The 576,716-nt window shown below is 41.3% G+C and overlaps 1 protein-coding gene across 3 annotated transcripts; it reads right to left on the bottom strand.

Moving 5' to 3' along the window:
* Positions 1-110,359: 110,359 nt before the first annotated feature.
* Positions 110,360-442,152, bottom strand: CPLX1 (complexin 1). 3 transcript variants are annotated; one of them, XM_073591884.1, is made up of 4 exons: positions 441,736-442,152; positions 440,143-440,252; positions 209,486-209,661; positions 110,360-114,074 (listed from the first exon to the last, which is right to left on the bottom strand). In XM_073591884.1, the coding sequence occupies exons 2-4, from the start codon at positions 440,171-440,173 to the stop codon at positions 113,877-113,879; spliced, it is 405 nt and encodes a 134-aa protein (XP_073447985.1). In that variant the 5' UTR covers positions 440,174-440,252; positions 441,736-442,152; the 3' UTR covers positions 110,360-113,876. The 3 variants fall into 3 exon arrangements, with proteins under 3 accessions (XP_073447985.1, XP_073447979.1, XP_073447993.1); XM_073591878.1 differs by having other exon boundaries at positions 441,790-442,150; XM_073591892.1 differs by lacking the exons at positions 440,143-440,252; positions 441,736-442,152 and adding an exon at positions 439,937-440,061.
* Between the last annotated feature and the right edge of the window lie 134,564 nt (positions 442,153-576,716).

The raw sequence follows: 576,716 nt of genomic DNA, 5'->3' as shown, positions 1-576,716 counted from the left end.
GGGACGATATATTTCGTTCACAGCACACTGGGTAACGCTGTTTGCAACTCGAAAGGATGCAGGACAGGGCTCAGTGCTGCAGCTTGTTGTGCCCCCATGTCTCCATACAGCTAGTGGTGATGATGCCAGACCTGTGAGCTCTACCCCCTCCTCCTCCTCCTCCCCTTCCTCCGCCACCTCCATGCCCTCCTCTGCAGAATTGTCCTATGAACATCAGGTACCCCCTAAGTGTTCAAAGGGCTTTTCTCAGAGTCAGGCTAAAAGGTGCCATGCAGTGCTTCAGCTGGTGTGTTTAGGGGACAGGAACCACACCGGAGCAGAGATTATTTCAGCTCTGCAAGGACAGGCCCAGAGGTGGTTCAAACCACTCCAGCTGGAACCAGGAATGGTGGTGTCCGATAATGGCTCAAATCTCCTTTCCGCCCTTAGACAGGGAAAGTTGACACATGTGCCATGCCTGACACATGTCCTCAATTTGGTGGTGCAGCATTTCCTAAGTACGTACCCAGGATTGCAAGATGTACTAAATCAGGCCAGAAGCATCTGTAGCCATTTCAGGTGGTCATACGCAGCCAGTGCTCGGTTGGCTGAAATTCAGCGGGAATTCCACCTGCCCGTAAATCGCCTGATTTGTGACATGCCCACCAGGTGGAACTCAACTTTGGGAATGCTGCAGCGGCTATACATGCAGCAGTGGGCCGTCAATGAGTACTTGTGTCAGTACGGCACAACGACAGGCTCAGGCCGCCTCTGCTTTTTTTCCCCACGCCAATGGCTGATCATTAAGGATACATTCACTGCATTGCCACCATTTGAGGAGGCCACAAGGATGGTGAGCAGTGACAGTGCATGCATCAGTGACACAATCCCTGTTGTGTTCCTGCTAGAGCAGACTCTGCGTGGCATGATGGACAGGGCACCGGAGGCAGATCAGCAGGAGGAAGAGGAGGACTTCCTTTCCTCTCAAGGCCCACTTTATGCAGACACCATCATTCCTATGTCACAGAACACACAGTAGGAGAGAGGGGAGGAGGATGAGGAGGAGGATTCTGGCACTTTCATAGGCTTTAAAGAAGAGGAAGACATGCTTCAATCTGTAAGCGATGGCTTTCCAACCCCAGGACCCTTGGGAGTAGTACGTGGCTGGGAGGAGAAAGTTATGCTGTCATTCTGAGTGACCCCGAGGAGTCTGCTTCTCAAGCCTCTGCAAATTTGAGGCGCAAGGGCAACCTCATGCTTCAAAGCCTGCAAAAGGACCCAAGAATACGTGGCATAAAGGAGAAGGATGATTACTGGTTGGGAACCCTCCTTAAACACCGTTATAAGGGGAAGGTCTCTGAACTCATCCCGTCCCCACAGAGAGTGCAGAGGATAAAATCTCTTGAGGAAACATTACAGAGGGTTTTATTGAACATTTTTCCTGACTCTAGTAGGTTACAGTGTGGTGGAAAACGTTGTTTTGAGTCTTCCATTGGTCATGAAAGGAGCGTTGGAGAAGGCATCTGCCTAAGTGAGGAATTTCAGAATTTTTTTAGTCCTCGCCGCCCAGGGCTGTCAGCTTCCACATCCCATTGGCAGCGTCTGCATCACATGGTGGACCATTACCTTGGGGCCAAAACAGAGATGGAGAGCTTTCCAGCTGACGATCCACTGGCTTACTGGGTCATGAGAATAGACCGCTGGCCAGAACTTGCCCAGTATGCTATTGAGTTGTTGGGCTGCCCTGCATCCAGTGTGCTTTTAGAACGGGCATTCGGTGCTGCAGGAGGTTTCGTTACTGATCATAGAATACATCTGTCCACAGACTCTGTGGACCGTTTGACTTTATAAAAAAATGAATCAGTCCTGGATTACCAGCTGTGAAGCCACTGATGCCGATGTCACTGATTAAGTCTTTTTGGGATGTGGAATCTCTGCAGGACTTCAAGGCTGCCTAGCTTTGAGGGTGTTCAATCATTTCATCTGGAAGAATGTTTTTGGTATAGGTTTCATGGGCGCAATTAACACCCAAATACCAAATTTTCTGCACCTGTCTGACAGGTGCATATCATTGCAATTTTTTACAGCAAGGCAAATTCTTGCTTTCATCAAGAGTACCTCTATAGGTTTACGGTGGGAAGGCACCACCGACACCCAAAGACCAATTTTTCTGCACCTGTTTGACAGGTGCATATCATTGCAGTTTTTTACAGCAAGGCAAATTCTTGCTTTCATCAAGAGTACTTCTATTGGGTTACGGTGGGAAGACACTACCGACACCCAAAAACCAATTTTTCTGCACCTGTTTGACAGGTGCATATCATTGCAATTTTTTACAGCAAGGCAAATTCTTGCTTACATCAAGAGTACCTCTATAGGGTTACAGTGGGAAGGCACCACCGACACTCAAAGACCAATTTTTCTGCACCTGTTTGACAGGTGCATATCATTGCAATTTTTTACAGCAAGGCAAATTCTTGCTTTCATCAAGAGTACCTCTATAGGGTTATGGTTGGAAGGCGGCACCGACACCCAAAGACCAATTTTTCTGCACCTGTTTGACAGGTGCATATCATTGCAATTTTTTACAGCAAGGCAAAGAGTACCTCTATAGGGTTACAGTGGGAAGGCACCACCGACACCCAAAGACCAATTTTTCTGCACCTGTTTGACAGGTGCATATCATTGCAATTTTTTACAGCAAGGCAAATTCTTGCTTTCATCAAGATTATCTCTATAGGGTTACGGTGGGAAAGCGCCACCGACACCCAAAGACCGATTTTAATGCACCCGTTTCTTCTATCCAAAGTCAAAGTGACACCAGAATGTATCCAAAAAATCTCTAATCTTGTTACCAGTGCACTACATTGTGGCCTCATCATACACACTCTCTCCCCAGCTGTTGCGGAGCAAAATAAAGGCAGCTTGCAGGAAAAATGTCATTTTTTTGGCTTTATAAATTCAATTATTGCTGCAGCAGATTCTAGACATGGTACAGATCTGCCACTTTACAGTTAGACTAAGGGGACCACCCTGGCACTATATAGGAAGACATTTTTCATTTTTAGGCTTTCACTTTAAAAATTAAAAAATCACTGCTCATTTAAAAATGACGTTTTTCACAAACTTTTTTTTTTTTTATTGATCCATGTCCCCCAGGGCAGGACCCAGACCCTTATAACCATTGTATGCCTAATTACTTGCATTTAAACCTTCAAAATGGGCACTTTTGATATTTGACGTTCGGGTCCCATTGACTTTAATGGGGTTCATTGTTCATGTCCAAACTTTCGCTGTGTTCAGAAGTTCTAGTTTGAACCAAACAGGGGTCCATTCGGCCCATCCCTAGTCAGGATGTCCTCCAGAGACAGCCATCATGGAAGAGCAGAGAGCAGCCACCCTATTCCATCAGATCAGCTGTTATCTCCCAACCACTTCCCACAGCTCAGCTGCATGGGCCTTTTTTAGCACATGTGAAGCCGATCACACTGTTGCAACTTGCAATCTCTGTCACAAGCAGATCAAGCGTTGCAAAAATACCAGCCATTTGGGTACCACATGCTTGACAAGGCTTTTAACCTCCCGCCCCTCAGCCCATTGGCAAGAGCACCTGAAAGCCGCACACAAGGGACACAATTCTTCTCCTCCTCGCTTCCCACCTTTCATGTCTACCCCCACTATATCTGATTACCTCTCAGCAGCCTCCACTGACAGGGATGATGGTATAGCAAAGGGTGTCACAGGTCCTTGTAACATATCTGCCAGAAGCACACCACCAGCTGTAGAGTATAGCAGGCAAATTTCTCTGCCCCAGCTGCTGTATCAAAAAGAAAATAATACAATCCCTGCCACCCACATGCTTAGCGTCTAAATTCCATCTTGTTCAAATACCTGGCTTTATAACTCCTACCTTTCTGTCTGGTGGATTCTGCCTCTTTCCGTGAATTTGCAGAATGTGCTGTCCCACAATGATAGGTTCCCAGTTGCTATTTCTTTGCACATAAGGCCATTCCAGCTCTGTACAATGACGTGGAAGGCAACATTACTGCTGACACGTGGTCCAGAAAGCATGGTCAGGGACAATATATATTGTTTATAGCACACTGGGTACATCTGCTTGCAACTAGGAATGATGCAGGACAGGGCTCAGTGCTGAGCTTGTTTTGCTGTCATGTCACCATACAGCTGATGGTGATGATGTGAGATCTGTCAGCTCCACCCCCTCCTACTCCATGCCCTACTCTGCTGAATTGTCCTATGAACCACCAGTACTCTCTAAGCAATCAAGGGGACTTTCAACAAGTCAGGATGAAAGATGCCATACAGTGCTTCTGCTGCGTTGTCTAGGGGACAGGAGCCACACCAGAGCAGAGATTCTTTCAACTCTGCAGGGGCAGGCCCAGAGGTGGTTAACACCATGGAAGCTTGAGCCAGAAATGGTGGTATGCGATAATGGCACTAACCTTCTGGCTGTCCTTCGTCAGGGGAGGTTGACACATGTACCATGCCTGGCACATGTCCTCAATTTTGTGTTGCAGTGTTTCTTAAACAGGTACCCAGGTTTACAAGATCTTCTAAGGCAGGCCAGAAGAGTCTGTAGCCATTTCAGGCGGTCATACACTGCCAGTGTTTGGTTGGCTGAAATTCAGTGGGAATTCCACCTGCCCGTAAACCGTCTGATTTGGGACATGCCCAACAGGTGGAACTCAACTTTGGCAATACTGCAGCAGCTCCACATGCAGCAGAGAGCTGTCAATGAGTATCTGTATGAGTATGGCACAAGGATAGACTCAGGGCAGCTCAGCTTTTTTTTTTCCCCACGCCAATGGCTGCTGATAAAGGATGCATGCACTCTACTGTCACCATTTGAGGAGGCAACAAAGATGGTGAGCCTTTGACAATTCATGCATCAGTGACACAATCCCTCTTGTGTTCCTGCTTGAGCATACTCTGTGTGCCATTATGGACTGGGCACTCGAAGCAGAACAGCGGGAGGAAGAGGACTTTCTTTCCTCTCAAGGCCTACTTTATGCAGACACCATTCTTACAACCCCACAGAACACACGAGGAGAGAAAGAAGGAGGATTCTGGCAGTTTTGGAGGCATAGAAGCAGAGGAAGACACACGCCAAACCTTAAGGGATGGTTTTCAGTCCCCAGAAACCTTTGGAGTAGTACATGGCTGGGAGGAGGTAGTTCCAGATACTCTAATCCTCAGTGACCCTGAGGACTCTGCTTCTCATGCCTCCGCAAACTTGTGGTGTATGGGCTCCCTTTTTCTTCAAAGCCTGCAAAAGGACCCAAGAATTTGTGGCATCAAGGAGAAAGATCATTATTGGTTGGCAACCCTTCTTGACCACTGTTACAATGGGAAAGTCTGGGAACTCATCCTGCCCTCACAGAGGGAGCACAGGATGAAATATCTTAGGAGATAAAGAGGAGTTCATGAACCACCTTTTCAGACTCTGGTAGGATACAGTCTCGTGGAAAAGCTAATTTTGAGGCTTCTGTTGGTCAAAGGAGGAGCAGTGGGAAGGGGGCTGCCTCAGTGATGCATTTCAACTTTTTTTAGTCCTTGATGTCCAGGGCTGTCGGCTTCAAGATCCCATCGACAGCGTCTGTATCATATGATGGAAGATTATCTAGGGGCGAAAACAGACATGGAGAGCTTTCCAGTAGGCGATCCACTGGGTTTCTGGGTCATTAGAATAGACCACTGGCCAGAACTTACCCAGTATACAATTAAGCTGCTGGGCTGCCTGCATTCAGTGGTCTTTCCGAATGGACATTCAGTGCTGCCGGAGGTTTTGTGACAGATAAAAGAGTGTGTCTGTCCACAGATTCTGTAGACCGACTGACATTTGTCAAAATAGTTAGTCCTGGATTAGCAGCAGCTATCAAGCCCCTGATGCTGATGTCGCTAATTAAGTGTTATTGGGATCTCAAATCTCTGCAAGACTGTCTATGCTGCCTAGCTTTGTGGGTGTTGATTTTATCTTGAAGTTAACTTTTGGTATATGTTTTATGGGCACATTTAACACCCAAGTACTAATTTTTGACAGGTGCATCAAACTTTTTACTTATTTTTTACAGCAAGGACAATTCTTGCTTTTATCAAGAGTTCCTCTAGAAGGTTATGAGGTGAAGGCACCACCAACACCCAAAGACCAATTTTTCCACAACTGTGTGACAGGGGCATCAAATTTAAATTTTTTACAGCAAGGTTAATTCTTGCTTTCATCAGTTGTACCTCTAGAAGTTTACGTGGTGAAGGCACCACCAACACCCAAAGACTAATTTTTCCACAACTGTGTGACAGGGGCATCAAATTTAATTTTTTTACAGCAAGGTCAATTCTTGCTTTAATCAAGAGTACCTCTATAGGGTTACAATGTGAAGGCACCACCAACACCCAAAGCCTAATTTTTTCACTTACCTGTTACTGTTATTTCCATCCAAAGTCTGCCAAAGAGATACCAGAATTTATCCAAGTGAATCTCTAATCTTGTTCTGAGTGCACTAAATTGTGGCCTCATCATACAGACTGGCCCCCCCAAGTCGTTGTTTACAAAATAAAGAAAGCTTGCAGGAAAATCAATTTAAATGTCATTTTTTCTTCTTTATAAGTGTCAGTTTTGCTGCAGCATGTTCTATACATGGTACAGATGCGCCACTTTAGCAGACTAAGGGCACCCCCCCAGGCACTATATTTAAAGGAATTTTTCATTTTTATTGTTTCACTTTAAGCTTTTTTCTTCCTCCAAACACAGTGAGTAGAGTTAATGGCAAAGAGCTAAATTTTGGTCTCATCTGACCTTAGCACTTTCTCCCAATCTTTCTCTGAATAATTTAGATGTTCATTGGCATGACTGTACATGTGCCTTCTTGAGGAGGGGGACTTGCCATGTTTGGAGGAAGAAAAATGCCAATTATGACCCTAAGAATACCATCCCTACAGTCAAGCACAGAGGTGGAAATATTATGCTTTGGGGCTGTTTTACTGCTAAAGGTACAGGCTGACTTTGCCTCATTGAGGGGCCAATGGATGAAGCCATGTATTGTAAAATCTTGGATGAGAACCTTCCTCCCTCAGCCAGAACACTGAATATGGGTCATGGATGGGTATTTCAGCATGACAATGACTCAAAACATACCAACATGGCAAGAAAGGAGTGGCTCAAGAAGAAGCACATGAAGGTCATGGAGTGGCCTAGCCAGTCTCCAGACCTTAATCCTATTGAAAATTTATGGAGTGAGCTGAAACTTTGAGTTGCCAAGCGACAGCCAAGAAACCTAAAGGATTTAGAGAAGATCTGAGAAAAAGAGTGGACCAAAATCCCTCCTGAGATGTGTGCAAACCTGGTCACTGTCGACAAGAAACATCTTACCTCAGTACTTGGTGGTTAAACCATTGTTGGCCAGCACAAAGTCATGTTTTGCTTGTCGATCAAATACTTATTTTACTCACTGAACTGCAACTCAATTTATAACATTTGCATCATGTGTTTTTTCTGTATTTTTGGTTGATATTCTGTCTCTATCATTTAAAATACACCTATGATTAACCACTTCAGCCCCGGAAGGATTTACCCCCTTCCTGACCAGAGCACTTTTTACAATTCGGCACTGCGTCGCTTTAACTGCTAATTGCGCGGTCATGCAATGCTGTACCCAAACGAAATTTGCGTCCTTTTCTTCCCACAAATAGAGCTTTCTTTTGATAGTATTTGATCACCTCTGCCGTTTTTATTTTTTGCGCTATACACGGAAAAAGACCGAAAATTTTGAAAAAAAATGATATTTTCTACTTTTTGTTCTAAAAAAAATCCAATAAACTCAATTTTAGTCATACATTTAGGCCAAAATGTATTCGGCCACATGTCTTTGGTAAAAAAAATGTCAATAAGTGTATATTTATTGGTTTGCGCAAAAGTTATAGCGTCTACAAACTAGGGTACATTTTCTGGAATTTACACAGCCTTTAATTTATGACTGCCTATGTCGTTTCTTGAGGTGCTAAAATGGCAGGGCAGTACAAAACCCCCACAAATGACCCCATTTTGGAAAGTAGACACCCCAAGGAATTTGCTGAGAGGCATGTTGAGCCCATTGAATATTCATTTTTTTTGTCCCAAGTGATTGAACAATGACAAAAAAAAAAAAAAAAAAAAAAAATTACAAAAAGTTGTCACTAAATGATATATTGCTCACACAGGCCATGGGCATATGTGGAATTGCACCCCAAAATACATTTAGCTGCTTCTCCTGAGTATGGGGATACCACATGTGTGGGACTTTTTGGGAGCCTAGCCGCGTACGGGGCCCCGAAAACCAATCACTGCCTTCAGGATTTCTAAGGGCGTACATTTTTGATTTTACTCCTCACTACCTATCACAGTTTTGAAGGCCATAAAATGCCCAGATGACATAAAACCCCCCCAAATGACCCCATTTTGGAAAGTAGACACCCCAAGCTATTTGCTTTGAGGCATGTTGAGTCCATGGAATATTTTATATTTTGACACAAGTTGCGGGAAAGTGACAAATTTTTTTTTTTTTTTTTGCACAAAGTTGTCACTAAATGATATATTGCTCACACAGGCCATGGGCATATGTGGAATTGCACCCCAAAATACATTTAGCTGCTTCTCCTGAGTACGGGGATACCACATGTGTGGGACTTTTTGGGAGCCTAGCCGCGTACGGGGCCCCGAAAACCAATCACTGCCTTCAGGATTTCTAAGGGCGTACATTTTTAATTTTACTCCTCACTGCCTATCACAGTTTCGGAGGCCATGGAATGCCCAGGTGGCACAAACCCCCCCCAAATGACCCCATTTTGGAAAGTAGACACCCCAAGCTATTTGCTGAGAGGCATGGTGAGTATTTTGCAGCTCTCATTTGTTTTTGAAAATAAAGAAAGACGAGAAAAAACATTTTTTTTTTTTCTTTTTTCAATTTTCAAAACTTTGTGACAAAAAGTGAGGTCTGCAAAATACTCACTATACCTCTCATCAAATAGCTTGGGGTGTCTACTTTCCAAAATGGGGTCATTTGGGGTTTTTTTTTGCCACCTGGGCATTCCATGGCCTCCGAAACTGTGATAGGCAGTGAAGAGTGAAATCAAAAATTTACGGCCTTAGAAAGCCTGAAGGCAGTGATTGGTTTTCGGGGTCCCGTACGCGGCTAGGCTCCCAAAAAGTCTCACACATGTGGTATCCCCGTACTCAGGAGAAGCAGCAGAATGTATTTTGGGGTGTAATTTCACATATTCCCATGGCATGTTTGAGCAATATATCATTTAGTGACAACTTTGCGCAAAAAAAAATTAAAAAAATAAAAAATTGTCTCTTTCCCGCAACTTGTGTCACAATATAAATTATTCCATGGACTCAACATGACTCTCAGCAAATAGCTTGGGGTGTCTACTTTCCAAAATGGGGTCATTTGGGGGGGTTTTGAACTGTCCTGGCATTTTATGCACAACATCTAGAAGCTTATGTCACACATCACCCACACTTCTAACCACTTGAAGACAAAGCCCTTTCTGACACTTATTGTTTACATAAAAAAATAATTTTTTTTTGCAAGAAAATTACTTTGAACCCCCAAACATTATATATTTTTTTTAAAGCAAATGCCCTACAGATTAAAATGGTGGGTGTTTCATTTTTTTTTTTCACACAGTATTTGCGCAGCGATTTTTCAAACGCATTTTTTGGGGAAAAAACACACTTTTTTACATTTTAATGCACTAAAACACACTATATTGCCCAAATGTTTGATGGAATAAAAAAGATGATCTTAGGCCGAGTACATGGATACCAAACATGACATGCTTTAAAATTGCGCACAAACGTGCAGTGGCGACAAACTAAATACATTTTTAAAAGCCTTTAAAAGCCTTTACAGGTTACCACTTTAGATTTACAGAGGAGGTCTACTGCTAAAAATACTGCCCTCGATCTGACCTTCGCGGCGATACCTCACATGCATGGTGCAATTGCTGTTTACATTTGACGCCAGACCGACGCTTGCGTTCGCCTTAGCGCGAGAGCAGGGGGGACAGGGGTGCTTTTTTTTTTTTTTTCCTTTATTATTATTATTTTTTTATCTTATTTTTAAACTGTTCCTTTCATTTTTTTTTTTTTAATCATTTTTATTGTTATCTCAGGGAATGTAAATATCCCCTATCATAGCAATAGGTAGTGACAGGTACTCTTTTTTGCAAAAATTGGGGTCTATTAGACCCTAGATTTCTCCTCTGCCCTCAAAGCATCTGACCACACCAAGATCGGTGTGATAAAATGCTTTCCCAATTTCCCAATGGCGCTGTTTACATCCGGCGAAATCTAAGTCATAAAATGCTCGTAGCTTCCGGTTTCTTAGGCCATAGAGATGTTTGGAGCCACTCTGGTCTCTGATCAGCTCTATGGTCAGCTGGCTGAATCACCGGCTGCATTTTCAGGTTCCCTGTTGAGACAGGAGAGCCAGAGAAAAACACGGAAGACGTTGGGGGGGGAGGGGCATTCCCTCCCACTGCTTGTAAAAGCAGTCTAGAGGCTAATTAGCCGCTAGGATTGCTTTTACATGAAAGCCGACCGCTGGCTGAAAAGAATGATACCAAGATGATACCTAAACCTGCAGGCATCATTCTGGTATAACCACTCAAAGTCGTGAATGGCGTACCTGAAGACAAAAAAATGGTTAACAATAAAGCACAGTAAACGGTAAGGTATAAAAAATTGCATACCTGAAAAGCAAACATGATAAAACATAACAACAATAAAACATTGCAGAATAGAATACAGTAAAAAAGAACAGAACAATAGAGAGAGAGAAAGAACAATAAAACGACAACTATTTTTTTTTTTATTTTATATTTTTGTATGTGTTTTTTTTTTTTTTTTTTTTTTACACTTTTTTTTGTAACTAACTTTTATAACTGTAACCGGTTCCAGGTTCGGGTCTCTCAAAATGCGATGGCATCTTGGGAGACCCTGTGAAAGTGTGCCTAGTCTGTGCAATGCTGTACCCTACGCTAATACTCAACTAGTGAATGGTAGTGTTCAAAACATTCACCAATGCAAAGACCAGGATTGTCAGGACAGGAGGGACAATAATAGCGGGTGTCACGCCTATATCTGCGCTTGCTGCAGACACGACATCTTTTTTGGGGGGGTTCGTTGGGTAGGGGTACTCGGGAGGACATAAAGAAAATGCCTCTCATGCAGCCGACTGCATTTGGTTGGGGATGTGAATGGGGGAAGTACGGGCGCTGCAGAAGTGGTGGGTTCCCAATTAGGATTGGCGAATGCAGCAGGAAGGGCACTATGGACACGACGGGCCTGTGTTTGTCTTCTTGGTGGCAGCGGGACACTACTTGTGCTTGTCACCTCACCAGCTTGAACTGCACTTATGGGACTCGCCACGTCACCAAGTGTTACTGCAGTGCTGGTTTGACTACAACCGGGGTGTACTAGGCCGCTGGGGCTTGCCAGTTCACCAAAACGCTACCAAAAAAACTGTTAGCGATCGCAAGGATCAGGCCTGACTCTGCGAACGCTGCAGTTATGCGTTTAGTGTTTTGTAAGTGTCAGTGATCGATCGATACTGCACTTGGGTGGGCTGGGCTGGGCCGGGCGGAGGGGCAAAACGCAGGTGCTAGCAGGTATCTGGGCTGATCCCGCTAACACTGCGTTTGTGGGAACCCTAAACTGCTGGGGACGCTAGTATAGATCTGATCAGATCAGATATTGATCCGATCAGATACTATACCACTAAGGGAGGCGTATGCTGCGTGCGTGGGTGTTAGCGGTACTGGCGCTAATCTGACGCTGCCTGGGGCTGGTGCTTGCCAGTTCACCAAAACGCTACCAAAAAAACTGTTAGCGATCGCAGGGATCAGGCCTGACTATGCGAACGCTGCAGTTATGCGTTTAGTGTTTTGTAAGTGACAGTGATCGATCGATACTGCACTTGGGTGGGCCGGGCAGAGGGGCAAAACGCAGGTGCTAGCGGGTATCTGGGCTGATCCCGCTAACACTGCGTTTTCGGGAACCCTAAACTGCTGGGGACGCTAGTATAGATCTGATTGGATCAGATATTGATCCGTACAGATACTATACCACTAAGGGAGGCGTATGCTGCGTGCGTGGGTGTTAGCGGTACTGGCGCTAATCTGACGCTGCCTGGGGCGACGCATATCACCGCCGGGCGACCGGGGGGCTAAACCTTTATTCGGTAATAAACGGCGGGTGCCCTGACACTATAAAAAATAAACAAACTAACCAGCGTCACCGTAACAGTTATACGGTGATCAGTGGTGAAAGGGTTAACTAGGGGGCAATCAAGGGGTTAAAACATTTATTAGGTAGTATATGGGGGTCCCTGTCGCTATAAAACGCTGACGGCGAACCTAAATATTTACGTTCCTAACTAGCGTCACCAGCGACACTAATACAGCGATCAGAAAAATGATCGCTTAGTGACACTGGTGACAGGGGGTGATCAAGGGGTTAAAACTTTATTAGGGGGGGTTAGGGGGGTATCCTAGACCTAAAGGGGGGTAATACTACCTGCCCTAACACTGTAACTGTCACAAACTGACACTATGCAGTAATCAGAAAAAAAAAAAAAAAAAAAAAAAAAAAATACTGCTAATGTCAGTTTGTGACGGGGGGGGGGGTGATTGGGGGGGGATCGGGGGGCGATCGGGGGGGGATCGGGGGTGTAAGGTATGCCTGGCATGTTCTACTGTGTGTGTGTGTGTGTTGTGTGCACTTACATGTCTTCTCTCCTCGGCGCTGGACGGAAACTGCCGAGCCGAGGAGAGATGACATCACATCCTCTGCCTGTGTGAAACTACACACAGGCAGGGGAGGATTCCTATTGGCTGGGAGCGATCGCGAGGGGGGGGCCACGATCGGATGGTCTCCCCCTCGCCTCCCGACGCTCCCAGTCAGATGCCGACCGCCGATGGCACCGGGGGGGGGTCCGATCGGACCCCCCGCCCGCGGGAGGCAGATCACGTATATATACGTGATTCTGCCTGCCCGTGCCATTCTGCCGACGTATATCTACGTTAGGCGGTCGGCAAGTGGTTAAAATGATAGACCATTCATTTCTTTGTAAGTGGGCAAACTTACAAAATCTGCAGGGGATCATATAATTATTTTCTCCACCGTAGTAGAAATAACCCCTCTTGATGTAGCGTATGTGTTTGAATGTTATCAGTGTATGGAGGAATGGTTAATTGTTTAATAGATACAGTTAATCAGCAGGAGGTACCTAACATTTTCCTGTGCTGGGGCTTTTTGTAAGTTTTGTATGGAGGGGAAATTGAGGACTACCATAAGGAAAGCTAGATTATAGATTCTATATATTGTTTTTAGAGACCCACTGTAGTGGGTTCGAAATCCCTTGTTTAAAAATAGGATTATGAATTAGGGCTGTGGGGAGGCACAGAAAAATATTTGTTTACCAGAATATTTCACATTGTCCCATGCCTGCAAATAGTAGTGGGTGATATGGTTAAGGATCCATCTTAGTTTTTCATGTGGAATTCTATATCCGGGAGTAGAAATGGTCGTGAGGGATGGACAGACCTCTATAACTTTTAGGTTATCTTACAATTTACACAGGGTCTATGTTTGTCCCAGATAAAGGAAAGTACATGATTTTGGACCACTTCCTGAGATGGTAGTTTAACTGGGAGAACTTGAAATGGGTAGTGCAGTTCAGGTACAAACAACATTTTGACCTCCACTATGCACCCCAACAAAGAAATCTGATATTTCCTCCATGATTCAAGAATAATGTGAAGTTATCACAGAGTAGGTTTGGGTAGTTAGCTGAGAATAATGTTTCATAGAAGGAGATAACATGAATCCCCAAGTATGATAACTGAGAGGGTCTTGGAGTTAAGAGAGGACCTTTTGGAGAATGCTATTATTGAAGTCTTTGCAGTTACTGTTACTGAAGTCGGGGTACATGAAATGTATACATTTACAAGGGGTAAAGTATAGTAACTAAGAATGGAGGAGAATAGAAAACATGTTAATAAATTTGTTTGGGCACCTAGTGTTTCGAGAGAGAGCTACTGGAGTGACAGTGGTTAGTATGATTGTAAATAATGAAAAACACAGGCACTTAATCCTACACTACATTGAAAACATTAAATTGAATAGTATAATAAGGTTGCTAGCTAGCAAAAAAAGTGATCTTACTGCACCCACAATAGAAACTAAATAACTTAGGCCAGTGAAGAGCAAACAAAAATCACTTATGGCAAAAACTTAATGATACAAATATAACAACTATTTATAGAATAGTTGTTCTTATTAGGACTTTTTACACATAAAGTGTAATGCCGCGTACACACGGTCGGAATTTCCGTCGGGAAATGTTCGATGTGAGCTTGTTGTTGGAAAGTCCGACCGTGTGTATTCTCCATCGGACATTTGCTGTCAGAATTTCCAACAACAAATGTTTGAGAGCAGGTTCTCAAATTTTCCAACAAAAAACTTTGTTGTCGGAAATTCCAAGCGTGTGTACACAAGTCCGAGGCACAAAATTCCACTCATGCTCAGAATCTAGTACGAGATGGAAGCGCTCGGTCTTGTAAAACTAGCGTTCGTAATGAAGATAGCACATTCGTCACGCTGCAAATTTTGAAATCTTCATTGCAGCGCATTCTCTTCTTTATAATGCTAGAATAATGAAGTTGCTTTGCTGCTGATATACACACACAGTTCTGACAAACTGATTTCTTATTATTTCTCGTGATCTCATGAATAATCTTATTTTTTGTAGTTTTTTTTTCTCAAGATCTCCAGAATAATCTTTATTTTTTTTATAGTGATCTCCATAATAATTTTTGTTATTTTGTGTGTCAAGTTACCACAACACCATTATTATCTTGTATTTTTTTACCTCAAATAGGTTGGTTGGTGTTGGTGTCCCTTGGTAATTTGACATTGTATTTTTGAAATGTACCTGCCTACTCACAAACAAACTGTCTTTTTTGAAGTAAAACACATAGCCAAGTATTTGTCAAAAACAAAATTATTAATTTAAAAGGGGTCATAACAAAATAAAGAGGACGGCAACTCTGGAGAAACAGTTGGAATTGTTGAAGCCTTTGTACCCCAGGGCAGACATCAATTATTTGACAAGCAAAATTGGTAGCCCGAGGAGTCCATTTATTAGGGAGCACAATACAGTCCAGGACTCCGAGAGATCAGGAGCAGCAGAAGATGACATATATGTCCCCAGGCTCTGGTCTTACCACAGCCTGCGTCTTTTGCCAGACCACACCAAACCCAGGCCATCACTCTCAAGACTTCCTTCCATGTGACTCGGTTGAATTGATGATAGGCAACTCCTATCCTCATATTGATTAGTGGTTCCAAATTAATAATAACTACTGCAGTAGGGAACAGACACAAAAGATACGCTCAGCATCTTTCCAAATTACTGTTCTGCTTTATTATGACGCAATTGAAGGTTTTTATGCACATGATTACGTAGGTATCACATTAATATTACAATTGTACATTTATGGTAACAAGGGGCGTTACATAGGCAGGCTTATTCTAATCAGAACTCGAAAGAATGTAAACATTTACTGAAAACATTATTAGAGCTGTTGCACAGTGAAGGCAATGTGCAATACATACAAAATACAATACAATTATATACAGAACTTACAAATTTCCATTACAGTCTCCCCTCTTTTGATCAATATTTTGATCACTAACCATACCTGCTATCACCTTTAACCTGGAATCTCCACATGCTTAGGTGGAGGTAGTCCTGGCCAAAGAGGCAAAAAAAAAAACTCCATTGTGGAGAAAATAATAGCTGAGCAACTTTTTCATTACCAAATGACTTTTCATTGTGAAAAACAAATGATTGATAAGACATATTTACAGAGTACTGGCTGTACACTCCTGTGGCCAGAATGGCCTTCTAGCTGAATTGTGGACATGCTGACTTATCAGCATATGTAAACACAGACAATTCTACATAAAATGGAAGACGTACAAAAGACAAATATGACTTCAACATGGCTGAATTACATTTCAAATATATATATATCCCTTACAATTAAAGTAATTTAATCAAAAAGTACCCTAGACTGTGATCACAAGAGGGAAACAAATCAAACACAGAGATTTCTTTAATTTAGTCATTTTTGCAGTGTCTGGTGTGGATCCAGGTGACTTTTCCTTCAAGTTTTGCAAAAACTGTACATGAAATAGATGCTGTATTGAGTCTCCAAACATTTCCTTATATATAAATGTCTCTTAACAATCCAAAAGTCACCTGGCTTTAGTTTTAGATTCTTCCAAACTTTTAGGATCTGGAATTAGGGAGAAAACACATAAATGAGTTTGTAAAAAACCTTAAAAGATCATCAGCATTCTCCGTGAGATCCGAATGGAGGACTTCAGCTGCTGAGACAAAATATAAGCAAGTGAGTAACACACTCCCAAACAAAATCCCATAGGGAGAGAGTCCAACATCCCCCTTAGGGGCTTCATAAAATATAAGAAAACATTCAGGCAAAAGTTTTCTAGTTTCTTACTCTACTTTGTCCACTACATTGTAGACAGTGGGGGGTGTAAAAATAAAACCTCAAAACTTCTAGTAAGGACTCTCCTATAAAAAAAATGATTTCCTCTGTTACTCTCTGTACTTTCTGGCACTCTGTACTTACAAACTACTTCTGATAACACTTTTTACTGTGGCCTTTGTAGTAGCATTTGCCACTGGACATCCAAAAAACATGTCCATACAGACAAAATGCATACTCGTAAGATCCTGACTTGGGCATCTGGATATATCTTTTTGTAATCTCTGGGAGGGATGTTCAGCTTTTGGTAACACCTTTGGTAACAGGTAAAACAAGAAGTGGTGTGTTATAAAAACAACTGTGGTGAACCCTGGCTCTATCCCATGCTCATTTACTAAGGCAGCCATAACTGCTTGTGACTGATGACACGGTCCATGTGTCAAGCTGAAGGGAAAAGAGTGGCTGGCAGACATAAATGATCACCTTTTCCAAAGTCCTGTTTCATAAGAAGTTGCCCCCTGTGCACCACTTGTTCTTCTCGTTCTGGGGTCCTTAAAGTTGAATTATTAATCCCAGCTATACTGGGCCAGAACTAGGGTGGAATCTGTGAGTTGCACAGACCCATCAAGTGTCCGGGGCTGTAAATGCAGCATCCTTAGTCACCTGGTCTGCTTCCATGTGTGAAAGTTAATATGGCTACCTCAGCAAGAACCTGGAAGGCTGAAAACAGCCGATCAAATTAACTTGGCATGCTTGGTTGGTTCACCTGCCGAAGTAAAAACAAACTTCTGGCCCTTTAAATGGAACCAAAAGCTCTCTATATCTCGACTATCTATATAAATATACACTCTTTTTATAGCTCACAGGCTTTACTAAAACATGGAGCTCTGCTTCTTGAGCTGGGGAAAAAGGATCCAATGACTTTGAATACAGAGTATCCTTCTGGGTGATAAACTGCATCCTCAAATCTACAAAAAATGTAATATCTGGGTCTTCAGGGAGTGTGTCCTGCACTGGGCTCACAGCAGCTGATTCCTATGTCATCAATTTAACACATGCGTCTTTTCCTTTCTTTTGAATAAATGTACGCATTTTTCATTGTTAGATTTGTACATAAACAAACTCATATTTTAAACCTTTCATTAGACAAACATTTAGTTAGCTGTAAATTTGCTGCACAGAATGTCGGACCATTGACCAAAACAATATCTAACTTTGTCTAATAGCACCTTTGCATAAAAGCTACAGCTCTGATATATCGGAGTGAACCCTTCATTACTGGGTCCAGCTTGCATAAATATATTACAATGGCTTGTTTTCTATCACACTATTTGTGTAAGAACTCCAGTTTCATGTTTCAAAAGACAACTTTTTCCTGGCAATATTATAATAAATGATAACAATACCCTGCGGTCATGCAGAGATGTCCATAAATCCAAAACTATTCTTCTGCTTATACCACTGTACTTACAAGAAAAAGGGGCACATCATTTCACAATCCACACATTCTGCTTTGGATTTCAAAAATAAAAATAAATAAAAACAAAAGGACCAATCTGTATGATGGACCAGAAAGCATCAAAAACTATAAAACAACTGGCTGCAGGTGGCATCTATCCTAACAGGGTATGTGGACTTGATGTGATGGGTCTGTTATATTTAAATTATATTTAATATTACTCTTACATCATGGACCGCACATCAAGTTTTCATCAAAAACCTTACAATATCATTTTTGTAGAAAAACTTCTTATGTATCCCATCCATCTTGGCTTTGTTAAATATTATGGCAGCTTTATTCAAAATAACAACCTCATCTTAATCTTTTTTTTCTCTCAATAAGGGCTTATTGTATAAATGTAAAATTACAAAATTGTTATCTTAATCTAAACTAATCCCATTTTTACAAATTTCCCCAATAACCTGGATTTCATTTCCAACCAAAGGTTGTCTAAACCAGTTTCAATATATCTATATAATTAATAAAATTGTTAAACTCATATTAGAAATGAATACTCATTATTACTTAATTTTACTTAATTTCCCTTTTTTAAATGCACTGTTTCCACTATCAAAGGATATTCAATTTGTGTAACACACGGTTAAATGTAACCTTCATTTTACCATGTTTGGAAAACAGATTCAAAATAATTGTGATCACATTGTTTACCATTAGATTCGTTAACCTGGCACATTTTGTTATAAATGTTTTGTCTAAAAAACTGGAATTGGCATTAAATCCTTCCAGCTTATCACTAACCTCTCATCCCAGCCACATTTCTTTCAGGAGAGCACAAAGGAGGGGGTCACATCTGCGTACATGACACACACAAGCAATAGAACTAAAGGTCCCAGCATTCGCACACACACCAATATCTCTCTAAAATCGCTTACATTTTTCCCATTTGTACACAACACATGCATATCATTCTCTCACTTTCTTTTAACTCTTTAATATTTCCCTGCCTAAATTCTGCTTTCCTTATTTTGTTTAAATAACTTTTATATCTAGCTTCTATGATTCTATGATCAGATGGGGAGCCACAGTGCTCATCCCATCTTCCCTCTCTGACAACATATAAAGTATTCTGTTTTACCTCTCATTTCTCTGTTTCTGACTTTTACTAGTTGTAGTGCCTGATCCCAAATTCATCCCACAACTTAACATGAAAATGTCCCTTTCTGTCTAGTTCTAATGTCACCCTTGATCCATCCTGCTCACATAGATAACTGTTTCTTTAGCTATTTACTCTGCACGATTCTTAGTCCCTGTGGACTTTGGTAACCCAGTTACCCATTGTGGATCCCTGTCCACTCTAACCATTAATCTAGGGGCTCAGTATAGGCGGAACCGCACCTTTGGTTCATATGTAGCGCTCCTCTTGCGCTGGGCATTTTTGAGGGTCTCTTACCCTTCATTCCCTTACTTAAATCAATGCCCATAATGACTGGCCAGTCTTCTCTCTTCTCTACTTGTGCCTATACCCTCTTGCCTCTAAACTACTTTATCTAGCAGATGTACTACATATACCTGTGAACAGTACTATTCTTCCCTTTCTTATTTATAACACTCCGATGGACAATAGACAGGGACAACATAACATATAACCATCAATCAATACAGTTCAATTAAGGGGAGTAAAATAGGTACCCTTTGTCCCGAAAATGCCTTACCGATCAAGGAAGTCTGATAACTCAAATGTAAGCAAAAGGCTTACCTCAGCCGGCTGATTATCAGAAATTCCCGGATCGTCTCAAGCTCCTCGTTTCGGATACTCAGGGTCACCTGGAATCCCCTCCTGAGGCAAAGCTCGCCATGCTGACTCGGTTGAATTGATGATAGGCAACTCCTATCCTCATATTGATTAGTGGTTCCAAATTAATAATAACTACTGCAGTAGGGAACAGACACAAAAGATACGCTCAGCATCTTTCCAAATTACTGTTCTGCTTTATTATGACGCAATTGAAGGTTTTTATGCACATGATTACGTAGGTATCACATTAATATTACAATTGTACATTTATGGTAACAAGGGGCGTTACATAGGCAGGCTTATTCTAATCAGAACTCGAAAGAATGTAAACATTTACTGAAAACATTATTAGAGCTGTTGCACAGTGAAGGCAATGTGCAATACATACAAAATACAATACAATTATATACAGAACTTACAAATTTCCATTACACATGCTTCCTTCCAGGCTGTGCAGGCTTGAATGGAGGAGAAGATTCGGATGCCGCACACCGGATGTAGTCAAAAAATTTTCACTTTATTGAAAAAATGGGATCATCAAAATAACAAGACTGTCATGCAGAAAGTACAGATAAGCTGACGCGTTTCGCACTCAGGACTGAGTGCTTACTCATAGCTATGAGTAAGCACTCAGTCCTGAGTGCGAAACGCATCAGCTTATCTGTACTTTCTGCATGACAGTCTTGTTATTTTGATGATCCCATTTTTTCAATAAAGTGAAAATTTTTTGACTACATCCGGTGTGCGGCATCCGAATCTTCTCCTCCATTCAAGCCTGCTTTGCCTAGCATTCAGCCAGCACCTGGAGCTCTTCTGCTCTGAAACTTCTACTTACACCTGGGTCAGTGTCAGCCTGAGCGGTGGAAATATTTTCCTTCCAGGCTGTGGCTGTGGTGTTGGAGGTGTTGCAAGAGGTGGAGGAGGAGTATGGTCCAACTCACATATATGACTTTTATTGGTGAGTTGGCCCCTCACTCCCTTATTTAGGGCCTGAAATATTGCCTCCTCACAGATGAGGTGCTAGTCTTCCTCCATTTCTTGCATTTTGCTGGCCGTCATACATCCAAAGGCCTCTTGGACACTAGGGGTATTTGCGAGGACCGCAGTAGCCTGCCAAATCAAATTAGTCACTGACTCCTCCAGGTTCTTCGCCTTCCTGGTCCTTTTTGTCTGAAGGCAGAGGGGAGGAACCTGGGATTCGGTCATGCTACTGGGCACGGCCACCTCCTGGCTGCCACTTTCCATGGCCACCTCCTGGCTGCCACTTTCCACATGGGACATAGTTTTATTTTTTTGGTCATCAATCACACACAATTTTTAGCTCATGACTGTTGCAAATTGAATTTTAACAAATAGAAAAGACTATCATTCTGACCCCAGCATTTTTCATTCTTGTCCCAATCATTTTTGGCTAATACTGTCTATTGATATGTAAACCACTTTGTTAAATCAGAAATTAGAGATCAATTCTAACATCTAGTTAACATCATTCAATTTTTGACAAGAAATATGTTGAACAATGCTGTACCTGGCTCAAGCTGGGCTCCTCCACATCTTCTTCCTGGGTGGAAGGCCCAGGTTGTAGGTCGGAAGCCTCATCTGAGGTGGAAGGAAGAGTGCAAGGAAGGGTTGAGAGTGATGGCCTGGGTTCACTCTGGTCTGACAAAAACTGCTGTCTGTCATAGTACCACAGCCTGGGTACATATACATCATCTGCTGCTACTCCTGATTTCATGGAATCCTGGATCTTTTTTGCGCTCCCTATTATATGTACTCCTCAGGCCACCAATTTTGGCCTTCAAATAGGTGATGTCTGCCGTGGGAATGACCAGCTTCACTAATTCCAGCAGTTGATCCAGCGCTGCCTTCCTCTTTAGTTTTTTGGTATAAAATTGGTGTTTCACTTGCCACAGACAGGGCAGCTCCCTGTACTTATCAATGAATCTCTTATCAATGAAGTTGGGGAGGAAGTCATGGTCATTAAATGTATCCATTTTCTCTGCAAGACACAACACAAGACAAACTCTAATGTCTGGCTAAACTCTACTAATCTTGTCCCAATATAGACCTCAATCTTTAAGCGGTATAGGCCACTAACCACTGATTCCCCAAGTTAAAATTGTACCTTAGTTTGAACGATCGGCGCTTACGCTACTCTGTCCTCTGCTCACAGATTGTACGTACAACGCACTCTTGTTATGCTTTATATACACTGCGCATGTGTGAAACTCCGCCCCTGACCTTCTTTCTAGTATATTCCCCGCCCCTTCTCTTTTGGGAGAGCACATGGCGGAGAGACAACAGGTGCATGCATGCAGTCAGACGAGCTGCTTGCCTCTTAAGGCCCGTAAACACGATCAGACTTTTTGACAACAAACATGCAAATTAGCTGTTTTGGAGCAACATCCGATGGTGTGTACGCTCCATCAGACAAACTTTTTCTGTTTCCATCGGACTTTTGTTGGCTGTGCGAACGCACAAACTTTCCGGCAACAAAAGTCCAATGGAGCAAAGTCCGATCGTGTGTACACAAGGGCATCAAACTTTTGTACAGACTACAGAGAATGTTTCCAGCGCAAACCCATCGCGCTGGTTCTCGGCGACAGGGTACTGTACATCTCGTGCTGGCTGCAATAGGAAAAACCCATTTTCCTATTGCGGCGAGCGCGAGAGGGAATTCCCCTCTGGGGGCATACCAGGCCCTTAGGTCTGGTATGGATTTTAAGGGGAACCCCCTACGCTGAAAAAACGGCATGGGGGTCCCCCCCAAATCCATACCAGACCCTTATTCGAGCACGGAGCACGGCCGGTCAGGAAAGGGGGTGAGGACGAGTGAGCGCCCCCCTCCTGAGCCGTACCAGGCCACATGCCCTCAACATTGGGGGTGGGTGCTTTGGGGGAGGGGGGCGCCCTGCGGGCCCCCCACCCCAAAGCACCTTGTCCCCACGTTGGTTTCGGGGTCTACAGGCGGGGGGCTTATCGGAATCCGGGAGCCCCCTTTAATAAGGGGGCCCCCAGATCCCGGCCCCCCACCGTATGTGGATGAGTATGGGGTACATCATACCCCTACCCATTCACCTAGGGAAAAAAGTGTCAATAAAAAAAAACACACTACACAGGCTTCAAAAGTAATTTATTAGGCAGCTCCGGGGGTCTTCTTCTGACTTCGGGGGTCTTCTTCTGACTTCGGGGGTCTTCTGCCAACTTTGGGGGTCTCTCAGGCCTCTTCTCCATCTCTCCGGTGTCGTCTCCGCGCTCTCTGGTTCTTCTCCGGTGCCTTCTTCCTTCTGCCGGGCTCCTCCACTATCTTCTGCTCTTTTGCCGCTCTTTTGCTAGCGGAGGAGCCCGGTCTTCAGAGATGTCTTCTCCCCTCTTCTCTTCCAGAGATGTTGACACGACGCTCTCTCCACCTGGAATGCTCTCTGAGCACTCCGCAATGGACTTATATAGGTGGTGACCCCGCCCCCTATGAGGTCATAGTCCCTGGGCATGCTGGGATTGTGCTTTCATAAGGGGGCGTGGTCATGTCACCAGATGACCATGCCCAGATTCCAATAAGCCCTCCACCCGCAGACCCCGACAACCAATGGCCAGGGTTGTCGGGAAGAGGCCCTTGTCCTGATCAACATGGGGACAAGGTGCTTTGGGGTGGGGGGGCTCTCGCTCATCCACACCCCCTTTCCTGACCGGCCGGGCTGCATGCTCGGATTAGGGTCTGGTATGGATTTGGGGGGCCCCACTCTGTTTTTTTGGCCTAGGATGTTCCCCTTACAATCCATACCAGATCTAAGGGCCTGGTATGCCCCTGGAGGGGAACCCATGCCAGTTTTTTATTTAAAATTTGGCGTGGAGTTCCCCCTCAAGATTCATACCAAACATGGTGCCTGGCATTGGCGGGGATCCAAGTTGGATCCCCGCGCCAGTGTGAACCAGGCTCGCAAGGTGTCAATCTCAGAGATAAAAGTGGCGAGATTGCCACAATATCAGACAACAATACAGAAGTTGACCAAAGGGTGGTGGTAAAGAGCTGAAAAACCACGTGATTTGGTGAAAGTTGGCTGGAAAAGTCCTGCCGTCTGTATGCAATACAAACTTTTGGCCAATGCCCTTTGTACAAAAATCCAAGGGAAAGTTTGTACAAAGTCCTATCGTGTGTATGGGGCTTTAATTAGACCTCCTATGAAAAGAGAAGTCGGTTGAGCTCAAATCCCTTTAAGGGAGAGATTAAAGTGATGCAGTCTTCTCCACTGCTCCACACAATCCTCCAACTCTCAGTAGTAAATATACTTTATGTGTAGTACATGCAAAATATAAAAAGCTGCCATGTTGTTTTTTTATTCAGGCTTAAAAGGGCTAAAAACACTTATGCCACGTACACACGATCGGACTTTCTGACAACAAAACCGTGGATTTTTGTTCAAAGGTTGTTGGCTCAAACTTGTCTTGAATACACACGGTCATACAAATGTTGGTCAATAATTCAGAACGTGAGAACGCGGTGACGTACAACACGTACGACGAGCATATAAAAAGGAAGTTCAATAGCCAGTGCGCCACCCTTTGAGCTCCTTCTGCTAATCTCATGTTTATCTCATGTTAGTAGAAGTTTGGGGAGAGACGATTCCTGCTTTTCAGCCTTGTGCTTTTCAGTTCGTTTCTGCTTTTCAGTTTGTGTTTGTGGGTTTGTATCTGTACTTCAGTGTGTGTTGTCAGTTCGTTCCTGTCTTTCAATGCATTCTATTTATAGTTCGCTTCTGTTTTTCAGTTCATTCTTGTCCGCTCGTTTATGATTTTCAGCTCGTTCTTCTCAGGTCCTTTCTGATTTTCAGTGCGTTGTATCAGTTCGTTCTGAGCAGCCGACCGTTTTCTAGCCATGTTGCGGTTACATTCTTGGCGGAGAGCTCGAGTTCCTGCTTTGACCCAAGTCCAGTCCATGAACAGGGTGAGGAGGAGTTCATGGACCAAGAATTGGTTACTTATTCATGACCAATTCTCTCATACGCCGTTGTTGCGGGAAATCCAGGATCTGGATCCTCAGGTTGTGTGCTGAGTTCCCCCTCTTTAGGAAGTGTGGGGTTCCTGGTGTCCTCAGATGTCCCGATTCTTTTCTCCCCTATGTGAATACAAAAAAGGTATACTTAGCAGACAGATATTTTAGGCTAGAAATAGTAATATGAAACATTGCTTGGAAGTGTCGTCAAATTGTCTGTTTTGGCAGAGTTCCAAGCTGAAGACATGCTTTTTTTCAATTTCAAAAGCTGGAATACTTACCTGTTTTGTGTAAGTTTCGCACACGGAGAGACCCCTAGTATCTACTGGAGCAGCTGCGTGGGAAACCATAAAAAGGTTGTTATAGTGTCCCACACTAGTGCTCCTGCCTCTAAATGTGTAAACAGATGCTGAGTGTCCTCTTCTTACACTGAATCAAGTTTGCATTTCATTATTGTTACAAACACATCTAGACAACAATGTAATAAACTTCTTTTAATACAAATAGGCATGAACAAATGTAATTAACCTGCATCTGCCAAAAATGTCGTATTAATGGTCGAACGAACGATGTTTACTACGAACGATTACTATGCCCACGAACCTCAAACTTGGCATTTTAAACTGTACAACAGTAAAGAAAAGCACATGGACCAGCACTAAAGTAATAATAATAATAGGAACACACGACAAATACTTACCTTTTAAAAGCACTTTCCTGATCCTTCTATACTGATCGTGCTCCCTCAATTTCAGGTCTGACCAGCATTTCCTCAATTGCTCCTTGGATTCCCGTACCCCAAAATTCCTGTGCAGACATCACACAACTTTAGTCATGATCTTGGCCTTTCTTACATTTGGGTTTGTGTCCGGTCCATACTTCCCATCATAGTCCGCCCTCTTCAAGGTGTCCACCATCTCCACCATCTCTACAAAGGACATATTTGAGCCTTATAGCTCATCCTGGATCTGGAACTGCCTTGCTCCGGGCTTTCCTCATCATTGCTGCTCTCTGAATGCACCTGCTGTATCTCCACCATGTGCTCTCCCACTGCCCCGAAAGAGAAGAGGTTGGGAATACACTAGAAAGAAGGACAGGGGCGGAGTTTCCAGCATGCGCAGTGTATATAAAGCATGACACGTGGGCGTCGTGTGTACGATCTGTGAGTGGAGGACGGAGGATCGTAAGCGCCGATCGTGCAAACAAAGGTACAATTTTAACTTGGGGGATCAGTGGTTAGTGGCCTATACTGCTTATAGATTGAGGCCTATATTGGGACAAGATTAGTAGAGTTTAGCCTGACATTAGGGTTTGTCTTGTGTTGTGTCTTGCAGATAAAATGGTGGATAAATTTACTGACCCAGACATCCTGTCAAAATTCCTGGACATACATACATACATACAGGGAGCTGCCATGTCTCTGGCAAGTGACATGCAGAGAATACTCCAACAAGCTAAAGAGGCAGCGCTGGAGAAACTGTTGGAATTGGTGAAACCAGTGACTCCCACGGCAGACATCAACTATTTGAAGGCCAAAATTGGTAGCCTGAGGAGCACATATTATAGGGAGCGCAAAAAGGTCCAGGATTCCATGAGATCAGGAGCAGCAGCAGATGTCATATAATCTCCCCAGGCTGTGGTACTATGACAGACTGCATTTTTTGTCAGACCAGAGTGAACCCAGGCCATCGCTATCAACACTTTCTTCCACACTTCCTCCAACATTAGATGAGGCTCCTGAAATCCAACCTGGGCCTTCCACCCAGGAAGATGTGGAGGAGCCCAGCTTGAGCAGGTATAGCATTGTTCAACATATTTCTTGTCAAAAATTGAATGATGTTAACTAGATGTTATTGATCACTAATTTCTGATTTAACAAGGTGGTTTACATATCAATAGACAATAGTAGCCAAAAATGTTTAGGACAAGAATGAAAAATGCTGGGGTCAGAATGATAGTCTTTTCTATTTGTTCACATTCAATTTGCAACAGTCATGAGCTCAAAATTGTGTGTGATTGATGACCAAAAAACTAAAACTATTTACCATTTTCATACACAGGAAAGTCTCAGCCAGGAGGAGGTTGTGGCAAGCAGCCTGGAGGAATCCCAGGTTCCTCCCCTCCGCCCTCCAACCCAAAGGACCAGGAAGGCGAGGAACTTGGAGGAGTCAGTTACTGCTTTAATTCGCCAGGCTACTGCGGTACTTACAACAACCCCTGGTGACCCCGAGTCGTTTGGCTGTGTGACAGCAAGTAAACTGGAATGCATGGAGGAGGGCCAACGCCTCATCTGTGAGGAAATCATTCTTCAGGCCCTAAACAAGGGGATGAGGGGGCAACTCACAAATAAAAGCCACCTGTGTGAGTTGGACCATACAACGCCTCCACCACCTTCAGCAACACCACCAACACCACAGCCACCCAACCCACCAGAGCATCATGGAAGGAAGTGTGGAAGGAAGTGTTGAGAGTGATAGCCTGGGTTTGGTGTGGTCTGGCAAAAGACGCAGGCTGTGGTAAGACCACAGCCTCGGGACATATATGTTATCTGCTGCTGCTCCCGACCTCTTGGAGTCCTGGGCCATATTGTGCTCCCTATTAAATGGACTCCTATTAAATAATTGATGTCTGCCCTGGGGTACAAAGGCTTCACCAATTCCAACTGTTTCTCCATCGTTGCCTTCCTCTTTATTTTGTTAGGACCTTGTGTACCCTATTAAATTATAAATTTTGGTTTTGACAAATACTTGGCTATGTCTTTTACTTCAAAAAGGGCAGTTTGTTTGTGAGTAGGCAGGCACATTTCAAAAATACAATGTCAAATTAACAAGGGACATCAACATAGCATCTATTTGAGGTTAAAAAATACAAGATAATAATGGTGTTGTGGTAACTTGACACACAAAACAACAAAAAATATTATAGAGATCACTAGAAAAAAAAAATATTCTGCAGATCACGAGAAAAAAACCCAACAAAAACAAAGATTATTCAGGAGATCACAAGAAATTATTAAAAATCAGTTTGTCAGAACTCTGTGTGAATATCAGCAGCAAAGCAACTTCATTATTTTAGCATTATAAAGAAGAAGAGAATGCGCTGCATTGAGAGATTTCAAAATTTGTTGTGTGATGAATGTGCTATCTCGATTACGAATGCTAGTTTTACAAGACTGAGCGCTTTAGTCTCGTACTTGATTCTGAGCATGAGTGAACTTTTGTGTGCAGAATTGTGTATACACGATAAGACTTTCCGACAACAAAGTTTTGTTGGTGGAAAATTTGAGAACCTGCTAGCAAACATTTGTTGGCGGAAAGTCCGAAAGCAAATGTTCAATGGAGCATACACGGTCGGACTTTCCGACAACAAGCTCACATCCAACATTTCCCTCGGAAAGTCCAACCGTGTGTATGCAGCATTACAGTTATAAGCTGAATACACCACAAAATAGAAGAAGCATAAACCGATCCTATTGACACTCAGGAATACAGTGCTGCTCACCACTGCTTTTTTGGATGTGATTAACCTGGTGAAGTAATCAGTAGGCTTTTCTCTTTTAATGCATATTATCCAATCCCAGCCTTTTTCATGGCACATATTCTATGAATAGTTGTTATATGTGTATCATTACATTTTTGTCATATATGATTTTTGGTGGAACTGCACTGCTCTGAGTTATAATAGTACAGCAATTTCATATAATCAGTAACAAGTTTAAGGATTCAGTGGTTGACTGTCTGAGAAAAAGGCCCTGTATCCAGTTTTTTGGTTAATGGCCAAGCTGAGTTTTCAGTTAAGGTAATATCATCAAGTCTTTGACAAATATCCAATATAAAACTAGAGGTGTAGGTCTTGATGGCAGGGTGCATTGTGAGCAATCTATAACGTTAATAAAATTTAACCTGGGGTAAACACATTCAATGTAATGTGGCTTGAAGCTAGGGGATCCATTTAATATTGAATGATATTATATAGTAAGAGAAAGAATGGGAAGCCCAATATGTCTTCTATGATCTTGGAAGGTCTGTCTCATTACTGCCAGGTTTGGGCAAACTGTAATGCACCACACTCCAGCAGTCACGGATCCCTGTCATGTCACTAGGCAGAACAGGGAAATGCCTTGCTTACATAGGCATTTCCCCGCTCTGCCTTTCCTAATCGCGATCGCGGGCCACTGGCGGACATCAGTTCACAGGACCCACGGACACACTCCCACTAGCCCGCAATTATGAAGGAACGTACGGGTACGCTCTTTTAGGCACCTGTGCCATTCTGCCAACGTACATTGATGTGCGGCGGTCAGGAAGCGGTTCACTTCTTTTTTCTACCTAACACTGGTCAAATCAGAAAAAAATAAATTTTTAAGTTTTTGACTTATTTTGTCTAAAGATTTCATTAAAAGTAAATTTCAAAAATATTGCCAAACGGGAGCCTAGTCCCCCTCCCCACAAGAAATGCATGTATTACTTTGATATTTTAAGTCATGACAAAATTATCATTAAATAAACAGGCCCATAGAAGACATGTAAAAACTGCCATGGTATGTAAGAAGTATGAAGGTAGAACAGCTGAAGTGGTTAAACTGCTGTTTTTGGATAAGTGGGAAGTGTTAGAACTTCTGTCAGGTTATTGTTTTCTGTGAAGGAAGGAAAGGAGGCGCCTACCCCTATTAACTTTAGCAAAATAAAAATAAAAAGTGAAAGTGTAACATGGTGTGGCTGCCTTTTATGTGTACAATCAATACTTATAAACTGTGAAAAAACGTGAAAGTAAGGCACTACACTCCACAATGTATAAAAAAGTAGCACAAATCCAAATGCATAAGAAACGTATCAATGTAGGTGTCTTAAGAAAATAAAAGACCATACAGTAGACTACAATATCCCAACGCCGTGTAAGAATAACGTGCTTGTGACTTTTCTTTATTATTCCTTTTCTGGTGCATACACCACCACATATGGTAAGAGTACAAACTCACAGCAAATAGATGACATTATCACAAGAGGTTACTTTTGTCTCATTCTGTTCATTCATCTGCAGATAAAAGGAATGAACTTCGATCTGCAGATGATGTCATTTAAAATGACTTGACAATTGAAAAAAGTTTTTTTTTTTTTTCAATAAAATCATCATCTTTTTTAACCCCTCATTAACTCTTAGTTTACTCTTACCTGCCCTAAATAACTCCTTAACTCCTTATTCTCCTTCTCTGTTGAACTATTATTTTCCTGATGATTTATTTTTGTTTGTTTCTATTTTATTAACCAGTGGTTGATGGCTGTCTGTAGTACAAAGTTTTTGAGTTCTGGTTCCAGGGCCCTCAACATGTCCCGTGTAAAGAGGCATTCCCAAAACATCATGGATGATATAAAAGGAACTGTAGCTGTATCTGAACAGGTTTCTATAGTGGCAGGTATGGGGAGTCTGACAAATTGATTGTTGAACTATTTTCATTATTTCTTTCAGCCTTTGGTAACTTGTTTACCAGCCTATGTTAAAAGTTCACTTCATATTATGAAAATTCTTGCAAGTTATACCTGGAACACTAATTATGTGTGATTGTTACTTACTGTAACTTCATTGCATACATCAATATCACATGAAATATTTTGTCAAGCAATACAATTTTTCTTCAAACTCCTAACTTAATGACAAACAAGCACAGTTTATTTAGGTAAAGTGTTAAATTTATCCTGGAACATAATTATGTATCATTTAAATATGTTTTATTTACAATCCAATGACACAGCCATTAGTGTGAATTTTGCACCAACTAAGGCCTATCTGGTGATGGGTTACTGAGAATCTTTTAAGACCTGGAGAAATAACCCACATGGAAAGTATGATACACTGTATTATGGAAGATATATTCATGGCAAAAGATTTTGTCTTAAACCCATTTTAAAGAAACTCTGGGCAATTCCTATTAATATACCGCTAGTTGCCATCTTCCTGGATAGAAAAGGAATATACCTTGAAGTCAGATTATCCAGAAACGATACAAAGGAAGATGAATACTTATTTTAGAAAGAAGTATTAAAGAAATGGTTTGTTAAAGAGGAATATGAATCTGCATACATCAAGCAATTATTACATTCCACATTTTTTCATGTTACAACCAAAAAACTTGTATGTGTTTTATTGAGATTTTATGTGATAGACCAACACAAAGCGGAACAAAATTGTGAAGTGGAAGGAAAATGATAAATGGTTTTCAATTTTTTTTACAAATAAATATGTGAAAAGTGTGGCGTGCATTTGTATTTAGCCCCCTTTGCTTTGATACCCCTAACTAAGATCTAGTGGAACCAATTGCCTTCAGAATCACCCAATTAGTAAATAGAGTCCACCTGTGTGTAATTTAATCTCAGTATAAATACAGCTGTTCTGTGAAGCCCTTAGAGGTTTGTTAGAGAACCTTAGTGAACAAACAGCATCATGAAGGCCAAGGAACACACCAGACAGGTCAGGGATAAACAGAGTATTGGTAACTGTAAGCGCAAACACACAAGTCCATATATAACAGGAGGTATAAAGGGCTGAGCAACTTAGTCCATAGGGGACAGGCTGGAAGGGTTAAGTGGTAACCGGTAATGTAGTGGTTAAAGTAGGCTGGTAGGCTAGGCGGCTGCTGTCCTCAGAGAGCTGGCTCTGTGATAGATGATAGAGGGGTAGAGAAGGAAGCGCCACCTGAGTGTAGTATTAACAAATGATGTTTAATGACACCAGGTAAAAACACACTTACAGGATAAAAACATATAAAAGGCTCATCTGTATAGGTGTCACAGGTCATCCGTCTGCTTCCGGGTTCGATATCCAGGGGAGGGATCGTCCAGGGAGGAGGGCTAGCAGAGAGGTTGAGAGAAGGCTACGCGCTCGGAGCCACTGCTCCTTCAATAGGTCTAAAAGGGAGGTGTCTACAATGTGCTTTTATATGGCAGTGCTGTGGGACAACAGGTCACAATGGGGGCAAAAAATGGAGGTAAGTATAAAAAAAAAAATATATATATATATATATATATATATATATATATATATATATATATATATATATATATGTATAAAAGCGAAACATAATAATGATGATACAAAAGAACCAGAAAATGCAACGGTAAAGATAAAAAAAAAAAAAAACAACAAATAAATAAATAAATAAAAATAAAAAATAATAAATAAATACATAAATAAAAAAAAAAAAAAAAAAAAAAATATATATATATATATATATATATATATATATATATATATATATATATATATATATATATATATATACATATATATATAAAATATATAAATATATATATAAAAAAATTATGGTATAAGAAGTGGACATGGACAAAGCATGCGTATTGGGAAAACACAAGGAACAGGGAAGCACGTATCTGTGCAGGGTTCTTAAAGATATATATATTGTAGCAAGGCTACATCTGTAGGGGTGGTCTCATGAGGAAACGGGGTGGCTTAAAGTAGTGTGTGCACCTCAATATCCTATATTGAGGCGTTTCCTCATGAGACCACCCCTACAGATGTAGCCTTGCTACAATAGATATATCTTTAAGAACCCTGCACAGATACGTGCTTCCCTGTTCCTTGTGTTTTCCCAATAAACATGCTTTATCCATGTCCACTTCTTATACCATTTTTTTGCCTTTCTCTACCTATTTATTTATTTGTTTTTTTTAATTTCTATATCTATTATTATTCTTATTTTTATTCTTAATTCTATTTTTTTTATTATTAATATTATTATTTTTATTATAATATTTTTATTTTTGTTCTCACTTTCATATTTATTTTTATTTTTATTTATTTATTTGTTTGTTGTTTTTTTTTTTAACCTTTACCGTTGAATTTTCTGGTTCTTTTGTATCATCACCATGGGAATTATTATTATGTTTCGCTTTTATACTTACATATATATATATATATATATATTTATATATATATATTTTCCTCATTCCTAAATATGTTTCCATGCCACTCACTATTATATAACCTCCTTTTTTTCTCTGTGTATATTATGTTACCTTGTAGTTCCCCTCCCACCCACAGTTGGCGCTGTGCTTTCTTTTGACAGACGCTGGGACCTGTTGTCCCACAGCACCTCCATATAAAAGCACATTGCAGACACTTCCCTATTAGGCCTATTGAAGGAGTACTGGCTCCGAGCGCATAGCCTTCTCTCAACCTCCCTGCTAGCCCTCCTCCCTGGATGATCCCTCCCCTGGATATCGAACCCGGAAGTGGACGGACGACCTGTGACATCATGCACGCTCCACGTGCGCTCCACGCCGGCCCCTAGTCTCTTCCTGATGGCCACAGAAGGAGCTCCTGGCTGGTAATCCACCTTCTTCAGCCCAGCATCCCTGCAGCGTCACCACCACAGGATCAGAGGGAACACCGAGGACCACATACCTATACAGATGAGCCTTTTATATGTTTTTATCCTGTAAGTGTGTTTTTACCTGGTGTCATTGAACATCATTTGTTAATACTACACTCAGGTGGCGCTTCCTTCTCTACCTAGGTCAGGGATAAAGTTGTGGAGAAGTTTAAAGCTGGGTTAGGTTATAAATATCCCAAGCTTTGAACATCTCACAAAACACTGTTCAATCCATGATCCAAAAATCAAAAGAGTATGACATAAATGCAAACCCACCAAGACATGGCCGTCCACCTGATTCCAATGTCTGCTAACCTTGTTCCTGACCCGGCTGCGTCTGACGCCTCTCTCCGTTCACCCCTGCCTGCTATATCTGCTTCTTGCTTATGTTCCCGACCCGGGCTTGAATTTATGACTATGTCTCTGCCTCCTGATTTGGTACCCCACTGCCAGCATGTTACCGACTTCTGCCTCTTCCCGACCTTGAAACTGAACCTGATTCTGCACCTGTCTGCCTGGCTGCCCCTGAACAAGGCTTGTGACCAGCCTCTACACCACCACTGGAAGGACTCCTGTGTCTCCAAGCGACAGCTCACTCCTACAGTTTCCAGGCACCTGCGCCTTTCCACTGCCCTAGCAGTCCCTGTCTCCACTACCAGGGGTGCAAGAGGCCACCCTCATCATTTCAGGCTACACAGTCAGGTATGTGATTGCAACATATTACTTATGCTTCCCCTTATATGGTATATGGGCTTAGCTGTCCTTGTGGTATATTATATGTGTGTAGAACAAAGAGACCTTTAAGATCCAGAATAGGTAAACACAGAAGGAATATTGAAAGGAAATGTGATCATAGCATTTTGATGCACTTTATACGTAGATGAAGGAAGTACCTCAGAGCTAAAGCTATTTGCCATTCAGGTGCTTCCCCAGGCTCTAAGTCAAAATGATAGATATTAAATAATGATGTTATCAGGAAAGTTTTTGGATTGTTCATTTAGGTACATTGTTGCCACATGGATTAAATAAAGAATACATCCCTAACAATGGTGCACATCACACATCTGATGATAATCCGGGGGGCTGAAGTAGATCATTCAGGGAAGAAGCTGGGATATAGAATAGTACTGTTTATTTTGAGTGCTTTGTCTAAACTTAAGGTCAGTCTCATTTGCATGCTGGTGGCCATGAAGAGCAGGACTCGTTTGATGCCAATAAACGTGTACTTTTGTGAGTGTGAAATCTTTGTTTTACACTTTTTTCTAATAAAGGAAGCTCTACACTATCCTGTTGTTTTTTCTTTTTTCTTTTTGTTTTCCACTAATTTAAGTGCTCTACTCTTCAAAACCAAAACTGCAAGGCTGAGACTATTTCCTACAATGGCAAGCTGAAATTCGTTTTTTTTTTATTTTTTTTTTTACATTTAGATCCTTGTGTCACATCCTAGTGTTAATCTAGTTTATGTTATTACTGATTTCCTGTTACACTGTCCCATTTCAATTGTTATTGTGTAGCATATTTAGCATAGATAAAATCATTTTTGCTACCAACATAGTGGCTTCATTAAAGCTAGCTGGTTACGTTTGTTTTCTTTTTCTAATTGTTTTTAAAGCTCACAGCTATAGCCTTTTGATCATGCGGCAAGGTTGATAGATTAGTAATAATGGAGTTATTGGTTCTTTCCTCTGAGCAGAACACACATAGGGAAATAATACTCACTGGTATTAATTAAGGAGTTATAGCAGCAACAAGAATAGTTAAAATTGATTCACATATTAAACCCTCTACTGAAGAGCAAAATGAGGTTTCGGTTAGAATTAGAGGATTCTATTAATAACACAAACGAGCACACATTGATAGGATATTTGTTTCCTTAATAAATATATTGATCTTAGGTATGTGCAGAACGAAAAAATGTGTCTTATTTCATTTCGATGCGTTACTTAGATACTGTAAATTAGTTTAGTTAAGTTAATTTAATCCATTTAATTCATTTTTGGAATTTGTTTTGTTTATTTGTATTCAAATCGATTCAAATTTTCTAATTCTAATTCAGATCGAGTTGAAAAGTTTTCAAATCAATTTCGAATAGTTTTTGAATTTGAATAGGTTTCACATTTCCAAAGAGAATAAAATAGAAAATAAAGGAATATAATAGAAAAAAATAGAATATAATAGAAACGAGTAAAACAGAAAATAAAAGAATAGGATATAATAGAGTAAAACAGTACAAAATAGGATATAAAATAAAAGAACAGAATAGAATGGAATATAATAGAATAGAAAGGAATAGAATAGAATAAAAGAAAATAATTAAATAGCTTATAACTATCTTCTGAAATTTGAGTAGAATAGAAAAGAATAGAATTAAAAAAAACAATATAATAGAATTGAATAGAAAAAATATAACAATTTTCCAAAACTCAAATAGAATCAATTCAAATTTGAATAGAATAGAAAATAATAGAGTAGAATAGAATAGAAAATAACACAATATAATAGAATGAATACAATCATCTTCCTATTCTAATCTATTCATTTCTATTCGGTTTAAATTTATTCTATTTGAATTTTGGGAAATGGTTATATTCTTTCTATTCTATTCTATTCTATTCTATTGTTTTTTTTTATTGTATTATTTTTCTATTTGTTTATTCTATTCTATTATTTTCTATTATATTCTATTCTTTTCTATTCAAATTAAAATTTATTCTATACAAAATTCAAATTTCGGAAGATGGTTATATTCTTTCTATTCTATTCTATTCTGTTGTTTTTTTCTATACTATTCTGTTATTTTCTATTCTATTCTAATGTATTATTTTCTATTCTATTCAAATTCGAATTAATTTTGTTTGAATTTTGGGAAATGGTTATATTCTTTCTATTCTATTCTATTGTTTTTTCATTCTATTTTTTTCTATTCTATTATAGTCTATTCTATTCTATTCTTTTCTAATCTATTCTTATGTGTTCAAATTCAAATTTATTCTATTTGAAAAACTTGAATTCTAGAAGATGGTTATATTCTTTCTATGTTATTCTATTCTATTTGTTTCTATTATATGCTAGTCTATTCTGTTCTTTTATTTTCAATTCTTTTTTGTTCTGTTTACTCTATTATATTATATTCTTTTATTTTCTGTTATACTCTTTTCTATTCTATTGTTTTTTTCTATTCTATTCCTTTATTTTCTATTCTACTTTATTCTCTTTGGAAATTGGAAAACTATTCGAATTCAAAAACTATTTGAATTTGAAAACTATTCAAATTTGGTACTATTGTAATTTGGAAATTCGGATACAACTTTAGTCAGAAAATGAAGTCCTGCTAGATCACTTCAGACTGACCCTTTTTGCAGGTATAGCTATGTAAAACATTAAAAATAAGTGCCTATACTGTTTAAAATCTAGTAATACACTCTGCCTCACCCTGTTCTGCACATGCTCAGTTGCTCTCCATTTTTAGGCATTGCCGAGTTTGTAGAGGCCAATCTGCTGACAGCCTTATAGCGGAATTATACCCTCCTATCCTTTACAGCCAAGGAAGCTGCTTCTGCAACTGCCATGGTCTTGCTTCTGTAATCAGTTATGACACCAGCCATTTGACAGTTTGATAGTTTGGTTGAGGAAACAAGCAAATGTGACAGTTAACAATCCCGGCATTCCAGTATTGTAACTGTTTTTTTTTTAAACTGTTAAATCGATGGGTTCAGTTCCGCTTTATGATTTACTGCTGTTCAGTGGCTCTGGGCTTCAACAAAATGGCAGCCTCCAGCAAGAAGAAACAGGAACAATGAGGCAATTTATAGCGCACAATAATTTTGGTAGCATAATTATTAATGTGGAATGTATATTCCTTGCTAAAGAACATTATTTTTATCAAGTTGTTATGGGTAAAGTTCTACTTTAGGATCTCGCTTACATAAAGGTGTGCCTATGGTTATTTCAGTTGTTACTATGTAATATATTCAGTATAGATTTAATCAGTACTATCAACATTGTACACTGATCAAAGCTAGTTGATTACTCTTGTTCTACTTACAGCAGAACGTAATAGTAGTGTTGTTTTAAAGTGATACTGTCGTCAATTTTTGAATCAAATTAATTCATGCCCCTGTAAAAAGAATGCAAAGACTTCTCTGCTGCTGCCCTAATCACCATACCTTTCTCTTATCAAGAGAAATATCTGGACAAAGTGTCTTCTGAAGCAGGACATAGTAGTAAGGCTTCATGAAGAATAATTGAGCATTAATTATCAATGCTGGGCTTGTCAGTTTCTTCAAAGACTTCAGCTGGTGACTCTCCTTGATCAGAGCAGTGTTTGGTGGTGCAGGTGGCAAGAGAAGTAAGAATTTAAATTATTTGTTTTATACTGAAATTGATTATTTGCATTTAAAAATGTATCAGTCTACTGGTTTAGGAGGCACACTAGACACATGGCTGTCCTTAGTGATCTACCATTAGCCCAAGGATGTCAGGTGTTGGTGGTAATATAAATTATGTATTTATTTATTATATTTGTGATACAGTTAGCTATGAAGTGTTCCTAAATCACAACTTTTGCATTGCAAATAAAGAACCAGAGGGCAGTTGCAAATAAACAAACTCTCTGGCTTACAACTGAAAGGGTGCATTTCTATGGCCCATCCTTAAAATGTTGCCCTGGGCCTACCATTATCAAAGAAGAACTGGTAGGAAAAAAATGCTAGGGGTAAAGTTTTTTTTTTTTTTTTTTTTTTTTTTGGTAGAAGAGCCTTTGTATACTTCTGCCCACATAACTGCTTCCACTTGTTAGTTACATCATTCCTGAAGAATGAAGAAAATAACAGCAGTCATGTTAAATGCAGTGAACACATGGAAACTCAAATGATTCATTCCACAACCATTTATTCATTCATATTCATAAGTCCTTCAGTTTATAGTCCATATAAAAAGGTTATAGCAATGTGAGGTTGTGTAACCATAAAATGTCCATCCACAAATGGAAGTCTCCACAAGGGGATTAGAAGCAAAATCCAGCAGGAGCTATAGAGTATAAAAGAGAAGAGAGACGCCTCTAAGTGTAGCAATATGGTTACATTTAATGAAGGTACAACATTTAGCAAGTCACATGGTTGATGATTAAAAGAGGCACATCTAAGTATGCAGGCATCTGGGGTAAAGCTGTCCACATAGACCATCCCCCGCACTGCCGGCTTTCACCAATGTCAACCTGTAATCGTGACCGGGAAGACTACCCTGCAGTAGAGCGATCTGAAAGCGAGGCTTGAACCACTCATGGAGTTTAGCATGGAAGGGATGACGTAGATGGCGGTGAGGAGGATGATCTATGTGGACAGCTTTACCCCAGATGCCTGCATACTTAGATGTGCCTCTTTTAATCATCAACCATGTGACTTGCTAAATGTTGTACCTTCATTAAATGTAACCATATTGCTACACTTAGAGGTGCCTCTCTTTTTTATACTCAGTTGTGACATGACACTACTTATATATCAAGACATCGCTTGTATATCAAGTCAAAACTTATTTTAAAATTTTGCTTGTCTTGCAAAACACTCTCAAACCAAGTTACTCTCAAACCAAGGTTTTACTGTATACCCATGGGAGTTCTCCATTTGTATTATAAAAAACGTAACATTCTGCATTCTGGAAAGCTTGTTATTCTGTAAATAAACATCTTGTTTGTGCTTGTTTGAGTGTTGGTGAATAACAAATATAAGGCTTTATCAACTATGTTTATAACATCTGCTGGTAAAAGTCTGCCGGCAGCATGTTCCATTAACTCATCCTTAGTTATTGTTATTAATATCAATGTCATATTAAAGTCAGTATGAGTGATTTCAATTAAAATGAGATTAACACAGGTCACTTTACAACAGGCTAAGCCCAAACTTGGCACTTGGCAAACTGCAAAAGGAAATAAATACATTTCCCCTTTTCTAAATGTAGAAAACAATGCTGATCTTCATTATTATATATGGTTCTGGAATCATTGGGGAGGGTGGTAAATTAAGGTGAGATATTAAATAGTGTAGGTGAAGAGAATTTGGCAGGCGGTGTTAATTATCAGGAGAGCCAATGTTAAGTGTGTACTGAGGGATTTATCAGCCAATATTTACATGCTGTAGTGTTTTATTTATAGGCTGTTACTTTCAGGATTAAATGAAGAGTACATGGATCTATTTACAGCAATGTGCTTATTGCGGGATGGTCTACTGGGATCTCTGCTGCATTGCATTCCTCTCCCTAAATGGATAAAAAGAAGGTTTCTCTCTCTGCCTAACTAGATTGCTGATTTGAAGGTGTGTGTGAATTACAAAAAAAAGTATTCTTTCATTGAAGGGTTCCTGGCCCCCAAAGCCATTTCTTAATCATTAATTTCTTTCCTGTATCAACAAATGTCAGGGATTGTTGGATGTGTTTAACAATTTCACACTAAAGCTTGATTTAGACATGCGGTTAAGGGATGTTTTTGCCACCTGCCAACCACCCCTCCTTAAGCTGAAATAGGCAGTGGAGGGGGCTGTTTACATGCACAGTTGCAATGGTTCGCTTTGTAACCACTGCAAAGTTTACCCAATATGTAGCAATCAGTGTGCAGCAAGCCCTCCAAAATGCTTAAAGGGTAACTCACTTTTGTGGGGAAAAAATAGCAAATAAAGAAAAAGTACCGTATTTATCGGCGTATAACACGCACTTTTTTCCCCTTAAAATCAGGGGAAAATCGTGGGTGCGATCCCCCCCCCGTGTTTGTGAGCGGAGCGAGCCGGCCGCCGATGTACATAGATAGCCAAGTGTACTCGGATAGGTTTGGCCAGCTCCACTCACAGTCACACCCAGTCCCGCCCTATGATGGACATAACACAGGGACTGGGCATGACTGTGAGCAGAGCTAGCCGAACCTAGCCGAGTACACACTTGGCTCCACTCACAGTCACACCCAGTCTGGATGGGACTACGAGAGGAGCCGAGAAGAGCCGGCTCTGTGTATCTCGGCACCGGCGCCATTTTCAAACTGCAGTGACACTGACAAGTCACTGCAGTTTAACTGCAGCCTGGGCAAGGCTGCAAATGTCACTGACAAGGCTGCAGATGGACACTGACAAGGCTGCAAGGCTGCAGGTGGACACTCATAAGGCTGCAAATGTCACTGACAAGGCTGCAGGTGGACACAGATAAGGCTGCAAATGACACTAGCAAGGCTGCAAATGACACTGACAAGGCTGCAAATGACACTGACAAGGCTGCAGATGGACACTGACAAGGCTGCAGATGGACACTGGCAAGGCTGCAAATGACACTGACAAGGCTGCAAATGACACTGGACAAGCATGCAAATGGACACTGACAAGGCTGCAGATGAACACTGATAAGGCTGCATTGATGAGCATTTAAATGTAAGTTTTTTTCCTTGAAAAGTTATTTTCCTTAAAATTCCCTCCTAAATTTGGGGTGCATGTTATACGCTGGCACGTGTTATACGCCGATAAATACGGTAATTTAACGTATACAAGTGCAACACAAGTCCTATTGTAATTGAATGTTATTAAAAATGACCTTTCCTTTTCAATCTGCAGCCACTGTAATTTTCTAAAAATGCAATTCAATATGGCCACATGGAGTTGTTCTGTACACAGAGTGTGTACTGACCACTCCCCAGAAACATCATTTCCTGCTTGTGTGATTGGCTCACCAATTTTCCCAGAAGTCTGCACTAAGATACAAGTCAGATTTCATGCATCCCTTGCAACAAAAATTAAATTTTTGAAATCACGTCTAAAGGGATGTAGGCCCAGCAGCTTTCCTTATTTAGTGTCCTGCAGCTGCACAGCTGACTGATAATTATGAAACCACTGCCATTAGACTCACTCAGCACAGGGGCACAGAGGAACAAACAGGGATTTCTTCAGAATAACAAAAGGTAGGAATCTGCAACAAAGGTTGTTATAATCCTTGCAATGTAGATAGATCACCCAGAGGGGAATGCTTTAAGCAAACAGGGAAGTGCCACAAACGCACCACAATTGTGTGCAATGCACGCAGTTGTGTTGTGTATGCTGGCAAAAATGAGGTTAAAACAGATGGTGAGGAGGCGTCACATCACTTTCTCATATCCTGTCAGTAGCCTTTGAAGCAAGATCAGGACACCAATCGGGCTTCAGAGGAAAGGGAGATTTAGACACACATTTAAATCTAGCCTAAGAAATTATAGATTTTTTCAATATGGTATTTCAAATTCTTTTTAGATATGCTTAAAAGTCAGAGCTGCATTTTATGAAAAAAAAGCAAAACATACAAATGGAATTAATTTAAGAGGGCTCTAGGATTTGTTATTCTGTTTATCCAGTCCTGTGTCTACATAGTTCTGCCACACAGCACGGTTTTGTTTGGAAAGGGATCTAATCTTTCTTCTTCAGTTTCACTTTCAATTATAGGCCTTCTCCTCACCCCCACCTTGTGACTGGACACTGAAAGAAGAAACAGAACAATTATGAGCTCTCTGTCACTCAGCTCTCTCCACTTATCAGCATGCTCCTTGCACTACAGTATACATGATAGGTTTCTTGTGCGGCTTCTCTCTACCCAGTCTGAGCTCCACCATACATTAGACTGCAAGAGGTTGAAACCAAGTCAAATTCAGGTACTTGGGGACATGTACCATGTTATAAATGTGGCCAATCACAGCTATCACAATAGGACACAATGGCACATGAATGAATGCCATTCATAAAAATTATTGCTTATACAGCTATCATATCATCACTGTAATGAGCAATCATAGTGGAAAAAAATCCTGATAAACTTCCCAGGGCAGTACAGTGTTAGTATGGTCATACTCCACTGCATTGGTCACAGTCATGGGCGTCCACATTGGGAGACAGGTCCCCCCTCCCTGGCAGCAGTGTGTTTGCACACACAACCCTCAAAATTTCCACTTGCCTGCTCAGATTTGGCAAGTGAAAATTAGCAGAGGGAGAGTGTGGAGCAGGGGTGGACTGGGCTGACAGTTTCCTGGCTAATCGCTTCTGGCAGAAGCGATGCGGCCATCAGAGCAGCACAGAGGGGGGGGCTCCCTGCCCCAGGCCACTATGATGTCCTGTACAATAGGCCACACTGCTTCTGCCAGAAGGATCGGGCAGCCAGATGAAACAGAGCGGCGATCTCCCAGTTAGATGCGGCTTATATATGAATAGCCAGCCACTGTCAAAAGTCCCACCTCCTGGGCCAGCATTGGACCAGTGTGCTGTCTATTAGAGTAGCCGGTCTAGGAGGCGGGAATTTGTTTGACAGAACTGGCTATTCATATACAAGCCACATCTCAGTGGGAGATCCCCGCTCTGTGTCATCCAGCCGGCAGATCTTCCTGATTCCTCACTGATGCATTGCTGGGCACTGATGAGGCTGCAGGTATGGGCAATGATTGGCTGCATTGATGGATAATAATATGCTGCATTTATGGATACTGATACGCTGCAATGATGGATATTAATGTACTGTACTGATGGCCAATGATCTGCTGCACTTAAGGGCAATGATATGATGCACTGATGGGTAATGATACACTGCACTGATGGACAATGATACGTTGCACTGATGGGCAATGATATGCTGCATTGATGGGCAATGATACGTGGCACTGATGGGCAATGATATGCTGCACTGATGGGCAATGATACACAGCACTGATGGGCAATAATACACTGGACTGATGGGCAATGATGTGCTGCACTGATGGGCAATGATACGCTGCACTGATGGGCACTGTTATGCTGCACTGATGGGCACTGTTATGCTGCACTGATGGGCACTGATGTGCTGCACTGATGGGCAATGGTAGGCTGCACTGATGGGCAATAATAGGCTGCACTGATAGACAATGATAGGCTGCACTGATGGCCACTGATATGCTGCGCTATTGGCTACTGATCAGACGGCACTGGTGGACACTGATTGGGCTGCACTGATGGGCAATGATACACAGCACTGACGGGCAATAATACACTGGACTGATGGGCAATGATATGCTTCACTGATGGGCAATGATGCGCTGCACTGATGGGCACTGTTATGCTGCACTGATGGGCACTGTTATGCTGCACTGATGGGCACTGATGTGCTGCACTGATGGGCAATGGTAGGCTGCACTGATGGGCAATAATAGGCTGCACTGATAGACAATGATAGGCTGCACTGATGGCCACTGATATGCTGCACTGATGGCCACTGATCAAGTGGCACTGGTGGCCACTGATTGGGCTGCACTGATAAGCTGTACTGATGGGCCTGCACTATGTTAATATTACTAAAGTTGTTGTTAATATTTATTTTTGGAACTTGATTCTGCATAAAACACTTAACAGTGTAATTTTTATGAGATAATTTATGAGGGTGTGTTAAGGGGTGGACTTGGGGGCATGGCAGGGTAGGGGTTAAACACAGATTAGAAATTGCTAATCAGACAATGGCAGCTTGATCTTTCTGTTAAGATTTTGCATCAGGTTTCTCAAACCTTTGCATGCCTGTTGTTTATATGATGACTAAGCCCCTCCCCTTCATGACATTGCCAAAAAGGGGCAGAGCATGGGTGACCTTAAAATGGTGCCCCCCCAAAAAAGGTTCTGCGGACACCCATGGTCACAGTATGTAAAAAAATGTGAAAAAGGGGGGCGTGTCCTAGCCACAGAGTGTAATGGCTGCTTGAACCAGCCTCTCTACACTACTGCGGGTAATAACAGTGGCTAGAAGCAACTGATACTCCCGAAAACACCTCCATCTAGGAGGGGAAGACAGCGTGCACCTCACAGGCTATGTCCCACAAGAAAAACCGGACATCAGCGCCGCCTCACACACTACTTTAGGATGCAGGCAGAGGAAGGAGAGAAAGATGGCGCCGAGGACAATGGCTGTTCTTTCTCCCCTCCACACACGTCAGCCCAACAAGTAGAGCAGGAGCTCCCAGACGCGATGGAGGAAACAACACAAGAAGAGCTACAATTTCTTCTGCTGGCAGAGGTAAGAGAATGGCTCTGTCACCAGTACACTCGCCCCATAAGCCTCCACAGACAAAGAAATATCACTGGGCAGCTTCCTCACAACCACAATCTGACACAGCAGCAGAACACACAACACCATAAGCTGCATTCCCTGCCTCTGATGCTCCAACCTCAGAAACCTCATTAAAAGCAATGCTACTAGCCTTGCAAATTGGATTGCAACAAGAGCTGCGTACTTCTATCTCTCACTTAACCAATCGCATTGACTCCATCGAGGATCGCACCTACATTTTAGAATCGCAGATAGAAGTAGTCATAACGCATGATGTCATGACATGTCCTGGTCAGAGTACACTTTTACCATATCAAAGAGCGTTTGCTGCGTGCAGCCAGGTCAAATTGTTCGCTACCTCCCCCCATGTCAACATTGCACTCTACCAGGATATTTCAGCAGTGACATCTCAAAGAAGAAAAGAATTTGCACCCATAACTGCAGTCTTAAAGGAGTGTGAAGTTAATTATCATTGGGGTTTTCCGACAACGCTTCTAATAACCTACCAATCTCAACATTTGGTCATTACCGCCCCCAAAGATTGCTACAAACAGCTGCAAAATTGGGGTATAATCAACCAAACCCCCCAGCTGGGGGCAGGAAACAACCATTCTCAAAGGTTAGGTTGTAACAAATAACTACTGCATGTTTATTTGCAGCAGGCTCTATAGATGCCTAAGCAAGTTGTTATATAGCACCCTCATGGTGTAGTTACTGTGTTGTACACAATTGTTCTTTTTCACACGTACCCCGATACGTTGTGTGCTAAGCACACCTCACTTTCTTTTATATATATTTTATTTTATTTCTCATCCCTTTATTTAGTTTGTTTAAAGCATATCTATACTGAAACTAATACTAAGGCTGTGAAATTGAATAGTTAGTTTACATCCAAATCCACTTGACCCTCACCTTCTGGCCCTCTGGGTCATACCTCTCTCTCTCTCCCACCTAATAAACACTGGGGGACTGGTATAACAATGACGCTTCGTATAAGCACCATCAATGCGAAGGGGTTTAATAGCCCGTTTAAGAGATCAAGCCTATGGAAAGAAGCCCTGTCCCTAAAAACAGATATTTTATGTGTGCAAGAGACACATTTTGCACAAAGAAAAGCCCCCTCTTGTAGCCATTGCATATTCCACCAACAATTCTTTGCTAATAATATTAAAAAAACGAGAGGGATTATGATTGCTGTGCGTGGATCTATATTTTTTCAGCTCCAACAAATAGAAAGTGACCCTATGGGCTGATATCTCATTCTATCTGCTCTTTTTCACAGTCTTCACTATGTGATAGTTAACTTATATGCTCCCAACACACATCAGAAACGGTTTTACTGTATGATCCACAAAAAGTTATTACACTACCCCAAGGATAGAGTAGTATTTTGTGGTGACTTCAACGATATAGAAGACCCTACCCTAGACTCCTCCTCTCCCCGCAGAAAGACTCCAACAGCTCTTCACTCTTTCATGCTCTTGGAAGATCTATACAATCCGTGGCAGTGCTTGCACGGCTCAGAAAGAGATTTTTTTTTTCTGCTGCCCAAGAGTCCTATTCTAGAATTGATTTGTTCCTGCTGCACAAATCTACTCTCCAGATAGTATCTCTAGCTAACATAGGACTAATCACCTGGTCAGACCACGCACCAGTAACCTTAACAATATCTATTAATCCAACATGTCCGAGATGTCTGAAGTGTGAACACCTCCATACTTTCTCACACGTTGTATCAGGAATGAATCAAGACAGAATTGGAATCTTTCTTTTGCCTAAATGATGCATTTGTAACCAGTGCTCCACTACTATGGAATGCCCATAAAGCGGTTGTTAGAGGGATCATTATAAACCTGGGTGCCCATGAGAAGAAAAAAAGAGCAGAGATGCTTAATTTCCTTACTGACCAAATACATAAAGCTGAACAGAGTAACAAAGCCCGCCCCAAAGCAACTGATTCAGCCCTCCTCTGAAATCTTAGAGAACATGTCCGTAACTAAATGCAATCATCTTTTGATTACCATATCAAGAAATTACTTCTAAACTGGTATGCAGATGGTAACAAACCTGGAACCCTATTGGCCAAACAGGTTAAAAAAAAGCAGCCCTTTCTAAAATCCCCTACATGCATACCCTACAAGGACAAAGAGTCAGTAATCCCAAAGATATTGCGGACTGCTTTAGCGACTTCTACTCAATTTGTGTACCTCTAATTCAGAGCCCACGCCAGAACCAGCCCAAATAGACCAATTTTTGAAATCTATACAACTCCCTGCTCTTACTCCAGACCAACTACAGACACTTAATGAACCAATCTCTGAAACTGAAATTTTAAAAGCCATCTGATGGGTTCTGCAGTGAATACTTTAAAACTTACTCTTCCATCCTGGCCCCATACTTGCATCAAACTTTTGATCATTTTATTGTGTCTGGAGAAATACCTGAAGAATCCCTAGAAGCGCTAATTGTTACTAACCCCAAATCAGACAAGTCATCAGATAGCATGGCAAATTACAGGCCTATTTCGTTATTAAACACAGATATCAAACTATATGCAAAAATCTTAGCCTCCCGCATATCTCCTTATATCCCCACACTAATTCACACAGATCAGGTTGGATTTGTCCCACGCAGACAAGCATCTAATGGAACCAGAAGGTTCATTGATCTTCTTCAATGGGCCGAGCCTCATCACCCACCTTCTCTGCTCCTCTCTTTGGATGCAGAGAAGGCATTTGATACAAAAAGTCCTACAAAACTTTGGTCTTACAGGACATATATCCACTGCTATTCTTGCCCTATACTCCTCACCGTCTTCTAGAGTCTTGACCTCTGGTATGGTCTCTAAGCCCTTTCATATTTCACACAGTACAGGGCAGGGCTGCCCTTTATTGCCCCTCATATTTGCTCTAATAATGGAACCATTGGCATAAGCAATTAGAATTAATCCACAGATTACTACAGGTAGGTGAAATGACCCACAAAATAGGGCTTTACGCAGATGACGTTATAGTCATCATGACTACTCCAGGAAAATCCCTCCCAATCCTTTATGACCTACTTCTACTGTTTGGACACATATCATTATATAAAATCAATTTTACCAAATCTACTATGATCCATGTATGTCTTAATAGTTCTCTAAAACAATCCCTATCATGCTCAATCCCCTTCCCATGGGCCCCAACTGTAATTAATTTATACTTAGGCATTAACTTAACAGTTCCATCCACAGGTATACTACGCCTTAACTTTGAATGTTTACTTAAGAAATTAAACAACATGTGCTCTGATCTATGAATAAACAAAGCAGTGCAGCGCTATACCCAAAGGTTCAGAAAAAAGTCCCTTTTTATAATTAAATCAAAAGTTGATAGAGAAAGGATCTCCTCTGTAGTGGTCTAAGTGCTCAAGACAGTCCATGCAGTGCTATACATCCGTGATTCCACCACGGGCTAGCCAAACTGCTCACCTCAGCATATGGACCCCTGAACTAACAGAGGGGTCAAAACAGCATTTACCACTCTCAGTGTATCAGGATGAAGACTTGCATAGGCAGGTGGTCCCACGATAATATAGATGGCACTCAATATTTGATGATCAATTCACATGCAATAAAAATTGAAAAAACATAGTGCACACTGTGTGGCTAAGATGATAACATTTATTAAAAAGTCAGGTACTCACATACACAGCACTAAACCCTAGTGCTGGGATAAAGATAAAATGGCATAAAAGGATAACGTCAGTAGGATGGTGGCTGCAGTGATGTCCAAAATCTCCGGCACGCGTATCGTCCACATCCGGACTTCGCCAGCGGTAATGGAGATAAAGACATCACATCTATATATAAAGCCCCAATAACTATTTCCTGTATGGTGGAAAAACCTCCCACGGGCACCGTCCAATCAGCTCCGGCTGCTGTAGAGTCAAAGGAATTGCTTCCTACCAAAGCTAATAGGTCACTATAGTAACCCAGACCTTTGCATCATGACGTCTGGTCATGTGACCACACAATCAGGAAACACAAAAAAAACTCCTATTGGCATGAAGCCTAGTTAGAAAAGTCGCCGTGACGTCACTGACGTCGGGACGGCCAGTCATGTGACCTTACACTCGTGTTACCAGCTGAAGCTGGAACACAAACAGAACTCCGCCCCTCATAGCTAAGCCTCCTCCCAGGCCGTTACTATGGTGATCAGCTGAACGTAGCCGCAGCCTTCACTCAGCTTACTAAGTGACATCTGAATATTACAATCAGATGTCGCCGTTCGTAAAGCCGCTGCCGGACCTCAGACTGGGAAGTAAATATCCCGATCGCCATACATACACTAAGCTGAAAAAGAAAAAGGGGATTTCAAAATAAAATAGTTATAATAAAAATTGTTACAATAAAATTTTTTTATAAAATGTAATGAAATAATCAGCACATGGAAGAAAAATAGAATTCCCCATATACTATATAAAAACAAACATCACTGCAGCCACCTGACAACCATACCATAAACATCTATTCGCAATCTTAATGTATAAAATGAACAAAATACAAATATATGTGTTGATATAGCAGAGAGAAAATATACCATGCACGTAATTAACCATCTAAGATGATACACCGTGCAAATAATTATCGGTCAGAGATGAAACAATTCAAGTCAAATTTGACATTGAGTCCCGTGGGTACCCCCACTTGGGTCTCGTAAACCCAAAACGACTCACAGCGACTCAATTGTCGAATAAAATTCCCCCCCTCCAGTGAGGGGTCACTTTCTCAACCCCCCAAAATTTTAATTTGGTGGGGATTCGAGCATAGAATAATCGAAAATGCTTGGAAACATTATAAGTAACTAAACCTTTTTTAATGTTATTCACATGTTCTCCAATTCTAATGTGCAGAGGTCTAGATGTTCTCCCTATATACTGGAGGCCACATTCGCACTCCATCATGTACACTACCCCTGTAGTGGAACATGTGATAAAGTCCTTTATTTTATAAACTTTCTTGGTTGCTGTGGCAACAAACTCCTTACGTTTTTTAATGTTACTTTTAGCCTGTTTGCAAGGTGGACACTGTCCACAGGCATAAAATCCTGTCAGTATATTAAAAATCCTATTTTCAAATGGGACTGGTGTATCAATAACCCCAGGGGCCAACTTATCTCTCAAGGACGGGGCCTTTTTGTAAACAAACTGAGGAAACTGAGGAAGAACTGGGCCAAGCACCCTATCCCGTTTGAGAAAAGGCCAATGTTTGTGAACAACTCTTTCAAATTGTTTATACTAAACATTGAAATCAAGGATCATTTTGATATTCCCTGGTGTGTCCTGTTGGACTTTAGGACAATTGGACACCAAGGTATTTCTAACGAGCGTCCGGACACTTTCAATATCTCTATCAATACTGATCCTGTCATACCCCTTTTGAATAAAGCGGGCCGACAGAACCTGTGATTGTAAGATGTAATCACTCCCCTGTGAACAGTTTCGCCTAATGCGCACAAATTGTCCCTTCGGAATATTGCACAACCACTGGGAGTGGTGGCAGCTTCCTAGGGGAATGAACGCATTGCGATCGGTCGGCTTAAAATGATTCATCAGCCTCAACCGATTCCCCTCCATAGAAATGTCTAAATCAAGAAAGACAATCCGTTCACTGCTAATGTTCCAAGAGAGAACTATGTTCCTGGTATTCCTATTCAATTTCTGCATAAATATATCAAGATCACCTATCACCCGTCCAAATCATAAAAATGTCATCAATATATCTCTGGTAGCAGACAAGTTCCGGGGGCGTATTTTTATAGACAGCGTCTTCCTCCCAATGTGCCATAAATAAATTGGCTACACTGGGAGCGAACCAGGCCCCCATAGCTACGCCTCTAGTTTGAAGGTAAAATTGTCTGTTGTACCAGAAATAATTTTTTGATAGACAAAAATTTAAACAATCAAGAATGAAGCTCTTATGTCTTCTCGTAAGATCGGATGTTCTGAAAGCCCACTGCACAGACTTCAAAGCGTCCTCATGACTAATAATTGTGTACAGTGAGCTGACATCCGCTGTTATTAAAAAACAGGACGGTAAATCTGGTAAGGCTTCTATAATCTGAATAATATGTTTAGTATCTTTCAAAAAGGATTGGGTTTTTGAAACCATGGGTTGGAGAAAAAAGTCAATGTATTGGCCCAGTCTCGACGAGACAGAGTCGATCCCATTGACTATTGGTCGGCCAGGTGGGTTGGTACTACTCTTGTGTATTTTTGGCAAAAAGTATATTATTGGAGTGCGGCATGCAGATGGATCTAAATATGATGCTTCTTTGGCATTCAGCACTCCAATATGCTTCCCTCTTTCTATCAGTGAGTGTAGTTCCTCCCTAAACTCGAACATGGGATCCTTCGTAAGCTTAACATATGTGTTGTAATCACTTAACAAATTCTCCATTTCATTATTATAATATACTTTACTGAGTACCACCAGACCCCCTCCTTTATCCGCCGGACGTAACACTAAATCCTTTCGTTCAATCAATGATTGAATACCCTTCTTAATATGAACTTGATAATTCACTTTCCGGATCTTAAGTGATTCAAGATCATTAGCAATCATGTTTTTAAAAACGTCAACATGCTTAGTGTCCAGATTGGGGGGATTAAAGACTGACTTGTTACGGAGGGTGGAATGTTTACCCAATGATTTCATAGTATTAGGATCAGTCCGAACAGTAGTACTAGAAAGATGGTATTTCTTTACATTTAAATTTCTGATGAATTTTTGCAGGCTAATATATGTCTGGAATTTATTTAAATTACGGGTAGGGGCATATTTGAGACCTCTGTCTAAAACCCTAATCTCGTCCTCATTCAGAGGCGAGCCACTAAGGTTATAGATTCCTGCTCCTAATGGGGTTTTACTCTTTTGAGTTCCCCTGCCTCCTCTCCTTCCTCTGTTATTTTTCTTTTTCTGTCGAGGGTGGCAAGGGGAGGCACCACATTCAACCCTCCTCCCGGATTGGGAGGGACTGAAGGAGCCCCCTTCCCTGTCCCCCTTGGGGTCCTGTAAAAATCCCCCCCTCCGAGGTCCAGGATTCTGAAGTGGGGCAAACCGATTTTGAATGGATATGGGATTCCCACCAGGGAGGGGAAACCTACCTCCATTGGGATATGGGTTGATGGATCTAGACGTGTTCAGATGATCATTCTGATACCGTCCAGATTTCATCCCCCCATTTTGGCCAGCACCATTAGAGTCTTCACCAGGGTAATGGCCACCGGAGTAGTAATTGGGACCTTTATGCGATTCATCATTAACATAAGGAGGATTCCATGGGTATTGTCTAGATGGTGAATCGTAAAAGATATCCTTAAAGCCCCGACCTTTTTTGTTTTTACCTCTCTTATTAGAAACAACCTTATATTGATTACTATCATGGGGTGTCCCCACATCACCATAATCTATACGCTCATATGGAAAACCCGGCTCCTCAATAGGAGTAGGTAGAGGTGTATTAGGGTACTCAGTAGCAAGGGGAACAGGATGTGGTGGGATATTACTCCCGTCCCCAGACTTAGTCTGCCATTTATACACATTCCCTCTCCCGAAATCCTCCAAATCTCTTATAAATTTTTTCTCCTTTTTATTTTGTGTTTCATAATCCCATTTCTGGAGCCTGTTCTTTAACTCCGCAGACAGTCTAAGGAATTCTTCTGATTCTTTGTGTGACTCCATAGAACTCTTAAGTTCCATAATCTGGGTTTCCAGCTGCGTCATTTTGCTTTGTTTACGTGACAGCAAAAATCCCACCAGTTCCAGTCCTTTGCTGGTGAAAAAATCCCCCCATTCCTTCAATGAATTATCATCCATAAGGCCATCATTGGGAGGAACTTCCCATCTGAGACGCCTGGGAATCAGTTTCTCAGCTAAATATTGTTCAAAAGAGACTATGTCCCACCATGTTTTAACTTTTTTCTCGAACAGGTGTCCGAGCTTCCTGAAACCCAGGGCTAACTCATTAGCCTCTTGAGTGTTCTGTTTTTTTAGAAAAGATCTCCCCTAGTTTGATCTCTCTTTTTTCTAAATACTGAAAAATGTCCATGATTAATGCTGCTAGACTGTGATATGTTTGTAAGAATCAATAGTAAATAAGAATATAGTCAGCGCAAAAAATCCAAAGTTATGAAATACAAGCAGCTGAACACTGAAGGTAAACATAAAAAACCTCAAGGAACATAGAATAAACAAAGCAGTGCAGCGCTATACCCAAAGGTTTAGAAAAAAGTCCCTTTTTATAATTAAATCAAACTTTGATAGAGAAAGGATCTCCTCTGTAGTGGTCTAAGTGCTCAAGACAGTCCATGCAGTGCTATACATCCGTGATTCTACCACCGGCTAGCCAAACAATGTAACAATTTTTATTATAACCATTTTATTTTGAAATCCCCTTTTTCTTTTTCAGCTTAGTGTATGTATGGCGATCGGGATATTTACTTCCCAGTCTGAGGTCCGGCAGCGGCTTTACGAACGGCGACATCTAGTTGTAATATTCAGATGTCACTAAGTAAGCTGAGTGAAGGCTGCGGTTACGTTCAGCTGATCGCCATAGTAACGGCCTGGGAGGAGGCTTAGCTATGAGGGGCGGAGTTCTGTTTGTGTTCCAGCTTCAGCTGGTAACACGAGTGTAAGGTCACATGACCGGCCGTCCCGACGCCAGTGACGTCACGGCGGCTTTTCTAACTAGGCTTCATGCCAATAGGAGTTTTTTTTGTGTTTCCTGATTGTGTGGTCACATGACCGGGCGTCATGATGCAAAGGCCTGGGTTACTATAGTGACCTATTAGCTTTGGTAGGAAGCAATTCCTTTGACCCTACAGCGGCTGGAGCTGATTGGACGGTGCCCGTGGGAGGTTTTTCCACCATACAGGAAATAGTTATTGGGGCTTTATATATATAGATGTGATGTCTTTAGCTCCATTACCGCTGATGAAGTCCGGATGTGGACGATACGCGTGCCGGAGATTTTGGACATCACTGCAGCCACCATCCTACTGACGTTATCCTTTTATGCCATTTTATCTTTATCCTAGCACTAGGGTTTAGTGCTGTGTATGTGAGTACCTGACTTTTTAATAAATGTTATCATCTTAGCCACACAGTGTGCACTATGTTTTTTCAATTTTTATTGCATGTGAATTGATCATCAAATATTGAGTGCCATCTATATTATCGTGGGGCCACCTGCATATGCAAGTCTTCATCCTGATTCACTGAGAGTGGTAAATGCTGTTTTGACCCGTCTGTTTAGGGGTCCATATGCTGAGGTGAGCAGTTTGGCTAGCCGGTGGTGGAATCACGGATGTATAGCACTGCATGGACTGTCTTGAGCACTTAGACCACTACAGAGGAGATCCTTTCTCTATCAACTTTTGATTTAATTATAAAAAGGGACTTTTTTCTGAACCTTTGGGTATAGCGCTGCACTGCTTTGTTCATTTTATGTTCCTTGAGGTTTTTTATGTTTACCTTCAGTGTTCAGCTGCTTGTATTTCATAACTTTGGATTTTTTGCGCTGATTATATTCTTATTTACTATGTGCTCTGATCTATGCAAGCTGAGAACAAACATCCTGGGCCGGTAAGATCACCCTTACCAAAAATGTTCCTGATGCCACACATATTATATCTTTTTCGAACTCTTTCAATCACCCTCCTCTCAACTTGCCTCAATACAACATATTCTCAACAACTTTATCTGGGACAATAAGCATCCAAAAGTGAGATTCTCCACCCTCTGCACACCTAAAACTAAGGCGGGACTCGGAGCACCAGATGTTCAAGCTTACTATAAAGCCATACTCTTCAACCAAGCCAAACAATGGTGGGCATCCATATCTACAACATCCTGGGTGCAAATTGAACACACAGCCCTTCATGCTAATAGCTCCCAACTTTTTGCTGCACTTCTACTACACCACCGACTGCAACGCTCTTTCCTCAACGCAGTCAATGCAACTATAAAGTATGGGAATCCACGCTCCAACAAAGCCTGTCAGCATCTCATCCTGGGAATGATGCTATAAGGGCTACTTCTGTGAAAATTTCTACTAAATATGGGGATAGAATATCTGAGAAACACCGATAATGTTCATTTGTGAGTCCGTCAGGGCCAGGTGACTTTCCTGTGGGTAAGAGTTTAATAGTATATTCGTATTTCAGTAACTGAGAAGGGGGCATTAAGCAATTCGATTTGCGATGGAGAAAGGGTTGGTAGATTAAGTTGAGCAAGGAATTCCCTAATAGAATCTGGGGTGGGTTGGGGGTAAAATCATCTTTGTTCAAGTTATATAAAGCCCCATAGTAATTAGAGAATGCGCCCGATATATCTTACAGATTGGTGAGCTTCTGCTTGGTGAATGGATGGAAGAGAACGGAAATTCTAGATTAGATTTTTACACTGGGGGAAGTTTTGAGTTTCAAGGTCATAAATGGATTTGCGGAGGTTATTTAATTCAGTAGAATATTGGCGTTTTGCTCTGGCACTGAGCTGTAAAATAAGCCCTCTGATAAATGCCTTGTGGTTATTTTTATAGAGTAAAAATGTGAGGGCCAGAAGTGGAATTTATACAAAAAAATCCCAGAGATGATGACACAGCTTTTCTAGATTTTCAGGGCGTTGAATTATTGAGTTGTTCTCCAGAACACATGCTCTAGGGCAGGCATCCTTCTCCTCAATAGTGAGCAAATTGGTGGCATGTTTAGACCAGGTTATATCCAATATTGAGGAGGAGGATGTTCGCTGCAATAGCCATTTATCAACAATAAAAAAGTCAATACGTGAGTATGAGGTGTGCCTGGAAGAGAAAAAAGGTAAAGTCCTTTTAGTTACCATGTTGGCATCTCCAGACATTGTAAAGTTCTGATTCATGCAGTAAAGAGCTCAGTTCTGGCCATGAGCCCTTGTTTGAAGGAGAAGTGTCTAAAGTGACATTGTTGACCATGTTGGAGTCACCTCCTATGATTAAGTTGCCTTGTCTTAGAGTTTGAATTTCATTGAGCAGTTTCTGGATACTGCATATTTGGTGTGGCATTGGGAACATATACATTCACTGGGGTATAAGGCTTGGGGTTGATGTGGCACAGCAGTATAATATACCGGCCATCTGGGTCCAGAATATTCATTTAATTTAAATGAGCATGAGTTCCAAATAGCTAGAAGGATTCCATGTGTTTTGCTGGAGGATGAAGCAAGAAACAGCAACAGTATCTTAAATCCCATGGGTGAAGATAGATTGGCCAGGTGGACAGGCACTGAAGCTTGAGGTTAGAAGTGGATATGATGGAGACAGCCATGTAGGGTGTGGATTTGTATAAGGCTGATAAGGGGTTGCCGGAGTATAGAAAGGAAAAGGTATTTTTTGTTGTCTCCTTTTGAAGACAGGTGAAAGTTGAGATATGGGTCTCATAGCAATAAAGCCAGGTTGTGATCTGAAAAACAAAAAGTTCCAACAGGGAACTTTAGTGGAAAAAAAGAAATCAACAATGAACATAAAGAACAGTAAAAAGAAACAGTCTCTCATAGCTAGAGAGGAAAAAGGCAGCATGTGCTGCAGCATATTACAGGGTCAGATTGCAATGGTATGCACTTATCTTGCTGCTGGGAGCTGGTGGGGTGTATTAGGAGAAGGTAGACCAGAGACCCACATTATAGAGTAACGGTATCAAGTATGGCCATTGCGATGGACCTGTTGCCAGTCCGGAGTTGCTTTGTGTGGGGATTGAGCCGGTGGTTGAGCAAGAGTCTGGACAGGAAAGATGTCCCATTTGTGCAACATGGATAGGCCTTCTTCCAGTAAGGATACATGGGAGGTAGAGCCATGATGAGTGCCCTCTACTTTTGCCAGATACTTTGACTTGTATTGAATGTTGTGGTTTTGGAGCGCTTTGGTTATTGTCAGTAAGTTCTTCCATAGTTGTAAGGTATATTGAGAGATGTCTGGTTAGAGGCAAAAGGGAATGCCTTTTTAGGCAGCTGCACAGGGTGTCTGAATGCTTCCAGTAGCTGCTCTTTAACTTGGAAAAAGTTGATTCGGAGGATCACATCGCTGGGAGATTTAGCTGGCAGGAATGATGGCTTGGGTTTGGGAGAACAGCAAGGAATAGGTCTGTTATGAAATGAGGTAACTAAGAGGGTTGGATTGACTCGGTTATCCTTCTGGTTTTTAAATTGTTCCTGCGGGACCTGACTTCTGGATCCGCAAGGTTTGCCTTGATCCAGGATATATCCTCAGCTTGCGCTGAGTGTGCATCTACTAGGGTGTTGTAGTTTTCAGCAAAGTCACTTATTGTGTTTTCTGTGTGGTTAACCCTCTCACCTAATTCTTGAATCTCTACTTTATGCTGTGTAATGCAGTTAATTAAATATACTTAAGTAAAAATAAGCTGCGCTGAATTAAATAAAGTTTCATAATGTGACATGTGAGCCATTAAAACATGCATATAAATCAAAAACAAAGCTGTAAATCCCCCTAAGTGTCCATGACACTATGACCAAGACACCCAAGAAGAAGTGAGAGGGTAAGATAGGAAAGGTCCTCCACCTTTAAAATCACTGCCGCTTACCAACTGCATAGATCTCTTGTTAAGGAGATCAAAAAACGCCTGTGGCTTGTTCCCCAGCCCCGGGTCTCTGTGCTTAGCAGTAGGGATGAGCCGAACACCCCCCTGTTCGGTTCGCACCAGAACATGCGAACAGGCAAAAAATTTGTTTGAACATGCGAACACCATTAAAGTCTATGGGACACGAACATGAATAATCAAAAGTGCTAATTTTAAAGGCTTATATGCAAGTTATTGTCATAAAAAGTGTTTGGGGACCTGGGTCCTGCCCCAGGGGTCATGGATCAATGCAACAAAAAGTTTTAAAAACGGCAGTTTTTTCGGGAGCAGTGATTTTAATAATGCTTAAAGTGAAACATTAAAAGCGTAATATCCCTTTAAATTTCGTACCTGGGGGGTGTCTATAGTATGCCTGTAAAGGGGAGCATGTTTCCTGTGTTTAGAACAGTCTGACAGCAAAATGACATTTCAAAGGAAAAAAAGTCATTTAACACTACTTGGGGCTATTAATACATTGCCGGTCCGACAATACACATAAAAGTTCATTGATAAAAACGGCATGGGAATTCCCCACAGGGGAACCCGAACCAAAATTTAAAGAAAAAATGACGTGGGGGGTCCCCCTAAATTCCATACCAGGCCCTTCAGGTCTGGTATGGATATTAAGGAGAACCCCGGCCAAAATTTAAAAAAACAAAAAGAGAGAGGAGCGCCACTAAGTAAAATCATTTATTCACAAATGTAAAATCAAAGTATCAACTTACAATTAGGAGCGGTATGTAGAGCAGACAGGTATAATCCCAGATGGAAGAGGGGAAAAGAAGCAATCAGTGATTCCCAGGGAATGTCTCCAAACACAACAGTCTGGCGGGGAAGCCAGGACGGTACAAAGCCTGTCTCTGCGGGAGGACGGAGCGGCAGCCCAGGAAGCAGCTGGCAGTGTTATCGATGGGGAGAAAAACACAACGCATCTCTGAGCATGCGCAGGGTCCATACGGCACATGCGCGCTCCTTTATCAAGTGTTGTATACCTGTCTGCTCTACATACCACTCCTAATTGTAAGTTGATACTTTGATTTTACATTTGTGAATAAATGATTTTACTTAGTGGCGCTCCTCTCTCTTTTTGTTTTTACCTGGATGGATCTGAGCTGACTTCTCTCTATAAGAAGAGCTGCCTTTTGTGAATCTGGCCACACAGTACCCCACAAGAAAAGAAAAGTTTTACATCCGGTGTTTTGTTTACCTATGACTTATCCTCCAGGGATCTTCTCCTGCATTATAGACTGTTTCCTGGCTCCTGTCCAAGACTTCCAACACCATCCTGATTACACTGTGATTGATCCAGCTTTAAGACTTTATAAATTTATTTATTCTTATAGTCATTTGCCTTACAGCCTCTGAGCGCCAGTTTTTAGTTTTAAAATTTTTAAAAAAATGACGTGGGGGGTCCCCCTAAATTCCATACCAGGCCCTTCAAGTCTGGTATGGATATTAAGGGGAACCCCACGCCAAAATTTAAAAAAAAATGGTGTGGGGTCCCCCAAAAATCCATACCAGACCCTTATCCGAGCACGCAACCTGGCAGGCCGCAGGAAAAGAGGGGGGACAAGAGAGCGCCCCCCCCCCGAACCGTACCAGGCCACATGCCCTCAACATTGGGAGGGTGCTTTGGGGTAGCCCCCCAAAACACCTTGTCCCCATGTTGATGAGGACAAGGTCCTCATCCCCACAACCCTGGCCGGTGGTTGTGGGGGTCTGTGGGCGGGGAGCTTATCGGAATCTGGAAGCCCCCTTTAACAAGGGGACCCCCAGATCCTGGCCCTCCCCCCTGTGTGAAATGGTAAGGGGGTACTTACCCCTACCATTTCACTAAAAAACTGTCAAAAATGTTAAAAATGACAAGAGACAGTTTTTGACAATTCCTTTATTTAAATGCTTCTTCTTTCTTCATATTCTGCATTCTGCATATAAGCCTTTAAAATTATCACTTTTGATTTCTCCCATAGACTTTTAAAGGGTGTTCCACGGCATTCGAATTTGCCGCGAACACCCCAAATTGTTCGCTGTTCGGCGAACTTGCGCACAGCCCATGTTTGAGTCGAACATGAGTTTGACTCGAACTCGAAGCTCATCCCTACTTAGCAGAAAGTATCCCAGATTCCTCCTCGCTGGATCTCCCCAGTGTATGCCAAGGGTCAGTTAGTCCCCATGTAAGGATAAAAATGCTTCCATAGTGTAAATCCTTAAAACGTTTATTAGATAAAAGACTAGATTGCACTTACAATTGCTGTAGATAAAAATAGTGTGTCAAAAGATAGTCGAGCTGGCCGGCTCTCGATAGCTGCCCAATTAATTAAATATGCTTGTAAGGAATCTTTAAGAGAGAGCAGCATGTCTTTTAGGACTGTCTCTGATACTGGCTGACCACATGTGGGGAATGTGGCTATGGGATCAGGTAAAGGTATAGGTGGTGGTGCTATGGTGCCTGCACCTACCTCTTCTTGCATGCCTTTTTCACATTGTGGTGAGGTGTCCCTGCAGGGTTTAGATTTAGCTGGGCTGGAAATATGTACACACCCCTGTTAAAATATCAGGTTTCTGTAATGTTTTCCACCTTTAATGTGACCTATAAACTGTACAACTCAATTGAAAAACAACTGAAATCTTTTAGGGGGGATAAAATGAAAAAACTAAAATAATCATCTAAAATAACATTATCTAGATATGTTGAAATATATACTTTGTGGGGAGTAAGAATGCCATCCATCAATCTTTTGTAAAAGGCTCAGGGTCCACTGTAAGCACAGAGTGGACTAAACTGTCTTTTTCTGCGCCTTGCCTATTGGTAAGATTGAAGGTGGTAATGTACCTTCTATGACCCAACTCTTCTATCATCTATCCGAGGCTTGGGATATGCATCAGGCTGCCATCTGATTTAGGGATAAGCAGTAGAGATGGGCCCGATGTTCGAGTCGAACGTAAGTTTGACTCGAACAACGGGTGTTCTTTTGTTCGTAGAACAAACAAACATATGGAGCGCTCGCAGGACGTTCACCCACCGCGTAGTGCCCCATAATTCACTGCGAGATCGCAGTGCATTGACGGCTGCTGATTGGCCAGAGCAAAGCATGCACCTGACCTGTATGCTTTGGTTAATCACAGTGCAATGACGTCAGAAGGGTTGGGGTCACCCAGTTACGTCATCAGGTGTCCCTGCCCTTGCCCATATAAGAGCTGTCAAAGCGAAGAGAGAACATTCTGTGGGAGGCCTCCTATGGAGGCGGAGCATTTTCATTTTTTGCTATTTTTCGGGTCCGCTGGGCGGCGTGTCTGACAGTGGATTTACATCACAGGACAAAAAAGGATTTGTCAAAAACTGTCTCTTGTGATTTTTACTTTTTGACACTTTTTTGGTAAATGGGTAGGGGTACGATGTACCCGATGCTCAGAGGGGAGAAAAAAAGGATACTCACAGAGTAGCCTGAAATCGGACTTTAAAGGCATGGAAACAATGGAGAAGTAGAAAAAATAAGTCATATTTATTGAAAAAAGAAATAACATAGTATCTACACAATATTCACAAGCATTAAAAATCATATAAGATGATACAGTTTGTACAATGAGCCCTTGTGCGTCTATGTGTTTTGCTGTGAGGCTTCTTCAGGACTCAATCAAGGTTCAAAAAGATGGCACAGAGAAAAAAAGAGAACAAATCTCACTATCTTCTTATCCAATTGAGCCTTATGTACAAATATCCGGAATGTTTTTGACACTATTCAATGTATGGACTATTCTCACAAGGTTGCGAAAAAATTACTGAAATGCCTAAATCTAGTAGTAGCCAGGAATAGAATACCATTCTAAAACTATTCAAACAGGGGCATAAGGCATCTTGCAAAGAAAGGGATCATATTCAAAGATCCAGGGTCCAGTAAAGGAAGATTGGACTGCAAAAATACTTGGGAGGTATCCCACGTCCCAACTGCACATCAAACCTGCAGAAGGGTAGTAGATGCATACACGTGATGAGAGACCCTGCGAGACAGCCTGGTGCTGTACACATAATAGTCCATACATTGAATAGTGTCGAAAACGTGTGCAGCAAAACTAAGACTCTGTTTCCCAAGTCCCACCTCTGTTTTGTAAAATTAACTCTATATCATTCACAACATAAAGGGTGTTTGGGCCTTTCCCGCATATGGTTTTAATTCTTGGCATCCCACTTCTCACAGTTAACCCAATTGAACATATACAGTGGATAAAAAATATCTACACAACCCTGTTAAAATATCAGGTTTCTGTAATGTAATAAGTGAGAAAAAGATAAATAATTTCAGAACCTTTTCCACCTTTAATGTGACCTATAAATTGTACAACTCAATTGAAAAACAACTGAAATCTTTTAGGGGGGGGTAAAAATAAAAAATTAAAATAATCTGGTTGCATAAGTATGCACACCCTCTTATAACTGGGGATGTAGCTGTGTTCAGAATTAAGCAATCACATTCAAATGCATGTTAATTAGGAGTCAGTACATACCTGCCACCATTTAAAGTGCCTCTGATAAACCCCAAATAAAGTTCAGCTGTTCTAGTAGGTCTTTTCTTAGTTGCATCCTACAACAAAAGCCATGGTCCACAGAGAGCTTCCAAAGCATCAGACGGATCGCATTGTTAAAAGGTATCAGTCAGGAGAAGGGTACAAAAGAATTTCCAAGGCATTAGACATACCATGGAAGACAGTGAAGACAGTCATCAACAAGTGGAGAAAATATGGCACAACAGTGACATTACCAAGAACTGGACGTCCCTTTAAAAAAAATTGATGACAGGGATCCTGTAAAGAGGCCTTCAGCAACATTAAAGAAGTTGCAGGAATATCTGGCAAGTACTTGCTGTGTGGTACGTGTGACAACAATCTCCCGTATTCTTCATATGTCTGGGCTATGGGGTAAAGTGGCAAGATGGAAGCCTTTTCTTACATAGAAAAACATCCAAGCCTGGCTACATTTTGCAAAAACACATCTGAAGTCTCCCAAAAGCATGTGGGAAAATGTGTTATGGTCTGAAGAAACCTAGGTTGAACCTTTTTGCCATAATTCCAAAAGATATGTTTGGCGCAAAAACAACACTGCACATCACCAAAAGAACACCATATCCACAGTGAAATATGTTGGTGGCAGCATCATGCTTTGGGGCTGTGTTTCTTCAGCTGGAACAGGGGCCATTATGGAGTCTTTTCTGAATGAAATGTCCAAATTATATGATGACCCTCTGTGTACTACAATGGCTGAGGCCAGAGCCTTCATGCCCTCCAGCAGGGTTGGAGGCCAGTGGAGGACTACGTAACAGACTTTAAGCGGTGGAGTTCCGATACACAATGGAATGATGCCGCTCTCCACTACCAGTTTCGCCTAGGACTTTCAGAAGCACTTAAAGATGAGCTGGCTTGAGTTGGGATTCCCAGCTCTTTGGAAAATCTTATCCAACTATCCATTCAGATCGACCGTTGTCTAAGGGAGCGAAGATCTGAGATAACAAGCCAGTTCCATCCCATGTGGATGTTGCCTAAACTATCTAGCAGCCCACCTATCCCTGCTCCTCCACTACCTTCTGCCATTACTGAGGTCTTGGAACCAATGCAGATAGGCCTGCTTCGCTCACCGTTGTCACCAGAGGAAAAGCAACGTCGCCAGAATAACCTCTGTCTGTACTGTGGAGGAGCCACCACTATGTTTGACTCTCCTCTTCATTGCTGTTCCTGTCTCACTACAGCTTCCAGAAGGGGAACTGCGGGTTCAGGCTATAATTGACTTTGGCACCTGTAGCTGCTTCATTGACCATGCATTCGCTCAGAAGCCAATTAACCAATTAAGCCAATTAACCTACCAGCATGTCTTTGGAGTGTGGGAGGAAACCGGAGTACCCAGAGGAAACCCATGCAGACACAGGGAGAACATGCAAACTCCAGGCAGGTAGTGTCGTGGTTGGGATTCTAACCAGCGACCCTTTTTACTGCTAGGCGAGAGTGCTACCCACCACACCACTGTGCTGCCCTACACCACTGTGCTGCCCGACATAAGGAATACGTCAACGAGAAATTCAGAAAGGGGTTCATTCGGCACTACTCTTCTCCAGCTGGTGCAGAAATATTTTTCGTTGAGAAAAAAGACCACTCCCTCTGCCCATGCGTGGATTACAGGGAATTGAATAGAATTACTGTCGAGAATCGCTATCCTCTCCCTCTGATTCCAGAGCTGTTCCAGAGACTCTGTTCTGCAAAAATATTTACAAAATTAGATCTACGAGGTGCCCCTGCCTACAACTTGATCAGAAGCCGTGAGGGGGATGAGTGGAAAACAACCTTCCAGACACGTTTTGGCCACTTTGAGTATCTCGTTATGCCATTTGGACTTTGCAACGCACCAGCTACTTTTCAACATTTCATTAATAACATTTTCAGAGACTTCCTAGACTTGTTCATATTGTCTACCTGGACGACATTCTGATATTCTCAGTTTCCCTGGAATTACATTGTGGCTATGTGAAGCAGGTTCTCCTCAGACTGAGACAGAACGGACTTTATGCAAAGGCTGAGAAATGTGAATTTGAACGTCAGACCATTCACTTTCTGGGCCTGGTAATATCGACTGGGGGCATGGCAATGGATCCTCAGAAGGTCTCAGCTATAATGTCTTGGCCACCCCCAACTGACAAGAAAGGGGTACAATGTTTTATCTGGCTTTACAATTTTTACAGAAAATGTATTAAAAATTTCTCATAACACCCATTAGACAACTCTCAAAGAAACAAAGCCATTTCCAATGGACTGAAGCAGCTCAAGTTGCATTTGACAAGCTAAAAGAATTATTTACCTCTGCTCCAGTACTGAAACATCCTGATCCTGCTCTGCCATATGTCCTAGAGATGGATGCATCAGAAAATGCTGTAGGGGCCATCCTGTCCCAGCACCAAGGACCTAAGTCTTTAATGCACCCCATGGCTTTCTTTTCAAAGAAACTAGGTCTATCAGAAAAAAATTACGATGTGGGGGACCGAGAACTTTTGGCGATAAAATCAGCTTTGGAAGAGTGGCATTACCTCTGGGAGGGAGCAGCACACCCAATATTGATCTTCACGGATCACAAGAATTTAGAATATTTTAGAACTGCTAAACGCTTCAGACCCAGACAAGCAAGATGGGCTCTTTTTTTTTCACGCTTTAATTTACATACCACTTACCGGCCAGGATCCAAGAATGTTAAACCCGATGCTTTATCTCGCATGTTCATGGAAACTGAAGTTTTATCCCAACCAGATACTATCCTGCAAGGACATTTTCTGTTAACCCAATCTGATTTAATATCACAGATCCGTCAGGCATCCCTGAGAGCTTCCCTGCCCCCAGGGCATGAACCTTCAAGAAAAAGATAGACTTTACTGGCAGGGAAATAAAATCTTTGTACCGCAGAACTTGCGCACTACCATCTTACAGGTCTACCATGACTAATCTTTGGCAGGTCATTTCGGGGGATACAAGACTATGGACTTAGTTCAGAGACATTTTTGGTGGCCCAACCTAGCAAGGGATTACAGGAAATATGTTAATTCCTGCTTAACCTGCCTCAAAAGCAAAACCAGCAAAAACAAGGCTTGGGGATTGTTAAGACCGCTGCCCAATCCTGAAAGACCATGGGATAGGATCGCAATGGACTTCCTTGTTGAGCTTCCTCCTTCTCAAGGATTTTCGTGTATCTTCGTAGTGGTTGATCACCTTTCCAAGGTGACACATTTTATCCCCATGAAGGGGACCCCATCGGCAACAGAAACTGCCAGGGTGTTCATTAAAGAAATTGTTAGGCTTCGCAGAATCCCCGTTGACATTGTTTCAGACCGTGGAGTACAGTTCACATCGAAATTCTGGAAAGCACTATGTGAAGCACTGGGTATCAAACTTAGTTTCTCCTCGGACTACCACTTTCAGACCAACGGGCAGACTGAACAAACTAACCAAACGGGTTCCGCTGTAAGGTACGTGACAGGCACAAAACCTTCAGGCTTCTGCTAGAAAGCTGAACATGAAGGGAAACTTCATATTTCAGCATGACAATGACCCAAAGCATACATCCAAATCACCAAAGGAATGGCTTCATCAGAAGAAGAATGTTTTGGAATGGCCCAGCCAGAGCCTAAGACCTGAATCAGATTGAAAATCTGTGGGGTGATCTGAAAAGGGCTGTGCACATGAGATGTCCTTACAATCTGACAGATTTGTATTGTTTTTGCAACGAAGAGTGGGCAAATATTGCCAAGTTAAGATGCACCATGCTGTTAGACTCATACCCAAAAAGACTGAGTGCTGTAATAAAATCAAAAGGTGCTTCAACAAAGTATTAGTCTAAGGATGTGCACACTTATGCAACCATATTATTATTTTTTTTTTATTTTTACTTCCCTCTACCTAAAAGATTTAAGTTTATTGTTCAACTGCTTTGTGCAGTTTATAGGTCACATTAAAGGTAGAAAAAGTTCTTACATGATTTATCTTTGTCTCATTTTTTTAAATCAGCCTGAAGCCTGACATTTTAACAGGGGTGTTAAGACTTTTTATACACACTTCTATAACTTCAACGTTCCCTAGGTTAGATTTGATGAGATATTTCCCTGCTTAACACTGTTGTTGCATAATCCCTTAAAATGTGGTCCTTATATATAAACAAGGTCTTTCCTACCCTACCCTCAGACCTCCTTTACTTCATGCTTCTCTAGGGATTCTGATTTTTCATGGTGGATTTCCCAGAAACTAATTTTTTGGTCCGACTTCAAAGATAAGTCATCATTCGTTACCTTTCCATCTTTTCAAATGCCTAGGCAAGCTCCCCAACTTGAGCATTTTCAATATCTACATATTTATCACTTGTTTTCCACTCACTACACTTTGACATTCAATTTTTTCTCAAATATCTATTAAAAGATTTGTCAGAGCACCCCCAAGGGGTAAGGGTCTCATATCAGATCTTTACAGCCTCAATGCCTATGCTGACCCCTAGGCGATTTTGTCTCATATGGATAAATGCGAGGCAGATTGTGGTTCTCAATTTATTACGAAAGACAGGGATGATTATCTGACCAACCTTTGCAAGTGTACTATATCCCTTACAAACCAAAGATAAACAGATATATTATTATACAAAGTGAAAACTTAAAAAAACACTGTTTAGTCCTGATTTATAGTGACAGTAATTATCTCATCAAGATTAAACAAGCAATTTGCATTAAAAAAAAAAAAAAAAAACATACTCTAGTCCATGCAAATATAATGCTCCAATATCAGTGCATAGGCAGCTTCAACGTGTTCATGAAAGAACAGTTTGTTTAAAATATGCTGTCTTCACTCCACAATGTAGTGAATCTCTTTATTAAAATCACCACATGATATATCCTCCACTGTATACACTAGCGGCTCACCTTCATGTATTGACCTATGTGTTAACCGCTTCAGCCCCGGAAGATTTTAGCCCCTTCCTGACCAGAGCGTTTTTTGCGATTCGGCACTGCTTCACTTTAACTGACAATTGCGCAGTCTTGTGACGTGTCTCCCAAACAAAATTGACGTCCTTTTTTCCCCACAAATAAAGCTTTCTTTTGGTGGTATTTGATCGCCTGTGCGATTTTTATTTTTTGCGCTATAAACAAAATAAGAGCGACACTTTTGAAAAAAACGCATTATTTTTTACATTTTGCTATAATAATTATCCCCCAAAAATATATAAAAAAAGTTTTTTTCCTCAGTTTAGGCCGATTGTATTCTTCTACATATTTTTGGTAAAAAAAAATCACAATAAGTGTTTATTGATTGGTTTGCGCAAAAGTTATAGCGTTTACAAAATAGGGGATAGTTTTATGGCATTTTTATCAATAATTTTTTTTTTTACTAGTAATGGCGGCGATCAGCGATTTTTATTGTGACTGCGACGTTATGGCGGACATGTCGGACATTTTTGACACATATTTGGGACCATTGTCATTTATACAGCGATCAGTGCGATTAAAAATGCACTGATTACTGTGTAAATGACACTGGCAGTGAAGGCGTTAACCACTAGGGGGCGGGGAGGGGTTAAGTATGTCCTAGGGGAGTGATTACTAACTGTAGGGGGATGGGCTAGCAGTGTCATTACTCTGATCACTGCTCCCGATGACAGGGAGCAGAGATCAGTGATACTTATCACTAGGAAGAACGGGGAGATGCTCTCCCCGTTCGTCCTCTCCGTGAGACGATCGCGGGTATCTCCGCCGTGATCGAGTCCACGGGACCCGCGACCCGACTCACGGAGCTCCCGGCCGGCGCGCACGCAATGGCACGGCGGGGAATTCAAATGGACGTACCTGTAAGTCCACTTGCCCAGCCGTGCCATTCTGCTGACGTACATCGGCGTGCACCGGTCGGGAAGAGGTTAAATACTGTAGGTCCAAAGCGCTTCTCCCCTTTAACCCCGTTCACGCCGACGTTACACAAATATGCGGCACCACTGCACAGAGCTTTTTGCCGTTGGGCCACATATTTGCCTACCTCCCTTTGTGCTGGGAGTGCGCCGTACTAACGATCGGGACTTGGAATTTACAATCGCTGTGATAGCCTCTGATTGGCTATCACAATCATCAGTCACTGTAAAGCTCGCCCCCTGTTTTCTTTTTTGTGAATAAAGGAGAGAGGTACATTGTATCACTCTCTGTCCTTGCACAGAAAAAAAAGTGTGTGTAGAAAAATAAATTAATTAAATAATAATAATTAAAAAAATAAAATAAAGATAAAATACCTAGACCAAAGTTTTCACGAAAGTGAAGTTATCCTTTAAACACTCAATGGCCAGACACTGCAGACATGGCCAGACACTGCAGACACTGCAGGGCCCTACATGGCCAAATCACCCCCTGACAGCCCCTGTCACCTGGGCTGTAAATGAGGCTGACTCCTCCCACAGGTGAAAGCTCAGAGCTTTCCCAGAGCATCCCAGAGCCTTAGCACAGTGAAAATGTAAACAAAGGCTGCCGATCAGTAGCCTTTGCTATTGTGCTTACCTGGTTCCTAACAGTCAGCAAGCTGCATGTGGCCCAAGAGCTGAATGTTGGGCACCAGGGTTATAGAGTATAAGCGCACAGTTTGTGTATTGTGCTTTAACATTTTTATATTATAGGTATTTTCAATTATAAGGTCCTGTAAAGGCATCCCGAGGTAGGTGCAGATGTAAATGGCTCTCTGTAAAGCACTGCTTAATCTATATACAAGAAATGACAAGTAAAGATATGCCTCTCCTGAAATTTGCCTAGTTTCATGTAAGCATACAGTATGCATGAAATTAAAACAGTGAGAAAAATTGAGTTGTGGAGTTGCCTGGGACCAGTTTTTGTCAGATGGTAATTACAACCTCCATTGCTAACTCTTGCCTTTAACATTATTAATGCACAGTTAGTTCATTAAGTATTCTTAAAGATTTCCCCACCAGGTATAGGCACTCTGTAACAGGACAGAGCAATTTGCATTGAATCTCCTGCCATGTTTTGTTAGCAAAGGAAACTAATAAATGTTATATTTTATATATAAGGAGATAATCTAATGACTTTGAGTTGAAATTAAAAATTACAGTAAGATCCTTTTAAAATATTGGTTATAATACTGCATTTTAGCTTCATTTATCTTTCAATATACTTTTGTTGCCATCACACATTAAAAAGTCTGTTCTATACTCTGACCTTTCACCACATGATAAATATATAAATTAAATATAATAATATACAGATTACCTAGGTAAATAAACCTTTGGAGCAATGTGTTTGCAGCATATTAGAGAGTGTGGTGGATATCCCAATTTTATTGCAACCTATTAATTATAGGTAATTAACATTATATGAATATCTTTCAAGAAGAGTAAACAACAAATGTGCAGATGTAGCATGGTGTTTTAGAATTCGTGACAGTACAGATTTTGGGCTATTTTATTTGGATTGTGGATTTTTTAAATTTTATAGGCCAACACCATTCACACACTTTTTAGAGACTTTGTTTTTAATATTGTGTGTTTGTTAATGGAGTATAATTTTTAGTACACTGTATTTTTCTGATTTGAAACAATGTCTTGTCTTTCAGGGATTCCAGTAAAAAAAACACATTTAAACATACCACTTTAAATTGCTATTATTAAAATATATGTTGGGCCCAGGGGTCTTGCTAGGTGGGAAAAAGACCAGGGGCTTCAGTCCAAAGGTAAATTTGATAACCCCTCCCACATTTGTAAGTAAGTCCAGCCCAATACCGGCATAATGAGGGGGGTTTAGGCTGGTTGCTGCCTGACCAGGCTGGGCTGGGCTGCGTCCTGTTCCAGTGCCGTCCTGTAGGCCACAGGGACAGCACATTGAGTCTGGGCTGAGGGCTCACTTGAGCTGGCTGATCAGTGCCCATCCATGCAGCGTCACCAGTGCCCATCTGTGCAGCCTGATCAGTGCCCATCAATGCAGCCTCACCAATGCCCAGCAATGCAGCCTCATCAGTGCCCATCAATGCAGCCTGATCAGTGCCCATCAGTGCAGCCTTACCTGTGCTTATCAATGCAGCCTGATCAGTGCCCCTCAGCTCAGCCTCACCAATGCCCATCAATGCAGCCTCACCAGTGCCCATCAATGCACCCTGATCGGTGCCCAGCTATCAGTGCAGCCTTATCAATGCAGCCTTATCAATGCCCATCAGTGCAGCATCATCAGTACCCATCAGCTCAGCCTCACCAGTGCCCATCAATGCAGCATCATCAGTGCCCATCGATGCAGCATCATTAGTGCCCATCAGCTCAGCCTCACCAATGCCCATCAATGCAGCCTTAGAACCAGTGCCCATTAATGCAGCCTCACCACCAATGTCCATTAATGCAGCCTCACTACCAATGCCCATCAATGCGACCTCACCACCAGTGCCCATTAATGCAGCTTCACCACCAATGTCCATTAATGCAGCCTCACCTCCAGTGCTCATGAATGCAGCCTCATCATCAGTGCCCATCAATGCAGCCTCACCACCAATGCCCATTATTGCAGCCTCACCACTAGTGCCCATTAATGCAGCCTCACCACCAATGCCCATCAATGCAGCCTCACCACCGGTGCCCATCAATGCAGCCTTAACATCAGTCCCCATCAATGCAGCCTGATCATTGCCCTTCAGTGCCCATCCCATCATCAGCTCATTCTTCCCTGGCTGTGCCCATCCCATCAATGCAGCATGATCACACTGACAGCAGTGCCCATCAGCAGAGAGCCGCCGCCCGCTGGGAAATCTCCATCTTCCACTTACCCAGCGTGGCCAAGTGACATACACAGTCCTGCCTCCTGATCCGGCTCAGCCCCTATGATGGACGTCACACATGTCCCGGCATTGGACCAGTTTGACATCCAGAGCTGGTCGAGGAGGCAGGACTTTTTATGTCACCCGGCCGTGCTGGGAGTCCTGCCAAGGAGACATTGTTAGGCTTCACTGATGGTCACTGATAGGCAGCATTGAGGAGCATTGAGCGGTGGCACTGATGGGCAATGGTAGGCGGCATTGATGAGCACTGATAGGTGGCACTAATAGGTAGCACTGATGTGCATTGATGAGCACTGATAGGCAACATTGATAGGCTGCACTGATGGGCACTGGTAGGCGGCATTGATGAGCACTGATAGGTGGAATTGATGGGCACTGATAGGCAGCACAGCTAGGCAGCACTGATGAGCACTGATAGGTGACACTGATAGGCAGCCCTGATAGGTGGTATTGATGGGCACTGATCGGAGGCACTGATAGGCTGCACTGATGGGCACTGATGGGGCTGCACTAATAATTAGGATACTGATGATCAGTGTTCTGATTATCAGTGTAAACAATGTACTGACAACTTGCCAGTTAACAGGTCTCCTTTCCTCACACAGACACAGTGGGAGGAAAGGACTGCCAATAACTGCAGTCACCGAGCACAGCAGTCACAGAGCATGCTGGATGTGCACCCCAGGGGCACGAGGGAGACAGGGTTCTGGAAGGATGTCCATGGACGCCCTCCCAAAAATGGAATGGGTTTGGATGGAAGGGGGGCCCTTCATGATTTCTTGCACTAAGGCCCTAAAGGTTCTAGTTATGCCTCTGATCTATCTATCTATCTATCTATCTATCTATCTATCTATCTATCTATCTATCTATCTATCTATCTATCTATCTATCTATCTATCTATCTATCTATCTATCTATCTATCTATCTATCTATCTATCTATCTATCTATCTATCATAGGTGTGTGCAGCCTATTGCATTAGATTGTGCACAACAAAGCTTAAATAAACATGCTTTTCTCTGCAACCTCAGCTGCCCTGGACAGTGAATGAACGGGATAGTGCTCTGTGCTGAGCAGCTTCCTGTTCATTCACAAACGGAAGCATAGTAAACACAGTTGTGAGTGCGTTCACTGTGTTAATTTAGTAAAGAAAGGGGCTGGTAAATTACATATCTACCAGCCCCTTCTCCCACTCCCCATTCTGAAACATCCCCCGCAGGAGTCGGGGAGAAAGGAGAGGAGAGAAGCCAGCAACCATCTATCTATGTGTCTATCTATCTATTAGCTTTTCTATAGTGCCTATGCCTTCTCAGTTTGAGTCTCAAGAAGTAAAATTTTAGAGCTTTTTTTTGCAGAATTTGATGATATCTTTAGCCAACTGCTTTAAAGTTAAAGAGTTTTTACTTCTACTTCTTTTTCTTATACTACTATTTCCTTTAGCCATCAACCTTTTTTGTGACTTGGTAGGAAATATCTTCTGGTTTTAAAAAGATATTTTTGTTTCTGTTTCCTATGTATCAACGTGAATAAAGGAACTATAATGTCTATAGTTTAAAGCATGACCCAGTGTTTCTTTAACAGTACATCACCCCTCACCACCACCATAGGAGATCTCGCAACACCTGCAGGCACAAGGAATCAGCATGTGGAGGAAGGTACTTAAAGAAACCTCCCCTACCACCACCTAAGTTGCAGCACAATGTGGCATTATATGACTGCAGAAGCCCAAAACCCAGTCAGACGGCCAGGCTAACAATGTAGAGCAGTCCCTGAAACATAGAAAAGTGACAGCAGAAAAAAGACCAAGTGCTCGATTAAATCTACTTTTTTTTTTTTTTAGAGTATCGATTTATGTATTTCCCAAGCAGAGAGATGGATAAGCACAGTATACAAACTGACAGGTTTCCCAGGGGATGATCTGGAAGCCCAGGGAGAGAAGATGACAGCCCACATTAGTCTATACCTTGTTCCTACTCTAAGAAAATAAGAAAAGGCGGGTAGGCCGGAACAGCCTTTCTTCTACTCATTCCCTATCTAACCTCTTTGAAGGACTCAATCAATGTCTTACAATGACAATAAAAACCGAGGTACCCTCATTAAGAAGTGATCTAAAACACTTAATATCTGGAGATGAAGATGCTGAAACCACCTATGCTTAGGCGATCCATCAGCCACAGCAAACATTTGACAAGTACAGTATCCTTGTCAGATTTCTCATGTTTAAAATGAAGAATCGGGAAAACAGGTATTGTTCTAACAACTTGCACATAAGGGGTGAGTCTGAAGCTATCAAAGATATGATATCTTGCTGACACTGTTTGAGGGATCTTAAATCCAACATCACTGTGTGTCAGCACAGCCTACCATTTAAAAAGCCACAAGATGTATTATGTTGTCTCAACTGCTATGAAGAAAGAGAACTGATTCTCCATAAGATCAAAGGCAAACCACACATTGTTTCCAATGGAGCTTCATTGACCTTCTATCCAAACGTGGCAAGATAAACCCCAGTCCACCAGAGGGCTTCAAATTGCTGCTAGACCTACTTTGCAATGAGGGAGTCACCTACTGCTAAGGATAGCCCTTCTCCCTCTTCAATCACAAAGGTAGCAGATCTGCCATACTGTGCTACCCTGAGAAGCTCAGGGATTTCTGTCTTGCACTAAATATTGACTGTAAGTCCCACCACTCCCTGGATAATCTGATCTTTTGGATAAGCTTCTCAGCACAACCGACGTGGCAGAAAGAGCTTTTCCAGACCTTAATCACCACAAATCACAATATCGAACCATATTTGGACTCTGCAACCAGCAATTGTGACTATAACCCTCTCCCCTAGCCTACCTTGTTTTTTCCCATTCCTCCCTCCCTCTTCTCCCCCTGCATTTCTTCCCTGTTCAAAGTTGCAATTAAGCTATGAAAACTTCTGTTCCTAAACTCTATAATGTTTAGTTTCTTTTTGGATCTCCAAATCTCTGTTATTTGGACTCAGTCACAGCAGACAACAACAATGGAACTTGTTCTCCTTGGTCCACTTTTATTGTACTACCAGTTTCTGGCATTCAAAAATATTGGACAAATATTAAATATCTTTAGGATACGGGGTTGGGTCTGGAGCCAGTTATAGTCTCTTGATTTTTTTACAGCCCTCCTTCTACACCTCCAAGAGGACTGTAGCCACCCACCGTAACCACAGAGAGGTACATGTGGCCCCCTTGCTGAGCCATTTTGTCTCATCTTTTCCTCCCCCATTTTTATGAAACTCTTTATTAGATAAAGCTATATTACTTCTCATTGTCTTTTACATACTGTTCAACTGTATCATTCTGCATCATTCCATTCAAAATCAAATATATCCTAACTAGTCTATTCCCCACAATGGTGTTGTATGATCAGAGATGGCTTCTTTTTAACTAGGGATGGGCGAATGGTTCAGCCCGAGCATAAGTTCGGGCTGAACTTTTGAGGTTTGGACATTTGGCGAAACATTTCTTGTTTCTTCTGTGTGCGTTACTGCCAGTTTAACGCCATATAGTTGTGTGTGTGCGTTACTACCAGTGTAACGCCATATAGCTTTGTGTGTTATTGCCAGTTTAATGCCATTTACTTCTGTGCGCATTACTGCCAGTTTAACGCCATATAGTTTTGTGTGCTTTACTGCCAGTTTAACGCCATAGTTTTGTGCAGTGTATTGGTCCAGCATTCTCAACCAGGCAGGTTGAGGGGCTCCAGGGTATTTGCTTGTTTGAGAGGAAACTGGCTTTTCAGGTTCCTCATTATTTGGTAAAGTCCACTTTAGGACCTGGAGCTCGGGGATTTCTTAGAGATCTGGGTGGGATGAAATCCCCAGTCCTGGGTCCGGGTTTTGAGACTCACCGGCACACTGATTATTCAGGTGTGTGTGGGCCTGATAGTAGAGTCAGGAGCATGGTTCTGGGCTCCACCATCCTGAGGAGTCCAGGCTTGCAAGGGAGAACCCATAGAGTGCAGGTGTGCACTGAAGTAGCCAGGGAGTGCAGGCTGCACAGTGAAAGCCAGAGACCTGAGTCTGAGGTCGCTGACAGTAGTCGGGAGAGCTCCGTGTGGGAGCCTGAGCAGTGGTACGTCTGCCGCTGAAGAGAGCCAGGTGGCTCTGTATTTTTGTTTGAAATGCTGCATGTGTAAGCCAGGAGGCTGAATATCCTTTTATTTAAAGCTGATGATGAAAACCCCCTGCGAGGGAAACCACTTTTGTTTTCATTTCTGGAACTTTGTTTGTTTTTCTTTAATAAAAGTGGGCCAAAAAGCCCTGAAAAGGAATCATCTGTGTGGACTGTTCTTGCTAGCAGGTGCTACACTTGAGCTAAACAACCCCCAAACTTTACAAGTGGTGGAGAATGCGGGCAGACCTAGAGATCCCTGGAAAAAAAGTAAGTTCATCTGTTTTATGAACTGTGTTTGTGTGCATGAGACAGCACAATCTGTGTGTGCAGGTGAGGAAAGCTTGCATGAAGAGAAAACCAACATGCTTTAAAGTGACAGTGCTCCATTTTGTTGCTGGACTGCACAAAAGTGTGGTGGAGTGACTGCGAAGATGAAGCAAGGGTTTGAGCCTCCCGGTGAGTATTGCAGACTGTTTTTTGCTTCACCAACTCCAGTTAAAGGGGAAGTGCATGCTGTTGCCCCTGGCAACACTGGTGCAAGCAGGCCAGCTATCAATGTGCAGAGGCCTAAGTTTGAAAGAGGATGCAATTGGGGAAGCCCTGTTAAGGCTCTGAAGCAAGAGCGCTGTTTGTGGTGCCGAGAGTGGGGTCACGTTGTCTCCAATTGCCCATTGTCCCAATCTCCAATACAAGGTGACATGGCCAGACAAAGTTTTGCAAAAATGTTTGGGAAGCCTGATGTGAGTGCCAGGAGTGATCAACAGGCTGACCAGAAGTTGAAGTATGTGGTTGCCCGTAGCGACAGTGGTAATGTCGAGGCTGCGAACCATGACGTGAGAAACATATTACCGTCAGAGGTTCGTGACAAGTTGAAAGCAACAATGCTTCAGGGAGCACAAAGTCGCTGTGTTAGGGAGAGTCAGCAAAGTACAGCTGGAAGAGTGCCATGTCCCTTAGCACTCCGGAAGGGGGAGCTACAGTGAAGATGTGGAGCAGCGTCCTACTAAAGATATGTGCAGAAATATACCATGCCTGGAATGTTGTCAACTGGGGCATGAAATCTTTTCTTGTCCCAGGTTGTGGAATACTACTGGTGATGGTGCTACTGGGCAAAAGTATTTTTCTGCAAGCCCAGGTTCCTGTATAAAAATGTTTGCAGTCACCCCTGGCAACAGTGAGGAAGTACCTGTTGTGCCTGCAGGGGGTGCTAAGGAGTCAGAAATGGCTGCTGCAATTTCATCCCGTGGCCACCAGGGAGAGTTGGCCAGTGAAAGTGCAACAAAGGATAGACCACGTACTCAAGTGAACATGGCAACCCCTGTTACAGTGATGGGTAAGACTGTTGCTGGTAAATGCATGAAGGAGACTGACTATGTGGCTGTGCACACTGGAGTGGAGGTGACCCCAAATGGGAGATCCACTGTCTGTGTAGAAAAGGACTTGCCTTGCTACAGAGGCCTGTCCAGTGGAGAGGCAAGTGGTAAACTTGAACGTGACAATGTGATGGGTAAAACTGCTAATATTGTGTTGGCTAAAGTGAATGGTCCAGTTGCTAATGGGCTAGTGCAGCTCACTAGAGATAAAAACATTGCTGTGAATGCGGTTAAAGATGTGCTATCTCCCCTAGCAACTGTGATGAAGGCCACAGAGGTGTCCCTAGAAACCCCAAGGGAGCTCTGCGTTTTGGAGCTGGAGGTTGCCTGGGACAGCTATGGTGCCGCTCTGAGGGATAAGAGGGTACCTGAACATGGTGATAACAGGATAGTAAATGTTAAAACTGAAATGTTTGAAAACACTCATGGTGGAAATGGGTTAATGCAATCTGGCAATGACAGGTATGAAAGCGTTCATGTGTTTAATGAAGCGCCACCAGAGCAGGGTGGTGAAAGTATGGTATTGCACCCTTCTCTGGTTAAAAATTGCCACAGTCTGGTTTGAACAAAAGTGACATGTGCAATGTGTCTGTTGCTGAACCACTCTGTCCCTCTGGGTCTCCTTATGCAGTAGGAGCGATACTGCATGGTATCTCTGGGAGCACAGAGATAACAGACTGGGACAGGTGGGCAAAAAGCCTATTGGCTTTGTTGGAAAAGGCCACTGTTGGTAAAAGTGGAACAGACATGATTTCTGCAGTGCCAGATGAAGGACCTGCAGAGTAACTTATATGCAACGGTGCACTTGCTACTGCAGATGATGTTGCTCATGAGATGGAAACGCCAAGTAAGGGCGAACGCACAAAAGAGGTCATGTCGGTGATCCACAAAGGGCCTAATGATGTGGCAATGGATGATGCCATGCCAAATGAGCTGGTGTTGGAGGAAGTGCCAGATGGCACAGCAATAAATGAAGTGATTGTAGTCACAGGTCCAAATGTTATTTTATGCGATAATGGTCAGGGGTCAGGACGGTTGCTGGCAGAGGATCTCATGCCAGTGGAGTTGGTGTATAGTGAAGCTGCCGTAGATAACCACTCCGCTGGGTGCAGTTCCTCTCCAGACACTGCCCTGTTGAACTTGGGTGAAATGAAATATGACAAATGCATTGATATTTCTGACCGTTATGGAAAATGCAGCGCATTGTCAGTTTTTGATGGTTTGGTTACCATGGGTGACAACAAAAATAATGGTAGACCTGATGGTCTTGGTCAAGTTGATCTGGTTGTAGCAAACCCTGAATATTGTAATGAGATAGGGAATGTTATGATTGACACAGAAGAGGTAAAAGGTACAGCAGAATTCAGCCCCCTACGGGTTCAGGAGGGTAGTTCTGGGGAAGATTTCCTGAGGTTTAAGAAATCTCTAAGGCCTGAGAAGGATCGTGGTAAACAATGGTCGGAGGGAAATGGCCCAAAGCTCAGCAAGATGTCACATGACTTTAAAACCTCAAAGTGGCAGGATGTCCTTCAGAGGGAGACTAGGGAGGCTGCAGTCATATGAGGATGTTAGTGATAAAACTGACAAAAGGAAGCATGCAGTGTACAGGAAAACAAGTGACGCTAAGTTTGGACAGTAAGAGGGTGCCCGTACATAGAGTGCAGAGAGGGACCAGTGTCACCCCAATAACAGAGCCCCCACTTATCACTAAACCAGTGTTTAAAAATGTGGTTCCTTCTAAATTAGGTAAAGAGAAAAAGGGTGGTCTAGTGGAAATTGAGGGAGCACTTTATAACTTTACAAAAAACTGTAAACAAATATCAGCGCTAACTGAGATAAATATAAATGTAATAAGCAGCCAGCATAGTTTGTTGATTCATCAAACACAAGTACAAAAGATCAAAAATGCAGCACTAAATAAATATGATAGTCCATAAAAGCCAATGAAGAGTAGAGATGAGATGAAACCTCCACCAAAACTTCCGTGTGCAAGGGAAAAGCACACCACACCCAAGTGCTGTCGATCTGCTTACCAGAAGGATATAAGAAACAAGCGATGTATTCATATAGTACAGAGGCTCAGAAAGTGAATCCAATTGGCACACTCCATCATAGACAGACAGATTAGGTTGTCACGTATCACCAGGAACTCAAGATTCACATGGGACAATGAGTGAATAATGCGATCAACAGCAGGGTAACCCAATAAAAAGAAAGTAACAATAGTGAAGCCTGTATGGGTAAAACACATGTTTTTATTGTAGCCTACTTACAGGAGTCAATAGAACATCATCACAAAATAGAAAAGGTAATCCGCGGCTCAAAAGTGTGCTTGCATCGGCTAGCCTGACATGTTTCATCCTATGTGGATATCATCAGAGGCGTGGCCAATGATGCAAGCACGCCCACATATATAGTAAATATCCTGTTTAAAATGACGAATCAAGCTCAGCATGCGCACTAGAGGCGCTCCGTCTATTAAGTAGGAAGTGAAAATTATCTTCGTTCGGCCGCACATGCGCAGCACAGCCTTGCATTCCACCGGGACAGGAAAATGAAACCAGCTCAGTGAACGGAATGACGTACATGACGCCATCATTCCTAAAGATGTAAACAGCACGGCCGTGCATGCACATCGTGGTCGCGCCACACAGAGGACATGTGGTAAATAATACATCCTGCAGCCGCACATGCGCAGCACAGCCAGACAAATGGAAGACAAAATTCTAGCTGTTCTCATTAAAAGTAAACAACAAAACGAAGGGGAAATCAACACCAGCAAAAAGTGATAATATCTCATCAAGAGGCTATCCATAAGCACTGGTATTCCACATTATTAGATAAATGTCTAAAAATACAACATAATAAATATGGATATAAAAATAGTTGAATACTTATTTTATTAAAAATAAGATAAAAATATATTTTTGAAGGACAATATTCCGCATTGAAGAGAGGAAAAAGGAGGCTCTCAAAACAATGCAGAAATCAGACAATATTAGTCCCCAAAAGCATAATAATGTATTCCTAAAAAACATATACATTAGAGGTGACTAAATAAAAAAATATAAAAAATATAAAAATCTTTAAATAAAGCAAATACCGCCCACAAGTAATAATACACATATGTACAATTTAGCTATTATTAATAAAACAATTTATATCCCAGTCAACATTATTTTGAACACAGTGGTCATGGTTATGACGACCGGTACATAGTTTAACACCCGTCCGTTTGTACCCCGGGTAACACTCATCCCGATTACAGACGATTGGAATGGGAGAGTCCTGGGTATTATTCTCCTAGAAGACCCCAACATCATAACCAAGGTCCCCCGTACCACTCTGGTCCATCCACTTCTGCTTCCTCTTTTTTTCCCAAGGCCCCACAGGGAAACAAGAGGGGGGAGAACCAAGAGAGGGACCAGAGGGGGGAGGAGGAACCAATTGAAAAAGGCGAAGGTTATAAGAGATGCTGGGATTTTTAACCTTAGCAAAAGTACTCATGGAGTGAGACATTCAGGTCTCTCTAATGCCTCTCTTTTCAACCCACTAGTTTTATGCCACCTTCTATATCTGTGTTTAAAGAACTAGTCCTAAAAGACAGAGACAAGCTGAAAATAAGGAAAAGTTATAAAAATGTGAGGTTTCATGAGGGATTAGAATCATTGAAACAGAGGAAAGATATTATTATTCGACCCGCTGATAAGGGGGGAGGGATAGTGGTGATGGACAAGAGTTCTTTGTTTTAGAAATGAATAGAATCCTGTCCGATACTGATACCTATATACCTCTGAGCCATGATCCCATTTTTAAATACAAAAAGGAATTTACTGTATTGGTTGATGCTGGTTTTCGTAATAAACTGCTTAACAAAAAAGAGAGGGACTTTTTAATCATGCTGGCACCCAGAAAGCCAATTCTTTATTTTTTACCAAAGGTACACAAGAGTCTAGTTAACCCTCCGGGGAGACCGATTGTTAGGGGGTTGGACTCTATTACCTCTAAAATCGGGAAATATATTGATGGTTTTTTACAACTTTTGGTCTCTGCCACCCCCTCCTATATCAAAGATTCTGCGCAAGTTATTCGCAGTTTTGAGAATTTGGAGTGGAAAGAGGGATACATTATGGCCACTGCGGACATGGCGTCCCTTTATACTATTATTTCCCACTCAGACGGTTTAGAAGCTGTGGATTTGTTTTTGAGGAGAGATGCTGAGTTGATTTCTGCTCAACGAGATTTCATTTTAGATCTTTTGAAGTATGCCATGACCCACAATTACTTCTGGTTTGGAGCTACTCACTACTTCCAAAACAGAGGGGTCTCCATGGGTGCGAAATTTGCACCCAGTATGGCCAATTTATTTATGGCCAAATGGTAGGAGGATGTCGTCTATTCCAGCAGACGATCGGAATTGATCTTCTGGGGTAGATATATAGACGACATCCTCCTCCTGTGGGATGGCGATATGTTATCACTTACTACCTTTATGCACCAACTCAACAATAATCCACTAGGGATTGTGTTACAGTTCGAGAGTAGTACCAGCAAAATACATTTTTTGGATCTAACCATACAGGTTAAAGATGGAGTATTTAATATGTCCAACTTCTTTAAGAGTACCGATAGGAATGGGTATATTGGACAGGGTAGCTGCCATCATCCCTCATGGCTTAAATCAGTACCCAGGAGCCAATTCCTCCGCTTGTGGCGGAATTGTACCCTTAAGGAAGATTTTTTCATACAGGCTGCCACTTTGAAAGAGAGATTCATTGAAAAAGGATATTCACCTAATGATTTGAATCTAGTGATTAACGAAGTGGGGAGTATGGATCGTACCTCCATCTTACAGATCAAGAAAAAACTTTTACCAAGTGAGATTGGATATAACTTCTCAATGATCACTACCAATTCCCAACAACATTCTGATATTAAAAACATTTTTACTAAGCATTGGGGAGTCCTTAAAAATTATAAACTTTTGGGTCCAGTGCTCCCAGATTGGCCACAGGTCATATTTAGAGGAGTTCCCCCTCTTAAACTCCAAGTTGCACCCAATATCTTGGATGCTCCGAATAGAGTGTCTTTTTTTCAAAAATCTAAAGGCTATCATCCCTGCCGGTGTTGTAATGTTTGCGCCATCAATACTGATAAGAGTAGGAAAATATGTCTCAATTTAAATCTCACGCTACGGGTAGAATTTTTGACATTAATACTTTTATCACTTGTACCTCACTAAACGTGGTATATTTATCAATTTGCCCCTGCGGCATGCAATATGTGGGCCATATCACACGGGCCATGCACGTTAGGGTAAATGAGCATATCACAAACAGTAAGAAGGGATTTCCGAAACACACTGTTTCCCGACATTATTTGGAGTGTCACGATCAGAACCCTAAGGGGACCACTTTTGTGGCCATTGATAGGTTTAATCTACATTGGCGTGATAGTTCATCCAAACAGGAAATCTCTAAACTCGAAACCCAGTGGATATACGATTTAAAATGTTATACCCCTTTCGGCATGAATGTCGACTGGGATATAAATTGTTTTATTAATAATAGCTAAATTTTACATATGTGTATTAATACTTGTGGGCGGTGTTTGCACATCTTTATTTAAAGATTTTTATATTTTTTATAATTTTTTATTTAGTCGCCTCTAATGTATATGTTTTTTAGGAATACATTATTATGCTTTTGGGGACTAATATTGTCTGATTGCTGCATTGTTTTGAGAGCCTCCTTTTTCCTCTCTTCAATGCGGAATATTGTCCTTCAAAAATACATTTTTATCTTATTTTTAATAAAATAAGTATTCAATTATTTTTATGTCCATATTTATTATGTTGTATTTTTAGACATTTATCTAATAATGTGGAATACCAGTGCTTAAGGATAGCCACTTGATGAGATGTTATCACTTTTTGTTGTTGTTGATTTCCCCTTTGTTTTGTTGTTAATTTCAATGAGAACAGCTAGAATTTTGTCTTCCATTTGTCCGGCCATGCTGGATGCCGCAGGATGTATTGTTTACCACATGTCCTCTGTGTAGCGTGACTGTGCTGTTTACATCTTTAGGAATGACGGCGTCATGTACGTCATTCCGTTCACTGAGCTGGTTTCATTTTCCTGTTCCGGTGGAACGCACGGCTGTGCTGCGCATGTGCGGCCAAACGAAGATAATTTTCACTTCCTACTTAATAGACGGAGTGCCTCTAGTGTGCATGCAGAGCTTGATTTGTCATTTTAAACAGCTGCTGCATGTGTCACGCTGTCCTATCAGTGGGAAGCGTGACTCAGGATGTTTACTATATATGTGGGCGTGCTTGCATCATTGGCCACGCCTCTGATGATATCCACATAGGATGAAACATGTCAGGCTGGCCGAATGCAAGCTCGCATTTGAGCCGCGGATTACCTTTTCTATTTTGTGATGATGTTCTATTGACTCCTGTAAGTAGACTACAATAAAAACGTGTGTTTTACCCATACGGGCTTCACTATTGTTACTTTCTTTTTATTGGGTTACCCTGCTGTTGATCGCATTATTCACTCATCGTCCCATGTGAATCTTGAGTTCTTGGTGATACGTGACAACTTAATCTGTCTGTCTATGATGGAGTGTGCCAATTGGATTCACTGATTGAGCCTCTGTACTATATGAATACATCACTTGTTTCTTATATCCTTCTGGTAAGCAGATCGACAGCACTTGGGTGTGGTGTGCTTTTCCCTTGCACACGGAAGTTTTGGTGGAGGTTTCATCTCATTTCTACTCTTCATTGGCTTTTATGGACTATCATATTTATTTAGCGCTGCATTTTTGATCTTTTGTACTTTATAACTTTAATAATATCCGACCCTTAAAGCTCAGATGTCTGACTCATGTTAAAAAAGGTACCAAGATTACTAAACTCCGTACTGGCAAGGTGGCTAGTGTAGGTCCAAGGGAAATAGAAAGACATCACTTTTGAAAGCACACTTGTAAAAAGGCATGGGAATGTCTTTGTAGAGCCCGAGTAGATGTAGCAGGGAGACATGGAGAAAGTCACCTGATGGGACCAGATTTGGCCCAGGTGGTTAGCAGTTTGCATTTCCATGCCAAAGTGAGGAGGTTGTACTGGTGTGTTCTGCCCCCTGGGTCGAAACAAGGGGGGGATATGTGGTAGTGTGGTACCCCACCAGTGTATTGGTCCAGCAGTCTCAACCAAGCAGGTTGAGGGACTTGTTTTAGAGGAAACTGGCTTTTCAGTTTCCTCATTATTTAGTAAAGTCCGCTTTGGGACCTGGAGCCCGGGGATTTCTTAGAGATCCGGGTGGGATAAAATCCCCAGTCCTGGGTCCGGGTTTTGAGACTCACCGGCACACTGATTGTTCAGGTGTGTGTGGGCCTGATAGTAGAGTCAGGACCATGGTTCTGGGCTCCACCCTCCTGAGAAGTCCAGGCTTGCAAGGGAGAACCCATAGAGTGCAGGTGTGCACTGAAGTAGCTAGGGAGTGCAGGCTGCACAGTGAAAGCCAAAGACCTGAGTCTGAGGTCGCTGACAGTAGTCAGGAGAGCTCCATGTGGGAGCCTGAGCAGTGGTGCATCTGCTGCTGAAGAGAGCCAGGTGGCTTGGTATTTTTGTTTGCAATGCTGCATGTGTAAGCCAGGAGGCTGAATATCCATTTATTTAAAGGTGATGGTGAAAACCCCCTGCAAGGGAAACCACTTTTGTTTTCATTTCTGGAACTTTGTTTTTATTTAATAAAAGTGGGCCAAAAAGCCCTGAAAAGGAATCATCTGTGAGGACTGTTCTACACAATAGCGGGTTTACACAGTTTAACGCCATATAGTTTTGTGTGTTACTGCCAGTTTAATGCCATTTATTTCTGTGTGTGTTACTGCCAGTTTAACGCCATATAGTTCTGTGTGCGTTACTGCCAGTTTAACGCCATATACAGTAGTTTTGTGCATTACTGACAGTTTAATGGCATTTACTTTTGTGTGCGTTACTGCCAGTTTTACGCCATATAGTTCTGTGTGCGTTACTGCCATTTTAATGCTATATAGTTCTGTGTGCGTTACTGCCAGTTTAATGCAATACAGTTCTGTGTGCATTACGGCCAGTTTAACGCCATATAGTTTTTTGTGTTACTGCCAGTTTAACACTATTTACTTCTGTGTGCATTACTGCCAGTTTAACACCATATAGTTTTGTGTGCTTTACTGCCAGTTTAAAGCCATTTAGTTTTGTGCGATACTGCCAGTTTAATGCCATTTACTTCTGTGTGCGTTACTACCAGTTTAACGCCATTTAGTTCTGTATGCATTACTACCAGTTTAACGCCATATAGTTTTGTGTGTTACTGCCAGTTTAATGCCATTTACTTCTGTGCGTGTTACTGCCAGTTTAACACCATATAGTTCTGTGTGCATTACTGCCAGTTTAACACCATAAAGCTTTGTGCGTTACTGCCAGTTTAACGCCATTTACTTCTGTGTGTGTTACTGCCAGTTTAATGCTATATAGTTCTGTGTGCGTACCTGCCAGTTTAACGCCATATAGTTTTGTGCGTTACTGCCAGTTTAATGCCATTTACTTCTGTGTGTGTTACTGCCAGTTTAATGCCATATAGTTCTGTGTCCGTTACTGCCAGTTTAACATCATATAGTTGTGTGCGTTACTGCCAGTTTAACGCCATTTACTTCTGTGTGTGTTACTGCCAGTTTAATGCCACATAGTTCTGTGTGCATTACTGCCAGTTTAACGCCATATAGTTTTGTGCGTTACTGCCAGTTTAAAGCCATTTAATTCTGTGTGCGTTACTGCCAGTTTTACGCCATATAGTTTTGTGCGTCACTGCCATTTTAACGCCATATAGTTCTGTGTGCGTTACTGCCAGTTTAACGCCATATAGTTGTGTGTGCGTTACTGCCAGTTTAACGCCATATAGTTATGTGTGCATTACTGCCAGTTTAACACCATATAGTTCTGTGTGCGTTACTACCAGTTTAATGCCATATAGTTCTGTGTGCATTACTGACAGTTTAACGCCATATAGTTCTGTGTGCATTACTGCCAGTTTAATGCCATATAGTTCTGTGTGCATTACTGCCAAGTTAATGCCATTTAATTCTGTGTGCATTACTGCCAGTTTAACATCATTTGCTTCTGTGTGCATTGCTGCCAGTTTAATGCCATATATTTCTCTGTGTGCATTACTGCCAGTTTAACACCATAAAGTTTTGTGTACTTTACTGCCAGTTTAACGCCATATAACTTTGTGTGTTACTGCCAGTTTAATGCCATTTACTTCTGTGTGCATTACTGCCAGTTTAACGCCATATAGTTCTGTGTCCGTTACCGCCAGTTTAACACCATATAATTTTGTGCGTCACTGCCAGTTTAACGCCATTTACTTCTGTGTGTGTTACTGCCAGTTTAACGCCATATAGTTCTGTTTGCATTACTGCCAGTTTAATACCATATAGTTTTGTGCGTTACTGCCAGTTTAAAGCCATTTAATTCTGTGTGCGTTACTGCCAGTTTAAAGCCATTTAATTCTGTGTGCGTTACTGCCAGTTTAACGCCATATAGTTCTGTGTGCGTTGCTGCCAGTTTAATGCCATATAGTTCTGTGTGCATTACTTCCAGTTTAACGCCATTTACTTCTGTGTGCATTACTGCCAGTTTTAACGCCATTTACTTCTGTGTGCATTACTGCCAGTTTAATGCCATATATTTCTCTATGTGCATTACTGCCAGTTTAACGCCATATCGTTTTGTGTACTTTACTGCCAGTTTAACGCCATATAGTTTTGTGTGTTACTGCCAGTTTAATGCCATTTACTTCTGTGTGCATTACTGCCAGTTTAACGCCATTTAGTTCTGTGTGTGTTACTGCCAGTTTAATGCCATTTACTTCTGTGTGTGTTACTGCCAGTTTAACGCCATATAGTTCTATGTGCGTTACTGCCAGTTTAATGCCATTTACTTCTGTGTGTGTTACTGCCAGTTTAACGCCATATAGTTCTGTGTGTGTTACTACCAGTTTAACGCTATATCGTTTTGTGCGTTACTGCAAGGTTAACGCCATTTATTTCTGTGTGCATTATTGCCAGTTTAACGCCATATCGTTTTGTGCTTTACTGCCAGTTTAACGCCATTTACTTCTATGTGTGTTACTGCCAGTTTAATGCCATATAGTTCTGTGTGAGTTACAGCCAGTTTAACGCCATATAGTTCTGTGTGCGTTACTGGCAGTTTAACGCCATATAATTTTTTGCGTTACTGCCAGTTTAATGCCATTTACTTCTGTGTGCATTACTGCCAGTTTAATGCCATATATTTCTCTATTTGCATTACTGCCAGTTTTGTGTGTTACTGCCAGTTTAATGCCATTTACTTCTGTGTGCGTTACTGCCAGCTTAACGCCATATAGTTCTGTGTCCATTACTGCCAGTTTAACACCATATAGTTTTGTGCGTTACTGCCAGTTTAATGCCATTTACTTCTCTGTTTGTTACTGCCAGTATAACACCATATAGTTCTGTGTGTGCTACTACCAGTTTAACGCCATATCGTTTTGTGCATTACTGCAAGTTTAACGCCATTTACTTCTGTGTCTGTGTTACTGCCAGTTTAACGCCATATAGTTCTGTGTGCGTTACTGCCAGTTTAACACCATATAGTTCTGTGTGCGTTACTGCCAGTTTAACACCATATAGTTCTGTGTGCGTTAATGCCAGTTTAACGTCATATAGTTCTGTGTGCATTACTGTCAGTTTAACGCCATACAGTTCTGTGTGCGTTACTGTCAGTTTAAAGCCATATAGTTCTGTGTGCGTTACTGCCAGTTTAATGCCATATAGTTCTGTGTGAGTTACTGCCGGTTTAACGCCATATCGTATTTTGCGTTACTGCCAGTTTAACGCCATTTTCTTCTGTGTGCGTTACTGCCAGTTTAACGCCATATAGTTTTGTGTGCTTTACTGCCAGTTTTCTCCATATAGTTTTATGTGTTACTGCCAGTTTAACGCCATTTACTTCTGTGTGCATTACTGCCAGTTTAACGCCATATAGTTCTGTGTGCGTTACTGCAAGTTTAACGCCATATAGTTCTGTGTGTCACTGTACGTTTGGCGCATTATATTGCAGTATATTATAGTGTATCTGTGGAGTGTGTCTGTGTAGTGTGAGTACTCAAATTAAAGTGCACCAAACACCTGTTTACATTGATTAAAGTGCATCTACGTACAGATTTCAACTTCTTCTTTACATTTGCTTATAAGCACCACCCATCCTTCCCAATAATGTCTGGGAGGACAACAAGGAGAGGCAGACGTTCCCTTAACACTGTAAGGGGGCCAGCGACAAATGTGTCCACAGGCAAAGGTAGACATGGTGGTCAGTCCTCAGGCAGGGCATCATTTCCTCTGAGTTTGCCCATGCCATCCAGCCACAGCATGCAGAGGAGGTGGTGGACTGGCTTATTAAACCTTCCTCATCCTCCTCATCCTCTGTCACGCAAGCAGAGACAAGTGTGCAGTCCCCTGCAGTTGCCAGAGTGGATAAACCTGCCTCATTGTCCACATCTATTCCTGCCATAGCACCAACATCAGCCATTTAGGAGTCAGCTGAGTTATTTGACCACAGCGTCAGCCATTACTAGATTCAGATGTTGGTTCTGAGGTTGAGAATGACAGGAACATTAGCCTAGAGAGAGGGAGGAACACTGGTAGATAAATTGGCATTCATGTTCCCCAAGCCGCAGCGTATTGCCAAGTTGTCTCCAGTGGTAATGATTAGGGATGAGCCGAACACCCCCCTGTTCGGTTCGCACCAGAACATGCGAACAGGAAAAAAGTTTGCTCGAACACGCGAACACTGTTAAAGTCTATGGGACACGAACATGAATAATCAAAAGTGCTAATTTTAAAGGCTTATATGCAAGTTATTGTCATAAAAAGTGTTTGGGGACCTGGGTCCTGCCCCAGGGGACATGGATCAATGCAAAAAAAAGTTTTAAAAACGGCCGTTTTTTCAGGAGCAGTGATTTTAATAATGCTTAAAGTCAAACAATAAAAGTGTAATATCCCTTTAAATTTCGTACCTGGGGGGTGTCTATAGTATGCCTGTAAAGGGGCACATGTTTCCCGTGTTTAGAACAGTCTGACAGCAAAATGACATTTGGAAGGAAAAAACACATTTAAAACTACCCGCGGCTATTGCATTGCCGACAATACACATAGAAGTTCATTGATAAAAACGGCATGGGAATTCCCCCCAGGGAAACCCCGAACCAAAATTAAAAAAAAAAAAAATGACGTGGGGGGGTCCCCCTAAATTCCATACCAGGCCCTTCAGGTCTGGTATGGATATTAAGGGGAACCCCGGCCAAAATTTAAAAAAAAAATGACGTGGGGTTCCCCCTAAATTCCATACCAGACCCTTCAGGTCTGGTATGGATTTTAAGGGGAACCCCGCGCCAAAAAAAAAAAAAAAAAACGGCGTGGGGTTCCCCCAAAAATCCATACCAGACCCTTATCCGAGCACGCAACCTGGCAGGCCGCAGGAAAAGAGGGGGGGACGAGAGTGCGCCCCCCCCTCCTGAACCGTACCAGGCCACATGCCCTCAACATTGGGAGGGTGCTTTGGGGTAGCCCCCCAAAACACCTTGTCCCCATGTTGATGAGGACAAGGGCCTCATCCCCACAACCGTGGCCGGTGGTTGTGGGGGTCTGCGGGCGGGGGGCTTATCGGAATCTGGAAGCCCCCTTTAACAAGGGGACCCCCAGATCCTGCCCCCCCCCCTGTGTGAAATGGTAAGGGGGTACTTACCCCTACCATTTCACTAAAAAACTGTCAAAATAGTTAAAAATGACAAGAGACAGTTTTTGACAATTCCTTTATTTAAATGCTTCTTCTATCTTCCTTCATCTTCTTCTTCTTCTGGTTCTTCTGACTCTTCTGGTTCTTCCTCCGGCGTTCTCGTCCAGCATCTTCTCCGCGGCGTCTTCTATCTTCTTCTCCTCGGGCCGCTCCGCACCCATGGCATGAGGGGAGGCTCCCGCTCTTCTCATCTTCTTCTTCATCCTCTTCTCTTCTTCATCTTCTTCATCTTCTTCATCTTCATCTTCTCTTCTTTTCTTCTCCGGGCCGCTCCGCATCCATGCATGGAGGGAGGCTCCCGCTGTGTGACGGCGTCTCCTCGTCTGACGGTTCTTAAATAACGGGGGGCGGGGCCACCCGGTGACCCCGCCCCCCTCTGACGCACGGTGACTTGACGGGACTTCCCTGTGACGTCACGGGGAATGCCACAGGGAAGTCCCGTCATGTCCCGTGCGTCAGAGGGGGGCGGGGTCACCGGGTGGCCCCGCCCCCCGTTATTTAAGAACCGTCAGACGAGGAGCGCCGTCACACAGCGGGAGCCTCCCTCCATGCATGGATGCGGAGCGGCCCGCAGAAGAAAAGAAGAGAAGATGAAGATGAAGAAGATGAAGAAGAGAAGAGGATGAAGAAGAAGATGAAGAGAAGAGCGGGAGCCTCCCCCCATGCCATGGGTGCGGAGCGGCCCGAGGAGAAGAAGATAGAAGACGCCGCAGAGAAGATGCTGGACGAGAACGCCGGAGGAAGAACCAGAAGAGCCAGAAGAACCAGAAGAAGAAGAAGATGAAGGAAGATAGAAGAAGCATTTAAATAAAGGAATTGTCAAAAACTGTCTCTTGTCATTTTTAACTATTTTGACAGTTTTTTAGTGAAATGGTAGGGGTAAGTACCCCCTTACCATTTCACACGGGGGGGGCCGGGATCTGGGGGTCCCCTTGTTAAAGGGGGCTTCCAGATTCCGATAAGCCCCCCGCCCGCAGACCCCCACAACCACCGGCCACGGTTGTGGGGATGAGGCCCTTGTCCTCATCAACATGGGGACAAGGTGTTTTGGGGGGCTACCCCAAAGCACCCTCCCAATGTTGAGGGCATGTGGCCTGGTACGGTTCAGGAGGGGGGGGGCCGCACTCTCGTCCCCCCCTCTTTTCCTGCGGCCTGCCAGGTTGCGTGCTCGGATAAGGGTCTGGTATGGATTTTTGGGGGAACCCCACGCCGTTTTTTTTTTTTTTTGGCGCGGGGTTCCCCTTAAAATCCATACCAGACCTGAAGGGTCTGGTATGGAATTTAGGGGGAACCCCACGTCATTTTTTTTTTTTAATTTTGGCCGGGGTTCCCCTTAATATCCATACCAGACCTGAAGGGCCTGGTATGGAATTTAGGGGGACCCCCCACGTCATTTTTTTTTTTTTTAATTTTGGTTCGGGGTTTCCCTGGGGGGAATTCCCATGCCGTTTTTATCAATGAACTTCTATGTGTATTGTCGGCAATGCAATAGCCGCGGGTAGTTTTAAATGTGTTTTTTCCTTCCAAATGTCATTTTGCTGTCAGACTGTTCTAAACACAGGAAACATGCGCCCCTTTACAGACACACTATAGACACCCCCCAGGTACGAAATTTAAAGGGATATTACACTTTTATTGATTGACTTTAAGCATTATTAAAATCACTGCTCCTGAAAAAACGGCCGTTTTTAAAACTTTTTTTTGCATTGATCCATGTCCCCTGGGGCAGGACCCAGGTCCCCAAACACTTTTTATGACAATAACTTGCATATAAGCCTTTAAAATTAGCACTTTTGATTTCTCCCATAGACTTTTAAAGGGTGTTCCGCGGCATTCGAATTTGCCGCGAACACCCCAAATTGTTCGGTGTTCGGCGAACTTGCGAACAGCTAATGTTCGAGTCGAACATGAGTTCGACTCGAACTCGAAGCTCATCCCTAGTAATGATGAAGATGGAGGAGATGGAGATGATGATGATGATGATGATGCTGATGAGGTCACTGATGCAACTTGGGTGCCATATAGAGCAGAGGAGGAAACTGAAGATGAGCCGGCACAAGCCCAAGGAGGCCGACATCAAGAAAGAGTAGAGAGCAGCCACCCTATTCCATCACATTCTGCAGCTGTTATCTCCTGGCCCACTCCCCAAAGCTCAGCTGTCTGGGCCTTTTTCAGCACATCTGCAGCAGATCGCACTGTTGCTATCTGCAATTTGTGTCTCAGGAACATCAAATGTGACAAAAACACCAACCATATGCATATCAATGCAATTTTTTTTGCCTTCATTAAGAGCACCTCTATAGGGTTATGATGGGAAGGCTCCCCTGACACCCAAAGAGTAATTTTTCTGCACCTGTTTGACAGGTGCATATATTGCAATTTTTTACAGCAAGGTCAATTCTTGCTTTCATCAAGAGTACCTCTATAGGGTTACGGAGGGAAGGCACCACCGACACACAAAGACCAATTTTTCTGCACCTGTTTAACCACTTCAATACAGGACACTTCCTACCCAGACCAATGTTCAGCTTTCAGTGCTCTCGCACTTTAAATGCCAATTGCTCTGTCATGCAACACTGTACCCAAACAAAATTTTTATCATTTTTTTCACATTTTTTTTACAGAAATAGAGCTTTCTTTTGGTGGTATTTAAACACCACTGTTTTTTTATTTTTTTGCGACATAAGTGAAAAAAGAGCGAAAATTTTGAAAAAAAAAATTTTCTTTTTGTTCATAAATTTGGTCCAAAATTTATACTGCTACAATATCTTAGGTAAAAATAACCCAAATAAGTGTATATTATTTGGTCTGTGTGAAAGTTATAGAGTCTACAAGCTATGGTGCAAATCATTGAAAATTGATCACACCTGATGCACTGACGGCCGATCTAATTTCTCGAGATCCTGAAATGTCAGGAAAGTACAAATACCCCCCAAATGACCCCTTTTTAAAAAGTAGACAGTCCAAGGTATTTAGTAAGAGGCATGGCAAGTTTTTTGAAGTTGTAATTTTTTCCCACAATTCTTGGGAAAATTAAGAATTTTTTTAATTTATTTTTTTACACAAAATTGTCATAATAACAAGTAATTTATTACACACAGCATATGCATACTTCCAATTACATCCCAAAATACATTCTGCTACTCCTCCCAAGTATGGCAATACCACATATGTGAGACTTTTTCACAGCCTGGCCATATAGAGAGGTCCAACATGCAGGGAGCACCATCAGGCGTTCTAGGAGCATATATTACACACCATATTACACACCATATATTACACACATATATAAACACTCCAAGGTATATTCTATGAGGCATAATGACTCTTTTGAATGGTTCATTTTTTTCCACAAGTCTTCAGAAAACGTGGAAAGAAAATGAAAACGTATTTTTTTTTACACAAAGTGTTCAATTTATAAGATATTCCTAACTCACAGCATATACATTGCAAAAATTACACTCCAAAATATATTCTTCTACTCATCCCGAGTATGGCTATACCACATGTGTGAGACTTTTACATAGTATGGCCACATATAGAGGCCCAACATGCAGGGAGCACCATCAGGCGTTCTAGGAGCATATATTACACATAAAATTTCCTAACAACCTATTACACTTTTAAAGGCCCTGGAGAACCAGGGCAGTAGAATTACCCACAAAATAACCCAATTTTGGAAAGCAAACACCCAAGGTATATTCTATGAGGCATAATGAGTCTTTTAAAACATGTCATTTTTTTCCAAAAGTTTTTTGGAAAATGTAGAAAGAAAATGAAAACTTTTTTTTTTTTTTACACAAAGTGGTCAATTTATTGGATTTTTCTAACACATAGCATGTGCATAGCAAAAATTACCCCCCAAAACACATTCTGCTACTCCTCCTGAGTATGGCAATACCACAAGTATGAGCCTTTTACACAGCCTGTCCACTTAGAGAGGTTCAACATGCAGGGAGCACTGTCAGGTGTTGTAGGAGCATAAATTACACATTCAGTTACAAACAACCTATCGCATTTTTGAAGGTCCTGGAGCACTAGGACAGTGGAATTACCCACAAAATGTCCTCATTTTGAAAAGAAAACACCCCAACTGGTGACAGGTACTCGGGTACTCTGATGAGCTGGTGACAGGTACTCGGGTACTCTCATGAGCTGGAGATAGCTACTCAGGTACTCTGATGGGCTGTAGATGGGTACTCAGGTACTCTGATGGGCTGGTGACAGGTATTCTGAGGAGCTGGAGATAGGTACTTGGGTACTCTGATGGGCTGGTGATAGGTACTCGGGTACTCTGGTGGGCTGGTGACAGGTACTTGACTACTGTGATGGGCTGGCGACAGGTCCTCAGGTACTCTGATGAGCTGGTGACAGGTACTCGGGTACTTGATGGGTTGGTGACAGGTACTTGGGTACTCTGATGGGCTAGTGATAGGTACTCGGGTATTCTAATGGGCTGGTGACAGGTACTTGGGTACTTTTATGGGCTGGTGACAAGTACTCGGGTACTCTGATGGGCTGGTGAAAGGTACTCTGGGGCTGGTGACAGGTACTCTGATGCTGGTGACAGGTACTCTGGGGCTGGTGACAGGTACTCTGATGCTGGTGACAGGTACTCAGATGGGCTGTGACAGATACTCAGATGGGCTGCACAGTACATTCTAGGGCCCTAATTGTATGAAGCCTTGCACCTGACCACAGGTCAGGTGCAAGGCTTTGCCAATTAGGGCACAGAACACTGTCAGAGCCCTGATTGGACAAAAAGATGATGACTTTGTCGAATCATGGCTCAGTGCTTATAATACCACACCACACTATAAAAGGTTCCTTCCTACAGGAAGCTTTTGCAGTGTGTTGTTGGGGTGGGGATAGATAGATAGAGTAGGGCTCAGTTTGCTACTAGCGAGTTAGTGTGTTCACTTATTGTGACTCTGAGTGTATAGTGTTAGTGCAGTGTGAGTATTGTGCAAGTGTAGTGTGTCAGTATAGTGTGAGTATAATGTGCCAGTATAGTGTGAGTATAGTGTGTCAGTAGAGTGAGTATAAGGTAGTGTGTTAGTGTAGTGCAGTGTCTACCACAGCATCGCATAACATTTAGTGCTGTATACAGTGCTGTAGACCCTTTTTTTCCTTTTGGTTGCTGCATTTTTTTTGTCTTTTTTTTGTCCCCTGCCTGCCCTTTTTTTTTTTTTTTTTTATTGTCAGATGCAGTTTTTCTGACTGCGACGCTGGTGTTACCCCTTTTTAGGTTTTTCATTTTTTTATAGGTTTTACATTTCTGTCAGCGTCAGTCCTAACTTTAAAGTGCACCAAACACCAGTTTTCATTAAATAAAGTGCATCCAATCACACATTTCCTAGTTTCTATTAAATTTGGATAATAAGCTTCCCCATCATGTCTGGGAGGCCTAGAAGGAGAGGCAGATGTTCCTATGCCACTATGAGGGGGTCAGCAGTGTCCACAGGCAAAGATGGACGTGGTCCATCCTCAGGCAGGGCACATTTGTCTCTGTTTAGTGATGTTGCCCATGCTATCCAGCCACAGCATGCAGAGGAGGTGGTGGACTGGCTTACTAAATCATCCTCATTCTCCTCATCCTCAATGACCCAAGCTGACACTAATGCGCAGTCCACTGCAGCTGCCAAAGCGGCTTATTCTGCCTCCTTGTTCACAGCTACTCCTGCCATAGCCCCAGCATCATGCATGGATGATGCATGTCAGCTGAATTATTTGAACACAGCATCAGACACTTGCTTCTTGAGGATGCACCAACATTACTTGATTCTGATGTTGGTTCAGAGGAAGGGAGTAACACAAGCCTACAGAGAGGGGAGAACAATGATAAACAATACATTGGCAGTCATGTTTGCCCAGCCGCAAGTTGGCTCCAGCGATGATGAGGATGGAGAGGATGATGATGATGAGGTCACTGACGTGACTTGGGTGCCGGATAAAGCAGAGGAGGAAAGTGAGCGGGAGACATAACCCCAAAGCATGGGTCCCCCGGGCAATAGGAGATCATGGGGCCCCCTGTGTCCCTGCCCACATTCAAGCCACACTCATGTCTCCCTTTCTAACTCCCTTTCTCATGAATGTAATGAGGAACCACCGTCCGTACCTCTCCAGACAGAGTAAGACAGTCTTACTCTGTCTGGAGAGGTACAGACGGTGGGTCCTCGTTACATTCATCAGCTCTGGCCTTAAAACTGTTGGAGCTACATTGGCCTCCTACACTTAAAGTGGACTTCACATAGGGATAGCCATATTGGGCTAATCCTTCTACATTTGTATGGTACTATTGCCTTGTTTAAAGTTCCCTAGTTTGGCTGTTGAGGATATGGTGATTACTCCCGTCCTACACAAGTTATAAGGATTTATTGAGCTTTATACTACTTAAGGCATGAGAAGCTGCTGATTGGTGGATGGTCCTGCCAGGTCTGCCTGCGTATATTGTTTCTCATATTACGCACCACTGTAAGCTCCTGAAGAAGCGCATAAGGGCACGTAATATGTAGAGTTTTCTACACTACGTCTCTACCACCAACCAGGTTCATTTGATTGATCTTTTTCACTGTGGGAACAGTTGGTTGTGTTAGGTGGTGCGAGTGCTGTTTAGACTAAACACCATGTTTTGTTTTTAACATGTAATGTCAACAATGGGAATTTTAAACATAGGTAAAAGTTTATTTTGTACTTCAATGCTATGGATGTGCCTTTAAAGCCAATCTCTCCTTCTGCTGAATACATTTTGCGAGATGTAGATAAAGTCGGCAGTGACAGTAGCAGAGTTGTAGTGGCAAGGGAGATATAGAAGTTAATATCTGATTCTGTTGGGTACTTACAATGGTGGGGAACTTACTGTAGTGTGCAGCGCCCAGTTGGTAGTTGTTGGTAGTGAGCAGTGCTGTGTGGCCTTAGGGGTTAGGCTGGGCCTTGGGGGTTGTCCCCCAGCACAGGCATTGCATAAAGTCCCAAGTCAGGCACATAAAGAAAAGGACAGGTGGGGGGTGCGGATCCCAGACTGGGCTAACAGTGTGTGATCAGATCCACCCCGGAGAAAAGAGACACGAGCAGAGCGGTCCACGGACACGGTGGAGGATAATGGGTGGGCTCCCTCATCATAACTAGACCCCTCATCTGTGGAGGAGCTGTGCACCCCGAGTGTGTACACAGCTCATCTCTGTATCCCCCATCTAGAGCTCACCATTGCACCTCCCATCCACAGCCCACCTCTGCGTCCCTGTCCACAGCCGACCTCTGTGTCCCTGTCCACAGCCCACCTCTGTGTCCCTGTCCACAGCTCATCTCTGCGTCCCTGACCACAGCTCTCACTTTTGCACCTAGCACTCCCTCTTCCTTCACAGCTATCACCTCTACACCCAGCCCCCACCCATCCATAGCTGTCACCTCTGCACCTAGAACCATCGATGATACACAGCTGTCGCTTTTGCACCCAGCCCCCGACCATCTACAGTTCTCACCTCTGAACTCACCAGCCCTCAACAGCTCTCTCTTTTGGTGCTGCATGCTGCAAAACTAATCTCCCTTCTAAAACTTATCATCCGTCCTCCTTACAGCAGCTAACACCACTCTATCAGGCAGCGACCAGCACAGGCAAAGCACACAGACTGATCTGTCTCTCTTAGACAGCAGCAATGTGCAAGGCAACATGACTGGGGGGCAGCATCGGCTCCCAGGGGTGTCATCAACATAGCCTGGGTGCCGGCACTTTCGGCTCCCCTGCGTCCAGGGCAGCCATCAGAAATTTTTGGACCCCTTACACAGCTTTAGGTCTGGGACCTCCTCCAGGCATGACCACCAAAAATTCACCAGGACCCACCAACTGGCCATCCCACCGAATCCTTCAGTACATCAACTTTTATTTTAACACTGTTACAATGTATTATATTAAAAAAAAAAGTGTATTCCAAGTCATCTGTGCTTTTAAGATTTAACAGTAGGGAATTATATTTTGGCCAAAAAATATAGAGCCTGCCACCACGACAAGGTAGACTGTTTTGAGCAGAACCCTACACTAACTGCACTTCCTTTTCAATGCCCGACACCTACCGACCTCTATATAAGACTCTTTGAGACACTGACCTCTATATAAGACCCTCTGATACACTGACCTCTTTATAAGACTCTCTGACACAATGACCTCTATATAAGACCCTCTGACACAATGACTTCTAAATAAGTCCCCCTGAAACCTACTGACCTTTATATGAGACACCTGGACACCTACCTACCTCTACATAAGACCCATGACACCTACCTACCTCTATAAAAAGACCCCTTGACACCTACCTACCTCTATATAGGACTCCAGACACCTACTACCACTATATAAGACCCACTGACCCCCCATCACTGAGGAGTGCAGGGAGGTAATTAGAGGGCCCACCTGTCACATCCAGAAATCCTCAACCCCTCAAGAGAAGACAACCCCTGAACAGGAGGAGTGCATGGGGGGAAATAAAAAAAATCCCCTCCCATCCATCCAGAATTACAGACAAATATAGGGAAACCCCATCCAGGAAAACAGGAACCCCATCCCCTGCACTCCCAGCTAAATGCACTGTGGGGGGACCAGAGCGGACCCCCACACATACCCCCACCACCCTTCTCTAGTAAAAGGAGACATCCAGCTAGGAGGACAGCAGGGGTGATCAGAGAGGAACCCCACACATACCCCCCAAAAAAGGAGACCCCCTAGCTTAGGAGGACCCCCCACAAACCGCTCTGCCCACCCCTAGCAGGAGAAGGAGACCCCCACCTAAGAGGACATCAGGGGTCATCAGAGGGGACCTCCACACAGACCCCCCATACCACTCACTCGTTTTCAGTAAAAGGAGACCCCCAGCTAGGACTGCAGAGGGCTGATCAGTGGGAACCACAACACACAGCCCCCCTCCCCCTCAATTAGACCCCCAGCTAGAAGGACTGCAGGCAGGTGATCAGACATGACCCCAACACAGCCTGCCCTGCTCACCACCCCTCCAGGATAAGGAGACCCCCAGTTGGTAGGACTGCATTGAGTGATTAGAGGGGTCCCCAACATAGATCCCTCCTGTCCATCCTTCTCCAGTAAAGGGAGAACCCCAGGTAGGAGGATCGCAGCCAGCTGCCTTCTCCTCCACCCCCAGAGAAGTAGCACAGATAGTGTGCTGTGACCCACAGACATATCGGGAGCTGTGCACTCACAGTTGCAATGCAGAGGGGAGAGAGGGAGACTTTCAATACCAGGAGCAGGAGGAAATCTCGGCCGCACTGTCCCGCTGCTCGCTTTGCTGCCCGCATCCACTCTCCTTCACTGTAAACAGGACGGCCATGCAGCATGCAGCATGCAGCCCTACATCCTACTTTCGCAGTACAGTCCGTGTTTATCTGGCGCTCCAGATGGAGTAATCCTTAGGGGTACAGTCTGTGGCTGTAATAGCTGGATGGTGATCGCTTCGCCCCAAGCTACGCAAATCTAACAATGGGTTATTGGGAACTCCACTACATCACACACAACAATCCCTTTGCTGCTAACCTCATTTTTTACAGGCGTTACATAGATGAGGTAATAATCATCTGGGATGGCACCATGGTGAACCTCACGCAGTTTGTTTTACCATTGTAATCACAACAACTTGGGACTCTCTTTCACCTTCGTAGCGGACCCTGACAAACTGGTCTTCTTGGATCTATAACTCTACCACAGTGGCACACAAATAGATGGCACCAACTACGTAAAACCCACTGCAGGAAACTCATACATACACTACCAGAGTTGCCACCACCCCAGATGGAAGCACAATATCCCCAAGAGCCAGTTCCACAGGATCGGACGCAATTGTACCAGAGATGAGGATTACCAGTCCCAAGGCCACCTCTTAACCCAAAAATTTCTGGACAAGGGATACCCACTAGCTCTCGTAGATGATGCTTTCCATCAGGCTAAACCGACACCTAAACCCAACACATCAGAAGGGCTCTAGCCAACAAGGTTTACCACCCAGATCCATGACCACTACAGACAAATGGCAAAAATCTTCATCAAGAACTGGCCCATCCCGCTGGAAGATCCTTTTCTGGGTTCCACCCTAACATCCAAACCCAAAGTTTCCTAACGCAAGGCCAAAAATATCAAGAGCCGAATTGCGCCAAGTAAGATCCGTAAACCCAAGACAGATCCCACCGCCTACACCCCCCCTGATCCCACTAGTGGGCATGTTTCAATACAAGAAAAAATTATGCATGATGTGTAAATTTGTCCAGCATGGACAAAAAAGCTTCTCTACAAAAAGAAAAACTTACCCTTTAAAGGAGTTTCTCAATTGCTCCAGTGATCATGTAGTATACTGTCTGACCTGTCCTTGTGGCCTCCTATATGCTGGCAGAACCATCCATCCCCTCCGCCAATGGTTTGGCAAGCACAGGCGGTTCATCGAACAGGGGTGTGATGAGCACAGTGTGTGCCAACTGAACATCAAAAGCCCACCGAAGGCCTGAAGGTGTAGGTCATAGAGGCCATCTCCGGAGGTTTGCCTGTTACAGAGCATTTCAAACTACTCTGCCAGCCGGAGACTTTCTGGATATATTCCCTCAATTCCCTCCCGCCAGGGGACTCAATGAGGAGTTAGACGCATACACCTTGTTATATCAGATCACACGCCCATTTCTGGTTTGTTTCTCTCCCTCCATCCTCCCTTCCCCTTACCCCTGCCCCCCCCCCCAACAGGCCAGAAAAATACAGAATTGTTTATATTTTTGCAGATATATTAAAAAAGAAAAACTGAAATATCACATGGTCCTACGTATTCAGACCTTTTGCTGTGACACTCATATATTTAACTCAGGTGCTGTCCATTTCTTCTGATCATCCTTGAGATGGTTCTACACCTTCATTTGAGTCCAGCTGTGTTTGATTATACTGATTGGACTTGATTAGGAAAGCCACACACCTATCTATATAAGACCTAACAGCTGGCAGTGTATGTCAGAGCAAAAGAGAATCATAGTTACATAGTTACATAGTTAGTCAGGTTGAAAAAAGACACAAGTCCATCCAGTTCAACCTTAAAACCAATAAATAAATAAAAAAAAAAATACTGTACAATCCAATGTAGCCAATTTGTATACCCTCAGTTGATCCAGAGGAAGGCAAAAAACCCCAGCAGAGCATGCTCCAATTTGCTGCAGCAGGGGGAAAAATTCCTTCCTGATCCCCCAAGAGGCAATCGGATTTTCCCTTGATCAACTTTACCTATAAATGTTAGTACCCAGTTATATTATGTACATTTAGGAAAGTATCCAGGTCTTTCTTAAAGCAATCTACTGAGCTGGCCAGAACCACCTCTGGCGGGAGTCTATTTCACATTTTCACAGCTCTTCCTGTGAAGAAACCTTTGCGTATTTGGAGATGAAATCTCTTTTCCTCTAGACGTAAAGAGTGCCCCCGTGTCCACTGGGTTGACCGTAAAGAGAATAACACCAACACCAACACTCAACACCAAGTTCACTATATGGACCCCTTATATATTTGAATATGTTGATCATATCCCCCCTTATTCTCCTCTTCTCAAGAGTGAATAAATTCAGTTCCTCTAATCTTTCCTCATAGCTGAGCTCCTCCATGCCTCTTATCAGTTTGGTTGCCCTTCTCTGCACTTTCTCCAGTTCCCCGATATCCTTTTTGAGAACTGGTGCTCAAATCTGAACTGCATATTCCAGATTAGGTCTTACTAATGATTTAAACAGGGGCAAAATTATATCTCTCTCTCTGGAGTCCATACCTCTCTTAATACAAGAAAGGACTTTGCTCGCTTTGGAAACCGCAGCTTGGCATTGCATACTATTATTGAGCTTATGATCTACCAAAACCCCCAGATCCTTATCCACCACAGATTCCCCCAGTTGTACCCCCCCCCCCCCCCCCCAGCATGTATGATGCATGTATGTTCTTAGCCCCCAAGTGCATAACTTTACATTTCTCAATATTAAACCTCATCTGCCACATAGTCGCCCAATTAGTGCATTGAGGTCGGCTTGTAAATTGGAGACATCCTGTAAGGACGTTATTCCACTGCATAGCTTGGTGTCATCTGCAAAGACAGAAATGTTACTTTCGATCCCAGACCCAATATCATTTATAAAGATATCAAAAAGTAAGAGTCCCAGCACTGAACCTTGGGGTACACCACTGATAACCTTAGACCATTCAGAGTAAGAATCATTAACCCCTACTCTCTGAATTCTGTCTTTTAGCCAGTTTTCTATCCATTTAGAAACTGATGTTTTCAAGCCTGTAGACTTTACCTTACACATGAGCCACGTGTGGGGAACTGTGTTGAAGATATTCATGAAGGGACCTTTGCGCTACTACACAATGGTGCATAAATTGCCGTGTGCTAAAAAATAGTAAGAGTGCTGCTGCAAAATCTAAAGTGTACACCTAACCACCATAAAGTAATCGTTAAATAAGTGATTTCGCGCAAACACATAAATGTAACAAACTCATACATATACGTGATAAGTGTTAAATAGAACTAATATCACCTATTGTAAATTAAATTAATGAATAAATAAAATCAACTGAAAAAATGTCCAACAGTGATATTGTGAATAATGAATAAAAATAAAAGAAAAATATCCACACAAGGTGATGTTGCTGATGGACACACCAAAGCTCAATGGCTTGGATAAATCTTCTATGACATCTGCAGTACTCATAATCTTGAAGGTTTTTTCATATATGAATAAAGGTGCTATCCAAACTCAATCCCCCAGCGTTCATGCTCTTATTGCCCTTACCTTAAGGGGCTTAAAAAAAAGCCCTGTAAACAGTGCCGACTGTTGGTGGAAATAGCTGCTCTCAAAGCTGTCAGATGGTGTGCGCTGGCTCCGAATGGATCTACGTCCGCGACCACTCACTGCCGGATGCGGCCCCGGATCCTGGACCTCAAGTCAAGGAGATAGGAGGGAACACAAGGGGGCTTCCAATGGTGTAGTATTAAAAAACGTTTTATTAATTAAAATAAAAAATACACTGTGCATACAGTGCATACAGTGCCACACAGTATGGCGGCGGACCGCTGTCACCAAGTGCGATACTTCCGGAGTACACTAACAACAACCGGGGTCAAAGAGTGTCGATTGCTGTGTGTGTCTGCTAGCAAGGCACAGATCTGGCCAAGGTTACAAAAAAATTTCTGCTGCACTTAAGGTTCCTAAGAGCACAGTGGCCTCCATAATCCTTACATGGAAGATGTTTGGGATGACCAGAACCCTTCCTAGAGCTGGCTGTCCAGCCAAAATGAGCTATCGGGGGAGAAGAGCCTTGGTGAGAGAGGTAAAGAAGAACCCAAAGATCACTGTGGCTGAGCTCCAGAGATGCAGTCGGGAAATGGGAGAAAGTTGTAGAAAGTCAACCATCACTGCAGCCCTCCACCAGTCAGGGCTTTATGGCAGAGTGGCCAGACGGAAGCCTCTCCTCAGTGCAAGACACATGAAAGCCCGCATGGAGTTTACTAAAAAACACCTGAAGGACTCCTGGGGAGAAAAAAGATTCTCTGGTCTGATGAAACCAAGATAGAACTTTTTGGCCTTAATTCTAAGCGGTATGTGTGGAGAAAACCAGGCACTGTTCATCACCTGTCCAATACAGTCCCAACAGTGAAGCATGGTGGTGGCAGCATCATGCTGTGGGGGTGTTTTTCATCTGCAGGGACAGGACAACTGGTTGCAATTGAGGGAAAGATGAATGCGGCCAAGTACAGGGATATCCTGGACGAAAAGCTTCTTCAGAGTGCTCAGGACCTCAGACTGGGCCGGAGGTTTACCTTCCAACAAGACAATGACCCTAAGCACACAGCTAAAATTACGAAGGAGTGGCTTCACAACAACCCTGTGACTGTTCTTGAATGGCTCAGCAAGAGCCCTGACTTAAACCCAATTGAGCATCTCTGGAGAGACCTAAAAATGGCTGTCCAACAACGTTTACCATCCAAACTGTCAGAACTGGAGAGGATCTGCAAGGAGGAATGGCAGAGGATCCCCAAATCCAGGTGTGAAAAACTTGTTGCATCTTTCCCAAAAAGACTCATGGTTGTATTAGATCAAAAGGGTGCTTCTACTAAATACTGAGCAAAGGGTCTGAATACTTAGGACCATGTGATTTTTTTTCAATGTTTTCTTCTTTAATAAATCTGCAAAAATGTCAACAATTCTGTGTTTTTCTGTCAATATGGGGTGCTGTGTGTACATTAATGAGGAAAAAAATGAACTTAAATGATTTTAGCAAATGGCTGCAATATAACAAAGGGGGTCTGAATACTTTCTGTCCCCACTGTATATGCATGTTGCATGATCCACCATTAGGTGCACCCCACTTGGTATCCACACCATGTGGGGACACACACACACACATATACATCCCTTGTATACCAATTAGGGGGCACACAGCACCAACTTTATCTTTACTGTTCATTATTATTATTATTAATTCTTTACACTACAGCCTCCATCACCTCTTCATGTTCGGGCCCTCGTGCAGTACCCTATCTGCCCGAATGGTCAGTCTGCCCCTGACTCAGCCCATTGGCCTGAAAGCCTGAAACCTAAAAGCCATTCACAAGGGTCACAATTATTTTCCTCCTCACTCCTCATCTTTCATGTCTACCCCTGCTATATCTTATGACCACTCAGCAACCTCAACTGACAGGAATGATGGTTTAGCAAAGGCTGTCGCAGGTCCTTGCAACATGTCTATCAGCAGCACACTACCAGCTGTAGAGTATAGCAGGCAAATTTCTCTGCCCCAGCTGCTGCATCAAAAAAATAGTGTCTAAATTCCAGCTTGCCCAAATAAAGGAAACTTGCAGGGAAAATCAATTTAAATGTCATTTTTTTTTTCTTTATAAATGTCAGTTTTGCTGCAGCAGGTTCTATACACGGTACCACTTAACAGGCAGACTAGGGGGACCCTCCTTGACACTATATTTAAAGAAGTTTTTCACTTATATTGCTTCACTTTAAGCATCAATAAAATTACTGCTCTTTTAAAAATCTTTTTTAAAAGCTTTTTTTACATTGGTATATATCTCCCAGGGCAGTACCTGGTCCCTCATATGGCCAATAACTTGCATGTAAGCCTTCAAAATGGGGACTTTAGATTTTTCAAGTTTGGGTCCTGTTAAGACTTTAATAGGGTTTGCGGTTCGGGTCCGAACTTTTGCTATGTTCGAGAGCTCTGGCGTGAACTGAACAGGGGGGGTGTTCGGCCAACCTCTATTACGGATGTGTGTGTGCCCTGTTAGAGGGGAACATAGCATTGACTTCTTACTGAAGAGCAGGAACACACATTGTAGAACTGCTGTGTTTTCCTGACAGGATGATGAAACTGAGCATTGTCAAGGGAGAACTATTAGATTGCCTAATTCTCCTTTCAGGAAAGATTATGTGAACAAACACCTTGACATTCAGGCAAGTGACTAGCTGTTTAAGGCCCCTTTCACACGTGTGGACCGTATATCCGTATTTCATCCATCCGTTATCGGATGAAATACGGACATACATGCATCCCTATGGGATAGCGAGTGTCAGCGGATGTACATCCGCTAACACCCGATATCATCCGGCCCCGCTATTGTCCAATTCTGCAGATGGAAGAAAATCCTATTTTTCTATCCGTCTGCAGAGCGGATTGGAGGAACACGGACAGACGGTCCGTGTTCCTCCGATCCCCCATAGGGGAGACGGAGATCTGACAGGGCGGTCCCTGCACAGTGTGCAGGTCCCGCCCTGTCATCCGCCGGCTCAGCTGGGGAAAACGGAGCGATCCCCACTGTGCAGCGGATGTTCACGGGTCGGATCAACAGGGATCCGTCCCGTGGGAAAGGGGCCTTAGAGCATGGCTTTCTATCGAAAAGTACCTTATGACTTTTTTTTACCTTTTAAGAGTCTAAGGAAGCAAAGTGGGCAGTGGGCAGTGTGGCAGGAAGGAGGATTTAAGTTCTTTTTTGACTAACTTTTTTGCTATAATATCCAATAAAATGAACAGGAAGTCCCTAATCAGTCTTGTTTCTATGAGTCAATGTAAAATCTGAAATCTTTCTGAGTTGATAGAAATGCTTGTACACACGCTTCATTCTAAAATAATTATGCCTGTGTTTATAAACTTATAAAAAATCATTGGTTTGCTGAACAATTAGAGGCCAAAATGTATTGTGATAGTGGGGAGGGGGGGGGGTTAGGGGGCTGTGCATCTGGACTGGTTTATTGCTTAAATACACTGCTCAAGAAAATTAAAGGAACCCCTTGAAAACACATCAGATGTCAATGGGGAAAAAGATCATGCTGGATATCTATACCGATTTTTGTCAATTCCTTTATTAAAAAAGGGAAACAAACGTAACCGAGTGACCCCGCCCCCTCTGATGTCACATGACGTCACATGGCATCATAAGGAGGCGGGGTCACTTGGTTACATGACCAGGTGGCCCCACCTTGCCTATATAACAGCTGTCACAGCCAAGAGTCAGCAGTCGCTGGGAGGTCTCCCTTTGAAGCGGAGCTTTTCTTTTTCCATATTTCGGGTCCGTCAGGTGGCATGATTGAAGATGGATGAACATTGCGGGATGTTTTTAATGTTTTTTTTGATGTTTTTAATAAAGGAATTGTCAAAAACTGTCTATTATGGTTTTTACTTTTTGACACTTTTTTTGGTGAATGGACAGGAGTACGATGTACCCAATACCCATTCACATGGGGGGGCTGGGATCTGGGGGCCTCTTTATTTAATGGGGGCTTCTAGATTCCGATAAGCCCCCTACCCATAGACCCTGACAACCAATGGCCAGGGTTGTCTGGAAGAGGTCCTTGTCCCCATCAACATTGGGACAAGGTGCTTTGGGGGGACCCCAAAGCAACCCCTCCATGTTGAGGGCAAGTGGCCTGGGTTGGTTCAGGAAGGGGGTGCTCGCTCGTCCCCCCCTTTCCTGGCCTGCCAGGCTGCTTGCTCGGCTAAGGATCTGGTATGGATTTTGGGGGAGACCCCACGCTGTTTTTTTAAAACATTTTGGCATGGAGTTCTCCTTAAAAATCGACACCAGACCCAAAGGGTTCTGGTATGGATTTTGGGGGGGACCCCATGCCATTTTTTTCCTAATTCTGTCATAGGTTTCCCCTTAACCACTTCAATGCACTTCAATGTCTTATATTCTCTGCACTGACCGCACTATATATATATATATATATATATATATATATATATATATATATATATATATATATATATATATATATATATATATACATATACAGTATATACATATACAGTATCTCACAAAAGTGAGTACACCCCTCACATTTTTGTAAATATTTTATTATATCTTTTCATGTGACAATACTGAAGAAATGACACTTTGCTACAATGTAAAGTAGTAATTATACAGCTTTTATAACAGTGTCAATTTGCTGTCCCCTCAAAATAACTCAACACACAGCCATTAATATCTAAGCCGCTGGCAACAAAAGTGAGTACCCCCCTAAGTGAAAAATGTCCAAATTGGGCCCAAAGTTTCAATATTTTGTGTGGCCACCATTATTTTCCAGCACTGCCTTAACCCTCTTGGGCATGGAGTTTACCAGAGCTTCACAGGTTGCCACTGGAGTCCTCTTCCACTCCTCCATGATGACATCACGGAACTGGTGGATGTTAGAGACTGCACTCCTCCACCTTCCGTTTAAGGATGCCCTATAGATGCTAAATAGGGTTTAGGTCTGGGGACATGCTTGGCCAGTCCATCACCTTTACCCTCAGTTTCTTTAGCAAGGCAGTGGTCGTCTTGGAGGTGTGTTTGGGGTCGTTGTCATGTTGGAATATTGGCCTGCGGCCCAGTCTCCGAAGGGAGGGGATCATGCTCTGCTTAAGTGCAGTATGTCACAGTACATGTTGGCATTCATGGTTCCCTCAATGAACTGTAGCTCCCCAGTGCCGTCAGCACTTATGCAGCCCCAGCCCATGACACTCCCAACACCATGCTTGACTGTAGGCAAGACACACTTATCTTTGTACTCCTCACCTGGTTGCCACCACACATGCTTGACACCATCTGAACAAAATAAGTTTACCTTGGTCTCATCAGACCACAGGACATGGTTCCAGTAATCCATGTCCTTAGTCTGCTTGTCTTCATGAGTGGCAGCACTCATACGTCTATTTCCCAAAGACAACCTCTGAATATGACGCTGAGCACAAGCACTCAACTTCTTTGGTCGACCATGGCAAGGCCTGTTCTGAGTGGAAGCTGTCCAGTTAAACTGTATGGTCTTGGCCATCGTTCTGCAGCTTGGTTTCAGGGACTTGGCAATCTTCTTATAGCCTAGGCCATCTTTATGTAGAGCAACAATTATTTTTTTCAGATCCTCAGAGAGTTCTTTGCCATGAGGTGCCATGTTGAACTTTCAGTAACCAGTATGAGAGCGATAATACCAGATTTAACACACCTGCTCCCCATTCACACCTGGGACCTTGTAACACTAAGGAGTCACATAACATCAGAGAGGGAAAATGGCTAATTGGGCCCAATTTGGACATTTTCACTTAGGGGTGTACTTGTTGGCAGCGGTTTAGACACTAATGGCTGTGTGTTGAGTTATTTTGAGGGGAAAGCAAATGTACTGTTATACAAGATGTACACTTACTACTTTACATTGTAGCAAAGTGTCATTTCTTCAGTGTTGTCACATGAAAAGATATAATAAAATATTTACAAAATTGTGAGGGGTGTGCTCACTTTTGGGAGATACTTTATGTATTAATACATTGCCTGCACTATATTTATATCTATATATATATATATATATATATATATATATACAGTATCTCACAAAAGTGAGTATACCCCTCACATTTTTGTAAATATTTTATTATATCTTTTCATGTGACAACACTGAAGAAATGATACTTTGCTACAATGTAAAGTAGTGAGTGTACAGCTTGTATAACAGTGTACATTTTCTGTCCCCTCAAAATAACTCAATACTCAGCCATTAATGTCTAAACAGCTGGCAACAAAAGTGAGTACACCCCTAAGTGAAAATGTCAAAATTGGGCCCAAAGTGTCAATATTTTGTGTGGCCACCATTATTTTTCACCACTGCCTTAACCCTCTTGGGCATGGAGTTCACCAGAGCTTCACAGGTTGCCACTGGAGACCTCTTCCACTCCTCCATGACGACATTATGAAGCTGGTGGATGTTAGAGACTTTGCAATCCTCCACCTTCTGTTTGAGGATGCCCCACAGATGCTCAATAGGGTTTAGGTCTGGAGACATGCTTGGCTAGTCCATCACCTTTACCCCCAGTTTCTTTAGCAAGGCAGTGGTCGTCTTGGAGGTGTGCTTGGGGTCGTTATCATGTTGGAATACTGCCCTGTGGCCCAGTCTCTGAAGGGTGGGGATCATGCTCTGCTTAAGTATGTCACAGTACATGTTGGCATTCATGGTTCTCTCAATGAACTGTAGCTCCCCAGTGCCGTCAGCACTTATGCAGCCCCAGTCTATGACACACCCAACACCATGCTTGACTGTAGGCAAAACACACTTGTCTTTGTACTCCTCACCTGGTTGCCACCACACACGCTTGACACCATGTGAACCAAATAAATTTATCTTGGTCTCATCAGACCACAGGACATGGTTCCCCCCAATTTGATGCAGTGTGCAGCGTATGGTTTGAGCACTGACAGGCTGACCCCCCACCCCTTCAACCTCTGCAGTAATGCTGGCAGCACTCATACGTCTATTTCCCAAAGACGACCTCTGGATATGATGCTGAGCATGTGCACTCAATTTCTTTAGTCGACCATGGCAAGGCCTGTTCTGAGTGGAAGCTGTCCAGTTAAACAGCTGTATGGTCTTGGCCATCGTGCTGAAGCTCAGTTTCAGGGATTTGGCAATCTTCTTCTAGCCTAGACCATTTTTATGTAGAGCAACAGTTCTTTTTTTCAGAACCTCAGAAAGTTCTTTTCCATGAAGTGCCATGTTGAACTTTTAGTGACCAGTAGGGTATACTCACTTTTTTTGCCAGCAGTTTAGACATTAATGACTGTGTGTTGAGTTATTTTGAGGGGACAGCAAATTTACACTGTTATACAAGCTGTACACTCACTACTTTACATTGTAGCAAAGTGTAATTTCTTCAATGTTGTCACATGAAAAGATATAATAAAATATTTACAAAAATGTGAGGGGTGTACTCACTGTGAGATACTGTATATATATATATATATATATATATATATATATATATATATACTAAACTGCCTGCACGCCACTAACTTAATCTTGCTCAAGTTCTCTCAATCTCTCCAAAAGCACCCTGCCTTTGGCCAATCATGGCTCTCCCAGCAGATCATGCTGTGATTGGCCAAAGCATACAGGTCAGGTGCATGCTTTGTCCAATCAGCAGCCTCCAATGCACTGCGATCTCGCAGTGCATTATGGGGCGCTCCATGGCACTCATTTGCCGCGAACACCCCATATGTTCGGTTCATTTGCGGACAAATGAACACCCCGATGTTCAAGTCGAACTTACCTTCGATTCGTGCATCGGGACCATCCCTAGTCAAGAGCAGAGGAAGTCAAAGGTGAAGTTAAGCCATGACAAAAAAAAAGTCCTATAGTCAAGGGTACAAATACACCAGAATACAGGTTAGAACTCTCAACACTGAGTGTTAGGAGAAACTATCACTTAAAGCCATATTGGCACATTTGGGTGTCCATAAACATTTGTGCAAATACACGTTTTCCAGTGCAGAGCTGGCAATGGAACTCCGGTCATGTGGAGCAAGACAATAGCATGCACGTCCACCTTCCAAATAAGGAAAAAACTTTGCTGGCTAAGGAAAATAACCAGATAGTGCTGAACATGGTTTTCAATTATCTGAATCTGGGAGCTTGGCTCTTTCAAGGATGCTATTGTGCCCTCCAAGAGACTGTAAATGCTTGTAAATGCCTTGGATATGTCTCTAATTTTATTATGTATGTACATATTCACCTGGAATGCTGCAAACTGTTCTATAAAGAATTTTTCTGATTAAAAAAAATAAATAACTGAATAGGTAACATGTAGGTCTAAAATCGCCTTTGTGACCATACCAATAGGCACAGGCACGGAGGTTTATTGTGCTCTTCTAGAAGCCCCCTGCCTTCCAGAATAAGATATTTTGAAAGGAATCTGTTCAACAAGGCCTTTGCCTCCTTGATTGCACACCATTGATGTTTCTTGACTGTTTTCTTATAATAACAGAACAGACACAATGATAAAAGAATTAAAGTGGGTGTAAATCCTCACATATAATTTGACCCATAGGATGTAAATAGTGCCATGACTAGGTCTGTGAGATTTGGGTTAGTATGATGGCGATGTGTTGAGGTTGGGTTACTTGATGTATCTTATGTTACATGATGATGTCAGGGTGGTTGGGGAGGCATTTCTCTGAAATGACACAGCTTTCTTACTGTCATTATGGTGTCAATTTACTAATAACAGTTGCGATTTATGGAGCTAAAATAAAATTTAAAAATTTTGAGCGTAAAGATATTTGCGTGCTTTAGCAGAAATTAAATCCTGAAAAAAAGGAAATTACATAGGTATACAAGGTAATAGTGCAACATCATAAGCCCTTTCCATTTATATAAAATAACAGTTTTGGGCAAACATCCACCTGGTAATAAGAAAATGCAATAATAGAAAACAATGTAAGAAAAGCATGAAATCACTTTATTTTTTATTGGCTGTGATTCCACTTTTTAAAAGAACATTTGAACTGAAATCATGCAATGAGCTATAGCAGGCAAATTACGAATGAAATTTACATTCACAAAGTCTCTACATCTGACTTCTTTTTTTTGTCATCACTAAGAAGACTGAAGCATGCATTTGATCCGGGTATATGAGCATTTAAATTACAAAATGATTTAGCTAATCACAAAATTATGGCTGAGCGGATTTATTTCTATGTGTGAAAACAGTTCCAAAAGACTGTTACCCAAAACATTGTACTGACACAGAGAGGAAACACATATTAATGTGGTGTACACAGAAGACATTACATTTAATTCACAACAGCAAGTCAGTAACATTACATGACAACAGCATATTAGTAAGCTTGTCAAAGGAGACATGTAGAGCAGCATTGATAGGTGTTACTCTGACACAGAAGGGAAAAACACTAAACTAACACGCAGTAAACATAGACGGAAATATTCAAGTGCAAATTAACACATGACCAATTCTCTTTTACACATAGTAGCATTCAAAATTAATATTGCAGTCTGTTTTTTTAAATATGGCTTTCTCTAAAGGTAGATGTAATTTATGCGTAAAAAAACCTAAAACGATGCCACATTGTTTCCACTTAGTCATTACACTCTGAAAAAAAATCAGAGAGTGATGATTCCCCTTTCCCTTAATGTGAAACAGAAGGAAATGCAAATCTAGCACTCAGTTGGCAGAACCTTAGGTCTTGTTTAATGCAATGCACCCCTTCCTGATTATAAGACAAAGAAAATTACAAAAGACTACCTCAATTACCTGAGATTAAACACATCTATGGACAGAAAGCAACGAAGGATGACAGAGATATTCAGCAAGAATTAAACAAATGAACCAGGCTTCTCTTTGGTCTTGTATTTAAGCCTCACATTCCATTTGCTAAATAGCTACATGAGATGCAAACTTCAAAATAGCGATGAATACAATAGTCAATGCAATTGTAGCTCATCAATCTATTTAAAAAGAAAAGTAATAATCATTTTATTTATATTGATTTAAAGAGCAAAATCTTTTAGTTTAACAAAATACATCTACTTACAGTATTTTACCTATCTACAGGATTTTATAGAAATCTGTCAAGATCTCAGCTGATGCTGCAAGCTGCCTTTGCTTAATCCCCTCAAAAGAACCTGTCACCACCTGCTACACTGACAAAAAACACAGACAGGAAATTTGTATTAGACCATAATACAGAAGGCCTGTCTGCTGTAATAATTTTATATACGTAAGAAAAGATAACAATGCTGCATTTCTGCTACAAAATCAACACTTATGGGAGTGTGGGATCCACTCCATCCCTTACATCATCATTGTGTTTCACCTGCAAGTACAAACATATCTCCTAAGATCTGCACTGAAAGCCACGGCATAGTAAGCCCATTGACCTTATTTACTATGTAGTGGCTTTCATTGTCGTGTAGTTCACGAAACTTCTTGATCTGACGCTCATGGAAGTATTGATTTTTTTTATCAGAATTGCAGTATTGATATTTTTCCTCAACATAGTCAAGTTGCCGCAGTAAGAGGGGGTTATGTAAGAAGACCTAATGCAGTTTGCCTGTCTGAGTTTAGTTCTCAGCATAATACATGATGACAGAGTTCCTTTAAACAATGACAGTCCCTGGGCAGGCATGTGACTGTGTACATGATGATGATGATGTGCTTAGGCCTGCAATTAGCATTGTTTCTTGGAATGAGGAAGTACAAGCAGCCTGCAGTACTGAATGGGAGCTTGACCTGTATCAGACAACAGCTGTCCTGAAAGTTCTTGTTTGTAGGTAGTGCCTTGACCACTGGAGTGAGTCTTCTGTTAATATATATGAGATTTCTGCAGGCTTCAATATTGCTGTAGCTTTTGTTGACGGCTCATTGAATTTTTTTATTTAGTGGGAGAAAATGCAAGTATGTTATATGCTTGTTCCCACAGCCCACCTATCAAATGTTAGGAAGGTTTCCACTTTCAGAAAAATGCAGAATAGAAACCCTCTGTCTGAGTGTTGGTCATCAGTGGAAGTCCCTTGCAGACACCACCACTTATACTCTGCTCTGTAGCAGGAGTAACACCAACATCAGTGCTGGCTGTCTTACGTCATTATTTTTACTGGTGTGTTGTTGGAACTCTACTTAGCTAAATAAAAATGACAAGCGCCAAACAATCAGGGCACTACAGGAGGGTCCAATTACTGCAGCAACAGAAGCCCTAAGGAGAAACCTCCACTGCTGTGCAATTCTTTCTATACTAAAAGTGGAAACAATTCTGGTTTACAGAGTACCAGCTAAACTGTTATTATATTGGCCATCTAAACATTTGTTTATTGTGAAAAAGTAACAGTATCTCTGTTCAGCAGGAGCTGTTTCCATTGATCGATAACAAAAGACCATTAGCCTGAAGAACTCTGCAGCTAAATCAGCACTTTGTCATAATTCCACTTTCTATTTCATTCTAAATACTCTACACAAAGAACACCTTCAAGTAAAAAGGCTTGATAATTATTACTCAATGTAACAAAAAAAAATAAATGTCATCCAGCAGCATAATATAAATCCATTGTGTGCCGCCTTCCAATTTTAGGAAGCTGGATTCTACTCCAACTCCTGTTTGCCAGTAAAGCACTTACAAGTGTGGTTTATGTATTAAGATGCAGTACATAGGCAAATCTGGAAAATACAGGATTAGTGACTATTGAAATGTTAATCACGGTACAAAATAATTTGGAGCTTTGTGCTATCTCAGTCAGCTCTAGTAATTATGAACTTAAAAGAAATAGTATTTAAAAGTAAATGAAGTTGCCAGGATTTTAATAGCAAATGTTCTAATCAAATAATCGCAATGGGAAATATTTCACAATAGGCCCTAAGTATGATTAAATAGAAACAGGGTACAACTTTTCATGTTTGTCAAAGGCTGTTACAATTTTTAGTCCTCCCAGGCATAGGAGCTTTACATGGTTCATTTTCTGAATTGTCTCTAACTGTTGGATGAACATGAAATGAAAAACACACATTTGATTACCTCCTAATGATAAGTTGCCTGCTTTGTTTTCACCTTTTTTTGCCAGAAGCAAACGTTGATACTGGCCTTTTCCAAAACTTGCTGGAAAACCATGTATCATGTTAACAGCAACCCACTGACTCTCAATGGATAGTAACATGAAAAGTATAAAGTGGATTGTGTATACAACCACTAAATTGAACACACAAATGTACTATGGCTTATAATAAAATTGCGTAGACTGCAGCTCATAACCTTGACATCCTTTGAGAGGTGTCTACTGTATGTAACTATGTACAAAAGGAAAGGAGAAAATAAAGTGGAGGGAATATTAGTGAGCAAAGGTTTATAGGGGGGGTAGCATGTGGCAATACTGAAATCTCCCACTAAACAAGGGAAATCCATTGCTTTTCTGTTTATGCATTAAACAGTCCCACAGTCTACTACGTTTTATTTCTTGAACATATCTTGAAGTGGACCTGGGAGGTATTTAATAACTGTGTCTAGAATACTTTCTTCCTCTTCATCCTCCTCATCCCCACAGCCAGCAGGGATGGCCTTTTTTGGACGTGTCAAGCTCCCTTCAGATTGAGCTTCCATAGCAGCTTGTGCCTCAGCTTCTTTCTCTTCTTTCTTCTTAATGCCATACTGTAAAATAAATAAACAATCAATAAATCAATTCCAGTAAAATAACACATAAAATCGGGCAATCTTGTTCAGTTCATAAGAGGCTTTAATTTCCTTCCAATGGAGCATTCCCAGTTGTACCCAGGACTGCTTTCAACTATTATGGGGCTAATATTCTACCACTAAGCCCCATGCCAAGTGGAAAATATTTTTTTACCATAAATATCCTGTATAATCCAATTATAATAACTACCAGTGAGCAGCTAGACTTGGAGTGGGGGATCATTTTTTTGTAGAAAGTACTGGCTTTGGCCCCTACTGTCCAAAGTTCATTTGTCCAAAATCAGGTGTTACACCTTGAGCCAGTTCTGAGGAATTTCCCCTCTACCTCAACTACTTCCTCCATGTCATGATCAACTCCCACTTACCCACAGTCAGTTCAATAGCCATATTATTGAGGGGATAGTAATACAGACTATTATACCATACACCACACAGATAGAAAAAAACATTCCACCTAATAAAGTCATTCATGAATAGGGCACACATTTGCTAGTTTTATGTTATGGTTGGAAAATATAAGTTAAAGTGTATCTGTGTGAGATGGAGATTACATTTTAACAAGCAGTAAAGACTTTGACCAACCCCTTACTGATCTTTGTAGCTGCAGACAAAAAAACATTAACTCCAAGGATCACATTAGAAGAACTGAAATCTTAGCTCCTCAACCCTCATTTTCTATCCCTGCAGTGGCTTGGAAGTATACCAGCCTTCAACTTTGAAAGTGTTGGAGGCTGCACTTAATGCTCTCTATAATTTAAGAGGGCCGCACAATAGCAAGTCATTTTCATACATTAAAGTGCATTGTGTGAAGTTAGGCAGCTCATGCCTTCAACACACCTCAATGCAGTCCTTCTGAATTTTTTGCAGCTTATACGCACTGAAGAAGCTGTAGTAAAATAACTCCAGCACTAGTGTCAGCACTGACTCAGCTCTACTGTGTGCATTGAGGACTTTTGTTCAATGACAAGGTGATCATTCTCTCTGGGGGAGACCACTTATTTTTGCTTTATATTGATCCAGCTGGAGCACATCCACATTGGCTCCCTGTCTTTCCCCCCGTTTTCTTCCTATATATTTTTTTTTTCGGGTTTGCATTATAAATAATGGTGCAGACTTAGGTATTGGATGTGCCTGTTGAGTGCTACACTCTTGGGCCCCTTAATGTGATGGAGGGCTTATGCTGTTGGTGGTGGAGTGTTTAGTTTGGAGTTGTTCTCTCCTCAGTCTTAGGATCAACATCTGAACATCAGAATATAAAGTTGCTATATGTCCCTGATGAAGAATTTTATGTACTTTTGAAACGCGTCGGAATTTGCAACTCTGTATCACCTAGAGCTATGTTATGTATCTCTTTGTTGAACTTAGCTGTTTTTGCTACTTTCTGATATCATCTTATGTCACTTTATGTATTTTTATGTATCAATTTAAATTAATTTGTTTGGATCCACATGATCTATGTTTTTAGATATTTTTGTATCAATAAAATATATATTTTTTTATAAAATTATCTGTTTACATTGCCCTTAAAATCCCTAAATTTTGAGGTATTATTTTGTTTAGTAAGTGTAATAGTAACCCCCAGAATTTGTATCAATGGATGCAGTCATAACCCCCAAAACTGCTGTCAGTGAGTACAAGCCTCAACATGCCAGTTTACTTGATTCCAGTGAACATAATAACAACCACTAACATTAGTGTCAGAGGCCGCAATAATAGACTCCAGCACTGATGTCATTACTATTAATATTTGTGCACCAGTAATAGTATTAATATTATTACTGACAGTGAAAGTTAACCTCCCCTCCACATAGGTGGTCATGACAATGAAAGTTAACTCCCATCTCCTTTTCCTGCATTGGTTGTCATGGTAGTGAAGTTAGCCCCCCATTGGTGATCACTTACCTGAGCATATTCCCTCAAGTCGCTGTCTCTCCCTGGGCCAAGACTTTACTTGTACTGTGGGCGGAGATGACTGCTCATAGTACAGGCTCTTTCTTTCAGTGCTGGATGCTGAAACACAGACAGCATTCCAGCACCTTTCACCCTGCTCCCACTCAGCCGATGCCACTCTAAATGGTCTAAGCACACAGAAGGCCAGTAAGCATAGAGTTGAGCACCAGGGCTGTAAGCAGTTAGATTCTGATTGAAATTTACTTCAGAGTATCTGTCGTGATCTTTGAGAATGAATATTGCACAGTATATGCAAGTGAAGTGGTCAGTAATGGCTTGTTTTAAAAACACTTTACTGCAGGTTAAGAATATGTAAACAATATCTCTCATTTTGAAAATACTAATATTATTATTATGTTATTATTATGTAAGGTACTTATATGGCGCCATCAATTTATGCATTGTACATTCACATCAGTCCCTACCCTCAAGGAGCTTACAATCTAAGGTCCCTAACTCACATTCATATACTAGTAATTCTTTGTTACTTACTTCTGACCCTTGCACTCTGTGTTACATACTAATGACAATGACCTCTGTTTTACTCCAGACCTCTACACTCTAAGTTACTTACGCCTGTCCTCTGCATTCTGCGTTACATACTACTGACCTTTGCATTACTAATTCTTGACCCCTGTACGCTGCATTACTTACTCCTGACCTCTGAGTTGCATTGCTCCTGACCCCTGCACTCTGCATTACATTTTACTGACCTCTGAGCTCTGTGTTACTTACTCCTGGCCCCTGCACTCTGCGTTTCTTACTACTGACCTCTGAACTTTGCGCTACTTACTATTAACCCTTAAAATCTTCAAGCCTTCCTTACATTTTGATGGGACCCTACAATGTCATTATGATAAAAACAATGCACTGTATTCTGATGATTTCTGATTTTTTTCTATGTTGTTCAGGTAGATCTCCACCTCTCCAATGTTGCCCATCCATGCTCTAAGGCAGTGGTGTCAAATTGGCGGCCCTCCTACTGTTGCAGAATGCCAAGTCCCATCATGCCTCTGCCTGTGGAAGTCATGCTTGTTACTATCAGCCTTGCAATGCCTCATGGGACTTGAAGGGCCACCAGTTTGACACCTCTAAGGCAGGGATCTCCAAATTACATTCCCCCAGCTGTTGTGGAACTACATGTTCCATGAGGCATTGTAAAACTCTGACATTCACAGACATGACTAGGCATGTTGGGAATTGTAGTTCTTGAACAACTGGAGGGCCATTGAAAACCCCTGCTCTAAGGAAATAGATCCCTAGGTATGAAAGGGGCATCTGACCTCCCCCATGCTGCTCAAGCCTAAGCCGCCAGTTGTCAGGGCCAAACGCTGTCATGTGGGAAGGGGCAGTGATATAATCCACCTGGTTAGGCTCCAACGCCATCCTTACTATGCCATACTCACCCATATTGGACTCCTGCAGAGGGTAGATTTGCCTAGCATGCCAATTCTCTGACTTTTTGAATCCCTGCAGGAAGTATGCATACCAGGAATGGAATTTGGACTTCACTTTAGGCGGGTTGAATGAAAAAAATTGTCTTGATTCCCCCATTCACACATTTGGTGTGGATAGGGGAATCCTCCCTGCTGAGCTATTGTATTCTGACAGCGGGGAGACTTCCCTGCCATCAGAATACACTGATCAGCAATTCAGAGTATACCTTACAGTGCTGTTATAGGATCAATTTCCTATAACATTTCATTTCTAATATGTTTGCTAACGACACAAAAATATGCGGGGCAATAACAGCACAGCAGGATATAGAAACTTTACAAGATGACCTGAATAAATTAATGGAGTGGGCTACTACATGACAAATGAAGTTTAATACTGGTAAATGTAATGTAATGCACTTGGGGGGGGGTAAAAATATAAACGCTAGTTACTCTTTAGGGGGAGAATCTCTAGTGGCTTCCAGGATGAAGAAGGATCTAGGCGTACTAGTAGAAGACACATTGAGCCATAGCATGCAATGTCAAGCTGCGGCTTCCAAAGCCAGCAGATTATTAGCATGCATTAAAAAGAGAATTTATTCCAGGGATAAAACGATTATTCTGCCACTTTATAAGACTCTGGTTCGGCCGCATCTGGAGTATTCTGTCCAGTTCTGGTCACCAATCCTCAGACGGGTTGTGCTGGAGCTGGTGAAAGTCCAGAGAAAGGCAACTAAATTAATATGAGGACTGGAGGACCTCACTTATGAGGCACAACTACAATCGCTAAATTTATTCTCCTGAGTGGATATGATTCCGTTGTACAAATATCTCAATGGTGATCCCAGCATAAGTATGAAACTTTTCAGCCTTAGGGAGTGTAAGCGGACATGCGGCCACACGATGAGCCTGGAAGAGAAGTGGTTTAACCTTAAGCTGTGTAGGGGGTTTTTGACTGTCAGGGTGGTAAGGATGTGAAACTCTCTTCCACAATCGGTGGTGACGGCAGGAAGTATGGATAGTTTTAAAAGACTCTTGGATGTACATCTTAATGTAAACAATTTAGGGGATATGGGAAATGATTTTTCTACACACACACACACACACACACACACACACACACACCTACACAGATTGAACTGGAAACTGGATGGACTGTCTTTATTCAACCTTACCAAATATGTTACAATATGGGGAAAGGGATCCTCTGCAATGGCCATTGCAGCTGGACTACAGAAACAGACTCCTTATTAAAGAATTCACTCAGACATACTGTATATGAAACGATTCTGGTGTTTTAAATCCCCAGCAACTACCAAATACTGAAGTATCAGTTTTTTTAGGGACTGATCCTTCTATATATTACTTATATTGTGAATATGTCAATAGCCATATTCTAGAGATATTACAAAATAACACAACAATCCTGTAGGAATACAGCAGAGTGTTAAATATATAGACATTATGGCACAATATGTAAGCCCCTCTCGAATAAATTATTAAAAATAGCTTCTAAGGATAAATTTGATGTAGCAATATTGCATTGTAATAATTCAAACGATTGATGCTTTAATAAGCTATGACATTCTGTCAAAATCATAGGCACAAAAAAATGTAGGTCTGTCCCTCAGGCCATTCTCATATTAATTATATTTAAGAATCACAAGAAAACGGAAAGAGTTTACATAAAATACAAGGCTTCAGTACATGAGTAAGATTACAGTATGTATTAATTAATTTATGCTCAAGAGAATCTTATACAGCAATAACAATTATGCTGATTCTACTCAAATGGGTAACTGATGTCAGTTTTTAAGCATGCGATTGTTTTTTAACTTTAAAAATGGACTCTGGGCATATTTAAATTATGGTTTATAATTTATATTACAGCATACTTGTCACAAATCCAACCTTCATTGTGACATAATACCATATACCACCAATAAAAAGTGTTCCTTTTGTCTGGCAAAGTTTTGATTTCCTGCTATAGAGACTGGTGGTCACTGCTGCCTGATATCTGTGAGCAGGGTAATAAGTCTCACCTGCTCCCCTCTGCAGTGCTAGCAAGGCAGAACTGACTTCTTTAGGCAGAGACCAGAAGTGGGAGCTGGTGCAGTGCATACGAGCTCCCCCTGCCCAGCAGCCCATTCCTCATAACTCTGCTCTAGATCCCACTCTTCTGTATATGTCCTTGCCGCTAGCACTTAGCAGGTTGAGAGGGAGATGTGGTAATTAGTTATTTCAGCTGGAGATGGGCTTTAAAGATGGTCTGTAGCCAACCCAATAAAGTTGTGCTTGCTGAAAAACAGTATACTTTTTCTTTTTATGTTGTACTTGTATTAGATTCTGTATGTTACAATAGCCTATTTTGCAAGTCAAGTTTGTGACTTGTTTCTAATTACTCTGTTCAGTGACTTCACAAACCTGAAAACGAAATGACTTAAATAATTAAACTTTCATGTAAACTTGCTTGCTTGGCCCCCCCGACACCTTTCCTCATCCCAGATGTATACTTACTGGCATCCCATGGCTTTGGCCTACTGCAATGATGACAGCCTGTTGTTGAAACCATCATTCCTCTGGTCAGTGCAGCCAGAGAAAAGAGGATTTTAGCAACAATCTGTCAACAGGCTGTAAAACACATTAAACTGCCAAAATAACTAATTGTCATTACAATTAAACCAATGTCCTTTAATGCTATTAAAAAGGGGTTTTGAGAGCTTCAGTCTAAGTCCATTAAAAATATATTCATTTTTGTGGAGACTTCATAAAAATGAGCAGCATAATTGTTACAAAAGTTACAAAACAAATAGATGCACAAGCAAAATGTGCCTTTCTCTATTCTAGCCGTATGTGTTAATGGTACACCAAGCCAGATGGACCAGAGCATCATCAGGCTACAGATTAAAACACACTAATCTTTGTTTATGACAACTGGGATGCAAATCAATGCCCTGTAACTAAGATTGGATAATTATAATATAACTCTAGCTGATACGTTAGCATATCCCCCATAGATATGGACTATACACATACACAATTTTTTAAGTTAATGTCTCAGTTTTTTATAATGCTAATAAAACACATATCCTACTTTTTTCAAAAGGAAATTGAAACAGTAAATAACTTAAATTGTAATCTAAACAGCATACATTACCGTTACTCTAAGCCAAATATATATCCCTGGCTATTTTAGAATTTTTTCCATAATAGTGGTGCACAGATGTGCGTGGGCGTTAGTCTTGTTGACTTTTAATAAGTTACTAATAGGAAAATCCCAGTGGCTGTGTGTGCCATGGAAGCACTCCCCAGGCTTACACTAGCAGCAGGAAGCATCATCCTTGTTATTACCACAGTACTGTGAGTTGTTTAAACTCATGAAGAAGAAATATGCATTAATTAACATGATTGCAGAACAAAGAACACTGCATTTTAAATAGCTGCATACATCAACATCAAGTGAAAAAGTAAAAAAGGACCACCCCAGGTTTATAACATATATTGTAATAATTTTGCCAAACTGAAGATCCCTTATTATATTCTGTTCTGGATGCATTACACACTTTTGCTTCCTATGAAATAACCATGTTAAAATGCTAGATGCCTGGCTTCTATGATGGCCCACTGGTTTCAATTCTTTCTAAATCTATAATCTGGAACAAGTTTGAGATCAACAAAGTCAGAAATCTTTCTGCATAATAGTTTTGGGTTAGAAGGAAGAAGGAGAATCAGGGGGGCATGGCTTAGTGGCTGATGTAGAAGGACGTGTGAGTCTTCAGCTCCGCCGGCCATCCGTGCATTAACCCTTCTCTTGCCGATTCTGGACAGCTGAACTGACCCATACCGCTCCACCAACACCCGGGAGACATCCGGATCCCTGCCGAATCCGCCATAGTGGCCGCGATTATGTCCAAAAGGAACAACGGCGGCAAGGGACAGGCAGATCCTCATGGCCAAGATGGTGCCGGCTCGCGCCAAGCGGCCAAGGAACAATATAAGGAGGCCGCACAAAAGCTCCTGTTTGGAAGCAGGTCATACAAAGATGCCTTAGCTGGGATGCCTATGGTGGGGGACACTTCTGGGGGCTCTCAAGGGGCAGATGATACAGTTCCCTTGGAGGATGTGTAAGGATTGTCCCCAGAATGGAACACAGTGAGTACCCCTAGAAACGGTATTGCTGGGCCTCAGATCAGCCCCCCTGGGGTAGTTGATGCAGAACCCATGCTCAGAGACATATTTACGGCTGTGACATCCTGTAATCAATCCATAACAGCCCTCTCTGATGAGATCAAGGGAGTGAGAGCTGAAATATATGTACGCCATGATATGCAGAAGCTTAGAGAGAGAACATCTGCACTGGAGGGCAGGCTGAGCACAGTGGAGGATGATATAGCACCCATGTGGAGGGACCTGAAATATAACTGTCACCTTACTGAACAACATGCAATGCAACTTGACGAAATGGAGAATCGCATGAGGCAAAATAATGTCCGTGCCCTGGGCATCCCGGAACGAGCCGAGGGTAAAAATTCAGTGGACTTTATAGAGCAATGACTTATTTCTACACTTGGTAGGGAGTCTTTTTCACCACTCTTTGCTGTTGAACGGGCCCACAGGGTGCCTACCCGCCCCTTACCATTGGGCAACCATCCCAGACCTTTCCTGTTCAAGCTACTTAATTATAAAGATAGAGATGCGATATTGTCCAAAGCCAGAGCTCTGTCAGGCAAAATGGAGATTGATAATTCCAGGGTTTCACTATTCCCTGACTTCTCTGCAGAACTACAAAAATGACTTGCAACATTTAATGACGTTAAAAGACGACTCTAAATGTGAAATATGGAATGGTGTACCCTGCTTCATGTAACTGCCCTTGGTGCGACCCACTTTTTTGATCGACCTACAGCGGCTTCACAATGGTTGGATCGTGAGGACAGGGCACTTAAAGATGCTAGACAGCAGCGTCCAGCTCAAAATTGAGGATCCATTGCTTCATGCAAGAAAGAGGTTTATCCTTACAAGTCCGGCGGAGAGAGGAGAACTTTGAGACCTTTGAATCACAGGTTGTTCCATGTTGCCTGCGAATGTGAAACCCCATCTACCAACCAGAAGTTACTTCTATGGGTATTCCCACTGCCTCCCCCCCGTAAAAGTTATCTGGGGACTGTTCCTACATCAGCCCAAGTGGTTGGGAGCCCGGTTGGCTCCACAATTGTCGATATTGTTGCTTTACGTTTTTTGGCTGTTATTTTTTCTTTTTTTCTTTTTCTCTTTTCTCCTCAGAATACTCTGGGACTATGATTGCTTGCCCGACCCTTCAGTTCTACATTATTGACGCCAGGTTTACTTTATATAATGCTTTAATGTCAAATGTTTCTCAAATGTAATACTTTTCCACACCGGGACCCAGTGTGGCAGTACTTCTACCACTAACACACACAAATGACTGCGACTATTAAGCTTTTGTCCTGGAATGTTAGGGGTCTCAGGGTCTCAGTAGTCCTGTGAAAAGATTGGCAGTCCTTAGACATCTTAAGTCTGTGGGGGTGGGTATTGTATGTTTACAGGAGACCCACTTTCCACCAGATGCTATTCCTAGCTTTGGTCCCCGACTGTACGGTACCCAATTTCATTCTACATACTCTGCCTATGCCAGGGGAGTGAGTGTTCTGATTCGTCGGGACACTCAGTTCCACTGCTCTCAGAAGATTATAGATCCGGGAGGGAGAGTTATCTTTTTGCTATGTACAATATCTCATTTGGTATGTATTATAGCTGGCATATATATACCACCCCCCTACTCAGCCGAGATCCTTAGACGCTTAGCTAAGTTTATGGCGCAATACCCAAATATACCTCTGGTGGCAGTGGGCAATTTCAATAATTATTTGAACCATAACTGGGACAAGCTGCCTGTACCCACCACCGTAACTGTCCGTAATAGGGGGATAACCCCCTTTGCTGGTTTACTGAAGGAGCTAGGTCTGACCGATGTGTGGCGCAGAAATCACGCTCAAACTAGGCAATACTTGTGCTGCTCTACAGCCCACGGGAGTTTATCTAGGATTGATCTAGGCCTGGGTAATGCTGCTTTACTTCCATTGGTTGTTAATTCTGGATAGGGGGACAGACACATATCGGATCATTCCTCCTTCTGGGTTGAGATTGCGTTACCTATTGACGCCAAGCCCAGGATTTGGAAACTCAATCCTTTCTGGCTATCACTATTCCCAACCCCTGATCTGATTAGGGAACACCTCAAATTCTTCTTGCAGGACAATCTAAACTCAGTCCAGTTAGGAGTGGTCTGGGAGTCCACAAAGGCGTTCTTACGAGGTCAATTTATAAGCACAATTAATGGAATAAAGACGAATACTAAGGCCTGGGAAATGGAGGTTTCTAGGGTGCTCAGGGAATCCAAAGATGCCTATATATTCAATCCCACTGAGGTTACAAAAAAAGCTTGCTTGGGGGCACAATCAATGTCCAGCCAGTTAGCACTACAACTAGCTGAAAACAAGAGATTTTTCTTACAACAGACCCACTTTGAAGAGGGGGAATCTACTGGGCACAGGTGGGCTCTTCTGGCGCAGGCGCAGGGATCCACCTCTCTGGTTTCAACCTTGTGTGATACACAGGGGGTTGTCCAAATGAGTAACTCTGCAATAATACAAGTCTTCCCATCATTATATGCTGACCTATGTACATCCAAGGTGCATCCCAGAGAAAGAGACCTAGTAGGTTTCCTAGAAGAGTGTGAGTTGCCTCGATTGTCAATCTCGGACGCGGCGTTACTAGATGCCCCAATAACGGAGGATGAATTGGCTTTAGCCTTGGAACAAACCCATAATAATAAGTCTCCAGGAGCTGACGGTCTTCCGTCTGAGGTATACAGGAGATATGCTGACACATTACTGCCCATGCTTTTGAAGGTCTATAACGATGCACTAGAGAAAGGCAGATTCCATGAATGAAGCGATCATAATAGTACTACTGAAACCTGGTAAGGAGGCTACATCTCCTGACTCTTATAGGCCTATCTCCTTACTCACAACCGATGTTCAGCTGTTAGCCAGGGTGTTAGCGACGAGATTGTCCCTAGTGATTGAAAAGTTGGTCCACAGAGACCAATCTGGATTCATACCCACCAGATCCACAGCCCAAAACATTAGACGCCTTTTTTTGAATATTCAAATCCCGGTTGAGAACCCCGGTAACCAGGCCATTTTTTCACTGGATGCAGCTAAGGCCTTCCACAGTGTCAAATGGCCTTACCTGTGGAAAGTTTTGCATCATATGGGCCTAGTTAACACATTTATTAGGTGGGTCAAATTGATATATGCTCAACCGTCATCCTGAATGAGGGTCAATGGGAAACTCTCAGAACCGTTTCCAGAGGCACTAGGCAGGGGTGTCTATTGTCACCCCTGCTATTCGCCCTAGCTCTGGAACCACTCGCGTCAAGACTATAAGGCAATAGCGAGATTAGAGGATTCCGGCGTGACACGGGGATAGACATGGTGTCATTATATGCTGATGATACCCTGCTGTATTTGGGTGATACACAGGGTTCTCTGGTTGCAGCTATGAATCTTATTAAAGTCTTTGGTGCATTGTCCGGCTTTTCTATAAATTGGAATAAGTCAGTACTAATGCCCCTAGACCCACTGACCATACCCTTACCTGACTGTGCATCAATGGTACAGATAGTATTTTCTTTTCGTTATTTGGGCGTGCAGGTGTCCCCGGATGTCTCTCAGCATATAACACTTAATCCTACCCCTCTACTCATTAAATTTAGAGAGAAATGCAATGCCTGGTGTAAATTGCCATTATCAGTAGTAGGGAGGGTGAACCCCATAAAAATGGTGTGGGCACCGCAACTCTTGTATATCTGCCATAATTCCCATAATATGGATCTCTCGGCGCTGGTTTGACAAGATAGACTCCCAGTTTAGGGAATTAATTTGGCATAAAAAAACAGCTAGAATTAGCCTGTCCACCCTACATTATAATAAGGAGGAGGGGGTGTTGGCGGTCCCGCATGCCAGGGCCTATTTCCTCGCCTCCCAGCTACAGCAACTGGGGGGCTGGGGATTGGTAGATACGTTAGATCCCATACGCAAACTTCTCTGCAATTCATCGGACGATGCTACCGCATTGTCCGCCTTGGAGGCAGGATATGCACATTTAGACAGGAGACTCCCATCCATAACTTTATTAAAAACGCTATGTTCATACATTAAACGGCTACTGGGTGTGAGAGGTTTCCTTACAATTACCCCAATCTGGAGAAACACAAATTATAGGGAGATATTTAAGCTCAGGGGATTTAGAATGTGGGAAGCAGCGGGGCTCCAATTCCTATCACAACTGTACAGTGGTCATGTTCTCAAGTCCTTTCTGGAAATCCAAGCAGAATTTGGCATCCCACGAACTAAATTCTTTAAATACCTACAACTGAGGCATGCACTACAAATGCAGTCCAGATTTGCACTACTCCAGCTGATTGATCATGCCATTGTACAGGGGATTCTAATGGATAATGAAAAAAAGGGTATGATTTCTAGAGGATATGGCATTATTCTTAATGCACTTCAGGATCTCACCAGTCTACCCTGTAAACGTAAATGGGAAGAGGATGTGGGACCATTGGATGGGGAGATGTGGAGTCTTTGCCTTGCCTCCGCTCCCACGGTTTCAGTATCGGTCTCGCAAAAACTATCAGACCTTTATCTGTTGCATAGGGCCTACAGAACGCCTGTCAAACTTCACAGTTGGGGACTTCGTGATACACCACTCTGTCCAAAGTGTATGAGGGACCACGGAGACCTTATGCATATGTTTTGGAAATGACCAAAACTTTTTCGGTATTGGACAGAGATTCTAGAAATAATTTCTCAGGTGTTTACCTTTATCGTTCCAAAAACTCCTACAGTGTGCCTGTTGTGTGCCCTGGATGAGAAGTCGTTGACTCCTTCTACTCACACGGCGATCATTCGGTTGCTCTATGTGGCGTGAAAACTGATAGCTCAGCTCTGGATTACTCCCAGGGTCCCCACCAGGCAACAATGGATTGACCAAGTGAACAAAATGCTAATACGAGCAAAACTGACATAACAACACAGAAATGCACCCCGTAAATTTTACACAATGTGGCAGAATTGGTTGGATGTTCCGAGTCTAGCACCCCATCAGCTGGTTAAATACAGACTGTTACAAGAATAGGCGTCAAATTAAAGTGAATAGGTCCGGGCTAATTGATAGTTACATGACTTCTGCATGGAGACTGCTGGAGTTGATGGGCTGGGCAGCCTAATTGGTTGAGATATGTTCCCAGGGATCAGGGAATAGATCCAACCTTATGTTGTACATCATGCGTTATGTTTTAGATGTTTCTGTGTTCTCTTCCTTTTTGTTTTCCTTTTTGCTCCGCACTGCCACTCAATATATGAGACAAATTATTTTTTTAGGTATAGCTGTCCTTTGACGGACTCAAAGAAAATCATATGCTGTATGTCAATTCTTATCGTTATTTCATTGCTTTGTATAACATGTATGTGGCTGTGTGGAAAACCAAATAAAACCTTTTCTGATTTAAAAAAAAAAAGAAGGAGAATCAGGCTGAAGCAGCTTTTACTCTGTTTTATACCTGGGGTGTGCCTTGGAGTGTGGCATTCCATTCTCCTTCTTCCTTTCATGTGTACACAGAGATTGGCTCTCCTAACGACCACCTATAACAAATGTGAGTCACCAGAGTATCACAGGACCACTGCTTGGAGCAGGGTCCAAAGTCTATATAGTTCTTGGTAACAGTTCTGGATTAGTGACTCAAAGTACTAAAAAACTAAATGTTTAGCCAGTTACACTTATATTGAAGCTTAGCCAGCTCCCAGCAAAACCTTCCCCTCAGTCTTACCCTCACCTGGCTATTTATTCAGCAAGATATTGCCAAGTGATCAAGTTATACAGCTGCATGTCAAAATCTTTAGAGCCAGACCTGCACAAGATTGGTATTTTTAAAATGAACATAGCTTAATTTTATTAATTCATTTGAATAAATATTAATTTTGCTACATGAACATCTCATCTTTGATATATCTCCACGGAAAGTGTTAAACCACATAACATATCATTTTGAGTTTTACTAAATAGTTCACTTAACAGAGTGCATATCTAAAGTGAATCCTGGTTCCTTTCTTGTTGATCTCAGTCTTGGTGTGCAGGCAAGCAAGCAGGTCTGCAGACAATTTTTACAAGTAATATTTAAAATAGTCTGGGTCAGTGGTAACAATTCTGAAAGCACTTATTAAATAAACAGTAGAATTCTAATAGTTTAGGATTGCAACATATAGTAACATATTTTATGGTAACAATTATCCTTTAAGAGACACTAAATTCGGGATGTTTTTCCCAAAAAATGGCAGGCTAAGGGCAAGGGGCTAGTTACCATTATTGCCTGTAGATAATATTTTCTCCAGTTCTGCTTTACCATTCCTTGTTCTGTACTGTGTCTCTGTATGGGGGCAGCCATCTTGGTACAGGCAGGACTTTGCTTCTTCATGCAAGAGCCTCCAGCAAGGAGAACAGTGAGCATTCCAAATCTCATGAGACTAGCAGTCTGAGGCAGAGACAGTCAAAGGCAGCATTTCCTTAGATTCACACTGCAGATATGGCTTAAGGACTAGGCACATTTACACAGTGCACTGCTATTTTTCAGGAATAATTCTAGACAAAAGGTGTACTGCTTAGACATAAATAGCATTTATAAATGTTAACAGCATATCAAATCTACACTTTTTTGAGTTCAGATTCATTTTAGGACACCATAGGGTCCTTGTCTTTAAATTCCTGAAATGCAACTACAGTCACTGTGTGCATAACACTGTGAAAATTCTCAGTCAGTGCATTTTCCTGTCTTTAACTACTAAGCCAATTGATATATTTGTAAAACAATCTGTGAATCACAAAGTCTCTCAACAAACATGTTTTCCAATTTTTTTATTGAAGACATTGTTTATGAAAATGCTAGTTGTCTGGCTATGACTACTTTCCAAGCCACTGATCCAAAGCAAGCAGGCACTCCAGGCTGTGGCCAGCCCCTCAATGTCATCATGTTTAATGCAGTGCTATTAAGTCTACAACTAATAAAAGTGTACCTCAAAGTTCCATGTCTTACCAATATCAATGCTATGCATAATTAAAGAGAAGGAACTGCCAGTATAACAATATGTACAATATGAAAATCAAATAATAAAAGCCTGGCTAGGGCTGACTACTTCTCTTCTATAATATCAAATAATGAATAACCGGGACTTCTAGCAAACAGCTCAGCACACACTCACCACATGTTAATAAATATCTATAACTTTTTATTATATAACCCATAAAAGAAAATAACATAAAGCAAAACACATATATAAATATGAAATATTATTGCCAATGATTACCAATTATTAAAAACAACAACAGCTGCAGCTGGCCCCCAGTGCTCCACCCTTAGATGTTAATAAAGTTGACTGATGTGGGACTAGACAACTTGTGTGATAGTATCCATCCCATATAAGAGTATGGATCAATGTCCAAAGGTATTCATTATTGCACATGAAGCAACTTCTTTCAATCAAAAACGTATATCATTAATGTAGTAAAAAGATAGAGTCTCATGTACTCCTTGTCATGAAAATATGATGGAAGATCAAAAGATCAAAACAGTCCCATCTGTTATATGATGAGAATTGTGTGTCAGAAATTAGGAAGGTAATAACAGACTTTTTATACGACCATATTAACGATTCCACATCTCTTCCGATTCAGTGGGAAACATTAAAATGCGTAATTCGTGGGTATCTTATAAAACATGGGGCCAGACTGAAAAAACTGAAAAGTAATAGGATGAACCAACTACTAAAAGAAATACCCAAAATAGAAACCCAACACAAACAAAACCCAACACGTGAAATATTAATGGAATTAACAGAAAAGAAAACGGAATTAAAAACTTTAATAAATGAGCAAACGTTACGTATAAGAGATAGTAACCGTTCCTTATATTATCAACTAGGTAATAAACCAGGTAAACTTCTTGCAAGAGCGTTGAGCCATAGGGGCAATATACCACCTATTGTTAAAATCAAGTCAGAAAAGGGAGACATGAAATATGAGCCAAATGAGATACTAAAGGAGTTTCAGACCTTCTACACGAAATTATATAACATACCTAAAGATGGCATAAAAAACGACACGGAGGGACTTCAACAAAATATTTATCAATATATAAGAGAAACTGCACTCCCTGTTCTAGCACCGACAGAAACTGTACAATTAGAGCAGGATTTCTCTGAGATCGAGATACAAGAGGTAATCGACGCATTGGTACCTGGGAAAAGCCCAGGCCCAGATGGCTTCACCCCAAGATTCTATAAAATATTTAAAGAAGAACTCACCCCCATTTTAAAACGGACCTTTAATGCTGTTTCTACATTAGAGCCTTTTGTCCCACAGAGCCTACAAGCGTATATTTCACTCATACCCAAACCAGAGAAGGACCATACCCTATGCGGAAACTATAGACCAATTTCCCTTACAAATATTGATCTTAGATTGTACTCTAAAATTATCGCTAATAGACTCGCCTCTATAATACCGGCACATATACACCTAGACCAGGTGGGTTTTATAAAAGGTAGAGAGGCTAGAGACAACACCTTAAAAACACTTACACTAGTAGAATATGCACAGAGAGGTTCCATCCCATCCTGTCTACTGACAATTGATGCGGAGAAAGCTTTCGACAGGGTGGGATGGAACTTCCTTAGAGAGACCTTGGTTCAGTGGGGGATGGGCCCTGTACTTATAGATAGAATAATGGCCCTATATCAGAATCCAACGGCCAGGATCTGGGCGAACGGAAATTTATCGGAGGTAGTACCTATAACAAACGGAACCCGACAAGGATGCCCGCTATCCCCATTGTTATATATATTAGTGATGGAGCACCTGTTAATAGCAGTTCGAGAAAATAAGGATATAAAGGGTATTAAGGTGGGAGGTATAGAATACAAGATGTCAGTATTTGCAGATGATATCTTGCTTTACATCACAAACCCCCTGATTTCAATACCAAACCTGATATCTGAATTTAAACGATTCGGCGCACTAAGTAATTTCAAGGTAAACTACAACAAATCTGAAGCCCTAAACGTTAATTTGCCAAGCGCTATGGTGGAACTCCTTAAAAAGGATTTCTCTTTTAAATGGCAGGCGAAGGCAATTAAATATTTAGGTATATACATCCCCACTGACCTCAATAAACTACAGGAGTATAACTATGCCCCGTTGGTACAGAAAACTATGAGATCGTTACAACAATATGAAAAAGGTATGTTTTCCTGGATGGGTAGAATAAATATTGTAAAGATGGATATACTACCTAAAATATTATATACCCTACAAGCAATACCCATTTTTCCCTTAACAAATACCCTGAAAAAACTGCATAAGTTAATAGGAAATTTCATCTGGGGAGGCAAGACCCCCAGAATCAATAGATCGGTCTTGAATAAAACTAAGAAAAACGGGGGCCTGGCCCTTCCAGATATAGATATGTACTTGAGAGCAATAATGACAACAAGAATAGTGGATTGGTTCCACAATAGAGATATCAAACAGTGGGTGAAGCTTGAAGAGAAGATCACAGCCTTAAAATTAAAATCACTACCCTGGATAAAAAGAGAGCAAAGACCGCCGGATAGTGAATTGCCCTCCTTAGTGGTATCAACATTAAAAGTATGGGATATTATGATTAAGAGAGGGATTGGATCTACTAATAGGGGACCTATGACTCCACTATTTAGTAATCCAGAATTTCCACTGGCACTGGAGTCTGAAACATTTCTTAAATGGAAGAGATGTGAAGACACAAGGTTGGTGGAAACGATGGAAGACAACAGGCTCCTCCCAATGGAAAGGTTGGGTGTAGAACATAAAATAAAATGGATGCAGTATGGGATGCTACAACGGTATATCACATCTCTAATAAAAGAATCGGTAATAGATAGGCCCTTGACAACTTTAGAAAAAATCTCTTTACAAGAACATAGACCCACCCACGTCCTCTCTAAAATCTATAAATACCTGAATTCTGAAAATAAAGGACAGGAGCTACCCTATATTAAGAAATGGGAATTAGAGATAGGAACTGAAATCCCCAGGGAATCATGGGAAAAGGCAATCATAGTAACCCATAAACTCTCGATATCGGCCAAACATCAGGAAAGAAATTATAAAATATTAGCCAGATGGTATAGGTGCCCTGTGGACTTACATAAAATGAACCCTGACAACGAGGATATCTGTTGGAGATGCCATAAAGCACAGGGCACAATGTCACATATCTGGTACTATTGCTCAGAAATCCAACCATTCTGGCAGAAAATATTTGAAATATATAGAGCCATGACCGAGACCGATATGTATCCAGAAATACAAGTAGCGGTACTATCTATGATCCCAGGATCGGTTAAGAAAATAAGAAAAGGAATATTGAAATATTTTTTTGACAGCAGCACGAACCATCATAGCAAGAAAATGGAAAAGCACATGTGTGCCTTCTGTAGTGGAATGGGAGTGTGAGATGGCGGACATGCGTGCCCTGGAAGAAAGAATGGTGATAGAGGAGGGGGTGAAGGTACAATTACTTAACACATGGGCTAAATGGGAAGAATTCAGAGTCTCTTCTGGGCTATTGAGGACTATTATATAGAATCTGGTAGAAAACTACAAGAGGGAAATTCCTTTTTTTGTTTTTTTTGATTATATTTTTTTTATTTTTTTTATTTTTTTTTTTTTTATTTATTTATTTATTTATTTATTTTTTTTTTATTTCTTTTGTTTTTGTCTGTTGTTGTTGTTGTTGTTTGGCAGTATGAATAGATGATTGAGTAGAAAGAGAGGGCATGGGGTGGAGGGGGGGGGCGGTTGGAATAGGGGTTACACATCCTTGCATCAATTAAGTAAATAACTAAAAGGTTAATGAAATTTGAACTATTGCTTTGATAAAGAAGTATAGAAGTATTGTATGTTTTGGATGTGTATAAGTTTCTTTTTTTTTTTTTAACTTGTGGTAAAAATGTTTTGATAAATAAAGATTGTAAAAAAAAAACAGTCCCATCATCAAGAGATACATTAATAGGAGACCTCACTTGAAATCACAGGGCTTTGTAGATGAATTGTCCACCACCACTTATATTAAGGCTAGAAAGAGTATCAGCTTAGGGTTCAAATTGACTCAAATTGAAAAAGAAGAAGCAGGGCACTCATTGTCCATGTGTTTATACAGTATGTTCTGAGTCTTTAGAACAGTATGAACACAGTATGGTGTATTTTCACTCAAACAGCGATATCACCTCACAAAACCTCTGCCTATATAGCCGCAACAGTCCATCCACAATTATTCAAATGTGGCACATGAAGTAATGCAATATTCCAACTTGACATATTGCACCATAAAAGGGGCAAAAATAAAATTATATAAAGATTACTGTATGGCAGGGTGGGGAAGAGGATAATAAGCTCAGTTTGAATTTGCAGTGGCAAAGAAAATATTTATGCATTATAATTATAGGGTGTTACTTTTAAGGTGAATTTTAGTAGTATCTGCTGCTGCAAAGTAAAATGAACAAAACTGCAATGCTGTTTTTGACCTTGTAGAATTATGCACCCTCAGAGTACTTTGAACTTTACCGCTGAAAGTACCTGTGTTTAGCAGTGAGCTTTGATTAGAAATTCTCCCATGGAGGTCTGGTTACAACAATGAAAGGAGGAAAATCCTTTAAGATGTTTGTAATTATAGGGGAAACACTTGCTTTGTGAATGAATTCGGAAATCAACACTTACATTGATTTCATTATTTTGTGCAGCTAACACAAGAAATATATGATGATTAAAATAGGATATATAATTATTTTCTTGAGATGTTTTTTTTTGTTTTAACAGTGGGATTTCTGAAAGCCCCTTGGTTTTTGATTTTGCTATTTTCAATGTTAGACAGACACATGCTTAGAAAAAAAACATTTTAAAAAACATTTTACAATAGACTATTAGGCCCCAATGCATAAAAACAGCTTTCTTGTGAATGCTCTTAACTTTTCCTTGGCATTTACCTTATTTGTACACATTTGAAACACATTTATTCAGAACCCTTTTCCCTACTTAGAAAGCATATTTACCAGTTATATTGACTTGCACAACCACCTTTTGAATAACAATGATGGGTCAAACTAGGGATGAGCCAGATGTTCGAGTCGAACGTAAGTTGAACAGCGAACAATATGTGGCGTTCATGGCAAATTTGAAAGCCGTGAAACGCCGTTAAAGCCTATGGGACAAAATCCATACCAGACCCTTATCCAAGCACGCAACTTGGCAGGCTACAAGAAAAGGAGGGGACGAGAGAGAGCACCCCCCTCCTGAACCGTACCAGGCCACGTGCCCCCAACATGGGGAGGATGCTTTGGTGTCCCCCCAAATCAACTTGTCCTCATGTTGATGGGGACAAGGGCCTTATCCCCACAACCCTTGCCCAAAGGTTGTGGGGGTCTGTGGGTGGGAGGCCTTATCGGAATCTGAAAGCCCGCTTTAACAAGGGGAGCCCCAGATCCCACCCCCCTATGTGAATGGGTATTAGGTACAATGTACCCCTACACATTCACCAAAAAAAGTGTCAATATGTTAAAAATGACAGTAGATAATTTGGGACAAGTCCTTTATTTTAAAAAAAATTAAAAAGAGTCCTGCGATGTCCATTCATCTTCGATCACAGCTTCCAAAGACCCGATAAAAAAAAACACGCAAAAAAACTCTGCCTCCATGGGAAGCTAACACTGACTGAAGCCTCTTCGCGATGACATCTGTTATATAGCTGAGGGAGGAGGCAGAGTTTTTTCTGTTTTTATCGGGTCACTGGACGCTGTGATCGAAGATAAATGGACATCGTGGGACAGTTTTTTTTTTTTTTTCTAATAAAGGACATGTCCCAAATTGTCTATTGTTATTTTTAACATTTTGCCACTTTTTTTGGTGAATGGGTAGGGGTACAATGTACCCGATACCCATTCACATAGGGGTGGACGGGATCTGGGGGTCCCCTTGTTAAAGGGGGCTTCCAGATTCCAATAAGCCCCCCGCCCACATACCCCCACAACCACCGGGAAAGGGTTGTGGGGATGAGGCCCTGTCCCCATCAACATGTGGACAGGGTGCTTTGGGGGCGACCCCAAAGCATCCTCCCCATGTTGCGGGCATGTGGCCTGGTACAGTTCAGGAGGGGGGGCGCTCTCTCATCCCCCCTTTTCCTGCGGCCTGCCAGGTTGCATGCTCGGATAAGGGTCTGGTATGGATTTTGGGGGACCTCTATGCCATTTTTTTCATTTTGGCTTGAGGTTCCCCATAAAATCCATACCAGACCTGAAGGGCCTGGTATGAATTTTGGGGGGACCCCAAGCCATTTTTTTTTTAATTTTGGCGCAGGGTTCCCCTTAATATCCATACCAGACCTGAAGGCCCTGGTATGGATTTTGAGGGGACCCCCAAGTAATTTTTTTTATTTGGGTTCCCCTTAATATACATACCAGACCCAAAGGGCCTGGTAATGGACTGGGGGGAACCCATGCCGTTTTTTTCAATGATTTTTATCTATATTGCCGGGACCCAACAATACATTATTGCCGCGAGTGGTTTTAAATTACTTTTTTTCCTTTAGAAATGTAATGGTGCTTTGGTACTGTTATAAACATGGGAAAAATGTGCTACTTTACAGGCATACTAAGGACATCCCCCAGGCACGATATTTAAAGGAATATTTAATAATTTAATTTAATTTAATTTAATTTAATTTTTTATTGTTTCATTTTAATCATTATTAAAATCACTGCTCCTGAAAAAAACGGACATTTTTAAAACTTTTTTTGCATTGATATATGTTCCCTGGGGCAGTACCCAGGCCCCCGAACACTTTTTTATGGCAATAACTTGAATATTAGCCTTTAAAATGAGCACTTTTGATTTTTCATATTCATGTCCCATAAACTTTAACAGTATTCAAGTGTTTGTACAAATTTTCTGCCTGTTTGCAAATTCTGGTGCGAACATAACTGGGGAGGGGGGTTCAGGTCATCCCTAGGGTCAAACCAACAAACATGTTCCCTGGGGCAGTACCCAGGCCCCCAAACACTTTTTTATGGTAATAACTTGCATATTAGCCTTTAAAATGAGCACTTTTGATTTTTCATGTTCATGTCCCATAGACTTTAACAGTATTCAAGTGTTCGTACAAATTTTCTGCCTGTTCGCAAGTTCTGGTGCAGACATAACCGGGGGGGGGGGGGGGGTTCGGGTCTTCCCTAGGGTCAAACCAACAAACATGTCATACTTACCTGCTCTGTGCAGTGGATTTGCACAGATCAGCCCAGCTTCTCCTCTTCTCAGGTCTCTCTTTGGTGCTCCTGGCCCCTCTTTCCTGTTGAGTGCTCCCACAGCAAGCAGCTTGCTATGGGGGCACCCGAGCCGAGCCGCAGCTCCCTGTGTCCATTCAGACACGGAGCCGCTGCCTGGCCCCACCCCCTTTCTTTTCTCACTGGCTAACTGACTTTGATTGACAGCAGTGGGAACCATTGAATAAAAATGCATTAAGATAAAAAAAACTTCTGACTTTACAATCACTTTAAGTCATATTAGCAAAATAAACAAAAAAAAAAAAATAATGTTTCACAGTCTGTTTCACAGACCCTCAAAGAGAGAAAGGGAGATGGAATGAAGGTCTGCCTTCTTTTGAAACATCAGTTTTTTTTTTTTGTTTTTTTTTTAGCTGATATGGAACTTCAGTAAATTGTCATTCTGGAACGTTGTTAAAGTGCTAGCTTTTCTCGATGTTTGGATTTGTGCTGCGTCAATGCTTAGACAAGCACCTACACCTTAAAAAAGGGTTACATGAGATCAGCCCGGTGTGGTTTGCTATATTGCGCATTCTCTAATACAAACATCATAGCCAATAAGAATGAGCTGAGCATACTTGGGTTCAGTTGACTGAACCATTTTCAAAGTTAAGAACAATGGATTATCAAACAAATGGAAAGGAGGGGGGAGGGGTCATTACCCTGGGGGACATGTACCAATGCAAAAAAATGTTTTTTTAAACACATATTTGTGGGGAGCAGGGATTTAATTAATGCTTAATTAATAATACCCACTTACTTTAAATAACATATTTGGAAAATACCATAAACCTGCCTTTGAAGTGGTGCACCTGCACAATGTATACAATGTACTAAAGAAAAAGTGACATTTACAATGAAAAAAATGCCATTTTAATGGCTGGTAAATTACATTTCCCTGTCAGCTTGATTTTCTGTGTAAAAAAATTCCAGGCCTGTTATAGCATGCAGCCTGGATGGGTAGGAAAGGGGACAGGGCAAGCATGCATCAGCCCCCCAATCCTGAACTATACCAAGCCACACGTCTCTAGCACAGAAGGGTATCTTGCCAGGAGCAACCCTGTCATGGTGGTTGTGGGAATCTGTAGACATGGGGCATTATCAAAATCTGGAATCCCCCTTTAAAAATAAATGGTCCCCATATACAGCTCCGCCACAGGGGTGAACATAGAACCTTTACTCGTTCACAAAAAATAAACAGTAAATAAGCACACCACACACTTTGACGAGCCCTTTTTTTAAGATAAAATGTACAGTAAAACCTTGGTTTTATGAGTAACTTGGTTTGAGAGCGTTTTGCAAGACAAGCAAAATGTTTAAATAAATTTTGACTTGATATACAAGCGATAACTTGATATACAAGTAGCGTCACATCACAACTGAGTATAAAAGAGAAGAGAGGCGCCTCTAAGAGTAGCAATATGGTTACATTTAATGAGGATACAACATTTATAAACTTACATGGTTGATGATTAGGAGAGGCACATCTATGTTTGCTGAAATCCAGGGTAAAGCTGTTCATATAGACCGTCCCCCACACTGCCATCGAAGTCATCCCTTCCACGCTGTGCCCCACGAGCGGTTCAAGCCACGCATTCAGATCGCGCTACTGCAGGGTAGTCTTCCCGGTCATGATTGCAGACTGACAGCGGTGAGAGCCGGCGGTGCGGGGGGATAGTCTATGTGGACAGCTTTACCCGGATGCCTGCATACTTAGATGTGTCTGTTTTAATCATCGACCATGTGAGTTGCTAAATGTTGTACCTTAATTAAATGTAACCATATTGCTACACTTAGAGGCACCTCTCTTCTTTTATACTCTATAGCTCCTGCTGGATTTTGCTTCTTGTGGAGGCTTCCATTTGTGGATGGACATTTTATGGTTACACAACCGATCACATTTCTATAATCTTTTTATATGGACTACAAACTGAAAGGCCCATGAATAAATGGTTTTGAAATAAATCATCTGAGTTTCCATGATTTTTTATGGGGAAATTTGATTTGATATACAAGTGCTTTGGATTACAAGCATGTTTCCGGAACGAATTATGCTTGCAATCCAAGGTTTTACTGTACCACGATGTTAATCTATCATCATTGATGTCGTCCAAGGATGCGGATTCTCATCAGTTACAGTAAATGATACCCGCAAACTCGTCAATTTGTCCGCCCTCATCACTTTTCCTCACCAAATGATAGATTCCTGTCTAACAGCTGGTTTGTACACAAAGGGGCAGCTTTTTTCATTGACCAAATATAACTATGGTCGTGATCCTCAACCAAATATATGGCTATGCCTGGGAATCCCTGGCTGACACCTAAATGCAGAAAGAGTGTAACACCACTCAGACTGAATACCTCGTGGGTGCTGGCCCCCGGCTCATCACCGTCAATAGTAATTGAAGAAAAAGGAAGATTGGTCGCATACCATGGAAGGAAGAACTTCTGTAGTATAGTTACTTTATTGTCAAAGTGCCAAGGAGCATAAACAGGACATTACAGGAACATTGGCGCATCCTTTGGCACTTTGACAATAAAGTAACTATACTACAGAAGTTCTTCCGTCCATGGTGTGCAACCAATCTTCCTTTTTCTTCAATGACACCTAAATGGACTGAGCAGGGTTGCATCACTGGTTGCTTCCACTGATTTCTAACAATGATTTTTAATTGGAAGCTATCACATTTTGCAGCACTAGTAATGCCACTGCTAAATATATTACTTCCACCTGCAGCTGGAGTTTCAGCTTGGTAGGCAGGAGAAAGCATAGAAGAACTCACAGAATGCAGAGGCCTAGTGCATTATCCTCAATACATGTTTAATTTAATAAAAATGGAGGTGAATATGCTCACAAACCAGTACTTGTGTTATAGCACTATCATAAAATCAACCTCTTAAATCCATATGCGAAAATCCACAACACTTGTAGTCACATCGGCTAAGGCAGTGCTTTCTCTGTTTAGTGCTGCTGTATATAGCTTCCTTGTTTAGTTGGTCTGTTTGCTGAAAGCCAAACAGGCAAAGTTTGGACCAAATTCTACTTCAGTACAAATCTGAAAGTCATCCCTAATAGCTGGATCTTGGCCATTATTTTTTCCACACTGGAAAAGCATCATAGCATGGTTAAGGTTGTAGTGTGATACTCAGCAACTCACTGTCAGGGCCATCTTTGTGCCGTCTTCTCCATTCTAAAACTTTAATTTGTTAGATTCACTGTACAATGCAGTTTAACCTAATTGACTTACAAAGCTGCCCCTCCTTCTCCAGCCTTCTAGTAGTAATGCTGATATAAAGAGTATTAGAGGCAACTTTTACTAAGAGGTACATTTAACATGTATGTTATAAATGCACATATTTTATTTTCTTCCATTTGGTCTGATAAATATACCACTGAAAGCATTTTGTTATATCTGTTAAAAAATACCTGATGATCATATCTTCCTGCATTATCTCAAAACATCTATTTAGCCCTCCTGAATCAGTCTTGGACTACTGAATGATTATCCATTTTGTTGTGGAGATGGGAGAGTTGGGAGATGGGAGATCTGGAAAAGTAAACTGGAGGGATGACGTCACTCAGTCCACAAAAATTCTATGGGGTTGATTTACTAAAACTGGGGCGTGCAAAATCTGGTGCAGCTCTGCATGGTAGCCAATCGGCTTCTAACTTCAGCTTGTTCAATTAAGCTTTGACAATAAATCCTTGAAGCTGATTGCTTTCAATCCAGAGCTGCACCAAATTTTGCACTCTCCAGTTTTAGTAAATCAGCCCCTACAGTATATGTTGTCAGTCCACAACAGGACCTAAATGATGAGAAATGATTTTTGCACCTATTGGGTATTTCACGGGAAACGGCATGGGGAAATGTGCATGTATTACAGAGATGTACTGCATATGTTTTTTTTTTGTTTTCTCTTTTGCCCTGACATATGTGAATATGAATATATAACTGGGTAACATAGGGTTCTTACACCTTCATACACTTACACTTTAGGGTCAATACTAGCATATCTTAGAAGAAGCATCTAAAACAATCACTGATATGATCATGTATATAGTGTTCCTGTAGATTTAATACTAATCATTTTGTTTTTTTAAACACATTGAAACCACAAGAAATACCGGTAATCTAAAAACACAAATATTTACATATTCTATATATCATTCTACTTAGCTATGAAAAACTATGATTTATAGGCTAACCGACTCAGTAGGAGTGCACTTATATTTTTTCTTCAAGTACACTACTACTAAAGTGAAGTAAGTGACCTGGGATTTCAACTGCCTTGGAGAATTCAGTCTAAGATTAGTTTGTTATTGCAGAACAGTATGGGAGAAAATTGACTGTGAACATCTAGAATGGAGAGCTCACTCGCATGTCTAAGTGAATTCCTATTTCTGCTGGCTTAATAAAAAAATGATGTGAGTGTACAGTGCTTATAATTTCTTCTTAAGGCAGCAAAATATCACTTGTAAGAGCCTTGTCTAATTTACCAGTTTAAAGGAGACCGGTATTGAGAGAATTATATGGGCTTCCATTGTCTCTATTTAATAATCTCTGAGTTACTTAGTATGTAGATCATTAGTTATGACTATGCTTGCCGTATGCCTGTTCCAGATCAATGGCCCAGAAAGTAATGAAAGACAGACAGGCATTTTCAGGTTGAGGTCAGCAATGGCAACATACATATTTCACTCATTATAGATCTCCTTTATTTTAAAGTAGAAGTATAAATATGCAGAAGAAGCTAAATATAAGTCTTGCAAGAGGACACCCACCCGTCCCGGTTTATGCATAGTTAACCTGAGCTCACTTATTGCTATGTTTCGATTTGTGAATTTTACTGTATGATTATTGTTCAAGCCTACTGTTTGCTATATTTTTCTCCAAATAAAAAATTATTAGGGAAAAAAAATATATAAGGCTTGTCCAAAATGTTGTCTACCCCCTCCTTCTACCTATGCTGCATTACCATCTATGAAAGACAACAGTGTAAATCCTTTTCCTTTAATCCACTTTGGTGTGGTCACATGTTTCAGAAGCAGGGCCCCCCTCCTCCTGCTTTCATTGCCCCTCTGTTGTCAGTGCTCCCAGAAGCTGTTTACTGACATACACGTTTTCTGGGGGAGCCCAGCAGCAATTAGAGCTGGAACTACATCTTGTCAGTGCCAATCAGGATCCAACACTAAGCCCAGAAACTGAAACAATCAGAGCTTTCGATTGTCTACTGACCAGATCTAGATCCCCTATATACATACAGTGCTGTGAAAAAGTATTTGCCCCCTTCCTGATTTTTAATTTTTTTGCATATTTCTCACACTTAAATGATTCACATCATTAAACAAATTTTAATATTACACAAAGATAACCTGTGTAAATCCAAGATGTGTTTTTTAAATTATTACTTTATTTATTAAGGGAAAAAGCTGTTCAAACCTGCCTGGCCCTATGTGAACTGAACTGATTAACCACAATTTTTTGGAAAGAGTTAAATTTCACTAGCCACACCCAGGCTTGATTACTGCCAGACCTGTTGAATAAGAACTCACATAAATAGAAGCTGTCTGACAAAGTGAAGCACGCTAACAGATCACAAACAAACACACATCATGCCACAATCTAAAAGAATTCAAGCACATATTAGAAACAAAGTAATGTACATGTACCGGTCTAAAAAGGATTTCAAACCCATTTCTATGGCTTTGGAACTCCAGTGAACCATGGGGAGAGTCATTATCCATAAATGGAGATAACTTGGAACAGTGGTGAACCTTCCCAGGAGTGGCTGACATACAAAAATTACTCCAAGAGCAAAACGACAACTCATCCAGGAGGTCACTAAAGAAACCAGAACAACATCTAAAGAACTGCAGGCCTCACTTGCCTCAGGTAAGATCAGTGTTCATGATTCAACATTAAGAAAGAGACCGGGCAAAAATGGCATCCATGGGAGAGTTCCAAGGCGAAAGCCACTGCTGACCAAAAAGAACACAAAGGCTCATCTCACATTTACCAATAAACATCTTGATTATCCCCAAGTCTTTTAGGCAAATATTCTGTGACTGATGAGACAAAAATGTAACTTTTTGGAAGGTGTACATCCCGTTAAAACTGGCATAAAATGAATACAGTATTTTATAACAAGAACATCATACCAACAGTCAGACGTGGTGGTAGCTTGATGGTCTGGGGCTGCTTTGCAGCTTCAGAACCTGGATGACTTACCATAGTTGATGGAACCATGAATTTTGAGCTGTACCAGAAAATCCTAAAGGAGAATGTCCGACCATCAGTTCGTGACCTCAAGCTTAAGTGCACTAAGGTTATGCAGAAGGACAATGATCCAAAAAAAACAACAGCAAGTCCACCTCCAAATGGTTCAAACAAAGCAAAATTTTGGTTTTTGGAGTGGCCTAGTCAAAGCCCGGACTTAAACCCAATTGAGATGCTGTATCATGACCTTACACAGGCCGTTCATGCTGGAAAACCCTCTAATGTGGCTGATTTTAAACAATTCTGCAAAGAAGAGTGGGCCAAAATTGCTCCACAGCAATGTGAAAGACTCATTGCCAGTTATCACAAACACTTAATTGCAGTTTTTATCGCCAAGGGTGGCACAACCAGTTATTAGGTTTAGGGGGCAATTCGTTTTTCACATAAAGCCAGACAGATTTGGACAGCCTTTTTGCCTTAATAAATGAAATCATCATTTAAAAACTGTATTTTGTATTTATTCAGGTTATCTTTGTGTAATAATAAAATTTAAGTGTGACAAATATGCAAAATAAAAAAAAATGAAAGGGGGCAAAAACTTTTTTACAGCATTGTATATAAACAGTGTGTATATATCCTAAAAGCAATTAAAAATATTCCTTCTCTAAATAAATCCCCAGGGTGCAGCACTGAAGTTGGGTGATCTGGATGATACTTGCATTTATTTGTTTTTTTGCAAGCAACAAATGCACATGTAATTGAATACAATATCATTCAAATTTTTAGTGATCACATACCTGTGAAAAAATGTGCCCTGTGCTAATTTTATGCCCTCATCAATCCAGCTTAAAAACATATACATACTAATTTTTCCCCTTGCATGTGTTGCAATGTAGTATTGAAAAGGGAATAAAGTTCTTTTTTGATTATATTTTGTGATAAATATATGGGGGCATACAAATTGTGTAAATGGACAATGGGAAAAATTACAGAAAAATACATTTTTGTCAATATTTTTTTTACTATTTGTTCCCTGTCTGTTCAAAAAAAAAAATTAATACATTATACTAAAAACGCTAAATGCTTTCATTTGTGTAATGTGTGGAGCCAATACTTTGCCAAAACAAACAAAAAAATTTGCTATGGGACAAAAAGATTAAAGTTGCCCATAGCTGGATTAAAATGTAGCCAGTTCAGCAGAGACCGGCTGAATTTTGATTAATCTATGGTCTTTCCAATGAACAGAAATAGATCAAATGATCAACGTCTATTATATAAGATTGTTGGAAAACTTTTCTTGGTCAGTCAGCTGCAGTCAATTGGCTGTCCTGCTGACAGTCCTAATGTCACAATAGAATGACACAGTGAGGAGGATTCCTCCATCCACCCCGCACATGTGAATGGGAAAATCCAGAGGAGGATTCCTCCATCCACCCCGCACATGTGAATGGGAAAATCCATTGTTTTTTTTTTTTTTGATCAGCCCTTTGGCTGATTGAAAAAAATGAGGCATCTAAGGCCAGCCTTAGGGAGAAAAAGAAACAGAGACTCAATGGGTTAATGTGTGCAACCATACTAGGAGTGTACTCTCTGCCTGGATTTGTGGATTTTTAAAAATTTCGCATGACTTTCAAGTTGTAAGGGATGACTGTTTTATCATTCATTTTAGGGTTCACAATCTGAACCTGAATTATGACTAACACCAATGTTGCTAATAGGCTTGTCATTTTCCAAGCTTTTGGTAATGGATCTTAAGCAAAACAAAATAAAATGATAAGTTCCCCTCTCTAAAATATATACCGACTTGATAAAACCCAGAAAGGTATTACTAAAAAAAAACCTGGACTGCATTATTCTACAAAAATGGACCTGCAAAATGCAGTCAAAAACTTTGTCTGCATCAAGGCATTATTTTTGCCTGATTCTGTAAAGAAAAAAAAAAAAAAAAAAACACCTATCAAATATCCATATTTATCCTAGCCAAACAAATCTTTTTTTTTGTGTTTTTGTTTTTGAATATAGTTGAAATGTATTCAGCCATAATTTTAACAAGTATTTTAAAATCATTGTTTAATAATTAAATTAATTGATAGAATCCCACAAATTCTGGGTCTTTCCCTGGTTTGAGTAGGAGGTTGACACATGCTTTATTAAACCTATTTGGTGTTATATAATGTATGAAGATGGTTAGTGATCATATCCTTCAAAAAAGTATTATATTTCCCTGAAAATATGTGAAGTTCTGGTGTTTTCTTTAGTATTAAACCAGAAATGGCTTGGAAGATTTCAGATGTTGAAACTCTGCTGTTTAATGTAACAAACTAGTAAATCTAGCCTGTAGAAAAAACCAAACCCTTATCTCTGGATATCATTTTCCCAGTCATGTAATATACAAAAAGAGTTACTTCTGCTCCATTTGTACATTTTACCTTTCAAAGAGCTACTCTAAGCATGCACTTCAAGATTTTTAATGTTTTATGTTTTCAAAAGCAGTTTGAAGATCTCAGATAATGTGCTTGCTTTACAGTTTTAAATGGGTTTTAAATACAACTTATATATAGGCTGTACGTAAGTCTGTAAATCCAGTTTAATCCAGTTAGGCAATCCTTAAAAATCTTTACATATCTATCTATCTATCTATCTATCTATCTATCTATCTATCTATCTATCTATCTATCTATCTATCTATCTATCTATCTATCTATCTATCTATCTATCTATCTATCTATCTATCTTTCCAGATTTGACATAGAAGTATCAGAAGTATGACTGAGCCCTAAAATCCTTGCCATTTTTTAAAGTTCAAATGGGAGGGAAAATTTTACAAATTTTCCATCCTATAAACACAAAAGGAGAATATTTTATCTAATTTTTTTTTTTACTAGAAACAACTGTACCTTTTCAAAGTTGCCCCCCCCCCCCCCGTTCCTGTTTTAAAGACAACTACACATTTTAGATTTTCCCTCTTCCAATCTCAGTAACAATGATCACTAGGTCAGTTTGAGAGAGTGAATCAATCCTGTGGGGACAAAGATGACAACAAAAGCCTGAAAGGGTTTTTATCTTTTACCATACACTATCCAAAACTAAAAAAAAAAAGTGTCTGCTTCAGATACATGCTCTTTTTTTTGCATTGTAGGGAATAGGGATATCATATCTGTTTAGCCTTAATTAAAACTTTAACTGTACTTCTGAATGGTCTATCTTTCTCAAAACACAGTTAAAGAAATTGTAAGCCTTCTTTTTTTGTTTAAACAATAATAAACAAGTCATACTTACCTGCTCTGTGCAACAGTTTTGAACAGAGCAGCCCTGATCCTCCTCTTCTGGGGACATCCGTCAGCACTCCAGGATCGAATTGTTCAGCAAGTGACCTCATAGGAAGCCACTTTCTATGAGGTCACTTGTGTGGGCTCGATCCCAAGCTGCGCTGCCTGCATCTATAGACACAGACACTGTGGCCTAGCCCTGCCCCCTGCTTCTTCATCACTGCATTTGACTGGCAGCAGCAAGAGCCAATGGCTCTCTCCACAGGAGAGAGAGAATGAAGAGAACCACTACTCTTGAGGCTGGACTGAGATCAGTCTCAGGTAAATATAAAGTCTCTGGGGGGGATACTGTCGTTCAGAAGGTTGTTTACCTTAATGGAGAGATTGCATTAAGGTAAAAAAAAAAACTTAAACGAGACGTTTTGATATTAACAAACATATATACTCACCTAGGTGGATGCAGCATCAGTCCAATGCTGCATCTGTTTCCCACCGCCTCTAAGACAGAGAACTGAGCAATCAAAGACCACTGATTGTTTGGTTCTCCGTCTGGGCTGTGGAGGGGGCGGGATCAGCTGGCAATGCACTGAGAGGCTGAGCCAGCTGCTAGTCCAGGCATCTGGATGCGTACTGACATTAAAGTCGGAATTTCTGCAGAGTCTGAATAGGCTGAGAGCTGAGCTAAAAGCTGTGACCCTACTTCTCCTTTAAAGTGGTTCTAAAGGCAGATTTGTTTTCCTTAATGCGTTCTATGCATTATGTTAAAAAACCTTGTGCATGCAGCCCAAGCCCCCCTCAATATTCAGCGATGTGCATGAGGGAAGAAGCTCTCTCTCCTCATTGGCTCAGACACAGCAGTGTGAGCCATTGGCTTTTGATGCTGGGAATCACAGCCAGTGTAGAGGGAGCAGGAGGCGGGTCTGAGCCACACTCTGTGTGTCCTATTGACACACAGAGCTGGCTCAGGAGTGAGCATGATTAAGTGTGGCTTGCTTTGGAGGCACTCAGCAAGGGGAAGAGGCCAGGAGGGCTGGTGGGGGCCTTAAGAAGAGGAGGATCAAGGCTTCTCTGTGCAAAACCTCCTTCACAGGAAGGGGAAATCTTCCTGGTGGGGGGCCACTAAAAAAAAAAAAAAGTTATCAGTCAAAAAAAAAGTCAAACATGAAAATGTGCTAAATAGCTATAGACTGCCTGCAGAATGATGCAAACTTTGAAATGTACTCTAGACACCAAAGCTGACATGCTCTGTACATCTGAATGCCTGGTGTCAATAAGTGAGTGTAAAATTACCAGTAATTGTGTCTGAGATTATGCAGGTTAGGAAACCAATAGTCTCACCTCTGCCTACTTCTGCCTACTAGAATTTTTAGGGCCAATTAAAATAATAATTTGCATGAGCCATTAACATGTTCCTGCCCTTACTATGCAATATCCTTATCTCACACACATACAAAAGCATTGGTAAGTATTAGCTGAAAACTAAGCAGCATACCAGTATGCTTGTGCATGAATTGAGAGGTGTTAGGATATGGTAATATGCTAAAACAGAATAATTAATTTTCTAAGGAAATCATTGCTATGAATTACTTTTGAATATCACTTTTAATTAAATTTTTTATCCTATGTAGCTTTCCTGTTTCAGGAGCTTACATGTGTCAGGAAAAAGAAAAAAATATATTTATTGCTAATATGTATTCTATAGACTATACAATATACAATAATAGTAGTAGTAATTACAGTACCAATAAAACAGCAGAAACAGCAGAAGTAGCAATTAGCAGTGCTATATTTTCTATAGCACCATAACATATGTTTATTTTTTAAACATTAACTTGGCAGCTAGGTTTTCATTTAAAAGTACAATGTAAGCCTCCCAACTTTTTTTTTGGTGTACAGAACACCCCTCCAGAAATGTAATGTCCTGCTTGCGTGATTGGTTCACTGATTTTCCCAGAAGTCTGCACTAACATACGAGTTTAGGAATCCTCTGCAGAAAGCATTTAATTTTCGGTGAGATACCTCCCAAGGTTAATCATGTCTAAAAGGATTCAGCCACTGTAGTTTTCCTCATTAGAACCAAGCAAGAGAATCAGCTGATTGATAATTAAAAAGTCTCTCCCATTCAGATTCACTGCGCACATTGACACAAACAGGTATTTCTTCCAAGCAAAATGTAGGAATCTGCAATGAAGTTTGTTAAAATCCCTGAAATGTGCATTGTGGAATGTGTTTTTAATCAACAAAAGGGGAGTTATTCTTTAATTATAGAGTGCAATGAATTAGAGGGCAGAGGAGCAGATGGAACAGCCTCTGTTAAGCATAGTACTAACACATTTTATAATATTATGATGGAGAGTAGGGGCGTTCCCCCATTTGCCAAATACCAAACATTATGGGGCGTTCGCGGCAAATTCGAGTACTGCAGAACACCCCATAATGCACAGTGAGATCATAGTGCATTGATATGCACGCTCTGCTATGAGAGCCATGATTGGCCAAAGGCAGGGTGCCTTTAGCCAATCATGGGTCAGGGGGTTAAGTCCACGCCCCACACTATATAAGGCTGCTTACACGGTGGCCATATATGGTGTTATGATTGAGGGAACGTTGGCTAGAGGCCGATTAGTCAGTGGCGTGCAGGCAGTTTAGTATTTAAATATATATACAGTGTAATCAGTGTAGAGTGTACACTATATATACAGTGCAGGCCGTGTATTAATATATATATATATATATATATATATATATATATATATATATATATATATACAGTGGGGACAGATACTATTCAGACCCCCTTAAATTTTTCACTCTTTGTTATATTGCAGCTAAAGTCATTTAAGTTAATTTTTTTCCTCATTTGTTGACATTTTTACAGATTTATTAAAAAAGAAAAACCTAAATATCACATGGTCCTAAGTATTCAGACCCTTTGCTCAGTGTTACGTAGAAGCACCCTTTTTATCTAATACAGCCATGAGTCTTTTTGGGAAAGATGCAACAAGTTTTTCACACCTGGATTTGGGGATCCTCTGCCATTCCTCCTTGCAGATCCTCTCCAGTTCTGTCAGGTTGGATGGTAAACGTTGGTAAACGTAGGTCTCTCTAGAGATGCTCAATTGGGTTTAAGTCAGGGCTCTGGTTGGGTCATTCAAGAACAATCACAGAGTTGTTGTGAAGCCACTCCTTCGTTATTTTAGCTGTGTGCTTAGGGTCATCGTCTTGTTGGAAGGTAAACCTTCGGCCCAGTCTGAGGTCCTGAGCACTCTGGAGAAGGTTTTCGTCCAGGATATCCCTTTACTTGGCCGCATTCATCTTTCTCTCGATTGCAACCAGTCATCCTGTCCCTGCAGCTGAAAAACACCCCCACAGCATGATGCTGCCACCACCATGCTTCACTGTTGGGACTGTATTGGACAGGTGATGAGCAGTGCCTGGTTTTCTCCACACATACCGCTTAGAATTAAGGCCAAAACGTTCTATCTTGGTCTCATCAGACCAAAGAATCTTATTTCTCACCATCTTGGAGTCCTTCAGGTGTTTTTTAGCAAACTCCATGCAGGCTTTCATGTGGCTTGCACTGAGGAGAGGCTTCTGTCGGCCACTCTGCCATAAAGCCCCAACTGGTGGAGGGCTGCAGTGATGGTTGACTTTCTACAACTTTCTACAACTTTCTGCAACTGCATCTCTGGAGCTCAGCCGCAGTGATCTTTGGGTTCTTATTTACCTCTCTCACGAAGGCTCTTCTCCCCCGATAGCTCAGTTTGGCCGGATGGCCAGCTCTAGGAAGGGTTCTGGTCATCTCAAACGTCTTCCATTTAAGGATTATGGAGGCCACTGTGCTCTTAGGAACCTTAAGTGCAGCAGAATTTTTTTGTAACCTTGGCCAGATCTGTGCCTTGCCACAATTGTCTCAGAGCTCTTCAGGCAGTTCCTTTGACCTCATGATTCTCATTTGCTCTGACATGCACTGTGAGCTGTAAGGTCTTATATAGACAAGTGTGTGGCTTTCCTAATCAAGTCCAATCAGTATAATCAAACACAGCTGGACTCAAATGAAGGTGTAGACCCATCTGAAGGATGATCAGAAGAAATGGACAGCACCTGAGTTTAATATATGAGTGTCAAAGCAAAGGGTCTGAATAATTAGGACCATGTGATATTTTTTAATAAATCTGCAAAAAATGTCAACAATTCTTTGTTTTTCTGTGGGGTGCTGTGTGTAGATTAATGAGGAAAAAAATTAAATTAAATGATTTTAGCAAATGGCTGCAATATAACAAAGAGTGAAAAATTTAAAGAGGTCTGAATACTTTCCGTCCCCATTTTATATATATATATCCACTTCCCGCACGGCCTATAGTGGATTGACGTCCAGGAAGTGGTTGCGTTATCCTGACTGGGCATCATATGACGTCGAGCAGGATAACATGCCGCTGCGCGTCCGCGGGGGTGCGCATCGCGGCGCATCGCGGCGACCGGCGGAGGCTCTTTACCATGTGATCAGCCATGTCCAATCACGGCTGATCAGGATGTTAATAGGAAGAGCCGTTGATCGGCTTTTCCTCACTCGCATCTGACAGACGCGAGTAGAGAAGAGCCGATCGGCAGCTCTCCTGACAGGGGGGTCTGTGCTGATTGTTTATCAGTGCAGCCCCCCTCAGATCACCACACTGGACCACCAGCGATCGCCACTAGGACCACCAGGGAAGGGGAAACATGTGGATGGCCAGGTATGTACCCCATGGCCATCCACATGTGCCCAATGTGCCCAATGTGCGCCAATCAGTGCCCACAAATGGGCACTGATTGGCATCATTATTTTTCAGTTATGCCCAGCAATGCCACCAATAAGTTTTATCAGTGCCACCAATCAGTGTCATCAGTGCCACCTGTCATTGCCCATCTGTGCCCATCGGTGCCACCTGTCAGTGCCCATCTGTGCCCATCAGTGCCCACCTATCAGTGCCCATCAGTGCCACCTATTAGTGTCACCCATAAGTACCCATCAGTGCCACCCATATGTACCAATCAATGCCACCTACGAGTGCCCATCAGTGCCTCCTATGAGTGCCCATCGGTGCCACCTATGAGTGCCCATCAGTGCCGCATACCAGTGCCACCTATCAGTGCCCATCAGTGCCACCTATCAGTGCCCATCAGTGCCGCCTATCAGTGCCCATCATCAGTGCCCATCAGTTCCATCTCATCAGTGCCACCTCATTGGTGCCACCTCATCAGTGACCATCAGTGCCGCCTTATCAGTGCCCGTCAGTGCAGCCATATCAGTGCCTGTCATTGAAGAAGAAAACGTAGTTATTTACAAAAATTTTTAACAGAAACAAAGAAAAACTTGCTTTTTTTCAAAATTTTCGGTCTTTTTTTATTTGTTGCGCAAAAAATAAAAACTGCGGAGGTGATCAAATACCACCAAAAGAAAGCTCTATTTGTGGGAACAAAATGATAAAAAATTTGTTTGGGTACAGTGTAGCATGACCGCGCAATTGTCATTCAAATCACGACAGCGCTGAAAGCTGAAAATTGGCCTGGGCGGGAAGGTGTCTAAGTGCCTGGTATTGAAGTGGATATATATATATATATATATATATATATATATATATATATATATATATATATATATATATATATATATATATATACCCTGCATTCAGTGTAGACTAGAAATACAATGCAGGCAGGTATATATACACACTTCAGTCAGTGTACAGTATATAATACAGTGTATTGAAGTGGTTAAGGGGAACTCTATGACAGAATTAAAAAAAAAAAAGGTGCGGGTCCCCCCCCCCAGTCTATACCAGGCTCTTCGGATCTGGTATGGATATTAAGGGGAACTCCACACCAAAATTAAAAAAAAAAACAGTTTGGGTTTCCCCAAAAATCCATACCAGGCCCTTTGGGTCTGGCATGGATTTTAAGAGGATCTCCATGCCAAAATGAAAAAAAAAATTGGCGTGGGGTCCCCCCCAAAATCCATACCAGACCCTTATCTGAGCATGCAGCCTGGAGGACAGGTTAGTGGGGGGACAAGCAAGCAACCCTCCTCCTGAACCATACCAAGCCACATGCCCTCAACATATGGAGGGTGCTTTGGAGTTCCCCCAAAGCAGCTTTCCCCATGTTGATAAGAACAAGGGCCTCATCCCCACAACCTTTGCCCGCTGGTTCTGGGGGTCTGTGGGTGGGGGGCTTATCAGAATCTAGAAGCCCCCTTTAACAAGGGGGCCCCCAGATCCCGCCCCCCATGCGAATTGGTATGGGGTACATTGTACCCTTACCTATTCACCAAAAAAAGTGTCAAAAAGTAAAAACCACAAAAGACAGTTTTTGACAATTCCTTTATTAAAAAAAAGATAAAACATTTCCTGTTCATCCATCTTCAATCACACCGCCAGATGGACCCAAAAAATAGAGAAAAAAACTAAAATACGCCGCCTGCATGGGAGGCGTCCTGCCGACTGCTGTCTTTTCGCTGTGACAGCTGCTATATAGGCAAGGGCAGGGCCACTCGGTGACGTAACCGAGTGACCCCATCCCTTCTGATGTCATGTGCCATTAGAGGGGGTAGGGTCATCCGGTTATGTCAGCGGGTGGCCCCGCTCTTGCCTATATAATAGCTGTCACAGTGAAAGACAGCAGTCGGCGAGACGCCTCCCATGGAGGCAGAGAATTTTTTTTCTATTTTACGGGTCCATTTGGCGGCATGATTGAAGATGGATGGACATCACAGGACACTTTTTTTGTTTCTTTTTTATTAAAGGAATTGTCAAAAACTGTCTTTTGTGGTTTTTACTTTTTAACACTTTTATTGGTGAATGAGTAGGGGTACAATGTATCCCATACACATTCACATGGGGGGGGCAGGATCTGGGGCCCCCTTGTTAAAGGGGGCTTCCAGATTCTGATAAGCCCCCGCCCGCAGACCCCTATAACCACTGGTCAAGGGTTGTGGGGACGAGGCCCTTGTCCCCATCGACATGGGGACAAGGTGCATTGAGGGGACCCCAAAGCACCCTCCCCATGTTGAGGGCATGTGGCCTGGTATAGTTCAGGATGGGAGGGGCGCTTGCTCATCCCACCCATCATGTCCAACAGGCTGCATGCTTGGATAGGGGTCTGGTATGGATTTTGGGGGGCACCCCATGCCAATACATTACAGCCAAGAGCAATTTAAATGACATTTTTTCCTTTAGAAATGTCATTTTGCTGCGGCACAGTAAAACACATCACACAGATGCGCCACTTTGCAGGCAGACTAAGGGGCCCCCCAGTCATGATATTTAAAGGAATATTTCATTTTTATTGTTTCACTTTAAGCATTATTACAATCACTTCTCCTGAAAAAACTGTTTTAAAAACTTTTTTTGGCATTTATACATGTCCCGTAGGGCAGTACCCGGGTCCCCATACACTTTTTATGGCAGTAACTTGCATAGAAGCCTTTAAAATGAGTACTTTCGATTTTTCATGTTCATGTCCCATAGACTTTAATAGGGTTTGCATGTTCTCACACATTTTTTGCTTGTTCGCATGTTCTGGCGCAAACCGAACCGGGGGGTGTTTGGCCCATCCCTAATGGAGAGCATCTTCTTTTTCTTTATTGGAAAGTCTAACTGTGGTGTCTATTGAACTAGACATTAATACTGAGACATCCTGCACAACTCCTATAACTGAAAATTGGAGATAAGACAGGAGGTTATTAGTACAATGACTCGTACGATAATCAGTTTGCATATGTATTTTCCTGACCATTTATTCCTTTTTTTACATTAGAGGAAAGTATAATCTGAGTGTCTTTTGTGTTAAGATTGTGTGTGTACCTAATCAATACCATTTTCATACACTAGTAACCACATAGTGTATGTAGTTTAAGTTCACACTTTAGGGCTATCTATATGAATGCACTTTTTTATGTCGTTACACACTCACACTTTTTGCTTTTAACACACATTAATATGCATTTTTATAATGCATTAATGCAGGAGTCTTTGTATGAAATATTACATCAAGTGAAGAAAAAAAACTTCTACCTAAAATTAAGTTGCAATAAACGTACATCATAACGCACAGTAACAGGTTACCATGCATTATCATGCACTACAATTTATTTATATGGGCCTACTTACAACCAAACTGAATTATCATGTTAAATCAGCTAACTACAATGTTCCAGTTCACAACTTGGTTTCCATAGAATATAGCTACAGCCTGAGTAAAAAAGCCTATCCTCTGCTAGCAGCAGCATTGTTTAGAACCATAGCTTTGCAATCAGCAACTCTTCTGCTCCCTGCTGACCAGAGAGCTCTATTTCTGACGCAGTTCATGTGTTGGACCTCAAAAGAGACACTGATGCTTCCATGCAGAGAACAAGGATCCTCCTCTGAAACATGCTGGCAGAGGACAGGCTTTTCTACTGAGGCTGTGGTTGTTTTTTAAGAAAACCAATTCTAAGACATTGAACCTTTTGGTTTGAAGCACCCGGAACCTATTTAGCTGATTTAAACCGAAAGTTCAATCCGGTTTTAGATTTTGACTTTCTTAGATTTATAAATCAAGTCCAATTGTCTGCACTTACTCATCATACTGCATATTTGCATGATATCTTCTACATATTTGCAACTGGAAAAACACTTTCAAGGATGAATTGACTATTCATTTAAAATTAACATAAAATATCTAGTCTTTAAGAGGCTCTTAAAGACTAGATATAGCACTACATCGCAATAGACATGAGACAGCAAAGGGACCACTTGGCATTCACTCCTGACATGATCTGAGGGCCACCTGGAAATTTGTGTTGGGATTCCTACTAAAGAAAACAGCTAAATACAGAATGGTTCTAGGCCAGCCTTTGCTTGTGCCACATCATATCAAAATTGTTGTGTTCTGTAATGTCAGTGCACATTGATGCTGCATCCCTCGCTCTTGTAATTAGCTTGGCTATGCAGGAATCTGGTCAGAAGAATTGTCAGCAAAATCTCATGTCTACATTTATTTTAGGAGCACCATCAACTTATTAACATATATGAGCACTGATTGCAATCCTTTTTGCAGGAACGTCATATTTATGAAATAAATATGTTAATGAAATTTCAAATATTTAGGCTAATGCAAAAAAAATCTATCCTATTAGCACAAACAGAGACAAGAGAGGATAAATACATATATACCTTAAATATACATCTTAAGATGATTTGTGCCTACTTGTACCAATGCATATGAATAAAGAATAGCTGACACTGCCTTAAAGCTTTAAGAACATTTTTCCATTTCAGACAATGGCCCTGTAAGCTTGATTACTTGCTGTCGCAAGGGAGATTTTCTTCCTCATACTTTAATACAGTATAAGGAAAAGCTTTGCTATAAAGCAAAAGTTAAGATAATTTGCTGTAGATGCCCTCTGGTATTCTTTATTTGTCTGACCTTGTATAACATCATTGGCTACAGCGTTCATGAAGGACACATCAAAGCTTAACTTTCAAATCTCAAAGGAAAGGCTAAGCTCAATAGTTTGTAATAGTTTTGACCTTCCAGGTCTTCACAAGAAAACAACCATAGTGCCCATAACACAACAAAGCCAAAACCTTTAAAACTTTACAGTAAATTTGCAGTCCACACTTTTAGACTCTGATGTGTTATTGAGTAATTTTTTTCTCCAGGGATGTCCGGTATTTAGCTTTTCTTCACAGTTTGTAAGACCGTATCATTGATTTTTAGTCAAAACTTTCAAGAGGAATGCTGTAACTCCATGGTCATGAGTTTAAAAAGTTTACTGCCATTTAAAGGCTTCTTTTATATTGGTACCTGGAGGATATTTGTTTTAACAGGCTAGGAGTTACACAAAAGCATGCAGAACATTTTCGTAAAGGTTTGTTATATGTAACAATAGATGTCCTTGGGAAAGGACATTTTATAATGTGTGTTGATGTTTTTATTTTCTTAGCTGTGGCATTTATTGCATTTGTGATTACATTAAGATTTAAAAATACCACTTTAAATTACTTTCATTTTCCTACTGTCTACAATAGTTAAAATCTAGTTTATAGTGGAACTAAACAGCACCTCTATGCAACAAGTTAAATCCCATACAAATTGCAATTTTGATACAATGTGCAAATTGCAACTGTAAAACAGTTGCTTCACTTAACTCTCCATCATTTCCCTGTAGGCAGAACCTTTCTTCTGTCCTGCAGGCTTTTCCCAGTGTTTCAAGGAGTTTCAAGAATTGGGGGGGGGGCTATCCCTGATTGATAAAGAAGGGTATTTGAATTTGAATGAAGCTAATAAGTGTGACAGGGCAGCAGGAAATGTCACAAAGAGGAAAGATTGGAGTGACTTCAGGGATCCACAAGGCTGTAAGTGCAAAATAAATGGGCTGGGTTGTAATTAGATTGTGCTGAGAAGTTTAGGCTGATTCACTAAATGAGTTGGGAATCTTCAATCAATACATTGTGTGAATATTTACTTAATTAATTTAAAAAAGCAAATTTCTCTTTACTATGAATACCCAATCATGTGCAGATGAAATAAGTAAACAGGAATTTATTGTATGAAGATTCACAACTTCTTTAATAAATCAGCACCTTTATGTCATCATTGTAATAACACTGTATATGGAAACTTTGAGGACACAGAAAACGATGTTGGTGGAATTGAAAATACCTAACCAAATTCTTAGTTGAATGCCTTACCAGCAGCAGGGAGTCTGCCTGGAAACATGGTGGCTTGATATACTACTCTAATACCTGCCCAAGAACCATGTAAAAAAGCATGCCTTGGCCAGAAAAAAAAATAATTATTTGCTCTGCTCACAGCTTAGTGTTGCATAATAACCTCCCACTGATGCTGCCAGAGGAGACAAAAGACCAGTGGCAGCCCAATTATTAGGGGCACACAGGCACCGCCCCCCCATCCATGTGTCCAGCCCCCTAATCTACATGCGCCGGACACATGGATTCCAATGTTTTTTTTTAAGCATGTGATTAGAGCCTGAGGCTCTAATAGGCTTCAAAAAAGGGGGGGCTCAGGGAGCAAGCCTTTGATCGCCCCTGGTGTTAACCCCTTCCCTGCCATTGTCATTAGTACAGTGACAGTACATATTTTTAGCACTGATCAATGTAATAATGTCACTGGTTCCCAAAAAAATTGTCAACGGCATCAGCTAGGTGTCCGATTTGTCCCCTGCAATGTCGCAGTCCTGCTAAAAATCGCTGATCACCACCATTACTATTTAAAAAAATTAATAAATAAAAATGCTATAAAAATATCACGTCTACAACTATGGGATAACTTTTTCGCAAGCCAATAAATAAAAGCTTATTGGGATTTTTTTTTTTACCAAAAACATGTAGCAGAATACATATTGGCCTAAATTGATTTTTTTTTTTACATTTTTTTTCTTGGGTATGTTTCATAGCAGAAAGTAAAAATTATTGTTTTTTTTTTTCAAATTGTCACTCTTTTTTGTTTATAGTGCAAAAAATAAAAACCGCAAAGGTGATCAAATACCACCAAAAGAAAGCTCTATTTGTGGGAAAAAAATCACATCAATTTTAGTTGGGTACAGCGCTGCAGGACCCCGCAATTGTCAGTTAAAATAACGCAGTGCCATATCGCAAAAAATGGCCTGGTCATGAAGGGCGTAAAACCTTCCGAGGCTGAAGTGTTTAAGCTTAAAAAATATTAAACACTTACTAAATGATACATATGCCCCTCACCCCTATATTGCAACCATTTCAGAACTTTGCTGGAGGCATGATTGAGAAAAAGGACACCAGCACATATATGGTGGAACACAAAGCGATAAAGAACACAAAGAGGCTGCATTACTCAAGGTTGTGAGAATGTTCACACAATTACATGTGTGAAGATTAACTTCATTGATCCACTTATGTGAAAAGAAAATACCTATTTACCTATTTCACGTGGACTGGATAACTGAAGCGTATATTAGCATAATTTATTGTGTGAACGTTTTGAAATTATTTAATAAGGGGGGCAGGAGGCAGAGCCTAGCGGAGCAGGCATGCATTGTTAGAGCTCCACACCGCTGAGGAGAGAAGAGAAGGACAAAGCGGAGCCTGCAGGCTCAAAAGGTATCCATTTGAACCTTTTTGCCCCAGGGAACAAACTGTGAAAGTTTGGGCAGGAAATATGGTACTGGGAGGAAACCATGGCAGAAATAAAAATCACCTCACAAAGAGCTCACAGGCACTCACTGCAGCTGAAGCAGCTCTAGTCACCTCACAAGATACAGCATCAGGGCGCTCTCACAGACAGAAAATGTCACAGCAAGACTCTCCATTTGAGTCAGATACAGAACAAATCCTCTCACAAACTTCTCCACAAGCCTCCTCAGTATCCCCAGTAATATTATTACAATTTGAAAAGATGCTTCATAAGGCTTTAAAACAAACCTCAGACCAAATAACAAAAAGCCTAACCAAAGAAATAAGAGAGCTGGGAAACCGCACCGCAGCCCTAGAAATAAAAATGGATGAAATTGAAATTACAACCCAAGTAAATATAACAGAATTGAAACAATTAAAAGAAGAGAATTTAATACTTCAAACTAAGCTCGAAGATTACGAAAATAGAGCCAGACGTTCAAACTTGCGCATAAGGGGAATACCTGAAACTGTGACAGACCTGCAATCTACTATTACTGCTCTATTACAAGAACTAAAGCCAGATATCCCTATTGAACGTTTACAACTGGACAGAGTACACAGAGCCCTCACAGCCAAAAAGAAAGATGGACCCCCACGTGATATAATCACAAAATTTCATTACTACAGAACGAAAGAACAAATACTAATTGCTGCAAGAGAAAAAAAGGAACTTAATTTTCAAGGACACAATTATCAAATTTTTGCTGACCTATCCCAACTTACTATTACTAAAAGACGATCCATGAAACCCCAACTAATGGAACTGCAACGCCATAACATTATGTATCAATGGGGCTTCCCCTTTTCAGTCAGATTTAACTACCAAGGTACAATTTACAGAAGCAGATCAGCAGATGAACTACAACAAACCCTTTTAAAATTAAATCTGACAGAACCCACAAGCAGCAACTCTCCCACACGCAGAAGAATGGCATCATCTTCACCTTCAGGCAGCACCCAGAAAATTTCAGAACAAAATGGGAATCATCATTCTCACAAAAGAGGCCGTTATGCCACATCATCCATGGACCAAGAAGATTCAATGGACTGACATCCTAATTCCTAATATCTCTTCATTTATTATACTAAGAGATGGTTCTCTATAAAAAAACCTATATTTATAACTGAATGTAACTGCATTCTGATAGTCACACACTGTGTGGGATCATGTTACATTCCAGTTATATTTCTTATTACTTCTGATTCATATAGCCTTAGAATATATAAGTGAAATAAGGAAATTCATGTTCAGATATATATTATCAGGTAATAACAATAGATTTATTACTTTTTAGGACAAATATGTTCAATAATCCAGAAGTAATGGAAGCTTTTTCTTTCTTTTCTTAAAACAAATATATTATTACCTAACTAGTTCCTAGAATTATGTTTTTGTTTATTCTAATCTGAAGCAATACAACCTCAATTTTATGAGTTAACATATCTAAACAGTTACATATGAATAAAATATGTAATTGTTTACTCTAAAAGGGTTAAAATCCCAAAATAATTCAAACTATCTTCATCAATACCAAAGTTATTAACAGTACCTTTCTAACTGAATTATTTAGCCTAGGGCAAGACTAACCATATACAACCACCCTGGAATAAATAATTTCAACAAAAACTATATTCTGCACTCCAATTAATGAAACATCATTTTGATGTCTTTTGACATAGCACTTCTCTCCTGTAAGCGGAAGATCCGTGTACCCCCATTAGCCCTCCTCATTCTCCCAACCATATTATGTGGGAGTGTGACGAAGGCACTTATTCCCCTGAGAGAGATATTTATTCTCTTTCACGGGTAAATTGTGATTACTTGAAAAAAAAAATTTATACAATGTATCATCTAATCTCATATGTTTTTTGTTTACTCTTTACTCCAGAATTCACTGGTTTCTTTTCTATCTATTCATCTCTTCAGTCCACACAGGTTGGTCTGCGCAGTCAGCTCTGCATAACAAAAAGTAAGTCAAAACTATTTGATCTATTGCCATGGCACCACTGAATATACTTTCCCTGAATGTTCAGGGAATAAATGTCCCTCAAAAAAGGACCAAAGCCTTCCGTACTTTCCATAACAAGAAGGCTCACATAGTATGCCTCCAAGAAACACACTTCACCCAAGATTCTACTCCAAAATATATTTCTCCTTTTTATCAACAAATTTACACGGCTTCTGCCTGTACCAAGCAAAGGGGAACTCTAATTGCATTTCACCGATCCACACCATTCACCTTATCATCAGAAATTAAAGACCCAGAAGGTAGATACCTGATACTCATGGGTTAAATAATGCATACAGCAATCACGGTGATTTCCTACTACGCTCCTAACAAACAACCTACACCATTCCTCTCACATATATTACAAGTGATTAATACACACAAAATAGGAACAGTGATAATGTGTGGGGATTCGAACCAGGTCCTCCTCCCATTTCTAGATAAATCACCTTTTACACCATCCAAAATAACCTCTAGATTACCTTTTTCTCAACTTCTTTCCAAATACAATCTGGTAGATTCATGGAGAGAAAGTAACCCAATGAAAAAGAAATTCACTTATTTCTCGCACCCTCATCAAACCTTCACCAGAATAGATCATATTTTTCTAACAATAGGAATGATACCAGAAATTATTGCATCAGATATAATTCCGATTCCGTGGTCTGACCATAATGCAGTATACACTACTATAGCCTCAGCCATACCAAAAGCGCATGACCCAACGTGGTACTTACCGGACATAATGCTCAAACACCCACTACATCAGATGGCCATTGAACAAGCTTTAAAGGAATACATATCAATTAATAATACAACAGACATCTCCCCAATAACACTGTGGGAAGCTCATAAGCCTGTCTTGCGTGGTACAATACAAAGACAAATGGCACTATTTAAACGGGAACGCAAAAATCTAGCAAAAAAACTAGAACTCAATTTTAATGCAGCCTACATATCATTTCAAGATAATCCATCTCAGAGTACAAAATCTCATCTGGAAAAATCTAGATTGGAATACCATCTATTTCTCACTGAGTCAGTTGATAAATCCCTCAAACGCTCCAAACACAATTTCTACATGAATACAAACAAACCAGGTACATATTTGGCTCGGGCATTAAATTCAACTAACAAATCTTTCAAACCAATACGTTTGAAATTATCAAAAAATGTTTACACTTGTAATCCAGTTAAAATAGTCCATAAATTTCACTCACATCTCGCAACTTTATACAAGACAAACAATGAATTTAATCCTACAGAAGCTGAATCCTTCTTCTCAAAAATAACCTTACCTGAGTTATCTCAGAATCAAAAAAGCAGTTTGGATGAGCCTATAACTATAGATGAAGTTGCTAACGCCATAAAAGACCTAAAACTTAACAAAAGACCAGGCCCAGACGGCTACTCGGCTTTATACTATAAAACATTCTCAGAAATACTCTCTCCCATTCTCACTGAAACTTTTAACAAACTTCTAGATGGACATTCTTTTCGGCAAGAAACACTAATGGCAATTGTTTGTATGATCCCAAAACCCCTTTCTGATGATACTTCCTGTGTGAATTATCGGCCTATCTCTCTGTTAAACCTTGATATTAAATTATTAGCAAAAATAATAGCAAAACGCCTCAATAGCATTATAGGAGAATTAATACATAGAGATCAAGTAGGCTTCATGCCAAATAGACAGGCAGGCGATAATATACGCAGGGCAGTGTTATTGGCACATATTGCTAAAAAACGGAAAATCCCTTTATGTTTTCTATCTCTCGATATTAAGAGGGCATTTGACACAGTATCCTGGCAATATATGCAATATTCATTACAAAAATGGGGTTTTGGACCCCACTTTTTAACATGGATCAAAGCATTATATAATAAACCCAAAGCCTCCTTTCTGCACCCTCGGGTGTATCACTTCCTGCCAGCGGCGTTCCGGATCACATCCGGATGCCGTGGCGTTGTGGGCACGCGATGCTGCGTGCGTGCGACATCGCGACATCGCGCTATTATGGCGGATGTGACGGCTGTGCCGGGATATTTATCTTCCTGAACGCCGGGGGAGCCACATGTGGAGGGTTAACCCCTGCTGGAGGAGGAGGGGTGGGGACAGCCTGCATGCACCTGCAGCCTAATTAGGCATCCAATCAGCGGCCAGCACTTTATTTATAATGACCAAGCAGATTGGGGGATCTGCTTTTAGTTCCTACTGTTTCATCAGACTGATCAACTGACTTATACTCTGGAGACAGGTAATCACCAGTATCTGAACACACTGATGAGTTGGACCTGACATACCCTGTATTGTGGGTCTCTGTCACGTCATTCCTTCCCACTGTGATTAGTTATACTATCTTGTACAATTTACATCCGATTCTACCCACCCTCATACATGTTCACCTTTATGGCACTTCAACTTGTGTGTTTCTTTGTCTCACCTTTGTCCCATTTTCTTCCCATCTTGACACCTCATGACCCCTTTTCCAGCACCCATGCATTTTTCAGTACACTATCACACACACCCATCTCTCACATATACACGGTTGAATATGTTTTTTGCATATGTTTTTGCTTTCACTGCTTTTTGATTGTTTTATTTGGCCCCTTGCACTGCACCTTCTTATTTCCCCACCCCCATGCTTCCCTTCCACTCACATGCATCACCCCACCTGCACTATCCTCACACTTCACCTATCTGTTCCCTTTTTTTCCCCTGGATCTTTTCCTCTTAAGCCTTTTTTCCTTCACTCCCTGATCTTTTTTTCCCATTCTCCCCTTAACCATCCCCCCCTCCTTCCCGTTTTTTCTTTCCCATCCCCTTCCTTTCCCCTGGTTTTTTTTTTTTTTTTTTTTTTTTTTTTTCTTTTCTTTTTTCCCTAATAGTCTGCCCGTCCCCTTCTTTCCTCACATGTTCTCCCCACACTCGCCTTTTTCTTTATATTCCTATATTTTCACCCTACCTCGTCACTTGTTTCACGGCCAACACATAGACACCACTATTTACCTATTACATTACATACTCTGATATACTGATATCTATATGCAGTCCTACTTACCCTTGTTAACCCCTTCCCCTCCCCCCCTTTTGTTACTATCATCACTATAGGAATATTCATACATCGCTGACCCCAAGTACAGACAACATCCAACAAATATTTAATTAAATAAATTACAGAGTTATCTCTTTTTTTCAAAAAATGACACATGATACATATATCTCTATCCGTGCTAAACCGAACGCACTGATGGTACAGTTGTCTGTTATTTGATGCTTTGGCTGCAGGTCTCGCTCGCTTGCCCCTATGCTCCTCCCCAGTTTTGGGAGATATCCACTTGGTGTGACTCCTTGTAAGACACGCATGGACGATTAACCCCCCCTTTTCCCCTGTTGACGTGGTGGACGGCCGGGGACTCCTGTCGGGACCCGGTGGGGGAGACGTCGGAGAACTACAAGCTCAGGAGAAATTGCTCAAACACAATGTGATTGGTAATTATACTGTTAAACATATATATATTATATTGTATTTTTATGGTCACATCCATGAACTCTAATACGCAAATTTTGTCACAGCGCCTCAATCCTCTGAAGATGACCCAACGGGGTCGAAACGCGTCAGGATTATCATCCTATTTTAGCGCTTGATCATTGTATAATACTTGTGCCAGCTTCATTTGTGTTATCTCCTGTAGCACAGCTCCTATTTTAACCATTATGGTTAAGTTCCATTAATAAAAAAACTCTTTCAAGTAACAACCTATTATTTTCATAATTTTTTGCTGCTTTAAAACCCCACGGGGGATACCTTCTTTTTCTTTTAAACCCAAAGCCTATATAAAATATGCTGGATACAAATCTGAAGCCTTTAATATCGAAAGAGGTACCCGACAGGGTTGCCCATTATCTCCCTTATTATTTGCCCTTATACTCGAACCCATGGCCCAATACATCAGAACAAACCAAACTATAACTGGCATTGAAGTAGGAGGTATTACACACAAATTATGTATATTTGCAGACGATATATTACTTTTTCTATCATCACCATCTGGTCCTAACTTAATACCAGCTTTTGATGGATTTGCAGCCCTATCCGGCCTTATGATTAATCCTAAGAAATGCCTAGTGCTTAATATTTCACTCACAAACATGGAATTGATCCCGGCTAGGGCTGCACTCCCATTCACATGGGCAGAAAAATCAATCCCATATCTTGGAATTCATTTAACAGCATCTCATTCTGACTTATTCTCAACCAATTATCCACCTGTATTAAGACAGATCACAAATCTAATAAAACAATGGTCGCAACTTCCTTTATCCTGGATAGGGAAGATTAATGCAATCAAAATGACTATTCTACCCAAATTGCTTTATCTATTCAGAGTCCTCCCTATTCCAATTCCTTCCTATTTTTTGAGAATAGTACAAAAAAGAGCAACTTCGTTTATATGGGGCTCTTCTAAACCACGTATACCTATACACACACTACATCTTCCCAAAAATAAAGGAGGCCTGGGATACCCTAATTTTACTAACTACTACAGAGCAGCACATTTGGCCAGTCTGTCCAAATACCATGCAAAACAGGAAATCCCATTATGGGTATTTATAGAGGCTTCAGAAAATGATCCTCTATTAATATCAAATTTATTATGGCTTGATCCTAAAGACCGCTTTAAAATTCATAATCCCATAACTAAACCTTTCTTATCTCTCTGGGATAAACTAAAAACCAAATATCAGTTACAATCTCCACACAATCCTCTCCTTTCTTTTATCAGAAATCCGGCCTTTTATCCGGCATGGATCTACCCAAATTCTTTTAAAGCTTGGACAACATCAGGCATTCAGACACTAAATGACTTCATAGCATCTAAATCATTCCTTTCATTCCCATCGCTTAGAGAAAAATATGATCTACCAAACTCTGAGATATTTAGATATCTCCAAATCAAAAATTTCTATACACCATTCCTAAAGGGGGATACACCATTATCCCAATTATCCATTTTTGAATCAATCTGTACAAAAGATCCATTTGCTAAAGGTACAATTTCATCACTTTATAATCAATTATATGGAGTAGCAAATCTTAATAGACCCTCTTACGTTCAGAGGTGGGAGGAGGACCTGGGACGAACTTTAGAAGACACGGACTGGTCTAACATATGGCTCACATCTAAGTCATCTTCACCCAACATCTTAGCACTGGAGACAAATTATAAAGTCCTAACTCGCTGGTACCTTGTACCCGCTAGAGTGGCAAAATATTCACCTAATACCTCAGCTCTTTGTTTTCGAGGATGCCCAGAAATAGGCACATATTTACACATATGGTGGACGTGCCCAGTAATCCAAACCTTCTGGAAGGAAGTCTTCGTGATTGCATCTAAAATATTAAAAAAAATAATACAACCAGATCCATATTTAACTTTACTTAATCTAAAACCGGAATGGTTAACACTCTCTCAATTCAAACTTATGATCCAACTAATAACGGCTGCAAAACAAACAGTGGCCAAGGCATGGAAATCTCCTACATTGGTACTAGCAGAAACAATTCACAGAATGAATAATACAATGTCCCATGCTAAGATGGTAGCCATCGATCAAAATCAAATTCCAAAATTTGAAAAACTTTGGCATCCTTGGATAAAACAACAGTTCCTGTCAAACTTCAATGACTCTGTCCTGTTGCCATGGTAACAGATTAAAGGACTTACAGAGACACCCATTCTTCAAAGAGAACTAAAAAGAATAATAAACTGACGAGCGGGACAACCTTGTGGACCATACCTCTACCTTTCAACCCTTTTTCTTCTTTCTCTTTCCTTTTCTCCACCTTACGATTAAAGCTCATTATCAGAATTTATTTGACCTATATACACTCTACTTGTAAACAATATGTATAGTAGGTATAAATCATTTAAATACCTACAAAAGTAACTAAGGAAATGATATATATCTTTAATTTAGGTTTACGTGAACCCAATGTTTAATATTTGAAATTTCATGATATTTACCTATATAAACCCTACTGTAAAACAATGAGCTTACTTTATAGATCCTTGTAAACTTACTTTATGTATCTTTATAACATTGTATACTCAATAAACTTCTTTTGACAAGGAAATTATTTAATAAATCAGCCTCAAAGTGTTGGACCTCCTTGGTTCTTGTTATAATGTTCCCCTCTCTAAATTCCCTTAATTACCGGTAATAATCTTCATTAAAAAGATCTGTCCAGTAAAAAGATCTGTTCAGTCGCTGCTTAGCTGCACCAAACAAAAAGTAGATAACAAAAACCATTGAAAAAAAATCATAGCCAAATGCTGGAGAATGCAATCAATATATTAGTGAATCACGCTGCACATGAAGGGAATAATTGCTTCACATGATGATCAATACAAACTTAAATGCAAACCTGGTGCTGCCAGGTAGATCTAAGAACTACCCCCCCCCCCCTTCTAACCCATTGGAATTATCAGTTTTCCATAGTATTTAATTAATGCTTAGCTTAGTTGTATTTCAGTCTTGTATTTTATTAAGGTCACCTTTCCACTCATACTTCCTTGTTATCCAGCTAATTAAACCATCTCCTTTTCTTTTCCATTTTTTCTATATTTAGGTATTTTCTGCAGAGTCTCCACCCACCTCTTTCCCTGCTTTCTGTCCTTTCTTTCTCCTTTCTGTTGTCACATTGTTTTAGTTCCTTAGATAATATGATTTACACTTTAACAAAGCCCTAATATAAGCTTTAACACGTTAAACGAATTTCACAAATAATTTTATTTTATTTTTTTAAAAATTGCAGCTTTTATGACAATAAGGCCTTAATAATGTTAAAATAGCGTTATAAAAATTACAGTAGCTTTGCAGTGAGTTTTTCAACGTTTTTGCAATAGCGTTTTTTAGCATTTATAAACTTTTTTTAGCGGTTTTTTTTTTTTGAAAATGTATTTTTTTTTTTTCAATGGATCAAATACGTCAAAAAATGCTGGTGAGACATGTTTTTGAGCATTTATTGGCGTTTATCTGCGTTTTTTGATGTTAGAGCATTTTTACAGCTGAAAAACTCCTCTCACAACCCGCCAAAAAACGTCCCAGCCAAAAACAGTTGATAACAGCCTATGTGTACATGGACACATAGGATGACATTTTGGGGAGTTTTTTGACTGTAGAAAAAAAATCTAAAGCCAAAAACAGCTGCTGTAAAAATGTCCAAAAACGTCCATTGTGCATGAGGCCTAATACCTGTTGCTTCTGCCATGAAGGTCTTTGTTCAGACATTTCATATTATGGGGTGCCAATGTGCTGTCTCCCAGTGGTGCTCATGCATTGTCGCCCTGCCACCCATTCTTTCAGGGACAACTACAAATGGCCATGCCAAGTCATATTACATAGGTACAATCCAATATTATCACTTTCTGAAAACATATCCTGCAAAATCCTTGTAATGCATGCATGTAGGCATGAAATGGTTGCCAAGGGACTGCAGGAGACATGTATCTTGTAATATGGCATGTATAAGAGGTGAAAACTGTTTTTTTAATGGTGATTGTTTATTGTACACAATGCTTTAACAAAGTACATTTTTAGTCAAAGCTGAACAACTAAATATACAAACGAAATGCATATAAAAGAGCTGCTTTACCTACCAAAAATGTGTATTTCCCAGCTCTAAGATCTACAAAGCTCTGCCACACAGCATAGTCCTGTCTGGCAGGACAGGAGACTCTGCTGCAGTTAAATAACACTTACAGGTCTTGCATGACTGGACAGTGAAAGAACAAGCAGCAGGCTCTCTGTCAAACTGCACTCTTTTCCTGTCAGCATATCTTTTATTAATACTTAAAGGGTAACTCCACTTTCAGGGGGGGAAAAAAATAGCAAATAAAGAAAAAATAATATAGCGTATACAATTGCTACACAAGTCATATTGTAATTCAATGTTATTAAAAATTACCTTTGCTTTTCAATCTGCAGCCACTGAAATTTTTTGAGAATGCATTGCAATATGGCTTCCTGCTTGTGTGTTTGGCTCACTGATTTTCCCAGAAGTCTGCCTAAGATATAAGTCAGATTTCAGGCACCCCCTGCAGCAAAAATTGTATTTTTGGTGAGACACTCCCAGTAGGAACACATCTAAAGGGATGCAGGCCCAGCAGCTTTCCTCATTAGTGCCCTGCAGGTGCACACCTGATAGATAATTATTAAATCACTCCCATTAGACCCACTCATCACTGGGGCTCAGAGGTACATACATGGATTACTTCAGAATAACAAAAGGTAGGAATCTGCAACAAAGGTTGTTGTAATCCTTGCAATGTACATAGATCACCCAGAGGGGAATGTTTTTTTCTCAACAAAAGTGGAGTTACTCTTTAAAGCGGAACTTTACCCATAACAATTTGATAAAAAATAATGTTCTTTAGCGAAGAACATACATTCCACAATAATAATTGTGGTACCAAAATTAGTGTGTGCAGTAAATTGCCTCCAGCATTGCTCCTGTTTCTTCTTGCTAGAGGCTGCCATTTTGCCGAAGCCCAGAGCCCCTGAGCAGCAGTAAATCATAAAGCAGAATTACATCCATCAATTTAACAGTTTCAAAAAACAGTTACATTCCTGGAGTGCTGGGATTGCTAACGGTCACTTTGCTTGTGTCCTCAACCAAACTGTCAAACCATCAAATGGCTGGTGTCATAACTGATCACATGTACAGCACATGTGCCGAACAACCAGATGCAGCTTCCTTGACGTAAGGAGGGTTTAACTCTGTTTTAAGGTTGTCAGCAGATTGGCCTCTACAAATTTGGCAGTGCCTAAGAATGCCTAAAAAATGGAGAGCAAGATTGCAAGAGACTCATATAATGTCAAATTCAGGTAAACATCACTACTTATATTTACAAATACATTTAATGATGTTTTAATGATTACAGAGCTGAAATAATTTGTGCCTATTTTATATGACAGTTAATCTTTAAGCTCAGTTCACAAATAAACAGGCCGCGGATCGCACAGGAACACTGTGCGTCCCTGTTCTTCATTTCAGGTATGAATCAGGACCGATCCTTTGCTGGAATTCAGTCCAAAGATGTGCGTGGAAACAGAGCCAAAGATGTGCGTTTCTGCGCAGTGCGCTCCACAGCGTCCCCGGAGATATGTGAACAGGCTCCATAGAGAGCTGGTCACATTCTCCTGCTATGCAAATTGGATGCGGAGAAACCCGCATCCAATTCACATAGGTGTGAACCCGGCCTTAAAGTGATTGTAAACCTTGTTTTGTTTTTTTAAATAACAAACATATCATACTTACGTCCACTGTGCAGTTCATTTTGCACAGTGTGGCCCTGATCATCATCTTCTGGGGTCCCCCGGCGGCGCTTGTGGCTTCTCCTTGCATCGCTCCTGAGTTCAGCATTTGGAACCGTAGACTCGGAATGCCGGACTTGGCCCCAGCCCCCGGCGCCCACATCATTGGATTTGATTGACAGCAGCGGGAGCCAATGGCTGCGCTGCTATCAATCTATCCGATCAAGATCTGAGAACCCCGGGCAGAGAGGAAGAGTGAACGAACAAGCTCAGGTGAGTAAAACGGGGGGGCTAGGGGGCCGGTCACTGTCAGAAGTTTTTTCACCCTAATGCATAGGATGCATTAAGGTGAAAAAACAAAAACACAAGTGTTTACAACCCCTTTAAGTTTGGCATGTATTTGTGCTAATCAGCTGCTTGTTTCCTTTAATGCATACTTTTATGATTGTTACCACCATAGTTTCTCATCTTCTTATATATTTCTCAATAAAATAGTTAGTAAAGTCTAAGATCTCTGATGCATAGGCTCCTTTGCTAAAATATAATGATGGGTCCTATGTCCTTGCAATCCCATGACAAATATCCCTTTTTATGCTTTACCAGCCATGTGTAGAAACAGTGGCAGAATATAGCATATGGCTAGCTATAATTTTCATGTCATGTCGTTTCATGTTAGGTAATCTCATTGACATTGTAGTCCTTTGGCTCTTTTTTATTTTAAAAAGGCATTAGTAAACCCATATGAGTACTGAACTTCAAGCAAGGTTATTCTTTGTTGAACAACAATAAATAGTCTTTTCGAGAAACTTAACATTTGGGGAGCCTAACTAGAGCGCTTATTATAAACCCCTTATCTATTTTACACTTTATGTATCATCCCTTTCATACAGACCTCCTTCTTAATAGTCAATGAATTTCTTTGAAAGCAGCACTCTCTAACTAAATATACATCAATTATATGTCTATTTGTTGAAAATAAAATGTAGCTCTATGTAATACTACACCAACTGTATACTTAAGAAATGTATTGGAGTCTTGTTAAACCATATTCTTGTTCTCCTTGCTATCCTTTGAACCACCATTATATGGCAAAATATAAGCTATACAATGATTTTTTTTTTTCTATAAAGGAATATTGTTAGTAAATAGCATTTGTTACTTTGTCAGTTACAGAAATCTTGTTAATAGAAAACTAATGACAGTTTGTGGCTTGGTGTTTATAATGCCGGTAATTCCCTGCGTTTCGATAGAGGGCATTCAGTTTCCTCTTCAGACAACGTTTTACAGAAGAATGGAAAGCAGTGGGACATTCAATTCTAAAAGCCATCGCTTCCATTCATATCCAACAATAGCAAATGTAGCTGTGGGAGATTTCTTACAAATGTGCTATAAAGTAATTGATCCATGGAATATAGTTGAGTTTGTTTCTTTTTTTTCAACATTCTGTAGCTCTCTGACTGAGAGGTCATATCATCAAGAAGGAGCTTACCAAATCTATGGACTGGACCATTTTTGAGAATCTTTGTGTAGAACAATCAACTACAAGCTAAGAATTTTTTCTTGTTAAAAATAAAGCATTTGCAGACAGATTTTGTCTGTTTTTCAAGCTGAACTACTGCATTGAGAGATACATTAGGAAGATGAAGGTGGAGAAAAAAAAAAACATAATTAGAGCTCCAAAGTCATTATTAGCATTCCAGTTTTAAAAGGGTTGTAAAGTCAAGTTTATTTTTTATCCTAATGCATTCTATGCATTAATATAAAAAGCCTTCTGTGTGCAGCAGCCCCCCCCCCCCCCAAATACTTACCTGAGGTCTCTCTCTGTCCAGCGATGTCCACAAATGTCTCAGCAATCCGACACTCTCCTTCCTGATTGACTGAGACACAGCAGCGGCGCCATTGGCTCCCGCTGCTGTAAATCAAAGTCAGCTAACCTATCAGGGGAGAGAGAGATGGATTACGCCTTAGGATTACGCCTTAGGGAATAAGAGTTGTCTGCCTAAAGAATGTGTTCATGTAAAGATAAGGACTAAGTAAACTGCTATTATTCTAGAGGGCTAGACCCTGTTTCCAGCCCCTCTAAGGGGAAAAATGACAAGCAAGTGAGGCAGTGTTAACTCTTTTCAGTAGTAACTATTTTGGCTGAAAGGAAGAAGACTGCTGTAGTTTTTTTCGTCCTTCTGAACATAGCCTCAATTTTTACAACTACAGGCAGTCCCCAAGTTACAAACATCTGGGTTGTGAATGACTCCTACTTATGAACAGAGACATCGTAACGTCACTGCCGGCCGCTTGCACTCCATGCTGGTCCTGGATACCGCTGAGCAGCCATCTTGCAGCGCTGGACACATCCCACACTGTAGTACTGCATATTCTGCATTGCCACAAGAGCCCCAAATAACATAACTTCATTCCCAGAAGCGTCTGAAACATCCCACATCACTGGAGTTACACTTAAAAATGTACTGTTTTGACTTACAAACAAATTTGACTAAAGAACAAACCTACAGTGCCTATCTTGTTCGGAACCCGGGGGGCGCTTATACAGTAAAACCTTGGCTTGCGAGTATAATTCGTTCCAGAAACGTGATTGTTATCCAAAGCTCTGGTAAGCGAATTTCCCCATAAGAAATAATGGAAACTCAGATGATTCGTTCCACAACCATTTATTCATAAGTCCTTCAGTCTATAGTCCATATAAAAAAACTATAGCAATATGACTTCAAGGCAACTTTGAGGCAACTTTAGGGAATGCCTGGGTAATCTTCCTGTAATGTTGGATCCAAATCCCATCAATTAAGATGGGGATCCGACTTAGGGCTCATGCACACTGCAGCTCAAAAAAAAGCTGCTTTTACAGGCATTTGGGCTTTTATTTCAGCTTAAAGAAGCTTAAGCTTTTTTGTGCTCTTGTGCATGTTTTTATTGAGGTTCTTTGTGCTCCTTATAGCTTTATTGAGCAAACGCGTTTTGTTTCACAAACCCTCCTTAAAGTCTGATACAAGTGACCTTGAAGTAGTACAGGAAACTTTTCTAAAGTCAGAGCGATTACAGTAGTGCTAATTAACCACTTACATACCAGGCACTTTCCCCCCTTCCTGCCCAGGACAATTTTTAGCTTTCAGCACTGTCGCACTTTGAATGACAATTGAGCGGTCATGCAACACTGTACCCAAACTAAATTTTTATCATTTTCTTCCCACAAATAGAGCTTTCTTTTTGTGGTATTTGATCACCTCTGCAGTTTTTAATTTTTGCGTTAAATGAAAAAAGGCCGTCAATTAAAAAAAAAAACTGATGGGCACTGATAGGCGGCACTGATGGGCGGCACTGACGGGCGGCACTGATGGGCATTGATAGGTGGCACTGGATAGGCAGAAATGATGAGGAGCTACTGACAGGCATTACTGAGTGGCACTGATTGGCACTTTGATGGGGCACTGACAGGCATTACTGATGGGGCACTGATTGGCACTTTTTTGGGCACTGATTGGCACTGTTGTGGGCACTGATCGGCACTGTTTTGGGTACTGACAGGCATTTATTATGGGGACAGGCTGGCAGATGTTGGGCAATGATAGGCACCTTTTGGTGGGGGCTGTGCTGAAAATCAAAGTGCTGATTATAAGCACAGACCCCACCTCTGACAGGGAGAGCCGCCGATCGGCTCTCCCTGTCAGCGCGAACCGAGGAATGCCGTTTACTGGCACTTCCTGGTTTTCGCGATGATCAGCTGTGATTGGTCACAGCTGATCACGTGGTAAGAAGCCTCTGTCAGAGGCTTCATACCACGATGGAAGTTGCGGTGTGTCAGATTGACACACAGCACCCCCGATTGCCGTGCTGCGTGCCTCCGTGGGTGCGGCCTGGCTGTGATATCCTGATCACGTCATTTGACGTCCAGTCAGGATATCACAACCACTTTGCCGCCATCATTCTGCTATATGGTGGGTGGCAAGTGGTTAAGACAGATGCCATTGTCTAACATGGGATTTCACATGTCACGTGACTTGGAGTCTCACAAATTGGATCCCAAGTTGCAGCAGTATGAACTTAAATGTTGTACCTTCATTAAATGTAACCATATTGCTACACTTAGAGGCTCCTCTCTTCTCTTTTATACTCAGTTGTGACGTGACGCTATTCGTATTGCAAGACCTTGCTTGTTTATCAAGTTAAAATGTATTAAAAAATTTTGCTTGTCTTGTAAAACACTCGCAGACCAATTTACTTGCAATCCAAGGTTTTACTGTATTTTTAAAAAGTGCAAATATTTAAGTCCTGCATAAAACAGGACTTTTGCTCTGTAATGGGCTGTTAGGATGGCTATACACTGAGTGAAATTCTCTTAATTGGTGGCCCTGTTGGCACGCTCCCATCTGACATCCTTAGATTGAAAAAATGTAAGAAGTGGCTGAACAGTGGCTGAATCCAGTTAGATGCAGCCGCTTTTCTGATACTCTGACAGCAGCGGCTGTCAGATTACAAATGCTGGGACTGCAGATTTGTCCTTCTGCACTGTACAGATATTTTCTTTCATTCATCCTGCAGGCTGTCAGTGTATGACCAGCCTTGGAAACCAATTGTAACCCAATGTTAGTGTCTTTCTTCTGATCTTTGAGAATAAATTACTTGGCCAGTATATGCAGTGAGAGATTTGAGTGAGGGCTTATTTTAACTGTTTGTTGGAAATGTGCAAATAATTTAAAGTCTATAGCCTGGGTACAGGTGCATTTTAAGACCTTCCCTGTGGCCTCCGTGGGGAGCTCTAAAGTTGTTATGTAGGTTTCTTATTCAAAGAATCACCAGGGGGCAAGTAGATGGCCACTCACTTGCAAAATCGAGACTAGTCCAAAGTTCAGTTTTGAGTATATTATAGATGATTTTCCTCCTTTCAAAATGATATGATTAACTTTCAGTAAAACAGTTTTTGCACTGGTGTGAAACACATTATGCAGTAACAATATTTTCCTGCACATGGAATATGTGACACAGTAAAGGCAGTTGCAAATTCTACTTACTTTTTTACATTTTTAACCTTAATAGAAGAGCATTTTTGTTCTCAGCAACACCACACAATGCTATTGTTATCAATTCTGATCTGTAAATTAGCATTGTCTGTTCTGACAATGAAAAGTAACAATAATGACAGTGAATGAGAGTTCACTAAGCATCTAACCTCTGCAGTGAGAATGGGAGGGAGCATAAAGCAGATTTGGTTGACATATGCAGCTACATACTGTACTCAAACTAAGTATTTCCCAGCTGGGAGTCTGTGCTATTACAGGCTTTATTGGAAAGAGAAAGAACAGCATCCTGACCTCAGCTGACTAACAGGATAAAAAAAAAAAAGAGAGAGAGAAAAAAATAACAGACCAGGTCAACAGCAGAGAGGGGGGAGTCATACGGACAGATTATTACAGAATTAGAGGCTTTAATATAAAGGTATTTATACACATTAGGATTGCTGGTGCTCAAGCCCAGGGGCTGAGGGCACTAAAGAACATTGATGAACAAATCTGCAGTGCTGGCTATCTGCACCCAAGGCTGTCAGAATGGCTGAACAGTGTCTGCATCTGATTTGCTGCAGGCACTGTTCAGCCGAGAATTTCCGCCCAGGTTTCTTTGACAAAAGTCAGTTTTAAAATCAACTTTTGTTAGGCTGGATGGTGCCAGCAGGGCCACCCATAGTACCGATTTCAGCAGATTCAGGAGGAATCACCTGCAAATCGATCTGTGTATGAGCAGCCTATGTAAATATTCACTTTTCTAAGTGAAAAGTTTATACTCAAATTTTTTGTTCATCTTAGTTATTTTGTACAGTGAAATTTTACTTTTTAAGGGGTCACCAGTTAGTAGCTAATCAACTAGTTATGGTCCAATTCAGAAAAGCAGAGTCCAAAGTACCTATCTTGCTTCTAATGTTCTGACGCCTGTAAGTTGGCACTAGCATCTTTATTCTGGCTTCTTATGGTTGTCGTTCTTAGGCCATCCTGATTGGCTAGTGCAGGATGACATAACCCCTGTGCATGCACAGGAGTTCAGTCATCTTGGACACAGGCACAGTGCCTGCAATGTATACTGAGCTGAGTATGTACAGCTCAGTGTACATTTTAAAGCTATGTACACATGATAGAATTTTCCGACAACAAAACCGTGGATTTTTTTCCGAAGGATGTTGGCTCAAACTTGTCTTGCATACACACGGTCACACAAATGTCAGAAATTCCGAATGTCAAGAACGTGATGACGTACAACAGGTACAACAAGCCGAGAAAAATTAAGTTCAATAGCCAGTGCGTCGGAATTGTGTACACATGCTCGGAATTTCCAACAACAATTCTTGTTGTCCGAAAATTTGACAACCTGCTCTCCAGCATTTGTTGGTGGAAATTCCGACAACAAATGCTCTATGAAGCATACACACGATCTTACTTTCCGACAACAAGCTCACATCCAGCATTTGTTGTCAGAAAATCCAATCGTGTGCGGCCTAAAAGAAAGACTGTGAGCAGGAAGGTAGGTTTAATTTTTAAAGCAAAAGAGATTTTGCATGCCTTTTCTGCAATAAACAGCCCGCCTGTTTGCAATTTTTTTAAAAAATGCTGCTAGATGTATACTGCAGAAAGTTATAAACTTTAACAAGGTGTCTGGCGGGGAGTAAGGGATAGGGACTGTTTGAGGGGTTATTAAAATATGCTGTTTAAATGGGTGATTTAACTTAAGGTGATTTCTAAAACAAATCTAGAAAAGGGATTTTTATCTCTTCTGCTAAAAAAAAAAAATCATTTTCCCTTCATGCAAGTTTTAAAAGAGTACACAATGTGGTGCAGTCAGGTATCAGAGACAATGTTACTCCTGTGTACATGCACAGGAGTTAAATCCAAAGCTGAGCTATGAGGGACAGCTTTGATCTGTCATCACTTAAGAAATGTGAGTACAGTTCTGCTTTAAAAAAAAAAATGATTCATGGATAAATAAAACTGAACATTTTCAAATTAATTTCACATGACAAAATGTAAATTCCAAGTCTAATAGATATGTTTGTAAATGGAAAAACAATGGGATAAAATGATGAACAGAGCTGAAACAAGTCATCCATTTAAGTGAATTTAACATAATGTAAATTACATGTCTCATACTAGACACACTATTAGAATTTCAGCATTAACTTTTTTAACTGTTCATTTTAATTGGAAATCTCTTCATAGAGGGGACTTAATGATTAGCCAGATTAATCTTTTTCCTTCTCAATGATATTATGCTGACCTTGAGAGCCACCCTGGGTATGTCTGCTTCAGTGCTCCCCTTTCCATTTTAAAGGAAAAGCATGTATGTGTGTCTAATGCATAGGTGCATGTTTATTCCATGATCTCTGGCTTCAACAATAATTCTGAAGCTGGATCTTGCATTGAAAATATACGATTGCATCATATGTCACAGTCATGTCATATGTTTAGAATTCTTTAACCCTTTAATTCTTTAAACAAATTATGTGTGCATTATCCTTACTCATAGAATTCTTATATTCAAAATGGTCAAATGCAACAATTACGAGGCTAAATTAGCTTTTCGGTTTAAAAACAAAACCATTGCACAGAGCAGGTAAGTATAACATGTGTGATATTTAAAAAAAAATGTTTGACTTTGCAAACACTTTACATTTTACAACTAGCAAATGGTAAGGTCTATTCAATTGCAGATTATCTGCAGATCTTCTGCTAAAAATAGGCCTGAATAACTCTGAAAAGGGATAAACCCCTTTCTCGTAAAAACAGACAGAACCATCTTACTTAAAGTTGTATTGAACCATGCAGTGTCCCCACTCACACTGCAACACTAAAACTTAATTTAAAGTGGTTGTAAAGGCAGAAGGTTTTTTTTATACCTTAATGCATTCTATGCATTAATAAAAAAAGACTTCTGTGTGCAGCAGCCCCCCTCAGCCCCCCTCACACTTGAGGTCCTTCTCTGTCCAGCGATGTCCACAAGTGTCTCGGCCATCCAAGATTCTCCCTCCTGATTGGTTGAGAGACAGCAGCAGCAACATTGGCTGTCGCTGCTGTCAATCAAAGTCGGCTAGCCAATCAGGGGAGAGGGAGGCCAGGGCCGGGTCAGGGCTCCGTGTCTGAATGGACACTGGGAGCTGTGACTCGACTTGGGTGCCCCGATAGCAAACTGCTTGCTGTGGGGGCACTGAACAGGAGGGAGGGGCCAGGATCACAGAAGAGAGACCCGAGAAGAAGTGGATCTGGGCTGCTCTGTGCAAATGCACTGCAACTGAGCAGATAAGTATAACATGTTTGTTATTTTTAGAGAAAAAAATAACGGGATTTTGCAATCACTTTCAGCACACAGGACATTTGTAGTATGCCTTGTCCTGTTGTGTGCCCCTCCCCCTGTACTTACTGACAATTCCTAGCAAAATAATAGCCAAAAGCTGCAATGTAAATAGAGTAGCTGTACAAGCTGCTGCTGTAAAAAAAAAATAGACCATCTGATACAGTGTTTATAAACACTGGTCAGACAGGAGATGTGTTACTTTTTTGTCTACTAAGTTGCACCCCTCAGGGATGAGCTTCAATCTGCTTTTTTTTTTTTTTAAATATACAGTAATTTGTTCCTCTTTAACCCCTCATTTTCCCTAGTCAACCCCCTTCTCCTCCTCCTCCTCTTAGCCATTATTTTCTTGCTGCATTTTTTTCTATTTTTTTAACCATTATTACTGTATATACTCAAGTATAAGCTGAGTTTTTCAGCACATGTTTTTGTGCTGAAAATGCCCCCCTCGGGTTATACTTGAGTCAAGCACTTTTCTGCAGCAGAGAATGACATTTTCCGAAGCAAATTTGGGGCCCCATATCTCGGGTCACCTTGGTGCTAGGAACCCCAAATTTGGTGTGCAAACCCAGTGGAACTAGTACTACAATATATCTAAAGTTGGGGTTCCTATCAATAAGTGGCCCCAAGATACGGGGCCCCAAATTTTGTTCAGAAAATGTTTATTCTCTGCTGCAGAAAAGTGCTTGACATTTTCCGAACCGACTTTGGGGCCCCGTATCTCGGGGCCACTTGGTGCTAGGAAACTCAGCTTGAATACCCCAAATTTTGGCTGCAGCTAGGGGGCATCTAGGAACCCTTAACTACAGAATTTGAAGTTCGGGGGACCTATGGCTGCAAATGGGCGCAGTGAGGCTGCAAATGGGCATTATTGACCCTCTTTTCCACTTACAATAGCTGCACATTTCTTACCCTAGGCTTATACTCGAGTCAATATGTTTTCCCAGTTTTTTGTGGTAAAATTAGGTGCCTCGGCTTATATTTGGGTCGGCTTATACTCGAGTATATAAACATTAAACTATTTTAATGTTTATTCACTTTGTGGGTTATTTTTTTTTCATTTGTAAATAACTTTGCAATGCTTAGTACCAGAATCACAAGTTTAATGTTATTTTAACCAGGATAAATTCATAATAAAATGTATACAATCGATATACAGTAATAATATATTGTTGCTAAACTAACAATTATTAAATTAGAAAAAATGTTTTAGTTTTTTTACATTTTTTGGCTATGGATGCATAAAAAAATTAAATCATTTTTGCCAGACAATATCACCAAATGAAGGTCTTGTTTGTCCTTAAATATTATTTATTAATAATATTAATTATTTATATTTATTAAAGGTACTACTAAATAAGCAAGATCATAGCAAAGATCGCTCTGGTGTATAGGGGGATGTACAGGTTTGGGAGCCAATGTGGTTAAAGCTGATCTCCACGTCATAGGTCAATATAAGAATGAAATCCGCATATGGTACCTGTTTTATATGTCAACAATTTATATTTTTGCCCATCCAGTCCTTAGATTTATAGAGTACAGGCAGCCTGGGCTCTGTCCGTTTTTCCCACCGCTTTTAAGTAACATAGCTAGGTTACCTTCCTTTTATACAAACATTATTGTACATACTGTACATAATTATATTCAGTAATTTGCACAGGTTGTCAATAGGCAAGCAGTACTGAGCATGCTTTGCAATATAATTGTCATGCACCCATTAATTAGGATTTATAAAAAAAAAGGATAATATACTGTATAAAAATATAGCATAATGCATACTATATATACTGTGTGTGTATATATATATATATATATATATATATATATATATATATATATATATACATATATATATATATATATATATATATATATATATATATATATATATATATATATATATACATATATATATATATATATATATATACAAATATATATATATAAATTTTATATATACTGTACATATTCATATACTGGTATGGTATGCAGATTTGTAACCAAATTAAATCTCTAGGTTTTTGACATGTGTATAAACATTAGTTGCAGCAGTTACATGTATAAGCCATTATTATTGTTTTGTTTAGTACCCAAAAGGACTGAAGATATACATCAGAGTGATGACACAAAATTGGCATGACACATTGGTGATATAAATACAGAATGCATTAAATAAGCTATCTCTTATGTATATACTGAGTGGTAAAAGTATCCAAATATTGTTACATACTGTATATAGCCATTTCAAGATAACACCTTGTCTATGAATAAACATGTTCAGAGAGTTATCACTGGTCATTATGCCAGAAGAAACATGGCGTCTTCGATAATATTTACCACAGTTACATATATCTGCAATAAATAACTGAGAGAAATAGAAGAAAAGAGAAAGAAGCATAAGGAAGACAACAATAAACATAATATTAGAAAAAGGAGAAAGAGAAAACACATGGAAGTAGTATCTGAGGTTGAGAAAAACCTAAAGAAGGGTAAACAGTAGAAAGGAGGACCACTGCCCCCTCTGGGCTCTCCTAGGACCCAGAAGAACCTTCCCAGAGCCAGTTGAAATTTTTAGCCAGGAAATTATAAATAGAAATAAAACTCTGCAGTGCATCGACAGTAGTCCCAGTGGAACCAGGCAGCTGGATATGGTTCAGATTCATTCTCTTTCTGAAAAATGTTTTCCATAGATGTAATCTCATTCATCTCACATACCCACTCTGCTATGGATGATGTGTTTGCGTTTCCCCAATGCTGTGCCATATTGGTGTGAGCTGCGGACAGCATATGATAGATTTAAATGATTCCAGAGATTTTCTCCCAGAAGGGAACTATTAAAAGACATGTGTCCCAAATGGGACATAATGCCAACACCAATTAAATACTGCCAACATCCATCAGAATTATTTGAATCAAAAACATATAGATCACTGGGGCATTTGTACCACCAGGATTTATTTGTATAGTTGTATTTCTGGTGCATATTGAGGGTTTATGTGCCAATACCAGGAATTTATTTCAATCTTAGACATCCCAAGTTCTCTCTCCCACTTTGTCAAAAGGTGTGGGGCATGAGGATAATGGTCGTGGAGAAAAAAACTAAATTGAAAATATATAGGTTGGCTTCTTCTCATGTAGAAGGCAACTCTAAAATCCAGTAAATGATCTCTGTATGAGAGAAATCAAATTGAGAGAATGAATATAACTAGAGAGTTAACATCTCCACAGCCAAATGGACCTGTGAAATACCAAAGCTGGGAACAAGGATAATGGAGGGGAAAGTTCCCTATTAAATAATAAGTGTTTTCCAATCTATCCAGTTCATGACCTCCCTATAACAGATTTACTGCTATTTCTGTATAAATCACATATATATATATATATATATATATATATATATATATATATATATATATATATATATATATATGTGAGTCTGCACTTATGCATAGGGGGCACGCCGCTTCTGTTGTGATTAGTCACAGCAGAAGCCGAGCAGCGGCTGCCGGCCAATGGATGTCCACCGGGACTCAGTGATCGGCGAGGAGAGACACACGACGGAGCTCTGCATAAACAATGCAGAGCTCCATCCTGTCAGCGGGGATGTGCTGGATTTTGTTTCCCTGCAAAGCAGGCACAAAATTAACCCCTTGCTCACCCTAGATGTTTAACTGCTTCCCAGCCAGGTTCATTAGTACAGTGACAGTGCATATTTTTATTACTGATCACTGCATTAGTGTCACTGGTTCCCACAAAGTGTCAAAAGTGTTAGTTAGTGTCAGATTGTCCACTGCAATATCGCAATCCCACTATAAGTCACTGATCCTGCCAATACTAGTTTAAAAAAAGAAAAATAAATTCCAGTATATATACCATAGTTTGTAAACACTATAACTTTTGTGCAAACCAATTAACATATGCTTATTGGGGTTTTTTTAACAAAAATATGCAACAGAATACATATTGGCCTAAATGTATGAAGAAATTAGATTTTTACAGTTTTTTATTGGATATGTTTTATAGCAGAAAGTAAAAAATATTGTTTTTTTGCAAAATTATCTGTCTTTTTTTTGTTTACAGCGCAAAAAAAAACTCAGTGGTGATCAAATACCACCAAAAGAAAGATCTTTTTGTGGGAAAAATTACATAAATTTCATTTGTGTACAGCATTACACAACCACGCAATTGTCAGTTAAAGTAACGCAGTGCCGTATAGCAAAAAATAGCCTGGTCATGAGGTGGGGGGGGGGGTAAATCTTCTGGAGGTCAAGAGGCTATACAATGCCAAAAACACAGGGGAATGCATAACAAGAGAGATTTCAGGATTTGAGAACAAGAGAGTCATCGGGCCTATTTGAGTATAGAAAATCCTCTTGTTATGTAGGTAGTCCCAGAACCTAATGGTAGAAGGCATATCATCAAATTTAGGGCAAAACTGGAGCCCCATCCATGGCAATGATGTCAGTTTCAAGGACAACATTTCTTCCTTCAGATTAATCCATTGGTTTTAATGCACATTGTGGAATCAATCTACTAATTTATTAAAAAAACTGTTGCAACAAGTTTAAATCCAGAAGTCTACACCACCAACCGGTTTAGGCCTAATAAGAATCTGTCTACCAATCCTGGATCTCTCATGCATCTATACAAAGTCCCTTATTGCTTTATATATAAGGACAAAGAAGCATAAAGGAGGCTGTAGTTGCAGCACTTTATATACATGTTATATGTCACATATACGCTACATTTATCCAAAGAAAACAAAATGTTTCCTAATGTTTTATGGCCTGATTTATGTTCACATTTTTAAAACTATGTTTATATCAATCATTGTTTTGTTCTCTGTACCATACAGATGCAATTGCTACACTCATTGCATACTATCCTATTCAGCTTCCAGTGGCTACATTACTTTCCAAGCACAGCTGCATGCCAAAAAGTGACAATAAAAATTGCACAGGTGTAGTGAGAGAAACAAAGTATATGGAATGTGGAAAGTAAAAAGCTTTTATCTACTTAAAGAATGATGTACTGCTTAAAACCTATACTGTTCTCCTTTTTGTTCTGCATAATTAAAAGTAAAAAAGCCTTGCAAAAAATACATTATGAAAACATTGCTGGAATACATTATGGAACATTACATTACTACTTAGCGTATTCTTTGATTACTGTAAAAATATACTATTTCTTAATAGGTCAGTTCACCTAATACTGATATTTCACAGTTGGTCATGGTTGGACAGACTTTAATAAGCTGAGCCAACTAAGTGCTTGAAATGTCATCTTCTTGAGACATGAGTAGTGGGAGGTCTTTGTTGGAGATTTCCTGATCATAGGGCCTCTTACCTCTTCCTACAGAAAAAGGATTCTCAATTCTCCTACTGCAATCACTGGGATGTTAAATTGATAAAAACACATACTGTATATATGGATATTGAGATCCCTCCTGATGGCTATATCAAGTTGGTATATCTGGGAAAACCATCTTATTGATATGCATGAGTGAAACATTGGCTCTTTAACTAGTTTAAGAGGTTTAGATTTATGCACAGTTCAGTAGTAGAGTTATACTACAAGTATGGATGAGTATGAAAATCCAGATCAACGTTTGTGATTTTGTAAAATTAATAGTGCACTACTGTTATAACTGCCACCATTGTGGAAGAAACAATAAAGCTAAAATATTGAAAAGTAAATGGGTTATGTATACTAGTATTAAAAAAGGAAGGTGATACAACAGCCATGGCTGAGTAGAAAAATAGCAACGCTTCCTCTGGAGCAAGTCAGTGTGGGCCCACAAATGCTGGGATAGCTAAATAGGGTGCAGCCAGATTTGAAAAATATGTGCAGATAATCTCAAAGGAGATGAATCACAGCAATGTATAGCTTGCATTAAGTACTACTGCTGTGACTGGTGATCGTCTGGAGATAGAGGGCCTGCAGGAGACTGACCTGCCATCCTTGTCATCGTTGTACACATAAGACAGAGGTTCTGCAACCACTGACATATTAATAAACACCCACACAAGCTGATAAAGACACTTTGTAATCCTTGACCAACAGCATACTCTGAAAGAGGTCCTGTCAGCTAATACATTTCAGTCGTCTGTTCATCAAGTTAAAGACCAAATAGAAGGTATAGTAGAAGCAGTCTTCCTGCATAGGCAGGGTTTTCAAAAGATCTTCTGCACTGGAGGGTAGAGTGAGCTATTGATATTGAGGACAAAATGGCACCCCTATTGATAGAATCATGTTTAGCTCTCATATGGCTAAAGCCAACATTATCAGAATTAAGGACTTAGAAAACAAATTGTAGCACAAAAACATGTGCATTGAGGTGTTGCTGAGTGAGTGGGAGCCTTAAAAACCTTCAGAAGGGATGTATTTACCCCATTCTTTACAGTTGAGAATGCCCATAGAAATACTATGCAGTCTTTACCCCTGGGTAGGGATGAGCTTCGTGTTCGAGTCGATCCCATGTTCGGTTTGAACATTGTCTGTTCGCCCGTTTGCCGAATTACGAATGATATGGGTCGTTCGCGCCAAATTCGTGCGGCGCATCACGGCCCATAATTCACTGCGGCATCGTAGTGCATTGCTGGCTGATAATTGGCCAAGCATGCACTATGACCCACATGCTTGGCCAATCACATTTCCGTCTGAACAGAGAGCCATAATTGGCCAAAGCCAAGGAGGCTTTGGCCAATTATGGCTCAGGGGATTTAGTACACGCCCCACATAAGGCCACCTGCACGGCAGCCCTATGTAGTGTGTGTTCTGGCCTTGAAAGAGATAGACAGAGAGACAGTGTCATTTGATTTAGGTTAGATAGATTAGGCAGGACAGTCAGTGAGTTAGCTGCACTTACAGTGTATTGTGTGTATATATATATATATATATATATATATATATATATATATATATATATATATGCATCCCAGGGGTTGTATATATATAATATATATATATATATATATATATATATATATATATATATATATATATATATATATACACTGTATTCAGTTTAGCTAGATCCGTTCCTGTTATCTTCCTACTAACAGGCAGGCTTGTCTTGTTACAGTATTTACAGCTACCTGAAGAAAATTGCTGGTGTTCTTTTGATCCTATTAGTACCACAGTCAGGCAGCTAGACTATTTACAGTTAGTGTAGTGCGTCCTCCTCACAGTGTTCAGTTAAAGCTACAAGTTAGTTTAGTGTGACCTCTGCACAGTGTTCATCTAAAACTACAAGTTAGGGTAGTGCGTCCTCCTCACAGTGTTCAGCTAAAGCTACAAGTTAGTGTAGCGCGTCCTCCTCACAGTGTTTCGCTAAAACTACAAGTTAGTGTAGTGTGACCTCTGCACAGTGTTCAGCTAAAGTTACAAGTTAGTGTAGTGCGTCCTCTGAACAGTGTTCAGCTAAAACTACAAGTTAGTGTAGTGTGACCTCTGCACAGTGTTCAGCTTAGCTTCAATTTAGTGTAGTGCGTACTCCTCACAGTGTTCAGCTAAAGCTACAAGTTAGTGTAGTGCGTCCTCCTCACAGTGTTCAGCTAAAACTACAAGTTAGTGTAGTGTGAGCTCTGCACAGTGTTCAGCTAAAGCTACCTGTAGAAGGTTGGTGGTGTTTTCCTGATCCTATCACTACCGCAGGCAGCTAAATAAGCTTCAAGTTATTTTTTTGCGAGCTCTGCACAGTGTTTACCTAAAGCTACCTGTAGAAGGTTGGCGGTGTTTTCCTGATCCTATCACTACCGCAGGCAGCTAAATAAGCTACAAGTTAGTGTAGTGCGTCCTCTTCACAGTGTTCAGCTAAAACTACAAGTTAGTGTAGTGCACAGTGTTCAGCTAAAGCTACAAGTTAGGGTAGTGTGTCCTCCTCACAGTGTTCAGCTAAAGCTACAAGTTAGTGTAGTGTATCCTCCTCATAGTGCTCAGCTAAAACTACAAGTTAGTGTAGTGCGACCTCTGCACAGTGTTCAGCCAAAGCTACAAGTTAGTGTAGTGTGTCCTCCTCACAGTGTTCAGCTAAAACTACAAGTTAGTGTAGTGCGACCTCTGCACAGTGTTCAGCCAAAGCTACAAGTTAGTGTAGGGCGTCCTCTGAACAGTGTTCAGCTAAAACTACAAGTTAGTGTAGTGCGACCTCTGCACACTGTTCAGCTAAAGCTACAAGTTAGTGTAGTGCGTCCTCTGAACAGTGTTCAGCTAAAACTACACGTTAGTGTAGTGCGACCTCTGCACAGTGTTCAGCTAAAGCTACAAGTTAGTGTAGTGTGTCCTCCTCACAGTGTTCAGCTAAAACTACAAGTTAATGTAGTGTGAGCTCTGCACAGTGTTCACCTAAAGCTACCTAAAGCTACCTAAAGCTACCTGTAGAAGGTTGGTGGTGTTTTCCTGATCCTATCACTACCGCAGGCAGCTAAATAAGCTACAAGTTAGTGTAGTGCGTCCTCCTCACAGTGTTCAGCTAAAACTACAAGTTAGTGTAGTGCACAGTGTTCAGCTAAAGCTACAAGTTATGGTAGTGCGTCCTCCTCACAGTGTTCAGCTAAATCTACAAGTTAGTGTAGTGCGTCCTCCTCACAGTGTTCAGCTAAAACTACAAGTTAGTGTAGTGCGACCTCTGCACAGTGTTCAGCCAAAGCTACAAGTTAGTGTAGTGCAACCTCTGCACAGTGCTCAGCTAAAGCTACGAGTTAGTATAGTGTGTCCTCTGAATAGCGTTCAGCTAAAACTACAAGTTAGTGTAGTGTGACCTCTGCACAGTGTTCAGACAAAGCTACAAGTTAGTGTAGTGCGTCTTCTGAACAGTGTTCAGCTAAAACTACAAGTTAGTGTAGTGTGACCTCTGCACACTGTTCAGCTAAAGCTACAAGTTAGTGTAGTGCGTCCTCTGAACAGTGTTCAGCTAAAACTACAAGTTACTGTAGTGCACAGTGTTCAGCTAAAGCTACAAGTTAGGGTAGTGCGTCCTCCTCACAGTGTTCAGCTAAAGCTACAAGTTAGTGTAGTGCATCCTCCTCACAGTGTTCAGCTAAAACTACAAGTTAGTGTAGTGTGACCTCTGCACAGTGTTCAGCCAAAGCTACAAGTTAGTGTATTGTGTCCTCTGAACAGTGTTCAGCTAAAACTACAAGTTAGTGTAGTGCGTCCTCTTCACAGTGTTCAGCTAAAACTACAAGTTAGTGTAGTGCACAGTATTCAGCTAAAGCTACAAGTTAGGGTAGTGTGTCCTCCTCACAGTGTTCAGCTAAAGCTACAAGTTAATGTAGTGCGTCCTCCTCACAGTGTTCAGCTAAAACTACAAGTTAGTGTAGTGCGACCTCTGCACAGTGTTCAGCTAAAGCTACAAGTTAGTGTAGTGTGTCCTCTGAACAGTGTTCAGCTAAAGCTACAAGTTAGTGTAGTGCGTCCTCCTCACAGTGTTCAGCTAAAACTACAAGTTAGTGTAGTGCGACCTCTGCACAGTGTTCAGCTAAAGCTACAAGTTAGTGTAGTGCGTCCTCTGAACAGTGTTCAGCTAAAAGTAAAAGTTAGTGTAAACGACCTCTGCACAGTGTTCAGCTAAAGCTACAAGTTAGTGTAGTGCGTCCTCCTCACAGTGTTCAGCTAAAACTACAAGTTAGTGTAGTGCAACCTCTGCACAGTGTTCAGCTAAAGCTACAAGTTAGTGTACTGTGTCCTCTGAACAGTGTTCAGCTAAAGCTACAAGTTAGTGTAGTGCGTCCTCTGAACAGTATTCAGATAAAAATACAAGTTAGTGTAGTGCGACCTCTGCACAGTGTTCAACCTAATCTACCTGTAGAAGGTTGGTGGTGTTTTCCTGATCCTATCACTACTGCAGGCAGCTAAATAAGCTACAAGTTAGTTTTTTGCGAGCTCTGCACAGTGTTCAGCTAAAGCTACCTGTAGAAGGTTGGTGGTGTTTTTTTGATCCTATCACTACCGCAGGCAGCTAAATAAGCTACAAGTTAGTTTTTTGTGAGCTCTGCACAGTGTTCACCTAAAGCTACCTGTAGAAGGTTGGTGGTGTTTTCTTGATCCTATCACTACCGCAGGCAGCTAAATAAGCTACAAGTTATTTTGTGTGAGCTCTGCACAGTGTTCACCTAAAGCTACCTGTATAAGGTTGGTGGTGTTTTCCTGATCCTATCACTACCGCAGGCAGCTAAATAAGCTACAAGTTAGTTTTTTGCGAGCTCTGCACAGTGTTTAGCTAAAACTACAGGTTAGTGTAGTGCGAGCTCTGCACAGTGTTTAGCTAAAGCTACCTGTAGAAGGTTGGTGGTGTTTTCCTGATCCTATCACTACCACAGGCAGCTAAATAAGCTTCAAGTTAGTTTTTTGCGAGCTCTGCACAGTGTTTACCTAAAGCTACAAGTTAATGTAGTGCGTCCTCCTCACAGTGTTCAGCTAAAACTACAAGTTAGTGTAGTGCGACCTCTGCACAGTGTTCAGCTAAAGCTACAAGTTAGTGTAGTGTGTCCTCTGAACAGTGTTCAGCTAAAGCTACAAGTTAGTGTAGTGCGTCCTCCTCACAGTGTTCAGCTAAAACTACAAGTTAGTGTAGTGCGACCTCTGCACAGTGTTCAGCTAAAGCTACAAGTTAGTGTAGTGCGACCTCTGCACAGTGTTCAGCCAAAGCTACAAGTTAGTGTAGTGCAACCTCTGCACAGTGCTCAGCTAAAGCTACGAGTTAGTATAGTGTGTCCTCTGAATAGCGTTCAGCTAAAACTACAAGTTAGTGTAGTGTGACCTCTGCACAGTGTTCAGACAAAGCTACAAGTTAGTGTAGTGCGTCTTCTGAACAGTGTTCAGCTAAAACTACAAGTTAGTGTAGTGTGACCTCTGCACACTGTTCAGCTAAAGCTACAAGTTAGTGTAGTGCGTCCTCTGAACAGTGTTCAGCTAAAACTACAAGTTACTGTAGTGCACAGTGTTCAGCTAAAGCTACAAGTTAGGGTAGTGCGTCCTCCTCACAGTGTTCAGCTAAAGCTACAAGTTAGTGTAGTGCATCCTCCTCACAGTGTTCAGCTAAAACTACAAGTTAGTGTAGTGTGACCTCTGCACAGTGTTCAGCCAAAGCTACAAGTTAGTGTATTGTGTCCTCTGAACAGTGTTCAGCTAAAACTACAAGTTAGTGTAGTGCGTCCTCTTCACAGTGTTCAGCTAAAACTACAAGTTAGTGTAGTGCACAGTATTCAGCTAAAGCTACAAGTTAGGGTAGTGTGTCCTCCTCACAGTGTTCAGCTAAAGCTACAAGTTAATGTAGTGCGTCCTCCTCACAGTGTTCAGCTAAAACTACAAGTTAGTGTAGTGCGACCTCTGCACAGTGTTCAGCTAAAGCTACAAGTTAGTGTAGTGTGTCCTCTGAACAGTGTTCAGCTAAAGCTACAAGTTAGTGTAGTGCGTCCTCCTCACAGTGTTCAGCTAAAACTACAAGTTAGTGTAGTGCGACCTCTGCACAGTGTTCAGCTAAAGCTACAAGTTAGTGTAGTGCGTCCTCTGAACAGTGTTCAGCTAAAAGTAAAAGTTAGTGTAAACGACCTCTGCACAGTGTTCAGCTAAAGCTACAAGTTAGTGTAGTGCGTCCTCCTCACAGTGTTCAGCTAAAACTACAAGTTAGTGTAGTGCAACCTCTGCACAGTGTTCAGCTAAAGCTACAAGTTAGTGTACTGTGTCCTCTGAACAGTGTTCAGCTAAAGCTACAAGTTAGTGTAGTGCGTCCTCTGAACAGTATTCAGATAAAAATACAAGTTAGTGTAGTGCGACCTCTGCACAGTGTTCAACCTAATCTACCTGTAGAAGGTTGGTGGTGTTTTCCTGATCCTATCACTACTGCAGGCAGCTAAATAAGCTACAAGTTAGTTTTTTGCGAGCTCTGCACAGTGTTCAGCTAAAGCTACCTGTAGAAGGTTGGTGGTGTTTTTTTGATCCTATCACTACCGCAGGCAGCTAAATAAGCTACAAGTTAGTTTTTTGTGAGCTCTGCACAGTGTTCACCTAAAGCTACCTGTAGAAGGTTGGTGGTGTTTTCTTGATCCTATCACTACCGCAGGCAGCTAAATAAGCTACAAGTTATTTTGTGTGAGCTCTGCACAGTGTTCACCTAAAGCTACCTGTATAAGGTTGGTGGTGTTTTCCTGATCCTATCACTACCGCAGGCAGCTAAATAAGCTACAAGTTAGTTTTTTGCGAGCTCTGCACAGTGTTTAGCTAAAACTACAGGTTAGTGTAGTGCGAGCTCTGCACAGTGTTTAGCTAAAGCTACCTGTAGAAGGTTGGTGGTGTTTTCCTGATCCTATCACTACCACAGGCAGCTAAATAAGCTTCAAGTTAGTTTTTTGCGAGCTCTGCACAGTGTTTACCTAAAGCTACAAGTTAATGTAGTGCGTCCTCCTCACAGTGTTCAGCTAAAACTACAAGTTAGTGTAGTGCGACCTCTGCACAGTGTTCAGCTAAAGCTACAAGTTAGTGTAGTGTGTCCTCTGAACAGTGTTCAGCTAAAGCTACAAGTTAGTGTAGTGCGTCCTCCTCACAGTGTTCAGCTAAAACTACAAGTTAGTGTAGTGCGACCTCTGCACAGTGTTCAGCTAAAGCTACAAGTTAGTGTAGTGCGTCCTCTGAACAGTGTTCAGCTAAAACTAAAAGTTAGTGTAAGCGACCTCTGCACAGTGTTCAGCTAAAGCTACAAGTTAGTGTAGTGCGTCCTCCTCACAGTGTTCAGCTAAAACTACAAGTTAGTGTAGTGCAACCTCTGCACAGTGTTCAGCTAAAGCTACAAGTTAGTGTACTGTGTCCTCTGAACAGTGTTCAGCTAAAGCTACAAGTTAGTGTAGTGCGTCCTCTGAACAGTATTCAGATAAAACTACAAGTTAGTGTAGTGCGACCTCTGCACAGTGTTCAGCCTAATCTACCTGTAGAAGGTTGGTGGTGTTTTCCTGATCCTATCACTACTGCAGGCAGCTAAATAAGCTACAAGTTAGTTTTTTGCGAGCTCTGCACAGTGTTCAGCTAAAGCTACCTGTAGAAGGTTGGTGGTGTTTTTTTGATCCTATCACTACCGCAGGCAGCTAAATAAGCTACAAGTTAGTTTTTTGCAAGCTGTGCACAGTGTTCAGCTAAAACTACAAGTCAGTGTAGTGCGAGCTCTGCACAGTGTTCAGCTAAAGCTACCTGTAGAAGGTTGGTGGTGTTTTTCTTATCCTATCACTACCGCAGGCAGCTAAATAAGCTACAAGTTAGTTTTTTGTGAGCTCTGCACAGTGTTCACCTAAAGCTACCTGTAGAAGGTTGGTGGTGTTTTCTTGATCCTATCACTACCGCAGGCAGCTAAATAAGCTACAAGTTATTTTGTGTGAGCTCTGCACAGTGTTCACCTAAAGCTACCTGTATAAGGTTGGTGGTGTTTTCCTGATCCTATCACTACCGCAGGCAGCTAAATAAGCTACAAGTTAGTTTTTTGCGAGCTCTGCACAGTGTTTAGCTAAAACTACAGGTTAGTGTAGTGCGAGCTCTGCACAGTGTTCAGCTAAAGCTACCTGTAGAAGGTTGGTGGTGTTTTCCTGATCCTATCACTACCACAGGCAGCTAAATAAGCTTCAAGTTAGTTTTTTGCGAGCTCTGCACAGTGTTTACCTAAAGCTACCTGTAGAAGGTTGGCGGTGTTTTCCTGATCCTATCACTACCACAGGCAGCTAAATAAGCTACAAGTTATTTTTTTGCTATATATATCCCAGCTTAGTGCAGCTACAGGCCATTAGTATGTCTGGAAGGCCAACAAGGAGAGACAGATAGTCACAAGCCAATAAAAGAGGGCAAGCAGGCTCTGTGTCTAGAGGCAACAGTGCTGGTCATGGAGACGGTGTATCCTCATCAGCACGTGGCCGTGGGACATGCTTGGCCTTTTTTTCGGCAGCTGGCCGTGTTGAGCCGCAACATGCGGAAGACTTGGTCGAGTGGATGACCAAGCCATCCTCATCCTCCTCATCCTCTCTCACCCATGCTCAGGGTACTTTGTCTGGCAAAGCAGCTGCCAACGCGGCCTCTTCCCTCGGCTCAATGGCATCAGTGACTCCTTCCCTAGTCCCACCATGTCCTCCTGAGGAGTCCCTGAAACTGTTTGACCACAGTGTTGGGTACATGCTCCAGGAGGATGCCCAGCGTTTAGAAGGCTCTGATGATGATACTGAGCTAGATGAAGGCAGTGACGTGAGCACGGACAGAGGGGGTGCCCAAGAAGGACAGCAATCTGGCAGTCATGTTCCCCCTGCTGCAGCATACTACCAGGTTTGCTCCAGTGATGAGGAGGGAGGGGATGATGAGGTCACTGATTCAACATGGTTGCCTGATAGGAGAGAGTAGGAGGAGGAGGCACATCACCAACGAGGCAGGATGCCCTCCAGGGGCCAGCCTAAGTGCAGCACACTGATTGCATCACACCCCAAAGCTCCGCATGTGCAGGGCGCTGCTGTCTCTGTGCATTATTCCAAAAGTTCTTTGTGTGGGCCGTTTTTGAGATGAATGCATCAGATCGCACCACTGCTATTTGCAACATATGTCTCAAGCGTATCTCGTGTGGCCAAAACATCTCCCGCTTGGGCACCACATGCTTGACCAGACATATGTTGACCTGCCATGCAGTTCGTTGGCAAGCGTATCTAAAAGACCCACACCAAAGAACAAAGAGGACCTCTCCTTGCTCCTCATCAGCTGAGATCTCCAACCCCACTATACCTTCAGTCCTCTCTGTGTCACAGCCAAGTACTTGTAGGAAATCTGCTTTCGGTATACCGACGTCAGATTGTACCAGGCAAATTTCCCTGCCCCAGCTGCTGCACCACCGAAAGAAGTTCGCTCCCAGCCATCCACATGCCCAGCGGTTGAATGCTAGCTTGGCAAAATTGCTAGCACTTCAACTGCTGCCTTTTCAGTTGGTAGACTCTGCCCCCTTCTGTGAGTTTGTGGAATGTGCGGTTCCTCAGTGGCAGGTACCCAAACACCACTTTTTCTCACGGAAGGCGATTCCAGCTCTCTACCGGGATGTGGAAGGCAATGTCCATGCCTTGCTGGACAGGGCGGTCAGTGGTAAGGTGCATATTACCGCTGACTCATGGTCCAGCAGGCATGGACAGGGACGTTACCTAAGTTTCACCGCGCATTGGGTGACTCTGCTGGCAGCTGGGAAGGATGCAGGACAAGGTGCAGTAGTGTTGGAGGTTGTTCTGCCACCACGCCTCCAAAATGCCACTACTAATGATTGTGACACACCTCTCTCCTCCACCCCCTCCTATTCTTCTTCCTCCATGGCCTCTTCCTGTGCTTTGTCCTCGGAACCAGCGATGCTCCGTAGCCATTCAAGGGGCTACGCAAGTATGGAGGCCAAAAGATGCCATGCGGTGCTTGAGCTGGTGTGCTTGGGGGACAGGAGCCACACTGGGGCAGAGGTTCTGTCAGCTCTGCAGGGGCAGGTTTAGAGGTAGTTGACGCCATGCCAACTTAAGGCAGGAATGGTGGTTTTGCGACAATGGCACCAACCTCCTCTCTGACCTCCGACAGGGACAAATGACCCATGTGCCCTGTTTGGCTCACGTCCTTAACTTGGTGGTGCAGCGGTTCTTGGGCAGGTACCCGGGCTTACAGGATGTCCTGAGGCAGGCCAGGAAAGTCTGTGTGCATTTCCTCCGGTCATATAATGCCAGTGCTCAGCTGGCAGACTTTCAAAAGGAGTTTAACCTGCCCAAGAACCGCCTAATCTGTGACATGCCCACCAGGTGGAACTCAACGTTGGCCATGCTGCAGCAGCTGCACACGCAGCAGAGGGCCATCCATGAGTACCTGTGCGACTATGGCACCAGGACAGGGTCAGGGGAGCTTGTTTTTTTTCCCCACGCCAGTGGGCCATGATCAGGGATGCATGCACTGTCCTGTCACCATTTGAGGAGGCCATGAGGAAGGTGAGCAGTGACAGTGCATGCATCAGTGACACTGTCCCCCTTGTCCACCTGTTGGAGCACACGCTGCGTGGAATAATGGACAGGGCACTTGAGGCAGAACAGAGGCAGGAAGAGGAGGACTTCCTTAGCTCTCAAGGCCCCCTTTATCCAGACAGTGTTCCTGCGTGCCCGCCGATCACACAGGAAGAGGACGAGGAGGAGGAGGATTGTGTCAGTATGGAGGTGGAGCCTGGCACTCAGCATCAGCAGCAGTGTTTAAGGGATCAGTCCCAAGAAACACATGGACTTGTACGTGGCTGGGAGGAGGTGGCTGCGGACCATGTCGTCCTTAGTGACCCAGAGGACTCTGGAACGAATGCCTCAGCAAACCTACGCTGCATGGCCTCCCTGATCCTGCAAAGCCTGCGTAAGGATCCTTGTATTCATGGTATCAAGGAGAAGGACCAATACTGGCTGGCAACCCTCCTTGATCCACGTTACAAGGGTAAGGTTGCAGACCTTATCTTGCCATCGCAGATAGAGCAGAGGATGAAACATCTTCGGGAGGCCTTGCAGAAAGGTCTGTGCAACGCGTTCCCAGAGACTGGGAGGTTACAAACTCCTGTTTCTGGACAACGTGTTGCTGAGGCTTCGGTCAGTCAAAGAAGGAGCGGTGGAGAAGGTGGCCATCTGACCGATGCGTTCAGACAATTTTTTAGTCCGCAGCCCCAAGGTATGATCGGTTCCAGCAACCATCGCCAGCGTCTGTTTTACATGGTGCAGGAACACCTAGGGGCAAGATCAGACTTGGACACCTTTCCCACCGAAAAGCTTCTGGGTTACTGGGTCTTAAGGATGGATCACTGTCCAGAGCTTGCACAGTATGCAATTGAGCTACTGGCCTGTCCTGCATCCAGCGTTCTTTCGGAACGCACATTCAGTGCTGCTGGAGGCTTTGTAACCGATCACAGGGTGCGTCTGTCCACCGACTCGGTCGATCGACTGACCTTCATAAAAATGAATCAGTCTTGGATCACCACCAGCTACCAAGCACCTGATGCTGATGTAACCGAATAATTTTTGTTAAAATCTCAGATCCCTTCAAAGACTGCCTATGCTGATGCTGAGTGACTATCCTGAGTAATTATCCTCTTCCTCCTCAATGATTGTAAGAACATTTTTGGTTCTGGGCGCCGCCACCAGTGCCTAAGGCCCAATTTTTCAGCCCCTGTTTAACAGGGGCGTGTAATTACAATTTTTGATGCAATACTTTGCAGCAGGGCTCGTTTCTGCTTTCCAACTAGAGTATCTGTGAGGGGTTGCAGTGTTGTGGCACCAGCACCAGTGCCTAAGGCCCAAATTTTCAGCCCCTGTTTAACAGGGGCGTGTAATTACAATTTTTGATGCAATACTTTGCAGCAGGGCTCGTTCCTGCATTCCAACTAGAGTATCTGTGAGGGGTTGCAGTGTTGTGGCACCAGCACCAGTGTCTAAGGCCCAATTTTTCTGCCCCTGTTCAACAGGGGCATGTAATTACAATTCTTGATCTAATATTTCACAGCAGGGCCCGTTTCTGCACCCACCAAGAGCGAGTGAGGACTTACAGAGTTGTGGCACCAGCAGCACCACCACCACCAAAGGCCCAATTTTTCTGCCCCTGTTCAACAGGGGCATGTAATTACAATTCTTGATCTAATATTTCACAGCAGGGCCCTGTGAGGGCTTACAGTGTTTTGCCCACAACAACACCTAAGGCCCAAATTTCTGCTGAGTATATAGGGCAGGCCCCTACTTTCAAACATCCAACTTACAAACGACTCCTACTTGCAAACGGAAGGAGACAACAGGAAGTGAGATGAAATCTACCCCTAGGAAGGGAAATTCTCTCCTGTAAGAGTTAATATGGGAAAAACATTTCTCCTTTCCACTGATACTTTATCATCAATCCTTGTTTCACAAAAAACCCCAAATTTTCAAAAAACATTTGTCATTGGGACAAAAAGTGAGGTGAAATCTTCTGAAGAGGAGCACAGACAGCAAAACAAGTTCAAAATTACAAACAGATTCTACTTACCAACAAACCTACAGTCCCTGTCTTTTTTGCACTGCCTGTATACTGCTGTTCAGAGTACAGAGCCTGTATACTGCTGTTTCCTTTTTTAATTTGGGTGCGGGGTTCCCCTTAATATCCATACAAGACCCAAAGGGCCTGGTAATGGACTGGGGGGTACCCATACTGTTTGTCTCACTGATTTTCATCCATATTGCCAGGACCCGACATTACATTAAAGCCGCAAGCAGTTTTAAATTACTTTTTTTCCTTTTAAAATGACATTTTGTGCAGGGACTGTTCTAAGCACGGGAAACACGTGCCACTTTACAGGCATACTATAGACACCGCCCAGATACGATATTTAAAGGAATAATTCACTTTTTTTTTACTTTAAGCATCATTAAAATCACTGCTCCCGAAAAAACTGACGTTTTTAAAAGTTTTTTTTGCATTGATACATGTCCCCTGGGGCAGGACCCGGGTCCCCAAACCCTTTTTAGGACAATACCATGCAAATTAGCCTTTAAAATGAGCACTTTTGATTTCGAACGTTCGAGTCCCATAGACGTCAATGGGGTTCTAACATTCGTGCAAATTTTCAGTCCGTTCGCAGGTTCTGGTGCGAACCGAACCGGGGGGTGTTCGGCTCATCCCTACCCCTGGGTAATCCCCACAATCTATGCTGACTAGACTCATAAATTATAAAGAAGATAGCATGGCTACTGTATTGAAGGGATTACACAGGCCCAGAAGCTAATGAACATTATGAAACCTTAGAAGTAAATTAGAATAAGAGGCCAATGTGTTCACTAAGGCATGTTGTGCTCTAGTGAAATATTAAAAAAGTTGTTTTTAACCGATTCCTGACCGCCTCACGCAGATATACTGTGGCAGAAGGGCACGTACAGGCAGATTAGCATACCTGTACGTTGCCCTTTAAGAGGTTCGTGCCGCCGTGAGCTCCGCGACCGAGATCGCGGGTCCCGCGGACCCGATGTCCGCGGTGATACCCGCGACCATCTCACGGTGAGGAAGAATGGGGAGTTGCTACTATAAGCAAGCATCTTCCCGTTCTGCCTAATGACACTGTAACTGATCTCTGCTCCCTGTGATCAGGAGCGGTGATCAGTGTAGTGTCACACACAGTCCCGCCCCCCACAACTAAAAACACTCGCTAGAACACACTTAACCCCTACAGTGCCACCTAGTGGTAAATCCCTTCACTGCCAGTGACATTTTTACAGTAATCAATGCAATTTTTTAGCATTGATCGCTGTACTAATGCCAATGGTCCTAGAAATGTGTCAAAATTGTCCGATGTGTCCGCCATAATGTCGCAGTCATGATAAAAATCGCTGATCGCCGCCATTACTAGTAAAAAAAAATTATCAATAAAAATGCCATAAAACTATCCCCTATTTTGTAGACGCTATAACTTTTGCGCAAACCAATCAACAAACGCTTATTGCGATTTTTTACCAAAAATATGTAGAAGAATATGTATCGCCCTAAACTGAAGAAAAAAATGTTTTTTAAAATATTTTTTGAGGAGATTTATTATAGCAAAAAGTAAAAAATAATGCATTTTTTTTCAAAATCGACGCTATATTTTTGTTTATAGCGCAAAAAATAAAAACCACAGAGGTGATCAAATACCACCAAAAGAAAGCTCTATTTGTGGGAAAAAAGTGGCTTAAAAAAGTTATTGTACTATAGAAGTAATTTTCAATATTTTTAAATCTGCAGCATTCATTTAATTTATACTTGGTGATCCTGCTTAAACTTTCATGTCATAAGGTCACAACTTTCCCAATTGTACTCCTGACTTTTAGATGGAGGCTAGGAATGACAGGCATGGTCCACTATTGTTACTAAGGAAATACACACTCTGAGAATGTCCTGCGACCATCACTGGAGTGCATAAAGGAAGGATATGACTGCAAAGAGGCTGTAGATCAGTAGCACTGAGATGCAGTGATGATTGAAAAAAGATGAAAATATATTTTTTTGTTATTTAAAAATTGAGATGTTTATTATACACAGTGCATAATGTAATTTCAGTTAGGGTTACTATCTACTTTAAAAATAAAACATTTTTTAGCTTTCGAATAAACCAAAAATTTGGATTCTTGTATATTTATGCTTTCACATTCCTATTTTGAACAAATACATCATTATATGTGCTATTTCTTTGTATTTTCTTTTTAATTTATTTTATTTATTTTCAATTTTGTTTTAGTTAGCCATAAAATTGTAATTTATTATTGGAACCTTCATAAACCAGCCTGACTTTGTTTCATTCCCACCAACTGCTATTTCTCTCTATCTTTATTGAGTTTAAATAAATCCCTTTAAATTAGCTTGGGTTGAACTATTAAAGGAAGATGGACAATGTTTATTACACAAAAGTTTACGAAATGGCTGATGGTGCACACAAATGATGTACTTTACTCTGGAACAAAAATAAATTAAAAGCAGCATGTAACCAGAGGAATGAAATATGTTTCAATTAACATAACAATCGTTCCAGCAAAATATCAATTTACATTTAGATAAGGTAATACATTGTTTATTTTTTGACACTCATTTTCTCTAGATGTAGAACTAATATGATTTAATGTATTTTCAGTCTTTTGTTAAAAAAAGAAACAAAAAAAAAGTATATACCTTAATGTGAACAAAGAAGAACACATTGTTAAAATGCTACAACTTAACATAATATAAAACCTAAATTTGATGATCACGGTACACTCATCAAGGTATACACATGGCAACTAAATATAAATACAGCAATCACTTCTTTAGTTCGAATTGATGTGGCTCTTAATGGTTCACAATAAAAATAAATGAAGGAGAAAATGTTTCAGGGAGATTTTGCAGTAAGTAGACACGTTTAACAAAAGAGTAAAAAGTGTAACAATGACTTGAAAGTAGCTGTGGCCCATAAATAAATAAAAATATATATATATATATCCGCTAACTGAACAGATTACTGTAAGTTAAAATTTGTTGCTCTACTTTATACTTCGCTGTTACATTTTACACTACTTTACTGAATAAACCTGATTATGTGGCTTCATGAAATATAAAAATATTATCATTTAGGCAGATATGCTACAAAAGTAAAGTACCCACAGCAAACAGACTTCAATTGTTACTTATTTTATTGGCTGCTATGGGTTACTGTACTTTGTACTTCAGCTTTGCTTTTAGCGCTGGCTTATTGAAGAAACCTAGTCTTTTTTTTTCTTTTGTCAGGGAAGTGATTATAATAGCAGATGAAAGCTAAGGTCTCAAACTCACTAAGATAGACAGAAGTTTTCCAGGAACAGATTCTGCTCAAGCTTAAAGAAAAATTATATATATATATATATATATATATATATATATATATATATATATATATATATATATATATATGAACACTGTGTTAGAAAATAATCCAAAATTAGACTAAATCGTCACACTAGACAGCGTTAATGTTGAGCAACTAAAACATGTGGCCAACAACACATGCAAAGGAAAATCCTATAACAGAAAGTCCCTTAGGAGAAAGTCCCTTATGAAGGGCAGTGTTGTAAAGTTCAGGGTGTAGTTCACAAATATTAATCAGGTGATCATGAAAACATTCCTCACCAAAATTGGGGAGTAATAAAGCATTCAGAATAAAAATCTTTGCCAGCAGCTATTCTGAATGCTTTATTACTCCCCAATTTTGGTGAGTTTAACCCCCTAGGGGGGGAGTGCTTGCACCGGGTGGATTTCCTAGTGATCGGTGGAAGGTGCATGCTGAGGAATGTTTTCATGATCACCTGATTAATATTTGTGAACTACACCCTGAACTTTACATCACTGCCCTTTATAAGGGACTTTCTCCTAAGGGACTTTCTGTTATAGGATTTTCCTTTGCATGTGTTGATGACCACATGTTTTAGTTGCTCAACATTAGCGCTGTCTAGTGTGACGATTTAGTCTAATTTTGGATTATTTTCTAACACAGTGTTCATATTTACGTATTTTGTTTGAGACAGCTGCTCTGCCTTATCCCTGGTTTTCTCTCTGCTTAACCGCAAAGTGGATTCTAACTTTATTTAAGAATGGCCTTGAATATTTATATTGCAAAATAATAGTATATATAAACAATCCAAGTAAACATACACTACAAACAGCGCTATTGTTGGGCAAAAAACATATATATAAATATCATGCGGCCAACTACGCACAAAAGTGATTAAACAGAGAGGTACAGAGTCTGTGAGGTGATCAGGGAAATGTCCATAAGTGATAATACAGCTGAATCGCAGTGTGCACCTTCCACCGGTCAGTAGGATTTCACCCTGTGTTAACACTCTCCCCCTAGGGGGTCAAACTCACCAAAACTGCAAGTTAAATAAGCCTCCAAGAGAAGAAGATCTCCTAATCACATCTCCCTCAGCACCACTCCAGGGGGTTCAGGGGGGGGGTCACAACTCCAAACAAATAGATGACTCCTCTCTGGTGCTGACCCCCACACCAGAGAGGAGTCATCTATTTGTTTGGAGTTGTGACCCCCCCCTGAACCCCCTGGAGTGGTGCTGAGGGAGATGTGATTAGGAGATCTTCTTCTCTTGGAGGCTTATTTAACTTGCAGTTTTGGTGAGTTTGACCCCCTAGGGGGAGAGTGTTAACACAGGGTGAAATCCTACTGACCGGTGGAAGGTGCACACTGCGATTCAGCTGTATTATCACGTATGGACATTTCCCTGATCACCTCACAGACTCTGTACCTCTCTGTTTAATCACTTTTGTGCGTAGTTGGCCGCATGATATTTATATATATGTTTTTTGCCCAACAATAGCGCTGTTTGTAGTGTATGTTTACTTGGATTGTTTATATATACTATTGTTTTGCAATTTTATGATTTTTTAAACGGCTGCTGCCTCTTAGATCACTTAGTGTAGAAACTGAGTGTTTTTACCTCCCCCATTCTCTAGTTCTGCTCTCTTAATTTTGGACATTGACTTATCCTTCTGGCGCTGAGTGGTGTGCTGCAGGCCCGAGCAAACCTCTTCTTTGAATATTTATATAGCTGCAAAGTAATGTTTATTCACATTTATGCACTTTTGAATGTTCATTAATATCTGTCTTTATTCATCTGTATTTTGGATCAGCATAGTGACCTGGCGCTGAGTAGTGTTTCTGCAGGCCTGGTGAAACACTTGTAGTTTTTATTTCTCTATATATCTATATATATCTATATATATATATAGATATATATATATATTTTTTTTTTTTTTTTTTTTTACATATACTGTATATGTAAATAGATGGAATTAATGTTAATAATCCTATTAATGCATTTGTGTTTTAAATGTTTCCGGCCTGTAGGCTGGGCTGTATAAACATAGCCTCTTGTGGAAATAGATTGGTTTCCTTTAAAAGTTATTTCAGTGGCTCTACAGTTGCCTGTAGTTTCCACCACCAGGCTCTCCCATTCCACCTAGGATCCCAAGATCTGGGTTGGAGGAAGTGTAAAAAAGAATTAAATAAAATATATACTGTAATATAATTTACACTAAAAAAATAAAGTTCCCCTGTTCCCCAGCACACATACAATTAAAGTGCCCCTGTTCCCCAGCACACATACAATTAAAGTGCCCCTGTTCCCCGAGCACACATATAATTAAAGTGCCCCTGTTCCCCAAGCACACATACAATTAAAGTGCCCCTGTTCCCCAACACACATGCAATTAAAGTGCCCCTGTTCCCCGAGCACACATATAATTAAAGTGCCCCTGTTCCCCAAGCACACATACAATTAAAGTGCCCCTGTTCCCCAAGCACACATACAATTAAAGTGCCCCTGTTCCCCAAGCACACATACAATTAAAGTGCCCTTGTTCCCCAAGCACACATACAATTAAAGTGCCCCTGTTCCCCAAGCACACATATAATTAAAGTGCCCCTGTCCCCCAAGCACACGTACAGTAGATCCCATGCACATATGTAAATGGTGATTGCACCATACATGTGAGGTATCGCTGCAAATGTCAGAGTGAGAGTAATACATCTTAGTGCCAGAGCTCATGTTTTACTCTAAACTGGCAACCTGAAAAGGCTTTTAAAATGTTACCTAATAACATTTTTAGGTCCTATTGTTTGTTGCCTTTTTAAAGGTATTCAAAATTTTAAATGGGGTATAGGTGTAGCACTATAGAAAGATCATATTCAAAAAGTCCATACGTTGAACCATAAAAAAATTTCCAGGTTTTAGGTAATCTGAATCAGTTCATAATAAATCTCTGTAGACGTAAAAGGAGAAAGAGCCCATCACCATCACCCAAACACACTGGCCCTTATCGTCAGCAAGTGGGTTAAACAGCATAGCATTATTAGATGGTGTCCACAAAGAAATGCCTCTCATTGCCCAGAGCTCCTCACTCCATTGATAAACCCAGAATTGTGGTAAATGCTGTTAGCCAGAATGGTTATGCCAAAAAGGTACACTCTGGAATTGCAGCAGGATATTTAAGTATACATCTGAATGAAAAAAGATGAATTCATTGCGCAAACATCGCAAATAGGAAAAAATTTATTCAGCACAAGTTCACAAATAAAAACTCACACATGAAAAGTAAGTTAAAAGCAGATAAGTACTAAGTACATTTCTAAGTACATTTCTAGCAAAAAAAGAAGCAGATTTTACCAGATATGTGAGAAATGTCAACATTTGCCTGGACAGCAAGTGCTTAATAACCTTGTTGCTCTTTATAATTTGTAAATATATATACACACAGGGGGAAGCCATATTTGCTTGTTACAGAGAAAGGCTTTCCTCTGCTTCCTGACTGTGGTTTGCTGATTCTCTTATGCCAATAGACTCCCTACAGGCTCAATGTCACCTTAACAAGGTCATGCTAAGTGAAAGTTCACTGAGCTTAGTAAATAAGATGACGCTGAGCTCACTTCAACCTACCAATCATGTGCTAGCAAAAATCCATTTTTTTTTGCTTAATTTTCCTTGCAAATGCTTGGGTACACAAGCCAAACATGCATTTACTATTATTCACGTTACAAAGTGAACAAACATTTTCCAAAGTGGGCATTCACTCTGCAAAGTAAAATCTCTACTCTTTTAGTAAATCAACCCAAAAGTGATCTTTGCCATGGCTCGGTTAGGGTACATGTACCCTTTTTTATGTAAAGCATGATGTACTGTAATAGTGGTCCTCTTTAATGTGGCTCTTCCTGTCAGGGGCTAAGTCTGCTGGCTCTTTGACTCTGGTCTCTCATGGACCAAAGCATCACTTATCTGTTTTGCCACTTCAGTCTTTTAACTATTGGAATTGTCACAGTTCTGCATAACTGTATTGCAGTTGCAGTGAGTCTTAGGGTGATTGGCCAGCTCTTCCTGTTTCCTTGCCAGGTTATTGTGCTCCATGCATAATCCTGCCTGCTATCCTCTGATACCTTTATTGCTACTTGTTACTGACCTTGGCTTGTGATCTCAAAGCTGATTCTCTGTTGCCTACACTGACCCCAGCTTATGACCTCAATGCTAATTCTCTGCTGCCTGATTTAGGACCCCGGAAGTGATCTGGACTACTTGATTTCTTCCTCACTAAGAGATGTTCCTAGCCTGAACTTTATGGCCACTGGTCTCCACTCTCTACAGGTACATTCCTAACGCTTCCCTTAGTGTTCTGTGTATTACAGAAAACAGAAATTAAATTGCAGTATCCATCATTGTGTCTTCTGCTGCCCATTCAATGTATGATCAGAGCAATCTAGGGATATACTTGGAACAGCAGGCATTCTCTTATGTAATGGAGAGGGATGATTGTAAAAAGAAAGAAATGTCACTGATCTTAGGCAATTTATATTAGTATAAGAAAGGTATACAGTAAAATACCAAGGAATCCACATGATATTCTTTAGTGCTTCTAAAAGGATTTAGGTGCTGTTAAAACAGGTAAAGTCCAAATGAACGATGCATACTAGCCCATTATGCTTTTACTTTGCAGGGGAAAAAAGAGGAAGTAAAACCCATCAGGGTTTACTTCCTCTATAAGACTTGCTGTACAGTGCCCTACTGCATTAAACCTGTGTTTGTTTGAAGCCTTGCTGAATAAACATTCAGGACAAGCCTGCTTTGACTGTTCCTAGGTGTCCCTGCCTGATAATAGGTTTTTTGCTCCCAACACCAAGTGAGTCTGTCCCCTTACAATAAATATATATGAAAGGGTAATTTAAAAAAAAAATTAACAGACAAATAAAGGTGCTTTCTTAGCGAGCCAACAGATTTACAATTTTCCAAATTTGTCATAAAAAATAAAAGATGCCATATTTTCTTATGCTCCAGTATTTATAAATGAGCCGCATAATCATTTAGCACTATAAGCAAAAAAACTATCATGAATAATAGCTCTCACTGTTCTATTAATCAATAATGCATCTGACATAGAGCCAAGACAGTATACTGCAGTTCCTGTAATTCCTATTAGTGAAATATCATGAATATATTTATAGCTGTATTATTATTTAAACACTTGACAATGCTATTCTTCACACAACATAGATGGAGCAATTGAAAGCTCTGTAATTGAAGCTGCATTCCAGCATCACACTTCCTTCGACAGGGATCTATGACTGTGATTTTCCTAGTAGTCCACCTACTTTGCATACACTACAAATTAAATTCTCAAAAACTAATCTTTTCTAGAGAGCAGCTTAGAGCAGGTATTAAAATGAAACTTTTGTTCTGTCTGACAAGGTGCTTAAATCATTGCTCTGTTGCTTAGTCACTCCTCTGTGTATTGGACAGAATAAGTGTTAATCAATCCCTTCGGGGAAGAGAAAAAGATAAACAAATAGGCAAAATCAATGTGTAAGCTCTCCATTTTGTTTCTTTGGAATAGGTTTCTTCCACTGAATTTTGCTGACTGATCATTAAATAATGGAAAAAAAATCCACCTTATATGTATGTCATTCATATGTTTTTTGAAAATAATAGGTCCTAAAATGTCTATAGTTGAAATGCTGAACATGTTTTTGTTTAATGCTAAGTATTGTTTGATTTTAAACAAGCATATTTGTGCCTTTGTTAATGAGGGCTTGTAAGCATATAAATGGAGAGATGTCACATCCACACTGCCTTTGTGCAGCCCCTAAATGCTATAAGTGCCAGTTACAGGAAAGTTGTTCTGTGGCCAATTGGCACAAAATTCAGAAAAGTGAAGAGTTTTCTTTATTTGAAAAATGCATCACTCTAAAATGAAAAATAAATAAATCTGGCAACCCTCAATTGTTTTCAATCCAAGTCTGCAGTGCACTTTACAAATATAATTTTCATTCCTACACTGTCTTTAACTTTATAGACAATAGCCAATGTCCATTGGTGCAAATTTAGCATTCAACCTTAAAACTGAACTTTAGGCAGATAAAAAAATTATGTAAATGCATCTCTACATTTATTATATCAATAAAGGTATTTTCCAAATACTAGCAGTGTAAGTACTTGAATTACCTTTGGCAGCAGACTGAATTTTACTTACAATCTCTTGTACAGCAGAGCTCAGTTTGAGGGAGGGAGAAGCAGCACAAAGAAAGACACAGATATTAACTTGTCAGTTTGCTGCTTCTCTTTACTGTCTAGTCAAGGGTTAGGGGTTGGGAGGTGCCATGTAAGAGAAAAATCAGGTTTTCTCTGCCACACAGGGCTTTGCTGTATGGCAATGCTGTGTAAACCTCAGGACTGACTGCACAGAAATAAAAATCCATTGGCAGATAAATCAGCTATGATATGTGTATTTCATCTGTGTATGCATTTGTTTGCCTTGAGTTCAGCTTTAAGTCACTAACCCAGAACAAGTATGTACCTGATGGACCTCAGTCTTGTTTCAACCTTACTTACAATGTAGCTATGAATGCTGCATTTTTGTCATTCTTTGATATCCTCAAGTTATATACTGTTATTATTTGTACTAAACACAGCACTATACTGTATTTATATAGTAAATGTGCAAATAAGAAGATGTACAATCTTAGTTATTTATGCATTTAACTGCATAATAATGTTTCTATAAGGCAGCATACTGTATATATGCTATAATTTCTTAGTTCACACAGTTAAAAGAAGTAAATGCTTCTCCAGCATAAAATGATTATTTGTGTGAAACTGGACCAAACTATTTGTAAACTGTTATATTTATGGAAATTTTTTCAATGTTAGGTTAAAAAAAAATTGCCCTTGTATTCTTTTGAAAAATATAAAACAGGTAAGCATGCAAAGTAAAGCAACCTGTACGCACCTTCTAATAGCTGCAAAATAAAATCTTAAAGATTGGGTATTTCTTCTAGTGATGAAGAGATGATAGAAGAGGTAGATAGAGATAAGAGACTAGCTGACACTCATTTCATAGGTAGATAAAACCTAAAGCTATCGCCAGACAATCTGCATAATGATCTAGTGTCATTCAAAGAAAATGATGTAAAGCAGTCAAATGGAGAAGAAAATTTAAAAGACCATCTGAGTGGAGTAGAAAATGAGTTACTGTTATAAAAGGGATAACCTAGAAAATAGGCTGCAGGATAATAACTTTTCAAAACTCAGACTAAGGAGACTCTGTGTACAATGGATATTATTAATTTTGGGATAATACAATAATGAGCCTATTAATTATGAGAAAGTAAGTTAGAAAGTGCAAAGTGGATTGAACTAAATTCAATACAGAAGGATAAGAAAAAGATAACTTTGTTAAGCATAAATGCTGACAATAAAGAGAATATTAGGGCTGGCTATACATTAATAAATTTTCTTTCCAACCACGGTGTGAACAAGTTGATGGGGAAATCCCTTCTGCTGTGCTATTGTATTCTAACAACGAGAGGTTTACCCACATTATTGATTAGTGCTGCTGGCTATCGCACAAAAAACCCAGACAGGCTGCCCATAGATGGATTGAAATTCTTCCAGGTACTGCTGAACCAGCTGAATTTTGAACAGTCTATGGCTGACTTTAGAAGTGATCCTAGTCTATTCGCCCAGTTGGTATCAAAATAAAAAATCTTTCATTTTGCCCAGTTAGATAACTTGGAGGTAAACCAGTTTGAATTTTGCTGGCTTATGAATGTCAATCTACCTGCTGTGACCTTTCTCTCCCACAGTTCATGAGGTGCAAAACATGCATTTCAGTTTACATTATTGATAAGTGTAAGGCCATGTTTTACACAGAATTATATATTGTGACAGTGCTAGTTCCTGCCACGGTGTGAGTTTAGGTAATGGATATAGGAATGACACAAAGTTTGCACTAAGGCAGGGTGCGAGGCTCTGGCGTGTTTATTGTGAGCGGAGAAAACTATGTGTTTATAGGTTCTGTACTCCCTGATTAAGGCCTGGAGCTTGAAGGCTTCAAAGAGATTTGGAAGGGACAGAAACTTCAATCCTGTGTCCAGGCCTTACCTAGAGACATGCAGACCATGTGCAGGAGGGATGTGTGTTCCTGCCATGAGACTGCACATTATGTAGGGTGGATTCCTTGCCCACAGGACTGGGAGAATTTGGACAGCTGCATGAATCTGTGGCAAACGAGAAAGCTGAAGTGGCTAGCGAGTCCAGGGGGTATGGAAGGAGTCCATAAATCTTTGAAAGAGAGAGAGAACCCAGGGTGTGAGGATAACTCTGTCTAGAGGCCAGGAGTTGGTCTATGTAGGGAGGTGCTGTAACAATAGCCTGAATGACTCAGGAGAGCAAGAGAGCTGGGTCTGAAGTAACAGTGCTGCTGAAGTATAGCCTGGTGGCTTAGCATTTTTTGTGGGCTGTTTTGCTAATACTGCTTATTGAACCCGAAGCCCCTGCATGGGAAAATACTGGCATGAGAAACGTTGTATTTCTTTTTTTGTTTGCTTTTCCTTCTAATATATATGGGTGGAAAGCACTTGAACTGCAGTTCAGACGCCTGCTTTTACACACACATGAACTTTAATGGCATCTCAAGCTTAGTTCGTTGGTTTCAATATTGAGTTGGCCCACCCTTTGCAGCTATAACAGCTTCAACTCTTCTGGGAAGGCTGTTCACAAGGTTTAGGAGTGTGTCTATGGGAATTTTTGACCATTCTTTCAGAAGCGCATTTGTGAGGTCATGCACTAATGTTGGACGAGAAGGCCTGGCTTGCAATCTCTGCTCTAATTAACCCTGAATGTGTTCTATTGGCTTCAGTTCATCTCAGTCTGATTAATATACCCTTCAGTAGTATTCCTGAAGGCATCTGCTAAATGATCACGCGCATTCATACATTTACCTAAAATTGAATTAAATCTGCATGAAAACCCTAGAGTATATTCAGACTGAGATAGTCATAGATCAAAAACAGGAAGAGAACAAATACAGCCCAGCGCTCAGGATGTGTTAAAAAACTAACTGCAACAGACATAAAAAATATATATTGATTTAATAAACAAATAAAAACGGTAGTTTGATAGTGGTAACTAATGAATGTTAGAACCACAATGTGTACAATATATGTAGAAAAGCTGTTGCAGAGAGCACCACAGTAAGACAGAATTAAAAAACAATAACCAAAAATTATTACACAGATAAAAGGTAATGCATTTACATAATAACATGTGAAAGGCACTCGCAATAGTGGACAGTCAGCTCTCTAATGACAGGAGACCAGCACAGGAGATTCGTCCAAAAAAAAAAAAAAAAAACCTCAACACAAGGCAATGGGTAGGATGACAAGAGTGAAGTATAGAACTTCGAGCAAGTGACAATGGGTAGAGTGATGGAAGCAGGAGGACGTGGAGAGAAGACACTAACAGCCTACCCGTGGTGAAGGGAGTCTAACCTCATGTGGGGGAGCTTGCCGGCTCCGGTGAACTGTCGGGTGGCTGTGGTGTTCGGGGAGATTAGAGGACTGTAGCCTCATGCAGGGGGGCTCGCCGGCTCCAGTAAGCTGTCGGGTGGCTGTGAAGTTAGACGAGCCGACGCTCTGTCATGCGGAGAACAGCCCGGCTGGAGTTCTGCGGCGACAGCTGATGACATCAGCACGGGGAGAGCCACTGGGATGTCAGCAGGTGAAACACTGAACCGCTGCGTCTCCAGATGGTGTCTCCACAGGGGTGAACGCTCCTCAGTAGGACCTGGTGTCACTACCCAACAGTCAACGCTGAACCTGAGGACTTGATGAGGGGAAAGTGGAAGAGCCGGCAGGCTGATGGAGCTCACATCAGCCTGGAGGGCCTCAGACTCCTCAAAGAAGCGCAGAGTCAGTAAAAGTAGAAAAGTGAAGCAAAATAAAAACTGGTCAAAAATCATCTGCCAAGGAAGGGATATGGAGGATGATGTTGCTGGGGTAACCACTGTTAGCTATTGTGAAAGCTATGCAGGGATGGTGTCACTTGCTCCAAGTTCTATACTTCACTCTTGTCATCCTACCCATTGCCTTGTGTTGAGGTTTTTGTTTTTTTGTTTTTTTTTGTTTTTTTTTTTGGACGAATCTCCTGTGCTGGTCTCCTGTCGTTAGAGAGCTAACTGTCCAGTATTGCAAGTGCCTTTCACATGTTATTATGTAAATGCATTACCTTTTATCTGTGTAATAATTTTTGGTTATTGTTTTTTAATTCTGTGTTACTGTGGTGCTCTCTGCAACAGCTTTTCTACATATATTGTACACATTGTGGTTCAATCATTCATTAGTTACCACTATCAAACTACCGTTTTTATTGGTTTATTAAATCATTATATATTTTTTATGTCTGTTGCAGTTAGTTTTTTAACACATCCTGAGCGCTGGGCTGTATTTGTTCTCTTCCTGTTATGATCTGTATCCACCAGCTAGGGTTGGTCCAGCTGCACGGGGTGTCCTTTTTCCTTTTTCTTTTTCTTTTTTTCTTCCCTCCATTTTTCTATATAGATTATGGTGTCTATTTACACAATGTCTGACACCTGGCTTGATAGTTATATATGAGTCAGGCATCACACGTCCTATATAGAGCACTCCAGGTAGCCCACCATTGGCGCTGGGTTTTTATTGTGTTTTTTTATAGATCAAAAACAATTTACATACACAAAATTTTTAATTGTAATATTCTAGTTATTAAACAAATCAAAATTTTCTCGGTGTAGTCTGTTCACTTCTAAAATAGTAAAATTTTCTGCTCACCTTATCGCGGATACCTTGCCTCATTACTTCTCTCTCAGCCTCCATCTTTGAATATTTTGCTTTCCTTTCCTCTTCTTGTTGGCGAAGAGCTTCCTGCTGCTCCTCCATTTTCTTTTGTGCATCTGGATCTTTCTCTTCATCCCCCCCAAGCATTTTTCCCATGTCTTTTGTAGCACCTATAAGATAAAGTGAGAATGCTTATGACCTGCTTAAATAGAAATAGGTATAACATACCGTACATGTGTACTACTATGCAACAATTTGTTTATGGCATATGTAAATAAAGAAATCAGAACATACAGTGCGGTAGCCAATTCAGAGGTATGCTGTGTGCACACAGGACACCACATGCTGAGAAAAAGAATAAAAAAAAATATACCTGTTTCAACTTACAAACAAATTCAACTTAAGAACAAACCTACAGACCCTATCTTGTTTGTAACCCGGGGACTGCCTGTAATTATTTTTCTTTATTGGCTCCCTGGCAAGTGTGCTGGAGAAATGTTTGTTATGTTGTATGCCTAGCCAGTTTTGGAGTGGCTGTCACTGACTGTAAATCAGATGCAGATCAAAATCCTCTCAACAGCGTATGTTGTGTCAAGTGAGGCATGTTATTGATTGGCACATTTACTGGAAGACTTTACAGCTTCCTGCATTTAGTATGATAAGGTACATTCTTAATGTTACCATGGTTCTATATTAGTTTTGGCACAAGTAAGACATCAGAAGTTGGGGAGGCCCTGGAGCAAGCAGTGTTCTGGTTAGGCAGGTGGCTACTGCACTTTATGATAAATCAGGTCTGAGTAAATATCTTGGCTAGTTTAGAACAGAAATACAGAGAGTTACAATAAAACAAGTAAAGGAAATAGATCAAAAGTCAATGGAAAAAACTCCTATCTCTACAATTATTATCCAAGGTGCATTTTATCATCTCCGAGACCTTTCTATATTCGCACAAGTCTAATCCCACAGTATTCTACAACAGGCATATGAAATGATAGCCTTCAGGATACCAATAATTTTTAATGTCTCTATGATTGCTTCAATTCACCTGACATCCATACAGGAGATGGAGAGAATTTGCTTGCAAACCCCAGGTCAAAAAGATCAATGCTGTTCAGTGTTGCAACCTTTACTTCTTGAAATCTATCCTTCAAAATGAGATATAGCAGGGAGGAAATAAATGTTTAAAGCCATTTGTGGGATGACCCCATTAAAATAAATTGCATTTTTGGTTGGAGATAACATATTTCACAGGGTTTGCACTCTCAGTGTTTCTTGACATGTATCATTCATAATGTCCGCATGAAAGATCAGAAACACTAGCGTTGTTACAATCATACACAGCCATGATATTTTTATTGCCCTGATATTTTTCAATAGATTGTATTTTATGTTCTGTTTTAAAAAGTTTTTAAATCAGTATTTATTAACGTGCCTTTTTTGTTTACTATTTACAAAGAAGCAATACATTTGAGAGGCCTCCATGCAGTACACAGTGGCCTTGACCAGGTTAGCATTAACCTTATGATTAACCCTTTTGCTGCCTGGCCTTGTGCTCCATTTTTACCCTCAGGTGGCCAGACCATTTTTGCAATTTTTCCTTTGCTTTTTTATTTTTCACTTATAGCTTTCAAAGTTTGTAAAAGACCCCCAAACCATATATTTTCTAAAAGCACATGACCGGTAGAATGAAAATAGGGTGCTACTGATTTCTAAGGTCCCATGATATTTGCGCAAATGTTTATCAAAACAATGTTTTTACTAAAAATCCACTAAAATCATGATTAGCAGATAAATAACTAGCAACTTTTACAAGATTCCTACAAAATATAAAAGCTTAACCTATATTGAGTTAATAAATAACAAATATTTGTAATTTTTACATTGTGCCTTTTTGCAAATTTGGTGAAATTCGAACGTACGCAAATATGTAAATATCCAAATTTCTCTAAAAATCTGAAGCTTTTCATTTTTCCCTTACAGCTTTCTGAATTTGTGAAAGACCCCCAAAACCATATATTTTTTGAAAGCATATGACCTCTAGAATAAAAAAGAAGGTGCTACTGATTTTTTAGACTATGCGGTATTTGCGCAAATGTTTATCAAACCAATATATTTGCAAAAAAATACACTAAAACCATTAGTAGCAGATAAAAACACAGCTAATTTTACAAAATTCCTACTAAATCCCTACTAAATATAAAATTTTAACCTGTAAGGATTTCAAAAAATAACAAATATTTGTAAATTTTAAATTGTGCCTTTTTGCAAAATGGTGAAAATCGAAACGTACCCAAAAATTTCCCCAAAGAATCTAGAGGTTTTCTTTTTTCACTTACAGCTTTCAGAACTTGTAAAAGACCCCCCCAAACCATACATTTTCTGAAAGCAAATGGCCAATAGGATAAAAAGAAGGTGCTACTGATTTTTAAGGCAGCGTGATATTTGCGCAAATATCTATTAAAACAATATTTTTGCTAAAAATACACTAAAATCATTGAGTGTACATAAACACAACATAACAAAATTCCTGCTAAATTGCTACTAAAGCATCGTTCACATGTGGCATACTAAAGTGTACGCCCATGGAGGTCCATGGGGGGTGATGTTTACCCACATAGGGGATGCACAGGTGTTCCATGCATCCCCATACATGACCCCGAACGCAGACAGTATGAGCTCAGGGACATGCACGTGGACCTACATGGATATAAAATTGGAAGCAATAGCTCTGTTCTTGCAGGTGCTACATCCCAAATTACATCAATGAGACTGTCTGCAGAGAGATTCACGGAACACCTGTGCATCCCTGTAAAGGTAAGCTGTGTATGCCCTGTGTGAACAAGGCCTTAGGCCCCTTTCACACAAGCAGACTAATCGGGTCTGCCTGTCCGTTTTTCAGGCAGGCCCAATCGGACCACCCATTGTTCTCTATGGAAGGCTGATGTAAATGGACATGTGTCCGTTTACACCCGCCTGCATCCAATCCATTCCAGTCCACTAAAAACAGCCATCCCCCACCCATCTAGCATATCGGATCAGATGGAAATGGACAGGCGGTCCGTTTCCATCCGACCACCCCATAGAGAATAGCGGGCTGTGTACGTGTCCGCTCTGCATCAGCAGAGTGGACCTGTCATCCGCCTGATGACAGATTCCACTCCATGTGAAAGGGGTCTTATCAGGAGCGGCTGGTCCATTAGAGGCGCAGGGGCGTTTGTATGATTTTTTTTTTCAAGCTGCATGATTAGAGCCTGAGGCTCTAATTGGCTTGAAAAAGGTTGGGCTCGGGGCGCAGAGCATTGCACCCCAAATCCACATACTTTTGACAATAACGAATTAATATTAGCTATTGTCTTCCGGCTTCTCTTTTTGGCCAATCAGGATGGAGCGGGTTGGCCGGGAGGAGAAGCTGAGGAAGCCGTGAAGGGGTGAGTGCAGGGGCTGTCACCATGGAGGGGTGAGTGTGCGGGGGGATCATCACCATGGAGGGGTAAGTGCGGGGGTGACCATCACCATGGAGGGGTGAGTGCGGGCGGACCTGGAGGGTCTTACTATGTTTTTGTTTTTTTTATTAATTATACTTTTTACATTTTTTTACAGTTATTGTTATTTTTTTTTTTTGGGGGGGTGTCTGGTGAGATATCACAGGTCTAAACAGACCCCCATATCTCTATTTGTGAGACAGAGAAAGGAACTGAAGATAGTCTCTTTCTCTGTAGCAGTTCACATGAACGAATGGAATCTTTATTGAGATTCCATTCATTCATAAAATGACAGTCTGATACATTGTAACACTTGCGGTTACAATGATCAGCTGTCAGTGCATATTGGAGTGATCGCTCCCTATATCCATTGTACTACCAGGGGGTGTTTGGTAAACACATGTATACCAAACCCCCCAAATCCCAACTTCACCCCCACCCACACCGCTCCCCCCTCCCCCGCCACGCTCTGCATCCTGACAGATCGCTGAGATCAATGCAGGGAGAAGCTGCAGGCGGCGGGAGGAAAGGAGGGATGCCGCTCAGAACGGTCATAGATCGGGGGTGCAGGGAATTTATGGGGGGGTGATCTGAGTGATGAGGGGACAAATCTGGATCCTCCAAGCCCCATGCAGCACCTGAAGCCTGCGGGAGCGGCAGAGGAGGGATGCCGGCTAATGATGGTGGCTGCGGGGGATCGGGATTGAGGGGGGGTCGGATGGGTGGAGGGGGGTAATCAGTGCTGAGGGGGAAGAAGGGGGGTGAAGGGGATAGTAAAGAAGAGTGGGGGGACAGTTTTAGAAGAATAGGATCTGTGGGAGGTGGAGTGGTTGTGGGCAGGGAAGCGGCGGCATGGGTGGGTGCGGTCATGTTAGGGGTTAATAACTGACCAGTGATATAATTGATAATTTGGGAGTACAGATGGCGCTGCCCTATCTTATAAATTAATCCATAATGGGTAAGAATGTCATAAGCTACAAGCTGTGTTCAATGAACTATACCATATAGGAGCTCCACCACTAAATGCCGTAATATGATCTAAACCAAAAAAATTACCATATATGTGAAAAAAAACAAAAATTAATAAATAAATACTACCTAATTCAAAATTAAACTTCTATCACCTCAGTGATAAAGGTGCCTCTCATGTTTAGAATTAAGTAAATAGTGTGAGATAAAATGATACTATGAAAAATTAATTAATTAAATTGAAATTAACTCCAATGTTCAAAAGTATTGTGACAGTATGGCGCCTGCTAGAGGGAAAAAAATTCTTATTAAGTAAAAAACATGTGTGAATTAAAGTGTCAGTGCAAAAGCTATTTTACCGCTCCCAGATTCTATACCAAATATTGAATTAAGTTAAAATTAACCCCAGGGTTCAAAAGTATTGTGACAGTATGGCGCCTACTAGAGGGGGACCTTCCTTTATAAGTGAAAAAACATATGTGAAATAAAGTGTCAGTGCAAATACTATATCGCTCCCAGAGATATTGATCAGTATATCAGTGGTAGGATCTCTAATGAGATTACAATAAATACAATAAATATTAAATCCCATACAAATCGTACATAGAAAATTGTTTACAATCTATTGCTTTTCTTAGCAAGTGATAATGGACTTTTTTAAAATATATTATCCATTTGAGACCAGAGAGTTATTATAGCCAGATGATGTAAAAAACAAAGTTCAATATATATGCTGTTTTTCAGCCTTAGGAACATAAACCAGTGACTTCTGTGTGTATTCCTCAAACGGTGACTTGAAGTGCTCGCCCCCCAGTGCTCCCCCACTCACCAGAAACAAACACCCCCACAGGGGTACCGAGCGACAGAGTGGGTGCCTTGGGATGGGTCTTATTCACTCCTGTCCTGCTGCCGTTCCTCTGTTCTGTGTGATCCCTTAAATGATTCCAGGATGAGCTGTGCGTTCCAAATAGACCAGGCTACTCCATCGTTTACCACCTTTATCTGTTAAACTCTCCAATATGCCCAGAGAAAAGAGAAACACGGGGGGCTTCCTTCGTGAAGTATGTCTAGTTTATTATTGCACATCAACAATCCAAAAGTCCATAGATAAAAGCTAAAGAGAAGATACTAGTATACACAGGCACCGCTGTATGCAAGGATGGGACCAGAAGTGAGATGTAAGCGTGCGTTCCACCTTGCGTTCCAGCCTGCACTTCCGGGTATGACGTGTGAGCGTGACTCCGTCTTACGTGTTTCGTCATAGGACGTTTTCAAAGACGTTCATAAAAAACATTAATAAAATTGCAATTCTGCATACAAGCATAAAAAAAAGAATGTGGAAGAGTGTGGAATCCACGGGCTTAGACTTGTGGTATCTCTTCTTTTTTTATGCTTGTATGCAGTGTTGTCATGTATAATCGCATTGTTTGCGGAATTGCAATTTTATTAATGTTTTTCCTATTAAAAGTGAATTTTTATATTTTATTTACTCTTTTGTCTGTCTCATATACAATATTGTATACCGACATTGAGTACCGGAATAGTCCCCTCTTTCCTCCTGGTGGGGGTTGAGACGCTGGCTGTCAGTAGCAGCAACTGCGGCCACCTCTCCACCCAGCTACATATATTGCTTCTTTGACTTTTGGCTAACATCAAGTGTTCAGTGTTGGGACCCCAAGGTTCAGTGTTGGGACCCTTGCTTTTTAATATATGTATAAATGATATAGGGTCTGAGATTAAAAGTGCCATTTCAGTTTTTGCAGATGACACCAAGCTATGCAGTGGAATAACATCCTTACAGGATGTCTCCAACTTACAAGTCAACCTCAATGTACTGTTTAATTGAGCAACTATGTGGCAAGTGAGGTTTAATGTTGATACATGTAAAGTTATGCACTTGGGGATAAGAATATGCATGCTTTATACATACTACAGCTGGGGGAATCAATGGTGAAGAAGGATCTGGGTGTTCTGGTAGATCATACACTTAATAATAGCATGCAATGCCAAGCTGCAGTTTTCCCCTACCAGGGATCATGCTTTGCTGGGTATTTTTTGCCTTCCTCTGGATCAACTGTAAGTATATGATTGTGTATATAGGATTGTAAATATATATTTTTTATTCTTTTTATTGGTTGTACTAAATTGACTTTTTTCAACCAGACTAACTATGTAACTATGTAAGTATGTAAGTGTAGTATCTTATCATATCAGTGCCCAGTAGGGGTGCGGTGTCTATATTCTGGCCTTTTGGCAAGAATGGCTGGCTGTATAGTGTCCCTGCTGGTATGATGGTGGCTCTGAAGGCTTGTACCGGTTGGAACAGAAACTGGGGCATCCATGGGATGTGGGGCATGGGAGTAATTCCCCTGAGAAGACTGGAGGGACCCAGTGCCTCCTGATGTGAATGGGGTTACCTGGTCTGGCCATGGGCTGTGAACGCAAAGAATCTGCAATATTATTGCCCCCTGAAAGTAGGTTGCCCCAGGGACGCTCTTAGTATCACTTAAGTGTGGGAACCCCACAGTGAGGATGAGCACATAACCATGGCACCAAAGCTTTTTCTGCACTGTGTCTCTTGGGCTAGGCCTTTTGGCTAAGTCTGGGGCAATTTTTGGTACCTTCACTTTTGTCACTGCTCTTTTGGCTGTGTTTCTTTTTCTCACTAGGATGGAGGGTGTTGGTTTTTGGGCCTACCCTGAAGTCTTGGGGGATGTATGCCCATCAGGTTTATTCATCCCTCTCTCTTTGGGAGGGCCCCTCACTTATTACTCGCTGGTTGGCTTTGGCTGACCATGAGGAGGGGGGTCCACCAGGCCTTTGGCTAAGTGGACCAAGTTGTCAGGAACCCTGTGCCCCAGGGGGTCAGGGTAAGGTCCTACTCCTTCATGGGTGGACAAGAGGCACACCCTTAAGTGCACATTTTTAAGTGTGTTTTTCACATGCACATTTTGTACACATAGGTGTCATAGGTTTGCACAACCCCATTCAAGCAGCAGGACATTTTTAACCCCTTCACAACCATGGTCAAAATGAACCTTAACACATAATCCCAATTTTGCAACTTTGACATGTGTTAGAATAACTGTACATATCTGTAGCAGGTGTCTCATTTCACCCGCGACCCTGCCAAGCTGGCCCTTGCGATGTACACAGGCTTTCCAGCCTGAAAAAGGGAGAGAGCTGCCTGTCATGTCTGCGGGGGATTTCTTCCCCCCTCCTTACCTTATCCCTGGGGCTATCCATTTCTGGGACACTATACAGACATCATTGTCCTCTCACCTTGCTGGGGAGGATCCTGCCTGTTTCACTTGATAAGCTGGGCCAGTTGTGTTGTTTGGGCCCCCTATACAGGAGTTTAAAGTACACCAACGAGAGTGAACAAGAAAAATAACTGCGCTTAACGTAAATAAGTGAATGCAAAAGAAATCAATAATGCATAGCAAAGTTCATAGGATGAGAGATCAAAACAATCCCCCATAAAGGTGAGACAAGTCCAAAGGCATAGTCCCTCTAGGTAAACAGAGAAGATGAGTGTGAAAACCTTGAAAAAAACACCACTCGTAGTGATCCGCCACCATATAAAATTCACGCTTACCAGAAAGCAAGCAAATAAGGCTTGTATATGGACCGAGGCCCAGAAGGCACAGCAGATGATACAGCTTCTCCGTGTCAGCGTAACTGGGGGAGTGTGAGGAATGATGGTACAAGGACTGATCCGGACTCAGGGTCATGAGAACAGAAAAGAAGTGGCCATAGTGTAAATCCGATATATGAAAATGTATTTATAAAAAGTAATGCACTTACAAACAGGAATGGTAAAAAGAGCGATTCGCTGGCTGGCATACCAAGCGTCCGTTCACATTAGAGTCGCGATGACGTTAGAGCGTCAACCTCTCGACGTACGTTCCGTCTATAACTGACGTTGTCTGGGGAACGGACGACGCTCTGACACATTGCAATAAATACACGTAAGTATGGTCATGCCCCGTTGTGACCTCTCAATGGCAGAAAGGAAACCGCCAATCTCCTTAATGGGTTGGAGTTTCAGAGGCGCTTAAAATCGAATAAAAATAGGCATCATGATCATAATAAAAGGACAAAAACAGGAAAGGTAATTTTAAAATTAGATATTTATTATATCCGAGAATTAGTGTAATCGTAAATAGGCCAATGGATCAAAACCATGAATTGGCAAAAATGGCTATGTGAACATAAGAAAAAAATAGGAAAATCACTGTGCCATCTTGTGGAAGGAAGGGAGACTACCACTGACTGAATGGCTGAATCTTATCTAGTGTAAAACAAAAAAGACTCAGAATGGGTGAAATGATCATAGGAGACCTAGGCAGTCCATACAAATGCACTCCATAAGGTGGAAAATACCCTCTGGTAAATGTAGAATTAGAAAAAATTATAAATATATATGGAAAAAATAGATGTTATTATAACCCTAAATATACCTAAAATTGAATGGGTGACTATGATTGAATGGCAAACAGTGACGAGAGTGGCTAGCTGAAGATACCAATTCGTAACTTTTCTTCAAAAGAACTGAAGCTACTAGTGCCATACGGATCCGCACACACATATTTAGGGCTCTGAATATGCATTGGGTGTGTGGGACAGTTCACCTAGAAAGTTAAGCCATTACTTGTTGACTTGAATAGGTGTTTAAAGTTGGGCCTGTGGTTTCAGGGGACAGAAGAGAGAGGCCTCACACAAAGGGAGTCATTCCTCTGCTCTCCTCCTGCCTGGACTCATAGAGCCAATCTGAGTAGAGGTAACCAATCTAAATTTGAAGTGTCATATTGTGCTTTATTTACCATTAAAGTGTGCCTCTGCTCTTGGGGACATTCTCAGGTTTGGAATCCCCTGAAAGCAGCTTGAATATATGATTGAGAGCTATATTGCTCTTAAATCTCAGTTATTGCTCTCTGATTACTTGAATATATATTGTTATTGTCTGTTATTCTTACACAGAATTATTGCAGTAAAGACAATGTCTGTGTTTTATTATAACGTGTGCGTTTCTCATTGGTCATTGTGCTTACACTATTGCCAGGTGTGCCAGAGGGGGCTGAGGTTATTAGGGTTGAGAGGCAGAGTAATGGACTGAACAAACAAAGCAGCTCCTACGGGGGGTATTGCTACATATCATTGCAACTACTTTGTGTATCCAGGTGGATTATACCTTGTTTTTTGGGGGACAGATTGGGCTTTCATTTGGGGGTTAATGGATATCTTCTGATTTTGTTTTAATATGAAAGGAAAACTGTTAAATTTGAAAAAAAGATTTGTTATTATTATTTTTGGCCAATGTTAAAAATGTTGTTGTATATTTTTATGCCATTATCATGCCCCACACCAAAAGACCTGCAAAATAAATTCTCCTACTCCTGATGATCCCACACATGACACCACATATGTGAGCATTATTTGTTCTTTGTACCTGTAAAAAGGGCCAAGTAAAAATAGTATGCATTTTGTTTTGTTTTTTGCCCTACCTAACCAGACTGACATTAACATTGCCACTAATTGCCACTAATACTGCCATCAACTGACACTAACAATGACACCAACTGACACTTACAATGACCCTAACACTGACAATTACACTGTCACTAACTGACACTGACAGAAATGCTCACTAAACTAGATCAAGCCCTGATCTAGGTAATCTTTATTATTTCGTTTTTTCAGCAGAACTTTCCTTTTGTACTAACTTCTTCTCTAACAAATAAGAAAAGATACATTGTTTTTTTTTCCTCCTCACTACAGGAAAATACTGTTGTTTCTCCTCTTCACAGAGGAGAAACAACACAGGGATGGCCTATAGAGTGAATGATCACTGTGACAGCTAATCACAGGCTATCACATCAGTCATGTGATCAAGAGTCAGTTATCCCAGTTCTTGATTGTTAGTACAAGACCTGGAGTTGTCACTGACAGCTTCATCTCAGTGCTGGGAGTGTGCGATCGAGCTTGCTTCCTGCATGAACACAGGAACACATATATGCAGTGCCCAGAAATAAAGCCCACTTCCTGGATGCTGCATATGTGTGTTACATGATCATTGAAGAGGTTAATTAAGGAAAATTGGATGAAATGTACCAAAAAGAAGGGTACAGGCAGGTATTTTACTACAAGAATTAGGAGACTGCTAATGAATGACACAGCATTTTAAAATTGGCCAGCATCAGGACAATATTAAATAGAAAAGATAGGCCCATATTAACTATGAAAATGTTAGTTACCTGGCTGTTATACTGACCCACTAACTTAAATACTTTTTGAGTCACTGACCTGGAACAATTGTACTAATCAAGATAGTCAGAGTCAATTTATAGGCCTTGGTCTAAATGCTGAAATCCAGGTAAACAGTGCTCCTCACCACCACCACCCTGTGTCTGTACAGTGAAAGGAGAAGTAGCACACATTGACATTATCTCTTTTACACTATGCTCTCCACTCTTCTCAGCATACTCCATGCACTGCAGCACACCTGATTGGCTCTCTGTGTTGCTTCTCCCTCTCCCTCACTGAGACCTGTTGGGCAGGGGAAAGTTTTAAAGTATCCAAGCCAAAGGGTCAGTGTGACAGCCAGCTGACTAGTATTTTAGCGCTAAGCATTGGTAATCTCATGGATTCTCTCATGATTCTCTTTAAACGTCTGTATAAATGTAACTACTTTGTGGGTATAACTTCTAAAAAAAATCTATTAGAAATAATAGAAGTTTATATTTTATAAACAGTGCATGGCTTTTCTAACATGTAAAAAGTAATGGCAAGAAGGCAATGGTATTGGTTTTCTGCACTGTGCCAGAAATCTGTAGGGACTCATTACATTTCCCTTTCCAACCATTAGACTACCAGGCACCTAACACTTCATCTAATTTGTCCCTTCTTTAACGATTTTCATCATTCTCAATTTGCATCACAACTGTTGGAGCGTTAAATGCACCTTGCCTAATGCCTTTCCCTTGTTTAGTAAAATAAAATTCTAGTGTCTAATCACAGCATTTATTGTTTTCTGAGAATACTCTATAGTCTTATATTTAACAATACATTATATTTAAATTGTGTTTCATGCCTTTTGTCTTTTCAAATGTCACCTGAAGTATACATATATATATGTTTTAAGAAGTTAAAAGTACCAATGTCATATGTAAACAAGCTATTTGCAATTGTATACATATTTAAGTACATATGTAAGTTTTTATTTTATAGTAAATTATCCTTTTAAAATTAATTTGATGGTAAAGGAGTCATGTATGGGAAACTGCTTGTGTTCAATGCAAAAATGTTATCACTTAGAAAAAGGAAGGAAGACTATATGGCAAGGAAACTGCACCATCTAGATTACATAGCCAACATGAAAAGTAATTCAAGAGGGTTGCTCTGAGAGTCCATGTATTAGGAAATCCTACAAGCTCCATTTGTGACTAATATTGTTGAGCATGTGTGAAGTTTGGGCAATACATTGGATAGGTTCACAGGGAGATCTCTGAGGCTTCCACTGAGGCAACAATGCAAGAGATGCAAAAGGGTCACCGCGTTGTTTTTTGGCAGCCATCTGGCCTTTTATGGCATATAATATTCCCAAATTATGAGAGTGGAAGTAGAGTTTTAATGAGTTTTTATTACCACTTATTCTTGTGCTATTTCTCTGGAAATTATTTTTAACACAATTTGCACATTTTATATACATGATATTCCATATTTTTAGTACTGCATTTCATGTAGATATTTTTCCTCTAGTGGCCTTTTATATACCAGGAAATGCACTTATAATAAATGCACTGATAATAAAAGCTCATTTAGCCCTAAAGAGGAACTTCAGTCTTGTCTGAAAAAATAAACGGCAGCAGCTACAAACATTGTAGCTGCTGACTTTTATGAACAGACACTTACCAGTCTAGGAGTCCAGGGCTGTCCTCATCTGGGCCAGTTCTTCATTGGTCTTTTGGGTCCTCGGTGCCACCATCTTGGATGTGGGAAGCCAGCTGTGAGTTCCTGATGTTTCACAGCTGGATTCTCACTGTGCATTCGTCGAGAGATGAACTGCGCCTGGAGAGTGGTCTCGCAGTCTCCTGGGACCTGTGGCATGTCCTAGGAGATTGCAGGCAGGGAGGGAGCTAAACTTCCACTCTGCTTGCCTAAGCGAGCAGAGATGAAGTGGGTGTGGGTACCTGTCATAAATAGGTACTAGCTCCCAGAAAAGAAAAACACTGTTCAATATAATGACAGAAGAGAGGGGAGGATAAGGGCAACTTCACACTTTATATCAAGTTCTATTTTTTTTATCCTGGGTAGTCCTACTAAATATTTATGAAAACTGAAGGTGAGCAACTTCCCCACAAAAGTGGAGACATTTTTCTAATCACAGCTATTGATAAGCCAAACTGCCTTTTGGTTTGGTTCGAGCAGGGCTTGGCAAACATCAAAGAAGTTGGAATGTCGAACCCAAATATTATTAAAATTATAGGGGTCCGCTGATTTTTTTTTGGTAGGTGCTGGCACCTTGTCCCGGACTGGGACAAAAAAAAGGCCCAGGCATTTAAGGCTGAGCAGCCAATTTTTTTATACAGATCAGGGAAGTATGACAGGTTTGTTTCCGGTCCCCCTCCTGTCACAGGGCGCTGACAATCGTAAGCAGCTGAGACATTTCATGGTCTGCAGCTGCACATATACAAAAGGAGTGTATATGTGCAGCTATCCTGGTTCGAAAGCTCAGGATTATTCAGACTAGGATCCAAACACACCTGAGCTCACCCCTGCCAATCAATGGGAATGCTGCAGCTGGCTTTAAGGCCTCAGCTCAGGATCACACTACTGCAGTGTGAGATACCACATGTAATTCACCCAGGAATAGCAGCACATTCCTGTGTGAATTACATGTGGTATCTCTGGGGTGTGATTTGAGCCATGGATTTGTATAGTTCAAATTATACTGCATTCACACCAAACTGGTGCAGGACCCTTTTTCCTTTTTTCTCTGCACCAGAATCAGATTGCATGGGTGTTCACACCCATGCGATCTGATTCTGCAAACTGCGCTGCGTTTTGCAAACCGATTGCGGGGTGTCGTTAACATACACTCTGCAATTGGTTCACATAGACGGGTTGCGATTTAGATGCAGTGCTGAAACCCGCAGCAAATTTGCTGTGAATTCGCACGACATCTAGTATGAACCCAGGCTAAGAGATAACAGTTCATTTTTAGACCACATTAAAAATATATTACCCAAAATTACATATAATATAATCCAAAAGGTGTCCTGCATTTAAAATGTATATATGATTTTTTTTTTAACACTGCACTGCACTTACCCAGCCAGCCAGGACACCTTTTGGGCCAAAAGAACTGTCCCTCTCTCACACACTGTCTGATTGATCATTGATGCCATCACTTTACCTTCCTTCTACCTTTGTTCAGCAACACTCTTCACTGTGTAAAAGAGACCACTGACCAGATCAAAGCATGCTCTCATCATGCTTTGTGTAAATGCAGGTGTAAAACATGATTTTGGGCAAACAGGTAGGCTGACATCACTTACTCTTTAAGCTGTCCTGTTCAGGCCCTGGATACTTATCCGACATCAGACAGAAGGTGACTTCTCCAGGCAGCTCCTCCCCCTTCATGATCACCTGACCCTTCATTTCCACCCCTCTGAGCTGAATAGTCGGCCGGAAGGCTGTGGTGAGGCCGGGTAAGCGGCACAGAGCAGCCCAGCTGCCTTGGGAGTGAGCGGTGGGGACTGGGGACCCGGCCAGAAGGACATGGATGCGGCCCTGTACGCGGAGTTGGCTGCAGACAGGCTGGCAGCGTGTGAGCGGGGCCGGCCCAAGCAGCTGCCCAGGAAGTCAGAGTCAGGCCTGAAATTAACATGCGGCCCGGCACCCCCGGCCCATTGGGCATATACCCGGTGTGCCCTATGGCCAGTTCGGTCCTGCTGGCAATGAATGTAATTTGCCTTCAATTTAAACTGTATCTTATTTTTCCTTTGTAAATGTCATTTTTGCTGTAGCACACCATACAGCAGTAATGAAAGCAAAATGCATAAAGGGGCATCATTTTAGGGTCACCCATGCACTGCCCCTTTTCGACAATGTCATTATCACATTATCATGGTCAGCAGGGCAGGACTTAGGGTGGTGGGGCCCCTGGGCTTGAGTCACTTTTGGGCCCTACCCTTCTATACATATGCACAGCTCTATAAAACAGAAATAGAAAAGGACAAGGTGCGCCAGACTCAGAGTGCAGTATTAAAGAACTTCTGTTTAATTGGACAAGACAAAATAGCCAAATGGCTACTCACAAAAGTAGATAATATATAAGCGTATAAGTGGGGGATACTGTACTGGTATTTGTCCTGGGTCCACGATTAATAAAAGCAATAAAAATGGATAAAATGGTAATTACCGTATTTATTGGGGTATAACACACACCTCAAGTTTAGGAGGGAATTTTAAGGAAAAAAACTTTTAGGAGGGAAGTTTAAGGAAAAAAACGTACATTTAAATGCCCATCGATGCAGCCTTATCAGTGTCTATCTGCAGCCTTGTCAGTGTCATTGCAGCCTTGCCAGTGTCAGTGTAGCCTTGTCAGTGTAGCCTTGCCCCAGTGTCATTTGCAGACTTGTCAGTGTAGCCTTGCTCCAGTGTCATTGCTGCCTTGTCATTGCAGCCTTTCAGTTTAAAAATGGCGCCGCCGAGATACAGAGACGGCTTTCGGCTGCTCTCGGCGGCTTTCGGCAGCTCTCGGTGGCTTTCGAAACGGGCGGGGCCCGTGGGGCTTTCTATTTGCCGGGGCCCATGGGCTTCAGCCCAGTCAAGCCCAATGGTAAGTCCGGCCCTGATGGTCAGAGACTGCAGATGTAGTACAGTCCCTAGGATAAGTAATGAATAATGGCCGATCCCTCCGGTTGGATGATCGCTCACTCTGGGTTCCCCAGGGGTGACTCTGGTCAGTAGTGTAGCATGTCTGTACCCTGGTATTGGCTCAGTCTTGCTCTCTCTGGTGGCGCTGGGCAGCGTGTCTCTCTCTCTGGCTTCCACCCAGAACACTACTCGTTCTTTGTCCTGTAGCACTCTCTCCCTCAGCTTTTTTCCAGGCTGCAGTCTGTCAATCTCTCTCTTGATCGAGCTGTAGCCTCCTCCGTGTGGAAAATGGGGCCGCCAATCTTTGGGACTACATTTCCAATGATGCTCTCCTCTCCTAGTCTCGTTTGATTGGCCCTCGGTTATTGGCCCTCGGCCCTCAGTTATGGCCAATAGGGAAGGAACGGAGCGGGCAGGAAGTTTGGCGGGGAACTGGTGAGAGCCGTTGTCTCATCTCCCTGACAGGAGAAAGGGGGGGTGAGTGGGGAAACCTCTGACAGCCCGCAGCTCACCTTTCTCCTGTCACAGCGCTGCTGAGTTCTCTGCTGGACTGAGCCGGGAAAAGAGCCGAAGTCACACTACACTGATGGGGGGCTTGACAGCACCTTGATGGTGTCACCCCACTGGCGGGTGGCACCTGGGTGCGGGCTGCCCATACCCCAATAGCGATGCAACTGTGCTGAATTTAAGATCTGATCCCTGATTTCAGGGGGGGCACTTGACGCCCATGGCCAGGCCCTTCAGTCTGAAAGGTTCAGTTAAAGATAACTCCATGCAAAAAATAGCATGCAGCATGCATCCCCCCCCTCTTGAACCATACCAGGCCACACTTGCCCTTAACATGGGGGTATGCCTTGCCGAGGAGGGGTCCTCCCATGGCAGAGCATCTTGTCTACATGTTGATGAGAACAAGGGCCTTATCCCCACAGCCCTTGCCTAGTGGTTGTGGGGGTCTGCGGGTGGGGTGCTTATCAGAATCTGGCAGCCTCCTTTAATAGGGGCCCCTAGATACTGCCCTCCTATGTGAATGCGTGTGGGGTACATAGTACACAGTGCCCCTACTCACAAAAAAAGTTGTAAGCTTGAAATGAAGACACCCAAACACGTGACAAGTCCTTTAAGAAAAAACTCCCCCAAAAATGCCTCTTGTAAATCTATCATCAATCATGATGCCCACCACCTGCTCACTCGCCATTAAAAAAAAAAATCTGGTGCACACAACCACCCTGAAGGTAGCCGAAACACAGCTTCTCGAACTGTCATCAGTTATATAAGGGAAAAAGCGGGGATATTGGTGAATTCACTGCCCAAATATGGCCATTGCCATATTGGGTCATTTTGCTTTTTCTATTCTATTTGGGCAGTAATGTCACTGCTATCCCCGCCCCTTCACTTAAAAGTAGCGGGTTTTCCCTGGGACATCAGCGGTTCCTAGGGATGACGCTGTTGCTTTCTTAGGAACCAGTGACAGCGGGAAGCAGTAGAAATACATAAAACACACTGATTAAAAATATTATTTACAAGCAGATATCATTATGGTGGAATGTAAAAATACTCCTATTTATGAAATATTTAAAGTGGATCTTCATCCTTTTTCTCAACTTTCCCCTTCATTACTACTTAACCCCTTGTGTTACAGAATCACATTTTTTTTGGCTGCTTTTTTTCAAACTATCTTTTTAATGATTTCCCTAAATCTTCTTCGGCAGCTATGATGTAGCGCTTGTAGTTTTGTGGGATACTCACTTCATGCAACCATGGGAATTTTGGGGCAATGTAGAGAATATGTGCATATGCTGTCTCTTGCATCTGGCCCCTTGATAACATGTTTGTCATCAAGGGGCCGGCTGCAAGAACTGAGAAGATAAAGCCGGCTCCTGCTGATGATAGAAAAGAATATGTCTGCATAGCAGTGCATTGCCCCAGAATGCCACTGGATTCTCTGGGTTTGTGAGCAAGTTGTATGTGGATGCCACAGCAAAAACATGTAAGGGAAAATAAAAAAAAAAATAAAGGGGGGGGTAGGGTTCCTCTTTAAATCTATCTCTGTAGTCTTTTCTTAAGTCCTATGATTAATTGCTTTTTCAAGCAGTATTACTAAGTGCTAGCTTTCAGTTATATATGAGTTACATGTGAGCACCTGTGGGTTTTATAAATGTCTAATTTCGTATATCTCTCTGAGACTGTAATGCAAGATCGCTGACAGTTTTTTAATCTCTAGCTTTCTTTGAAAGCACTTAATGGCATTCCGAATTTTCAATTTTAAGGAAGGAACTAACATTTGCTAGCTCTATATTCTGAAGAACCCACTGGGTGAGTGTGATCACACCACTTAGTTTTAAAAATAACTAGACAACTTATAAATTCTGGTAGGGATATTATAGGATACAAGATGCCAGGATATGTTGCCAAATTATAGTTGCCAGTAAAACAGTTCCGTGAAACAGAAAGTGAATACTTACCTCTCTTGCTGATTGTGCTGATAAATACTACTCTACTGACTAGAAATCCCTGGCTGAAGACTTTTCCCAAAAACTGCAGTGGCAGGAACACTGAGCACTGCAGAGGACCAGCAGATCAATAATCCTGGAATTTTCTACTTCTGGAGAAGACTTCAGACAGGGATTATTAGCCAGTGCAGCAGTGTTTCTTGTCATAGTCAGTAGGAAAGGTAAGTACTGTATTTATCGGCATATAACACGCACAGGCGTAAAACACGCACCCCAAGTTTAGGAGGGAATTTTAAGGAAAAAACTTTTAGGAGGGAAGTTTAAGGAAAAAAAACTTAAGTGCCCATCTATGCAGCCTTATCAGTGTCACTGCAGCCTTGTCATTGCAGCCTTGTCAGTGCAGCCTTGTCAGTGCAGCCTTGCCCCAGTGCAGCCTTGCCCCAGTGTCCAGTGCAGCCTTGCCCCCAGTGTCCAGTGCAGCCTTGCCCCCAGTGTCCAGTGCAGCCTTGCCCCCAGTGTCCAGTGCAGCCTTGGATGGATTTAAAATTGCCACCGAGATTGCAGGGACTGGGCGGAACGGAGCGAGCGCCGCCGAGATCACAGGGACTGGGCGGAGCTGAGATACACATAGCCAAGTGTACTCGGCTCTTCTCGGCTCCGCTCACAGTCACGCCCAGTCCCGCCCTATGATGGACATAACACGGTCCAATGGCGGGACTGGGCATGACTGTGAGCGGAGCCGAGAAGAGTCGAGTACACTTGGCTATGTGTATCGGAGGTGATCTCTCCGCTCACAATCAGCAGAGATTGGCGGGGATCGGTGTATAACACGCACCCACGATTTTCCCGATTTTAAGGGGAAAAAAGTGCGTATTATACACCGATAAATACAGTATTTACTTTCTATTTACAGAGAAACCATTTTAGCTTAGTGACAGAATTGCTTCAACTTGCCAGATACCGTTTAATGCAAAGTATAATTAAAGCTAAATTCTAATCTAAAAGCTAAATAGAGAAATGGAAAAACAAATAATGTATGCAAGCTTTTTTACTTGACAAAAGATTCATGTAAATCATTAACTTTTACCAGACAGGACAACAGCAATGCCCTGTACACATGGTCGGATTTTCCGACAGAAAATGTTCCATGGGAGCTTGTTGTCAGAAATTCCGTCCGTGTGTATGCTCCATTGGACATTTTCCATCGGACTTTCCGTCACACAAAATTTGAGATCTGGATCTCAAATTTTCCGACAACAAAATCCGGTGTCGTAAATTCCGATCGTGTGTACACAATTCCGACGCACAAAGTTCCTTGCATGCTCAGAATCAAGCAAAAGAGCCACACTGGCTATTGAACTTCATTTTTCTCCGCTCGTCGTACGTGTTGTATGTCACCGCGTTCTTTACGTTCGGAATTTCCGACAAGATTTGTGCGACCGTGTGTATGCAAGACAAGTTTGAGCCAACATCCGTCAGAAAAAATCCATGGATTTTGTTGTCGGAATGTCCGATCGTGTGCACGCGGCATTAGATCCACACTGCTTAGTCTGCTAGAACACATTTATGTTACCTCCCAATCAACAGTCTGTTGGTCGCAACAAAGAAGCACCTGGACTCATTCTGCTTAGCATGTTCCCTGTCTGCACATGTGCACTCAAAACTAAGTCCACTTTTGTTGAGAAAAAAAGCAATCCCTTTTGAGTGATCTATGTACATTGCAAGGATTTTATCAAACTTTGCGGCAGATTCTTATCTGTTTCTGCTCTAAAGAAATAGCCAATTTAATTTCACCATAAAATTTTGTACTCTATGCACAAAAATCTGTAACTACAAACAATAGCAGCACTTACAAATACCTCAATACCTTGGTATATTAGTCCATTAATAACAAATAATAATGAATTATAATGGCGCATATATTCATTCATGAATAATAAATCCAATGGTGCATAAAACTTCACATGCCTTCACTATCCAGTACCATAAATACCTCCACCATCACAATGCACTTACCCGAGCAACAGACTTCACATTACAGAGGCAAAATCCCACAAATCAATTAGATCCTCCAGGCTGGTGGCTCAAGAAACAGGTCCCTTTTCCAACAGAAAAGGGAATGATGTAAAAGGAAGCCATGGGAGTCAAGTGGCACATCACGTTGGAAGATCATTGTTTACAATGAGCTTTAGATGTTCAAAAATGCTCTAAATAATTCTGTAGTTAACCTCTACACTGCCCAAATAATGTCAAAGCCTGCCACATCTATGGGGTCAAGTACAGCCAGCACATACTGTGTGTATAGCTACTTAATTAAGATTACGTGCATTTCCCCATAACAGTGTAAAATGATAAAATTTATGATACTGATTTCCAGGACTAAGAATCTTTAAAGAAGTAAAGGCTAATTTTACTGCTATATATAAACAATCCTTACGTTAATAAAAGTCTACCTAACAGCCTTATTGGAATCACATCTCTCTACAGAAAAACTTGATTACTGCAGAGGGAAAGAACAGGCTTTAATGTAATGAGAAGTTAAAATATATATTTGTATTGGAGTCATTATTTAGCAGTAACACAGCCTCTTAATTAGAATTTGTATAGGAAAGAATACATATTAATCCCCACTGAAAAGTTTATTTTTCCAATACTGTCTGATTTCTTCTTATGAACTCTTCAAATGTTGAATTTCAATGGAAATTCACTAATGAGAACATAAAAAACACAGATGAAAGCTTCAAATTGCAGCTTTTAGCAGTAGAGACCATTTAGAAACATGGATTAAAAAAAATCACTTATCAGGGGATTCAAGCTGTTGTCTGTGAAAGAAAATGTAACCTTTGTTAGTTTTTCAGTTGCTATACTTCCAAATTATATATTTTAAATATAGATTTTCAGGTAATTTATATGAGAACATGATGTTTTTATTAACGCTGCATGGGTTCATAGTTCTGTGCAAAATAATGCCAAGACACATTTGAAGAAGAAAAGCTATTTTCAAGACTGTACGGTTGATATCTTCATGAGAGCCACAGTGGAAAATGAGAACAATCTTCCAGCTTAATAAAGCACTGGTAGATTAATGGATATATGCCAGCAACCCTTGGCTATCAAAAGGATCATACAATACAAGGACATCTGGAAGTCCATTCGTATACCTGGCTGTTAATGTAACAGATATTGTAGGGTAATATTTGAAAGCATGCTTTTAAAAATATCAGTTAGTTTTAAAAAGTTTTATTCAACCAAAATAAAATAACGAAACAATCCAATATACTTTATAACAAAATATATTTTTTTTCAGAACAACATCTATATAACATAACAGCTTGGCCTGATTATCGGCTGAGTGGCAATCTTTGCATCCCTTTGCTGTTAGCAGTTCTTGGAACAGAGCTTTAGGTGCCAAAAACAAGTTGAATCAGTTTCCATAAGTGTTACAAACTTATTCCTAACTGTTAAATATACCCTAACTCCTAATAATACTTGTTCTAAAGAAATCGCTATATGCCTTATCATGTCTTCCCTCAAATGGAAGGATTGTTGGAATTCCATATAATCAATCACCTGAGTGATTTGTTTTGCAATAACAAAAGCTGCAGTGTCTTACCCAAAAAAACAAAAACAAAATCCTATTGTGGGGATGAAAGAGGTTGTAATTTGACTGCAGTAAACACTACAGGAAATAAGATTTTTTTGGATTGCTTTGTATACAGTGTAATGAACACCAACAGGTTGCCATAATGCTATGAAATGCGCTTTCACCTATTTGGACAGTTTTGGAAAATTACAACATATTAAAGTGATAAGGTAATTTATAATAACATTAATTTATTACATAGATTATGTAGCAATTATATGCATTATGAAATTATTTTAGTAAAAATTAAGGTTTCTTCTCATTCTGCTATAGCCTAGCCCTGTGAAATAAAAATAGTAAGATTCAGTGCTGTTGTGTTAAAAAAAAGGCTGCCATGATTTGTCTCCAATACCTTTGGCAATATTTCAGGAGTAAAATGAAGTATAGGTTGATGAGGTCAAGTGTCCTGTTAAGATGTAGGGCTAAGAATAATTGGTGTTCATTTTTAATGTTAGGTTAATGATTTTAAAGGCACTGGTAAGGTTGATAGGTGTTAAAGTCAGGTTACTTGTTTAAGGGATTGCTTTTTTTCTCAAGTTTAGTTTTAAAAGTTAAAGTGGTTCTATGCATTAAGATAAAAAAGCCTTCTGTGTGAAGTGGCCCCCCTCAGCCCCTTTAACATTTACTTGAGCCCCCTCTCTGTCCAGTGATGTCCATGAGTGTCTCAGCCATCCGAGATTCTCTTTCCTGACTGGCTGAGACATAGCAGCAGCGCCATTGGCTGCTACTGCTGTCAATCAAAGTCAGCTAGCCAATCAGGGGAGAGAGGGGACAGGCCAGATTGGGGCTCCGTGTCTGAATGGACACAGGAGCTGTGACTCGGCTCGGGTGCCATAGCAAGCTGCTTGCTGTGGGGGCACTGAACAGGAGGGAGGGGCTAGGATCACAAAAGAGGGACCCGAGAAGAGGAGGATCCGGGCTGCTCTGTGCAAATCCACTCCAACAGAGCAGGTAAGTATAACATGTTTGTTATTTTTACAGGAAAAAAAACAAGACTTTACAATCACTTTACGTTCCTTGGGGTAGGTTAAGGGTTTTATGGTTGAGGACAGTGGGAGAAGGTTAAATGCTAAGGAATGAAAAAAAAAAGAATGAAACGCTTGTGTTCTGCTGGCAGGGATCCTTCCTCACTGGCAAAATACAGTGTTCAGTGTTGCCAGTGTTCTGTCAAAATAGCAAATTTATCGAAATCTCCAATCACGTCACTTCGAGTTACTCTACATCATCAATAATTGGAGATTTTGACGAGCTGTTGTTCTGACACAACACCTACAAGCATATACACTCCACTACATGAAGAGTTTGCTGTTTTAACAGAACAGCGGCTGAGGAGGAAAAAGTTGTCGCTGCCTTGAAGGCGGCCATGTTGTTGGTTAGTATAGTGTGGACTTACAATATCGGCTCATAATATTGTGTGCCGGAATGTATATGGTTGCCAGTGTTGTGTCCAAACAGCAACTCGTCGAAATCTTCAATTACTGATGCTGTAGAGTAACCCGAAGTGACATGATTGGAGATTTCGACGAGTTGGCTATTTTGACAGAACATGGGCATTAGTTGGTGGCACTGATCATTCAGGAAAAAATGAGAGGAAATTAGGTTAAGAGTTAGATCAATAACTTGGCTTGTATACAACCAGCTAGCCCATACATGGATCGAAATTCAATGGATTTCTGCTGAACCAGCCAAATTTCCATCCATGTACAGTATAGCCATGTTAAATTTAGCAGTGGTGATGTTGTACTATAGCTTAACATGAACCTTTAACTTTAGATGTTAAGTGCACATTAACTAGTTCTGTTTATAGCATACCCTCTCTGCTACTCTTATCTTTACCATGCTACCCACCACCATTTTTTTTTTTTTTTGCAGGACCTCAAGTAGAAATCACTATTTTAAGCTTCATATTATCTGTTAAATATACAATTGAAAGCATTTTGTGATATCTATTCCAGGCAAAAGATACTTGTTAATCTTATCAGAAATCAAATGAACTTGCAAGTTTCTATGCACTCTGTAGTATTATCTCAAGTCTTATCAGCACTGCCTAGTTAAGCTTTGTGAAGTACAGAAAACTTTGTCCCTTTGTAATGGAGATGAGGAGAGGCAAAGGTGTTCTTGTTAGAAATTCTGTATATAGCACTACAGAACAAACAGTGTACAGTTCACATGGGCTTTGCTTCTTAACTGCAGATGGGAAACAGGAAACCTTTATTCAGGGAAAAGACATAGAGCATACCATAGAAGCAACTACAAACTTATAAACACTGCCATCTACTGGTTGAAGACTATATCTTTACTAAATACTGATGTACAGTAGTCGTTGCACAAAATACAATTCTGTATTCCAACAGTTCTGAACATCTTGTTCTAAGGTGATTTGCACCTCTCTATATATATTTTTTTCTTCCAGGGTTTACACTAATACTAGTACTTACTAATACTTACCTGAGCCCATCTTTATCCAACGATGTTGTAGGATTGTCTCGGGACTCCCCTCCTCATTGGCTAAGACAGCGGCGTGGCACCATTGGCTCCCGCTGCTGTCAATCAAACTCACTCAGCCAATGAGTAGAGATAGAGGCGGGGCCAGGCCGGGCCACAGCCCTGTGTCTGAATGGACACACAGAGCTGCATCTCGGCACGGGTGCCCCCATAGCAAGCTGCTTGCTGTGGGGGCACTCAACAGGAGGGAGGGGCCAGGAGAGCTGAAGAGGGACCCGAGAAGAGGAGGATCTGGGCTGCCCTGTGCAAAACCACTGCACAGAGCAGGTAAGTATAACATGTTTTTTTTTTTTTAAACAAGACTTTACAATCACTTTAAGATTTGATGAACCTGGCTGATACATATTATAAAAAAGTGACAGATCCTCTTAAACCGTCTTCATTAAGGTTGGTTAAGTATGAGCATAAACTTCACTATATCAGGCAAAAGTACAATGATATGTTCATTCTTATAACTGAATGATGAAATAACATTTTTCCTGAATTGCTTTAGAGTCCTAGGAGCCTGAGGCTCAATGTTCCTCTGTGTGGGCATGCACTGAAAAGTTCATGTCACAGCAGAAAAAAGTATCAAAATGCAGAAGTGCCCAAAATCAAGGGTGTAAAAGGACAGTAGCCAAGGGCTAAACATTCCCCAAAGGCTTGGGTACACTAACATGTTCTTCTGTATATGCAATAGCAGTTCTGTCACTTAATATGTAAAAGGTGAGAAATTGCTGTAAAAACCCATCTGGACCAAAGACACATATATATCTATATATATATATAATATATATATATATTTATATATATAATTTTTATTTAACCTGGCTCTTCTGTTATACCAGTAGAGTAAAACAAAATGTGATACATCTCTCTTCTGAGTCTTTGCCCCTGGCTGAGGTGTAATGTTTAAATATCACACTGTGACATCTAGTTCAATGGCCTATAGGTGACAAAAAAAAGAAAGCATTTCTCAATTCATCAATATAAGCAACCTTTCATGATAATATATACAGCAGAAAGGTCACCTTCACTAGGGATATAACATACTGATCTGTAAATGTTAGAATAAAGCTAATTTATACTACTATAAATATAAACATATGCTACTATACTACTCATGTTGACCCATTTCTACATGTTTTTGTCATGGACATGTTATGCTTATGTCATGGACTTACCCCCTGGCTTCTAAGTCTCAAAAGCAATGCTGAAACATCATGACTATTAGCTAAAGTAAAAATGCATAAACATAAAGAAAAAAGGAAACATTTATCTAAAACCATTAGAGTTTTCCTTAAAAAAAAAGTTCATATTATGCCAACGAAACGCTTATTCAGTTACTGATCTCAAGAAAAATTAGAGGTTATTGTGTAGATGTCAGTGTTGCCTCTGCTATTGAAATTACCAACTAACTAGTAACCCAGAAGCTGCAAAGAACATTTTTTCTAGCACTACAAGATAAAATGGGCTCATGTGTTTTATAAGGAATGCATGTATATGTAATTTTCCCCATTTGCTGTTCAAAATGTAATTTAATCGAAATATTTATAAAAATGAATGTGTTGTTGACAAAAAAGAAAACTTATCCCCCTGTGAATATTTGAAGCTTGCCCTTGTACATCCTCTCTATAATTTAATATAACACAGTAATAGTGTAATAGCATTTACCGACTCTTCATAGGCAACAGAGGGAGTAAACAATTTTGTTGCCAGCTATTACATCATGCCACCTGGTGCCATAGCAATGTATCGTCATGTTATGTTTCTTATCTTGGAACGCTTTGAGATACAGTTTGTCCTTCAAAATGACATATTGAGTTTTCATCCAAAATGATGCTAATTTAGACTTTCATAACAATCACAAAGTACAAAACAAGAAAATATATAGACCCGCAGAAGAAAAAAAAAACAGCTATTATATTAGTTTAATTTTGTTATACATCTGTTCTGTCGTTTTCTCATGTTCTTCATGTCCCCTTGTGATTTGTCGCCAGTCAACTTTCAAAATGAACAGTTTGGAGAAGGTGTTGTTAAAAAAAAAGCTTCAATCCCCACATGACAGTCATTTTACCTCCAGGCAAGTTTTTTAAAGATCACATCCCACTAGGGACTAGTTGTCAGCACAGGGATAGGAAGACTGTTTAGACACTACAGTATCACTTGAAAAAATCTGCTCCATCAGGTTGGTTCAGATAAGAAGTGGAATGTTGACGTTAGGCACTGAATAATTCTGTATATGTGTCATTCTATGTTTCTGCTGTGTCGTGATATCTTTTTATTCTAACTTTAAAGTCTATAAATGGAATGCACAGGGAAATAAAATTACACTATATATGACATACAATACATTACTCTGTATTCATAAGAATTTGAAGGAAAATGTGATTGTTTTAAAATGTCAGTTGTTCCATATATCATTTTGCTGTATACAAATGCAGTCATTTATGACATATATACAGTTTGAAAACCATCTTTTGGTAGTAAAAAATAGCAAGGTGTACTTCTTCTGTATGTGTATACATATTGTGTTAATTTTTTATTTACTCACTGTAGGTACCATCTTTAAAAGCCTTGGCATACATCTTAATAACTCGGCAACTACTTGGATTGCTTACTAGGGCTAGATGAAGCCAAGAACCCATCTGGTTTTGCAGGCTTAGAAACAGTTGTCCCCACTCTATCCCCCAGACCTGTCCAATTTCCTCTAATATTTAATAGGTTTTCCCATTTTAGCTAGAAAGTAGAAAACCACTACATTTGTAGCCATCTCTGTCATTGGGCCTATCAGAATTTATCCACATGTGCCTGTCAGCTGTATTCAGACTTTTTGGTAATATACAGCTTTAGCTCAGAATATCAATGGGATTTTAAATGGGTTTCCAATCTAAAGCTTTACTGTAATGAAAAAGGTTGAATAACCTTGAAAACTAATAGCCTTGGATCTTCATCTGAGTGGTAGAATTTCCGAAGGAAGAGATCTCTGACAGTCCAATCTACATCAGGGGCAAGGGAAATTACACTTTGCAAGGGAATTTTCCCCAGACCTTAGTGAATGCGGTGAAGCTCTGCTGACTTCTATTATCCAGAAATGCTTATATCATCCAAAAATGCTGTTTTTTTATCCTCCTTGCACATGATTGGGTATTCTTTGCAAAGTGAAACTTCACTACATTCACTTAGGCTTAATGTACACTGGATATTTTGAAACCTCTCCTGAATAATTTAACTTGACAGGTAGTAACCGTTTAAAAATGTCAGTTTTTTCCCCTTTTTCATGCCGCGTTTGCGTTTAGGAGCTTTTTTTTTTTCAAACAGTCAAAAATGTATATCCATTAAAAATGCCTGTAAACGAAAAGCGGCTAAAGGCAAGTTACAGCGTTTACTCACGTTTACAAGCTGTTACAGGCATTTGCCGTTTGAAATGCCTCTGAACATCTGTCCTGAACGCTTTTTTTTGCTTTCCAAAAAATCCTTTCTAAACTCAACTGCCTAGAAACGACTATAAAAGGCCCTGTGTACATGTACTGATAAGATAACATAGAGGAGAGTTCAGGGGCAGCTGAAAAAAATGCCCAACTGCTCCTAAACATCTGTTTATCAGCTGCAGTGTACATGAAGCCTAAGCCTGGGGGAAAATATCCTTGCAAAATGTAACTTTTGTTGCAAAGTGTCAGTCTATTTGTCTTTAATAAATTAACCCCAGTGATTTTCAGTTCTTTTTTTTTTAAAGTGGAAAACCTCTTAAACTGTATTTCCATAACAATTTCACAATGATTTCCTTTTTCCTTATTAGCAACTAATGATAAATTCAGTCCACTTTAGCACACACAATAAAACGTAATCAAAAATCATATTGATTCAGCAACTGGACTACGTTCATTTGATTGGTTTAAGTGGGATTTTTATTTTAAGAGCAACTGCATTGAAGGGAAAATCTAAACAAAATGATTACTGTATTGCTCCCCAAATTTTAATTGTGAACATGTTGCAAAGGAGACAAATAAAAGAGGCAGGCAATTATCTTTGTTCCTATTGTAATGTAATGAAGATTGGAGTTTATTTTGTGTCATTTTTTAAACTGAACTCTGAGTGGATATATGTAAAAAAGTTAAATTAATATAGCTCTGTATCCATGAATAAATCATTAATAAATAATAATGAATAAATCATAATCATAATAAATCATTAATTGCATTTTTAATGCAGTATCCAGTATCCCCATTTTGCATAAAATCAGATGTTTGCAATCCCCTGTACAGCAGACCTCAGACTTTATTGCCGTGTACACACGACCGGACTTTTCGACCGAACTGGTCCGATGGAATGAATCCATCAGACAATTCGATCGTGTGTGGGCTTCATTTGACCTTTTCTGTAGAAAAATCTTTCGGACTTTAGAAATAGAACATGTTTCAAATCTTTCCGACGGACTCGAGTCTGATCTAAAAATCCTTTTGTCTGTATGCTAGTCCGACGGACAAAAAAAAGGACGCAAGGGCAGCTATTGGCTACTGGCTATGAACTTCCTTATTCTAGTCTGGTCGTACGTCATCATGTTCGAAACAATCTGACTCTGGTGTGATCGTGTGTAGGCAAGTTTCATTGGAATGCGGTCAAAGAGTCCTTCAGAGTTAAGTCCGACGAAAAGTCCGGTCGTGTGTACACGGCATGAGAGGAAGGGAACATATTAGGTATGCTGCATGCTAATTTTAATTACCAATGATCAAAATATATCAATGCTCTATCCTCAGTTGCTGCATGTAAATGTTTTCGAGGAATGTGCTGACAGGAGTAAGGCTGGCCAAACACTTTTTTTGAATCTCGGCCAGTTCAGCAGGAACTGGCTGAGATTAGTATTGTTAATGGGCAGGCTGAATGTACCAAGTTGATTGATCATTTAACTTGGGTACAACCAGCCTGCCAGATTCTCTGGTGATTATTGCTAGCAGCTGGAGCAGACAATGGCCTGGCAGGAGAGATTCCTGCATCAACACTGTGTTGATGGGGGAATCATGCAAATTTTGTTCTTGCAACCTGCCACTGCAGCAAAGAAATTTGCATTGTGTATTAGACATGTGCATTCGTTTTCGTCCGAATGCATTTTCATCCGAATTTCAGGTATTTTCGTTATCGTTTTAACAAATGATAACGAAAGTGCAGAATCCGAAAAACGAAAGATCCGACATAAACAAATGCTTTATTTTCATTTTCGTTGCTACAACAGTTTGATATAGATAGGAGATTTGACATAATGCTGACAATAACAATCTGTGTCCATCAAACCTGTGGTCGAATGTGCCTAACCTTAACTCTATTAGTCCAAGATTATTCTACATAGAGAGAAAATATTCGTCATAGAGAGAAAAGATTTGACGTAGAGAGAAAAGATTCAACATAGAGAGAAAAGATTTGACGTAGGGGAGAAAAGATCACTGCTTGAATTGGGAGGGGGAAGTAAAATAAAAATAATGATGATGATGAATGTTATTGGCTGATTGTAACCAAAGAGGAGGAGCAGTAAAATGGCTAGAACTAAGTACACACCTACTTTGGCTTATGGTGTCTGTTGAAAGTTCTAAGAAGATTCGACGGGGCAGGTAAACTATACGGCGTTGTACAGTTTAGCTGCTTCATCGAATCTTCTTTGAACATTCGACTGACACCATAAGGCTTCAATGACAGATTCGACCTTAATTAATTTGGATTTTCGGATTAATGCAATTTTTAACGAAAAACGAAATGAATAAAAATGAATTTCGGGAGTAACTAAATAAATGTATTTTTCGGACGAAAACGAAATTCCGAAACGAAATATTTCAGTGTGCACATGTCTGTTGTGTATGGCCTGCCTAAAAAACAAAGTGAGCAAAGAAATGGTCAGTCTGCTGCTGCTCTTTTACTGTCTACAAAAAGTTGGCAGTACTAAGAGGATTAGATGTGCCACCTGGCAGAGCTATGTAAATCTCAGGATCAACCGGGGCCTGTTACTATAACAGCACTTAAGCTCCTGAACACAGGCCAACTGGACTTTGTGCACATTTTGATAACCTGTGGAAATCTGTTTCCAGTGCCCCTCTACCACTACCTCTTGGATTTCACAGGCAGGGTCAGGGTATACCCCAGGCATGTGTTTTAAAGGAATTTTACATTTTTATTCTTTCTATTTTTTTTTTTTGCTTTAATACATGTTCTCTAGAACAGTGCCCAGCCCCCTACTCCATTTGATTAACAACCCATTGCCTATTAGCCTAGGAAATGTTCATAACTGTTTTTACCATTTGGTTTACATTGAATTCAGTGGGGTTCAGATTTGGCACCCAAATTTTAATAACGTTCATTGAATCTGCCTCAGACTGAAGTTGACCATTGTAAGCTCCCCCGTCATTGTTAAATGGTTTGTCCCATCCCTCTACCTGCCACTTTTGCTGAACAGATTGGTTTGTTAAAGGAAGTTGAAGAAATGCAGACAAAACTGCCCCTAAATGAGTACATTTTTTGAACAAAAGTTTGTACAAATATTTATACAAAAAGTTTCAGGTCTTTCAATGACTTGACAAATATTGTTCCAAAGTACTTCAAAATTCCATTTTGTTTTAAGGTTTGATTGTAGAATGAATAGACTTTCCCAAACAAAAAACACATTTACTGTTGAATTGTTTTTATCTGAGAAAAAAAATTCATCCTGTTCCTTCAAATTTTCGTGCCACTGATGTTTAAAAAAAGAAACATACAAAAACAAATAAAAACAATTGAACAAAAAAATTATTTTCTAAAAAAGGAAATTGAATAAATATTATTTAAACATGCAATACTATTGCAACATTTGAATCTACAGTTCTAAATAAATCTACGGCTTAAAAGAAATGATTTAAAATATTTTATGAAAAAATCCAAACTGTGTAATGAAAGACTGAAGCAACAGAAAAGCAATAAACACATCATAGCAATAAAAAGGGAAATTTTAAATACAACACAATTCCCTGAATTACAATGCATTTAGAAAGTGGTGACCTTGCATAGCCATTTCAGACAACTCATCTCATTCAAAAACCTCAGCAGTTTTATGTACCAGTTTGTAAATTCAGATGAACACACAGCTGTGCTTGCATGTAATTGCTGACTTTGTTTCTTATCTACATCCGAGGCAGTTGTAAAATATGACTTTTTTTTTTTTTCAGTAGAACTCATCAAGGCATTTATTAACTTGCTGAATTTATTCCTGCATATTTAATTTATTTGCAGTGCATTGAAGCATATTTAATACTTCAAGCCTATTTAAAAATAAAAGGTGATCTACAGATAGGAACTGTAATTCTAGGCTATAAAAGAAAACATATGCTTAAAATCAATGCCTAAGAATTAAGTGTACGGGTATGTGCATTACAATTTTTCCCTTATAAAAATAAATTGTGAAAGTGCTAGCTTGCTAGTCAGTATCCAAATTCAATGCAGCCTAGTGGGTGGGATCATTGCAGAGGCTATAATCACATGACACAGGGTGCAGATTTTCTATGCATCTAAATTTGATGTGTGAGCAGCAATCTATACAGCTATAGACCAGTATAAAAAAATAGGTGCTTGAAATTACTATAACAAATGGTGTTGTGGTATATCCGCTGTTGTATATTCAAGTAGAAATTACCCGCTTGCCGACCGGCTCACGCCGATATACATCGGCAGAAGAGCAAATACAGGCATATTAACGTACTTTAAGATGCAGCTTGTGGGCGCGCGCCTGCCGCGAGCTCCGTGAGAGGGATCACGGGTCTCGCGGACTTGATGTCCGTGGGGATGCCCGCGATCGTCTCAAGGAGAGCAAGAACAGGAAATGCTGAAGTACACAAGCATTTCCCCATTCTGCCTAGTGACAGGACACTGATCCCAGCTCCTTGTAATCGGGAGCGGTGATCAGTGTTGTGTCACCCATAGCCCACCCCCCCACAGTTAGAACACATCCCTAGGACACACTTAATCCCTACAGCGCCTCCTCCTGGTTAAATCCTTCACTGCCAGTCACATTTACGTAGTAATCAATGCATTTTTAATCGCACTGATCGCTATATAAATATGAATGGTCCCAAAATAACGCCAAAAGTGTACGATCTGTCCATCATAATGTCGCAGTCACGATAAAAATCGTTGATCGCCACCATTGCTAGAAAAAAAATATTAATAAAAATGCCATAAAACTATCCCCTATTTTGTAGACGCTTTTGCGCAAACCAACCAATAAGCGCTTATTGCGATTTTTTTACCAAAAATATGTAGAAGAATACATATCGGCCTAAACTGAGGAAAAAAATGTTTTTATATATATTTTTTGGGGATATTTATTATAGCAAAAAGTAAAAAATAATGCGTGTTTTTCAAAATTATCGCTCTTTTTTTGTTTATAGCGCAAAAAATAAAAACCGCAGAGGTGATCAAATACCACCAAAAGAAAGCTCTATTTGTGGGGAAAAAAGGACATCAATTTTGTTTGGAAGCCATGTCGCACAACAGCGCAATTGTCAGTTAAAGTGACACAGTGCCGAATCACAAAAAGTGCTCTGGTCTTTTGCCAGCCAAAATGGTCGGGGGCTGAAGTGGTTAAGAAAATCACTAGCACTCCAGTGATGTTCTTTTAACCTTTTTATTGTGAACAAGTTTCAAGGCCTTTGAAGAGTTCCTTCATTTTCTTTTAAAAATGTATTTAACCCCCAAATATGAACTTCACTTATTTGGTCCCTTTTGGTCTGCAACATACACAATTGAAAGTGTTCCTTCTAGAAGTCTAGTCAGCTGATAACTTCCTGGGCTTCCAACCTGTGCTGCATTTTTATTATTATTACCATGTTCTGTGGACATGAAGACCCCACCTATTTTAAAGTGTTACTAAACCTACATTTTTTTTTTACCTTAATGCATTGTTTCACATACACCCAGTGAAGTGAACAGCCTCAGATAATACACAGGGATGAAACAAATCCTCCTACATAAGTTTTACATGTATATCTGCTGTCTTCAGCTTTATATACTGTTTAGAAAGTGCTCATCATGTAAGAATTTTCACTTTGTCATTCAGCAGTAGCAGTGTAGTGTTGAATTACACTGGGAGATAGCTGATTGGAAAGGCACACACCCACCTCCGCATAGGCAGAGACTTTCAAAGCTGTCCTGTGAGTAGAGCAGCTTTCTGCTAACCTATTTATGGCACTCACACTAACACAAATTTCAGCCTGGTTTTATCACGTGTCAGAGAACTAGTCAGAAGTCATCATGCTGATAACAGAAGAACGGAGCAGGAGAAAGCCACGGGACTTAATGCCTTGAAGAGAGATAAGAAAGCACTGCAGATATATATGCCCAGCTCAAATTTCATGAATCGGGTTTACATCCACTTTAAGGTAAAAAACGTTTTCAGTCTCCCTGTGCCCCCCTTCCCCTGTGTGAAGAGGAAGAGAGGGGAGAAGAGATCAGTGCTGTGCACGGTTGCATCTTTTCCCCCCTCTTTTCCTTTTTACACAGCATTCGTGCAGCAGCAGGAGCCATTGGCTTTTGCTGCTGTCAATCAAATGCAGTGAGGTGGAAGTGGGGGATGGGCCTAAGTCCCACTGTGTAAGTCTAGGGAGCGCGGGGACTAGCAGCTAGCTATGGTGGTCCCAAGAAGAAGAGGAGGAGCCGAGATCGCCGCCGGGGACCCAAGAAGAGGAGGATCGGGGCTGCTCTGAGCAATACCACTGCACGGAGAAGGTAAGTATAACATGTTTGTTATTTTAATTAAAAAAAAATGTCCTTTAGTAACACTTTAAGGACAAAAGGATAAGGAGAGTTTCCAGCAGTCCTATCCTCTTTATGTTGTTCTGGAATAGTAGGTGAGTAAGCATTGTCATACTAGGACAAGAGGTGTGTTACTGAAAGAATCACTAGTTGAAAATAGAACAAAAAAGCCTGAAAAATGAGTGCAGCCAAGCTTGTACCTATGGACAGGTAACGTCTTGTTTCAGGTCACACAATGTCCAATTAATGCCTTTGCCCTTTCTTTTGTGTCACATCACAAATCGGGGAGTGCTAATGTGATGGAATACATCTTTCCCAGCATAGTGAGTTCTCTATTGATCGCTCTATCTGTTTGTGTCTGTTTCAGATTTAATTACTATTTAGCGTTTACCTGCAAAGCACTAGACTTTGAGACTTAGGGGTTGTGGGAAACATAGTCTCTTTAAAAAAGTGTCAGTTATCACACTACAGACAGAAGTCATGCATTAACTTGTGCAGTGCTACGATGCATGCCTCATGTTTGAACACAAAGAGGAATTTTTAACATCGGAATGTGAAGACTTATTTTTCTATAGGCTATTTGTACAGGGCAACAAAAGACACCACAAAACAACGTGATTAATGGACATCTTATGCAGCTAAAAATACACAATGTGCAGTTCGGAAGGTTTTCAATGCCTTTAGAGCAACATAGTAAACATGAAACAGTAAAGCTGGGTAAACACAGGCCGAAAATCGTCTGAAAATGGTCAGTTCAGCAGGAACAGGATGACTTTCGGCCCGTGTGTACAGATACTCAACTGACAGAAGCTGGTCTCATGACCAGCTTCTTCTTTTTTCGAATGGGTATACTGGAAAACCAGCATCTGTTCACTGTGTTCTGGCCAGGGGACGGTCCCCTTGTCAGAACACCACAGCATATTAGGGAGATCACCGCACTAACATCGGATGTGTTGGTACAGCAATATGTAATTTTTTTTTCATTAAGCCCGCTGCTATAAGGTATTATGCTGTCAATCAGTCTCTATAGATGAAGGAAGAGGTGGAAGGAAGCTAATATCACTGTGTCCCAACTCCAGAGCACTCTTTGAGCCATGGTGGCATTAGAAGTGCTAGAATTGCTATATTTTATTCTGGTGTCAATAGCACATTTTATAAGAAAAGCACATTGATAAGAAGACTTGATACAGATTCTAAAATGAAAACCTTTAAATTTGCTTGTACATTCTCTTTAATCACAAACTGGTAAAATATTTGCAATATTTTAGTCATCTTTAAGTGAGTTCATAAAACTTTATGTTTAAAAATGAACTGCAAATGCTGTATGCAAATCACAACAAACAGATTACAGAATACAGTCTCACTAATTGGCTTATGAGCTACAATGGGCACTTAGCTGCCTCTGATTCAGCTTGCAAAACTGAAGAAGCTGCTAAATGTGTGAACACCTGCTACATTATACATTGCTTGCACAGCATGACAGCAGAGTTTGCCTTGTTTATAAAAAAATCAATAAAATCAATAAAAGTAGAACTCTGTATATATATATATATATATATATATATATATATATTTTTTTTTTTTTGGACAAAGCATGGTAGGGTTAAATCCATCGTCAGGTTTTTATTGATGGTACTCAGAAATTGTCTAAAATGTGTCATAGAACACTGAACCTTGAGAAATTGTCCACTCCTGGCCTTAAGAGAGACTATACTCTCCCATAAGGCCAGGACTATACTATACTAGTTATGATTTCCACAGACAGGCATTAGAGGGAGCATGGCTATGTAACCTGTGCCTCCAGCTGACAACTTTAAAGTACGTTCAAGTTAATATTAAAACAATTTACTGTTTGAAAATTCTCAGATCCCTTAGTAAATTATTCTCATTGCGTATATGGTATATACAAAGATCTACAGCAAGATTTTAAAACTACAAGTCTTAAAGGGAGACATGTCGCTCCACTTGTAGCTCCACACTACCTGTTATAGGATGACAGTGTTCTCGCCCTGTTGTGTTCCTGCATTGTCACTCTGTCTAATGCCTCGTACACACGGTCGGATTTTCCAACGGAAAATGTGTGATAGGACCTTGTTGTCGGAAATTCCGACCGTGTGTAGGCTCCATCACACATTTTCCATCAGATTTTCCGACACACAAAGTTTGAGAGCAGGATATAAAATTTTCCGACAACAAAATCCGTTGTCGGAAATTCCGATCGTGTGTACACAAATCCGACGGACAAAGAGCCACGCATGCTCAGAATAAATAAAGAGATGAAAGCTATTGGCCACTGCCCCGTTTATAGTCCCGACGTACGTCTTTTACGTCACCACGTTTAGAACGATCGGATTTTCCAACAACTTTGTGTGACCGTGTGTATGCAAGACAAGTTTGAGCCAACATCCGTCGGAAAAAATCCTAGGATTTTGTTGTCGGAATGTCCGAACAAAGTCCGACCGTGTGTACGGGGCATAACACTTGCTCAATGGAGACTAATGAAGTGAATCAGCCTCATGCATTCAATTTATTCTACATGTCAGGGGGTAAGGACACAAAGATTAAAGGAATAACATGGCATACAAATCACTAGACACCAGGTGCAAACATGAGCAAATAACACTACATGCCATAGAAAATATGAGCATAAACACTTCTGGACACAATGCAAAATAAGGCATACCACCTGCCCCACCCTATTAGATTGTAAGCTCTTCTGAGCAGGGCCCTCTTAATCCTTTTGTATTTTATTGTATTATAACTGTATTGTCTCCCTTTTATATTGTAAAACACTGTGTAAACTGTTGGCGCTATATAAATCCTGTATAATAATAATAATAATAATACACATCTTGTACACTGTAGAAAAAAAGCATAGGAAGCACTAGATGCCCGAGAGCATGCTCCATGCCAGTTTCATGTCAATGAGGCATACACCATTGCTGTATTTTAGTATTAGCACCTGCACGACAGAAGAAAATACCAGCCCACCTATTCTCTATATTTGTGTTATGCTGGTGTAAATTGTATTTTATTTTATAGTAATGTACATTTTACTGTTGGTGTCAAGCTGTTTTTATGGTCAAAGAGCTGTATATAGTGGCTGTTGAATTTTAAATGTAGTATTGATTTTTGCCAAACCATCTCTCTTCCATACCATATTGATTTATATGGCATATTATGCAAGGTATACAAAGTACATTAGGAACAATTCACTAACCTGCATGAGTCGTTTTAACTGTGTTTACTATTTTATCTTATAATTTGTCTCCATACAATAATATTGCATTACAATTTTTTTCATGTAATATGTTTACCCACTGTAAACCTATAATTTTATGAATAATTCTTTTTTATTTTCGCCTCAAATGGCTCCCTTTTCTGCTCTCCCCAACAAATATTTCAAAGAATTTTACAAGTAACACCAGTGAGAGACTGGTAATTGTAATACGAACGAAAGTATGTGCATTAATTGTAACACATTGACCTTTTCATGCAAAATACTGCAAACTTTGATAAAATGAAGCGTCCTTTTTTTACTACTGCAGTGGAGTCAGGCTACAAAATTATCAATAGATGTGGGTATCATTTTTATGTTTTAATGAACTAGTGTTTTTCAACTAGGATTAAACTGTTCTGTGCTGACAGTATGTTAGGGACCTAGAACTCTGCACAGCACACTGACCTGGGTCTTCAGAAGCTTGATATACCTTCAGTACAGTGGTCCAATCAACAGTGTTCATGCTCCCTGAGCAGCACCGTTGATTGAGAGCGTGAGCACCGTTGATTGAAGCACTTTGCTGGGAGGTGAAGTTTGCTACCGGAGACCCGGACCACTGCGCTCTGTGATATTCTACAGGGTGCTGCCAGCACAGGGCACTTAAACCCCAGCAGCAGCACACTAGTTTATTAAAAGTATAAAAAGGCAGCCACATCTTTTCTATTTAGTACAGGCATATACAAAATGTGGTTATGTACAGGTTATACTTTTTTTTGCAATGCACCTATTATTTGCTTTCTTACAGTCTTGACATTTTAAGGTAATTTAGCAGCTGTACTAGATGCATTTAAAGCAGAACTTCTGAGAAATTAACAAGATAAAAATAAATAGCTTAATAAAAGATAAACAACAAAAACAGCTATTGGTGCAATGCTTTTTTGAGGTCAGCATCATTCAATCCACTTCTTTTGAGCCCAGGTCATCCTGAACCTGCCTCAGTCTCTCACTGGACAGTAAAAGGACAAGTAGTACAGTAATGGGTTGATGTCTCTGTCACTTTGCTTTCTCTTCCTATCAGCATGCTTCTTGTCCACACCATAAATATCCTTGTACTCCTTGTACTGCTTCCTCCTCCCAGCCTCCAGCTCTTCTTTACAGGATTGTAAGAGGCTGATACCAGGTCAGATTCAAGTGCGTACACTGCTTGTATTTTAAAAACACATTTAATAATGCATTCATGATTACAGAACTGCATTCATTTGTGTCTATTATATCTGCTTAAAGTTCAGAGACGAAGTGGCCCTGTGGCTATGTTACAAACATTTCAAATTGAGGCACCCTAAAAAAGAAAACAGTGCACACTTACCTTCACGGCAGGTGAGATGTTAAATATTCACTCTTGAAGAGCTTCGGACATTGCTAATCTCTGTGTTGGATAACATGTCCTCTGCCAAGCGCTGTGGTTCCTTCCAAAGACTGACAGGGTCCCCTTAAATATCATCTAAATTATTTTGAATATGTACACTTCACAGACTGTTCTCTTAACCAGTAGCTACACATATTTGTGTTGCCTGGTAAAAAATAATCTTAATGATCAAGTAATTTATCCTTCTGTTTCCTTCTTATTTTTTTTCTACACTTCCATTTTTTCTGCATATTTGCATAGTTCTCGGAGTGTTCACCCCTTCTATCACTCAGGTTCTCAGTTGTAAGATATCTCCATCAAAATTCATAGCTTTTTGAAACTGCCAGTCCTATGACAAGCAAAATGATGGTCTCCCAAGTCACTAAAATAATCTTTAGAACAAACACATAACTGAGGAGGGAATATCTGAAAGACTAGTACCTTCATTATAACCTTGCAGGAGTGGTAGAGACCAAAAAACTTCAAGAAAACACTGCCACTGGTGTACCCAAGACATATTAGAAACAAGCAAGCGATCCCACATAATGCAATTTCCACTCACTTTGAACCACTTCAACTCTCATATCCTACGAACCAAAGCAATTTTCACTATGGGTCTCTTTATTCAGCGATAACTTTGCCATTACTTAAGATAACAAAATATAAAGTAATACATTTTTTTTCTGGGGAATGGGGCAAACTAGGCTCTCTTTTGAAAATATTGTTGTAAAAAATTATTTTATTTTCTACGTAACAGTTTTGGCTATTTTGACAAGTGTTAGTTTTTGGGGGTTCATTTACACATGCACACAGCGCAGTGGCATGCATTTTGCCCTGGATTGCCACTTCATCGCTAAGGCAACAATTGCTGCTGTGCAGAAACATGAATGAAGTGTCACTTTGTGACACTTCCAGTAAAGTTAAAAGAAAACGTAAACATTCCTGTGTGCTGACACAAGCATCACATTGCAACCTCACTGCACCTGAAATGACAGCCACCTGCTAAAACTGAGCTTTTTTCGGGATGTGGCACTGCTAGAAAGAGCCATTAAAGAAAGAAGTTTTACTGCAAATAAATAGTATACATTTTACTTTATAATTTGTCCCATTTAAATGACTCTACATTTATGTTTCTGGTACAAAGATTGTCAAAGTTATTTGCAAATGAATAAAGAGGCTTTTTTGAGTTTTGCACTTTTTTATGCAGTATAGAAAAAATAACAAACAAGACACATAAAAAAAAAGAAAAAAAAAAAAAGATTTAATTACTCATAGTAATACATAGACAAACCCGGTTGTCATTTTGTCAGTCAGTAGCTGCGACATATAAAGTGGAGGAGGAGATATGTCCTACTAATTTGTTTCTCTTATGTTTAAGGTCCTATAATGCCCAAACAATGCTTTACAAAACATATGCAACTATTCTCCTATCCTTTATATGAGCCCATTACATCTTCTACAGAATCTAATTAACCCACCAGTAACTTTTGAGTTGAAACCAACCTGAAAATCCCTTTAAAGTCCTTTATTATGGTTTTGATACTTGACTCCAATATCAAAGCATCCAGGTGCTTTGATGTTCTTCAAAGCAGCTGGATGTGTATACTCTTGGATTAAATGATAAATAGGTTTAAAGTGTATCTAGATCTAAAAACAAAACTATAATAATGCAGATTACCAGTTTTTAAATGTAGTGGAATCAGTAGTTCCTTTTTTTCAGGATAAAAACATTTTTAGCAAGGACAGAAAATACCTCTTGATCTTGCCAAAAATATAGTGTCCTTGTTTCTTCAAGTGAGCTGAAAATACAGCATAAATACTGTTATCTTTTTTTGTAAACTACTAGTCCCATCAATCTATCATACAATAGAGATCAACAAAGGCAGGCATAATAGGAGACAGCCTAAGATTTTTATGCACCAATATTCTTGCTTTACTGGAAAAGAAGCAACATGATAAAGTCCAGAGCAGGCATATATAATTATATTATCCTACCATTAACAGTCACGCCCCTACAGCAAGCTGATATACTTTAACTCCTATGCAACAAGTAATAAGCAAAAACAAAACATACTATCTTGATGTGTGATCTGTGAACTTACAGAATGGGCTTTTTTTTTAGAAATCGCTGTGCCTTATATTAGGCATATATAATTATATTATTCCACCATTAACAATCACGCCCCTACAGCAAGCTGATATACTTTAACTCCTATGCAACAAGTAATAAGCAAAAACAAAACATACTATCTTCATGTGTGATCTGTGAACTTACAGAATGGGCTTTTTTTTAGAAATCGTTGTGCCTTATATTAGGAGGTACAGTAGATACAAATATACAGAAAGTCTTATAGTGACCCTCTGATTATGTGCTGAACAGTAAACAAAGCCCAGCATGTTATTGAAGATAATGCATACATACCTTTCCTGTGATGTGTCTTAAAACGCTGTCATGCTACAGATTTTTGACTGCTGCAGATATGAAACAATGTAGGGTGTATCGAACACCTGCCCTCTAACTTCACATTGTAGTTATTCCTGCCTGTGTCCTTTAGTGATATAGGAGCCAGCTGAATTCCATATGTAAATTTCAGATACCTGTGGTGACCAGAGATCTACAACTCGGTGCAATTTTAAGACATACTGTAGGTCTCTGGAAAGTAAAGTATGCCTTATCTTGTTTTACAGGCTGGGCTTAGTTTACTATGTGGTACAGGGTCACCGGTTTACTGTTTGTCTGCTTATATTATGTATGTATTATGAAAGTACAGCAATATTAATGGTAAGCATTATTATCCAACTTTTCTTTTTCTTTGTGAATCTAAAAATTCTATCCTTAGTGTTAATTTTAAGACTGATTATAAACTGACCAGGGGCGGGCAGTCAGGGAAGAATAAATATAAAAATGAATATAAAAAAAATGATCGCACTTCAAAGGTCGTAGCTCAGCGACCTGGGGTCATAGAGACCCCAAATTTGGGGCTCCTGCGACCTATGGTTCTGGAGATATGGGGCTCCTTGTGTCCATAGTGTACATATTACACTATGGGAGGCCTGTTTTCTTTTATTTCTTTTAATGGCGAATATTGAAAGCCCATAACGGAACCACAAGATCCTGAGGCTAACCAAGCTGTCAGCAGGGAGAAGGTTTATTCAGCAGATCGCGAACCACGTCCATAACCATCCACACGGACATTGATTGGAAACACGGACGATATACAGGCGATCCCATCTCAGGATACCGATCTAAGGCTAATGCCACATACACACGATCAGAATTCTCATCGGAAAAAAATATGATGGGTTTTCCGACGGAATTCCGCTCAAGCTTGACTTGCATACACACGGTCACACAAAAGTTCGCTGAACTTCCGACCATCAAGAACGCGGTGACGTACAACACTATGACGAGCCGAAAAAATGAAGTTCAATGTTTCCGAGCATGCGTAGGAATTTTGAATGTCGGAATTGCTACAGACGATCGCATTTTCGGATAGGAACTTTTTCCGACCGAAAAATTAAGAACATGCTCTCAATCTTTTGCTGGCTGGAATTCGGCCAGCAAAAGTCCGATGGAGCATACACAGAGTCGTATTTTCCCACGAAAAGCTCTCATTGGTCTTTTGTTGGCCGAATTTCCGATCGTGTGTGTGCGGCATTATTGTTCTCCATCTGGAGGTGAGAGCTCTGGGAGCATTACGTGACTATCTAGTCACGAAGATTAACATCAATTTCACAACATAACTGTCTGTTTAGAAGATTCACCAGGATTATGGACATTCATGATTATTGTCACTAATTTATCACTTTGATTTGGACTTTTTTTGATGTATACACACTCATTTTGGATTTCAATTACTGTGTTTACCTTTTTACCAATGATTTGGATTATTTCACCTCAATATTAATGTTTTTAGAAGTCTGCGCAGATCACTTTTATTATCATTTACCCTTTTTTGTGTTTAAGTGTACACTTTAGATCTTGCAGCGATTTAGCTGACTTCACATTAGTTTATATCATATATTCACTTAATTAGTAGCGTGAAGGACCTCACTTTAAATTTCCTATAATTACATATATTGTTATAATAAAAATACATAGCAAAGCAGCCAGCACAAGTTTTTACTTGCATAATCTGAGAGATCAGCGATTCAGAACATCTTTGTTTGATATTCACTTCCTGTACATAAAAATTAGAGGCTGCATCACACTACAGGTTGGCTAAATACATTCAGTGACCACTCATGATCCATCTAGACTCCTCTACAAATCTACCATTAATCTGTTTGGAGAAAATTGTGCCAGGGGAAGAAGCCCAGGTGGGCTGTGAGTGCCCCAATGATAAATAAACGTATACAGTGGTATTAAAGTGTGGCATTCCTTTTTGTTTTTGTAGTTGAGTGAGCTGGCATGAACGTGTTGAGTTTACAGGTATCTACAGTTGATGTTAAAGTAGTAGGGACTGAGTACAGCAAACCATTATTGTTGTTTTTATATGGAATGATCCTTCATTTCTAGCTGTAGGATACCCCGTCAAAATGTAATAGCTGCAACCAATCACTAGGCTCAGGCATTGCGACATAGAGTGGGTGTACCCATGACCATTAAAAGTCTCTATTTCATAGACATTTTGGAGCATACGGGGCTATCAAATTATGCACTTAAAGCTAAGCTTTGACTGACTCCTTTGCCAATATTTTGTAACCTAATAGCAACAACCTTTGTCATTGCTACTGATTTGCTGTAAGCTATTAATTGCTTATTGATCATAGTAACTGATGACTCCAAGAAAAAATAAATCATTACATCTGTTAAAAACAAGCCTCTTTATTTTTAAAAGAAAGTAGATTCAGCTATTTTAATCAGATAGTAGCATATCTATTAATTGTTGCACTCAATTTTGGTTAAAAATCATCAGTTTTAATGGAGCCAGCCTAAGATGTTTATGCACCAATATTCTTGCTTTACTGGAACAGAAGCAACATGATAAAGTCCAGAGCAGGCATATATAATTATATTATCCCACCATTAACAATCACGCCCCTACAGCAAGCTAATATACTTTAACTCCTATGCAACAAGTAATAAGCAAAAACAAAACATGCTATCTTGATGTGTGATCTGTGAACTTACAGAATGGGCTTTTTTTTTTTTAGAAATCACTGTGCCTTATATTAGGAGGTAAATACAAATAATACAGTAAGTCTTATGCCCCGTACACACGGTTGGACATTGATCGGACATTCCGACAACAAAATCCTAGGATTTTTTCCGACGGATGTTGGCTCAAACCTGTCTTGCATACACACGGTCACACAAAGTTGTCGGAAAATCCGATCATTCTGAATGCGGTGACGTATAACACGTACGTCGGGACTAAAAACGGGGCAGTAGCCAATAGCTTTCATCTCTTTATTTATTCTGAGCATGCGTGGCACTTTGTGCGTCGGATTTGTGTACACACGATCGGAATTTCCGACAACGGATTTTGTTGTCGGAAAATTTTATAGCCTGCTCTCAAACTTTGTGTGTCGGAAAATCCGATGGAAAATGTGTGATGGAGCCCAAACACGGTCGGAATTTCCAACAACAAGATCCTATCACACATTTTCCGTCAGAAAATCCGACCACGTGTACAGGGCATTATAGTGACCCTCTGATTATGTGCTGCACAGTAAACTAAGCCGAGCATGTTAATGAAGATAATGCATACATACCTTTTCTGTGACATGTCTTAAAACTCTGTCGTGCTGCAGATATTTGACTGCTGCAGGTATGAAACAGAGAGCGGGTTTTCGATACACCCTAAATTAACTTCACACTGTGGTTATTCCTGCCTGTGTCCTTTAGTGATGTGAGAACCAGCTGAATACTACATGTACATTTCAGATACCTGTGGTGACCAGAGATCTACAACTTGGTGCAATTTTAAGACATACTGTAGGTCTCTGGAAAGTAAAGTATACCTTATCTTGTTTTACAGGCTGGGCTGAGTTTACTATGCGGTACAGGGTCACCGGTTTAATGTTTGTCTGCTTATATTATGTTTGTATTATGAAAGTACAGAAATTTTAATGGTAAGCATTAATATACAACTTCTCTTTTTCTCTGTGAATCTAAAAATTCTATGCTTAGTGTTAATTTTAAGACTGGTTATAAACTGAGCAGGGGCATGCAGTCAGGGGAGGCAGATGAGGCAGAGCCTGCCATGAATATAAAAAAAAAATGATCGAGCTCCGAAGGTCGTAGCTCGGCGACCTGGGGTCATAGAGACCCCAAATCTGGGGCTCCTACGACCTATGGTTCCAGAGATACAGGGCTCCTTGCGCAGCCTGTCAGAAGCTACATACAGAGTAGCCACATTAAATACAAGCTGGCACACTCTGTTTGCAGCAGACTGAAAGGTTGAGCCAGAGGTGGCTCTAGGCTTTGTGAGGCCTTAGGCAAAACTTACACATAAGGCCCCACTCACCCCCATAATGGGAAAAAAATTCAAGCAATAAAAATGACTGCAGAAAGATGTATGGATCTAGCACACAATTCATCAGCACCACTTCCAGGGCACCCTTCTCACCCATCAGACATATGCAGCCAATAAAACATCTAGGACCCAGCAAAGTGGCAACCCACCCCTCTAAGAATTTCCCATGCCATGGGAGGAAGGAGAGTGGGGGTATCCCAGGACAGTGCAGAGAAAGAGAGGAGAGAGGGGGACAGAGAGGGGGAAGAAAGAGAGAGGGGGGAGAAAGAGAGAGGGGGGAAAGAGAGAGGGGTGAGAGGGGAGGGGGAGAGGGGGGGAGAGTGGGAGAGAGAGTAGAGAGAGACAGAGAGAGGGAGGGAGCGAGAGGGGGAGAGAGAGAGAAAGAGAGGAGGGAGAGAGAGGGGGGAGACAGGGGAAAAGGAGATAGAGAGAGAGGGGGAGAGGGGGAGGGGGGAGAGAGGGGTAAGAGAGAGAGGGAGAGGGGGAGCGAGAGGTAGAGGGGGGAGCGAGTGGGAGGGAGAGGGGAGGGGGAGGGAAAGGAGAAAAAAGGGGAGAAAGAGAGGAGGGAAGAGAGAGAGAGGGGGAGAGAGGGGGAGAGAGGGGGAGAGAGGGAGAGAGCGAGGGAGGGAGAGAGCGAGGGAGGGAGAGAGGGAGGGAAAAAGGGAGGACAGGAAAGGGAGGAGAGGAGAGGGAGGGAGCGTTGGAGAGAGGAATGTGGTGAGAAAAAAAGGGATGGTAAGAGAGAGAGAGGGAGAGAGACTGGGGGTGACACAGAGGAGGGAGGTGAGAAAGAGAAGAGGGTGAGGGAGAGAGAGAAGGGTTGTGGGAGAGAGGGGTGATGAGAGAGAGAAAAAGACTAGGGGTGAGAGAAAGAAGGGTGACATAAAGAGGGAAGGGGGAGACAGAGAGAGAAAGACATTAAAGAACACCAGGGGGAGGAACACTGATGATCATCCAATATAGGTTTAGGTATAGCCAAAGCTAAATTACAGGCCTATGAATTGCCCGGAAAGACAGGGGGAGAGAGAGAGAGAGAGTGGGGGAGGTGGAGAGAGGAAGGGGGAGAGAGAGGGGTGAGAGGGAGGAGTGGGAGAGAGAGATAGGCAGAGGTGAGAAAGAGGGGGTGAGGGTAAGGGGGTAAGAGAGATCATTAGCCCTGTCCCTGTCTGCAGCCCCTCCTGTGCCCCATGTCCGAATCTGTGAGAGCACTAGGAGAGTGGATGGCCCTAGGCAGGAGCAGGAGAGCAATGGGGGGGCAAAGAGCAGGGAGGAGCTGGAGAGCACTGGGGGGGAACTGGGCAGGAGCAGGAGAGCACTGGGGGGAGGGGCAAAAAGCAGGGAGGAGCTGGAGAGCACTGGGGGTGGGGGCAGGGAGTGGGGGGGCAAAAAGCAGGGAGGAGCTGGAGAGCACTGGTGGTGGGAGCAGAGAGCACTTGGGGAAAAGATCAGGAAGGAGCTTGAGAGCACTGGGGGAGTGGAGAGCACTGGGTAGGAGCAGGAGAGCACTGGGGGGCAAAGGGCAGGGAGGAGCTGGAGAGCACTGGGGCTGGGGGCAGAGAGCAGGGGGGGGGGGCAAAGAGCAGGGAGGAGCTGGAGAGCACTGGGGAGTGGGGCAGAGAGCACTGGGGGAGTTGGGGGCAGAGAGCACTGTGGAAGGTGGAGAACACAGGAGGGGTGGGGGCTGAAGAGCGCTAGGGGGAGCTCGAGAGGAGGGGAGTCAGAAAGAATGGGAGTAGAGAGTAAGGGGTGCTGGAGGGCAGGGGGTTTGAGTGTACTGGAGGGGAGGAAGGGAGCACAAGGAGGGGCCGGAGAGCAGGGGGCAGAGCCAGGGAGCACAAGGAGGAGCCGGAGAGCACAGGGGCGCAGAATAAGTTAGAAGGAGCGGTGGGCAGTTACATATAGAGGAATTGATTTTTCCATATTCCTCCTGGAGCCGCTGAATGCTCACTGCCCCTCCTTTCCCTCCTGCAGACATTCAGCAGCTGCAGGAGGAATATGGAAAGATCACTTCCTCTATATGCAGTCTCCCCACCTCTCCTCCCATCCAGGCAAACAGGGAGGCTGCATGGCCAGGCACTCACGTTCTCGCTGGTCGGTCAGGTGGCATCAGGAGATTGGAGGTGGAGCTCCATCCTCTTCAGTCACGGGGCAGCTCAGCTGGAGGCAGGTGCGGAGAGGCTGGGTGAGCGGCGCAGGCTAAAGGAGCAGCCCAGCTGCGGGTCCCACATGGACATGCCGCCTGCATGCACGCCTTGTAGATATGGCACCTTGAGCTGGGTGCTGTCATCTGGCCGCTGCTGCCACCTAGTGGCTTCTACTGTCCTGCTCCCCGCACCTGCTACCACCAGACCAGGATGCTCCATGATGAGGCCACTATTCCTTGGGCTGCGGGCAATACTCGATTTGTCAGTCAGCTCCTGGGCCACAGAATCCCAGTGGGGATAGGCAGAGCTGACAGCATCGACATCAGTGGTTGAGAACAGGCAAATTAGGCAGCCGTGAGGCCCCTGTGAGTGGGAGGCCTTAGGGCCACTGTCTAATTAGAGAGCCTCCTCTAGGTTGAGCTCGTAGTGCCTCTCCTCGCTTCTTGCCAGAGGCACTGAGCTCAATGGACAGCTTGGAGTCTTGGACCAATGGTAAAGTACCATTGGCCCAAGCTGTCCAATAAAAATGCTGCAGTGGAGGCAAGCCTCTCACTGCGGTGTTATAGAATGGGGCATGTGTCTGAAAGACACATGCTCCCTTCCAGCCCAGCCCTCTTAAAGAGGAACTGCAGTCTGCTCACATAATTTGTAATAAAAACATATTTGCCATTCTGAAGCTTCCCTCCAACCACTTTGCATATTATTTTATATATACTGTGATTCTGTACTTGCCAAATATGCTGCAGAAATCTTCCTCCACTGAATCTGGCTGCATCCATTTTAACTGTGGGCAGCTGAAGCTGCTGCCTGCTCACTTCCTGGATTTACACAGATAGACAGAGGCACACCTCCAGCCCTGCAGCTCTCATTGGCCCTCTTATGACTTATCCCTTTCTGGCAAATTCTCATGAGAGTGAGAGAGAGCGAGCTGTGCATGATATAATAAGCCTAGGAAGGGGCCGTATAAGGTATTTACTGGCAGAAAAAAAATGTTTTACTAACCAAAGTTAAAACAACAAGGGCAGAACATTTAATAGATGGAAAGATGATAAAATGACTGAAGTTCTGCTTTAGCTACAAGGAAAAAACATGGGTTTATGGGTATAAGATTTACCCACAATCCCATGTTTTTCTCACACAGCTAAGAGGCAGAATGGGAATCTGCTGCTGTTGTTGAAAAGGTACTGTTTTAATCAAGCTAAATCATATTTAGCATAATAGCATTAGCATTATAACATAATAATTTATCTATTTACTGTGAAATTACTGGTTGGAAGTTATAACTTCAAACTTCAGTAGTTTGTCCGTTAAGCCACCTGCTTGAGTACAGTTTTTGAAAATATAGTAAATTACCTTAAAAATAATATATAATAATTATTTTGTATATTACTTATGGTAATTCCACCCAGGCCAATTCTGACATTTCTCTCCCACATGTAAAAATCATAATTTTTTAGCAGACAGTATATATATATTTTAGCAGACACCCTAGAGAATAAAATGGTGGTCATTGTAACTTTTTATGTCACACGGTATTTGTGCAGCAATTTTTCAAACACGTTTGAATAAAAAAAAAAAACACTAAAGTTAGCCCAATTTTTGTTGTATAATGTGAAAGATGATATTATGCTGAGTAAATAGATACCTAATATGTCACTCTTTAAAATTGCGCACACTTGTGGACTGGCGCCAAACTTCAGTACCTAAAAATCTCCAAAGGGGACGCTGTAAAAATGTTAACAGGTTACATGTTTTGAGTTACAGAGGAGGTCTAGTGCTAGAATTATTGCTCTCACTCTAACGATGGTGGCGTATGTAATCTGTGTGTATCTGGCTCTGATACTAGCCAGTGCCTCACCAGCCACTGACCTCACCGCACGTCCCTGGGACTGAGTGAACTAGAAACCACTCAGTTTAAGTGTATCTTATAGGTAGGATGACAGGGATATGCATACAAATGTAAACAGAAGAGCTCATGCAAAGTCACTTATTATTAAAGGCATGTTTTACCCAAAAGTTTTTTGTTGAACCATGAACAAGGACAACAACATATAGACTGTATTGTTAATGTGACTGTTTCCTTTGTCCAGGCAGGTCCGAAGTGCCAAAGTGTATGTAAACCCTAACAAATAACTTTGACTATACCACTGAAATCCATTTGTTGTACCTGTCTTCTTAAAAAACCCATTGGTCATGTTGTTGATCATGCCAGCTGTCCTGTTTACACTTACTGTGTTATCGCAAGGAATCTATGTTGTAGAGATGAGCAGAGTGGGAGGGTTTGATAGTTTAGCAAAAGAAACTGGGCAGAGCTTACATCACTCAGTCAGAAAAAATGTTCCTCAGCCCACAGAAATGCACTTATCTCACAATAGGACGTATGAGTTGCGTTAAGAGTGCATTTCTGGTAGATGAATAGGTCATTTCTGTAATTGTGGCATTCTTTACAGCTATAAAATATGAGGGAAATATGCATGTTTTGCAGATATGTACTATGTATTTTTCTGGTCCTGACATGCACCTTAACCCTCATCCAGCTATATTTCCTAATTTTTCCTTCATTTCCCCATTCAGCCATGGCAAGCAAATTTAACTACCTGGCAATTTGAGCTATGAGTATGTGGCTTATTCCTATTTTTTCATGTGATAGGGCTAGTGTCTCAAGATTGACCTAGAAGTAACAAATGACTTTGCAGAAGGAGTGCAAAGCCCCCAAGTAAGCTCTGACAACATAAAGCTGTTTATGCTGTTTTTTTTTTTTAATCAAATAAGGTGCAATTTGGACAGGAAGATGTAAAGGGTACCGTATTTATCGGCGTATAACATGCACAGGCGTATAACACGCACATTCATTTTTAAGAGGGGAATTTCAGGAACAAAACTTAAATTTTAAATAAGGAACTTTAAAGCAGAATAAGGGTCAGTGCCCATCTGCAGCCTCACCATTGCCATCAATGCAGCCTGATCAATGCCCATCTGCAGCCTCACAAGTGCCATCAATGCAGCCTCATCAGTCCACATCAATGCAGCCTCACCATTGCCATCAATGCAGCAGCCTCACCATTGCCATCAATACAGCTGCCTCCCCATTGCCATCAATGCAGCAGCCTCAACATTGCCATCAGTTCAGTTTGATCAATGCCCATCTGCAGCCTAAAAGGGACAAGCGCCGACAGATTACATACAGTGAGAATCTCCTATGATAGACAGAACAGTGGTCCAACGGCGGCCCAGGAGACGGGACTTCCTATTACAGAGGCCGCCAAGTAAACAGGAGATTCGCACTGTATGTAATCTGATAATCTGACGGTGTTCGTCCTGCCCCCTCTCCCTGTCCCCTCCGAGGCACATGAAATTGAAGTATAGGCGTATAACATGCACACGTTATTTGCACCCGATTTTCAGGGTGAAAAAGTGAGTGTTATGTGCCAATAAATACAGTATATAGATTTACTGCCAAATTGATTTATTTATTTGCCCCTGTACAGACTGCAGTTTTGTCATGAAACATATAAAGCATGCTAAAAAAACAAGGCATATGAAGGTTTAAACTTAAGATAGTACAAGATAGGACTGAAAGCTCCTGCCAAAGACACCTGATGAAGGGAACTGAGTTATGCTTGAAACGTGTTGTTATCTCAGTTTTTCATGATCAGAATACATGTGGTCAGGACTCTTTTCCAGACCTGTGGCCTTGCTGGCCATAAATGTCATCCTGGCAAAGTACCATTGCAGAGTTGGATCTCACGTACCTATGCTGTTGGACAAATTAAGGACTCTTATTTTGTGGAGTACTATTGCAGGCACTTTCCACTTGTCATATGGCACAGTAGTGGCATACTGGAAAATGTATATTTGCTTCACATTACAATGGCTTTTCAAATACGGCTGTTTGCTATAATCTGTTTGGATATTCTGTATGTCCGGACAAGATACAGTTTTTTATGGCAAATATCAAATACTTTTTTTATTAGAAAAGGAGAAACATTTTTTTTAACAAATGTTAATGTTAATGTAAAAATGTATGAAATGCATGAAAACAAAACTATCCAATATTGGGTCAACAATTACATGGAAATAGCTCTTTGGCAAGTCTCCTCCTCTGATGTGTGTACCCTTCCTAGTACCCACAAATCAATGCCCTGTATATTGCGTATTGTGTACTTGCTTGTATTTATCAAATAATGGATGTTTCTTTTATCATTCAAGATGCTATCAATGTGTTCCCTCATGTGTATTTTATCACTTTTTATTTTATTGTTTTCTCTCACATTATATAGGATTTTCAGATACCACTATGTGCTGTGTTTCAGTCAGATACTTTGTATCCCCCAACGGGATACAGTTTATCCCTGCATTTTTGTTATTTTGTGTTCTATATGCAAATTATTTAAGTTGAACCCACTGTTTCCTCAAATGTATCATTTTTCTTTATGTGTTACTATATTAGTATTTTACATATGCCAGTGCAGAATTCTCACTTATACTGTGTATTTCTACTGAATGTGATATTAAAGTGGAAGCAAACTGCTAACACAAAAGTAACATTTCAGGCCCCCTGGAGCTGGTAAACAGCATATTAGCACATTTTGGCATACCTGCCTTGCCAGCAATCTACCTCCAGCGCTGCAATGTAAGTGCTCCCCTTTAACAGAGCTTCCATCTTCATCTTCATACCTGTGTCAAGACTGTACTCTGTGCTGTGCATGCATTACTCAGTACACACAAAGTCAGAGTCTCTTCTGTCATAAAACCCCTACCTGTCAACAGTTTAAGTAAGAGTAAGTATGTGGCTTACTCCTATTTTTTCATGTGATAGGGCTAGTGTCTCAAGATTGGCCTAGAAGTAACAAATTACTTTGCAGAAGGTGTCCAAAGCCCCCATGTAAGCTCTGACAAGTCAGTTTGGAGCCTACTGTACACAGGGCTTAGTTTTTCTAGTCCCCTGAATTAAGGTGTAGGAGCAAGGAAAAGTGTATATGATGCTGAAAGGGTGGGAAGTTAAGCGACTCTGATTACTTGTCCTGCATGGGCAAAGGCAAGGGTCATTTTAATGAAATTCAGAGAGGATACTTTCCCAGGAAACATGCACCTTATGCATGCTGCAAGAGGCCCAATGCCTGCAATAGCACAGTCATATGTAATATGGTTCAGAAAAGTCAATGTCAGAGATTGCTATTACCATCCAGAGAGCAAGGCATCATTTACCAGCCTGGCATGTGAAATGGCATCACCTAGTTGTCATTTTTAAAATGCCCAGAATAGAACCCAAAAAAATCACATTTGTGTGCATTGACAGTTTTCTGCTGTTTTGGATGTGTGCACATGCTTTAAGAGTCAAATGCAGAGTGGCTTTGGTGGTTTCGTATATTTTATTAATTTGTTTTCATTTAAAAAGATCAGCCTTCACATACATTTAGTGTAAGTATTACCAATTTTATCTGTAGAAGTGCTAAAATCAGAATGTTCATTCAAGAAGATGTATTTAAGCTCGCCTGTAATCCACTGCACCTAGCATTGACATAGCTTACTAAAGGGATTGGGTAACTTTATGTTAAAACTCATTTATCTTTTACCAGTTCCATTCAAAGTTCAAAGGCACGTCTGGATCATTTTGTAGCCAGGAATAGTCTTAGTACTAGTCTTAGTACTAGTGTAAAGTGCAATCTTTAAATCAGGCTTTCAGTACATGAGAGTCTGCAAGGGACCTGCAGTGGGTGTGCTTGTGGATTGGGTACATCCACATAGGCACCCAATCACCCAATACCAACAAAACAAACTAGGGTGGATTAGTGAAGCATGCCTGGATGAAAAATGTAAAGAGGAAGTTCAGTTAAAGAAAAATTATATATATATATATATATATATATATACACATACAGACACTTACCAAACCAGAGATACAGTTCTGTCTTCACCTGGGCTGGTACTTTGCCAGTCTCTGGGTCCACACGCTGCCATCTTGACTGTGGGAAGCTGTCTGTGAATTTCTGATACTTCACAGCTGGCTTCCCATTGTAAATGTGTGAGAAGCACTGCACCTTCTGAGCAGTCTCATGGTTTCCTGGGACAGGTGACGTGTCCCAGGAGGTTATGTGCTTGGGGGAGACGCCAGCTTCTGCTCCACCTGCCTAGGCAAGCAGAGTGGAAGTGGAAGTTGTCAGAAATAGGCACCCACTCATTTCTAATATTCATTAGCTGCTAAACCATCACTTAAAGCAGGCTTTTATGCTGTAACTCAAATCATAATCCAATGACTTCCAAACTTTACTGTTTGTATTTTTTTCTCTAGTCCAGCAATGTTAGGCCCTGATGAAAGGGGCCCTTTGGAACCACTGAAATGTGTCAGTCTTTTAATGCATACTGTATATCTGCACCTGAATATTTTGGCACTCTCCTCTTTACAAAACTAAGTATTTTTTTAATAATTGCTTATTGTGCTGTTTTTTGTAATGAAACAAGCATAGTATATGTGTGTTATATAAAGGTGTGATAATATAAATGTTGTTGATGTTACAGTGCTTTACATAGATTAAAAATATAAGAAGAGTGTATAAAAGTCAGCCAGCTACTTCACTGTTGAGGGACAATAGTTTGCCAAACGGTAGAGCTAATCTATGTTTGTGGGAACTCTGCACTTGATTATGTAAAATGGCGATCACAGGTCAATTAGTTTCAGTATAAATCACACAAATAGGAAACATAAAGGGAATACAAAGACACTGGATTTCAAAAGAGCCAACTTCCCTAAACTACAAACCTTGCTAAAAGACATAAATTGGGATAAAATATTAGGAACAAAGAATACGGAGGAGAGATGGGTTTGCTTTAAGAGCATATTACATAAGGGCATTAGCCATATCCCATTGGGTAATAAATTTAAAAGAGCGAACAAAAGTCCTGGATGGCTTAACTCCCATGTAAAAATGCATATAAAAGCAAAGGAGAAGGCCTTCAAAAAATACAAGGTCGAGGGATCATCATCAGCATTCAGACTTTATAAAGAATGCAACAAGAAATGTAAGTGTGCAATTAGGACAGCTAAGATAGAACATGAAAGACACATAGCGGAGGAGAGCAAAAAAAATCCCAAGAAATTCTTTAAGTATGTAAACAGTAAAAAAGGGAGGACAGACCATATTGGCCCCATAAAGAATGAGGAAGGACATCTGGTTACAAAGGATGGGGAGATGGCAAAGGTATTGAATTTATTCTTCTCCTCAGTCTTCACGAGTGAATCGGTGGGCTTCAGTAACCAAAACTGCAGTGTTTATCCTCATGACAAAACACAGAAAGCAACCCCATGGTTAACAGAGGACAGAATTAAAATTAGACTTGAGAAACTTAACATTAATAAATCACCGGGACCAGATGGCTTGCATCCGAGGGTACTTAGGGAACTCAGTCAAGTGATTGCCAGACCGTTGTTCCTAATTTTTACAGGTAGTCTACTGACTGGAATGGTACCAGCTGATTGGAGAAAAGCCAATGTAGCACCAATATTTAAAAAGGGCCCAAAATACATCCCTGGGAATTACAGACCAGTTAGCCTAACATCAATAGTATGTAAACTCTTGGAGGGGATGATAAGGGACTATACACAAGATTTTAGTAATAAGAACGGTATCATTAGCAGTAATCAGCATGGATTCATGAAGAATCGTTTTTGCCAAACCAATCTATTAACCTTCTATGAGGAGGTGAGTTGCCATCTACATAAAGGAAGGCCCATAGACGTGGTGTATCTGGATTTTGCAAACGCATTTGACACAGTTCCCCATAAACGTTTACTGTACAAAATAAGGTCCGTTGGCATGGACCATAGGGTGAGTACATGGATTGAAAACTGGCTACAAGGGCGAGTTCAGAGGGTGGTGATAAATGGGGAGTACTCAGAATGGTCAGGGGTGGGCAGTGGGGTTCCCCAGGGTTCTGTGCTGGGACCAATCCTATTTAATTTGTTCATAAACGATCTGGAGGATGGGATAAACAGTTCAGTCTCTGTATTTGCAGATGATACTAAGCTAAGCAGGGCAATAACTTCTCCGCAGGATGTGGAAACCTTGTAAAAAGACCTGAACAAATTAATGGGGTGGGCAACTACATGGCAAATGAGGTTCAATGTAGAAAAATGTAAAATAATGCATTTGGGTGGCAAAAATATGAATGCAATCTATACACTGGGGGAGAACCTCTGGGGGAATCTAGGATGGAAAAGGACCTGGGGGTCCTAGTAGGTGATAGGCTCAGCAATGGCATGCAATGCCAAGCTGCAGCTAACAAAGCAAACAGAATATTGGCATTCATTAAAAGGGGGATCAACTCCAGAGATAAAACGATAATTCTCCCACTCTACAGGGCTCTGGTCCGGCCGCACCTGGAGTATGCTGTCCAGTTCTGGGCACCAGTCCTCAGGAAGGATGTACTGGAAATGGAGCAAGTACAAAGAAGGGCAACAAAGCTAATAAAGGGTCTGGAGGATATTAGTTATGAGGAAAGGTTGCGAGCACTAAACTTATTCTCTCTGGAGAAGAGACGCTTGAGAGGGGATATGATTTCAATTTACAAATACCGTACTGGTGACTCCACAATAGGGATAAAACTTTTTCACAGAAGAGAGTTTAACAAGACTCGTGGCCACTCATTAAAATTAGAAGAAAAGAGGTTTAACCTTAAACTACGTAGAGGGTTCTTTACTGTAAGAGCGGCAAGGATATGGAATTCCCTTCCACAGGCGGTGGTCTCAGCGGGGAGCATTGATAGCTTCAAGAAACTATTAGATAAGCACCTGAATGACCGCAACATACAGGGATATATAATGTAATACTGACACTAAATCACACACATAGGTTGGACTTGATGGACTTGTGTCTTTTTTCAACCTCACCTACTATGTAACTATGTAACTATGTGATATAGCAATAAAATAACAAATAAAGCAGAATGATGTGAAACAGTGGGGTTGATTTACTAAAACTGGAGAGTGCAAAATCTGGTGCAGCTGTGCATGGTAGCCAATCAGCTTCTAACAGTTTGTTCAACTAAGCTTTGACAAAAAAAAATGGAATCTGATTTGTTTTTATGCAGAGCTGCACCAGATTTTGCACTCTCCTGTTTTAGTAAATCAGCCACAATGTGCCCAAATTAGAGAACTTCCTTTTGAACAGAAAATAACAAAAATGCAGAGAAAAATGTATCCCATCAGGGCATACAAAGTATCAGATCAAAACACAGCAAACAGTGGTATCTGAAAAGCTGTTATAATGTGAGAGAAAACAATAAATGAAAAGTGATAAAGTGCACATGAGGGAACACATTGATAGCATCTTGAAAGGCAAAAGAAACATCTATTATTTGATCATTACAAGCAAGTACACAACAGCAATATACAGGGCGCTGGTTTGCGGACACTAGGAAAGGTACAAAAAGATATCAGAGGAAGGGACTTTGTTAAATAGATACCTATATTGGAGACATGGCGGATCTTCATTAAGAACATTTTAAAAAATAAGGGAGCTGAATTCAGAGACTATTACTTAATTACTTATTACTTGACCCAGTATTACATATTCTTGTTTTCATACATTTTTGAACATTTTTAACATTTGCTACTCCTTTTTTGACATTTGCACCTATAATAGCGTGTTCTTATAAATAAGCAATTATTTTACTTTCTGACCTTTGCATTTAATATAATTTGTTGTTTACAAATAAACAGATGTTTGTGTCCATTTTTGTATTTATTTTATAAACCAAATAAAATTTCTTATTTATTGTTTTTTTTTTTTTTTTATATATACAGTATATATATATACTTCTTACCAACATTTAATAAAGCTGTTTATGCTGGGTTTTTTTTTAATCAATTAAGGTACAGTTTGGACAGAAAGATGTAAAGGGCAAATAGATTTACTGCCAAGGGTATTTATTTATTTGCCCTGTACAGACTGCAGTTTTGTCATGAAACATATAAAGCATGCTAAAAAACAAGGCATATGAAGGTTTAAACTTAAGATAGTACAAGACAGGACCTAAAGCTCCTGCCAAAGAAACCTGATGAAGGGAACTGAGTTATGCTTGAAACGTGTTGTTATCTCAGTTTTTCATGATCAGAATACATGTGGTCAGGACTCTTTTTCAGACCTGTGGCCTTGCTGGCCATAAATGTCATCCTGGCAAAGTACCATTGCAGAGTTGGATCTGACGTACCTATGCTGTTGGACAAATTAAGGACTCTTACTTTGTGGAGTACTATTGTAGGCACTTTCCACTTGTCACGTGCCACACTAGTGGCATACTGGAAAATGTATTTTTGCTTCCCATTACAATGGCTTTTCAAATACGGCTGTTTGCTATAATCTGTTTGGATATTCTGTATGTTCGGACAACATACAGTTTTTCATGGCAAATGTCAAATACTTTTTTTTATTAAAAAAGGAGAAACATTTTTTTAATAAATGTTAATGTAAAAATGTATGAAATGCATGAAAACAAAACTATCTAATATTGGGTCAACAATTACATGGAAATAGCTCTTTGGCAAGTCTCCTCCTCTGATGTGTGTACCCTTCCTAGTACCCACAAATCAATGCCCTGTATATTGCTGTTGTGTACTTGCTTGTATTTATCAAATAATGGATGTTTCTTTTACCTTTCAAGATGCTATAAATGTGTTCCCTCATGTGTATTTTATCACTTTTTTTTTATTGTTTTTTCTCACATTATATAGGATTTTCAGATACCACTATGTGCTGTGTTTCAGTCAGATACTTTGTATCCCCCAACGGGATACAGTTTATACCTGCATTTTTGTTATTTTGTGTTCTATATGCAAATTGTTTAAGTTGAACCCACTGTTTCCTCAAATGTATCATTTTTCTTTATGTGTTACTATATTACTATATTAGTATTTTACATATGCCAGTGCAGAATTCTCACTTATACTGTGTATTTCTACTGAATGTGATATTAAAGTGGAAGCAAACTGCTAACACGAAAGTAAAATTTCAGGCCCACTGGAGCTGTTGAACAGCATATTAGCACATTTTGGCATACCTGTCTTGCCAGCAATCTACCTCCAGCGCTGCAATGTGAGTGCTCCCCTTTGACAGAGCTTCCATCTTCATCTTCATACCTGTGTCAAGACTGTACTCTGTGCTGTGCATGCATTACTCAGTACACACAAAGTCAGAGTCTCTTCTGTCATAAAACCCCTACCTGTCAACAGTTTAAGTAAGAGTAAGTATGTGGCTTACTCCTATTTTTTCATGTGATAGGGCTAGTGTCTCAAGATTGGCCTAGAAGTAACAAATTACTTTGCAGAAGGTGTCCAAAGCCCCCATGTAAGCTCTGACAAGTCAGTTTGGAGCCTACTGTACACAGGGCTTAGTTTTTCTGGTCCCCTGAATTAAGGTGTAGGAGCAAGGAAAAGTGTATATGATGCTGAAAGGGTGGGAAGTTAAGCGACTCTGATTACTTGTCCTGCATGGGCAAAGGCAAGGGTCATTTTAATGAAATTCAGAGAGGATACTTTCCCAGGAAACATGCACCTTATGCATGCTGCAAGAGGCCCAATGCCTGCAATAGCACAGTCATATGTAATATGGTTCAGAAAAGTCAATGTCAGAGATTGCTATTACCATCCAGAGAGCAAGGCATCATTTACCAGCCTGGCATGTGAAATGGCATCACCTAGTTGTCATTTTTGCTGTGCTGTGCATGCATTACTCAGTATACACAAAGTCAGAGTCTCTTCTGTCATAAAACCCCTACCTGTCAACAGTTTAAAAAAAAAATGACTTCTGCTTTAACCACTTACAGACCGGAAGGATAAACCCACTTCCTGACCAGGCCATTTTTTGCGATACGGCACTGTGTCGCTTTACCTGCCAATTGCGCGGTCATGTGACGCTGTACACAAACATACCTTATGTCCTTTTTTCCCACAAATAGAACTTTCTTTTGGTGGTATTTGATCACCTCTGCGGTTTTTATTTTTTGGGCTATAAACAAAAAAAGACCAACAATTTTGAAAACAAAAACAATATTTTTTTACTTTTTGCTATAATAAATATCCCCAAAAAATAAAATAGTTTAGGCCAATATGTATTCTTCCACATATTTTGGTAAAAAAATCGCAATAAGCACATATTGATTGGTTTGCGCAAAAGTTATAGCGTCTACAAAATAGGGGATAGATTTATGGTATTTTTATTATTATTATTTTTTCTAGTAATGGCGGTGAGCTACGATTTTTAGAGGTACTGCAACATTGCGGCGGACAGATCAGACACTTTTGACAGTTTTTAGGGACCACTGACATTTATACAGTGATCAGAGCTCAAAATAGCCACTGATTAATGTATACACGTCACTGGCAGGGAAGAGATTAACACTAGGGGGCAATCAGGGGGTTAAGTGTTTCCTAGGGAGGTGTTTCTAACTGTGGGGGCAGTGTACTGACTGGAGGGGGAGAGAGATCCCTGTTCCTGATCACTAGGAACAGCAGATCTCTCGCCACTCCCCTGTCAGAACGTGGATCTGCTCCGATGTTGCGCCCCCTATAGCTTCTAAAGCAGCTGACGTACAATGAAGGCAAGTCGCGCAGCTGGGCCAACCTGCCGCAGTACAACTGTGGTGGCTGGTCGGCAAGTAGTTAAGGGAATGCCTTATTTAACTGCCTCCCATATGGTCCATGTAGATAAATAGCTTGGGGGAGCAGTGCTGATGTGAATGGATGTACCCATGCATCCTCCACATCAGAGGCTCATGTGCAGCTCCTAGAGAGAGATCCAGAAAGTACAGTGATCGCTGTGTCCCTCAGTCACAGCAGATCACCTGACCGGGTACAGGACTAATAAAAGTGGTTCTGTACCATGTAATTACTGTGACCAATCATATTGATCACAGATGTAAACAAAGACTGTGCAGTCTTTGAGCTGTTCCTCCTCACAGTGATAGGCGGTGATCAGAAACAATATCTGGCTACACTGACATACATGGGTTGATTTAGTAAAACTCGAGAGTGCAAAAACTGGTTCAGCTCTGCATAGAAACCAATCAGCGTCCAGGTTTTTTTGTCAAAGCTTAATTGAACAAGCTATAGATAGAAGATGATTGGCTACCATGCACAGCTGCAGCAGATTTTGCAATCTCAAGTTTTAGCAAATCAATCCCACAGTGTCACCAGAGCAGCCAGTCATTGTACATAATCATTGTCACAGCAGTACTATTTCCCTAAACCAGGGATCTGCAATTAGCGGACCTCCAGCTGTTGCAAAACTACAAGTTCCATCATGCCTCTGGGTGTCATGCTTGTGGCTGTCAAAGTCTTGCTTTGCCTCATAGGACTTGTAGTTCTGCAACAGCTGGAGGTCCACTAATTGCCTATCCCTACCCTAAACCATTGCACCCATTCACAGTGTCCTCAATCACTACCACAGCAGTCCCAGTGCCACCATAAGTTCACACGTGCAGTGTTCTCTAAAGAGTGAGCAGTGTTCAGATAGCTCATTAGAGAGCATTTGACAGGTGATGTGAAGGTGATGTATTGCCTCCTCACCATCTGCTTTAACCTCTTGGACCCTGCACAAGTACCCCCATTGACTTGAATAGGACCCGATTGGCGGGTACCATACCTGCTGAAATTGACAGGGGTATAATTCCTGTAACAGCTTAAAAGCATCACAGCCGCAGAGTGTGTACCCCCCCCCTAAAAGGGGGAGTGCTTGGAGGGCAGAAAATTCACGGCTCAGCTGCAAGTTTTTACCACCCTCAGCTTCACATGAATGAATGAATGAATGAGCCCTAATCGTGCAGCCAGTCACAGTATCCATAAATGTTATTGGTAGTTCCCACTCTTCAGATTAATGGTATTCCTTACAAAATTTTTCACCCAGAAGATTGTTCTCACTGTTTCCGCAAATTTTGGTGGACGAAAAGGTGATGGACAATGAAATCTGATGATTAAATTAGGATTGGACTTTATTTAATGACTGTTGCTACCAGTATGTCACTTCATTTTGAACATTGCATATGTTAACAGTTATTGTTTTGTAATTCACAGTGTTTCATAAATATAATTTTTTGATGTAAAGAGGTGGTGAGTGCTGCATATAATTTTTGGAATTTTGATTTTGAAGAAAGATTATTTATTTGCAAACTTTTATAACTGAAACCAAGAACAACTTTTTTTTTTCAAAGGTTTTGAGAACATTTTTTCCTTTATATAGTGAAAAGTAAAGAACACAGTGGTGATTAAATAACACCAACAGAAAGCTCTATCTGTCTCAAAAATTATATACAATTCAATTTGGCATAGCGTTGCATGACAGAGTAATTGTTATACAAAGTGTGACAGTGCAGGACACTGAAAAATGGCCTGGACTGGAAGGGGGTGAAACAGTCTAGGCTGAAGTGTTTAATCTGCTCCGGTGCTATCACGCAATCTCCAGTCACACCCCAGTGTCAGAGAATGGAAGCAGCAGTGGTTAGGGGAGCACAGATGCTGAAAGGGCAATGGGAGGGGATAGGTGATATCACAGCCCCAGGAACTCAGAGCCATCATTGAAAGCTCCTTGGCATATGGGAGCCGCTGCATCTTAATCATGCGACTGCACCATAGTGGATTAAAGAAAATGTATTTCCAGAGATCCCATTTAGACATGTGCGCCGTCAATAAATTTGTTTCATTCCGTTCCATATTAGAATTAATTTTGTATTTCGTAATTCGTGTCCGAAATTTCGTTCGAAATATGAATTTTCGTTAGGTTAGTTAACTTTTCGTAACAATTACGAATGTTCGTTAAGATGAATTTATCATTATGAGGGGTTTCCACCATCCCTGTGCTGTGCTGACTTCCTGGGTTTTTAACTTTTAGGTTCGTTAACTTTTCATAACAATTACGAATATTCGTTAGGAATTTGGATCTGAGATTCGTAAACGAAATTTTGTATTTCGGACCAAATTCAGAAGCATAGCAATTCGTATTTCGGATCCTCCCGAATGTATGAATTTACGGAAATTCGGACGAATTTTCGATTCGTACGGAACTAATCGCACATGTCTAATCCCTTTTACAAAGACTATACAGCATAGGTATGGGTATTCTGCCATAGAGAACAGGAGGCCCCAAAAATGTACTAAATCAGCCTTTTAGAAAACATTTGCCTATACAATTGAATGCTCCAATATTTGCTTTTCAACAGAGTTTTGGAATCTGTCTGAAAGAAGTTTTATTCATTGTACAATTTTTATTCTAATAAGATTATCTATTTTTGTGGTAAGTAAAGTGTATTTTTATTTGAATGCCCTACAGCATTATAATGCATACAGTGAATTGCTGTGAATCTTCCATTCTGACCATACTGTGCCTTTAAAAGCTTTCTGCTAATTTCACAAGAATGGTCATAGGAGGAGCAGGTCAGATGTTGGCATTTGCTGCCTCTAGTTATTGAAACAGAATGTTGTGGTTGCTAAGTGCTTGTGTCAGTTTGACTGCCTGCAGCATCAGATGGCCAGCATCAGAAATGCGGCTTGGTCAATTTTTTTTTTCCTTTTACTTATTATTAGATCACTCTTGCTAGATACAGCTAATAACACACAAAATATTTTACAAGACTCTTCCTCTTTGATCCATATTTTCACTGCCTTTGCTGCGCTACACTGATATCCTGTTATGCAGAATTTAATAACTGTGGACGATTTACAGACAAGGTTCCGAACAAGTAAATGTAACTGTGCATTGAAAATCTATTTTGATAGTCTGCATATGAAGTGATTGAAGGAATAAGATTAAAACAGTCAGGGTTCACATGCTCAATTACAATTCATGCTGAAACTATTTAAAAATTATTTCAATAAGGATGAACCAAAGCACAAATATTAGAACAATAGACACCTTGCAAATGCTGGAGCTTTAATATAACAATGTTTTAATTATGTTATATTATTCATTATTGCTTCTCCATTAGGAACAGAAAGACTATGTAACAAGTGGTTACATTCATTTGCTAATTCCCTCTAGCATTCCCAAGAATTGTTATATTGTATCCCATGTTACCAAGGCGTATGTATTACCTAAGCTACTGCCCATAATAAAACAACATTCATTTAGCAGACAATGTAGTCTAATTACATTTGTTTTTACCCAGTCCGTACAGAACAAATGTATATGCAGATTCACTGGGTAAGTGATTATTCATTTTTTTTCTTTATAAACAGACCCTATAATGTTTTTTTATAGCTTCTATTTATTATGCTTGAGATTAGGAAATACAGTACTTTTTTTTTTTTTTCATTTTTTGTCCAGTAAACGAAGAAATGCTGTACATAACTATTTAATGTTCATGTATACAGCATATGGGTAGATATATAAACAAGGTTACTTTTCTCCTGTGTACCTGTTTCTTCTTAGCTGCTTTGCTAAAAAGAGCCTCATTTACACACTTCAATTGTGTCATGTCGCCAACTTCTAGCTGTAACTGGGAAATAATCATATACAATAAATCTTCTATATATTTATATTTATTTATATATATATATATATATATATATATATATATATATATATATGTAATGTAACTGTAATGTCTGCCTCTATTTTGTTAAGCTCTGTGCAAACTGATGGCGCTATATAAAACCTGTACAATAATAATAATAATAATAATATAAGGGGGGCGTGGCCTGGCACAGCATGGAGTAGGACGCTTGTCTTGAGAGCTCCGTCCATTACTCCTGAATCCTATCCATCCTGGACTCTCCGTGCTACTGAGCTGGCTGGCTCACATCCCTGAGGCTCTGGCAACACCCTGGGCTCCTTCCCGTACTGATTGGACACATGGCGGCCCGAACGGAGTGGCGATCTCCCGCACGGTGGCTGAATTTAAGCAAGACTGCGGCTACTCCTGGAGGCCGCGGCCATCTTGGTCCTCCGATCCTCTGCCCTGCAGTGAGATTCCTGCCAAATAAAGGTACCTAATTACGGGACAATCCTTCCGGGGAGAGGGACAACCTATACACAGCTCATTTAGCCAGTGGAAACCCTGAGAAAACCGTCGATTTCACCCGGTCCGGATTGCGGCCTAGGCCTATATGTGGTGCACGGCGGCCATCTTGGCACACCTGTCTCTCCTCCCTGAGTACTGTGAATAAGCTATAGCCCTGGTGTCTCCCTCCTAACAGCCCCCACTGCGATCCCCTGTACCCTCAGAGACACAACCCCAGATTGCCATCAGCTAAAGAGGTGGGGAGGAATTGCACGCACCTGCTTTATAAAACAACATCTATCCCTAAACTCTGAGGGCTGCAGGGCCTGGGACAGCACTAGTCTTTAACTAACCAGCAAGTCAGGTTGTTACACTAAGTTTGGAGGTTCTCTGGGTCCCACCTGGGACCGTCGCAAAATGTCACCAACTGAGGCACAAAAGGCAGCGGCAGCAAAACTAGATCAGTACCGCCGAACAGAAAAAGAAGACATGGAGGAGGAGGGAATAACTGAGAAAGCTGGAGCGGGAGAACGAACTGCGGGTGATACTGACAAACTCCTTGAAGCAATCACCTTCTGCAGAACCTCTCTCACAGCGCAAATTGAGGAGGTCAAGATGGATATTTCCCTTATCAGACAGGACTTTCAAAAGCTCAGGGAAAGAGTGAAAGAAACTGAGACCAGGCTGGGCGAGGTGGAGGATGCTATTCCACCCTTACAAACATCCTCAGACCGCGTGCAAAGGCAAATACAGCAACTCCTTTTAAAGCAAGATGATATGGAGAATAGGCTGAGAAGATGCAATATACGCCTGGTAGGCCTGCCGGAGGAGTCTGAGGGTAGGGACACTTCCACTTTTTTGGAACAACTACTGATCAATACTTATGGAAGAGAAGTTTTTTCCCCCATGTTTGCGGTAGAGCGGGCACATCGCATGCCAGCAAGACCCCCTCCACAAGGAGCTCCTCCCCGCACGTTCATAGCTAAACTCCTTAACTATAAGGATCGGGACACTGCTTTGAGAATGGCAAGGGAGAAGGGCAATATCCCAGTTGGGAATGTAAAGGTGGCCATCTTCCCAGACTTCTCGGCAGAGGTACAGTGCCGTCATCAAAGCTTTACAGAGGCTAAACGTAAGCTCAGTAATTTGCAATACAAGTACTCAATGCTTTTCCCAGCCCGTCTTAGGGTGGAGCATGAAGGGCGTGCGGTTTTCTTCGAGGACCCAGAGGAGTCGATCGCTTGGTTGGAACGACGAGTTAACCCCCAACAAGCTGATTGATTAAGTCCCATTGATAACGTGCCTGAGAGCAGGAAATGTCTCCAGCCAGTACAAGTTCAAAGCACAAATCCTGATTACTTACAGCACAAGAGTCAAATTACCCTCCGGGGCTCCGGAGTGAGAAAAGTCCTACAGCCAAAATGCATCGTGCAGCGAGACTTTACCCCACACAGTTCTGGGAAGCAGCACCATGTACATTGGAACTTTATCCGGAACTTAATAGTTGCAGCTAAATGGAAACGAGAAGATCAAGAGACCGTACTGCATGCTTTACAAGCGATATGGTTGATATTTTTTTTTTATTGTATTTAGTGTCCGGAGACTGAACCAATTGTTCTACATTCCACAGCTCGCAAAAAAGTTAGACTGTTTCCCAGATAACAACCAGTTCAGGGATTATGCCTGCACAAGTTTGGGTCAGTGTAGGGCAGGGAGAGGGGAGGGGGTTCAAATGTTTTTGGTTCGGTTATATTTGAATGTGCATACTTATAATAGAAAACAGGTAACGTTATATGTGCCAGATCTAAGGGAAAGTATATATGTGCCTTATCACAGGTATTTGAGTCAGTTATCTCTGCAAGTTAAGATTCTGTATACCTTAAACAGAAAGAGCAAATTGTTTTATATAAATGCGATATTAATGGTTAAAAAGCTTGGCCTATGGCAACTTTGAAATTTCTAACATGGAATGTGAGGGGCCTGCGTGAGAAATTTAAGCGCGCAGCAGTCTTCACATTCCTGAAGAAGCAACATGCTGATATAATAGCACTAGTGGAAACACATATTGAGGGAAGTGTTCAGATGGCGCTCCGCAGGCCATGGGTTGGTTGGGCCTACCACTCTACCCACACATCACACTCTAGGGGAGTTTCTGTATTAATAGCTAAATCAGTACATTTTGAATTATGCGAACTAACTACCGTCCGGAACGGCCGTTATGTATTTATTCATGCCAAAGTATATGGAGAGCCCTTACTTATAATGGCTTTTTATATACCACCTCCATTTAATGTATTCGTGGTCAAGGAAGGTATATCCTATATGACCCATCATCCAAATGTAGCAGCGGTCTGGCTAGGGGATTTTAATGTTACTTTGAACCCGGCTCTAGACAGGCTACAGTTGACATCAACGGCTCCCAGTGCTCCCACCGAAACTAAATTCTCTAAGCTTATCTCCACCTTCCATCTGATAGACACATGGAGACATAAATTCCCACTGGTTAAGTCATATTCACGCTTCTCGTCATCTCGGGGCTCTATGTCCCGCATAGATTTTTTACTTATCTCCCGTAGATTGACCCCAAGATTATCGAAGGTAATGTTTTGCCCTAGAGTACTGTCAGATCATAGTCCTTATTGGATTACATTAAGTATTGCAGTGGCAAAACCACCACGAGCATGGCATCTGAATCCATTCTGGCTATCTCTTCTACCAGAAGACGACGAGCTCATAGACAAATGGAAATTGTACTTTGTCGAAAATGATGAGTCAGCAACACCACCCGCAGTCTGGGACTCTTTTAAGCTATTTGCTAGGCATACTTTGATAACGGCGATTAATAAAATTAAGATGGACTCTTCTAGTGCCCTCGGTAAGGCGCTGGAGGACTTGTCCTCTGCAGAAAGAGAGTACGCCAACACCCCGACATCAGTAACTGTAAACTGTAGACCAACTTAAATTACAGACTAGAGTGGTTAATCAGCTACAGTACCAGAAAGCCAAACAAAAAATGTTTTTTTCTAAGCAGAAAATGTTTGAACATGGGGAAAAGGCAGGCAAGTTACTTGCATACCTGGTCCACAGTGAGGATAGACCCCCAGTGGTTATCACACTTCATGGCCCTGGAGGACAAAAAGTCACAGACCCACCTGCAGTAACCTCGATGTTTAGGGACTTCTTCGCAGACTTATACACAACGACAGCCCCCACTGAGACTCATCACATGTCTCTTTTTCTTGAAAAGGTGTCCTTCCCACAGCTAACAGAAGAATAAGTAGAACTATTGGAAGCACCACTTACTCTAGACGAAATATCAACTGCCATGGCTAGCTCCGCTAGGTCCAAATCCCCTGGTTCAGATGGACTTCCAATAGAGTTCTATTCCCAATTCAGCGAAATACTAACCCCTAAACTATTAAAATTGTATAATTATATATTTGAAACCGGGACTTTACCTCCATCTATGACAGAGGCTACAATAGTCCTCATCCCTAAACCCGGTAAGGATCTGGGGTTTCCAGAATCTTATCGGCCGATATCACTACTACAGGTTGATATCAAAATACTCGCCAAAATTCTATCGATTAGACTCAATCAGGTATTATTAACATTAATACATGCAGACCAAGCTGGTTTCATGCCTGGACGCAACACCTCGTTTAACCTGAGGAAACTATACATTAACCTGCAAGCTGCACACGAGGAAGTTGGTACACGGGTTGTTGTGACCTTAGACACAGCGAAAGCCTTCGACTCGGTAGAGTGAAGGTATCTCTGGAGATGCTTGGAGGGCTATGGATTTGGCCCAAAATTTACTAAATGGGTCCAACTTCTATACCAGGCACCCAGGGCCAGGGTGGTGGCTAATGGATGGTCGTCTCAGTTATTCGACCTCAGTAGAGGCACGAGATAGGGTTGCCCCCTATCCCCACTACTATATGCCCTGGTGGCAGAACCACTGGCAATATCCATCCGAGCAAACCCAGAGATCAGGGGACTTAAAATGGGCTCTATGATTGAAAAAATTAGCATGTACGCAGGTGACACGCTATTGTACCTGGCAGACTCGGGCCCATCATTGCGCAATGCACTCCACACGATAGAACAATTTGGAATATTTTCAGGTCTAAAAATTAATTGGGACAAATCCCAAATTCTGCCAATTGATAGTTTCCCACCCCCAGAATCCCAAACCAGGCTCCCACTTCAGAGAGTAGATGTCATTAAATACTTGGGGATTTATATAACCAGAGCCCCTGCAGACTATATATCTCTGAATATAACTCCTCTCATTTCCCTAGTTAAAAATAAAATATGAGTCTGGTCCAAATTACCATTAAGAGTCTGGGGACGTATAAATTTAATCAAAATGATTCTACTACCCAAAATACTCTATGTTTTATGGCACACCCCTGTCTATTTACCCTTAAAACATTTTAAATCTCTAGAGTCCCTCTTAAAGACATTCGTATGGGGTAATAATAGGCATAAATTGGCATGGCAAGCCCTCAAAAATCCGACTGATCTAGGAGGCACTGCTCTACCTGATTTTAACCTATACTACATTGCAGCACAGCTATCACAGCTTTTTCACTTAGACAAAACCGACAGTGAGAGATTTCTTACGCTCATATGTCCTAAATGGGCGCAATACACCAAAGACCCGATATATGCAATAGCGGCAGACATGGGAGGGATGGAACTAGGAGACAGTAGACACACCATACTATACCACTACAGGAAAATATGGAATTTAGCAGCCTCTAGACTTGACATCTCACAGTTTAACGACTATACGCCGTTATGGCATAACAAAAATCTTCAGGAGTTTAATAAAATACAGGACACATCTATATGGTCCACACAGGGAATATTTTACCTGCATCATATATTAAAAGATGGACATCTTAAAACCTTCGACTTACTTAAAGAAGAATTTACAATTCAGGACCAGATGTTCTATAGATTCTTACAAATCCGTCACGCGACACAATCACAATTCCCTGAATCCTGCCCTAGTCCTGCTCCCAATGTACTCATCGCCATAATTAAGAGCACAGATTCTCAAAAATTGATCTCGGCATTCTACAACTTGCTATTAACCCCTGTAGCTGCTAAAATAGCATATGGCCTTAAACCAAGATGGGAAAGGGAGGTGGGACCGGTGGAAGATGAGGAATGAGGGGAAGCATTGGAGGCCTGTAAAACTGTATCCCCTAAACTGTCAGATCGTTTGACACAACTCTATATTCTCCATAGGGCATACCTCACACCCCTCAGAGTGGCAAGATACAAGCGAACACAAACCACCACATGTCAGATGTGTGGGAGAGAGACAGGTACCTTTTTCCATCTTATATGGGCATGCCCTAAAATAAAAGGCTTCTGGGAACAAATTGTGGCATTTCTACACGATACAATGGGTTCACCTCTAGCCCTAGACCCCAAACAGTGCCTCTGGGGTATAGTTCCAGACACAACCGATAAATACACTAAAACCTTTTTGCATGAAACACTTTTTGCAGCAAGAAAGGTTATAGCCAAAAAGTGGATGAGACAAGAGACCCCCAAAATAGTGGAATGGAAGGTGGAGATAAATAATACATTACCATACAAGAAATGTATATATATTTATAGAGGTTGCCCAGCAAAGTACAACAAGATTTGGGATAGATGGCTTCAGGAATCTTCTACCTGTGTCTAATGTAATCGTATGACCGTAAAGTGATAAATAGGTATAAGTATGGATGGACAGTATTAACAATCAAATATGTACACCTTGAATGTCAAGATACGCCAGAAATGTTTGAATTTAATGTTATACATTTTTAGTTCAACGATAATAATTGTAATGCTGTTATAGTGTCAACATGACAACGTAACCCTTTATTTTTTTTTCTTTTTGTATGCACCAAATATTCAATAAAACTTTGTTTGATAAAAAAAAAAAAATAATAATATAAAATATATATTTTTAGATTACTTAGATTAGTTTAGCGGTTTTTTTTTTCAGACATTTGGCATTAGACATTTTTAGTTCCATAAGATCATTAAATGTAAACCGCAACATTATTTTTCCTTCCATCTGCTCTTTGACTGGAATACATGACGCCCTACTGTTTATTTTATAGTCTTAGCATCACGTGCTTTTTGCTCAGGAAAAAAAATGATTTTGGAATTTTGTCTCATGGTTTTAAATAATTTTATACTGCTGGGAAGCGGAGGTGGGGGCAAGTCTTGCATATTTCAACTATTAGGGAATAAATATGTTTCCATTTACATAAGGAAACATATAATCTGAGTACATGTGTGGGGTACAGTATATGAGTAGTACTGTTTACAAGTATTGTGTTCAAAATATTCTTCGCAGACTATATTATGAACAATATTATGAACAAATATTCAAATATTTTAAATATTTAAGCCCTCGCTGCAGACAATTCAAAGATGCATTTTACAGCTGCTAGCTACCTGTGTAAGCAAGGTATGCACTAGAAAATCCCCAGCTGAAACAAAACACTTTATGTACAATTGAACATTTGCCTGCATACGATGACGTCGTCTGGGGCAAACGTGCATCGGGAGGAGCTGACGTGCTGACGTCCCGTGTGTTCCGTCTGTAGGACGGGTGTTCGCCGTAGCTGGCCGGCTCATACGATTTATGCCTTTTGTCTTCAGTTTTAATGTAAGTGCGTTTCCTATTTTTTTAATAAACTACCTATATCAGGATTACGCTATGTTGTCACTTCTTTCCTTTTGGGGAACCCCTGTATGATAAACGTGTTCCGGTGCTTTGGAGGTGCGCATGGAGGTTTTTTGCAACAGCTGACTCTTACAGATGGTGTAGCGGACTGGCGCCATCCAGGCATCCGCATTGGTTAAAGGCCCTGACCGGGTTAAGGTTACAGGCTTGTCTAGCTTGCCTTGTGGTAAGCACATTATTTTACTGGTGATAACACAGTGGTGCGGTGGAGGAATAAATTAGCCATCTACCTTAACGTTAAGAAGAATCTATTGTACACCTTTGGACTTTTATTTCTCTTATTCTTTGATGGACTTTTTTTTTTTTTTTTTTCTGCTCATTTACTCAGCTGTTTATTTACATTTAATTTCACGTGAATGGGTGTATGAATCAGTTTATTATTATCATTTATTATTAATAGTCATGTCACATTTAATATCGATATTCATTTATTAATATTGTTTTAGTTTTTTGAGCGCTGTTATATATTATCTTCCGTTTTGAACTAGTGTGTATCTCACTTATAACAGCAGCCTTCCTTTTAGGTGTTTGAAATTAACTCTTGCTTGGTGTTTTAGCTAAAATTGCTTTGGCCATCTTGGTACAGCGCGGTAATTTTCTACTTCTTTCTTTATGTACCTTGCTTTGTGCATTGGTCCAAGTCATTTGGTGGAGGGGGGATTATGGTGTGGGCTTGTTTTTCAGCGGTTGAGCTTGGCCCCTTAGTTCCAGTTTAGGGAACTCTTAAGGCGCCAGCATACCAAGACATTTTGGACAATTTCATGCTCCCAACTTTGTGGGAACAGTTTGGGGTGGTCCCTTCCTGTTCCAACATGACTGTGTACTAGAGCATAAAGCAAGGTCCATAAAGACATGGATGAGAGAGTTTGGGGTGGAGGAACTTAACTGACCTGCACAGAGTCCTGACCTCAACCTGATAGAACACCTTTGGGATGAATTAGAGCGGAGACAGCGAGCCAGGCCTTCTCGTGCAACATCAGTGCCTGACCTCACAAATGCACTTCTGGAAGAATAGTCAAACATTCCCATGGACACACTCCTAAACCTTGTGGACAGCCTTCCCAGAAGAGTTGAAGCTGTTATAGCTGTAAAGAGTGGGCCCACTCAATATTAAACCCTATGGACCAGGACTTGGATGCCATTAAAGTTCATGTGTGTGTAAAGGCAGGTGTTCCAATACTTTTGGAAATATAGTATTTATAGGAATGAAAATTAGTTTAAGCCATGGCTTTGAGTTTACTAGATTTTGAAAAAAAAATAATTTGTTGTTTTTGTTGGATTCTCCCCTTTTTTTAAGTCCATTTATCAGTGGCTTCACATTTTTTATTTTTAGTCTATATACTTTTGAGTCACCAGGGACTCCGGAGTATTCAATAAATTAAAAAAGGGGGTTTGTAGGCCCCACTGGGTAATATTGATTGTGTGATGTAGGTGGCCATTATACAGGAACTTGAAGAAAATCCAATTGCCATATAAGTCTATTAAAGTAACAAAATAAGATATTTTTTCATCTCACCAGAGAGTTCCATGTTCCACTTCACCAGAGTACTATTAAATAGTGTTATTTAGGCCACCAAAACAAAAATGTTTTCATATATCTCTGTTTATATTACTTTAATCAATACTCTTTGCAGTGGCACATAAGTAGTGCAGACAGGTGTTTTACAGGGATGAATTATGGATCAGGATTTGAAAAAATAGAGCATGCTCTATTTTTCAGCACAATTTCTTTACCACTTGTTTGCCAGCTTGTAATATCCTATTTATTACCAAGCATTTTTTCAGTTTTCTGTGTTGTGATAATTTGACTGAAATGCACTCATTCCTGCAACACTTTACCCGAATCCATTCATTCACACCATTTCTGATACAGATACATCTTTGGAGGTATTTAATAGCCAGTGAGCTTTTTTTCTGCTATAGATAAATATGTTGTTTTCTCTTACTTTCTGTTATAAAACATAGCAAATAAAAATGCCAGGAGCAGGGGTGGGAAAAAGACCAGGGGCTTCAGCCCGAAGGTAAATTTAATAACCCCTCCCACATTTTAAAGTATGTCCAGCCCAAGCTCCACCCAATGCCCCCCTCACCCCTGCCCAATGCCAATGCATATATGAATCAATGGCATTGGAAAGGTATTGATAGAATTGGCAATTTGTTATCTGTATACCATAAAAGCTAAAAAGATTCCAGGCGGCAGGGCCATTGGCCGCAGAATATTATTATAGGGTTTATGCGCCGGCAGTTGTACCTACGGTGCTTGCTCTAAACTACATGAAACATCCAATGGGCATTTAGAGAGGAATTAATAGGGTCCCACCATGCTTGCTTACTCTTTGACTCATGCTCTAGCTTCTCTGCTCTGCAAATACAGCCTAAATTCACTATTTATCATCTAAAAATTATTAAAAATAAATGCCAAGAGCAGGAGCAATCCCCCAGCTCAGCCTCACCCATGTGCCCATTCAGCCAGTGCCAGGATAGGAGAGCTGCCCGCCAGTTTACACAGAGCAAGAGCGGGGATCTCTCACTCACAGCCGCAGTGTCACTCCCACCTCCTGCACCTGGCTCCTATGATGGACGTCATACGTTCCGGCATTGGACCAGTGTGACGTCCATCATAGGAGCCGGGTCCAGGAGACAGGGCTTTGAATTGTCACTCGGCCGCGCCAGGTAAACTGGGGATTGATCCCCGCTCTCTTTGTAAACCCTCAGAGCTAATAATTGTCATTATGAATGCTGAAAACCGGGGATTTTTGGGAGCCCACTCTGGGCTATAGCCCCAGTCAGCCCCCCTCCACTGGCCAAGAGGTATGAAAACCTCCCAAATGACCCCTTTTTGGAAAGTAGACAGCCCAAGGTGATCTCTTTTTTTGCTACAAATGTTTGCAAATGAAGAAACATGCTGGCACTCAGAAGGTTAAAACATGGAGCTTGGGAATGTTGCACTAGATACATTATTGAACAGGAAGGTGGAGGTGAATGGGTTAATATAAAAGTCACACACACAGTGGCAGGACAGAGATGATGTGGTTAATGTGCAGATGTGCAGAATAAGGGAAGTCAAGGGTTAATGTGCAGCTCACATACATATACAGCATTTAGATCAAGTGTATAGTAGGGGAGGAATAGTGAAAGGGTTAAAAAAACAATACCAATCACATCTACAGGTGCTGGTCCATTCATTCTTTTCCCATTTACAAATTACTACAATATCTGCCTTTCCCCTGTTGTAAGAGGAAGAGGAGGGATTAACCATGTAAACAATAGCTTAGGATCACTGTAATCACAAATACCGAGCCCCTTAAGTCAACTTGGTACACTCATACCTCCCAACAGTCCCTGATTGGGTGGGACTTTCCGGCATTTACACCTTTATCCGGCTATCCCGCTGTGCAGGGGCTTTGTCCCGCATAATTATGTTGATTAATATCAAATAGGACCTCAGGCTCAATAGGACTTGTAGCAGTGTACAAATACAGCACAGCCAGGGGATTTGTGAGTAAGCTGGTTGAATGTGCACTGTGCAGTCACCATGAGAGACTGCACAAGTCAGATCCAAGCTGTGATGTGGGGAATGGGCGGGACTTCTACCCATACCAGACCCCTTTGTCAAGCAACCAGTGCAGTGCATAGGGAAAGAGGCATTCGTACATTGCTGGCCAGGGAAAAGATGCCAAGGCAGGGTTTTTTTTTCCAGCCTTCTGCAGTAGAAGAAAGTAGAGCAGCTCTCCTACAACAGCCAATAGCCTCCCTGCTCTGCACCACGATCCTTATCTACTATCTATCGGGGAGTTTAGGAGCTGAAAAGGAGTGTGCACTGAAAAGGAAGCTGTGACAGAGCCAGTTACAGAAAAGTTATTTTACAAAGGTAATCATGTGGAGGATGGTGGAGCTTTGGGGATGGGAAGATGAGGGCAGAGGAGAGGTTTGTGTGTGTTGCAGGGGTTGTAGCAGCCACGAAGAGGTGCAGTATTGAGATGTAGATGTCTAAATTAACTCTGTATCTAGTGCTCTCTTGAACCCTGTACATAACTCACTCCAGAACCCACCTTCATGTACATAACGCACTCCAGAACCTTGAGCATAGCGCATTCCTGAACCCTGTACTCTGTACATAATGGACTCCTAAATACTTCTACACTTTGTGTAATGCACACTTCCATAGTTTACATACCTTATGATAAACCCAATGCTGGCTATCTGTGTTTTTCTATGCAATGCAGGCAGACCATGGCTGGTGGGTGGGATCAGCAGGGTGCTTTACATAGCTTTCTGAAAACATCACAGCACCCCGCTTCAGTAATTCCCATAGGAGCCCTCAGCCCTGATGCAAGTTGTGGGCTGGCTCTTGGAAGGAGTTATGCAAATATCAAAATGCTTTAATGTGTGGATGGTAATTCTGGATGATTGATTATAACTATTATAAATAATCATAATTATTTCCTAAAAAACATTACTTCAGTGTACCCTAAGCAATGACCAGATCTGATGTTGAGGAGTTTATTTACAAAAGCTAGAGAGGGCAAAATTAGTCACAATTCTGCAGAGAACCCAATCAGCTTCTAAGCTCAGCTTGTTTAATTAAGCTTTGGCAATAAAACCTGGAAGCTGATTAGTTTCTCTGCAGAATTGTGATTACTTTTGCCCTCTTTAGGTTTAGTAATGAAACCCCTAGATTGAAAGTACAGTAATTCAGTGAATGAAATGGGCAGCCCAAGAACAGTCAGGCTGGTTGGGCTAGAAGATGCAGGACATTTTCCAGCTAGGAATGGAGGTATCTGATGTGCACAAGCTTTCAATTTAGACTGCGACTCTGTGTGAAGCTCACAGTGTGCATTAAAATCATAATAAGCAGTTTCAGCCAAGAGAGACGCCTGCACAACTATTCAAAACAGAATGTATGGCTGGAGTTCAGCTATAACATAATATGCATGACTCAGAATCAGCTCTGATCCTCCTGTGGGTTAACAGCAAAGTATGTTGTAAAGATAAGTAAGTGTCACAGATGCCTGTTACCACCAGTGGGGCCTTGATACAGATTGAGCAGAAGAATGTTTCTTTCTGATGAGCTTACATCCCCAAACCCCACATGTTCCAGTGCCATATTCCTACCAGCAGTGACTTTTGTTTCCAAGTAGATATCAGTGACAAATAAAACTAGAAGATATTTTATTATATTGATTATAAAGTGGCAGCAATGTATAGGGGCTTACATTTTAAAGTAGTAGCTTCAGCTTCAAATTGTGCCATTTCAAGCATCCAATCAAGGTAAGTACAGACTATTGTAATAAAATGCTTCATTAGTTAATTAATTAATTAATCTCCATAATCTATGAGAAAGTGACTTGTCAGCAATGACCAGTAACATTAAAGTAATTTATTAGTATTGTTTAGCACACAAGCACACAAAGTTGTGCTCAATAAAGCAATATCAATTTGTTAGGCCAAACTCCATTTCAAGATATACCATAAATCTCAGCTGCGTGCTGCTTTTACTTGCTGAATCATCATTGCTTAGGTGCTACCATCAGAAGACACTTCATTAATAATCAACCTTGTGAGTATATGATATTTCCCAAAACTGGAAAAGCAAACCTGTCCTAGATAGAAGTAAAGCCCTTTGTTCTAAAATGTAAAGTCACATGAACAGTGATGATAATAGAGGACAGAGATGGCAGCACATCCCTTTAAAGCAAACCTCCTGGCAGATATGCAAACAAGCACCAATTAATATGTTTATGTATTCATTAAACATGATTAATGTATTTTTAAATACAACTTGTAAAAGTGGGTGAATTTATCAGACTCCTGTGATTTCATGTACAGCATTACTCAAATGTTAACAGAGAAAGGCAGCCTCTAGTAGGCGATTAGGCTCTACTGCATATACATATGTTGACAAAAAGTTGAATGGGATGATACAGGCTTCAAAGGGTTAAAAGATTTAAAGGGACAAGTGTTCTGGTTAAAAAAAAAGCAGGCTCCATTTTAATCAGCACATTGAGCCCTCGTGATTGGGGTGCTACGAAACCCCCCAAATGGATTGTTGTAGAATTTGGAACTTTTATGATGAAATAGTACACTTTTTTTTTTTTACACAACTATCAGTGTGTGCTGCTTTTCTCCTACACCGGTTGGATTTTTTTCTGAAGTTGACTCTTAAAGTATATGTCACTCTAAATATTTATTTTTTTTGCATGTGTGTTCACATATGTGTATATTATAAATCATAGGGATTGATTTACTAAAACATGAGAGTGCAAAATCTGGTGCAGTTTTGTACAGAAACCAATCAGCTTCCAGGTTTTTTTGTCAAAGCTTTACTATGCAAGCTGAACTTTGAAGCTGATTGGCTACCATGCACAGCTGCACCAGATTTTGCACTCTCCAACTTTAGTAAATCCCCCCCATAGTCTCTAGTATATTTTCATGTACTTCTTTTACCTGAAGTACCTACTTGATCCTGCCAGTCATCTTTCTTCTTTGTTCTAAAATGACGACACAAAGCAAAGAAGCTGATCTGTACTTGCATGGTCAGTTTTTATAATTTGGCCATTTAGAGGTACAGGACACTGTGCAGTGGGTAGTTTGTTCGGCCACCACATTGCTGTCCAATCATAGCTTGCCTCTGCCACACACACCCTTCAAAACACAGCCTGACTCTTGAACACACCCCCTGGTCAAGCACAGCCTGCATCTTGCCTCAGGATGAACAGGTTATGGAATACAGACGCATGGGGGTTGATTTACTAAAACTGGAGAGTGCTATGTCTGGTGTAGCTCTGCATAGAAACCAATCAGCTTCCAAGTTTTTTTTGTCAAAGCGTTATTGAACAAGCCAATCGGCTTCTAACTTCAGCTTGTTCAGTTATGCTTTGACAGAATAACCTGGAAGCTGATTGGTTTCTATGCAGAGCTGCACCAGATTTTTCACTCTTCAATTTTAGTAAGTTAACCTCTAGGTATGTCTGCACAGTGTCCTGTAACCCTGTCCCCCACTATCGGGAAGAAGAGATCTATATTCACATGACAGAATTTTTTAACCTTGTAAGAAAGGTAAAAAAGATCATTTCGGAAACTAAGCAAAAACAGGTATGGTGCTTGCATAGTTAAAACAAGAATGTGTCTATATCATTTTATGTTCACAACTATTTCCATAACCTTCTATGTAGCTGCCTAACCAGAACATTTCACTCCATGTCATTGACCATACTTTGCCCTGCAAGATTATATTATTTTCAGATCCACTACTCTAACCTACACCGTCCATACTTGGAAAGCAGACCCTGTGGTAGAAGGTCCTGTTCAGCCACAATTATTTGATTAATTAAACAGAAAAATGTCTCAATACTCTTTTAGGTCATTGGGAAGACATCACTTTACCATAAGTCTACTGGGCACAGAAAAAATACATGTACAGTATATGGACTGCTATACTTCCACCAATTAGGACATACATACAGTAGAAAATGAAGGACACCATGAGTATAGTTATATAGAAGCAGCTTGGGAATATGCAATGCACATTTTTCATTGAATTTCCAAGCACATGTTAACATGGTGTATTGCAGCCCCTACATATACCATTGTGCTAAGATGGTGGCTAGACTGGCCTATTAGTTGGATCAGTGTTTCTCAACCTTTTTTCAGTCAAGGAACCCCTTTAAATTATGGAAAATCTCAAGGCACCCTTTAAAACTATGGACAGGCCCCCTATTCAAAAATGTAAAAAGCTATTCTAAAAATTTTACATAATGAACATCCACACAAAAACATTAGAGGTGATTTATTCTTCCAAATCAAATACACTTTTTACACTGGTACTGACTAGTATTCCAGCGTTTTTCCTCTTTCTCAGTTTTTCTCCATCACTCAGCTAATGTAACCCCAGAGCTGACAGAGAGGGGCAGGGGAGAATCAAACAAGGATGCTGTATAGATGACTGGCATCTTTCTTATCAACTGATGATGTTATTGGTTGTTAGGATGCTAGTGGCTAGAAGGTCATAATGGTGCACAATGAAAAACTGTGGTTTTGTGTAAATAAAAGGCAGGCTTCATCTACCTGCTGGCTTGTATATGATTTTAGACACCCCTGGAGAAACCATAAGACACCCTGATTGAAAGAGGCTGGGTTAGATAATCAGCACCCAAAATGCATAGATTAAAGTGATAATAAAGGTAAATAAATATATATATATATATATATATATATATATATATATATTTTTAAATAACAAGCTTTTCTTACCTGCTCTATGCAGTGGTTTTGCACAGAGTACCCCCGATCCTCCTCTTCTCAGGTTCTCCGCCGATGCTCCTGGCCCCTCCATCCTGCTGAGTGCCCCCATTGCAAGCAGCTTGCTTTGGGTGCACACTTTGTGTTTTGTTGCTTTGACATTTCTTATGTTCTAATTTAGGCATAATTACAAGTGGGTGGGGGTCAATTACCAGGGAAAATCAAGTTTTAAAGACACATTCATATCACATTTATTGGGCTGCGTTGCTCAATGCAGGCTCAATGCAATGGCAAACATTCATTCATTGTACACAGATACGCTGCTTAGTTATGCATTTGGTGAAAATAGAAAATTCTGCATTTTAAAGCAGGGCAATGTGATACAATTCACTAGAGCACGTCACAACATGCCTCAGCTTGTATTAATGAAAACAAAATAACTGTGAACTCAAGTGCATTTAACACATGCAAAATGCAATACACATGATGTGATTTTAGCCAAAGGGGACAGGTTCTGCTAAAGGTGAAGACTGTGATTTATGTGGACCAAAAGTATAAAATGTCAAAGTACCATGGAGAATGCAACATAAACACCAAATTATTTTTTCTATCTAGTTGACTCACAGCCATGAAAAAAAAATAAAGATAAAAGTATACAATGGTTCTAATCAACCCCTCTAAAACAAAACCCACCATGTCATGTGTGGGACCCTGCTATACCATATACGATATAAATGTAAAAAAGATCCTCATATAACAATAAAGAAGAACCTTTGATCTCAACAGGACCAAAATTTACTGTAAACATATATAGGAATGAAAAGTTGTTAACCAAAAAGATGATTGATGAGTGATATAAGACCTATCATCTTTTATGATTGATCACTATCAGTGATCCATGGTACGCTTTTATTTATGGTATGCTTTGGACCTGTTGAGATCAAACTTTCTTCTTTATTGTTAAATGAGAATCTTTTTTTACATTTATATTGTATATGGTATAGCAGGGTCCCACACATGGCATGATGGGTTTTGTTTTAGAGGGGTTAATTAGTACCATGGTATGCTTTTATCTTTATTTGTGTTATTTGTGTGTTGAGTTAACTAGATAGAGAAAAATAATTTGGTCTTTATGTTGCATTCTCCATGGTACATAAATCACAGTCTTCCCTTTTAGCAGAACCTGTCCCCTTTGGCTGGAATCTCATCATCACTATTGCATTTAGCATGTGTTAAATGTACTTGAGTTGACAGTTATTTTGTGCATGTAATAAAGAGGTTTTTTGACTTTATAGCTTTGATGCAACTAGATTTTGACTCTTTTTTTTTTTGGAATTATTACTCATGCTTCAAATTATGAAACTTTCAGATAAAACAAGTCCTGAGCAATCCAGATAAACAATCTAATTTTTTTACATTTAAACTAGTAAAACCAATACATGATCAACACTGTCTCATCCATACTACTGTGCAAAGCAGAAAACTACATTAAAATATGGTGATCGTAAATTATGGGTTTTGCCAATAGAAAACAAACTGTCCCTGTTATTTGTATTTGGTCCAGGTGATATAGTTGTTACTGAAGAGGTGTTCAATTCCCTGAAGTGGTCTTCTGATCAAGAGTATCTCAGGAATACATTAGTCAATCTTCCATTACATTGCCACAGCCAGATCAATAGCAACTACCGTTGGTTGAATGCATTGAACAAATTGGAAAGATGCACAACATAAACAATTCCATGGCTACCGTGGCCTTCCTTCTAGAGAGGGTAACATTAATTTCGTATATTATTGACTATATGGTTAAACTAAAAGCAATTATTTCTCTTTATGTCAAAGCATAGTTATTTCATGTAGAATAGTGCATTTTTTCCAGTTACTGCTTTTGTTATATATTTCCTTATCACAGTAAAGAATAATCATGATGGACCTAGGAAGCACTTTGCTCTTTGCAAACTTTTGCAATATTTTTAATTGGACATTTACTTTGAAAATTATCTTTGCTTTGAGTCTACAGGCATTCACGATTTCCTACACAATTATGTGCAGAATTTGTACAAAGAATATTTTTGTACATACAGTAACTGTGTTCAGAAGTCTGTTCAGAAGTTGAGGTTGCTTCAGTAAGACTTTAATCTCTAGTGACAATCCCATTGTTTTACTAGTAATCTGCTCAGAACCTGACATAAAAACTCAAGCATTCCATGCTCTGTTTATAGGTTAAGGGTGGTAAGACTTTTGTCTCTGGTAATAATCTTGCCACACAAGCGGTAATAGGGATGTAATTTTTTTCTTATAGCACCGGGACTCCATTATACTATTATTTTAATAAAACATAATGCTAGAATGTGTTATTGGAGGAATAATACTAACTGCTTTACATTCACTGCTGTTTATTTTAATTGTACAGAACAATACACTGGAGTAAGGTGAGATAATTCCATGTTTCGTGAACTACAGTTAGTCTTCATTATTCTTTGTATACCTCCCGCATTAGTTCATTTGTTTCATTTAGCCACAAATGTGTGGCCAAAATAGGGAAATAAGAACGAAAGTAATAGTTTGCTCCCTATGAAGCTTGGAGCTGCCACCCTAAGCCTGCTGCCCTATGCACTGGCCCACAGCTGCCATTAGTGTAGTTACAGTCCTGCACAACATTCCATGCAACAGATTTTGTCTTTAAGGCTCTATTGAAAAAAAAAAAAAAAAAAAAAACTTCCATAAAAGTGAGAGTAGTTTGCCTGTTAATGATGCATATTTCTAAAATAAAAAAAAAAAAAAAAAACATTATTGTCAGTGGTTTTCATTATATACCCAACAGTATCATTAAACATAATTGTTAAAAAACAGATGAATTACCATAAAGTATGCTTCGTATAGAAGCTAACTTCTTTCCTAAGCGAAACCATCTGCTCAACTAAAGAAAAAATAAATTAAAAAAAAAATAATAAGGTAATGATATGCATCTATAATGATCTGTAGCCAGGCAGGTGGCATAGGCTCTTACTGGGGAGTAGATCCAGAACAGGTTCATTATTGATTATCAATTCAAGCAAAAGCACAGTAAAAAATATCCTTTAAATGTACACTTTAGCAATTGTGCTTAGAATGTGTCTTTTTGACAACACGCAAACTAAAGTCTAGCGGGCAGGAAGGTTCTTTATTGCAGAAGAAGAAACATGTAATGTCTTTTCTGCAGTAAAATAAACTTACTTGTCTGTTCACAGTCTTCTGTAGGATGTACACTGAGCTGTGTCACTGAATCCCCTCCACTGATGAATGCAGTGACACTTGACTTACAGAAAGTGCTGAAATGTTTTTGATCTGCTTTGACATGTTGTCCTTAACTATACTGTGTGAAAGACAAAATGGTAACTCCCAATATTAGGGGCTTAACTATATCATGGAGGACAAGCTGGGGCAGATTGCTCATTGATTTTACCTCAGCAATATGATTATAAGCTAAACAGTTTAGATTTGGCAGTGGTTTTTGTACACATTAGCCAAAGAAAGGGACGCTTTAAAGATAAATTATAAGCAATTGGCTAAATATATACTTTGTATGCATAAATGCGATCTGTCTCACCTTCCAATACATTCACTGATTATGTTCAGCTACTTTGTGATTAAAAGTTGGTGACCTTACTTTTCTCTACTGCAGTTAAGCAATGAATCCTGGTTATCTGCCCGCACCCAACCTGCTGATTGCACAATGGCTGCTCCCTACTCCAGTAAAGATGCGCGGGAAGCAAAAGTGATATCACTGTGCAATACAGTAACGCTTGTTTGGTGCTGGTCTCTCCTCTCCTAATTTAAGGTTATTGTAAACGATCACCATGTAAAACAGCCTATTTAGTTTAAAATAAAAATGAAAGGCATAACATTTTTGTATAGATATAAAAAAATTATAAATACCCCCCCCCCCCCTTTTTTATAAGTGATCACATTCCCTCTGTCCTCAGCTGCCTAAGAGCTGGGGGGAGGAAAAGCAGCTGTAGACCGAGCTTCCCAGTTAATGGCTGTGCAGCAGGGGTGTGTCAGGACAAGTCTGATCATTGGAGGAGAGTACACCAAGTTCCCAACATAGCTAGAGAATTGACCACAGTGTGCTCTCCTGCTTAGTGTGATCAGTTTTAATAGGAAAGCAAGGGGACTAGCAGGAACACCAGGGATTTCACATAAAAGAAGCAATACAAAGAGAGCAGGATACTTTCTCATACAAGTACATGGTACAGCAGGAACATATCAGGAAGTGTTGGGGTAACAAAGGCTTTGGCTGGCCATAGATAATTCAAATCTTGGCTGAGATTTGAACCATTAACGGGCAGAATGTACTAATTGATTGCCACTGGCGATAATCACTGTCTTCCCCGGGAGAAGACAATTGCTCGACAGGAGGGATTTCCTTGTCAATATTGTCTGTGTTGATAGGGGAATTGTGCGAATTCCTTTCCTGCAACCCATGGTTGCAGGAAAGAAATGTGCACCGTGCATAGTCTGCTTTATTTAAAGACAGATACTAATTGCATGCATAACATATTTAATGCTTTTTAAATGAACACCCAACTGGATTTATATTTCATCAATGCTTTGAGTGCAGCTTTAACAATAACAATACAGGTGCATCTCACAAAATTTGAATATCATCAAAAAGTTCAATTATTTCAGTAATTCAATTCAAAAAGTGAAACACATATATTTTATATAGATGGGGTACACACAGAGTGATATATTTCAAGCATTTGCAGGCATACCCTACTTTTAAGTACACAATGGGGTTTATTTACTAAAGCTGGAAAGTGCAAAATCAGGCTCAAAAAACCAAACGATGGGACCAATGTCACTGGTGAGGTATGACACTGCTCAGTGTCTCCTAGTCACCAGCTGGGATTCTCTGTACCCCCCCCCCCCCCACCCAGGGATGTCTACTTACCCAACTTCCATGACAACTGGGGAAAAGACACACACCTCCGGGAGGTCACCTTCTACCAACACTGACAGAGAAACCTTCAGAAATTGCTGAAACAAATCCCTTAACACCTCTTCAGGTGGCCCCTGAAGGGCTGCAGGCTCCAGGTTTTGTGTCACATGGCTTTGCCCTCCCAGATCTAAGTTGCCCCCCCAAAGCCCTCTGACCACCCCCTCCACCCTGCAAGCTATGCCCGGCTGCTGAGATCCTTTCCCATTACAGCACTCTATACTGTTCCTCCTCTGCAGGGCTGAAATCATATTCCTTTACAACACTGCCAGTTAGGCATGATCTGCACAGGGTGTATCTGCCTCCTGCAACTACACTGCTGTTCCGACCAGAGAATTTCTCAGGTTAGAAGGGCAACATAAAAGACAGATATACCCTGTGAAGACTGACATACTGTGTGTAAAGGAATGTGATTTCAGCCCTGTGTAGTGTGTGTGTGTGTGTGGGGGGGGCTGTATACAGTGCTGGGATGGGAAAAGAGCTCTGCCATGTGACCTGCCAGGGGTCCCTGTCCTACTATTCTCCAGTGGTGATCCCTGTCCTCTGATGTAAAGAGGAGCACTGGGAACTCAAAACTCTTAAGCCACTTTGAGTATCTTGGCATGCAGAGGATGTATCTGCATGAACATTGGAAGTAGTGGGGGGGGCCCAGGTCAACTTTTGCATCGGGGCCCATAAGCTTCAAGCTACGCCTCTGGTCCCATCCAACCCCCCACTCACTACAGTGCAGCAGAGGAAGCATTGTCAGCTTACCATATGAATTTAAGAACATAGTGGATTCCTGGCAGGATCAGTAGGTATTTTGTTTAGTCTCCATATCAGCACTGGATCTCTACACAGGATTCATACCACACCCCTTCTTTCCTGTGCTCTCCTGTGATGGAAACCGTTAACCCCTTCTTCACCACAAATTGTAGTGCATTATATCACTATCACAGTGTTGCTATACTGCATATTTTACGTGTAATATATGCATCTTACTGTGGATTTCTATTATATAGGGTGTGTATGGTGATGAGAATAATTGTTAGATTATTGGACTAGACAACTGAGGGATTGTATGGTTTGAGATCTGAAAATATTAACCCTTGAAGTTTCACTGAGGAAAAGAGAGAGCACTGATTGCAGTGATATTGAAAAATTTGGCAATTTACCTTATGACTTTAGATGAAAAGACACTGGACAGCTTCTTCCTATGTGGGTAACTTGGGCTAACGGTATGAATTTTAAGTCTTTAGGATTGACTTTTTATTTCAGTCACCACTAGGTCACATTCCCAACAGTTTTTAAAGGCTATACAGCCTGCTAGGTTTAGGCTCCATTTATTTTGCTGATGATACATTGCTATGGGGAATCTACAATAGATTATCTTTAAATGAAACTTCTAGCGTTTCCTCTTTCCATTATATCAGTGGTTCTCAACCTCAGTCCTCAAGTATCCCCAACGGGCCATGTTTTGGGAACTTCCCTTAGATAAAATAGCTCTTATCAATACCATGTCATTGATATTGATTTATATCAGCTGTGCAAAGTAAGGAAAACATGGCCCATGGGGGTACTTGAGGACTGATGTTGAGAACCACTGCATTATATCACCTATGGAAAGTCTACCCAGAACCAATGTCACAGTTTTCTGTGGACCCTTGAATGTATTAGGCACCTTCAAGTTTAGTGGGTTAATAAGACCCTACAGCTGGATTCTCTATTTATTACAAATGAGAATTGTACCACTCTGACTACCATCCCTGATACATGGTATATACTATTATTCAGTTTGTATATCAGGTATTAAAACCCAAACGAATAGGAAAAAAAATGGCAATAGAATGTCTCTGCTGCCATATGTTATTCACGCAAAATAATTAAACATCTGCCACATTACAAAATACAAATATTTATATACTGCATTTCCAACATTAGCAAAGACTTTCACACAAATGCTTTCTACTGTACCTTTTGCAATATCAATTTTGTACAACATTTTTGTTACAGTGCTAAATGTTCCAGCACAAGGCTTTTTCAAATATTGCTAGATCTCCATGTTTCTGGCAATGGCTCTGAGTCTCCCAGACAATAATTAAAATGTAGAAATGTGTGACAGCAGTTACCTTAGCACTTGGCATATTTCAAGGTCTTGATTGTACTATGCATGCTGAAATATACTACACAAGTCACAACAGTTTAAAAAAAAAACATGTATGCTAAATGCTAAATTGTTCCACAGAGACTGCTTTAACACTATGATCACATATTTTTTTTTGGCGCGCATATCATGTTAGTCAGTGCAGCTAGTTTTAGGAAGCATAATAATTTGAAGGAGTAGAAAGACAGTAAACAATAATGTAAGAAAATAATTCAATCACATAAGCCTTTTTATATTTTTTTTTCCCTAACTAAATATATTTAAAGGATTAGTTCAGCTTTCATAACATGTTACGTGCTACACCCATATTCAGGGTCTGACAGCTAGCAGGGATCTCAACCCCCCCCCCAGCTGTCACAATTTAAAAAAATGGTGGCCAAGCGGGGTTCCGCCTGGCCGCATCACTCATTCACTCATTCACAGCTGTCCTTTGAGGCAGTTGGCTTGTAGTTTTCAATGAACTACCACGGTGCTCTACAGAGCTGTGGTAGTTCATTTAGTTCATTCTCTATTCTCTCTTCCTGTCAGATTGTATTTGCTTACCCGTATGGGATCTGTACAGGATGTACGGGCACATAGATACACTATATATATTATGGTATTTTAGAATTGATAAACCGCCCTTCAAATCAAACCAAAACACCTCCACCGCGCTCCCTATCCTCTACAAATAAAAGTGAATATAGTGTGAATATAATAAACCATGTGGTGAATAATCTCTCCACAACCAGTGCAAAGCAGCCCCTTTAAATTTATGATATATATATACTAAATATTTGATCAAAGATGCCTGTAACTATCACAATCCTCCCACAGGCATCCAGGAAAAAATAAGAGGCGCTTTAGAAAAGTGTCCAAGTGCCTTTAACACAATGATGGTGTGACCCTCTACATGTGTCCTATACACTAACACAATATAAGATCTAGCTCTAAACAGATCTATAAACTAAAAATAATAATATGTGTACCTATACCAACCATATAGGTGTTCAAGTGTCCTTAGCACAGTGATGGTGTGACCCTCTTAATGTGTATTTCAACACTCACACACAGTGTACTATTGCCAGACACTTATATAACTATACATCTCCAGTGATAAATATGTGGAGTCACTATATGTACAAAAATATACTAAAGTGTACTACATAACAAATCTTCAAAATAAATCAGTCCAAAGATTGACGTGACATCGCACGTGATAAAAAAAGTGTCCAAAACAGGTGACAGTAACTCTTGGTAAAGACAAAGGTGATGCTGTGTCTCTTCCACCTCTCCCCTCGTGAGCAGTGATTCCACTCCCTCAAGAATTGCACTCACCGACTTATTTTGCCAGCACTTTCATGCAAGGCAATAATAGCTTATTTACCACACACCAGGGTAATAGGATCAATCGTTGTTCCACAGCAAATGTATTAAATGAGGTCCACATGAAAAAAATAATAAGTGCTCCAATAGTGTAAACCAGTAACACCCATTTATTAAAACACTGCAATCTTCTAACAATCCACTCACATTTAAAACGATAAAATTCAACCAGAGTAAAGTGCAGATCACATCAGGCTTAATCCAGTGAAACCAAACATAATAAACGGTCACGGCGGACCCGAGGTGTGTTGGTGCCAAACTCTCAATCTCACCCCTCCCTTGGTTGTCCTCCGTTCCTCCGTGTAAACAATGCTCCTCTCCTACAGTGTGGCTAACAGCGCTATGCGTCACGTCTCACAGCCACGCCCCCGACATGTTTCGTCATAGGTTGACTTCCTCATGGGATAGCTATGGTGAGTGCAATTCTTGAGGGAGTGGAATCACTGCTCACGAGGGGAGAGGTGGAAGAGACACAGCATCACCTTTGTCTTTACCAAGAGTTACTGTCACCTGTTTTGGACACTTTTTTTATCACGTGCGATGTCACGTCAATCTTTGGGCTGATTTATTTTGAAGATTTGTTATGTAGTACACTTTAGTATATTTTTGTACATATAGTGACTCCACATATTTATCACTGGAGATGTATAGTTATATAAGTGTCTGGCAATAGTACACTGTGTGTGAGTGTTGAAATACACATTAAGAGGGTCACACCATCACTGTGCTAAAGACACCTGAACACCTATATGGTTGGTATAGGTACACATATTATTATTTTTAGTTTATAGATCTGTTTAGCGCTAGATCTTATATTGTGTTAGTGTATAGGACACATGTAGAGGGTCACACCATCATTGTGTTAAAGGCACTTGGACACTTTTCTAAAGCGCCTCTTATTTTTTCCTGGATGCCTGTGGGAGGATTGTGATAGTTACAGGCATCTTTGATCAAACACATAGATACACTGGCAGATCTTCTGGAGACCTGCATGGCATCAGTGATTGCTGGTGCAATGCTTTATAGGCTCAAAAAAATGTAACAAATAAATGCACATTTTTTACCTAAAAAAAAAATGTGCATTTATATTTTTTTCTAAAAAGTGAACGTATCTTTTAAAGTAGAGTAAAACCCAGATATGGTAAAATTATCAGTACATGGTATCATAGCAATCTTCAGCTGTTAGTATTTTTGATTGCTAACAAAATAAAAAAAATATGTATGTGTTTCCACTTTTTTTATTACTAACAAAAACAACACAAATTAGACAGTACACATTCAACAAAAAATATAAGGGCTGGCAAAGTGCCTATCATGATTTGTAATCGAAAATAATAGAAGCCAGCACTTTCAGCAATAACGCGGTAAGGCACTGCAATGTTTTAATTTTCCCATAATCCTTTGCAACCTCTGATCAAGACTGCTGATTCTTGAAAGTTGTTATGTGCTATGCAACCTCCCTTTCCTTTGAAGACTTCACTGGTATAAATAACTTATCTGTGAGAGTTTAGGGCACTTTCGCACTGCCAGCACCCGGGCGTTGGCAGTAAAGCGCCGCTATTTTTAGCGACACTTTACCGTCGTTTTTGCAGCACTTTTCGGCCGCTAGCGGGGGTAACGCTTTTAACCCCCATTAGCTGCCGAAAAAGGCTTAAGACTACCAGCAAAATGCCGCTGCATTGATTTCAATGGGCAGGGGCACTTTAGGAGGGGTGTATTCACCCCTCCTACAGCGCTGCAAAGAAGCTGCTTGCAGGACTTTTTGTGACGCCCTGCCAGCGCAACTCCCCAGTGTGAAAGCACTCATGCTTTTACACTGGGTTTGCAGCTGAGACTTTTTTCAGGCACTTTACAGGCGATATTTTTAGCGCTAAAGCACCTGAAAAATGCCTCCAGTGTGAAAGGGGTCTAAAATGGACAATATCTGGCTCATTTTTCCAACAAGATGTGTTACCAGCGCAAAACTAGGTTTTAATAACCCATCAATCTAGTTTGCTGCAATCATGTGGGTCCACCCAAGAAATAGTGGAATGCAAATATAGTAAAAAGTGGATTGCGCTAACTTTTGTGTATAATAACCACCACAATTGTGCAAAATAAAAAATATTTCTATATTGATCCTATGATGAAGTGTTTTTCTCTGCCATCTATACTGGTATGTTGGTATTTTTCTCTTTATTTAATTAATTCATTTATTTATTTATTTTTTTTTAATTTTTTTTTTTGCCTTTATATCAAAAAACTTATCTTTATATTATTTCTGATAAAAATGTATCTAGGTAAAATATCTTATAGTGTTACCAACCACTGTGTAAAGTGCTAGTGCTAACAAAATATATAGGTATATATATAAGTGAGAAATAAACTGAAAACTAAAATCATACAATGTGCCAATATTACTGTCTCCTCACAGCAGTGTGTGTTCCAAGCCTCACACCTGTATGATCGGACGCAGTAGGAAAGTCCCCAGCAGCCTCTACGCGTTTCACAATAGGGTTTGTGTCATCAGGAGGCTGTGAGGAGACACTAGGACAGATTCAGACTCCGCTCTCCACATACACTGCTGTATTAGCTTGGTGCCGGCTGAGGGGCACCAAAACATGTGAGTTTGACTATGTTTTTTTTTCATTTTTTTAATAAATGAGAGTTACATACTACACCATGATGGCTATCCACATGTTTTTGTGAGTACTATATAGAGCAAGAGACACTATTGTACTGCTTGAACAGGCTGCGATTGGACTCATCATAAACGGTGTGGTTATCCTAAATGAACCAAAGGTGCATATTTTTACCGTATCTGGTGAGTGGCCATTGCAACAGGTGGTGGTGAAATCACAATAAGTGGTGAATTTGGAGCACTTTATATTGAAGAAAAATGTTATTACTGCACAGGAGTGATCACTCACTGAGGACATCTAGTGTACTGTGGTGCACATGTTGGGGACATTTTTCAAAAAATGTTCTGCAAATTTTCTTGCACTGTGCAGCACATATATACATTGATATGGGAATTCTATGAAGTAATATTGGCACATTGTATGATTTTAGTTTTCAGTTTATTTCTCACTTATATATACCTATATATTTTGTTAGCACTAGCACTTTACACAGTGGTTGGTAACACTATAAGATATTTTACCTAGATACATTTTGATCAGAAATAATATATGGGAAAGATAAGTTTTTTGATATAAAGGCAAAAAAATAAAAAATAAATAAATAAATAAATTAAATAAAGAGAAAAATATCAACATACCAATATAGATGGCAGAGAAAAACACTTCATCATAGGATCAATATAGAAATATTTTTTATTTTGCACAATTGTGGTGGTTATTATACACAAAAGTTAGCGCAATCCACTTTTTACAATATCTGGCTCTGAGGTACAGAGTGTCAGGTGCCCAGATTACCGCCAGTGTCAAATTCTTGTTCTGCCGATATGCTCTGAGCTACTTCCTGCTGACCCCCTGTAACTGCTGAACACAGTAAAGAACCACTAGGCCCAACAGGGGACCACAAAATTGACATGGAGAAAAGTTTTAACTATCTTCATCACATGGGACACTTTTTTTACATTTTCATATTAGTACATAGTTGCTTTAAAGTGGAAATATGCAGATAGGCTGTGTCCCTTGTGTTTAGTTATTTTTTTTTATATTTTTTGTGATGTGTTTTTAAAATAGAGAATAGAGATTCATGTTTGTTTTACATAGTAAAACACTATTGCATAGGAAAATGAACAGTGCTGATAAACTAAAATACCCATTAATTATTTTTAAAATAAAACTTGGCAGGACTTATGCCCTGTACACACGGTCGGATTTTCCGATGGAAAATGTGTGATAGGACCTTGTTGTCGGAAATTCCGACCGTGTGTAGGCTCCATCACACATTTTCCATCGGATTTTCTGACACACAAAGTTTGAGAGCAGGCTATAAAATTTTCCGACAACAAAATCCGTTGTCGGAAATTCCGATTGTGTGTACACAAAGTGTACACAAATCCGATGGACAAAGTGCCACGCATGCTCAGAATAAATAAAGAGATGAAAACTATTGGCTACTGCCCCGTTTATAGTCCCGACGTACGTGTTTTACATCACCGTGTTCAGAACGATCGGATTTTCCGACAACTTTGTGTGACTGTGTGTATGCAAGACAAGTTTGAGCCAACATCTGTCGGAAAAAATCCTAGGATTTTGTTGTCGGAATGTCTGATCAATGTCCGACCGTGTGTACGTACATAACCAGATCCTGATTGACAAGTATCAGATTTTGGGAATTGGCAGTAACCATACACCCTGCAGCATATTCTCATCAGACTGTAGTGCAAGCAAACACAGCCTACATGAGAGTGCAACTCTATCATAGGAAGCTGCCCTAGATGGACTTCACTAGCAGGAATTTGTGGGATTTGTGGGACTAAAAGAAAACTGTAACAGCAAGGGCTCTTATAATAAAGTGCTTTAGCTATTTTTTTTTTTTTTAATGGGAGGCCATATTTCTATTAGTCCCAATTTAATGTGCTTTCATTGACCTGATAATTTTACAAGCACTGCTTTTTAATGCATTGTTTACTTTACATGTAAGAATCAAGCTTGGTAGTAAGTTAGTTTTAGATTTATGGTTAGGCAGGTTTGTAAATTTTTTATATAAAAGTATTCAAATTGTACAGTAAAAAGTACAGGTACTCCTCACTTAATGACCAGGTTCCGTTCCAAGGGGCATGTCATTAAACTAATTAGTTGTTAAACGAGGAGCCACAAGTAATCAATATTTTAAGCATTCTCAGCTACTGTGCTGTACTGTATTGTGAAAAAAAGCTCAATAACCTTGTTTTATTGTCGTAAGTACAGAACACAAAAGAAAACTCTGTACTGTACAATACAATGATGCATAGCGCGACGTTCGGGTGGGGAGAGCTGTTTGTAAGTCCGAGTGGTCGTTAAACAGGTAAGTCGTTAAACTAGGATTATCTGTAATCCCATTTTGACCCTGATATCCTTGAGTAGGCTATGGGGTTTATTTACTAAAGCTATAGAGGGAAAAAATAGTCCCAATTCTGCAGAGAAACCAATCAGCTTCCAGGTGTTGTTGCTAAAGCTTAATTAAACAATCTGAGGTTAGAAGCTGATTGGTTTCTCTGCAGAATTGTGACAGATTTTGCCACCTCTAGCTTTAGTAAATAAATCTTATATGTGGCAAAAGGAGTCAACTATGTTTGAAATGCCAGTGCAATAGTTACTTCATTGTTGTACTTAGTGTATGTGCTAGAGGAGAATTTCGTGATACCTGTAATTCCCCCAACCTAAAGATCCTGTATATGATCGCAACATTCTGACAAGATTTTGTTGTTACCTTTATGTTTAGAAAATGTAGAGATTACAATCATTTAATAATCACATATTCAGGCACTGTAATTAAGAGCTGCAGAGCTCCAGACAATCTCATGGATTAATCACTAAGAGATCTACTCAACTCTTGAGTGGCAGCGATCATCTCCTAGCTGTCATGATCACTGCAAATCCATATTTGATGCCGTTCAGAACAAATGTTAGCTGACAAAAGCACTGAATACTTAACCAAACCTATGTGGTCTTTCACAGGTTTCCATTAGATAGCCAGATGGTGTTATTTAATTGCTATACCAAAGCATATGATACAATTATTTCTTGGGTCATTGAGGCATATTCAAGTCCACTGACAATTTGCAGAAACTGCTTAGAAGTATCTAGGTATTTTAATCTGTTAAAGGCAAATACAATTTCAGTCTTACCTTTGGATCTTTACAGCTGAATGTTTTTTCCATCCATCCCCCCATTCATTTATCTATCCATCCAAGCTACACAGATAAATCTATCTCACTTTCCATCTATCCATCTAAATGTACCCAAAGGTTTCTATTGATTAAGCAAAGATGAATTGGAGCTGTCATTTTTTTTCTCCAAGAGGTAGTATCCAGGAGTTGATGTACAATATCTTGATGATATAGGCAGATTGTTTGCTGAGGTGAAAATAATCCCTCATTAGTTTTGTATAAATTTCGATGTGAATCATTTTCCTCTTATGACACAAGCTTAGGGGACATACTATTTAGGGTGAACTGGTCCTGTCTTAATTATAAATATAATTCATTCTAATGAGACTTTGATTATATTCATTTGATGGGGAGAATAGTTCCCATTAAGGAGAAGCATTTAAGAATGGACATTTGTTGACCTGAAACTCCATTCATGCGGAATTATTATAATATTGCAGCCTTACATCTCAGGGATTGGTGTGTGTAGTGTTATCTGTCAGATTGTAAACCACTGGGGTTGAGGGACAGGGGGCTCTTTCCTATTCAGAGCTGATAATGTATCTAATTGCTGAATGAGTGTAAGGATGTCAGTAAAGGAAACCTTTACTTTTCTTTCATGTTAGACAGCACCTATTTTTTGTGTATCTGTTATTAGCACTAAGCTACGAAACGCATTGGGAAGTTTTTAAGCCTGACAACTCTGCTCAAGCAGAGAGAGAATAAAAGTAAATAACAAACATCATATAATCCCTAAAAAACAGGGTTGCACTATTATAACAATTAAAAAGTGGACATTGAGAATATTGCAAATGGCCATTGCTGATATTTGCTTTTCTTTCAGCCAGCATAAAATATAGCTACTGCAATTTTCACTTAAGAGAACTCTAAAACATAAACTGAGTTTACAGGCTCACAACTGGATGTTCAAAGAATCAACAATGGGCTACAATACTGTGGTCACTGTGTTTTAGTTAGCTTAGAGAAACTGCTTTGAAAATTCCAACATCAACCAACTTAACAGAGACAGATGCTAACCAGATGCATCTGTGGTCCCCAAGAGCCACAACATTTGTGACCTGATTTATTCTCCCTACCTTACTATTATAGACTCATGGTCACACTTGAACAAAATGTTTGATTTAGTCTTTTAAAATACATTTAGGAATTTCCACATTATTTTTTTACTTGATGCTAAAGTAATACTGTCACAGGCATCAATAAAATAACTTTAATGCCCCGTACACACGGTTAGACATTGATCGGACATTCCGACAACAAAATCCTAGGATTTTTTCCGACGGATGTTGGCTCAAACTTGTCTTGCATACACACGGTCACACAAAGTTGTCTGAAAATCCGATCATTCTGAAAGCGGTGATGTAAAACACGTATGTCGGGACTCTAAACGGGGCAGTAGCCAATAGCTTTCATCTCTTTATTTATTCTGAGCATGCGTGGCACTTTGTGTGTCGCATTTGTGTACACACGATCGGAAATTCCGACAACGGATTTTGTCGTCGGAAAATTTTATAGCAAGCTCTCAAACTTTGTGTGTCGGAAAATCCGATGGAATATGTGTGATGGAGCCTACACACAGTCGGAATTTCCGACAACAAGGTCCTATCACACATTTTCCGTCGGAAAATCTGACCGTGTGTACGGGGCATAAGAGTATAAAGGGGCTAGAACTCTGTTTTTTTTTTTTAATGCAGATGTTATATCTGTTGATAACATTACTTCCATAACTGTATATCTTAAAAAAAGCTTTTGACTGGAATTTCTTTTAAAATCATATACATTTGTGGAACAGCGATTGCCACTGGTACTTAGCATTAGGACTTTGGATTCAAATGTTGCCAGGTACACAATGGGGTTGATTTACTAAAGACTCATATGTTCGTTTTGCATCCGATTGAGTATTCTTTGCAAAATGAATTTTCATCATATTTGCTGAGCTTGATAAAATTGTCCTTGTAAAGTGAACAGAGTATTTGTCTTTAGTAAATCAATCCCTATCTGCATGAAGGTGATGGAGTAGTTTGCTAAAGTTAAAGTTAAATGAAGTCAGTTTATTTAGATTGATTGATGCATGTGTCAAACATTCAAACATGTGCAGTGAAATTAAAAATATAAACTCCTTTCCTTTTGCCCTGTTTATCAACCATGCAATATACCTTTAAATTGTTGCAATATTACGACTATTGACAAAGAGAAAATAAAGATAAAATAAGCACTTGCTGAGTCTTGAAATGCGTTTTATTGGTAACTTCCTTAGCAGTATATTTTTGTCACATTACTGACTTAGATCTCATTGTTATCTATTAGGGATGGGCACGATGTTCGAGTCAAACGTAAGTTCGTCTCAAGCATCAGCTGTTAGTTTGTTCGTGGAACAAATGAAAATATGGGATGCTCGCAGCAAGTTCGCCCGCCGAGGAGCGCCTCATATTGCACTGCGAGATCGCAGTGCATTGACGGCTGGCTGCTGATTAGCCAAAGCATGCACCTGACCTGCATGCTTTGGGCAATCACAGCAGGATTTGCTGCGAGGGCCATGATTGGCCAAAGGCAGGGTACCTTTGGCCAATAATGGCTCAGGGGCTAAGTCCATGCCCCACACTATATAAGGCTGCTGCTTACACGGCGGCCGTATATAGTGAATGAATAGAAATTAGGCAGGTAGTTAGTGTAAAGTGCAGTCGGAGTAGTATATATAATACAGTTCATAGTATATAGCGCAGTCAGTGTAGTATATATAATACAGTTCAGAGTATATAGTGCAGTCAGTGTAGTATATATAATACAGTTCAGAGTATATAGTGCAGTCAGTGTAGTATATATAATACAGTTCAGAGTATACAGTGCAGTCCCTGTAGTATATATAATATAGTTCAGAGTATATAGTGCAGTCTGTTTAGCATATATAATACAGTGGAAAGTATATAGTGAAGTCAGTGTAGTATATATATAATACAGTGGAGAGTATATAGTACAGTCTGTGTAGTATATATAATACAGTTCAGAGTATATAGTGCAGTCTGTGTAGTATATATATATAATACAGTGCAGGGTATATAGTGCAGTGCAGAGTATATAATACAGTGTATTGAAGTGGTTAAGGGGAAACCTATGACAGAATTAAGAAAAAAAACAGCGTGGGGTCCCCCCAAAATCCATACCAGGCCCTTTGGGTCTAGCATATATTTTAAGGGTAAACATGCCAAACTTTAAAAAAAAATTGCAGTGGGGTCTCCCCCAAAATCCATACCAGGCCCTTTGGGTCTAGCATAGATTTTAAGGGTAAACATGCCAAACTTAAAAAAAAAATTGCAGTGGGGTCTCCCCCAAAATCCATACCAGACCCTTATCCGGGCATGCAGCCTGGCCTGGATGAGCGAGCGCCCCCCCCTCCTGAACCATACCAGGCCACTTGCCCTCAACATGGGGAGGGTACTTTGGGGTGTCACCAAAGCACCTGGTTTTATGGCAATAACTTGCATAAATGCCTTTAAAATTAGCACTTTTGATTTTTCATGTTCATGTCCCATAGACTTTAATAGGGTTTGCATGTTCGCTAGAACTTTTTGCCTGTTCAAGGCATTCTAGTGCAAACTGAATCGGGGGGGTTGAGCCATCCCTATTATCTATACCCATTAAATGGAGTTATTCAATCACTTCATGTTGTATTACAGTACAATTTGGCGTTTATTGTATTGAGATATTTTTTACCCGGCAGGTTATAGAGGAGCCCATTGTGGGATGTCGGCTGGAAGGTCTGATGAGAGCTGAGTGGGGGATGAGCGCACATCTGCTGTACAGAGGATACTCCGAATAGAGAGTCTGGGGACATCTAGCCATTCAAGTTCAAAGACCCAGGGCTGGGGATAAGAGCCACAGGCACTCACGATCTCCTTGAACAAGAGATCTAACAAGCTGGTAAGCGGCAGTAATATTACAGGTGGAGGAACTTTCCTGTCCCACTCTATCACATTTTTTTTGGTGTTGTGGTCGCATGTCACTACTTTTTAGAGGGCTGAAATATCACCACTTGGAAGATCACTGTGAACTGTACATTCAGTGGGGCTTTTATCTAACAGCCCATCGGAGTGGACTTAACCTTCTTTGAGAATTTTTTTTAAATTTAGTTTGTTTTTTTATTTTTTATTTAATCATTTTCTGCACATTTCACTTGTGATTGCATTTAAATATCTATGTAGTAGTGTGATATATGAAGTCTTCATATCTCCATTCGTTTAGATGAACACTTTTCAAGTCACATTTTTTGATCACCAAAATTATACAGCGCAGCTTTTTTTCTTATGTTATATTTAGTGTGTGTGTCTCACATTATAGTTGCGGCTTGTTTTCATTATATATGATTTATTTGGATAGCGCAGTAAAATTACCTTTTTCCAGTTTATTGTACCGCATTGTGGGAAGTTACTGATTTGAAACCTCATAAAAAATATGAACTCCTCTGGCACAATATTAGATCCTGGAGGCAAATGTCACTTCACCTAGCTTTTGTTGTTATTTTTAAAAAGGTGTCTTTTTCTGCCAGGAAGCCTAACATATTCTGCATACTTTTACTTTTTAGATTTTACATGTGAAAGACAGCCTTGTCGCAAACAGCCTTGAGATTGCTATGTGTGTTGCAGGTCTTTTCTGCCATGTTGGCATCATGTATGCTCCTGTACTGGAGGTGGTATTAAGCAGAAATATCGTTAGTTCAGGCATACTCTGGCTGATACCACATGTCTGAGTATTCGGCTATGATGTTGACACACACATTTATATTAAACATCACTCCTGAGAAGCAGCAAATAAGTATTAAATTATACAGTGAGGAAGAGAGTTGGGTGCCTGTCTGCAGATGGGATTTAAAGCCCCACCCTGCATCTAAAAGTATATATTGGCCTGTCTATCAACAAACACCAATATTAGATTACAGTAGATCAGAAAGAATTATAATATCTGCAGTCCAAACTATTACAGTAAACTATTTTATTGTGCAAAGCAATATTTACAACTAAATGAATATATTATGAGTTTGTCCAAATTAATGCTATGTTTTCACGTTTTCATGTTGCCTTTAACAAAAAAATATATAGTTAAATGCAGCTCGGGCCCCAATAGTACACTCTTTTGATTACAAGATATCCTTAGTTTTCAGGACTGAATGGTGCCATGGGTGTCAAGGTTCCACCCACTCAGTCAACTTAGTGCCCTGCACTTACTGTATAATGATGCAGAAAGTGATGCTGATGTCATTACATTAGCGGCACCTCTGCATCACTATAGATTACCTACTGCCTGATGAAGGCCAAACACGAAAAGGAGCATGTGGCATCATGTGAACAGCCTAAGGACTTTGGAAAAAAAGTATGTTTTTTTTTATATAGAGGCAGAACAGGGATCTGCCATTGTAAACAAGGTGGATCCCCGTTCAGACAGGGGACATGTCAGAGATATGCTGTTCCCAGTTATCAGGAACAGCTATCTCTGTCATGTCCTAGGCAGCCCACCCCTCCTACAGTTAGAACACATTGAGGAAACACATTTAACCCCTTGATCGCCCCTAGTGTTAACCCCTTTCCTGCCAGTGTCATTTATACATTAATCACTGCATTTTTATAGCACTGATTAATGTAACAATGTCATTGGTCCCCAAAAAGTGTCATTTGGGGTCAGATTTGTCCGCCACAATGTTGCAGTCCCACTAAAAATCGCAGATTGCTGCCATTACCAGTAAAAACAATAAAAGTCCCTACATCTATCCCATAGTTTGTAGACGGGATAACTTCTGCGCAAACCAATTAATAGATGCCTATTTTGTTTTACCAAAAATATGTAGAAGAATACATATTTGCCTAAACTGATGAATACATTTGTTTTTTTTGGAATAAGTGAAAGAAAGGGGTAAATGGCGCTACCTGTATCCTGAAGAATGACCTGTCAGGTTTATTTTATGGCATGTGAAAAGAATTAAAGTGTACCCCAGTGTCACTACCTATATCTATCAGATTTGGTAGTTATATAACATAAGGAAAAAAATATCGCAATGATCAGTGACACTTCACAAGTAAAATTAAAAAATAATAAACAAATGAAAATACTAAGTGTGTCCTCATATATACAAAAAATTATCAAAACTGAATTAAGAGGCCACCAAGTATATATCCAGTGACTGTAATATTCAGACACCACTATTAACTGACAACTATACAGTGCTCCAAGATAAATGTGAAAATCCAATGTAAAACCAGACTATATATATGTGTGTATTCAAAAAATAAAAAGTCCAAAAATCAAAAAAACAAAAAGCAAAAAAGCAAAAAAAACAAAAAAACAAAATCACACCAGTTGCACCAAAGATCAAGTCGCATCAGTTGCAGAAACACACCAGTTCAAACAAAGGGCCAGAAGTGCGGCCTTCCCACAATGTGTATGATTATTCGTGCTTAAACAGGTTTTAGCAGATATTAGCAGGTGACTTTAGTGTTCATATGTCTTGACAGGTGACTTTCGTGCTTCCCCTCTTGGGTCCCCACTCACCAGCTCCTGGAACCCCCACAGGGGTAATGCGGATATAGAGCCACACTTCAGGGCAGTATTCCCAGGTCCCAGCAGCGGCAGTCACTCAGATATCCTTTGGATTTCAAGGTACAGCCGGTATGTGTAGTATAATACCTCATAAAAGGAAGAGATTGGCTCCCATAGCGTAGTATCCAAATGAGTTCATTTATTAAATATATTAAAAGACACTCAAAAAATTTAAATTAAACAAATAAAACCTAAAATCCGTACAGCGCAAGGTGATTACACGGAAACAGCTTGTTTCAGTTTAGCATAGGTAGACAGAGCTGTGAGTTCACGGCGTGCGTTCCAGCCACTAGCTCTGATACCCAGAAGTGACGTAGTAAGCGTAGCAATGCCGTACGCGGTTCGTCATAGACGTCCTCAGCAGCGGTGCCATCTTGCTACACCCTATGCTTTTTATGGGAGAGCAGTCGTGTGAGTTCCACCCCCTCCCCCTAGATGCTATCCAATCATATAGAAGGGACCGGAGTGTTCCCACGTAGAAAGAATAGTAATGTAAACAGTGGCGTCTCCAGCTTTCAAATTTAGGGGGGGCACATGGGGGGACAGGGACAAAAGTAGGGGGGCAACTATAAAATGCATATATATATATATATATATATATATATATATATATATATATATATATATATATCCTGGGGCCCTTTACTACGACCCCACAACAGGCCCTTTCACATGTTCTGCAGTGAGCTCCCTTCCTACTGTATTGGGGTCCCCCAGGGTGGCAGAAAACAAGAGATATATGTCACCAGCATATGAAGAAAATATAAGGATCCAAAGCAGTGGGAGAACTATCAGGGTTGCAAAGGTTGTCTTGCTTCCGGGCCCTGGTGTTCTGCCACTGTGGGGTTCCCCAGCCTCCTCTTGCTGTCCTGCCCCTGCTATTGACAGCTCTGGTCTGGCATCTCTTGGAATTTACAGGCTGGTCCTCCTGTCCTAAGGATGGGAGAAATCAGTCTGTTTTTTCAGTAACTGAGAGTCCTGGTGGAGTCCTTCCTGCAACTCGCTCTTCTCCCTGCCAATGAGGATGCAGGTGAAGGAGCAGATCAGGCGGCCGTGGTTGTGTGAACGCTCGCATTATGCAGTGTCAGTGAGCAGGGGAGGGGGGAGGAATCACCCGCAGGAGCTGACTGGGGACTCTCTCCCTCTTAGACATTGATTTTTTGTAAAAAAAAAAAAAAAATTTTTTTTTTTGGGGGGGCACATGGTGGGGCACAGCATAATGTTGGGGGGGGGGTCAGGGCCCCCTCTGGCCCCCCCCCCTAGGGTCGCCATTGAATGTAAACCAGGCAATCTCCCCAAATTTTATTTAAAAAGGGGATAGCGTACTTATATTGCACAGACCCCCACTCTCCCATACTGTAAAAGCATATATAAAAATACAGCAACACTTTACATAAAAGGAAAGCGATCCACATAATGAAAACTGCCCCATACACAGCACCTAAAACTCCCCCTGTCTGCAATTAGTGGGAGTGCGGGTGTCAGACCAGAGGCAAATCCAGATATTACCTGGTAAAACTCAAAGAAGCACAAAACAAATGCTGGTAAAAGAGCAAAAAAAACAGAAAAGATAGTGGAAAATAAAGGAAGGACGAGAGACACCCTCTCTCCTCTAAAGAAGGGGAAAAAAGGGGGAAGGGGGGTCACTGCTGAGCCAAAAGCAATAACTTGTATAAACAATATATTAAACATCACAAAGCAATGTATGTAAGGTGAGCCCGCCAGATCGGATCCGCCCCACACACATTGACGCAAATTAAATTCCATACCTTGGTTAATAAAAATAATAATAATAATGCCGTGGTAAGATGAGAGGAATTTTGTTTTTTTATATTTTTTTTGGATATGTATAATAGCAGAAAGTAAAAAAAATAGTTTTTTTTTAAAAATTGTTACTCTTTTTTTGTTTATAGCGCAAAAATAAAAAAACGCAGAGGTGATCAAATAACACCAAAAGAAAGCTCTATTTGTGGGGAAAAAAGGACATCAATTTTGTTTAGGTACAGCGTTGTATGACTGCGCAATTGTCAATGAAAGTGACACAGTGTTGTATAGCAAAAAATGGCCTGGTCATTAACCAATTAAGCCCCGGACCATTTGGCTGGCCAAAGACCAGAGCACTTTTTGCGATTCGGCACTGCATCGCTTTAACTGACAATTGCATGGTCGTGCGACATGGCTCCCAAACAAAATTGATGTCCTTTTTTTCCCCCCACAAATAGAGCATTCTTATAGTGGTATTTGATCACCTCTGCGTTTTTTATTTTTTGCGCTATAAAGAAAAAAAGAGCGACAATTTTGAAAAAAAAACAAAATTTTTTACTTTTTGCTATAATAAATATCCCCCAAAAATATATAAAAAAAAACATTTTTTTTCCTCAGTTTAGGCCAATATGTATTCTTCTACATATTTTTGGTAAAAAAAATCGCAATAAGCGTTTACTGATTGGTTTGCGCAAAAGATATAGCGTCTAGAAAACAGGGGATAGATTTATGGTATTTTTATTAATATTTTTTTTTTTTTACTAGTAATGGCGGCGATCATCGATTTTTATCATGACTGCGACATTATGGTGGACACATCGGACACTTTTGGTGCTATTTTGGGACCATTCACATTTATACAACGATCAGTGCGATTAAAAATGATTACTGTGTAAATGTCACATGGAAATGGCAGTGAAGGGGTTAACCAGGAGGGGGCGCTGCAGGGGTTAAGTGTGTCCTAGGGATGTGTTCTAACTGTGGGGGGGTGGGCTATGTGTGACATAACAGCGATCACCGCTCCCGATTACAGGGAGCTGTGATCAGTGTCCTGTCACTAGGAAGAATGGGGAAATGCTTGTTTACATTAGCAATCCCCCATTCTTCCTCTCCGTGAGACGATCGCGAGTATCCCCGCGGACATCGAGTTCCCGGGACTTGCGATCAGACTCACGGAGTTCGTGGCAGGGTGGCGCGCGTGTCCCGCCGCCAGCGTGCACGCAACCACATGACGGCAAATTTAAAGGGACGTACCTGTACGCCCATTTGCCAGTCCATGCCATTCTGCTGACGTAAATATACATGCGGCAGTCGGCAAGTGGTTAAGAGGGCAAATCCTTTTGGGGCTGAAGTGGATGACATATCCTTTTTATCAATTATATGAATGTCATTAGCTACAACATAATTTATGAGAAAAAAAATAAAGAATAAATACATAAGGTCAACAAGTGTTTACCCAAATGGCCTCTACTGTAGTTTCTGTCAAATACAGTTTAAGCATGTAAAATATTGCAAATGTTTTTGTCAAGCAGACCTCCTAGCCTCTCTACCTACCTACCTACATATGACAGACCAAGAGGTTTCATGATTTTGCACTGTCTATCTAGCTACCTATCTACCTATCTATACAATATATTGTCACAGATCAGCTACGGAGCTGATCTGTGTCTCACCTTTACTGCTGTAGGCCGACTGGTACCTGTTGTTCCACTAGCTTGTGTTCAGCTCTGCTACACTCTGCAGCTATGGGTGTCGCCGGTCTTACCTGTTGTTTAATATATGATTCCTTATTGCTACTTCCTGTCCAGCCCCTCGTGTGCTTCTCTATTTAAATCCCTCACAGACCAGTTCTGGTTGCTTGAGCAACATTTGTTTCTGAGCTCCCTTCGTGTAACTTGCCTTAACCTGACCTCTCGTTAACTGATCTCTTGTGTACCGATTTGGTTTGTTCTGATTACGTTGTCTGCAGCCCGCCCTGACCTTGGCTTGCTATTCGGCTCTCCTTTGCTTCATCCATCCATGCTTGTCTGACAGTGTCTTCTAGTACTTCCCTAACGAGCGGGGTGAACCCGGGGATCATGACCTGGGGTCAGCACACAGCTAAGCTTAAACCCTGAGGGGGTCCCTGGCAGAATACCAGCTGGCCCTCAGCCTCTATGCCCTGGGGGATCCCGTGCCACCTGCTCGTCTGTGGGCTCACTGTAAGTAGTACCGTGACATATATTGTCATAAACCTTGCTTTATGCACTGGTTGGAACAGGAAGAGGCCATCCACAAACTGTTCCCACATAGTTGGGAGCATGAAATTGTCCAAAATGTCTTGGTATGCTGACGCCTTAAGAGTTTTCTTCACTGGAACTAAGAAGAGGCCAAGCCCAACCCCTGAAAATCAACCCCACACCATAATCCCCCCTCCACCAAATGATTTGGACCAGTGCAGCAAGGACTATAAAGACATGGATGAGCGAGTTTGAGGTGGAGGAACTTGACTGGCCTGCACAGTCCTGACCTCAACCCAATAGAACACCTTTGGGATCAGTTAGAGCGAAGACTGTGCAGCCAGGCCTTCTCGGCCAACATCAATGCCTGACCTCACAAATGCACTTCTGGAAGAATGCTAAAACATTCCCATAGACACACTCCTAAACCTCCCAAATCTAACCACTTTCAAGTACTAGTGGAGTGGGTGGATGTGTGGGTAGATGACACAGCAGCAGTAATGGGTGGGTGCGTGTGTGTATGTCCCAAGCTCCACTGGACCTTATTGGTGCTTTAAAGATTGCAAAGCTGAGTGATTTAGCTCCCTTTGTGCTCTGTAATATATTAAGCCGCATAATCTTTGATTATGATTATTGATTGAAAAAGTGCAACTGAAGCCAGCTCATGCTAATGATTAGGCCTGTGTCAGTATTGGATAAATCTTCACTGCAGGAAAGCCCTGTCTTCTTCTGTGTCTGAGCTTCCAATGTACATTGGAAAAGCTTTGGGCTGAGCTTCTGTGAAAAAGGTTCCTGACAAGGACCCACCCCTCCTCCTCCCTTGATTCATTGATTGTTGTCACGGACTGTAACATGATCTCTGAATGGTGGAGAGTTTGATGAGTCATGGGATTCTCTCCCTGATTTGCAGATCATGATATAGGCAGTGAAAGCAATGAAAGAATGTTTCTAAATAGACCCTTGTTGGTATCTTTTTTCACAACAGCTCAGCTTGGATCCTGAAGCTATTAACTCACATGCACATGGAAAGTTCAGCCACAGGAAATGCAGGGGCAGCCCTGCATTGAAAAGCTCTACATGAGCCAGCTGTCTGCACAATGGGAGATATCCTGCATAACAGAGAAAGGATGTCACTAAAACACAAAACAAAACAAAACCTTCAGCTTTACAGCACAAGGTCAAGGGAAGATTTTTTTTTTTAAGCAAGCAAATCACACTAGCTCCCCTTGTGTCACCTTGGGAGGGTGCTATAAGACGGTTTCTAAAAAAAAGCGGGGACCCTCCCAAATCATGGATACTGATGGGTACCAGACTCCTCCTTTCTGAATGAACTATTAGCATTGCATCCATAGTTTGCTCAGGCCTTATATGCACTAAAGAGTAGTAGACATTTCTGCAACAAAATGAAATATGTAATACTTTTATGAAATGGTATAGGTTTTTTATCACCTAAAATAAGCAGAAAATAACTTACACAAGCCCATGTTAAAGGGTATATGCATTTTCACAGTTAATTATCAAATTATGAATAATTTACATATTCATGGCGGGCATAGTTTTAGCACCCTACAAAGCAATACAGCACTGTTTTAATTAATATGTCAGTAACTGCATCTTTTTTTTTTTTTTTTTTTTTTTTTTTTTTTATACAGTACATGAAAATAATTAGTGAACAAATGTATAAGGTGCTATGTGCTCCACCAAATAGATTCGTCATACCTCAAGCCAGAGGTTCTACAGTGTTTCTGGAATATCTGAGTATTCCCACAAACAGTACTACATTGCAGCAAAGATTAACTTTAAATTGGCCCTCGCATGCTCGTGTCTCAGATCAAGTTCACAAACACCTCTTAGGACCCAAAAAATATATTAAAAATAAAATTAAAATAAAATTAAAATAAAAATTAATACAATTTAAAAAAAAAATCTAAATTATTATGAACAATTATGAATTGTCGATAAAAGCATTAAAATCAGTGTCGATATTCAACCCATAGAGTGCGTAAGTCCTTAATCTATGGATCCAGGCCATCTCTAATCTAGATATTTCTCTCACCAAAGAACTCCCTCTCCAGTGGGGACTAAACTTGTCTATACCCAAAAATATTGTGTTGGAGGGGTCCTTACCATGTACTTGTAAATATTGCTTTGATACAGAGTGGTTCTTAAATCCACTCTTAATATTAGTGATATGTTCATTGAGGCGGACCTGAAGAGGCCGTTTGGTCCTGCCCACATATTGCAGGCCGCAAGGGCACTGCAACATGTATACTACCCCTTCTGTAGTACAACTGATAAAAGGTTTTATCGTGTACGATTTTTGAGTGCTGGTAGAGGAAAAAGTGATGGTCCGTCTATGGAGACAGGCACTATGTGCGCAGACCCTACATCGTCTGCATTGATAAAATCCTTTTAAATGATTGAAGAAACTGGGTTTTGAAGTCGGTGGATTTAAAATATGAGGGGCCAACCGATTACGTAGCGATGGTACACCCCTAAAAATAACTTGAGGCTTCTCTGGCAACACCTTATTCAATATCAAATCGCTACGTGCAACATGCCAATGTTTATATATAAGGTTCTTAATGGTGTTATGCAAAGAATATGTAGTTAGAAAAGGGACACCAGAGGAAAAATCATCATTAGTGCAAGGTGCCTTATCTACCAGCAAGTCTTCTCTATTTACTCCTTTGACCATGTCAAGGGTCATCCCCAGGAATTCTTTAGAATACCCCTTCTCCAGAAATCTATCTGTGAGAACGTTCGACTGCTCTATAAAGTGGGTCTGACTGGAACAGTTCCTCTTAAGACGGAGATACTGACTTTTTGGAACTGATTCCAGCCAAGGACGATGATGGCAACTGTCCACAGGTAGAAATGAATTCCTGTCAGTTTCCTTAAAAAAGGTTGATGTGACGATGTTATCCCCATTAATGGAAACGTTTAAATCAAGAAAATTTATACTAGTTTGACTCATCTCATAATTTAAACTAATGCCTCTCTGATTGACATTAAGAAAGGAAAAAAATTCTTGTAGGGCCACCTGTTCACCGTCCCATAGGAGGAGGATGTCATCTATGTACCTCGACCACAGAATAATTTGAGGCACCTCACGAGCATAGATGACATCCTCCTCCCATTTACCCATAAAAAGGTTCACCAGGCTAGGGGCGTATTTAGCCCCCATAGCAACCCCCGTAATCTGCCTATAAAAATTGTTATCGAACCAAAAATAGTTGTGGGAAGAGGCGTATTCCAATAATTCCATTATGAACTCCACCTGACTTGCTGAAAGGCCAGAATCTCTATCGAGAAAATGTTTAACCGCCCCCAAACCCAACAAATGAGGAATTATGGTATATAAGGATGTCATGTCAGCGGTGACCAACCACATCCCAGCCCTAACCTCAACATCAGAAAGTAACCGAATGACATGTCTGGAGTCTTTAATGTATGAAGGTAACCTATGTACAAGAGGCTGCAAATAAAAGTCTATGTATCTGCCCACCCGGGATGTAAGTGAATCTATGCCACTCACAATTGGACGTCCCAGGGGGCAGATTAAGCTCCTATGAATTTTCGGTAAATAATAGATAGTGGGTGTACGTGCAGCTCTGGGAACCAGATATAAACTTTCTTTTTTATTTAGGATGCCTAAACGACACCCCTTATTCACAATATTCTGCAACTCTTTAGCATATTTGATTTTAGGATCAGAGGGGAGCATTGTATAGGTATTATGGTCATTCAGGATTCTATACATCTCGGTCATGTAGTCTTGTCGATCCAGAACAACAATCCCTCCCCCCTTATCTGCAGGTCTTATGACCAAATCCTTATTTTTACAGAGGGAATCGAGGCCCTCCTGTATTGAGTTTGGCCCTCTTGACTTCTAAGAAATCTAAATCTTTCAGTAGAATATCTCTGAAAACTTTAAGTTCAGGTGCTAGTGTACCAGGGGGGTTAAATAATGAGGCGTTGGAGAGCCCTGAGTGAACAATTCCCGTCTCCAACCTCATATTATCTTTAATAGGGTTATTAACCATATACCGTTTTATATTTAATTTCCTGACAAATTTATGAATATCCATATAAGTATGAAATTTGTCAAGCCTAGTGGGCGGAACAAATTTAAGACCTTTGTCAAGGATGGCCCTCTCAGGATCAGCTAGCGTTTTAGAGCTAAGGTTGAAAATCCCCTTCCCTGTTACTTTTTGGATCTTTTTAGCTGCTCGTACCCGCCTCCCCCCTCTGACTCCTCTCCTCTTTCCCCTTGCCTTTTGATACCTTGGTTGGTTTTGTGAAAACCCCAACTGGTCTGATCTAAGGGGGCCAATGTTCCATTAGGGGGCACTGGTCCATTGGGGGTCTTGAATGAAGGCGTGGGGATAATTCTCCCACCGGAGTGATAGGTTTGAGAAAAATTCTGAGGGAAGCTACCATCTGGTCCATCCCTATCGGTGAGTGGGAAGAAACTATTTGATGTTGGGATATTACTTTCCCATTCTGGTTCAAAACCTAAATGGCCGAAACTCGGTGATTGATGTCCTGACTATCTATTATATCCAGCTTTCCAGGTTTCTGGGTAGACAGTATTATGACCCCCACCTCGCTGGCTATAATGGGGCCCTCCACCCCTACCTCTAGACGGAGGTGCCCTATTAGGTGGAAAACCTTGTTGATAAAATCTAGGATCATAATTAGGGGGCTGTGGGGGTCTAGGTGGACCACTTGGTCTTATCTGTCCACGGGAGGAGGAACCTCCCCTGGTGCTCCCATTACCCCTATATGGTGAGTGGTAGGGATAATTATTCCCTCCTGCTCTTTGGGGTTTGGCTTGGGGAGCGATAGTTGGCACACCCTGTGGGCCTGCGCCCAAATCCTGGGACTGTATCGCAACTGAAGTGTCCATCTCGCTATTATGTTCGGCTATCTCCTCAAGAAGTTTTTTCTGCCAATCAAAAAACACATTACCATGATAATCCGATAAATCCCTGATATATTTCTTTTTTTTCTTAATCCTTTGGTCCTTATCCTCCTTTTCAAGGATTTTTTGAAGACCTTGGGATTTATCCTTATATTCTTCACTGTCTTTATTGGGATGGAGCTTGTCTCTAATGTTCTTAATCTCATCATCTAATTTAGCTAGTTTGATGGTTTTCCTTTCAACCAAAAATTTCTAAAAGGAGACACCTGCCTGATTGAAAATATTTATACCATTCCTCCAATTCTGTTTCGCCTCTTTGGGGGGCCACATCCCACCTAAGGGACCATTGAATGCTTGATATAAGTTTCTAAATAGGCAATGTCCCATTTAGTATGAATTTCTGAAACCATAAGGTTTTTGAGCCTCATAAAAATCCCTCCTAGATCACTCTCATCCTCCCTATAAGCCTCAAAAATCCCTTCGACATTGACCACCTTATTAGCACGGAACTCAAAAATGTCCATAATTAATAATGAAAACAACTCAAAAATAACGCATAAAAAAGTTTTATAATAAAATATAACTATATAATCCTAAATATCCCCAGAATGTACTTAAACATATAAATGGTTGTATAATGAAGTGCGACCAAATATACCCAATATGTCAGCAGCAGTAGAAATCATAAACAGTATATAGGTAGGAATACCGTGCTAACAGAAATGTAGCAATAAGCGGCAGCATACAGTGCGATCACACCAATGTTCAAAAATCTTGTAAAAAAGCTGCGCTAAAATTTAAATTAAAGTCCATACAAATAACATCAAAGGAAAAAATGAGTCCTTCAAGAGCATAAACACCACCACCGTGCACCTATAGACAATAGTGCTAATCCACCGTAGTAGTTGATTCAGCTTACCAAATAGCAAGCATAAAAGGGCATGTGGCTATAGCCCAGCCAAGGCCTTTTAGCTTGCTGCCGCTCCAGGTGTTCAAATGGCGGGGGGTAAATCTCCAAGCTCACTCACGGTGTCCACATATCCACATGTTGCAATGGAAACCAAGATAGCTCAGAGGAAAGAAAGACTTGCCATAGTGTGATATCCTCCAAATATTTATTGTAAAACATGTAAACACTTACATTAAAATTAGCAGAGTTGCGCATACGAAAGCCGGCCGGCATACAAAACAAAACGGAGCCCGTTCTCTCACTCCGAAAGCGTTTTATCACATGTATCAAGTATATATAATCTACTTTTTAACAATAGATTTACTTGCAAAGCATATGACCAAGATATGAATAAAGTTTAGGAATACAGTAAGCAAAAGTTATATGATCAAGTTGAAAATACGTTTTCGTAGATCGTAAGTAAACGTTCACCAAGTTGTTTTCTGCCTTTACACAGAAAAGTCAAATCTTGATTGTTATGCAGGAAATCCTCTAATTTATCAAAACTCTGTAACCAGGGTATATAGTCTGCTGAAAAGATGCTTAAAAACTGGTCCACCTACAAAAGCACAACTCAGCGCCCAGGATAATTGCACTTTTGGTCTCTACGTAATAAGGTCACACACGAAATACAACACTATTTGTAAAATCGCACTCTAAATGCAGCCACTAGAAAAATATGCAATATACAAAAAGAAACAATATTAAAAACACTCAAAATTGTGGAGTCCTTTGTAATATTATAGCAGCGCTCTTTGCCAGATTAACTTAAATGACAAGCTTCCATATACAGATCTGCCGGAAGTGACGTGTGCGCTCCATGGGCAGAGTATCCAGGAAGTAGAACGCTGATGTACACAGTTGTGTCTTTCCTTTCATTACCGGGTGAATACATTTGCACTTAGCACTTTATCAATGCTCCAAAGAGCGCTGCTACAATATTACAAAGGACTCCACGATTTTGAGTGTTTTTAATATTGTTTTTTTGTATAGGGTATATAGTCTACAAACAAAATGGATCAACCCTCTTTTGTCAACATCACTTCTCCCAATGGCCCATTATTATATTTAAAGGCCAACTGCATTTTCAGTTTAAACTAGTTAAATTTATTCCAAGGGCATAAAAAGTTGTTAAAATTTAATCAGTTTAGCAATTATTCAGGCATGCTGTAGGGAAAGATCCTTGCTTTCTGTGTGAAAAATCCTTGCTTTCTCCTTGCAGAAGTCTGACATGCCCCCTACTGAGCCAGAGGTAGATCATCCAATCAACATGGAACATGAGCTTTGCTGATGGCAGAGCTAAAGCTTTGATTTAGTAGGGGGTATATGGGACCTCTGCAGATAGACCACCACTTCCACACAGAGAGCGAAGTTTTCCTCTACAGCATATTGATAGAGGACAGGTATTTCTACCTAGGCTGTTTTAAACTTTGAATATTTTTGTTTTGATGCACCTGCAATTTACCTAGTTGATGTAAACTGAAAGCTCAAATGATCTTAAACTCACATGTGCACAAAAAACATCTAGCCCCAGGTAATCAAGGTAGAACACTGAATCTACAGCATAGTATAAGGTACCAGAAACTGCATATTAAACTGCATGCTACTGCTTTAAATTAGATGTATACCTTAAATTGCAGTAGGATATCAAGTGTGACATATCTGCAAAGTTACATTTATAACAAAACTATGAATTGGTTCTCCTTGAAGTTTCATTAAAGTGGTTCTAAAGGCTGACGTTTAAAAAACCTTCAGTATGTAGCTCCCCCTGTAGTCCCCCCAATACTTATCCAAGCCTGATTGCAATCCAGCGATGTGTACAAGAGCAGCTGCTTTCCTAGGTCTCTGCCTCCTCATTGGCTGAGAGACAGCAGTGGGAGCAATTGGCTCTTGCTGCTGTCAATCACAGCCAGTAAGGAGGGAGCAGGGCTCAAGAATAAGCACACATAAGCGACCCCATCGTAAGTGGCTTGCTATGAGGGCACTCAGAGAAGAGGAAGAGCCAGGAGTGCCGATGAGAGACCAGAGAAGAGGAGGATTGAGGCTGTTCTTTGCACAGAGCAGGCAAGTATAACATGTTTGTTATATTTTTGTTAATTAATTAATAAATTGACCATTAATATCACTGTAAGAGTTATAAAAATTCTGGTAGGAATTTCAATTGATCAATAGCAAAAAATAAATATTTATATTACACTTGTCCACTTATGAAGTAGATGTAAGTTATTCAGTAGAGATAGACCGAACACCCCCCCATTCGGTTTTCAGCAGAACTCCCGAACAGGGGAAAAATTCTAACCCGAACAGCGAACCCCATTGAAGTCTATAGAGGCCAAAACAAAAAAGTGCCTTTTTTGAAAGCTTATATGCAAGTAATTGCCCATAAAAGGGGTATGGGAGTCAGGGTACTGCTCTGGGGGACATGTATCAATGCAAACATTTTTTCAAAAACTTTTTTTTTCAGGAGCAGGGATTTTAATGATGCTTAAAATGCAACAATAAAAATGAAACATTCCTTTAAATATATTCACTGGGGGGTCCCCCTAGTCTGCCTGTAAAGTGGCACATGTGTAGCATATATAGAACATGCTACAGCATGTTTTTAAAATGTCTTTTAAAATACATTTTAAATAAGTCAGTTAATTTGACGGCACCAGGCTATTGAAAAAAAAAAGGAAAAAAAAAAGGAAAAAATGGCGTAGGGTCGCCCCCCCCCCCCCCGTCCATACCATACCAGGCCCTTTGGGTCTGGTATAGATTTTAAGGGGAACCCAATGCAAAAATGTAAAAAAAAACGTTGTGGGGTCCCCTCCAAATTACATACCAGATCCTTATTCCAGCAAGCAGCCCGGCAAGTCACGAAAGGGAAGGGGGCGTTCCCCTCCTGAAGAGCGAGCACTCCCCCCATGAACCATACCAGGCCACACGCCCTCAACATGGGGGGGTGAGTGCTTTGGGGCAGGGGGGCCAGTGGTTGTGGGGGTCTGCGGGCAGGGGGCTTATTGGTAATCAGGAAGCCCCTTTGAACTTGGTGGCACCGCCCCTTCTGACAACACTAACCCATCATGCACCGGTCTGTGACGTCAGAAGTGGGCAATGCCATCAGGTGATGTAGCCAGGTGGCCCCACCCCTTACCTATATAAGGACTGTCAAATGGCGGAGCTTGCAGTAAGCAGCCAGCTGTCATGTCGGCGTGAGCGTTTTTTATTTATTTATTTTTTAGCTGCAGTGGGCAGCATGATTGATGATGGATTTACATCGGGGGACGCAGTTTTTTTATTTTTTAAGGAATTGTCAAAAACTGTGTGGTGTGTTTTTACTACTTTTTGACACTTTTTTGGTGAATGGGTAGGTGTACTATGTACTCGATACTCATTCACATGATGGGGGCCAGGATCTGGGGGCCCCCTTGTTTTTTTTTACCATCAATTTTTTTTTCTCAGCTGTTGCGGGGCAGTCCATTGACTGCTGGTGACTCATCGGTTGTTAAGGATTTGGCGGACGGCTTCCCAGCCCTACTCCTTAACAACCAGCTTATACTGCGTCCTGATTAGGCAAAGCTTTGCCCAATCAGGACACAAAATGCACTGTGCCCAACTCTATTATTCAGATTCTTCAATTTTCTAAAAGACTTTGGTAACTGTTTCCAGATAAGCTGTTATGTACAGACCACCAATCAAAAAAACAATATACATTTTCACAAAGTTGCAAATAAAATTAACACTTTTTTGTAAAAGGTGTAAACATATCTGGCAAACTAAAACAAAACCTTTTGCAATGCATTAGCAAAACTGTAGTCTAAAATTACTAAATTTATATATATACCACAACAGTGATGATTTTTTAAACATTATTACACTATAGGTGCTAATTGTAAAGAACATGTGCAATGTCTTTAGTTATTCTGCTCTGAACTAATGAATACACATGTCAAATACATGGTACTGTATATATATTTTTTTAGGTAAATATGAAATGTGGAAAGTTAGTACTGGGCTTTCACTTCAGAAAGCACAGAATGCTCTGCAAAATCAGTAAGTGCGGGTTAACACTATAGGAGAGAACTGCATTTTTATAGAGAAGAAAAGCACATCTCTCCACAAGGGCAAACAGAAAACAATGGTTTTCGTTGTGGCCCACTTGTACTTCCACACTGCGGGGCATGATGGTGCAAAAAAAAAAGCAGGCATGTTGCATTTTTCTGTACTGACCCACAGCTATCCATGTGTATCTGCATTTCTATGCATAGCAGCTGAGCTAACAAGCATAGAAATGAATTGAATGTCACTCCTTGACATTCTAGAAAAAAAGCAATGTACTGTGATCACTACCCACAGAGAAAAATGAAACGTGGCTATGAAAATATTTTTTTCTATTTATGTTTTATAGGTTTTTTTTTCTTTTTAAGTCAGTTTTATTTTGACCAGAAGGTGGAGCTTTGAGCTCTTTTTCATGTGTTTTAAAAAAAGAGTATGGTTTACACAACACAATAGCTCAAGCTGCAGTAAAAACAAAACAACCGCCCTCCTCACTGCCCTCAGCCCCAATCCTGCCTTCCCCTTTTGGGGGTTTCAAAAAAGATAACTATTACTGTACTGTGTCTTTAAATAACCTATAGTACTCTGGTAATATTTTTCTTTGCACTCAGTAAATTAACATGTAGTGATCTGTATTGCAAATTAATGCAAACATTGTCCTCTTTTCTCCATCCTACCAACTGCATGACAGAGAACAGAGGGCAATGGAATGAGCAACTAAAAAAGTAAGCGTTTATTTACAAAATGCTGCACTGCATGTTAAAGGGGTTGTAAAGGTTTGTGTTTTTTCACCTTGATGCATCCTATGCATTAAGGTGAAAAAAGCCAGGGGAACACAGAAGCCAGGTGACCCGCTGGTGGACCCCAGAAGAGCAAGTTTGGGGCCACTCTGTGCAAAACGAGCTGCACAGTGGAGGTAAGTATGACATGTTTGTTATGTAAAAAAAAAAAAATACCCTTACAATCACTTTAATGTATTGAGGTACTAAAATATAGGAAGCAAAATGCAATAAAGGTGAACTAACCCTTTCATGTTTATTTGTAAAACATTGCACGTATAGTATAAAACAGATATAAAATATTACCCAAGCTATTATAGCTTCCCACCCTTGTACAATTACACTTGCAAGGGATGAGAAGGAAGGTTAATTTGCACCTTGTGTTAAAAGTGGAACATTAACCATACCACTAAGTCTGTGAATCCAATCTGGGTATCTAGTTGACAATATCTGTCTCTTAGCAAATGTGGGATCTGCATCTGATATGCTTGCCAATGGAAGTACTTTAACTGCTGTCACTGACATTTTTTTGTAGATTGAGGTGATAGTGCAATGTTGTTTCTCATTGCCACTTTCACCTGACACTTCTTTCTAGACAATCATGACAGAAAAGGCAGTATTAATGTATACAGTTTATTTTGCCTCATTTTATTTTACTCAGATTGTTTGTGGGAGATTGATAGAGACACTAAAGCTCAAGGCTCTGTAATGAAAACTTTTTTTTTTTTTTGAAAGCCAAAATAAATATATGCAAAATAAACTGGTATACTTTTGTACAAAAATATCTGCTAAAAAAACTTGTTTTTTGGAGGCCAACAACAACAATACAACTGATAGGACTGATTAGGTTGGAATTACTAAAGGCAAACAGGCTATTTACTTTGCAAATTAAGTTGCACTTTGAAAGGAATTATTTCCATAGCTTAGTTTCACTTTGCAAATAATAACCAATCAAGTGCAAAGAAAATTTAAAAAAATAACATTTTTGCTTGTATTTGATTTGATGATGGAAGTCAGAAGAATTTCCCCTGCTAAGATCTGGAGAAAGTTCCCTTGCAAAGTGAACTGTCTATTTGCCTTTAGGAAATCAACCCTTTTGTGTTTAAATATAAACTCAGTGACTACACATTCAGGCCAATCTATTCATTTTTGGAAAAAAAGGCCAAATAAGGAATTATGTGGCTGCAACCCATTACAAAAAGCGTACTGACATGGTCAAAAGGTTCAGTTGTGCAACAAAACATTAAAATATGTAGGATAAGTGGCTTTGTTGAAAGATCGACGGTGCTAGCTAGGCACACTAAGGTTTAAAGGGAATTCGCCTTTGGTGAAAGGAGAAGAGGGAAGCATGGCTTAATACTAATAGGAAGTGCTCAGGTATGAGTCTTTCAGCAGTAGTACATGTCAGGACATCTCTGATCTCACAAAGAAATAATTCTACGTACTACCAATTATAATGAGTGGGACATAGCTAGCCTTTGCTGTGCATGACCTTTGCAGATCTTCTTTTAACATTTGACGAAAGTTCATTTGACATATGCAGCCGGCACACATACTATTTGCTTTCAACTCGAGGATCAGACATGGATTCACTGGAGTTGATTTACTAAAAGCAAATAGGCTATTCACGTTGATGAGGAGCTTGAAATTTGGAAGGAATCTTTCCTAGAACTTAGTGTGTGAGGTGAAGCTGTGCTGACTTCCATCGTGCAATCATGTGCAAGCAAATTTCCTTACACATTGCACTTTATCCAATAAGCTCTGAGAAAAATGTCCTTGCAAAGTGAAAATTCCCTTGCAAAGTGAACATTCTATTTGCCTTTAGTAAATCAACCCTACTGATTTATAACCTTTATTATCATGTTTTTTTTCCTTTTCTGTCCTTCCTCAAAAAATGACTACTGCCACTGAAATAGAAAATAATTATTATTAATTTTCATTGTTTTGTTGTATGGTGGAGGGTATATGGCTTATGTAAAATGGATCCCTCCAGTAGCGTGCTGTAACCACTGCCAAGGCTTTCATCTTCTTCCAGTCTTCCTTCTGGGTTCACAGGCTTTGGACGGTTTGATCGCTTTGGTCGGCTGAATGGTCAGTTGAATGGCAGAGCCAGGGTGACGTCACTCTTATGCATGCGCATGGAAGTAACAGTCGCAGTGCAGCACTCTGAATTGTGGGCACACTGAATGTGCTGTCCATCCAGAGTCCAGTGTGCATGTGTCGCTGATGTCACCAGTTGCAGAAATAGTCAATATCTCTTAAATGGTGCAGGTTTAGGTGATATTCATTGTACCTACAGGTAAGCTTTAATATAAGTGACTAAGCAGAGTTTACTGCCACTTTATTGTCCTGTGAACATATTTTCTAATGAAAATTGTGTATTTGCACATAAAGTAAGTATTCATTTATGATTTTCAGAGTCATTACTGAATATCAGTGCTACAAACATTTCAGTTTGTTGTTTTTATTTATTCCTTCTGCATATCTATAGTGTTACCTTTAAACCTTAGTAGCAATTCATCAGCAGTTCATCAGCCATTTCTTATTACAGGCAGTAATCTATAAAAGGTACTTCCTTATTCTGCATACACTAGATGTTGATACATTGTAGTATGTGTTTTGGTTGTTAAGGTACCCATATAACTAAAGGTATGACTTTTTTTTTCTAGTTTTGGATAGAGTGGAGAAGGATTTGAACACCCATCAGGTTTTTTTGCTGTCTGTGCCCCTGTTAGAGAAATTCATTTTCTCTTTTTGTCCTGTCTACCTTTATCACGGAGAGTGAAAGTGAAAGAAAATCCATGATTTTGGGTTGTCTTCAAAACAGGAAGAGAGGGGAAATATTCTAATGGGGACACATGCTCCGGTGCCCCTGGTGACAACAAGCAACTTCCTTACTTTGGAGGGATTTCCTTTCAGTTCCTGTTTTGGCAATGGAACAGGAAGTGAAGGTAAATCTTCCCAATGGGACACAGATGGAAAACAAAAGTCTGACAGGGTTTCTAACCCTTACTTTTCCAAAATGAAAAAAAGTTTGCCTTTAGTTCTACTTTATTGCATTGTGTACAATGGGAATATCATCAAACTTTTGTAGTGATATTAGGTCAAAGACAAGATCCAATATTGATGGAAAGAAAGCCATGCTAAAATGTGTAAAGTGACATAAAACCTATGGCTGGAGTGTACAATTAATACTGCACTAATAGGAGAAAAACTCTTCCTAGAAAGGTGAGAAGCCCTCTGATCTTCAAATGAAGCAAAACTGCTTAGATTCACTAGATGCCATCAATGTTCCTACTGATAAATCCTTATTTTTTTAGCATGTTTGATTAATAGTTTCAGAACTCAGTTAATGTCTCAAATGCACTAGACAACCGACCTCCAATTCCAACCCATAGCATGCATTAAAACATGAACTCTAACAATATGCAAAACCTGACTACAATTTCTTCATTCTCTTCTATATTCTCTCCCCGGCAAGTCATAAGACACTGCAATCAGTGTGCCCTTAATACACATATCGTTAGGATTATCTGCCAAATATGCTAGAATATATTACTGTAAAACCCATATATGACCACCTTTTCCTGCTTTTCGTCACAACTGCTACTCAATCTCAGACCTACAGTATATTCCTTGCAACTGTGCTATTCACCCAAATGTCTAGTCTGCACTTTTTTTGGATCTTCATAAAAAATAGTGATAATGTTAACTTACAAAGCTTTATACATGGTTTGTCTGCTTTATTAATGAGGCTGTATAAATGACAAGTATTAATATAAATCATAAGGAATTGTGTGCCTGCAATTTATTCTCTAGTTTTATAAATGAAATGCAAACAGAGAGATGGCTTGGAAATATAGTTTTCTATACCTGACTCAATGCATAATGAAGTCTTACTCCATTACTCTTGGATCATCGATATCCTTAAGTAGCAGCTCTAGGCAATAAAAAGGGAAACCTTATCTGAAGCAGTTCTCATGGCCACTGCTTTCTAGGGCTAGGTCTCATTTGTGCAATTTAAAGGTTATTCAAACTATGCTTTGCCATGACTACATGCATTTACAGACATCAGTTTCCAACTCATTTTGCAAAGTATTATATTGCTGATGGAAAATACAGAGTTCTGAGGAATAAGATGTGTTATTATATTAAATGCAGGACAACCTGCCATCTGCCTGAAGCTTTGCCACTCTAGGCTATTTGGTCTTTACACAAAGCTGGGCCTGCTGCCTACCTAGAAAATATGTTGTTTTTCTGTTCAGTCTGTCCTTCATACTATCAGTGTCCTCCATGCAATATGGCTCTTTGGTCTGCAGAGTATGACACTGTTTTTATGTATCTGGATATAATACTTTATGTGTCACTAGCCAGATTCTCAATATTTTTTTGATTTTGCCTGCCTTCACACCTTCTTATAACCTGTAATGCCTAAAACACAAGGCAGCATAGCTAAATGTCTGCCCTTGTCTATTCAATTATTATGCAGACTTCAGCCAAAAGATTCTTGATACATGACCAACATCTGTCTGCATACACACCTGAATACTACCAGCAATACCCTTGACATGGGAATGTATACCTAACATGAGCAATGTGTGCCTTGTGTGCTTAAACTGATATTTATTTATAAATGTACTTGAATGTGTTTATCTCTGGTAAAATCCTTTCTTACCCTTTATCCAAATTGACCTAAAATAGGCATCCACTCTAAACTGTCTGTTTGTAACATTAAGAGAGTAGAGATAGTTAGGACATCTGCAAGTTTTCATTGCTATCTGTGTCCCCACTGGGGCGATTTCTTGTCACTTCTTACTTTACCTCACCAGTCACCAGGACAGAAAGTGACAACTCCCCAACATTGACACAAATGGTAATGGAAATTTGACAGAGCTAAGAATTTTTTTTTTATTGCTGTCAATGATCCCATTAGGAAAATTTTCTTCACTTTCTGTCTCTCCCAGATGGGTAATAACTGAAATAGTGGCTAACCATTCTCACACTATCCAAAAAGGAAACAAATCATTTTAGTTGAAGTTCCCCTCTATTGCTAGCCCACCAGCTGGCATTAAATATGGCCTTTTGCCATATATGGTCTTTGCATGGGCTGAATGAGCACCCATACTCTTCAGCAGTGTGGACAAATGGGACTGTGTTTGGAACTGACCTGTTCTGATAATAGAACCAACAGGACTCCTTACCACAAATCATGAGGTGCTTAGCTAACAAGCAGACAAGCTCTCAATTTCATGTTGAAACACTCCAATTTTGGGAGGGGGGGATTAAAGCATGGACACATGCATGAAGTACATAAAAAGAGTACATGTATATTTAATAGTGTCTAGGTTTGCCGTTTCATTTGTGAAAAACAAAAAAGAAAAGATAACCCTGGTGAGAAGTGTGCATGGCTTTTATATTGTACAGTCTACTGCCTAGCCCAGCAACCACTGAGGGCTGCACTGGGTGCTGCAGAACTACCAACCATCCATTACATCCCACCTCACCATGTACAGTACACACATGCTGCTTTTATACAATTCCACACCACACTGATTATGGATAGTTTGTGATAGTTTGTGACTGACTGAGGCCACAATGGCATAGTGAGTGGATGGGTGCCAAGTGGTGTGATCAAGCTGCCAACAGCAAAAAATAGAGGTCAATTGGGCTGTCAAAACCATGAAATCATTACAAAAAAGTTCATCTACAGGAAATCAGGCAGATTGCTGCAGCTTTTTCAAATTAGTAAGTGGCACGAATAACCAAGATTGTCCAGTTAAAAATGAGATAGTTGCGAACCTTGTCACACACAAAGTTCAGTGTAAACGTTCAAAACTGTTTTATTCACATACAGACTGTATGAAGTTCATTCAAGTTTGCCTATTTGTCTTGAGTGGTGTAAAATTACTTTAATTTATTTTTTTGCTATTGGCCTTTGTTCCCTGAAACATTTGGCAAAATGACTATAAATTATAATCTTGCAAGACTTGAATATAACAGAGGGTTTTTCAATCTGTAAAGTTACCAAACAGATCGAAATTATTAGGTAATGGAAAGTTATATATTCATAAGTTAAAATGTGTCATTGAACTACAGAGGGCCTTTAAATAAACTTGGTGAGAAAAAGATAAATCAGCCCAGTGAAAGGCTGTAAAGCATGCTTAAGGTCATTGGAGCTCCTGACGGATAAAAAGCTGTAATAAAACATTTGCATGCTAAGTGAGGGCAGACATTTTACAAAGATGCAATAACACCTCATTTTTAATAGGCTTTGCTAATAAGATTTCACTGGTTCAGTATAGGGAAGATATATTTTAGATTCACTGTTGCCATTTAGATGCTATACTCAGCATTGATCACCTCAACAAATTTATTTTACCTTTATTTTAAATTAAGAACAATGGAGCATGGAAGATGTGCAATCGATAATTAAGATACATGCTTACATAAGCCTTATAAAAAAACTAGCTGTATAATGTGAAATAATCAAATATGTATTTGATTATATTGCTAACATCAATGATTTCATATAAAATAGGGGGACTTTACATCATACTTAAAGCTTAAAATGACACTAAACAATATCCTTATTTCCCAAAAAATAACCCATACAGTAGGCCTTGCTCATATGAGCATACAACAGCATATATTTGTGCAAGGGCTGTGTTTACCCACACAGGGACTCACAGGTGTTCCATGCATCCCTCTATAGGCAGTCCCATTTACTGTATGTAAATTGAGATGCAATGGTTGCATGGACATAGCCGCTGCTACCAATTTGACACACACTGTCTGCATGCATGGTCGTGCACCCGCACAGCTGTCAATTTGGGAGCTGCTGCGTACAAACTGAAATGAACGGGACTGCCTGCATGGGAATGCACAGAACACCTTTTACTCCTCATGCAGGCAAACACGACCTTTGCATGGGCATAGGCTGTAGCTGATAAGGGAGGAGCAATGATAATTTTGAATAAGTAACAATATCGGTCTGAAGCTATACTGCAGCAAAGTAATTTTTCTACTTATCGCCCCCTTTCTAACAATCCTATTTCTGAATTTAAGGTGGCATTATTGGCCCTTTTGTATAGAGGTAAAGCCTTAGGGGTTGAAACTCCTAAGACTGCAGATTATCTTTCTGTAGAAAGTCTATTAATGCTTATTTTCTATCATCTACCCAAAAACTGCAAGTCGGGCAGCCCAGTCCAGGGTCATCCGATTTTGCATCTCCAGCCTTTGGTACTATGCTAAGTAAGTTAAATCAAAGTTAACAGCATGGTTCTGTCCCAAATCCAATTTCCGAACTGGACTTTGAGCTACAATATGCATGGGCTACTTTGGATGTTTGAATTCTTTACTCGTTGATCCCCCACAGCACTGGAATTCAGGCCATCAAGTACCATCTGTCAAAGTATAGTTCATACTCTCAAGATTTGCAGGAGTTCATACTTTTATCAGTTGAATTTCTGCTTACTCATAATTATTTTTATTTGATGGTCAATTTTATATACAGTGCTGTGAGGCCTCGATGAGGGATAGACTCTTGCACTCTATTGCCCTCTATGGCGAATCTGAATATGGGTTGGTCGTAGTGGTTACATTTCTCTTACCAACCCTTTTGCGCCACATATACATTGGCATGATTGCTATATTAATGATGTCCTGATGGTGTGGGATAGTGGCTTTGGTGTGTTTGATAATTTTTAAGTTACATTAACAATAATAATTATAACTTACATTTTACCAGCCAATGTCATATCATGAGGGGGGTGTCCTCCTGCACTTATTACAAGACCTGTTCTGGTAATGCTACCCTGTATGCCACCAGCTGTCATCCGTTCCACACCATCAGGGCCATTCCGGTGGATAAGCTTATCCGAGCCTATAGGAATTGCTTGCAGTACACAGTTTTCTTTGAAGAATATTCTAATATTAGTTCTCGTTTAGCACAGCATGGTTATACAGCTTAGAATATACTGCATGGAATGAAAATAGCAAGTGAGGAAATTTTAAATGATCTTTTGATGAAAGATAGGGAGGAAAGTCTGTTAATTTGCCGATTACATTTGTAACCACTTACTCTAAAGAATATCATCATATTGTAAATATTATTAAGAAAAATATTCCAGCATTATGCTCTGATAAATAATTGCTTACAGTGCCAGTCCTCGGGCTCCCACCTTGGGCACATTCATCTCCCCCAGCCTCTTTACTTCCTTTGAAAAAATTCCTAGCACTTGGATGTCACACCCTGGTTCTTATCCCTGCAGTCTAAACACTTGCAGACATTGTAATCTTATTATGCGGGCCAAGACTTTTGATTCTCAGGTTACGGGAGAACAGTTTATTTGTCTATTTTATTGTGTGTAACAGATGCCATTTACAGTATGTGGGCTGTACTATCCATTCCCTGAGAACCAGGATAGGTGAGTACTTTTGCAACTTCAAGAATGGTAATGCCAAGTTCATATCAAATGTCTCCTGACATTTGAATGGCATGGAGGTGATGGAGAATGTGTGGCTTCCTGGATGTAGGGGTTAGATCACCACAGGAAATTATTGAAAAGGGAGGCTTAGTGGGTTTTCAGATTGCAGACCAGAGTTCCACAGGGGTTAAACCTCAGGTGCGACCTGCATCTGCAACTGCGTTAGCCTCCCTTCTCCCTCTTTGGTGCTTTTGTTTTCGCTTTTTCCCCCTCCTTGGCATTGTGCATTTGATCAAATCATTGGCCTTTGGTTTGTCTTATCTATCTATCTATCTATCTATCTATCTATCTATCTATCTATCTATCTATCTATCTATCTATCATTTTTAACCTTATTTGTTTTTCATTAGTTCTCTTTGTTGTGAGTTGTTTTATTTTGATCTAAAGATATGTCTATTGTAATGAATTATATGCTATTATAATTAGTACGAGTGATTTCTGGTGGATGGTGCTAGGTGTACTAAGGGTTACCTTGTTAGCCTGTCAGCTGTGCACCACCTCCCAAATCTGAGTGGTAATTATTTATTTGAGCTGTTTCCTTTGTATTTTATGTTATGTTCCTTTGTATCTTTGTTCAGCTCAGGAGGGCTGAAATGCGTATTCTTCCACTGATTTATGGATTGAAATAAAGAAAACTTTTTTTATAATTGATATACCTTGCTGCCAAATAGTTTTTTGAAGAGTGTGGTTGGGGTTGAGGCTGTGGTCTGGCACAGGTATTGTCTATACACGAGACTATAGACTGACAGGGTAATAGCACCACACTGTTTTGTATATTACTTTTATTGTATGCTGTAGGACGCCAGTGTGAATACACATCCTCTACTTAATGACCCTGACATCTATTTATTGTGAATTAATTTCCTACTGTGTTTTTCTGCCTAATTGCAACATCCTCCATGAGCTCCTCCTTTTCCCTCTCACTTCTATTTGGAACAAGCAGTGCACGTTAGTTGCAGTTATGTTTACTGCTTTATGCACACTACAAATCATATAGTTCATAGTCCCTCCTGGGAGTGAGCGAGAGAGGGTTGCTACAATCCTACATGCAGTGGAACCAGGAAGAACAAATGTAGCCACCCTCTAACAGAAAGTCAGATCACAGCACTGAAGAAAGGGGAATTTAAATATTTGGAGGAGGCTGACAACAATAGAAGGTACTTTTTAAAATTAAGAATACATAGTGGATTTTTTTTCACTTTCCATCGGTTACATCAGGATTTTCACAGGGTCCTGATAATTCCAGCAGAGGCATAGTGATGTGGTTACTAGGGGTGGGTCCTGCAGCTCTGATCATCGGCCTTCACTCCCAAAAAGATGCCACAGAGGGTAACATGACAGAGAATTCATTAAAAATTATCTTTAGGTTAAGGGTGAATGGGTTGGAGAAGGGAGGGTGGGGGACATGGGTGAACTTCCCATTGCCCAGAGATAAGTTTTAAAACATCCCAAAACCATTATTCCCCTCAGCTTGATCCGGTATTGCAACTGAAATCATAATGATAATAATTACTCATCGGTTCATATGAATACTCTTCATATTGATATGAATTAACACAATGCATCTATTAAATTTGGCATGTAAATAAGGTATCTATCTAGTCATTAATTATATTAAAGATCTGACTGGTAATAGTTTACATACTCAAAGACATATAAAAGAAAACCCACTAGCAGATTTAGATTATGTATAGTGCTAACTAGATATCTACAAAATCACATAGATTTTAAAAACCAGGCAGCCAAGCCATAAATTCCTTTGAAGAATGTGGCATGTTCTGATGAAAGCATAGCACTAGTTGTGTGACAAACTGATACTTCCCTGTAATTTTTTTCCCCAAACAGCTAGAAGTCTTTTCAGTATTAGTGTTCTTACATCTTGGCCTTTTGGGGAAAAAAAGTAGTCTGCACCAGTATTTGCACAGCAAGTACTTTACTGAATATATTGTAATATGCAGAATATGCACGCTGAGATCTCCTGGGGTTCTGTAGTTCCAATTAGTATGACCTTCTATTTATTTATCAGTTCATTTATCAGTTCATCTCTCTTTTACTAAAACACAGATGTTACATTGTGGTACATCTATAAGGTTGCTGCACTGCTTCAAAATGTTTTAACTCTACAAAACAAGCCATTCTATTACTTAGGCAGCCAGTAGGTTGAACTAAAAAACTGACCCGATTCCCCCATTAACACACACATGCAATGTGGATGGAGGAGTCACTCCTGCTGAGGCACCTTATTCTGATGGTAGAGAGACCTCCCATTCATCAGAATATACTGATTAACACTGCCAGCTGTAGCTGGTGGTGCTGTTTGAACGGCATTTATCTGACAGGCTGGTTGTGCAGAAGCCGATCCGATCAGTAAATCAGCTTTACAACCACTGTCCCTATATATGGATCAAAATGAAAGAATGACATGAGGGTGAGAGTAAAGCCGGCCATACATGGATTGAAATTTGGCCAGTTCAGCAGGGACTGACTGAATGTTGATTAATGTATAGCTAACTGTACTCTCTCTCTCTCTTTTTATTATTTTCTAATTACCCCTTTACCATCACTTTCACCCACTTGCTAAACCCTGATATTCATATTTACCCCCAGCCTTCTTTTCTTCCCCTTTTTTCCCTTTTTGTTGATATCTTCTTTGAAATGATTACTGCTTTTGGTAAATTTGTGATATCTTGGCAAAAGGCATATAAGTGTAAAAAAAAATCATTGGTAGTGCTTTGAGCAAAGACAAAAAAAAGTTTACCCCCTCATTTTTAATAAAGATACTATTTATTCTTCCTTTAAACATTTAAACCACATCTAAAGTCAAAACTTTTTTTTAGTTTTCGATGAAGTGGTGAGTGATTAGAACTACTGTCAGGTTTGAACTGCTGTCTGTGTCCTTGTTTAGGAGATTGACTCTCTCTATCCAGTGGCGGTGCATCCATTAAGGGTGCATGGGCGCCTCTCTCTCCAGCCACCCCCTCTATGTAAAATGCATGAATCTATCGATGGCCGCTGTAGCCACCCCCTATTCGGGCATCCGGCCCCTTTTTGGACGCCGGACACCAGAATTACAGCGACGGGGTGTTTTTTTTAAGCAACAGATTAGAGCCAAAGTGCTCTAATAGGCTTCAAAAAAGGTGAACTGCAAGCGCAGAGGATTGCGCTCGCAGTCCACCCAGGACTTGTTAGCAAAGCAAATGAATATTTGTTTTTCTAACACTGAACCGCCTCTCCACCAATCAGGAGGCGCAGATCTAATACCGGTCACCTGATTGGCTGAAGGCAGAGGTGATCCCATTGGCTGCCTAGCAGAACAAGAAGAAGAGACGCAGGGGGGACACAGGAGCCGTCACCTGACCCACGCTACCCGCCCCACAGCTCGCCACCGATACCCACTGCCTGACCCGCCACCACGATGGTAATAAGTGCCGACAGCAGACAGCAGGAGGGTGGGCGGGGCACAGTGGCTGCATATTATGGGCAGAGAGGCTGCATATGATAGGCACAGTTGGCTGCATTTGCTGGGCACAGAGGCTGCATATGATGGGCACAGTTGGCTGCATATGATGGGCACAGTTGGCTTCATTTGCCAGGCACAGAGGCTGCATATGATGGCCACAGTGGGCTGGCTGCATATGATGGGCACAGTGGCTGCATATGATGGGCACAGTTGGCTACATTTGCTGGGCACAGTTGGCTGTATATGATGGGCACAGTGGCTGCATATTATGATGGGCATATTTGGCTGATTATGATGGGCAGAGTGGCTGCATATGATGGGTACGGTTGGCTGCATATGATGGGCAGAGTGGCTACATATGATGGGCACAGTTGACTGTAGTGCTATGTCGTAAATAGATGCTTTCTGTTGTGTTTGTAACTAGATTCACAATGTTTCTTTTTTTATCTACTATATACTATAAACAAATAGACAACCCTTTATTTCTCCGCTTCTTATTCTCCTGACAAAGAGTATAGTATTTTATTAGTGTATTTTCACATTAAGAAGCAAGAAATGCATTCTGACAACAACAGCTAACACTAGTGATAGTCATTTTCTTCCATGAATCAATGTATAACAAAGGGGGAAACAATACAGAGGTTTTCCTAACACAACTATGAGTTAAATTACTTAAGCTTGAGAGTTTCAAACAAAGTCCCTTCACTTTTAACTAACGTGGAGCACTTATTAGCAAAGGAGGTTTATCTTGTTACCTCAGGGATGCTGGTTTCACAGCACCCAAAACCTTACTCAGCACCAGGACTAAAGAAAAATATAGTGCATTACTCTGTATGTTAGGCCACAGATACCCCAAGCATGTGTACATATCAAAAATATAGTGTGTACTGCAAAGAGAGACTCTCCTCACTCCCATATATGTCACACAGACTGCCCACAAATGGCTGCCGCCCCTCCCTTATATAGTCTTGCTTTAGAAAATGGCCCCTGCCCACATCCAATATAGGGGTTTATTCCACCCAAGAAAAGAGAAATCAATGACTAAAACAAATCAATAAATTCCTATCAGCTGCTACACTAAATACTTATATCATTATTCCCCTTTGCATGTTCAGATGGATAACTTTCCCCTAAAGTGGTTCTAAAGGTGTAAGTGTTTTATCCTAATGCATTATATGCAATAAGATAAAAAAACAGCCTCCTTATACTTACTTGAACCCCATCTCGATCCAGCGATATGCATGAGAGTCTCTCTCTCCATATTGGTTCTCACAGCACAGCACTGGCTCCTGCTACTGTCAATCACAGCCAGTGACCCTATGAGGAGAGATTGGTGGGTGGAGCAGATCTGCACTCTGTGTGTGAATGTCCATTCACAGGAGCATGGCTGGGGAGCGAGCATGCTTGAGTGCCCCCATAACAAGAGGCTTGCTATTGGGGGCACTCAGAAGGGGGTAGGAGCCAGGACCGCCGGACCAAAAAGAAAAGGATTGGGGCTGCTCTGTGCAAAACCATTTCACAGAGCAGGTAACTATAACATGCTGGTTTTTTTTGTTTTTTTTTTTATACACAACCTGTAGAATCACTTTAAGATGATCATTTCAAAACAATTATCTATTAAAGATAATTCTGACAGAAGAAACCTTGAGATACTTTCCTAATAGTTTAGAACATTTTGTTATATACAGTATCTCACAAAAGTGAGTACACCCCTCACATTTTTAAAAATATTTTATAATATCTTTTTCATGTGACAACACTGAAGAAAATACACTTGCTACAATGTAAAGTAGTTATGCCCTGTACACACGGTCGGATTTTCTGATGGAAAATGTGTGATAGGACCTTGTTGTCAGAAATTCCGACCGTGTGTGGGCTCCATCACACATTTTCGATCGGAATTTCCGACACACAGTTTGAGAGCTTGCTATAAAATTTTCCGACAGCAAAATCCGCTGTCGGAAATTCCGATCGTGTGTACACAAATCCGATATACAAATTGCCACGCATTCTCAGAATAGATTATAGTCCCGATGTACGTGTTTTACGTCACCACGTTCAGAAAGATCAGATTTTCCGACAACTTTGTGTGACCGTGTGTATGCAAGACAAGTTTGAGCCAACATCCGTCGGAAAAAATCCATGGATTTTGTTGTCGGAATGTCCGATCAATGTCCGATCGTGTGTACGGGGCATAAGTGTACAGCTTGTATAACAGTGTAAATTTGCTGTCCCCTCAAAATAACTCAGCACACAGCCATTAATGTCTAAACCGCTGGCAACAAAAGTGAGTACACCCCTAAGTGAAAATGTTCAAATTGGGCCCAATTAGCCATTTTCCCTCCCTGATGTCTTGTGACTCGTTAGTGTTACAAGGTCTGAGGAGTGACTGGGGAGCAGGTGTGTTAAATATGGTGTTATTGATCTCACTCTCTCATATTGGTCACTGGAAGTTCAACATGGCACCTCATGGCAAAAAACTCTCTGAGGATCTGAAAAAAAAGAATTGTTGCTCTACATAAAGATGGCGTAGGCTATAAGAAGATTGCCAAGACCCTGTAGCAAGGTGGCCAAGACCATACAGCGGTTTAACAGGACAGGTTTCACTCAGAACCAAAGAAGTTCAGTGCACGTGCTTAGCATCATAGAGATTGTCTTTGGTAAATAGGCATATGAGTGCTACCAGCATTGCTGCAGAGGTTGAAGGGGTGGGAGGTCAGCCTGTCAGTGCTCAGACCATATGCCGCACACTGCATCAAATTGGTTTGCATGTCTGTCATCCCAAAAGGAAGCCTCTTCTAAAGATGATGCACAAGAAAGCCTGCAAACTGTTTTCTGAAAACAAGCAGACTAAGGACACTGATTACTGGAACCATGTCCTGTGGTCTGATGAGACCAAGATAATCGTATTTGGTTCAGATGGTGTCAAACGTGTGTGGTGGCAACCAGGTGAGAAGTACAAAGACAAGGGTATCTTGCCTACAGTTAAGCATGGGAATGTCATGGTCTGGGGCTGCATGAGTGCTGTCAGCACTGGGGAGCTACGGTTCATTGAGGGAACCATGAATGCCATCATGTACTGTGACATACTGAAGCAGAGCATGATCCCCTCCCTTCGGAGACTGGGCCGCAGGGCAGTATTCCAACATTATGACGACCCCAAACACACCTACAAGACGACCACTGCCTTATTAAAGAAGCTGAGGGTAAAGGTGATGGACTGGCCAAACATGTCTCCAGACCTAAACCCTATTGAGCCTCTGTGGGGCATCCTCAAATGGAAGGCGGAGGAGCGCAAGGTCTCTAATGTCCACCAGCTCTGTGAGGTCATCATGGAGGAGTGGAAGAGGACTCCAGTGGCAACCTGTGAAGCTCTGGTGAACTCCATGCCCAAGATGGTTAAGACAGTGCTGGAAAGTAATAGTGGCCACACAAAATATTGACACTTTGAGCCCAATTTGGACATTTTCACTTAAGGGTGTACACACTTTTGTTGCCATCGGTTTAGACATTAATGGCTGTGTGTTGAGTTATTTTGAGGGGGCAGACAATTTACACTGTTATACAAGCTGTACAGTCACTACTTTACATTGTAGCAAAGTGTCATTTCTTCAGTGTTGTTACATGAAAAGATACAATAAAATATTTACAAAAATGTGAGGGGTATACTCACTTTTCTGAGATACTGTATCTCTGTTTTTCTCGCTCTTGTGTGTATTTTTGTGTTTATGTGTGTGTGTGTCTATATTGCAAGCTTGCCAATTAAAAAAAATAAGAATTTTACGTTACTTGCGATGTGAGCTCACCAATGCAAATGCAATCTAATTTCATCAATCTTCTGCTTGTGGCTATTTATCTAGATTCCAACCAAACCCATTACTACCAACAATTTATTTCTTTCTGTCCAATATCATTTCCATGGTACATAATCAAATCTGCTAGATACTAAATTCTAGGCACAAAGATATACCTGAAGGCTCTATGTGCAATAAGAAGCCTACTTCCCTCTCATATTAAAGCCCTGCATTCTACATGAACAAGAATGATCTGCAGTAAACTTCCTTTGTTAAGAGAGACAATTGCAATTCAGACAAAATGTTCCCGTTCTTATTTTTTTTTCAAAGTGTTCTCAGTCCTAATGTGAACATTAAAAAGAAATGTCCTTAAGGCCACTACATCTCATACATTTCCCTTCAGATATTTAATAAACTGTTATTCTTCAAAGTACTCTTTTTGATGGTTAAACGCCCATCAGTGAATCATGCTGAGCAGAGAAAGTGACTGGTGTAATTGACGAGATGCAAATTACAGTATATGACTTGTAATTACAATTTCTCCTATTCTATTCTATAACACTTTGAAAGATTCAGTTCCATGACATCAGTTTAATCAGCATAAAAGACTAGTAGATAGAGCTGGACAGTCATTGTCAAAGGAATTCCCCAGAGTTCACTCCTGGACAACCTCCTTAGTAATTTGGTTATAAATGACCTTCAAGTAAGTTTTGTACATGGTCTTTTATGATGCTGCACAATTAATGTGATGTTAAATTAATAAATCTACTTCTGAATGTGTTCTTGCAGCAGATGGATTGAAACAAAATGGAAGATGACAGAAGTTCAATGTAGGGGCATATCTGTAATAATGATAGTGATAGTGATTCCACTTAATGTCAGACAACCTGTTCGTTAGGCATGAGCTCGATGTTCGGGTCGAACATAAGTTTGACTCGAACATCAGGTGTTCGCTGTTTACAAAACAGCGAACATTATGGGGCGTTCGCAGGAAATTTGAGTGCCGCGGAACGCCCTATAATGCACTGTGAGATTGCAGTGCATTGCTGTATGATGATTGGCCAAAGCATGCACCTGACCTGCATGCTTTGGCCAATCACAACGCGATCTGCTATAACTGGCCAAACGGTGCCTTTGGCCAATCATGGCTCAGGGGGACTAAGTCCACGCCCCACACTATATAGGGCTGCTTACAAGGCAGCCATGTGTAGTGTTGTTGGCGTGGACAGAGAGATAGCTTGAGTTAGATTAAGCAGGCAGGTTATACAGTTAGTGGCAGTGTATTTCATATATATATATATATATATATATATATATATATATATATATATATATATATATATATATACAGTCAGTCTAATATATATATATATATATATATATATATATATATATATATATATATATATATATATATATATATACTCTGCATTTAGCATAGACTATATATTCAGTTTTTACTCGATATTCAGTCAGTGCAGGCAGTGTATTAATATATATATATATATATCTAGATATATATATATATAGATATATATATATATATCTAGATATATATATATATCTATATATATATATCTATATATATATATATATATATATAGATAGATATATATAGATATATATCTATCTATATATATATATATATATGCTCTGCATCCAGTGTAGCCTATATCTACAGTGCATTCGGTGGTGTACTGTTTCTAATACACTTCAGGTGGTGTATTAATATATAGGAGATTATAGTTTAGAAATAGTATACCACCAAATGCACTGTAGATATAGGCTACACTGGATGCAGAGTATATACATATATAGGAGACTGTATATGTGTATATACTCTACATCCAATGTAGCCTATATCTACAGTGCATTTGGTGTGTTTCTAATACAATTCAGGCGGTGTACACAGTATCTAATACAGTGTGTACAGTTTCTACTACACTTCTGGTGGTGTACACAGTATACAATACAGTGCAGCCATAGTACAGTTTCTAATACAGTGCAGGCGGTGTACACAGTATCTCATACAGTGTGTACAGTTTCTACTACACTTCTGGTGGTGTACACATTATACAGTATCTAATACAGTATGTACAGTTTCTAATACACTTCAGGTGTACACAGTATCTAATACAGTGTGTACAGTTTCTAATACACTTCAGGCGGTGTACACAGTATCTAATACAGTGTGTACGGTTTCTACTACACTTCTGGTAGTGTACACAGTACACAATACAGTGCAGCCGTAGTACAGTTTCTAATATAGTGCAGGTGGTGTACACAGTATCTAATACAGTGTGTACAGTTTCTACTACACTTCTGGTGGTGTACACAGTATACAATAGAGTGCAGCCATTGTACAGTTTCTAATACAGTGCAGGTGGTGTACACAGTATCTAATACAGTGTGTACAGTTTCTAATACACTTCAGGTGGTGTACACAGTATCTAATACAGTGTAGTGTGGTGTTGCAAAACAAAAAATACATCAAGTCCAGAAGGCCACCAAGGAGAGGCAGACGCTCTCAGGCCACTAGAAGAGGGCAAGCAGCCTCTGTGTCTACAGTCAACATTGGTGGTCATGGACATGGTGCATCCTCTGCAGGTGGCCGTACGGCACACTTGTCCTTTTTTCTGCTGCTGGTCGTGTTATTGAGCCACAACATGCAGAAGAGTTGGTGGAGTGGATAACAAAGCCGTCCTCATCCTCCTCCTTCTCTGTCACCCAGACTCAGAGTAGTTTGCCTTCTAACACAGCTGCCACTGGCTCTTTGTCCATAATCACTCCTTCCGTAGCCCCACCATCATGCATTGAGAGTCCCCAGAATTATTCAACCACAGTGTCTGGTACATGCTGCTGGAGGATGTGCAGCAATTTGAAGCCTCCGATGTTGGTTCCCAGGTTAAGGAAGGGAGTAACGTGAGCCTAGAGAGAGGGGGTGCCACAGAAGGACAAGAAACTGGCAGTCATGTTCCCCCAGCTGCAGCATACTGCCAAGTTTGCTCCAGTGATGAGGAGGGAGGGGATGATGAGGTCATTGACTGTACTTGGGTGTCTGAGAGAAGAGAGGAGGAAGAGGAGGCACAATTCCAATGAGGCAGGGTGTCCTCTAGGGGACAGCTTAAGGGCAGCTACCCTATTGCATCACACCAAAGAGCTCCGCAGGTGCAGGGCACTGCTGATTCCCCGCTGACTTCTAAAAGTTCCTTGGTGTGGGCCTTTTTTGACACATGTGCAGCAGATCGTACAGTTCATGGTCATCTTTAATATTGATTGGACCCTGGGCAAACATTTTCTTGGGGCCCCCCCAGGCAGTTTTGCTCTCCACCTGCTCTGAGACATACAATAAATAGCAGCTAGACTCAAAATCTGTTTACTGAATCAGATCAGACAGCGATTGTGATTGGTTGCCAGAGGTTGTAGTGTATCATTACCGCTCACTGACTGGTTGCTAGAGGTTACAGCAAACATTCCGGCTCACTGATTAGTTGCTAGTGGTTACAGCACATCATTTCTGCTTGTTGATTGGTTTCTAGAAATTACTGTACCTCAATACTGCTCACTGATTGGTTACTGCACATCATTACTGCTTACTGATTGGTTGCTAGAGGTTATAGCACATCATCTCCTCACTGCCTGCACACCATGGATTGGAACTTGCTCACCTGTGCACCCCAAACTGTAATTCCTTCTCTGCCTACCTCTGCACACCCCACACTACCCTCCCCCCCACTAAATTGCTTACCTTTGCAGAACAGGCTGATGGTAGGCATAGCCTCCTTGACGGTATTCCCGAGTGTGGCTCTGGGTTAAATTTCAGCCCCATCAGCGGTTACCCCGAGCCACACTCGGTATTACATTGCAGGATCCTGGTGCGGTGTTACTTACCTTGTCCCCAGGATCCTGCGATGTCCCCCCGCTGTGTCTGTGGGCTGTGTCCTCCCCTGAAGCCTCGTTGTGCCAGGCTCCAGTCCCTACAAGCGTCGCAACGCACGGGGGCGGAGCCTGGCGGCAAATTTTAAAAAAGTAAAAATCATAACACATACAGTACTGTAATCTTACAGATTACAGTACTGTATGAAACTATTTCACATCCCTTTTGTCCCCAGTGCTTTGTCCAATGCCCTGCATGCAGTTCTATATTATATATACTGTTTTTTCTGCCCAGAAACTGGAGATTGTCCATAGCAACCAGAAAGTGTCCCTTTACGTCAAAAGTGGCTTTAGACCAGCTAGAAAACAGCGATAGTAAATTAGAACACTTGCAGAATTGAGCGATAGTGAATCGTAGGGAAATTTATTTTATTATTATATTATTTTTTTTTTAAATTATTTATATTTATTTATTATATTATAATGTATGTTTTTGTGTTTCAAACTTCATCATACCTGGGATATCTACTAGACTCTTGGTGGACAGATTTAGGTGTGTTATTGTTAAGAATTACAGGCCTACAATATAAAACGCCAAATTTCCATGCAAAATAATTTTACCGCTTTCAGCACCTAAAATCCGAAATAATCATACCGCCAGGGAGGTTAATGACCACAGTTGTAAGCAGGACTTTCAAGCATGCCCTTTATCTCCCCAGTGGGTAGCATTCAGTATAGGTGATGGTGGATATGACCTCAGGAGGGCATGATATACATATGAATATCACCTTTGTTTACATAGAATGCTGCTGGTCCACCACTATTTACATATGAATGCTGCTGCTATTTACATATCAATGCCGGTATTTACCTGTAAACACAGGGTCTGCAGGTGAGTCATCTGTACACAACAATAGGGCAGAGCTAGGCAGCATTAGTAACAGAACTTCACACTGAGATATTAGGACACAGCATGAGACTAAAACCTCAAGGGACAAGGGAATTTAAACTGGGATAGTTGGCAAGTATGAGGCAGCTGTTTTTGGACCCCACAACAATGACAGGGCCCAGGGCAGCTGCCCCTTTTGCCCTGCCTTAAAGACGGCCCTGGCACCATTGCTCTTTGCAACCTATGTCTGATGCGGATCAAGCAGGGCCAGAACAGCAGCCGCTTGGGCACCACATGCTTGACCAGACATATGATGACCTGCATGCAGTCCGTTGGCAACAGCACTTGAAAAACCCACATCAAAGAAAAAGGTGGACTTCTTGCTCCTCATCTGGGATCTCCAACCCTACTATACCTCCAGTCCTCTCAAAAACCTGCACGGAGAGGAATGAAGGTATAGCAATAGGTGTCAAAAGTACTTGCAGCGAATCTGCTAGCAGTACACCACCAATTGATTTTAGCAGGCAAATTCCCCTACCCTAGTTGCTGAACCATAAAAAGAAATTCCGTCCCAGCCATCCACATGCTCAGCATCTAAATGCTAGCTTGGCCAAATTGCTAGCACTGCAACTGCTGCCTTTTTAGCTGGTAGACTCTGCCCCCTTTCGTGAATTTTTGGAATGCGCTGTACCTCAGTGGTAGGTTCCAAAACGCCATTTTTTTTTCATGAAAGGCCAATTCCGGCTCTCTACCGGCATGTGGAAGGCAATGTTTTGGCCTAGTTGGAAAGGGCAGTCAGCAGTAAGGTTCATATTACCTCTGCCTCGTGGTCAGGCAGGCATGAGCAGGGACATTACCTTTCCTTCACAGCGCACTGGGTAACTCTGCTGGCAGCTGGGAAGGATGCAGGACAGGGTTCAGTGTTGTTGGAGCTTGTTCCGCCACCACGCCTCCAAAATGCTAGTGGTGATTCTGCCACAGCTCTCTCCTCCACCCCGTCCTCTTCTTCTTCCTCTTCTGCATATTTGTCCTCTGAACCAGCAGTGCTCCGTAAGCATTCAAGGGACTACACAAGCAGTCAGGCTAAAAGATGCCATGGGGTGCTTGAGTTGGTCTGCCTAGGGGACAGGAGCCACACTAGGGCAGAGATTCTGTCAGCTCTGCAGGGGCAGGCTCAGAGGTGGTTGACACAACGCCAGCTTCAGCCAGGAATGGTTGTATGCGACAATGGCACCAACCTTCTCTCCGCCCTCCGACAGGGACACTTGACCCATGTTCCATGTTTGGTACACGTCCTGAATCTGGTGATGCAGCAGTTCTTGAGCAGGTACCCAGGCTTACAAGATCTCCTGAGGCAGGTCAGAAGTCTGTGGTCATTTCTGCCTGTATGTATGACCATGTAATGCCAGTGTTCGGCTGGCTGACATTCAAACGGAATGCAACCTGCCCACCATCCGCCTCATTTGTTACATGCCCACCAGGTGGAACTTAATGTTGGCAATGCTGCAGGGGCTGCACACACAGCAGAGGGTCATCAATGAGTACCTGTGCGAGTATAGCACCAGGACAGGGTCAGGGAAGCTTGGCTTCTTTTCGCCACGGATGCATGCACTGTCCTGTCACCATTTGAGGAGGTCACCAGGATGGTGAGCAGTGACAATGCATGCATCAGTGACACTGTCCCTCTAGTCTTCCTGATGGAGCACACGCTTTGTGGAAATATGGACAGGGCACTTGAGGCAGAACAGCGGAAGGAAGAGGAGGACTTCCTTTCCTCTCAAGGCCCCCTTTATCCAGATAGCATTCCTGCGGACCCGCCAAACACACAGGAAGAAAAGGAGAAGGAGGAGGATTGTGTCAGCATGGATTTAGAGGATAGCACTCAACAGCAGTCTTCAAGGGATGGTTTTCAGTCCCCAGAAACCCAAGGAATTGTAAGTGGCTGGGAGGAGGTAGTTACAGATCATGTGATCCTTAGTAACCCAGAGGACTCAGAATCGAATGCCTCTGCAAACTTACGCTGCATGGCCTCCCTGATTCTGCAAAGCCTGTGAAAGGACCCTAGGATTCGTGGTATCAAGGAAAGGGATCATTACTGGCTGGCAACCCTTCTTGATTCACGTTACAAGGGTAAAGTTGCAGACCTCATCCTGCCTTTGCAGAGGGAGCAGAGGATGAAACATCTTCAGGAGACCTTGTGTAACGCATTTCTAGACCCTGGGAGGTTACCAATTCCTGGTGCTGGACAACGTGTTGCTGAGGCTTAGTTCAGTTAGAGGAAGAACAGTGGAGATGCCGGCTTACCGATGCCTTTAAACAATTTTTCAGTCCTCAGTGCCAAGGTCTGATCGGTTCAAGCAACCATCGCCAGGGTCTGCATTATATGGTGCAGGGGCAAGAGCAGACTTGGAGACCTTTCCAACAGAGCATCCACTGGGTTACTGGGTCTTAGTTACATAGCAGGTGAGGTTGAAAAAAGACACAAGTCCATCAAGTCCAACCTATGTGTGTGATTATATGTCAGTATTACATTGTATATCCCTGTACGTTGTGGTCCTTCAGGTGCTTATCTAATAGTTTTTTTAAACTATCGATGCTCCCCGCTGATATCACCGCCTGTGGAAGGGAATTCCACATCCTTGCCGCTCTTATGCCCTGTACAAATGATCGGACATTGATCGGACATTCCGACAATAAAATCCATGGATTTTTTCTGACGGATGTTGGCTCAAACTTGTTTTGCATACACACGGTCGCACTAAGTTGTCGGAAAATCCGATCATTCTGAACGTGGTGACGTAAAACACGTATGTTGGGACTATAAACGGGGAAGTAACCAATAGCTTTCATCTCTTAATTTATTCTGAGTATGCGTAGCACTTGGTGCGTCGGAATTGTCCACACACGGTCGGAATTTACGCCAATTGTCAATTGTAGTGCATGGGCTACCCTATCCTGTTTAAATATCAGGCCTAACAGAAAAATACTGGGCTTTATTTATAACTAAAGGCTGTGATATCAATGTTAAAACTATTTTTGTTAGATTACGGAGGTTTATATATTTTTCTTTCATTGATAAGTGGTATTGCGTTGTATTAGTGGAGTGGTCATAGATGGAAAAGGACTTTTCCTTTTGACTAATAAACTTGAACAACAGTTTGGAGAATCCACCTCAAAATATTAGTGCTGTAAGCTGAACCCCCTCCCTAAACCTCTCAGGAATAAAAGCACAAAATCTAATTTCCAGCTGTAACATTTAAATACACTCTTATGCCCTGTACACGTAGTCGGATATTGATCGGACATTCCGACAACAAAATCCATGGATTTTTTCCAACGGATGTAGGCTCAAACTTGTCTTGCATACATACAGTCACACAAAGTTGTCGGAAAATCCGATTGTTCTGAACGTGGTGACATAAAACATGTATGTTGGGACTATAAACAGGGCAGTAGCCAATAGCTTTCGTCTTTCAATTTATTCTGAGCATGCGTAGCACTTGGTGCGTCGGAATTGTCCACACACGGTCGGAATTTACGCAAACGGATTTTGTTGTCAGAAAATTTTATAGCCTGCTCTCAAACTTTGTGTGTCGAAAATTCCGGTGGAAAAAGTCCGATGGAGCCCACACATGGTCGCAATTTCCGACAACAAGCTCTGATCGCACATACTCCGTCGGAAAGTCTGACCGTGTGTACAGGGCATTACAGTAGAGAACCCTCTACGTAGTTTAAGGTTAAACCTCTTTTCTTCTAATTTTAATGAGTGGCCACCTGTCTTGTTAAACTCCCTTCCACAAAAAAGTTTTATCCTTATTGTGGGGTCACTAGTACGGTATTTGTAAATTGAAATCATATCCCCTCTCAAGCAAGAATAAGTTCAGTGCTCAGAACCTTTCCTCACAACTAATATCCTCCAGGGGCATAACTGTGAGGGCTTACAGTGTTCTGGTGCCACCAAAACGAAAGGCCCAATTTTTATGCCCCTGTTTAACAGGGGCATAAAAGTACTATTGTTTAAATAAAAGTTAAGCAGGCCTGTTCCTGAGCCCAACAAGAGTAACTGTGAGGGCTTACAGTGTTCTGGTGCCATCAAAACCAAAGGCCCAAATTTTCTGCCCCTTCTTAACAGGGCCATGTAATTACAATTTTATAATATAATATTTCACAGCAGGGCCCATTCCTGCCCCCAGCAAGAGTAACTGTGAGGGGTTGCAGTGTTCTGGTACCACCAACACCTAAGGCCCAGTTTTTCAGCAGAGTATATAGGGCAGGCCGTATAGTATATATACTGCTGTTCAGAGTATAGAGTGCCTGGGGGCCTGGGGGATCCCCACGCCATTTTTTTTTACATTTTCGTGCGGAGTTACCTGAAGACCTGAAGGGCATGGTATGGATTTTGGGGGGACATCCACACCATTTTTTTTGGTATTTTTATCTACAGTATATTGCCGGGATCCAACAATACGTTACAGCTGCAAACAGTTTTAAATTACATTTTTTCCTTTAGAAATTTAATTTTGCTGTGGTACTGTTATAAACATGGGAAAGATGTGCTACTTTACAGGCATACTAAGGACACCCCCAGGCATAATATATAAAGGAATATTTAATTTTTATTGTTTCACTTTAAGCATTATTAAAATCACAGCTCCCGAAAAAAAGGCAGTTTTTAAAACTTTTTTTTGCATTGATTCATGTCCCCTGGGACAGGACCCGGGTCCCCAAACACTTTTTATGGCAATCAATTGCATATAAGCCTTTAAAATAAGCACTTTTGATTTTTCATGTCCCATAGACTTTAACGGTGTTTGCGTGTTCGCACACATTTTTTGCCTGTTCACATGTTCTGCTGCGAACCGAACCGGGGGGTGTTCGGCTAATTCCTACTGTTCATTCTACAAAAACAGCTCAAAAAAAGCCTCCAATGGTTTCTTAGTATTTTTCTCACACAAAGAAAAATTATGTTCATTGATTGTCACAGCTGAAAACTCAACAGCTGCGTCCTTAGACATTGCTAAAATAAATTGTCCAAGAAGAAATAATTAGCATAAACTAATACTTCTTGTCTTGAGAGAGGCCAATTGCTTGTAATTAGTAAGAAAAATTGTTTTGCAAATAATATAACTTTCTCTGTACAAATGGATTTAGCCACTTTAGCTAGGATTTTGAGAGTTCTGTTAGCATTAGCCTGCATCATATACTTCTAGCATAAACTGTCTACCATCACACCTTTATTCTGTAAGCTGCACTAAACCAATGGTAGTTTGAATCTGACTAGTCACAAAGAAGCTAATTGCCTAACTATACAATAAGTAGAGACATGGGTGGTCTGAAGGAGGTGCAGGCCCAAGACAGGGTTAGGTAAAATTTGGAATGGACTAAGTGTATGTCAAGCCACTATGTTTTGTTTTTAGTTTTGGACAGTGGTATGGGTTTAGAATAAATGGCTGTCAGCTTTAAATGCTGTCTGTGTTCCCTTGTTTTGGCGACCACTCTCACCATCACCATCACCATTAATGAAATGAGGGAATATCCAAAATTTTGAGGTTGAGAATAAATGACTGTCCATTTTAAATGCTGTCTGTGTTCCCTCTGGGGTGATTCACTCTCTCTTTCTCTACTGGTTTGTGACCACTTTCACCATCACCATTACTGAAACTATGGTAATATCCAACATTTTGAAGTGTCATAACAGATATAGAGTATACATCTTTAAAATACAACATTTGTTCAGGTCTTCTCTGACTTCCCCTTGTGTCTATAGAACAGAAAGTTAAAGGAAATCACTTAAAAAGGGCACAGATGACAAATAATTAAATAAATAAATAATAAAACAAATAAATACACAAAAATAAAAAATAAAAACTGAGGTTTTAACCATTCCTTAAATATTTAACATTTGGCTGTAATTATACTTTAGGGTTATGATTTATTTCCTATACATGAAAAAACTGACAATGGTTATTACAGAACGATAACACGATTTTTATAAATGTTTATAAATTTAGTCACATGGAACTAACAGAGCTCCTTATCTTACCTAATAACTTTCCAAATTCAGTGAGACTGAGAATGTGGAGGACCAAGAAGCAGAGCATGGGGAGTCGGTGATGGCATTGTGCAGAGCATATGCACCAAAATGGAAGCAATGGATCTGCAGACAAATGTAGAGCTAACAAGGTGCTTTGATAGAGATAGGGTATAAAATGGAATAATAATATAGTCCTTTAATAAAAAAAAACATCTTTAAAAACAAGCTAGAACATCACTTTAAAAACAGTTTTGGTAGTAACTAATCTGCTGGTGAGTCTCCACTTAAATGAGTAAAAAAGTGCTAATGGGCAGATATGTTAAGGGCATTAAAGAATGCAAGGGCTGTCAAGGTTGGGATGCTGTGAAGTATTAAAAGCACAGAGATAGGGGAGTTGCAGAAGTACAGAGATAGGGGAGTTGTAGAACTGTCAGTTAGGAAGAGCTCAGATTGGTTTGTGAACAAAGACATAGAGAAAATGTCTACTTAAATCTACTACTAGTCTACTTAAATATGAAATGATAGAGAGGAGGGAAAAAAAAAATAGGCAGTGAGCTTCGCTAATGTCGATTGTGCTTACCAGGGGCTTACCAGGGGAAGGAGGTCGAATATGACCTTGCCGCTGGAGGGTGCTGGACTATAGCAAAGGTATTGAATGTAAAAAAAAGTGGAACGGTGGGTGGAGGATTGAAGGAGGGCTGTTAAGGAGGTTGAATATGGAGCTAGTGAATCAGCAATGCATAATTCAGCATTGCTGTTATCACTGGAGCTGATCAACATCGATGGCTATGTAAGAAAATGGTGTGGAATGGTGGCTGGAAGAATCAGGAAAGTGGCAGGGTATATTACAGGTCATGGAGGGTGAAAGCTGAAATGACAAGTAAGAGGTCAGGAGGAGTAACAATGGATGTACAAGACAAAATTGTGATGGCGATGCAAACTGCAAATTGGAAGAAAGGTAACTGCAGGGCCAGATATTAAAAGAGCTTGGTTCTGGTAATCACAATAATAAACTAGACGATCCATCGAAAAAGCCAGAAAGTTTTCAGGTATGCCCATTATACATATAACCATAGTGAACTGTGAGACTGAGAAGGTATCAGAGGCTAAATAGAGCTTAAGGTTGATCTCACTGGTCATTGGAGAGAACTCACCATCAAAAGGATCACTGCTTTGCATGTGATACTGACTCACTGGAGGTGGCTTTGGTATAATTGCCAGATCTCTACCTGCTAAAGAGACAGTTATTTTCTGTACTTTTCAAAAGTGAAAACATTTTTGGTCTACTTCTGCCTGTTTTAGAAAACCTTGACTCTTTAATATGTCTGGAAACATTTTCTCAATTGAATGATCTGAAGCAGATCTATCACAGAAAACACTAGTTCCTTGCTCCATTGATGATCAGTGAGTTTCCTCTCTGTCCAAAGAACAAAAAAACACTACATTTGTATAAAAGGCTGTGGCAAACATTTAAAATATATATATATTTTTGTGCTTTTGGACTTCTGTTCACAGAAATATAGAATAACTAGTATAGAAAATGTATCTATGTAAAAACAAAAAGCTTTATGTGAAACTGAATTGTATTGGTCCAAACAGTTCTACAGTGACTCAGGAAATAAAAAGGGAAGAATTTTATTTTCCAGTATTATACCAGGAGGTTCAGTTAACAATATCCCCCACGTTAATTCAAACTCTATTTTCTGGTGCATTATGTTGTGTTTTTCTTGTGCATGTGTTTCTCGTTATTTCTTCTGTTTTGTTCTGTCCCAACCTATTCCTTGGTTTGTGTCAGTACTTCCCCCCCCCCCCAAAAAAAAAAACTCTTTTCTTGACTTAACATTAACTTTACTTATCCTATTATTAACAACACACTTGTCCTGTTTTTCTCAAAGTACCACACTAACCGTCACTGCATCTGAAGCCACTGAAACACAACTTAATGCATCCTTTAGTTCAGGAACACGTTAACTCTGTGACTGGCAACAGTCAAACCTTGAATGAAGTCTGACGAACATGTCTTATATAAGACCCTGTTCACACTTTAGCAATTTGTCATGCATTTCCAGAAGAGCGGCAATGCCTCAAAAAGAGACTTTTATTATATTCTATGGGGCCCATTTACATCTGAGGGACATGCTGTCACTTATCATGCCAAAAGAAGAACTATACCTTCTTTGGGGCAGGATTGTGCATTTTGGCTCCATAAACTTTAATGGGAACATCTAAAAATGTTTTACTCATTTAAGTAGACACTCTCCAGCAGATTAGTTACTACCAAAACTGTTTTTAAAGTGGTATTCCAGCTTACACCTAACTAGCCTTAAAACTGTCCCCCTTCCTAACCCCTAAGCTAACTAACCCATGTAAGAAAGATTTATACAGTATACTTACCTATTTTCAGGCTGCTTCCGTCTGGTCACATGTTCTCCCTATGTCAACCAGCATGGCTGTGTCAACGGGAGTACCAACAAGTTATTTGTGCTTATCAAATAAAAAAAGCATTGCATGCTTTTTTTTCTGAGATCTCATGCCTGACCACCAGTCGCCTCCTCCTTCTAGTAACCTCCCCACTTCTAGTATTGCTATTTAAGCAAAAACCCTTAAACCTTAAAAAAAAAAAATCTTCAAGGATACCTGAAGTAGCCAACACTCATGTGTGAACCTAGCATAATGCACTGCGCCAGTTTCCCATGACAACGTATGACCATTAAAGGGAGCCTGGACTGAGACATTCAGTCATAATATTGGTGTACCAATTCTTTCTGCAATGCGATGCAAAAAAGACACATTGCTAATAAAGAACCCTCATCCCTAGTGAGAAAATCACTTTCAAGTAGACCAACCCTTTAAAAATATGTGAGTATGCTTATATCTCAGTAGACATTCTTCTTAGAATACAGACATGTTAATTAGTATGTTAGCAACTTAGTATGTTGGCAATGAAAACAGACACTCAGCTAACTAAAAATAGTTTTAGTACATGCTGTTTATTTAATTCATGTATTCTAAGAATGCTTCTCCAAATTACAGAGAGCCCTTTTTATGGAGAAGACTAATAACTGATAAATTGTTTCCTTCTCCAAGAATCAAAACAAGAAATGTATTCCCTGATAGGAACCAATAACCTTCACTCAGGTTTGGGAAAATTTAAATCCATAGTCATGAGTACTGTAGCTGATGACTTTTAGGAAGCACATAGTTATCAGTCCACACAGTGCAGCACTGTCTTTCACACAACAAATTCTTTCCAGGGCTTCCGATCTTTGGGGCTGCCATCTTGGTTTCAGGAATATGCTGTTACTTCCTGGTGGCTCACAGCTGGCAACCCCTACTAGGCAATGAATATGGAAGTGCAAGCGAGTACCACTAAAAAAAGGAATCGCTAAAAAATAAATAAGTAAATAAAACCTGACATTTCTTAATAGACTGGGGTGGGGAGGATAAGGAGGTTTCTTTTTTAGGGGTGAAGATCCTCTTTAACTTCTGGCACGCCTAGAGTCCTAATATTTAATTTGAAAATAAGCTCAAGATTTGATCATTATAGAAAAGTGCCATGTTTTCTTCAGCATCTTGATGGACTAATGATTAAAAGGAAACATAAAAGATTGTACTGAATGGCAATAAAGACATCAGGCTCTTAATCTTATTTTCAGATAAAAACCTTCATATATATATTGAGGAGGTTTTACAATTCAATTTAGCTAATCCACATCAAGCCTCAAAGCGTGCCACTTGGATTTTTTTTTTATCTGGTCTATTATTCACCAGTGGTAAGGGTGCCAGTACATAAAGGAAAATAAACGAATGTCACTTTGTGACACATTCACTGTTCATAGGGATTTCTTTCAAATCAATCATAATACAAAAGCTTTCTGCTGCTCAGTAAATAACTGCCATGAAAGAAATTATATTTGAAAAAAGGATAAAAACTCTATTATGTTAAATACACGACAATATCTTACACTTCTTTTAGATTGTGAGTAACAGACTAGATGCTCTGTAAAGAATTTTCTGGTCACTGTCCAAGAAACAAGCCTGTAATGTAGAATACATGGCACGGCAATAGTTTAACACTAACACTAGCTGTTTACAGCACAACTTAGTTGTATTCTAATGCCCCGTACACACAGTCGGATTTTCCTATGGAAAATGTCCGATCGGAGCGTGTTGTCGGAAATTCCGACCGTGTGTGGGCTCCATTGGACATTTTCCATCGGATTTTCCGACACACAAAGTTGGAGAGCAGGAGATAAAATTTTCCGACAACATCCGTTGTCGGAAATTCCGATCGTGTGTACACAAATCCGACAGACAAAGTGCCACGCATGCTCAGAATAAATAAAGAGATGAAAGCTATTGGCCACTGCCCCGTTTATAGTCCCGACGTATGTGTTTTACGTCACCGCGTTTAGAACGATCGGATTTTCCGACAACTATGTGTGACCGTGTGTATGCAAGACAAGTTTGAGCCAACATCCGTCGGAAAAAATTCCTAGGATTTTGTTGTCGGAATGTCCGAACAAAGTCCGACTGTGTGTACGCCCTATAAGGAAAGAAATAAAGCATACACAAAAAAGCAAAATAACATTTACATAAAGCCATTCCTAATAATACACGCAAGATGTGGAGTACCCACAATGTCCTCTATGCTTTTAGAATATCAAAAATGCTGAAAAAAAGCTTCTGTTCTAGTAAATCATTATACCATTTTTAAGCAGCAGTGACCTCATGACTTTGCTGTACATGTCATGTCTTTTGGGGGGGATAATAACGGGGTATACCAACACATCCTAAACAATACTACATATGCTTATTTCCAAATAAACCCAGAAAACTTAAGGAGAAGAGGACTTTAGAGGCGGATGATCTCTCAAAGAAACACTAAGAATGACATATTAAAATCAGACAGCTATATTTGATAAGCACCTAAAAATGTATTAGGGGTATGTGGATCCTTTGATTAAAACAATAACAGATAGCATAGTGGCTCTAGATTGATCATTGCATATAATCCCCAAAATAAGCAGGAATACATATATTATAAATGCCAACACATTAAAAATATATAACACTATCTCAATTCTACAATTCTACAATCACAGAGGGATACACTCACAATAGACCGCTTACTTTGAAAAACAACCCCTAAAAGCTATCATCATTATAGGGTCACGCTGTCTCAGAAGGTTCCAGGTCCTGTGGGACTAGGCTGTACAATAATTGCCCAAGGCTAAGGGTCCACAATTAAAGGAACTTCTGATTTCCCCATTAACATCTGTCATCACAACATGAATCCCTTTGTAACGCAGTTCAAGGGGGCCTTTGTTCCCCTGAGGAAGCCCCTTGTGGGTGAAACACATTAGGATTTGCTCTGCATATTTTCCATTGATCCATACCAACACTTCACTGGGCTAAGATAGTATATTTGGTAACAGTATTTGCAAGTATTTGGATTTATAATATACAGTATGTATTCCTACATGTTTTGGGGATTATGTTTATTCATAAGTTTAAATCCACCATGCTATCTGTTATTATTTTAATCAAGGGATCTACATACCCCTAGTACATTTTAATGTGCTTATCATATAAAGCTGTTTGATTTTAACATGTCCATGTAAGTGTTTCTTTGAGAGGCCATCTACCTCTAAAGTAATGTTCTCCTTGAGTTTTCCAGGTTTATTTGGAAATAAACATCTGTGCTGTACATTATGAATGTGCTGACTTGTGCAAACAAAAGTGCTGTGAATGGGACGCCACAGGCTGTTAGCAGAAAACTACAGGTTGGGCGGAAACATAGGACCAGTCACCCTGAGCAAACTGAGAGAGCAGTAGTGACCTGTCTTTTTAGAGGAAATACATGCAGTGCAGGTGTTGCCTCATGCTAGATTATTGCACAAATGTGAAAGAACATATGCAAAAAAAAAAAAAAACAACAAGAACACAAAAAACATCCTTTTTTGTATTTAGACAATATTTGTTTAGTCCATATTTCTTATATTTTATTAGCATTATTGTTATTTTGTTACGATTACATTAAGCTCTTTTATGACAATGGTTTATAAATTAACTTTTATTTATTATTTCAGGTACTTATATAGCGCCGTCAATTTACGCAGCGCTTTACATATACATTGTACATTCACATCAGTCCCTTCCCTCAAGGAGCTTACAATCTAAGGTCCCTAACTCACATTCATACATACTAGGGACAATTTAGACAGGATCCAATTAACCTACCAGCATGTCTTTGGAGTGTGGGAGGAAACCCACGCAGGCACAGGGAGAACATGCAAACTCCAAGCAGGTAGTGTCGTGGTTGGGATGCGAACCAGCGACCCTTCTTACTGCTAGGTGAGAGTGCTACCACTACACCACTGTGCCACCCATTGAAATATTTGCTAAGCAATCTGTATTTTTTCTTTATAAAAACCCTTAACTCTAAGGCCTCATGCACACTGGACTTTAAAATAATGTTATAAAAATGGCAGTAGTTTTGCAGTGAGTTTTTCAACTTCTTTCAACTTTTTCAATGTTTTTGCAATAGCGTTTTTTAGAGTTTTTTAGCGTTTTTAGAATTTTTATGTTTTAGCGTTTTTTAGCGTTTTTTTTTTTAAGAAAAAAAATGTATTATTTTTTTTCAATGGATCAAAAAACGTAAAAAAAATTCTGGTGGGCGACGTTTTAGAGCGTTTATCGACGTTTAACAGCGTTTATCAGCATTAGAGCATTTTTACGGCTGAAAAACGACTCTCAGAACCCACTAGTTTTGGGGTTTTTTTACTGCTCAAAAACGCCACTGCCCAAAACTGCTGATAACAGCCTATGTGTGCATAGACACATAGGATAACATGATGGAGAAGTTAATGACTGTAGAAAAAAACATCTACAGCCAAAAACAGCTGCTATAAAAATGTCAAAAAATGTCCAGTGTGCATGAGGCCTAGCACTTAATTGATTAACATTTTTATTAAAACATCCTTATCTCAGTGAAAGTGCATATGCATTCGTACTGTACTACAAGGGGGGGCTAAAAATTAAGGTTATTAGTCTATTTCCTGTGCTGGACAAATACTTATCATTGACTTTAAAAGGGAAATACTCCATTTGGCCAGTGAATGACACTAAGTATCATAGTCTTCCCCTCTGATACTTAGCCATCTAGTGGCCAAATGAAGTATTTTCCTTTTTTAAATCAATGAAAAACATTCATCCAGGACAGAAAATAGCCTGATAATATTTATTTTTTGATTTGTTCACATAAAACGAATGCACGTGCACTTTCACTGTGAAATTGCTATGTGAATTATTTTTTTTTTAATTACACCACTTAAATTTCATGGAACAACAGCACTAGCTCTTTAAATTAATCCTTATTTGATATGTTGAAAACTTAAAATAACTATTTGAAAGTGTTTTCTCCTGGGTGGCACAGTGGTGTAGTGGGTAGCACTCCTGCCTAGCAGTGAAAAGGGTTGCTGGTTCAAATCCCAACCACCTAGAGTTTGCATGTTCTCCCTGTGCCTGCGTGCATTTCCTCTGGGTACTCTGGTTTCCTCCCACACGCCAAAGACATGCTGGTAGGTTAATTGGCTTCTGTCTAAATTGGCCCTAGTATATGAAGGTGACTTAGATTGTAAGCACCTTAAGGGTAGGGACCGATGTGAATGTACAATGTATATGTAAAGTGCTAAGTAAAATTGATGGTGCTATAAAAGTACCTTAAATAATAATAATCCCATCACCCATGCTGCCAATGTTCATGATCTTCAAAAGCTTACAGAGATCTAAGGTGAATCAATACAAATATCTAGCTAACCTGCTCTACACAATTTTTCCAAATGTTATTAATTTAATGAAAAATGTTCTTCAAATGTATAGACATATTTATGTGTCAGTTTTGCCTATGCTAGTAAAAGTAAAACAACACCACTAACAACATCTGAATCCATATGTAAACATATATATTTAAATAATGTGCTAAATGTAGGGACTGGCACTCTGTCTAAATATAATGGGGTTTAGAAGTGGTTTTAAATGTATTTGTTTTCATTTGTGCAGAGCTAAGCAATAGCAATTCATCCATAACAGCAGTCAGACTATGCCACAAGCTGACTGCAAAGCAGCCTTGTGTCAGCATTCACACTGAGCTATTTATCACATAAACTCCTGTAAAATATACACGTTGTTTCTAGTTATTTTTGATACTATATTGTTTGTTAACAGAGCGATCTGATGTATCACCCTGTAATAACATGTAAATGCCATCTGTTTTAATGGGGTATAGTGTCTATTGCAGTATTCTAATGTTTTAAGTCGCCATTGTACACTTGCATTTACAATGGCCAACAACCCTAAAACCAGCTGCATGTGAATTGGAATACATGACTCTATATGCATGTAAATGCTGGAGCCCAATGCACCAGGGCTAAATACTCAATGTGCATGGGGCCTAAAGAGTAAGTTGCAATTCAACCCTTTGGACCCTAATGCCGCGTACATATGATCGGACTTTCTGGTATTCTTTCCGACGGACTTTGTCCGCCAGGTGCGCCGGACTTTAAAACGGACGGACTTGCCCACACACGACCGGACTTTCCAGCGGGCTAAATCCGCCCATCTTTCCGACGGACTTTCACCAGAGTTACAGCGGACTTTCAGAATGAACGGACTTGCCCACACATGGACAAGTCCGTTCATTTTGAACGTGACTCAGGTACGACGGGACTAGAAAAGTAAGCCAATCTTGCTGCTTTTATCGGCGAGATTGACACCTTGCGAGCCCCGTCGCGGGGCATACCAGGCCCTTAGGTCTGGTAAGGGTTATAAAGGGACCCCCTACACCGAAAAAGCGGCGTGGGGTCCTCCCTAAAATCCATACCAGACCCATATCCGAGCACGCAGCTCGGACAGTCAGGAAAGGGGGTGGGGACGAGCGAGCGCCCCCCCCCTCCTGAACCGTACCAGGCCGCATGCCCTCAACATGGGGGGGTGCTTTGGGGGAGGGGGGCCCTGCGGGGTCCCCCACCCCAAAGCACCTTGTCCCCATGTTGATGAAGACAAGGGCCTCTTCCCGACAAGCCTGGCCATTGGTTGTCGGGGTCTGCGGGCGGGGGGCTTATCAGAATCCGGGAGCCCTCTATAATAAGAGGGCCCCCAGATCCCGGCCCCCCACCCTATGTGAATGAGTATGGGGTACATGGTACCCCTACCCATTCACCTAGGGAAAAAGCGTCAATAATAAAACACACTACACAAGTTTTCAAAATCATTTATTAAACAGCTCGGGGGGGTCTTCCTCCAGCTTCGGGGGTCTTCTTCCAGCTTCGGGGGTCTTTTTCCGGCTTCGGGGGTCTTCTTCCGGCTTCGGGGTCCCTCCGGTTCCTCTTCTACCGGCGTCCGGTTGGTTCTTCTCCGCTCCCTCCGGCCTCTTCTCCCAGTGTGCCAGTTCTTCGGCCGGCTCTTCGGTTCTTCGGCTGGGTGATGTTGACCACGCCCCCTAAAACGTCACAGTCCCAGCATGCCCAGGGACTGTGACATCATAAGGGGCAGGGTCTCCGCCTATATAAGTCACAACGGAGCGCTCAGAGAGCAGTCCAGCCGGAGAGAGCGTCGTGTCAACATCTGGAGAAAAGAAGAGGGAAGAAGACAAGAAGCCCAGAAACCCAGAAGTCCGGACCTCCGCTGGCAAAAGAGCGGCCTGAAGACAGTGGAGGAGCTGGCCAAAGAACTGGAACACCGGGAGAAGAGGAACTGGAGGGACCCCTGAAGCCGAAAGAAGACCCCCGAAGCCGGAAGAAGACCCCCGAAGCTGGAAGAAGACCCCGAAGCCAGAGGAAGACACCCCCAGAGCTGTTTAATAAATTATTTTGAAAACTTGTGTAGTGTGTTTTATTATTGACGCTTTTTCCCTAGGTGAATGGGTAGGGGTACCATGTACCCCATACTCATTCACATAGGGTGGGGGGCCGGGATCTGGGGGTCCTCTTATTATAGGGGGCTCCTAGATTCCGATAAGCCCCCCGCCCGCAGACCCCGACAACCAACGGCCAGGGTTGTCGGGAAGAGGCCCTTGTCCTCATCAACATGGGGACAAGGTGCTTTGGGGGAGGGGGGGCCCCGCAGGGCCCCCCTCCCCCAAAGCACCCCCCCATGTTGAGGGCATGTGGCCTGGTACGGTTCAGGAGGGGGGGGGGGGCGCTCGCTCATCCCCACCCCCTTTCCTGACCGGCCGGGCTGCGTGCTCGGATCGGGGTCTGGTATGGATTTTAGGGGGGAACCCCACGCCGTTTTTTCTGCGTAGGGGGTTCCCTTTATAACCCATACCAGACTTAAAGACCTGGTATGCCCCGCGCTCGCCGCAATAGGAAAATTTGTTTTTCCTATTGCAGATAGCGGGAAATGCAATACCCTGCCCTTGCGTCGTATCTGGTCCGTTGGACCAGCATACAGCCGAGCGGGCTTTCCGTCGGACCAGCACACAGACGAGCAGACTTTCCGCCAGAAACTGAGTCCGACGGAAAGATTTAAACCATGTTTCAAATCTATGTCCGGCGGGCTTTTGGGAAAAAGTCCGCCGGAAAAGTCCGCTGGAGCCTACACACGGTCGGATGGTCCGGCGGACCAAGTATGCTCATGTGTACGTGGCATTAGAGTTACAGCTGGCAGAAGAAATCATACTTCTAATGCATATACACTGTCTGGCCCATCCAGTGTCAGACAGGACAGTCTTTAAGATGTAGGTGCCTACCCTTGACCATCGATTAGCATAACTGCTTGTAGCAGCACCTGGTGCACACTTGAGGTTAAGTGTCTGTACAGGACACTACAAAGTAATATGGAACTGTGCTTTTTAAAGTAAAACTATAGGTAAAACTTTTTTTCTTCATTTTGGATAGAGTAAGGGATGGTTATAAACCCTGTCATATTGTTTTTTGCTATCCGTGTCCCTTTGGGGAGACTTACCTTTATTTACTGTCCCATAGTCAAAACAGGAAATAAAAGGAAATTCCTGCAAATTAGCCAAAACAGGAAGCACAGTACAAGGAAGTCCCTGCAAATTAACGGAATTCCTTGGGGCCATCAGGTCACAAGAACTGGTGCCCCCATTGAAGATTTCCCCCTCTATTACTTTTCTAAGGAAAACCCATAATTTTGGATTTTCTTTTACTTTTATGTTTAATAATAATAGTAAACAGGACAAATAGAGAGTAATGGGGACACAGTAATATCCATAATGGGGACACAGACAGCAATCAAATTCTAATAGATGTTCTAATCCATCTCCACTGTTCTAATTCAAAAGAAAAGTCTTCCTTTAGTTATGCTTTAACTTCTTGGCAGGTCAGACAGTGTGAGTGTATCAAATGTATGTAAATGTATGTAAATGTTTTAATGATGGGTGATGGAGTGTGAGTGAGAAAGACATTCATGACTAAATTATACTTTGTTGGTGCATCTTGCATCATACCAGTTGTAAAAATTAAACCTTAGATGTTTAAGCCACTCATATATCTAATAAATGCAGCATTAAATCACCAAAACAAAGCTTTTCTTCAAACAGGACTAAAAATGATGTCTTCTAGCAAGAGACATGGTTATTTATCACTATGATCTTCAGCTATAACATCTGTTTCATACTAGGGTAATTTATCTATATGTTAACAATAGGAATTGATAACAGTACTGTATATGAAAATATGGTTACAGCTTGTGCTATTATTACTACAATTTTTTACTTATGCCAAAAAAATATTTAGCCACAATTTATACAAAAAAGTGCCATATGTTGATATTAGTCACTACCCAATGAAACCCAAAGTCAAATGTTCTTACTGCGGTCATATACCATAAACACCCAGGCATGGCCTATAGTGAATGCCAGTTAGGCAGGACCCAATTCATCTACCAGGATTTATTTGGATGAAAAGTGACACACATGGAGAAAGCCCATGCAAACACTCCAGACAGATACAACCTTTAAATACAGTAACACTAACTCTAACCCTATTTTACAAATGTAGTCAGGGTTTATATGATTGCACCTTGGCCAACCCCTACACCCTATTAGCTAAAAAGGCTGCTCATCATATTTAGTGACATGTAATAAAAAACACAGAGAATGTAGAAAGAATACTGATATGTCATGAAGAGTGTGATTTAGCCCATCAGCACGCAACATAACATTTAATCATTTTGGATAGAATGTCCCTTTCAGGGTCCTGTGGCTTAACATATTTATATGACGTATTTGTATGTGTTCATCCTGAACCTCCTTTCTTTCCAGAATATCTAATCAGAGTTATGGTGAATCGTGGCAGAAACCAGAAACAAAACCTGCCTCTGGCTGATTGCATGGTTACTACAATTAGCTATCTGTCTCTACTTTTTCTAAAGTCCAAATCCTTTATATCTTTAGAGTTTTTTCAAAGACAGTACTTAGAACATGCATGAGTAAAGCTTAATATACAGGCATAGTTCTTGCCTGGCACTCATAACACCCTGCCTCTCTGTTTTGACGGAAACAAAATATGCATGACCATTTACATTTGTAATTATCACAACTAAAATATCCCTTGCTTATCAGCCCTAACTATTACCTTGTTTCATGCCACCAGTTAAATGCCTTTATCATTTGCTAATGTTTGATAGTTTGCTCTGCTAGCCCATTATATGTGGCAGTTGCATAGTCCATGCTATAGTAGAGGCAACTATGGTCAATCATGGTCAACACTAAAATACTGTATCCTGCAATAGTATAATGGTTTGTTTTAAGGAGAAGAATAAAGGAAGATGCTATCTGTGGGACAGATGTGAACTGTGATCTGGTTTGTTGAAGAGGCCATAGAGAACTCTAGAAGAAACTGTCTATATGGAACTACTGAGGACTACCCATGAAGTTACTCATAAAGAGCCAAAGCTACCACTGAAAAAGTGAAAGTTGTCCACGAAGAAGCTCATTTAAACCAGTTATTGACACCACACACTGGAATCAGAGGATGTATGAAGTTTTTCATTATTTTTACATTAGGTCCTTAAAGCCCTTGTGTTTCGTAGCTTTCTGTTTTGAAAATGAAGTTTCCTTTATCTTTTGACTTTGTGATAAACTGTTGCATAAACTATACCAAAAAGAAATGCCACTGCCATTTACTGAGCTGAGTGACAGTTTTTACAGCAGGATTAAACTTTTTTTTGAATGGACCAAGGTGACATTAAGAATAAAGTGCTGATGGTTGTAGTTTTTATGCATTGAAAGACTTTGTCATCTGACAGGTCACATTATTCACTGTAAGAGTTGTTCCTAAGGTGACCGTGCCATGTACATGTCACTGGGGTAATGTTTAAGTTTATAATATTTGAGAAAATGTGAAAAAGCACTGTTTTTTAAATAATTTGAGGGTCTGATCTATACATGGATTTTTTTCACATGTCAGACTCTTTAATCAATTAACATCTCCTAGGTCAGGATTGATTTTCTTTATTTATTCAGCTATTTAAACATAATATAGATGATTAAGTACAACGGGAGCTGAAGTAGTTTGGGGTTCCTTAGGTCTTTCCTCTTTCACAAATGCTGGGCCTGAATTAGAGCAGCAGTAAAGAATGTATGTGCATTTTGACTTTCAGGCTGCCGTGGCAAATTATATTTTTGGCTAGTAACAGTGATGCTGGTACATGCAAAAAACCCAAACAAATACAAAAAAAAATAAAGCAAACCTGTCTCCCGGTCAAGAAAAGGCTGTGGAATGTGGGAACCTATATCTGAGAAACTATTTACCCAAGCAGATATCCATGCAGTAACCTAGACTGGAAAACTATTTCTCTATTAAAGCAATTTTACCATAAAGTTTAAAATAGACATTCTTTTAAAAAAAGAAAACTCCAAGCAAATGTAAACTTACTTTTAGTGAAGTTGTCCTTTAAAGGTCTCTCCTCCCTTTTTAGTGTAACCTACATGCTGATTACTTATCTCCAGTCTATCACCAGAGAGCTGTACTGTGTGGCCCTGTCTAGAAACTATAGCATGATTTAAAGGGGAGGGGTTTTATCTTCTGTATAGACAACAAAAACTTGACATAAGTTTTAACCATTCCATTCCATGTAAAACAAGGAACAAGTTCCACTTTTAAGATCTATCATTTTGTAAGTACTTTCAGATCAAGGATATCACTGTGCCTAGGTTCAGAAGTATGTGCTGGGAAAATGTTATCAGTTTGTTTAATGCATGAGCAGGCATTTTCTCAGCATGATCTTGCTCGGTGATCACTTTAACTCTAAAATTTTTACTTTGCTGCAATTCACAAGGAGAGAGGCAGCATGGTCAGATATAAAAACAATGTAGAAAAGCTACTGTATAGGCAGCAGGGTTTTCATGAATTGACCATCTAAGGAAAGAATTTTAGTCTAGGAAGTACAGCAGAGATGGTGCTAGGGTTCTTGAAAGAAAATCTGAAAAGGGCCTTGTCTGGGTGAGTACTGTAATCTGTATTATAGGTTATAAGTACTAATAAGCGTTACACATATAGATTACTTAGCCTGTGTGCATGAAATTACAAAATATATATGACTCTAGCCCGGGACAACTTTATTACCTTGGTCAGTGTTATTGTCATTATTTCTTTTTTAATGTAATTGTTCATACTTCAATAGAATTTAGTGTCAGAGAAATTGTTATCTATATTAATAATGAGAAAAGTATTTTTTTCTATTACAGCTTTCAGTTATTTTAATTAATGACTTTTTGAGTGAGCCTTATTTCTCATGGAAATAGTGAAGTGAAGCTTCAGTATGTTTGCCAAATACTAAGACTAATGTTTCCTTCAGATTAAAATTGTAAGTCAACAGTTCAAAGTATTACAATAATATCGCTGTCTTCTTGAAATATTGCTTTTAAACAGTTTTTAGAGATTTAACACCATGCATAATGAGACAAAGCCGTATCATAAATGTAAAAATCACAGCTTATAAGTCATATTGAGAAACATATGTTTCACAGTAATTATGGCTATGTTCGTGATCTTATTTTTTTAAAATTTAGCATGACTACACTATGTTACCTCCTAAAGCTTTATGCAAATCAGAATGCTTTATATGCATTCCTACAATGTGTTCCTAACTTCTCCCTTGATATTGCTAGCACTTCTCATTATGGGATATCCCAGATAGCAAGGATAACTTGCCACAATTTGTGGCAGTGTTGAATTGTAAGTCTTGTTAACTTGCTGCACATTTTCATTGGCAAGTTGTACACTTGCAGAGCACTTGAAGCACACATTCTAGTTGACACTTTTCCAATTTGTAGCAATTTTGCGTGGAAAGTCTCTAGCAAGAGCAAAGTTGCAGTGGTGAGTCTAGAGCAAGAGCTCTGCAAGTCTACAGCATGAAAATTCAGCCACAGTGATCCCTGTTGTGGGATGAGTATTGCACAACATAACTGAACCAGAACTTGCAGCAGACTTGCAGAATGTTTGCAAAGAAAGTTGATCTGGAGTCATGCAATGTGGACTTGCAGTTGTGCAACAAACTTGTGAAGCCTGGCAAGTCTGACAATAGCCTAGCAAGTCATCTTCAAATTTGCAGCACAATTGCTATCTGTGATGGATGCCATCATTGTGCCACTATTATTCCTTCTGATACAGTCCTTGCTCATTTCCTTGTCAAAAGAAGTTTATTGAGTATACAATGTTATAAAGATACATAAAGTAAGTTTACAAGGATCTATAAAGTAAGCTCATTGTTTTACAGTAGGGTTTATATAGGTAAATATCATGAAATTTCAAATATTAAACATTGGGTTCACGTAAACCTAAATTAAAGATATATATCATTTCCTTAGTTACTTTTGTAGGTATTTAAATGATTTATACCTACTATACATATTGTTTACAAGTAGAGTGTATATAGGTCAAATAAATTCTGATAATGAGCTTTAATCGTAAGGTGGAGAAAAGGAAAGAGAAAGAAGAAAAAGGGTTGAAAGGTAGAGGTATGGTCCACAAGGTTGTCCCGCTCGTCAGTTTATTATTCTTTTTAGTTCTCTTTGAAGCCTTAGAATGGGTGTCTCTGTAAGTCATTTAATCTGTTACCATGGCAACAGGACAGAGTCATTGAAGTTTGACAGGAACTGTTGTTTTATCCAAGGATGCCAAAGTTTTTCAAATTTTGGAATTTGATTTTGATCGATGGCTACCATCTTAGCATGGGACATTGTATTATTCATTCTGTGAATTGTTTCTGCTAGTACCAATGTAGGAGATTTCCATGCCTTGGCCACTGTTTGTTTTGCAGCCGTTATTAGTTGGATCATAAGTTTGAATTGAGAGAGTGTTAACCATTCCGGTTTTAGATTAAGTAAAGTTAAATATGGATCTGGTTGTATTATTTTTTTAAATATTTTAGATGCAATCACAAAGACTTCCTTCCAGAAGGTTTGGATTACTGGGCACGTCCACCATATGTGTAAATATGTGCCTATTTCTGGGCATCCTCGAAAACAAAGAGCTGAGGTATTAGGTGAATATTTTGCCACTCTAGCGGGTACAAGGTACCAGCGAGTTAGGACTTTATAATTTGTCTCCAGTGCTAAGATGTTGGGTGAAGATGACTTAGATGTGAGCCATATGTTAGACCAGTCCGTGTCTTCTAAAGTTCGTCCCAGGTCCTCCTCCCACCTCTGAACGTAAGAGGGTCTATTAAGATTTGCTACTCCATATAATTGATTATAAAGTGATGAAATTGTACCTTTAGCAAATGGATCTTTTGTACAGATTGATTCAAAAATGGATAATTGGGATAATGGTGTATCCCCCTTTAGGAATGGTGTATAGAAATTTTTGATTTGGAGATAGCTAAATATCTCAGAGTTTGGTAGATCATATTTTTCTCTAAGCGATGGGAATGAAAGGAATGATTTAGATGCTATGAAGTCATTTAGTGTCTGAATACCTGATGTTGTCCAAGCTTTAAAAGAATTTGGGTAGATCCATGCCGGATAAAAGGCCGGATTTCTGATAAAAGAAAGGAGAGGATTGTGTGGAGATTGTAACTGATATTTGGTTTTTAGTTTATCCCAGAGAGATAAGAAGTGTTTAGTTATGGGATTATGAATTTTAAAGCGGTCTTTAGGATCAAGCCATAATAAATTTGATATTAATAGAGGGTCATTTTCTGAAGCCTCTATAAATACCCATAATGGGATTTCCTGTTTTGCATGGTATTTGGACAGACTGGCCAAATGTGCTGCTCTGTAGTAGTTGGTAAAATTAGGGTATCCCAGGCCTCCTTTATTTTTGGGAAGATGTAGTGTGTGTATAGGTATACGTGGTTTAGAAGAGCCCCATATAAACGAAGTTGCTCTTTTTTGTACTATTCTCAAAAAATAGGAAGGAATTGGAATAGGGAGGACTCTGAATAGATAAAGCAATTTGGGTAGAATAGTCATTTTGATTGCATTAATCTTCCCTATCCAGGATAAAGGAAGTTGCGACCATTGTTTTATTAGATTTGTGATCTGTCTTAATACAGGAGGATAATTGGTTGAGAATAAGTCAGAATGAGATGCTGTTAAATAAATTCCAAGATATGGGATTGATTTTTCTGCCCATGTGAATGGGAGTGCAGCCCTAGCCGGGATCAATTCCATGTTTGTGAGTGAAATATTAAGCACTAGGCATTTCTTAGGATTAATCATAAGGCCGGATAGGGCTGCAAATCCATCAAGAGCTGGTATTAAGTTAGGACCAGAGACCTGTGGTGATGATAGAAAAAGTAATATATCGTCTGCAAATATACATAATTTGTGTGTAATACCTCCTACTTCAATGCCAGTTATAGTTTGGTTTGTTCTGATGTATTGGGCCATGGGTTCGAGTATAAGGACAAATAATAAGGGAGATAATGGGCAACCCTGTCGGGTACCTCTTTCCATATTAAAGGCTTCAGATTTGTATCCAGCATATTTTATATAGGCTTTGGGTTTATTATATAATGCTTTGATCCATGTTAAAAAGTGGGGTCCAAAACCCCATTTTTGTAATGAATATTGCATATATTGCCAGGATACTGTGTCAAATGCCTTCTTAATATCGAGAGATAGAAAACATAAAGGGATTTTCCGTTTTTTAGCAATATGTGCCAATAACACTGCCCTGCGTATATTATCGCCTGCCTGTCTATTTGGCATGAAGCCTACTTGATCTCTATGTATTAATTCTCCTATAATGCTATTGAGGCGTTTTGCTATTATTTTTGCTAATAATTTAATATCGAGGTTTAACAGAGAGATAGGCCGATAATTCACACAGGAAGTATCATCAGAAAGAGGTTTTGGGATCATACAAACAATTGCCATTAGTGTTTCTTGCCGAAAAGAATGTCCATCTAGAAGTTTGTTAAAAGTTTCAGTGAGAATGGGAGAGAGTATTTCTGAGAATGTTTTATAGTATAAAGCCGAGTAGCCGTCTGGGCCTGGTCTTTTGTTAAGTTTTAGGTCTTTTATGGCGTTTGCAACTTCATCTATAGTTATAGGCTCATCCAAACTGCTTTTTTGATTCTGAGATAACTCAGGTAAGGTTATTTTTGAGAAGAAGGATTCAGCTTCTGTAGGATTAAATTCATTGTTTGTCTTGTATAAAGTTGCGAGATGTGAGTGAAATTTATGGACTATTTTAACTGGATTACAAGTGTAAACATTTTTTGATAATTTCAAACGTATTGGTTTGAAAGATTTGTTAGTTGAATTTAATGCCCGAGCCAAATATGTACCTGGTTTGTTTGTATTCATGTAGAAATTGTGTTTGGAGCGTTTGAGGGATTTATCAACTGACTCAGTGAGAAATAGATCGTATTCCAGTCTAGATTTTTCCAGATGAGATTTTGTACTCTGAGATGGATTATCTTGAAATGATATGTAGGCTGCATTAAAATTGAGTTCTAGTTTTTTTGCTAGATTTTTGCGTTCCCGTTTAAATAGTGCCATTTGTCTTTGTATTGTACCACGCAAGACAGGCTTATGAGCTTCCCACAGTGTTATTGGGGAGATGTCTGTTGTATTATTAATTGATATGTATTCCTTTAAAGCTTGTTCAATGGCCATCTGATGTAGTGGGTGTTTGAGCATTATGTCCGGTAAGTACCACGTTGGGTCATGCGCTTTTGGTATGGCTGAGGCTATAGTAGTGTATACTGCATTATGGTCAGACCACGGAATCGGAATTATATCTGATGCAATAATTTCTGGTATCATTCCTATTGTTAGAAAAATATGATCTATTCTGGTGAAGGTTTGATGAGGGTGCGAGAAATAAGTGAATTTCTTTTTCATTGGGTTACTTTCTCTCCATGAATCTACCAGATTGTATTTGGAAAGAAGTTGAGAAAAAGGTAATCTAGAGGTTATTTTGGATGGTGTAAAAGGTGATTTATCTAGAAATGGGAGGAGGACCTGGTTCGAATCCCCACACATTATCACTGTTCCTATTTTGTGTGTATTAATCACTTGTAATATATGAGAGAGGAATGGTGTAGGTTGTTTGTTAGGAGCGTAGTAGGAAATCACCGTGATTGCTGTATCCATTATATAACCCATGAGTATCAGGTATCTACCTTCTGGGTCTTTAATTTCTGATAATAAGGTGAATGGTGTGGATCGGTGAAATGCAATTAGAGTTCCCCTTTGCTTGGTACAGGTAGAAGCCGTGTAAATTTGTTGATAAAAAGGAGAAATATATTTTGGAGTAGAATCTTTGGTGAAGTGTGTTTCTTGGAGGCATACTATGTGAGCCTTCTTGTTATGGAAAGTACGGAAGGCTTTGGTCCTTTTTTGAGGGACATTTATTCCCTGAACATTCAGGGAAAGTATATTCAGTGGTGCCATGGCAATAGATCAAATAGTTTTGACTTACTTTTTGTTATGCAGAGCTGACTGCGCAGATCAACCTGTGTGGACTGAAGAGATGAATAGATAGAAAAGAAACCAGTGAATTCTGGAGTAAAGAGTAAACAAAAAACATATGAGATTAGATGATACATTGTATAAATTATTTTTTGCAAGTAATCACAATTTACCCGTGAAAGAGAATAAATATCTCTCTCAGGGGAATAAGTGCCTTCGTCACACTCCCACATAATATGGTTGGGAGAATGAGGAGGGCTAATGGGGGTACACGGATCTTCCGCTTACAGGAGAGAAATGCTATGTCAAAAGACATCAAAATGATGTTTCATTAATTGGAGTGCAGAATATAGTTTTTGTTGAAATTATTTATTCCAGGGTGGTTGTATATGGTTAGTCTTGCCCTAGGCTAAATAATTCAGTTAGAAAGGTACTGTTAATAACTTTGGTATTGATGAAGATAGTTTGAATTATTTTGGGATTTTAACCCTTTTAGAGTAAACAATTACATATTTTATTCATATGCAACTGTTTAGATATGTTAACTCATAAAATTGAGGTTGTATTGCTTCAGATTAGAATAAACAAAAACATAATTCTAGGAACTAGTTAGGTAATAATATATTTGTTTTAAGAAAAGAAAGAAAAAGCTTCCATTACTTCTGGATTATTGAACATATTTGTCCTAAAAAGTAATAAATCTATTGTTATTACCTGATAATATATAACTGAACAATAATTTCCTTATTTCACTTATATATTCTAAGGCTATATGAATCAGAAGTAATAAGAAATATAACTGGAATGTAACATGATCCCACACAGTGTGTGACTATCAGAATGCAGTTACATTCAGTTATAAATATAGGTTTTTTATAGAGAACCATCTCTTAGTATAATAAATGAAGAGATATCAGGAATTAGGATGTCAGTCCATTGAATCTTCTTGGTCCATGGATGATGTGGCATAACGGCCTCTTTTGTGAGAATGATGATTCCCATTTTGTTCTGAAATTTTCTGGGTGCTGCCTGAAGGTGAAGATGACGCCATTCTTCTGAGTGTGGGAGTGTTGCTGCTTGTGGGTTCTGTCAGATTTAATTTTAAAAGGGTTTGTTGTAGTTCATCTGCTGATCTGCTTCTGTAAATTGTACCTTGGTAGTTAAATCTGACTGAAAAGGGGAAGCCCCATTGATACATAATGTTGTGGCGTTGCAGTTCCATTAGTTGGGGTTTCATGGATCGTCTTTTAGTAATAGTAAGTTGGGATAGGTCAGCAAAAATGTGATAATTGTGTCCTTGAAAATTAAGTTCCTTTTTTTCTCTTGCAGCAATTAGTATTTGTTCTTTCGTTCTGTAATAATGAAATTTTGTGATTATATCACGTGGGGGTCCATCTTTCTTTTTGGCTGTGAGGGCTCTGTGTACTCTGTCCAGTTCTAAACATTCAATAGGGATATCTGGCTTTAGTTCTTGTAATAGAGCAGTAATAGTAGATTGCAGGTCTGTCACAGTTTCAGGTATTCCCCTTATGCGCAAGTTTGAACGTCTGGCTCTATTTTCGTAATCTTCGAGCTTAGTTTGAAGTATTAAATTCTCTTTTTTTAATTGTTCCAATTCTGTTATATTTTCTTGGGTTGTAATTTCAATTTCATCCATTTTTATTTCTAAGGCTGCGGTGCGGTTTCCCAGCTCTCTTATTTCTTTGGTTAGGCTTTTTGTTATTTGGTCTGGGGTTTGTTTTAAAGCCTTATGAAGCATCTTTTCAAATTGTAATAATATTACTGGGGATACTGAGGAGGCTTGTGGAGAAGTTTGTGAGAGGATTTGTTCTGTATCTGACTCAAATGGAGAGTCTTGCTATGACATTTTCTGTCTGTGAGAGCGCCCTGATGCTGTATCTTGTGAGGTGACTGGAGCTGCTTCAGCTGCAGTGAGTGCCTGTGAGCTCTTTGTGAGGTGATTTTTATTTCTGCCACGGTTTCCTCCCAGTACCATATTTCCTGCCCAAACTTTCACAGTTTGTTCCCTGGGGCAAAAAGGTTCAAATCTATACCTTATGAGCCTGCAGGCTCCGCTTTGTCCTTCTCTTTTCTCCTCAGCGGTGTGGAGCTCTAACAATGCATGTCTGCTCTGCTAGGCTCCGCCTCCTGCCCCCCGTCCTTGCTCATTTCAATATCTGCTTTTGTTTCACCCTCTCTGAAAGTAAAAAAGGGTAATTCCTGACAGAATTCATATTATATAGTTTTAGATGGGGCCTGGTGGGCTAAAGCAGCCACTGATTCCTTATATATTGTGGATACTCCAACACTGAGATCTCACTTACAGAATTCCTGACTTTATTCTTGTCCATCTATGAGTATGTGTTCCACCAAGCCCTGCTGTATTGTCAATAATATAAAATTATGAAAAAACCTCACAAGGTGAGTGAAAACCTCAAACATTGTTTTAATAAGAAAGCCATTATAGATTATACTTATAAACATATGAAATATATTAAAATGGCTCATCAAGCTACTCATCTGTGGTTCCAGAAACAGTAAACTCCAGAAAACAGAGAGCCACACAAAATTATTTCAAATGTTACCACTTTATATTAAGCAAAATTGATCTTTTGCATCGATCTTTGGTTTTGGAACTGTCATATATCTGAACTAACCTACAATATCATACAGTATAAGTTACAACTTACAAGAAATGCCAATGTCCCCTGTCAAGCAATGCATTACGTACTGTAAAGCATCAATTAATTTAAAGTACTGTATATTCAGATCCAAGAACAAAAATTAAATATCTTACAGCTTACCAGTCGTTAGCAGCTTACTAGTCATTAGAGTAAACGTTTTTAGCAAATACAGAAAAGCCTGTTGATCCTGCCAGAAATTGTATCTTTCTTGGGAAAACTAAGGTCCAGCCTGGGTGGCAATCACAGCTCCCCTCACAGACACAGTAGAGGAGTGAGCATAGCCACCCAGGAACAGGAAGAGCGTTACTGGCAGGACTACCAGGTGAAAATGAAAGGAAAACATGCTAAAAATGCAGGCAAACTATCGGAGGGCTTGTAAGCTGCAATATATACATTTTTTCTGTTTGGGTTTAGCCAAGTATATTGTAGAAACCATACCCCCTTCCTGTCCAGGGCAACCTTTCTCATCCCTGGGCTCATCTGCATTTCCTGGGAGCCCAGGACTACAAGTAAACACAACAGGATGGTGAGTGGGCAGAGACAGAGGAACAGATGTTCTTCCATCTCTCCATTAAAATATGAACCCAGAAGTGGTCAGCTATGAGCACTTATGGGTTCAGAGCTGTCAGTTCTACAGAGTCTTTCAAAAAAACATATGTTTAGCGTTTTCTTATTAAAAATTTGCATTTATTATGTGTGTTAAAAAAAAAAAAGGACCTGACAGTGAAACAGTTAAAGCTGAACTGCCATACAAAATAAAAATTGACCCGTGCAGTTGAACGTCCAGCACTGTCAGGGTTAAATTCTCCTTTTAGTCTATGGGAACAGAAATCTCAATCTTTATCCTATTCATCGCTGCTGCAGGCTTTCCCTCAGCTAAATGAACAGTCCCCCGGACTAGTCCCATCGGTCAGGAGCACACCAATGTCATCACGTACATTGCAAGGCCAGCATTCCTGCATTGTATGTCAGCACACCAAGGGTCTGCCCACATACCAGGAGCATCCGAGAGATGAGAATAGATCTGACTGTCAGGGGATTGAGAGAAAGGTAAATATAATAGCTTTGTCTGTTTATTTAACCTTCGCAGTACGTGGGGAGCCCAAATGCAAGGGTCAGTTGTTATTTAACCTGGCATTTAGCTTTAAGTTACATAGAAAATATAGGACCTCTTAGCTACTAGTGGTATACTTAGTATATACTGCATACTTGAAGCAAAGAATGCACTCATCCCAACATGCTAGTATCAGGGTTTACCCTGTTTCCCCAAAAATAAGACCTAGCGTGATTGTCAGTGATGGCTGCAATATAAGCCATACCCCCCAAATAAGCCCTACCCTGTTTCCCCGAAAATAAGCCCTACCCTGAAAATAAGACCTACAAGGACTTTAACTAGGGCTTATTTGGGGGGTAGGGCTTATATTGCAGCCATCACCAACAATCACGCTAGGTCTTATTTTCGGGGAAACAGGGTACCTGCTGGTGGCACTGTGGCTCTCAGACCTATAGGTTGTAGATCCAGTGTCCACCAGCAGGTGTCTGTCAGCAGCCAGCAGTTCCTAGCAATTAGTCATCACCAGATGCTGACTGCTGGGAGCATATTTAGTCCCTCCTCTGCTACTCCATCTTGCCTTGGTGTTCTACCCATGTGCCTCTGACCTGCGAACTGTGTACCTGTACTCTGCTCCTGATCATGCTCCTGATGCTCTGCCTGCCTGCTAATTTCTGTTAAAGTGTACCCTCTCCCTGTCCTGTAACATAATAAAAATGCTTCACTGTGTATACGCAAAATACAACATTTATATAATATACCTTGTAGAAAATATTACACAAATACAAATGAGTCTCTGCTGCTTTTGCATTGTGGCAAGAAAAAAGTCAGAGCTTACCAAATGGAACAGAAGTGAACAAGGCATTATGTTTGAGTTAAGTCTAATTGCCTACATGCTTTATTGATTTATAGGATGGCTATTATTTAGATGGATAAGAAAATCATTGAAATATTATTGTTTATTTTTCTTTCATTGCTTGCATTTTTAATATGTAAATTGAGAAATTGTAACTTTACATGAGGGACCAAAAACCATTTCCTAGAATTTATCTCACTACCAAAAAATAAAGTATTATCAATATTTTTCTGCTGTAAAATAGATTACATTTGTAAGCTTTCCAACACAGTTCCTTTGGATTGAGTTATAATCAAAGTTCATTCTATACGGCTTAATGATAAAAACCAACAACTTGGTCATAGGCATTCCCTGGTCTTGGTATCAAGTATTATGATAAGATCCATTTACCTCGATGAACATTTTTTTTCAGGATAAATCTCTTTAGTTCTGTATAAGGCTCCATTGACACGTGTGTTCTGGGAACGCATGAAAAATGTGAGTTGCATTTGCAGGTGCCATTTATTGTTAATGGCACCTCAAATGAAGCTAGGAAACACATGTTTTGTTGAGTGGCAAAAAGCACATAAACGCGACAAAACATGTGAAGCTCACCTCCCGAAAAGTCGTAGGAGCTTCTTTTGGCATGTTTGTTGCTCATAACGCAGTCAATTGTAGTGCATGGGCTACCCTATCCTGTTTAAATATCAGGCCTAACAGAAAAATACTGGGCTTTATTTATAACTAAAGGCTGTGATATCAATGTTAAAACTATTTTTGTTAGATTACGGAGGTTTATATATTTTTCTTTCATTGATAAATGGTATTGCGTTGTATTAGTGGAGTGGTCATAGATGGAAAAGGACTTTTCCTTTTGACTAATAAACTTGAACAACAGTTTGGAGAATCCACCTTAAAATATTAGTGCTGTAAGCTGAACCCCCTCCCTAAACCTCTCAGGAATACAAGCACAAAATCTAATTTCCAGCTGTAACATTTAAATACACTCTTATGCCCTGTACACGTAGTCGGACATTGATCGGACATTACGACAACAAAATCCATGGATTTTTTCCAACGGATGTTGGCTCAAACTTGTCTTGCATACACACAGTCACACAAAGTTGTCGGAAAATCTGATCGTTCTGAACGCGGTGACGTAAAACACGTACGTCGGGACTATAAACGGGGCAGTAGCCAATAGCTTACATCTCTTAATTTATTCTGAGCATGCGTGGCACTTTGTGCGTCGGATTTGTGTACACACAATCGGAATTTCTGACAACGGATTTTGTTGTCGGAAAATTTTTTAGCAAGCTCTTAAACTTTGTGTGTCGGAAATTCCGATGCAAAATGTGTGATGGAGCCCACACACGGTCGGAATTTCCGACAACAAGGTCCTATCACACATTTTCCGTTGGAAAATCCGACCGTGTGTACAGGGCATAAGAGCCAAACCACATTCAAATAGTGTAGTGCAATCTCCTTTGGATGTTTAAGAGCTAGGCACAAAAAGGGAAAACAATGTCTTCATTCAAATGAAATGCCAAGATGACCTTGGGTAAAAAGAAGGGCCTTGGGTATAACTACAAACTTTTACCTGTGAAGTACAAAAAAGAGTCCTTACAGGATAAGGCAGCCAAATCAGAAACCCTACTACAAAGAAATTACCACTAGAAAGACTACCTTGTGAAAATGGGAAGACATAGAGATATCTATGATTAGTTCAAAGGTAGGTTTGTGGAGGTTTGACAAGACCACATTTAGATCCCATACTTACAATGGTGATCTAATAGGAAGAGCAATGTGAATGACTTCTTTAACAAAAATCGAGGCCTCTAAAAGAGTATGGCCAAGGCTGGTTGAAGAAAACAACCTCTGTAAAGACACTGATATTAATGTTAAAACAATCTTTTTCAGAATATCAAGATTTCTTTAATACTCTTTCATTGACAAATGGCATGGTGTTGTATTGATAGTCATGCCATTTTCAATGTGTTAAAAAAAAACATAATTTGGTATGACTGAATTATTGATGTACTATTGACTGATACATACTACAAACAAAGTGAATATATTTTTCCTTTGAATATCATTAATGAGCGAGTCAATGCCAAGTCTTACCATATGATAACTGATCAGAAACTATAATTAATTGACCCTAATTGCTATGTTTTGTGCTTTATATACAAGAGAGAATAATCATGTTCTACGAAGTAGAAGATAATTAACCATGGCTAATGACTTATCCCAAGCGAATAGTAATGACATTGGCTAAAGTCAAATGTTAACTACATGAACGCACACCAATAAAAAAGCAATGTGTCTCCCCCAATTGACCTGGTCAACAATTAGTGCTTGCCATATAGATACTGACAGCAGATCTGAGCATTCACATTTCACTGCACACTGTCTTTGGGACAAAAATTAAACAGGTTAATATGTGGTAGAGTTGCAATCATTTTGAGATACTAAAAATTGTGTATAACTGCATGAAAAATGTTGCAATATTACCCCATACACCAGAAGACTGCTTAAAGAATATCTATTGGAAACCTAGGTAATGCAAACAGCATTTTATTAGATAATGGGATGATACATATTTATGAACTATGAGTTATAATGCCACTAGACACGTGGACACTAGGCAAAAAAAAGGGTCAGCCCTCAGGGGGCTATAAGAAAGAGCTCTGTACACATCGCTCCAAAGCAGCCTGCTAGATCCCTTGGCGGCACATCCAAGGAATAAAGTCAACCTCTTTATTGAATATCCATTCAAGATGAAGCATGACAAACACAAGGTCCACAAATGCTCAGTAGACGCATTTACTGAGCACCTTTGGACCTTGGGTTTGTCATGCTTCTTATTTTAATGGATATTCAATAAAGAGTAATTTTATTCACTGGATGTGCCTCCACCTCAGGGGCTATAACCTTCTCTAGTACACTGTTTAGTTGCAGTAAGCAGAAAAACACAATAATTGTATTTTCCAACAGGGGAACCCTGTTGCTCAATGGACTCCAAATAATGGATTTTCAAGTAAGTACAAAACTCTAATTTCTTTGTTGTCTATTAAGGGATACAGCATTTCTTATTCATAATTTATTGGATGTCTCCAAGCAGCTCAGAAGCATGGCACAACAACAGGCCAAAACACAACTCAAGAGCAGCAGCAGAAAGTGCAACACTAAGGGGTTGACTTACTAAGACTGGAGAGTGCAAAATATGTGTTTTACCGTCCCCTGAAACCGTAAATGTAAACAAGCCTTTGCTGTCCTGGGCCCCTATAAGGGTGCTTTCACACTGATGCACTGCAGTTTACCCACACCGTGGGTGCAACGCAGTGCAACTGTGGCTCTCCTTTGGGTTAGCTGCGCTTTGCCATAGGCCTCTGTTATATCTTGAGAGTGTGGTGCACTTTCTAAAAGCGCCACAAAACTCTTGCATTAAGGAGTTTTGGTGCACTTTTAAAAAGCGCACCAAACCCACAGGATATAATAGAAATCTATGCCTTAGTGCATCTAACCCACAGGAAAGCTGCAGGTGGACTGTGCTGCACCACACAGATCAGTGTGAAAGCAGCCTAAAACTTGTTAACACTTTTATGGATGCTAATTTGCCCACTGCAAAAGCACAATGCATGTGTTCTCTTCCAGATTCTGCTGGCATCGCTCTCTATTTCCAGGCTGCTAGAAAGGTCCCAGGCAAAGTGCACTTGGTATCACTCCACCTGAGACAGGAGCTACAGAAGAAGCATCAGCTTCCTTTGTGGCATGCAGCTCCTGCTCCCTTCGTGGCTGCCTGCTTCCTCCCATGCTGGTGCTGGCTCAATGCACTCTGGGTTTGTGAGTCAGTAAGCCCAGCTCATGATCAATGGGTTGCTGACCCCAGGCATGCTCTTCCTTGGTTTGAGGTCATTGGCCACATCAGAGGGTTCTATGGTCCCTAGCCACTTACCAACCGGCCCATAGCCGAATGACGGCTGCAGGGCGGTTGGATAACTCTGGGTGGACGTACTATGACGTCCTCCCAGAATTCCCCTCTTGCGCACCCCTGGGGCGCGCACCCGAACATATCCGTGACCGCCGGGTCCAGGGGACCCGGCGCATCACGGATCCCGGTAAATGGCCGCTGAACGCGGCCGTTTACCATGTGATCGAGCCGTCAAATGACGGCAGGATCACATGTAAACAGACCGGCGTCATCTGATGACGCCGGTTCCTCTCCTCCCCTCCTGTGTACCGATCGGTACACTGTGAGCGGGGAGGGGACGGATGGATGTCTGCAGCGCTGTGGGCTGTATGTGTAGTGCCCACAGCGCTGCACAGAGACATCCAGCCATCCATCCATCCATGCTCAGCCATCCCTCACTACTGCAATGCTGTGCAATACTCTGCATTACCCCCACAATACTCTGCAATACCCCCGCAATACCCCCACAATACTCTGCAATACCCCCACAATACTCTGCAATACTCTGCAATACCCCCACAATACTCTGCAATACTCTGCAATGCCCCCACAATACACTGCAATGCTGTGCAATACTCTGCAATGCCCCCACAATACTCTGCAATGCTGTGCAATACTCTGCAATGCCCCCACAATACTCTGCAATGCTGTGCAATACTCTGCAATGCCCCCACAATACTCTGCAATGCCCCCACAATACTCTGCAATGCTGTGCAATACTCTGCAATGCTGTGCAATACTCTGCAATGCCCCCACAATGCTCTTCAATGCCCCCGCCATACTCTGCAATGCCCCCCGCCATACTCTGCCATGCCCCCGCCATACTCCGCCATACTCCGCCATACCCCGCCATACTCCGCCATACCCCGCCATACTCCGCCATACTCCGCCATTTTCCGCCATACCCCGCCATACCCCGCCATACTCCGCCATAGTCCGCCATACCCCGCCATACCCCGCCATACTCCGCCATACCCCGCCATACTCCGCAATACCCTGCCATACCCCGCCATACTCCACCATACCCTGTCATACTCCGCAATACCCTGCCATACCCCGCCATACTCCGCAATACCCCGCCATACTCCGCAATACCCCGCCATACCCTGCCATGCTGAGCCATGCTCAGCTGTACTCGCCCTCTGTATGTGGCCAGGCTGTGGAAGTCTCACACATGTGGTATCACCGTACTCAGGAGGAGTAGGAGAATCTATTTTGGGGTGTCATTTTTGGTATGTACATGTTATGTGGTAGAAATATTGTATAAATGGACAACTTTGTGTTAAAAAAAAAAAAAAAAGCGTTTTAACCACTTCCCGCCCGCCGGCCGTCATACAACGTCCTTGACTTTGTGCGGAGATATCTGAATGATGGTTGCAGCTACAGGCATCATTCAGATATCAGCTTTTTCAGCCGGCGATTCCCTACACCATGAGAACAATCATAGCAGCTGTTCCACTGCTTGATCGTTCTTACGGGAGGCGAGAGGGGACGTCCCCCCTTCCCGCCGCCTTGCGGTGCTTCTACCGACTCACCGCTACGATCGAAGCCAGGATCTTTTTTTTTTTTTTTTTTTTAATTTCAGGCTTCCCAGCCTAGAGGTGAGATGTGGGGTCTTATTGACCCCATATATCACTGTAAAGAGGACCTGTCATGCCATATTCCTATTACAAGGATGTTTATATTCCTTGTAATAGAAATAAAAGTGGTCAAAAATTTTTTTTTTTTGGAAAAAAGCATCAAACTAAAATAAATAAAGTAAAATGAACAATAAAAAAAAAAAAAAAATTTTAAAGTGCCCCTGTCCCTGTGTGCTCGCATGCAGAAGCGAACGCATATGTAAGTCCCTCCCACATATGAAAACGGTGTTCAAACCACACATGTGAGGTATCGCTGCGATCGGTAGAGCGAGAGCAATAATTTTGGCCCTAGACCTCCTCTGTAACTCAAAACATGTAACCAGTAAAAAATTTTAAAGCGTCGCCTATGGGGATTTTTGAGTAGCAAAGTTTGGCGCCATTCCACAAGCGCGTGCAATTTTGAAGGGTGACATGTTGGGTATCTATTTACTCGGCGTAACTTCATCTTTCACATTATGCAAAAACATTGGGCTAACTTTATTATTTTGGTTTTTGTAAAGCACAAAACAGTTTTTTTTCCAAAAAAAACGCGTTAAAAAAATTGCTGCGCAAATACTGTGCGAGATAAAAAGTTGCAACGACCGCCATTGTATTCTCTAGGGTCTTTGCTAAAAAAACATATATAATGTTTTGGGGTTCTAAATAATTTTCTAGCTAATAAATGATGATTTTTACATGTAGGAGAGAAATGTCAGAATTGGCCTGGGTGCTCCAGAACGCCTGAAGGTGCTCCCCTGCATGTTGGGCCTCTGTATGTGGCCACGCTGTGTAAAAGTCTCACACATGTGGTATCACCGTACTCGGGAGTAATAGCAGAATGTGTTTTGGGGTGTAATTTGTGGTATGCATATGCGGTCTGTGAGAAATACCCTGCTAATATGACAATTTTGTGGAAAAAAAAAAAAGTAAAAAAAAACCTTGATTTTGCAAAGAATTGTGGGAAAAAATGACAACTTCAAAAAACTCACCATGCATCTTTCTAAATACCTTGGAATGTCTTCTTTCCAAAAAGGGGTCATTTGGGGGGTATTTGTACTTTTCTGGCATGTTAGGGTCTCAAGAAATTGGATAGGCCGTCAGTAATTCAGGTGTGATCAATTTTCAGATATTCGCACCATAGCTTTTGGACTCTATAACTTTCAAAAAGACCAAATAATATCCACCGATTTGGGTTATTTTTACCAAAGATATGTAGCGGTATAAATTTTGGCCAAAATATATGAAGAAAAATTACTAATTTGCAAAATATTATAACAGAAATGAAGAAAAATGTATTTTTTTACAGATTTTTCGGTCTTTTTTCTTTTACGGCGCAAAAAATAAAGAAACCAGCAGTGATTAAATACCACCAAAAGAAAGCTCTATTTGTGTGAAAAAAAGGACAAAAATTTCATAAAGATACAGTGTTGCATGACTGAGTAATTGTCATTCAAAATGTGAGAGCACCAAAAGCTGAAAATTGGTCAGGTTAGGAAGGGGGTTTAAGTGCCCAGTTGTCAAGTGGCTAGAGTTGAGCACCCCTGCTCTAGGGTCTGGTCTTTTTTTCATGCCTGGTGTCTAAACTCCTGTATGTGACAGTATAACCCCATGGGGCTTATTTACTAAAGGCAAATCCACTTTGCACTACAAGTGCAAAGTGCACTTGAAATTGCACTGAAAGTGCACTTGGAAGTGCAGTCGCTGTAGATCCAAGGGGGACATGCAAGGGAAATAAAAAACAGCATTTTAGCTTGCACATGATTGGATAATAAAATCAACAGAGCTTCCCCTCATTTCAGATCTACCCCTCAGATTTACAGCGACTGCACTTCCAAGTGCACTTTCAGTGCAATTTCAAGTGCACTTTGCACTTGTAGTTTGCACTTGTAGTGCAAAGTGGATTTGCCTTTCGTAAATAACCCCCCCCATGGTTTTTGAATATGAAATGTTGTGCCCCTCAATATAAAGAAATATATCAAGATAAAGAAAAAAATATGGATATGCAGGTGTTCTCTTCATTGAAAGTTGCTTGACAAAATTATCAATATATGCAAAGGAATAGGAAGCTGTATTTATTTGCAATTTTTGCTTTTTTTTCTAAAAAAACTGAGCTTGGTCCTGTCACCTCCCCACCACCTAAGCCTCCTTATTGATCAAGATTAGTGTTGGGCGAATGGTTCGGCTCATTTGATGAACACCCAAATTGTGGGGGTGCTCGACTGTTTGTTCGGCCCACTGAATGCCCCACAATGCACTGTGCTCTGCAAAGTGCATTGGAAGCCCTGAATGGCTGAAGCGATGAAGGATATGCCCAATCAGGGTACAGAACACGGTCAGAGCCATGATTTGAGAAATTATTGATGACTGTGCCCAAGCATGGCTCATTGCTCACAGACCCACCCCCCTCTATAAAAGAATCCTTCCCAGAGCAGCCATTTGCAATGTAATATTGGAGTGGAGATAGACAGAGCAGGGCTCTGTTCATTGCTACTAGCAAGTTGTGTGCTATAGTGTGCTATTGTGATTCCATTGTAAATGCTGAGTGTAAGTGTAGTGTGAATTTAGTGGTAGTGCAGCGTGAGTTAGGGGCGACTATTCATTTTTAGTGTCAGTTTAGTGTTTCAGGGCAGGTTTACTGCAGTATATTGAGGCGTTAGTGCATGTTTACTGCATTATATTGACATGTGTTAGTGCATGTTTACTGCAGTATATTGAACTGCATTATTGCACATTTACTGCAATACACTGGCGTGCGTTAGTGCATGTTTACTGCAGTATATTGACATGCATCCATGCATGTTTACTGCAGTATATTGACGTGTGTTAGTGCAGGTTTACTGCACTATACTGACGTGAGTTGGTGCAGGTTTACTGCAGTATATTGAACTGCGTTAGTGCACGCTTACTGCATTATATTGAACTTAGTGCACGTTTACTGCGGTATGTTGAACTGCGTTAGTGCATGTTTACTGCAATATATTGAGGTACGTTAGTGCACATTTACTGCAGTATATTAAGGTGCATTAGTGCACGTTTTACTGAAGTATATTGAACTGCGTTAGTGCACATTTACTGCAGAATATTGACACATGTTCTGAGTGTTTACTGCAGTATATTGAACTGCGTTGGTGCATGTTTACTGCAGAATTTTGACAAGCGTTTGTGCATGTTTACTGCAGTATATTGACATGTGTTAGTGTACATTTGCTGCAGTATATTGACTTGTGTTACTGCACGTTTATTGCAGTATATTGAACTGCGTTAGTGCACATTTACTGCAGTATATTGATGTGCGCTAGCGCAACTTTACTGCAGTGCATTGACGTGCATTAGTGCACCCCTACTGCAGTATATTGACGTGTGTTAGTGCACATTTAATGCAGTATACTGAACTGCGTTAGTGCATGTTTACTGCAGTATATTAAGGTGCATTAGTGCACGTTTACTGCAGTATAAAGAGGTGTGTTAGTGCACGTTTACTGCAGTATATTGAATTGCCTTAGTGCATTTTTACTGCAATATATTGAAGTGCGTCAGTGTAGTTTTACTGCAGTATATTCAAGTGTATCGGTGGAGTATGTTTGTGTAGTGAGTACTCAAGTTAAAGTGCACCAAACACCACTTTCCATTGATAAAAGTGCATCCAAGTACACATTTCCCTTCCCTATTACATTTTGATAATAAGCCCCTCATTATGTCTGGGAGGCCAACAAGGAGAGGCAGAAACTCCCATGACACTGTGAGGGGGCCAGCAGCATCTGTGTCCACAAGCACCATTTCCTCTGTTTAGTGATGTTGCCCATGCAACCCAGCCACAACATGCAGAGGATTTGGTGGACTGGCTTACTAAACCATCATCATCCTCCTCCTCCTCCTCTGTCACCTAAGCAGAGACTAGTGTGCAGTCCACCGCAGCTGCCAGAGCGGCTTATTTTGCCTCCTTGTCCATAGCTACTACTGCCATAGCTCCAGCATCATGCATGGAGGAGTCAGCTGAGTTATTTGAACACAGCATCAGCCACTTCCACCTTGATGATGCACAGGCATTACTTGATTCATCAACAGTACCTCCACATGGTTACGGTGTGAAGGCACCACCAACACCCAAAGCCCAACTTTTCTGCATCTGTTACTTCTATCCAAAGTCTGTGAAAATCTCTAATCTTGTTTCGAGTGAACTAAATTGTTTCCTCAATATACAGACTGGCTCCCCAAGCCGTAATTTTATTGGCTTTATAAATGTCATTTTTGCTGCAGCAGGTTCTATACATGGTACAGATGCGCCACTTTACAGGCAGACCCCCGAATCACTATATTTAAAGGAATTTTTCATTTTTATTATCTCACTTTAAGGAAAAGTAAATCACTGCTCATTTAAAAATTATGTTTTTTACAAACTTTTCTTCATTGATACGTGTCCCCCACGGCAGTACCCAGGACCCCCATACCCTTTGTATGCCCAATATATTGCATCTAAGTCCTCAAAATGGGAACTTTTGATTTTTCCAGTTTGGGTCCGATAGACTTCAATGGAGTTCATTATTCTGCTCCAAATGTTTACAATGTTCGAGAGTTCTAGTGCAAACCGAACAGGGGGTCTTTCAGCCCATCTCTAATCAAGATACTGCCATACGCTGCTATGTAGTACATTCCCAAAGAAGGTTCAGGTGTGGTTTCTTGTGTCTTGTAGTTCTGCGTTAATGTTTAATGGACTGCCCTAATATAGAACACATTAACATGCATGCATTAATACACCGTGCAGGTATGATGCCAGAAGTGCTCATCGAAAGTTAAAAGGCTAACTCCACCTTTTGCCCCATGTTACACCCATATTTAGGGTGTAAAATGGGACCCCCACCCCCAAACTGCCCCATGACAGCATGTGGAGGTTCGTTTTCCTTGAAGCAGCTATCACTTTTGAAATTGGCATGGCTGGTGAATTATGAATGAGCCAATTGTCCCGCAGCAAATAATGGAGTATTTAGGCATAATTTTTGATACAGTGAGTGAGAATGTTTTTCTGCCTCAGTGGTAGGTCATACAGGTAATATCCTGTGCCAGAAAGGTAATCAAATCCCCTTCTTTGTGGAAGATTGCATGGTTCTACTAGGCATGATGACGGCTGCAATTCCAGTGGTTCCATGTGCCCAGGGGCATATGAGACATCTTCAGAATTGTTTTCTTCTAAAGTAGGATTGGGCATCTCTACATCAGAAAATCCTCATATGCCATTTTCTTTGCCAAGATTTGAGTTGGTGGACATCGTTAGACAAATTATCTCGGGAGGTGCCCCTTAACCATGGAGATTGGATCATCATTACTTCAGATGTCAGTCTCCAGGGTTGGGGGGAGAATTGCCTGGGGGAACCACATTCAAGAGCAGTGGCACACTCTGCTCCAACCTCAGTCCAGCATTCTGGAGCTTAGGGCAGCGTTGGAAGCATTAAAGGCTTTTTCCAAGCTCTTGAATGGGTTCTGTGTCAAGTTTCCCATGGACCACAAACAGCAATAGCCTATATAGCCAATTAGGGTTGCATGAAGAGTCTTCTCCTTTTGAGGATAGCAGCAGGAATTTTTCAATAGGCAGTGAAACATCTCCAGGCCTTGACAGCAAATACCCTGGTAAATAGGCTGAGCCGAGGGTTAACAGATCAGAACAAGTGGTCTTTGAATCACAAGCACCTTCGACTAACATTCAAGAAGTAGGGTATTCCAGAGATAGACTTGATGGCGACTCCCGAGAATGGCCATCTTCCTCAATTCTGTTTCTAGTACCTCAATCATCAAGCGATTGACCAGAATGCTTTCTTAATCTGCTGAAAGTTCAGGCTAGCATATGTGTATCCACCAATGGCACTAATTTTGAAGACTCTATTGAAGATCGGCAGGGAATCTGAGAAAGCGATCTTTTGTTCTCAGTGATAGACAGTGATATGGGGTTGATTTACTAAAGGCTAATATACTGTGCACTTTACAAAGTAATTCTGCAACTGAGCAAATTTCAGTGTTTTTGACTTGATTATATTATTGAATAATTTTTATTAGTATTATATTATTATTTGTTATAATTATTTATAGTTATTAAATTATATTATAATTTATGATTTTGTGTTTCAAAATTTATCATACCCGGCTGTCTACTAGACTCTTGTTTGGACAGATTTAAGTGTGTTATTCCTAAGATTTACAGGCCTACAATATAAAACGCCAAATTTCCATGCAAAACATTGTACCGCTTTGAGCATCAAAAATCTGAAATAATCATACCGCCAGGGAGGTTAAAGCCCAACTCAAGCCTCACAATTTTTTTTCATACACCTGTGCCCCATATGTTATATGTTGGTATTTTTGCTTAGAAAGGTGAACTCCAGGCAGATATAAAATGTGTAAATTGTTAATTTAGCTTTGTAATCATTAATACAATATTACTTTTTCTTTTACCCTGTTCAGTCATGTATTTAGCTGTTTGCCGGGAGTTCAGCTTTAAAATACTTTTTTCTCAGTGAAACAAATGCTGCTTCCTGTTCTGGTTGTGCTGTATGTTGGCATAGTAATAGTATCAGGTGCACCCCTAGTGCAAGTATTTTCACCTGGGCATGCAATGCAGAGAAGGGAAGAGGATGGTCGGAAACTGGTCTCTCTGAATTACTTTCATAGGCATTTTTCTTGTGCCTATTAGCCTGCAGGCTCTGCACCAATGCTTTATTATAATAATGGTGGTATGACTATGAAAATGAAAGTTGTAAATACTAATTTCTATCTGACTACATATCTATTTCTGTGACTTCAGTTTAGCTATAGGTTATAATTATATAGCCCAATAATAGTATAGATTATAAAGTTTTTTTAAGCAAAATTAGGGTTTACTTTTAAGCAGTCACAAACACATATTTCACCTCTTACCTAAAACAAAAAGCAGGTGAGTTGTTTCATTTGATGTATATTTAAGGCTATTTTAAAAAAAGTTAGTATAAATAATAAAAACTAATTAAATATTTATGAGCAAGGAAACATTCTTTAAATATGATTCTAAAATCTCTTTCAGCAAGAATGAAATTACTTACACTGCTATAATCCACAAAGGATGATTTATTAATGATATTGAAATCAACTGCTTTTAAGTATATCTAATTATAACTAAAAGCCATCGGGTAAGTTGAGTTATTGTAATATTGAACAGTATATGCTAAATAATGTATAGATACCATATGTAATATGTATATGCATGTTAATCCCATTATTTGCCACTAATCAAATATTACTTGTTCGGAATAGACTTTCTAATTGTGCAGCAACAAATCAGATTTGGGTTTAGTGGAGTGAGATCAATGAAACGTGCATTGCTGGTTTGACTTAACTGTAAGCGGAACTTTATCGCAAAAAAAAAAAAAAAAAAAAATTCTAGGAGATGAAAGTATGCTGCAGTTGCCACAAAGCTCTAACTTATTCCCGACATCTGTAAAGTGCCCAGAATGAAGCTGGCTGCCAAGACAATGCAACTCTTGTCTTCATGCGAAAGAAAGAGTTACATCATAAGTGGCAGCCCAATGGTTGAATAAGAAAGACCCTGGACCAAGAACAAGCACTAAGGAAATTACAGTGGAGGTGATGAAGTGGTGACAGCAAGCATGGACCTGCCAGCACTAGAGGAATACAGGGTAGTAGATGACTGTGCTATAATGTGCAGGTATGCTGTATGTACTTGCACATTAAGGTAAGAGCCCACCCAACCAAGCTGGTGGTTTTGATGTAATGATTGAATGAATATGTATCACAGAGAGAAATCATACATGTAAATAGACGTGTTTTATATGTTTGGCACATAGTGTGGGATTGGTAGGTCAAGCATGTGTTTACCATAGTGGGGCCAGGGCGTAAAGAAGCTGGGTAAGAGCAGTAGCACAAAGATGAATTAATAAATGTGACAAATTCATTGTTTTTATGCTTCTTTCATTTGGCTACTTAAGAGCAGTTGTGGCTTAACATGTAAATCAGGCCTGTCACTGCAGTGACCGGTACTCTTTACTGAGACATTTGGGGTCTATTAGACCACAGATCTCTCCTCTGTCCTTAAAAGCATCTGATCAAACTGAGATCAATTTGATCAGATGCTTTCACAGGCCAATAAGGGCCTGTTTACATGGTTTTATAACCACTTAAACCAGAGGACGTACGGGTACATCCTTTTGGGCAAAGTGGTTAGTAAATGTGGTGAAGCGCTGCAAATTTCCACCATGCAATCATGTGCAAACATAAATGCTGTTTTTATTTATTTTCCTTGAATGTTATTGGATATTCCATACAAATTGAATTTTCATCACATTCATTAAGCTGGGAGAAAAATCCCTTTTAAAGTGAAAATTTTCCTTGCAAAGTAAGCAGCCAATTTGACCTTAGTGAATCAACCCCAAGACGTCTTTTCTTTCTCTTGTCTGTTGAACTGTATAGGTAAAGCAGCTCTATAGTCTAAACTTTTTTAATGCTTAAATTTTAATTTATTAATGCTTTCCCAGTGTTACGGTAAAAAATGTTTTGCTACCTTTTTTTTAACTCCCCCACCCCTAAACACTTACACGTCTCCTCTGATTAATTCACAACTTTCCCTGGTTTCTTCTTCGATTTATGCTCTTACAGGAAACTCAGGCATCAGCTGCTGGCAGCCAAATCCTGTGAGGAGAGAGCAGGGGGCATGGCTGAGCCCTGCTGTGTGTGTCTGTGGATGCACACAGCCCAGCTCAGGAGTGTGCACACATGGGTGCCCCTATAGGAAATAAGTGTGGACAGTGCCATTGGGAGACCGTTAATGAAGACGTAAAGGGAAATCCTTGCACAGAGCAGTTAAGCATAAACCTCTTTTTTATTTTTATTTTTAAAAAATGTAAGCTTTAGTATCACTTTAAACCTATTGATTTACCTGTTTCTAAAAGCAGTTACATTCAAGGCATGCTTTGAATGATAACTGTTACAGTTACTAGTGTGTTTTGTAACCTCTAAACCAAACTGTCAGCCATCAAATGACTGGTGTCATAACTGATAAATCTGCAGCACCCTGACAAGTGTTGATCATTCAGAGGCAGCTTCCTTGGCTGTAATGGATAGGAGGGTTTAGTTCTGCTTTAGAAAATTAAATATGTATATACTGTAAATTAGACAGCATGGTAACGCCAATTTTAGCCAATTCCAGCAGTAACTTTTACTAAAATAATCACAAGTACTTGTACAAGTACAAATAGGAACTTGTAAAAAAAGGCATCCTCATTCATAAGACGTCTAAGTACAGCTTTGAATTGAGCTGTTGAGAAGTAGATGCATACTGATTTATTTGACATTCCATAAGACCATATATCATATCTTCTTTTTTAACCTTTCTCTAATGTGAGTATAGCTTGTACCTTTGTTATCTACCACTTGTGAAAATAACTGATGTCAATGTTCACAGTAACTCAGCTTTCAATCGTGATATTGTCCTGTATTAGCCAGTAAATTCATAATCAGTTATTAGTATCAGTGGCATGTGCTTAGCATTAACACAAGATTAGTGCATTGGATTAAACCTTCAATCTAAATGTACTTAATAGCCTGTCAAATGACATGACATAATACAACGGCTTCAGCCGAATCTTCCTATTACTGTAATATGATGTAATGCATTAAATTTGTTTAAGATGCATTATACAAGTTCTTTCCACCTCTGCCATATCAAGTAGGCATCACTACCCTGTGTCTCTACATTAAAGCAATCCTTTATAAAATAGGTTAATGGGCACCGTTGGGGCAACCTGATATGTTTCATTTGTGACTCTCTTTGCAATACAGTGCCAGGCTTCCTCTGAAAAACTGGGTTAGCAGATTCAAAATGCCCAGTGGTGCTTGTTAGCACTAAATGATGTAGTGAAATATGGCTCTACACAGTGAATTGTTAATTTTTCTTTCAGGAAATGTAATTGATGTTAAACACATCAAAAAATAAATAACAAAAAAGATCCAAAATCTCATAATAAGCCTTCATGTATGTATCATGCAAAACGTCAGCATAGACAGACAAGCCTGAGCTTGTATGTTGTATATGACAGAAAAGCATCTGTTTAGCTTCATGTTTTTTTCAAGGCCTGATAGGTCCCCAGTGGAGTGCAGTTTTATAATTCCATTGAGAAGTGACCTGCGCTTCAAAAGCTTTTTCATTCACAGCTGTGCCCTCAGGAAGCATCCATCAAGTGAGAAGCATTACTCTAGTATTGTATGAGCTTGACATGCTGGTCATAATATAAGGAAAATACAATTAAATGACCATGGGCTCTAAAGCAGAAAAAAATGACTTTATATTATTAAACATTAATAAATATGTATGTAAATGTATCCATGTTATTCACAAAGGGAATGGATATTTAGTGCAGCCTGCTGTTCTATGAAATTGTCATTACAAGGCTTTAGTAATACTCCCTATCAGTCCATCTTCAGTTGTAGGAATAGATTTTATAGCCTGTGTATATTTCCAATAAACATAAAAAGAGAAATTAAACATGGTTGTTAGAGGTCGACTGATATGGGTTTTTCTCTGGCCGATGCCGATATTTAGAAATCGCGGAGGCCGATGGCCGATATGTGATGCCTATTTTTTTGGGCCGATATATTAGGCCGATTTTTTTTTTCCCTTCATCTCATAAAATCTAACAGTTATGCCGCGTACACACGGTCGGACTTTTCGTCTACAAAAGTCCAACGGACGCCGACGGACTAAAGCTGGCTGGTAATCCGTTCGTGTGTGGGCTTCTCCGGACTTTCAGCAGACTTTTTCAGCCTCAAATCCGACGGACTTTAGATTTGAAACATGCTTCAAATCTTTACGTCGTAACTACGAAGGACCCGAAATCCGCTCGTCTGTGTGCTAGTCCGACGGACAAAAACCCATGCTAGGGCAGCTATTGGCTACTGGCTATGAACTTCCTTATTTTAGTCCGGTGTACGTCATCACGTACGAATCCATCGGACTTTTGTGTGGTCGTGTGTAGGCAAGTCCGTTCGTTAGAAAGTCTGCTGCAAGTCCGCTGAAAGTCCACCGGAAGTCTGTCGGACAGGCTGTCGGACTTTTGTAGACGAAAAGTCCGACCGTGTGTACGCGGCATTAGACCCCTTTCACACTGGGGCGTTTAAGTGCCTGTAAAACGGCTCCCCTGCAGTCTCAGTGTGAAAGCCCGAGTGCTTTCACACTGAGGCGATGCGCTGGCAGGATGTTAAAAAAAAGTCCTGCAAGCAGCATCTTTGGAGCGGTGTATACTGCTCCTCCACCACTCCTGCCCATTGAAATGAATGCGCACTGCTGCCGAAGCGCCTGCAAAGCGTTTCAGCAGCGGCGCTTCAGGGGCGCATTTAACCCCTTCCTCGGCTGCTAGCTGGGTTATAAGCGCCCTGCTAGCAGCCGAATAGCGCCGCTAAAATGACGATAAAGCGCTGCTAAAACTAGCAGCGTTTTACCGTCAATGCATGCCTGCTCCAGTGTGGAAGCAACCTTAAGTGATACAGAAAATTTTTTACATTTAAACATTAAACAAAACAAACCTCCAATCAGTTCACTTGTATGTAGAATTTAGATAAAAAAAAAATAAAAAAAAACTATATCTTAAATATTAAATACACAAAAACAGGTAATCAAAACTTTTGGATAAAAAAAAAAGGGCTAACTTTACTGCTTAGTTTTTTTTTAAATTTATAAGTGTATTTTTTCAAAAAATATTGCGTTTGAAAGACCGCTGCGCAAATACCGCGTGACATAAAATATTGCAACAACCACTATTTTATTCCCTAGGGTCTCTGCTAAAAAATACATATATAATGTTTGGGGGTTCTAAGTGATTTTCTAGCAGAAAATACAGGATTTTTACTTGTAAGCAACAAGTGTCAGAAAAGATTTAGTCTTTAAATGGTTAAACTGAGAACTTCTGAGCTCAGTTCATTCATAAGTGTAAACATTGTATCCTTCAGGTTCTTTTTATCAGATTTGGCAGGCTGCCCAGAGGAGGAGAAAAGTCTCTTCACAGAAGTTTTCAGGCAACTTGTATTGACTTCTATTACAGAAGTCATTTGCAAGTCCGCTGATATCGGCCTTTTTTATCAGCACAGTCGGCCGATGCCGATTAAGTAAAAAACACCAAATATCGGCAGATATATCGGCCGGCCGATATATTGGTCGACCTCTAATGGTTGTTTCATAAGTAGCTGAATTCAGAAAAGCTACTTTAAACATAACATCTTTTTAAAATTACCCTTTAAGTATTCTTGACAAAGGCCTTTGACTCAGTCAAATGGTTGTACTGTATATGGTAGTAGTGCTGGCCAAATTCGGATTTGTGGACTCTTTTTTTAGCTGGGTGAAACGGTTGTATCTCAAATCCATGGCCCATCTTTGTATCAGCAATTTTGTATCTGATCCATCTGCTACCTTTGGAGATACGAGACAAGGATGCCCTTTATTACTACTTTTAATTGCTCTGGCAAAAGAACCACTGGTGGAACTTATAAGATCAGATATTGTAAATGGTATCACTTTACACTGACAATATGCTAATTTACCCATCAGATTTCCAAAACTCCCTGACAAACTGCTGCAACTGATAAGCAACTTTGGAATGTTCTTTTTATTCCAGGTAAACCGTGATAAATCTATAATTTTCATACTAGATCAGAATTTAGTCCATCATATACCTAACTCCTGTCCTTTAAAAATAGTATACAAATTTCGATATTTAGGTGTAATTATACAGAGACCCCCTACAAAAATATATACTGAATAATCTTAATCCACTGATATTTAGCCAGTATTTTAGTATTTGATACAAGCCAAAAGCAAATCTGCAATTGGAAGAAGGTTTAGCCCTCCCAAATCAAGTATACTTATGTGGTTTCTGAAATTGCCCACTATAACTGGTGTTCTTTTCTGCAAAATGAATAATGCTGCAACACTGGTTTAAGCCGCCATTCTTACCTCATTTGCGACTTTATGTCACTACGTACATAGAAAACTGCTTGTGCAGGTAGCCATGCAGGTTCACTGTATGGTACTGCATGTTATCTGCTTAGCCAATAAGCTAATCAATGGGGGGTGAAACCTCCCCCTCCTCACCAAATACTCCCCTACGGTGTAGTCCTCAATTCATGGAGTTCTTCAAATATTGTGAAGGCACCTATTGGGCTAGATATAGAGTAAAATCCTTATAATAACTATTTGAATATGGAGTTTTTAAAATAATTGAAAAGTTTCAGACTGAATTTGGTTTACCAAACACTGCCTTCTTTCATAATTTGCAAATTAGAGTGACTATATTTCCCTCTATATAAGAGCAATAGCTCCCTCAACCAGGACATCAAAACATGATTTCTACATATTACTCTTCACTTATAGATTCTAAAACAAAATGTCTTACTTCGACTTAAAATCTCTGGCACACTGATCTGGCAAACCTCCAGGAGGATTATAGACCTACACATTACTTCAGCTATTTCTTCCATGAAACAATTAATTTAATTGAAATACTTATATCAGGTTTATTAATAAGGTCTTTTGAGCTGACGTAACAGGGTTCACTTCCACCTTATTGGATCTACTTAATGTAGATTACACAGAGCAGGTAAGTATAACATGTTTGTTATTTTAGTTTAAAAGAAAAAAAAAGGTTTAATGTCACTTTAACTACTGAACACAACTCTCACCTTTCATTCTTAGCTCCTGTACTCTGTAAAAACAGAAAATCAAAAACTTTTTTCATGTTTGTAAAAGTATTACTAAGCCCTGAGAAAATATAAGTGAAACACTCCTATGGCCGCATCCGTATAAGGGATTGTTGGAGAGAAAATTGGGCATGTAAATAGCCCAAGGTCGGACTTTAGAGGCACAATGGACAGTAATGAGTATAAAAAAGTATATTTGATTTATAACAATACATGCTACAGAAAAGCAAAAAAACATAAAGAATTAAAAGCATATGATACACAATACATGGCAAGGATGAACATGCATGGTATACATAGTAGTGAGCCCCTGTGCCTCTAAAGTTCCACCTTGGGCTATTTACATGCCCAATTTTTTCTCTATTACTAAGCCTTATTGTGTGACAATGAACTTTGTTCTGTAATAACCTCTTCCTTCATCACGTGGGGACTCATTACTAACTTTACAGGTATTTGAGGGAGTATGTTGGTTACTAATCTACAAGGGTATAGTAACACTTTCTCAGAGATCCAGATCAGAATCCTATATCTTAGTAACTTGATTAGCATAGGGTTACAGGGTTTAAGTTGGTCATACACTCTTAGATTTTCATTTGTTTAGCCTGCAAGCTGAATTAAAAAAAAAAATATTCCTCCATATAGACTATACAGTGCAGATTGAAAATTTCCTCTTGTATTCTGACGACTGTCAGGATACACAAACAGAGGCTGCATCTGATACGATGCAGTCACTTGTTGGTAGGTTTCCTACAGTATATTAGTTAGGTAGTGGTTGGCCCAGGCTGGGGTAGGAGTTAATGTTGTACATTGCTGTTTTTGAGCTTACCCAGCCTACCCGCCCTGTGATATATATAAGGAGGGAAGACCAGGTTCTGGAGCTTTGGCCTGCTCAGGAGAGAATGCTGTGACTACTGCAGAGAAGGATTGCTGCACCTTGCAGTCCATCAGAGGCACCAGGAGCCTGGAGATCTACCAGTTCCTGGAGAACACCTATCATGAACTACTACCTTGTTGAGGTATTCCTGGGCAGCCCAGTAGCGATAGTTAGGGGATACTCTATTGCATTTGTTCACATTGGACTGAATTGCCAAAGCGTTTAAGTAAAAGTTGCATCAACTGTCCCATGCCTGGCATGCAGTTATTTAAAGGGGTGCATGATAGTTCCTGGCGTATCTAAGAACATGGGTCAGTAAAGCACAGATGGGGTATAAAGCAAAGCCGCTACTACTACTCATCAAGGTTTCCTGGGCAAGAGTAAGAGGAGGAATGTAATTGCTACCGGTAACCTAGAATCAGTGCAAAATACTTGCAGCTGGTCATAGGCGTGGTGCCCGGTGTGGGTAATGGGTCCTTGGGTGGCAAGGGGATTAGTTATCTGGCTCCCTCCCCAGCGTTCAGTTTCCCAAAGCAACTGGGACCAAACCCATGTTATGGAGACCTATAGCCCGGTCGCATGGTATAGGAGTGAAGGAGTTAACAAGTGCATGCTTGAGGTCCACGCTCGGTGTACAGAGGGACCCCATTATGTCAATAGGCATTGGGTGGCAGAGGCGCGCCGGACTGATGGAGAGGGCACAGCTTAGTACTTTAGTGTCCCTCCTGGATGCAACATGCATTGGGCGACGGTGTGTGGTGAAACGGGACAGCACTTTTCAGAGGAACTCTGTACTTTCATTACTGCACACAGTGTGGAAGCTCATCTCTAAGTCGGGGAACTGCCTGAATATTTGATTCTCACATGACCACAGCCCCCCGCCAAGCAGGCAAAGGATACACCCATGTGCAGGTCTAGTGGCCCAAACCACATGCTGTTTGGTTGAGAATGTATTTTCTTTTTTTACTCCTTTTTTACACAGTGTATGGCCAACTTTGCATATCCCTGCTGTATTGCAAAAAATAGGCAATGGTTATTTTAACTTCACTTCATGCCAACTTTTTTGGTGTTTATTCAATTCCATTTTACAGTTAAACAATACAGGAAGGTACTGAATGCTGCCTGCAAATACCTTTATCTTCCAGTGCTTCAACCAGCCAGGTGACAGAAAATTTGTCAGCGGTTCTAAGCCTATGCCTATGCAACAGTTTTGGCTAGAGATATGTTTTATTTAGATATTAGCAGATCACGGTCTAGAAGGTGGATAGATTAGCTACCGAAGTTATTATGCCTAACTGGTTTACAAATGTTAATATGACATAACAGCCATGCAGAGAATTGTTTGTAATAATGTGTCAGCTGACTCATAGGCTTGTATTGTGCGAAGGATGAGTAAAGCTCAACCCTTGTGTAACACTGCAAAGCAGAAAGCTGAGGCTGCATATGTAGTGAAGAAATACGGCTGCCCCATTGTATGTACATATGTATTTACAAACTGTAGATAAAAAACATTTTTTAAATATTAAAATAAATAGATATGAGGAAAAGTTACAACTATATATTGTCTTTTTAACGTTTTACATTTGTTATTCAAGCATTGCTGTCTTTGTTCAAGATAACATTTATTTGATAAAATGGTAATGTGGAAGCACTAATTATGTTCTTTTGTCTCTCCATAAGTTGTAAGTTGAATTAATTGCCAATAATACACATAGAGGTATGAATCACATTCTTACCCATAAGCAAATAATTTTGCAATTACTTAGTGCAAATTACTTGCCCGCGTTCATATACAGTATTCCCAAGTGTCTTGTATACATCAGATTTGCAATTTTCAGTATGCGTTATTACAGTGCTCCACATTCATCATAATTATGATGTGCTACTCTAAAAATGTAGTTTACCTATTATAAAAAATGTACAATCTACTCTATAAATATAAAAAAGAGTATTTAACAATATGGGACTTATGGTTTCTTTGAAATTTACAATTGGTGTTTATTAACCTGTCTTGGTTTTACTAAAAGTTGAACTAACAGCAAACAGGACAGGACAATGAAAGTAAAAGTAACACACTGATTCTCTCCCCCCTCTCTCACACTCTACTCTTTAATCCTTTCAGCCTGACTGGCTCCGTGCACTGCTTCTCATTCCACCTCTTGGATCTCTGCTGTACAGACAATACACTGCATAAGGCTGACACTATTTCAACTTCAGATCTACTGCTTGAATTTAAAAAAAAATGTAATAATGTAGTAATGATTATAGAGCTGCATTAATTTGTATCTTTAACCTCTTCTGGATTGCCCCATGCAGATATGCTGAGGCAGGGCGGCCCTCACGCGCCTGTAAGTTATCTTGTGCACTGGGTCTGGGGAGCTCGGGCGTGCCGCCGGCGACCTGCTTCCGCTGTGATTGGACACAGCAGGAGCCAATCAGCAGGTCAGGCTGACCTGATGTTCGCCAGCACCCCGTGGTTATTCTCAGGAGAGGCAGAACTGCGGTCTGTCTATGTAAACATCGTAGACCACCGTTCCGTGTGAGGGGAAGATGGATCACTTGTGTTTCTGCTAAGCAGGAACACGGATCTCTGTCTTCCCTCAGTTTAAACACCCCCCCCCCAGTTGGTAAGTACTCCGTAGGAGCATATTTAACCCTTTGATCACCCCTGATGTTAAGCCTTTCCCTGCCAGTGTTATTAGTACAGTGACAGTGCTTTTTTTTTTTTTTTAGCACTGATCACTGGTCCCCAAAAAAGTGTCAGTTAGTTGTCCGATTTGTCCACCGCAATATCGCAGTCCCACTAAAAATCACCGATCACCGCTATTACTAGCAAAAAAAAAATTCCATAAATATATCCCATAGTTTGTAGACGCTATAACTTTTGCGCAAATCAATCAATATACGCTTTTTGGGATTTTTTTTTTGTAGCGGAATACATATTGGCCTAAATTGATGAATAAATTAGATTTTTAAAATTTTTTTACTGGGTTTGTTTTATACCAGAAAGTAAGAAATATTGTTCTTTTTTTCAAAATTGTCGGTCTTTTTTTGTTTATAGTAAAAAAAATAAAAAACGCAGAGGTGATCAAATACCACCAAAAGAAAGCTCTATTTGTGGGGAAAAAGAACATCAATTTTATTTGAGTACAGTGTTGCACGACCGTGCAATTGTCAGTAAAGGTAACCCAGTGCCATATTGCAAAAAATGGCCTGGTCATGAAGGGGCTAAACCTTCCGGGGCTGAAGTGGTTAACCTCTGCCTAGAGTGCAACTTTAATTTACATGTGGGGTTTTTGACTAACATCATTTTGAATTTCATAGGGGTTTATCAGACGCTAAAATGCAGTTTAACCCCTTGCCACCGGGAGGTGGGATTTATGATCATGTGATCACCATGATTGAATGTCACGGCGGTCACATGATCGGAAAGCTCCTGATCGCAAGCAGTGATCAGGAGCTTTTCCGTTAGCCCCCAGGACCTGTGTCAGGAGCATGCAGGGCACGTACTCTCTGCACAGCTGTTTTTGCAATATTGCAAAAAAAAATGCGGCCACTAGGTGCCAAGGTCCACCCCTCGAGAGATTGCATATTTGGTGCTTCCGTGCCAAGAGGTTAAAGTTTAACTACAGGCATGATCTTCCACTGTAAAGCAGGCTTTAAAAGGGATTCAGCCTCTCACATGGAAAAGAGGCAGATGAATGACAAGATGTCTCCAGACCAATCGCAGAACAGATTGTATTCTAGGGGAATAATTTAAGGAGACCATTTGTGAATGGTCAAGGAGAAAGGAAGGGGAGGGCAAGCAGCACAGTTTTAGCTGCTACTATTAACCCTTTTGTAGCATTGGAAGTTCTCAGCTGTGGGAGGTCGCTGGTATAACCAAGATCTGATTATTACAGCAACCAGAAGCCAGAAGAATATAAAATACACATTATTAGAGGTATATTTTTACACATTTGCTGTATACCCCCAAAAACCCAAAAACTAAACTTCAGTTTCAAGGCCTCATGCAAATGGGCATATTACAATATGCCCATTTGCACTTCACTTTTCTGCCAGGAGCTGGTAGAAAAATCCAGCATAACAAATGCTCTATCTGGTGCATATTTACATGTGTTTATGCGCATATGTAAGCGTAAGACGTATGTGCGTAATTTAATTCTATTAGCTAGAACATTCATTTGCTTCAGCCATTAGGCTAAAATGATGTGCATATGGATGCGTTTATGTGCGTACAGTATATGTGTGTTTAGCTGCGAATATGCATAAATTACGCCAGTGCACTTCAATCTAAATTTTCTAGTGCTTTCCTCTCAGAGTAAGAAACAGACATTGTTAATGTAAATTGCCATGTTAAATGTCTTAGGAAAATGTAATTTACCTATTTTTTTTAATGGAAAATATAGCTGGGAAGCTGGATTTTCCCTGCACCCTGCTAGACTACTGGAGGAGGGGGGGGGGAACTAAGCAACGCATTTAAATAATTTCCTTTAGCTACTGAAGATGGAGTAATGACCTGTCAATCTAAAGGGCTGTGCTTCAGCCATTAGGCTAAAATGATGTGCATATGGATGCGTTTATGCGCGTACAGTATATGTGTGTTTAGCTGCGAATGTGCATAAATTACGCCAATGCACTTCTCTCTGAACATAGGTTTGGAGCACTTCTTTTTATAATCACGGCTCTAAAATACAAATATAAATGGCACAATGTGCATGGACTCATTGGCTAATACTGAGCTGTGTATAGAGGCATTAAAAAGTGGCTTTTTTTCCTGCCAGTGTGCATGTAGCCTAAGGATAGCCAGAGTAAGAAACAGACATTGTTAATGTAAATTGCCATGTTAAATGTCTTAGGAAAATGTAATTTACCTATTTTTTTTAATGGAAAATATAGCTGGGAAGCTGGATTTTCCCTGCACCCTGCTAGACTACTGGAGGAGGGGGGGTGGGGGGGGGGGGGACTAAGCAACGCATTTAAATCATTTCCTTTAGCTACTGAAGATGGAGTAATGACCTGTCAATCTAAAGGGCTGTGGGAAGAGCTGGGCATGGCTATTTGCTGATAGGGTAAGCCACAGTGCCAACATCTAAGCAGCTACATCATCAGCAAGGATGACAACGCTACAGTGATTAAACTGCATAAGAAAGTGCCTATCCAATGGTTCTACTTGCTAATGACAAAATGTCCCAAGGGGTGCCTAAAAAACAGAGACATTCAGGTTATAGGAGGTTAAGTATGAGGGGCTTGCTTTGTGTAGGAATACATAGGAAATTTGGAACACTTTGTTGAGGTTTGCAGTTTTTACTTTTTACCATTGCTAAGTGCCTCTTGCCAAGAACTACCAAGCTGAAATCATTATATGCGTCATATAAGATGATTGCTGAAACCTGCATCTGCCTTGCTAGCAATTAGGCAGCTTCGTATTTTCTTGGCCAAAATTATTTTCATTTCTGCTGATTTAGCGAAGACAAATTGAGACCATGAGATGCTTATGATCACTACTGAATTGTGGATGTAGATGTTAAATTAAAAGAAGCTACAGTAATTTGAGGGTCTAATCTACTTTCCTCCAGAAATGGGAAAGGGATTTACAGACTACTTTCATGAACAAACAGAAAGACAGGATGTTACAGTATTTTTTTGCTCATTATGCTACTATCTGTTGTAGCAAATATTAAGAGATTACCCACAAAATTATGACCTGGTGGTGCAGGACGCCACAGGAAAGCGACAAATGTTGGTGCTGCAATGCCCACATCGGAACATTTTTTCATATTTTGGGGTGTCTTCCTTAGTTCATTTGTTTTGGCATTAGGTCACGTACATCATCACACAGCTTACTGGTAAATTGTTCTTTGAAAACTCTGTAGCGATTCTCCTCAACCTGACACCTTTGTTCAGCAAAAGAAGCAAGGAATCTCCTTTAAATCACTATATGCGCTAAGAAGCGTATCCTAGTAATTGAAAACAAACTTTTGCAAGAGTGAATGACATCAGGAACATAGTAAACCCCATTTTTGCTCTCCGTGATAACACAGAGGGACATGGTTTTTCTGAGAACAGTTCCAACACTCCACAGAATATTTACAGGACTTACATTCCATATTGTATATATGATAGTGGTGAAGGGTACACTTTTCACCGCCTTCCCTCCTCTCCTTCCCTCCGCCTTCTGGTATTATAAGGGTTGCCCCACCTTTCTTATCTTACCGCCTTCCCTCCTCTCCTTCCCTCTGTCTTCTGGTATTATAAGGGTTGCCTTTCTTATCTCTCAAAACCTTCCTAATCCACCTTTTTTCTGTTCCTTTTTTTCCTTACTATATATCTTTTACAATCAGTTAAGCCTCTTCTCCCTTTTCTTAATTTACCTTATGGGTACTTACCAAGACTCTAAATTCTTAATTGTCCAATTACCAGAATATTCCACTACAGTTTCTAAAAATAGCAAAGATTGTTCCAGCTATACTTCTATTTTCACATTAATATGTCTATATTTGGTCAGTATGTGGTCACAGCTGGCACAAAGACCTAGGTAGTAATTCTTGTTAGAAATGAGTCTAAGTGAACTACTGTGCATATCGATGCATATCTTTACCATTAATACCATTTACAACGCCAACTGCTAAAACTGTTGCGGTACTGTGCTACTGCTTGACTTGTTTGTATTGGTGGAACTGTTATAGGAAATCTATGGTCGCAGCATACACATTCTTTTGAGAACATCAACATTGTAATATTTCACAGGGCTCAGTCTCACAAACGTGGCAGCAGGGTATTTGCAGGACAGGCAAATAACTAAAATAAAGGAGGCTGGATATCAGAAGAAACTTTTTACGCTGGATGTGTATAATGGTAGATTTATATTAAACCCCTTTGCTGCCCGAACATGTTATCAAATCATTTTAGGACTGAATATAAATTAAAACTCTCAAAAGCAGATATCTTGAAAAATAAAATGGTGGTAGTTAAAATGTTTTATGTCACATCATTTTTGCTCAATGGTTTATCAAATACAAAAATTTCAGCAAAAAATACACCAAAGTTAATTTTAGGGCAAACAAAGGTAATATTTTACCCCATTTTTGGTAAAATAGAAAAGATGAGGTTGTCCAGCATGTCAAGTCTTAAAACTGTGCGCACTTGTGAAACAGTGACAAAACTGCTGTTTCGTGAATTTTCTGTAGATGGCACAGGTCATCAGTTTAAAATTAACCATGAATAACAGACCTAGAATTATTTTTCTCATTCCAGCATGACAAAATGTAACATGTGTAGCGCAAGCAAAGTTTTTATGCATAGGTGCTCCCAATCCTTGTGTGTACATCTGTATGTGCATGTGTGTAGGGGTGTGGGAGCTACAGTCATATTTGTAAGTGTATGACAAACGTAACATATTCCATTAACTAAAAATACTATGAACCTATGATGTTGACTTCTGATATGAAATAATCTGTGTAATATTGTTATGGCTGTGTTTCATTATAAGGGAAAAACATTCTCCGTGAGAGCTAAAGTTGAACCCCAGCTCTATAGAGAGAGAATCAATCAAGAACACTTTACATTCAAACAAAAACTCTAAATTGACTTGTATGTATTTCATAAATGATGCAAGTGTCTTTCCACTGTATTTTTAATGTCCAGTCTAAGCACACATCTGCTACATGAGAATATGTTAACAAAAATGCGTATTACATTTTAACCTTTTCTCTGCCAGGTGCTGTCCACCATTTTCCACAGTGAATGACTGAACCAAGTTTCCTTTTTTCAAATGTGCATTATAGTCTTTAATGATTATTAAAGATCCTCCAAACCACATTTTTTGCAGAAAGTACAGGGCTTGCAAAATAAAAAAATGGTTCTACCGGTCTTGTACATCTGCTACCAGCCCAATACTTTTAATAAAATTACACTAAAATCATGATTAGCATGCACAAACACAACATATAAAAAAATGTCACTGCAGTAAAAAAGATTCAACAGTATTTAAATATTATATTTAAAAATATGTACATTTGTTCATTTTTGGGAAAGAATATTGAAAAATAGTGAACAAGCGCCTTACAAAGAATTGCATTTCCACTTCACCTATTTAGTGTTATGTTACTCCAAAAGTATTTTCAGTAGTGTTAAAATGTGTAGTGCTGCTCTTATGTATGTCTAGCATATTATTTGTTAATATGTATACTTTGCATGTAAATGGTTGTGTGTTTATTTGCTGTTTAATGTATTTTTTTATTTTATCATATGTTTATATCTTATTTATTTTCTATTATTTTTATTGTCACAAATGTGTTGTTATGGCTATTTTAGTGATTTTCTGTATGGCATAAAGTAGAAGCTAGGCTTCCCCTGTTCATATGCTAATGTACTGAGTGTAGCATGTATGTTAATTTAATACAGATAAGAAGACTTGTAATTACAACATCAAGGGCATTAAGCACTGGGGTGCAGCAACATCAGTGGAGTGGGACATCAGGATAACCTCTGCGGTATGAACACTTGGAAGGATAGGGCCAGTGGATCTCAACGCTTCCTGGAGTCGTGGAACGCACAGGGGGCTGATGATGACCATCATCGGCCCCCTGTGCGTTCCACGGCTCCAGGAAGCACTGGGATCCACCGTCGCTGTCCTTCGGAGGGGGCCGGGGGGTAACCTTAGGTCATCATTGGCCACCTGTGCATTCCATGGCTCCAGGAAGTGTCGGAATCCACCGGCGATGTCCTTCCGAGGGGGCCGATGACCTTAGGTCATCATCGGCTCACTATGCATTCCACAGCTCCAGGAAGCATCAGGATCCACCGGCGTCATTCTTCCTAGGGGGGCCGATGATAACCTTAGGTCATCATTGGCCCCCTGTGCATTCCATGGCTCCAGGAAGTGTCAGAATCCACTGGCGACGTCCTTCCAAGGGGGCCGATGACCTTAGGTCATCATCGGCTCACTTTGCATTCCACAGCTCCAGGAAGCATCGGGATCCACCGGCGCCATTCTACCTAGGGGGCCGATGATAACCTTAGGTCATTATTGGTCCCCTGTGTGGTCCACGGCTCCAGCAAGCCTTGGGATCCACCGGTGCCATCCTTCCGAGTCTTCATTCCACAGAGGTCATCCTGATGTCCCACTCCACCGATGTTGCTGCACCCAAATGCTCAATGCCCTTGATGTTTTTTTCCTTGTGAGTACAAGTCTTCATATCTGTATTAAATTACCCTGCATGCTACACTCAGATTGGCACTTGTGTTTCCTCTCCAGTTGTTCCAAAAGCTGCTTCTTGCTTTCCACTGAGCTGCCTTCCAAGTACAATCTATGTATGGACATTATGGACTGATTTATTGAATTTATTACATTTTTATAATTTTGTTGATCTCAACACACCTTGTTCATATTGGTCCTCCTTGTGTGTTGTACTCATTGGACTGGTTCATGAGCTAAGGACAAGAAGTGATGCTACAGGAAGGAGAAAGAGGACTTGAACACGGCCATGTTCTGAGGGCACAAAGGAACTGGTTGTTTTGCAGGACTTCAGAAAAGAAGCAGTCTGGAGAGATTCCAGATCCTGGAAGAAGACTGCATCACCAGGAAGAACCAATTTAAGTAACTGTTTAGTGTATGCCTATCACATACATTTTACATGCTTATTTGCTAGGAAGGATAGATAGCTTGTGCATGTTGTAGGTATATTTTGTGACATAAATTGTTTTTTCTACAGTTGTATGATCAGTGTTTTTTGATTAGTAAAGCATTAATACACTGTAGAGGTTGTTATGTTGCCTTGCTTTTGCCACAAAGTAACCTTAAAAGACAAAGCAAAACAACAAGACAAATTCCTTTTGTGACAGGAGACACAGGTGGTGAAAGTGTAAATAGACCCCCAATGCCTCCATTGTGTGCTGTATCCCAGGTATCTAGTGTTGCACTTGCACTGAATCTATAACAGCTCAGGATTGACCATTTTTGGACTCATTAACAGCTATAAAAAGATCAGTGAACACTGGCCACCCAGAACATAAAGGCTAATGATGGGACTAGAAGAAAACAACTGGGGCCAGTGCAGCAGTGTATGGGGATAAGACAGTGGTGGAGGCACATTTCAATTATGTAAAAGTAATCAAACAGCTCTGTAATTTAGGAAATCACTTCCACATTTAGCAGACAAGACAAAAACATAACTAATGGCTAATGCCAAGCTATTAACACCGTTAATTTCCATGACATATTACATGTTTCATTGATCACCTAGGAGATAGTATAGCTATAACATACGTAATACACTTATGGTAGTCAAAGTGTAAAGTTCTTTAAATAAAATGTACTAGTAAATAACATACTTTTGCAAAATAATTATTATTTGTTGACTGTCCATCATAAGGCTCTGAGAAGAGTCTGTATATTTTTCCAAGTTAAAAACAATCATTTCTCTGGCTGTTAGCTATCCCTTGCATTTTATGTCCCAGAATAAAATGACAAGTGGTTCCTGTACAAACACTGCTGCCTTGTCACCTGAAGACTGTGCTTCAATGCGTAAATATTGATGTGTTTTTTAGATGTTGTTTTTCTCCAAGCTTGGTTTATAATGTGCTTATTAAATGTGGATAAACTTTTATGATTGCCAAGTGATTATATAGTTCAGTTAAAAAAAGACACATGCTCATCAACTTCAACCATAAAAAAAAATTTAAAAAATCAGCCTCACTATCCTTATAGGGAATGTATATCCTATTATGTTCTGAATTTAAAAAATACAGTGCTTTTTCAGGTAAATATAAAATATTGCTAACGAAAACAAGTATGGTCCTGTATATGACTACTGTAAAAGATCACTCTACATTTTCATGACTCTTACAACAAAGAACCTTTTCCATATGTGAGTTTTGTTTGCCAGTAAAAAATAGAATTCTCATGTCCTTTGTGGTGACTTTAAAGTAAACTTTATGTTACATTTTTTGCATGAACTGTAACTATACGTTGATTATTTACCCCCCTAAAGCATATGTCAAGAGAAAAAAAAACATATTTAGTATATCACTGGAGTACATGCACATTTCTCCACGTTTATTCCTTTAACCCTTTCGCTGCCCGAGTAGTTTTTGCATTTTTTGTACACATGTTTAAAAAATAATTCTATGCCTGAAGATTACATAAAACCCCCAAACATTATATATTTTCTGAAAGCAAACATCATAGAGAATAAAATAGTGGTAGTTCAATTTTTTTTGTCACCTAATATTACTTCTAAGATCTAGGAAACACAACATTTCAATAAAAAACACACTATAGTGAATTTTAGGGTAAACACACACAATAAACTATCCAAATTGTTGTTAAAATATAAAAGATGAGGTTGCATTGAGTAAATAGATACCTAACATGATAAACCTTAAATTTGTGTGCGCCCATGAAATGGTGACACACTTCAGTACCCTATATTTTCCATAGGCGACGCTTTAAAGGCCCCTTATAGGTCATCAGTTTAGTGTTATGGAGGAGGTCTTGCACTAGAGTTATTGCTCTCATTCTGGTGTGCATGGTGATATGTAACATGTGTAATGCAATCAACATTTTCACGCATAGGCGCCCCTGACGCGTGCATTTATATTTATGTACATACGTATATGTGGAGGTGGAGGGGCCTCAACATTTTTTGGGGGGGGTATGTGTTTTGGGTGTAACTTTATTGAAAAGAAATTCTTTTTAATTATTTTTGCTTAACTTTTTTTTTCATCACATAGGGGACAAAAAGTCCCCTATGTGATGATTTTTAGGTGACAGGTTCTCTTTAATGAGACTTGCAGGGTCTAAAAGACCCTGCATGTCTCCTCTTGGGCACGAGACCAGCATTCGGCATCCATAGCCACCGAATTAGATCATTAGATTTGATTGACAGCAGCGGGAGCCAATGGCTGCGCTGCTATCAATCTATCCGGGGGGGCTGGGGGGCCGGTCACTGCCAGGTGTTTTTTCACCTTAATGCATTAAGGTGAAAAAACACAAAGGTTTACAACCCCTTTAAGCATGTGGTGTCAACCTTACCCACTTCACTGACCTCTACTCATCTCCTTCCCCCCTCCTCTTCTCCACAACTCCTCCTTGTGTACAGGCAGAGCACAGATAGCTATCAGCTCACAAGATTTTCCAAAGAAATACAGGCATTTTTGCATTTGTTGAACAAATATAACAAAATAGTTTCAATTATATATTTAAAAATAAAAAAGGGAGCAAGTAAGAGAAATGCATTGTTAGGGTTTACATACACTTTAATCATCTCTTCTTATAGGTAAATACATTCAGTTCAAGTAGTCTTTCCCTAAAGCTCATGGCTTCCATGTCCCATATTAATTTAGTTGTCATTCGCTGCATCCTTTCTTGTTCTACAAAATCTTTTCTGAGAGCCACTGAACCGTATATTCAAGATAAGGTCACGCTTATGCTTTGTATAGGATTACAATAATGTATCTCTAATAAGTTCTTACATCCTATTTAATGTAAGAAAACATTCTGCCAGCTTTGGAAACTGTAAATTGTTATTGCCATTAGGCTATGATCTACTAGCACATCCAAATCCTTCTCCATCAATGATTTCCCTAGCTATATGACTCTTAGATTGTATGAATATTTTTAGACCCCCAGCTAACCATATATTTATCCACATTGTCCCTCATATAGTGTAATATTTAATTATACTCCTTTACACAAACTCTTAGAGGGTTATTAAGAGGATATTTGAATGCTAACCGCAAACTGTATGTTTATGGATGAAGGCAGTACACATTATTCATAGTGTCTGGATATAGCATACCATCAATGTGACCTTCTTCTATTTCTCTACCTCTTCCATAGTAGCCACTAACCTATTTTTGTTATTTCCCTGTCCATTCCTTCCCTTTTTCCTTTTCTCCTTATGTCTATCATTCCTATGGTTACCATTAGTTTTAGTGTTATATTATTGCAATATTAAATGATATCAATAATGGTATGATGTATGTAAGTATGCTTCTTTTTCTATATAAGTGGGTTTCTTACTGTACTACAATCTAAAATGATAATGTACAAAAGTAAAAATTTCTGAAGTCAAAAGTTAATAAAGCAAAACAAAACAAATCCATCAGGGAAAAAATGATGTGCTGTTCACACTGTAGCTCAAGTCAACTTATTTGTTCACTTGGACTGAGTAAATTTGCTAAATTAATTGCCGAGTCATTGAGTTTGATATTTTGACATTTACAACAACTTATTTTTCTGCACTTGGAGCATACAACGTGCCCACCTGTGTTGCCAGTGGAGTTGATTTTCACATAAAATATAACCTCTTGTCAACAATACTTCACTATGACTTACGGAGTGACAGATTGATATGGAAAATTTAAAAAAATGATATTAACAAAACTATGTTTATATACTGTATAACAGCAGACCGTAACTGAGAGAAAAACTGATTGCAATTAAATTCTCCTAATTCTTCCTAAAGTCTACTGTATGTCTAAAGAGATATTAAACTATTTAGCTATAGTTTACTTGCTGTAGGTAAACAGCTAAAAAACTGATGACTACAATTTCACAGAAACATTGCTGCTTCATTCATGTTCTGCCATATGGAAAATACTAATGTATATAACAATTTAGGGACATAACGTTATAGGAGAACAAGCTGCAAAAGTAAACCTTCATATAAACCTGAGATATAGACTTGGGCAATATAACGTAGGTAATAGAAATATAGGTAACTAAAGTTTTTTGAAAATATATTATAGTTAATGTTCAACTTGATCCCAACCCTCCTACATCTTTTGTATTGGTCAGTGAGGCTGCCCACCTTGTTAAAGGATAGATGCGAACAGATAAATGTAGCAAGGCCAAGTTTTACAGGCAAAGCTGAGATCTAAATATTTGAATCCACATTTTGACATGGTAGTTTTCGGTTAAGGAAATTTCTGATGAAAGCTGAACTCCAGGCACAACAACTTTCATTAAAATATACTCCTCAATAGCCACAAAAGACATTATAGTGTATTCCATTGTAATTATAAATATAATAAATACTGTATGCTGCCTAATTTGTGCCACTAGTACATATTTTCATTCCTTAGTGAGCAATCTTAGTACAATGCAGAACGTTACTGGCACATAGTGATACCACTCAGAGCAATTCTACAATATTAGTAGTCATCTCATTCCTACATGTCAGAATGTGGGGAGCTGGGGCTTTGACAGGTTTAGAGTGCTCTTTCTCCCTGAAATTCCCATCCTGCAACAACTTTTTAAAAATTCTACTTTGATGTGCAAGGAAGATTGGTAATATCAAGAGGGGGGATTAACTAAAACTGGGGCACCCAGAATATGGTGCAGCTGTGCATAGTTAGCAACCAATCAGCTTATAACTTTAGCTTGTTCAATTAAGCTGTGACAATGAGGCCGGGTTCACACTGGTATGACACGACTGTTGTACAACTGTCGATCTGACTTTGCCCTGCGACATCGGTCCTACTTCCATCCGACTTGAATGAACAGGATACGATTTTGCTCCAACTTTGAGATAGTCCGACTTGTCCTTTTTTGCTGTAATCACCATGTCGGATGTCACAAGTCAAATGGTTAGAACGAGGATCCGACTTTGATGCAACTTCAATGATAATGAATGGGCTGAAAATGAACCAAAGTTGGACCAAAGTAGTTCAGGAACCTTTTTCAAAGCCGGACCGACTTGTGTAAGACCAGTTAAGACAGAGCTCTCATAGGGAACCATTGATTTATATACATCATGTGACGTGTGCTCTCAAAGTTGGAGCGTATGTTGCACCAGTGTGAACTGGGCCTAAGACCTGGAAGCTGATTGGTTACTATGCACAGCTACACCAGATTTTGCATGCGCCAGTTTATTATCATTGCAAGACAGTACAATCAAGAAATGGACAGCAGCAAGTGAATTACATGTACTCTTCTGCAGCGCTACTATACCTTCCTTTCACAACTGTTAGTTTTGTAACTGTCGCAGTGGTATCTGTTTTAAACATTCATGTGCATACATCATTACAATAAGATTGGATTTATGCCTTATGTTTTTAGGATTGTTAAGAAACTTTATGTTTTTTTGAGTGCTGACTGAATTTTATTTCAATCCTGGTACTTTCTATAATCTTAACATACACATTATGAATGCAATACATAAGCATATAAGGCATTTAAATATGTCTTTGGTAGGGTTGTCCCGATACCACTTTTTTAGGACCGAGTACAAGTACCGATACTTTTTTTCAAGTACTCGCCGATACCGATTACCGATACTTTTTTTTTAATGTCACGTGACAGTTTCTTTTTTTTGCTATTTTTTGGGGGGGGGGGGGGTGAACAATGTATGTGTGTGTGGTTTTTTTTACAATTTTTATTTTTTACAATAATTTTTTTTTATTCTTTATTTTATTATTTTTTTTTTTAAATCAGCCCTGTTGGGGGGCTTTGGTGAGATATCAGGAGTCTTAACAGACCTCTGATATCTCCCCTTTGAGACAGAGAAAGAGACAGAGGATAGAGATTCCCCAGTCCCTTTCTCTGCAGCGTCAGCTGCACTGAGAATGAATGGAGAGAAGACAGCGGCTTCTCTCCATTCATAAACTGACACATTGTAATCACAGGAGATTACAATGTTTCAGTTATGTGAATGGACAGAGTCAGCTGACTCTATCCATACATGAAGGAAGGAGGGGGAGGACGGAGGAACTGAGGGGGAGAACGGAGGGGACAGATAAGGAGAGAGGAATGCAGGGGACAGATAAGGAGAGAGGAACGAAGGGGGAGTACGGAGGGGGACAGATAAGGAGAGAGGAATGCAGGGGACAGCAGAGAGGCACAGAGGAACGGAGGGGGCACGGAGGAGGATGCAGTGACAGTCAGCTGTGAGCAATCACCGCTGTATGTCACTAAGCAGCTGAAAGCCGGCGGGGGGAGAATCTTGTAACTCCCCCACGCGCTGATCACAGCTGACTCTCAAGGTATCGGGGGAAGCATCGGGAGCATTTGCCCGAGTACAAGTACTTGGGCAAATGCTCAGTATCGGTGCCGATACCGATACTAGTATCGGTATCGGGACAACCCTAGTCTTTGGAATTCCAGTCCACATTGCACACAGAGATTAGAACATATGCATTCATCAACAGTGTTTGCTTTATCAGCTCAGTTTAGAAATTGTGTTGACAAAAGAAGTGTGTCATTTATATGCCTTGTTATGTCTCTACCTTTGTGCATTTCATTTTAGTAAATTAGGCCCATGGACTTGCGTTGTGAGAAGGAGAGGTTAAAAAAAAATGCGTAGCATTACAATGCAGAATTCAGCGTCTACTTTGGTGATATAAAAATATGGCTGCCCCCATTTGCATGTATATTTACAATGTTAACACAGAACCAAGGTCTTTGCAACATTAATGCATATTGGAAAAAGAGTTTACATCAAGTTTTTGCATATTTAACTTAAAAAAAAAAAAAAAGAATATATATATATATATATATATATATATATATATATATATATATATATATATATATATATATGAATCATAATAAGCTGCTACAAAATGAAAGTTTAAACCATGTCCAAAATACAGTATTAATAAACACTAAAAAGGAGGTATGAATGCTGGCTATACCTCTTTTGCTTTTATCCTTGTAACCCAAAGTGTCATCACTGTGACATTTTCCCAAATTTACCATTCAATCAGGCCCAGACTGACGTTTTAGAATCATACCAAATCTGTAAACATTCTGCTTTTAGGCCTAGAAGCTAATTTGACAATGGTGCCACTGCCAATTACTTTTTTCTCCATAAGGCTTAGCAGATGTGGTCAGCAGTTTTTTATACATTTGTCCCAGATTATTTCTTCTGTGAATATTAAGCAAACTCCTTGTGTTGGTGCATTCTTTTATTCCTAGAAAGCCTACATCACTCACCTAAAAAAGGAAAAACTGCAACAGAAACACATGCTCTTGAACATTTCACACTTTTTGTAGTGCTTTATCGAAAAATAGAACATTTCTGTTAATATTCACTTCATTCTACTGTACTGATAAAATCAATCTGTTAACCTCTGTTCCCTATTCCCTTTATCTCAATTTTCTATACCAATGTTTCGCAACGTTTTTTCAGTCAAGGTACCCTTTAAAATTATGCACAATCTCAAGGTACCCAAGGATCCCATCCAGGCACCCCACATCCTCCTTATCAACCGATGACACCGTTGGCTGTTAGGATGCCTGTGACTGGAAAGTTGCAGTTGTACACATAAAAACCTTTGGCTTCATGTAACGAAAGGCAGGCTTGATCTACCCGCTGGCTTGTATACAATTTTGGAGCTATTTTAAGGAATTTTGCCAAGGCACTCCTGAAGAAACCTAAATGCACCTCAGGGTGACTGGGCTGTTCTATACCATGTAACTTATATTAAGACATAAAAAACTAGGTTCCATACTTCTTGTTAAAGTGATATTTATAGTATGAAAAGCATAAAAGCATGTGTTCCTGTTGTCATTCTAAATACAGAGTTTTTTTTGCATTCCAGTGGGGTGGCATTCCTTTATGTATTTTAGTTTGCTGTACAGACACATTTGGAAGCCTTTATATCATGTTCTGGCCAAAGTCATTGTGGAAAACATTATGGAAGAAACAAAAGTGTGGTGCTATATATCACATCCACAGCTGTGTGTATTACAATAAAGACATAAAAAAATAGTGAATACTGCCAAAAAATGTATGATCATAAAATGGATAGTGTCAAATAATTAATCAGTGTTGATCACATATAACGTAAATACACAGAAATGCTTAATCATCAGATGTGCCAGTGATTAGTAGAAACCCGTGCTGGTTCCATAAGCCAGACACCAAACATAAAAAACATAAAACTTTAAAAGTCCATTAAAAATGTGTAGAAAAATAGTGAAGAAAACATCAACAGAATTCAAAGGGGGTGATGCATGGCCAGATGGTATTCACAGAATTTTAGTCGCACCAAATCTGGCGAGTGGGCAGAAGTCGCACCAAAGGCCCACCAAATCTGGCGAGTGGACAGAAGGGAAACCACAAGTGTGCATAGATTGTACATCAGTCCACCCGACATGTTTCAGCTAAGGAGCCGTCATCTGGGGTCCTCATCCACCCCAGATGACGGCTCCTTAGCTGAAACATGTCGGGTGGACCCCTCACGATCGCCGCTATTTGATATTTGAGCTCTGTTTCGTTCTTCCAAATGTGAGTTTGTTTTTTATTATTTTAATAAACTAGTGTTTTAAAACGTTATTACACTATGTGAGTTTTGTTTGCTCCTTGCATGGCATATGAAACTACACGTTTGTCTTATGCTGGATTACCTATGGGAGAGGAAGCCGTGCGGACCCCCCCTTTTTCATTCCACCATCTGTTGATGACATCTGACAAGACGCATTTCCCAGAACCAGTGGTTATTATGTTTTTTTTACTTGTCTGTCGTACGCCATTTCTGGTCAATCTTTTCCGGTAAGCCTCCTCTACTCCTGGTGTTGGCGCCGGCACTGATGTACAATCTATGCACACTTGTGGTTTCCCTTCTGCCCACTCACCAGATTTGGTGCGACTTTGGTGCGACTTCTGCCCACTCGCCAGATTTGGTGCGACTAAAATTATGTGAATACCATCTGGCCACGCATCACCCCCTTTGAACTCTGTTGATGTTTTCTTCACTATATTTCTACACATTTTTTATGGACTTTTAAAGTTTTATGTTTTTTATGTTTAGTGTCTGGCTCATGGAACCAGCACGGGTTTCTACTAATCACTGGCACATCTGATGATTAAGTATTATTTTGTATTTACTTTATATGTGATCAACACTGATTAATTATTTGACACTATCCATTTTATGATCATACATTTTTTGGCAGTATTCACTATTTTTTATGTCTTTATTGTAATACACACGGCTGTGGATGTGATATATAGCGCCACACTTTTGTTTCTTTTGTTTTTTTTCTGCCTTGAGTCTATAGGTGTGTTGGCTGCTTTTCACTTTCTTTCTAAACGTAGCGCTGTACTTAATTTTTATTTTTGCTTGGAAAACATTATGAACATGTAGAAACTGAAAGCATATATGAAAGAAGTTTTTTTTCTTTCTAAAATGCATGTTTATTGTCCTTGATTTCTACATGTTTATAATTTATACGCATCTTATTATATACTATGTTCAAAAAAACACCCCAAAGAGCTTATATTATGTGCTTAAAGTGGTTGTAAACCTCAGACATGAAAAATGAACAAAGCATATCCCTCTAAAGTTTGTACTTGTCTCAATTAGAAGCACTACGTTTCAATTCTGTCTTCTGCTTCATTCCTCTGCTATCAGTATGGGTCACTTCTTACAATTTTTCCTAACACCAAGAGAAAAATGGTGACAGGGGAGTGAGCTCCAGCTGATTGACAACTTCAGCTCTGTTCCTGTTAGCTGTTTAGAGGGAGGTGTGCCTCTTCCCTCCAATCAGCTCTCAGACCTCTCCTCACTGAGCTCTGCAGAATGTAACTTCAGCTCTCTGCCCCCTTTTTTTCTGTTCACTCAGGCAAGCTTATAATTTCAGCACTTTGAATGGCTGTAGAGAAGAGAAGACTGCACATAAACAGGTACTACTTATGTAGAAGGATTGGATTCATCTCTGTGTATCACCCGAGGCCAGTCATTTCACTTGGTTTATGTAAGGATTTACAACCACTTTAAGTCAGTAATCACTATTAGAGTTGTTAAAAGACTTAGGATTGGTTGCTACAGGTTACCACACCCTTGCAAATCACCCTTGCAAATCACCCTTGCAAATCACCCTTGCTCTTTGAATTGCCTTAATGAATAAACCTGCTTGTCATTATGCACAACACTTATAAAATATTTTTTTTCTGTTTGAAACTGCATTTTTGTAACAAAAAAAGTTAATAAACCATAATAAAATTAATATACCAATAAAAAAAACAAACATAACGCATTTTATCAGCAGCCAGTTACTACTTTATGAATTTTTCATTAGTGTAAGGTTCATGAAAACCTTTTTGTGGATAAACAATATTTGATGAATCAGCACTGTCATGATACATTAGAGTAGGTACCACACTGCTGCCCAGATGATGCTTACTCAGAATCTTGCAGGATGTCACACTGCAGGAAACATTCTTTCAATGATTGGAGCCCATTGCTTCTTGCAATGTGAAATCCTGCAAAACCCCAAAATATCTTAAGCAGAATAAAGTCCTCTTTGGTATTGAGTTTCCGGTGAAAAATTATACATTTGATTTTGCAAATAACAAGACATCAGGCAAGTGTTAACAAAATGAAACTTCAAAATTACATTAAAGGTTAAACACAAAACTATGAAAATCAACAACTATCATTTATAAGCATATAAAATATTTATTGGTGAAATAATAAACACACTGTGGATTATTAGCCAAAAAAGTAACATACTTTCCAGTAAAACATATTTAATTGCTTATTTTACTGCATGGAGTGGCAAATAGTAAATACTGTAGATCGTTTAACATGGCAGATGCAACTGAAGTGTGCCAAATGACATGAGCCATTTGAAATCAATCATTTATTGTGACTTTCATGTTTAATCAAGTAGCCAAAAAAGTATCATTTAACACTTGAAGCAACTTATTTTATTTATCTGGCATTCAATGGTGAATAAATTATTAGATAATAAAAATGCGATACTGTATGTTAAACAACACTCCTTTTTTTATGACAGTTACATAATTATAACGTAGCATTCACCAAACATTCACAGGTGGTTAATCCCTCCCTGTAATTCAAAATACATGCAACCAGAAAAACTCACTTGCAGTAAATATTTGATTAATGTCACAATAAATTCTTTATAAGTATGCTTAGAAGAGTAAACCCATACTCCATTTTAAATATTTAAAAGTAAAAGTCCTTCCTTTAAAAGCAGACATGCCAAAACACCTGCTGTTAATGCCAGTAAAACATCATCCTGTGTTTTAGTGCACATCTTTAAAGTTCATGTGTGGGCCAGTTAAAAAAAAAATAGTGCACATTTATTAAGTACAATATATTTATCCACGCACATTGTCCTTTTAAAAACATTGCAAGTACATAAGAATACCCGGTGACCTGCCATAAATCCAGTAAGCTCCTAACTAACATTAAATTCCAGCAAAAGGAAAAAAGTCAAAGTGTACTCTATGAACTGTTTTTATGTCATTAAAAAGATCAAATTTCTGTGGTGGCCGAGGATTAAACACTGTCTACAGCCAAATTTTGAAGAAATTGTACTTTTGCCATGGTAATAGGAACACAACTTTGTGCCCTACCTGCCACCGGAGGATGCACTATGTTCGGGGAATTTTTCTTCTCTTCTTGTCTATCTTTTTCTCTTTATTCCTTCCCTGCTCTGGCCTACGCATTTTCTATTTTTTATACCATGTCCATGAATGAGTCTGTTATTTAGGGCTGGGCTCAATCTTGCTTTCTGTCTTTAGGGGCCCACCCCTTATTTTTCCTCTTCTTCTGTTTCCTTTTTTTTATTATCCCCTACCTCATGGTAGCCCTACTATGATTTGCTTGTACAGCTCATTACTACTTCTGCAAATAGGCCATGGCACAGCAGATTGATGGTCATTGGTTTTAATACAACATATAAGGTATACATGCCAGGATTCTACTGGTTGAGTTTGCAAACCTTTGATGGCCCTCTCATTGTATATTTAGACAAACCACAGATATCCTGATCTGTACTTTTATTTAACGGCCTGCTAGCCAATAGGCCATGTTCTGTTTGTGTTGTATCAGTAGAATCTTGTAATTAATTCATACCTACTCCATCATGGTGGTCTATCTTATGTTTGCTGTATATTATGCTTCTTGATAGTATTCAATAAAACCTCTGAACAAATAAAAAGATCCAATTTCTGAACTAATACCAAAGCAAACATATACCACCACTGTCAAAAAAAACACCAAGCGTACCTCACTTGCACCATACACATCCAAACCAAGCTAAAATATATTGAGGGGAATTTATCAAAGTTGAAGCAGCCAGAATCTGGAACAGCTGGGAATGGCAACCATTTAGCTTCTATCTTACATTTTCAGAGGTTAACTGAACAGGCTGAAGTTAGAAGCTGATTGGATTGCAAGTCTGCTCCAGGTTTTACCTGCTCTAGCTTTAATAAATTCCCCTCCAATGTATCTTTCTAAAAATAAATTCTGCAAAGCTTCAGAGAGAATGCTTCTTCTAAAGCTTTAAAGAAATAATTCCTTCAAACTGAAACACTGCACACTTGGCAGATATACATTAAATCATAAACCATTACAGGTACTAAAGGTAGTTCATGACATTAGTATCCCACATTTTTTTTCAATGGCATATAGGTTTATACAGTGCAATATGACTTTCTTGTTCTTGCACATTAGTATATTAATAGGCTTTTTAAGTTTTTGCACCAAACCTGCATGTGAGAAATGTTTCTAATGTTTTAGTCAGAAGGTTTTTTTTTATTGCATTTACCTCCCTGGCGGTATGATTATGTCGGATTTTTGAAGCTCAAAGCGGTACATTGTTTCACATGGAAATTTGGCGTTTTATATTGTAGGCCTTAGGAATAACTCACTTAAATCTGTCCAAACAAGAGTCTAGTTTGAAACACAAAATCATAATTTAGAATATAAAAAATAACTATAAATAACTATAATAATTTTAAAAAATAATAATATAAACATAATAAATGTTATTCAATAATGTAATCAAATAAAAAACACTGAAATTTGCTCAGTTGCAGAATTGTCACTGTCATCACTTTCAGTGTTTGATGACAAATTTCCCCACAAATCACTATCGCTCAATTCTGCAAGTGATTCTAATTTACTATCGCTGTTTTCCAGATGGTCTAAAACCACTTTTGACCTAAAGGGACACTTTTGGTTGCCATGAACAATCTCAAGTTTCCAGGCAGTAATAACAGTATATATAATATAAAACTGCATGTAGGGCACTGGACAAAGCACTAGGGACAAAAGGGAGGTGGAATGATCTGATAGAGTAATGTAATCTGTAAGATTACAGTGTACTGTATGTGTTTTTTTTTTACTATTTTTAATTGCTGCCAGCCTCCGCCCCTGTGCGTCGCGACCCTCGCAGGGAACGGAGCCTAACACAGTAATACATCAGGCAGAGTACATAGTCAGTGGACACAGTGGGAGAACATCGCAGGATCCTGGGGACAAGGTAAGTAACTTTTCCTGGATCCTGCAATGCGATCCCGAGTGTGGCTCGGGGTTACCACTTTTGGTAATGAAAATTTACCCGAGCCACACTCGGGATTACCGCCAGGGAGGTTAAGATAATAAGGCTTCTGTGTGCAGCAGCCCTCCTAATACTTACCTGAGCCTTATCTCTATCCAGCGATGTCCATGAGTGTCTCAGGAGTCCAGGACTTTCCCTCCTGATTGGCTGAGACACAGCTGCGGCGCCTTTGGCTCCCACTGCTGTCAATCAAACTCAATTAGCCGATTAGGAGAGAGAGGGGGCAGGGCCAAACTGCGGCTAAGTGTCTGAATGGGTACACAGAGCTGTGGCTCGGGTGCCCCCATAGCAAGCTGCTTGCTATGGGGGCACTCAATAGGGGGGAGGGCCAGGAGTTCCAGCCAAGGACCCGAGAAGAGGAGGATCCAAGCTGCCCTGTGTAAACTACACTACACAAGGCAAGGTAAGTATAACATATTTGTTATTTTAATAGTAAAAAAAAAAAACGAGACTTTACAATCACTTTAAATTAAAAAGTCAGAAAGAAGAGACAGCATGTTTTATTAGCTTCTAACTTCCTGTTTGGGCTAACAGCATCATGCCCTTGCTGCATTGAAATTGCAATCAGCATTGTCGGCACTACTGGACTATTAAACTCCACATCCTTCTCCATCTCTCTATGTCCACATCCACATGCACACATTGATTTTATTTCCAAGCAAAACAATGCTCCTGTGAATTTTCACTTTACAAAGCAAATGTTCACTTCATTTATTGAGGTGAAACTGTACCTACTTCAATCATCCAATTTTCTCACATGGTTTGGTATTCTTTGCAAAGTAATTTTTCAATTATTTCCACCTCATTCACTAATTGAAAATCAACTTTACAAAATGAAAATGATCTAGAGAGGGGGGCGAGAGGTTTGAGTTCATGCCTGAATGTACCTTTTAAAAGGTGTTTTACTGCTTTTTGCTGCATCTTTGTGCTAAAATGCATCAAAATTCGCAATACACAGTAAAATGTGCGCTAAAACAGAAAAGTGCCGTAAACTGTTGTAAAATACAAACTGAAAAGGTTTTGAATACAGCATTAGTTTCTTCTTATGCTTACATTCCCCTGACTTCCCTTTGTTAGCTTCACCAACTTTCATTGGCCTATCTCATGAGATTGCCCTCACTGTTCACTGAGGCAGTCTGATTGACAATGGAGGTTGGCAGAACTTAGCCATGGTATGATGAAATGTCAGGCCTTAATACCCAGTCAGAGGGTCACATAGGAGGCATCTCTAGGTGACACATGTTAAAGCAGGCTTTTTGTGGTATTTGCTTTAAGGCAGAATATTTGCTTCACTTTAAGATTTAATACATTTAATTACAGGTATACATAAAAGAAGATCATTAGAATGGTAATATTTTACATATTTCTGCAATTACCCTACAGCCCCATTAGTGCTGAACTCCAGACAGATATAGAAGACACAATAATTAATACATCATTAACTTGACTTGGTATCAACCTCTTGCAGTCCCTTAACAGCAGAGCTCAAATTGTGAGAGGGGGAAACAGCATAAGGAAACAGTCAGGTGTGTTGCAGTGCTCATGTGCTAACAAGGTTAACCAGGAGCATGCTGATAGAAAGTATAGTAATAAAGAGTATGGCACATCCGCCTGCAGCTTCTTCTCCCACTATGCAATCAGTGACCAGGGGAGGAACAAGACCCATAACTACAGGATAAATGTCATAATTCTCCTGCCCTGCCAGAAAAAGCTGTGCTATGTGGCAGACCTATGTACATTTCAAAACTGGATAAAAATAAATACAAACCCAGGTAAAACAACACGCATATAGCTATTTAATTTCTGTATTTTGCGGCTTTCTTAGAGATTAGCTTTAATTTAACCCAGTCACAAATCTGTACCATTCAGACTGAGCATATAATGAAAACAAAATTATAAACAGAGGTTACCTTTAGGGAGATTTAAACCCAGTCACTGAAATGTCATATAAGCAATTCCATGGTAATGTCAGTTCAAAAGTTGTTTATGGAAAAAAGCATGACAGTTGTTTATGATACACATTGCTTTAGCAAACTAAAAGTCATTAAAGGCTTTTTATTTTATTTTTTTTTTTTCTAAATTCCAGCTCCCCTATGTAAGAATATAGCATTAATGTACTTATTTTGCAAAAATAAAACAGCTTTACATTAATTCTACACAGGCTTACCTCACTCTCCTCATAGATGTTTAAACACACTGCTCCATTACTTCTGCCTTACTTTCTGGTCAGACTTTAGGTCATGACACAGGAAAGATTTGACCAGCTGAGGGTGGCTGATGCAGGGTGTGTGCTTATGATGTGTGCTGATCAACTCCTTCGCTGTGTCATGACTTAAAGTCTGTTCAGGAAGTAAGGCAGAAGTAATGAAGCAGGGTTTTTAAACATCCACAAAGAGAGTGAGATAAGCGTCTGTAGAATTAATGAAAAGCTGATTTATTTTTGCAAAAGAAGTACATTAATGCTATATTGGTACATAGGGGAGCTGGAAATTAGAAAAAAAAAAGGTGAACAAAGGTGAACTACAAAGCGTAGTTCCACTCGTTTGTAAGTTTAATAAAAGTCAGCATCTACAAAAAGTATAGCTGCTGACTTTTAATAAACAGACACTCACCTGTCTCACGGTCCAGCAATGTGGCTGAAGCCTCCCTCCTCCCCCCCTCCTCTCCGCGTCGCCGTCATTGCAAGTGTGAGCACCCAGCTGTGACAGCTTGCGGCTTCACAGCCGGGTGTGCACTGCACATGCACGAGCCGCGCTGCGCTCTCCTAGTGGCCAGGCAATCTTCTGGGACCTGTGACATGTCCCAGAAGATTGCAGAGAGGGAGGGGCCACCTAGGGGGAGAGGGGTCTGAAAGGTATACTTAATCATGTGCATGTAAAAAAAACATATATAATAATTTTGCTTGCATACGGAAAATTCCCTTGCAGATTGCCTTTAGTAAATCAACTCCATAGTATATCCTCAGTCTTCCAAGTTGAATGATGCCAAGTGCCATTTAACTTTCAAGACTAAGTACAAATTAGTGGTGGAAAAAAATTACTGCAGGGGCAGTGCCAGACAGGAGGTGAGTATTGCAGGCAAAGCAGCTTTTTTATATATACATATATATTAAAAAAACCCAAAAACCTCCAGGAGGTTTTTTTAGCCATAGCCGTAGTCGGGCTTTATGTTAGGCAACAGAATTAAACGTAATTTTACATTTTATGTCAATCTAGAAAATCAAATTAGGTTTCATAGGTTACACATGATAATTGGAATAAAGTAATACAGTTACAAAAATGTGTCAAGTCAAATGGTTTCCTGCATTATAAATATAATATAATTATTTAATATATTTAACTGCTGCAAAAAGAGCCTCACTAAGCAGTAGATGTCAAATGATGAAATCAGCTTACTACAACAGTTAGACTATGTCTTGTCAACAGCATAGTAAAAATGACAAGCCCCTGAAAAGGGATAAAGTAAAGCCCCAATTCTAATAAATAATTCGTAGTTTAGCATAGTTCTAAATTCCAATATTTCAAAATTAATATTACCAGTTTAGGCCATTGCTAGTAAGCCAAATAACATACTGACTTCTTAAAGTGGTTCTAAAGTCATACCATTTTTTACCTGAATGCATTCCCTGCATTTAGGCTTTTTTAGTGTTTTCAGTTTTGCAGAAACACACTACAGTTCATTTAACATGGTTTCCTATGGATGTAGTTCTGTGCATTTTATGGAAAGGGCCAGGGACTTTTTTTCTGGCTGGTTTTTGGTTCTATAGACTTCAATGCATCAAAAGCGTGTATTGAAAAACGCAAAGTGCACCTGCAATATGCAAACGGCAACCTGCATAGGTGTGAATCAGGCCTTAGGTAAAAAATGTCCCAGGAGCAGTATTGACTACCCATGCTAAATACTTTCCCTGAGTCCTCCTGAGATTCAGGACTGTGTCCATCTGTAGCCGCTCCCATCTCTCTCTTTGCATTCACAGGACACAGAGGGAGCAAGGAAAGCCATTGGCGCTTGCTGCTGTCAAACCGGATTGCACAGAACAAGAAAATATAGCATGTTTTTTATTTTAGGTAAAAAAATATCCTTTATAACCACTTTAAGTATCTCAGGACTGCTGAGAGGCAAGATTAAACCATGACAATTCAAGATATGAAAAAGCTAAATGCTGATTCCTCATATTGAAGACACCATTGATGGATTCAAAGTGATACCTTTATTATGTCCTAGTGTTGTTAATTATGCCTTCATGAGGAAAGTCAGAGGGAAACTACAGGGAAATCATACCACTGAAACCTTAGAAATATGCAAGATGTTCCTAGGTGATGTAATCTATACTCGTTCAAGCAGAACTCATTAGCGATGGACACAAATTGGTGCAATCACACACCCTAAAAGTGCCACTTCATAACCAATAGATATAAACAATATCTAAAGAAGGTGACATCCTCTAAGGGGCAGGCCAGTATGTACTCAGTCTTCCATGGTGGAATGTTGCTTTGGCAGGGAAAAAAGGACAGTTTTGGTTTGAAGGTGGGTATTGCATCCTGAGCTCATTTTTCAATTGGAGAATAAAAAAAGCCCTAGGAGCATAAATGCTGCTAATAGTATGGCAGGTTCAAATACATACACACACACACAACCCTCTGTACATGGAGATATTAGTCTTGAAACCTTTTTTTTTCGATTTATGAATTAGTTACAAAAAAAATTATCATATTTTAACTACTGGCAGATCGACGACAGAGAGATGTGCATGTATTTCTGCCAAGGGTAAACTAGCTCCTATCTAGGTCAACTCTCATATATATCTTTAAAAATCAGCTCAGGAATCAGTACTTTCATATAGTATATCTCACATAACTTGCATTATTTTAGGACAGAGTTTTTGTTATAAGTTACACGCAATATATATTTTCTTTTGTTTTCACCGGCTTTTGAAGTGTATTTTGTGTCTCATAGGAACTGCTCAAAATTAGCTTTTTACTATGCAGAAAACCGGAGAAACAGCCTAAATGCGCAATTAAGTGGCACATCTCCTAAAAGATCTTAATGTTACTTTTATTGTGCATTACCTACTATCCAGTTATGGTTCCTAGCAAAACCATATGGTTATAGTCATTAGGAAGCGTAATTAAAGCATCCATAGTGCATCTCCTTTTCTTTCATGCATGCCAAAAATCTGAATCAGAATATTTTTCTATACTGATGATATATCTGTTTGGTGCACAGTGGAACTTGTTACATAGTTACATAGTTACATAGTCAGGGCAAAAAAAGACACAAGTCCATCCAGTTCAACCAAAAAATAAAAAATAAATACAGTCCCATATACACAATCCTATACCTACAGCAGGATATTTTTTTATTGCTTATGTTTATTGCTCATATTTGGTTGTTTTCAAAAATGTAATCTAAAACTAGTCACAGTAAAGTCCTAATTTTAGTGTAAATACATATTTAAAGGAGGATCACTGGAGTGCAGTTCAATCTGCACTCCTGTGACCTGTTTTCTGTTAACAGCGGGCTAAATCCCTGTGTTGGCTGACATCATTGAGCTGGTCCAGGCTTGGGAAGGATCTCAACTATATAGTCGGGATCCCCTCACATGCCTAAACTGCCACTCAGCTCAGCCTCTCAGTGAGCCACTGAGAGCCTAAGTTGGCCGCTCCCGTCCCCTCCACAGCCCAGCGCTCCAGTGAGCGTGGGAGGGCAGAGCAGAGAGCTGGTGACTGACAGTCACCAGCTCTTTGCTCAGGGAGCACTGAGAACTGGGTGATCATGGATGGAATCAGTTGGGGAGCTGTACAGGTGCTCTATCTCTTCCATGCACCCCTGGTACATTACTCCCCCGCGTGCATGTTCACCCTGCCATGCTTCCCTAGCTTCACATTCCCACCTGTAGGCCTGGGAACCCTATGGTGGGTGCTGCTGTGTAGAGGGGAGGAAGACAAGTAAACTTCCATTTTCTAATCCCTCATACCTTGTAAGAACCTTGGAAATTACATGTATTCCATCAATTCCATGTTTGTCTGTCAATTTCCATCATATTTTGTTTTATTTATTTTCATTTTTTTAATATTTACAAATGTACTTTTTCTTTTTCCTCATAAGGATAGCCCTGCCCTGCTTAAGCACTATGGGAAGGAACGGCAAAGCAAACTTGGCCTGTGAGACTTCCTGACTTCCTCCAGCAAAAAAGAGGCACCCTACAATTATAAGCTGTCTGCCCTTCTTCAGAGTCGAGCCTTGAAACTTAAAACCCTTGCCAACATCCACCAAAAACATTTTTTTGTATAATTGTCTGCTTTTAATCACTTTTATAAAAATAACAGGCAGTAATCCTGATCTAAAGATCCGTCCTGCCTGTAAATCACCCTATCACATGCTCATCCAAAGTAAACTAAACACTGATACGTGTTGTCTAGGCATATCCCACTGTAGTCACCATTTAAGAAAGCGGTCTTTAAGAAAAAAAAATGCAGCCACCAATAATTTGAAAATATGCCCTGAGAAAAAAATATGCGCAGCCAGAGACAGGCTGTAAAGAGGCTACAGGGCATCAACAGTATTGCAACAAAGGATGAAAAAAGGTAAAAACCTTCCTTCTCTCTACTTCTCAATTTTCCATGATACTGTGCGCTTTGCTACATGCATGAGATTTGATAAGGGTTTACAGCTACTTTAACCAGTTAAAGACTGCCCAATGCATATATACTGTGGCAGGGCGGATCTATTGCGTGAAACATTGTACCTATGCATTGTTTCATGCAATAGATAGTGTGGGTGTGTGCGCCGGCTACACGCAGGGAGGAGCACGCGGGTCCAGCAGGCTCGATGTCTGCTGGCCATCCGCAATTGATTCACAGAGAGGCTGAATGGGGATCTGCCTATGTAAACAAGGCAGATCCCCGTTCTGACAGGCGATAACATTCAGATGGTCTGTTCCTATTAATCAGGAACAGCGATCTGTGTTGTCCCAGTGAGCCCATTGCCCACACAGTTAGAACACACACTGAAAGAACACAGTTAACCCTTTGATCACCCCTAGCGTTAACCCCTTCCGTGTCATTTATACAGTGATCAGTGCATTGTTTTTAGCACTGATCACTGTATTGGTGTCACTGGTCCCCAAAAAGTTTTACTTAGGGTCAGATTTGTCCACCACAATGTTGCAGTCCCGCTAAAAATCGCAGATCTCCGACATTACTATTAAAAACAATAAAAAGAATTAAAAGTCCATAAATCTATCCCCTATTTTGTAGACGCTATAACTTTTGTGCAAACCAATCAATATACGCTAATTGTGATTTTTTGTTTACCATAAATATGTAAATATTTAGTAGAATACATATTGGTCTAAACTGATGAATACATTTATTTATTTATTTTTTTGGATATGTACTATAGCAGAAAGTAAAAAAATATTGTTTTTTTCACAATTGTCACTCTTTTTTTGTTTATAGCACAAAAAGAAAAAAAACGCAGACAGGATCAAATACCACCAAAAGAAAGCTCTATTTGTGGGAAAAAAGGACATCAATTTGATTTGGGTACAGCGTCACATGCCCGTGCAATTGGTCATTAAGGGGTAAATCCTTCCGGGGGTGAAGTGGATAATATAGATTTGCGGGTATATAATCACTTTAATAGGTTTATTGGGGCCAAACTGGCCCAAACAAAACAATTTTCATTTCAGAAGGATGTGCCTGCTGGGTGTGCTGTGTCCTGGCAGCAGTGCTGGTGACACCATCTTCTGCCAGAACACAGTGCTGTTCACTGTGTGTATCTAATGCTACTACAGTATATTGCAGCACACCCAGTAGTCACATTGTTCTGTAATGTAAATAGTTTGTGTGGGGCAGCTGGGCCTATACAAACTATTTAAAGTGATAATAAAACTGGAGCTCTAATTTACTGCCTTGACACTGCCTACAAACTCTATACTAATCTTCCTCTTTCTCTCTCTATGCAGTTTGTCAACAGCATTTCCTGTGTTTTCCTCGATTACATCTACAGTAAAGAAGAGTATCAATATGGCCAGTGACGTCGCTGTTTTATATTGATGGACTGGCTTATACAAAAGTCTTGTTATTGGCCCCTCTATGCCAGATAACCTAAAATCAGACAGCCAATTATAGTTCCTACGAAGAATACCTGCATTGTTTTGCCAGGTCCATGAGCATTAAACACCCTGGATTTACCATAAACCCATAGTAGTGACAAACCCAAATCTGATCCCTAAATATAGAATTAGAAAAGAAATACAATTGTATGCATCAAAAGATATACAATATATATTATACATTGCAGTTGTAAGCCCACCTTATGGACACGTTCCCTGTTTAAAAAAGTCACACACATTCTGCTTACATTTCATAAAAACCCATAATTAAAATCTACCCTGTTCCAGGAAATGTGAAAAAGATCCCTCTGTATCATTTTCAGCACTTCTTGTCCAGGAATTTCACAGAACAGTTATGCAGGGAAGCACAAAACTGTTATTGGTGCCAACTATAGTTTTTAGCTGTGAAGCCTCTCTATAGTATGCAATGCACAGAATTTAAAAAAGGAAAAAACATAATTCTCAAATGACTCTGATAGACATGCAAATTGGATACTCAAAAAAGTGAAATGTTAACTACTAATGAAAACAATGTATCTTGTCATTTCTAAACCAGAAAGGGAATATGTATGCCTATTAGATGATGATAAAACATTTGCAAATATAAAATTATTTTGCCAAAGACATCATGATTGTCAGACTTCCATTCTGCAACTAAGGTAGGTAGAAGGAAATTGCAAAAATTGCACTGCAGCATGGAGGAAGATCTTGTGGGCGCGGGGGTTTGGTGTGTCACTTTTGGCTGCAGTCTGTTTTCCTTGGGTCTCCTGGGTGAAGTTGGAAGTTGTTGTGCTCCAGCTACCACTGCGGTGTCACTAGGAGAGCCCGGATGAGGACAATGTGTCCTCAACACTGGGCTCTGGTGGCCATTTTGAAATAACCCATTGGCTGCCATCTTGGGGAAGCCAGTGACTATTTATGGTGCAGTGTTCTCTGCAATGTGGATGACTATTTTGGAATGAACAGGACATATAAATGTCTCATGCTGCATCACATAGGGGGCAGTCCAGCATGCATATAAAGCCAGCAAGTAGGAATATTATGTAACCATGAGCAGTTTCTGGGTGGGCTCACCTCTTAGGATAGTGGGTATCTCCTCTGTCATCATTTTTTATGGGAATTGAGGGGAGGGAAGAGATAACTAGAATGTAGCACTGGGAAGTTGCATGTGTACACGTTCCCCTTTGGATGAGTGTAGAGACTTTAGGCTAATGTAGCTGGAAAAGTGGGAACAAAAATCCTATGTGGGATGTTGATATACACTGGTAACATGAGTGCCACAGCACCAGTCTTGTGAAAGTTGTAATGGGATTAGTATTTACCTGGCACTTTGCCATATATTTGGGATAGTTCCTTCCTTTCTGGTTAACACTTGTTTCCCACACACTCTGTATATCACCTTGCTGGACTATAATTTTGTCATTAGAAAGGAACTGAATTGAGAGTGTACCTGCTAAGAGCTGTTTAAACAATGTGTCATGTATAGGCTGCAATCAACCTTTTTTTTTTTTAAAGTAAACAAACTAAAAAGTGCAATGCCTTCTGCTGGGCTGTTGTGTATCTCTAGGAGGTGGATGGCACAATCTCAACTTGGAAAGAGTGTGTAAAACAGCCAGCTCTGGTCTAAAGGCATGTCTACTTAGTTCTCTATGGCAGTTACAGTGTTATCAAAAAATATTGTTCTGTTTGATGACATAATAATATTGTATTGTTTTGATCTCATCCCAATGTACATAAGCATGTATACACATTCGATTTTTTTTTTTTTGAACGCTGGCAGAACTGATGCAAATACATAGATTTGCCCATACCACAGCAGACAGACCAACTTATCTGAATTTCATGCATGAGTATCTTTATTTGAAATTAAGACATTTACTGTGTGCCTTGGGGGTCCCTCAGATCTGGAACCTTTGTATGGAGGGCTTAATTTTCTAGTCCAGTTAAATTGTAACACATTGCACTTCATATGAGTCAAAGTGTTAGCAGATCTAACTGTCAAGCAAAGAAGCTGTCTCAATGTTTGCACTAATTTCCTAACCAGACTCCCATTCTACATTACTTAGAAATATGTTTTAACAGTGTAGTGGAGGGTGTTGTATATATGGAAAAAAGCTGGCATTGTATCACATGCAGCAAAGATTTTTGAAAGCTATGTTCTATATCCTGTGACTTCCCTGGGGATCTTGTAAATGTTATGGGTAGATAAACCTATGTAGAGGTATTTTTAGGTGTTTGCTCTATTTATTGGTAGGTTTGAAACAAAGCTGAAATCAACAATCAACATATATTACCCCCATCTCTAGTGGATTGTCTATCAGATTACAATATGTTTGTGACACCACAAGCATATCTACAAAGCCATGAATAATCAATTTTAGGTAAAGTTCTACTTTAATGCAAAAGCTAGGTACACATCATGTTTTCTTTTTCTCGGAAGTATTAATTAAAAGTGTACAGTGGTTTTAAACACTTTCACAGTGTGGGTTTAAATTCATCTTGCACTACTATAAAAGCTAGGCTGGTCTCCAGAGCATAAACACTATCATGATGTCCCTAAAGTGGTTGTAAAGGCCCATGGTTCTTTACCTTCATGTATTCTATGTATGAAAGTAAAAAACCTTCTGTATGCAGCAGCCTTCCTAGCCCCCCCCAAACCTTACCTGAGCCTCATCTAGATTCAGCAATGTGCAGGACAAGCTCGGCTCCCTTCTCATTAGCTGGGACAGCAACGGTAGCCAGAGCCTCAGCTCTCCTGGGTCTCTCTCTCTTCTCATTGGCTGAGACAACAGTGGTAGCCATTGGCTCCCACTGCTGTCAATCAGAGCCAGTCAGCCATTGGGGAGAGAGTGGGGGTGGGGCCCGAGCCAAACTCCGTGTGTGAATTCACACATACAGCAGCGGCTCAGGAGTGAGCTTGCTCGGGTGCCCCCATAGCAATCTGCTTGCTATGGGGCGCTAGGCAGGAAGGAGAGGCCCGGAGCGTTGGCAGGTGACCCAAGAAAGGGAGGACTGGTTCTGCTCTGTACAAAACCATTCCACAGAGCAGGTAAATATAACATGTTTGTTATAAAAAAAAACTTTTATGTCACTTTAATGCTTTACAAGGTGCTGTCTGGGCTCTTCTTCATCTTGACTGATACTGTACAGTCCAGCTGTAAGTTACCAGAAACACAAGAAGCTAGAGGAAAACAATCTGTTCCCTCACAGGGGAGGAATTACATTTTGCATGCTGACCAATGTTGATGGTTTGTAGCAGTAGGAGAAATTCCTCCTTTAAATAACCCAGTCAATGATGAAACATTGTGCTTAAATTTAAGTACATGTTACTCTTGGGTCCCGGTGAAGGGCAGTAGACAGGTTGTTGATGAGCTTGTCAGCACTTACAGATTTCTGTCTGGTTTGCTGGGCTCCTCTGTGACAAATTAGTAGCATTTATGCTTTAAAAGGTTATTATATTTCACACATAAGCTACAATTGTATAAAGATACAAAAGTGAAATAAATTTAACTCTGCCTGTATCATGTTGTACTGTGTAGCCAAAGGTTAACGCAGAAGCAGTTGTCTTAAAATGTACTGTATGTCAAGGCCAAAAAACATATGAATTATATCTCTGCAATACATGCATATTTCCCATGTTTCATCCCTTTAAAGACCTTGTAGGTACAAAAAAAAATAGCTGTCAATATCATTTTGTATAAACATCTGAATTTTCCATGTGAAAATTAGAATTTATACGTAGAATTAACTTTTGTCATAGATGTGAGTAAGCAACCTGTCTTCTCAATTTCTCTACAAGTGTATGAACTGAAGTTCCTCCATATCATCGTCCAATGTACAGGCATGGGGAAATGATCTTCCAGTTTGAAGACACTATCGTGACACAGGACTTTTTAACATGGTCCACTTATTACGTAGGAAAATTGTTTTGGCAAATAAAAGTGGCTGTCAAAATGCACAGCAGAAGAGTAGAGCAGTAACAGTCCAGGCCACCTGGTATAAACCCTTTGTAACCAAATCTGCTGGTTATAAAGCTGCAGTTTGATGCATTGTCTTTACTTAAAGTGCCAGACCTTTTACCCCTCACAATAAAACATCTGAAGGACTGATATAGTCCAGTTGAATGTAATCGCATACATTTCTGGTCTTCTGTACCGGAGTCCAAGGCTGTCTCTTTGAGTTAACTATACTTTCTTCCTGTTATCCAAACGAGCAATGCACAGCATTTGTTTCATGACTTTTGGGAGTTCTATAGCAGCATTAACATCCATAGTGTTATATTTGACGTTTCTCACCTTCGCAAAGATTTCAGTTATGAGCAGGTGGCAACAGACATATGCAAAGTTGACAAAACATGCACATACACTAGTGGATGACCAGCTATAGTTTATCAGGATGTTTCTATATTAAAGTGGTTTTGTAGAGGAGCGTATCATATCTTAACTTGTAAGCATGCAATAGTTTTATTCTACAGTGGCTTGTCCCTTGAAACTCTTCCTTATTCAGCTACTACAGAAATGTAATTTATATAATTTATTCTAGAAGTCTGATATTATTGGAGAAAATTGATGTCTTTTTTGTTAAACACAGATGAAACATTTAAAAGAAATTACACCTATGTTGTTGCATTTGGCATGGCGAAAAGTAGAATCCACATGAATTCTTAGGCTGCTAATGATAAATGGCATTATAAACTAAGTGGAATCACAAATAATTAGGTACATTTACTAGTCAGTTTTGTGAGAACTTTAGGTTTATCTAGTTATTTTTTTCATGCAAACAGAAATGAACTTATCCAGTTACATTACATTTAAATCATTTAAAGTGCTTGAGAACCACTGAAATGAAAAATGAACAAAGCATATCCTGATATAAAGTGTGCTTGCCTCAATCCAAAGCATCTAGTGTGGATTCTGGCTACTCTCTCTTTCCTCTGTTATCTGCATCTGTTGCTTCTGACAGTTTTATCTGACACCAGGCAATCCATTGTGATGGCCTGCATTCCCACCCTTCCTTCTCAGTACACAGCTGAGATATGAATGTTTCCCTATGAAGCCCCGTACACATGATCAGAATACCGTACAAAAAAATACAACTTTCAAAGCAAATGTAGCATAATCTGATCATTAGTACACAGCTGTTGTCCGAAATTTTCTAAAGAGACAAACACAACATTTTTTCTCCTATGATACCAGATCATAGCATTTTCATTTAACCACTTCAGCCCCGGAAATATTTACCCCCTAATGACCAGGCCATTTTTTGCGATACGGCACTGTGCCGATTTAACTGACAATTGTGCAGTTGTGTGACGTTGTACCCAAACAAATGTCCTTTTTTTTTACAACAAATAGAGCTTTCCTTTGGTGGTATTTGATCACCTTTGCGATTCTTATTTTTTGTGCTATAAACAAAAAAAGACTGACAATTTAAAAAAAAAAATATATATTCTTTACTTTTTGCTATAATAAATATCCAAAAAAATATATATATATATATATATATATAAAAAAAACTGAATTTCTTCATCAGTTTAGGCTATGTGTTCTTCTACATATATTTTTGGCAAAAATCACAATAAGTGTAAACTGATTGGTTTGCGTAAAAGTTATAGCGTCTACAAAATAGAGAATAGATTTATGGCATTTTTATTATTTATTTTTTTTTACTAGTAATGGCTGTGATCAGTGATTTTTATCAGGACTGAGACATTGCGGTGGACAGATCGGACACTTTTGACACTTTTTTGGGACCAGTGACATTTATACAGCGATCAGTGCTGCAAAGATTACTGTATAGATGACACTGGCAGGGAAAGGGTTAACACTAGGGGGTGATTAAGGGGTTAAGTGTGTTCCCATGGAGGTGTTTCTAACTGTGGGGGGAGTGGACAGACAGGGAGTACAGAAAGATCGCTGTTCCTAATCACTAGGAACAGATGATCTCTCTCTACTCCCCTGACAGAATGGCTATCTGTTTGTTTACATTGACAGATCACCGTTCTGGCTCTCTTTGGAGCGATCGCAGGTGGCCGGTGGAAATCGCAGCTGCCGGCCACTCGCATCAGCTCTGGTGCCATGCCCACGCCCACTGTATCTATTGCGCGAAGAGGCGTACAACTACGGCGATTCGCGCAATAGAGCCGACTTCCCACAGTATAATGACGGAGGCTGGTCGGCAAGTGGTTAATCAGTATAGTTTTTGTCTGAAAATACAATACAAATATACACTACAACACAATAAATCACTTTCCGAATTTTTATTCTGTCATATGAGAATTTTGGTACTTTAGTAACCTATTCGTTTTTGATATGGAGATTAGCATCCAAAAAAAAAAAAAAAACGATCATTTGTCCAATAATCTCATTGTGTGTACTAGGCTTGAGGCTGTGTAGAGAGGGTGTGTCCATTAAATCCACTCAAGGGTCAGATTACACTCAGTTCTGTGCTCTATGCAGTGGAATGTTAGACATCAGTCCTCCCCCCACCTCCTGGAAGCTGAGAAAAGCCATCTGATCTGTGTACCTTGGAAGGTTCCTTAATAAGAGAGGTCTGCAGATGCAGAGGTATAGCTAATGTGAGGGAATGTGTTTCATAACTTTGTATTGCCTGAGATAGTTATTACAGTGGGTTGTAAGGGGTTATTATCACTTTGGCTGTAAATCAAATGCCTTAGAAAACAAAAGACTGTCCACCTCTGCTAACTTAGCGAAAACTCCCTGCAGATATTTTTATGAGCTATTTAAAATAAAATTTAATATATTTACATGCTTCCCAAAGCTTAACCAAACTTTCTAATACAAACACCCACTAATTGTTACACATGTACATGGTTAAACTATTTATTGTGTGTTTGTCAGTGGAGTACGCAAGATGGCATATGAATGTACTAGTGACAAAAGTGCTTCTTATCCAGCCTCTTTTGGTCTTGCAAAAACCATAGGTCAAGTCACACTGGGCAAGTTAGTGTGGACCAAGCCTAAGATGGCTGTATGGGCTCAATAAATGTAAACACCTGAAAAATCATATTCTATGTATACTGTATTATGGGTGCACAGGAAGCTATACTACAAATTTCTCAGAATTGCATCTACAATACCTTTCATTTGCTCCTATTGATTTTGATGCTATTCCTTTATAGTCCACTAACAATTTCCACAATGCTTTTCAGAGTACATAAGCTATTCACATCAGTCCCTATTTCTTGAAGAACTCTCCTTGCTAATGTCCTTACTACGGTACCACAGATTCACACATACCATAGTAAACTAGGCTGGTTGCTGGTTAAACAACCAACATGTTTTTGGGTCATATATTGAATTCAGAACCTGAATAACACAAGAGACATGTGATATGCACTTATCCATCTTGCTGGTACTTTTATAATTACATAGAAACCCTTATGGAAACCTTTTTACTAAACAAATTGTGGGTATAAACTGACACAGTTCAGATTTTGTGCTTATCCTGTTAACAAGCTCCTGATTCTACTTACAATTTTACATCTTCTGCATCCACACTTTGCTGAATAATGAGATGGTTGCCATGGTTTCCAACAAACTGATATATGCTTAACTTCAGTGTGACCTCCTCATTGCAAGGCCTGTCTTAATGGCATGCAGTAGCTGTCATAATAGCCTGTGGCATTGCCCTGTTTTTTTAATCTAGTTCCCCTCCTATTAATAAGTGGCAGTGGAGGCTGGCTTCAATGGTCGCCTTTCAGCTATGTGCAACAAAGTTCCCATGCATTAGATAAAATGATTTATGCGATATGGCGAACCATGGTGCAAATGAACTGCTCCCAACAAAAGCATTGTTACTTATCAGTGATGAACTATGAACTGTTGCTTTTCATCACCTTTTAAACATGCTGAAGAGTATACATGTTGGCACCAATATGGCAAGGGACAACAGTCTCACTGGCCCTTTTTCTGTACATATACCAGCTCACATGTCTGGTATTCCAGGCTAGTGTTACCTAAAGTGTTACTAAAGCCATATTTTTTTTTTTTATTAAAATAACAAACATGTTATACTTACCTGCTCTGTTCAGTGGTATTGCACAGAGTGGCCCCGATCCTTCTCTTCTGGGGTCCCCAGTGGCAATCTTGGCTCCTCCTCTTCTTCTTACATCCACCACAGCCAGCCACATGCTATGGGGAGAAGCGTGGCCTGCGCTCCATAGACCTACGCAGCAGGACTTAGGCCCTCCCCCCACTTCCTCCTCACTGCATTTGATTGACAGCAGCAAGAGCCAATGGCTCCTACTGCTTCTCGAATGCTGTGTGAAGAGGAAGTAAGGGGAGAATAGATGCAGCCATGCACGGTGCTGATCTCTTCTCCCCTCTCTTACTCTTCACACAGGGAGGGGGGGGGGGGCACAGGGTAATTGAAACAATTTTTACCTTAATGCAAACAATGCATTAAGGTAAAAAACATTTTTAGGTTTAGTAACACTTTAAGGGCAACTCTCTTTTTTAATATCTAGTGAAGAAATAATAATAATAATAATAATTATTATTATTATTATTACTTATTTAACATTACAGGAGCAGTGTTCATTATTACAGGATAAAAAGGTATTACTATAGGTACAAGCAAGAATGGTAAAAGTAATATTACTCTTCAGTTCTTATGCAATCACCACACAAACTATTGAAAAAGTGCAGACATTCATATTTATGATGTGGAATAACTGTCTTTAGTAAGTTTATACCTTGCTGCCCAAACAGTTTTTCTCTATTATTAAAGTACACTATATAAGAGTTATCTATATTGCACAACTTAACCTGTTAGATTGAGAGCTGTATGGACAGCTAAATAAACTACTTTTAAACAGGTGGTTGTAGAGCATGAGAAAGTTTAATAAATTAATTAATTCACACTAGTGTGATTTCAGATGTGACTTCAGTCACACAGAATCACATGACAATGGAAATCAATTTTTTTAAATGGTGCCTGTTCACATCAATGCAGTGCAGCACAGTGTGTTTTTGCAAAAGGTATATATGCTACTTTGGTGTGGCTGTGAGGTGGATTGGATTTTAATATGTGTTAGTTTGCCTATCGTAGTATCATTGTATATGTTGCATCTTTTCTCTTTTGATAATAAATACTGTTTTAATTGATCCAGTGAGTTATAATATTTTCACTTAGCAGGAAAGGTTGAGCTAAATTAAGGTTTATATTTCAGTTTTTGTACTTTGGTGTGGTCGCAATGTGATTTTTGCCCCATAGGCTTCAATGAAATTGCACCAAAAATGCATGTAAAATGCATGTAAAACATATAAACTTTTTAGTGCATTTTCGGCAGAGTTTGTATATAAAATTCAGTCTCCTTTTCCTACAAAAAAAAGTGAATGAGGCTAAGTTCAGACCTAAGATGGATCTGGCTGACAGCAGTGGTCCGGTGCGTCCCTGTTCTCTGTGTCAAGGATGAATCAGGCCTGAATTTTTACCTGAAGCAGAGCCAAAGACGCACAGGACCCCTGTGCCATTCACTCCTCAGCCGTGGAGATGTGTGAACCGGTTCCATTGAGAGCCAGGCATACTCTCCTGTCAAGCGAGTTGGATGTGGGGAAACCGCATCCAATTCGCATAAGTGTGAACCCAGCCTGAAGCATGAATTGCAAATCAGGTCAAGTTGCAGCTGCATTAGTGTGAACCTAGCCTTAATGCTACTTTCACACTGAGGCAGTTTTCAGGTGTTTTAGCGCTAAAAATAGTGCCTGTAAAAAGCCTAAAAACTGCCTCTCATGCCTTCCCAGTGTGAAAACCCGAGTGCTTTCACTCTGGAACGGTGAGCTTGCGGGACGGGAAAAAAAGTCCTGCAAGCAGCATCTTTGGGGTGGTGTGGGAGTGCCGTATACCTCACTCCAATGAATGGACAGCTCTTCCGAAGCGCCTGAAAAGCACTTCGTAAGTGCCGCAACACAGGCGCTATTAACTCCTTCTTCGGCCACTAGTGGGGGTAGAAAGCATCCTGTGGAAAGGCGCCGCTAAAACAACGGTAAAGTGCCGCTAAAACTAGGTCCCGTCCCCTTAGTATGAAAGTATCCTAAATGTCTTGTTCTTTTTAAAAGCTCTATTCTTCAGACTAACTGTTTCTTTAAAGTTTATATTTGACCTCTCAGATTTCCGTGTGGTACAGAGTGAAGGGGCTGCTTAGTGACCATCTTAGAGCTGATTTAAAGTGAACCTCTCCCAAAGAAATTATATATTAACTTGGGTTATCACTGAATACCCAGCACTATAGGGCATCAGATTCTAGTGTGGTACAGAGTGCAGGAGCTGCTTGCCAACCATCTTGGAATGGATTTAAGGTAAACCTCTCCCAAAGAAATTATATATTAACTATGGTTTTTCTAATTTAAAAGTTAAACAGTCCCTAGTATCTCTCAATACAATATTTGTTCTGTTTTCACACATTTATTTTAAGTAAGCAGACACGTGCATTAAATAAAGGGCCACAGGCCCTCTTAATGTAAGCACCTGCAAACCTCAAAGTAGTATTATCCCCCCCCCCCCCCAGTGTAATATTTCTATTTACAATAAAGTGGTTGTAAAGGCACAAGGTTTTTTAGAATGCAAGAAGGTAAAAATCGTTCTGTGTGCAGCAGCCCCCCTAATACTTACACGAGCCCCCTCTCGATCCAGCAATGTCCAGGAGAGCCTTGCCTCTCCAGGGACTCACACTCCTGATTAACTTTTGGCAAAGAGCGGGAGCCATTGGCTCCTGCTGTTGTCAAACACAGCCAGTGAGCCAATCAGGAGATGGAGGGGTCAGAGCCGAGCTGCAGCTCCATGTCTGAATGGACACACAGAGCAGCGGCTCAGCTTGGGTGCCCCCATAGCAAGCTGCTTGCTGTGGGGGCGCTCCACAGGAGGGAGGGGTCAGGCCTACCGACGTGGGACCTGAGAAGAGGAGGATCTGGGCAGCTGGGTGCAAAATCACTGCACCAAGCAGGTAAGTAGAACATGTTTGTTTTTTTTAATAAAAAGTGAGACTTTAATATCACGTTAAGCTCCACCCAACTGCTAGTTATTATAGCACTTCATTTTACTGTGCCCAAGACTTACTTTTATAGCTACTATGGTTTTCTGTTTCCAGCATCCCTCCCCTTCTTGCCTCCCTGAACATCTGGTCAGAGAGCAAACCCTCGGTACATCATAGATTTCAATCTTTGGGAGAACATGTGCCATGGCTACTTGTGTACTGCCCCTTACTGTGCATACACCAGTACACTGTACAAGGGAGTTGCCCTGTACTGCACATGAGCCTGAACACAGCACCACAGTGCTGTCCCAGACTGATCATACATTCCCTGAGTACTGCACCAAGCAGTGTGGAAAGATTCCGTCCCAGTGGGGAAGGAACACAGCAAGGCAAAGAAGCCACCCTATGGATGAAAGCTCCATATACCAGGCTTTTAAAGCCTCTTATGCTGCAATTATTAAACAAAACAGGGTCAGGAAACCTGGATGATGTTTGGTATACTACTACAGTTATTCTTTTTTTTTTTTTTTTTTTTTTTACGTGGATGGTTTAATAGCACTTTAAGAAAGCCTTTACACTTTACATTTAATGTAAAACAATTCTACATTGACATCTAAGTGCAGCACCAATGCACACATATTATAATTTTGCTTACTTTTTACATTGAATTTCTTACATTTGTCCAGTTGGACCCCCTTTAGGCATCATTAAATCCAACATCAGGATTTAAATGAGGTATAGTGGATGCTGAATTAAGTGGAGAGACTGCAGCTTAGGTAACATTCAGCAATTTATCTTAAAATTATTGTTTGATGCATTATACCATCCAAGGGCAGCTCTGCATATATTCAAGACAGAATACCTTAGGGGGGCAGGATAAGGGAAATTTCATATGAACATGGTGGATGACCAAAGAGAGGGGCTGTTTGATGGCGTACTATCATATATGTCAGCACTATCTGTAAATGCAGCCTTGGAAAATGCTTGTAGTGTTCGATAGATTAATGTAAAGGGACCCTTTTCAATCAAGTACAAATGTGCCGTATAATTCCTTTCCAGATTTATGACTGCTGAGTCCAGTCCTATTCATGTATTCATGCAAACGATCCTGATTTACTTCTTATGTGCATCTCCTTTGTTGACTACCAACCAATGTCAATTTAATTCTACTTCCATAAAACTTTATCCAATGGCTTCCGGATTTTGGAACTGCATATGAATATAATAGTAACGAATTTTAAAATATAACATGCGTTTCATTTCTTTAACTTTCCACAATGCCCTTGGCATAAATCAATGGAATTAAAAATCATTTCATCCACAGTTCACTGAGTTTTAATCATTTTCTTTATCGATATAGCTGTTTTCTAAGTCAAGGGTTTGACAAATGGTTTTATCTGAATCCTGCTTAATAGATTCAATCCTATTTCAGGTCCTAAAAGATTGTTTTCTGCACTCAGCAGATTTCAATCAATCCATTTATCCTAGTTGTTTAAAAAAAAAAAAAATTAAATAATAAAAAAAAAAAATTTGTGCAAAACATAATTTAATATAGGCAATAATACTGCAGTGCTCAATCTGACACTGCACCTAGAACATAAGAGGAAAAACAACCATATTTATTGCACAACCCATGCTGCTGAAAACCGCTGCAGTGGGTGGTTGTCCAGGAAAATGCTGGTAATCTTGGCAAAAATCAAATACTAATTACCATAGTGGAATAACATTTAAAGCAAATACACCATTTCTAAATTAGCAACTAGCCATTTAAAACAAAGATGAACTCACTGGCTTAATCCCCCGAAAAACAAAACCCTGTGATTAAAACCCAGTTCTAAAAAGGTTGTGTCATTATTTGATGAAAATAAGACTTACTCAGTTAAACATCTGAAAGGCATGCTGAAAATCGAAGCCACCTGCAGACCTTTTGATATATTGAATATGGATATAATAAAAAGCGTAAGCTTTCATAAGCAAATGAGATTGGTGGCAATGAAAGAGTATATAATATAAAATGTAACATGGTATTCATTAAAATATAAGATAAGTCCAAAATACTAAACTAATCATGCCATGGAAACCACTTTTTTCTAGGATTTACAGTCTACACTTGAGTGACGTCTTCCAAGTTTTAGATGATCCAAGTAGTTTTTTTTTTTCAGTCTTATTATAATGCAAGATCAATAGTATTTAAAAAATGGTGTTAATGACAGCTCATCAAAAAAATACAAGTTAGCACATGGTGCAAGCTGTGGTGCATATGCTTCAATTACTGCGAAAAAAAAAGCAAAGCATTGTGGAAATGGAAGCAGAATTACCTTATGCCTTGATTACTGGCAACATAATCTAAATATTTTCAGCTTACTCAAATGTTTTGCCTCTGGCTTTTCAGAAGGTGACTATGGTATTTTACATCATGGTGCAGAATATACAAGAAAGTGGGAGGAGCCTTGGCAGTTGACGCATTGTACTTAAGTTTCTGACATACTGTATAGGGTGTTTGAATAAGAATGCCTGCACTTACCTCCCAAAGCTTGCTTCATTACAAAATCCATGCTGATGGCTTTTGATTCCTTCCACTCAGTTTAATTTATATATTACATGCAAGACTAGCAGGGGAGCTCGTGTTCTGTCCTGTAAAAGATGAAATATACTTATGTACACACAATTAAATTATTGCAATTTTTATGTGATATTCATTACACACTTCCCGGATTCTAGGTATAACTGGCTGTTGTAAAAAAATGACACATATGGACCAACGATGGTGCAATATAAAACATTTGGGGTAACCATATAGAAGATTCTGAAATAGTCTTGTTAACATTGTTGATGGACAGTTCATTTTAGAATGATATATTGTCCCAAAACAAGGCTTGAGACATTACGGTTTACTGTAATGCAGTTCATTGTACTTTTGGCACCTATATTATGCACAGTCAAAATGTTTAGTTTATAATATACATGCATCCTAGTAACACCATGCTGCTTTTTAGCTCATAAACATATTTGGAAATGGAGAAAAAAGTGTAGCACTGTCAGCTGGACAGCACTGCACAGCATCTGTGGGGAAGTGTCTGAAGGGACATTTGAAGGTGAGGTGTCCTGATCCAATTCCTTAGCTGAACTCATGAGCTCGTGGAAAAACCAGACACAATACTAAAGCAGCATGCACCGTTATTCTTTAGGAAACTGTAAAAAAAAAAAAAAAAAAATACAAGCAATTTTACCTCAATGAGGTCAAGTGCAAGTCATGTTAACACAAGCTCAGACATCCCTAGATATCACAATGCAGCTTAGGCACCCTGCTGTCTAAATAGTTCACAGCCATGAAGTGTGATGGCTCATACTTTTTCAGTCTTCTGTTTTGACAAATAATAAGTAACAATAATATATATATATATATATATATATATATATATATATATATATATATATATATATATATATATATATATATATACCTTTTTTTTTTTTTGCAGTAGAATGCGTTCCAGCTCACTGCCCAGCCTAGCGGGTTGTAACAAATGCTACCCCAGACCTAGAAAAGTCCTACTCCTGCACTGCAGGTGATAAGGCTTGTCATTTACTCCAGCTTCATACCTCCCTCTACTGGCACATCAAAGACTGGCAAAATGAGAACTCATATCCTAAAAAGCAACCTGGATTTTTTTAACACTGGCATGCATGCAGAGTTCCCTATCCTAAAAAAAAAAAAAAAAATAGAAAGTTAAATGCAGATAACGTAGGCGTCTAGTGCAATTTTCTTTTCTTTTTAGATTAAAGTGAAAACATGCAAAACTTCCAAAGTAGATGTCATTATAACCTCCAGAGGTCTGACAACACCAAGCTGCAGCTATCAATCTTTTTAGACAGTTGCCCATGCTGCAATGTCCAATCTCTATGTCTCAGTAGAAAAAAAAAAAGGTAGGAAGGCAAAGGAGTTAAAAACACAAAGCAATGCAAAAAGAAAAAAAAAAGGCTGTGGCTGTTATGACACGATTAGCATAGCATGGAAGAAAAACGCTCATTGCATAGAGAGGAGGGTGAAATCTAGTTAGAGCGGAGACTGCAACACACAACAGATTCAGCACCACAACACGGGACAGCTCCCTACCCCTAGCATCGGCCGGGTGGATGCAAAGACAAACACAACGATGAAAGCCTGTACCTTCTCTTTCTTCAGCACCAACGAGATCCCGCAGTTTGCCTGTCCTTTCAGTAACAACTCTGCACCATGGAAGGAAAAGCTCGCCCCCCTCCCCCTAGAGTATCCTTTTTTTTTCTGTAGCACAGTCTCCTCCTCCCCTAGTCCATGTGTGCTCTCAACAGGAACTGCAGCCGCTGCTGAAGGGCATTCAGGGAAAGAGACAGCTTCATGAAGTTACTGGCTATGCAGCTTCATCATCAGCACACATCATAAGGGTACCACTAGACAAGGCAACAAGGGGACATGGATGGAAGGAACACGAGCTCACACATCAACACAGAGCAGGGACAAAGCAGAGGACAAGCCACACATAACCTTCCCATTTTTTTTTCTCTATAGTGTTTTATCACAGGATTTCCGGACCATCCCACTTACAGCAATATTCTATCGATCCCTCCCTCTCTGCAAGTCACTTGCTACACTATACAGCTTCTTTCTTTTTTTTCTGCCCATAAATATGTCTTAGGTAAATGATGTCTGCTGAGATGGAAGGGGGCATAGGGAGGTGTATAAATAAAGCAATCAGTGGAGTGTCTGTGTCTGCTTCTATCACTACATCCAACATCAATGCACAAGGACTTTTTACTTTACATACACCATGGGATGGGGACGGTCCTTACATCAATGCACAAGGACTTTTTACTTACATACATGATAGGATGGGGACGGTCCTTACATCAATGCACAAGGACTTTTTACATTACATACACCATGGGATGGGGACGGTCCTTACATCAATGCACAAGGACTTTTTACTTACATACATGATAGGATGGGGACGGTCCTTACATCAATGCACAAGGACTTTTTACTTTACAAACACCATGGGATGGGGACCTTCCTTACATCAATGCACAACAAATACACCATGAGATGGGGACAGTCCTTACATCAATGCACAAGGAATACATGATGAGATGGGGACGGTCCTTACATCAATGCACAAGGACTTTTTACATTACATACACGATTGGATGGGGACGGTCCTTACATCAATGCACAAGGACTTTTTACTTTACATACACGATGGGATGGGGACAGTCCTTACATCAATGCACAAGGACTTTTTACTTTACATACACGATGGGATGGGGACGGTCCTTACATCAATGCACAAGGACTTTTTACATTACATACACGATTGGATGGGGACGGTCCTTACATCAATGCACAAGGACTTTTTACTTTACATACACGATGGGATGGGGACGGTCCTTACATCAATGCACAAGGACTTTTTACTTTACATACACTATGGGATGGGGACGGTCCTTACATCAATACACAAGGACTTTTTACTTTACATACACTATGGGATGGGGACGGTCCTTACATCAATGCACAAGGACTTTTTACTTTACATACACGATGGGATGGGGACGGTCCTTACATTAATGCACAAGGACTTTTTACATTACATACACGATTGGATGGGGACGGTCCTTACATCAATGCACAAGGACTTTTTACTTTACATACACGATGGGATGGGGACAGTCCTTACATCAATGCACAAGGACTTTTTACTTTACATAAACGATGGGATGGGGACAGTCCTTACATCAATGCACAAGGAATACACGATGGGATGGGGACGGTCCTTACATCAATGCACAAGGACTTTTTACATTACATACACGATTGGATGGGGACGGTCCTTACATCAATGCACAAGGACTTTTTACTTTACATACACGATGGGATGGGGACGGTCCTTACATCAATGCACAAGGACTTTTTACTTTACATACACTATGGGATGGGGACGGTCCTTACATCAATACACAAGGACTTTTTACTTTACATACACTATGGGATGGGGACGGTCCTTACATCAATGCACAAGGACTTTTTACTTTACATACACGATGGGATGGGGACGGTCCTTACATTAATGCACAAGGACTTTTTACATTACATACACGATTGGATGGGGACGGTCCTTACATCAATGCACAAGGACTTTTTACTTTACATACACGATGGGATGGGGACAGTCCTTACATCAATGCACAAGGACTTTTTACTTTACATAAACGATGGGATGGGGACAGTCCTTACATCAATGCACAAGGACTTTTTACTTTACATACACGATGGGATGGGGATGGTCCTTACATCAATGCACAAGGACTTTTTACATTACATACACGATTGGATGGGGACGGTCCTTACATCAATGCACAAGGACTTTTTACATTACATACACAATTGGATGGGGATGGTCCTTACATCAATGCACAAGGACTTTTTACATTACATACACGATTGGATGGGGACGGTCCTTACATCAATGCACAAGGACTTTTACATTACATACACGATTGGATGGGGATGGTCCTTACATCAATGCACAAGGACTTTTTACTTTACATACACGATGGGATGGGGACAGTCCTTACATCACTGCACAAGGACTTTTTACTTTACATACACCATGGGATGGGGACGGTCCTTACATCAATGCACAAGGACTTTTTACTTACATACATGATAGGATGGGGACGGTCCTTACATCAATGCACAAGGACTTTTTACTTTACATACACCATGGGATGGGGACAGTCCTTACATCAATGCACAAGGAATACACGATGAGATGGGGATGGTCCTTACATCAATGCACAAGGACATTTTACATTACATACACGATGGGATGGGGACGGTAATTACGTCAATCCACAAGGACTTTTGACTTTACATACACGATAGGATGGGGACGGTCCTTACATCAATGCACAAGGACTTTTTACTTTACATACACGATGGAATGGGGACAGTCCTTACATCAATGCACAAGGACTTTTTACTTTACATAAACGATGGGATGGGGACAGTCCTTACATCAATGCACAAGGAATACACGATGGGATGGGGACGGTCCTTACATCAATGCACAAGGACTTTTTACTTACATCCACGATGGAATGGGGACAGTCCTTACATCAATGCACAAGGACTTTTTACTTTACATACACGATGGGATGGGGATGGTCCTTACATCAATGCACAAGGACTTTTTACTTTACATACACGATGGGATGGGGACGGTCCTTACATCAATGCACAAGGACTTTTTACATTACATACACGATTGGATGGGGACGGTCCTTACATCAATGCACAAGGACTTTTTACATTACATACACGATTGGATGGGGATGGTCCTTACATCAATGCACAAGGACTTTTTACATTACATACACGATTGGATGGGGATGGTCCTTACATCAATGCACAAGGACTTTTTACTTTACATACACGATGGGATGGGAACGGTCCTTACATCACTGCACAAGGACTTTTTACTTTACATACACCATGGGATGGGGACGGTCCTTACATCAATGCACAAGGACATTTTACATTACATACACGATGGGATGGGGACGGTCCTTACATCAATGCACAAGGACTTTTTACTTTACATACACGATGGGATGGGGACGGTCCTTACATCAATGCACAAGGACTTTTTACATTACATACACGATTGGATGGGGACGGTCCTTACATCAATGCACAAGGACTTTTTACTTTACATACACGATGGGATGGGGACGGTCCTTACATCAATGCACAAGGACTTTTTACTTTACATACACTATGGGATGGGGACGGTCCTTACATCAATACACAAGGACTTTTTACTTTACATACACTATGGGATGGGGACGGTCCTTACATCAATGCACAAGGACTTTTTACATTACATACACGATTGGATGGGGACGGTCCTTACATCAATGCACAAGGACTTTTTACTTTACATACACGATGGGATGGAGACAGTCCTTACATCAATGCACAAGGACTTTTTACATTACATACACGATTGGATGGAGACGGTCCTTACATCAATGCACAAGGACTTTTTACATTACATACACGATTGGATGGAGACGGTCCTTACATCAATGCACAAGGACTTTTTACTTTACATACACTATGGGATGAGGACGGTCCTTACATCAATGCACAAAGAATACATGATGAGATGGGGATGGTCCTTACATCAATGCACAAGGACTTTTTACTTTACATACACAATGGGATGGGGATGGTCCTTACATCAATGCACAAGGACTTTTTACTTTACATACACAATGGGATGGGGATGGTCCTTACATCAATGCACAAGGACTTTTTACTTACATACATGATAGGATGGGGACGGTCCTTACATCAATGCACAAGGACTTTTTACTTTACAAACACCATGGGATGGGGACCTTCCTTACATCAATGCACAACAAATACACCATGAGATGGAGACAGTCCTTACATCAATGCACAAGGAATACATGATGAGATGGGGACGGTCCTTACATCAATGCACAAGGACTTTTTACATTACATACACGATTGGATGGGGACGGTCCTTACATCAATGCACAAGGACTTTTTACTTTACATACACGATGGGATGGGGACAGTCCTTACATCAATGCACAAGGACTTTTTACTTTACATACACGATGGGATGGGGACGGTCCTTACATCAATGCACAAGGACTTTTTACATTACATACACGATTGGATGGGGACGGTCCTTACATCAATGCACAAGGACTTTTTACTTTACATACACGATGGGATGGGGACGGTCCTTACATCAATGCACAAGGACTTTTTACTTTACATACACTATGGGATGGGGACGGTCCTTACATCAATACACAAGGACTTTTTACTTTACATACACTATGGGATGGGGACGGTCCTTACATTAATGCACAAGGACTTTTTACATTACATACACGATTGGATGGGGACGGTCCTTACATCAATGCACAAGGACTTTTTACTTTACATACACGATGGGATGGGGACAGTCCTTACATCAATGCACAAGGACTTTTTACTTTACATAAACGATGGGATGGGGACAGTCCTTACATCAATGCACAAGGAATACACGATGGGATGGGGACGGTCCTTACATCAATGCACAAGGACTTTTTACTTTACATACACGATGGGATGGGGATGGTCCTTACATCAATGCACAAGGACTTTTTACATTACATACACGATTGGATGGGGACGGTCCTTACTTCAATGCACAAGGACTTTTTACATTACATACACAATTGGATGGGGATGGTCCTTACATCAATGCACAAGGACTTTTTACATTACATACACGATTGGATGGGGACGGTCCTTACATCAATGCACAAGGACTTTTACATTACATACACGATTGGATGGGGATGGTCCTTACATCAATGCACAAGGACTTTTTACTTTACATACACGATGGGTTGGGGACAGTCCTTACATCACTGCACAAGGACTTTTTACTTTACATACACCATGGGATGGGGACGGTCCTTACATCAATGCACAAGGACTTTTTACTTACATACATGATAGGATGGGGACGGTCCTTACATCAATGCACAAGGACTTTTTACTTTAGATACACGATGGAATGGGGACAGTCCTTACATCAATGCACAAGGACTTTTTACTTTACATAAACGATGGGATGGGGACAGTCCTTACATCAATGCACAAGGAATACACGATGGGATGGGGGCGGTCCTTACATCAATGCACAAGGACTTTTTACTTACATCCACGATGGAATGGGGACAGTCCTTACATCAATGCACAAGGACTTTTTACTTTACATACACGATGGGATGGGGATGGTCCTTACATCAATGCACAAGGACTTTTTACTTTACATACACGATGGGATGGGGACAGTCCTTACATCACTGCACAAGGACTTTTTACTTTACATACACCATGGGATGGGGACGGTCCTTACATCAATGCACAAGGACTTTTTACTTACATACATGATAGGATGGGGACGGTCCTTACATCAATGCACAAGGACTTTTTACTTTACATACACCATGGGATGGGGACAGTCCTTACATCAATGCACAAGGAATACACGATGAGATGGGGATGGTCCTTACATCAATGCACAAGGACTTTTTACATTACATACACGATGGGATGGGGACAGTCCTTACATCAATGCACAAGGAATACATGATGAGATGGGGATGGTCCTTACATCAATGCACAAGGACATTTTACATTACATACACGATGGGATGGGGACGGTAATTACGTCAATCCACAAGGACTTTTGACTTTACATACACGATAGGATGGGGACGGTCCTTACATCAATGCACAAGGACTTTTTACTTTACATACACGATGGAATGGGGACAGTCCTTACATTAATGCACAAGGACTTTTTACTTTACATAAACGATGGGATGGGGACAGTCCTTACATCAATGCACAAGGAATACACGATGGGATGGGGGCGGTCCTTACATCAATGCACAAGGACTTTTTACTTACATCCACGATGGAATGGGGACAGTCCTTACATCAATGCACAAGGACTTTTTACTTTACATACACGATGGGATGGGGATGGTCCTTACATCAATGCACAAGGACTTTTTACTTTACATACACGATGGGATGGGGACGGTCCTTACATCAATGCACAAGGACTTTTTACATTACATACACGATTGGATGGGGACGGTCCTTACATCAATGCACAAGGACTTTTTACATTACATACACGATTGGATGGGGATGGTCCTTACATCAATGCACAAGGACTTTTTACATTACATACACGATTGGATGGGGATGGTCCTTACATCAATGCACAAGGACTTTTTACTTTACATACACGATGGGATGGGAACGGTCCTTACATCACTGCACAAGGACTTTTTACTTTACATACACCATGGGATGGGGACGGTCCTTACATCAATGCACAAGGACATTTTACATTACATACACGATGGGATGGGGACGGTCCTTACATCAATGCACAAGGACTTTTTACTTTACATACACGATGGGATGGGGACGGTCCTTACATCAATGCACAAGGACTTTTTACATTACATACACGATTGGATGGGGACGGTCCTTACATCAATGCACAAGGACTTTTTACTTTACATACACGATGGGATGGGGACGGTCCTTACATCAATGCACAAGGACTTTTTACTTTACATACACTATGGGATGGGGACGGTCCTTACATCAATACACAAGGACTTTTTACTTTACATACACTATGGGATGGGGACGGTCCTTACATCAATGCACAAGGACTTTTTACATTACATACACGATTGGATGGAGACGGTCCTTACATCAATGCACAAGGACTTTTTACATTACATACACGATTGGATGGAGACGGTCCTTACATCAATGCACAAGGACTTTTTACATTACATACACGATTGGATGGGGACGGTCCTTACATCAATGCACAAGGACTTTTTACTTTACATACACGATGGGATGGAGACAGTCCTTACATCAATGCACAAGGACTTTTTACATTACATACACGATTGGATGGAGACGGTCCTTACATCAATGCACAAGGACTTTTTACATTACATACACGATTGGATGGAGACGGTCCTTACATCAATGCACAAGGACTTTTTACTTTACATACACTATGGGATGAGGACGGTCCTTACATCAATGCACAAAGAATACATGATGAGATGGGGATGGTCCTTACATCAATGCACAAGGACTTTTTACTTTACATACACAATGGGATGGGGATGGTCCTTACATCAATGCACAAGGACTTTTTACTTTACATACACAATGGGATGGGGATGGTCCTTACATCAATGCACATGGACTTTTGACTTTACATACACGATTGGATGGGGACGGTCCTTACATCAATGCACAAGGACTTTTGACTTTACATACACGATTAGATGGGGACGGTCCTTACATCAATGCACAATGACTTTTGACTTTACATACACGATGGGATGGGGACGGTCCTTACATCAATGCACAAGGACTTTTTACTTACATACACGATGGGATGAGGACAGTCCTTACATCAATGCACAAGGACTTTTTACTTTACATACACAATGGGATGGGGACGGTCCCTACATCAATGCACAAGGACTTTTTACTTTACATACACCATGGGATGGGGACGGTCCTTACATCAATGCACAAGGACTTTTGACTTTACATACACGATAGGATGGGGACGGTCCTTACATCAATGCACAAGGACTTTTTACTTTACATACACTATGGGATGGGGATGGTCCTTACATCAATGCACAAGGACTTTTTACATTACATACACGATTGGATGGGGACGGTCCTTACATCAATGCACAAGGACTTTTGACTTTACATACACGATAGGATGGGGACAGTCCTTACATCAATGCACAAGGACTTTTTCCTTTACATACACTATGGGATGGGGATGGTCCTTACATCAATGCACAAGGACTTTTTACATTACATACACGATTGGATGGGGACGGTCCTTACATCAATGCACAAGGACTTTTGACTTTACATACACGATAGGATGGGGACGGTCCTTACATCAATGCACAAGGACTTTTGACTTTACATACACGATAGGATGGGGACGGTCCTTACATCAATGCACAAGGACTTTTTACTTTACATACACGATGGGATGGGGACGATCCTTACATTAATGCACAAGGACTTTTTACTTTACATACACCATGGGATGGGGACAGTCCTTACATCAATGCACAAGGACTTTTTACATTACATACACGATTGGATGGGGACGGTCCTTACATCAATGCACAAGGACTTTTTACTTTACATACACGATGGGATGGGGACAGTCCTTACATCAATGCACAAGGACTTTTTACTTTACATACACTATGGGATGAGGACAGTCCTTACATCAATGCACAAAGAATACATGATGAGATGGGGATGGTCCTTACATCAATGCACAAGGACTTTTTACTTTACTTACATGATGGGATGGGGATGGTCCTTACATCAATGCACAAGGAATACACGATGGGATGGTCCTTACATCAATGCACAAGGACTTTTTACTTTACATACACGATGGGATGGGGACGGTCCTTACATCAATGCACAAGGATTTTTTACTTTACATACACGATTGGATGGAGACGGTCCTTACATCAATGCACAAGGACATTTTACTTTACATACACCATGGGATGGGGACGGTCCTTACATCAATGCACAAGGACTTTTTACTTACATACACCATGGGTTGGGGACAGTCTTTACATCAATGCACAAGGACTTTTTACTTTACATACACCATGGGATGGGGACGGTCCATACATCAATACACAAGGACTTTTTACTTTACATGCGCCATAGGATGGGGACGGTACTTACATCAATGCACAAGGACTTTTTACTTTACATACACCATGGGATGGGGACGGTCCTTACATCAATGCACAAGGACTTTTTACTTACATACACGATGGGATGAGGATGGTCCTTACATCAATGCACAAGGACTTTTTACTTTACATACACCATGGGATGGGGACTTTCCTTACATCAATGCACAAGAAATACACGATGGGATGGGGACGGTCCTTACATCAATGCACAAGGACTTTTTACTTACATACATGATGGGATGGGGACAGTCCTTACATCAATGCACAAGGAATACACGATGGGATGGGGACGGTCCTTACATCAATGCACAAGGACTTTTTACTTTACATACACCACGGGATGGGGACGGTCCTTACATCAATGCACAAGGACATTTTACTTTACATACACCATGGGATTGGGACGGTCCTTACATCAATGCACAAGGACTTTTTACTTACATACACCATGGGATGGGGACAGTCCTTACATCAATGCACAAGGACTTTTTACTTTACATACACCATGGGATGGGGACGGTCCATACATCAATACACAAGGACTTTTTACTTTACATGCGCCATGGGATGGGGATGGTACTTTCATCAATGCACAAGGACTTTTTACTTTACATACACCATGGGATGGGGACAGTCCTTACATCAATGCACAAGGACTTTTTACTTACATACACGATGGGATGGGGATGGTCCTTACATCAATTCACAAGGACTTTTTACTTTACATACACCATGGGATGGGGAACTTCCTTACATCAATGCACAAGAAATACACGATGGGATGGGGACGGTCCTTACATCAATGCACAAGGACTTTTTACTTACATACACGATGGGATGGGGACGGTCCATACATCAATACACAAGGACTTTTTACTTTACATGCGCCATGGGATGGGGACGGTACTTACATCAATGCACAAGGACTTTTTACTTTACATATACCATGGGATGGGACGGTCCTTACATCAATGCACAAGGACTTTTTACTTACATACATGATGGGATGGGGATGGTCCTTACATCAATGCACAAGGACTTTTTACTTTACATACACCATGGGATGGGGACCTTCCTTACATCAATGCACAAGAAATACACGATGGGATGGGGACGGTCCTTACATCAATGCACAAGGACCTTTTACTTACATACACGATGGGATGGGGACAGTCCTTACATTAATGCACAAGGAATACACGATGGGATGGGGACGGTCCTTACATCAATGCACAAGGACTTTTTACTTTACATACACCACGGGATGGGGACGGTCCTTACATCAATGCACAAGGACATTTTACTTTACATACACCATGGGATGGGGACGGTCCTTACATCAATGCACAAGGACTTTTTACTTACATACACCATGGGATGGGGACAGTCCTTACATCAATGCACAAGGACTTTTTACTTTACATACACCATGGGATGGGGACGGTCCATACATCAATACACAAGGACTTTTTACTTTACATGCGCCATGGGATGGGGACGGTCCTTACATCAATGCACAAGGACTTTTTACTTACATACACGATGGGATGGGGACAGTCCTTACATCAATGCACAAGGAATACACGATGGGATGGGGACGGTCCTTACATTAATGCACAAGGACTTTTTACTTACATACACGATGGGATGGGGACAGTCCTTACATCAATGCACAAGGACTTTTTACTTTACAAACACGATACGATGGGGACGGTCCTTACATCAATGCACAAGGACTTTTTACTTTACATACACGATTGGATGGGGATGGTCCTTACATCAATACACAAGTACTTTTTACTTTACACACACTATGGGATGGGGACGGTCCTTACATCAATGCACAAGGAATACATGACGAGATGGGGATGGTCCTTACATCAATGCACAAGGACTTTTGACTTTACATACACGATGGGATTGGGACAGTCCTTACATCAATGCACAAGGACTTTTTACTTTACATACACGATGGGATGGGGATGGTCCTTACATCAATGCACAAGGACTTTTTACTTTATATAAACGATGGGATGGGGACAGTCCTTACATCAATGCACAAGGAATACACGATGGGATGGGGACGGTCCTTACATCAATGCACAAGGACTTTTTACTTACATACACGATGGGATAGGGACAGTCCTTACATCAATGCACAAGGACTTTTTACTTTACATACACGATGGGATGGGGACGGTCCTTACATCAATGCACAAGGACTTTTGACTAGGGATGAGCTGAACACCCCCCCGGTTCGGTTCGCACCAGAACCTGCGAATGGACCGAAAATTCGCACGAACGTTAGAACCCCATTGACGTCTATGGGACTCGAACGTTCGAAATCAAAAGTGCTCATTTTAAAGGCTAATTTGCATGGTATTGTCCTAAAAAGGGTTTGGGGACCCGGGTCCTACCCCAGGGGACTTGTATCGATGCAAAAAAATCTTTTAAAAATGGCCGTTTTTTCGGGAGCAGTGATTTTAATGATGCTTAAAGTAAAAAAAAAAAAAGTGAAATATTCCTTTAAATATCGTACCTGAGGTGTGTCTATAGTATGCCTGTAAAGTTGCACGTGTTTCCCGTGTTTAGAACAGTCCCTGCACAAAATGTCATTTTTAAAGGAAAAAATCTCATTTAAAACTGCTTGCGAGTTTAATGTAATGTCGGGTCCTGGCAATATGGATGAAAATCAGTGAGACAAACGACATGGGTACCCCCCAGACCATTACCAGGCCCTTTGGGTCTTGTATGGATATTAAGGGGAATCCCGCACCCAAATTAAAATAAGGAAAGGTGTGGGGCCACCAGGCCCAATATACTCTGAACAGCAGTATACAGGCGGTGCAAACAAGACAGGGACTGTAGGTTTGTTGTTAAGTAGAATCTGTTTGTAATTTTTAACGGGTACATTTTTAACGTGTTTAGCTCCAGCCAAAAAATCTTTTTTAAGCTTTTTGGAAAACATAGGGAAGGGTTATCACCCCTGTGACATTTGTTTTGCTGTCTTTCCTCCTCTTCAGAAGATTTCACCTCACTTTTTGTCCCAATGACAACTGTTTTTTGAAAATTTGTGTTTTTTTGTGGAAAAAGGATTGGAAAGCATCAGTGGAAAGGAGAAATGTTTTTCCCATATTAACTCTTACAGGAGAGAATTTCCCTTCCTAGTGGTAGATTTCATCTCACTTCCTGTTTTCTCCTTCCGTTTGCAAGTAGGAGTCGTTTGTAAGTTAGATGGTTGAAAGTAGGGGCCTGCCCTATATACTCAGCAGAAATTTGGGCCTTAGGTGTTGTTGTGGCCACAACACTGTAAGCCCTCACAGGGCCCTGCTGTGAAATATTAGATCAAGAATTGTAATTACATGCCCCTGTTGAACAAGGGCAGAAAAATTGGGCCTTTGGTGGTGGTGCTGGTGCCACAACACTGTAAGTCCTCACTCGCTCTTGGTGAGTGCAGAAATGGGCCCTGCTGTGAAATATTAGATCAAGAATTGTAATTACATGCCCCTGTTGAACAGGGGCTGAAAAATTAGGCCTTAGGCACTGGTGCTGGTGCCACAACACTGCAACCCCTCACAGATACTCTAGTTGGAACGCAGAAATGAGCCCTGCTGCAAAGTATTGCATCAAAAATTGTAATAACACGCCCCTGTTAAACAGGGGCTGAAAAATTGGGCCTTAGGCACTGGTGCTGGTGCCACAACACTGCAACCCCTCACAGATACTCTAGTTGTAACGCAGAAACGAGCCCTGCTGCAAAGTATTGCATCAAAAATTGTAATTACACGCCCCTGTTAAACAGGGGCTGAAAAATTGGGCCTTAGGCACTGGTGGTGGCGCCCAGAACCAAAAATGTTCTTACAAGCTTTCAGCGTGATGATTGAGGAGGAAGAGGATAATTACTCAGGGATAGTCACTCAGCATCAGCATAGGCAGTCTTTGAAGGGATCTGAGATTTCAAAAAAAATTATTCGGTTACATCAGCATCAGGTGCTTGGTAGCTGGTGGTGATCCAAGACTGATTCATTTTTATGAAGGTCAGTCGATCGACCGAGTCGGTGGACAGATGCACCCTGTGATCGGTTACAAAGCCTCCAGCAGCACTGAATTTGCTTTCCGAAAGAACGCTGGATGCAGGACAGGCCAGTAGCTCAGTTGCATACAGTGCAAGCTCTGGCCAGTGATCCATCCTCAAGACCCAGTAACCCAGAGGATTTTCGGTGGGAAAGGTGTCCAAGTCAGATCTTGCCCCTAGGTATTCCTGCACCATGTAAAACAGACACTGGCGATGGTTGCTGGAACTGATCATACCTTGGGGCTGTGGACCAAAAAATTGTCTGAACGCATCGGTCAGACGGCCACCTTCTCCACCGCTCCTTCTTTGACTGACCGAAGCCTCAGCACCACGTTGTCCAGAAACAGGAGTTTGTAACCTCCCAGTCTCTGGGAACGCGTTGCACAGACCTTTCTGCAAGGCCTCCCGAAGATGTTTCATCCTCTGCTCCCTCTGCGATGGCAAGATAAGGTCCGCAACCTTACCCTTGTAACGTGGATCAAGGAGGGTTGCCAGCCAGTATTGGTCCTTCTCCTTGATACCACGAATACGAGGATCCTTATGCAGGCTTTGCAGGATCAGGGAGGCCATGCAGCGTAGGTTTGCTGAGGCATTCGGTCTGGAGTCCCCTTGGGTCACTAAGGACGACATGGTCCGCAGCCACCTCCTCCCAGCCACGTGTTTCTTGGGACTGATCCCTTAAAGACTGCTGCTGATGCTGAGTGCCAGGCTCCACCTCCATACTGACACAATCTTCCTCCTCCTCCTCCTCCTCATCTTCCTGTGTGATCGGCGGGCACGCAGGAACACTCTCTGGATAAAGGGGGCCTTGAGAGCTAAGGAAGTCCTCCTCTTCCTGCCTCTGTTCTGCCTCAAGTGCCCTGTCCATTATTCCACGCAGCGTATGCTCCAACAGGTGGACAAGGGGGACAGTGTCACTGATGCATGCACTGTCACTGCTCACCATCCTCGTGGCCTCCTCAAATGGTGACAGGACAGTGCATGCATCCCTGATCATGGCCCACTGGCGTGGGGAAAAAAAAACAAGCTCCCCTGACCCTGTCCTGGTGCCATAGTCGCACAGGTACTCATTGATGGCCCTCTGCTGCGTGTGCAGCCGCTGCAGCATGGCCAACGTTGAGTTCCACCTGGTGGGCATGTCACAGATTAGGCGGTTCTTGGGCAGGTTAAACTCCTTTTGGAGGTCCGTCAGCCGAGCACTGGCATTATATGACCGGCGGAAATGCACACAGACTTTCCTGGCCTGCCTCAGGACATCCTGTAAGCCCGGGTACCTGCCCAAGAACCGCTGCACCACCAAGTTAAGGACGTGAGCCAAACAGTGCACATGGGTCATTTGTCCCTGTCAGAGGGCAGAGAGGAGGTTGGTGCCATTGTCACAAACCACCATTCCTGCCTTAAGTTGGCGTGGCGTCAACCACCTCTGAACCTGCCCCTGCAGAGCTGACAGAACCTCTGCCCCAGTGTGGCTCCTGTCCCCCAAGCACACCAGCTCAAGCACCGCATGGCATCTTTTGGCCTGCATACTTGCGTAGCCCCTTGAATGGCGCACGGAGTACCGCTGGGTCCGAGGACAAAGCACAGGAAGAGGCCATGGAGGAAGAAGAAGAGGAGGGTGTGGAGGAGAGAGGTGTGTCACAATCATTAGCATTTTGGAGGCGTGGTGGCGGAACAACCTCCAACACTACTGCACCTTGTTCTGCATCCTTCCCAGCTGCCAGCAGAGTCACCCAATGCGCCGTGAAACTTAGGTAACATCCCTGTCCATGCCTGCTGGACCATGAGTCAGCGGTAATATGCACCTTACCGCTGACCGCCCTGTCCAGGGAGGCATGGACATTGCCTTCCACATGCCGGTAGAGAGCCGGAATCGCCTTCCGTGAGAAAAAGTGGCGTTTGGGTACCTGCCACTGAGGAACCGCACATTCCACAAACTCACGGAAGGGGGCAGAGTCTATCAACTGAAAAGGCAGCAGTTGAAGTGCTAGCAATTTTGCCAAGCTAGCATTCAACCGCTGGGCATGTGGATGGCTGGGAGCAAACTTCTTTCGGCGGTGCAGCAGCTGGGGCAGGGAAATTTGCCTGGTACAATCTGACGTCGGTGTACCAAAAGCAGATTGCCCACAAGTACTTGTCTGTGACACGCCTAATTCTACAGCTTCATTCCTCTCAGTGCAGGTCTCAGAGAGGACTGAAGGTATAGTGGGGTTGGAGATCTCAGCTGATGAGGAGCAAGGAGAGGTCCTCTTTGTTCTTTGGTGTGGGTCTTTTAGATATGCTTGCCAACGAACTGCATGGCAGGTCAACATATGTCTGGTCAAGCATGTGGTACCCAAGCGGGAGATGTTTTGGCCACGCGAGATACGCTTGAGACATATGTTGCAAATAGCAGCGGTGCGATCTGATGCACTCGTCTCAAAAAAGGCCCACACCAAAGAACTTTTTGAATAACGCGCAGAGACTGCAGTGCCCTGCACATGAGGAGCTTTGGGTTGTGATGCAGTCAAGGTGCTGCCCATAGGCTGGCCCCTGGAGGGCATCCTGCCTCGTTGGTGATGTGCCGCCTCCTCCTCCTCCTCTCTCCTATCAGGCACCCACGTTGAGTCAGTGACCTCATCATCCCCTCCCTCCTCATCACTGGAGCAAACCTGGCAGTATGCTGCAGCAGGGGGAGCATGACTGCCAGATTGCTGTCCTTCTTGGGCACCCCCTCTGTCCGTGCTCACGTTACTGCCTTCATCGAGCTCAGTATCATCATCAGAGCCTTCCAAACGCTGGGCATCCTCCTGGAGCATGTACCCAACACTGTGGTCTAACAGTTCGAGGGACTTCTCAGGAGGACATGGTGGGGCTAGGGAAGGAGTCACTGATGACATTAAGCCAAGGGAAAAGGCCGCTGCTTTGCCAGACAAAGTACCCTGGGCATGGGTGAGAGAGGATGAGGAGGATGAGGACGGCTTGGTCATCCACTCGACCAAGTCTTCTGCATGTTGCGGCTCAACATGGCCAGCTGCCGAAAAAAAGGCCAAGCGTGTCCCACGGCCACGTGCTGATGAGGATGCACCGTCTCCACGACCAGCACTAGACACAGAGCCTGCTTGCCCTCTCTTATTGGCTTGTGACTGTCTGCCTCTCCTTCTTGGCCTTCCAGACATACTAATGGCCTGTAGCTGCACTAAGCTTGGATATATATATATATATATATGGACACACCCCACTAACTTGTAGGTTTAGCTGAACACTGTGAGCAGGACGCACCACACTAACTTGTAGTTTTAGCTGAACACTGTGAGCAGGACGCACTGCACTAACTGTAAATAGTCTAGCTGCCTGACTGTGGTACTAATAGGATCAAAAGAACACCAGCAATTTTCTTCAGGTAGCTGTAAATACTGTAACAAGACAAGCCTGTCTGTCAGTAAGAAGATAACAGGAACGGATCTAGCTGAACACTGTGAGCAGGACGCACTGCACTAACTTGTAGCTTTAGATGAACACTGTGCAGAGGTCTCACTACACTAACTTGTAGGTTTAGCTGAACACTGTGAGCAGGATGCACAGCACTAACTTGTAGTTTTAGCTGAACACTGTGAGCAGGACGCACCGCACTAACTTCTAGGTTTAGCTGAACACTGTGAGGTGGACGCACCGCACTAACTTGTAGTTTTAGCTGAACACTGTGAGCAGGACGCACCGCACTACCTTCTAGGTTTAGCTGAACACTGTGAAGTGGACGTACCCCACTAACTTGTAGTTTTAGCTGAACACTGTGAGCAGGATGCACCGCACTAACTTGTAGGTTTAGCTGAACACTGTGAGGTGGACGCACCACACTAACTTGTAATTTTAGCTGAACACTGTGAGCAGGACGCACTGCACTAACTGTAAATAGTCTAGCTGCCTGACTGTGGTACTAATAGGATCAAAAGAACACCAGTAATTTTCTTCAGGTAGCTGTAAATACTGTAACAAGACAAGCCTGCCTGTCAGTAAGAAGATAACAGGAACGGATCTAGCTGAACAGGACGCACTGCACTAACTTGTAGCTTTAGATGAACACTGTGCAGAGGTCTCACTACGCTAACTTGTAGGTTTAGCTGAACACTGTGAGGAGGACGCACAGCACTAACTTGTAGTTTTAGCTGAACACTGTGAGCAGGACGCACCGCACTAACTTCTAGGTTTAGCTGAACACTTTGAGGTGGACGCACCGCACTAACTTGTAGTTTTAGCTGAACACTGTGAGCAGGACGCACCGCACTAACTTGTAGGTTTAGCTGAAAACTGTGAGGTGGACGCACCACACTAACTTGTAGGTTTAGCTGAACACTGTGAGCAGGACGCACCCCACTAACTTGTAGTTTTAGCTGAACACTGTGAGCAGGACACACTGCACTAACTGTAAATAGTCTAGCTGCCTGACTGTGGTACTAACAGGATCAAAAGAATACCAGCAATTTTCTTCAGGTAGCTGTAAATACTGTAACAAGACAAGCCTGCCTGTCAGTAAGAAGATAACAGTAACGGATCTAGCTGAACACTGTGAGCAGGACGCACTGCACTAACTTGTAGCTTTAGATGAACACTGTGCAGAGGTCTCACTACACTAACTTGTAGGTTTAGCTGAACACTGTGAGCAGGACGCACAGCACTAACTTGTAGTTTTAGCTAAACACTGTGAGCAGGACGCACCGCACTAACTTCTAGGTTTAGCTGAACACTGTGAGGTGGACGTACCCCACTAACTTGTAGTTTTAGCTGAACACTGTGAGCAGGACGCACCGCACTAACTTGTAGGTTTAGCTGAACACTGTGAGCAGGACGCACTGCACTAATTGTAAATAGTCTAGCTGCCTGACTGTGGTACTAATAGGATCAAAAGAACACCAGCAATTTTCTTCAGGTAGCTGTAAATACTGTAACAAGACAAGCCTGCCTGTCAGTAAGAAGATAACAGGAACGGATCTAGCTGAACACTGTGAGCAGGACGCACTACACTAACTTGTAGTTTTAGCTGAACACTGTGAGCAGGACGCACCGCACTAACTTGTAGGTTTAGCTGAACACTGTGAGGTGGACGCACCACACTAACTTGTAGGTTTAGCTGAACACTGTGAGCAGGACGCACCCCACTAACTTGTAGGTTTAGCTGAACACTGTGAGCAGGACGCACCCCACTAACTTGTAGTTTTAGCTGAACACTGTGAGCAGGATGCACTGCACTAACTGTAAATAGTCTAGCTGTCTGACTGTGGTACTAATAGGATCAAAAGAACACCAGCAATTTTCTTCAGGTAGCTGTAAATACTGTAACAAGACAAGGCTGCCTGTCAGTAAGAAGATAACAGGAACGGATCTAGCTAAACTGAATACAGTGTATATATATATATATATATATATATATATATATATGCAACACCTGGAATGCATATATATACACAATACACTGTAAGTGCAGCTAACTGACTGACTGTTCTGCCTAATCTATCTAACTCAAATCAAATGACACTGTCTGTCTCTCTCTCTCTCTATCTATGAACGCCGGAACACACACTACACAGGGCCGCCGTGCAGGCGGCCTTATATAGTGTGGGGCGTGTGCTAAATCCCCTGAGCCATAATTGGCCAAAGCCTCCTTGGCTTTGGCCAATTACGGCTCTCTGTTCAGACGGCGCTGTGATTGGCCAAGCATACGGGTCATAGTGCATGCTTGGCCAATCATCAGCCAGCAATGCACTGCGATGCCGCAGTGAATTATGGGCCGTGACGCGCCACACGAATTTGGCGCGAACGGCCCATATCGTTCCCAATTCGGCGAACGGGCGAACAGACGATGTTCGAGTCGAACATGGGTTCGACTCGAACACAAAGCTCATCCCTACTTTTGACTTTACATACACGATGGGATGGGGACGGTCCATACATCAATGCACAAGGACTTTTGACTTTACATACACGATAGGATGGGGACGTTCCTTACATCAATGCACAAGGACTTTTTACTTTACATACACGATGGGATGGGATGGTCCTTACATCAATGCACAAGAACTTTTTACATTACATACACGATTGGATGGGGACGGTCCTTACATCAATGCACAAGGATTTTTGACTTTACATACACGATAGGATGGGGACGGTCCTTACATCAATGCACAAGGACTTTTTACTTTACATACATGATGGGATGGGGACGGTCCTTACATCAATGCACAAGGACTTTTTACATTACATACACGATTGGATGGGGACGGTCCTTACATCAATGCACAAGGACTTTTTACTTTACTTACACGATGGGATGGGGACAGTCCTTACATCAATGCACAAGGACTTTTTACTTTACTTACACGATGGGATGGGGACAGTCCATGCATCAATGCACAAGGACTTTTTAATTTACATACACTATGGGATGGGGACGGTCCTTGCTTCAATGCACAAGGACTTTTTACATTACATACACTATGGGATGGGGATGGTCCTTACATCAATGCACAAGGACTTTTTACTTTACATACACTATGGGATGGGGATGGTCCTTACATCAATACACAAGGATTTTTTACTTTACATACAAGATGAGATGGGGATGGTCCTTTTAAAAATCACATTAAAGAATTTCTCAGCAAAAACAACAAGCACTGGATGGGACTCTAACTAATCTTAAAGTGGTTCTAAAAGCAAACAGTTTTGCATCATCTGCATTTCAAAAAAGAAATAATTTAATAAATACACTTTTTTTTGCAGGTAAAAAAATGTGCATAATTTTTTAATTTTTTTAGAGCTTGCAGAGCATTGCTCCCGTGATCTCCTGCAGACTCTCAGTACAGCCTTCTGCCTGTGCAGACGGGCAGCATAGGCATACACAGGGGGTGCTAATCCAAGGGTGCTTAACCTGTGGACCTCCAGCTGTTACGGAAATATAAGTCCCATCATGCCTCAGCCTTTGGAGGTCATGTTAGTAACTATCAGCCTTGCAAAGCCTCATGGGCAGGGGTGGCCCGTCCATTAAGGGTGCACGGGCGCCGCCCCCCCTATCCATCGCCGCCCCCCCCCCCCCATCCATGCATCCAGTCCCTTTCAGGATGCATGAATTCCAATGGGGGGGGGGGTTTGAAGCACTTGATTAGAGCCAGGGGCTCTAATAGGCTTCAAAATAGGGTGGGCTTGGGGCATAGAAAATGCAAACAGAGCCCACCCAGGTGTGTTACAACAGTGAATGAATATTCGGTATTATAACACTGATCCTCCTCCCGGCCAATCAGGCTGCTGCGGGGGATGTTTCAGGATGGAGAGTGTGGAGAAGGGGCTAGTTAATATGTAATTTACCAACACCTTTCTTTTCTAAATGAACACACTAGCTCACTATTTCCATTCATACCTGAAGCATAGTAAACTGTGTTTCAGTTTGTGAATGAATTACGAAACCACTCAGCACAGACCAATCCATTCACTGCCTCATGCATCTGAGACTGCAGAAAAAAGCTCTGGGGTACACACCCTAATGTTTTAGGCTGCGCACACCTATGCTAAGCCCACTACAGTATAATCAGTCTGTGTAAAAAGGCTTTTTGATCCTGTCTTCTCTGATCCTCCCCTACTTCCACTGTCCCCAATCCATCTCCTGATAACACAGATCCTTTGGATTTACTCTGCACATGCTGAGTTTGGTGTGTATTGCTAGAGAGTTTTATTTGTTGTTCTTGCAAGAGTGGACAGTGCTGATTGGCCCTGTGCTGATCACTTGCAGACACAGGGTCAGGGGTTCTGCAGTCTCATAGAACAAGCGGAGGTGAGTTAGGACTCCTCCTACAAGCTTTGAAATAGAAGTAAACCCCGTTTTTGAAATTGTACCTACAGGTAAACCTATAATAAGGCCTACCTGTAGCTATAGTGAATATCTCCTAAACGTGCACAGTTTAGGAGATATTCACACTGCATGCAGCCTTTGACATCACTGACGCACGGGCTCTGATGGGACGGCATACCGTGCCATCCAGTGGTGTATTTAGGTTTTGTGCTGCCCTAGGCCTGACTAAACTCATACCCCCCCCTAATTTAAATACGACCCACCCCTTGCTGCCAAGGCCACACCCCTTCCTGTTTAAGACCCACCCTATCATCTGTAAACCACACCCCTTCCTCTTTAGGCTCATTTGGCACCTTTCAGGGGGGAGGGGGGAACAGGTACCTGTTTTTGACAGGTACCCTTCCCCACTCCCTGGAGACTGCAACTAAATGTGGACTGTTTAAAGGGTTTCCATTGATTTTAGCATGCATGGAGCACTTTGCACATGCCAGTGGAGGCTGGTGCTCAAAATTTTTGGGGGGGGTGCAAACAAACTAAGAAATTCAGAAAAAAAGACATCAATTGCAGCCTCACTGTGCCCCATCAAATGCAGCCACTGTTCCATCAAACGCAGCCACTATTCCCACCAAACGCAGCCACTGTGCCCACCAAACACAACCACTGTGCCCATCAATTGCAGCCACTGTGCCCACCAAACGCAGACACTGTGCCCATCAATTGCAGCCACTGTGCCATCAAACGCAGCCACTGTGCCATCAAACGCAGCCACTGTGCCCACCAAACGCAGCCACTGTGCCCACCAAACGCAACCACTGTGCCCATCAATTGCAGCCACTGTGCCCACCAAACGCAGACACTGTGCCCCACCAAACGCAGACACTGTGCCCATCAATTGCAGCCACTGTGCCATCAAACGCAGCCACTGTGCCATCAAACGCAGCCACTGTGCCAAACGCAGCCACTGTGACCACCAAACGCAGCCACTGTGCCATCAAACGCAGCCACTGTGCCCACCAAACGCAGCCACTGTGCCATCAAATGCAGCCATTGTGCCCCATCAAACGCTGTCACTGTGCCCCATTATTTGCAGCCACTGTGCCTTTAAACGCAGCCATTGTGCCCCATCAAACGCTGTCACTGTGTCCCATTATTTGCAGCCACTGTGCCTTTAAACGCAGCCATTGTGCCCCATCAAACGCTGTCACTGTGCCCCATCAATTGTAGCCACTGTGCCTTTAAACGCAGCCATTGTGCCCCATCAAACGCTGTCACTGTGCCTCATCAATTGTAGCCACTGTGCCATCAAATGCCAACACTGTTCCCATAAAACTCTAATTTATTCAATAACTTTACCTGGGTTCCCTTGTGCCTCTCTCTCTGTTTCTCTCTTCCTGACGTCACTGCCAGACCCTGCCCCAGTGCTGAGGAGAAGGGTCAAGCAGTGTGGAGGAGGGTAGGCGGAGCATAAGGCTCCACCTCCGCCAGTCATCGGCCGCTTATGGGGGCGTGAGTCACACGCCGCCCACCGCATGAGAGAAATTCCCCCCCCCCGTCTTCCTGATTCCCGGCTCCCGCCCCCACACACATGCAGCCCACGGCAGCCACCTTGCTGTAGCGGGCGGCGCTGCTGTGTATGGGCGTGCTTGTCAGAGGGTGGAGGGGCGTGAGCTCTGCTAAGCACGCCCATACACACGCCCCTCCACCCTCTGCCAAGCACGCCCATACACAACAGCGCCGCTACAGCAAGGCGGCCGCCGCGGGCTGCATGTGTGCGGGGGGCGGCCACGGGAGCCGGGAATCGGGTGGGGGGACTTTCTCTCATGCGGGGGGGCAGCTTTTTTTGCCGCCCCCCGCAAAGTGCCGCCCTAGGCCTAGGCCTTGTCGGCCTAGGCCAAAACACAGCCCTGGTGCCATCTCTTCAGAGCTCTGTGCCACAGTCCGTGACGTTCGTGTGCATGCGCGGGCTTAATGTCACTGCAGCGTGGCCAATCAGAAGGCCAGAGGATGCGAACCCTGAAGGAAGACCGGGTGAAGATGGAAGCCCTGTCAGCAGGTGACAGCTCGCCACTGGAGGGCTTTGTTCTAAGGTAAGCATTTCATAATGTGCTAGTATGTGATGCATGCTAGCATATTATGCCTTTAACTTGCAAGTTATGAAAAAAATAGGCTGCGGTTTACCGCTTTAACCAGACACTGATAGAAGTCACAAGACTGTTATATACTGCTGATGAGAAAAGGTATTTAGCAGTTTATATTTTTTTATGTTCTGTGGGAGATCAGATATAGTGAATGCATGGTCCTGGGTTTAGTAACACTTTAAAGGATAAATTCACCTTTTCAAAAAAATTTTAAAATAAATGCACATTTTTTTAAAAAATGGAGCTTGCAGAGCATTGCACCCATGATCAGCAGACTGCAGTATAGCTGTCTGCCCATACCTCATACGGACGGGCAGTTACCTGAGAGCCAGAAGAATCAATAGACTATCAGAGTGCTCAAAGCATAACCAAAGAAAATTCCCAGCTCAACTCACCAGCTAATCCGTAACCAACCGAATAATCCTGTCTAACAGTTTGCGTTAAATACAGGGGTTTAGTTTGCAAACAATTGCAAATATATATGTAAGCTGCAGAGCCCCTCCAAGGCACCCCAGTATTATTCAGTTGCCGACCACCCTATAGCACTTTTACGGCAGCTGCACTGTGCAGGATCACATATATACCTGTAAACCTGAATTTCCAGGTATCGGGCGCGAGTGCTTGCCACCGGAGGCTCGCTCCCCCTATAATTCTACACAGCGGGTCCCGCGAACCCGATGTCCGCCGGCACCAGCTGATCGTTCAGCACACAGGCAGAAAGGCAATCTACCTATGTAAACAAGACAGATTGCTGTTCTGTCAGTAAGGAAGGTGTTAAATCCTGTGTTCCTTTATATCTATGCCTTCCCCTAGTACAAGCACCCCCCCCCACTACAGTAACACACCAGCTAGGCACACCGTTAACCCTTTGGTCGCCCCTGAGGTGCATGCGCTTCTACTATGGAGGCTCTAAGAAATTTACAAGTTAGGACTGCAGATAATACTGGGGTGCCTTGGAGTGTCTCTGCAGCTTATGCAGATACAAGAAGTCCCAGAGTTACGAACACAATAGGGACTGTAGGTTTGTTCGTAAGACGAAGTTGTTCGTAAGTCGCAACATTGCATTTGTAAGTGTAACTTCCGGTCGGAACACTGTATTCGTAAGTGTAACGTCCGCCTGTGCATGGATGTGGGATGTTCCCGGTGCTTGTTATGTTATCTGGGGCTCTTCTGGCCATGCAGTACATGTAGTACTGCACTATGGGATGTGTCCGGAGGTATCCAGGACCAGCGTGGAGCACAAGTGGCCGGCATTTGAGGCCGTTCGTAAGTAGGAGTCTTTCGTAACTCGGGTGTTCGTAACTCGGGGACTGCCTGTATTTGCAATTGTGAGCTAACTAAACCCCTGTTTTTAATGCAAACTGTTAGACCGGATAATTTGATTGGTTGCAGGCTGGCTGGTGAATTGAGCTGGGAATTTTCTTTGGTTTTGTTTGACATGCATCGCCCTTCCATATGCTGCTTGCTGTGAAGACCAGTTATAGGTGGGGGCAATGGCCAGTTGTTTGTATCAGAGCGCTCACCAGCACCCTGGTAGCTCATTGAGAACTACAAGCCATCAGCCGCAATGGCTGACAGGACTGGTAGGCATTCATTCACAAGAACATGTGAATGAATGACGTGGCCGGCCGTGTGGGTGGAGCACTCTTTTTCAGATTGTAACATCAGGCATGGGGAGAAGAAACCCTACCTGCTGTCACAGGAAGAGGAGGGTGAGGGGGGAGAGCTGCAGAAGCTGAGACCGTGTTAGATGTTACACTCTAAAAATGGATGGAAAATGTAACATGTTCTGAAAGTGAACTTATCCTTTAGTCTAGGTTCACACTGAATGTGGCTTTGAAATTGTGTGACTTCATCTAAAAATCACACGATTTCAAATGCATGTCAATGCGACTTGGAAGACATCTGTGCAGCTTCATGCGCAGATGTTTATGCAAGTCCCACCTGAAATCAGCAGTAGTAGTAGTAGTGCAGGAACAACTTTTCAAATCGATGTGGCACCGCAAAGTTGGCATCGCACCGACTTGAACAGTTCCATTGCCGACAATAACAATAAATTAAAAGAGTTGTCAAGCAATTTGACCTGTCAATTCCACATAACAAGTAGCTCCAGTGTGAATGGGGGCTCAAAGTAATTGTAGATGCAAAAAATGGAAATGCAGCGCTAATGTGATATATAAAATGCCCAGAGTGACCCCCAGGGGTAAGTATTCGAACGATGGCTGCTCATAAATGGGAAGCTAGCATCCAGTGGATATAACATGAAGTGTATCAAAAAATCAATATACAGTGAAAAAATTGTGATAAACAAATGCATAAGATTTTTGTGGAAAAAAAACAACAAACAGTCCGTGATAAACAAAAAATCTTAACCAAAACGCTCTGGGATGGTGGATCAGCAAGCCTCTGTTCGATGCTCTGGGATGGCGGATCAGCACCACCATCCCAGAGCATCGAACAGAGTGCAATGCAGAGGGACTACTTGTAAAGTTGGAGCTGTAGTAGGAGGTACATGCGTATCTGTGAATGATATATGGAGAAGCCTGTGCATTTTCACTTATCATCTGTGGAAGAGGCATTACTCTAATGTTCCCCTCATATGGGACTATACCATACTCTATAAAGGAAGGTTTTGGTTAAGATTTTTTGTTTATCATGGACTGTTTGTTTTTTTTTTTTTTCCCACAAAAATCTTATGCATTTGTTTATCACAATGTTTTCTTTGTTCACTGTATATTGATTTTTTGATACCCTTCATGTTATATCCACTGGATGCTAGCTTCTCATTTATGAGCAGCCATCAGTCGAATACTTACCCCTGGGGGTCACTCTGGGGATTTTATATATCACATTACCGCTGCATTTCCATTGTGTTTTTTAGTTACTACACAGTTCACTACACTGTTGATGCTGGCTGCTGATTTATTTCTTTTTAGATTTACTAGTAGTGCAACTTTTTTCCACATATATGATGCAAAAAATGAAAATAAAGAAACAAACAGGTTTATACTTACCTGCTCCTTTGTCACTGGCTTTGATTGACAGCCATTGTAAATGCAAAACATTTTAATAAATAAATACATTAATAAACAGGTTTATACTTACCTGCTCTGTGCAATGGAATTGCACAAATTGACCCGGAACCTCCTCTTCTTGGTTCCCCCCGACGCTTTTGGCTATTACCCTCTCTGACGAGTGTCCCTTTAGGAAGCTGTTTCCTATGGGGGCACTTGTGCAGGCTTGTTCCAGAGCCACACAGACAGCAGGGCTTGGTCCCACCCTCTGTTGTTCCCTCATCTCTGGCTTTGATTGACAGCAGCAAGAGCCAATGGCTCCTGCTGCCTCAGCAAAGCCTGTGAGACCAGGAAGTGAGGGGAGAGAAGGGCTGCAGACAGGAACGGTGCTGGATCGAAGGAAAGCTCCAGCAAACATAAGGGGGGTTAGAAGGGATACTACTACCTAAACATTTTTACCTTAAAGCAAGGAATGCATTAAGGTAAAAAATGTTTAGGCTTTAAGGTAAAAAAAGAGGGGCTAAGCAGCACTGTGTGTGTCAATAGACGCATACAGCTCAGCTAGGGATTGAGCCTACAGGTGTGCCCTCTCAGCAAGTGGCTTGGAGGGAGAGGAGGAGCCTGGAGCTCTGGCGGGGGACCCCAGAAGTGGAGGTTTGGGGCTGCACTGTACAATACCATTGCACTGAGCAGGTAAGAATACCACATTTGTTATTTTAAGAAAAAAAAGACCTTTACAATCACTTTAAGAATGCTCCCTCCCCCTCCTAACACCTATACTTATGCCAGGCCACTCAGATCTGTTTACGTGTGTCAACCAGCAGCAGCTGCAAAGGAGTGGAGGGAACACTGACAATAGATGGGCCACAGTAAGAGACACATTTCACCCAATAGGGTCCGCAGGGGAATGCGAAATGTGGGGAATTTCAACATTCCCCTGAGGATGCTATTGGGCAAAACGCATGGGAAGGAGCTTGGGCGGTGATGTCATTGCTCATGGCTATGATCCCGAGCGGTGTGCGATCTGTGTACCACTTGTTACATGCTTGACATTGGAGACAATTTGTAAGTGCACAGTCTGGTTTGGGATAAAATTTTCATGGGTTCATGTACTATGGAAGTTTTTGTCTTTGCATAATTGCAGATTATGTTGGATGAACATCGGGTGGCAGGCGGTGCTAGAGGCATTTACTCTGCATCTTGTGGCGCATCTTTGACCATCTTGGAGCCATGCTGAGTGGTGTGGCAATGCCACAGGAGCAATATAGTATGTGTATGGGCCTATAATATAGTGTGGCCGCAATCTTTGGTAAGCGACTAGTGTGCTCACTGGTCAGGTGTAGGTGCACTGAGGTAGCTGGAAACAGACAGCAGGAGATACACATCCATTCGGATTTTCCCATGAACTGTGCTTGGACTTTTTAGATTTGTTTTTTTGAATTGGTATTAGACATTGAGCATGTTTATGAATTTTGGTAAAGGTTGTGTTTTTATTTAATAACTTATTTTATTTGTATATGGATACATTTATTTATGCACTTAAGTGCTTTTTTAAACATTTTTTTATAAGATTTAGATGTTTTGAGGAAATTTACTGTTTGTGTATTCAACAGTTTGCAGTTTTCTTCACTGAAGTGATAACACCAATTGATTTTGTTTCAAATTTTGAGTGATTTTTTTCTTTACACTAAGCACAGAGGTTCCATAGTAGTTTTGAATCAAGACTGATGCAAAGACAAGAACATTGGATGTGAACATGTGGGATGGTCCACTACTAGAGCTGTCTGCAAGGGGAGTGGAGGATCAGGTAAGGTAAAGTTCTCTTACCATCCCCTAGACCAGCTTTTCTCTAACTTTTAACAATTGAAGAACCCTTGAAATAACGTTTTGGGTTCAGGAAACCCCTGCCAATAATGACCGTATCTACAATTTACAGTACATTAGTATGATGGTCTTTTGGAAGCTCCTTACAATTGTGATCATTGGGAAGAATTCCCCACCCTTACAAATAGCTAAAGACATCATTGTTGTCAGGAGCTACTCATTTGAGAGGCAAAAAATTGCTCATTGCTCAAGGAACCCCTAACAACCTCTGGAGGAACCCTGGCTGAGAAAGGCTGTCCTAGACTAAACAAGTAGTTAACCCCTGCAGTGCAGGAGCAGCCCCACTGCAACAGAAAACTTATTCCAGAGTTTAACTTTAAAGATGAAGTTTAAGTATACCAATTTAACTATAAACTATATTGTCAAAAGTATTGGGACACCTGCCTTTACACGGACATGAAGTTTAATGGCATCCCAGTCTTAGTCCGTAGGGTTCAATATTGAGTTGGCCCACCCTTTGCAGCTATAGCAGCTTCAACTCTTCTGGGAGGGCTGTCCACAAGGTTTAGGAGTGTGTCTATGGGAATGTTTGACCATTCTTCCAGAAGCACATTTGTGAGGTCAGGCACTAATGTTATTTAAGAAGATTTGGCTCGCAGTCTATGGTCTAACTCATCTCAAAAGGTGTTCTATCGGGTTGAGGTGCAGGCCGTTCAAGTTTCTCCACTCTAAACTCACTCATCCATGTCGGACGGCATGATTGACAATGGATCTACATCGGGGGACATTTTTTGTTCATGTGACACTTTTTTGGTGAATGAGTAGAGGTACAATGTACCCCATACTTATTTACATGGGGGGGCAGGATCTGGGGACCCTCTTGTTAAAGGGGACTTCCAGATTCTGGTAAGCCATCCACCCGCAGACGCCCACAACCACAGCCCAGGGTTGTGGGAAAGAGGCCCTTGTCCCCATCAACATGGGGACAAGGTGCTTTGGGGTTGGGGGGCAGTGGCACCTCTGCAAGGCACCCCTCCATTGATTGGGGGGGACCCCATGCCATTTTTTTTATTTTGGTGTGGGATTCCCCTCCAAATCCATACCAGACCTGAAGGGCCTGGTATGGATCTGGGGGGGGCCCCACGTCATTTTCTCACACTTTTTAGCCAGCATTTTTTTTTTACATACAGCTGTCAGCGTGGAATCCCGCTGACAGCTGATGACTCATCGGTTTCAAGGACTCGAGGTTTGGATTCATGGCCCACTCCTTAGCAACCAGCTATAAACAGTGTTTTTCAAGGGGGAAAAAAAAACACAAAACACTTTAAAAACGCATCAATGATGCAACACTTGCGTTTCTGGTGCAACTCAATTGAGGTCTATTACATGCAAAATGCAATCTGATGTGGGAAAAAAAGTGCACGGCCCTTTCCAAAAATGCATCAGATGAAAAATGTGTGAACGTGTACCATAGGAAACCATAAAGAGACTGTAGTGCTTTTCTGGAAAATGCACAAAAAAGCACATAGGTATGAACGTAGAGTAAGTGTGGATTGGGGGCTCACCTGGGGGGACATTGAGGAGGCATGCGGAGTTCATGGATCACTTGAATACAACCGTTTTTAAGTCTCTGGTTATGCGAGGTCCATCATTTGAGGGGTAAATATACCATGATAGATATAGAGCAATGTATGTTTCATATATGATAATATCAATGAAGAAGTTTTCTACTCTTGCTATAAATGTCAAAATGTAAAAATGGTAAACACCTCTCTTTGATGTATTTTCTAGAATGCTAAAAAAAAAACGAAGAAGACCACAAATGTAGGGATCGAAATGCATCGGGGTATTCTAATGCATGCTATGGTATAAACGTAACCTGTAACAAATTGGGGGTTATTTACTAAAGGCAAATCCACTTTGCACTACAAGTGCAAACTACAAGTGCAAAGTGCACTTGAAAATGCACTGAAAGTGCACTTGGAAGTGCAGTCGCTGTAGATCTGAGGGGGACATGCAAGAAAAATAAAAAACAGCATTTTATCTTGCACATGACTGGATAATAAAATCAGCAGAGCGTCCCCTCATTTCAGATCTACCCCTCAGATTTACAGCGACCTCACTTCCAAGTGCACTTTCAGTGCAATTTCAAGTGCACTTTGCACTTGTAGTTTTCACTTGTAGTTTGCACTTGTAGTGCAAAGTGGATTTGCCTTTCGTAAATAACCCCCATTGTCCCTATGATGTATAATGTCACCATCAATTTTGGCTACCCTGCTGTACATGCAACCAGAGCTCATATTTTAAATTCTTTTGTACAGTTGAATTTTTTCTAGTAAATAAAACAATCATTTTTTTACAATAGATATTTGTCTATTCTTGCTGCTAAAAAAACATGTGGGGAACTTTTCCATGTTTTCTTGTTTGCAGATTCCGATTATTTGTAATTGTACACATTTCAACGCCCAGTCACTTAAACGCTGTATGCCCTATGCTCACAGAGGTACATAATCAATTTTTTAGCATAATTAGAAGTTTTTGGTCCTATAGACTTTAATGGGAGTGTCTGTAAACATGTGATATGCATATAGGCTCATGTGTTTGTGCTTGCAGAACTCCTCTCCTCCTCAGGAACTGCTTTTCTCCCCTTGCCTAGCCCAGGAAACAAATGACCAAGGCTTGATACACGTGTAAAATTGTCTGCAGAAAGCTTTTAAAATGCTTTTCAGAAGTCCAAAAATGCAAAAGAAAATGACAGGAACAAACTCTATTCCTGCTCTGCAAGGTGTGAATGCAAACTTAATCTCTTATGCACATCGTGTTCATTCCTATGCTATAGAACTCATGCTTTTAATATATGCCCAGTAGGGATGAGCTTCGTGTTCGTGTCGAACCCATGTTCAACTCGAACGTCGTGTGTTCGGTCGTTCGCCGAATTACGAACGATATGGGCCTTTCTCGCCAAATTCGAATGACGCGTCACGGCCCATAATTCACTGCGCCATCGCAGTGCATTGCTGGCTGATGATTGGCCAAGCATGCACTATGACCCGCATGCTTGGCCAATCACAGCGCCGTCTGAACAGAGAGCCGTAATTGGCCAAAGCTAAGGAGGCTTTGGCCAATTATGGCTCAGGGGCTTTAGTACACGCCCCACACTATATAAGGCCGCCTGCATGGCGGCCCTGTGTAGTGTGTAACGGCGTTCAGATAGAGAGATAGAGAGAGAGACAGACAGTGTCATTTGATTTAAGTTAGACAGAGTAGGCAGGTCGAGTCAGTTAGCTGCAGTTACAGTGTATTGTGTATATATATGCATCCCAGGTGTTGTGTGTGTATATATATATATATATATATATATATATATATATATATATACACACTGTATTCAGTTTAGCTAGATCCTGTTCTTCTCTTCCTAATATACTGACAGGCAGGCAGGTGTTTTTACAGTATGTAAAGCTACTGTACTGTGTACCGTGCACAGTCTCAACTACAGTATAGCAACCTGCAGCCAGGTGCTTGTGTAGGCTCATTGAAGTATATCCAGTTACTGTACTGTGTACCCTGCACAGTCTCACCTACAGTATAGCAACCTGCAGCCAGGTGCTTGTGTAGGCTCATTGAAGTATTTCCAGCTACTGTACTATGTACCCTGCACAGTCTCACCTACAGTATGCCAACCTGCAGCCAGGTGCTTGTGTAGGCTCATTGAAGTATCTCCAGCTACTGTACTGTGTACCCTGCACAGTCTCACCTACAGTATAGCAACCTGCAGCCAGGTGCTTGTGTAGGCTCATTGAAGTATTTCCAGCTACTGTACTGTGTACCCTGCACAGTTTCGCCTACAGTATAGCAACAAGCAGCCAGGTGCTTGTGTAGGCTCATTGAAGTATTTCCAGCTACTGTACTGTGTACCGTGCACTGTCTCGCCTACAGTATAGCAACCTACAGCCAGGTGCTTGTGTAGGCTCATTGAAGTATTTCCAGCTACTGTACTGTGTACCCTGCACAGTCTCACCTACATTAAAGCTACCTGCAGCCAGCTGCTTGTGTAGGCTCATTGAAGTATTTCCAGTTACTGTACTGTGTACCCCGCACAGTCTCACCTACAGTATAGCTACCTGCAGCCAGGTGCTTGTGTAGGCTCTTGACGTATTTCCAGTTACTGTACTGTGTACCCTGCACAGTTGCACCTACAGTATAGCTACCTGAAGACAAGTGCAGGTGTTATCATACTAATAATACTACAGGCAGGCAGTTGATTCTGCTAGCTGCAGTATAATCGGTATATATATATATAGTTTTGTGCAGCTCACTGCAGGCCAATAGTATGTCTGGAAGGCCAACAAGGAGAGGCAGACAGTCACAAGCCAATAAAAGAGGGCAAGCAGGCTCTGTGTCTAGAGGCAACAGTGCTGGTCATGGACACGGTGCATCCTCATCAGCACGTGGCCATGGGACATGCTTGGCCTTTTTTTCGGCAGCTGGCCGTGTTGAGCCACAACATGCGGAAGACTTGGTCGAGTGGATGACCAAGCCGTCCTCATCCTCCTCATCCTCTCTCACCCAGGCTCAGGGTACTTTGTTTGGCAAAGCAGCTGCCAACGCGGCCTCTTCCCTCGGCTCAATGGCATCAGTGACTCCTTCCCTAGCCCCACCATGTCCTCTTGAGGAGTCCCTCGAACTGTTTGACCACAGTGTTGGGTACATGCTCCAGGAAGATGCCCAGCGTTTTGAAGGCTCTGATGATGATACTGAGCTAGATGAAGGCTGTAACGTGAGCACTTACAGAGGGGGTGCCCAAGAAGGACAGCAATCTGGCAGTCATGTTCCCCCTGCTGCAGCATACTGCCAGGTTTGCTCCAGTGATGAAGAGGGAGGGGGTGATGAGGTCACTGACTCAACGTGGGTGCCTGATAGGAGAGAGGAGGAGGAGGAGGCACATCACCAACGAGGCAGGATGTCTTTCAGGGGCCAGCCTAAGGGCAGCACACTGACTGCATCACACCGCAGAGCTCTGCATGTGCAGGGCGCTGCTGTCTCTATGCGTTATTCCAAAAGTTCTTTGGTGTGGGCCTTTTTTGAGATGAGTGCATCAGATCCCACCACTGCTATTTGCAACATATGTCTCAAGCGTATCTCGCGTCACCAAAACATCTCCCGCTTGGGCACCACATGTTTGACCATACATATGTTGTCCTTCCATGCAGTTCGTTGGCAAGCGTACCTAAAAGACCCACACCAAAGAACAAAGAGGACCTCTCCTTGCTCCTCATCAGCTGGGATCTCCAACCCCACTATACCTTTAGTCCTCTCTGAGACCTGCACTGAGAGGAATGAAGGTGTAGAATTAGGTGTGTGAAGGGTTAGTGTGTGGGTGTGGCGCTGTCCTAATTTATAGAAATACTTGGTAAATTGTGTGTAGCCAAATCCCATATGTAAAGTCGCATAAACCAAAATTGCAAATAAAAAATTAAACGAAAATAAAACCAAACATAAAACAGCAAAGTGACCCCCTTTGGAGTGTGTAGGTGTAACGTTGTCCTAGTGGAGAAAAAAGTGGAGAAAATGAAAAAAAATGGAAACAATGGAAGAAATCGCATAAAGGACTGCTGCCTCCACAAATGTGATTTCCACCAAGGTGGAAAAAACTGAAGGTAAGTGAAGGGTTAGTGTGTGGGTGTGGCACAGTCCTAATTCATAGAAATACTTGGTAAATTGTGTGTAGCCAAATCCCATATGTAAAGTCGCATATAAAGTATAAACCAAAATTGCAAATAAAAAATTCCACGAAAATAAAACCAAACATAAAACAGCAAAGTGACCCCCTTTGGAGTGTGTAGGTGTAACGTTGTCCTAGTTTAAAAAATACTTTGTAAATCGTGTGTAGCCAGATCCCACATGTAAAATAGCATGTAAATTATAAACAAAATATAAACAAAATCGCATATAGCAAATATAACGGCTAGGTTGGCCCCCTTTGAATTGGGGGAGGGGGAAGGGGAACAGGGGATGAAATCAAAAAATGACTTTAGCCAAAGCTATTCCATCCGCATAAAAACCCCATGTAGTGATTGACAAACATAACATTGCTGAATAATTACATAGGTTAAATCGTGACTAGTGCTCAGTGCAGTTTAAGTGAAAAAAGATTTAGGTGTGTCACAGCCAAGTACTTACGGGCAATCTGCTATCGGTACACTGACGTCAGATTGTGCCAGGCAAATTCCCCTGCCCCAGCTGCTGCACCGCAGAAAGAAGTTCGCTCCCAGCCATCCACATGCCCAGCGGTTGAATGCTAGCTTGGCAAAATTGCTAGCACTTCAACTGCTACCTTTTCAGTTGGTAGATTCTGCCCCCTTCCGGGAGTTTGTGGAATGTGCGGTTCCTCAGTGGCAGGTTCCCAAACACCACTTTTTCTCATGGAAGGCAATTCCGGCTCTCTACCGGCATGTGGAAGGCAATGTCTTGGCCTCGCTGGACAGGGCGATCAGCGGTAAGGTGCATATTACCGCTGACTCATGCTCCAGCAGGCATGGACAGGGGCATTACCTAAGTTTCACGGCGCATTGGGTCACTCTGCTGGCAGCTGGGAAGGATGCAGGACAAGGTGCAGTAGTGTTGGAGGTTGTTCCGCCACCACGCCTCCAAAATGCCACTACTGGTGATTCTGACACACCTCTCTCCTCAACCCCCTCCTCCTCTTCTTCCTCCGTGGCCTCTTCCTGTGCTTTGTCCTCGGAACCAGCGCTGCTCCGTAGGCGTTCAAGGGGCTACGCAAGTACGCAGGCCAAAAGATGCCATGCGGTGCTTGAGCTGGTGTGCTTGGGGGACAGGAGCCACACTGGGGCAGAGGTTCTGTCAGCTCTGCAGGGGCAGGTTTAGAGGTGGTTGACGCCACGCTAACTTAAGGCAGGAATGGTGGTTTGCGACAATGGCACCAACCTCCTCTCTGCCCTCCGACAGGGACAAATGACCCATGTGCCTTGTTTGGCTCACGTCCCTAACTTGGTGGTGCAGCGGTTCTTGGGCAGGTACCCGGGCTTACAGGATGTCCTAAGCCAGGCCAAGAAAGTCTGTGTACATTTCCGCTGGTCATATAATGCCAGTCCTTGGCTGGCAGACCTCCTAAAGGAATTTAACCTGCCCAAGAACTGCCTAATCTGTGACATGCCCACCAGGTGGAACTCAACGTTGGCCATGCTGCAGAGGCTGCACACGCAGCAGAGGGCAATCAATGAGTACCTGTGCGACTATGGCACTAGGACAGGGTCAGGGGAGCTTTTTTCCCCCAGGCCAGTGGGCCATGATCAGGGATGCATGCACTGTCCTGTCACCATTTGAGGAGGCCACGAGGATGGTGAGCAGTGACAGTGCATGCATCAGTGACACTGTCCCCCTTGAGGCAGAACAGGGACAGAAAGAGGAGGACTTCCCTAGCTCTCAAGGCCCCCTTTATCCAGACAGTGTTCCTGCATGCCCACCGATCACGCAGGAAGAGGACGAGGAGGAGGAGGAGGAGGAGGATTGTGTCAGCATGGAGGTGGAGCCTGGCACTCAGCATCAGCATCAGTCTTTAGGGGTCATTTACAGTCCAAAGAAACCCATGGACTTGTACGTGGCTGGAAGGAGGTGGCTGCGGATCATGTCGTCCTTAGTGACCCAGAGGACTCTGGACTGAATGCCTCAGCAAACCTACTCTGCATGGCCTCCCTGATCCTGCAAAGCCTGTGGAAGGATTCTCGTATTCGTGGTATCAAGGAGAGGGATCAATACTGGCTGGCAGCCCTCCTTGATCCACGTTACAAGGGTAAGGTTGCGGACCTTATCTTGCCGTCGCAGAGGGAGCAGAGGATGAAACATCTTCGGGAGGCCTTGCAGATAGGTCTGTGCAACGTGTTCCCAGAGACTGGGAGGTTACAAACTCCTGTTCCTGGACAACGTGTTGCTGAGGCTTCGGTCAGTCAAAGAAGGAGTAGTGGAGAAGGTGGCCTTCTGACCGATGCGTTCAGACAATTTTTTAGTCCGCAGCGCCAAGGTATGATCGGTTCCAGCAACCATCGCCAGCGTCTGTTTTACATGGTGCAGGAATACCTAGGGGCAAGATCTGACTTGGATACCTTTCCCACCGAAAATCCTCTGGGTTACTGGGTCTTGAGGATGGATCATTGGCCAGAACTTGCACAGTATGCAATTGAGCTACTGGCCTGTCCTGCATCCAGCGTTCTTTCGGAACGCACATTCAGTGCTGCTGGAGGCTTTGTAACCGATCACAGGGTGAGTCTGTCCACCGGCTCGGTCGATCGACTGACCTTCATAAAAAAGAATCAGTTTTGGATTACCACCAGCTACCAAGCACCTGATGCTGATGTAACTGAATATTGTTTTTGGCAATGTCAGATACCTTCAAAGACTGCCTATGCTGATGCTGAGTGACTATCCTGTTATGCTGAGTAATTATCCTCTTCCTCCTCAATGATCATGCTGATAGCTTGTAAGAACTTTTTTGGTTCTGGGCGCCGCCACCAGTGCCTAAGGCCCAATTTTTCAGCCCCTGTTTAACAGTTGTGTGTAATTGCAATTTTTGATGCAATTCTTTGTAGCAGGACTAGTTCCTGCGCTCCAACTAGAGTATCTGTGAGGGGTTGCAGTGTTTTGGTACCAGTGCCTAAGGTCCAATTTTTCAGACCCTGTTTAACAAGGGCGTGTAATTACAATTTTAATGCAATTATTTGCAGCAGGGCTAGTTCCTGCACTCCAAATAGAGTATCTGTGAGGGGTTGCAGTGTTGTGGCACCAGCACCAGTGCCTAAGGCCCAATTTTTCAGCCCCTGTTTAACAGGGGCATGTAATTACAATTTTTGATGCAATTCTTTGCAGCAGGGCTCGTTCCTGCGCTCCAACTAGAGTATCTGTGAGAGGTTGCAGTGTTGTGGAACCAGCACCAGTGCCTAAGGCCCAATTTTTATGCCCCTGTTGAACAGGGACATGTAATTAGAATTCTTAATCTACTATTTCACAGCAGGGCCCGTTTCTGCGCCCACCAAGAGTAACTGTGAGGACTTACAGTGTTGTGGCACCAGCACCACCACCACCACCACCACCACCAAAGGCCCAATTTTTCTGCCCCTGTTCAACAGGGGCATGTAATTACAATTCTTGATATAATATTTCACAGCAGGGCCTGTTCCAGCACCCACCAAGAGTAACTGTGAGGACTTACAGTGTTTTGGCACCAGCACCACTACCACCATCACCAAAGGCCCAATTTTTCTGCCCCTGTTCAACAGGGGCATGTAATTACAATTCTTGATCTAATATTTCACAGCAGGGCCCTGTGAGGGTTTACAGTGTTGTGGCAACACCAACACCTAAGGCCCAAATTTCTGCTGAGTATATAGGGCAGGCCCCTACTTTCAAACATCCAACTTACAAACGACTCCTACTTGCAAACGGAAGGAGACAACAGGAAGTGAGATGAAATCTACCCCTAGGAAGGGAAATTCTCTCCTGTAAGAGTTAATATGGGAAAAACGTTTCTCCTTTCCACTGATGCTTTATCACCAATCCTTGTTTCACTAAAAACCCCAAATTTTCAAAAAACATTTGTCATTGGGACAAAAAGTGAGGTGAAATCTTCTGAAGAGGAGCACAGACAGCAAAACAAATATCACAGGGGTGATAACCCTTCCCTATGTTTTTCAAAAAGCTTAAAATAGATTTTTTGGCTGGAGCTAAACACGTTAAAAATGTACCAGTTCAAAATTACAAACAGATTCTACTTAACAACAAACCTACAGTCCCTGTCTTGTTTGCACCGCCTGTATACTGCTGTTCAGAGTATATAGGGCCTGGTGGCCCACGCCTTTCCTTTTTTTAATTTAGGTGCGGGTTTCCCCTTAATATCCATACAAGACCCAAAGGGCCTGGTAATGGACTGGGGGGTACCCATGCCGTTTGTCTCACTGATTTTCATCCATATTGCCAGGACTCGACATTACATTAAAGCCGCAAGCAGTTTTAAATGACTTTTATTCCTTTAAAAATGTCATTTTGTGCAGGAACTGTTCTAAGCACGGGAAACACGTGCCACTTTACAGGCATACTATAGACACCCCCCAGGTACGATATTTAAAGGAATATTTCACTTTTTTTTTTTTTTTTTTACTTTAAGCATCATTAAAATCACTGTTCCTGAAAAAACAACCATTTTTAAAACTTTTTTTTGCATTGATATATGTCCCCTGGGGCAGGACCCGGGTCCCAATCCCTTTTTAGGACAATACCATGCAAATTAGCCTTTAAAATTAGCACTTTTGATTTAGAACGTTCAAGTCCCTTAGATGTCAATGGGGTTCTAACGTTCGTGCGAATTTTCGGTCCGTTTGCAGGTTCTGGTGCAAACCGAAGCTGGGGTGTTCGGCTCATCCCTAATGCCCAGGTTAAGAAAAGTACAGGGGCTGCAATTGCTGTTTTTTCCTAAAAATACTTTTTGTCTGGCTGTGCCTGACTCCAATATTTTTAACTCCCAGACTCAGAACAAATAAGCTGCATGTGAGTTGACCTTCTTCAAAGTCAACAACTTTGAAGCCAAAGCATAACTAATGGTATCAATATATAGTGCAATTTTATCTGTGATCGTATTGTCAACCTATCTACCTTCTGTGAGAAAAATACTATCGGTTCTGTGAAGAATTGTTTGATCAGATTGTTATGTTTATGGCTATTTTTTTTTAATCAGTATTTATTTTATTAAAGAAAACACATAGTTAGAAATGTCTAACAATCTTTGGTAAAATACAAATTCTGACCTCGCAGGGTCTCTTATGTTGTACTAGTTCAGTGAAATAGGTTGAACAGAGGTATTTATCTCAGTAGTAGACTTAATTGGTCTCATAAACAGTAACTGGGTGGCACGTACCGGTTGGGGGTTATGATTGGGGTGTAGGAGTATATGGGTCTAAATTTTTGGTAAAAATTTTAGGTATGGGTGAGATGTTGACCCATCATGCCATGTAGAATATAGCCATGAGCAATGAGTCTAGAGGCTGGACATTTACCATTGAGTTTGAGTGATTGGTTCCCCAGCATGCAAGCAGGGCAGAGGGGGGGGGGGGACCCTGTGGTCTCCATCAATCCACCCCGTCCGCCACACGCCAGGGGATTCGGGTAGAAAAAGACGTGCTTGTCCAGCAGGGATATTAGTGTCTCTGTAACTTCATGGGCCAGTTTCATGTATGAAGGCTTGTGGGGTTTATGTTTGACTTCAACGAATCACTTACTTTCCCAACCAGTAGTGAGATGGCCACAGAACAATTAACTTTAGCAGGGTATATGAGTGAGACAAAAGAAAAGAAAAAGAAGACGGGGAGGAGGGGGAGGGAAATGGGTCAGAGAGTGATCCAAGCGTACCTGTGTTCCCGAAGGAAGGTTGGTCCATGTCCACATCGAGTGCACCACACCAGTCCCATCCGTCTCTCATGGCCGAGTTCTCTTTTCGAGGTATGTCAGGAGGCTAGGTCATTGTCTATTGGGATCTCATTGTTCTACGGGTGGTGAGAGAGGGGTCTGCCAACTCTAGTTGAGCAATATCTAAGCTGGAGGGAACCTGGTTAGGGTCGGAAACAAATTCATTCCAAGGTGCCCAGATCATAGAGTATTTTTCTCGGGAACCTCGGCAGTTTGCTATCCAGTCCTCAGCCTCTCTCACTGCATTTACCTTAACAATCCATTGTTCACGGGTAGGAGTACTGGGTTTTTTCCAGTGGGTTGGGAGTAGGCGCCTTGCTGCGTTTAGCAGGTGAGGTATCACAGTTTTTTTATACTGGCGGAGTGAGGTTGATGGTATATGCAGCAGAAAATGCTTTGGAGAGAAAGGAACCTCTATTTCTGTTATATTTTGTATTTGGTCTCGTATATCTTCCCAAAAGGGTTGGATTAAGGGGCATTCCCACCATATGTGGATAAGTGATCCTTTGTGACCACAACCTCACAAGCATTGATCTGACATAGCAGGGTATATACGAGCCAAGTCAGCCGGCTCACGGTACCAGCGAGACATTATCTTAAAGTTTGTTTCTTGAGTTTGAGAGTCTATGAAAGATGAATGGTAAGGTAAAACAAATGGTTCAATTGTATTTCCGTGAATTCCTGCCCCTAAGTCGTTCTCCCACCGTCAGATATAGGCAGGTTTAGTTTGAGGGGCGGCAGAACCTAGGAGTCGGTATAATTCTGATACCATATGAGGGATAGGCTCCTCTTCAGTGAAGAGACGTTCATATGGCGTGGAAGTGGAGGGATCTCTAATTGTGTGGCTATTCTTTTCGAAAAAATTATGTAGTTGTCTGTATCTCCAAAAGTTGAGTCGTGGGCCTTTACGTCCTACAGGTAAGTCTTCATATCGCATTAATTTGCTGTCTTTCATGAATTTACCACAACTTGCCAAGTTGAGCAAAGGATTAATTTTGTCCCAAACCGACAGCACTTGTGTCGTCAGCGGGGAGGTTGTCTCAGATAGCCCCCTATATCCTCGGGGCAGCCATGGTGCATAAGCCAGGTTCCTGCCCGCCAGGGATTTCTATAGGGTGACCCAAAGTTTTGAGTGTGTGTGGAAATGCCAGTTTAGTATCCTTTGAAGGACTATGGCTCTGAAGTATCATTTTATGTCGGGGATACCTAGGCCTCCTTCCCGCTTCGAGTGTTTAAGTGTCTGTAAAGCTATTCTAGGTTTGCGTGTGTTCCAGATAAAGTCAGATAGCATGCTGGACAAACGATCAAAGAAGACTCTGGGAAGGGGGATCGCTAACATTTGCAAATAAAAAAGGATCCGGGGTAGTACATTCATTTTTATGATGTTCACACGACCCAGCCGTATAGGCAGTCCGTGTCCAAAGTGAAAGGTCTTCCTTGACCGTGGTCAACAGCTGGGGATAATTAGCCGCATATAAGGTGTCAAAATGATCTGTAAGTTGTACGCCGAAATAGCGCAGGGATGAAGTGGTCCAGGTAAAGGGAAAAGCAGCTTTAAGGCTCGCGAACAAGTGGGGAGGTAGACAAATGGGGAGAATTTCAGATTTTGTGAAATTAATTTTGAAGTTGGAAATCGACCCAAAAATCTTCAGTTCCTTCATTAGATTGGGCAAAGAGATTAGGGGGTTTGATAGGTGGAACAAAACATCATCGGCATATGCCGAGAGTTTGTGTTCCATGCTTCCCACCTGAAGTCCCGTGATGTTCTGGTTGGCTCTCAAAGTCCGAAGTAATGGCTCCAGCACTAGAGCGAACAACAGGGGTGAGAGGGGACACCCCTGCCTCGTGCCATTTCTAATGGGGAAGCGGGAAGAAAGAGTCCCATTGACCTTAACCTGTGCACACGGCGTAGAGTATAATGCCAGCATCAATGTCAGCATTCGCGGGCCTAGGCCTATTGAGTCGAGTACTGCTTTCAGATATAACCAATCAATGCGGTCAAACGCTTTTTCCGCGTCTGTGGATAGGATCAAGTAAGGTTGCGGGTCTGGACGGGAACGGGCCCAATGGATAAGTTGGATCACTCTAACTGAGTTGTCTCTAGCTTCTCTGCCCGTTATGAATCCTGTCTGGTCTGGGTGGATAATTCCTGGCAGTAGGTGTTTAAGTCTGTTAGCTAAAATTTTTGCCAATATTTTAATGTCCAAATTAAGGAGTGAAATAGGGCTATAGCTTTGGGGGATGGCGGGATCCTTGCCCTCTTTCGGGATCACAGTGATGTGGGCCAACAGGGCTTCTGAGGGGATGTCTTTACCTGTTGCTATGGAATCAAAGTATTTGCACATAGGAATTGCCAATTGGGGGAGGAAAGTTTTATAGTATTCCTTAGTGAACCCATCTGGGCCTAGGCTCTTTCCATTGGGCAGGGATTCCACCGTCGCCTCTACTTCGGCCATCGTGATCGGGAGTTCTAAAGCTAAAACTTGGTCGTCAGTAAGTGAGGGAAGGCCAGCTGAGGAAAGGCATTTCTGTATCGCATGTTGTCTAGTATCGCGCGCGGAAGATGGAAGCTCGGAATCTAGATTATAATGTGTAGCATAATAGTCTCTGAACCCTGAGGCAATCTTAGAAGACTGCACCGTCAGGTGTCCAGAGGTGGAATGCAGTTGTTGCACGTAGGTCTGTGCCTGTCTCTTCCTGTGTGCCCGCGCCAACATCCGTCTGCATTTGTTCCCCTGTTCGTAGAATTTGTGGGACATGTATTGGAATTGTTTTCTGGTTTGTCTATCTAAAAGGCGAAGGAACAGTTCCCGTAATTCCGTAAGTTTTTTTAGCTCTTTGGGGCTCCCATTAGCTTTATGTTGGAGTTCAGCCTTTTGTAAGGCTGTATGCACTCTAATGAAATCAGCCTGGCATTCTTTCTTGAATCTTGTCCCTTGGGAGATTAATTCTCCTCGTGCCACGGCCTTATGTGCTTCCCATATTATCCCTTCACTTATGTCATCGGGTAAGTTCTCTCTGAAGTAATGAGTTAAAGTGTCCGAGACCGTTTTCACTATCACTGCATTGTCTAGCAGATTGCCGTTCATTCTCCAAGTCCAGGTCCTGTGCTAGGAGGAAGGCAAAAACTGCAGAGACCGGGGCGTGGTCCGCGATAGAGATGTTCCCGATAGACGCTGTTTGAAGGAATTCTAGAGCGTGACGGTCTACATATAGATGGTCGATACGGGTATAGACATTATGTATTTTAGAATAGTAACTATAATCACGGTCTGAAGGGTGTAGTACTCACCAGCAATCTATTAATAGATGAGATTGGAGGGTCTTGCGGAAGTGTTTGAGGAATGCGTAAGAATGTGGGGATCTCGCGTGTCACGTGTCCAGCAAGGGGTCTGGGCTTATGTTAAAGTCTCCTCCGAGAATCAGGAGGCCTTCTTTAAAGTCTGCTAAAAGTGCCAGAGTGGAGTCTATGAAAGTAAGTTGGTCAGTGTTGGGGGCGTATAGTGTCGCGAACGTATACTTCTGCCCTGCAATGCTACCTTTCAAGAAAACAAATCTACCTTGAGGATCTATTTTATTTTCTAGGGGTTGAAAGGGACAATTTTTATGTATTGCGATAGCTGTCCCCTTAGATTTTGACATCGGCGAGGTGCTGATAAACCACTGGTTGAAAAGGTGTGTGGGTAATTTAGGAAGTGACTGGGGTGTAAAATGGGTCTCCTGAAGGAAGACCACCTGCGTTTTTAAGCTTAATTAGCTCTCTCCAGAGTTTACTACGTTTATGTGGGGAGCAAAGCCCTCTGACATTATATGAGCTTACCTGCAACGTGGCCATAGGAGGAGATAGAGGTGGACAAGAAGTTCGGGCTGGCGGCACACTCGATGTGGACGGCAGAATGGTACATCACTCCTGTAAATGGAGGGGAGGGTGGAGGGGAGGGAAGGGAGGGAAAGAAGGGAAGAGAAAAAAAAACATGTAAGACAAAAATGGAAAACATAACAAACAAAACAATATGGCGAAAGCCATCAAAACTTGAGAAAGACCTACTTGCCACACTCAGGACTCCATCCCCCGAAGGGGGGGGTTCCGAACGTTGGCTTAAGATCCTAATGTGGATCGGTACCCTAAATCAAAGAAGGGTGTCCTACGGGGGGGTACGTGGCCAACACAGGAGAAGGGCGAAGGGGTCCTCAGCCCCGCCCACCACGTCTAACAGTATGTGGTGTAGGTGGGAATCGAGAATGTTATCCCTGACTGGGAAAATTTGGGGAACAAGGAGGTAATCAAGTTTCTCATATATGATTAGAGTAACAATGGCGTATATGGTCAGCATCCTTTCCTGCCATATCGAGATTGATAGTCACAAGATGAAATCTCTCCTTTTCTGAGGGTTGCTCCACTAGTCTCTAGCAGAGGTAGGGTCAGCCGATGAGTCGGATGGGTGCCTTCTGCGGTCTCGTCTGCGATTTTGGCGGTTGGCGGATTGCCACGGTGGGAGCTTGGCGGTAGAAAAGTCAGGCATTCCTCTCCAGTCGGGGAAGTCTACCGGATCCAAGTCCAGGGAGGAAAGAAAGTTCGGCAGATCATCCTTTGTACGGAGGGTTACAGTGTTATTTTCCTTTGTGACTTGTAGAAAGAAGGGAAAGCCCCATCTGTATTGCAGGCCTGCATCCTGGATGGCTACCAGGAGGGGGCGGAGGGATCTGCGCTGCATTAATGTGCATCCGGAAATGTCCTGGTAAAAGGCCAGATGCGCGCCATCAAAGTCAAAATAGGGCTTACCACGCATTTTCTGCATTATACGGTCTTTGAGAGTGTATCTATGCAGTTTACAGATAATTTCTCTTGGGTTATTGACATCTTGAGAGGGGGGTTTTAGGGCCCTGTGGGTGCGATCAATTTCTATTGTAGCTGTGGCAGGCAATACTAAGATTTCCCTGAAGATCCCTTCCAGGGTGGGGATAATGTCCCTAGCACCAGTTGCTTCAGGTAGCCCTCGGATTCTGATATTGGCCCTGCGACTGCGATTCTCCATGTCATCCAACTAACAGAGCAGAGCTTCAATCTGGTGGTTCTGAGTAGTACACTTGTCCTGCAGCATAGAGATGACTGGGAGTGCTTCCACAAACCTCTGCTCCAAAGATTCCATTCTGCCACCTAAATGTGTTGTGTCAGCTTTAAGCTGTGCAATGTCCTCTTTAAGGGCCTTTTCCACCCTGTCGGCAAATCGCTCCAGGTCAGCTTTTGTGGGCAGAGACCAAATATGGCGTCTAATATCTACTTCATCCAGGGGGTCTGGGAATTCAGGATCGCCATCAGGGGATGAAGGGGCGCCCGGGGAGGTCGGGGGGGGGGGGCGATTCACTTACCGACCCTGGTGATGGTATGGGTGAGCAGGCCGGCCAATTAGAGCGTACAGCAGTGCTCTGTGAGGCCCTGGATGCTTTCTGGGCCTTAGCAGTCGGTGCCATCTTTGAGGCCTCGCGGTCCCAGCCGTCAGTCCCAGGGAAGAAAGATTCCAGCTGCCCCTGTCTTGTGCGATCGGTCCGTTGCGGTTGTGAAGATTCCCGGCTCCTCTGTGACATTGTGAGCCGTGGATGGGGTCGGATTCTCTCCCTTAGCGGTGCTTATGAGCGGCGGTGAGATGGAGCTGAGAAGTCACGCGTCCTCACCCTTCCATAGCCAGGACACGCCCCCCCGTCTATGGCTATTTTAACATTCTCTAAAATAGATATCAGCAATGGCAGCCTACATAATTATCTTGTGACAAATGTACTTTAAAGGTTTGAAACAGCGCAGGTAAGCACTGTTTTGAGACAAAAATTGTGGTAGCGCTTTGCTTATAGTGATCTGTCAGCTTCTACAAGTCCTGTAAACTAATAATGCCAGGAAACAACAGGCAGCTTGTGCTGATTTAGGCTGGGTTCACACTAGTGCGAATTGGATGCAGGTTTCCCTGCATCCAATTCGCATAGCAGGAGATCCCTGCAGTGGCTCTGGTGCAATTTGCACAGGGGTCCTGTGCGTCTTTTTGTCTGTTTCAGTTCTGAATTCAGCCGAAAATTCGGGCTGAAATCGGACCTGAAACGGTGAACAGTAGGGATGAGCCGAACACCCCCCGATTCGGTTCGCACCAGAACCTGCGAACGGACCGAAAGTTCGCACGAACGTTAGAACCCCATTGACGTCTATGGGACTCGAACGTTCGAAATCAAAAGTGCTCATTTTAAAGGCTAATTTGCATGGTATTGTCCTAAAAAGGGTTTGGGGACCCGGGTCCTACCCCAGGGGACATGTATCAATGCAAAAAAAACTTTTAAAAACGGGCGTTTTTTCGGGAGCAGTGATTTTAATGATGCTTAAAGTAAAAAAAAAAAAAAGTGAAATATTCCTTTAAATATCGTACCTGAGGGGTGTCTATAGTATGCCTGTAAAGTGACGCGTGTTTCCCGTGTTTAGAACAGTCCCTGCACCAAATGTCATTTTTAAAGGAAAAAATCTCATTTAAAACTGCTTGCGGGTTTAATGTAATGTCGGGTCCTGGCAATATGGACGAAAATCAGTGAGACAAACGGCATGGGTACCCCCCAGTCCATTACCAGGCCCTTAGGGTCTTATATATTAAGGGGAACCCCGCACCCAAATTAAAATAAGGAAAGGTGTGGGGCCACCAGGCCCTATATACTCTGAACAGCAGTACACAGGCTGTAGGTTTGTTGTTAAGTAGAATCTCTTTGTAATTTTGAACGGGTACATTTTTAACGTGTTTAGCTCCAGCCAAAAAATCTTTTTTAAGCTTTTTGGAAAACATAGGGAAGGGTTATCACCCCTGTGACATTTGTTTTGCTGTCTTTCCTCCTCTTCAGAAGATTTCACCTCACTTTTTGTCCCAATGGATTGGAAAGCATCAGTGGAAAGGAGAAATGTTTTTCCCATATTAACTCTTACAGGAGAGAATTTCCCTTCCTAGGGGTAGATTTATTCTCACTTCCTGTTGTCTCCTTCCGTTTGCAAGTAGGAGTCGTTTGTAAGTTAGTTGTTTGAAAGTAGGGTCCTGCCCTATATACTCAGCAGAAATTTGGGCCTTAGGTGTTGCTGTGGCCACAACACTGTAAGCCCTCACAGGGCTCTGCTGTGAAATATTAGATCAAGAATTGTAATTACATGCCCCTGTTGAACAGGAGCTGAAAAATTAGGCCTTAGGCACTGGTGCTGGTGCCACAACACTGCAACCCCTCACAGACACTCTAGTTGGAATGCAGGAATGAGCCCTGCTGCAAAGTATTGCATCAAAAATTGTAATTACACGCCCCTGTTAAACAAGGGCTGAAAAATTGGGCCTTAGGCACTGGTGCTGGTGCCACAACACTGCAACCCCTCACAGACACTCTAGTTGGAATGCAGGAACGAGCCCTGCTGCAAAGTATTACATCAAAAATCGTAATTACACGCCCCTGTTAAACAGGGGCTAAAAAATTGTGCCTTAGGCACTGGTGGTGGCACCCAGAACCAAAAATGTTCTTACAAGCTATCAGCGTGATGATTGAGGAGGAAGAGGATAATTACTCAGGGATAGTCACTCAGCATCAGCATAGGCAGTCTTTGAAGGGATCTGAGATTTCAAAAAAAATTATTCGGTTACATCAGCATCAGGTGCTTGGTAGCTGGTGGTGATCCAAGACTGATTCATTTTTATGAAGGTCAGTCGATCGACCGAGTCAGTGGACAGACGCACCCTGTGATCGGTTACCACGCCTCCAGCAGCACTGAATGTGCGTTCCGAAAGAACGCTGGATGCAGGACAGGCCAGTAGCTCAATTGCATACTGTGCAAGCTCTGGCCAGTGATCCATCCTCAAGACCCAGTAACCCAGAGGATTTTCGGTGGGAAAGGTGTCCAAGTCTGATCTTGCCCCTAGGTATTCCTGCACCATGTAAAACAGACGCTGGCGATGGTTGCTGGAACCGATCATACCTTGGGGCTGCGGACCAAAAAATTGTCTGAACGCATCGGTCAGACGGCCACCTTCTCCACCGCTCCTTCTTTGACTGACCGAAGCCTCAGCAACACGTTGTCCAGAAACAGGAGTTTGTAACCTCCCAGTCTCTGGGAACGCGTTGCACAGACCTTTCTGCAAGGCCTCCCGAAGATGTTTCATCCTCTGCTCCCTCTGCGATGGCAAGATAAGGTCCGCAACCTTACCCTTGTAATGTGGATCAAGGAGGGTTGCCAACCAGTATTGGTCCTTCTCCTTGATACCACGAATACGAGGATCCTTACGCAGGCTTTGCAGGATCAGGGAGGCCATGCAGCGTAGGTTTGCTGAGGCATTCGGTCCGGAGTCCTCTGGGTCACTAAGGACGACATGGTCCGCAGCCACCTCCTCCCAGCCACGTACAAGTCCATGTGTTTCTTGGGACTGATCCCTTAAAGACTGCTGCTGATGCTGAGTGCCAGGCTCCACCTCCATACTGACACAATCTTCCTCCTCCTCCTCCTCCTCTTCCTCCTCGTCCTCTTCCTGTGTGATCGGCGGGCACGCAGGAACACTGTCTGGATAAAGGGGGCCTTGAGAGCTAAGGAAGTCCTCCTCTTCCTGCCTCTGTTCTGCCTCAAGTGCCCTGTCCATTATTCCACGCAGCGTGTGCTCCAACAGGTGGACAAGGGGGACAGTGTCACTGATGCATGCACTGTCACTGCTCACCATCCTCGTGGCCTCCTCAAATGGTGACAGGACAGTGCATGCATCCCTGATCATGGCCCACTGGCGTGGGGAAAAAAAACAAGCTCCCCTGACCCTGTCCTGGTGCCATAGTCGCACAGGTACTCAATGATGGCCCTCTGCTGCGTGTGCAGCCGCTGCAGCATGGCCAACGTTGAGTTCCACCTGGTGGGCATGTCACAGATTAGGCGGTTCTTGGGCAGGTTAAACTCCTTTTGGAGGTCCGTCAGCCGAGCACTGGCATTATATGACCGGCGGAAATGCACACAGACTTTCCTGGCCTGCCTCAGGACATCCTGTAAGCCCGGGTACCTGCCCAAGAACCGTTGCACCACCAAGTTAAGGACGTGAGCCAAACAGGGCACATGGGTCATTTGTCCCTGTCGGAGGGCAGAGAGGAGGTTGGTGCCATTGTCGCAAACCACCATTCCTGCCTTAAGTTGGCGTGGCGTCAACCACCTCTGAACCTGCCCCTGCAGAGCTGACAGAACCTCTGCCCCAGTGTGGCTCCTGTCCCCCAAGCACACCAGCTCAAGCACCGCATGGCATCTTTTGGCCTGCGTACTTGCGTAGCCCCTTGAACGACTACGGAGCAGCGCTGGTTCCTAGGAAGAGGCCATGGAGGAAGAAGAAGAGGAGGGGGTGGAGGAGAGAGGTGTGTCACAATCATTAGCATTTTGGAGGCGTGGTGGCGGAACAACCTCCAACACTACTGCACCTTGTCCTGCATCCTTCCCAGCTGCAAGCAGAGTCACCCAATGCGCCGTGAAACTTAGGTAACGTCCCTGTCCATGCCTGCTGGACCATGAGTCAGCGGTAATATGCACCTTACCGCTGACCGCCCTGTCCAGCGAGGCATGGACATTGCCTTCCACATGCTGGTAGAGAGCCAGAATCGCCTTCCGTGAGAAAAAGTGGCGTTTGGGTACCTGCCACTGAGGAACCGCACATTCCACAAACTCACGGAAGGGGGCAGAGTCTACCAACTGAAAAGGCAGCAGTTGAAGTGCTAGCAATTTTGCCAAGCTAGCATTCAACCGTTGGGCATGTGGATGGCTGGGAGCAAACTTCTTTCGGCGGTGCAGCAGCTGGGGCAGGGAAATTTGCCTGGTACAATCTGACGTCGGTGTACCAAAATCAGATTGCCCACAAGTACGTGGCTGTGACACACCTAATTCTACACCTTCATTCCTCTCAGTGCAGGTCTCAGAGAGGACTGAAGGTCTAGTGGGGTTGGAAATCTCAGCTGATGAGGAGCAAGCAGAGGTCCTCTTTGTTCTTTGGTGTGGGTCTTTTAGATACGCTTGCCAACGAACTGCATGGCAGGTCAACATATGTCTGGTCAAGCATGTGGTACCCAAGCGGGAGATGTTTTGGCCACGCGAGATACGCTTGAGACATATGTTGCAAATAGCAGCGGTGCGATCTGATGCACTCGTCTCAAAAAAGGCCCACACCAAAGAACTTTTTGAATAATGCGCAGAGACTGCAGCGCCCTGCACATGTGGAGCTTTGGGGTGTGATGCAGTCAATGTGCTGCCCTTAGGCTGGCCCCTGGAGGGCATCCTGCCTCGTTGGTGATGTGCCGCCTCCTCCTCCTCCTCCTCTCTCCTATCAGGCACCCACGTTGAGTCAGTGACCTCATCATCCCCTCCCTCCTCATCACTGGAGCAAACCTGGCAGTATGCTGCAGCAGGGGGAGCATGACTGCCAGATTGCTGTCCTTCTTGGGCACCCCCTCTGTCCGTGCTCGTGTTACTGCCTTCATCGAGCTCAGTATCATCATCAGAGCCTTCCAAACGCTGGGCATCCTCCTGGAGCATGTACCCAACACTGTGGTCAAACAGTTCGAGGGACTCCTCAGGAGGACATGGTGGGGCTAGGGAAGGAGTCACTGATGACATTGAGCCGAGGGAAGAGGCCGCTGCTTTGCCAGAAAAAGTACCCTGGGCATGGGTGAGAGAGGATGAGGAGGATGAGGACGGCTTGGTCATCCACTCGACCAAGTCTTCCGCATGTTGCGGCTCAACATGGCCAGCTGCCGAAAAAAAGGCCAAGCGTGTCCCATGGCCACGTGCTGATGAGGATGCACCGTCTCCACGACCAGCACTAGACACAGAGCCTGCTTGCCCTCTCTTATTGGCTTGTGACTGTCTGCCTCTCCTTCTTGGCCTTCCAGACATACTAATGGCCTGTAGCTGCACTAAGCTGGGATAGATATATATATATATATATATATATATATATATATATATATATATATGTACTGATACTGCAGCTAGCAAAATCAACTGCCTGCCTGTAGTATGAGAACACCACCAACCTTCTACAGGTAGCTTTAGCTGAACACTGTGAGGTGGACGCACCCCACTAACTTGTAGGTTTAGCAGAACACTGTGAGCAGGACGCACTGCACTAACTGTAAATAGTCTAGCTGCCTGACTGTGGTACTAATAGGATCAAAAGAACACCAGCAATTTTCTTCAGGTAGCTGTATTTACTGTAACAAGACAAGCCTGCCTGTCAGTAAGAAGATAACAGAAACAGATCTAGCTGAACACTGTGAGCAGGACGCACCCCACTAGCTTGTAGGTTTAGCTGAACACAGTGAGGTGGACGCACCCCACTAACTTGTAGGTTTAGCTGAACACTGTGAGCAGGACGCACCCCACTAACTTGTAGGTTTAGCAGAACACTGTGAGCAGGACGCACTGCACTAACTGTAAATAGTCTAGCTGCCTGACTGTGGTACTAATAGGATCAAAAGAACATCAGTAATTTTCTTTAAAATACTGTAACAAGACAAGCCTGCCTGTCAGTAAGAAGATAACAGGAACGGATCTAGCTGAACACTGTGAGCAGGACGCTCCCCACTAGCTTGTAGGTTTAGCTGAACACTGTGAGGTGGATGCACCCCACTAACTTGTAGGTTTAGCTGAACACTGTGAGCAGGACGCACCCCACTAACTTGTAGGTTTAGCAGAACACTGTGAGCAGGACGCACTGCACTAACTGTAAATAGTCTAGCTGCCTGACTGTGGTACTAATAGGATCAAAAGAACACCAGCAATTTTCTTTAAAATACTGTAACAAGACAAGCCTGCCTGTCAGTAAGAAGATAACAGGAACGGATCTAGCTGAAAACTGTGAGCAGGACACACCCCACTAGCTTGTAGGTTTAGCTGATCACTGTGAGGTGGACGCACCCCACTAACTTGTAGGTTTAGCTGAACACTGTGAGCAGGACGCACCCCACTAACTTGTAGGTTTAGCAGAACACTGTGAGCAGGACGCACTGCACTAACTGTAAATAGTCTAGCTGCCTGACTGTGGTACTAATAGGATCAAAAGAACACCAGCAATTTTCTTCAGGTAGCTGTATTTACTGTAACAAGACAAGCCTGCCTGTCAGTAAGAAGATAACAGAAACGGATCTAGCTGAACACTGTGAGCAGGACGCACCCCACTAGCTTGTAGGTTTAGCTGAACACTGTGAGGTGGACGCACCCCACTAACTTGTAGGTTTAGCTGAACACTGTGAGCAGGACGCACCCCACTAACTTGTAGGTTTAGCAGAACACTGTGAGCAGGACGCACTGCACTAACTGTAAATAGTCTAGCTGCCTGACTGTGGTACTAATAGGATCAAAAGAACACCAGCAATTTTCTTCAGGTAGCTGTATTTACTGTAACAAGACAAGCCTGCCTGTCAGTAAGAAGATAACAGAAACGGATCTAGCTGAACACTGTGAGCAGGACGCACCCCACTAGCTTGTAGGTTTAGCTGAACACTGTGAGGTGGACGCACCCCACTAACTTGTAGGTTTAGCTGAACACTGTGAGCAGGACGCACCCCACTAACTTGTAGGTTTAGCAGAACACTGTGAGCAGGACGCACTGCACTAACTGTAAATAGTCTAGCTGCCTGACTGTGGTACTAATAGGATCAAAAGAACACCAGCAATTTTCTTCAGGTAGCTGTATTTACTGTAACAAGACAAGCCTGCCTGTCAGTAAGAAGATAACAGAAACGGATCTAGCTGAACACTGTGAGCAGGACGCACCCCACTAGCTTGTAGGTTTAGCTAAACACTGTGAGGTGGACGCACCCCACTAACTTGTAGGTTTAGCTGAACACTGTGAGCAGGACGCACCCCACTAACTTGTAGGTTTAGCAGAACACTGTGAGCAGGACGCACTGCACTAACTGTAAATAGTCTAGCTGCCTGACTGTGGTACTAATAGGATCAAAAGAACACCAGCAATTTTCTTCAGGTAGCTGTATTTACTGTAACAAGACAAGCCTGCCTGTCAGTAAGAAGATAACAGAAACGGATCTAGCTGAACACTGTGAGCAGGACGCACCCCACTAGCTTGTAGGTTTAGCTGAACACTGTGAGGTGGACGCACCCCACTAACTTGTAGGTTTAGCTGAACACTGTGAGCAGGACGCACCCCACTAACTTGTAGGTTTAGCAGAACACTGTGAGCAGGACGCACTGCACTAACTGTAAATAGTCTAGCTGCCTGACTGTGGTACTAATAGGATCAAAAGAACACCAGCAATTTTCTTCAGGTAGCTGTATTTACTGTAACAAGACAAGCCTGCCTGTCAGTAAGAAGATAACAGAAACGGATCTAGCTGAACACTGTGAGCAGGACGCACCCCACTAGCTTGTAGGTTTAGCTGAACACTGTGAGGTGGACGCACCCCACTAACTTGTAGGTTTAGCTGAACACTGTGAGCAGGACGCACCCCACTAACTTGTAGGTTTAGCAGAACACTGTGAGCAGGACGCACTGCACTAACTGTAAATAGTCTAGCTGCCTGACTGTGGTACTAATAGGATCAAAAGAACACCAGCAATTTTCTTCAGGTAGCTGTATTTACTGTAACAAGACAAGCCTGCCTGTCAGTAAGAAGATAACAGAAACGGATCTAGCTGAACACTGTGAGCAGGACGCACCCCACTAGCTTGTAGGTTTAGCTGAACACTGTGAGGTGGAAGCACCCCACTAACTTGTAGGTTTAGCTGAACACTGTGAGCAGGACGCACCCCACTAACTTGTAGGTTTAGCAGAACACTGTGAGCAGGACGCACTGCACTAACTGTAAATAGTCTAGCTGCCTGACTGTGGTACTAATAGGATCAAAAGAACACCAGCAATTTTCTTCAGGTAGCTGTATTTACTGTAACAAGACAAGCCTGCCTGTTAGGAAGAAGATAACAGAAACGGATCTAGCTGAACACTGTGAGCAGGACGCACCCCACTAGCTTGTAGGTTTAGCTGAACACTGTGAGGTGGACGCACCCCACTAACTTGTAGGTTTAGCTGAACACTGCGAGCAGGACGCACCCCACTTACTTGTAGGTTTAGCAGAACACTGTGGGCAGGACGCACTGCACTAACTGTAAATAGTCTAGCTGCCTGACTGTGGTACTAATAGGATCAAAAGAACACCAGTAATTTTCTTTAAAATACTGTAACAAGACAAGCCTGCCTGTCAGTAGGAATATAACAGGAACGGATCTAGCTGAACACTGTGAGCAGGACGCACTGCACTAAATGTAAATAGTCTAGAAGATAACAGGAACGGATCTAGCTAAACTGAATATAGTGTATATATATATATATGCAACACCTGGGATGCATATATATACACAATACACTTTAAGTGCAGCTAACTGACTGACTGTCCTGCCTAATCTAGCTAACTCAAATGAAATGACACTGTCTCTCTCTCTCTCTAAGCACACCGGAACACACTGCACAGGGCCGCCGTGCAGGCGGCCTTATATAGTGTGGGGCGTGTACTAAATCCCCTGAGCCATAAATGGCCAAAGCCTCCTTGGCTTTGGCCAATTATGGCTCTCTGTTAAGGCGGCGCTGTGATTGGCCAAGCATGCGGGTCATAGTGCATGCTTGGCCAATCATCAGCAAGCAATGCACTGCGATGCCGCAGTGAATTATGGGCCGTGACGCGCCACACGAATTTGGCGCGAACGGCCCATATCGTTCGCAATTCGGCGAACGATCGAACAGCCGATGTTCGAGTCGAACATGGGTTCGACTCGAACACGAAGCTCATCCCTAGTGAACAGGGACGCACCGGACCCCTGCTGTGAGTCGCTGCGTGCTCATATGTGAACCCAGCCTTAAAGTACCTGTCTTTATCTTCATTTTTATTTCTGTGTTCTTAGGGAATGCTCTGCATACCGAGTCTAGGCAGCATACAAGGCTTCAACCTCAGTATGCCATGCCCCCTCCTAGGACTTATGCCGCGTACACACGGTCGGACTTTACGGCGGACTTTGCCCGGCGGATTTTTCGACGTACTTTCTGACGGACTTTGTGAATGAACGGACTTGCCTACACACAATCCACCAAAGTCCGTCGAATTCGTACGTGATGACGTACGACCGGACTAAAACAAGGAAGTTCATAGCCAGTAGCCAATAGCTGCCCTAGCGTGCCTTTTTGTCCGTCGAACTAGCATACAGACGAGCGGACTTTTCGACCGGACTCGATTTCAACGGATAAATTTTAAACAAGTTTAAAATCTAAGTCCGTCCAACTTTTGAGAAAACAAAGTCCGCTGGAGCCCACACACATCGAATTGTCCGACGAAATCCAGTCCGCCGGGCAAAGTCCGCCGTAAAGTCCGCTCGTGTGTACGCGGCATAAGCCTTCTACCAAAATTAGATTGTCCATTGTCAAAAATTAAAATGAACTTATTTGACTTTGGGTCCCTGAAGCTCTTGCTATAATGTGCAAGTATGCATAGTTTATGGCACCCTTATCCTCTAGTGTTCCCTCCTCCAACGCTGTGATGTTCTTCGTCTTCACTTTGTCCACAACCTCTGACATCTTCTCCTAATCTACTTTGGTTCTGGCATCTCCCTGATCTTTCATTGATTAGCCACTGATGATGTACAAACATACCCCACTTTTAAGTACGCAATGGGGTTTATTTACTAAAGCTGGAAAGTGCAAAATCAGGCTCACTTCTGCATAGAAACCAATAAGCTTCCAGGTTTTATTACCAAAGCTTAATTGAACAAGCTGGGGTTAGAAGCTCATTGGTTTCTATGCAGAAGTGAGCCCGATTTTGCACTTTCCAGCTTTAATAAATAAACCCCATTGTGAACTTAAAAGTGGGGTATGCCTGTAAATCCCTAGCGTGTACAGCATGCAAATAGATAACATTTTTTTTTTTTTTTTTTTACAGAAGAGACTTATAAAGTCTATTCTATCGAAAAACTGTACCTGCTAACAATTTTATAATTTTAACTTTCAATACACTTTATGTGCCAGTTAAAGGCTATAATACTACAATGTTAAATAAGGGGAGGAAGGGCTTACTGTTGAAATGCACAAAGGCCAAAGCCCCTTGTGCAACTATGAACCAATGGGGGAGATTTACTAAAACTGGTGCACACAGAATCTGATGCAGCTGTGCATAGTAACCAATCAGCTTCTAAGCTTTATTTGCAAAGCTTAGTTTAGTGGTCTCGAAACTGCAGCCCGGGGGGCCAGTTATGGTCCTTTGCTTGTCTTTATCTGGCCATTTGGGCACTATTCCCTCACTAATACGAAACATGATTCTGCCAACAATGGGTTGCTATTTCTCCCATTGACATCAACAATGGAGCATTATTCCTCCCAAAGAAACCAATGGGTCATTAATTCTCCCCTAATACCAAATATAGTGATTTTTTCTCCCACTGATGCCAGGAAAATTTCCACTCCTGCTGGCCACAGTCCAGCCTCCCTAAAGTCTGAAGGATAATAAACTGGCCCTTTGTTTAGAAAGTGTGGAGACCCCTGACTTAATTAAACAAGCTGAAGTTAGACGTTGATTGGTTTCTATGCACAGTTGCATCAGATTCTGTGTGCACCAGTTTTAGTAATTCTCCCCCAAACTGTCCTCCTATGGGAATTAGTGCCTGCTCACACCAGAAACTGCGTGTCTACTGTGCATTTTTTCATGCACATTTGCATGCATTTGATGCACATTTTTATGCATGTTTACATGCAGCTGATGTGCGTTTACATGCAGCTGATGTGCATTTTTCTATTAACATTTGTCTTCTAAGGCCAATTCCTTTTTCTTTCTTTCTTTGGGCTTTTATGTGCACTTCCATGCATTTGCATGCTTTTTCATGTGTTTGCGCACATTTGTGCACGTTTGTGGTGTGGAAAAATGCAGCATGCTGTACTTTTTTTGTCACTGCACTGCACTAATGGTCTGAACTATGCGCATAGGATAATTTGGATTTTGAACTGTCTATGCAGTGAGAATGCAGTCAAAAATGCGTCCAACTGCATCTGGGGTGAATGGGCCCTTAATCTAAAGTTAAGTTGCTCAGCCCATATCCATTGGTATCCTGCCTCTTCTCCGTCAACATTCTTTTGTTATCTATTTACAACTATTTGCAAAGTGATGTCCCTATTTAATGCTATGCTAAACAGGGTTCTCTTTACACATACACAGTAAACTTCAGCAACCTTTATTTCTGGATTTGACATATGGGAAGAGTCACTCCCCTTGGTGCCTGGAGCTACAACACCAATTTATTTTCCAGAATGCTGAACACATCCCCATCATGTCCAACTAGTTAACCCTATATGAATTATAACCTTGTTGTGCTATTTTTTTTAACTGAAAAGACCTGATTGAAATACAGCTTTCTCAAAGTACAGTGGAATAAAAATAATGATGGGTATATTGGTTTCTATGTATCAAATAATATGACATACAAAGATTAAGATCCATGCAAATCCATGTGCCAATTTATTGCTATGCTAGAGAGTTGCACTAGAGATAACAAAGGATTGTTGAAGAAGAGGCAAGATACCAAGGGATTTGGGCTAAACAGTGAATGCAGTATCAGACTGAAAAGACTTACAGAATGAAAAGGAGTTCTAAGGACATTTATGAATATTATCTAAAGGCAGTTACAGTATTATAAATGTAGAGGAGGAGAATGCAAACATCCAACCTAATATAGACATACCTGTGCAATATAATATCTAGGTGCAGTGTCATAAGTAAAGATAGCTGGACATACACTAGCAGAAGCTGGATTCACCCTCTTGGTTCATCATAAGGTGTGGTACTATTTCAATCTGAATGGAACACCAAAGCACATATACAGCAGACTTAAATGTTCCTGCTCTATAATGCTCAATAATACATCCCAACGCACAGATGAAAATGCTCTGTACGTTACTGTGACGCATTGTTCCAAATAGTGCAGATGCATGTTTTGTGCTGGGAGAAGCACTTTAAAAAAATATGGGCTGCCTTAACACATCACTGGGCCCTGAGGCTAACCTTTCCAGAGAGAAGCATGGGAACGGCCATTTCTAAACCCTTTTTGCAGATGCTTGGCTTTATTTATCTACTGGTGTCATTACTTCTTGAGTCACTGAAGTATGGAGGTCTGAAAAGTCAAAGGAGAGTTAGAGGTCCTTATATGCATGCTTACCTTAGATCAGTGATTGACACAGGGGGTTCAGATTGCCAACCAGACAACTTGGATTTGTGTTGTCAAAAGTCAGCAATGTAAAATGTCCTACCATTGCCAGATTAGTCAGTGAAAAAAGGCGAATATTTAATGGATGTAGCAGGTATAATGTTGGGTTTTCCATTTTACCTGTTCACCGTCTCATAATCTTTATGTGTACATAATATACCAAGTACTGGTAGAAGATAAAACATTTTTTACCACTACAGTAATCTTTTGAATTGAGTTTTGCTTGAACTGCCTGTTTAATCAAATCAACCTCATAACATTATTTTTCACATTCTGGCAGTGGCATGAAATGCGGTTGTATTACTAATTTGCCTGAAATTATATGAAGAACTAAAGAACACTATACATAAAGATGAAAATTGCAATATTTTAAAACCATTTATTTTATTTTTAAAACTGCTATACATATGGCAGTTTTATTTTATTAATGGTCATCACCCTATGCAGCCAGAGAAAGCTATCCCAGGGGGGAAGCTATCCCTAGTCATGTAGGGCCTACAGACAAATGTTGCCCAATCTGATTGCACATCAAGCAAATATTCTATGATGTCTGCAAGTGCCTCAAAAAAACATAAATAATGTTAATGGACAGTAGTCTACGATTACCATTATAGTGTATTTAAAGCCAATTGTTTTCTCATTTTGATTAAAGAGTGGAAGGATTAGAGTCTCTGTAAGGTTGTATTGCTGTCTGTGATACCACTGGGGAAATTCATCCTCTCTATTTGTCTTAGTAACCACTGTTACCTGGACTGAAAGTGATATGAGAATGCAGAATTTTGTGTTGGCACTGGAACGGCAATAGAGGGGGTATCTTTCAATGAGGAACCCTGATGCAGTTACAACTACCTAAGAAAGGATTTCTTCTCCTCTCACTGCATGATTTGTCTTTTAGACAGAAAGTGAAATAAAGTCTCCTCAGGTGACACAAATACACCCCCCCCCCCCCAGAAAAACAAAACTTAGCAGGCATTTTAACCAGTGCTAGATTAACGTAGGGGCTATTGAAGCTGCAGTTCCAAGCCCCTACCTTAATATAGGTCTGCCTGCAGCTGCCTACAGTTAATATAGCACTGCTATGTAAATAATACAGTGCCAACCTGGATTCTCCTCCCTCCCTCTCTCTCTGCACTCTCCAGTGCCCCCACTCCTGCACTGCTGGGAGGATAATAAAGGGGTGGAGGCAGAGCTGCCAGCTGCTGCTGATCCCACCGGGTGGGATGCCTGCAGGAATTCATTGTGAGAGACGTGTGTAGGGAGGTGAGTTGGTGGGGTTTTGCAAGATGTCAAGACTTGTGTGCAGGGACATAAGGAAGGGGGTTGAGATGGGGGGGGGGGGCAGTTAGAACAGTGTCTCCAGCTGCTCTATGCATGCCACTGCCACTGCCAAGTGGCCTCTGCAGTGCTGGAACAATGAAATAGGGCTCGTTCACACCATATACTTTTATACCATCTGCACTCTTCTCCTGCACATACTGCCTGCCACTATACACTCCGCACCCCTCTAATGTGCAAACTACTCACCGTTATATACTCCGCACCCCTCTCCTGTACATACTACCCACCACCATATACTCCACACTCCTCTCCTGTACATATTAACTACCTTCATATACTACATATTCCTCTCCTGTACATACTAACCTCCACCATACACTCCACCCTCCTCTCCATTACATACTACCTACCGCCATACACTCCTCACTTCTCTACTGTATATGTTAACCACAATTATATACTACATATTCCTCTGCTGTATGTACTTACCGCTGCCATATACTCCACACTCTGCTCCTGAATATACTGGTCACCACAACACCCTAATCACTCCTTCTCTAAATATACTACCCACTGTCATACACTCCGCACTCCTTTCTTGCACATACTCTTATACACTCTATACTCCTTACCTACACATACCGTCATACCTTCTGTAGTTAAGTGAATGTCCCACACATAAAGTACATACTACAATGGCTTGTTGAATGCATGAGAAAAAAGGACTCTTTTGAAATGTTGGCAACTATGTCCTGTGTGACTGACAATCACACACCCAGATTCTCTTGCTAGAGCTGCGGACGCTGTCTGGGTGCAGAACCATAATTACTGGAGTGGCATGGCACTTATTTCATCCTAACCCCTGGGAGCCAGGGAAAAAGGGGATCTCCTATGCCACTGAGATGTGTCTGAGGTGAGATCTCTGAATTTGGGGAGGATCGGGGGCAGACTGAGCTGCGGGGGGTGTATTGAGTGAACTGGGGGACAGAATGAGCTGAGGTGGGTGGAATTGTACTGGGGGCAGACTGGCCTGGGGAGAAAATTGTGCTGGGGGAAAGAATGACTTTGGAGAAGATATTGTACAAGGGATAGATTTACCTGAGGAGGGCTATTGTACAGGGATTCCTCCATCCACCTAATTTGTGTGGATGGCAGAATCTCCGTCTATGGCCAGCTTAACAGAGTTCTGCACTACATACAGTAATAAAGAGAAAAACACATGTGGGAGAGACGCATGCGCTGCACACCCCAAAACAATAATGGTAAAAAATGGACAGTTTCCCCGGTGGGGCTTTAGACAGCAATATCTTGAAATCCAGAATAATAAAAAAATGTGTAACCAGTAAGTGCTTTTATTGAACCATGAACAATAGTAATGTTATAATTCAATTGGCATTGGCAAGAGTATGAAGTGTATGGGCTAACTGCAATCCTAGTGCCTACTCAATTAATTGCCTACTTTAGGCATATATCCATGATCGGCTGCCTGTGAGTCTTACTATGACTCCACGCAGACCGTAATGGATGGCACTGCACAAATCCTTTTTTGGCTCCAGCTTTTTACCTTTTTTGCTTCATTGCAATTTGGTTCATACAAGTCAAACTTTACCATACTACATCAGCCACACTGTGGCACAAGATATATTATATATTCCTACTCCTCTAATATCACAACACTACACTCATACTCCTATTCCTATAATCAGCTTAGATCTTTCACACATGTTTTTGATTGTTTCATTTGGTTTTATTCATTCACACACTTTTCTTTTGACTTGTTTTTCACTTTCATCCCACCATGTGTTGGCTGACACTACACACTATTTCATTCACCTGGACATGGCACTGTAGTCAGCATTGTGCTGCCCATCCATCCAATTTTACTTTATCACTCAAAGGGTTTTTCATATTCCTAGTACCACATATCACTTCCCACTCACCTGTGTTTACACACCACACCACTCAAACAACCCTATAACTATACAACCATTTCTTTTATGGTTTTGCCACCTTCTATATAATTAATTACAATCATGAAACCTTAGGACACCAGATCAATATATATTGATCACTAGGATTGCAGTTAGCCCATACACTTCATACTCTTGCCAATGTGCTGAGAATCATTTTGACTTATTGGGTATTTGTCGCAGGTGCTGACTTCTCCTTCCCCTGGAGGGCGTCTATGTGGCTCCTTGCAAGCCCCTTGGGCTGGACTCATGCGCTCTGGGGAGACAGGGGCGAATATGGGGGCCCCCTGGATCCATTTACGTTTTTTACTGGCCAAAGGATTATTCCCTCTACTTTTCAGCGGTAAATATACTACCATTTTTAACCTTACAATGAGATTTATGATGACATGTTCTTAAATTTTGAAGATATTCAATGTATTTTATAGAACCAACTATCCCCCTGATGATGACCGTACACAGATCGAAACGCGTCGGGGATTTATACCGTCAACAGCCCGGAAATGTATGACTGTATATAATTTTGTGTAAAGATGTGTCGACTTTATATTGTGGAATATGTATTGTACTACTTGGCCAGCGTTCTATGTTGTAATGCCAATTGAATTATAACATTACTATTGTTCATGGTTCAATAAAAGCACTTACTGGTTACACATTTTTTAATTATTCTGGATTTCAAGATATTGCTGTCTAAAGCCCCACCGGGGAAACTGTCCATTTTTTACCATTATTGTTTTGGGGTGTGCAGCGCATGCGTCTCTCCCACATGTGTTTTTCTCTTTATTACCGAATTTTGGGTGGTTAAACACCCCTCTCCCCTATGACACATGAGAGACATGGCAGGAGCTTTGTGTTGCTCATACGGCCCTTCTAACCCTCACATGTCTAAAACCTCTTTTGATACGATACACATTTTGGGGGTGACACTTTGTTTGCCTCTTGCGGAGGAAACGCCCCCCAAAATGGGGGAGTAGATCGTAACTGTATCTTTCCCCACCTCATGCATCAGGATAGATCTATTTTAGACTCCTGTACTGCAGTAGATCAGATGTTTAACTAACATCTGTTCTGTAAATATACATGTTAGGATCCAGGGTCAGTGAGCTACCACTCAGCTCCTGCATAAATTCAATGATTACCTCATCATCTACAATTTAGTGCCTACTGCATTTACATATGCACTTTAGATTATGGCCGTCATGGATCATGGTGGACCTCTGCCGCCCCTGTTGGCTTCATGGGGGTGAGTCCTGGTCTAATTGAAGGCTTCCCGGCAGGGTGAGAATGTGGGGGTGATCCAGGATCTGAGCTCTCCCCCCCATGCTCTGATTGACGGACGTTTGTATCCATCGTCCGCCGACGTGAGCTTCACTCTGCCGGCGGCATCCCTTGATCACCTCTGGATGAGCCGCGGCGAGGTGCGCATGTGCGAGTCACTTTGGCGTGTGCACGGCGCCGCGACATCTCGCGGTTTGCGGCGGAGTTGACGGCAGCTGCCGGGGTTTTTTTTTTTTTTTTTTTTTCCCGCCTACAGGGATGCCGGGGGAGCCACATGTGGGCTGCTCACTCTGGGGGGGAGGAGATCAGCACCTGTGCCTACTCAATTAATTGCCTACTTTAGGCATATATCCATGATCGGCTGCCTGTGAGTCTTACTATGACTCCACGCAGACCGTAATGGATGGCACTGCACAAATCCTTTTTTGGCTCCAGCTTTTTACCTTTTTTGCTTCATTGCAATTTGGTTCATACAAGTCAAACTTTACCATACTACATCAGCCACACTGTGGCACAAGGTAAATTATTATACTATACATATATTCCTACTCCTCTAATATCACAACACTACACTCATACTCCTATTCCTATAATCAGCTTAGATCTTTCACACATGTTTTTGATTGTTTCATTTGGTTTTATTCATTCACACACTTTTCTTTTGACTTGTTTTTCACTTTTATCCCACCATGTGTTGGCTGACACTACACACTATTTCATTCACCTGGACATGGCACTGTAGTCAGCATTGTGCTGCCCATCCATCCAATTTTACTTTATCACTCAAAGGGTTTTTCATATTCCTAGTACCACATATCACTTCCCACTCACCTGTGTTTACACACCACACCACTCAAACAACCCTATAACTATACAACCATTTCTTTTATGGTTTTGCCACCTTCTATATAATTAATTACAATCATGAAACCTTAGGACACCAGATCAATATATATTGATCACTAGGATTGCAGTTAGCCCATACACTTCATACTCTTGCCAATGTGCTGAGAATCATTTTGACTTATTGGGTATTTGTCGCAGGTGCTGACTTCTCCTTCCCCTGGAGGGCGTCTATGTGGCTCCTTGCAAGCCCCTTGGGCTGGACTCATGCGCTCTGGGGAGACAGGGGCGAATATGGGGGCCCCCTGGATCCATTTACGGTTTTTACTGGCCAAAGGATTATTCCCTCTACTTTTCAGCGGTAAATATACTACCATTTTTAACCTTACAATGAGATTTATGATGACATGTTCTTAAATTTTGAAGATATTCAATGTATTTTATAGAACCAACTATCCCCCTGATGATGACCGTACACAGGTCGAAACGCGTCGGGGATTTATACCGTCAACAGCCCGGAAATGTATGACTGTATATAATTTTGTGTAAAGATGTGTCGACTTTATATTGTGGAATATGTATTGTACTACTTGGCCAGCGTTCTATGTTGTAATGCCAATTGAATTATAACATTACTATTGTTCATGGTTCAATAAAAGCACTTACTGGTTACACATTTTTTTATTATTCTGGATTTCAAGATATTGCTGTCTAAATCCCCACCGGGGAAACTGTCCATTTTTTGCACTACATACAGTATACTCTACATTACACACTCCTGCAATATATAAACTATGTTATACATTACATACACTATATTGTACATTACACACTTCTCAAAATGTTCATTATCTCAACAGTTGCTTGTAGTTAAGCAGTCCCTGACTATTTTAATTAAGTTCTTCTTTGAGGTAGGCTCAAACAAAGTGTTAGCTCTCTGTCTATTTTTTATTGTACACAAATGTGTAATGACAGTATTTAATTTTTAAAATAATAATTGTGCTGAGGTTTGTACATGTCTGTGAGACTCTGGCTTGTGGGAGAGCAATGTCAGCATATTTTATGAGTACAAGAAGGCTTTTGTTTTGTTTAACCATGCCCCTTTACGCCCCCCCACTCTCAATTTGGCCCCACCTACAATTCATTGCGGTGCTATGCGCACCAAATTGTTACTCTCCTTAGGGTGCCCAAAGGCACCCTAGGTCTTTTACAATCCTAACAACACCCCTGGCACGTATTATCTTGCACACAAACCTACTAATTTATCCACCCCCTGTATTTAATTTAATTTGTTTTAATATTTAATTTGCTTTAACAAAAAATTGTTTGCGTTTATATATTATTTCCATAAAAAAAAACACCAAAATCCATAGCACTGGGCCCATGATGCTCTTAATCCAGGCCTGGTTTTAAAAATTCCCTATACTATATAAAACTAAGTCAACCTATACTAAAACAGTCAACCAATAAAAAATTGTTACTTATTGGCTGTTATGGGTCACAGCCACTCACACAATACATTATTAACCACCTCCCAGCTGGCCAATCTATCTATGGTTGGATGAGAGCAGCATCAATATGAGTGAACATACCCTTATGTCCTTAATAATTGGTGGCTTGTGCACGGCTCACAAAGTGAGCATCCATGTGCCTGGTGATTGCTGTGTCCCCAGGACACAGCAGATCACATGACCAGTATAGGACCAGTGAAAATGTAGGCCTGTACCATGTGATCACTGTGTCCAGTCACAGTGATCACATTTGTACAAAAAAGAAAGTGAAAGTAAAGATCTGTTCTGTCTCCTTCTAAAAAGATTGTCAGTATCGAGATCTGAATCCACTATGCTCGACAGCGCCCTGTCTAAACCTTTGGACATTCTTGTCTTGTCTCTTGTTTCTGGTGATCCTTGAACTCTTTGCTTCTCCCATGAACTACCTGATTTAAGTCATATCTCTGCACCTCCTGTTTGGCAGATTATTGTGCTCTCTTCAGCCGATATATTGCTCCTCTGTGTACCTGTAGCTGTCATTATTCCCCCCTACCACTTGCTACCAAACTCTGGCTTGTTCCTCAACTATGCTTCTGCTTGATCCTAACCTGCAACCACTTGTTACTGACCTTTGGCTTGTTTACTGACTGTGCTTCCGCTTGATTCCTACCTTTTATATCTACTACTGGACCCCACCTTGCTCATCTCCTTTTGGGGCGAACCTAAGGACCAATACCTAGTACTAACATGCAGCAAAACCCATCTACATAATCTGGTTAATACCGGTTAGTGGTTAGATCTTGCACCTCGGGTAAGCCTGTGTCATTCACCAGGGTGACCTGCTTGTTTACTTATCCTGCTGGTCGGTGGGAGCCTTTCTACTGCTATATCTACTGGTTTCTGAGCCTGACCCCTGACCTGATAGAGAGGAGAGAGTACCATTACCACAATCTGTGGGTGTTACACAGCCTGTCACAGTTTTAAACAAACCAGTGCCAGCCAGCCCTCAATATCCTTGGTCACTAGCCCCCAGTGTAGTGTAAATAAACCTTTTCCAGTGTCACCAGTGCTGCCAGTAAAAGTGTACCATGTCACTAGCTACACCAGTCAGTATCACCAGATCATTGCCACCAGTCAGTGTCCTTGTTTGCACAGTGACACCAGACCGCTATACACCATACCAGTATCTTTATCACCACCATATCAGCACCATAATTACCACCATAACAGTGGCCTGATCACCGCCATACCAGAGTCTGATCTCTGCCAGACCAGCATCCTGATCGCCGCCAACCATAGTCAAGATCCCCACCAAACCAGAGTCTTAATCACTGCCATTCCAGAGACCTGATCACTGTCATACCAGTGTTTTGATCACCGCTATAGCAGTGTCCTGATTACCACCATACTAGCATCCTGATCACTGCCATACCGGTGTCCTAATTATAGCCATACCAGTGTCCTTAAGCTCTGCCATACCAATGTCCTGATTACAGCCTTATTGGTGTCAGTGTCAAAAGAGCCAGTGCCCCAATTGTTTACAATGTCCTGGTGCACCAGAGCCTCTAAAAATTTGATAGGCAGTAAGGAAATTAGATGTGTAATTTATGTCCCTACAAAGTCTTAAGGTGCTTCTTGGATTTTGGGTCTCACCATTTGGATAGGCTGTGAAAAAGTCTCACATACTTAAAAAAAAATCCCCATACTCCAGAGCAGTAGCGGAATATGTGGGGTGTAATTCTAAGTATACCTATGCTGTGCATTAGAAATAGCCTATTAATTGACAGCTTTGTGTAAAAAAAACATTTTCAGTTTCTTTCTACATTTTACAAAAACTTGTGGCAAAAAAATTACCTTTTCAAAAGACTCACTAGGTCTCTTAGAAAATAACTTGGGAAGGATGTTTTATTTCCAAAATGTGGTCACTTTGTGAGTGTTTCCACTGTTCTGGTGCTCCACGGCCTCAAAAAATGTCACAGATGGTCATGAAATTAGATGTCTAATTTATGCCGCTAGAATGCTTTAAGGTGCTCCTTGGATATTAGGCCCTTCTGTGGCTAAACTGTAAAAAAGTCTCAAATATGTGGTATCACCATACTAGGGAGGAGTAGCAGAATATGTTTTGAGGTTATAATTCTAAGTATGCCTATGCTGTATGTAAAACAACTTCATTTTCTTTACGCATTTTTCAAAAGCTTATGGCAAAAAATGACATTTCCAAAAGGCTCACTATACCTCTAATAAAATACCTTGGGGTGTTTCCTTTCGAAAATGTGGTCATTTTGTGGGTGTTTCCACTATCCTGGTGCTCCAGGACATCAACAATTGTGACAGGTAGTCAGGAAATTAGATGTGTCATTACTGCCCCTAGAAAGCTTTAAAGGAGAAATTTGGGTTTGGACTTTTTTTCTAGATGTATACTTACCTAGGTGGATGCAGCATGGGTCAGATGCTGCATCTGTCCCCCGGCGCCTCTGCACTGAGAACCGAGCGATCGAACACCGCCGATCACTCGGTTTTCAGAGCTCCGTGAGCAGAGAGCTGTAGACTGTCAGTCACAGCTCTCTGCTCTTCTCCCTCCATGCTTATTGAAGCGCTGGTCGGAGGGGCGGAGCGGCTGTCTTAGCCTCTCAGCAGCTCGTTGAGAGGCTGAGACAGGTGTCAGTCCAGGCACCTGGCGGATCCAGACTCTATGGTTGGGATGACGCGGTGCCTGGACTGACATTGGTGATGTCAGGAGAGAGCGGATATCAGTCCAATCTCTGCTAAAAACGGGTCACAGGAGTGCAAAACAAATCGCACTCCTGTGATCCATAGGAGAAGTACAGTCAAATGAACTTTGACTATACTTCTCCTTTAAGGTGCTTTTTGGATTTTGGGTCTCTCTATGTGGTATTGCCACTGGAGCAGCAGAATGTGTTTTAGGGTGTAATTAGAAGTGCACCTATGCTGAGTGTAAGACTTAACTTTGTAAAAAAAAAAAAAAAATTTGTTTACTTTCATCATTTTTCGCAAAAAAAGTACCATGCCTCTTACTAATTACCTCAAACTGTCTACCTTTCAGAAAGGGGTTCCTGTGGTGGTATTTGTACTGATCTTACATTTTAGGGTCTCAAGAAATAAGATTTTTTCCCACCAAAAAATATAGCAGAATACATTCTGGCCTAAATTTATGAAGAATGATTATTTATTTGCAAAATGTTCTGTCTTTTTTCCTTTATATAGCAAAAAATTCAAAATAAAACAGTGGTGATTAAATACCACCAAAAGAGAGCTCTATCTGTCTCGAAAAAAATTATATAAAATGTATTTGGGTACAGTGTTGCATGGCTGAGTAATTGTCATTCAAAATGTGACAGTTCTGAAATCTGAAAAATGGCCTGGACTGGAAGGGGGTGAAATAGTCCAGATTAGAAGTGATTAAAGACATCTGAAAAGAGTTTGTATATGCATTTATATCTGTACACATCTATTGGTAAAAATATTATTTCCTGCTTTCATCATTCTTTCAGTAATCAGTATGTAATATGTAATATCCCTGAAAACCCTTCTCTTCAGAAAAGCCTATCCTGCCTCCACCTGACAACTGTAATGTTATCTTCTCCATCAGCTCATCCCCCACAGTTATTACCTTTTGTATCACTAGACCCTCCCTTTTAGATTGTAAGTTCTAATGAGCAAAGTCCTGGGATTCCTCCTAAATTGAATTGTATTGTAACAGTACTCTTCCCTCATCATGTTGTAAAGTGCTGCTCAAACACTATATAAATCCTGTATAATAATAATAATAATAATAATACTGTAAGAATATGATATGGTTAATGTACATGAGTATTCTTCTGTTGTCTCATGTTCCCTGAAGCCAACTGAAATTACAAGCAGGTGAACACAGAGAAGCCGCCACTGTAAATAGGATTTCATAAACCCAATCAGAAACAAATAAATCAATTTATAATCCTAGAATTTACTGAAAGAAAGTGCAGCCAGCTTCAGGCTTCCTGAGGTTGGGGCTGTTAGTTGTAAGGGGCGCAAAGCAACAATTATCACAGTTCAATTCATGCAAAGGATGAATAAAACATTAAGATGTAAAGCACCTTCTGGGTGGTCCAGAGTGTCATGATGGTGCTCCCCAGCCTTAAAATTTCAGTGTGCCTTGAGTTGAAGCAGTGATCAATGGCTTTGAAGTAGACCTAAAATTTATGACACAGTTAACCTTGCTAAGCCCAAAACTTCTCAATGAGGAAGAAAACCATTTATGACTTGTTTGTGACAGCAAAATGAGAAATGAAGTTGGTGTTTCTATAAAAGAACTGTGTGTTTGACTGTCCGCCAGAGGTAAGATGGTTGGTGCTAAGTGAAGTCCACTCGAAAAGTAATAATCTGATACTGTAATCTGTGTTCTTTACTGTGATTGAAGGGGACTTGAATGGGAAAATGGGTAGTGAGATGGTACCTGCACACGAAGGTCCTGTCTAGGAGTGTTTTTGTACTTTCCAGTGGTCTTAACCAAAAATGACCCCTGACATAAAATAAAAATATACCTCAATTGTTACCTCAATGTTAACAACAAAAAAGACAGCAAACGGGTGATAGACCAAATAGTTAGCAATTAGAATTACAGTTACTGACCATGATCTCTTCATATGCAGTTTGTCAGCTTTTCCTATAATTTCCCTACTGCAGCTTCCAATGCATGAATACTTAGGCTCCTCTCCCTTTTATAATGAGGAAAAAAGCATCCAGGAGGTGCTGAGACAGTAATATGAGTTCACACAAAGTAGTGAGAGGACAAAAAACGTTCAGAGAGATTACTGGCTCAGGTTAGGCTGCTCACACTGGACAGGGCCACCCTCCCCTGGGTATCCAGCAGGTTACCAGAAGAAAACATGCACCAATGGAGAGAACACCAAACCAAGTGATAAAAGGTCCAAATTAATTCATTGGTTTCATTTCGGGGGCCAGAAGAAACTGCCCCTTTATCAGGGCTGTAACAAAACACATATATGCACTATAAATACTGTATATATGTACATATATGTGCATACATACATACACTCATATACACATACATGTACACATGCAACAGAAATAAAAATAATGGAGTATCAGAAGGTAAGTAATAGTGTGGTTATCTTGGACTTATTATTATCAGATGCTACATGTATGGTCCATACATGCCAATGTACCATCGTACATATACAGTAACTGAAATAAATAGTCATGAGATAAAACAGAAATAAATTCCTGATAATTTCACAGATGTCTAAAAAATAGGAACCACGGGTTAAAAAAGCCATTCTATCACAGTTCTGTAATTGCATGTACATGGTTTACAACGGGTATTTCTGTTTATAAATTGTATTTCTGATTGCTTAAAAAGTTATATTATTCTTATTTTACTGAAAAATCCTAAAGTCTTCTGTAGGTTCTACAGCATATTGCCTACTGTATGTTGGATATCATTGATATATAGGTAACTGAACACGTTTGCCAATCCATTCGGCTTCCATTTTAACATATAGCTATGCTGAAAGCCATCTAAAATACAGTAAGGTGGTAAGATCTGATTATTTGTGCGACTGCTCTCTATCTATGTTATTAAAACTGTATCCATTTTCAAAATAATGTGTTTAATAATGTGTTCGGTTTTTTTTTAAGAAAAACAGGGACATCTCTTTTTCTACTCTTACAGCATTGATTAAAGCCAGTAGAAATGGATGACCTGCTTCTTGCTACATACTTCTACCTTTAATACTTCTGCAATTATTCCTCCCTTAAGCCAGCCACTACATTACTACTGCATTTATTAATAAATACATTTAAATGGATAGTATATTTTAATCTGTGATAACCCTACTAGAACTTTATTTCATTTTTCAATCAAAGTACAAGTGGTCTCCAAGCTGATGTTCCTTGATTTAAACAGCAATATCTTAATCAGAACCATATAGAAAATGTTCGAAATATCCCTGTAGATTACTTCCATTACAGTACTTTGGTCCAGCAGTCTGCGTTTCTTCCAAAACCTGACTAAATTACTTTGCAATAATAATGTCTAGGGAACATGCTTATACTGATGTTATAAAAAAGTCTTCTCCTAAAGAGACACTAGCCTTCACAAATAACATATTTTATGCTGTATGTGTTTATGTTTATAAAGAAAATATTAAAGCTGAACTCCAACAACAAACAACTAAATACACAATTGAAATACCGGTACATATAATGTATGTTTTATCTGCTAAAGAATTTGTGTTTTTTTCCATCCAGTCCTTGGATTTACATGGTCCTACCACTTAGCATAGCCCTGGTGACCTTATATTTCTCTAGTGCCGTTAAAGGCGAAGTTCATCTTTAATGAAAAAAATTAAAAAAGCTATTTTTTTTAATGTGCAGTTATTTTTTTTTTCATACAGGAGCCTGCAAAGCATTGCACGGTGAATCAGTGGAGAGATGGTGCAATTTCGGGCTCCTGCATGCTCTCCCTCCAGCTTTTTGCCTGTACCTTGGTACTTTTAGTTAGAAAGTGAAGGACAGTAACAGACTCATGAGGTTATATATTGGCTATCTTACCCTCTCAGAGCATACTTGGTCACTTATTGCTCATTGCTCCTCCCTCTCTCAGAACAGAGGATTACAAGTGGTCAAAATTGCATTGCATTTCATTTTTCTTAATATACTGTATACACATTAATTGGTGTTATTTTAATGTGCCTAGCTTTGGTGTTAAAATGTAATGCAATAAAAAATAGGAAAAATAAGTGTTGAGCCTTGTTTTATAAAGATATATTGATTTTTTTCAGGGATGTACCAAAAGTAGCTTGGGATTTTAGCAAATTTAAATTGGAAAACTTAAAGTGGATATAAACTCTCACATATAGCCAGTGAAGTGAACAGCCTCAGATGATACACAGGGATGAAACAAATCTCCCTACATAAGTTTTACATATATATCTGCTGTCTTCAGCTTTATATATTCTTTAGAAAGTTCAGACGGTGTTATGAGACTTTCTCTTCCTGGTTAGCACTGCAGTGAAGCCTGGACATACAGCAAAGACAGCTGATTGGAGGAAAGGCACACACCCCCTCTCCTCATAGGTAGAGACTTTCAGATCTGTTCGTTTAATAATTCAGCACTCTGCTAATATATTTATAGAAACCTCCCCAACACAAAATTCCACCTGGTTTTATCTCAGTTGAGAACTTGTCAGAAGTTATCAGGCTGATAACAGAAGAACAGAGCAGGAGACCGCTACGGGACATAGTGCTTTGAAGAGAGATAAGAAAACACTACAAATATATTTGCCCAGCTCAAATTTCATGAATCAGGTTTACATCCACTTTAAATTGTATTTTCACATTTACAGTCAAATTTGAGAAAACCCCACTATGTATTTATTATGCATTCCCATTCACACAGCATACCTAAAACAATAAAACAATATATTTATTGCCATTCAAGGTTTTTGTTTGGACCAGGAATCAGGCAGACTGCAAGCTACAATTTGTAATGAGCAGAAATTCAACCTATCCTGAGGGATTCACTTTCCCCTCAGGGATGCACTTCCCCTGCCTCCCTCTTCCCCCCAGAGTTTCCCCTCATTTACATAGAATGCAGAAGCCCAGCATCTAGACCTTTAACCCTTTGTTAGGACAGCACTGTTCAAATGTAGTTTACAACTGATATTGAGATCTGAAAGCACAGTACATACAGGGTTAATTATAGTAAACATTAAGCTTCCCAGTCCCCTCTTCATAGCAGAGTTTTGAGAAAAGAGCAAGTGAAATGTAAGTTAGTCTATGTGAACGGGAACATGTAACACATATTAAGTAGGTGTTATCCCAATTTGCCTGCAAGAGTGGAAGTACACTTTAAAGCTAACCCTATGGCAGATGGCTAAATACTCAGTCGAAATACATATACCAGAAATGTTTTAAAGTATAAATCTAGACAATGCTTTTTAGTTTTACGTTTATAATGAGGGGGGATTGGAACCCCACATTCAGAAGATCTTACCTTACTGTCCTGGGAAGCCTTATCACTTTGAGAAAAATGGAGTGCAATCCAAAACTGTATGGTTATCACTGGAACAGGAACTGAGTGGAAATTTTCCCATGCAGATACTTGTTCTAACCCTGCCCTACTCCATTCAACTAAAACTAAAAAAGAGATGTTGGCTGCTGTTGCACTTGAAATTGTGAAATTATTGTAACTGTGTTCAGACAGTCTTGTCATCTGTCACCTCTGGCAAACTGCACAGTCAAGCCCATGACCTCACTTTTATTTACAGTAATCAAAGCAGATTTTCACACTGCCGGTTTTCATTTTTCCTTTTTATTTTTATTAATTCAGCCCACCGAAAGCTATTTATACATTTTTGGTTCTGCTTTTCAAATAAAACCTTGCTAAAAAAAAATAATAAACATTTAATAAACCCCTTTTACATAAAAGACTAAGATCAGTAGCCTTAATCCATATGAGTACCTGTTTTTTTTTTTTTTTTAGTATGGAAGCCTCCTCCCATTGTATTACTACACTATGTGATATGCCTTTCACACTAGACTCTGTCCACCAATTTACCTGAATGAGCAGGAGAGTAAATTCTCACAGAAATTATTAAGAAGCACAAAGTGTAGGCCCTTGCTTTGGCTCTATCTACAACTGAATAGAATATCTTTACCAGCTTGCTAGATGATATTGGACCCCAGTTCAGATACACTGTATAATCCACAACCTTCTTTTTTACCTGCAAAGCTTGTCAGCTTTTTGGGTCATTCCACCAGGTTCTGGCTAGTTATCCATTGTAATTAGAAAAAGATTTTACGAGACATTTCTTTAAGTGACATTGCCCCTTAAATCTTTCCCGCCTTCCAAAAGTGAAAACCATATACCTAAATGCTTACTTTCAACCCTGCTCCCAGGATTTTCATTATAGCATTGCACTCTAAAAAGATCTGACTATGTCCAATTGCTAATGCACTTATTTGCTGCTTGCACCATTCATTCCAAAGGCTGTGTTAATTTTCATGATGGCCTGTAGTCGGCCTGCAGGTATTTAGGTATTCACTGTTTGTAATGAAGGAAAGAGCCAAAAGACCACTTCACTCGTATAAAGGTTTTATTGGCATATGACCCTTTGTTTTTACTTGCAAGAACCAATATGTAAACATGCTTTATGAATCTGTTTATTAAAGGGGTTGTAAAGGTAAAAATTTTTTCACCTTAATGCATTCTATGCATTAAGGTGAAAAAACTTTTGACAGTACCGCCGCCCCCAGCCCCCCCGTTTTACTTACCTGACGCCTCGAATCTTCGCTCCTCGTCCTCGTCAGCTTCATTGCAGCTCAGCCTGGTCGCTGATTGGCTGCAGTGGATGGATTGAAAGCAGCGCAGCCATTGGCTCGCGCTGCTGTCAATCACATCCGATGACGCGGCGCGCCGGGGGGCGGGGCCGAGTGACACAGCGAGCGGCTATAGCCGCCGGCTGTATCACGGGAGCGCGCCCGCAAGCACTCACCACCGTGCGAGGGAGCTCGCATGAAGGTGGTAAATGCTTGCGGGGAGGAGCTGAAACAGCCGCCGAGGGACCCCAGAAGACCAGGTTCGGGGCCACTCTGTGCAGAACGAGCTGCACAGTGAAGGTAAGTATAACATGTTTGTTATTTAAAAAAAAAAAAAATAATAACTTTACAACCCCTTTAAGGCTGGGTTCACATTATCTTCGCATGCGGCTCACAGCAGGGCTCCGGTGCATCGCCGTTCACCGTTTCATGTCCGATTTCAGACAGTATTTTTGGCTGAATTCAGACCTGAATAGGACCAAAAGACACACAGGGCTCCTGTGCAATTCACACCGGAGATATGTGAACCGGTTCTATAGAGAGCTGGTCAAAATATCCTGGGGAATCCGCATCCAATTCGCATTAGTGTGAACCCAGCCTCAAGGTTGATCTTAACAATGAGTTATCTCTTTCCCTCTGACTTTGTGTCATTTTATCTTTGTCCTGTCCATTTCTAAGTTGTACCCTTGGGTGCTTTGTGTATTTGTTCTTATAACGGCAGCATCATCTGGCACAGTTTGTATGCCATAAATGTATGTTCCTAATTTAAAAAGCCTGCAATAAAAACTTTATTACATAAAAAGTCAATAACCTTTCAGCACCAATGAGTTGGTGCTTTAATTTTTTTTAATTATTATTTAGTTTGCTTCTTTTTTTTTCTTTACACTGTCCCTTTCATTTTTTTTCTTCACTTTTATTGTTATGAAAGGGAATGTAAATATTCCCTGTGATAGCAATAGGTAGTGACAGGTACTCTTTTTTGAAAAATGTGGGGTCTATTAGACTCTAGATCTCTCCTCTGCTCATAAAGCAGCTGACCACACCAAGATCGTTGTGATAAGATGCCTTCCCAATTTAAAAATGGTGCTGTTTATATCCAGCGAAACTGAAGTGATGAAATGCTCGTAGCTTCTGGTTTCTTAGGCCATAGAGATGTTTGGAGCCATTATGGTCACTCCAGCCATTGTCAACTACGTCCAGTGAGGAGGGAGCGGTGTGTGTGTGTGTTATGTACTTCTGGGTATCAATTGTTAACCACTTTCATTGGCTGGGCTGAGAAAACATCACTCCTGCATGTGGGTTCAGTCAGCGTGGAATTACCAAATTTGTACAATAAGCTGCACATGCGCAGCTCACTGTACAGGGGCAGACAGGCAAGTAAGCAACTTTAATGCAGAAGAGACATTGTATGTTTTTATAGAGAAGAACACAAAGCTGCTACCCCATAGATAGAGTACAGTACGTGAGCTACAGTATGTCACCCAAAGACAGGAAGTGTGTTACTGGCAAGATCACAAGTTTAAAATAAAAGAAACAAGGCCTAAAAAGCACAGTGGCTACGTTTTTAGCACTTCGGCATAGCAGCACCAGTGTCACCGGTTCATATCCCAACCACGACACTCGCTACCTGCCTGGAGTTTGTATGTTCTCCCTGTGTCAGCATGGGTATCCTCCTGGGAATCCCAGTTTCCTCCCACACTCCAAAGACATGCTGGTAGGTTAATTGGATCCTTTTTAAATTGACCCTAGTTTATGAACCTTAGATTGTAATATATATATATATATATATATATATATATATATATATATATAAAGAGCTGCGTACATTGATGGCACTATATAAGTGCCAGAAATAAACAAATAAATTAAGAAAAGAAAACAGATGTAGCTATGATGTCTACATTTTTGTAATTGGATATGCTTTAAAACAAAAGTATGAACTTTAAAAAAAAAAGATCTATACTCACCTAGGTCTGATGCTACATCTGTTCCCGCCAGTTCTGCATTGAGAACTGAGTGATCAAACACCGCTGATTTCTCAGTTCTTCCCATCCGCTCTGAGCAGAGAGCTGTGATTGTCAGTTAGCAGCTCCCTGCTCTGCCCCCAGAGTGCTCACTGGAGCGCTGGGCTGTGGAGGGGGTGGGGGCAGCTGGCTCAGTCTCCCAGCAGATTGCTGGGAGGCTGAGCCAGCTGCCAGTCCAGGCATCTAGGTGGATCCTGATTGTATGGTCAGGATCTTTTTGGATCCTGCACCGACTCTATGACATCAGCCAACAGTGGGTTTTAGCCTGTTGTCGGCTGAAAAACGGTTCACAGGAGTGCAGAACTAAAGTGGAGGTCCGCTGAAACAAAAATATTAAAAGCCAGCAGCTACAAATACTGCAGCTGCTGACTTTTAATATATGGACACTTACCTGTCCAGGGAGCCGGCGATGTCGGCATCCGAAGCCGATCCGTCCTTTGGCTCTCGGCTGCTGGTAAGGGAATAAGGAAGTGAATCTGTGCGGCTTCACTTCCTGGTTCCCTACTGCGCATGCGCGAGTCGCACTGCGCATCCTCTCAGATCCCTGCTGTGTTCTGTGTCTCACAGAATACAGCGGGGGAGGACGGGGTAGGCGCCGGAAGTAGCATAGGTCACCGCAAGCGCCGCGGTGAGCTATGCCAAGAAGTGGGAGCAAATACCTGTATTAGACAGGTATCTGCTCTCTCCTCCCCCCTGAAAGGTGCCAAATGTGACACCGGGTGGAGGAGAATTGCAAAAAGTGGAAGTTCCATTTTTTGTTGGAACTCCACTTAAGTGCCCTCCTGTGACCTATAGGAGAAGTATAGCCAAAATAGCTTAGACTACTTCTCCTTTAAGCTTAATTTTCTAGGGACCAAAAAGATTAAAAGTCAAAAACAACAAAAAAATTGCTCTAGATAAAACGGTTGCAAAATAATTTTTGTACCTATGAATGGTTATATAGTGAGATCACACTACTGTTATAAAAGCATTGTATTTATCATTTCATACATGTAGGTTTATTTATTTTAACCAATAATATATAATGTATAAGCTTAAAGTGATACTGAACTTTGGCTCGAAAAAAAGTGTATTCTTCACACAGAAAAGCAACTTCTTTTGCTCTCAGACTTGATCCCATTTCCTGTTAGAAGGCAGCTACATTATTTCTGGTTGATCCCACTGTATGTCGAATTGAACCACCCTTTCTTGCTCACTCCAAAGATGGACTATGGACTTTGAAATTTGTAGTGTGCATGGAGCAGAGCATATGATCACAACTAATATTCTCTGCTTGTTTTATTACAAGCAAGCAAAAAAATACAGTAATGCTGCGTACACACGGTCGGAATTTCCGACAGAAAGAGTCCGATGTGAGCTTTTCATTGTATTTTCCGACCGTGTATATGCCCCATCAGACTTTTTCTGTCGAAAATTCAGACGGGCTTAGATAGAGAACATGTTCTATATTTTTCCGACGGAAAAAATTACGGAAAAAAAAAATTACGGAAAAACCGCTTGTCTGTATGCTGTTCCGACGCACCAAAAATGACACATGCTCTAAAGCAAGTACGAGACGGAAGCTCTCAGTCTGGTAAAACTAGCGTTAGTAATGGAGATAGTACATTCCTCGCGCTGCAAATTCTTTGATCTTTTGATGCAGCGCCTTCCTTTGTTCTTTATAATGCTAGAATAATGAAGTTGTTTTGCTGCTATTATTCACACAGAGTCCTGACAAACTTATTTCTTTATTATTTCTCGTGATCTCATGAAAAACCCCGCAAGCACAAACTGAAGAGAAGTAACGGACTGAAAAGCACAAAAGCTGAAAAGCGTGAATCGTCTCTCACCAAACTTCTACTAACACGAGATAAACACAAGATTAGCAGAAGGAGCTCAAAGGGTGGCGCCCTGGCTATTGAACTTCCTTTTTCTAGTCCCGTCGTATGTGTTGTACGTCACCGCGTTCTGGATGGTCGGAATTTGGTGTGACCGTGTGTATGCAAGACAGCTTGCGCGGAATTGCAATGTAACTCCTTCATGAAGACCTTCTGTGTACCGGTCTGTGTACAGGGAATTAGAAGCAATTTCATGAATAAAAGGTCACAGGCAGGGGCGTTGCTAGGTCTGAAAAAGATCTGGGGCTAGAGCCCATAGCAGCGGTCACCAACCGGGGGGGGGGGGTGCACGCCGGTGGTAAGCAATTTTTTGCGGGCAAAAAAAGGCTGGTGTTGGCGTTTCAATCATCATGGCACCATGGTTGATATGGTGTCAGGGTGATCAAAGCGCATTGTTTCTATTGTTATATTGTAATATATAATGAAGTGGTTCAACTCACCATAATGCAGAATCAGTGGGAGCCCTGGGCATGTCACTTGCCACATCACCTGCCACCATTTGCAGATTGTCACTTGCCACCATTTGCAGATTGTCACTTGCCATGTCACCTGCCACCATTAGCAGATTGTCACTTGCCACGTCACTTGCCACCATTAGCAGATTGTCACTTGCTACCATTTGCAGATTGTCACTTGCTATGCCAGCCAGTGCCACCAAATGTGCATTCTCGCTGCATTGGTGGCAGGCTGGCAGCACTGGCCCATTTAGTGAGGGCAGGAGAGCGGAGATGCAGGGCGGGCAGTGAGAGATGATTTATTCTCTCTGCTCCCCACCACACCTCCGACATTGAAGAGGCCCATTTAGTGAGGGCAGAAGAGCGCTGATGTGTGGCAGGCAGTGAGAGAGGACATCATCTCTCTGCTCCCCGCCGCACATCGCTCCCACATTGAAGTCCCAGCTGTGAAAGCTGAAGAGTGGTGACGGGCGGGCGGAAAGAGATGATGTCATCTCTGCTTGTCCACCTGCTCGTCTCCAGGGCTGGACTGAGACAAAAATTTGGCCCTGGACTTCATCCAGACCGGCCAACTTTGACAGGTCTCACCCATGCCAGATCTTCTGGTCCCCCTTGCTCCTGTGGTCCCCCTGTGCTTCTCTGGTCCCCCGCGTGCTGCGCTGGTCCCCCTGTGCTCCTCTGGTCCCCCGCGTGCTACGCTGGTCCCTCTCTGCTCCTCTGGTCCCCCACGTTCTGCGCTGGTCAGCCTGTGCTTCTCTGGTCCGCCTGTGCTTCTCTGGTCCGCCTGTGCTCCTCTGGTCCCCCTGTGCTCCTCTGGTCCCCCGCGTGCTCCTCTGGTCCCCCGCTTGCTCCTCTGGTCCGCCTGTGCTCCTCTGGTCCCCCGCTTGCTCCTCTGGTCCCCCGCTTGCTCCTCTGGTCCCCCTGTGCTCCTCTGGTCCCCCTGTGCTCCTCTGGTCCCCCGCGTGCTGTGTGCTGCGCTGGTTCCCTGCATGCTCCGCTGATCCCACGAATGCTGTTTTGGTCCCACATGTGCTCTGCTGGTCCCCCCCCTGCTCTGGTCCCCGTGCTCCTCTATGCCCCCCCATGCTGCTCTATCCCCCCTCCCAGCGCTCACCTCCTCTCCCTGCTTAGATAGGCATATAGACATGATCCTAGGAGTGGACACTGATAAGCTTATCGTACGATCCAGAAGTCATGCATGCAGCCGCACACAGCTGTGACATGAACTTCCTCGGCACTCGTTCTCTTGTTCTTTCCTTCCCCCGCTCTCATCTAGATTCTCCGCGGCAGCAGACAGGATGAAGAGCGGGGGAAGGAAAGAACAAGAGAACGAGTGCCGAGGAAGTTCATGTCACAGCTGTGTGCGGCTGCATGACTTCTGGATCGTACGATAAGCTTATCAGTGTCCACTCCTAGGATCATGTCTATATGCAGCCGCGCTGCATAACTAAGCAGGGAGACGATGTGAGCGGTGGGGGGGTGGGGGGAGGTGGCGGTCCGATGGCTCAGTGCCTGTACATGCCTGATCGTCCCTCCTCCACCTCCAATGCCGTCCGCCGCAGCCGCGACCCGCCGGCTCTTCTCTCCTCCACACCCGCTGAGACTCGGGGCTATGGGCTCCCCATTCGGGGCTCCAGCCTCGATAGCCCCCCCCTGGTGACGCCTATGGTCACAGGACAATTAAGTAGTGGATGTGTTTGGAGTATTTTTGGAAAATACCACCCATATCCTAAACATACCTAAACCTGCTCTTACCCAAAGCCTATTCTAACTACCCAGTAAAGAAAAAATGTATATACCTAATATTCTGAGGGCGCTTTGGTTCGGTCACATGATCTCTCCAAAAGCTGGCTTCAATGAAGAGGAGAGATTGCAAACAATGGCTACAAAGGCCTGGGAGATGACGTCACCCATAGGGTTACTAAAGGACAGACATTATCGGCTGTCCCTCCTCTACACTGGAGCCAACTCTGGGAGCTGATCATGTGACCAGACTGGAGTGCCCTCAGAATAGAAAAGTTTAGACATCTTTCCTTAACAGGGTGGTTGGAATAGGCTGAAAATGGGAGAAAAAACAGTTTTAGGTATAGTCAGGATTTGATTGGAAGTGCTACTAAACTCAGGACCCTGCATTTACTATATCTGGTCTCCCACAGTACACAGAGCATTGAAATTATTTTAGTAAATATAAACTGCTAAATACTTTTTCTCATCAGCGGTATATACTGTAGCAGTCTTGTGACTTCTATCAGTGTCTGGTTAAAGCTTGTAGGAGGAGTTTTCATTCTACTCTGACTGTCCTATGAGGCTGCATGACCCCCTGACCCGCTGTCTGGACAGTGCTGATTGGCCCTGTGCTGATCACATGCACTCTCCCAAGAAAAAAGAAAAACCTCTCTAGCAATACACACCAAACTGAGCATGTGCAGCCTGACTCCATAAACCCTGTGCTATCAGGAGATATATTGGGGACACTGGAAGAAGGGGAGAATCGGAGAAGACAGGATCAAACAGCCTTTTTACACAAAGTGGAGGATTAACCCCTTAGGTTCCTCAAAGAGTATAACAAGCATGCTTTACTGCAATGTTTCTAAACTGCAGTCCTCAAGTATCCCAAACAGCTCATGTTTTTAGGATTTCCCTCAGATGAAATGGCTGTGGTAATTGATAAGGCGGTGAAACTGATCAAATCACCTGTGTAAAATAATGGAGAGCCTGAAAACATGACCTGTTTGGGGTACTTGAGGACTGGAGTTGTCAATCGTCCCAAAAATGTGTCAAAAGTGTCCGATGTGTCCACCATAATGTCGCAGTCTTGATAAAAATCACAGATCGCCGCCATTACTAGTAAAAAAAATAATAACTTTTATAACTTTTGCACAAACCAATCAATATATGCTTATTGCGATTTTTATTACCAAAAATATGTAGAAGAATACATATCGGCCTAAACTTAGAAAAAAAATAGCTTTTTTTAAAAAAATTGGGGATACTTTTTATAGCAAAAAGTACAAAATATTGTGTTTTTTTCAAAATTGTCGCTATTTTTGTTTATAGCGCAAAAAAATAAAACCACAGAGATGATCAAAAACCACCAAAAGAAAGCTCTATTTGTGGGAAAAAAAGGACGTCAATTTTGTTTGGGTACAGTGTCGCATTGTCAGTTAAAGTGACGCAGTGCCATATCACAAAAAATGGCCTGGGCATTGAGCAGCCAAATCTTCTGAGGCTGAAGTGGTTAAATTCCTTTTTATAAGTTGACCTAGTGTTAAAAATTGTACATTAGTCACATACAATAAATCATAAATAGAAAAGTGGTGGATTAATTTCTGGGAAGGTTATGAAATGTGAACGTTGTTGACTGCTTACCATCCAGGAGACAGTGAAACTGAAAAAAATCAATAACAACACACTAACAAGAACATGTTGTATGTGCTGAAAATTAAATTATCTGATCAGATTTTGCAAGTCTGTTAGTCTAATTAACACTTAATTGGTTGCTATGCATGCATTCTTCTAGAACTCATTTGTAATTTCTCAACAGGTAACAGAAAAATGTAGTAACCAATGAGACTTATGGCGGCAAACTGTCCTCTTTGTAATTGTGTAAGGAGTGATAGTCATCATTTATTTTCTAGTAGCATCTTTACTATTCTATTACCTCTAATACAGTTTAACTAGTTCCCGACCGGCTCACGCAGATATACTGTGGCAGAATGGCTCTCTTGGGCGAAATCCGTATGGTAATAAAAAAATAATAAAAAAAAAATAATAAAAAAATAATAATAAAAAAAATAATAAAATCCCGTATGGGTACATCCTTTCCCTTTTTGGCCACCAGACCTGATGAGTGTAGTCGGCGGTTGCGGCCGGCCACGAGCGATCACGTGCCTGAGCACCAGCACAGGGATGTGTGTGTGTAAACACACACACATCCCTATGCTGTCAGAGGAGAGGAAACATGTTGTTTGTTCCTAGCAAGTAGGAACAGCGATATGTCTCCTCTCCTACTCAGTCCTATCCCCAGTTAGAACACACTGAGGGAACACACATTTAACCCCTTGATCGCCGCCTAGTGTTAACCCCTTCCCTGCCAGTGACATTTACACAGTAATCAGTGCATTTTTATAGCACTGATCGCTGTATAATTGTCAATGATCCCAAAAATGTGTCAAAAGTGTCCGATCTGTCCGTCGCAATGTTGCAATACTGCTAAAAATCACAGATCAACGCCATTACTAGTAAAAAAAATAATAATAAAAATGCCATGTTTTTTTTTTTCAAAATTGTCGCTCTTTTTTTGTTTATAGTGCAAAAAATAAAACCACAGAGGTGATCAAATACCACCAAAAGAAAGCTCTATTTGTGGGAAAAAAAAGGATGCAAATTTTGTATGGGTACAGCATTGCATGACTGCGCAATTGTCAGTTAAAGCAATGCAGTGCCAAATTGTAAAAAGTGCTCTGGTCAGGAAGGGGGTAAAATCTTCCGGGGCTGAAGTGGTTAAGTCAGTCTTAGTATTTTATCTTATAAAGACTGATTTATTAATAAACACTTTCAAAACACCCATGACCCACATGAACATGTTACTGTACTGGTGCAACAAGCACATTCAGTTCAGAAATGTAACTAGGGTAAGAGCGTAGCCATTCCCCTTTTTCTGATAATTCTCAAATAATGTGGAACTAAACTTTCCTCTTCTTTACAACCAAGAAACTGCCATCTTGGCCTCTGTTGCCAGGGTACTTCATGTGTGTTCAGTTATGACTCCAGCCATTTAATAGCTTGACAGGCCAGTTGACAGCACAAGTGTAGCACCCTCTAGTTAGTGTGCTAAAGAGAGATAGCATTTTTTTGATAGTGTAGGTAAATTGTCAGGCTTGACTGGCAGCCAAGTCTGGGTGTGTTTTGATCTGGGTTGGGAGTGACCCAGGGCAAAGCTGAGTGACTCACAGGCAACATCACTAACACCTTCCACTTCTTTACAGAGAGTTCTGGTGTCTTCTAGAAAGGAAGGAGGAGAGGAAAAGTGGAGCTGCCTGGGGTATTCTGAGGAGCCCTGACCAATCCCCAACTTGGATTGGCAGGGGGCAGGCCTCCTTAAATACCGAAGGTCAGCCCAACTGGGGAGGAGTTGTTCAGGTGGAAGCTGGAGATGGAGTGTTAGGCTGTTGGGGCCTTTGAGGGATCTCCCCAGTCTGGGGGGGTGACCTTGGGCCTGGGGCTTGGGTGCGGACAGGACCCTTATCATGACACATAGAGGTGTCCCGGACAGGTGGCACGGGAGCATAAGAGGACAGTGGGAGAGCACTTCCAGGCAAAGTCTCCAGAAGAACGCAGCCAAGAGGGCTGGTGAGTGACACACAGTTGGGAGAGAACTGGGGAGGCACGCCCAGGAGGACTGGAAGATTGCAGTCTGAGATGGGTGCAGAGCCAGTGAGATGGACTGTGGTGTTATGGGCAGTAGAGAGAGGCAGCTGCAGCCAGGAGGGCTGGCAGGGCCTGAAGATGTGGTATTGGGCTCAGTAGCCACATGGACAGCTAGCACTGGGACTTCCTACATTTTTGATGTGTGATGTTCTGGAGGTGTTGAGGAGAGATAGTCTGCAAGCAAGTGATGTGCTGGAGTTGAAGATTGGAGTTAAATATACCGGAGGTGTATATAGTCAGTCCCATTTTTATTGTTCTGCAAATCAGGGCATTTCATGAATATCCTATCCCCATTCAAGTTTATTCCCCTCAATAAAAATAAAACAAAGTTCAAGGACTTGTTTTATGACTGATGGTGAATGAGAAGTGTGTGCCTGGCTGGGCAGGGTGACAGATGGACTACAACACACAGCAGCCCTCAAGAGGGTATCGCTTCACAAGCAACTGTGACTGTTATCATTCACAACATGTCCTGAATGTACCTGCTTTTGGAAAAAATGATAGTTCACATATCTATGCAGGTAAGGGATGTTTGTAGATTAAAACAAACCGTGCAGCTCTGACTAAAACGGAAAATTTATATCAAATACTTACCGTAATTTTCCTTTCCTGATGGACTCCATGGCAGCCTACGTATGGGTTAATCCCACCTCTCATACCTCATAGGACCCCACTCCCATAAATCTTTGCTTCTGGTCAGAGACTGTGTTCCGTAACTTAGCCTACTCCAGCAAATGGGAGGGAACTCCTGCTGCCATGGAGTCCATCAGGAAAGGAAAATTACGGTAAGTATTAGATATATATTCCGTTTTCCTGACAGACTCCATGGCAGCCTACGTATGGGAAATAACTAGCCATACACACCCGGGTGGGTAATTGCTGGATAAAGAAAAAAAGGTTTAATTGGCACCATCAACAGATAATACGTGCAAACCAAAGTTAACCGAAGACAAAGAAGCCGGTTCTACACAATAGTGCGTCATAAAAGTGTTAATTGATGACCATGAGGCCGCTTTACAGATTACTTCCGGAGACACATGCTGGGATGCTGCCCACGATGTAGAGACGCTCCTGGTAGAATGAGCAGTTACCACCTCCGGAGGAGCCAAACCCTTAGACCTATAAGCCAATTGAATGGCCTGAATGATCCAAGCTGCGATGGTTCTAGAGGAAGCCCGCGATCCCTTGTTTTTGCCATGAAAGAGAACAAACAGATGATCAGACTGGCGAAAGGAAGCTGTGGCTTCCAGGTATTGTTTTAGCACCTCCCCCACATCCAAAGGGTGAACATTAGAGTCCTCAGTAGACCTGAATGTAGGAAGGACAATCTCCTGATTCTCATGGAAGACGGTTGTTACTTTTGGATTCGATCCTAACATGGGAATCAAGACTACTCGATTTGGGAAGAAGGTAAGGAATGGTTCTTTGCATCCTAAGGAACCAATTTCGGAGACCCTCTTGGCCGATGTTATGGCCACTAAAAAGACCACTTTGAGAGAAAGCTCTTTAATCGATGATTGATCCAAATGCCGTATTTCCTTTCCTGAGAAGAAATCCAAGACGAGAGGAAGATCCCATTTAGAAAATCTCATTTTTTTCTGAGACCTAAGCCTTATTGCTCCCCTGAAGAACTGCCTAGTAGGGGGGGTGTCTGGCCCATGATACGCCTATGAAGGCCGAGATTGCAGAAACCTGGACCCGCAAGGAACCAACCGATAAGGACAAATCCAGGCCAGTTTGTAGAAAACCTAGAATATCCTGAATCCTTGGGTTATTACAAGAACCATTGGTGGAAGCCACATAGTCAGTAAACTTCGCCCAAATCCTTTGATACACTCTGTTGGTGCCCGCTCTTCTGGCATTCAACAACGTAGCAATAGCTGTACTTGGACATCCTAGTGCTTCCAACCTTCCCCTCTCAACCACCAAGCCATCAGATGGAGATGGGATGGGCATGGGTGAAGAGACGCTCCCTGCAACAGGAGATCTGGTCTGGACGGAAGAGGGACCGGCTCTCGGTAACCGAGCTGCAACAGGAGAGGAAACCATGGCCTGTTGGGCCAAAACGGGACAATTGCCAATACTTCGACATCCTCCCACCTGAGCCTTGATAGAAACCAAAGAATGATTGGAACCGGGGGAAAGGCATAAGCCCTGTGGAATCTCCACTGGTCCGTCAAGGCATCCACTCCGAAGGCCTGGGGACAACGACACCTCGTGTAATATTTCTCCAGCTTGAAGTTGCAAGGGGATGCAAACAGATCTACTTCCGGCATCATCCCTAGAGACAGGGCCCAGTTGAAAACTTCGGTGTGGAGGGACCACTTGTTGTTGTCCAGGGTGACTCTTGAAAGGAAGTCCGCCTGGACATTTTGAATTCCCGGGAGATAAACAGCCGATAGATTCGTCAAGTTCGTCTGGGCCCAGGACATGATCAGGCTTACTTCCCTCAGCAAGGAGAGACTGCGGGTGCCCCCCTGTCTCTTGATATATGATAATGCGGTCATGTTGTCTAACCTCAGGAGGACTGATGTTCTTGATATCAGATGGAGAAAGGCTTGGAGGGCCCGGAAGGCGGCTCGTAGCTCCAGGACATTTGAGACCACCCCTTGGGATGGGAAGTCCCATCTGCCCTGGGCTACCTCCACCAGGCAGAGAGCGCCCCAACCTCTGTTGCTTGCATCCGTTGTCACCGTAATCCAGGAGACAGGTGCCATGGAATGGCAATTGAGGAGATTTTTCCGTTGCAGCCAACAGGGGCGGCTCTCCTGCATGGAGGTGGTTACCTGTACAAGATGGTCTCGAGACCCTGGATCCCATTGTTGGAGGAACCCCTTCTGAAAGGGCCGCATTTTCCATTGCGCCCACCTCACCATGGGGCTACCATGGTGCCAATTATCTTTAGACACTGTGAGGCTCTGAGAAGAGGCGATGACAATGCTAGGCGAATTCTGTCCCGAATCACCGGAATTTTCTCCAGAGGCAGAGAGATGGTGCTCTCCACCGTGTTGAATTGGGCTCCGAGGAATATTAGAGTCTGTGTCGGAACTAGATGACTTTTCTCTCTGTTCAATAGCCAAATGAACTCTGTCAGGGTAGAGATGACTTGATCTCGATGTGACAACATCTGTTCCCTGTCTTGTGACAGCAGGAGTAGGTCGTCCAAATAATGGTGTAACTGAATACCTCTGACCCGGATTAGTGCCACCACAGCCAATAAGAGCTTCGAAAACACTTGAGGCGATGTTGTGAGCCCGAATGGGAGACATGTAAATTGGAGATGCCTCTGGTCTACTGCAAATCGGAGATACCTCTGGAAATCTTTTGCGATCGACACATGAAAGTAGGCGTCTTTCAGGTCTATGGAGACCAGTCAATCTCCTGGTTGTACTGTTTGTCGGATTGTCAGCAGGGTTTCCATCTTGAATTTTTCCTTCTTGATGAAGGAGTTCAGATGTGTCAAGTCGATTACTGGCCTCCAGGAGCCATTCTTTTTGAGGACCATGAAAAGGGGGGAATAAACCCCTAGAAATCTTTCTTCTGATGGAACCTGAATGGCGGCCCCCTGGGCAATCAGTGAATCTACATATGATAGAAGAATTTGTTTTTCCTCTTCTGAGTGCGGAAGGACCGTAGGCACAAACTGGTGTATGGGTGGACTGTTCAATACCCAAGTGTGACCTGAGGAGACCGTTTTGACGGTCCAGTAATCTTGAATTGAGGCTGCCCAGACGTACTGATACCTGAGTAAACGAGCCCCTACTTGCTCCGTCTGGACAGGCGCCATATCAAAAGGACTTGGAAGTCTCCCGTCCTCCTGACGGGGCTGACTTTGAGGATTTTTGGCCAGAAGGCTGGCCTCTCCTCCAGTTTTTTCTAAACTCACGGCCGGGTCTGTAGTGGCGAGCATCTCTAGTGCGCTCTGGCTCTTGCCTAGGTTGAGTTCTTCTTTGGTTTAGGATACGACGGTCCTGGGGTAAGAAGCCTGATTTACCCCCAGTAGCACGGGAAATGGCAGAATCAAGCTTATTTCCAAAGAGTGAAGAACCCTCAAATGGAATCCTGCACCATGCTTGTTTAGAGGCAGGGACTGCAACCCATGGGCGTAACCATAGGGCGCGTTTTGCTGTAACTGACGAGAGCATGACACGTGCCACAAAACTAATAATGTCAATGGATGCTTCCCCCAGGAAGACCGAAGCCAGCTTTAGCTCATGTACAGGAGAGCTCTTGAATACGTCTTCAGACACACTTCCTAAAGCTGCACCCACATCGTCCGTCCAAGACTCCATCGCTTTTGACAAAGCTGCCAGGGCCAGAGCTGGTTTACAAGCCATACCTGCCGTGATATAAATACGTTTTAAGTCCGTATCAGTCTTTCTCTCCAAACCGTCCTTGAAAGAGACAGTATCCTCTAGAGGGAGCGTGACATGTCTCACCAGCCTCACGAGAGCCGCATCGATAAGGGGTGCTGATTCAAGATGTTCTACCTCATAGCTCTTGAATGGATACATCTTTGCTATCTTGGAAATTAAAGAGTTTTTCCTTTCAACCTTACCCCATTCATCGGAGATAATTTCGCCCAGTTCACCCAGGAAGGGGAAATTTGGGCGATCCTTCTTAAGATGTTTAAAAAATTTCCTCTTCTTAGAGGGTGCCTCTACTGGTTCTTCCCATCTCAATGCGTCTTTAACCGCTCTGACCAACTGTGGAACCAGGGAGAAGTCAAAACCTGCACCAGGTTCATTCATCTCTGCCTCGCTGTCCGAGGAACCACTCAAAGAGAGACTATGTTGAGATGGACCCGGAACTTCGGGTTCAGTTTCTTCAACCACTGGAGCTATAACAGAAGGAGGAATTACTGCCCGGTCAAAATCCATTTTGTTAAGAGATTCTTGGAACACTTTCCTAACCAGAGCCTCTATTTGCTGGTCCCCAGCTCCTCTTTCCTTCGTAGCTCTCGAATAGCATAACTCACAGAGGGATTTACCCTCTGGAACTTGAGTTTTACATCCCCAGCAAGCTTTTCTCTCAGAGCGGCTGGGATGGCGGGGGGAATGATGACTGGACCTAGATCTTGACCCCTCTTTGCGGTGTCTGGAGGATGACCTAGTACGTCTAGAACTTGACGTGGACTGGTGATGTTGTGACCTAGATTGGTCTTTCTCTTTGTGTGCCGATAGCTGCGGTTCAGACCTAGAAGGGCTGAAGGAAAGAAAAGAATACTTTGCTCCTAAATAATACCCCAAACAATACAGGCAGAATGAAAAATAAAAATACTTTCATCCTACCTGTGGTGTAAGGGTTGGCCACTAGGGGGCGGTGACACATCCATGGCGACAGAATCAAGAGACTGAAAATAAGTCAATAAGAAAACTAATAAATAATTAGTTTTACCCTCTCTCTCTCTTTTTTTTTTTTTTTAAAGAAAGCACAGTTACCAGAAAGGAATAACAAAAAACCCCCCTACCTTAGAAGTCAGAGGAATGGACACAGGGAAGCCTGCTGCCTGAGCGGTGAGAGCAACCCAAATAATAGCTGTATCTGACAGCTATTTGAATCTGCCGCCTGACGATGACATAATCGCGGCCACAGCGTCCCTACGCTGTGACCGAACCCGCTCCACGGCGCTCGCGCACATGCGCAACCGCCGCCATCTCACCCGAACTGCGCAGGTGCGAACCAAGCCTCGATCTCAATCGAGACCTCGCAGCTGCGCACTCAGAGTGGGGAAGCAGCGGACTGGAACGCAGATGCGTCCCAGCCGCCATGGTCACACAAACAACGGAGCTACGGGACAAAAACAACACACAAAAACAGGCTGCCATGTATCAGAAAAGCATAAGGGCATACATTACCATGGCACCAATGAGATCCGTCCTGGGACTAGGAGCCAAGAGAGCGCTCACCGCACGACCGGGGTATTGTAAGAGGAGGCCTCCCGCTAATAGCTGGGACGATTGGCCAGGTTGCCGCTTCCCAGCCAATGGCTGGTTTTGTAAGCTCTTCAAGGCATCGTAATGAACCCCTTGTGTCCGCCCTGCTAATAGCTGGGGAAGCTGGACTTCAGTAAGACACCGCCATCACCATCAAAACACGTGCGAACCACCAGGACTGGATCAATAAGTTTCATAAGGTAAGAGATACACCTTGGTCCTAGGAGGAGGACAAAAAAGGAACACGGTCTCTGACCAGAAGCAAAGATTTATGGGAGTGGGGTCCTATGAGGTATGAGAGGCGGGATTAACCCATACGTAGGCTGCCATGGAGTCTGTCAGGAAAGATAAATAATACCCTTGCTAAAAAAAATTCAACTCACTGAAGTCTATCTTATTACAGTTCCTATGGAGCCACCAGAGGCCCAGAATTAGATTCAATCTATTGACTAGACCTAAGGAGCATGGAGGAATGGGCCTATCCGACTTCAGAAATTATTATTATGCCTCCAATCTCACTAGAATAATTGATTGGCATTGTCACAAGCACATTAAGGACTGGGTTTCATTGGAGATGGACCTGAACCCAATATCACTAAAATAGTCCCCATGGATCCCATGGGCAAGCTACCCTCTTAGTCTAAGGCGGCACCCTCTAACGGGAAACACCCTTGAAGTTTTTCACATGATAGCTAAGCATGCGGATGTCACTTCTTCACTCAGTCCATTGACACCATTAACCACTTCAGCCCTGAATGGATTTACCCCCTTCCTGACCAGAGCACTTTTTACAATTTGGCACTGCGTCACTTTAACTGCTAATTGCGCGGTCATGCAATGCTGTACCCAAAGTAAATTTGCGTCCTTTTCTTCCCACAAATAGAGCTTTCTTTTGATGGTATTTGATCACCTCTGTTGAAGTTTTTATTTTTTGCGCTATAAACGGAAAAAGACCGAAAATTTTGAAAAAAAATGATATTTTCTAATTTTTGTTATAAAAAAAATCCAATAAACTCAATTTTAGTCATAAATTTAGACCAAAATGTATTCGGCCATATGTCTTTGGTAAAAAAAATGTCAATAACCGTATATTTATTGGTTTGCGCAAAAGTTATAGCGTCTACAAACTAGGGTACATTTTCTGGAATTTACACAGCTTTTAGTTTATGACTGCCTATGTCATTTCTTGAGGTGCTAAAATGGCAGGGCAGTACAAATGACCCCATTTTGGAAAGTAGACACCCCAAGGAAATTGCTGAGAGGCATGTTGAGCCCATAAAATATTACATTTTTTTGTCCCAAGTGATTGAATAATGATAAAAAAAAAAAAAAGATTTTACTAAAAGTTGTCACTAAATTATATTTTCCTCTCACATGCCATGGTTATATGTGAAATTGTGTGGGACTTTTTGGGAGCCTTGCCGGGGCCCCAAAAACCAAGCACCGCCTTCAGGATTTCTAAGGGCGTAAATTTTTGATTTCACTCCTCACTACTTATCACAGTTTTGAAGGCCATAAAATGCCAAGATGGCACCAAACCCCCCAAATGACCCCATTTTGGAAAGTAGACGCCCCAAGCTATTTGCTGAGAGGCATGTTGAGTCCATGGAATATTTTATATTTTGCCACAAGTTGTAGGAAAATGACGAACTTTTTTTTTTTTGCAAAAAGTTGTCACTAAATGATATATTGCTTACACAGGCCATGGGCATATGTGAAATTGCACCCCAAAATACATTCTGCTGATTCTCCTGAGTACGGGGATACCACATGTGTGGGACTTTTTGGGAGCCTAGCCGCGTACGGGGCCTGGAAAACCAAGCACCGCCTTCAGGATTTCTAAGGGCGTACATTTTTTATTTCACTCCTCACTACCTATCACAGTTTTGAAGGCCATAAAATGCCAAGATGGCACAAAAACCACCCAAATTACTCCATTTTGGAAAGTAGACACCCCAAGCTATTTGATGAGAGGCATGTTGAGTCCATGGAATATTTGATATTTTGACACAAGTTGTGGGAAAATTACAAACTTTTTTTTTTTTTTAGCACAAAGTTGTCACTAAATGATATATTGCTCAAACATGCCATGGGCATATGTGGAATTACACCCCAAAATGCATTCTACTGCTTCTCGTGAGTATGGGGATACCACATGTGTGGGACTTTTTGGGAGCCTAGCTGCGTACGGGGCCCCGAAACCAAGCACCACCTTCAGGATTTCTAAGGGCCTACATTTTTTATTTCACTCCTCACTACCTATCACAGTTTTGAAGGCCATATAATGCCAAGATGGCACAAAACCCCCCAAAATGACCCCATTTTGGAAAGTAGACACCCCAAGCTATTTGTTGAGAGGCATCTTGAGTCCATGGAATATTTTATATTTTGACACAAGTTGCGGGAATGTGACAAATTTTATTTTATTTATTTTTTTTTTTTTTGCACAAAGTTGTCACTAAATGTTATATTGCTCAAACATGCCATGGGCATATGTGGAATTACACCCTAAAATACATTCTGCTCCTTCTCCTGAGTACTGGGATACCACATGTGTGGGACTTTTTGGGAGCCTAGCTGCATACGGGGCCCCGAAACCAATCACCGCCTTCAGGCTTTCTAAGGGCGTAAATTTTTGATTTCACTCTTTACTGCCTATCACAGTTTCGGAGGCCATGGAATGCCCAGGTGGCACAACCCCCCCCCCAAATGACCCCATCTTGGAAAGTAGACACCCCAAGCTATTTGTTGAGAGACATGGTGAGTGACAGGTACTCTTTTTTGAAAAAATTGGGGTCTATTAGACCCTAGATCTCTCCTCTGCCCTCAGAGCATCTGACCACACCAAGATTGGTGTGATAAAATGCTTTCCCAATTTCCCAATGGCGCTGTTTACATCCAGCAAAATCTAAGTCATGAAATGCCTGTAGCTTCCGGTTTCTTAGGCTATAGAGATTATTGGAGCCATTCTGGTCTCTGATCAGCTCTATGGTCAGCTGGCCGAATCACTGGCTGCATTCTTGGGTTCCATGTTGGGACAGGAGAGCCAGAGAAACCATGGAAGAGGGTGGGGGGATGATTCCCTCCCACTGCTTGTAAAAGCAGTCTAGAGGCTAATTAGCCACTAGGATTGCTTTTACATGAAAGCCGACCGCTGGCTGAAAAGAATGATACCAAGATGATACCTAAACCTGCAGGCATCATTCTGGTATAACCACTAAAAGTTCAGCAACATACCATTACGTTGCTGGTCCTTGTTGGGCATATATTGTAATCTTTTTATTCATGCAGCCTGTGGATGAACGAAAAAAAGAGATTGATCGGTGGGTATGCCCACCATTAGAATACCTCCCTTCATCCACCCACTTCTAATCATGGTCATACATGCACCATTTATATATGCCGAAGCATGGGGGCATCTGCCCAAAAAGTTAGGAGCAAATCGCTCCTCCGCCCCTGCTGCCCCCATGCTTCAGCATATATGCTCTTTTTTTTAACTGTGGTGGTGAAATCACCTCTGACAGTGCTGGAGTTACGGCTTTATGTATCGTGGGAGCAAATGCTGTTGCTGTCAAGATAAATAAATCCGCGCTGCAACTTAATGGCGTACCTGCTAAGCAAATGATGGTTAACAATAAAACAAAATAACATTACAGTATAACAGTAAGACTTACCATACCTGCAAAGCAAATACAAAAAAAATAGTAAAAAATAAAACATTTTTTAACGCAACCTGTGCCTAAAATATATATATGCCGAAGCATGGGGGCATCCTCCCGCAAAAGGTAGGAGCAAATCGCTCCTCCGCCCCTGCTGCCCCCATGCTTTGGCATATATGCTGAAGTATGTAACCGTGGTGGTGAAATCACCTCCGACAGCGCTGGAGTCACGGCTTTATGTATCGTGGGAGCAAACGCTGCCGCTGTCAAGATAAATAAATCCGCGCTGCAACTGAATGGCGTACCTGCTAAGCAAATGATGGTTAACAATAAAACAAAATAACATTACAGTATAACAGTAAGACTTACCATACCTGCAAAGCAAATACAAAAAAACATAGTAAAAAATAAAACATTTTTTAATGCAACCTGTGCCTGAAATATATATATGCCGAAGCATGGGGACATCCTCCCACAAAAGTTAGAAGCAAATCGCTCCTCCGACCCTGCTGCCCCCATGCTTCGGCATATATGCTGAAGTATGTAACTGTGGTGGTGAAATCACCTCCGACAACGCTGGAGTCACGGCTTTATGTATTGTGGGAGCAAACGCTGTTGCTGTAAAGATAAATAAATCAGCGCTGCAGCTGAATTGCGTACCTGAAAACAAAAAAATGGTTAACAATAAAACACAGTAAACAGTTAAGTATAAAAAAATTGCATATCTGAAAAGCAAACATGATAAAATATAATAACAATAAAACATTGCAGAGTAGAATACAGTAAAAAAGAGCAGAACAATAGAGAGAGAATAGAGAGAGAGAGAACAATAAAACGACAACTATTTTTGTTTTTTTTATTTTATATATTTTTTTGTGTTTTTTTTATCTGGAACAAAATAAGAAATAAGTACAGCGCTGCGCTAAGCCAAAGAAAGGTAGAATAGCAGCTAACACACCTATAGACTCAAGGCAAAAAATAACATAAAAAAAAATAAAAGTGTAGCGCTATACCACAAACATGTGTATCACAATACATAAGTGCATATATAAAGTGAATGCTAACAAAACATATATGACCATAAATATGGATAATACCAAATAATTATACTGTGTTGATCACAAAAAAATTAAATGAAACAAATGTGCTTTGTTATCAAATGTACCAGTGACTAGTAATAAGAAACCTGTGACAGATCCATGAACCAAACATCTCAAAATAGAAAATCATAAAGCATAACAGTCCATATTGAGTATGTACAAATTTGTGAAAAAATTGTGAAAAAAACAACACCAAAAGTTTATGGGGGTAGTATATGGCCAGTGAGGGAAGAAAATCTCCCAAGTTCACAAATGGATGGTTTCACCAAATCTGGCAAATGGGTAGACAATAGGAGAACCACAAGTGTACAAAGATTTTACATCAGTGCCGGGGCCATCACCAGGAATTGAAGAGGCTTACCGGAACTCAATGACCTGAAATGGCATACGCCAAACAAGTCAGAAAGGCTTAAAGCGGGGGTTCACCTATCTATCATTTTTTTTTTTTTTTGAGTTCATTCACAAACTTTTCTTCTCAGCATTACATACTCACATATTGTGTGTAATATGTCCGCCTTTGTCAGATTTCGTCGGAAAGAATAACTTATATTATTCACTGCAGGCGGTTTCCATCTTCATTGTGGACATTTGAAGCCCACAAGCATTTATTTCCTGGATGTGGTGAAGGCTGTGCTCCCAGCTTCACCGCTCGTTCCCGCATATGCTCAGTGGCATCCTGGGAAGCCTGAGACTAGCTCCCAGGAGTCTGGGAGAGGCTAGAAACACGCCTACTCCCACGGGAGGAGAACCAGGAAGTGCAAAGAAGAATAGAAAAATAAAAGGTAATTACGGTGATTTAAATTTTTTTAAACGGCATGTCAGCATCTAGGCAAGGAAGAGAATACATACAGATATTGTTCAAAATTTGGGTGGAACCCCGCTTTAATGACCAAGGATTCTGAGGAGTGCGTCTTGTCAGATGTCATCAGCATATGGTGGAGAAAGGGGTAACAGCACGGCTTCCTCACCCATGGACAATCCTCACTCCACACAGTTATTTCTTCAGTTATTTGTCCTCCCACTGGGAGGAGTTGTTGCTGAACAAATAACTGCGTGGAGTGAGGATTGTCCATGGGTGAGGAAGCCGTGCTGTTACCCCTTTCTCCACCATATGCTGATGACATCTGACAAGACGCACTCCTCAGAATCCTTGGTCATTAAGATCTGTCACGGGTTTCTTATTACTAGTCACTGGTACATTTGATAACAAAGTACATTTATTGTTTCATTTAATTTTTTTTTGTGATCAACACAGTATAATTATTTGGTATTATCCATATTTATGGTCATATATGTTCTGTTAGCATTCACTTTATATATGCACTTATGTATTGTGATACACATGTTTGTGGATTATAGCGCTACACTTTTATTTTTTTTTTATGTGTTTTTTTTATCCACTTTTTTTTGTAACTTTAACTTTTGTAACTGGTACCAGGTTCAGGTCTCTGAAAATGCGATGGCATCTTGGGAGACCCTGTGAAAGTGTGTCCTAGTCTGTGCAGTGTTGTACCCTACGCTAATTCTCAACTAGTGTATGGTAGCGTTCAAAACATTCACCAATGCAAAGACCAGGATTGTCAGGACAGGAGGAACAATAATAGCAGGTGTCACGCCTATATCCACGCTTTCTGCAGACACAACATTTTCTTGGGGGGGCTCGTTGGGTAGGGGTACGCGGGAAGACATAAGGAAAATGCCTCTCATGCAGCTGGCTTACTGCATTTGGATTGGAAAGGTGAGGTGGAGCACCATCTGGAAACAGAAGGGCTCTGACGATCTCTTCCTGGAATTTGAGGAAGGATCCAGTCCGCCCTGAAGCTCTGTATAGAACATGAGCGTTCAGCAAAGCCAATTGAAATAAGTATACAGGCACTTTTTTATACCAGCGTCTGGCCTTATGGGCAACTAGGTACGGTGCCAACAACTGGTCGTTGAGGTCCACCCCTCCCATATTGAGGTTATATTCGTGGATACAGAGGGGTTTCTCCACAACACCAGCCGCCGTAGTAATTTGGACCGTCGTGTCTGCATGAAAGGAGGTAAGAACTAAAACATTCTTATTATCCCTTCACTTCATAGCGAGCAAATTATTACACTGCAAGCAGGCTCCCTCCCCCAGCCTAAGACGGGAATCTACAAGCCGCTGGGGAAAGCCACGGTGATTAGGTCGCACGGTGCCACATGCTCCAATCTGATGATCAAAAAGGTAACTAAAAAGTGGCACGTTCGTGTAATAATTGTCCACATATAAGTGGTACCCCTTTCCGAATAAGGGTGACACCAAGTCTCACACAATCTTGCCTATGTAGTCAGGGCAGTTTGTCGGCTCTACGTGACTATCTTTTCCCTCGTAAACCATAAAACTACATGTATAGCCTGTGGCCCTGTCACAGAGCTTATACATCTTGATCCCGTATCTGGCATGCTTGCTGGGAAGGTACTGTTTGAATGACAAGCCACCAGAAAACTTAATCAGGGACTCATCAATGCAGACAACTGGATGGGGAGTAAACAAGTCTGCAAAATGTTGGTTGAAGTGGTTTACGAGGGGCCGAATTTTGTAGAGCCGATCATATCCAGGGTCTCCACGAGGACGACAGAGTTCATTGTTGTTGAAGTGCATGAACCGCAAAATCTGCTCGTATCGTGCCCTGGCCATGGAAGCAGAGAACACGGGCATATGGTGAATTGGGTCAGTGGATCAATATGACAGCAACTCACTGTTTTTGGTTATGCCCATGAGGAGGGAAAGGCCCAGAAAGATCTTAAATTCGGAAACCGTAATTGGTTTCCAATATCTGGCAAGGGAACACTGGGTAATAGTGGCGATGTGTTGACCAGCGTACAAACTGCTTTGGTCCACAATAGATCTATAGATATCTTCGTTGAAAAACAGCGAATAAAAATCAAGTGACGTAAAATCAACTGTTTCCACATGAATGCCGGGTTGGCCAGTGAATGGGGGAAGTACGGGTGCTGCAGAAGTGGTGGGTTCCCAATTAGGTTTGGCGAATGCAGCAGGAAGGGCACTATGGGCACGACGGGCCTGTGTTCATCTTCTTGGTAGCAGCTGGACACTGCTTGTGCTTGCCACCTCGCCAGCTTGAACTGCACTTATGGGACTCGCCACGTCACCAAGTGTTACTGCAATGCTGGATGTATGACCAGGGTGTACTAGGCCACTGGTGCTTGCCAGTTCACCAGAAGGAATAGCGGCGCTAGTACTTCTCTGCTCCATACGAGAGCCCTGCGGTTCTTGCACCTCAACAGCAGAAGAAGAAGAAGTTCGTGGTCTGGTACGCCTGACCTTGGCAGGGACCACAACTCCGTCGTCAGAGCTATCTGTCATGGAGCTGCTGCTGTCTACAGGTTCGTATTCTGAGCCTGAATCTGACAGATGAGTGACTTCCTCTTCACTATCTGTCATGCTCAGAAATGTGTAGGCCTCTTCACTAGTGTACCTTTGATTTGCCATTTTGGGCTGTAAATTTAGTGGTACACTAGTGAGTAGGGATGAACCGAACACCCCCCTGTTCGGTTCGCACCAGAACATGCGAACAGGAAAAAAGTTTCTTTTGAACACGCGAACACCGTTAAAGTCTATGGGACACGAACATGAATAATAAAAAGTGCTCATTTTAAAGGCTTATATGCAAGTTATTGTCATAAAAAGTGTTTAGGGACCTGGGTCCTGCCCCAGGGGACATGGATCAATGCAAAAAAAGTTTTAAAAACGGCCGTTTTTTCAGGAGCAGTGATTTTAATAATGCTTAAAGTCAAACAATAAAAGTGTAATATCCCTTTAAATTTCGTAGCTGGGGGGTGTCTATAGTATGCCTGTAAAGGGGTGCATGTTTCCCGTGTTTAGAACAGTCTGACAGCAAAATGACATTTCGAAAAAAAAAACCCATTTAAAACTACTCGCGGCTATTGCATTGCCGACAATACACATAGAAGTTCATTGATAAAAACGGCATAGGAATTCCCCACAGGGGAACAACGAACCAAAGTTAAAAAAAAAAAATGACGTGGGAGTCCCCCTAAATTCCATACCAGGCCCTTCAGGTCTGGTATAGATATTAAGGGGAACCCCGGCGAAAATGTAAAAAAAAAATGACGTGGGGTTCCCCCTAAATTCCATACCGGACCCTTCAGGTATGGTATGGATTTTAAGGGGAACCCCGCGCCAAAAAAAACAAAAAAAAACGGCATGGGGTCCCCCCAAAAAATCCATAACAGACCCTTATCCGAGCACGCAACCTGGCAGGCTGCAGGAAAAGAGGGGGGGACGAGAGTGCAGCCCCCCCCTGAACCGTACCAGGCCACATGCCCTCAACATTGGGAGGGTGCTTTGGGGTAGCCCCCCAAAACACCTTGTCCCCATGTTGATGAGGACAAGGGCCTCATCCCCACAACCCTGGCCGGTGGTTGTGGGGGTCTGCGGGCGGGGGGCTTATCGGAATCTGGAAGCCCCCTTTAACAAGGGGACCCCCAGATCCCGGCCACCCCTGTGTGAAATGGTAAGGGGGTACTTACCCCTACCATTTCACTAAAAACCTGTCAAAAATGTTAAAATGACAAGAGACAGTTTTTGACAATTCCTTTATTTAAATGCTTCTTCTTTCTTCTATCTTCCTTCATCTTCTTCTTCTGGTTCTTCTGGCTCTTCTGGTTCTTCCTCCGGCGTTCTCGTCCAGCATCTCCTCCGCGGCGTCTTCTATCTTCTTCTCCTTGGGCCGCTCCGCACCCATGGCATGGGGGGAGGCTCCCACTCTTCTCTTCATCTTCTTCTCTTCTTCTTTTCTTCTCTTCTTCTCTTCTTCTCTTCTTCATTTTCTTCTCCGGGCCGCTCCACACCCATGCTGGCATGGAGGGAGGCTCCCGCTGTGTGACGGCGTCTCCTCGTCTGACGGTTCTTAAATAACGGGGGGCGGGGCCACCCGGTGACCCCACACCCCTCTGACGCACGGTGACTTGACGGGACTTCCCTGTGACGTCACGGGGAATGCCACAGGGAAGTCCCGTCATGTCCCGTGCGTCAGAGGCATTCGAATTTGCCGCGAACACCCCAAATTGTTCGCTGTTCGGCAAACTTGCGAACAGCCAATGTTCGAGTCGAACATCAGTTCGACTCGAAGCTCATGCCTACTAGTGAGACTCACAGGTAAAAAAGCTCCTGACTGTTAGCGACTGTATCAAAACGCTACCAAAAAACTGTTAGCGATCGCAGAGATCAGGCCTGACTCTGCAAACGCTGCACTTATGTGTTTAGTGTTTTGTAAGTGACAGTGATCGATCGATAGTTCACTTGGGTGGGCTGAGCAGGGCTGGGCTGAGGGGAAAAATGCAGGTGCTAGCAGGTATCTGGGCTGATCCCGCTAACACTGCATTTTTGGGGACCCTAAACTGCTGGGGACGCTAGTATAGATCTGATCGGATCTGATATTGATCCTTTCAGATACTATACCACTAAGGGAGGTGTATGCTCCGTGCGTGGGTGTTAGCGGTACTGGAACTAACCTGACGCTGCCTGGGGCGACGAAGACCCTAGCTGACCCTAAAACTTAACTTATATCACCGCCAGGCGATTAGGGAGTTAAACCTTTATTAGGTAATAAACGGCGGGTGCCCTGAAACTATAATCAACAAACTAACTAACCAGCGTCACCTATAACACTTAAACAGTGATCACTGGTGAAAGGGTTAACTAGAGGGCAATCAGGGGGTTAAAACCTTTATTAGGTAGTATATAGGGGTCCCTGACGCTATAAAACGCTGACGACGAACCTATATACTTACCTCCCTAACTAGCGTCACCTGTGACACTAATACAGCGATCAGAAAAACGATCGCTTAGTGACACTGGCGACGGGGGGTGATCACAGGGTTAAAACTTTATTAGGGGGGTTAGTGGGGTACCTAAAGGGGCCTACCACTAACTGCCCTACCACTTATAACTGTCACAAACTGACACCAATGCAATAATCAGAAAAAAAAAACTGCTATTGGTGTCACTGTGACAGGGGGTACAGGGGAGTGATCAGGGGGTGACAGGGGGGTGATGGGGGGTGGAAAGTGAGCCTGCGTGTTCTACTGGAAGTGTAGTGTTGGTGCAAACTCACATTGATGTCTTCTCTCCTCGGCGCCAGAACGAAAAGAACGGCTTGAGGAGAGATGACATCACTTCCTCCGCTTCTGTTTACATTACAGAAGCCGAGGAAGCATTTCATTCGCCAGGAACATTCGCGAGGGGGTGGCCATGAATGAGTGGCCTCCCCCTCACCTCTGATCGCCCCTGACTAGAATCCGACCGCCACAGGCACCAGGGGGGGTCCCATCGGGCCCCCCGCCCGCGGGGAGGCAGGGATGTACAGGTAAGCCCTTATGCCTGCCCGTGCCATTGTGCCGACGTACATTGGCATGCGGCAGTCGGCAGCTGGTTTAAAGACAACCCCGACTTTATTCCTGGTCTTAGGAACCTGGCGTTTCAACCAGCAAAACAGAAAGCTCTGGTACTGGCGGTGGACTGTTTTCTTAAGGGCAAAATAAAAGATTGGCTCGCACTAAAGAAAGGAAACAATCTTCCACATATGCCCCTTTGGTCCTACTTACAGATGCGTAGTTATCTAGGTGGGAAGTCAAGTAAAGAGAATTTCCACAGACCTCTAACAGACCTGGAGTCATCGTGTCATATAGGTGCTCAATTCAACAAGCCATATTCAATGGTGTACTCATGGTTACAAGCCTCTAAGCCCCTCATTGCAGGCAGACTCAGGAGGAAATGGTCGGAGGAACTGCAGACGGAGATTACAGACAAACAATGGAGGTATGTTTGCATCCTTACACACAAATATTCCATAAGTACGAAAATGCAAGAAACTGCCTATAAGCTTTTGACCCATTGGTACAATACCCCAGCCAAACTACATAGGTGGAACTCACAGACACCAGCCTCCTGCTGTAGATGTCAGAAAGAGACAGGCACACTGACTCATATCTGGTGGCAATGCCCACTACTTACGCCCTTCTGGGACAAGGTCAGGGAACTGATTAGACGAATAATGGAGACCAAACTCAACCTGAATGCAGCATGCTGTCTGTTACATGTGACAATTTTTTTGTTTCAGAAATACCAGCACTCTAAACACCAGTTAAATGCAGCTAAGTCCCTAATCCCACTACACTGGAACTCCCCCCGGGTTCCGTCCATTTCAGACTGGTTACATTCCACGACCCCCCAGGACATCGTTGAAACTTACATCATATCCATACAAATGTTCAATTTCACTGTAGCTAAATCTTTTAACATTCTTTTTTTTTTTTTCACGTTTCTTTTTTCGACTCTTTTTCAGCTCAAAATAGCAGATAACGCTAGAAACCCAGTTATAATATGGTTAACAACGTTTTATTGCATTGCTAATGATAGAGACTTTGACCAAATGCCTGCAATTTGGTTACAACAGCTTAAGAGCGATTGATAGCAACCTGGTTCTCCCGGACTCTGATATTAGTTGATATATGTTTGATACTGTGGCCAGGCTACATTCTTTTTTGCTGGACCATATTTCAAAATATGCCGTTGTATCTGTAGTTTGTGAATTGTGTATTTATTTTTCTTCTAATAAACTCTATATCCATCAACATTAAACTAAACTAAACCCATCAATTTAAAGTGATAGTTCACCTTTACCACAAAACTGCCTGTGCAGATAAGGGTCACCTGTAGATAAAAACAAACTACGCAGGTCTGACCAAAAGCCCTTGCTATAGGTGTAGACCATTTACATACCTCCCGATGTCTGACTGGAATACTCCCAGGACATTGCTAAGTACTTACAGGACGTTGCTAAGTGAGGCCTAGTCATCACTGCTCACCTCCACCATCACAGGAGTGAGCCCTTTCTCTGATTCAAACCCCCTCACATACTCTTTCTCTCCAATGATGCAGTAGCTCTGTGCTCAGCATTTGAGAGGTCACTCCTGTGATGGTGAAGGTGAGCAGTGATGACTAGGCTTCCCTTAGCAATATCCTGGGAGTACATAGCAACGTCCTGGCAGTATTCCAGTCAGGCTTCATAAGGTATGTAAATGGTCTACACCTATAGCAACTTTATGCAACTTTGGTCAGACATGCACAGTTTGTTTTTATCTACAGGTGCCCCTTATCTGCACAGGCAGTTTTGTGGTAAAGGTGAACTATCCCTTTAAATTGATGGGTTTTGTTTAGTTTAATGTTGTTGGATCTTCCACCATACACTTCAGCCAAGTTTGAGAACTAGCCTACTGAAAACATGAAGGAATATCAGTAAACTAGAAAAGCTACAATTTCTGGGGAAATTGTGAAAGTGTTCTTGCCTCTACAACTGGAGTGGGCGGAGTAACTGGGTGGGGTGGAGTGGCTTGAGTAACTGTGAAAAGTGTTAAAAAGCTTAATATTTTAAAAAGTATAAATAGTAGTAAAAAAGTTCCATCATTAGCTGAAAGAGCTGAACATTTTTTTCAAAAGTAATTTTTTTTCTTCAAAAATGATTTTTTTTCTTCAAAAATGATTTTTTTTTAAAAGTAATTTTTTTTCTCAAAAATAATTTTTTTTTTCGAAATTATTTTTTTTTTTTTTAAGTAATTTTTTTTTCAAAAATATTTTTTTTTTTTCAAAAATAATTTTTTTTTTTTCAAAAATAATTTTTTTTTTTCAAAAATAATTTTTTTTTTCAAAAATATATATTTTTTTTTTCAAAAATATATATATATTTTTTTTCAAAAATATATATATATTTTTTTTCAAAAATATATATATTTTTTTTTTCAAAAATATATATTTTTTTTTCATGGGGCGGTCATAATGTTTCAGCTGATCATGGGGTTGTCAGCTTTTGTCACCTCCCGCTCTAGTTTTGAACATTTCACCATTCATTCCTATGGGACCAATTTCACAGCAAAAACGACGATATTTCGTGAACCATTCGGCGAAACGTTCCACAAAGTAATAGCACACCAATTAAATGACATTGAGGCCGGATTCACACTGGTATTTTTCAGCTTTTCACAAAGTTCCACAAGGTAATAGGACACCAATTAAATGACATTGAACATTTCGCAATTCATTCCTATGGGACCAATATTGCCGCAAAAAACTACGATATTTCGTGGACCATTCGGCGAAATATTCCACAAAGTAATAACACACCAATCGGGAACAATCCGCTCGTTTCGGTATATTACTTGTCTCTGTAGTGTAAAAACTGTGGGAGGAGTCTACAAGCATTATCAAGTCTAGCAGATGAAGTCACATGCATTGGGGTGTCTCAGCATCTTGTGTTTACAACCACTGTTTCCTAGCAACGCTCATGCCCTGCTTATGCTTCCCAAATACTGCTTCATCAAAACTGCCCCATCAGAATTACCCCATCAAAACTGCCCCATCATATTCCTCTATTATAAATCAGTACATGGTGTGTCTGTCCCCCTCCCCCGGGCTCTGTAATCAGAGCTGAGATGCTCCAGCCACCTCCCCCTCTGTGTATAACAGAAGCTTTGGTAACCATGGCAACAAAACAAACACAGTACACTCTGATTAATGGCTAAAATTTCCTGAAATGACCTCTAAACAAATGGCCGTATTTTAAAAACTATACATCCTACAGCGAAGATCTTTATATTGTGAGAATCACAAGACCCAGACCTAGATTTTGATACATAGTATGTCTTTGAAATATTAAAATTGAAGGCACGGTCGCAGTTTAGAAATTGCCCTTCAAATTTGAAGGGGCTAGAGTGTAGTTTCAATGAATGTCAATGGACGGTGTGAGTTGCAAACAAATGGTCATATTGTGAAAACTATCAGGTCTATGGCTTAGCCGTGGACATGTTTAGTGGCAGCAGGGATAGCTGAACGTTTTGATATAAGATTTGTGTAGGTGGGCTTGAAAATGAGGGAGTGGCGGCAGTTTAGAAATCATGTTCTGATTTTCCAGCTTTTGTCATCTCCCACTCTAGTTTCCCCATTCATTCCTATGGGACCAATTTCGCCGCAAAAACGACAATATTTCGTGAACCATTCGGCGAAACGTTCCACAAAGTAATAGCACACCATTCGGGAACAATCCGCACGTTTCGGTATATTACTTGTCTATGTAGTGTAAAAACTGTGGGAGGAGTTAGGGTGGTAAATTTGGCTATAATAATAAGAATAATATATATGTGAGATAACAGTAAGTGGTCTTGCTATGCAAGAACACTTAATACTAGAAAAGGTACAATTTCTGGGGAAATTGTGAAAAGTGTTCTTGCCTCTACAACTGGAGTGAGCGGAGTAACTGGGGGGAGTGCCTGGAGTAACTGTTGTGTGGTTGGAGTAACTGTGGAAAGGTTGAACTGGGCAGATGGGCAGAGTAACTGTGTGGAGTGTTTGTAGTGAGTAAAGATAGTAAACATTACACTAACCAATTGATTGATCAAATTTAAAAAGTGCACAAGTGCTAATGATGTAGAAGGTAGAAATATCGGTAAATGACTTTGTCGGACACAGACTTAAGGGTTACCAGGATTTATTCCGCCCCAGCCAAAGCATAGCACCTGACGGACTCGCGTCCCAAAATCAAGTGTGTCAAAAACAGTTTACACAGTGTACATATAATTTCAATATATTGCATCACAAGCGAACTGGCGGTATATTTCCGTTATACATTAACATTAACATTAACATTTTGAACAGTCAACTTTTTGAACTTTTTGGATACAAGGCAATTCATTAAAGCATATACTTTAAACCCTTACAAATTTTCAGTTTCTCTGCAGTTTTGCTCCTTGCTGTTTCTTTGTCTTACTAATCAGCAAGCAGGCTATAGCACAGGAAGGAGAGGGTGAGTGTGATGAGGACAGTGTGATAGGACGAGCTGACGTGCTGCATCTACCGTCTGTAGGACGGGTGATCGTTTTAGCCAGCTGGCTTCTTATGCTTATTTGAATCTGCTACACTGTAAGTGTTATTTTAATTCTTTTAATAAACCTCAAAACCAGGATTACGCTATGTTGTTTCCCTCTCTTTTCCCGGGGTACCCCTAAATGAGAACAACCCCCCAGCTAGGAGTCTTTTATTAATCTCCATGATAAGAGTGATTTCCTGTGACTTGGTGGACTAGTGGTATCATCACCCTTTGGCTGTATGAAGTGGCATGTCGTTTCCTAGAAGCCCATCCAATGAAAGGCCCTGACCGGGTTAAGGTCGCAAGCCCCCTTGTGCTTGCCGTTTGGTAAGTGCGCATTTTATTTTCAGCTACCACCGTGGTGCGGTGGAGGAATTTTTTCTATTTTACATTTCCTGCTTTAAAAAAATGGGGTCTGAGCCTATGTATTTTCACAACATTTATTTGGACTTTATTCACTGTGTTAGGACTGTCCAGTGAACACTTATTGATTTAGGTTTCAAGAACTGTGTTAGTTATTTAATTTGGGTTCTAACCAATTAGTCCTATTCAACACTGGTACTAGTATTTACTCCTATTTACAGCGCTGCTATATTTGTTATATTGTTGTATTAGTGTGTGTATCTCACATAGAGTGGCTGCTTTTGTTATTATGTAGTTTTTTTTCATTTTTTTTCACTAAGTTATTTTCATCACTATTTTGGTTATCCCCTATTTGGTCATTCACATTATTTCACGAACAGGTACCCTTTTTGGGTGCACTACAGCGCGGTATTCCTCTTACTATATGATGAGGACAGATGTCTGTGATGGATGGGGGGGAGTAAGTGAGTTCAGTGTCTAACAAGTACACCGAACATGAAATATAGAGAATGATGTTTAGCTAATTGTAAATGGTCCCACATAACTATGGCCACGTAAACTGACCCTCATTGCCACTTTATCTGTTTGATGACCACTGTCTCACAACCACTGTTTCCTGGCAACACTCATGCCCTGTTTATGCAGGCTCTAAGCGTGTTCACAACCACTGCTCAAAACACAATACACAGGATAATGGTAGCTGTAATAACTGTGCAGTACTCCTGACTGGAGACACTGCTGCACCCTGGAGATGTAAATGTGATCCAACAGTGTGTTTTTTTCTGTGGTGGCTGCCCAGACCAGTTGAGTATATCCTCTTGAGTGAAGAAGGTCAGATATTGGCTTCTTTTCTCTGCACAGAAAATCTTCATTGAAATCTCCACAGAGTATTATAGGTTGGCAATCCATTATTTCCAAAGATTCCAAGAGGCCCAGCAGGTTAGTAAGGAATTGGCCAATACTGTAATCCGGTGGCCTGTAAACTACAGCGATCAAAGCTTGTACAGGGGACTCCAGTTTGACAACCAAGAACTCCAAGTCAGTCACATTGTGATGATACTGCTTTTCATAGGCCTTGAAATGGTTTCTGACATACAAGGCGACACCTCCGCCACTTTTACTTGCAATGTCAGGAAGGTTTGTGTACGAGAGGTGTCTGTTGCGTTTGAACAGGTTGTAGCCCTCCAGCTGGAGACTTTCAGCAACAGAAGAGCCTGAGAGATGAGTTTCAGTGAAACATAAAACATCTCCAAGTGTCAACTCATGGTGAGATTTGATATCTTCAATGTGAGCTGGTAATCCTTCCGTGTTGTGATGGATAATTGTTAATGTTTGCTGTTTGTCTGTTGTCTGTAGAAACTTTAAGAGGGGCATAACACTTTCCAGTGATGCATTCTTCATTGAATCCAGGGAAGCTGTGATTTCAGGATCAGCAAAGATCTTCTTCTCATCAAAGTCGGTTATGTACAGTCCTTGTAGTGTAGTCGTTCTACTCAGAGCAACATAGGCCATTCCCGGTTGGAAGACCCGTTTCAATGAGACCACTGCCGACTGTATCGACATCCCCTGACACTTATGAATCGTACATCCAAAAGCCAACTTCAGGGGGAACTGCCTGCAAACAACTCCTTTCTGTCTCAGGTTTTCCTCTACCCTTTCTATGTACACCAAGTTGTCAGCATCACAAGACGACTTGTTACGGTATCTCTGTCCTGCATTTGGATTGTCCAGCACAAGCCCAAGCTTGTTTACCGTAGTAGCACCATTCTCAGTCTGGATGATTATTCTTGCAATCTTGCCAAATGTCCCGTTAACTAGCCCGTCTTCTACATCAATGTTTCTTGTGATCATGATACGGGCACCTTCAGCTGCTTGCAGTGTGTCAATCAGATTGTCTTTGTGTCCTTTGAAAGGTTGGTGTTGCCTCAGCATCACTCCTGTCTTAGGGTCTTTTCTGTAATCGTCGGCATCTATGTTGGTGACGTTTGAATGGAGAACAGACACAGTTGCAGCATTATGTTTGTGAACCTCTTTGTTGGTGGCAAATATGTGTAGTACGTCATTAGGGCAGTGGGTGGGATCTGTAAAAGCCTGAGCAAGCAAAGCTTTGTCATCATTGCTTAAGGTGCCAGTCTTCTGCTTGACTCTGATTCTATTCAAAAGCTCAGCAAATGAAATGTCTTCCTTCTGTCGCATGATCTCTGTCAGCGTGATCATCTGAAAGTTGTCTTTCCAGACGTCATTAGTATTTTCCTCAAACACGCAGAGTGGCTTACTTTTTCCCAGCGGGGGGACCTGGTAAAAGTCTCCTACTGCTAGTACTGACATACCACCAAAAGGTTTCTTACTGCCTTTGATTTGCTGTAATCTCCAGTTGATGTAGGCAAACAGGGGCTTTGAAATCATTGACACCTCGTCAATAACAATGATCTCCGCATTTGACAGCTGTGCCCTCACTTCATCTATTAGATTTCCAAGTCCTTGGTAGGGTGGCTTCAAGCTTCTTGGCAACTTCAGCAGAGAATGCAATGTGTTGCCTGAAATGTTGAAAGCTGCTGTTCCTGTAAATGCAGTTGGTAAAACGCTGGGCATGGATATGTCTGCTTCCTCACGTAGTCTGGTAAGTTTACAGAGTATCTTTGTCGCCTCAGCATAGATGCACTTTATCAGGTGTGATTTGCCTGTCCCTGCACCACCAGTGACAAAGTAATAGAATGGGTCAGGATTTAGGCCACGCACACGGTTAGTGCACCAGTCACAAACTGAGTAGAATGTCTGAGCTTGTGTCCGGTTAAGGTTTCTGTACATTTTCCGAAGGAAATCAGGGCACATTTGTGGGGCTTTCACAGTAAGCGCAATTCCACCTGTTTGTTTGTGACGTGTATACTCCGGAACATCATCTTGTTCATTCTCATGAAGTGGCTCCCCTTCTTTGCGTTCCTCTACACATTCCAACCTATCCAACTCAACTTCTGGGGCAAAGGTGTTCCAAGCATCTTCAACAGGTCCGTTTTTTACAAAGTCATCCAAGACTTGTTCCACAATTTTGTTGTGTTGTTCGAACTTCTTTTGGTTGCTGGTAACAATTGCAGACACTGCTTGGATTGCTTCTTCTCCTGGTAAGCTCACACAGGCGCCTTTGTAAAAATCCTGGTGTGTTGGGAACCTTACAGTTTTCAGTGATGACTCTGAACGGTGGGGGTGGTAGAGTTTAAGCAGTCTGCTGTAGTAGTTCTCAGGGTCCTTCTTCTCTGAGAAGCGTGCGTACCTGATGATTGCAGGCTTCCCTCTCGTGCGTTTTGAATCATTCCCATTTCATTCAATAGGCTGACACGCTTGCTGTCTTCCTTTTGCTTGCCATCTTCCTTCTGCTTGCCATAGACAACCCTGTAATGGGATGCAAAGTCTGCCAGACACATGGACTCAAACTCTGGTGTTTCAGGTCTGGCTCTGTATTTGTTGACAAAACTCGTCATCCACACATTAAGAGAATCGGCTGGTTTGTTCTGCAATGCACTGAGCGGGAGACTCATTTTCAGTGCGTTGTCACCAGTTGGCAGAAAAACAACCTCACGTGAGCAAGACTTCATTTTCAGGCTGCACGTACGGGCCACAGACTCCTGGGCGCTGACCTCTCTGTGTTTTGAATAAGCCTGAAGAACCTCTTTCATTTCTTCTCGTTCTGTCGCTGTTTCTGGGCTCATTTCTTTGACTATTGTTTTGAGATAGTCACTCAGCTCCCGTTCTGGCTTGGATATGTAGGACAACATGTACATGATGCAACCATACTCATCAAGAATGTACTGGATGTCCATGTTGGCGTTCCAGGCCGTCAGCAAATGTGGATTATAGTTGTTCACCCAGCAGTCCTTGACATCACGCTTCATTAGAATCACGCTTGAGGAGGTCAATGCCTGAATGTAGGAGTTGTACTGATTCAAAGTCATATCACACTGTGCCAGTAGCTGTGACATGTCTTCAAGCTGCACTTTTGGGTTATTAAGCAAATCCCAGACTGGTTTCAGTTTGTTTTTGGCTGCTTGTGGTTTCATTGCACAATCTCCTTGTTCTTCTGGCATCGGGTAAGTTATCCTCGTTTTTCTAATAGGTGGCTTTGGAAATCCAAATCTGCATACTCTGTTACCTTTCTTGCATGATTTTGAATGAGATCTGCTGTGCATTTGAAGTTCTGTTACAAATCTGTGAAGTAAGGCCTGTTTGGCTTCATCAGGCAGCTGGCATGAGATGTTATGATCTATAAAGGCACACACCTTGTCATCACTGTCTTGTCCAAATATAGGAGCTCCTGCTACCCAACAGAGACAATGTATATGAGGGCTCCCTCTCGCCTGAAATTCAACCCGGTAAAAGTAATCGATAACTTCACCAATTGGCTGTGCAGGACCCAACAGCAGCTCTCGCATCAGAGCATCAACCCGTTTGTCAAACATGCGCATGGTGGTCACTGGGTTGCCTCGAAGAATGTCACACTTTTCAGCCCAGTCTAGCCCCGCAAAATCCACCTTTTGACCTTGTTGTGCCTTTATTGCCGTTATTACCTCTGGCCATCTGAATTCTGCAGCAGAGAAGGTAAGAAAAAATGTTGGCTTACCCAATTGTCTGACCATGGCTAGCAAATTCTTCAGATTTTTATCCCAGTAAGCTGGACTCCCTCTCAGTGGTTGCATGAACCTTGTGGCATCTCGGTTTCGCACCAACCTCTCAACCTCACACTTGTCCTGTAGCAGCTTGTTGGATATTTTCCGTCCATCCCTGGTATTGGGTTTTCCTTTCCTTAACTGGATGGACATGCTGCTTTTGGCCATGTGTGTTTCTGTGACAAACTGCGCAAAGAAGAGGTAGCTTGTGTCTCTTGCAAAACGAGTATCAACACAAAAAAGCCTTGCATTGAAATACATGCTCGGGGACAGTTTGACTTGTCTTGCCTGGTCCAATGTATTCTGTCCAGTAGGGAACTGAACAGGGAAAGCCATTGCCTCAAGCCTAGGAACTTTAAAGAAGCTGACAGGTGTGTTTCCTTGTGCAGGTGCAATGCTGAATATTCCATCACCGTGTGTCAGTGCTTCCTCTCCAAGGTCAGATGGCTGCAAACAACTGTCTAGGCCAATTCCAGGTCTTAGTGTATCCTTCTCATCCTCTGCATTGGGAGGTTGTTGGTCATGGCCTTCCTGTTGCTCAGAAGCAGCCAGTAAACATGCAGACTGTACCTCTGATGGATCACAATTTTCGATGCGTTCAAGTATCTCCATCATTTCAGTTTCGTCACAACTGTCGAGTTCCATCCCATCATCATTATCATCATCATCAGCGATTGTCTCATCCACTCTAATTGAAATGTCACTGTAGTCGGGGTGTGTGTCAATGAGTTTTGACAGACCTGCTACTACATTTCCCATGTTGACATAATGAAACAGCTGGTGGCCTTTGTAAGTCAGACGTCTTTTCAGCTTGACTCTGTGTAACTGGGATTTGCTGTGCGATCTTGGTAGAGTATTGACCGTGGTTTCCACCTCGGATGGCACACACACTACAGCGCCATGTATAGCTGCCTGTCGACCTTTGGGAAGTGTGATGATCTTGGCAAATGGCAGTATTTTGGCCAAAAGTTGTCTTTCCAGCACATTCAAATCGCAGAGCTCTGGGGGAATGGGCGCCAGCTCCATGTTGTTAGCTACAGCGATGGATGATTTGTGTCCTGCTTTTAAATGTAAATCACAGTTGTGACAAATCCATTCTTTGGTCCTTTCATCTGGTACGGTGCATTGTTCAGGTCCTTGACAGTGATTGTTGCACACATGGACATATTTCCCTGTCAAACAGGCAGCAACAATGTGTAGATTCTTCTTGTAATTGCTGTGAATGCAATGTTTCACTTGGTTAGGGAAAAGGGTGCGATGACACATCGTGCACACAAATGTTGGCCCAGCTTTAATGCATTCATGGAAAGTGGATATAGCTGTCTGCATTAGGCTGTTGTCCACTGGTTGACTGCATTCCCGCATGACACGAGTCCATCGTCTGTATTTCATTCTTATTTTGAAGGCACATTGCATCTTATGGGTTATGTGAAAATCTGCTTGAGTTTGACGCTTCATTTTCATGTAACTCATGCAATGTTGCAAGTGACGTTTTCTGAAAGCAGGATCATTATGATATTTTCTGGTGATGTATTGCTTCTGCTTCAACTTGAAATCGACATTTGTGGCATATTTTCTGGTGATGTATTGCTTCTTCTTCAAGTTGTAATCTGCATTTGTCGCATATTTTCTGGTGGTGTACTGCTTCTGTTTCAAGTTGAAATCTGCATTTGTCGCATATTTTCTGGTGATGTATTGCTTCTGCTTCAAGTTGAAATTGGCATCTGTTGCATATTTGCGAATGATATATTGCTTCTGCTTCAACTTAAAATCAGCATCTGCTCTGTATCGGCTGGTGATGTATGTCCTTTTCTTATTGGTGACAGACATCTTTGTAGCCTTGAAATCACGCCTTCTTTCATTTCTGTGTCTTGTCTTCAGTTTTTGTCGTCTCTGTGCATTTAATTTGGACAATGCCTTACTGTCCTTCCATATGCCCTGTGAGGATTTCGCATCAAGTGACCGTGGAGAATGCTTGCTGGCTGGGAATCCAGTGTGTGTTACATCTTTGGTCATCTGTGTCACTTTGTTCTCCACATGCTTTGCATTATGTGGTTTGTCAGATTGCACCAGTGGGGACAGCAAACCATCTGACAGACGTCTTGCACGATGAAATGAGACTGGCATGAAATCATACTGCAGTCCATCAATAGGGCCTCTGGTGTCTGTAAGGAGCAATTCATACAACTTATAAATCCTTGCCCCCATATCACTCAAATGTGTAAAAGTGATCATAACAGCTTTTCCTTTTGCAGTGGCAGGAAGTCCATCCTTATTTCGACTATGAGAATCAAACAGTCCATATCTCCCAGACTTGTCTCTGAACAATGCAATGCAATATGGCACTACTATAAAAAGTGCATGTGTAACATCTGCATTGAGGCACTGAAGTCTTGTGGAGAGGTCAACAAACCAACCTTGGTTGTCACCGTCTACCGTGTCTCTCATACATCCCGATAACACTGGAGATTTAACAACGTTATACTCATATTTGTCAGTGTTGACTCTGAGGGGCACTTCTTCCATTGTCAAGTGTTGATGCTGATAGACATTTCTTTGTTTTAGCTGTTTTATTGTTGAGCCATACAAGCTGTTGCCCTTCTTCAGTATTTGATCAAGATCACCCTTTCTCACATCATCAAGCTCACTGTGGTATGCCAAAAATGTCAGAGCCATGCATGTACACTGTTTGTTCCTTAACCTTCCATAGCCATGATGACCCTGATGAAATGATGCCTGCACAGAAATCTCACTTGGTACACATGGTTCTTGCATGCCATGGTTTTCAGAAGTGCCCATCACACTGTCACTGTGCTCTTGAACTTGACACTGAGTTGAACATGAAAATGACACCACAGGTTCACTATGTACCTCCTGGGCACATTCACTGTCACAAACCTCCATATCCACTATGCTGCTGTGGGGCTCCGGATCCAGTTTAGTCCAGCGTATCTTTGCAGCTTTAGATCTCTTTCCTTTAGATGGCATGATGATATTTGTGGAAGGAGCTATAATTCTCCTCAGAGCTTTGTTCGAAGAGCTATAATTCCCCTCAGAGTTGTGTTGGAGGAGGAGCTATAATTCGCCTCAGAGCTGTGTGGGAGGAGCTATAACTCCCCTCTGAGCTGTGCGGGAGGAGCAATAATGCTATAATTCCCCTCAGAGCTGTGTGGGAGGAGATACAATTCCCCTTAGTGTTGTGTGGGAGGAGCTATAATTCCCCTTAGAGCTGTGTGGGAGAAGCTATATTTCCCCTCAGAGCTGTGTGGGAGAAGCTACATTTCCCATCAGAGTTGTGTGGGAGAAGCTATAATTCCCCTCAGAGCTGTTTAAAAGGAGCTATAATTCCCCTCACAGCGGTGTGGAAGAAACTATAATTCCTCTCAGAGTTGTGTGGGAGGAGCTCTAATTCTCCTCAGCTGTGTGGGAGGAGCTATAATGCTAAGCTGTAATTCCCCTCAGAGCTGTGTAGGAGGAGCTATAATTCCCCTCACAGCGGTGTGGGAGAAACTATAATTCCCCTCAGAGTTGTGTGGGAGGAGCTATAATGCTAAGCTATAATGCTATAATTCCCCTTTGAGCTGTGTGGGAGGAGCTATAATTCCCCTCAAAGCTGTATTGGAGGAGCTATAACTTCCCTCCAAGCTGTGTGGGAGGAGCTATAATGCTATAATTGTCCTTAGAGCTGTGTGAGAGGAGCTATAATTCCCCTCAGAGCTTTGTGATTTTTTTTTTTTCAAAAATGATTTTGTTTTTTTGTTTTTTCAAAAATGATTTTGTTTTTTTGTTTTTTCAAAAATGATTTTTTTAAATGATTTTTTTTTTCAAAAATGAAATTTTTTTTTTCAAAAATGAATTTTGTTTTTTTCAAAAATGATTTTTTTTTTTAATTTTTTTGTTTTCAAAAGTAATTTTTTTTTCAAAAATATATTTTTTTTTCAAAAATATTTTTTTTTTCAAAAATATTTTTTTTTTCAAAAATTAATTTTTATTTTTTTCAAAAATATTTTTTTTTTTTACATGGGGCGGTCATAATGTTTTGGCTGATCATGGGGTGGTCATAATGTTTTGGCTGATCATGGGGTTGTCAGCTTTTGTCACCTCCCACTCTAGTTTTGAACATTTCGCCATTCATTCCTATGGGACCAATTTTGCTGCAAAAACGACGATATTTCGTGGACCATTCGGCGAAACGTTCCACAAAGTAATAGCACACCAATCGGGAAAAATCCGCACGTTTCGGTATATTACTTGTCTCTGTAGTGTGGAAAATGTGGGAGGAGTCTACAAGCATTATCAAGTCTAGCAGATGAAGTCACATGCATTTGGGGTGTCTCAGCATCTTGTGTTTACAACCACTGTTTCCTAGCAACATTTCCTTTTGAACATTTTGCCATTCATTCCTATGGAACCAATTTCGCCGCAAAAACGACGATATTTCGTGGACCATTCGGCGAAACGTTCCACAAAGTGATAGCACACCAATCGGGAACAATCCGCACGTTTCGGTATATTACTTGTCTCTGTAGTGTAAAAACTGTGGGAGGAGTCTACAAGCATTATCAAGTCTAGCAGATGAAGTCACATGCATTTGGGGTGTCTCAGCATCTTGTGTTTACAACCACTGTTTCCTAGCAACGCTCATGCCCTGTTTATGCTTCCCAAATACTACTTCATCAAAACTGCCCCATCAGAATTACCCCATCAAAACTGCCCCATCATATTCCTCTATTATAAATCAGTACATGGTGTGTCTGTCCCCTCCCCCGGGCTCTGTAATCAGCTGAGATGCTCCAGCCACCTTCCCCCCCTGTGTATAACAGAAGCTTTGGTAACCATGGCAACAAAACAAACACAGTACACTCTGATTAATGGCTAAAATTTCCTGAAATGACCTCTAAACAAATGGCCGTATTTTAAAAACTATAAATCCTACAGCGAAGATCTTTATATTGTGAGAATCACAAGACCCAGACCTAGATTTTGATGTATAGTATGTCTCTGAAATATTAAAAATGAAGGCACAGTCGCAGTTTAGAAATTGCCCTTCAAATTTGGAGGGGGCTAGAGTGTAGTTTCAATGAATGTCAATGGACGGCGTGAGTTGCAAACAAATGGTCATATTGTGAAAACTATCAGGACTATGGCTTAGCCGTGGACATGTTTAGTGGCAGCAGGGATAGCTGAACGTTTTGATATAAGATTTGTGTAGGTGGGCTTGAAAATGAGGGAGTGGCGGCAGTTTAGAAATCATGTTCTGATTTTTCAGCTTTTGTCATCTCCCACTCTAGTTTCCCCATTCATTCCTATGGGACCAATTTCGCCGCAAAAACGACGATATTTCGTGAACCATTCGGCGAAACGTTCCACAAAGTAATAGCACACCATTCGGGAACAATCCGCACGTTTCGGTATATTACTTGTCTATGTAGTGTAAAAACTGTGGGAGGAGTTAGGGTGGTAAATTTGGCTATAATAATAAGAATAATATATATGTGAGATAACAGTAAGTGGTCTTGCTATGCAAGAACACTTAAATATATATGTGAGATAACAATAAGTGGTCTTGCTATGCAAGAACACTTAATAACTAAAAAAGGTACAATTTCTGGGGAAATTGTGAAAGTGTTCTTGCCTCTACAACTGGAGTGGGCGGAGTAACTGGGTGGGGTGGAGTGGCTTGAGTAACTGTGAAAAGTGTTAAAAAGCTTAATATTTTAAAAAGTATAAATAGTAGTAAAAAAGTTCCATCATTCACTGAAAGAGCTGAACATTTTTTTCAAAAGTAATTTTTTTTTTCAAAAATGAATTTTTTTAATCAAAAATGATATTTTTTTCTTCAAAAATGATTTTTTTTTTCAAAAGTAATTTTTTTTTTCAAAGGTAATTTTTTTTTTCAAAAATGAATTTTTTTATTTCAAAAATAATTTTTTTTCGAAATTATTATTTTTTTTAAAGTAATTTTTTTTTTCAAAAATAATTTTTTTTTTCAAAAATATTTTTTTTTTTCAAATATATTTTTTTTTCAAAAATAATTTTTTTTTTTAAAAGAAATTTTTTTTTCAAAAATATTTTTTTTTTTTCAAAAATATATATTTTTTTTTTTCAAAAATGATTTTTTTTTTTCAAAAATTATTTTTTTACTTTTTTCAAAAATTTTTTTTTTTTTTCAAAAATATTTTTTTTTTTACATGGGGCGGTCATAATGTTTTGGCTGATCATGGGGTGGTCATAATGTTTTGGCTGATCATGGGGTTGTCAGCTTTTGTCACTTCCCACTCTAGTTTTGAACATTTCGCCATTCATTCCTATGGGACCAATTTCGCCGCAAAAACGTCATTTCGTGGACCATTCGGCAAAACATTCCACAAAGTAATAACACAGCAATCGGGAACAATCCGCTCGTTTCGGTATATTATTTGTCTCTGTAGTGTGAAAACTGTGGGAGGAGTCTACAAGCATTATCAAGTCTAGCAGATGAAGTCACATGCATTTGGAGTGTCTCAGCATCTTGTGTTTACAACCACTGTTTCCTAGCAACGCTCATGCCCTGTTTATGCTTCCCAAATACTGCTTCATCAAAACTGCCCCATCAGAATTACCCCATCAAAACTGCCCCATCATATTCCTCTATTATAAATCAGTACATGGTGTGTCTGTCCCCTCCCCCGGGCTCTGTAATCAGCTGAGATGCTCCAGCCACCTCCCCCCTGTGTATAACAGAAGCTTTGGTAACCATGGCAACAAAACAAACACTAACAGTACACTCTGATTAATGGCTAAAATTTCCTGAAATGACCTCTAAACAAATTGCCGTATTTTAAAAACTATACATCCTACAGCGAAGATCTTTATATTGTGAGAATCACAAGACCCAGACCTAGATTTTGATGTATAGTATGTCTCTGAAATATTAAAAATGAAGGCACAGTCGCAGTTTAGAAATTGCCCTTCAAATTTGGAGGGGGCTAGAGTGTAGTTTCAATGAATGTCAATGGACGGCGTGAGTTGCAAACAAATGGTCATATTGTGAAAACTATCAGGACTATGGCTTAGCCGTGGACATGTTTAGTGGCAGCAGGGATAGCTGAACGTTTTGATATAAGATTTGTGTAGGTGGTCTTGAAAATGAGGGAGTGGCGGCAGTTTAGAAATCATGTTCTGATTTTCCAGCTTTTGTCATCTCCCACTCTAGTTTCCCCATTCATTCCTATGGGACCAATTTCGCCGCAAAAATGACGATATTTCGTGAACCATTCGGCGAAACGTTCCACAAAGTAATAGCACACCATTCGGGAACAATCCGCACGTTTCGGTATATTACTTGTCTATGTAGTGTAAAAACTGTGGGAGGAGTTAGGGTGGTAAATTTGGCTATAATAATAAGAATAATATATATGTGAGATAACAGTAAGTGGTCTTGCTATGCAAGAACACTTAATAATATATATGTGAGATAACAGTAAGTGGTCTTGCTATGCAAGAACACTTAATAAACTAGAAAAGGTACAATTTCTGGGGAAATTGTGAAAGTGTTCTTGCCTCTACAACTGGAGTGGGTGGAGTAACTGGGTGGGGTGGAGTGGCTTGAGTAACTGTGAAAAGTGTTAAAAAGCTTAATATTTTAAAAAGTATAAATAGTAGTAAAAAAGTTCCATCATTCGCTGAAAGAGCTGAACATTTTTTTCAAAAGTAATTTTTTTTTTCAAAAATGAATTTTTTTTAATCAAAAATGATTTTTTTTTCTTCAAAAATGATTTTTTTTTTCAAAAGTAATTTTTTTTTTCAAAGGTAATTTTTTTTTTCAAAAATGAATTTTTTTTATTTCAAAAATAATTTTTTTTTCGAAATTATTATTTTTTTTAAAGTAATTTTTTTTTCAAAAATATTTTTTTTTTTAAAAGAAATTTTTTTTTCAAAAATATTTTTTTTTTCAAAAATAATTTTTTTTTTTTCAAAAATATTTTTTTTTTTTCAAAAATTATTTTTTTACTTTTTTCAAAATTTTTTTTTTTTTTTACATGGGGCGGTCATAATGTTTCGGCTGATCATGGGGTGGTCATAATGTTTTGGCTGATCATGGGGTTGTCAGCTTTTGTCACTTCCCACTCTAGTTTTGAACATTTCGCCATTCATTCCTATGGGACCAATTTCGCCGCAAAAACGTCATTTCGTGGACCATTCGGCAAAACATTCCACAAAGTAATAACACACCAATCGGGAACAATCCGCTCGTTTCGGTATATTATTTGTCTCTGTAGTGTGAAAACTGTGGGAGGAGTCTACAAGCATTATCAAGTCTAGCAGATGAAGTCACATGCATTTGGGGTGTCTCAGCATCTTGTGTTTACAACCACTGTTTCCTAGCAACGCTCATGCCCTGTTTATGCTTCCCAAATACTGCTTCATCAAAACTGCCCCATCAGAATTACCCCATCAAAACTGCCCCATCATATTCCTCTATTATAAATCAGTACATGGTGTGTCTGTCCCCTCCCCCGGGCTCTGTAATCAGAGCTGAGATGCTCCAGCCACCTTCCCCCCTGTGTATAACAGAAGCTTTGGTAACCATGGCAACAAAACAAACACTAACAGTACACTCTGATTAATGGCTAAAATTTCCTGAAATGACCTCTAAACAAATGGCCGTATTTTAAAAACTATACATCCTACAGCGAAGATCTTTATATTGTGAGAATCACAAGACCCAGACCTAGATTTTGATGTATAGTATGTCTCTGAAATATTAAAAATGAAGGCACAGTCGCAGTTTAGAAATTGCCCTTCAAATTTGGAGGGGGCTAGAGTGTAGTTTCAATGAATGTCAATGGACGGTGTGAGTTACAAACAAATGGTCATATTGTGAAAACTATCAGGACTATGGCTTAGCCGTGGACATGTTTAGTGGCAGCAGGGATAGCTGAACGTTTTGATATAAGATTTGTGTAGGTGGTCTTGAAAATGAGGGAGTGGCGGCAGTTTAGAAATCATGTTCTGATTTTCCAGCTTTTGTCATCTCCCACTCTAGTTTCCCCATTCATTCCTATGGGACCAATTTCGCCGCAAAAACTACGATATTTCGTGAACCATTCGGCGAAACGTTCCACAAAGTAATAGCACACCATTCGGGAACAATCCGCACGTTTCAGTATATTACTTGTCTATGTAGTGTAAAAACTGTGGGAGGAGTTAGGGTGGTAAATTTGGCTATAATAATAAGAATAATATATATGTGAGATAACAGTAAGTGGTCTTGCTATGCAAGAACACTTAATTAACTTTTTTGATATATTACAAAGGAGAATGGTGCTACTCTTCTTTTTTAAGAGTATTTCTACTATTCATAGGGAAGTCAAGGTTGTCATCTTATGATGTTTTAAAGTGTATTTAAACCTTAATACACTGTAATAGTTTGCTGTTTACAAATCCTTAAATGTGGTGGCTGAATTAGTGTTCATTTTTCAGGCCTTTTTTTCCCTTTTTTATAAGCGTGTGAGCCTCATGTCAGTCGCACATTCTGTTCTAGGGTACCATTACTTACTCACTATATTTTATCTATGGAGGAACAACTTAGACACTCTAGGACAGGACAACAGAACATCTTCCCCTGTCCCAATCTCCAAAACATAGGGGGTGGTTATTCTGTAGTCTGAAAAAGTGAACTGAACAGGGCTGATAACTGATATAGCTGACAAGTGTAGTGCAGGCAGAGAGCACAGAAATGTTAGGCTCACCGGATTTCTAATATAACAAAACTTTTGCTATGGCATAAAAAAAAAAAAAATCAAATAGAGGTTCTTCATTAGCGTCTACATATGCTTTAACCACGTGACCTCTGGAAGATTTACCCCGCTTCATGACCAGGCCATTTTTGCAATATGGTACTTCGTTACTTTAACTGACAATTGTGCGGTCGTGCGATGCTGTACCCAAATAAAATTGATGTCCTTTTTTCCCCACAATTAGAGCTTTCTTTTGGTGGTATTTGATCACCATTACGTTTTTTATTTTTGCCCTATAAACAAAAAAAGACCAACATTTTGAAAAGAAAAAAACATTTTTTACTTTTTGCTATAAAACACCTCCAATAGATAAATGTAAAAAATGTAGTTTCTTTATCAATTTAGGCCAATATATATTCTACTATATATTTTTGGTAAAGAAAATCCCAATAAGCTTATATTAATTTGTGTTGCGCAAAAGTTATAGCATCTACAAACTATGGGATGTGTTTATGGAATTTGTATTTATTTTTATTTTTTTCTATTAGTGGCAGTGATCAGTGACTTTTAGAGGGACTGTGATATTGTAGCAGACAAATTAGACACTAACTGACAATTTTGACACTTTTTCGGGACCAGTGACACTAATACAGTGATCAGTGCTAAAAAATATACACTGTCATTGTACTAATGACATTGACTGGGAGGGGGTTAACATCAGGGGCGATCAAAGAGTTAACTATGTGCCCAGCCAGTGCTTGTGTACTGTGTGGGAGGTGCTTTTACTAGGAGAAATGCCTTCCCTACTAACAGAACGGCGATCTGCCTTGTTTACATAGGCAGAGAGCCATTCTTGCTCTCTGCCTAATGATCGGCTGGTGCCAGTGGACATCGAGTCTGTGATACCCACAGATCAGCTCCCGCTGTGTATAATCACAGTGGAAGCGGGTTGCCGGCGGCGTTCATGCGCACCCCAGACCCAGAAATGCAGGATCATTTACCAGGTACATGATCCTGCGCAGCAGAGCCACCTTGCTGTCGTATATGTAAGTTATATGGTTGGCAAGCAGCTAACAATCATTTTGATCAGTTTATAATAAAGTAAGGTACGCAAATAGTTTCCTTTTTTTTTGTTCAAAAAGATAACCACTTGACCTCCGGAAGATTTGCCCCCCTTCTTGACCAGGCCATACAGCACTCCATAGTTTTAACCATTTCAGCCCCGGAAGGATTTACCCCCTTAATGACCAGGCCATTTTTTGTGATACGGCCCTGCGTCACTTTAACTGACAATTGCGCGGTTGTGTGACGTTGTACCCAAACAAAACTGATGTCCTTTTGTTCCCACAAATAGAGCTTTCCTTTGGTGGTATTTGATTACCTCTGCGGTTTTTATTTTTTGCACTATAAACAAGAAAAGACCAACAATTTTTAAAAACAAACAATATTTTTTACTTTCTGCTATAATACATATCCAAAGAAATATATAAAAAAACACATTTATTCATCAGTTTAGGCCAAGATGTATTCTGTCAAAAAAACACAATAAGCATGTATTGATTGGTTTGCACAAAAGTTATAACGTCTACAAAATAGGGGATAGATTTATGGACTTTTTGTTTTTTTATTGTTTTTACTGGTAATGGCGGTGATCTGCGATCTCTGAGGTTGATTTACTAAAGGCAAATCTACTTTTAACTACAAGTGCACTGCAAGTGTACTTGGAAGTGCACTTGGAAGTGCAGTCGCTTTAGATCTGAGGGGAAGATCTGCTGATTTTATCATCCAATCATATACAAGCAAAAATGCTGTTTTTTATTTTCCTTGCATGTCCTCCTCAGATCTACAGCGACTGCACTTCCTAGTGCACTTCCAAGCGCACTTGTAGTGCAATGTGGATTTTCCTTTAGTAAATAAACCCCTCTGTGTTCCCTGGGTGTGTTCTAATTGTGTGGGGGATGGGCTCACTGAAATAATACACGGGGGGTTATTTACTAAAGGCAAATCCATTTTGCACTACAAGTGTACTGAAAGTGCACTTGGAAGTGCACTTGTAAGCGCAGTCACTGTAGATCTGATGGGGACATGCAAGGAAAATAAAAAAACAGCATTTTTGCTTGTACATGATTGGATGATAAAATCAGCAGAGCTTCCCCTCATTTCAGATCTTCCCCTCAGATCTACATCAACTGCACTTCCCAGAGATCGCTGTTCCCAAGCACGAGGAACAGCAGATCTCAGTGTTGTCTTCTGTCAGAACAGGGATCCACCTTGTTTACATAGGCAGATCCCCGTTCTGCCTCTCTGTGGAGCGACCACACCATCTGCATGCGCCCACAGCATCTATTACACGAAACGATGCATGGGTACATCGTTTCGTGCAATAGAGCTGCCCTGCCGCAGTATATGTGCGGTGAGCGGTCTCAAAGTGGTTAACTGACAATTGTGCGGTCATGCAAAGATGTACTCAAAATGTATGTCCTTTTTTTTCCCATAAATAAAGCTTTCTTTTTATTTTTTGCACTATAAACAAAAAAAGACAGGCAATTTAAAAAAACAAAAAACAATATATTTTACTTTTTGCTATAAAACATTAGAAAAAATCTAATTTCTTATCAATTTCTTCATCAATTTAGGCCAATATGTATTCTGCTACATATTTTTGGTAAAAAAAAATCCCAAAAAGCTTATATTGATTGGTTTGCACAAAAGTTATAGCATCTACAAACTATGGGATAGATATATTTTTAACTAGTAATCAGTGACTTACAGCGGGACAGCGATATTGCGGTGGACAGTCCGACACTATCTGACACTTCTGACACTTTGGGGACCAGTGACACTAAAAATATAAATAGGCTAAAAATATGCACTGCCACCGTACATCAGGGGGCGATCAAAGGGTTAACTCTGTGCCTAGCCTGTGTTTAAGGCTGGGTTCACACTATTGCGAATTTGAATGCGGGATCCCCGCATCCAATTCACAATAGCAGGAGATTTTGACCGGCTCTCTATGGAGCCGGTTCAGATATCGCCGCAGCGGTGCCGGTACATTTTGCAGAAAAACGCTGTGCATCTTTTGGTCTGTTTCAGGTCCGAATTCAGCCCAAAATTTAGGCTAAAATCGGACCTGAAGCGGTGAACCAGGACGCACCGAACCCCTGCTGTGAGCCGGATCCCTCTTAGGTGTGAACTGAGCCTTAGTGTACTGTGGGAGTTGCTTTTATTAGGGGAAGACATAGATCCATGTCCCTGCTTTGAAGGAACACAGGATTTATGCCTTCCCCCCTGTTAGAATGGCAGTCTGCCTTGTTTACATAGGCAGACCACCGTTCTGCCGCTGTGCTGGATAATCAACAGGTACAGGTGGATATTGAGTCCACGGTACCCACAAATCAGCTCACCCGCATGCGTGCTCCCTACCTGGAAGTGTCGGATCACGTACTAGGTACATGTGATCTTGCGCATCAGTGCCACCTTGCCGCTGTATATGTAAGTTATACAATCGGCAAGTGGTTAAAAAGACAACTCTTTGACTGGCCACTTGCACTCCATTACAATTTCTCTTTCATGATATCCCCTCTTCTGTTTAACTACATAGGAAGATGGTCACCCTCATTTGTTAAATGCAGCAAAAAGCCTGGTTCCACATTATTGGAAAAAAGTTGCTGGCCCCACAGTGGCAGATTGGAAGTGGGAGCGAGGTGAACACCATTATGGAAGCAGAACGATGGGTACATACGGTCATCGGTCAGAAATCATTTGGATAAGTTCCTGGGATGTATGGATGGGTTGGATGTATTATTCTGAAGAAATCCCAGACGATTGAAAACTTTTAAGCATATGTAATGATAGTGTTATAGGCCTTCCTATTATGCAACCAATTAACAGTATTCTACACACCCATTTGTGATCCCCTATATTTACTGTGAACATATTTACCCGGGATCTTTCTTATCAGGTTTTTGAGTGCATTGTTCGTGTCCCCACTCTTTTTTTGTCTTTGCGTTCTGTGCTGTATGCAATACCGCTTGTTATATCGTATGTACTGGTGAATGACCTATGCTCAGAATGTTAACCTGATGTTTCTCAAGGATTGTATTACATATGCTGGTCTTACCTCACTAGCGAACCATCCTTTCAGCACTATAGACACATGTTCTTATGCATTTTGGTGGCCTTATGGAGTTTTGTACAGTGCATATGCTTAGTTAACTGTGATCCATTAGTTTTTTTTTTGTACTGTAAAACCTCTAAAAATATCTGATTATAAAAAAATATATATAATTTTAGATTAGAAACATAGGGGTTGATTTACTAAAGGCAAGTGTCACTCTGCAAGTGCAGTTGCTCTAGAGCTTAGTAAATGAGCAGAAGCTCTGCTTACCTCCAACATCCAATCATGTGCAAGCAAAAATACAGTTTTTTTTTTATTTTCCTTCCATGTGATTGGGTATGCTTTGCAAAGTGAAGCTTTACCACATTTATTAAGCTCTGGAGCAACTGCACTGCACTTTGCAAAGTGTACCGTCTATTTGCCTTTAGTAAATCAACCCCATAGACTTTTTAAGTCATATCTACAGTATATCCTGCCAAGTGCACATGACCAAAGTTACATAAGACACCATGTTTCATGACTCCAACGTGAGAAAAAGCGAAAAGGCACGTCCCTGACTGTGAATAATGCATATACTTCCTGTCATGTTTTCAACAAATAGTTTTCCATTTGTGGGTTGGGGTATTGTTGGTATCAGTTAACATGTCCACTAGAGCAGTGGTCATCAACCCTGTCCTCAGGGCCAACTAACAAGCCAGGTTTTAAGTATTACCTTGGGGAGAGGAAGACTAGAATACTCGCAATCACTGAGCAGCAAATAATATCACCTGTAATATATTTCAGTTATCTTGCAAACCTGGCCTGTTAGTGGAACCTGAGGACAGGGTTTATGACCACTTCACTAGAGGGTGTTGCTTTATTGTCTTAATTTTTAACTTTTTGAGGAATAAAATATATACTTTTGATTCAAGAGCCTCATGTTGTGCTGTTAAAGTCCACCATTTTAAAAGCAGGTGTACTATCATCTTTATATGTAGTGACTTGGATGTGGCATAGTGGAGGTCTTTTTTGTTTTTCAAACAAGCAGATAAATGTCAGAATTGGCCTATTCAAGGGGTGTCATAAAACCAGACTTTTTCCTGCATACATTTCCCCCAACATCCATTTTAGAAAAAAAAAACATAGCTTTGTCAGGCTTATAGCATTGTCAGAGCTGGCTTGGGTGACAGAGAACATTCCAAGTCAAACTTTGAGCTGTCCATAGTTAGCTCTAACAAAGCTAGACTGATTTAATAACAGGTCAGTTGCTATGCTATTTATTGTGTATGTGTTTTAATTTTGATATATTACTTGGGTCATTTCAGGTATCAGACTTGATCTGAATAGGAGGCTTAATTAGCATTCATTTTTTTTTTTGCTTAAAAATTCAAATTGATTGAAAGAACAGATGTCTATGAAAACACTAACAGATGGCAACAGGTGAATGTCTGAGCCATTGTTGTTGAAAAACTGAAGATTTATTATATCATTGATAGCTTGCTGAAAACTATTTCAGCATCTTCATCTCTTTAGGAAGGAGCACATTGAACAAATAAGTGTAACATGTTTTGTTCATATAACACAATTTGTGAGCTAGAGAATTAACATCATATCCATTGAAAAATCACAGTTTGCACAATGTGTAATACATATTTACTCCTCAACAGTGATGTGAAACAGAAGCCTGGCGCCTTAGGGCTTTAGAGCCCTAAACAAATATAACCTCTCACCAGGTTTCTAGAGAACCTATCTCCCCCAGGAGAGATCTCAGCTACTTCCCAGCTCATTAAATAGGATGCCTATAAATCTGTAGCCTTTGGCAGATTTGCTGTTTTCACACTTGAAACTGCTTCCATGCATGGCTTATGCACAAGGCTGTCATCGTTTCTCTGCTCAGAGGTCAGACAGTTTATATGTTGCAGGATATCATTTCAACCTTGAACCTAAATTGATCACATTTTAGAAGACATCTATACATGGAGACATTTAACCCAATTCCTTTAATTCCAAGCCTGTGCTTGTGTGTAATGTTTGTGTGTGTGTGTGTGTGTGTGTGTGTGTTTTTTTTTTTTTATTCTAGATACATGCTGTGCTGCCAGGTTGCTGAAGTCTTTTAAGGACATACAACATTTTAATTTGAGAAGCAAAAAATTGTATTTTCGGTCGCTAAAACATATTTTGATTTAAAGGAGAAGAGCAAAGAAACAGGTGCACACTGTCAATTTATATATAATGTATACATAATATACAGTATATGCAGTATATATATATAAAGGCCAGTATGGTGGCCTAAATTTAACGGAGAAGCCCGGGGGGGGGGTTATTTAAGCAGCCCAATCAGCCATGCTCCTTGTCGGTTCCAGTGCGCAATTCGTTACGTCACCAGGAGAACTCTTCCCAGCTCGATCGTGTTCGTGAGTCTGTTGTTCCCGAATATAGTGTGTTGCGGTTTCTCTATTCATGGTTTTTCGATCAAGTCTTGCTCACTGTTGCAGATAGGATTCTAAACTCCTTTCTGTATCATGTTCAGTCTTTTTTCAGTTGCGTTATGCTTCTCATTCTGTATGTTCAGTTCCTGCTGCGGAACTTACGAAGTGTTCGTAGGTCTCCAGTATGCAGTTGTTATTACTCCAACATGCCAACCCCAGAGTTATTTGTTTCTAAAAATGCATCACGCATGACGCTGCACCACACTCCTCTGATTCGTATCGGCTTTATTGCATACTTACCACAGTTCAATTCAAACCTAGTTGCATTGGCGGCACAACGGTTCGCAACGGATGCATCCCGCACACTGATTCATATCGGTTTCTGTCATACCCTACAAATGGTTCGTTATTTATGTCATTTTCCCTACTAATCAATTCGTATCACATTTGCATACTCATCACAGTCCAATTCTAACCTAGTAGTGTCGGCGGTACAACGGTTCGCATCGACTGTATCCCACACACCGATTCGCATTGTTTTGTTGCTCATGCCTTTTTACTAACCGATTCATGCCACATTTTTATTCATACGCACCACAATCTGTCTCGAACCTACTCACGTTGGCGGCACATTGGCTTGATGCATTTTCGCACCGATTTCTATCGGTTCACGTCACTTACATTACTACCGATTCATGTGGGGTTTATTGCACACCTACCACACACCAATTTGAGTATAGTCATATTAGCGGCACAACGATTCATATTGAAGGCATTTCTTACAGTCTTGAGACACATTTGCTACCGGTCGGGGGTCACAGTTTCATTCCTACACATACAAATTTCTTCTATCCTCTCCTTTTTGTTTTCGTCTATCAGTAGGTTACCTTTCTTGCAATCGCTGCATGCACGCCTCTTGCACATACCTCCCAACTTTTTGAGATGGGAATGAGGGACACCTACCAGCAAAAGTATGCAGCATAGGACACACCCCTTGCCACACCCCCTTAAAGGAGAATTGTACAAAAAAAAACAAGATTAGTTAAACCCACAAGTGCTTTTTTTTACCATTACTATTCCTTTATCTTGGCTTTTGTAATTTACAAATGCAGAAATTTAGAAATTGGATGAGAAGTTTAGCACTGGAAAACACTTTTTTATAGATAAAAAGTGCATTTTATATACATCTATATAGATCAGACCAAAATGAGGGACAAATGAAGAGGAATGAGGGACAGAGGGACATTGCTCCAAATCAGGGACAGTCCCTCCAAATCAGGGACAGTTGGGAGCTATGCTAACAGCACTGACTCTTGCAATGACTGCAATTACGTCTTCAGCACAAACGTCCTGCAATCGGTGCAGGCACGCACATAAATACAATTTCTTGCAGTCACTATAAGCTCGTCTTCAGTGACAGCTCCCTTGCAAACATCGCAAGCACGCATCTCAGCATAACCCCTTGCAATCGCTGCTAACACGCGTCTCAAACATAAAACTCCTTACAATTGCTGCGAGCACACATCACAACACGAACTCCTTGCAATCGCCACAAGCATGTATCTCAAACATAATCTCCTCGCAATCGCTGCAAGCACACATCACAGCACAATTCCATGCAGTCGCTGCAAGCACGCATCTCAACATAAAACTCCTTGCTATCACTGCAAGTACGCTTCTCAAGCTTAAACTCCTTGCAATTGCTGCAAGCACTCACCACAGTATATTTCCTTGCAGTCAGTGCAAGCATGCATCACAACATAAAACTCCTTGCTATCACTGCGAGCATGTTTTACAGTATAAACTCCTTGCAATCGCTGAATGCTCACATCACAGCACAAACTCCTTGCAATCGCTGCAAGCACGCATCTCAAACATAAACTCCTCACATTCGCTGCTAACACGCATCACAGCATAACTCCTTGCAATCGCTGCAAGCACATTCTCAGTGGCACTCACACAGCCACTGTCAGGGACGTGTTGGTGCCTTTCAGGGGAATATGTGTGCGCGCATGCGCACGCGGGGTCTGTCCAGGGTTGTACAGCAGAATTCTCCCACTGGTGTGCACCGGTGCACTCCCATGCACGCGCGGCGTGCACGCGACCGTGCACGTTAGCGCTGTTTGGCGCCAAGGTGCCTTTAAAAGTGTGTCAGCTGCACTCATGCGGTGCTGTTCGTCTGCAGCTCTGTACCTGTGTTCCTGTACCTGCCTGCTGATTGCTATTACCGTTATCGACCCGGCTACGTCTGACTCTTCTGCTATCTCCAATCCGACCCGGCCTGCTGACTCTGCTATCTCCTTGTGACCTGTTGCCAAACTCCTGCTTGCCTGACTACTCTGTTATTACCCATTTGTATCATCTGCCTGATCTCCTGCCAAACCGGACTGTCTGACTCTGCCTTTTGCCTGTGTCCTGTGTTGTTGCATTCCGGCCTTCTCATCCAGCTCCAGGTGTCCAGTACCTTCCACCTGCCAGTCTGCTGATCCTCTTCTGCCTGCCAGCATCTGCAGCTCAGCCATCCCTGAAGGATCTCTACTCAGCTCCCGTGCCGGCCTCTGCAAACCTTCACCAGGCACTCCTACCCACTGTGCTCATGAGACCAATGATCCCAATCCAGTGGCTCCTGAACCAGTGTTGTAAGAGAGGTCTTCTCCTACCAGTCAGGCTCAACTACCAGGTACCTAACAGAACGAACAGCCATGACTGAGCCTGCACGAGAGACCTCCCCTATTAAGGAGATTTGCACGCATCTTGCGGCTCCCACTCAGGCCGTGAAGACTCGGCAGGATAGCTACACCAGATTAGAGGGACAAGTTCTGAACCTTGCTGGACCTGGTAATGTGGCCTCCGCCTCAGTGGCCGCCAACACGGACTGTCTCGTCTCCCTCTGTGGTAATGCTTCCACCTGAGCCAAGGGTTCCCATTCCTGAAAGGTTTTCTGGGGACCGAACCAAGTTCCAGGCTTTTCGCAGCGCTTGTCAGCTTTACTTTGCCCTGCAACCCTGGACCTTTTCTCTGGAGGCCACTAAGGTGGGGTTTGTGATATCCCTTTTACAAAGAGAACCCCAGACCTGGGCTCACCATCTACTTGAAACAGACTCTGTACAGATCCAGTCCTTGCCGTCCTTCTTCGAGGCTATGGCTCAACTTTATGAAGATCCTCAGCGGACTGCTACAGCTGAGTCAGCTCTGTTCGCACTCCAGCAAGGCCGCAGACCGGCTGAGGACTACGTCACGGACTTCAGACGCTGGAGCGCGGACACTCAATGGAATAATGCAGCCTTACGCCATCAATTCCGCATGGGCTTGTCCGAGGGCCTTAAGGATGAGCTTGCTCGGGTTGGTATGCCTGATACCCTTGAGGATCTTATTACCCTGACGATACAGATTGATCGTCGCCTTCGTGAACGTCGGTCTGAACGTTCTTCCCAGCAAACCCGCCCAGTATGGATGACCACAGGAGTTCCAGCTCCTGCTTCCCGTTACTCACCCCCAACCTGCTCAAACCCGGTCACTTCAACATCTGATGCTCCCGAACCCATGCAGCTAGGGCTGATGTGATCTACCTTGTCTCCAGAAGAATGAGCACGCCGACGCCAGCTAAATCTTTGCCTTTACTGTGGTGGAGTAGGCCACTATGTGCACAGCTGCCCGGCTAAAACCCGTAAGTGTCCACTTTCTATTCCTGCCAGTTTGTCTGCCTTGACCGCTAATGCAACCCAACTTGCTCTCCCTCTTTCGTTACAGCTCCAGGGAAGGACAATTCAAGTCAACGCTATCATTGACTCCGGGGCATGCAATTGCTTTATAGACTCTGTCTTTTCCACCCAACAAGATATTCCCCTCCAGGATAAGACGCATAAACTTTTGGTTTTCTTGGCTGATGGATCCCACATTAAATCTGGGCAAGTCTCTCAGGAAACCCTTCCTCTGCCTGTCACCAGTTCTTCTCATCATAAAGATATTCTAACCTTGGACGTCATCTCTTCCCCGCTATTCCCGATTATTCTGGGCATGCCCTGGCTCCAGGCCCATAACCCTCACGTCAATTGGACTACCGGTGAGGTTAAGTGTTTGTCTTCCTACCGTCAAGAACATTGCTTACATAAACTTTCCAGACCTCCAGCCACCTTACTATGTATGGACATAGATCAGGACTTACTTCAAACCATACCGGAGCCCTATTGGGAGTTTTTTGATGTGTTCAGTAAAAAGGGAGCAGACTCCCTGCCACCCCATCGCCCTTACGATTGCCCAATTGAGCTTCTTCCTGGGGCCGAAATTCCTTTCGGGCGCATCTTTCCCTTATCAGAAAAAGAGCAAGAAGCACTAAAGTTGTATATTAACGAAAATCTGGAAAAAGGATTCATTCACCCCTCTACCTCCCCAGCTGGTGCCAGAATATTTTTTGTCTCTAAAAAAGATCAGACCCTTCATCCATGTGTGGACTATCGGGTGCTAAACAAAGTCACGGTCAAGAACCGCTACCCGTTGCCCTTGATACCTGAACTGTTTCAAAAGTTGAGATCTGCTGTCAGACTGGATTTAAGAGGAGCCTACAACCTGGTCCGCATTTGGGCTGGGGATGAATGGAAGAGGGCTTTCCGGACTCGTTTTGGGCATTATGAGTACTTAGTCATGCCCTTTGGCCTATGTAACGCCCCTGCCACATTTCAGCATCTTATCAACGACATATTCAGAGACTTTCTAGACATCTTTGTAATCGTCTATCTAGACGATATTTTGATTTTCTCTGGGTCACTTGATCAACACCGGGAACATGTTCGCAGAGTCTTGGGCCGTCTTCATCTGCATGGATTATACGCGAAAGCAGAGAAATGCGAATTTGAACAGAAGGACATTCAGTTTTTGGGATTAGTGATCTCCCCAATTGGTATCAAAATGGATCCTCAGAAGGTATCCGCCGTGCTAGACTGGCCAGTTCCCTTGGATAAGAAGGGAGTACAACGCTTCATAGGGTTCTCAAATTTTTACAGAAAATTCATCAAGGGGTTTTCCACCATCATCTCACCCATTACACAATTAACCAAACAGAACTGTCATTTTCACTGGAACCCGGAGGCCCAGGATGCCTTTGAAAAACTTAAAAGACGCTTCACTTCAGCCCCAATTCTCAGTCATCCTGACCCGTCTTTACCTTTTATCCTGGAAGTTGATGCTTCCGAAGTGGCCGTGGGAGCAGTCATCTCTCAGCGGCAGGGCAACAAAGACCTAATGCACCCCATGGGATTTTTCTCTTGAAAACTCTCTCCAGGTGAATGGAATTATGACGTAGGTGATCGGGAACTACTCGCTATCAAAACAGCATTGGAGGAGTGGCGGTATCTGTTAGAGAGAGCTGTCCATCCGGTATTAATATATACCGACCACAAAAATCTAGAATACTTGAGATCTGCCAAACGATTGAAACCTCGACAAGCCTGTTGGGCCTTATTCTTTACACGTTTTTGTTTCCATATCACATACCAGCCAGGAACAAAGCATATCAAACCAGACACGTTGTCATGCATGTTCGACAACCCTAAGGACTTATCTTTACCTGATACCATTCTGCCTGCAAACAACTTTATACTCCTTCAGACGGATCTTCTGTCCATGATCAGGGAGGCATCCCCATATTCTTCAAGCCTCCAGGGAATCACCTTAAAATCTGGAGATGGGTTATTGTGGAGAGGAAGCCAGATCTTTGTTCCGGAAAATGTTCAAGTCAAAGTGCTAACCCTACTTCACGACCATCCACTTGCAGGACATTTTGGGGTCCGTAAAACTCTTGAACTTGTGCCAGGCACGTTCTGGTGACCTAATTTGAAGGAGTTCTGCGGGAAGTTTGTCAGTTCTTGCCCTGTCTGCATCCAGAATAAGACCACAAGAAACCGAACCTGGGGACTGCTAAGACCTCTACCAGTACCCGACAGACCCTGAAGGATGATAGCAATGGACTTCATAGTCGAACTACCATGCTCAGAAGGATGTTCAGTGATCTTTGTGGTCGTTGACCGACTGTCAAAAATGGCCCATTTTGTACCCTTGAAGGGAACACCTTCTGCTGTGGAAACGGCCCGTGTATTCATTAATGAGATCGTCAGGCTGCACGGAGTCCCTGCAAATATAGTGTCTGACAGGGGGGTGCAGTTCACCTCATGCTTTTAGAAGGCCCTGTGTGAGATTTTGAAAATCGAACTAGCTCTGTCCTCAGCATATCATCCCCAAACTAATGGGCAAACAGAAAGGACAAATCAGACTCTAGAGCAGTACATTAGATGTTTTACATCTTTTGTACAGGATGATTGGGTGTCCCTGCTGCCCCTAGCAAAATTCACATATAATAATACCAGCCATTCTGCCACCGGTCAGTCCCCCTTTTTTGCCAATTATGGTTTTCATTTATCCTTTTTATCTGATTTTCTTCCAGAATCCTCAGTTCCAGCGGTCCAGGACACATTGCAGTTTCTCAGCCACAATAACCGGGTATTACAGGAGGCGGTATCCAAGGCACAAGCAGACAGTAAAAGGACCTTCAAACAGAAGAGAAGAGGGGATCTGAACCTTCAGCTTGGCGATAAGGTATGGCTGTCTACGAATAACATTAAGTTGACTTGTCCTTCCAAGAAGTTTTTTTTTTTTTTTTATCCAAGATAAAGTTTTTATTGAAAAACAAGTACATACAGTCCAAGAAATCCACAATTAAATTGTACATAGTAGCCTAGTCAGGCATAATACCATAGAAGAATCAGACTCATACAAAAGTATAAAGTACATCCCACTGTTAGAAAATAAGATAGGAATTGCTATCACTGTCTCCTACTCATGGAAGTTCCAACCCTCTATCTGTAACCATCCCGAGCTCAGAGCTCCAATCAGGGCTAATGCGGGGTGCACCATACCTTCAGCCGTTATTAAAGCGCAGTAATCTATCCATGACCAGGTCCTCCGGAGCTAACCCAGGAGTGCCCAGCCATGGTTCCCATAGTTTCTCAAATTTTTTTGAACATCCCCTGTGTTGGTATATAATCTTCTCCATTCTCAATGTATGTCCTAGTGCGGTAATCCATTCCTTAACTGAGGGAGGCGTTTCAGATTTCCAGTGTACCATGATTAGCTTACGGGCTACAAAAAGGGCTCTAGATAAAGCTTCCCTGACGTGGTGTTCCCATTCTAGTTCATCTAGCACATTCAAAACGCAGTGCCTAGGGTCCAGCGGAATTGAGACCCCAAACACTGCGCCCAGCGTGTCCACCACCCCCTTCCAGTACACATGCAGTCTGGGACATCTCCATAGCATATGTATTAAATCTCCGTGATCTCTCTTACATCTAGTACAGGTTGGGGTGGAAAGAAGTCCCATATTGTGTAACCTATGGGGTGTATAATACGCTCTCAGAAGTGTATATAATTGCGTTAGTCTTTGCGTTACATTCAATGAACATATGGAAACTGACTGCAAGACCTCCTCCCATTGATCCTCATCTAAGGGTCCAACATCCAACTCCCATTTCCCCTTTACTGTCAGAGGATGCTTTAGAAGGTACTTGTGGAGCAGGGTGCTATAACTCTGGGAAATGAATCCTTTAGAGGTCTCCGTCCCCTTAAGCAAATCAACCAAAGGGTTCGAGCTAATATGCCAATCAGAGGTTTTTGACTGTGCTTCAAATGCGTGTCTAAGTTGCATATAATAAAAAAGCATGGAGGACGGAAGACTATATAAGTCCCTTAAATTGTCAAATGAACGCATTTTGCCCTCATTTATGATTTGTTTTAGGTAAAGAATGCCAAACCTCTTCCATCTTTCCGCATGTTGCAATTTAGCGAGTTCTGGGTAGGATTCATTTCCCCATATAGGACTATACTCGATAATACCTGTCGCCTCCTGAATGTATTTAGTTTTGTTCCATATTTTTTGTATGAGAGCATAAGTGGGGAAACATTTCTGAGGCTTGCTAAAGGCCGCAGCCTCTAAAGCCGTGGGGATGGATTTACCCCCTATCGTGTGTAGCATTATATATTCTGAAGCGCTAGGGACCCTGGCCGTAGACTCCCCTTCCACGGCCATGGTGCCTATTAAATGTTGCATTTGCGAAGACAAGTAATAAAGCCATGGATTTGGCAATGCAAGTCCACCCTCATCTTTAGGGCGTTG

This window comes from Aquarana catesbeiana, linkage group LG01 (genome assembly GCF_042186555.1).
Source record: "Aquarana catesbeiana isolate 2022-GZ linkage group LG01, ASM4218655v1, whole genome shotgun sequence".
NCBI lineage: Eukaryota > Metazoa > Chordata > Amphibia > Anura > Ranidae > Aquarana > Aquarana catesbeiana.
Note: the sequence above shows the minus strand (reverse complement) of the source record. Positions and strands in the feature narration are given on the sequence as shown.

Coding starts and splice junctions, on each gene's coding strand:
- CPLX1 (XM_073591884.1), bottom strand. CDS start 440,173: ATGGATTTTGTAATGAAGCAAGCTTTGGGAG. Junction 209,662..440,142: donor AATGAAGCAAGCTTTGGGAG/GTAAGTGCAGGC, acceptor TTTATCTTATAG/GTGCTACAAAAGACATGGGA. Junction 114,075..209,485: donor GGCAAGGTATCCGCGATAAG/GTGAGCAGAAAA, acceptor TTTATTTTACAG/TATGGCATTAAGAAGAAAGA.